General features: G+C 39.8%; 8 protein-coding genes and 2 long non-coding RNA genes across 40 annotated transcripts in view; 4 read left to right on the forward strand and 6 right to left on the reverse strand.

Annotated features, from left to right (window-relative positions):
* The first annotated feature begins 18625 nt into the window (after positions 1-18625).
* On the forward strand, positions 18626-53138 carry sytl2a (synaptotagmin-like 2a). 6 transcript variants are annotated; one of them, XM_037118610.1, is made up of 22 exons: positions 18626-19357; positions 20236-20304; positions 20515-20623; positions 24061-24127; positions 27005-27177; positions 30243-30525; positions 30803-30963; positions 31113-31236; positions 37094-37160; positions 37265-37373; positions 39460-40035; positions 41159-43213; positions 43697-43798; positions 44032-44117; positions 44349-44453; positions 45103-45293; positions 46308-46410; positions 46502-46663; positions 46750-46846; positions 46947-47052; positions 47788-47993; positions 52630-53138. In XM_037118610.1, exons 6-22 carry the CDS (start codon positions 30425-30427, stop codon positions 52752-52754), a joined length of 4476 nt encoding a protein of 1491 aa, XP_036974505.1. In that variant the 5' UTR covers positions 18626-19357; positions 20236-20304; positions 20515-20623; positions 24061-24127; positions 27005-27177; positions 30243-30424; the 3' UTR covers positions 52755-53138. The 6 variants fall into 6 exon arrangements, with proteins under 6 accessions (XP_036974505.1, XP_036974506.1, XP_036974508.1 ...); XM_037118613.1 differs by having other exon boundaries at positions 18627-19357; positions 45103-45272; XM_037118612.1 differs by lacking the exon at positions 18626-19357 and adding an exon at positions 19486-19615.
* Positions 53139-56464: 3326 nt separating this feature from the next.
* dlg2 (discs, large homolog 2 (Drosophila)) lies at positions 56465-325141 on the forward strand. Of its 12 annotated transcripts, XM_037118616.1 has the most exons (30): positions 56465-57867; positions 58736-58867; positions 118278-118429; positions 128192-128260; positions 191330-191413; positions 193746-193910; positions 196020-196079; positions 258245-258298; positions 258898-258948; positions 260103-260227; positions 270227-270396; positions 274921-275057; positions 276644-276788; positions 277987-278128; positions 289713-289772; positions 290806-290961; positions 297116-297272; positions 304880-304982; positions 306337-306450; positions 306974-307018; positions 313109-313223; positions 313573-313749; positions 315039-315114; positions 316625-316721; positions 319239-319289; positions 320154-320255; positions 322353-322525; positions 322845-322954; positions 324116-324207; positions 324859-325141. In XM_037118616.1, exons 1-30 carry the CDS (start codon positions 57849-57851, stop codon positions 324963-324965), a joined length of 3240 nt encoding a protein of 1079 aa, XP_036974511.1. In that variant the 5' UTR covers positions 56465-57848; the 3' UTR covers positions 324966-325141. The 12 variants fall into 12 exon arrangements, with proteins under 12 accessions (XP_036974511.1, XP_036974512.1, XP_036974515.1 ...); XM_037118617.1 differs by lacking the exon at positions 306974-307018 and having other exon boundaries at positions 277987-278152; XM_037118620.1 differs by lacking the exon at positions 306337-306450 and having other exon boundaries at positions 277987-278152.
* Positions 147834-153102, reverse strand: LOC119030776. Its single transcript, XR_005078410.1, has 3 exons — positions 152858-153102; positions 148734-148812; positions 147834-148013 (listed from the first exon to the last, which is right to left on the reverse strand). It is a non-coding gene; the product is annotated as an uncharacterized LOC119030776 (long non-coding RNA).
* On the reverse strand, positions 210413-211708 carry LOC119030777. The gene is made up of 2 exons (XR_005078411.1): positions 210823-211708; positions 210413-210665 (listed from the first exon to the last, which is right to left on the reverse strand). It is a non-coding gene; the product is annotated as an uncharacterized LOC119030777 (long non-coding RNA).
* A 7778-nt stretch (positions 325142-332919) lies between the features above and the next one.
* amot (angiomotin) lies at positions 332920-384114 on the reverse strand. Of its 10 annotated transcripts, XM_037119696.1 has the most exons (16): positions 383771-384114; positions 375505-375577; positions 375306-375396; positions 368829-368889; positions 367274-367315; positions 365127-366141; positions 356735-357377; positions 355820-355964; positions 352534-352626; positions 352307-352452; positions 345577-345726; positions 343900-344096; positions 342038-342166; positions 341543-341781; positions 341204-341455; positions 332920-338839 (listed from the first exon to the last, which is right to left on the reverse strand). In XM_037119696.1, the coding sequence occupies exons 4-16, from the start codon at positions 368887-368889 to the stop codon at positions 338703-338705; spliced, it is 3249 nt and encodes a 1082-aa protein (XP_036975591.1). In that variant the 5' UTR covers positions 375306-375396; positions 375505-375577; positions 383771-384114; the 3' UTR covers positions 332920-338702. The 10 variants fall into 10 exon arrangements, with proteins under 10 accessions (XP_036975591.1, XP_036975592.1, XP_036975589.1 ...); XM_037119697.1 differs by having other exon boundaries at positions 367274-367312; positions 375306-375577; XM_037119694.1 differs by lacking the exon at positions 383771-384114 and adding an exon at positions 383571-383719 and having other exon boundaries at positions 375306-375577.
* Positions 384115-397872: 13758 nt separating this feature from the next.
* On the forward strand, positions 397873-422832 carry tiprl (TIP41, TOR signaling pathway regulator-like (S. cerevisiae)). 2 transcript variants are annotated; one of them, XM_037119961.1, is made up of 11 exons: positions 397877-398245; positions 400049-400176; positions 401958-402137; positions 403059-403158; positions 404601-404732; positions 407405-407500; positions 407631-407693; positions 416828-416920; positions 417566-417742; positions 420479-420553; positions 422074-422832. In XM_037119961.1, exons 2-11 carry the CDS (start codon positions 400052-400054, stop codon positions 422152-422154), a joined length of 1122 nt encoding a protein of 373 aa, XP_036975856.1. In that variant the 5' UTR covers positions 397877-398245; positions 400049-400051; the 3' UTR covers positions 422155-422832. The 2 variants fall into 2 exon arrangements, with proteins under 2 accessions (XP_036975855.1, XP_036975856.1); XM_037119960.1 differs by lacking the exons at positions 416828-416920; positions 417566-417742; positions 420479-420553; positions 422074-422832 and adding an exon at positions 409790-410505 and having other exon boundaries at positions 397873-398245.
* Positions 422833-424803: 1971 nt separating this feature from the next.
* Positions 424804-441980, reverse strand: riox2 (ribosomal oxygenase 2). Its single transcript, XM_037120437.1, has 10 exons — positions 441679-441980; positions 438953-439408; positions 438047-438166; positions 436326-436454; positions 434787-434890; positions 433071-433173; positions 429328-429490; positions 429146-429234; positions 428899-429009; positions 424804-425120 (listed from the first exon to the last, which is right to left on the reverse strand). Exons 2-10 carry the CDS (start codon positions 439400-439402, stop codon positions 424968-424970), a joined length of 1422 nt encoding a protein of 473 aa, XP_036976332.1. The 5' UTR covers positions 439403-439408; positions 441679-441980; the 3' UTR covers positions 424804-424967.
* Positions 441981-449366: 7386 nt separating this feature from the next.
* On the forward strand, positions 449367-469931 carry sim2 (SIM bHLH transcription factor 2). Of its 4 annotated transcripts, none has more exons than XM_037118499.1 (11): positions 449367-449675; positions 453476-453558; positions 455661-455750; positions 455899-456007; positions 457889-457974; positions 459427-459626; positions 459975-460081; positions 464435-464582; positions 464673-464850; positions 467400-467721; positions 468206-469931. In XM_037118499.1, the coding sequence occupies exons 1-11, from the start codon at positions 449501-449503 to the stop codon at positions 468919-468921; spliced, it is 2214 nt and encodes a 737-aa protein (XP_036974394.1). In that variant the 5' UTR covers positions 449367-449500; the 3' UTR covers positions 468922-469931. The 4 variants fall into 4 exon arrangements, with proteins under 4 accessions (XP_036974394.1, XP_036974395.1, XP_036974396.1 ...); XM_037118500.1 differs by having other exon boundaries at positions 464673-464826; positions 467397-467721; XM_037118501.1 differs by having other exon boundaries at positions 464673-464826.
* Positions 469932-474905: 4974 nt separating this feature from the next.
* hlcs (holocarboxylase synthetase (biotin-(proprionyl-CoA-carboxylase (ATP-hydrolysing)) ligase)) lies at positions 474906-508627 on the reverse strand. Of its 2 annotated transcripts, XM_037119655.1 has the most exons (11): positions 508160-508627; positions 505113-505253; positions 502141-502303; positions 500386-501425; positions 499618-499797; positions 493442-493722; positions 478624-478691; positions 478289-478449; positions 477939-478053; positions 476444-476657; positions 474906-475544 (listed from the first exon to the last, which is right to left on the reverse strand). In XM_037119655.1, the coding sequence occupies exons 1-11, from the start codon at positions 508421-508423 to the stop codon at positions 475373-475375; spliced, it is 2799 nt and encodes a 932-aa protein (XP_036975550.1). In that variant the 5' UTR covers positions 508424-508627; the 3' UTR covers positions 474906-475372. The 2 variants fall into 2 exon arrangements, with proteins under 2 accessions (XP_036975550.1, XP_036975552.1); XM_037119657.1 differs by lacking the exon at positions 505113-505253.
* A 10148-nt stretch (positions 508628-518775) lies between these two features.
* The window catches only part of LOC119031964 (CXADR-like membrane protein), a 76137-nt gene continuing 18196 nt past the window's right edge, over positions 518776-576716 (reverse strand). The window contains exons 2-7 of the mRNA XM_037120820.1: positions 536650-536807; positions 533536-533734; positions 525842-526009; positions 525435-525557; positions 520903-521044; positions 518776-520481 (exon numbers count right to left, since the gene is read on the reverse strand). Coding sequence (XP_036976715.1) covers positions 520106-520481; positions 520903-521044; positions 525435-525557; positions 525842-526009; positions 533536-533734; positions 536650-536807 — 1166 coding nt within the window. The 3' untranslated portion in view covers positions 518776-520105. The remainder of the gene's footprint in view (positions 520482-520902; positions 521045-525434; positions 525558-525841; positions 526010-533535; positions 533735-536649; positions 536808-576716) is intronic.

The following is a 576716-nucleotide window of genomic DNA, read 5'->3' on the forward strand; positions in this document are numbered from 1 at the left end:
CATGAAGGCAGTTGAAAGACCTTGTGAACACAGCATTGACACATCATCAGCTATTAGGTTGACATTGTGAACATTGTGGCTATAAAAAATATTCACATCCTTAAAGCTGTGGTCTGGAGTTTTGAGGAAAAAGCTCCCAGGTCCCTCGTTCTTTCTCTCTGTTGTGCTGCAGCCCTGCCTTCAAAGCCCCTCCCCACAGAGGAGCCTGCCATGCACGTACAGGCTTGTAGCCACAGTAACAGAGGATGCCAGATAACCAAGATGGCGCATTCAAAATAAGAACATAACATAAGCCCCGAATGTTCTCTTTCTGACCAATACAACTACATTACAATGACGAGTGCCTCATGCAGATCACTGTAGATATCCCGAGTAACAAACAATATTCCTCACATCGTGGTAGACAGAGTTACCAGTTAATTATTACCCGGTGCAACATTTTTGCCATGCTGCCTTTCTGAGGCATGAGTACTGTTATGTCTCTAAACCAATTCAACCACTTCAGAGCTACGAGCACAAACTGTCTTTGTAACTGCCCGGTCATTTGAAAAACTCTTTTGCCATCCAGTACCCATAAACACAAAGCCAAACACCAGAGTTAGCATGCAAGCTAACAAGCTAGATTTAGCAACAAGCTATGTAGCTCAACTGCAACATCATACGGCCACATGCGCTATTGCGAGTATTACTGTAACCGCCGCCACCATAGCCTTGTGGTTAATACATGGAATGAAACATATATCAAGAAGGGTCCTTAGTCCAGCAGGAAAGCAGCAAATTCTGAAATGATGCTCCGGCATTTATCCTTGTTTTCTCTCTGGCTCGGTCCAATTTTTTCTTTTTACACTGCTCTTCTTCGTCAGTCTTCTTATTTCTTCTCTTTGACATGGGCAATGGAGGGGCATTCTTAGGCTCTGTTGTTGTTCTCTGTTCTCAGCCATAGTTTACAGTGGGCATGGAAGTATATGATCAGTTAAGAGCAGACACTGCGCCTGCATGGGGGAGGGGCACTACTCAGTCCACCCTGCATGAGGAAGGGGGGCTGTCAGCAGCATGTGTGCGAGAGTGATTGACACCTCTCAGACACGCTCCTTGGCCCTGAGTGGTTGTATTGACCCAGGAGCGGTGGATTCTTGCAAATCAAATTAGGGCCACTGGGTGGACCCACAGACAGTGGACTTTTACACAGCTGATGTGCATCTTATTGTACTGTCAGATCATGACAGTTTTAGCAAATATAACAAAAATGCCTTTTAATGCCTTTAAAAATGTATTCATGACCAATATGATTTGACTGTTTTGACAAAAAAAAATACTACAATGTCAAACTGAAAACATAATTCTGTAATTTGCACATTCTGTAATGCCAATTAATAAAAAAATATATAATGTAAAATAGGTGATTGAGGTATTCACCCTCTTTAGTAGAGTTTAAAGCAACTGTTGCTAGTCGTCTTACAATTAGTGAAGTGGAGATCACCTGAGTGATGTAAATGTATTGTATAATTATTGTAGTATAATGACACCTGTGTCTGAAGGTCCACTCACTGTTAATCATTCGGACTGGTTACAATAAAACCATGAAGACAAAAGAACACTCTCAACTCTAAAAAGTGGAGTTAGATGCTTCAGCAGCTGAGCTGGAAGAGACTCTGAATACTACTCTTGCCTGGGTTCTTTACAATTCAAAGCTTTATGGGACAGTGGCAAAGCATTCATCCAAAGGCATGTGAGAGACTCCAAGGACAATGGGAAGAAGGTTTTTTGGTCTGATGATACTAAAGCTTCTTGGGCATCAGACCATGTTTGGCAGACACCAAACACTGCACATCACCACAAACACATCCGTAAAGCTTGGTGGTGGAAGCTTCATGCTGGGATGCTTCTCTGCAGCAGGCCCTAGAAGGCTTGTAAAGGTAGAAGGTAAAATACATGCAGCAAAATATAGGGACATCCTGGAAGCCAAACCTGATTGAGTCTGCAAGAAAACTACAACTTGGGGGACGATTTATTTTATAGCAAGACAATGACCCAAAGCATACAGTGAAAGCTACTCAGAAATGGTTTAAAGACAACAAAGTGGATGTTCTGGAGTGGCCAAGTAAAATCCCAGAGAATTTGAGGCTGGATCTTAAAAGGGCTGTTCATCAATGAAGACAACTGATGGAGTTGAAGGCCTGAAAACGGACGCCATGAAAATGCCTCAGCTTCCACACCTTTGAAGCATCGGTTCACAACAGAACCATGACCTGATTTTCCACTATTGCTGCAGAGTCTCTTTCTGACAGTTAGAGTGTAACTTGATGCTGATAGCAACATAGATCACACTGTTGTTTTTTTATTATTATTTTTGAATTGTGTCTTTGATTAATAAATTTCACACATACATGTGTCCTTTCATATCAAGTTGGTTTGCTTTATGTACATGAATGTGCTCCTTAGCACATTTACAAAAAAAGAAGAAGAAAAGATGACAGTAGAAGCTCTTCAAGCTCAAAGGCAGGGCCATTTCAGTCTTTTTGGGGGCCCTATGCAAGATGCTGTTTCAGGGTCCCTATTTTGTCTAACTACAATGAATAGATTCCTAACCCTTTTACATGATCCACAAAGATGATACAATCTATTACATTTTAAGAGGAAAACAGGCTAGAGTCCTGAAAACCTCTCTCATATTAAAATCAAACATCCTGAGTTGGCCCACCCGAGCAAGTTGAACTGATAGAAAGTGATATTAAATGGTAAACAATGGGGATTCTCTAAAGGTTAATAATTGAAACTGATGTGTTCCTCACAAATGTTTATTTTAAACATATTTTGAAAAACATTTTTAAACTTAAACACCCTGGTCAGGTGGTGGTGAAGGCAGCCGTGCTGCTTCCTGGTCCGCAGCTGCAAAATATTTCAGAATTGCTCCTGCAAAGACAAAACTCCTTCGCTTACCAAGCAAAAGAAAATATAAGAAAATATTCATCTCTCTATAAAAGCAAGGAATCTCTGTCTGTCTGCGTGTGTGTGTGTGTGTGCCTCAAATATCTCTGCAGATCAGGATCAGACTGACCTGAGATTTTCAACATGGCTGCTGCGTGATTCAGGGGTGTGCATCATTGCATTTGTTTGGACTACAATGATACCGTTAATGAATTATTTCAGAATACCTTAAGAAACAAGCGGATTTATACCTGCAGCAGCATGAGCTGGATTTGCTGGTGGTTCGGTCCTGTTCTGTGCATCTAAACTGTTTTAGATCAATGAGACTAAACGAGTCTGGACTGAGTCCATTTGGGTCTAAGGAGATCCGGATACCTGAGGACAACGAAGTGGAATCGGAATCCCACCTCCTGAGTTGACAGACGCGAGGGCGCATCCAAAACTGGAGTTACGGTAAAGATGTCCACCGCACTTTTTCGCAAACATTGCCGTCACATTTGCTTTGTGTCTGGTGCAGGAGGAAACGGGAAAAACGGGCAGTTGTCACGAAAGTGTCTGCAAGGGGCAAGTGTTGACAAGCAATGTTCTTATTGGTGGAAAAAGGCACCACACCAACCAATCACAAAATCATGGCAAACCAAGTGATTTGGTTGCTGAGGAACAGGGGAAGTTGTGGGAGTGACGGGGCAGAAGAGTGACAGCAGAGAGTTGAGAGTTGAGAGATTTGTGACATACAGTGTGTTTGGAGTGTATAGTTAATGCGTTATGTAGTGTTGGGTGTAGTGTGTTTAGTGTGTAGTGGAATCGTTTTTTTGTTTTGTAAGTAGGGCTGTCAGGTGATTAAAAAAATGTATCTAATTAATTATAGGATTTGTAATGCGCTTTCTTTTTATGTAGTGATTGATACCTTTAACAGGGCAGCTGTAGCTCAGCGGGTAGAGCAGGTCGACTAGTGATCGGAAGGGCACTGGTTCAAGTCCCGGCTCTGGGCAGGGCTGAGCTGCATGTCGAAGTGTCCTTGAGCGGGATACTGAACCCCACATTGCTCTTCAGGAATGAGGAGGCTGTCTCCGTTGAACGACTTGGTGCCTGCTGAATGCATGTCGACTCCGAGTATGGCTGGGTAGAGCATCCCGTACTTCGCTCCTGCTTGCTGGTGCTGTTTTTTCAGGGAGTCGAGGCCATTCTCTTTTGATGTAGCATGGGAGAGAGGTTTTTGGCGGGCGGCGTCTAGTATCCGGGTCACATCCCTGTACCGAAGGAGTTTGAAGACGAAGCCCTGGGTGCATCCTGCTTGCTCGGGTGTCTCTGCAGTGTGCGGTGGGCTCTCTCTATCTCTATTGGGCTGGAGAGTCCCAGAGCCTCTGGTAGCCATTTCTCCAGAAAGTCCACGTTAGCTCATTCTACTCCCAACAGGAATCCCACAACTCTCAGATTTTTGTTGTCTGTTTTCATAATCGTCAAGTTTATCTCTGAGCGCTGTAGTTTCTTTTTGTTGTTGCCGCTCCAGCTCTGTCAGCCCATAGCGCAGGTCCACAGTGGTGGTCTCGCATTCAGATCACTTGGCCTCCAATGCGGTGATTTTCGTTTTTGTTGTGGGAATGGCTTCACTTATCTTTTCCAGTGCGGCGTCCACTTGGTGTAGTCAAGTCGTAATGGAGGTTTGGATTGTTGCCGCAAATTTTTTCATTTCGGTGGAGAACCAAGAGGGTTGATCTCATGTTTGTAACGTGTTGTTAGCAGCCATTACTAACTTTAGCTCTAGCTCATTGCTGTCCGAGGTCGACACTTCAGAGTCTTTTGAGTTGTTGGTCAGTTTCTTTTCATGGTTTCCTGGCCCACGGGTTCTCGACATTGACACTGTATCCCCTGGCGAACGTCTGTTTCACAAAAACTTATAAAAGGGCCTTACTCATAATTAATTCTCAAAATACACTGGAGGACCTAATTGACCCGACAGTTCACTGAGCCACCATAACCGGGAGTCATCTTATGATCCAATTTAGACCGAAACTCATTTGTTGCCAGGGTCCCATGTAACACCTTCCACAGCTGATCCCCTGACCTCAGACGGAGCTCATACAGCACCCCCCACCTTAACCTTGCCATCATCTGTCCGTCAAGGTAGCACTGCCACTGATGCTCCCTGATGTCCTTAAATACAGCAAAGTTCCAAACCTTCACTAACTCTGCACACAAAACTTCCCCCTTTACACTCTCAAAAAAACCACAGACTGTGAGAGGCAAGCAGCTTTCCATCTTCCTGCAAACCTTCTGGATCTGTCCTCTCAGCCTTGCAAGTAGTCTCAGAGATTTCACATTTGACTGCTGTGTTGTCTTCCAGTCCAGCTCATCCGTCCATCACAGGTGGCCCATTGTCACAGTTCCAGCTCTCACGAAGCAGCCATGCAGGGTCCCAGAGTAGGTGTCGTCTAGTTGGATGAAAGGGCTGTTGAAGATTGGCTTCTCCCATACCCGCAGTCCTAGCCACACTCCCTCCTCTTGAACATGTCTTTGCACATACCTGCTCTTTAGGATCACACTGTAGAAATGGCAGCAGCCCCACGATTCAAAAGGATGAGCTGTCTGTCCTTTGCAACAGTGCTCGGGCTGGGTCACCCCAGCAGATATCTACATGATACAGCGACCTTTGGGTTGCTTGCAGCCCCTTAAGCCGTCATCTCAACTGCCCACCTTACTAACCATTGGTTGGATTTTGCAATTAGTGCAAAAAGGGGATTGTGATCAGTGCACACTACCAGAGAGGTACCAGAGCCTATTTAAACACCAAAATGTTGTAACCCCCAAATTAAAGCCAGGGCTTCTTTCTCAATAACTAAGCAATTCAACTGATAAGAACTTAAAATGTCCCATATTATGAAAAACACATTTTCTCTGGTCTCTACATATATAAACTGGTCCTCCCTGAGCCTGCCAACTCCCACAATGAAGAAAGCAAATGATTCCTGCATGGTCTCTGCAGCCCATTCACTGGTAAAACGCGGCTCCAACAGGCTGTTCAGATTCAGCTCCTTTCGTTACATAACGAAAGAGTCATTTTCATTGACAGGCCTCCTCTGAGTGTGTGTGTGCTAACCACTTCACATCAGGCTGCTTCAGTAATGAGAGTCAGTACAAAGCTGGCTTTGCCTAGACACTGACCATCGTAAAAGGATCAGTCCCACCTATACCAGACCCAGCAACTGCACCAGAACCACAGGTAAGTGTTGCCGTGGTTTGATAGTATTTACAGTTGACTATGAGTATGGTGAAGTCAACTGGAAATTGGCTAACTAGTTAGCTCCGCTTCGGTCCGCTATGCAATGGCATTTGAAGCGAGTTTAATGTTAATAATATTGTGAGGGAGCTTGGTTGTCACAGTAAAAAGTCTGGGAACATATGCAGACTGGAGACAGAGATGATGCAAACAGTGTCCAAGAGTTTTGAGACTGTTGGCGACAAACACAGCTTTCACTAGCCATTAGCTACATGGTAATAACTGTAACAACACATACGAACAAACTAACATTATTCAGACACACTAACCATACTGAAAGGTCCCACTGCAGCCACAGAGTCTCTGTTTCTTCAGGAGCCTCTCCTTCTGGGTCCAATTCTGGGTCAAACTGGCATGGTTGAACGAAAGCATCTCCATGAGCAATAGCGATACATTTACATCCACCATAAGCACACCATTAGCACATGCTACCCTTAGCGTAAGAGGAACCCCCTCCCTGAGAGGGACTTGTAGCAGGCAAGTAGGCATTGACAGATGGAGCTAAATAGCATTTAAAGGTGCAGGCACAGAAACAGCCCGCTCTCAGCAGAGCTCACTTGAGTGACTTTTAGACAGCTGAAATTCAGGATCATGGATGGGTTTGGGGCAATGCATATCGAATAGAGTATTGTTGGATGTCTGACAGCTGTGTGAAATTGATGACAAACAGTATAATATGGGACCTTTAAGAAGAAATGACCCTCCCTCCACCCCCTCTGTGTCAGCTTGAAGCTATACTGCTCCTGCTCCACTCCACATGACTGGCATCAACCTGGACAGTAAACAGCCTATCAAACTGAGGTGCTGCCAAGACGGAGAACAACAGGAGAGATTTAAAATTCTCAAATGTACACTTGGCTTTGTCTGATCAAATTAACTTCACTTTAGCTTTTAAAAGGTCTGTGAGGGGTGCCACCACTGAAGAGAAGTTTCTTCTATAATAACCCACCATGCCAAGAAAGCGTATTGTCCTTTTTTGGTGACAGGAACTGAAATTTTCTGAACTGCTACCACTTTTGCATCAGCTGGGCGGTCTTCACCTTGTCCCACCACTTTACCTAAGAAGATAACGGTTGTCCTGGCCAACTCCTATTTTGACAAATTCACAGTTAACTTTGCCTACACCAACCTGTCGAACAGCACATCTACACACTCAGAAGTAGGGGTACTGAAGGGGGACATTTCTGTACTTAAAGGTACAGTTCTGTCCTACTGTAGCCTATAGGGCCAATTATTATGCTTTAAAGTACCTATGTGTACCATTTGGGGGTAAAAAAGGCACATAAATGTTCCAGAATAGCGAAAGGTACACATATGTACTCCTAAGGTACACATATTTACCCTCTAAACGTACAATATTAGAGACAGTGTGTTGTGTTTGATAAAGTGAAAATATGTAGGACTGTTAGGTAACCTATTAAGCCTATTATTATTATTGTCAGACGATTAATATGAATTAACATAGGGATAATGTTTAAAAATTAAACAAATAGTATTTTTGAATTAAAGCTAGGGTCTGTAATGTTGTTCAGAAACACATTTTGTTATACTGGGTGAAATGGTCTTGCTATCCTGAGAGTAGTCAATACATCATGTATTCAGAAAAAGGAACGAAAACAATCAGACCTCTGTGGCAGCTGCAGGACTGAGAAAAAGCTGACCAATCTGTGCTATTTAGCCCGAAAGAAGCAGATAAAATTCCAACAGCTTGTGTCCAAGTTGAAAGCCCTGCACCTGAAGAGGAATGCCCTCAACTTCAGCAACATGTACATGTACAAGGCAAGTGTTTGGTGAATGTTTTAATGCCATCTTCCTGGGCTATCGCTCATATTGTTTTATTACAGCCTAAATTTTCACACATGACCTGTTAAAAGTGTGGTTTCTGGGCTTTCTTCCTCAAAGGTGTCGGCGTGTATTATGTTGATAAAAGAATTCTGCGGAGGCAAGGCTGGGTGGAATGATAGAGCAATCTTTATTGAAATAGATGCCAGCGTCCGAATCAGAATTGGCTGCATTCTGATGTTCTCAAATCTGTGGCGCAGGTTATGCCAAACGGCTTCGCCCTCTGCTCTATCAGAAGTCCTATCGAACCCTCGATCTTAGGAGATCTACAAAAATGCCACTCCTAACTTCCTCTTCCTATGCAAGGGTTTTTACACACCCACTTCTCCTAATTGGTCACTTTGGTAAATTATCCAATAGACTAAAAGAGGAGTTGACCTGTCTCCCCCGTAACACATCTAACTTGGCTGTGGTCAACTCTATGTCTTGTCCCTAAAATGACCCAAATGGGTTCCCTGCGACCCTACGGGAACATAAGCATTTAAGCATCTCCCACCATTTGGCATGCGGGCCAATCTCAGGCTTAGTACTTTATAATGGCTTGCTGCCTGCTAACCTTTAGCACTCACACAGTTGAAAAAATACTCAGACCCCTGGAGCTGTGAGCCTCACTCTGTCTGCATTTCTTAACTCACATGAGGAGAAACAATTAGTCATCATTCAATCTAGACTAAGTAAACTCAAAAATCAGAATGTGTTGCCATCCAGATACCTCACAAGGAATTCGACAACAAAGAACTCTAGCAGGGGAAAAAGTTACCAAAATACCAAAATATTTTGTCTTTTATCAGCAACTACGTTGAAACCATAACACTGTTGAGCATAAGCCAAGTAAATCAAAGTCTGTCTGCTCTCTGTCACTTTCTTCTTGACAAGCCATTTCAACTAGACATACCTGGCGGTCATCTCTAGAAGGGGAACATTAGTTTAGTGTTGAATACATCAAGCACTCCAGATAGTTTATCCTCTGAGTTGGTTAGCAGCCCAGTCTTTGCCACCTTTGTGTTTGGTGCCACTTACAGTTTAATGCTGATGCATGAACCAGGAATTAACAAACATGTAGCCTACTGCCAACAAAAAAAAAAAAATCATTTATCCCATGTTGACAGACTTAGCCTGGACCTTTAACAATGTGGTTTCTTTTATCTCTGCTTGAGACAGGTATGCAATGCACCCAGAATTTGTCCAGGTCATGAAAGCATTGATTGTATAGTACCCTTTCCTCAGAGATGCAGATGGGAATGGTTATGTAAGTATCTCTCCTTTGGTCTCTTCTTGTAAAACAGATTCCAGCGTAACATAAGCATGCAGAATGAATTAATAATCTTAGCTGTCATGATATCTGTTTGGAACAACCAGCACACCTAGCACAGTCAACTGAAGAGAAAATTCAAAGCTGAACGGGTTCAAGGAGAAGTTTCAGCAATTGAGAACATAGAAGTCCACAGATGAATCTACTTCCTCTTGTGCAAAATGACTAAAGCCATCTTTAGTTAGTCATCACAACCTCACCCTTGCAGATTTCCTTAATCAACCACCAGCCACAGCAACCAATTAATGCAGTCTTTATGGAAAAAAAATTGCTTTTGACATAGATAATGAATGTTGTTTGTTTTTTTACATCTGTCATTGTGCTGCACTTAATGATCTGTGACAATCTTCAACTGTGGTTGGCCATTGTATGCACATGATCTGAAATCTGTGGTCTCTCCTTTTGATAAATTATTCATGCCTTGTAGGAGAGGACGTCACCTCTGTTGAGGCTCATGTCAAAGTCCTGCAAGAGCATTACAAAAAGTTGCACTGTGACACAAACCTGGTGAAAGACCGCATGATGAAAACCCATGCATGGAGATGTCGAGAGATAGCAGAAGGAATGTCTACAGAGGATTTTTTGAAGCGATATCCATTCCTGAGAACATTCACTGGGTTAAGAAGAGCAGTTAATCTGATGTTAGTTTGAAAAAATGATAGAACTATAACTGTGACAGACTCATGTTGGCCAATATATTGTTCTCTTAACACTATCCAGCCAGGGGGCCATAGCTGTGTGCTTCAAATAAAATACCCCTTATTTCTTTTATCTCAGTTGTGCGATGAGGTCAATGCCTTGCATCCCTCTCCAGTAGGCATTTGCCGCCGCTTCACGCCTGTTCTTTGAAATGTACTTAAACTCATCAGAGACTGCAATCTGAAAAGACTCTACTTGGAGGCTTGCGGGGATGCCTTGACCGAAGACATTACAGGTATGTACTGTATTATAGTGCATACTAATCGGGGGTTGACACTAAGGCCTTGGAAGCATAGGGCATGTCATTGTCATGGTAATATCAACCAAACTTTGCTCAAATGCTTTTGCACTCAAAAATATCTATTTGTCCAAGGAATTGAGTTCAGGGGTGGACTTCTCCTCTTGCCGTCCATCTTTAAGGAGAAGATGGAGGATTTGTCATACTTATATGACATATATCTTGTACTTTGCCACTGGCTATAGTAGTAGAACAATTAAACCAAAACTGAACGTTCTACCATCTACTCAACTTTATGCCAGTTTAAACACAGGTTTGTTCATATAACACATGGAGGTTGTCAGCAATATGTGAGAGAAAAATTGTTCAGTGACTTCGGTAAAGAACAGCCAAAGGTAATGGGGACTAAATTCCTCTTGGATAGTGCTGACCTCCATATGTATATAGTAAACTGCACCAGTGTTTTAACTGCCACAAGGGGGAGTACATGACAGAATTTTCATTTTTAGGTGAACTATCCCTTGAAATTAGTCTAAAGTCAATTCTATTCTATTGACCCAATTGTCATGGGCAAAAACTCACTTAAATTTAAATTTTAAAAACTTTAAAAATACCTACAAAATCAACAGCACATGCTACACTTTTGAAACATTCGCCAAACTGTAGCCCCAATACTGCTGAAACTTTAGTCACTTAAACTCATTACAAATTATGAAGTCCATTACTCAGTTTTTTTCAAAACTTGTAAAACTTATAACTTATTCTCCTCCCACAATTTTTGCCCAGTTGTCACCAAACCGTCCTCCACAAAACTGTTTGACTGTAAACAGTACTGCAAACATATACTATCAAATTCTTTCTAAATACATTTTCAATCTTCCTGAAAAAAATTGAGTCATGGTTGATGAAGTTTGGTAAATATCAGAATTTTATCTTAAAAAAACTGAATTTTTGAGAACATTTTGAATTCTGCTGTCATGGAAACAACTGGAGTCAATGTAAGAGTGGCATTTTTAAACATCAAATTTTCTCTTATTAAACAAAACACTTAGAGTTAAAAACAAATCACCAACATTTCCATGCTGTCAAGATGCAATTTATGTATCATCACATTTTTGTTCAGGTAACAGAATTTCTGACATTTTGACCATTTTTGAAATCTGCCTTGACAACAGCTGCCCGGACAGTGACTCCCTGAGTCAACAAATGAAGCTACACAGCAGGTCTCACTTCCAGCCAATTAGCTCAGTGAGTTAGGAGCTGGCTCTTGGTGTCAGAGGTTGTGGGTTTGAGAGTAAGGATGATGATGACAACAGATCAAAATGTCAGATGTCCTCAACATGAAACACAAGACAATTGTCCTGATGGTAGCATCACAGCAAGCCACTACATTAAATAAAAACAAATAGCTTGGACCGGCCCATGGGTGAAAGCTAACCAAATTTTGCATAAAGGTCCAGTCTCATGCCAGATTACCTCAGCTGTAAACCCAAGCAATAGTCCTGATGGTGGCGATAGAGCAAGCATCTAAATAACAAATCATCCTGCTAGAACTTCACACTTTCATAAAACTGTTGCCGCAATACTAAAGAAGCTTTTGTATATTTAAACCTATTAAAAATTATGAAGTCCATCACTCTGTTTTTTTGTTTAAACTGTAAAACTTATAAAAACTCATGTCCTCCCACAATTTTTGCCTACAGTGCATGGAAATGTTTGAGTGTGAACACTACTGTAAACATATACCTGCAAATTGATAAATAAATCTTTAATGTTCATGAAAAAAATTGAACATTTTTTAGAGTCATGGTAGATGATGTTTTACATGTTTTTTTTTTTATTTAAAATGTTTACCTTTTTGAGAACACTTTGAATTCTGCTCTCATGTGAATAATTGCAGTCAATGCAAGCAGTATTTTTAAACATCAGTTATTCACTTATGGAGCAAATCAATCATTGTAAAAAACAAATTACCAACATCTCATGCTACAATATGTGTATTTTCAGATTTTTGTCTTGATAACTTGATTTACAGTAGTTTCAAAGCTGCCTGCACAACAGTGAATGGCTTACTCAATTTGTGAAGCCACTGATGTATTACCACTTGCCAATTAGCTCAGAGCAATAAATGACATTCTTTGGTTCCAGAAGTTGTGACTTCAAGCCTCAAGTGGTCCCAAATGAACATTTTTGTCAACTGTCTTGTCTTCCTATTCTCCTGTTTGCTGCTCAGAATTGCCTAAATTTGCCAAAAATAGCCTGGACCCGACCAATCACTGCACAGCAGCTATAATTATTATTATTATTATCATTATTATTATTATTATTATTATTGTTGTTGTTGTTGTTAAGTTGGCTTACTGTGCGTCCCTTATCAGATCCATTAAAAAAAGTATGCTATAATAAAAATGTTTCTCTGTTACAGAATAATCCTTCAACTCCATACCCAACCATTCAACTGAGAGACCAAGATTGGAAAATTGCCCTCTCCAAACCATGTCAGTGTGTCATCAGTGTTGGTGGACTTGAGGTATGTTCTTGCTCTTCAGTGGATGAGGTCATCAGCTTTCTGCATGTACTTCGTGTTCAACATGGCGTATCCTGCATCCCTGAAAAAGACACTTGCCTTTCTCCAAAGGCACATTGCAAACATTGTTGAAAATGGAGACACACCACTGCCAGTAACTGTCACTCGAGTAGTTAACCTACTCTACTGAAAATGCCTGGATTTTATAGGCGTTCAAAATTCACCAAGAGAACCTTTACACTTAAGAAACTGATTAACCGGATTAGACTTGTACATGCCCACAAACCTAATTTCAGGATTACATGTGAAGTAAGTAACTGCCAGTCTACTTATTCCAAGTACCATTCTTTTAGGTGGCATGTTTACCGAAAACACAAGGACATTCCTAACTTCTCTGAGTCTGAAGTAAATTAAGTTTTCGAAGAACTGGTTGAACATCCACATGCAGATCTTCATTCCACCCTACCTAGTATGAACAGTTTGCTCAAGAATTTAAGAGACCACATGTTCAGCTTCATTGTAATCGCACTTCATTTTACAGTACGTTAATAAGATGTAACGGGTCGTACTTTGTATCAAATTAGACAAAACAAGACGCTAATGAGACGTAACAAGCCGTACTTTGTGTCAATTTAGACAACTAGAAATAATGTTATCTTAATTAGACAGTGAACAAGAAAATTATACCGTAATTAGACACCTTATAGCCTACCCAAATTACGTTGTAATCAGAATCTGCATATACAGTCTTATTACTTAAAATATAGGCTACTATACTTAGACACTATTATACCAAATTATACTGTAATTACAAACCAAACTGGAGATCCTAATACACTATTAGACACCATTTTACAAGATCTTTATCTAATTAGAAATCACAGACAAATTCATATCAGATACAAAATAGGCTAGTTAGACGCGATTCTACCCTCATTACCAAATTATACATAATAATATAATCTAATGCGACCAACATCGGCCTATAGCCTAATAGCCCAGAGTTCAGAGGAGAATACATTTATTTGAGTTTTATCCAACATAGTTTCACTTTCTTACAGAGTCATTTATTGATCATTAGAAGGAAACAGTACCTTAACTGAAGTCAAACCACATCGGTTCACATCTGGTCGCTACTACACACGTCCCTGGTAACCTGGATGTTCTCTGGAGTCTTGTGGAGCGTGTAGGTGGCTTCTTCGGCGCTCCACTCCCATAGTTAAGACATCATACCATTTAAAGCCACGTCACTATCCAACCCCAGTAATATTAGACCAGCTACTGAAGCTGCCAGGACATTGCGTCTTTATTTCCCACTGTTAGACCCTGCTTATAGTCTTATGATACTTACTTACAGGGTAATTTGTGGCACATTACAACAGAACTGTACTGTAAAAAAGTGAAGACCTTCTCCCTGTTAGACCGGTATTACAGTGTTAATAGGCCTACTTAGGAGGTAATTAATGGCACATAACAGAACTGTACTGTAAAATAAAGTGGTGCCACTCACTGTTAGACCATTATTAAACTCTTATTAGGCCTACTTAGGAGTAATTAGTGGCACATAACAACAGAACTGTACTGTAAAATAAAGTGGCCCCTCTCACTGTTAGACCCTTTTAGACTTTCTTAGAGGGTCGCTTTTCTGACCCTTGCGGACGGCCTCCAGTGCTCCAGAGCCCTGCCAGCACAGGGCTAAAGGGCGCTGTGTGGCTCACAATGCGTCACTGTGGCCCACTCTTCACACAGGGCCCTGGGACCTCCACAGCTGTTTGTGGCCAATCTCCAGCTCAAACACCCGCTGCTCGTGAGGAGCTGATGGTCACTCTCTGGAAGTCCTTCTCTGCAGGTCAGCTGAGCTATTGAAGCTTTCAGAAAAACAACATTATCTCCTAAATTTATGAACATGTTACACACTTGCACAATGATGACAGTGTCCGTCCAGGTGCCAGTGACTTCATTTCACAGGAAAATACTGCGAATACTGCAAATACAACAAAAAACAATCTTGTGTAATACATGCTGCTATTTTGACTGTCTACGCTTCGCAACTGAGCTTAACTTCCTTGTGAACCAGATTATAGCCAAAATAATATAAAAACAGCTATTACTGTCTTCATATTAAATTAATCAAATTAATGCTTAATACTCAAAATGACATACATACATATAGCCTACTTAAACTCCAAACAAACACGTTCAGTGTTTTGGCTGCTTATATCATCCGCTCACTGTTACCTCTGCTGCAAACACCAACTTTATTATTTATTCATTTATTATTTTGTTATCATAATGGCAACTGAACTCCATGTTTATGTATGCCAAATGAACTGCTCATATAAGCTGTTTAGCATTATGTGTTACACTGGACAAATTATTGTATGTGGAACACGTCTTATAACTGCTTAAATCTGTGGCTTCAATCTGCGACTCAATGTTGACAAATTCCAAAACTCAACATTTAGATGCAGGAGAACAATAAAACAGGACGGTGAGGTCAGTAACACTATAGCGAGACGCCATTGAGCCTCGTTTATGCTCACAGGAGGCTCTCAGTCTTAAGCTTCTCATGCTGATGTTAGCGGCTAAGGCTAGCAACTGTTAGCGGCCTCATTTCTTGATATTCATAACTCAAACATATAAACATAGCACTGCAACTTGCAGACAAACTTAACATACGTGAACAGGGTGCATGTGCAGTTATCTCACCTGCAACTACAACAAAAGACAGTCGTTTGTGAGTACAGGTTCTCCATGCTGCTGTCTTGACTGTCCTACGCATAGACATAATATACGCAGACGCCTCATAGTGTGCTAGAACGTAATCCCACATCACCGCCATCTTGGTTGGGTCTCCTTACTGTAGGCTAGCACCAGAGTCAATCGGAATCAATGGAGAGCGGGCAACTATGACCGCGGGGGTTACCCTTCACAAGTAAGATTTTTTTTAATTTTTATTTTTTTTATAATTTTTGTGACAGCATCCTGTATCATAACTAAATCTCTGCTGTTTGTAACCGTGTGAACATCCGGTAAAAATTTGGGAGGTTATGATTTTTGTAGTTGGGAATACACCTTCCTCAGTAGAAATAAATGCAGCGTCAGTCTATGAGACGTCTACGTATATTATGTCTATGGTCCTACGCAACTGAGCTGATTTCTTCCTCGTTTACAAGGATTGCAGCGCCAGTCACTAGCCTTGAGAAGCCTATACTGACACCTGTTGGTGAAAGTGGATATTGCCCAACAAGTACATGAAGTGGAGCGGGTGAGCTTCTCCTGTGTTTTGTAGTGACACAAGGCATTTTAAATTAAACAATAGTGGTGGGGGGAAGAAGTTACTCACCAGAACTAATAAAATACTACATCTGGACATAATCTGAACTAATAAACCGATGCTACAGAGGCGACTGTAGGTAGTGATACCGCAGTCGCAGTCTTTGGTGGTTTGCGGCAACCTGTGGCATGTCCGTGGCATCTCCTGGCACCCACTCGGCAGTTTGGAAACGCAAAAATAATATAAACACTGGGAAAATATTATACATACATACATACATACATACATACATACATGCATACGGTACATACACACACAGTAACTTCTTCCCCCCACCGCTATTATCTAATTTAAAACACCTTGTGTCACTACCAAACACAAGAGAAGCTCACCTGCTCCACTTTCTGTACTTGTTGGGCAATATCCACTTTCGCCAACAGGTATCAGTGTAGGCTTTTCATGGCCAGTGCTGCAATCCTTATAAAGGAGGAAGAAGTCAGCTCAGTTGCGTAGGACAGTCAAGACCATTGACATAACATGCGTAGACGCCTTATGGTGTGCTGGAACGTAATCCCGTAATGTCGCCATCTTGGTTGGGTCTCCTCACTGTAGGTTAGCACCAGAGTCAATTGGAATCAACGGAGAGCGAGCAACTATGACCGTATTTTTGTGCAGTTTATGGTTGCAATAACCGGCGCAGTGTTGTTACCAGATCGCGGGGGATTACCTTTCACAAGTAAGTTTTTTTTTGTTTTTTTTTTAAATAACTTTTGTGACAGCGCCCTGTGTCATAACTAAATTTCTGCCATTTGTAACAATGTGAAAATCCGGTAAAAATTTGGGAGGTTATTATTAATGTAGTTGTGGATACACCTTCCTCAGTAGAAATAAATGCAGGGGGTCGCATTGGAGTAAGGCGTCTACCGATGTCATAATATACGTAGACGCCTCATAGAGTGACGCTGCCTATTGGAGCTGACGTATCAGTGTGGCCGCCATCTTGGATGGGTCTCAAATGCGACCTCCCCTGCATTTATTTCTACTGAGGAAGGTGGATCCATCATAACCTCCCGATTTTTAAATTTTTTTTTACCGGATTTTCACATGGTTACAAACGGCAGAGATTTACTTATGATACAGAGCGCTGTCACAAAAATTATATATATATATATATATATATATATATACATATATATATATATATATATATATATATATATATATATATATATATATATAAGAAAATCTTACTTGTGAAAGGTAATCTCCCGTGATCTGGTGACAATACTGCGCATATGGTCATAGTTGCTCGCTTTCCGTTGATTCTGTTTGACTCTGGTGCTAGCCTACAGTGAGGAGACCCAACCAAGATGGCGGCGACGCAGGATTACGTTCCAGCACGCCATGAGGCGTTACGTCAAGACCATAGACGCCGCATCGACCGCTACTGCCTGTTGGCGCTCCGCTACTGCCTGTTGGCGCTGACGAGCCGTGGGGCCGCCATCTTGGACTGGTCACCCGCTCCACCCGCTGTGTCTGTTTGGCAGGTGCAATGCACACCTAATCAATCGGAGCTCTGAATGCAAAACTGATTTTCTCACAGGGTTTTTTGTTTTGTTTTTTTGCTGCAAACGTCATACGTGTATCTATGATACAGAACACATGGTTCAGCGTATTTTAATTGTCATAGTGGAATTAGCAGTAATAGAATATTCAGATATATGATATGTAATGTATGATATACAGGTATTTTGCAAACACCATGAATATAAAATATAACACAATAATAGAAGTCAGAATAATCTATATCCATCTATATCTGTCAGAGTACCAATGTAATTTATATCAGGACAGAGAGAGAGATGCCCCCAGTGCCATAGAGAGGAAGAGTTGTGACACTCTGTGATGTCACCGCCGCGGCAGTCACGTGGTTCCAACACACAGGCTGGCTGTCATGTTCTTCTATGGGACAGACAGCAGCGATTTAGTTATTGAACGGTAAATAATGAATTAACAGTAAACCTTTTCTTTTTATTATCATTCGTCTAATAATAGATGTCTCATGATTTTCATTTTAGCGCAACTGGCCTGTATTATTGATTCCCGTGATTTGGCTTATAAATTCCGATTCAGCCATTAGCTTATTCGTTGTAGCAGAGGTCTGCCGTGGTCCGTTCAGCATTCATGTAGCAGCTGGCTCACTTCTTCTGATGAAAGTGGCCACCCCAGGACCACAACATGAAACATGGTCATGTTAAGACTAAGAATATTACTAGAATATTTAAGTTTAAGCCATACACATATTATCAAAACTATTACAGAATAAAAAAATAATTTACGTCTGCATGCTTGGGTCTATATGTAAGTGCAGAGCTATCAAGATTTTTCTCTGTGGTTCTGGGTTCATAAAGGTAGCTGTAACTCAACTCAAGTAACTTAAGCAAATAACACTTGTAACTCCTGTTACAGTTATTGAGACATCAGTGTAAGGATGGCTGATACAAATCAGTGTTTTCAAAGAAAGTATTTTTTTATTAAACAATGACTGACAACAAGAATGTGTGTTTGTGTGCGTGAACAAGAAAAACAAAAACCAGGGGCAGGTGATCTATGACATCACAACCATGAAGAACCAAATGAAAAAAAAACAAAAACAAAAAAAAACTCAGGAGAGGGACCAGATTAGCTGCCAGTTCGCAGTCCATTAGCAGCAGCCACCGCCACCATCGTCAGCCGCCATGACCACCACCCTCAGCCGCCGTCGTGACCTCAAGCAGCAGCCGCTTAAAATAAAGCGCAGTAGCCTACATGAAGTAATGAGAGTAACCATGTTAAATTGAACACGGAACCAGGCCGGCGTCTGGCATAGGTGCTTGCCTGGGGCAACAAATGTGTCTGGGGCGCCATCTAGTGGTCACCATCACCATACTTTCTTACCTACCTAAATTGGAATTTAAATTGCTAAAGCGCATAAATCATAAACACTGTTATAGTGCCCCCTCTGCATGCATGCACGTTTATTTGACAACGAATAATTGTTTAACAAACAGGATGTTTGGGTTGTAGGGGGCGGCACACGCAGCAGCCACGCAGCAACCACGTTGAGCAGTCGCTGGCGCTGCACAGTCAGGTCAAAGCTACTGTAGCCTACTTAACGTCAAGCTTAGGTTTACTGAATATGAAGAAATCCAAACCCTCTGGTGCTCAGGGACGAAAACGGAGGAAGGAGGAAGAGAAGAAGAAATCCTGTTATAAAGGTATATATTTATATCTCTTAGGAAATTAAAGTATTGATCAAATCGTGTTTTGTGTGTCACTTATGTCAGACTTCACCTGTCTGATATGTAATGTTACATTTGCTTTGCTAAGTGTGACTAGTAAGCTACCTTGTTAAGTAGAGCAAGCAATAATAGTACAAGTACGGTGTGCTTTTGTGTTGACATTGATTTCTCCATGGATTATTACTAATGACAAGAAAACAGCATAATTGCTCCTGGACACTGAGGGGTTTTGAGGTAGCAACTAGATGCTAGCGATAGCTAGCTTATCTGGCCGTCTCTAGCGGTGGAAATATAGCTAACACAGGCTAACTAAACTGTAGGCTTCTAGCAATTTGAAAAGAAAGGCTACATAACATCGTTTTTTAAACATGTCATAAGTAGCATTCTTCGGGTACATGATTTTTTTTTTTTTTTTTTTGCCAGCTATGTCCTGTAGGCTAGCTAGCTAAACTTTGATTATTAACTGTGTTTTTTTTTTTTGTTTTGTTTTTTACCTGTGTTTTTGGTTTTTGACACAGCTCTTCAATTTTTCTGCCTAATATGTAAGGCGTCGTTTCCCTCGTCATAAAGCATTTCCAGCCTAGAAAACAAGTGGCTATGTGGTGTTGGTTTTATGGAAAGATTTGCCATTAATAGCCTATATCGAAACATTTTATCCATTTAATGCAGTCTGCTGTTTTCCATTACTGTAAGTTGCTACAGTTGTTATTTAAAAACGTTTTGCCTACAACAGTAATTTCCTATTATGCTATGTAATGTCAGAGAGTTACATAGTTGATTTATAATGATGTAAATAAATGTAGTGGTGTGTTATATTGTGTGTTAAATGTTTTTGCAATATTTTAAACTGGCAGATGCACTCAGGAAATATTTGCTGACTCAGACACCTTCACCTGCTGGACAGAGCACTCCTGATGCCCCAGGTTTGACTTTCTCTCTTCCTTTGAATTTATTGTTATTATTATTAGTATTATTATTAGTATTATTATTAGTAGTAGTAGTAGTTGTAGTAGTAGTAGTAGTGTAAATACACATGGTTAAACTTTCATAAAATTAAACTTTCATAAAATATAAGTATGTAGTGGGATGATAGAAATGATAACCAGCTACATGGATGGATACTATGCTTTCAGATGCAGATGATGGGTCATCCGGGACAACATCTAGCACTCCAGGCACCAGTGCCACACAGACGAGAGAACCAGAGCCCGCAGCAAGTGAGACATATAAGTATAAGTACAGGTAAAAAGCATTTTTGTTTGCACTTTGTATGGGGTTCAACCATTCATTGAGTCATATTTGTTTATTTAAGAATGTTGTGTAATTAAGACATATTTGCACAGTTTGTGTAATCCAACATTATGTAAACATCATTTATTATTAGTAAAATTTTAAACCATTCTGGTGCATGTGTTCTTTAGAAATAGACTGTACAGATAAAATGTTCTCTGTTATACAGAGTAATATGGGGGGGGGGGGGCACCAACTCGCCTAGGGCAGCCAATGGGCTAGAACCGGCCCTGCACGGAACAGCACAAAAAATTAAATGCAGCCAACAACACGTCACATAATAAAAAAGGTAGTATGTCCCAAAATTCAATGAAATATTAAATGAAATATTTATCACAAACGCCCCCTTATTTCTACCATTGCTAGCAGCTAGAATAAGCCCTATATCACATACATAACCGACTAACGATGGCTGACATGATCAGGTTCAGCAGATAAGAGCCAAAATAAATAATACCCCTTAGTAATACATTTAAATCCTGCTTATTAGTTACCAAACATCTTTAATATAAAAGTTGCTAGCGATTCATTACCGGACTCTTACGTTACAGGGCAGTCTTTAATTGTTGCACTAGCTAACAAGCTAGCAAGCAATGCTTGAAAATGGGCTTTAACAACCAAGATAAAATATAGATAATTATGCTGTGCACGTACAAATGAAGACCAGTATAAGCATCACAAAGGGCCTCTGATACAATATAGACAGCTGACAATTCAAAAGAGGTCGATATTTCAGCAACTTATCTCCGGAACTATTCGATGCGCCGCAATGAAAGTGAATGAAGTCCAGCGCCCAAATGACAGTGTTTGGAACTAATCCAAGCTCCATAACCTGGAAGTAGGCAGTACAGAGCACCACCATTTTTTACAACGGAGGTCTATGGGAGTGTCGCCACTCTGTTAACTCTATCACTCTGGATGCCCCAAATCATTTTTCTGGAAGGACTGTGTTGGCCTGGCTCTTGAGCCATAAACAAAACAAGAGAGACAAGGTGTAAACTGCAAAAATGAAACAATTTATTAACCAAATAACCAAACAATACTTTTTTTTTTGTTTAGAAAATGTAATATTATTTAGAAAATAAAACAAAAAGCCCCCACAATGCTAGACAGGCAATCAGTGCAGACAGTTAAAACACGACAACATAGACCATGATACAAAAGACAGGAGGCAATATGGCACCATCATGCAAAATAGGACATATACAAAGCAGATGAGTAATACAACACAATGATAGGCCAATAGTCAACACGGACAGTTAAACATGACAACATGAATCACGTTACAGAAGACAGTGGATAAAACCAGAAGGAACACAATCTGACAGACAGACAGAAGGCAAGCAGATGAAGGCAGACAAGGTGAGCATGCGGTGGCTAGGCATGATTGCAGGTCTGATTGCATTTTAACCAAGTTTTATGATTATATGCTAAGGAATGGTAATTGTCACTTTGGCGAATATGTAATGGAAGGGTGATGTGGAAGGTGCTAATTCATTAAGAATTTTGAATATTAGACAAGCATTATAAAATTTAATATGATTTTCCCAGCAAAGGAGACCATATCTAGGGAGTATATTACACTGATGGTAGCTTTTAGGTTTATTGTCCAGGAGCTTGAGAGCTTGTTTGTATACAGACTGTGCAGACTTTATTGTTGTATCAGTGGTAAGAGACCAAGTGGTTAAGCATTATGTTATATATGAGAAAATCATAGCATGAAAATCAATTTTAGCAGCTTCTGGTGTGAGATATTTGCAAATAAATATAAAATTATTTAGGTAGCTAACCTTAGCTGGCTACGATATCTCTGGTGGACGTAAATACAGTACAGTAATATTCGATTCATGAAATACAACCAATAGTAATGTTCAATCCTACTTGTGAAAAGTAATCCCTCGAGCCCTGTTTTTGATCGTCCGCCGATTATAACAGGAATATGCTGCACAGTGCTCTGGTATCTTGTTGCTTCTGCTGCTCAACTATGAGTAGAATAAGATAGATAAGTGCACAAGCGCCATGTTCAGGCATGTTCATGTGGCCAAACAATGGTCAAGTCGAGTTGACACCTGGGGAACTGCACCCCAGGGTATACGACCACCACTCTTACTAGAAGGTTACACACAGATTGATTTAAAGAGGACATGAGAGATGGACTTCCAAATACACCAAAATGTATTAATTTAGAAAAATATACTAAGTTTAAAGGAACACCAAGAGGTCCAATAAACAACGCGAGTGTCAAAATAGTAAAGCACTATAAATTGCGGTAAAAAGGATAAACAAATGGCAAGACCAGGGCAGGACCAGCTTGGCGGACAGACTAAAAAAAAAAAAAAAAAAGGAGGGGACACAACTGTAACCAAAGAAAATCACTACAAACCACCACATGCCACACCAAATTCAAGGGAGTGAAAGGGGAACCACCACTGGGGGAGTCTGCCGCACACTACACCCGCTCCTGTCCTGAAAAAGAAAGAAAGAAGATTAAAGTACCACTTTTAGTGGGACACTCAGGCAAATGGTTTACACAGTTAAAACAAGAGTCATACAAAACCACACACACTCACTGCACTCACACCAACAGACAAAGAAGTGAACCTAATAACTAATTAAATAACAGGAACCAAATACAAAAAAACATCAGAAAACAAAATCATCATAATAATAAACTAATGACACCAAAACTTAGCTGTGGGCAGGGACCAGGTGTAATACTCCGTTTAACAAATTACAAAGCCAACAGCTGAGTAAACTAAACAAAACAACAAAATATTCACCCCAAAAGAACAAACCAAATAAGCCAACAAAGAGGAAAAGTTTGTCCAGTAATACGAGTTGTGGTGGTATTGAGAATCCGAAGCTGCGTGGGCACACAGCGGGACTATCGTGCCCCCTTTAATCGAGACATTGACCACGCAGCAGCAGAAGAAACGGCGGCGGAGACGAAGCGACAGCGCCAGGGCTGGAGGCCGTGAACAGCTGCCCTTTACGATGCCCAGCTGGTAGCCCACGTCAGAGCCGTGCAGCACAGCTCCACACAGAGCGCAGGAACATAAATGAGGCTCATTATGATAACAAAATGATAAATAAATAAATGTATGAAACAAATAAAGTCGGTGTTAGTAGCAGAGGTAACAGTGAGCGGATGATATAAGCAGCCAAAACACAGTTTGTTTGGAGTTTGAGTAGGCTGTACATGTCATTTTGTGTATTAAGCATTAATTTGATTCATTTGATATGAAGACAGTAACAGCTGTTTTCATATTATTTTGGCTATAATCTGGTTCACAAGGAAGTTAAGCTCAGTTGCGAAGCGTAGACAGTCAAGATAGCAGCATGGAGAGCCTGTATTCACACAAGACAGTTTTTTTTTGTTGTATTTGCAGTATTCGCAGTATTTTCCTGTGAAATGAAGTCACTGGCACCTGGACGGACACTGTCATCATTGTGCAAGTGAGTAACATGTTCATAAATTTAGGAGATAATGTTGTTTTTCTGAAAGCTTCAATAGCTCAGCAAACCTGTAGAGAAAGACTTGCATAGAGCGACCATTAGCTCCTCACGAGCAGCGGGTGTTTGAGCTGGAGCTTGGCTACAAACAGCTGTGGCGGTCCCAACGCCCTGTGTGAAGGGCGGGCCACGGTGACGCATTGTGAGCCACACAGCGCCTTTTAGCCCTGTGCTGGCAGGGCTCTGGAGCACTGGAGGCCGTCTGCAAGGGTCAGAAAAGCGACCCTCTAAGAAAGTCCAGACGAGTCTCACAGTGAGAGGGGCCACTTCATTTTACAGTACAGTTCTGTTGTTATGGACCACTAATTACTGCCTAAGTAGGCCTAATAACACTGTAATAACGATCTAACAGAGGGAGAAGGTCTTCACTTTATTTTACAGTACAGTTCTGTTGTTATGTGCCACTAATTATGCCTAAGTAGGCCTATTAACACTGTAATAATGGTCTAACAGGGAGAAGGGCTTCACTTTATTTTACAGTACAGTTCTGTTGTTATGTGCCACTAATTACTCCTAAGTAGGCCTAATAACACTGTAATAATGAGCTAACAGGGAGAAGGTCTTCACTTTATTTTACAGTACATTTCTGTTGTAATGTGCCACAAATTACTCCTAAGTAGGCCTAATAACACTGTAATAATGAGCTAACAGGGAGAAGGTCTTCACTTTATTTTACAGTACATTTCTGTTGTAATGTGCCACAAATTACCCTGTAAGTAAGTATAATACGACTAACAATGGGAAATAAATAAGCAATGTCCTGGCAGCTTCAGTAGCTGGTCTAATGTTACTGGGGTTGGATAGTGACGTGGCTTTAAATGGTGTGATGTCTTAACTATGGGAGTAGAGCGTCAAAGATGCCACCTGCAAACTCCACAAGACTCCAGAGAACATCCAGGTTACCAGGGATGTGTGTAGTAGCAACCAGATGTGAACCGATGTGGTTTGACTTCGGTTAAGGTACTGTTTTTTTTTAATGATCAATAAATGACTGTAAGAAAGTGAAGCCATGTTAAATAAAACTCAAATAAATGTATTCTCCTCTGAACTCTGTGTTTTGTCTGACTATTATAAAAGCCATGCCCAATATAGTATGTACATTTGTATAATTAGGCTATAGGCCGATGTTGGTCACATTAAATGTATAATGTTAATGAGGGTAGAATAGCGTCTGACTAGCTATTTTGTATCTGATATGACATGTGACGTGTGTGATTTCTAATTAGATAAAGATCTTGTAAAATGGTGTCTAATAGTGTATTAGGATATCCGGTTTGTGAATACAGTATAATTTGGTACAATAGTGTCTAAGTTTAATAGCTTATATTTCAAGTAATAAGACTATTATATATGCAGTTTCTGGTTACAGCATAATTTGGGTAGGCTATAAGGTGTCTAATTACGGTAGAACTTTTCTTGTTCACTGTCTAATTAAGATGACATTATTTCTAGTTGTCTAATTTGACACAAAGTACGGCTTGTTACGTCTTATTAGCGTCTTGTTTTGTCTAATTTGATACAAAGTATGACTTGTTACATCTTATTGGTGTCTTGTTTTGTCTAAATTGTTGCAAAGTATGGCCGGTTACGTCTTATTACCATACGGTAAAATAAAGTGCGACCCTTTTCACAATATCAAATGAGAGCATTTTATAAGTGTGTGTGAGGACTTTCCAACTCTTTATGCACGCAAATCATTTTTCAGCTGTGTTAGTGTTTCAGTTGTATGTGTAAATGCATTCACTTTTCAGTGTAGTATGTAAATTAGTTTGGCCCCTCATCTGCTGCCACCAGGCTGCCCTGCTGTTCTGCTCTGCCAACTAGCCTGTTTATTTGACATAACAATTTCAGAAATAGTGCCGGCCAAAGTAGTAAATGTGTTTATCAGGGCAAATACAGTTCACAATCTTCTGTATCAGCTCTGGCTATGGCTGTTTGTTTTTACAGACCAACTGTAAGAAAACCTTAAGCACAACCCATGACCACCACACAACCACCACATACAGCTAGGAAATAGAATGATAGGTAGACTACCAGGACCACAAAAATCTCCTATAACTGATGGATTATTATTTCCTTACTGTATGTTCAGTCGTTATCTGGTGGCAATAGGTTGTGCTTTTGTAGAAAAGTAAAAAAAAAAACATTTAATTTATATTGTAATTAATTATATAAAGTCAAATTATTCTAGTCAAACAAAAAACAAATAACTTTCTAAAACCTTATTTATTTCTTAGTCTCTTCACAATCAAACTATATTACCTCCCCATCACTTTGAACAGTGAAATACTGACAGCCAGGCTACAAACATTTACATATGTTTGGGAACAGATTCAGGTGTGCAGATTTCTTCTTCCCACCCACTATTTGAATCAACACCCGTCAAAATCAATCAAATACTCAAAATAAAATGAACACATAAAAATAATTTGAGTCATAATTTCTCAAGTCAAGTCTTAAACTTTTAAGTCCAAGTCTAGTCTCAAGTCATTTATCTTCTGTTAAGTCAAGCTGCAAGACATTAAAACAGTGACTTGAGTCAACCAAGCCCCGATCTCTGCCAGGAACATTTTATTACATTTTGTCATAGGTATCCACCTAATAGAGTATCCAGTGATAAGGATAACACTTAGTCACACAGCTTACATTTACACAGAGTAGCCATTCTCAAGGTACTTAAAAGCAGAAAACAAGATAATTAAAATAGAAATAATAAAAATGATTTCAAATCATACAAGTTTTGAACAAGTTCAAATCAAAGCAGTGTATATCAATGTATTAAAAATGTTTCAATGTATTGATGAATATGTTTCCATTCAGATATGTTGATATGAGATGATCAGCAGGCCGGTTATGACAGGCTGTGCCCGAAAGCAGACTTTCTAGCTGCTTTCTGCTGCCTCCTGCTGCTATGTGTGATGCTCCTCCCACCTGCTGCAACTCCGAATCCAGTTGAAGTTTAGCTGTCACTCGGCAAGGAAGGACTGTGAGAGGTGAGCTGACTGCTTTCTAACTTTTCACTTTTCACAGTTACTCACTTCTGTAAATGATATACTTCAAATTCCTCTCTATGGTGTTAATCTTACACTGATAAGATGAAGAACTGGGATGACAATGCAGTTTCAGAGGGATGTTGAGTGAAAGTCACGGCAAAGGAAGGAAGTATTATTTTCCGATCCAAATGAGCAGTGCTGTTGGTCAGCTGTTTACATTAATGCTAAGTTACGTATTCTGTAATGAGTGGTGACATAGCAGATTGCACATGTTACAACAAACTCATTATATATGTCATTGTATAAACTTGATAAAACCTCCAACAGGAATATGGTGTAGATCTTTAACTTTAGCAACTACTGTTTTGATCCTCATACTATCTGAAGATGGAGGCAGTTATATGAACTGAACATGACCTGAAATGCAGCACTCTGTCTATATAAGAGGATAAAAACATTGTTGTTCTGCTGTTAACGTCTAAACATCTGCGGTCAATAATGATTAATTACTGATAAATCAATTATTGTTGAGTCTATAAAATGTCAAAAACATTTGATAAATATTCATCAGAATTACCCAGAGGCCAACGTGATGTCTTCAACTTGCCTATTTTGTCCAACCAACAGCCGAAAAAAGACTTGTGTTTTTGCGTTTTAATGTTTCATTTTGACTTAGTATTCAGTAAGTGCAAACCAAGCAAGGATTCATATCTACACTTAAGCTTTGAATCTTTGAAACCTGGTGCTACGGAGACAGAGGAAACAAAGTGAGGTACCAGGCAGGAGTTAGTGTAATAGCATGTGGTAGTTAATCACTGGTCAGGTAATCACTTTGACAGTAAGTTTTCTCATGGAAGCCAGACAGTGATGAGGGGACTCACAGATACTATGTCAAGGAAACAGATGTCTATCTTTCAAAGCTTGGAAAACAAGACAAGCAACATTCTTCCATGGAAAGAAAGAACATACTCGTTTTTTTCCACATGAACCTGAGTCACCTTAAGGAGGACTTACTGTTTCTTGCGGCTCAGTTTTAATGCAGCCTTGTACTGGAGAGTAAGACGTGATTACAACCTTCCTAACTTCAGTAATGAATAAACAATGGCAGCCTGTGTAACCACACCTACTTATACAACAAAGTCACAATCATCATCACAATTCCCTAGTTGTAGCTGACTGACATCTTTTGTTTTTGGCGAGAACATTTAATAAATAGAAGTGTGCTTCTTTTAACGCATTAGAGTATTTTCTTTTTATGTTTGGTTTTTTTTGTTTAAATTGAACCTATGTAGCACTGCAGAGACAACCAAACTGAAGTTGTGTCCCTGTTTTTCTATAAATCAACATCCTTGTTAATCAAGCAGACATCATATCCTTGCTGTCTTTGTCAAACACTGATCTATTTTCTAAGAGATACTGTATTTTTGGTGTCCTGTGGCAGACAGAAGAATAACACAGAGTAATAGACAGTGGGAGGGAGGAGTGTGAAAGGAAGAATGTTTTTAAAGAGAATATTCTGCAGTTTGTGAGCATTACATGTCCAGGCAAAGGAGCTTGTTTTGTCAAGCTGCTGTAGTGACTTCAGACTTCAATATCTGAAGACTAATCAGTGCTCTGTACTCTAACAAGATGTGTCCATACATGTATTTATTGTGGACTGCTTTTCTGTGTCAAGTTTCATGAGGTGATTTTTTTGTTTTTATTTGAGAACTAATCTGCTGTATGTTTAATTAATATCTTCTGATTCCATTTCACATTCAGATTTAATCTCCCCATTCTTCCTAAAATGAGCTTAAACAAGGAATTGTTTATAGCCCCAGCCCCAGGAAAGAAATACTCAGGAAACTCAGGAAAGGAATACTAAGATGAGCTTAATTGCCTTGTCATCTCATTGTAATACAAACTTCATTTAAACTTCATTTAAATCCTCAGTTCATATATATATATATATATATATATATATATATATATATATATATATATATATATATATATATATATATATATATATATATATATTCAAAACAAAGTGATTAATTGACAAATTAAGTAGTTGAATAAAACAAAAAAATAAAGTATCTAAGTCTCTAAGTGAGCACTCTGATGCCTTTTGTTGTTGTATCATAGACATGAAAAGAATCCTGCTTGCAGCTTGATATGATGATTTCAGTGCATTTATTTTTGTTGTTCTTACCTCTGAATTACCTCTTCAGAATTCCTATGCTTCGTCTCATAATGCTGTTTCAAATTGGAAATCTTCATCACTGCTATAGTCTCCTGGCAAATTAAGCATATGGGTTTTGTGCTGGTTGAAGGGAAAAAGAATGCAAATTTTTCAGTCCATTCTTCTCCAAATTGACAATTTTCACTTCACACTTTTCTTTTAGCATTGCATTTTTTTGAGCAGTTTAGGCTCCTACAGCTGGCAAAATCTCAATATTCGAACTGCTCCAAAAACGAAAGTGAAAATTAAAAATTGCGCTTGCAGCAGTGACCCAGCTGTCTGTGTATCGTTGGCATGGAGATAAGTCCCGGTATAGACGTACCGACCTAACCAAAACACATGGGGAAGGAATAATAGTTCGGGGGCCACAAATTTGAGGACCATGGCTCTACGGCCATTGGCTCTATGGCTAACTGAGCCATGAGCTAATTAGCTAACATAGATGCCAACACTCCTGATTTTACAGGACTCCCCCTATTATAAACCCTTTTTTTCCCACTGAGCTCCTGATTGGAAATATCCCCCCCTTTTTTTCACAGGTTGATATTGGCAGATATGAGCAGTAGCTAGCTTAAGTCAAGGATAGGCCATATTCTACAAAGTATTACTTTAATTGGATGTTTAACTGTTTTATCCTAAGTTTTTTTTAATCCTAATTTTTTTTCTCAAGTAAATCTGACCATGACATAAATTATATCCCAGCTACCACAATAAAGGAAATTGATCTTTTGCTTTTCTATTAACAATCTGTTGGAGAATACTAACAGAAAAACAGTCTCTCTCACATTCTTCTGTGAGTCTTGGATAGAAATTCCCCTTGATACTTGCTGTATTCTTTTAGATTCACACTGGTCTACAGAGGGTCAAAAATGGCTGCAGAAAACAACTCCAGCTAAACATTTCCTGATGGACAGCACCGATCACCCAGTCGATGTAAACCACTGACACTGACTAGACTTGGGAGAACAGAACAAGGCATTTAGCAGCTTGAAAAGGAAAACTGTAAGACAAAAACTCAATACTATGATCGACCTGAGTTTCCTGTCGGAGGAGGAGCAGGAGACCATCCTGGCTGTGTTAAGAAGAGATGCTCAGCTGAAGAAGGCTGAGGAGCACCGTGTCCGGTGAGTTGCTTGTGTCAGCTGCTACATGTTTCAACAGATCTGGGTGGGGTACTTGATTTGTCTCCAAGTTTGATGTGTTACAGTCAAGTCTTTGTAGAAAGTACATGTATTGGCTCCCTATAAGTTCCAATGTAAGTGAACATTTTGCTCACAGCACAGCAGAAGTTTTCTTGTTGTAGATTTTTGCAAAGACACTAAATTATATTCTTAATTTGTTTATACTAATATTTTGAAATTAATGTTCATATCCATTTCCCTCTTATGTTGCTGTATTCAGGAACCTCCAGAAGACTGTCAGTGACAGGTGCCAACTCAGATACATGACTGGAGAATGGTTCTACGAGACCAAGCAGCTTCGCCATCAGGATCGCATCCATGGCTCTGATATCATCAGGGCCTCCATGAAACAGAAACACACACAGAAACCGCTGACTATATGTGAGTCTGTTATGTGCAGCATTGGTTCTCTCTGTCTCTCTCTCTCTCTCTCTCTCTCTCTTAATTTTTTCTAGGCAGGATGCAGATGTTTCACACAAATTTGTCAAATAATTATTGGGTAACTGTGTTGGAGTTGTTGTCTGCTGCAGTGGAACTCTCCCAGATGTTGCCTGAGAAATCCGGTTTTGTCAGCTGTGAGAATAAAGAAGTGTTCGTCCCATCCGTTCTCTGTGGAATCCTTCAGGAGCCTCAAACACAGCTAAGCAATAAAACGTGAGTACACAGAACCAAAGCAGGTAGTAGTCTGAAAGAGGAGATAACACATTCATCACATCACATCACTACATTTACAACTGTACTGTACTATCCTGAAGTTTAATTTCATTTTCTGTTACCTTATACTCCCACTCCTCTACGTCTCAGAGGGAAAATGTTGTACTTCTTAGTCCACTGCAACGCACCACAACGCTTTTGTGATAACCTTACTTATTAGAACTGTGTAGGTTGAGATCAATAATGCATCAGTTATTATAATCTACTGTAGTAATATAACCCTTTCACACAAGCCTTTCACACAAGAAACCCACCAACACCCACTACCATCTGGTTTTGTCTTTAAGTGGAAAGGGTACAATCAGCATTAATCTAGCATCAAATGACTGTGCTGTAGTCCCTGTGTTTATTGGCTCCAGCTTCCAATGATGACAACCCCCGGGGGACATACTCTGTTACTCCCTTGCAATGCTTTTATGTGTGTGAAGTGAAGGCCGCTGGCTAGTTAGTACTTGTCCACCTGTCTCATTGTCTAGTTTGTGCTGAATTTAAAAGAGGGACTGAAGTCCTGTGTTACGACCAGGGCCTAGGGGAAACCCTAGTGCAGCATGAAAATGAGACTCCCCTCTTCCCATCCTCCAAGCACCACCAGTTTTTTTGTTCAAAAACATAGCTTGTACACAGTCACACATGCTGGCAGTCTGGGACAACAGAGGAGAGCCTCCAGGAACTGTGAGGAGCCGGCCCTTAAACTCCTGGCTTCAAGGCAGCAACCGATCAACTCCCTGGGACAACCTGCAATCACTCAAAAACACCTGCAACCAATCACACACACACACTCACTCATTCAGGTGAAAGAGGGTTATTCAAGGAGAGCAAAGCACAGAGAAATGTGAGGAGAGAACACAAAAACAAATACCATACCAACTGTGGTAACACACACCACAAAAACAGCAACGGGTGACCAACCCCACCGTGGAGTGCAACAGCCACCACACAAAAGGCATCACTGTGTAGTCAGTACGATACACAAATGTTGCCAGTTTACACCTTAGCTGCAACCAAAAGTGACCCAACAAAAGTGAACTGCCACTCCCACAACCAAAATGGACCCCTTGTGGTCTCCAACCACTGTAAACTGCCTTGTACTGTAGAGTGTAACAAAAGAGACAAAGTGACCTGACAAACTGTCAAGCAATACCCACCACTCAAGATCAAAACAAACTGCAAAGACACCCAAAATTTACCTCCCTACCAACATGGCTATCTCACCTTGCTAGTTTTCAGTGGCTTGCCGACTTCAAGGAATCTTTAAATGCCCAACTGAGTGCATCACTGAAGACCTGAAGGGTATTGCACAAAACCAAGATAATGGATTAAGCCGGGATATTTTGGTTATCCTGGCTGAATTTAGCCTCAAGTCGGTTGCATGAAAGCAGGTCAAACTTAACCTGGCCAAATTACTATGGTGATTTATTCTCTGCAGCTAGCCTGCTCCAGATCAGGCTAACAGCCAGGCTAAGATTAATCCTAGAGATTCACCTGTATTTCCACAGTCAGTCCTGTGAGGAATAAATGTGTTTTACAGCATGTTCATGGTCTTTCCAAGTATGTTGCATCATTTTAATTATCCTGCATTAAAATGCTCCCATCCTCCCAGACAACATTAATGGCAGACTCGTCAGGGAGCAATATATTGCAAGTTTTTTTCACTCACTTTTTAGATTTAGCCTATCTTTAGTTAGAAAAAGATCTTAATCTTAAGCATCGGTGGTTATCTTTTAAATTCTCCTTCTCTTTCAAGTTTCTGGATTTCCAAGTCCAGTTTCCTTTACTTTAACCAATACTCAGTGTTACCAGGCTACTTAGGAGACTGTGCAGCATCTGGGTCCTGTTACACATATATTTTCTATTGGCACCACATCACTGACTTCATATACTTTATGGACTAAATAAACAGGATATTTCCTAAAATTGACATACCTCAAGCCCCCTGGAGTCCAGTGACACAGTCTGCTCATCTGCAGAAGTGCATTCTGCAGCTGCAGATATGCCTTCCCCCTGCCATATACATACGTGTATTGAGAGAACTTGAATTAAGATTTCACAGGACATACCAAACCTGTGATTTCAATACAATGTACTAACCGGATCATCTTCTGGTGGCTCCAAAAGTGTGAGCGTGTTCCCAGACTCTGCAAGGAAATCCAAAGTCAGACAGTATAATGTATTTATTTGATTATGTTTCATGTGCAGTAGTACTACAATATGTACCTTGTATGAAGCGGACAGTTTCTGTGGCTGGGACAGACTCTGTTACTGTCACTATGTGTCCCTCTCTGGATCCCCTCCATCACTGGCCTCCCTTTATTTAAATGAAGTGCCAGCTCCTCCGCTGGGGTCATATCCTGGCTCAGTGGGCCGTCCCCTGTGCCAGTTCTATGGGCTTTTTTAAAAACTGCTACAATAATACAGACATTCAACATGTCAGCAGACATCTATTCACCTCATTTGTACACTGTTATCTACTTTAAAGTCACTTACCAGCCTGCAAAATGTTCTTGTATTTAATTTTAACTTGCTGCCAGGTCCTTTTATGGCCAGACAAGTTTATTCTTTATGAAGGATAGAAAGATAAAATAGATAAAAAACACAACACAAAAATAGATTGAATGACACACATTGTGGATAATTGTTTGCACTTAATCATACTCTACATTTCCTGAGTAACATGCACCTCTACTTGCCACATTTAAAGCAAAGTGTACAACAGTTGATTAGTGGACTTGAAAAGTAACTCCTTTAATCCTTTAATTGTAACGTAATTATGACAACTCCAGTGGAGCACTGTTTATTAATTGTACAGTTTTGGACCACTTACGCAGTAAGCCGATCCACTGTTGTCTGCCAGGCTTTCTCTCTTTCTTTAATAATGGCACTGGTATTGCCTTTTTTTCATGTGATATCTTCCACCTTTCATAGAACTCCATCAGGAGCTGTTGTTTGGCGGCCGCGAAATATGAAGCACAACTCTTATCCATGTTCCCATCGGTGATTCTGTGAGCGATCGCGAGGTCTATTTAAGTATGCCGTGAACACACACTTATCCCGACTATTTACCTTTCGTTATTATACTTTAGTGCAATACCCCTCTGGTCAACTGCAAAACACGGAAGTGCACCCCCACTGTGGATTACCACCAAAAATGAGAAAGGCAAAATAATAAAGTGGCAAATTCTTGAAAATGCCCAGCAGCTATCTGGTCAGGGTACTCAGAAACACAACATGAAGCTACAACAAACAAAAGAGATTACCACTACACTTAACTAAAGGACACGTAGACAAACAAACTAAACCACATCTACCTCACCTCATGGACATTCAGATCCTGGATGAGCTGATTGGTTGCTGCCTTGGAGCCAGGAGTTTAAGGACCGGCTCCTCCCAGTTCTCCTGGCTCTGTTGTCCCAGACTGCCAGCATGTGTGATTGTGTACAAACCATGTTTTTGAATAAAACCATTAAAAATGCTTTGCTGCTGGTGGTGCCTGGAAGGTAGGAAGAGGGGAGTCTCATTTTCATGTTGTGCTAGAGTTTCCCCTAGGCACTGGTCATAACAACTGGGGGCTCGTTCGGGATCTGAATGTCCATGAGGTGAGGTAGATGTGGTTTAGTTTGTCACCACACAAGGTTTGCCAACTGCCTGATCAGTACTGTGCATACGCAGCTCTCAAAAGAGATGAAAATAAAAGCAAGATCCCTGACTTGTAGTTAGATGTAGTTACTTTCATCATATGTCCTGGAAAAAACGTGCCATTTGATTTGGAATACTTTACTTTCACTTGCACTTTAACGGTACTTTTGCTACTTTCAGTGCATTTTGATATTACCTTTTTGGAAGGTTTTGGAATCCAGAATATTTAGTTTTAGGAACTACTTTTCAAGAAACTAAGGTTCCTTCAGCCCATAGTTAATAAGGCCTAGAAAGTAGCTCCATCCATTGTATCTTTTCTGTAACAGAGGAATGCAAACCAGCTACAAACTTAACTATGCTTCTCAGCTGAACTGTAAAAATTAATAAACAAAAGGACACTCCAACAGAGACAAACAAACAGCTATACACTTAAACTGGCTTCAATAGTGAGCAAAAACAACAATGTTATGCAGTACTGGGCATGCAGCAATGACATCACAGGTCCTATATTACCCATACTACCACTTGAATCAATATAAAAAGACTGTTGCAATTACAGTCAACAAAAAAAAAATCACTCGTCTAAGAGGATCAACATACAGAAATACAATCTTGGTAAACGTGGCTTGAAACAAGGCTTTGAAGACAGGCTGGGGTGCACAACTGGAATGAAACATTCAAGACAAAGGGAAACGCAGACTATAAGACACATGAGGGTAATGGGGAACAGGTGGACACAATCAGGAATCAGGGGAGACGATAAATGAGGAAAGGCAAGTGACCTGAAACAAGAGGAGAGTTACTTTTCAAAACAAAACAGGAAGACACGACACAAAACCCAGAACAAGACAACCCTCACTGCTGTGTGACAACAGGAGTTACTGATCCAGGAATATTTATCACTTTCTTTAACATTGCTAGATATTTGCTGGATTGTTTTTACAAGTTTATTCATTTCATAAGGAATAATGCATGGATCTTGATCTGTGAGTGAGTAAAATTTTCCGTGGATCCTAGATCAGGTGATCTTAGGTTTTAGTGCAGCAGTTATGGATGGTTTAAAATGATGAGTGATACAGGACTACTGAGTTTGATATTGGATTAGGCTTTATTGAATTAACAGGGACTGTTGGACCTTGCGGAAGGTATGTGCTCAACTGTGTGCCACTTTAATTTGCTAATGACATAGACATACATATGATGTTTCAATGAATCAAGAAGAGGTAGCATATTTTTTCAATCACTCATCGTGTTGTTTTAAAGTGTAAGGCTAGTGTTACTCAATTGTTTGTTTGTTTTTTTGTCAACAAATCCAACAACGAGACTGAGATCATGGGATTGATGATGTGAGTTTGTGATGAAGCTATAAGGCGCAGATATTTTGGGCTCTGGATAGATAGTTGTAAGTAGTTTACATTCATTGTTGAGCTGGCTCTGCTCATGACATTTGTTGACAAAAAGAGACATAGAATATCACCAAACTTATCCTTATTCATACAGTTCCTTTTGTTGTGGCACTTCAGTCATTGTTCTTCAGCAAGTTCAAAACTCTGTTTTGGTTCACATAAAGCCTACTGCCCACTAAAGCACTCAGTAATCTCAAAAGTATACAGTTTAATGTCTGTAAACATTCAGAGAACAGTAACCTTGCATAATATATATGAGGCATGTTTAGCTTGTTTTGAATGCCATCACATGCTGCCAGAGTAGAACAGATTATTTTGGTGTGATCGATAGTGAGTGGAGTTGTGCACAGTAAATGGATACTTACTAATTGGCTCCACAGTCCCCAGTAATCGTCTTATAAGGTCACAGCTCACATGCTCATGTTTTTCCACTGAGTCTGAGGAATGAATACACTTTTAAATATACACATTATGCCTGACTCATTTGAGAGGTCTTACAAACAGCCTTATATAACGGTCAATATATATATATATTATAATATATATAATATATATAATATATATATATATATATATATATATATATATATATATATATATATATATATATATATATATATATATATATATATATATATATACTCTATGATATGTTTTGTTGCAGCTTGGACAGCAAGTTGGACTGGGACAGCACTTCTTGAATTAATATTTTTAGATATTGTAAACACAGTAATCGTGTAATCTGTTTATTCCAATAGATATCAAAACCAGAACCTTGAAACACCACAAGATACACCCAAACCAGTTTTACTTTCACCAACTAAGGTAGGATCGTGTCTTGAGAAACAAAATACTTTGAAAGTTCAGTGTATTTCTCCATGTTTTCATGTTCTGCAGATGTTATATGTATCAATCTCATTTTGTTGAAGCAAAGAAAAAATCCATTCAACACTGAGATCACTGCAAGTCACTCTATTGAAGGACAGGACAATCAGCTATTGGACAGACCTGCGGCTCAAACCCAGACACCATATGAGGGTGAGTCTTCAGATATTGCTTGTGCTAATCTAAAGATGTATTGTATGTGTATGTTCATTACTTTATCCGTGATCTAATGGTATGTCATGTTTTATGTTTTGAATTGAGTGGACTGCTTGATGGACAAATTGTGAAACCCGGTACATTACAAAACAATGTAAGTCTAGTTGGTATGACATGTAGGTGTGTGGGTCCTTAATGCTTCTGCTGATACAACCTTTCCTGGAAACAGCATGCTGGCATGAGCAATGGTTGCATGGCAATGGAAAGCTTGTACTGGCTTGTCATTACATGTTTTTTTGTTATAATTTCAGACAGGCACTTTTACACATAGGGAAGGTTAACAAACCACAATTCCATGCAGCTCCTTGCTAGTTAATAGTTCTGGTTTGGAAAATTCTAAAATAACTTATAATTTCATCAAAGTTCTGCAGTAGAAATGTAGGCAGTATTTCTAAGTGTGCTTTCTTTCAGACATTGTGAAATAAGGCAGTGAACTGGGACCACAGATTTTCCCAGGGGCTGTCAAAGTAAGGGGAGGACCAAATACACAAGGCTGCCACACTGAGCAGAGGATTACACAGAAATACATTCCAAAGCCTTAATCTTTACTGCATGACTTGTGCTGGCTGGAAATATTTCACAGCAGTGATGAAAACAATGTTTGATTGGCAGAAATGAAAAGATAAGAAGAAATAACCAACAAATACTAAGCATTTAGACAAGGCAGAGTAGGTCAAGTGATAACCTTTAATTTAATGCCACTGAAAACTGTACCAGGGTTATGTATGTATGTGTGGATGCTGGACACAACACGCTCTTGAAATCCTTATTTCTTAATGATAAATTTTAATATTATGAATTGAGGCAAATTGTGAGCCCTCATCACTGGTCTAAGACATAAAAACAGCCCGACTTTACTTGTACAAGTCAAAATATTTCTACAGTAGAAATATTATTTATTTTGAAAGAAATAGTAATGGGTTTTATATGTAAAGCTCTATAAGACACTCAGACTTTGTATCAACTCAGACAGAGAACAAGATGTACTCCAGAAAAAAGGAGTACTGTTGTCCCTGATGTTCAGTTGAGTTGACCTCCCCACTAATGTCTAAAGATGGCTTTGAGAGATGGCTTTAAGAGAAAGTGGTGGAAAAGGGTTTTTAGAGCCTTTACTTAAGTAACATTTTCACTTTAATTTGTTATATTGTCACAGAGTATTTTTGCATTGTGATATTGGTACTTTTACTTAAGTAGAATCGAAAAAGTATGATCAGCCAATTATACTTAAAGTATCAAGGTAACACCACTTGATCTCCAGTGAAGGACTGATATTTTATATATTGTGTAAGATGCATCATGCTGCTATAGCTTGCCAGGGTGGAGCTTGTTTGAATTACTTTATACACGGTTAATGCTGTTGTAGTTTTGGGAAATATATTAAAACTTGGAATGTGTTATTTACAATGCTAATAAGAATTAATACAAACAAAGAAACATTTATTTCATGAATATCATTCTATACCTGAATAGATGCTTATTCGGCTTTAAAATGCTTGAAAGGTGGAAACTTAGAAGGGTCTTAGAAATATAAAAACTGTAAATAAGTATGCAATTGGGCTGTCCTTTGAGGGTAGTTTGTTTTTTCAGCTTGTAATGTCTTGAAAATCAATCAATGAAGGTTTTTATTTTTTGAGTAAAATTCCATCCCCAGAATTACATAGTGTGCCTGTAAGTGCTCTTATTGCAGTGGTTCTCAACCTAGGGTGTGGGCTCCTCTTTAAGGTCACCAGATAAGTCTTCAGGGTCATTTGTTAATTAATTGTTAAGGAAAGAGGACAAAAGCAATTGACATGGCAACATGTGAGATATTTAGAGGGGAAATGTCTCTTTGATGGAATTGCTAACAACTCATAGATACCTGATACATGACAAGGAGCTAGACCAGACTTTTCACTGCTAGTAGAAGAAAGGAGTCTTATAATACAGGCAGTGAAAATCACCCCAAGAGTTACATCTCTGACAGAGACAGACAGCTGATGGGTTGTTGGTTAAAATGGCGATCATGTGTTTATGTTTCTTTCAGGGCATTTACCAACATCTGACAGCTGCATTTCTTTTGCTACTGAAGTTAAACAAGACCCTAGTGATAGCCTGGTCACCCAGAATGCATCTGTTCCCATGGCAATGCCTGAAAACAGAGCAGCCAGTCCCAGTGCTCAGGAGTGTTTTGCTGAGACAGATGAGCTAGAAGGTCGGCAAACTAACTCTGCTGCTCCACGTGGCATCCTCAAGCGCTTGTCCACTTCTAGCTCAACAGACTCCCTTATCTCCCACATGGACCCACAGAGTGCAGTTAGCCTGGATTATTTTACTGAGACCTTGATAGACAGGAAGCAGGTGAGGTTCAGCTCCACTGTTGGTCAGACCAGAGTTGAGTGGCAGGATGGGAAGGAGCTGGGAGAGCACAGTTTGCTGGACATCGACTCCATTGCTCCTTTTTGGCTGGAAAATAATAGTGACCTTGAGAATACCGTCAGTACCACTGTTGGCACATGTAGGCCTTTATTCAGACAGAGTCGAGTGGATTCTCTGGAAGGTGAACTCAAGTGCAAAAATGAGGCATACTCTCGAGAGCAAGAAGCACCCCATGTCCTCGGTGGTAAGATTTTTTTTTTTGCTTTTTAACAATAAATCAACTAAACAACCATTCAATAGGTCACAATAACTAACAATGACATATATATATTTACAAGCACAAAAATCACATTTTCATTTATTCTGCTTGTGCGTGTTCTTGCATGCAATACATGTGTGCATTCATGTGTGAATGCTTGTAACCCTATATTAAAATAGCAACAATAGTATTGGGCTCTTCTGCATCCTGCTTTGGTTTGTCACAGAATTCTGAGATCTCATGCCATGTGTGGGTTTTTCCTTGGTTTATTATTTGTCTGTGCAATGAAGTGTGGCATTGCTCCCAAAGTAGAAGAATGAGGCTTAAGTGCCGCCTTAATAATTTTCAAATTAGCTAATCCACTCAGCCTTAAAGCAGCATTTTGTAGAAATGTGTATTTTGAGCAATTTTAATGCTTCAGCTGATAAAACCTTTCCTGGAAACAGCATGTTGGCATGGGCAGCGGTTGTATGGCAGTGGGAAGCTTGTATTGACTTGTCATTTACAATTTTTTTATGATCTTCATTCACACCATTTCGTTTTTGTTACAATTTCAGACAAGGCATCAGCATAGTGAGCTGATAACTTTGCAAACAGCCAAACATCAAGCAAGTGCAAGTGCAGAATACAGGATAATTTAGCAATCCACCTTATATTACTTGCTATTCATTAGCTACAAGTTCAGCTCTGTGTCTGTCTGCAGCATTTTATTTAGAAAAGCTGTTGTCAGTCTTAGAATTTCTCTTGTCTCTTCCCTCTCGCTCAGTGCCTTTTTGTGGTTTTATCGCATATTTAAAATTATCATGCTGCCATAGGTATTTGTAGAAAAATAAGACAAGTGGTGCACTCCAAGTTTTGCAGCCATTTAATGTCATTGTCAATTGGTCAGATTTGCTAAGATGTGCGTCACTGAGTGTCTCTATTATACTAACACTTAGGGGGACCAAAATTGCATGCTCTATTCATGGTCACTTTTTAAAGGAAATGCCATTCTTCATTGAACAGTGCAGTGAGTACAGTGAGTAGATGACTAATTATACTGTCCACTGTTTAGCGGATATAATGTGCTGTACATGAGTAATCAAATAGGTGGTTGCTGTCTTTGCAGATGTCTTTGAGCCCTGTCAGTTGGAGTTCTTAAGGCTCATTTCTGCTGAGCAGGAATCAGGACCACCTGTTCACTACACTCAGGCTAACGCAATAGACGGGCCAACCGGACACATCCATCACCAAAAACTACCTGAACAAAGCATTGACACTTCTGTTAAGGCCACCTCAGATACTAAACTATCAACTAATGGCAGCTCAGAGAGTTCATCTTGTGCTTTTGCAGCAAAGCCTAGACGAGGAAAACTTGGATTTTCAAGAAATGAGAATAATGAACCTGTTGAGGTACAGAGTACACAGAAAGAAGATGTGAGGTTATCTAAACCAAAAGAACCAGGCAACACCCAGAATTTTTGCCAAGGTCCTGCAAATACAACTGTGTATAAACCTACAAGTGTCAAACAAGAAGTTAAAACATATGAGGTCAGAACACTGCCACTAACAGCATTGCAGAACACTCCCTTTAAAGAAACAATGACCTCAGTGGAAGCTCAACATGAGGCAACAGAAGGCAGAGTTGTTCAGCCTCCAGAGTCAAATCTGAATGATTTCTGCAAGAGAGAAAAAACTGGTTCCAAAATAATATTTACCAGAGAAGAGGAAGGGCACACTGACATTGCCAAGAGTGAACTATTACATGGTCCTCAGACTATCTCTGATATGGTGAGCATAGGCAACAATATCTCACATCAAGTGGAAATGGCAGTTGAGGATACTGCTTTTATGTCCCAAGAAAGGAGTTTGTCACCACAGACTGACTGTAGCCTCAATTTATCTAAAGAAGATGGCACATACAGAGCAAATCCAGTCATTCTCTTTGACGAGATGGATGACTCTCCAACAGGTTTAGTTACAGAGTCACAGATTTCTGAGCCACTACACTGTGTCATCACTCCTGTTCTTTCCTCTGTAGCCATCAGCACACAGAAGCAAAGGGGGGATATTCCAGTTTCCTTTCCCTGGCAGTCCACTTCCTGTCCTCAAGAGGACAAGCCAGCCAAAATCACTGAGTTGAAACATTTGTGGGAGAAGGAAAATACAGAAATATACAGGACACAGGATAATTGCAACAAGCATAAAGCCCCTATCAATTCAATATTCAGTACCAATTTGTTTTCCCCTAAGTCTGATATGAGAACATCCTCAGTAGGCAGAGATAAGTTTGAGGGAGAAGCACAGACATCGCCATACAAAACTAAGTCTAATGTTTTGAAATCATCTAAAATAACAGACAAGGGTTTTGTTGGTCAGAGTTCAGACAGATCACAGCTGAGGAGTTCTGGTAGTACTATAGATATGCAGTCAACATGGCATCAATACCAGATCAAAGCTGACACAGAAGCTCAAGAAAGGCCCCTCAGTCCAAGTAAATCCCAAACTTCAAGATCAAAGGACCAGGATGACGAGGTCAGGAGGAGTCCATCAAAGACCTGCCACCCAAGGGTCCTACCCAGAGAATCCTCCACTCCCAACAGATCCAGACTGGAACGCTCTCCCTTGAAAACTTTTCCAATAAACATCGACCCTCATACTAAGGATGCTGAAGCGCATCCTTTGAAGCCAACACCAGCACCAAGACAGAGGAAGAGTCCCACTCGTGAAGCAATGCAGACAGTGATGACTGACGGTAAACCTAGTAAAGACATCATCTCATCTCCTCCCCCTTTACTTCAAGAAGACGGAGCAACTTATTCTGGTTATGATAATAGTTCAAAGCCCTTTACTCCTACACCATCCAAACAACCCTCAGAGAAGAAGTTGCAGTCATTCAAACACCTTGTCAGATCATTCATCCCTCATGATTATCAACACTACCTCGGGCCACAGGAGACATGCTATGTTCCCACTTTTGAACAAGAGAAAGCTGCTGCTGCTGATAATGATTCCCTCCACAGACCACTAAAAGCCCTTGAAGACTTTGTGCAAAACCAGAATGACAGTCCCACTGAGGGGAATTCTCCAAGGGGCAGTTCTTGGATTGTGCAAAATAAAGATGGAAACTTCAGCCACAAAGCAACAACTACAGCCTGGTCTTTGACTTGGGCAAGTTCAAGCAGTGAGCTTTTGAATTCTGTCTCCATGTCTGTTTATTCAATATAATGATAGAGCAATGGAAATCAGAATGATGTTTTCATGAAGCATTACAAGCATTATATTAGCTGTGGACATGGACATTCATTATTCAGTCTGATTTAAATCATTCTGCCTAGAAATTAGAGTAATAGAGTAATACAGTGATCAGATAAAATGTCTGTTTACATGGCCCAAAAACATTTAGATCATCATATAACTTTTTGACACTCATTTTTATTCTGCTTGGGCTATAATTCGGATTATTAGTGGAATATTAGGGTCCATGTAAACACGTAGTACATATTCAATTGTGTTATTTTTTAGAATTTGTTTCATATTCACACATAACTGGAGAAAAAAATGTTTATAAATGTTGGACAGTTTAAAGTTAAATTTAGTAATTCTGAAATGTGTAAATCTGCCTTGACCCTATTTTCCAGAGCTGACTTTGTTTCATTTGTGGCAGGTTATGATGAGACCTCTAGTCCTGTTATGTCAGCTCTGAAGCGATTATCTGCAAGGAGCATGTCCTCTTCCAAAAGTCTGGAAAACCTCACCTTACAAACAAGTAGCCCAACTCTTTCTTATTCACATTCTGTACAGCTTTATTATAGCTGGTGTACACAAAGCTTTATTGTATTGCCAGTTCATTAGTGTGGTATGTAAATAATGCTGTCTCATAAACTAATCCAATTGTGAATAATGGTTAGCATGTAGTCCTCTCTTTAAATCAGCTTACAACACTTTTCCAGCTAATTATTTAGTAACTGTAAAAGACTGAGATTCATATCTTTCTTCCAGTTTCTTCTCCAACATCAGCCTGTACTCTCTCCAACTCAGAGCAGATGAAAACCAGCATGTCAGTGCCTGTTCTTCAGCAGGAGGAGGTAAAATTTCTCTTGACTGACTCTCAAAACTCACAGCAAAATATGACCACTTTTAAACATCTGCACTGCAGTTAGTGAACTAATACATCTGCCAACTTTACTTTTCACATAATAGATACATTATTGAAATCCTGTCTGACAAATGACAGATATTTTATTCTTCTGTGACACATATTTTACATTTGTGTTTAACTAACATTCTGGCTCTTTTTTTCCCTCTGATATTTTCAGACAGACAGTGACAGTAATTTTGAGACCAGCCTGGGCTGGAGAAGAAACACGGGCAGCTCCATGTCTAATATAAGTCTCTCCTCGGGAATGGTCTCCATGTCATCTGTATGTCTGCACGATTGATAGTATATATTTTGGGTGAAAAATACACTGTTTAATCCTATTAAGTCCGAATCTTTTAATCATCGATTATTGTTGGTTGTGTGACAATATGTTTTTGATTACATTACTTGATCAATTGATTAGTCTACTACTTAAAGTCTAGTAGGCAAATATTTTGGAGGATAAGGCAGATGATATTCAGTATTTTTGTCAACAATTCAGAAAACCAAACCAACAATGTGAAGTCTATAAATAGATTACTCCCTTCCCCCGTCGTGTCTCTCAGCTCCAAGCCCAACTATATATTTGGACAAGCTTGCCACTTTACGGAAAATTAATAAAAGACAGGCCTGGGTTTAATCATTGTTGGTTTTGGCCTTTACTGAGATTTGATGACCATAAAAACTTTCACGGACTACGATCACACTCATCCTTTAATTAAAAAAGAAGCTTCATTTGGGATTTTTTGCTTGTACCACTTGTGTTATTTGGGCCCATCAGAATGAACAAAAAATGATATAGCATCAAAAGTATTCAATGATAATTTATTTTTTCCTACAAATTAGTGTAATCATTCTCCCATTACACAAACAATAAGTTAAAACCAGAGAGGTTGATGTTGTCTCTGTTATGTGTTATTGTGAATGAACAGGTCAATGGCAGCATCAGCAGCATTTATCCTGCAGATATTGGTGACATTGAAGTCCAAGGAAGCATCCAGTTTGCTGGGAACTACATCCAGAAACTTGGAGAGTTTCACATCTTTGTGGTACACTGCAGGGATCTGGCCGTGGCTGAAACCAAGAAGAACCGCTCTGACCCGTGTGTGCTTGTTATAAGACTGTATGATCCAAATGGTGGTAGAACCTTAGTTAGTTTGTTTATTATCCTTTTTGGAATTTCTTTTGTGTCTATGGCAATTGTTTAACAAAAACAACTACAACATTACAACAATTAAGAGTGCGTTACATTATCACCAACAATTAGTATCAGGTCTGACAAAGCAGATACCAACTCTGTTGTTGTTTACCTGCAATGTTGCTTGACATATTAACAATCTTACTAAGTGTGTTCTTCTTAACTACAGACAGTGAAATTAATGAATGAATCAGAAAGTCCAAATACCCTACAAATTAACATTAAAACATAGCCAGAATTTGTCTGTCTGCTCCAAACTGTTGAAGTTTCCACATGAACTACAGTCATTGCAGTCATTTCCTTCATGACACCTGTGTTTCTATCCCATGACAGTTTTACATTAATTACTGTTCCTAAATATTAATGTTCATTTACTGTATTTACATACAGTCTTGATAGATACATACACACACTGTACCCTGTATGTCCCTCTTCTCGCTCTCAAAGATCATTCCCTTAGTTTTGATAATACTTTACTGAAGAAAACTTGCATGACACAAATTTTCAAACCCATCTATACATATAGTAAACTATATCATCCAGTGATATTTGTGGTATAAAGGCTGGAGGAAGACCACAGGCAGACCAGGGGCGGCCGTAGCTCAGTAGGTAGAGCAGGTTGTCTAGTAATTGGAAGGTTGAATTGAATCCCGGCTCCCGGCAGCCGCATGTGGAAGTGTCCTTGAGCAAGATACTGAACCCCAAATTGCTGTTTGCACCTTGCAGGCAGCCTCTGCCATCAGTGTATGAATGTGTGTGTGAATGGGTGAATGTGGCATGTACTGTAACGCATTTTGAGAGGTCAGTAGACTGGAAAAGCACTAGAAAAATGCAAGACCATTTAAGAAAGTCCTTATCAAATAGCAGCTACCTGCTGCCATTTCAAGTCTTTCTAATATTTCACTGTTCAGAAATGTAACTCCCAATTTCTTTTTACAGGTATGTGAAATGTTACCTTCTTCCAGACAAAACAAAGTTAGGTAAGAGAAAAACCACCGTGAAAAAGAAGACGCTAAACCCCACCTACAATGAAATCCTAAGGGTAAGCATTCCAGATTTAGTCTTTTACAGGGTTATCATCACCTGTATTCCATATTTTACAAGCATATTGCTGCCTTCCTCTATTTTCACAGTTTAAAGTCATAATGGAGGTGCTGAAAACTCAGAATTTGAACATCTCAGTATGGCACAATGACACCTTTGGGCGGAACAGTTTCCTTGGCGAGGTGGACTTGGATTTGTCAGAGTGGGACTTCAGTAACACAGAGATAAATGAATACGCCTTAAAAGCCAGGGTAAAGGCTTAATTTCTGTATGCCACCATTTTGTATTTCAGAAGTCTTTTAATTAGACATGTATTCACCTCAGCTCAATCCTTAAGGTCACAGCACAAACTTCAACATTGTCTCCCTCACATCTGATGGACAGCAGAGGACAGATGAGAGTTGCCCTGAGATTCCTGCCACAGGCGTCCCATAGTGAGTTGATGACAGCTCATTCTTTATCACTTCTTTCCTTTCAGTTTTGTCCTTTGTCACATATTGTGGTCTTTATCTGTAACTGTAACTACATCCACAGGTAAGAGACCATCTAGGATGGAGACTGGTGAGGTGCAGATTTGGGTGAAAGACTGCAAGAATCTTCCTTCAGTCAGAGGAGTCATTATTGACCCTTTTGTGAAATGGTAGGATGTCCTGAAACTGTCAGGTTGCTGACTATGGAGACCCAAAGTATTCAATAAAAGTGAAAATATTCAAATGAAGTCAATAGATAATTAAAACATTATGAACTAATGATTAATACTATAAATAAAAACTACTTGATTTGTGTTCACCAAGATAGGTGCCTGCCGTTGAGCTCAGTTGGTAGAGCGGGCGTCTCATGTACAGAAACTTTGTCCTTGCTACAGCAGCCCCGGGTTTGAGTCCTGGCCTGGGGCATTTAAATAAATACTCAAAAAAAAAAAAAAAGAGAGTGTAGAGTAATTCCTGGATTCATCTCTTTATCCAAAGTCAGTGGGGTCTATTCTCTGCTGACACCCATCCTCCATCCAAGTTTTGTGGAAATGTCTTCAGTAGGTCTTATGTAATCCTGCCGACAAACTAACCAACCAAACCAAACCAGCAAACAAATGATTACCTGTGAAAGCATAACCTCCTTGGCACATGTAATAAGATTTCATAATGAATGGTGACAGTAATGAGTTGAGTTTCAAAGATTTTTTTGAATAAATTGATTGATTATTTCACTATTTAATGGTTATTAAAGAATTTGTCTATATTTAGTCATGTGAATATTTATTTATTTATGTCTTAATTGATTATTTAGTTTTAAACACACATCCAACACATCCATACAAGGCTTTTGTAAGCTCTGCTGAAAGAATAAATGCAGTTTATCACCTTTATTTCTACTGCAGCACCGTACTTCCCGACACAAGTCGGAAAAGTCGACAGAAGACAAGGGTGGTGAAGAGGACAGCCAACCCAATGTTTAACCACACAATGGTGTATGATGGCTTCCGACCAGAAGACCTCAAAGAGGCCTGTGTGGAGATCACAGTCTGGGATCATGACCGATTGAACAACCACTATATTGGGGGTCTGCGGCTTGGGCTAGGGACAGGTGAGATCCAACTTTCCTGTGTGAAGATTAGTTTTTCCCCTTTTTTTCTTTCACACTTTCCTCCCCTACTTCACCTCCTTTGTCTCACTTCCTTTCTTCTCCTTTCCTCACCACTCATTGGTTCTTGGTCACACATTGTTGCTTAATTTAGTTCCCATGAGAATTCCCTATTTAATGACTGGCCACCCACTCAGCAGTATTGGTAAATGGAGTTTTTACTCTTATTTCTTTTCTTACATCAATTCTTGTTTAACTGAGAACTTAATTTTAGCCAAGACTATTTCAGATGCAACAGTCCATGTATATATATATATATATATATATATATATATATATATATATATATATATATATATATATATATATATATATATATATAGCGGGTATATATATATATATATATACACACATACACATACATATATATACATATATATTACATACATTGGACTGGTCTCAGTTTCTTTAACACGTTTCACCTCTCATCCAAGAGGCTTCTTCAGTTCGAAATAACTGGAGGGGAGTTGCAGGCTTTTAAACTCTGTGTGGGAATGTTCTTACAGAGTTGTTAAGGACACATGTAGGCTCTGAGTTTCAGAGTTGTTAGGTTATTATTGTTAGCATACTTACCCAACCAGCCTTCATCTGGGTTTCTAGGGCTAGATGAGCCCAGGTGTGAATGGTTGTTAAGCTGTCTGGGGATTGTACTCAGTGCTGCATTGTAGGTGGGTGATAAGTCATTTTGTGGGCCACCTCCCTGTTCAAAGACAGCCATTCCAGTTTGATATAGCTGTTTACATTCTTGTCTGCAAAGGAATGATTTTCCTCCTTCAGATGTAAGTGAAAAACAGAGTATTGACTTGAGGAGTTGGCTCTCCTGTGCTGTACCATTCATTTATGGAGGGGTTGTTTTGTCATCCCAGTGTACAAAGCTCTGCACCATTAACTACATTACTGTACTCTGTTTATGCCTGGGTGTTTTGTCCTTCCACTGGACACATTTCTGCCTCAGTGTGTTGGTAAGTGAACCGGCATATGATGTTTATTGAAGATGTCCCTGAGTTTCTTTAGATGCTCCCACAGCGTAGGGAATGACAATGTTGCTACGTTTTCTCATCTCCTCCTCTTAGTCTACTCTGAATCTTTTAGTGGTTTTGACAAAGGTGCAGTTTGGGTAGCCACAGGTTTTAAGTACTCCCCTGATGTGTTTCCGTTCCTTGTCCTTCCCCTCTGTCTTTGTGGGCATGGCCCAGTTCTGATTACTACCAGCTTGTGTATGGGCTGAAATATATTCCACTAGAAACTGAATTTGAATCATCAATATTTGAATTTGAATTGCTAAACTTGAGTAATTGCATTAAAAAACTTACTGAATCACATAACTTGTATTTGTATTGTTTAATTTGAATCATTGCATTGAAAAACTGAATCTGAATATTGTATTTTGAAATTGAATTTATTAGTTTGGAAAATTCAACTCTATATATTTTCACATTCAGCTCTCAAAATTCAAATTCAGTTCTTGCAATTCAATTTCAATTTACTGTGACTGACATCCAGGTAGTTGAGTTAGAGCAATTGAACGCAGATAACTTGGACTCCTCTTTGGCCAATCAGCACCCACGTTTTCACCTATAATCTACTTTGATGCTGACTGGTTGCTGGCTGTTTGTCACCCGCCATGAAGTGGAGGAAGAAGTGTCGATGGGGTGACCATTAGGCTGTTGGTTAAGTGGATGGCTCTTGTGTGCATCTCGTGTCCAAGACTATCCAAACTATTTCCAAAACTATCCAAGTGTCATCTACTAGGTCATGAAATAACACCAAAATGTGCATAAATCACACATTGTAAACCGTAATTATTGCATATATTTATACAAGATTTTAATAAAAAAAATTCAGGACAAGAAAGTTATCAAAAGCAGCTCATAAGATTATGAAACATTTTATTTTAAGACATAATTTATAATGTCATGTCATGTCATTGTCCGTAACCGCTTATCCCTTTCCATGGGGTCACGGGGTGTTGCTGCTGGAGCCAATGCCAGCCTTGTCTCAGGGCGAGGGCAGGGTAAGGATAAGTTGCCAGCTCATCGCAGGGCCCTCACTAGTGAGCAATGTGGGGTTCAGTATCTTGCTCAAGGACACTTCGACATGCAGCTCAGCCTTGCCCGGTGCCGGGATTTGAACTAGTGACCTTTCGATCACTAGTTGACCTGCTCTACCCGCTGAGCTACAGCCGCCCTTAATTTATAATAATAATAATAATAATAATAATAATAATAATAATAATAATAATAATAATAATAATAATAATAATAATAATAATAATAATAATGGACAACAAGGACATGGAAACAAGCTGATCTAAAATAAAACAATCAGTGGTCACACATAATCACCAGGGAACATTACACAAGTTGTTTTTGGTTCCTCTCTGTTTCCTGAATATATCCGTATGTGTGTGAATGTGTAAATGAGAGACATTAACTTGTAGCACTTTGTAGAAGGAGCTTTATAAAGTTGTATTTGTTCACAGGGCTAAGCTGCCACATCCAATATGGGGGCAATGTCGATGTATGGTCCAGCACTGATACGTTAGAGCATTTGCGCACTGGAAAAAAATGTGTGGCTGATTTGACCAAGCAAACGTGAACCATGGCTGGCTTGACCGCAGTACAGAACTGGACATGGTGGTGATTTCCCCGCTGTTTCTGAGAACATGTACCACAGTCTATGCTAACAACACAACACAGCCTTCACACTCTCCTCTTGTCTCTCCTCTTGCTCCAGCATTTGGTGGACATTTTGGTACCTATTTGCTGGGACATCTTTTGAAAATTAAATGTCAAGTGCAATTTTCTTTATCATTTTAATTAAGCTACAAAATGAGCAGTCTTGAAGAAGAAAATGAAAATGCAATTTGGATGATTTAATACTCATTTCATTTATGAGTCAAAAAATGCAGCTATATTCTGAAAATGAAAATTAATTCGCTTCCATAGGAATGCGTGTAAAAAGTGCCATCATAAAAAAAAAACATTGTCCAGTCGTCTGGGTCCAGTGTTATTTCTCTCATGCTGTTGGCAAAATCCTGTTAGTTTTTGAGCCGAATGTTACTGACCAAAGGAGCCAGGATACGGGCTAAGTGCTTGGATATGTTACGGATATCTAAGTCGATGCTGATTGTGATTGGTCTGAGTAGTGCTCCTTCTGTGTGTATCATGGGGAGTTCATTGATACATGGGATGGCTTCCCCCGGGGTACAGTCGTTAATATAATGGCCTGTCAATGGCTTTGTCCTTTTCCCATTTTTGCAGATATTCCGTAATCTTCTTTTTGTAACCACTGGTAGGATCTCACTCAGACTCTCATAGGTGTTAGGGTTAGTATCACTAGGCAGTTCATTGACTTTGATGATGGTGATGTTCTGGTCTCTTTTTAGTGAGGTTGGAGAGGGGTGCTTTTGCATTAGCAAGAGCTTTTGATTCCTTTAGTTGTAGCTGTTCTGCTGACGCTTTTACTGTGATGAGGTCTACTACCTAAAAGTCTGTTGTTGGCTCTTGTCTCTGGTTGGGTCACCTCTCTGTTGGACAAGTTTTTTACCCACTTCTTTCAAATGTGCGGATGTGCTGTGTTGTTTATGTCCTTATTTCTCCTGGTAAGAGCTTCTGTTCTATGCGAGTTGCTTTGATGTAATGTTAGGAGTTTTAGTGTCTTCTGTTTCTTACCCTGAGAGCGTTGTGATGCTTGTGCCTTCTCCTGTGATCAGTCAGCTACCATGGCCTGGATGACTGAGAACCGTCATCAGCATGTTCTTTTGGCCCTGATAATTTCACTAGGCCTCTATTGTAAATACATTTGTGGTGTTAAGCATGTCCTTCCTTGGGAGATGGCAACCTCTCCAGTCTGGATGGCATCACCATGATAGTTTTGTGGTTGTTAAGTGGAGAGGAATCAGTTTGTTTGAAAACAGGTATGTCCGCTACATGGAGAAAGATGATTGTTTGAGCCTCATATACAGGTTGTCAATGAGCAAAGACCTGTGTTTGGGCAAAGTCTACCATCATGACTAAGACCACTTGGAAAATTTTGGAAGGTTATTATGACGTTTTTCTACAATAACGCCATAAGTAAACTGGTTCATAGTTGAGAAGGAACAGCTCATGAAGAAAGTGGTCAGTATGTCAATTCACAGATATTTATTAACTAGTTATTACCAAGTGATTCAGTAATACTATATCTCCCACTGTTCTTTTTAGTAACTCATCATTATCTACCATATAGTCCTCATATCACAGTTATTCAGGAATTACTCATTAACAATTCATAGGCCATTGAGTTGCTCCTGATTCCTTCTTTACATGTTCCATTATAACTACTCTGTCCATAGCTCTTCTTACATCCTGTGAATGTGGAAGTGATGTTTTTCTGAAGTCAACAACTCAGAGCTTTTGTTTTAGAAATGTTCAGACTCATGGAGTGATCATCACACCACTGTACAAGACGATGGAATTTTTTTGATTTCCACACACTCCCATCACAGTGTGGATCATTCCAACATGACTTTCAATCAATACCTTCAATTAAATTCAAATAGTTTAATTTTCAATAATCTCTGTACTTTTCTGTGCAGGAAAGAGCTACGGGGCAGAGGTGGTTTGGATGGATTCAACGACAGATGAAGCACAACTATGGCAGAGAATGTTACAGTGTGATGCTGAATGGGTTGAGGATGTTTTACCTCTGAGAATGTGGTAATGAAAAAGAGCATGTCAAAGTGAGATTGTACAAAATGTGTGATAAGTGTTGAAACTTTATGTGAGCACACTGCATCTACATTAGGATGGATTTACAAACGGTATGCTTTTAGTGGAATGAACTGATGATTATTGTATGACAAATGAATACACAGTGTACTTTATTCTATATAGTCCAAGATGGATTTGCTTTTTCAAAAAGTTAATCATTCATAAAATGATACAAAATAGGGCAAGGGTATAATCGCACTGATAAAATGTACACATTGTTTTGATCTGAAGATATATTTAATCTGAACACTGATGATTTGTACAAACCTATTATTCTCTAATGTGATTACTGCATCAATAAATTCTATCTTCAATAAACAGGATACTAATGTGACCTGCAATTTGATATTAATATAATAGTGTCATTTCGGTGTAGAGTTATTTGGAGCAGAAAATAGCTGTCATAGTATTCGTAACTATTCACCATGCTAGCAGAAATTCATGATGAGATTTCTTGTATTTTCCCAACATTCAGCTAGGCTAGCACTTTAACAACCAGCACAAATAACTGGTAAATTTATTGTTTATCAAACCATTTAAAATTGACTTGACTTGACTATGAGTTGTGGTAGGGATTGGAATTATGCCTCTCAAAACTTGTTGTCATATGTAGCCAAACAGCAGACTCTGGTGGTCATTAAAGAAAATGAACATATAGTTAGTGCAGCTAGAGCATGAGTGAAGCTCTTTCTGGAGAGAACTGACTAACAGCAACTTGATAAAGTTTAGAATAATTAATAACATCAAAGCAAAAAAACACAATAACATGCTGAGCTGGCCTTGGATTCTGCAATAGTTGTGATTTCTGGTCCCTTGTTCCCACTTCTTTCCCACTTCGTCTTGAGAGGCTTGAAAAGGCCTTCTAGTGCGAATAGGACGGCTGTAAAAGCCTGGCTGTAACCCTAACCCTTTCAAGAAGGTACTGTAGGCTTGTTTCAATAACACTTTATGATAACCACCCTAAAATAAATGATACATTTGTAGTTTAACTTTAGTTGTCAGTTATTTCACAATTAAATGATTTATAGACCACTATTAAGCAATGGTTGCAGTTGCAACTGATGTTAATTACACTATTATAACAAAACAGAACTATTCTGTTCTGCATTCTTGTTTTAACTCACCTTAAAGAAGGCTTCCTTGTGTTTGGCTTGACTGTCGTGTTTATTCCATAATATCGTCTTCCTGAGTTTCCTACTTCTGCTTGATTGCCAAAGCACTTTGTAAACACTGTTTTTAAAGGTCCTATATACATAAGCTTAATTATTAACATAATTCATAAATGGTAAATAGATACTGTGTAGTTCATAAATAAACATTATTTGGATGGCCTTTACAAAGTTGCGATGTTAATATACCTTCACAATTGTCCAATATCAAAAATTTGCCACAAGGGGCTTTTACAGTCTGAGCAGCAAATGAAACCCTCTATCCTTAGAGCCTCAATTCAGATAAAACTCCCTGTGACAGGCAAAGAATTTAAAAAAATCTCAGCGACAGCAACAGAGGAATGATTCAGGAAAGCCAGAAAAACCAGAGACGTAATTACAGACTTGACCAGCACAGTACAATTACAGTGTGTATGATAAGGATAACCCAATTATAGACAATAAAATATATGAAGAAAGCATGTATGGAGAATAGAAACTTTACAACCTACAACCACACCAGATTTATAACCTACAACCATACAAAGATTAAAACTATTTTGAAAGAAAACACTGTTATGTATTTTAAAAATAACAATCATTATTATGATATTGTTGTTGTTACTGTTGTATACTACAAGTTATGGAGTCAGAATAAACCCTGAATTTCCTACAGAACATTTAATGCAGCAACATTTTAACTCTCCACTTCGCACAAGTCTAAAGTTTTGTCATTGGACGATGCTCACTGATGCCGCAAAAAAATCCCAAAATAGGATTGGCTGTCGCGTCCTGTCAATTGAGAAGGGAATCCTCTAACCAGCGACCAGCCTCTGCGTTGCTAAGGTAAGATGAAGAGACACGTCAAGTTCGTCGCAATTGGCTGTGAAATGGAGCGCGTTTGCCTTCAAAATAAAAAAATATAGCTCGTCATTTTGGAAAAAAAATACAAATATTTATGTGGGTTATCTGGTTGTCGAGGTAAGCTAAAATTCTGTGTAACCACGGGTATGACTGAATGAACAAAAGCTACAACTCCTATTTCTGATGTTTTTCAAAAAGAGGGGAAAATGAGCTTTTACATGCAAGCACTGATGATTTTTATATCAGTTAAGTGTCTGGCCTTAAAATCAATAGCTATCTCTCGGGTTTTCAGATAGAATTCAAACATACAAATCTGTGTTTCCTTGAAGTTACACTGCAGAGTGATTTATTGGTTTACAGGCACAGTGGTGTTGGCATCCCATAACACTTCTCCAGCATTACAATGATCAGTGTTGAAGCTAATTTGAAAAGCATAAAAGATACTGAACTATAGCAAAGCTACCCTAGGCAGTGTCTAGTTTGGTTTACTCAAGCTACTTAGAAATAGTAGTTCAAACGTCTTTCTACATTATGATCAGATTTATCAGTTAGGCTACATTCACTATGAAAAGGCGGCTGTAGTTCAGGAGGTAGAGTTGATCGTCTAGTAATCAGATAGTTGCTGGTTTCAAATCCCAGCTGCCTTGAAGTGTCCTTGAGCAAGATACTGAATCTCAAATGATGAATCTCCTGATGAGCAGCTGGCACCTTGCATGGCAGCCTCTACCATCAGTGTAAGAATGTTAAAGAATTTGTAAGTCGCTTTGGACAAAAGTGTGTGCTAAATGCCCTAAAATGTAAACTGTAAATGTAAATGAGAATGAAACACAATACTACTATATTTAAATGTCATGTCTATGAGATGAAAGCAATAAGTTTTTTTTTAGCATTATTTTGTCTAATACTAAAGCTAGTCCTGTACCAATGTGTAACCGTAACCATACCATAGTATAAAGTGAAAGACAAAATAGACAAAGAAAAGTGGAACAAAAGTTTGGATTTTGCAGGGATTCAGTGCAGCCTGGGGGGTCATATGTTTTTTTTTTTTTTTTTCCCTTTTTTGTTATTTATAATTTTAGGGGACCCATCTATCACCCTGGTTACTCCCACACCAGTTGGGTTCAGTAGACCCCTCAGGACAACACATTATATTAGACAGGCTAATAAAAAGACTTAAAGGAAAACGTTGTGATGCATAACACAGTGTTAACAAAGGTGAATTGGAGAACACCCTCTGCCTAACAGTGTGCATGCACATGGGGTGGCATTCACAAACAAACTCTGCTATTGGCACTGGCGTTTCTAATGATATGATACTGTGTGAAACTATATTTAACTGCCTGACATGAGTGATGACCTCATTGGCTTTCCAAGCCAAAAACATCATATCATGTGATTTTTTTTTTTTATGTAATTAAAAAATCTTTTTTGACTGGCCATTCTTTCATTTCAATAATCTAACTCACAGAAGGTCTATTCATTACTTTTAACTAAACAAATAAATATAAACATATGTTCGCTATTGCTTTCAATGTGTTTCAAAGCCACAGACGTATTGTTAACGATTGTATTATTTTGAAAGCTGTAACCGGAAACCCAGTGCTTCATTGTGGCTATCTTGTTCCTGGCACTTGAAAGTGTGGTGATGCTGTCAGTTCATATGGCTAACACTACTGTACAGCACCTGCTTAAACAATAAAGAGATGTGGCAGCCTGAGGACATTGCGCTTTTTCAAAAGGATACATTTCCGGCGATTACACAGCCATCATTTTATGGAAAATGAGAATACATGGAGTCATTTGAAAGCCACGCGTTTTCTCCCACAGTTGGAAGGCAGGTATCTTCCTATAGCCAGGCGTCGCACTGGGAAAGCATCACTCATTGGCGCCACCGCCGGCTGGTGATTTAGCATGAATGCTACCTAACTAATGTACAGCACGCATGTTTGTATATCCGTAGAAGCAACGCAAGGAGACGGAAACAGGTTGTTCCTTTAATTCATGAGTTGTGGGTCCCCACCTCATGGGTCGTACACACACGTCCGTTCATAGGGCAGAGCCTCCAGACGTGAACTCTGAAGTGACTGTTCTGTGTCAGCTCATAATTCCCCCTGTCGTTGTGAAAAGAACGCTGGGACAACGGACACTGCTTTTTAAAATCGACATTCATTTGGCGTCTGTGGAGTGTGGCGCGCCCTGTATTCCGTAATTTGGCTTATAGGCTGGCAATAGAAGCTTCAGGCATGGACTGTCCGGCAGGATAAATGATGTGGACCAGCTCTTCAGACAGAGGACCGACCCAAGCTTGTCACACCACAGGGTTGTGTGTCACAGTGGACGGAGTATGTTAACACTGATCAACCCTCTGACCTGACGCTCCTCCTAACCGGCTCCACACGCTCATCATCCGACTGTGAGGACTTCGTGGCTTTGTCCATGCGCCTGTCCCCATTTGTGTAGTGTATGTGGTAAGCCGTCAGTGTGTGAGAGGACCAGCATTGGACAAGCCATGACGGGACACGTCTGTGTACTACCGGCTCATCAATTAAAGGATGTCTGTATGAAATGAAGTTATATAACTTCATGTGCAGCATTGGTTAAAACCAAGAGCCCCCCAGCGTTCCCCCATAAAGGATCATTTATTTACTGCACATATGCAATATGTACAAGTTGATGACTGAACATTACTGTATGGAACCTTATCTGAGCTTCATTTGGATTACTGTTGGCCCTATAGAGGCACCTGTGATCACATGATTTAACTGTGTTTAAAAATCTCATCAGTGGGATTCATTTTTTGCTCATTTTGCTGAGCACAGACTCCCTGGATACTTCCTCAGGGATCTGCTGGTGCTTACTGGACTCCACTTTAAGAGCCACCGGTTCCAGATCTGCTCTCTGTGCTCTTGGAGCTAACATTTATCAAAACTCTTTCGATTTTCTTTCATCACATTAACACAAAAAGTTTTTGACGATGCACTGAAGACTGAACTGGAAGCCTTAGCAAGAGTCAAGTTTACACATTGTCAGCCATGCCTATCAGAAAAAAAGGTGAGTTACTGTATGTGCCATTTGTCCATTGAGGGTGTTTGCTCCACCCTTTTTTAAAATGTGATGGACTTTGGGTGCTGTCACTTTGCTAACATTACAAAATTAATGGGAAGTCTAAACTCAAGCCTTATTTGTTCAACCTTTAAGTTTTTTGGTTTTAGTCTAAGTCTACAGTCTAATATCAAATACAGCTTAAACTTTCAGATCCAGATTTTATTAGGAGCATTTTAAAACTGTACTGAGACATCAGCCATGTTATTAAGCTTGATTTATTTCTCCATCAAGATTCATGCATTATTCCCCTGATATATGAAATGAAATGTTGAAACACGCCCTATCTTGGAATGTTTAAGAAAGTGAGAAAACACTTGTGGATCTTTCCCTGTATATGGATCCGACCCAGAAGTTAATGGGGTCTATTCTGCACAGAGACCAGTCCTCCATCCAAGTTAATTTGAAATCTGCTCACTAGTTTTTGTGTAATCTTACTGACAAACAAGCTATTAAAAAACAGACATGGGTAAAAAACAAAATAGGGCAGAGGTAAGTATATAAACGTGTTTTGAAAACGCTTTCACTAGCTGCCGATGCCCAACTCTCTCTCTCCCCTCCCACTTCATGCGTCTCCTGTCCCACCTGCCTTGTCTTCTCATCCCTGGAGTGCTAGTCCAGGTCCACATCTAACTAAGCTACTTTTAAATGATAGCCAGTTCCAACAGCCACAGATAACACCAGCAAAGGGTTAAGTGAGAACCAGGTAGCGGTTATGCTACCTCCTGTAGTTTTAAATACATACTGTATAATATATCTGTCATAGAAAGTAATCAAGAAAACACCAAAGACTGTCTCATCTGCCCCTCCTCTGTAGACACAGCTCGCGCCTTGGGACTTTTGGAGGAGTACTGCACTAAACTAAGGAAGCCAGAAGAGCAGCAGCTCAAAACTGCCATTCAGAGAGTATTGGGGATTTTCCAAAGTAACCTGTTTGAAGCGCTTCTTGGTAAGTCAGAGAAACACGACCTAAACATCAAGCAACTGGAATTTTTGGGAAGGTTTCAAAAAAACTAGAGATTGTCTATCTCAAGCTTGTAGGGCTGTAATTTCCTAGTCGACTGGACGATTTATTGATCGATATGTTCTGGCTCGACCAAAAATTCTGATTGGTTGATTATGGCGTGTTAATTGCATGCTGCTATTGGTCGATTATTGCGTGTTAATTACATGCTGCGATGGCAGTGCGTAAACACATGGTGGGTCCTCTCCATCCCAATGCTGTGTGTCCTGCATATGGCATATTTGGCTTCTTCAGGAGGAAAGTACCTAAGTGCTAATGGGGGTGTTTTCAGAACACCCCTGTTTCACAGATAACAGTGTGTCTTCAGAACACCCCCCTTGTTGTCACTATTTTGGATTAGCCCAACCCACTACAGACAAACAGATTCAAGAATGTACTAGAAGGCCTCGGTCCTGTGGTTTGTTAAATATTTATTTATTTTTAAGCGTTTCATTTACAGTCATTCCTGTTCTACCATGTCAAAGACATCAGCAGTGTGGCAGCATTTTATAAAAATAGAAAATGGAAAAAAAGTTGAATGCAAAGTTTGCAAACAACAGTTTTTATATCACAGCTCGACTACAAACAGTTAGGTTGCTCTGTTAGCTGTAACCTTTAGCCTAACACATGGCAGGACTGCTAACAGCTAAAACGCTCTCCTGCACCCAATTTAAACAGGAGTTGGTTGTTTACAACGTACAGTGTTTCCCCTACATACAAACGGCAGCTGTGGTGGTTCACAGAGGGCTGTGTTTTATCTCTGACGTTACATCATTTTGCGCTTTCGATGCTTCGTATGTCAGTCAGTTTACACACCTGCAAGCGAAATACAGGAACTGTTTACAGTATATCACTGTAAACACAACTAGCACTGTTTGCAGTATTAATGTAGTTTTTCTTGTCTGGCAGGGTGTTTTTTTCAGGGATTTTGTGCCAGCTTTACTCAAAATGTGGTTTACAATGGTTATTCAGTATGCCTGCTTACAAAGACTTGTGCTTGTTACACCAATAGAATGAGCTGTTCTCAGAATATAGTATCAATGTATACTTCCTAAAGTTTCATTTGGCAGATACTGTGTAACAAAAGAATGCTACAACTTATCAATGGTAATTATATGGGTACATAGATAGATAAATAGTAGTCATTATTTCAATCTTTACACTTCTCCCAATGTGCAAAAATGAATTTGCATAGAAATGAATAAGATAAATGGCAAAAAGTGTTTGAACTAAAAATTAGTTTAGCAGTAGTTAAAATGACTGACAATGTTGTTGTTGATGTTTTTGCAAATGTTTCAGTTTTTAGTATTAAAGTTGTAATAACTGACCACATTTTTTCTATATCTCAGCAGTCCTAATTTACCTCACTGTGTATGATGATTGTCACTGAAAAAAACAATAGTATATTAAAAATGCAAGAAATGAAACTAAAGTCAAATGTTAAGCGTCAGCAGGAACAAGCTAAATTCTGGACTCAAGTTACTGCATATTTCTTTGTCACGTGTTAAAATAAGTGTATAATATAATATGCAGCTATTTAATCCCATCTCCAATTTATATTAACAGTAGTCACTTTTAAAAAGTGGTTGGTCAGTCACCCATGTCTTTCCTCCCTCTGCTCATGCAGTAAATGAAAAAATACATTTTCTGGTATCCCTACCCATTTTATCCAATCAGGACAGAGAACTCCATAAAGATGTGGTCCTATCTTCTTGTGAATATGCAGAGAGCAGGATCCTCCTGTTTGCTGCTATGTCTGGCTATTACTGCTGCATGTTTCTGTGGTGGTGTTAGAGTGGAGGAATTGGATTGCTAACTGCAAAGTGCACAGGATGTTAGCTAAAACAGTGATGCTTAGGGCAGCAACTTTCTCTCTTGTACAGTCAGAACTGCTGTCAGTCTAATAGCAGTTGCATGGATCTATATCATCTAAGGCCAATTTTGCCTCCTGTCATTTTTATCAGTGATGAGTTGGAGGCTGAGTAACCACTCAGGCTAACAGCCACTTGAGGGTTGACACACTGCAGCAGATTGTGCAGATGAGACTGAAGCAGCAGCTGAGATACTTAGCAGGAGTGAGACAGATACAGTAGGACAGCAGTCTGCCTATGTAAGCCAAGATGCAGACTTTGTCAATGTTTCAATGAATGTATCTCTCAGCAATGAGTGTACCAGGAGCTGTTGAGGGTGTAATATGCGCTAAATAATCAGTTTTCCCCACAGAATGACGCTCAGTGTGGTAGTGGTGATGGAGGCAGCAGTCGGGGCAATAATAGTATTTTCTTTCCCCAATTTTGGCTTTGTTGACTGAGTTGAGTATATGTTTTTTTTGTTTGATATTGTTGTTGTAGCTCTTTAAGTTTAGTTTATCCATCCATCCATCCATCCATCCATCCATCCATTTTCGTCCGCTTATCCCGGGCCAGGTCGCAGGGGCAGCTGCCTGAGCAGGGACACCCAGACTTCCCTCTCCCCAGACACTTCCTCCAGCTCTTCCGGGAGGATCCCAAGGCATTCCCAGGCCAGCTGGGCGACATAGTCACTCCAGCGTGTCCTGGGTCTTCATCAGGGTCTCCTCCCGGCGGGACATGCCAGGAACACCTCTCGAGGGGAGGCGTCCCCGGGGCATCCAAAACAGATGCCCAAGCCACCTTAGCTGGCTCCTCTTGATGTGGAGGAGCACCGGCTTTACTCTGAGCTCCTCCCGGGTGACAGAACTCTAAGGGAGCGCCCCGCCACCCTGCGGAGGAAACTCATTTCAGCCGCTTATATCCGGGATCTTAGTCTTTCCCAAAGTTCAAGACCATAGGTGAGGGCAGGAACGTAGAATGACCAGTAAATCGAGGGCTTCGCCTTTCGACTCAGCTCTCTCTTCACCACGACAGACCGATACAACGACTGCATTACTGCGGCCGCTGCACCGATCCGCCTGTCAGTCTCACGCTCCATCCTTCCCTCACTCGTGAACAAGATACTTAAACTCCTCCACTTGAGGCAGTAACTCTCCCCCAACCTGGAGCGATCAATCCACCTTTTTCCGGTCGAGAACCATGGCCTCGGACTTGGAGGTGCTGATTCTCATCCCAGCCGCTCCACACTCGGCTGCAAACCGCCCCAGGACATGCTGGAGGTCCTGGCTCGAAGGAGCCAACAAGACCACATCATCCGCAAAAAGCAGAGATGAAATCCTGTGGCTCCTGAACCAGAGCCCCTCCAGCCCATGGCTGCGCCTAGAAATTCTGTCCATAAAAATAATGAACAGAACCGGTGACAAAGGGCAGCCCTGCCAGAGTCCAACATGCACCGGGAACAGGTCTGACTTACTGCCGGCAATGCGAGCCAAGCTCCTGCTCCGGTCGTACAGGGACCTTACAGCCCTTAGCAGAGGGCCTCCGACCCCGTACTCCCGGAGCACCTCCCACAGAATGCCATGAGGGACACGGTCAAATGCTTTCTCCAGGTCTACAAAACACATGTGGACTGGTTGGGCAAACTCTCATGAACCCTCGAGCACCCTGCGGAGGGTATAGAGCTGGTCCAGTGTTCTGCGGCCCGGACGAAAACCGCATTGTTCCTCCTGATTCCGAGGTTCAACTATCGGCCGAATTCTCATCTCCAGTACCCTGGAATAGACTTTCCCAGGAAGGCTGAGGAGTGTGATCCCCTGATAGTTGGAACACACAAGTTTAGTTTAGTTGTTTGTATTTTGTTGTTTGTTACCTATTGTGTAATGTTCATTGAATTGTTTTTACATGTCTCAGTGTTTTTGATGTTTTTGATGGGAAACCTGGCATTCACAGTACTTCCATTTTATTCTCCTTTATTTTGACAGCAATATTTATTGAAAATCATTTGTTGATAATGTGCCCTCTGCTGTTTGTCCTTGTCATTTTTCTTGTATTGTCAATTATGTTGTATTGTTTTCAATATTATTTGTTAAAGGCGCACTATGTAGTATTCGAAAATAAATTAAAACTCAGAAAGGTAAATTGTACATTTTTCATAAAGTCATAAGAAACAGAATTCAGAAATATATTTATAAGAAATATGAATTTGATATATTTACATAACTGAATACACAGGCTGTCTTCCGAGTGTAATAAGGTCCATAGAAACACTGCTTGAAGTAGAAAAGTCACTACTTGGAAAGGTCCTGCAAACTCAAACTACTTCCCTAAAACTACATAATGCACCTTTAAGGCACAAACAATTTTATTTGCAATGGGTAACATCACATGACTAACTCACTGACACATGCTTCACTCCATGCAAAATCCAAAAGAAACAAGGCCCTGAATATATCATTCAATTAATTGTGTTCCTTGACAAATATTCTTTCATTCAGTTATCATTATTTTCCTTTGTTGTTCTTATGTTTGAAATCAGGATAAGAATCCAGTCCAGAATAAAAATTTTGAAGATGATAAATATTAACCATCTGGACAAACTCCATTAGGAGTCTTTTTTCATTTAATATGTGGATTACATGTTATAATCCTCCCCCTGTTTGAATGCTTACATAATATCCTGCAACAGATGTTCTCCAGGAAAACCCTCATATCTTGGATGCATAATACTGTGCATAAAAAAAATCACTTTGGCCCACCATTGGACCGCAAGGTCTCCATAAAAAGTCATATCTGATTATTGTTCATTGTTGACCAATATAGTGAGCCACCTAGTTAACTGCCATTTATTCATCAAATCAGGATATCAGGATATATTAAGCTGTAGTGATAGAAAGCAGTGATACATGTTTGCTTAAAGTTTGAGATATAGTTTTGTAAATGTATAGAACTTCAGCCAATTCCATTTTCATGGTTTCTTGTTTGTATTTTAGTGATTATTGCAAGGCTGTATTAGCATGATGCAGAGTGGTTATTCATTATTCTTTTCTTCTCAATAAAGATAGACGCTTAATGTCTTACCATTTCCCCTGTCAGTGATGAGGAACAATAAGTCTATGCAATGCAGTCTAACCCACTAACAACTTTGCAATGGAATAAATGCCTCCTGAAATAGATGTAATCATCTTACAAAGCATTAGGTGCTGTCTAATCTGGCCAGTGGCGTGGGTGCCCCAGCTAAACCCCACACTGCAGAGTGAATCTGTGTGTGGATTAACCCATTCATCATCCCTACTACTCTTCAGTCACTCATTTGCTCAGTAGAAGACTTAGTGATCTGTTTACAACAGAAGCTTTATACTTACTTTGATTCACAAGGAAACAACTGTTACTAATACATCTGAGCCCTCCATTCTTTCAGTGTGCTTTTAAAGTGCTAACGATTTCTCAGGAGTCAATCCTGAAAATCAGGATGTCATTATTTTTTAACCCACTATCAATTGCAGTATATTCATAACAGTGAATATAACATAACATGTCATTCATAACAATATATTTGTTTGAAATGCACGTTGGTTTAGGGACACATCCTCACTCACACTTACACACTTACATTCATGACCTCTGACAGATGTAGCACATTTCATGAGAGAGACGAATCCTGGGATGAACCCTACAATGGTGTTGATCTGGGTTTTCAACTAAAGCCATCATCTGGCAAAATTTGAGTGTGTCCAATACTTTGCATTATGACCAAATTCGAGCAAAACCAGTGGTGTGGTCTAGGGCTGTAATCTCCTAGTCATCTGGTTGATTTATTGGTCAATATGTACTGGCTCGACCAAAATTCTAATTGGTCGATTTTTGGCATGTTAATTACGTGCTGCTATGGCAGCATCCATGGCTCCATCCCAGTGCTGTGTATCCTGCGTATGGCATATTTGACTTCTTCAGGAGGAAAGTACCAACTGCTAATGGGGGTGTTTTCAGAGCACCCCTGTTTCACAGGTAACAGTGCGTCCTCAGAACATTGCACTTGTTTTCACTATTTTGGATTAGCCCAACCCACTACAGACAAACAGATTGAAGAACGTACTAGAAGGCGTTGGTCAGGTGATTTATTAAATATTTATTTATTTTTAAGCGTTTCGTTTACAGTAATTCCTGTTCTACCATGTCAAAGACATCAGCAGTGTGGCAGCATTTTATAAAGATAGAAAATGGAAAAAAAAGTTGAATGCAAAGTTTGCAAACAGTTTGTATATCACAGCTCGACTACAAACATGGCATACCTACAAACGGTAAGCTACAAACTTGTCTGCGTTAGGTTGCTCCGTCCGTTTTAAGTATATAAACATATCATAATTGGTATATTTCAATGTTTTAGTCTAAAAATCGTTTTATAACTGCAGGTGCACCCGCCCGCAATGGCAGCATCCCCTAGATACACCCAGATTGTGTATCCAGACGTGCAGATGCACGTGATGCCCCCCCCACCAATTATTTGATTTTTAGTCAAAATTTCACAGCTTCGGTCGACCAAGGATTTCTTTGGTTGGTTACATCCCTGGTGAAGTCCAGTTTATTGTAGTGTACTATGGATTGATCAGCCAATGAACTGAGTGGTTACTTTTACCATTAACTGGCATTTGTATTGTATTGTCAACTCTGAAATGAAACATGATATGATATGATATGATATGATATGATATGATATGATATGATATTATATTATATTATATTATATTATATTATATTATATTATGTTATATTATATTATATTAATGTAATTTCCGGACTGTTGAAGCGCGCCTGAATATAAGCCGCACCAACTAATTTTAAAAAGAAAAAAAAAAATGTACATGTATAGGTCACAGTTGTCTATAGGTTGCAGGTGTCCACGTTGTAACATGAGATATTTACACAAAAAGATGGTACACAGAAAGATTTTTAAAATTTTTAACTAAATAAATGCTTTTTTCTGAACAGTGCCTGTAACACGGCAGTAACACAGCGGTAACACGGCAGTAAGATGACAGTCACGGCCGCTGTCACTCTTCCGCGACATCCCTCCCACAACTTCCCCTGTTCCTTGCCTTTTTCCACCAATAGGAAGATGTTTTCTTGCTTGCGAACACTTCCTGCTTGCGGACACTTTTGTGACAAAAGCCTGTTTTTACTGTCTGTTCTTGCGGTCCAGTTTTGGACGCGCTGGCACGTCCATCGACTCAGGAGGTGGGCCCTGGGGGTGGGCTAGCAGCTAGCTACACACAAACATCCACAGATTCTGATTCCCGTTTGTTGTCCTTGTGTATCCAGATCTCCTCAGACCCGAACAGACTTGGCCCAAACTCATTTAGTCTAATTAATCCACAGCAGTCAGTTTAGATGCACAGAATGGGACCAAGCCGCCAGCAAACTCCTGGTACAGCTTGTGCCGCTACAGGTATAAATCTGCTTGTTTCTTAAGGTGTGTCATGGGAATGGGCTCTGCAGTGATTGGTTCTGGTGTGCATGTGGCTATCGTGTGCAGTGATTGGCTCTGGTACGCTCGTGACTCTGGTGGCTATGGTTGACAATGCTAGCTGAATTGGTAAATCATTTATGAAATAATTTATTAACGGTATCATTGTAGTCCAAACAAATCTGACGTTGCACACCCTTAAACTATGCAGCAGCCATGTTGAAAATCTAAGGTCAGTCTGATCCTGGTGTGCAGAGATATGTGAGGCACACACACACACAGACAGACACATAGACAGACAGAGATTTCTTGCTTTTATAGAGAGATTATATTTTCAAAATCTTAGAGGGAACACAGCTGAGGTGCAAGTTCTGTCAGAATACTATGTTGTTATGTATCCATAGGCATCTTTAAGTGGTAATATCAAAATTCTGGAGCTTTCTTATTGGGTATAGTCCATATACCTGAGTGTCAGACTACTAGAGTATTATATTACAGCACTGAGCATTACTAATGGCATTGCCACTAGCCTCGTTTGTTTTACTCTGTGGTTGGTTAGCAACAGTTAATAACTAAGAGCAAATTATGAACTTTATTTTGTGGCCAATCATATGTGGAAGTGCACATTCCTAGATTGGTTTGTAACTGAACATTTTCAATCACAGAAGATTTGTCAGTGTTAATATAAAAGTCATTGTTTTCATTATCAATTGTTTTTTGTCAGTCAGTGGGTTATTGACTAAGTCTTCGGCATCACAGCAATCACTAGCCTTACTTCCCTTACATGAAATGATCCTAATGAGTTCCACAAAGTGAGGTTCTTCTTTGTCCTCAGAGTTTCAATTTGGGATCAAAAGAGAGCACTGTTTCCCTGAGTTGAGTTGATACAGAACCATCAAGGAACTTAGGAACTGGAAAAGGGCAGGTCCTTTCAAAAATACTTGGCAGGAGATTGGACGACCCATCTATCACATCACAGGCCAACTTCAATCAATCAGATAAACAAACCATATGATGTTGTAGGAGTGCACTACCAGTGGAGCATGTTGGTAAATCAAACACTTGATGAAAGATTTTCCATTGAGAACAATTTTTATTTTTTAATTCTTCTTTCAGTAAAGAAAAAAATCCAGTTCTGATGTAAATTAAGTTGGAACAACATCAATGCAGATCATCAAAATACCACACAGTCATTGATAGAATAGAGGGATAAGACAATGTGATTAATACTTAATAAAATTATAAATAAGAAATAATTTACATTACAGTGATGTCAAAATGTCTGAGAACACCAGCCAGAATATATGTCATGGGATGATGGTCAAATATGTCAACTGATACAATGTATGAGACAGAGATCCACTGAGACCAGCTGCAGTTTAGAACAAAGGAAAGGGTGGTAATTCATCACTTGGGGGTGGCTGGACTGGACTTCTGCTCCTGAAAAGACAAAGGTGTGGCATGGCAGTTTAGTTCAGACATACTGTTTTATTAAAGCATGTTAAGACTGTTTATTATACACCTTGAACAGTGATGTGATCGGGGTCAGATATATACAGTGTGAACAGTGATCTGATCAGGTTCAGATATATAAAGTGTTAACTGTGTAGTGTTTTTGAACATTTTTTGTAAAGCCCTCTGTAGGTTATGATAAATCAGATGTTTAATTTTAATATTATAAACAGGATTTATACATCATTTTGTGGAAACATGGACTGCAAAGGGAGAAAAAAAAACAGCCACGTGGTTTTCACAGGGACACAGGTAAAGTTTACAAACTTACCATAAGTGAGCTCTTCAGCCACTTTAGAATTACTTGTCACTGTCACTCTGTCCACTACTTGATACATCAGGATGTTCCAGCTCTGCAGGCCTGGATTAGGGTAGAAGACAGAGCTGCTCCTTGTTATTACCTTGAGCAAGAATTTCACGATTTACTGATTGTACACAATAGCTGAAAGTGTCACTGCTACAGTGAGACACATAACAAACCTTATAATATACTCCATTGTGTATAGCAATGTTTCATAACAGTCTCAGTAAAACCAATTAGTTACAGTATGATGAAATGAACAAATTATTTTCAGTGTAGCACTTGGTCCATACGATTGCAATTTACAGTCAGCTGTTATAAATAAAGGTAACTAACAACTGGCAGCAGAACATGAATACACACAACTCAGGAGCTGTTTGAGATGATGTTAAAAGTTGTTTTTCTGGAGCTTCTGCATCTTGTAGCTTCTGTGTTAAACTAATAAACTAGTGCATTGCCAGTAGGAAGTATGTATTCCTATAGAAAAGTGGGACGTTATGTAGCTTTTTCATGGATGGCCAAATGAGACTGTGTTCGAAGGTGGGACGTCAGGGATATTTAGGTTTGTTCTGAAATTCGATATCCCAGGGTATAATTGGCCGTTTATGCCTATTTTTGATATTTACCTCACCTTGCTTGGTGTCATTATTTTCAGCACAACCTCACATGTGTGACTGTACAGTTATTTTTTTCATTTTGACATACTGTATTAACACAATGGACCTAAAATCACAAAAAAAAGAAATATATATAAACTCGGAGTTGGAAAAAGTTAGATTTTTTACAGTGAAAACCACAACTATGATTAATGAACCAATTGTATTAGTTACAATGCAAATATAAATTGTTGTTTGCTAAATTTGTGTATACGTGTTTGAAATCTACAAAGTTATATGTAACTATTTACATTTAAATGCAGGAAATGCCTCAGGCCTCCCTCAGCGCCTTCCTGCCTGCTCCACATTCAGCAGTCTCCTCATTGTTTTGACTCATTGAACAAAAAAACGACTCCGCAACACACTAAACACACTACACCAAACACTACATAACACACTAACTATACACTCCAAACACGCTAAATGCCACAAGTCTCTCAACTCTCAAAACTCCCTATCTCTGTGATAAGTCTGGTCACGGAGGCTGCTTCTTGCTGCTACGTCATCTTAAATTGGTCACGTGTTTTGGACGCACCGGCGCGTCCATCGACTCAGGAGGTGGGGTGTGGGGTTGGGCTCTGCAGTGATTGGCTCTGGTATGCACGTGGCTATGGTGGCTATGGTTGACAATGCTAGCGGAATTGGTAAATCATTTATGAAATAATTTATTAATGATATCTTTGCAGTCAGTGGGTAGAGCTGGTGGACTGGTCAGAAGGTCAAAAGTTCGAATCCCGGCTCCCCTGGGCGGAACTGAGTTACATGTCGAAGTATCCTTGAGCAAGATACTGAACCCCAAAGTTGCTCCTGATGTGCAGTTGCCATCAGTAAGGGTCCTGCGATGAGCTGGCAACTCATCCAGGGTGTACCCTGGCCTATGCCCATTGTGTGAAACTGGATTTGGCCCCAGTAAGCCCCGCAACCCCCTAGGGGGAAACGGCAACATCCTGCGACCCTCACAGATAAGCGGAAAGAAAACGAAACGAAACGAAATAACTTTGTAGTCCAAATCTGATGTTGCACACCCTTAAACCATGCAGCAGCCATGTTGAAAATCTCAGGTCAGTCTGGTTCTGATCTGCTGAGATATTTGCCTGTCTGTGTGTGATATTTGTTCACAGTATATCAGCTGCAGTAGAAAAAAAATGTTTCTTGTCTTTCTATGAGCAGCAAATTGCATATTTTCAGTGCATATTTTAGTACTAAATATTTAGCAGGAGGCTGACCTTGTAATGAAGTATATTTTCAAAAAAGCTGTTCTGTAAAGCGGTGTTACGTAGACGTAAAAATTTCCCTCAAGATCAATCAAACACCTGTCTGCCTGTCTGTCTGTCTGTCTGTCTCAATATCTCAATATTTTGTGGCGTATTTGTGTAGCCGGGTTTTGTAGTGGTGATGTTTGGTGGTTGAACCTTGCTGTGTTCACAAATTCTAATCTCAATCCCATCACATAGTGCTTCTGAACATGTTTGTAAAATTCCCATTATAGCCAGTAGCTGTGGACTTGCACGAGTATAGTTTGTCCAAACTGCACTAACTACACTACGCCCCTAAAGCAGAGTTGAATATCCAGTCTTCATCACAGTCTACTTGTGGCAAGCTCCAATGGCATGTGCTTGTCTGAATGAACTGAAAGCTCAGGTGGGATTCTAGGGTCTGATCTCATATCTGCTGTCTGCCAGTGTGCCCAACAAAGATTTTTAATTAGCACTATAAGTCACTGTCTGATGAACAAAGGTTAGTCAGTCCTTTTTATAGGCTGTGTGTCTCTCTACTCTGCTGTCTGAGTCTCTCCTGGGAGACTAATTTTTTTTTCTCAAATGCTCTCAACATTAATTGAATCTTTCCAGGCAGACTGATAATACCAGTGGGAGTTAACATTGGACCATAGTGATGAGTTGATGAGACAAAAAATGACATATGCTGAGTACTTCACTCAGATGAACTTTACATCACATTTTGTGAATCTTCCTGCCTATTTTTGATCTTTCATCTGTTAAAGGGCATCATCATACTAACCCAAATGGTGTTAAACTGAAAATAAAGCAGACCATCCATAGGAATGTGTGATATCAGATGCACGATTTTAGAATGGATTCTAAAGATAGCTGTCATCCAGCTATCACTGATCATAAATGATTAAGAATGTGATCTTTTATAAGTGATATTTCTATACAAGATGATTTGGTAACTTGATAACATGTATGTATGCCAACACGAGTGCAAGGATTATTCCTGATCAGTCATAAGGTTAAGGGTTCCACCAGATACGTGTCTGCAGAGTTAATTTCCACAAGGTCCGGTGCGCTGCGTATCTGCTCCGTCCCAGCTCTGGCAGTATCAAGCCCTCTGGCACAAATACGCAGGACTTCTTCTTCTGGTGGATGCTGGAGCATGACGCAGCAATTCAGCTGAATTTAGCACAGAGCAGACAGGAAGTCATGCACCGAAACAACACTATGACATCTGGTTACTTTTCAAAATAAAACAACGTGTTGATCCCAGCACACAAATCTCAAAAAAGAGACAAATACAAGCCTTTCTACTAATCCTTCAGTCAAAATGCAACCGATGAGAGTTGCCGGACGGTGGAGTAAAACATTTGATTTTAGTTTTTCATTGAAATTTTTCAATTGTACTGCTTCTCCTGTCTGTTCAGATTATTGACATAAATCCCAGAAAGGTTTTTCCAGGTGAGCCTTATTAAAGGGAAACTACTTAAGGAGGTTGCTCCACATTATTAAGCAAGTCACAAGTTTCATGCAATATGGGGAAATAGAAATATCTTTTTGCAGATGAAAAGTGTGCAATAGTGCAGTACATCGCAAAAGGTTCAAAAACACTGAATATTTCAAGAAAAATTAAGAGAGTTCATCATACTGTGAAAAGATTTGTCTGTGATTCAGACAAGTTCACTGATGAGTAGCAAACATTTATTATTTGAAGCTGCTGGTGCATCTGGAGTCCCAAGAACCTCTTGATGCAGGATCCTCTAGAGGCTTGCTGATGTGCGTAAAGCTGTATTTCAGCAACCCTTAACCAATGCCCACAAGGAGAAATGATTGCAGTGGGCTCAGAAATACATGAAGACTCATTTTCAAACATTTTTATTCACCGATGAATGCCGTGCTACATTGGATTGTCTAGATGGATGAAGTTCTGGATGGTTAGGGGATGGCCACCCTGTCCCAACAAGGCTGTGACATCAGCAAGGAGGTAGCGGAGTGATGTTATGGGCTGGAATCATAGGAAGTGAGTTGGTAGGCCCCTCAAGGGTGCCCGAAGGTGTCAAAATGACCTCTGCAAAATATATGGGGTTCCTAACTGCCCATTTCCTGCCATGGTAAATCCTGTCCATGCCTTGCAGAGTAAAATCATTTTCATGCAAGACAACGCACCACCGCATGCTCCAAAAAATACCATTGAGGCCTTGACTGCTATGGGCATAACGGGAGAAAAAAAATCATGGTGTGGCCACCATCATCCCCTGACCTCAACCCTATTGAAAACCTGTGGAGCATCCCTAAAAGGAAGCTCTATGATGATGGGTGGCAGCTTACCTTAAAGCTCTGAGAGGCAATTCTGGCATCCTCACAGGAAATACAGGCAGAAACTGTACATTGACTTACAAGTTTAATGGATGAGAGTTATTAAGGTACTATCAAAGAAGGGCTCCTATGTTTATATGTAACTTGATCTGTAAAGATATTTTTGATTGAAATAGCTTTCATTTTAGAAGAATTAGCTCCTAATGCAATTCTTTTTTCAATCCTTTTCTTTTTGCTAATAATTTTGAACACTGCATTTTGAGTTATTTTGCAAAAAATGCCAATGTCATCATTAGTAATTTTGTTTAATATAATCCAGGTTACAATAAATGTGTTGAGAAATCAATCCTATTGTATATACTATTTAGGAAAAAAAAAGAATAAAAACAACATATGCATAATAATTTGTAACAAAGCGTATAATCAGCAACTTCATGTTTTTCAAAATGTTGTATTGGTTGTACTTACAAATACTACCATAACAATATCATTGTTGCTATCATCTTAGAAATAACATTTTGACTAGATAGTAACTGTAATACCATGTTCAGAGCTGCCATAAGGCTTTTCTGAGGGTTTGAAGCTATAAAATCACATTAGCAGTATTAGCACGGGTATCATGTGTGCTTGCCAATACCAAGTACCAATACCACAAACATAACTATAGGGTTACAGATGCACTGAATTGGAAGATAGGATTTACTTTTTGTTGTGTGTCACAACAAATGACAATTAATTAAATAGAAATAAATATAGACAATCATAATGTCCTGTATCAAAAAAATGCCTCCACATTGGCACTGTCTTTACATTTGACAAAATGAAACTTGACAAAATTTCAGTGAAATTTGACAAATTAAACACTGAATGTATAACACAGTTAACACACTCAATATATACTGAAGTAGACTAGTAGTTGTATCAACGTCTGCTTGTAATCAAGAACTGACTGTCAAATCAAATGAAGAAAGAACATTTCAAAAACATTCCGACAATATTTATTGTCTCTTAACATTTAATTATACAGATATATATTACTGTAGATATGTCTCCTCTCTTTAAAGAAAAGAAGAGCTGCATTTAAATGTAATACAGTGAAAATAAATAAAATAGCTTTTTAGAAACTGTGCATCTTTGAATAAAGTAGTATATTTTGAAAAATATAATTTCAGTTTGTGTTTCCTGTTTCCTTGATAACCCCTCCATTGGTAAATGGCTTTTTGTATTGACCAAAAGTGCCCAGTGCTGTGATAGTGACCTGCAGGGGTGGGACTCCTTCACTAGCAGCAATGACAGCTTATCCATCATCCTGCTCTCGCCCACCACCTGCACTAGGTCAAGAGGGCATCCCAGGATGGAGCTGGCCTTCTTGATACGTTTATCAAGTCTCCTCCTACCTGCTGCAGAGTTGCTGCTGCTCCAGCAGACTACTCCATAGAAAATGGCTGATGCCCCCACAGACTTGTAGAAAGGTGTCAGGAGCGCCCACTGCACTCCAAAGGACCTGAGCTTTCTCAACAGATGCAATCTGCTCTGACCTTTTGTTCTATGTTGTGTGATCAGTCCAGTCCAGTTTATGGTTCAGGTGAACTCCCAGGTAATTATAAGATATCACCATCACAATGTCCATTCCCTGGATGTTCACCTGTGGCTCTGCCTGTGGAAATCTACCACCGGCTCTTTGGTCTTCTCGGCGTTGAGCTGGAGGTCGTTCTGCTGGCACCAGTCTGCAAAGTCCTTAATAAGTTCTCTGTAGGCTTTGTCGCCCCCATCCCCGATGAGGTCAACAATGACAGAGTCATCAGAGAACTTTTGTAGATGGCTGTGTGGTAGTTGGTAGGAGAAATCTGCGGTGTACAGGGTGAACGGGAAAGGGGCAAGGACTGTTTGCTGTGGTGCCCCGTACTGCAGACAGCTGTATCCAACACACAGTCCCAATTCCTCACATACTGTGGCCGAATGATGAGGTAGTCAAGGATCCAGGATGTGAGGTGTTGGTTCACCCCCGCAAGCTCCAGCTTGTTCCCCAAACGTGCAGGCTGTATGATGTTGAGAGCACTGGAGAAATCAAAGAACATGATCCTCACAGTGCTTCCAAGCTTCTACAGATGAGAAAGTGATCTGTCCAGGAGGAAGATGATGGCATCATCCACTCCAATGCCAGGTTGATATGTAAACTGGAGTGGGTCCATAAAAGGAACCGCCAGAGGGCAAAGATGGACAAAGACCAGCTGCTCCAGGGTCTTCATCAGGTGTGAAGTGAGAGCAACTAGTCTGTAGCTGTTGAAACGTTTTTAGTGAGGGATTTTTGGTATCTTTTGTAAAGATCACAGGTCAATAGATTGCCAGAGTAAGGCATGACCAAAACATAGTTAAATATCAAGACATTGGCATGTCCAGATGAGCGGCCCAGCGCTCCTCCAGTTTAGACAAATACTTTGTTTCAAGCTATGCTAAAGGCTAACCCCCATAAACTGGCCATCCCAAGCCTCTTTCTTGTCAACGCCTGGTCGCTAAATAACAAAATGGATGAGCTGCAACTGCAGATTACTTCAGTCAGGCTAAACCACTGTGTGATAGTAATAACAAGAGACTTGGCTGGACCAGAACACCCCAGATGCTGTGATCGCGCTAGCCAGCCACTTCATCTTCCGAGCGGACAGGACCAACTGCTGGTGTGCAAATGCCATAGTCAAAGACACTCACTGCTCTCCGGACATAGAGTACATCATGTTTCAGTGCAGACCTTTCTACTTGCCCTGGGAGTTTACATCGGTCACTATCACAACTGTGTATGTACCACTGCAAGCTAATGCTAACTACTTTTCTCGCTTTGACCGCCGGATCGCTGCTGACACACATCTGGCACTACCAGGGAAGGTCAGCACCATTCAACTGAACCAACATGAGGTCAGATCCACCCTGAATAGAGTCAATGACCCTCATTTATCAATCTTGCGTGAAAATGGGTGCAGATCTGAGCGCAGAATTGGTCTTACGACTGGACACATGTATGATTTATGATCTTGATAAATGCGGCGGCTGAATTCGATCATCATTAACATGTTACACCCCTAAATATTCCTGGTTCGGAGGCCTCGCCCACTGAGGTCAAACATGGAGAGAAGAAACACTGGCAAGAAGATAAACTTTTCCGAGATGGAGATCGGCATCCCGGCAGCACCAGCACTTCACAGGCACTCCATTCACTAATGCAATATTCTGCAAAACTGAACAGGTCAAAATAATATCACACACTTTCTCTGGGGTATACAGCAGCGTTCCCCCTGCTGGTCCGAGACGGAGTTGAGCGGCGAGAATTTCCGCTCCCCGCTTAAGTGGGTGTTCGCTGCTTCGCTCCTTCGCTCCATCGCTCCAACGCTCCAACGCTCCATCGCTCAAAGTTATACCAGACATCTCCGCTCAAAGACCACTCTCTGCTCACTTAAAATTTCATTCAGCTCCGGTGAAATTGCTCCACACTCGCTCAAATTTAAAAGAGGGAGCAATTCCTGACGTTGCACCTACATAACCTGTCTGCTTGCTTTTCGAAATATTTTACAAACTCCATCTCTCAACGAATGACCTCTGATGTAGGCTAACCCTTGAAGGCACATGTGAGTCTGTGTGGACTTGTGCATTCCCAAGACTCGTGGAGAGCAGCATGGGAATGGAACTGGAGCGAAACGGAACTCTAGCCTTTGGATTAAAACCCACTCTGCGCTCCGATTTCACAAGCTTCGCTCCTTGCTCGCTCTGCACTCAGCTCCGCTCACATGCCCTGCACTGTAGCAGGGTTTGCCAGTGGGGTTATGAGGTATTACTTTAATTAGTTGTCATGTTAGGCTGTTTAGCCTATCATATTTTATTTTACAAAGAAAGTGGCATCAGTAAAAATGTGGGCTTTTATTATTATCATTATTATTATTATTATTATAATAATTTTAAATCTTTATTCATTTTAAGAATCCGTTTTTGTTTGATAATTATTTTCAGACTCAGCAAGATTTTGCTGCATTGCACCACAAATCCACAGACTCAGTTTTGCGTACACAAGCTCAGACCTGATGTGAGATCTGATCGTAGCTTCCGCCCACGTCCAAATTGATAAATGCTGAAGCTTGCGTGGACATGGTTGTACACGCGGTTTTCTGCCGTACGTTCGCTTGATAAGTGAGGGCCAATATGAGTAAAGCAGCTGATCCAGCTAGCAGAGGATTTCACTACCATCTTCAACCTCTCGCTACTACAATCTGCCTGCAGTCAGCTACTATCATCCCAGTCCCAAAGAAAGGTGCATTTAACTGCCCTAATGACTATCGCCGAGTTGCTCTCACCCCCACAATGACCAAAAGGTTTTGAGAGACTCATCCTCTCTCATATCACTCTGCTGACCTGGATCAACACCAGTTTGCTTGCCGAGCTAACAGGTTGACAGAGGATACTGTCAACACAACACCCCACACAGCTCTTACACACCTGGATCAGTCCATGCACATGTATGTAAGAGTGCTGTTTGTGGACTTCAGCTCGGCATTTAACACCGTCATCCTCCAAAAACTAATCCACAAATTGAACAACCTGGGCTTGGACAGTTCACTGTGCACATGGATACTGGACTTTATCAGTAACAGACCACAACAAGTCAGGATGGGAGGCTGCACATCATTCACTCTCATCCTGAACACTGGCACACCACAGTGATGTGTCCTCAGCCCCCTCCTCTACTCCCTCTTCACTCATGACTGCTCCTCCATCCACCCCACCACTGCCATTGTCATTTTTGCTAATGACATGGCCATATAACAAGTCAGTCTACAGGGAGGAGATTCAGCACCTGACAGAATGGTGTTCAGACAATAACCTGTATTTAAACACCTTGAAAACCAAGGAACTGATTGCGGATATCCGGGATTCCAAACGTAAAGAGCTCTCTGCACACGGCATGCACAGGGAGGAGGCAGGGAGGGTAGAGAACTTTAAGTTCCTTGGTGTTCACATTTCTGCTGACCTCACTTGGACCATGCACATCCCTCATCAGGTGGGTAAGGCCCAACAGAGACTTTACTACCTCAGGAAGCTAAAGCACGCTCACCTCCCTCACCACCTGCTGATCAACTTCGATCAGTCAACGATACACAGCCTCCTGACCTACTGCTGCACGGTGTGGCTCTCTAGCTGAACAAAATGGGACAGGAAGGACCTGCGGCGGGTGGTGAAGGCAGCGGAGTGTGTCATCGGGGCGTCACTACCCCATCTGAGAGACAAATACACTGGGTACACTAGGAACCCACTCATCCTAGACCTTACCTGTTTTCCACCCTGTCCTCTGGGAAGAGAGACAGATCTATCAAATCTAAGACAAACAGACTGAAGAACAGTTTCTTCCCACAGGCAATAGCCTCTTTCACACTGCCGTTTGGATGCAGGGATCCTGCACCAATTCTCCGCTTCTGCCTCTGTGTTAATGTCTTGGAGGTGGTATCAGAGGCGCAGCATTGGCAAACCAAACCAGTATGAATGGATAAGCTGGCTGCACGTATCGAGGGCATGTTGATCGGAAAGTCTGATAACAACACAGGTCCTTTACTCAACTAAATAGAGAGAAATGTGCGTTATATGGGTTTAGTTGGCAGGGGTACTATGACACTTGTCATGCCTTGTATCTATATTAGGATATATTTTAGCCAGCTTTACCCTGGAAGAATTAGTGCAATGTAAGACTTTGAATTGTATCATGCTCAGTTTTGCACAGGAGGAGCTGTCATTCACTCTTTGTAGACCAGTATTCCAAGCGTCCTCTTTCAAGTCCTCCCCCAACTCATCCACCCAGTCTGCCCTGATCTTTGCAAGGGTTATGTTTTTAAGGGGAGCTATACAGTCACTTATTTTTGAAATTATTCCTTTTGAGTAACAGGGGATTTCTAGCATTTCACCTGAAACTGAAAATATGTATGGAAAGTTAGGGTCATGGTGCTGAAGAAAGGGATGTACTTGGAAATACCAAAATAAGCTGGACCGCGGAAGTCTGCATTTGTGTGATAAGTCACCAAGGCTTTCAAAATACAGGTTATGTACATATCTTTAAATTTAAAAATTACTTGCCCAAGAGAAAATTCAGGCTGAATCCCAATTCAGGATCTGTACCCATCGAAGGACCCGGCCTGTGCAGCCTTCGAAGGTGAGTCCTTCAGAGAGACCTTCGAAGGCTACATCAACCATTGCTAAGTGGAACGGTCTAGCCTTCGGAGCATTTCCTGGTTGCGTCACCAGGTTTTCCTGCCCTTACACTTATATCACAATTTCTGCTGCCCAGGCCCGCTGAAGTAGCAATCTACACCACACTATGTTGCCATTTTCTTTCTTTCTCTTTTTGGGCGCGCAAAGAATCTTGGGATATTGGAGGCCACGAAGGCCTCCAAAAAGAGGGAAAAGAAGGCTGCATTAGTGGGGTGCATTTGGAGGAGCCTTCTAATTGGGACAACCTTCCTGCGGCGTTGTGATATAACTGGCCTTCAAATGCTTCCCTCGAAGGATGCAGCACCTGAATTGGGATACAACCTCAGAGTCTAATCTATCTTGGGGAAAAAGATAATTGTTACCTACAGTACTTATGTGGAGAAACTTTTTGAACCCAAAGTTCTGTCAAAGTTGAAACCAACTCTTGAGGGAAGTGACCAGGGCTCTGAGGGATGCTGAGGATGAGGATGAGGCTTCAAAGCAGCACCGGTCTGAAGTTTGGAGCCAGTGATTTACTTTTTAACATTTCCAGCCCAATCATAGTAGCAGAGACTTGGAAGAGCTAAGCCACCCTGTATTTTAGGCCTCTGCAGCAGTTCTGACCGTATTCTTAAGCTCTTGCCGTTCCATATCAATGAAATGAAAGTTTTATCAATTGATTTGAAGGAAGATTTAGGAAGATAACTGTTTTCTATTTTTGTCAGATGTAACTTGTAATATTAATGCCCAAATATTTTAAGCCATTTAAGGAAATTTGTTATGGTCCTGTATTTGAAGCACCATGTCATTAATGGGGTAACATTCACTTTTACTAAGTTCAGTTTATACCCAGAAACCCAGATGTGCCAATATGGACAATATGAGGTAAACTTAAGACAGGGTCTGATATATACATTAATAAATCATCTGCATGAAGAGATAATCTGTGCTTCTCTCTAGGGATGTCCCGGTCCTTTAAAATTTAGTATCTGCCGATACCAAGTCCCGATCTGATACTGAGCCTTAACTCATATTTTCCTGGATAATACAGCTGCATTAAGAAAAAAAAGTACCTGCATTCCTTAATAGTTTTTTCTCTTTTGTTGAAACAAAGTATATACTTTCATATGGTTCTTCCTTATTCTGCATATGCTATTCCAACATTGGCCGACCACCTTCTTTGTGTTAGCAGGTGAGTCTGTGATGCTGCATTGTGACAGCAGACCCTTGTGTACAGCCAGCTGAAGTGTGTGAGATGCAGGACACACTTGGTACCTCCATATCATCCACTGCTTTTTTCATATTCCTTATGTTGTCATGTAAAATGACATGGAGGCGTTGCTTGTCTATATCACACGCATTCAGCATCTCCTTTGTTGCCTGTTTTACATGCTCTGCTGTATGAGACCCACGAAACTGGTGCGCATACCGGCACGTTGTAACCTGAGTGGAGTCAATGTAATGTAATGCCAAGATGGGAGGGCATACCAGGGATTCAAAAACTCCAGGTGACAAAGAAAACCCTGATCCTCTATTGCGGAGATGAGCTGGTTATCCAGAGCGACTAATGTAATTATTCATCCATCCATTGTCAACCGCATATCCAAAATCAGGTCGTGGGGGCAGCAGCTTCAGCAGTGAGCCCCAGACTTCCCTTTCCCCAGCCACATCGGCTAACTCTGCCTGGGGAATCCCCAGGCGCTCCCAGGCCAGAGAAGAGATAATCCCTCCACCTGGTTCTGGGTCTACCCCTAGGTCTCCTCCCAGTTGGACGTGCCAGGAACACCTCCCTCGGAAGGCGCCCTGGTGGCATCCTCATTAGATGCCCGAACCACCTCAGCTGGCTCCCTTCCATGCAGAGGAGCAGCGGCTCTATTCCTAAGTCCCTCCCGGATGACTGAGATTCTCACCCTAACCCTAACCCATTCCCAAATGCAATGTGCAAATGTTACCTAAGCCTCATTACATTTAAAACAAGTGTCAGGTATATTTCTGTTGTATTTATTCAGTTTGACAGGGGTTAATAAGTCTGCATCAAGCAATTAGCAGTAGTTATATAGCACCTAGTATTAGAGACAACTCAATTCCTTTACAGCTGCATTCACCCATTCACACACACATTCATACACAGAGGCTACAATGCAAGGTGCCACCTGCTCACCAGGAGTGATGAACATTAATATGCACCCATACACCAATGGAAGAGCCAATGCGAGCAATCTAGAATTTAGTAACTTTAAACTAGTGTAGTGTAAAAACAACACACTAAAAATATAAAGAAAGAGAGTTGTAAAAAAAGTTGTAGGTCTCTACAGTCTCTGATGTGTTTGGGGAGGGAGTTCCAGAGGGAGGGGGCAGTTATTGAGAAGGCTCTGTCACCTGAGGTTCAGTGCATGGTTCCTTGTGGTGGAGTGAGGAAGTTTGTGTTGGAGCAACGGCAGGTACGCGATGGGTTGTGGCCGTGGAGCAGTTTGGCAAGGTAGGTAGGTGCCTGGTTGTGGAGGGATTTTTGAGTGAGGAGGAGTAGTTTGAATTGTTAGCTCTAATTGCTATTCCTAATGGCTCCATATCTAGAATAAACAGAAGCAGTGACAAAAGTGAGCCTTGAGGACAGCTTCTTGTGATTTTAAAGGGCTTTGAGACCACCTCATTTGTTAGGACGTCTGCTGTAAGGCTGAGAATCAAGAATCAAACTGAGTGATAACTTAGAAAAGATAGGGCTACTCAACCTATCAAAGCCTGTCTCTACATCAAGCCAGAGAGGGGCCATACCCCCTTTCTCCCTTTTGATTATACAAGATACTTAGAACTCGTCTACATTATGGAACCCTTGTCTTCACTTTATAAACACATTTTGATCATCCCCCACAATACCTGAAAGTACCTGCTCTAGCCTTTTTGCCAAGATTTTACTGAGGATCTGTATTTATTAGATTAATACGGGTGGACAACAAATACTCGGCAGACCACCATAACTGGTAGTCCTCCAACAGATATTTGTGATTGACATCCCAAAGTGAAACCAGTTTGATCCACAGAGACCACATCATGCATTGTGGTTTTTAGGTGCAAGGAAAGAGCTTTTGCTAAAATCTTTACGTCACTATAATGCATAAAGCATTTTCCATAAAGCATTTTCAGTAACAAATTATTCTAAATTTTATGGAAAAAGCACAATTCACTTTAACACACACTTTTGTGTACACACAATTTTGTACACTAGCTTATGGTGTTTTTTGTCTTTTGCAAATCAAAGTTCGCACAAAAATGTTTTGATGGAAACAGATTTGCTGAATGAGCTCTGATGTAGCAACACATGACTGATGAGCCTGCGACAGCTAAACTCCACCAGATCCGTGTCCTATCCTGCTCCGCTCCAAATGGTTCTGCCACGGCAGCCTATTGGCAGTCCAGCCCGTCCGGAGCAGATACCCAGGGATTCCATATCTGCTGGATGCCGGCGCACGGTGCAGCAATCCAGCTGAATTCAGCACAGAGCAGACAAGAAGTCACACAAACTGAGACAACTTCATAACATCCGGTAAATTTTTCACATCTTACTTTTAGTGATCACAAACTGTTTCTGGCACTATATATTGTGTAGTCTGCTGTTTGGTTGTTCCTCATCTTCTCACTTATAAGGAGATAGACGGAGAAATTGAGAAAAGAATTGCTGAAGCAAATTTCGTACGTTCCTTGTGGAAAGTTTAGGGGGAGAGGGGCATACATTTTGTAAATCTGCATTGTAATTTTTTCTGTTTGTCTTGGGGTTGCACGAAATGCTGAACAATTCACGCTAAAGTCTAATTTTTCTAACCAATATTGCGATTGCGATTTACGATTATTTCAGTAAAGCTCAATATTCACTGTGTAATATATTAAAAATATGATGGAGCATTACCACATTGATATAACATTAAAATATACAATTATCTATATTCTAATGAAAAGACGAGAAAAATATGAACTGCTGCCAACAGGTGTTGACATGGAACATATAGCACAATTATCACGAAAGTTGTGATTTAAGTTATATAAAGTAATAATAATACAAATAGCAAAGAAATTCCAGTAAGAGAATAATAAGTCATTTCTGTAAACAATTTCTGACACTGCAATAAGTCAGGCTCAGGAGCAGCATCTAAATACTGCACATTCTTCAATCAAGTAGTAATAGTCTCAAATAAATGCGTCTGTCTCTTCGAAGCCGAATTACTTCCATATCACTGAGGTGCTGCCTTTCTTTTTACTAAATCATTCAAGGTTGCGGCTGGATCAGAGAACACTATTTTCCCTCACCCCAAAATCTAAAGTTTTACCTGGGTTTCATGTGCATGCACGATTTGCACATGAAGAGCGCAGCACTTCTGATTGATGAGCATGACTGTCACACTAGGGAGATGGCATGAATTTGTAACACTATATTCACACGTGTTTAAACGTGGGTCAGCATCCCATAGCAAAATTTAACACATCATTGCGGTGGTACAGTCTGTGCAGAATGAATTTTTATAGGAAATATTGTGCTTTGTGAAGTACATAGCAACTACGCTGAAAATGTCCTCTCCTCTTGTGGTGGCTGAGTGATTAACAGATATCATAATGTCTTAATTCAGCTCGGTTTCCTCAATGTACTGTGCATATATGACGATAATTGCCTCCTCTGCCACAGTGATGGTTTCATCCAGCTGACTTGAAATGGTCGTATTTTTTTTTCAACACGTGTCTTCTCAACGTTTCCTGCCATTCTGTCGATTCTGTCTTTCACTGTGTTATTGGACAGTGGTACAGTATTAAATGTGTTCACCACCTGCATTCCACAAAGTATTTCAGCCATTTTAATGCAAATAGGTTTAATGTTGTGTGGCTTTTTGGCTTGTGCATTATGGAGAGAGCACTCCAAAGATGCAACCATTGCCTACTTCTGGTCACTTCCTGCTTTGGCAAAACTGTCCTTAATGTTTTGGGGCCTGTTTGCGATGAGTTCCCTTTTTCTGAGAAAAAAAAACTCTTTTGTTTTACCCACCGTCTCGGGGTGTTTCTTTGTCTGGTGTCACTTCAGCTTGCAGGGTTTCAAACTTTTATTTGCCAGTTTCTCACTGCAAAAGATGCATTTGGCTCTAATTTTGTTGATTGCTTCTATGAAGCCAAAATCAATGTAAATTTCTTGGAGGATCTGGGAGGGTTGGAGGGAGGTGAAAGATAAGAGCATGAGTAGATATTACATGCCTGAGACCCTTGAAATTATGATTTACTAATATAACAGTCAAGTAAGCAGTGATACACGCTGTTGGTTGTTTAGGACGAATAAACAAGAAAGGTGAGCACATTAAATGATTCCCTGTGCAGTACTTTTTGAATGATTTGGCGAGTTTCTACGAAGTTGTGATTTACAGTGGCATGGTATGAGTTGCATATGGGCAAAAAAAAAAATAAAGTCATGTTTGTGTCCCCCCCCAGTCCTGACATCAGATCTGCACTCCTGTCTGTGTATACTGCAGGAGGAATGGTCACATTACACACAACCTTATCTTTGTGATATCTATTTTTAAACGTTTCTGTAGCAATTTATTTATTTAATAAATGATTGAATTTTCAATGTAGCCCTCATTCATCAACATTCAACATATCACTTCATATTAAAATTATTACATCCCTTAAAATCAAGAGGGCTTTGTGACCCCCTGCGGATCTTTGGTGCTCCCTGATTGGGAATCATTGCTCTTAGGGACAGAGGGAAAAAATTAATGAATGAAAAGTGATGAATATAATACTCTGCCCGAGTCAGACAGGCTGATGCAAGAGGAATGAATTATTGTGTATTCTTTCCTGAGACTTCAAAGTAAAATTCTGACTTCAGAATTTAACATTAAAAATTGTGTTGTGCAGTATATGAATTTACCAGTATGATTTACTTATGAAATTACTTTAGATGTGCCTCACTGTTACATAATTGAAGATACAGATCAGAACATTTTATTCAATATTTTACTTGTGACTCTGTGTTATTTCATTTATTCATCTTACAAACTGAGTGCCTCCATTGGTTCTTATGATATGTTACATACACTGATACAACAGAATGAGCAAGTTTACATTTGCCAGCGCGAATAATTTAAATGTTATTTAAAGATTAAATTGCTACCCTTTAAATATAGGCCAGTTCTTGTTCTACACAAAGGTATTTATTAACTAGAACTGCAAGTAGTTATGAACGAGAGCCAAGTCCACCTGCGCGATTCGATCCCCGCGCACCGCGGAGCCCATGGAAGTTTGCCCCTAAGGATTGCGGGCTGGGGGCAAAAATGAGGACACAGGCCAACATCTGAGCCGTGATATTCGCTGTAATGGGAAGTGCACTGGAAGTACAAAAGATAGCCGATATAGATTTGTTGTACTAAATCATGCCCACTTTGACCAAGTGTTACTTAACTATGTGGCTGGCCTCAGGAGTGACCCCACATCAGTATTGTTTCATTACATTTTTATTATTGCGACAAAAAAATGAGAGTGACAAATAAAAATGCATATATGTTGATTAGTGTGTGGTGACTTGACAATGGAAAAGTGCAGCAGAAGTGGGCGGGGCCTATGTCAGAAAACCTAGCTCTATTGGGGAAATACATGAATATGATGTTGATGAATGTGTTCTTTCAAATGTCGAAGTTAAAAGCAAAAACCAATTTGCACCAAATTTGGCACAGAGCCTCTGGATGACTTCATGAACAATTGACTTAAGTTTGATGCTGAAAGCATTTAGTTTGACCGAAATATGAAACAATATGTGTTTTAGCGAAAAAGATTGTTTGGTTATAACTAGCAGATTTTTTGGAGTGCCAAAATTCTTTTCACAACTTTTCATCAGACACATCTGGAGATTGTATAAGTTTCAGGCAGATGGCGCTTAAAATGTAGGAGGAGTTGGAAAAAGTAGGTTTTGCATATATGGCGATTTAGCGAAAGAAATGTGCAGCAGAAGTGGGCGTGTCCTATGACAGATAACCCTGCTCTATTGAGGTAACATTTGGTTATAAAGTTTGCGAATGTCTTATTTAAATTGTGGAAGTTACAGGCAAAAACTCAATTGCATCCATTATAGCACCACCTAGTGGAGTACATGTGCAATTTTTGGTATGGAAGAACTATCTCCTATTCTATCTGTACCATATAAATGTCAAAGCTCTCAGCATAATAGTTTGGTTGAAATTAATGTTTGTTGTTTATCTTGTAATAAGCCAAACAATAAACAAAACATTTCTGTAGTTAAGTTTATGTCTTTTGAAGACTTGTCCTTGTCCTCTGAGACCTCAGATAGGCTTTGTCTAAGCCTGGATTCCTGGACATCCTGAAGAAGTGAGACCAGCTGCTTCACTGAACCTACAGTTCAGTGGTCATCATCTGGCCAGACCCTAGCTCCTGAGGATCACCAAGTCTGCTCACCATGCTTGCCACTTTCCAAAAAGTCTGCATCATCATCAACCCAACCCATCACCGTCTTCATGCGAGTCTCCATGCTTGCTGACTCAGAGCTAATTAGGGCCTGAGCAGGTCTCAACCTGCGAGGTTCCTATTGTTTTTCAAATTACCAATTTTTCGTCCCAAATGATCGCATAAAACTCACCAAACTTGGAATATACATCACATCTACCGAAAAATTTCACAATCAATTGTCGTCCTCAATTTCCAACACTAGGTGGCGCTTTCATCAAGGAAAGTGCATTTTGTCTTATATCTCCCATATACTTTATCGCATATTCAAAAATATATCCACGCATTCCCTGAATTGTGCTGAATCTCATCATATAGGCCACAGCCCATTCTCGCCTCCTTTTTGCCGCAAAGTCGTGAAATGTTGCAAACCTACTTTTTCGAACTCCTCCCAGGCGATTTCACCCATGTGCACCAAACTTTGCACACAGCATCTGTGGACTCTCCTGACAAAAAGTTATCAAAAGAATTTTGATATTTCAGACAATACTCAAGTTATTAAATAACAACTTCCTGTACATTTTGCTCAAAACACAAAGTGTTGCATATCTCCACACTGGTCCGTCCCAATGACATGAATCTCAGTTGACTACTTCCCCATGAGCCCCTAAGCCCCTGTGCAAAATTTGGCCAGATGACCACCATGTGGCACAGTTTAAATTTAAGTATTTTATATCTCTGCATGGCTTAGTTGGATTGACACAAAACTCGGTAGAATCGTTGAGAATGCCCTCCTGACGATCCCTGACAAAAGGCATTACCAGGGGTTGTCAGGGGACTCTATAGTGCCCGCTGGAATATTAACAATCCAAGCCTCCTACATGCACATACATGAACGAAATTTGGCATGTATCATCATATGTATCATCACCAGCCACACAAAAAACATCCACCTCACCAAACTGTCACTCCAACAGAAAATCTGCCATTTTCATTATTAGGGCCTGAGCAGGTCTCGACTTGCAAGGTCCCTATTGTTTTTCGAATTACCACTTTTTCGTCCCAAATGATCACATTTTTCACTGCCTGAACATGCCCCAAAACTCACCAAACTTGGAATATACATCACACCTGCCGAAAATTTCACAATCGGTTGTCACACTCAATTTTCACCACTAGGTGGTGCTATAATCAAGAAAAGTGAGTTTTGCCTTACAACTCCCATACACTTTGTGGCACATTCAAAAATCCCATTTCCATGCGTTCAGTGAATGTTGTTGAACATCATGATATAGGCCACACCCATTTCTTTTTGCAAATTTGAGAAAGGCAATTTCACCGATTGCCATGAAACTTTGCAGAAAACATCCGTGGACCCTCCTGGCAAAAAAAAAAAAAAAAATAGAAATAAAAAATTAAAGAATTTTGATTTTCCAAAGAATACCCAAGTTGTTAAATTTGCTGCAGATTTGGTTCAAAACAGGAAGTGTTGCATATCTCCACATTGGTGTGTCCAATAGACATGAAACTCAGAATGGTATTTTCCCATGAGCCCTTGAGGGTCTGTGCAAAATTTTGGGTGAAGACCACTAGGTGGCGCTCTTTAAATTGAAGTATTTTATATCTCAACATGTTGTTCATTGGTTTATGGCGAAACTTGGTAGAGTTGTTTCCAATGCCCTCCTGGCGATATCTGACTAAGGACTTACTGATCCACCACTAGGTGGCGCTCTGGTGATAGTCTAATTTAATATTTGACACTGTGCCCACACCATAACACTTATGTCAATGAAAATCATTGGGGTGGTAAAGACTTGCCCCGTAACTCACACACACAAAAATTACCAGCAGGTGGTTTAAAAGCATTGTTGGCCTAAAACTCCATCATAATATTTTGGACATTTTTAAACCTTATATCTACGTGTTCCCTGAATTAACCTGAATTGTGTTATGTAGGCCACGCCCACTTTGCAGTAAATTTCCATTTACAAAGTCATGAACAATGAAAAACCTACTTTTTCAAACTTTTAGGCGATTGGACCGATTTGCACCAAACTTTGCGTGTAGCATCTCTGGACCCTCCAGACAAAAAAAAAAAAGGAATTTTGATAGTCCAAAACACGCCCAAAATATAAAACCAAATACTGTCCGATTACCACAACACTGTCGCTAATTGTGTTCCATGTTCCGGTGAGGATTTGTGCAAAATTCTGTGCAAATCGGCTAATAGGTGACACATTTATGGCTGGATGATGAAAGAACAGCTGAAATTCCTTCACTTTTGAGTGGACAGGCTTTCTCCACGAGAGGGCAGTGCTGCCTTGTTAATGGATAAAAACCTCTGTTTAAGAGTCTGTAGGGTAACGGAGTGTAGTTCTCTCATTATTTGTTCTTTATGTAGATTGCAGGGAGTTCTTCTGACTTCAGCATACATTATTTAATATCGGCAGTAGCAGGCCACCAAATGATAAAGGAACGACTTCCTCCGCAGAAAGAGCATTAACAAGCCCCGAGGGCAGCATGCCTCGAAGGTAGCATGCCCCGAAGCGCGTGGACAGCGAGGGCCTGCTCATCACTGCTTGCAGCTTAAATTCTTAAATGTTTTTTGTTTTTATTGATTTTATTGAAGTTTTCCACTTTTTGAATTGTTTTAAGTGAACTTTAACCCCTTTTTGAATCGTATCATCTTATCATTTTTTCCCCTTTTTGACTCATATCATCTTATTCACAAACACATTCATGAACCATAATTACACCAACACCAACAGATTACCCAAGAGTCACTACCCCACAGTCCACAAGGGGCATTACAATATGCCAGGAGAGGCTGTGATGAAGATTTAAAATTTGAAACGGCATTATGAGACAAAGCATAGGAATTTTGAAGAGACTTTTACTCAAAATTCAGAGGTAAGCACAACACAAATAAATGCACTGACATCATCATATCAAGCTGCAAGCAGGATTCTTGTCACATCCATGACACAAGGAAATAAAAGAATGCATGACTGAAGTGATGGACACAATGTTTGAAGGCAAACAAAAAGAGGAAATATTCAACTGTGTATTTTAATTTATGTTAAAATGCAAATGACATTTAATTTTAGTTCATATTTTGTTGTTTTGAATGAAAAGGACATTTTGTTTTGAATATTACAGTATTATTGCATGTGGCCTGACTGACCTCAATACATGGACCTTTGAGTCATTGAAAAAAAATGTTTTGGCCCTTTAAGATTTGTTTTTGAGTACCCCTGGCCTAGACTATTATCTGTAGATCCAAAGTCATCATTTATTCATATAGTTCAATAGTGTAATTTATTGAGCTGAACAGAGGTGCTCTGTTTACTTTTCCAGTTACCCACTAGCTTTGAAAGAAACAGATGCCATCTTGTGGAGTGAGATTTGAAATTAATCATGATCAACCAAATCCTGTTCCACCAACACATTGCAATGTACATTTAAAATGTCATCCTGTTTACAGACACTGACAGTTACAATTGTTTTGCTTGTGCATCAAGGATGAAAATAGACGGGAGAAACTTTTTCACTTACACTGTCATGTATTTTCAGCTGTAGTCACATATTCATCATTTATTTGTATTACATGCTTCATTGAATGTCAGAACATTAATGGGGGTTAAGATATGGATATCTTGAATATTCCTAATTTGTCAATATGAATTTATGATGAAGTTCTACAAATGATTGAACCTTATTATTTACTTATTATTGTACTCCAAGTGTCCCAGATGAGCTCCATATTTATACATATATTATAATTTTAATGTACTGCTTATTGAAAAAAGGATGTAAATTTACCTTTTTAATTGGTTAAAGTCTTATCAATGATTGATCAATGGGTGATTAATCGTAAACAACCCAATTACAGAGTTAGATTTTTTTTTATGATGCAATTTTAATTTTATTTTCCAAACATTGAAAAAGGCAGTACATTTTATTAACACGTACAAAACAAGATGGCAGACATAAGAATGAGAAGATGAGAATTTAGAGAATTTAGAATAAATCATTTAGATAAATCATTCAGGAGTAAAGTAGTTATTGACACCGGAATTGTCAAAGGGGAGACCAGCTATTGCTAACACACGCCAGGAGATGACATCCTTTGAGTTAAACCAGTTAACCAAATAAAGGTCTCAAAGAAAAAGACTGAAAGTATAATTTAAAATTCGGGACCGCATCCCCCCCATCCAGTTTCACCGAGTTTCTTTCACTATCCATCAGGGGGAGGTAAAGAGAGCATTGAAGGAACAAAATTAACTCTCGGTAATATAATCATTTTAATGATCAAAACATGAGTTTGTAGAGAGCTGGGCAGGCGTGTCCATCCATTAAGGTCCTGCAGAACCTTGTTCTATGTGTCTGTGTCATTATGCTTCACAGTCCGGTTTAAAGTGGGTAATATTTCTACCCCGAGATGTGAAATGTTCGACCATGGATATGTCTGCTGGAAGATGAGCCAATTTGGTGCTCATTAAGAGCAAAAATGCAGATTTAAGCCAATTAATCCTAAATCCTGAAAGGTCACCAAATTCTTCAAACACTCTAAGTAAATGAGGTACAGACGAGGAAGGTTTACACATAAATATCTGTACCTCATCTGAGTTAGATATTTTTGATTTGTGTTGTGTTAGATGAAAGCAGGTTGTGAGGCTATAATTATCAGTTTTCATTATTTATCAAGAGTTCTAAAGCTGCATTGGTGATTATATGGGCAAAATAAAACATCTGAGACAATAATACAGTTTTAAATTTGGAAATGTAAGACTTTGTTCTGTTCTCTTACAGTTTGACTCAACTGATGTGCAACGTGATAGTGATTTTAGACTAGATGCAAGAGGTTAGTAAAGCCTTATGTGTTAAAAAAAAAAAAGGTATAGTTTAAAAAGTAAAGAGAAATGTCATTTATGTCATTTTAAACAGACATATCCGTCCAATTAAATTTATGAGCATTGTCTTCAGTACTTATATTGCTACCATGGTAGTTTGCCTTTTTGGTCCTTGAAAATTATTCACGTCTCCCAGAATGTTACATTATACTTTATGAATTAATATCCATTCAGTTTTTTTTCAGTGTTCATCTTCTAACCTCATATTTTGGAGAAATCCTCTATGATCTTTATTGCCCTCGGAAGAGATATATTTTTGCATTGGTAAAAATAATATTAACTCATTGGCAAAGAAAATCAATTGATATTCTTTTTTATCTACATTATGCCTCTCATTTCCTCTGTCTAATTTTAGAGGCCAAAGGTTTAACATGGTAATGATTTCTTGATCAATCAATCAAAAGTTTCCTATCAAATACTTCCAACTACCATCAGCCACAAGTCTAGTTTTTGCTCATTGGCATACAGTAACAATATACAGATCATAATACTGGTTTGATGCTTTTTGTATAAATGAATTTTGATTTTAGTAAATTTGTATCTGGACTATTCAGTTGTTTAGGACTTTGGTAATAAGTTTATGGTCATTTCTAATTAAACTTAAAGTTTGATACTGGAGTTTAACTGTCCTTTTGTGGTTTTGTTCACATTTATAATTGCCTGGTCCATTGTTGTAAGGAGAACCTGGTGCATGCATTATTTATTTATTTTTGAATATATAAATTAAAATTGACTGTAGATTTTCCCAATAATGATTGTTTTATTATTATATTATTATTTAATTTCCTTGAAGCTTTTGCATGTAAAGGTTTTGCTAGTCATTGCATAGATTTATATATATATAAAAAAAATCAAAGACATTATAGTATTCAATCGTTCATCATTTTCACCACTTTTCACATTATTGCCTATTTATTATTTTTGAAATTAGCAAATCTTTCATACTTTTCACTAGCTGTAAAGAATTTTGGTTCAGGTAAATCTGAAATTGTGATATAAAATACCATGTGTGTATTGAGAAAAGGAAGTAAGATTAATATTTTGGCCAGAAACACAGAACAGGATGACATAATCGAGAATGCAACAAACCATGATACACTGTATCTTATAACTTTACAAAAGCCAATGAACACAGTTAAAAAAAAAGAAAGTGCATACCGATTAAATGAAACCACTGAATGTAGCATTACAGCCAAAAGTACAATAATAATAATAATAATAATAATAATAATAATAATAATAATGATAATGATAATGATAATACATTTTATTTGGAGGCACCTTTCAGGAAACCCAAGGACACCTTACAGTGCAGGAGATCAAAGTCGCATTAATTAAAACAGCAAATAATGGCAAGTCATGACCAGCACAAACAAAACAAAACGAGACATAAAGTGGATAGTCACATGGGGGAGAGGGGAATAAAACAGTAATACTGTGAGGTGGGTAGTATTTGAAAGATTACAGTCATAATATTACTTTTGTATAAATATGGAATGAATATTAACATTTTCACATATAAATGTTTCAAGGAGATTAAACTAATCCTTTTTAGGAAAATCTTCAGTGGATCTAACACTGAATACAATAAGAAATACAATATTCAGATGAAAGTTACATAAAAGCATATATGATCCTCTCGAGATCAGGCTAAGGGAGAAAATACCTTATTTTTCAAACGCTCTTCAAATAATCAAAACATGAATGAACAACGTTCATAGGTTGTTTTGGGTCACTGTCAAGTCATGAGTCACTGAGTCACTGAGTCATGACAAATGAACATGGAGGTGGCAAACAACATGTGAACAATTCAAACAATTCAAGCACCACTGAAGCTGTAAACAAAATTTTCTTTTCATGGTATGGCAGGTGAACAGCAGGACTAGAACTGGTTGAGTATGTAAACAGCATCACAATACCAAAGCATATGCATACATGTTGACAGCAGAAGACAAGGTAATATATATTAGAATGTGAAACAGTCGAAAATGAGAATGGGACAGGCATTTTCAGGAATTTTGTTTTGGATTCTATCTGAAGAATTTCATGTATTGTCTACATATGCATGAATGGTATATTGGTATCAGTCCTGAGAGCTTTGAGCTTTGTGTTCAACATAAATGTCACACTACCAACAAAGAATTTTTTTTAATCTGCTCTTGATTAAGCATAACAGCTGCAAAATTGCCATAGTGACTATGTGTATTCCACTAACCTGCTGTGCAACATCTTCATTTGATTTTGATATTATGCCCTAAGTTGAGATAGAGTAGGCTGATGTTTATGTGTGTAAAAAATTACAGATGTACAATATTTTAGGTGGAGTTGGAGTTCCAGTAGAGGGAGCCAGAAGACTGAGTTTACTGTTGTCTATCTCCAGCTTCAATGATTTACATCCTGCCTTGGCCAGTGTAATTGAATGAAGGCTTTCATTTGAAATTTCTTTGCTAAATCATCCAGAGTTTTCCAGATCTGAGCTCTAAACAGTTTTTTTTGTAGCAAGTCTTTGTCTTTTTTGTGTCCACATGGCTGAAACTACAGTGAATTGTGCAGCAATTAAAATGATTGTGCAAGACAGATATGGAATTTACCTGTGTAGAGCTCACAGTTGTGAGACTTGTGGACACTCACGTCATAGGAAGAACTATGCAGATCTTAGTTCCTTAATTTAGCACACTGTCAGCTTAGTTATTCCTCCCACACATGTGAGGTCATTAAGACACACACACACACACACACACACACACACACACACACACACACACACACACACACACACACACACACACACACACTAAACAGACCCTGCTGCACAGTACTAAGCTCTACCTCAGCCTTGTGGGTGACCTCACTGGAAATTGCAACCATACACATAAAAGGGCTATTTGTTGCTGTTTTTATATTCAAATCATGATCATGGACAGACAGGCAGTTAACATTAAACCTTGCATTATGATGTATCAGTTACTGTATCTACTAAATCTCATTTGGTCCCGATATTTGCCTCAGTGTTCAGGGTTATTTCACCATCAGTGATATCTGTTATTATCTGCAGTGCATTGTTAATGAGAAGATGTACCTTTACAAGTGCCAGTGAATTTGGTCTGTGATAAAAAAAAATGACTGAATAAATGAATAAGCATGTACTAGAGCTGGATGAATGAATACATGGGCAGATATAGTATATATAGTATCATTTCAAACTAGAGACATATACTTTGTTGGTCATTAGATAAAGAGAAAATGCCGTGCAGAAATGCCAAAGCTGGTGTTTCATCAAGTTTGCAAGTAGACCACCGAGCAATCAATTCCTATCAATTCTGTCAGTGATAATGACACTGTTCTCGTTAATAGCAAGGCACATAGCAACATCATCTCAAAGTCTGATAGGACAAACACACAGGCAGTCAGATAATAAGTTGGAGACCAACCTTAAGTTGAATCAAAAATAAAACCCTGATTTCAAACATTTGGAATGATGTGTAAAACATTGTAGTTGAGGGTTATAAATGCAAAATAACAGCAATGGAGGCTCTGTTGTCTAAACTAGGGCGGCCAAATCCAGTACCAAACTTAAATAGTTTTGATGTCTTCGTACAATGTCCCTCAATAAAATATCCAACATGTTAGATAAAGTAGGAAATGCTGCATTTCATTTTAAATTGGATGAAATTACTAGTTTCAGCTTACCATTCAATAGATTTTCATCCATAAAGCTGATTGGAAAACCCAACATTCTGGACAACACTGGAGTGTCTGGAGTACAACACTGAAACTGGCTTCCTCACAAACCTACCCCTTCATTCCCCAGGCTGTGAGACTCCTCAGTTCATCCTCCGTACCATACTTTATAAAATAGATTGTTTTATCTTTCTTTTGTTTTTTTTTTCTGTGAATGTAGCATAACAGGACTCACACGTTTTGTTTTTTAAACCCCAGTGATTCAAAAAAATGATGAATAAAATATGCCTTACCTTATTTGTACCAAAGAACTCAGTAAAGTTACATAGATTTATTTTAAGACTTGTGAGTAAGTGAAGGTCCTGTACCCTGGTGTAGTTTTGGAGAAAATGTTGCGCGGAATCTCAATACTTTTGCACTTTTTTCATGGGTACAAACTCCAAAGAGGAACTTCAAAATCAAATCTTGAGTTATCAGTCAAATATCTAAAAGAATGATATCTTGATTAAATTGCTCTCACTTCTTCACTTCAAAGGAATACACAGAACCACAACTGGGTCTAAAAGAAAATGTTTAATGGAGTCAATATTAACACAAATTACTGAAATGAAATGATTAAATCAAAATCATAGTTTCCTTTTGTAAAGTCAACAATTTACGCTATACTAAGCTGTTATATGAGAAAAGAATGGCTTCAGTTTTTCTCAGGTGTCATGATAATCTGTTATCAGATAGTCACCTACTTGTGTTTTATAGTGCCTTACTGAAAGAGTTCTCAACCCGTTTTATCTTTTTATGTGCTGCCAGTAGAACAGTATAATTTGCATTCAGAAAATGATTACATGAAGTGGCTGTTTTTAAGTCATTTATATCTGAAAAAAGAAGAGGGGACCCAGTATAAGACCCTGTGGCACCTTGCATTCCGTGACTTCTGATTCTGAAAATATCCCTAGCATCAAGCCTCCTTCTGCTTCTTCTTCTTCTACTTCTTCGGAGGGAGAGTGTGTGGAGGAGCTGAACGAAATTGAGTTTTTTTTCTCTATTTCTACATTTTTTTTCTGGGGTTTTTTTCCGTGTCGTGTGTTTACGAATATAGTTGTGTTAGTTCAGTGTGGTTTTTTGGTGTTTTAGGTTAGGTTAGTGTTTGTTTGACTTTTGTTTGTCAGCCACACTCTGAGGAGCTGGTATGGCGTCCAGCAGCATCTTCTCTGGGATGACACGGAGGCATGGCATCAAAACCGGAGCCAGCTCCCCGTCCAGTGTGGAGGAGATTGCTCTGTGCCACTGCCTGTATGAACAGTGCGGTGGTTTTGTTTCTTGAAAAGGTGAAACAGGTGAACAGGTGAACAGGTTAGTGGAGACGGGCATCACGGTGAATGGGATGTTTGAGTTGGTGACACTGCTGACACTACCAGCCACAAAAATCACTTTACCTTATGTGTGGAAAGGTGTTGTCAGGCAAGTGATGTGTGGGGGGGATGCGGTCACCCCCCACTGTGGCCCAGTTATTGAAAAACGTGCGTTAAAGTGCCCTCCTGGGAGCCAAAATGCGTGCTAAAATGCCCTCTTAGGGGCCAAAAAAGCATGCCAAAGTGCCCTCTCGGTTGGCAAAACACACTAAACTGTCCCCTTGGCTGGTTAAAACGTGATAAACTGCCCTCTTGGGAGCCAAAACGTGTGCTAATGTGTTCGCCCCTGCCCTTGAAAAAGTCTGCGCACGCCACTGTGTCAGGCTGTAAGTCACCTCTGCTGAGACACGCTGTGTCTCACCGCAGACAGCTCTTCATGATACTCAACAACAAAGGCAAAGACCTTGATTATCGCTTCAGAGTCCGTATGGATGATTTGATTATATTTTATTTGCAACTTCATCCACTATGAAGTGTTTTAGATGTGGCAAAGAGGGACATTTAATCAGGGCTCGTCCTGGTTGCGGCGCACCGGCTGCTTCAGGCGCGGTTGCGGCTGCCGCTGTCGCCACTGAGCGACCCGCTCCTGTGTAGGGGCGGGTGGGTGGGTGGCTGCTGCTGCTGCTGCCACTGCTGCTGCTGCGGCGTGCAGCTGCGTTGGCCGGTGGGGGGGCCGGTGCCGCGGGGCGGGAAAAAGATGCAGGACCTGTGTGAAGTAGGTGAGGTGACAGGTGAGCTGTGTGGAGGACCTCTCTGGAGGTCAAGTATGTTGTGGAGGGGAGGTGCCTTTTAGTCAAAGCTCGTTTTGAACATTTTGATATGGTTTTTATCAACATCTATGCTCCAAACAACTGTACAGAGGAAACACTTCTTTGAAAAGGTGAATGAAGTTTTAAGCAGCTGTGACTCAGAGGATTATTTATTCATGGGTGGGGATTTTAACTGCACTGAAAACGAGATTTTAGACCCCAACTATGCAGAGCCTCATCCAGTATCCCAGCATGCCTTGAGGCAGCTGGTCTCCTCCTGTGACCTGGTGGACGTGTGGAGAAGGGTGCACACAGGCTGCAGACAGTACACATGGTCCCATGTTTGAGAAAACAGAATCTCTTTGGCCAGACTGGGTCGTTTTTATGTTTTTAAGCATAGAATCGGTGTCATTAAAATGTGTAAGATTTTACCAGTTGGTTTTACGGACCATTCTTTGGTTTTATGTAACGTTTTTATCCCCCCATGATCAAAACTGGTCATGGGGGGACAACTGCCAAGCAAGGCCTACGACAATTCACAGCAGTTTTCGGTGTTGCCTGCAAATTGCCGCGTGCAGTCGCAAACCTGAAATTCCACCTCAATCTACAGTGCTGCATACTGACGAAAATCCCACTTTTCATGCAGTGATGGATGCTCCATTGAGTTTCTTCTTTGGACTTGAGAAGAAACAAGGACAGAGGAGACAGTTCCACTCTCTGCTCTCTGAGACAGGACAAGAGCTGACGGAGCCGGGCCTGATCAGGAAAAGAGACGTCGAGTTTCATGTCTCATTGTTCAAAAGCGAATATAAGAACAATGACGAACTGATGGAGGAGGTCTGTGGTGGACTCAAATGTCCAGAGAGGCTAACTCAGAGCTCGACAGTCCACTGACGCTACAAGAACTGTATGCTGCACTGCAGAGCAAGCAGGGGAAAAAGGCTCCCGGCATCTACGGCCCCACTGTAGAGTTCTACAAGGCTTTCTGGAACATCTTGGCCCAGGACATCTTAATGAGAGCCTTGTGTCTGGGTCACTGCCTCTGTCCTGTCAGAGAGCCGTCATCACCCTCTTGCCCAAGAAAGGAAACCTACAACACATCAATATCCTATCTCTCTCCTCTGCACAGACTACAGAATTCTGTCCAAAGTCTTGGCCAGGAGACTGAGAGGAACCATGGAGCAGATTCTCCACCAAGACCAGACGTACTGTGTGAGCGGCAGGTTTATGGTAGATAATACCTACCTCATTCGGGATGTTTTTGAGGTCTCCAGTTCATTAGGCATAAACACTGGATTGATCTCATTAGATCAAGAGACGGCTTTTGACCGCGTTTAACACGGCTTCCTTTGAAAGGTCATGGAGAGTTTTGGGTCCAGCGCTGGTCTCATAGCCAAGATTAAGGTGCTGTACAGTGACATTGAGAGTGTGCTGAAGTTTAATGGTGGCTTGTGTGCTCCTCTTAAAGTGCACAGAGGAGTCCGGCAGGGCTGTGCCCTGTCTGGGATACTCTATGCGCTCTCCTTGAAATCCCTCCTACAAAAGATAAGATCATCTGTTCGAGGCCTAGTTTTACCTGGTTTTAAGAGTAGCGTGGTTTTATCTGCTTACGCTGACGATGTCGTTTTTATCAAAGATCAACAGGATGTGTATGTTTTAAACTCTGTAATCAAGAAGTTTTCTGTTGTGTCGGCTGTGAGGGTGAACTGGAGGAAGAGCGAGGCCCTTGCTGTTGGTGAGTGGCGTGAGGGCCTCCCTGTTCTCCCTCAAAGCCTGACATGGAAGAGAGGGCTTAAAATATCTTGGTATTCACATAGAGAACAGTGACTTGGAAAAAAAGGGTGAAAACATCACAGAGAGAATAGACAGCAAACTAAGTGGAGGTGGCTCCACGCACAGATGTCTTTTAGAGGGAGGGTCCTAATTGTAAACAACCTGGTGGCCTCTCTCTTATGGCACCGGTTAGCCTGTCTGGACCCTCCATCAGGTCTCATTGCTCAAATTCAAGCAAAGATGGTCATTTTTTTCTGGAATAAATTGCAGTGGGTTCCGCAGTCGGTGTTGTTTTTATCCAGAGATGAGGTGGGCCAGGGCCTGGACCGCCTGGCCAGTAGAACAGCCACCTTCAGGCTCCAGTTTATTCAGAGATATCTGACTGGACCTGAGGATCTGGTGTGGAGAGACGTGGCCAGCTGCATACTCAGGTGTGTCAATAACCTGGGGCTGGATGCTACTCTGTTTTTAACTGATTTTAAATTCTTAAAGTTAGGAGGGTTACCTCCTTTTTATCAAGTTGCTTTTAAATCCTGGGCACTGTTTAAAAGTAAAAGAAGTGAGAAATGTGACTCTCTGTACTGGTTGTTGAAGGAGCCTCTAGTCTGTGGTGCCAGGCTGGACGTGTGCTGCAGCACCGTGCCTGGGCTAATGGGAGACTGTGCAGCTCAAAAATTATCTGCATGAGTCAGTTGGTAGACACAGCAGGACCGGCGGGACAGCTGGGCTCTGAGCTCGGTGCTGGGGGTGCGCTCTGTCAACCTGATGCAGAGGAGCCTGGAGCTCTGGAAGAAGAGGCTGACCGAAAGGGAGAAAGTCCTTCTCCTCAAACACAGCAGAGGAGAAGCTGAGCCCGACCCTACAGACCTGTACCCATAGATCCACCTGTGTCCTGGGTTCACGGAGCTCAGCGACCCCCTACTGAAGCACAAGGATGAGAAAAATCTAAGCCTGCACAAGGCCAACAAAAAGACTCTGTACACAAGTGATGTAAAAACTATTCACAAAACGCACCTGTATGACAGAGCAGAGTGTGTATGGACTGAGAGGCTGGCCGGGCTGAGCCCACAGTGGAGACCATTATATAAACCTCCTCTAAAAAAGAGAATCGGAGATCTCCAGTGGAGGATTTTTCATGGTGCCATTGCAACTAATGCCTTTTTATTTATTCTTAATCGCAGTGTTGTAAATTAGTGCCCATTCCCAGGCCTGGGCTGACTGAAAACATTTTTCATGTTTTTACTGAGTGCAGGAGATTGGCAGAGATTCGTAATGTTTTAACCCATTTTAACATGTTTGGTGTCCTGTTTACTGCCCCTGTTTTTATTTGTGGAGTTGTTTTTTAAAAAATGGAAAAAGCAAAAAGTGCCAACACCTAAACTTTTTAATTGGCGAAGCCAAAATCCATTGATTTCGTCAATCCATTGGACTCATAGGGACAAACTGCAGGGTGGGCCGACTCTTGACCCTGTGACCCTGTGGAGGTATGACGTGAAGGCCAGACTGAGGCTGGAGTTTTGCTTCCACAGGATCACAGAGAACACAGATGTGTTTGAACAGCAGTGGGCTCATGAGGAGCTGTTATGCCGGGTGACCAGCGGAGAAGTAAAATTTGCACCATTCCTCAACTGACTTATTGATTGTACAACTGTTTGTTTGTTTTTAAACCAACTGTGAATAAAGTTCTGTTTAAAAATAATAATAAAAATCTTCCATAATAAGTTGTAGATAGTATGGTAACTATTATTATTATATTTAACAAATAATTTCCTGTCTGTTTTTGTTCTCGTGGAAATCCTTGAATTGAGTATTACAAATCTGCATTCCCACATGAGTTCTTCTCATTTTAACACCACCAGTCTGACTGTATCATGTTATTTCCTTGAGGGAGATGAGAGCCAGAGGAGTGAGCAGTGATGTTTTACCAATAATTGGTAGTCTGTGTGTTGGGAGATAAAAGGATTAGCTGGCACCTTAGTCACTGTGGAGGAGGGCTAGCTGTAGGGAGGGGATGCAGCTGGAATAATTGCTCCCCAAAGAGGCCCAGCTACACAGGAGCCATCACTGTGAGCCCCAGCCCACTCCACCCACCTGTTATGTAAGCATGAAGAAAGCAGATCAGCATTGTTACAGTATATGTGTATTCACTGTAAAAATGTTGTGTTCATTAAAGGAAGCTACCAGTAAAGTTGCATGTGAAATATATATGTCAAAGAGTATGCAAATCTCTGCAGATCCACTGCAGGGTTGCCTAGGAAACCAAAAGGGGTGATAGCAGCATGCTAACAGTTACTGTAAAGTACTTGAAGCTGAAAAGAAGTGATGTGACTAGAGAAAATAAAAGTTTAAATATATAAAAAATACATATGTAGAAAAAAAGATCTAACAGCATACAGAATAAAAACAGTAAATCAAACTAACAAATATATTTGATTTCAAAGAAAATGTATTAAAAGCAACAGGTAGGTCTTTAGCCTGGGCATAAAACTAGTTAAAGATGTCTCAAGTGTTAGCACTCTTCTAGTAAACTGTCCTGCATTTGAGAGGCATAGAAGCTAAAGGCAGCTTCAGCCTTCCTTACCAGTGAGGTCGGCATGGTTCGTACTGTGTCAGAAGATCTGATGAGTATCTAGGACCTAATTTGTTCAGTGACTTATGGACGAGAGTAAAAAAGAAAAAAAAAAATGAAGCCAGTTCTCTTAGAGACTAGAATTCAATGCAGCGATCTGAGATGTAGCCTTATAGGCTCAGCTGTTTTGTTCTTCTTACAACCATGGTAGGGTCATTTTGGATAAGATGTAGGGCTGATAATCCTTAGATTGTTTTCTGACTATAAAGGATTCAAGTACTTGTGGGTTGGTGAGTTTCTCCACAGTGTGCGTGTATGCGTGTATTATTATCCTCATAATTGACAATAATGATAAATAATGTTTGTTGATGCTGTCTTTGCAGAGGTCATAGTGAATTTGAAGTTTGGTTTTGACATTTCTTTTGCAACACAATCTTATATGAAGCCTGACCTGTGGGGCATTCCTTTAGAGTGCTTTTTTTCCCCCAGAAGTTACTGTAAATCTGACCAAAAGCCATACTATTGTGTTTGATTGTATGATGACTGTATGAAAGTCAGTTACTATAATGAAAGCAAATTCAGCAAAAATGTGGTTGGTTATTTCAGGGCCATATAGATAACTAAAGAACAGAGAGATATTCCTCATGTACCAAATGATAGTTGTTTGCACAAGAATGCATAATTGAATATAACAGTTACTTTCTCTTCTTATAATTGTTTTTGCAACCCTGGTGTTGTAAAATGATAAGTTCAATGTAAATAATATAACATTATTATACCTGTCCCCTGACAACTGTCAATCTACTTGCTAATGACAGCGAGAGTTTGCCACTAGTCAGTAACACAGCAGCTTGTACAATGACAACAGTGTGGCGGTTTAAGCCTCAGACAAGAGTTGTGTTTACTTCATGCTATATTGTTACCTAAGAGCTAGGTGGTGAGATGCAATGCTGGAAAGAATATAAACAACGTGCCAATATTTCACTCCCAATGTTTATCAAATGTCAGCCATATTAGCGATGTAGTGCGCCAGCTAGAATTCATCAGTCCTGTAGTAACATAGCAGATTGATAGCTAAGCAGTAAGCGTCAGAGCATCTTTCTGCAAGTCAGCAGAAGACAGTGCAGTTGAGTTTTTGATCCACTGAGTGTAATTTTGACGCCATGTTTGTTTTGTGAGAGGCGATATTAGAAAGTAAATAAAAAACTTATTCATCTTTTACTCTCCACGACAATGAGCCTATCACACTCGTCACTGCTAAACATTAACAGTGAAAATTTTTCTAACGATGACCTGTATAAAGGGCGTTCATCCCTGAGATGAAGTTCGGTGTGTGCAGTAAAAATCAACATAAGTGCCTATATTCTGTCCCAGCTACAGAACAACAGAAGAGACAGTGGTTGCATTTCATATTTTAAGACAACATGCCGGCTGCGGTTCGTGTTAGCTTGTGTGTGTGTGCTAATTGCTTCACATTGGACTGCTTCAGTAACTAGGGTCAGTACAAAGCTGGCTTTGCCTCGACACTGAGCCTCATAGAAGGATCAGTCCCAACCACACCGGACCCAGCAACTGCACCCGAGCCACTGAAAAGTGTGGTGAAGTCAGTGTGGTGAAGCGTGGTGAAGTCAGTTGGAAATCGGCTAACTAGTAGGCTCCACTTCAGTGCTCTATGCAATGGAGTTTGAAGCGAGTTTAATGTTAATGATATTCCGATGGAGCTTGGTTGTCACAGTAAAAAGTCTGGAAACATGCAGACTGGAGACAGAGACGATACGAACAGTGTCCAAGAGTTTGGAGACTGTGTTGGAGACAAACACAGTTTTCGCTAGCTGTTAGCAATTAGCTTCATGGTGGTAAAAGTAACAACACGTACGAACAAACTAACATTATACAGACACACTAACCATTCTGAAACAACCTGCTGCAGAGTCTGTACTTCTTCAGGAGCCTCTCCTTCTGGGTCCGATTCTGAGTCAAACTGGTATGGTTGAACGAAAAAATCTCCGCTAGCCATAGCGATACATATATACATCCCCCATAAACATTAGCGCATGCTACTGCTAACGCAAGGGTAATCCTCTCCCTGAGAGTGAGGTAGCAGGCAGGGCTCTCCAACTAGGCGTTGACAGATGGAGCTCATTAGCATTTAAAGGTGCAGGCTCCGAAAACAGACTGCTCCAAATAGAGCTCTATAGAGCGACTTTTAGACAGCTGAAATTCAGGACCATGGATGGGTTTGTAGCAATGCATATCGAATACAGAGCTGTTGGACCTCTGACAGCTGTGTGAAATTGATGAAAAACAGTATAATGTGGGACCTTTAAAAAGGTGTACAGTTTCTCTGGCTGCACATATGCTGGAGCAGTAAAAGAGCCAAAGCTCAAAATGTCCCAATAAGAATAAATGGGAAAACGCCTTCCAAACTCCTGACATTTTTGAAAAAACTGTGGTTGTAGCCAAAATGTGTATATACTGAGAAACAGGAGACATTGCTGAACTCTGTGATGTATATTTTTTACTTCTGGAGAGTGACAAATGAGGGCACCAACAAGTACTCTCTGCTCTCCTCCAGAAACTTAGGCTCAAAATTAACATTGCGGCTTATGGGGGAGTTGCTTGAGTGCTTGTCACTCCAGGGCTCCCACAGCCAAAACTGTAAGTCTTACATCTGAACTAAGACCATCAGCTGAAAGCCAACAATATTTCCTACATTTCTATGCATATATTGTCCATGTGAGGTAAAAGATGTGGGATCTAAATCAAGCTGAAGAGAATTTTTTCTCCAGTTCTTCCAGCTGCTCTCCACTCTAGCAATGATGTCATGCACTCTAGCTCACGCAATACACACCCATTATAAAATCAGAGGACTAAGCCTAAAAATCCTTAAAACTAAAACTGCGATGATTTCAAAACTGTAAAAGATTTTAAAAAGCTGAATACATGTTGAATAGTTCAACGTCTTCTGACTCTTTAAAAGGTGGAATGGTGTCTTCAGCTCAAAGTATGAAGCACAAGGAGAGGTTGAAAGTCGATGAGTTTTGAAGAGGATTTGAAGATTTTCCCATTTACTTTCCATTCACACGAATTAGACTGCGGAGTAGACTAGGAGTGCCACCTATTGGCCGATTTGCACCAAATTTTACACAGACCACCATTAAGCCATACTGCACAATTATGAACATGTATGTGATAATCAGACAGTACTTTGTAAGGATAAGCAAGATTACCTGTTTTCAATGCGATATGCTGGAATTTGTTGTTTTATATTTTGCTCATTTTATGGACTATCAAAATGCTTTTGATAACTTTTTGTCAGGAGGGTCCACAGATGGTACATGCGCAGTTTGGTGCAAATTGGTCAAATCGTCTAGGAGGAGTTCGAAAAAGTAGGTTTTTCATTTGTCGTGATTTTGCGAATGGAAAGTTATCGCAAAAGTGGGCATGGCCTATACCACACAATTCAGCCGAAAACGCTTTTGCATTGAAAATAGCGCCACCTGCTGGTCATTTTTGGTATGTAAGTCACAGAGGCCATTCTATAGCATCTCTATGAATTTCATTTCCATACGTGTTATGGTGTGGGCACAGCGTCAAATTTTAAATTAGACAGCCACCAGAGTGCCACCTCATGGTGGATCAGTAAACCCTTTGTCAGCTGTCCTCAGGAGGGCACTGACAATAAATGTACCAAGTTTCCCGTTAATCCGATGAACCGATGTGGAGATAAAAATTACTTCAATTTAAAGAGCACCACCTTGTGGTCATCACCTAAAATTCTGCACAGGAACTTGAGTTTCATATCATTCGACCACACCAATGTGGAGATAAGCAACACTTCCTGTTCGGAATAAATTCTGCAGTAAGTTGTTATTTAATAAGTTAAGTATTCTTTGGACTATCAAAATTCTTTTAATAGCTTTTTGTCAGGAGGGTCCACAGATGGTGTGTACCAAGTTTCGTGCAAATCGGTGAAATCGCCTGGGAGGAGTTTGAAGAAGTAGGTTTACAACATTTTGTGAACAAGCGAAAAAAACAAACGGTAGGCAGAAATGGGCGTGGCCTATACCACACAATTCAGCCGAAAACGCTTTTGCATTGAAAATAGCGCCACCTGCTGGTCATTTTTGGTATGAAAGTCACAGAGGCCATTCTATAGCACCTCTATGAATTTCATTTCCATACGTGTTATGGTGTGGGCACAGCGTCAAATTTTAAATTAGACAGCCACCAGAGTGCCACCTCATGGTGGATCGGTAAACCCTTTGTCAGCTGTCCTCAGGAGGGCACTGACAATAAATGTACCAAGTTTCCCGCTAATCCGATGAACCGATGTGGAGATAAAAATTACTTCAATTTAAAGAGCGCCACCTTGTGGTCATCACCTAAAATTTTGCACAAGAACTTGAGTTTCATATCATTCGACCACACCAATGTGGAGATAAGCAACACTTCCTGTTCGGAATAAATTCTGCAGTAAGTTGTTATTTAATAAGTTAAGTATTCTTTGGACTATCAAAATTCTTTTAATAACTTTTTTGTCAGGAAGGTCCACAGATGGTGTGTGCCAAGTTTCGTGCAAATCGGTGAAATCGCCTGGGAGGAGTTTGAAGAAGTAGGTTTACAACATTTTGCGAACTAGCAAAAAGAAACGGTAGGCAGAAATGGGCGTGGCCTATACCACTAGACTCAGCACAAATTACTGAACGAATGAATATAAGGTTTTTGAATGTGCGACAAAGTATATGGGAGTTATTAGCCAAAACACCGGAGTATTCTGTCAGACTTCGGCAGAAAAAGAGGACTCAGATGTAGATAGGCAGCAGTCATGACAGGTTTTATTTTCTGAGCAGCAACTCTTCAGACAGAATGACAAAATATCAGGCTGTGAAAATCTTCAAGTCCGGAGGACAAGACGAGGAAAGATAAACAACACAAAATAATGAAAAGTGCTCCTGAAGGAGGAAAAGGCTGCACTGTTCTAAAAAGTCTAAATCTATCAACAGAAAACGCTCCAAGCGGAGGGAAAACAAACACTATGAAAATCTCTAACTGAAAAAAAAATTCTAACCACAAAATTATGAACTCAATATCACTCTTCTCAAGAGGAACCTAAGCAGAAAATAAAACTTGACAATACTTAACTATGGCAATGAACAAGACTGTGAACAGGGCTGGATGTACTCGATGAGACGAACGAAATACTCTGGCAACGCGGACAGGGGAAGACAAAGACTATATACACATGAGGGGAGGGAGCAGAGGTGGAAACAATCATGAATCAGGGGAGATGCCAGACCGGTGACACAAGGGGAAGGGCAAGTGACCTGAAATGAGAGGAGAGTTACTTTTCAAGATAAAACATTAATTTCACAAGACACAAATCCCTAGACAGGACATCTCTCACTGTGGTGTGACAACCTGGAAGTTAGCATCACTATGGTTCCCTAAAAAAAAAAAAAAAAGAAAAAAACCCTTGTGATTTTTACATAGGATTTTGGAATATCCCCAAAACAAGTTCTCTGGCAAACACAGGTTTATGATACTTACCAGTTTTGTTCGTCAAGATGATCTTCACAGATGAACACCACTTTGTGATTTTCAAAGTGTAAATTAAATTGCTGAAAGTAAGATGTTAATGCTAGGCTATAAACAGACGACATTGTGGTAGCATGACTTAATACACAATTTCAATACAGGTTTTCTATAAACTGATAGATGTACAAGTAAAATTAGCGTGTTACTAAAGTGGGCCTGTAAAGATGGACTAGTGAGTAGATAAGTCTCCATGTTCACTGTTAGCAAATGCTGTTTTTAACACATGGAAGAGCTTTAGTATTAAAGTGAAACTCTCGCCAAAAAGCAACCTAGGCTTTATTTGTTAATGTATATGAGTCAAACCTTTGTATAAATACATAATTACGATGAAAGAGGCACTTTTAAGATTTACCATAGTTTCATTTTTGGGCAAGCTAATTTTCAAAATTGCTATTTTTAGTCAGTCAGTGCGTTTACATGACACTCAAGAAAACCGAATTACTGGATTAGTCCGACTATGATTGGATTTTCAAGATGCATGTGTAGTCTGACTAAAATCGGACCAGATCGGATCGGATTATTCGATTGATAGTCGCATTACTCCTGCATGTATACACTCCATCAGATCGGATCAGATTTTTGCGTTCTGTGCAGGCTCTAGATTTTTTCCCTGGGGCCGTTAGCTGGAAGTAGAAGGACGGCGGTGGCGGCAGCGGCGGCGGCTTTCCTCTGAACTAACTGCAAGCAAGAGCGCCATTGTGCATCTAGTTTGTGTAATTATCATGTACACCGTATACGGAATGTACAAAGATGTAGCTTCTCCTCACTATTTGTTCAGCATCTTTCTTGAAAGCCGAGGGAGCTCGTGACGTTTAGAGGTCACCTGGAGGTGGCTCTATTACCACTAGTTAAAATGGGTACAGCGCCACCTAGCATACCGTGGTGTGACATGCTTCGGCCAGTAATTCGATTTGCTCACCAGCATGTATACTCTGACAATTGCAGTTGTCTGATTGAGTAGCATAGTCGAACTATAGCTGTAATCCAACTAAGCTGTGCATGTAAATGCACTGACTAAGAAGGCTCGACAGAACATGAAACTTTGCCCGTAGTATCACCAGGGTCTCTACACATGAACACGAGTATTGAGAACATTGTTTCTGTACACAGAGTTTACTAAAAAGAGAGTTTTTGGACAACTCGTATTAGCTGCTGCATCTCCGGCACGCTGCTGTCATGGCAGACAAAAAGCGTCGATCCCCGAGTGTGACCTAACAGGTCGGAGGTCCACCTTTACTCTCCTACCTGTAATATATTAGCTTGCCCTAAAATGAAACTACAGTAAGTCTTAAAAGTGCCTCTTTTATCGTAATTATGCATTTACACAAAGGTTTGACTCATACACATTCACAAAAAAATGCCTAGGTTGCTTTTTGGCGGGAGTTTCACTTTAAAATATGGGACATTTAATGATGTATTTTATGTGGTATAACAACAGGTGTAAATAACTTCAGCCTGTGGTAACCACACACCTTATTTCACACATTGAACTGAAAACACATTCGACAAACTCACAGACTTTGAGACAAGGGAATTGGATGGGAAAATGCTAACCGATTTCCAGGTTTTAGGACTACCAACTACACCACTCAACTGAGGAGTCTCACAGCCTGAGGCCAGAAGCTGGTCTGATAATACAACATTTAAACAGTTTATTTAGCTTCACCATTGTCATATTTCAGCCACAAATAGATACACTGATCTATTGCCATACATACTGTGAACAACTTTCTGTTCTAGAAATAAGAATAGAAAATACAGGACTCATCTACCTTTCATTCTGATTTTAGTGGACAAACTACTTTGTCCACAGGGGCCAGCAGAATCAATACAAAAAGGAAAGTTCCTTGTAACTATTTTGATTCCTTGGTAAACTTGATGTCACCCCAATTTTCCACCTAATATTTGATACACAAATTTTGGTAACACAGTCTACAGCTGAACAGTATTATGTGTCTGTGCCAAGGAACAGAATGCATGCAGCCACAATACATGTGGCCCCGCTGACAAAAAACACCAGATTGGGATTTTGTCATTGTGTTTTCTGATAAAGCCTATGGCTTAACAGTTAATGCCCAGGGCTTAACAGATAGTTTCTCTGTTAAAGCATAATTTCATGATTTAACCTTTTAGCAGGCACAATTTGTCCTGTTACATAATTTGCAAAATTTCTATGCATTCACCCATCTTATTTCATCAAACTTAAAATTTTATCTTAAGCACAAAAACGGTGTATTAATTTGATGATATATAGCATCACTGGAGGCAAAATAGCTCACAGCACCTGTTTAAATTGGAGAAATTGTGATGTGAATATTATAACAGTTGACTTCACTTGATGCCTGGTGGTGAAAGTGGATGTTCATCTCTTGTTGAAATTTATCTCTGATGCTGCCTTTGTGATGACAAATGATCTGAGTAGGATCAGGTATAACAATATACCTGCAGATGGGCCTTCTCCACTAAAGTTGACATTCTTTAATTGTAACCCCCCCAAATGAACCCCAAAAATATATGCATGTTTAAATATGTATCCATGAATCTGTTATCTAAAGAATAAGATAATCAATTCCTCCTTTCCCTTAAAGGGATATTCCGGTGTAAGTTTAATCCATGGTCTAACACACCGTGACACCAAGTAGGACCGCCTCTCGAGTGATAAAGCTTGCGGACTGCTAGCTTACGTAGTGTTAGCATCCTCAGAAATGACCGCACAACAACAATACACTGCTGTAAACGAGTCCAAGTATAAATCGCCATCAAAAAGCCACAAATAATGCTCAGAACAGCACCAAACTTCAGCAACATTAGAAACAGGGTCCCAGCACATATTTCAAGGCATCAAACATTCAATATCGTTGCCAGCTTTGTCGTAAAAAATAAAAACTCACCTCTCCAGCTGCAGGCTTGTTGTGGGGAAGCCCTGTGAGTCAATTACCAAATGCAGTAGAGTTCCGCAGCTCAGTGAATATCATTACTGCGGGACTCTACTGCATGGGGTAATCCACTCACAGGGCTTCCCCACAACAAGGAGGCTTCTCAGGTGGTGAGTTTTGTTTTTCTTTTCCGAAAAATCCAGCAACAATAAAATATGTTGTGCAGGGACCATGTTTGGTGCTGTTCTGAGTATTATTTGTGGCTTTTTGATAGCGTCAAGGTGTGTTAGAATATGGCTTAAACTTACACCGGAATATCCCTTTAATGGCAGTTTTTCATGGGATACAGATTATTTCTGCTACTTGCTTTGCTGGGTTATTTCAACTCCCACGTTGATTGAGTTTTAAATAATTTTAGTATAAGACTGTTGGATGGACAAAACAAGCAAATTGACAAAATCTCATTATATAATTATAAACCAAATAACCCCCAAAACAATAGAGCAACTGATAATGATAAGCTTTTTGGTCTCAGCCAATGTGAATTCAGTAAAACAGATACTAGTTGTACATTGTTAATGAGCTCTGCTGATGGAAGTTATAGTTATACATACAGCAAGTACTTTGAGGTCAGTTCTAAATATTTAATGTGCAGTTGCAAAACACAGAGAGAATGTCATAACAATACTTCGACATGAATTTTGAATTTTTTGGATTCACTTTCTTGTCCTGTTAGTGACTTGCAAAGCCGTCATCCTAATCAGTGGTGTCTCCCAGCCAGGAGACGTTGTGTTAGCCATGTTCACACACTGCACTAGACATGTAGCTTAGGGTTGCTATATTTGTATCAGGTCCTTAATGCCTTTAAAATGTGAACATAACGTAATGAAAACACCACACTAATGTGAAAAGCAGATTATGTGAGCTAGAATAGAACTGCATGCGTTGTTGTTGACAAGTTATTGAACCACTTCAACTGTTGATGGGAGAAGTGGAGTTTTGTTCATTGCTTGGGCAGAGTTGCTGGCTGTGTTGAGCACATTACCCAGAGGAGAGCTGAATTAGAAATCAGCTATGCTGGGTGTAAGGTCATTGTCTGTATTGAAGGGAACAGGCGGCCTCTATGTCTGAGGATTAGGCTCGCTGTTAGCTTGCCACCAGGCATCTGGTTCTCTCATAGCACACTGTTTCGCAGGACAGCAGTGCTGCAACATGACTGGAGAGAGCAGGGAGGTTTTACTGCACTGTGAGTTACACATGACACTTTTTACCACTCAATTTTAATCTGAAATGATTGTTCTCCCTTTAGGAATACTTATTGCTTATGACAATTGATATTTTTGATGGTTTCTGTAATGTTCTATGGAGAGGGGAGAATTTCAGAGGAAATGTGCATGTTAAATTGACAGGGAGCTGACTTATGCTGATAGATTTCTGGTTAGATCTTCTCTTTAGTGAAGTCGTTTTTATTCTGAGTCCTTACAAAGAAACAAAAGTCTTTTGTAAAGACAAGCTCCATTTGAAAACATTAGTCTCGCGCTGTATTGTACAGTGTATGTATAATTTTACTGCATATCTGTATTTTGTTGTAATAACCAAATGAGTGACAACTAACAACTGGTTTGTACCACTCAGAGTCTTACACACATTCTAAACCTGCTGTTCACAAACCATTCAAGAGCTTTTGGGGATTTGCATAAATTTGGCTGTATTAATTTGCATCCATTATAACCTGTTTTAATCCAAACCACAAAAAATAACTGTTTTACCAAAGACTAAAACTAATATTTCTCACTGATGTAGTTTAAATTATCTCCTGCTCCTGAAAATACAACACATGGAACCATATCTGTATGATTGGGACATACACATTATCCTGTGTCTGGTGGTGAATGCTAAGAGTTTGTTTTTTATTAAGACCTATTTAAATGTAAATGTGTCTGTTATTTAGAGAGACACAGAATTTGACTGGCATGGCATATCACTTGTTATTGGGTTTAGTTCTTTGCTAAACCATGCGTGAGTCAGACTGTCCGACATCACTTTGCTGCAGTGACACTATTGGCTGAATTTTGAACGTAGATCCAAGCCTGATATTTTCTTTTTTTACATCAGAGCACACATTTTGGCAGAACACAGACGTCTGCGTAACATTACAAACCTGTGGATAAAATGTCTGTAGTGTGGAAATAACTCAAATTACAAAGTGAAAGTAGTCCAGTGACAGCGTGTAACAACTGTATTACGACTGTTTCGCCCGAGTGCGGGAGGGGGGAGTAACAAAAGAGCTGCATTTAATACTACACATTTCATACAGCAAATAAAAAAAACAAACACTCAAAGAATACAACGAGTTCACTCAAGCAATACAGGTGGTTAAATTCCTCAGCTTCCCTGGCTACATGTCAAAGTATGCTCGAGAAAGATACTGAACCAAAGTGCTCCTGATAAGCTGGTCAGCAACTTGCATAACAGCTTCTGACATCAGTAGAAATGTTTGTGTGTGTGAATGGGTGAGTGTGATGTGTTTTGAGCTGTCATTGGACTGGAGAAATGCTGTAGAAATGCAAGTCCATTTACCTTTTCATATAGTTACTGATCATCAAATGTAGATATTTGTGTGAATAATTACTTACTTGGCCGTTGTTGTCACTAAATGCACATTGCTGGCTTCAACCTTTGAATAATTGGGGATGCATGATATATAAACCGGACTGATACATTTTTAATGAAAAATGTACGTTATCGGTTTTGGTGAATTAAATTACAACCAGTAAATAGAACCGATAATATAAAGCGGATTTGCTTTAGTTGACTTAACAAGTGCAGCATTTACACACAGTATGATGGGGGTATGCACCTTTAAAGTTGGTTTGCCAGCTGCCAGTAAACACAGAAAAAAAGAAATACAACAGTGCTGTAGTTAAGTTGACTACTGGCACTGTGCCCACACCATAACACTTTTGGAAATGAAATTCATAGGGGTGATATAGAATGGCTCCTGTAAGACACATACCAAAAATGACCAACAGGTGGCGCTATTTTCCATGTAAAAGTGTTTTTGGCACATAACTCCCACATAATCTCGCACATTGTTGAACCTTGTAGTCTACATCTACATGTTCCCTAAATTCAGCTGCATTGTTTTGTAGGCCACGCCCACTTTCACGGTCACTCCATTCACAAAATCGCCACAAATGAAAAACTTACTTTTTCGAACTCCTCCTAGGTGGCCAATTTGCACCAAACTTTGCATGAAGCATCTGTGGACCCTCCTCACAAAAAGTGATCAAGAGAATTATGATGGCCCAAAAAAAACCCCAAAATATAAAACAACAAATTTCTGCACTTTGTCTTCAAAACAGACAGTCTTGTATATCTTCACCAAATACAGTCCAATTACCACAACACTTTTGTGGTATGGCCCGATGAGGCTTTGTGCCAAATTCGGTGAAAATTGGCCAATAGGTGGCACTCTGGTGGCAGTCTAATTAGTGTGAATGGAAGTGAATGGGAAAATCTTCAAAACTCATCGACTTTCAACCTCTTCTTGCCCCTCAAACTTTGAGTTAGAGACACCATTCAACATTTTTTGAAATCACCAGTTTTAGTTTTAAGGATTTTCAGCTTGTCTTCTTATTTTATAATGGGTGTGTAGCTGGAAAAACTAGAGAAACATTCTCTTAGGCTTGATTTGTATCCCACATCTTTTACTTCACATAGACAGTATATACTTAAAAATGTAGGAAATCTTATGGTCTTATTTCAGATGTAGGACTTTTGGCTGTTGAAGCCCCAGAGCAACAAGCACTCAAAAAACTCCCCCGTAAGCCACAATGTTAGTTTTCAGCCTAAATTTCTGGAGGAGAGCAGACAGTTCCTATTTTGTCTCTCACTCTGCCACCCTCATTTTTCACTCTACAAAAATAAAAAAGACATCACGGAGTTCAGCAATGTCTCCTGTTAATCAATATATAAATATTTTGGTGATAACCATTACATTTTTTCCCCAAATCGTATGAGTTTTGGAGGTGTTTTCCCATTCATTCTTATGGGGACAATTTCAACTGTGGCTGTGCTACTGCTCCAGCATATGTGCAACCAGAGGAACGTTTCACCTTTGTAAGCTCTTTCAGCCAATTACTTTTCAGCCTTTCTGCTTTTTCAGCTTTTGAAAAAAATTAGTTTTTTCTGCAAATTCTTGACCATTCAGCCTTGCTAATGATACAAACATCTGTTTAACAGTCTGTAGGGCCAAACAGTGTACTCCTCTCATCAATTGCTCTTTATGTAGATTGCAGGAAGTTCTTCTGATTTCGGCATACATTGTTTAATACCAGCAGGAGGAGCAGCCCAGCAAATTATAAAGGGAAAACCTCCTCAATGGAAGGTGTTGCATGAGGAAGCCCCAAGACACATGAAATGCAGTGTGCATCTCAATAATCATGTACTTCATTATGAAAGAAGAGCTTGGCTGTCTTCTCTTTGGAGTGGACAAGCTTTCCCACCAGAGAGCAGTGCTGCCTTGCTTATGGATGCAAACCTCTGTTTAAGAGTCTGTAAGTTCACAGAGTGTTCTCCTCTCATTATTTGTTCTTTATGTAGATTGCAGGGAGTTATTCTGACTTCAGTGTGCATTATTTAATACCGGGCAGGAGCAGCCAACTAAATTATAAAGGAAAAACGTCCTAAACGGAAGGTGTTGCGTGGACAAGCCCAACGGCAGCATGCCCCGACTTGTTGTCACTGTAGCATCTCTTCATACTCCATCAGCTGGTTCGCCCCACAAATTCAAGTCAGCAGTGCAGTTTGGTTCACAACTTATACAGATATTATTAGGGCCCGAGCAGGTCTCGACCTACGAGGACCCTATTATTTTTGTAGTGATGACTTTTTTGTCCCAAATGATGGCATTTTCACTGCCTGAACATACCCCAAAACTTGCTAAACTTGGAAGATAGGTCACGCCCACCAAAAAATTGTATAATCTATTGTCATTGTGAATTTCCACCATTAGGTGGTGCTATAACCCAGGAAAGTGTGTTTTGTCTTATAACTCCCATATCCTTTATTGCATTCAAAAACCTTATATCCACGTGTTCCCTGAATTGTGCTGAATCTCATGATAAAGGCCACGGCCCATTTTCGCCTCCATTTTTTTCTGCAAATTCGTGAAATGTTGCAAACCTACTTTTTCGAACTCCTCCCAGGCAATTTCACCGATTTGCATGAAGCTTTGCACACAGCATCTGTGGACCCTCCTGACAAAAAAGTTATCAAAAGAATTTTGATAGTCCATGAAATGCCCGGAATATAAAAGAACAATTTCTTGCTTATTACGTTGAAAACAGAGAGAATTTGATATTTCAAACAATACCCAAATTATTAAATAACAGATTTCATTCCAAACAGGAAGTGTTGCATATCTCCAAATGTGTGTGTCGGAATGACATGAAATTAAGGTTAGAGCTTTCCCAAGAGCTCCTAAGGCCCTCTGCAAAATTTTAGGCAATGACCACAAGGTGGTGCTCTTTAAATTGAAGTATTATATATCTCCACATTGGTAAGTCAGATTAACACAAAACTTGGTACAATTATTGCCAATACCCTCCTGAAGATAGCTGATGAAAGGTGTTACCAGGAAACTCTATAGTGCCCCCCTGGATTAAAAAAAAATCAATCCCTGCCTCCTACATGCACATAAACGAACAACATTCGGTTTGCATATTTATCATGACCAGACCTACAAAAAACCTCCGCCGCACCAAACTCTCACTCCAACAGGAAGTTGGCCATTTTCATTCAAACCTCACATTTGACCCCCATTTTCATCCATTTCCATTCCTCTTACTTTAATGAACTCCTCCTAGAGATTGAACACCACAGACTTCCAATTCACTCAGTATTATCCTCAGATGGTGAACATGAAATGTTGTCAGCTTTGTAATTTTCCATGTACACCAAATTCAACACACATGTATACGATGTCGTCCTGAATACTTCCATGCATCAATACTGTGTCATATCCATAGCACCACCTGCTGGACACAGGAATTTAGACAAACACTCTATTTACACGACATGTATAGCTTTTTTCCTCCATATCATACACTACAAGATGACATGCAACTAAAAGGTGAGCACACCCTCCGACAGCGTCACCGCCAGTCAGTAATCAAAACGCAACTGACCACAAATTTGTTTGAGGGATTTTTTTTTTTTATGTAGATTGCAGACAGTTCTCCTGACTTCAGCATACATTATTTAATACCAGCAGGAGCATGCCACCAAATCATAAAGGAACTACTTCCTCATTCCTATCTGGACCAAATTTCACATGTTTGATAAGAGTCCAGCCCTGAACACATAGGCCAATATACGCCAGTGCCACATGTTGGACACAGGAAATGACATTTAACCCTTTCCTGCACCGACAGCAGCATGCTCCAACGTGCGTGGACTGCGAGGGTGCTGCTTGCAGCTTTAATATTATAAGTTGTTATTGTTATTTCCTTCAATCTCACCCCACCATTATGACTCCTCATCCTCATCAGATGCAACTACAAAAGTGTGAAAGCCAAAAAAAAATCCGTTTGGATTTAGCTTTTCAACAAACCTTCAAATATTTCACACGTTTAAAATGTTTCAGGTATTATGCAATGTTTAACAGCCAGCAATGTATATTTGGTATAAACTTTTCAACAGCAAGCATTTCCAACCACAAGTTCTTCAGAACTTGCCTTCTGTAGTTGCTAATGTAGCTCCAATCATAGCGGCTCCGCAGAACAGGTGTGGGGGCTGGTTCTTGCCTGGGAAACCATGGGGTCTTGCATCTGTGTAGGGGTGGTGTCAGTGGGCGCCCCCTCTGTGGGGGCTGGGCCAGCCCCACAGGTCAGTCCAAGTCCAGGTGAGCTGGTTTGAAGCGGTCTATTTACATGTACTTCAGCTTGCTGCCGATGTCCACCACGAAGTGTTTGTCCCCGGTCCCACAGTACACGAAATGGTCCATCGTCGTGGGTGTCATTGCTGATGAAAACATACTCAGCTGCCTGCAGGCTCATGGGGACATGAGACTGAGGGAGAATGTATTTTGAACTGGCTGTTGGTGTGATGGCTCTGGCATTGTCCAGGAGCCAGGATACGCTGATGCGTTACCAACCAAGGAGCCACTGTGTTGAGGACGGAATCTCCCAGGACAAACAGAGGTTGTTTGTTGACCAGTTCAGCAGATGAGGACTGAAGGTTATCTGTGCAGTTCACAGGCCCAACATTACCCACAGGAGCCTATCCACCTTCATGGAATGACAAAACCGCTCACACAGCCCATAAGCCTGTGTGTGAAACAGTGGGATGGTGGCAGGGGTCTATGTTAAAGATGTTGTCCCTCTCGGGCATGGAGAACTGTGCCGTGGGGCCTTGGTGTGGCGGTGCACCTTAGCATGTTGGCAGTCAATGCGGGAGTCAGTCCAGGGCCTAATGGACTTCTTGAGACCGTACCAGACAAACTAAGCTGCCACAAGGCTTTGGCATGGTTTCCTGCCTGGGGGAGGCCATGCACAGCATTGAAAATTGCCGTTTCCTCCCAGCAGGGAAGAATCGAAGGCCGTGGCTGACAAAATCCCACTGGAGTGGAGTGTTGGCCCTGTCAAAGGCTACGTCTTCCAGTCCCAGCCCAGTGACTGCTGTCCTGAAGGACAGGCTTGGTCTACTGCCATGTGGCGTAGTCAGTCCCTAAGTGGACAGCCACTGCTACCCACTGCTTGTGTACCGCGTCAACTGAATAGTCTGATCATTATCATCTTGATGATGTTGTCCAACTTCGATGGGAGGGGGATGGCCCCGTCTTTGGTGACGCGGTGTCAGTAAGTTGATGGTGGACAGCCCGAACTGACACTTGGCCAGGTTGATGATCAGTACATGCTGGTTGAGTGTGTGTGGGACTGAATAGTGGTCAGGTGTTTTTGCATTGTTAAGGCCCAACTCTGGTCTTCATACTATGCTATTTGTGATTTGTGCTCATAGTCGAGAGCATTCTGCATAGATGTGAGCAATGGTTTGCATCAGCTATTTGTAAATATAATATTCAAAAGTCATCATTTCTTCTTAGTAGCTATGATCATCTTCACAATGTGTAGCCGTAGGGAGGATGTAGTTAATTGTTGATTCTCATCCCCAGGTCATCAGATATTGATGCTTTGGGTTGGCAGCTCGGGTCAGATGCAGACCCAAAGCGTCGATCCATCCTAGATTTACCAGCAGCTGATTACAAATCACATTGTAGGCTTTGGAGGGAGCTGTCAGTGACTGTTACACTGTTTTCAGCCACAAGGTGACTGCACTGATGCAACTTTTTAACATTATTATTACAAATTATTATTTTCATACAACAAAAGCAAGGGGCTAGGATGGATGCGTATATTTGAAGGCATTTATTATAGACATGTGAACACTGGGCAGCAGACTTTTCTTAAAGAAAGTAATTAAAAGGACACTGTTGCTATTTTGAAATACCACAGGATACTGATTAACACCCAACCCTAATTAGTCTCAACAATCAGCAAATCTTAGTTAGTTACACTTAGACTGCTTCAAAGACTCCTTTGTCACTGGAACAGCAGTTTATTTGGAATTGAAAAAACAATTACTCCTCACCATAAGGTGGAGATATTGATACTGAATCATGAGACTCAGTTCCATCATTTGATGGAATCTCTGCTTTGTACATAAAATCTGTTTATTTTATTTGTGAGTTCATTACTGTGTTCTGTGAACAGAACCAGCAGCTGAGTCATGGAACACTTATATTTCCACAGATATCCAGGAGTTCTATGAAGTAACACTGTTAAACACGCAAAAGAGCTGCAAGCAAAAGCTGGAGGAGGTCAACCACATGGCGGACAAGTGGGAGAAGAGTGCTTCTATACAAAACTCTGAGCTTGCTCAATCTGCTTGTCAAGTGGAGGAGGTGAGTCTCTCATACACTGTTTCAGACAATCAAAACCTCATACATACCTGAACTAAATAATTACCTCTGTATTACTAGGCTGTCTACTGAATCCATTCAAAAAGTCTAGAAATAAAGCAGATGGAGGCTGAGCTGGAGTAATTTCTCGCAGACAGCAGCAGCAGCAGCAACAGCAACAGCAACAGCAGCAAAGTAATAATCAGCAGACACACTGCATGAGGGTCAAAGCCTTTAAATAGACCACCAAGTCATGTTAGAGAGATGTGCTGTTTTTTTTCAGCTGTCAACAACATAATGTGATGTTTGACATACAGTGTCCTGCCAGATGCAGTTCACCTAAATTAACAGGCTCATGCGTCGTGAAGATGTACATAAAAATAACCATTTTTATAATAAAGTAAAACTGAATAGTTCGAAAATACGGTAGCGTCTTATCACTTTAATGGGGCTCTCTAATAATTTTACAAATTAAATTGACAGCAGTTGTATAATGTGTTTTGGGCTTTCTGTATGGAGCTTTGACCGAGCCTAAATTAGAAGTGGACATTTTAGGAGACAGGGAGGGTCTAATGAAAGATGTTGCTGCTGCTGTGGTTTTGACCACTTCTGTTCTCCCTGAACTATTTGACTGGCATTTGAAAAGGTCTTGAATTGGCAGGTGTTATGTTTGGTATTTGCATATATTTATGCGTCAAATATTACTACAATACATGACTATAGTGCAGTACAGTCATTTTATCATTTCATTTGGAAGCCTCAGACAACTGACTTGTGTCTATATCAGCTTTGTATGCTTAAGTGCCTCAACCTCTGCTAATTGTTTTTGGAAACATTTATTTCAAATGGTTCAGCTAAACCTCACAAACAACAGTCATCTCTTCTTGTTTGATGAGGAACCCGCATCATTTTGTTGAATTGTGACATAAAAGTTCTCAGAAATACACTAAACTCACTAAAAAAAACTCATTAACAAAGATTTGATATAAATACATTGTCATCGAGAGCACTAGTGGAACAAATCAGAGCCGTGCCGGGGGCGGGGCAAATGACCGGGCCCAAATAATAAAGCTCATGATAACATCGTTTTACAACATACACATGCCCGCAACACTGGGGCTTACAAGCTTTGGCACCATGGAGAGCGACTATGTCATTTGGAAGTCCATCAAGCGGACATGAAGTGTAACAAACCAAGAAAACAACAAAATCATTACGCTACATGAACACTAATAATAAAACAACACAAATTCAAAGCAGTTCAGCACCATGGATCTCAGAGCCTGTATCAGTAGCTATAAAGTTTGAGCCAGTCGTGTTGTTTTATCTTTTACTTTGCGTGAACTTCTCTTTATATCAGGAGTTTTAGAAGTGCTTGTTTTGTAATTTGTTTAGGTTGGGTCCTGTTTTTCAATTCATGGATGTATTAATGTCCGTATCAAGAATTTATTTTTCTGGAGCTCCTCTCCTCTGCTACCTGCTCCATCAGCAATCATTTATTTATTTATTTAAATATTTTGAACTGCATTTCTTGTACGGAAGGCGCTATACCACTAAAGATGAATCTTATTACAGTTGCATCATTATTTTCACACAATAACACAAATATGATACATCCTCTGGGCTTTGAGTTCAACTACTAGTTGTGAGATGGGCATGTGGAGTTTAATAGTTACCATCTCTAGCTGTCAAATTCTTCATGTAAACCCTGCACACAGTATTGATTTGCTCTCGTCTTCTGATGGCCACTTGCAAGTAGTGAGCATTTATAATGTGTACTGGTATGTCTGTGTTGCTGGCAGTAGTGTGGAGACTGCCAGCTGTAATCACTCAGACCCTTCGGCTTTGGGTTTTGCAGATTGTCTGCACACTGAGCTACAATCATTATGACACATATGGTCATTATGACACGACTTAGCCTTGATAATGCTTGATTTGCCACCAGGCTGCTTGTGGAGAGGGCAGTGTGCCCATCTAGCCTGCCACTCTCTCTAGCCCAGAGACACTCCAGTAACCGAGAGCAGCACTGGAGAAGAAAAAGCCTATAAATCAAGAAGAGTAGCAGTTATATGGTCAATAAGGACAGCAACAGTTGAAGAGAGCAGTATATTCAGTGCACACTCTGCAACTCTACACTCCCAGACTTCGAAAGTAATAATAATAATAATAATAATAATAATAATAATAATAATGACAACAACAACAATAATGATAATAATAATAATGATAATAATGATAATAATGATAATAATAGTACATTTTATTTAAAAGTGCTTTTCTAAATACTCAAAGACACTATACAGAAAAAAATAACATCAAATTAGCAAAACAATATTAAAGAGTACACTAAAAACACATCAGACTGAGCTAAACTTTAAAAGCCATTTTAAAGAGGTGTGGTTTTGTCAGTGATTTGAATGTTGGAGGGTTGGTACAGTCGCGGATGTGTTTGGGGAGAGAGTTCCAGAGGGTGGGGGCAACTACAGAGAAGGCTGGAGGGCTTTGTATGTGAGGAGGAGGATTTTAAACTGAATACGCTGTGGAACTGGGAGCCAGTGGAGGTTCTGGAGGTCAGGAGTGACATGATCACGGGTGCCGGTGTGGGTAATCAGACATGCAGCGGAGTTTTGGATGTACTGTAGTTTATTTAGAGTTTTGGATGGCGTGCCATAGAGGATGTTGTTGCAGTAGTTGATTCTGGAGGTGATGAAGGTGTGGATGAGGGTTTCAGCAGCAGAGGAGGAGAGTGATGGGCGAAATTGGGCAGTATTCTTGAGGTGGAAGAAAGCAGTTCTGGTGATTTGGTTTAAGTGATGTTCAAAGGAGAGGTTATTGTCAAAGATGACTCAGAGATTGCGACTGTGGGGGGATGGAGACAGGGTGGAGTTGTCAATGGTGAGGCAGAAACTGTGGTTTTGGTGAGGGATTTGGGGCTGATAATGATAAGGTCTGACTTGTAACAGTTGAATTTGAGGAAGTTGGTCTGCAACCAGGATTTGATGTTGGTGAGGCAGTTGGAGAGAGTGAAGTGAGTGGCTGGGGTGATGGATTTGGTGGCGATATAAAGCTGAACATCATCAGCATAGCAGTGGAAGTGGAGACCATGGTGGCGAATGATGTTGCCAAGGGGGAGCAGGTAGAGTATGAAGAGGAAAGGACCAAGCACTGAACCCTAGGACCTTGCCCATGCCTTGGGACAGAGGAACAGTGAAGGAGGTGTTGTTGATGTGGATGAATTGTTGTCGGTCTGTGAGGTATGATTTGAGCCAGGAAAGTGCAGTGCCAGTGATGCTGAGGGACGATTCAAGGCGGGAGAGGAGAATGGTGTGGTTGATAGTGTTGAAAATACTATTGTGAAGCACACTGATGACACTACCATCATCAGCCACATTACAAACAAAGATGAGTTGAACTCAGAGCCACAATATTTACACCCACTGATTGTTCAGATCTGGTCTTTACTGAAATTAGATGAAGGAAAACACCCACAGGATAAAGGTCAGGTTTGTTTTTCATGATGTGGGGTGGAGGGGGAGCTTTAATGCTGAATTTTTAGCTAGCTTAAGTGTTTGCTTTAGGAAAGGGTTCAAATAAACTACATATGTCATATGTGAATGCCATAAGACTGATAAGACTGACTGAAGTGACACCCGTTTTAGAGAATTATAGCAGGTCCAGAGCATTGGCATCACAGAGGGTGTGTTGTTTGGCAGATGTCTGTCATCCTGGTCCAGTGGGAGCTGCTGTTCCATTATAGACCTCCTATGCTGTTAAATATTTCCCACGTAACATTGCTTTAGGATTATTTTAGTGTGTCCTCAGTTTATAGGTCTTTAATGTGAAGTGTGCTAAACAACACTAATACATATTAGGCCTATTGTGGATTATTATAGACTATTGTGGCAGTGGATTATTGCTCTGAGTGGATTATTGTTAACTCTACTGAGTTAGTCGCGTCTTTTTTTTACCACATTTATTAGAAAATTTACTGTGACAATATAATTTGAACAAATTTGCCTACATTCCTACAATTTAGTTATGGTTTTGATGTATTACTTTGTTTTATTCAAAATAACCATAATAACACAAATTAAAGTACATTTAAAGTAAACTACATTATATATTCTGCCCACAGAATATAGGTTGAGACCATATCATCAGTTAGGCACTCATAGTCCACTTTGTAATACCCTGTGAAATATACACAAACATATTCCGTCAATATCACATAGTGCTCATTAGTCATTTAGCTTCATTTTATAACGTATAAAGTAAAATGTGATGAAAACTGCTTAAAAGTTACCACTTTGAAATTGGGTGCATGTTTTAAAGGGACACCGCACTGTATATTGCAATGTTTAATATAAAGAACAGATTATATATTAGTGTAACATAACTCAGTTATATAGAATGAATATTTGCTTAGGATCTATTTTGCTTGATCACCTGAGGAAATTTGTCTTTGCAGGAGCAATTCTGAAATATTTTGGCGCTGTGGACCAGGAAGCAGCACTGCCGCCTTCAGCACCACCAGGCCAGAATGTTCAAGTTTAAAAATGTTTTACAATTTAAAATAAACATTTTGGAGGAACACTGCATCAGTTAATTTATTGACCCATAGAGAATTCCCATCAGTTCAACTTCCTAGGGTAGGTCAACGTAAGATGTTTCATTTTAATTTGAGAGAGGTTTTCATGACTCTAGCGTGTTTTCCTCTTAAAATGTAATAGATTGTTGCATCTTTGTGGATCATGTAAAAAGGTTAGGAATCCATTGTAGTTTAACAAAATAGGGGCCCCAAACAGCATCTTGCTAAAGGCAGGAACACACCAGCCCAACCGTTGGACATCTGAAGCGTTTGGGGAGATTCGGACGAGGTCGGGAACAAATATGTTTGGTGTGTTCAGCTGCGCTGGAAGCTTTCGGAGCCACGCGGACGTTGTCTGCTCCAATTCAACATATGAAGTCTGAGGAGGTGGGCCATCGGACGTCTGAGCCATTGGATTGTCTGATTGGTTTTGTGCCAGCTGAATGGCCGTTATGATTGGCGACGTGCTAGCAAATCAGCACAGTGTGCAGGAGGAGCGAATACTGTGTGCGCTTTGTTTTTCTATGCACTCTGTTACGTCATTCCCCGTTTTCATGTTTTGCAGTACTGGCACGAGAATAGTTATGTCCATTCAGGACAAATTAATCTGTGTTCGTTTGGTAATGCATCACTGCATGATTAGTATGCAGCTGTGTTTGTCTGAAATAGTTAAGTTTAGTTTTCGATCGAAAGTAAAGGGAGTTGCATGCATAAACCTCTCGTTTACAAAAAATTACAGGACATGTCTGTTCTGTCCTGAAATGTGTGTTTCTCTTCTATAAAACACATTCTACATCTCGGAGGTGACGTCTTTACACAGACAGGCCACTTCTCCTTTCAAACAGGGCAGAGGTCCGTGAGAAACAGCAGGAGACACAGACACAACACCTGAGGGAGAAGCAGGTCAGTCGCAGACGTGCATGAAAAAACAAGTGCATCGCATCCAATGTGTGCCAGTACGGTGTCGTGTTGGGTTGTGAGCGCCTACATTTAAAATAATGTCTTTGTGCACACTGAAGATGCTTTATCTGAAACACACACGCTTTAACCAAGACGGTGGCCAAAATCACCCAGGCTTGCATGCCACGCGTCATACAGCGGCAGAGGGCAAAGTATCAAAAACGAAATTAAGGTCTCAATATGCGAAAAAAAAGAAAAGCCAAAACTTTAGAGTCATTTGTGTCAAGTCTAAGTCAAGTCTCAAGTTATGAATGCCAAGTCAAAGTCAAGTCGAGTCTTTCATCAGTGTTAGTCAAGTAAGTCTCAAGTCCTCAAATTTGTGACTGGAGTCCAACTTGAGTCATGTCATGTGACTCGAGTCCCCCACCTCTGGTGGCAGTCTCTTGATAGGTGTGTAAAATCAATAAATAGTCACTTAATATGTCCTGCCACATCAATAAAATACCAAAACAAAGTGATTTTGCTGTGATCTGACTGCAATAAATGGAGCAAACGAAGACCAAAAAGACATAATTATCCCATCTTATAATGAGCTTGAATTCAGGCTTCATAAGTTCTGCCAGCCAGACGACGAGCAAAAAACTTCAACAATGCTTGTTTCCTGAATGGATTTTGGATCCATCAGGGCTATGATGTGCTGACATACAGTATTTGCTTAACTTACCAGGTAGACGCCTTCCTCGCTCTCTGGCAATGTCCGGACATCAGCGACGTTAACACCATGACATCAGTGGGAATGTCAATGACAAAGCATAACACAAAATCCTCACTTGAGTACAATATTTTTGAATTTATGCAAATGCGCCTCAGTCTTGTCACCTGCAGTGAATAAATGCAAATTCGCCTTTAATTGCATCTTTTCATTTACTTTGTATATAATCTAGACTTGCTAGTAATTCGCCTTGCATTCTGTCTGCTGAATGCACCACTACAAAGAAACCACTACCCTCCGGAGCCAGATTCTGGTAAACGTTTACTAAGGAGAAATAAAAGCATCCTGACTGGAAACATCACAGCTTGACAAGGTTATATAGTGCGTGAAGATCATTGACATCCATCAACTCCTTATCATTCAGCATTAGTGAAGTAAGATGGCTGAACAGAGCCTAAATGATACTAAAAGACAACACCACTGATGCCATCTGGCATAAGAAAGAGAAGTACCTGCAGCCATACCATGAGACAACATAGTAGCTGCATTTCCCAGGCTGTTCAATTTATCCTCACACTGCACTCTTTTTCTGTGAATGCAGCATTAAAGGTTTCATTTTGAAACCATTGTGTTTTAAAAATGATAAATAAATGCGTCTTGTATGTTTTTTTAATTGATATTACTGAACTGAAGGTAACATTTGTTACAGATCCTAGTTAGACTGATGAGTGTGCTAGAATGTGGCAACACACCAATAAAGTGGAACAACAGTAGCATCAGAAACATCATTACATAAAAGTATGTCAGTACAAATGTTTGTCAGTGGTAATATTTTTTTTGGTTGTTGGTTAGAGGAAACCATTGGCCAGAGTGAAAACATAGACGTGCAGGTCTGTGCATCAGGGCATGTTACTTAACTAGTTTGGTAATCCACTAGTAATCCCATTTGTCTGTAGCGTCAAACCTTGTGCATCATGCCTGTAATTTTTCTGCAGTAAGCCTAAAGAATTGTTTATAAGGGACGTAAATGAACATTACCAAAGGTATTCCATGTTTGTTATTGTTAAAGTTCTCTATGGCTTTAAGAATATCCCCATCATAACAGAGGTAGCTACTCCCCCACTTTGCTGAGGTCATCCAGTAGTACCAGGATGAGGATAAGTGAAGGGGATTAAAAAGAGTCCACTGAGACTGATGACCCCTCCATGAGGTCATCAGCACACTGCTGTTATATCCCCTTTTCTGTAACCACAATCAGCCCTCTGAAGATTAGGCAAAAGTCTTGTCAAATAATGACATGGCAGATGGTCCCATCCAAATGAATTAACTGTGTCCACAGGGACTATTCAGATAAATGAACAACTAATGAATATGTTTAGGATGCAGTTTTTAGGGTGTTAGATTTGTATGGACCAAAGGTAAAAAAAAACAAGAATTTTGTTTGGTAAGCAAACTGAAATTAATATTTTCAGTAGAGTTGGGCGGTATCCAAATTTTGATACTGTCAAACCTCCTCCCTATTTTACCACTGTATAGGGTATTACCCTGACTGATGAAAAATTATGACGTAAGGCTCAGATGGCGTCACCAAACTGTTGGCTTGTGCCTACACTGTTCAGAAACTGAATACCAAACACTAATACTGAAACAATAACAATATAACATGCACAATATTAGCAACAAATAGCAGCTTATACAATTGTGCAAATACAGCAGTCAAACAGTATTAAATTAAAAAGAACACACCGTGCGAATAGGAACTGTGTAGCAAGTGGCAACAAATCTAGATTTTTCGCCAGAAAAACCAGCATGTTTACTTTTTCCGGCTTTAACAGGGCACGTTGTGGACTGACATCTTTACCTGTGGTGCTGAAAACCTGCGCTGATGGTGAGCGTGTGGCACAGACCTACAGGTACTTTAAGGCTTCTCGCGACATTGTGGGAAAACACCCAGCAGCACATTTCCACTAGAGAAGTGGGTCCTTGTCTCCTTGAATATTGGGCTCCAAACAGTAGGCTGTTATTTCAGCTCCGGCTCCGTCCTCTACGGTGCCGACACAACCTGCCACTGCAGCGGCTTTTTTTTGCAAGTATTTTGTCACTGGATCAGTGCAGGTTTTCCGACGGAAACTGTCCCTTTTGTATTGTTTTCCCGAAGGCCTCCAGTATCGTCGGCTGCGTATAACTGGCGATGGACCGAACTGTTGTTGGTCCTGCATCGGTATCAGCAGGAGTTGAAACTGTTGAGTGAACTCAGGGCCAAATGCATCCTCTCAGCAGTGAGTGGGTGGTTGTTTCAGAGATGTGTCCTTAGGTTAGAGGTGTTTTCATCTCTCGTGATCACCTTTCATTGCACACTTTACAAATTGCCTCATCAGTATTTACCGCCTCTCCCTTCTCCTTAGCTCAGAACCCGAAATACTGCATAAGTCATGTTCTTCTTTGAGCCCAGGTCACTTGGGGCCGACTTGCCATCTTTTTCCCTCTCTCTCTCTCTCTCTAGCCCCATTCACACAGGAGAAGACACATAAAAGCTGCAGCCATGGTTCGCCAATTCTCTGCCGATGGTGATTCACACAGAGCGAAGCATCTCCACCTTAAAGACAAACCGCCGTGAAATCACACAAGTTGTTCTTAGACAGGACAGCAGGCCGCCAATTTGCCTGTCCTTTTGGCAGCTCAGTCCACGGTTTTAGACAGAGGGTGGCAAATTGGGGGGCTGTTTTGGTCCGTGGATTTGCCGCCTCGGAGGGTATACTTATTTCCCCCTCGCCTGCTATCTAAATCCGAGGCGTCAATGTGCCGGCCCCTCCATGAGATGGGTGGAGGTGCTGATGACCTGTGCTGTTGTGCTACCCACAGCCGGGGAGTTTTAAAACCGGAAAACAGCTGATCACAGCAGTCAGTCCATCACTTCATCCGTAGACATTAAGATTAGCAACTGGACAGCGGCTGAGATCCAGGAGATGCTCGTGTCTCCTCGGTCTCTGTAGCTGTTGGTTGTGTCCGCTTGTTGTTTTAGCAGCAAGCTAGGAACGGTCACTACTTTCATCTTAAAAGCCCCCCCCCGCTAAGAACCCAGTTCTAAACTCCAATGGGGTGCAATGTAAAGCTATATATATATATATATATATATATATATATATATATATATATATATATATATATATATATATTTGATGAACAGTATTTCCAGATAGATAGGAATAAGGTCCCCAGAATGCTGTGTAAAGCTATAGAGGTGGTTACTTAAATGGGTCCTGTGAAGTAAAGTAGTATGAAATTGTGTTGCCCTGTGAGGACAGTTTACTTATACTAAGTCTTGAAAAGCAATGACTAAAGATTTTTCCATTTTGAGTAATATGCCTTTCCAAAAATGACATGCCACACCTTAAAACTCTAATGTTGTGCATCAATACGTGTGTCTATTACTCCTATCCACAATGCATCCACAAGGCTGTAGAATATGCATTACCTGACATACTGAATCTATTGGCTGTAACTTCAGGTCAATGTATTTGTGTTGTTTTGAAGAGTTACTTATGCACCTGTTTGTTGTTCCCAGCAGAGGGAGCAGAGTAGCTCAGAACCCAGTGGGATGGAGCAGGAAGAGAGCATTACTAAGACCTATGTGGTGAGTTATCTCTGGAAGCCATTATGTTTTTTTCTGTGTGTGTATGTTATGTGCAAGTTTTGTCTTAGATTTGTGGGATCACACCAAGCACCCCATTGCGTTGTTATTACCAGAATCCATTCTGGTGCATTGTATTCTGTGATGTAATGTTTTGATTTGGTGTCATTACCAGTCATACCATGGTAGAACACTGCAATGAAACATAGCCCAATACATCTTTTCTTATAAATGTAACACTCAGTTCTGCAGGAAGCAATTTGTTGTTCCACAATACTAACAACAATGAGCTCACAAAATTAAATGAGAGGTGGTTCAACCAAGGAAGGGAAATGTGATTCAAGGGAAATGTGATCAGTCCTGGTACACATTACAGTTTGAGAATCTAACTACACATTTTTTTTATTCAATGTGTAAATTAAACATTTTGTATGCAACTAATTTATCTGATACTCGAAATATTGTAGGATGTGTGTGATCTGACGCGCCATATCCAGATCCAGAACCATCCAGGAAGTTATCCCTAGAAACTAGAGTTTGACTGATTAATCAATTTGGGAAGTTAATTGGTGGCATAGAGATGTTTTACAAACTATTGTCATCCGTAGAAATTGACTCTGATAGCGATCTTTGGCTGCACAGCCTCCACCAGCCGCACAATGTTGTTGCATATAGGCTCCATACGTGTAACTATACAGTTAGTGGGATCCGTTCTGTTTCTATACAGAATGACTTGAACGACTTAACCATTTGACTCTCCTATGCAGACAAGTTCGCAAGCACCACTCCAACATCAACCACCATGCCATTCTGTGAAAGTGGAAGAAAAAGTTTTGTCCATTGTGCTAGTCTCTCTTATTCACATGCCATTCTAATGATAAAAATGTCCTACAGAATCTGTTTTATTCCACTCGTGATTCCAGTCAGTAACACCGGTAATGGGCTTGTTAATCATGGCAAAACTCAAAACTGCAAAATTTTGCATTCCACAAAGACGATTCCACCAGCATAACGCTGGTTATTCTTAGCTATAACTATTAACTTGATTTTAAATGAATTAAATCTAATTTCCGGCTATGTGTAAGCTTTGTCTGTGTTACTTGGCACACTTTGTACAATGTCCTCTCCAACTTTAGGAGGATTTTTATCTGAAGCGTTGCATTGCACGTCACTGACATTTCACATCAATCTATGAAATTTTGCCTTTTCAACCAGCCTTATGTTTAGATCAAAGCCGAGCCAAGGTGATAAAAATCTGTGTCTACTGAAGAGTCAATTGACCCTGGTGTAAATGCCAAGTTTATACATCAGTTTAAACAGAATTTTGGACCAGATACATACATTTTAACAATGGCCGTATGAAACGGTGAAAAATTATCTTTCAATTATTTTGACAGATCTTGCGGTATGATAGTAGTATTTTCATTTTCACTGAAAAAAAAAAACAATCAATTTGTAGACTAGAACATCTGTACAGCACTATTAATTCATTTTAATGCTGTTTTGTCACACATATTACCTTTATCAAATGATGATGCTATGATTTGAATATTGCACATCATAACTGAAATGTGCAGCCTAATTTTAACTTTTTAACACCTGACATAGATTATTTTTTAAAGGAATGAAGGTGCAAATACACCTTTTTCTCATTTAAATCAAAGCACACTCAACAAGAAATAACATGACCTCAATTGTTTCATGTAATGTAAATAAAGTGCTAATGTTAAACGTGCTTGACAAACTCAAACAAATAAATCAACCTCAAATAATCCTGATGTATTAAGAAATACATTAACTGATCTAAAAAGTTTAAACACACTGTTAAAACTTTAAACTATAGCATTGGCTCTGCATACAGAAGTTTGGATGAGTAGTAATTAAATGATGTCTTAACATATTGTAATACATATTGACAGATAGAGAGAAAGCAAGCTTGTGTGGATGGGTGAGAAAGAGGGAGTGCGCTTAGTACAGACAGAAGTTTATAAGTGTTACAAAAACGTTCTAAGCTCAGTGTTACTCTCATATCCTCTGGTTCCTGTTGGTTAAGTGTCCAATGTTGAACTAGAGTGCAGACTGGACTCTCTACAAGGACACAGATTTTGACAGCTGATTAATATGAAAGAGGGTTGGTCCACGTTATATAGCCCATATCTCCTTTATGATGACAGTATCCTAAATATCCGCTATGAACTATTTTAATCTGGTCATGGGTCGCTTCTTAAGCTCTTATCTTTGTCCCATCTTCCTCATCTCCCCCCCTGCCCCACCATGGTAAACATTACCAGAGAAAACTGCGTAATAGGTCCCTCATGACGGGGGAAGGGTGGAACCAGCACTGCAGCATTTTTCTGTGGAAACAAATCTGTACAACAATTCAAATTAAAATGGATTAACAGAAATGCTTTTTCATTTTCAGAATATAGCTGTGTAATTTGACTCATAAATAAAATGAGTAATAAATCATCCAAATTGCATTTTCATTTTATTTTTCAAAACTGCTCATTTTGTAACTTAATTAAAATGATAAAAATTTAAGATTTAATTTTCAAAAGATGCCCCAACAAATAATTACCAAAATTCAATTTGAAATGTCAAATTTGAAAATTAAAATGCATTAGCAGAAATGCTTTTTCATTTTAAGGTCATAGCTGCATTATTTGACTCATAAATAGTCACTACCAGCAGTTCTTCAAGCGGTTTCATTACGATCACTGTAAATGTTAGAGCATTTGCGCACTGCAAAAAAAGGTGCGGATGATTTGACCAAGCAAATGCGAACCATGGCTGGCTTGACTGCAGTACAGAACTGGACATGGTGGTGATTTCCCCACTGTTTCTGAAAACATGTACCACAGTCTATACTAATGCAGCCTTCACACTCTCCTCTTGTCTTTCCTCTTGCTCCAGAGTTGAAAATGCGCACCGCTTGGGATTGCAAATTCAAATTGAATTTTGGACTCTTTTTTTGCGGGGGGTGGGCAAGAAAATGAAAAAGCAATGTCCTCTTGTTTCCTTTTCAGTTGTGTGACAAAATGAGCAGTCTTGAAGAAGAAAATGAAAATGCAATTTGGATGATTTATTACTCATTTTTGGTAATGCATTTTAATTTTCAAAGCCTCCTTGTTGTGGGGAAGCCCTGTGAGTCGATTACCGAGTGCAGTCGAGTCCTGACTAGTGATCATCATTGAGCTGCGGAACTCTACTGCACTCGGTAATCGACTCACAGGGCTCATAACAAGCCTGCAGCTGGAGAGGTGAGTTTTGTTTATCTTTTCTGACAAATCCAGCAATGATATCAGTTGTTTGATGCCTCGAAATATGTGCTGGGACCCTGTTGCTAATGTTGCTGAAGTTTGGTGCTGCTCTGAGCATTATTTGTGGCTTTTTGATGGCGGTTTATACTTGGACCCATTTACTACAGTGTATTGTTGATGTGCGGTCATTTCTGAGGATGCTAAAACTACATAAGCTAGCGGTCCGCAAGCTTTATCTCTCGAGGGGGGGTCCTACTCAGTGTCACTGTGTGTTAGAACATGGAATAAACTTACACTGGAATATCCCTTTAAACCAATCGCGGTTTAGTCAGTTCATTTGTTTGTTTAGATGAGACAATCATGATAATTCACTCTGGAGGTTGAGGGGGTTGTTCCTGTCTTCAAATCACCTTCCTTTTTCCCGGGCATCCGCCTTATCCGTCCACTAGACTCCCTGTTTGCTTTTTCCCACACTTCCCCGCTCCTTCTGCTCATGTCAGACTATATATATGTATATATATATATATATATATATATATATATATATATATATATATATATATATATATATATATATATATATGAGAGAGAGAGAGAAAGAGCAGTTTCTACTTCAAGATGTTTCCAGTGTGCAGTTCTCCAGAGGCAATAGTGCCTTCTGTATTCAGGGTTTGATAATGCACAAGCTAAAGAGGTGCATACCTGGCTTGCAAGATTCCTTAAATGGGTACAGTCTCATCAGTAATTGATATTGATGAAGACCTCATCTTATGTTCATTTTCAAGTTCAGTGGAGTGTTAAACTAAATCCGAGAGCAGATCTCGTGATTCTTAGTGGCTATGTCTGAAAATGTCTTTGAAAGATGTGTTGGGGTTAGGTAAAGGCCAGCTTCAAGGTCAGAGTAAAGCAGGCTTTTAAGTAAATCCATCTCCTAGTCTGTCAGCTCTGTTGTTATTTACACAGACGAATCCAAGTTTGTCATGCCTAGTCAGTATATACAGTACAGCCCGAACAAAGGGGGTTAAGACATTCCCTCTCTCTAATGCAATAAGTTGAAGCTGCCTGAGCCGCATCACCTGAAAAGATTAGCCCTGTTGCTCTGGCAGAGAGAGTCGGAGCCGGTGAATGTGTTCAGCAAGGACAACTAGAGTCGGAGTGCATGGGTGCTCCTTTGTCCACAAATGAAAGCAGTAATCAAGATCAGATTCTGCAACGCACCTCTTCGGCAGGATGGCTCCAGTAAACAGGTACAAGGACAGTTTAGGTTGGGGAAATGTGCTGTAGTTCAAAGGCTTATAGTCTAAAGAGGTGAAAGCTCTGAACACGGAAGTGGATATGTTCCTCTCGGAGCTGTGATATTACTGAATGGCACAGCAGGTTATTGATTATTGAGATACAGCACTGAGATTTGGAGCTAGAGCTTCTCAGCACACTAGAGCTGTATGATCTCCTTTATGTACTTAAGTACTGTAATGAAGTTAGATATAGTAATATTGTCCTTTCAGGATGAGCATGTATATTTGGCATATGAAGAATATGGTTGAAAAGTCTGTTGACTACATTTAATGCATTTTTGAAGAAAGCTTAGGCTCTCACTTACTGAGGGACAAACATTAGTACCTTTAAACTGTGAAGGAACATGACCAGAACATTTAATCAATGATGAATCAAAGCTAAACACATTTGGTATGGATTGGCCTTAAAGGTGAGATTTTACTGATTAACTACTACCACTACGTGAATTATTAAACTTTTCATTAATCCTTGGTTATATCAGGTGCTTTTATCAAGTGAAATCAACACATGTTGTTCTGAAGTTGTAGCCCCTGTTCAGATATATTAGTAAATATAAAAGTTTTGATGTTTGATGGATTACTATTCATGAGCTGCAGCTGTTGAAACTGTGGTTGTGGGTGGCAGTGAAAAAGTTGACCACCGACTAAACTTGCCTCCAGCGTTTCTCTGCAGCGCTGTGAAATGAGTGCTGCACTTCTGGAGAATACTAACTGTTGTCAGATTAAAGGCTTTTCCTCAGTTTTTAAATTGTAGCATGCTTGAATGGCCAGCAATTATTAATGCGTGCACCTAAACATGTATCCATCCAACTATTTGAATTGTTCTAATTGGCATTTAAAAGTTTTGCTGTCAGTTTATTGACAAAAAGTAGAATACAAGTCCTGTTGCTGTTATATAAGTAGGCAGTCAGTAGGCAGGTAGGTGGTTTTGTTTCATTCTATCATTACTGTTATCAGGACTGCATTGCATTCTTTTTGTATCTTTGGTACAGTACATCAAAATGATGATAACACAGATTTAATGATGCAACAGTATTAAAATTAGCCACACGCACACAGAGCGGACGACAGCGCTGCCACTGCTCTGCAGATGAATTGGAAGCCGCTGTGTTATTATTAAGTTCCAGCGGTCTGCAACAGCAGCTAACAGCCAGTGAGAGACAGCGGATGGGAATCGAATTCTTTCCGCCAAGCTGACGCTTGCGCCCTTCGCTCTCTTCTCTCCCTCTCTCTCTCATCCCATAACGCTGCCGAGCTGTTCAGCCTGGAGACAGGCGAGAGAGGAGGACAGGATGAACTGAAATCAAGAGACAAAGGATGAATGGAAGGGAGAGAAGCTAAGGAATGATTAGGGTTGTTGGAAGAAGACAGGCCAGCTAAGCCATTTTTTAGTGTGTTTGTGTGTGTGTGTGTGTGTGTGTGTGTCTGTGTCTGTGTGTGCATCTTGGCTGATGACGCATGCTCGGCTCTGCGATGGCGTTAGGAGACCCGACTGCCTTCAGCGCTGTGGAGGAGGCATCCCAATCCTCACAAGGGGCCCACATGCAGTAACGTCTCTCCGCCGTGGCTTCTCTCCCCTGCCAGTGTGTGTGAGTGTGTTTGTGTGAGCATGTGTGTGTGTGTGTTTGTTCTCTTCTTCTTCTTCTTCTTCTTCTTCTTCTTCTTCTTCTTCTTCTTCTTCTTCTTCTTCTTCTTCTTCTTCTTCCTTAGCAACCCCTGCCTGTTTTTTTATCATACTCCTTGCTTCTTCACACGGGTATCTTTTTTCTCCAACTTTCCTGCTTTTTTCCTCCAGTGGTGATATAAGTGATGATGAATTTGAGCATAGGTTGAGACCTCCTTTTTTGTCTGACCAGCATGGATTGTCTTTGCATTGTCACCACTAAGGTAAGAGACACAGCAGGAGTGAATGTTTCACTTGAGAAGATGAGGAGACATAGACTGAACGATTAGGGAGAGTGAGGCATGCAGTGAAACAGGAGGAAAGAAGCTCTGCTTATGTGTTGTTTCTGAATGTTTTCTTGTGCACACGTTTTTGTCTTACCTCACCGTCCTGATAGTTTTCATTACTTTGTTTGAAGTGAAAAGTCATATGAATTTTTTTTTATTGTTGCTGAAGGATGCTTTCAGCATATATTAACTGTAGGTTATTATGGCTTGACAGAGTGAGTTGTCATATATAGTTTGAGTGTGTACATGTTTGGGAAAATGATTCACATCTTCCAACACAGCATGTGTGCTAGTCAGCAAGCTAGAGAACGGGAGGCTGTCTGTCTGTTGAGATATGGCAACAGAAGTTGGGTTGAACTTCTGTCAGTTGGCTTTTGGCTTGTAGCTTTACTGTGGATCTCTGCTCACACAGAACACGAGTACTTCTGAAAGCTGTTAAATCCACTTGGCTAAGGCTGCAATCAAAAACATATTTGCATTATTTTGATACATGTAAGCTGCATAATTGCAGTATTTCATTTGAATGTCACAAAATTGTACTTTTTTCACTAAACCTTAATCACTGAGCATGTACTGTTGACCATTCACTGTGTAAATGACCACTGCATCACTAGAATGGGCTATCCTTTCATCATAGCAATGTTTTACTCATGCGCTTTGATGCTGTATCCCTCTCGTGTTCACTAATATGAAGAACACTTTTGTTTGTGAAACTCTTATGTGTAAATATTTCTCTTATGTAATTATGGTTCCTTTTATGTAGAAAATACAGAAGTAGGCCACTATGCTGTAAATGCTGTATAACTTTTGTGTAAGTTATTCAGTAACTCATGCATATTTTTATATGATATGTATGTCAGCTGAAAGTATTGCTGTACTGGAAGTACAATAGTGTTTTCCATACCATAGCTCACAGTTACTAGTGCAAATTGTTCAAACAAGTGTTTGAAAAACTGAACAAATCTATAATCCACTGAACTGCCATTTCAAATTGTTCCCAGGACATGATGTTTGTCCATCTGGAAATGTAACTAAGGAATGAAGCTGATATTCTCAATAAAGTTTATCCTCTTTCGTCTTCTGTATTTCCAGAAGATAAGTGGGCACGGTGGACAAAACCACTGCGTATGTCAGAAAAAGTTATATTCTAATTGAATACTTTGGGCATGTAAACACACATCTTATCTGATCACTTTAGTTAGCATTCATGTAAACAATTCAGTTACAATCTCTAATCATAATGACTTATTCAGATTGTGGAAATATTGTGCATGTACTGCAACTGCACAATGGTGAAAAGGTTATTCCTTGCCTACTTTATACATAACACTAAGGTCACATAGACTTCTTGCATAGACCATTCCAAGTGAAACTGACTTTATTCATTTAAGTGGAACATCTCCACGGAGTGGTTTGCTGTTTAAGTATAGACAGAGTCTCCATCCAGCAAGAGAATAAGCGTACTGTCCTGGCTGACAATGTTGAAGATGGACATAAACATATCTCTTCCTTTTATGTTGTAGAACATGTAGCAGAAGCAGAGACCCCTTTGGTCATTTAGCATGGTGATATCCTGAAAGCCATGATCAAATATTTATGCTTTCTTTTTGCATGAAAGCCATCACCAAGCCACCTTTACTGTGTTGCCCCTCATTCAGCATGCTCGGTCAAAGTGGTTGCCTTCTGAGAGAAGAAAGTCTTATGACATTGGATTCAGTTTGTTGATGGAGGTCATAATTGCCTTTTTGAAAAATAGATTCCGAAGGTACTAAAAAACATCAGTTTTGTCATCATCAATCTTTATTTGTATGGTGCCAAGTCACAACAAAAGCCATTTCATGACACTTTACAAAATGAGCAGGTTGGGGCGATACTGCTTGATTCATTATTTGGATCATTTGGATGATCACTTCTTTTACACACAACAAAGTCATGTCTGTGTTTGTGCCATAATGGACAAGAATAAAAAATACCTCTAATGCAAAATTAAAGAGGTGTTACGTGCACTAACTAGTGCTGAACCTTAATGTAGTGGATATCTATCGGAATATGAGATTTTAAATTATGTTGCATATGTTACATAATTAAATACTAGAGATGGCTTTAACCTATCCAAACCTGGATCTGTTTTTTTGATTTATGAGAATGGGTAATATTGCTCTTCCTGTTAAGAAAAATGTGCTTTCTCAGAAAGATGACATTGGGCTTGAATACACAAAACAAACAGACTAGATGGCACTGCATTACTTTTTATTCTGCCACAGTTGTCCATAAACATTCACACTGTGAGTGATTTGCTTAAGTAGCTCTGTGGTAACCCTGGTGACCTGACTGTAGGTAGTTAAAATTAAAAACAGAAGAAAAATACAGCATTTGACCCAGGGGCGATTCTAGGGTCACAGCTTTAGGGGTGCTGAGCACCCAATGAGTCCAACTGCCACCATCCACCATTTTTTCTCACAAAAACAAAAAATATGTCTATTGAAAAATAATTTTAACATTGGTTCAGCTAACTTCAAAACCCATTTTTTTTCTTTTTTACATTAGCTTACCACTAGCTTAACACTTTTCCATAGGTATGATTGGCAAAATAGAATGAAAACATTTTTGAGAAAGATTGTTTTGTAGCAGGGGTTCTCTGAGTTGTTAATCTAGCAACACTAGCGGGGTCCGGGGTGAACATTTGGAAAAATAACCCTTTAAATGGTGACTACTGGTGAGATTTTTAAGGAAAAACAATCATTTTCAGAATTTAAGAATCAGAATCTAAGACATGAGACAAAATAGTGTAGAAGATGACATTGCTGCTTAAAAATATGTTAACCCCTTGAGCATTAAAGAACTTTTTTACCATTATTTTCTTATCATAATTTCTGCATATTAATATTCATATAAAATAGAGGAAGCACTAAAGTACAGTAGAGAGAGCTGTGTCTCATTTGTCAAGTTAGCTAATACAATCTGCTGCTGGTTTGGAGTCACTGGGTTACATGACATGGAAGATATTGCAATTATTTTATATTAATATATTTATGCAAAGTAATTTAATGACGGTACCTAAATCGGTCTCCAGTGATTCAGCAAGTAATGATGATACTAATCGATTTCAAGATAACTTGGGTGTAGTGCTTTCACTGTGTGCAACTTAAATTCGCCATTTGCCCGCGATATTGAACCTACAATAATCATGTTGTCGCGCTGGATGACGGTCGGACTGCGGAGCAGTGCAGGTACAGAGGAGAAGTAGCGCGTGAGAAAAGGATGATACCATTTGCTAAGCGGGGGTGTTTTCATTTTCGTCCTTCACATATACATTTTAAACCACCAACTACGGAGTATGCTGTGGACATAATTTAACCTTGTCAAAGACGAACACAAATTTTAGAATAACATAATTTCTTACTCCAAGTTTTAGGGGTGCTGAGCCCTTTTTTAGGGGTGGAGCACCCCTAAAAATTGGCTAGCCTCACCCATGATTTGACCCTTAGTGTGCATTCATGGGAAACTTAAGTTTTAAATGACAGTATAAGACATGTTGCTTATTTTGACAATCAGGAAGAACTAGTGAGGCGGGCAGCTGTAGCTCGGCGGATAGAGCAGGTGGGCTAATGATTGGAAGGTTGCTGGTTCAAATCCCAGCTCCGGGCTGAGCTGCATGTCGAAATATGAAAGAGCCTTGAGCAAGACACTGAACCCCAAATTGCTCCTGATGTGCCGTTGGTACCTTGCATGGCAGCCTCTTCCATCAGTGAGGGCGATGAGCTGCGACTTGTCCAGGGTGTACCCTGCCCTCGCTCAGAGGGACTGGCTCTAGCAAAAACCCCCACTATCCCATAAAAAAGGGATAAAGTAGTTACAGACAATGGATGGATGGAATAACTAGTGTCCTTGAAAAAAAAAATCGCTGTACCAGCTAAATAAGAGAGCAACCCATAACAGTCAAATCATCAAGCCAAATATTCAAGTTCTCTAACATTTCAGACAATTTTCTAAGACATGCACATTTGATTGATTATTTTTCCTGTCCTTGTGCATCTTGGGCTGTTGTAACAATTGTCCACTAACAAATTTCCCTGTTGTGGGATAATTAAAGCCAACTTTATCTAATCTGATCTGATCTAATCTAATCTAATCGAATTGAATCTAATCTACTCTAATCTAATCTAATCATCCTGTTTCCTGTCACCTCTTAATGGTGTCTTATCAATTAAGCCAAGAAAAGGCCAAAAAATATGAGAGAACTGAAAGAAGAGATCTAGAAGTCTAAATGATAACTGCATGTATGGCTAAAATCAGCCATCATTATTTTGATTTTGAATAGAAAAATGATTGAAATTAGCCAGAATTTAATTCACCTATAATCCCACATCTGGACTGAACTGCAAGTCATTTCCACTGATCAATGAATTGTTAGTAATGTAGAATACACAGTAAAGTTCAAGATGATTTAATGTGGCTTACTTCCCTATCGTTGACATCGTGGTGATGTAAACTGCTCAAGAGAGTAGAGAGAATGCCATGTGTTGTTACTTCATGCACAGGGTATCAGCTTCTAAGTTGCAGATACATAATGTGTCTCATTTTCTCCCATACATGGTTTCTACAACTCCTGCAAATGTAGTTGTATAATATGTATGAGTCAGAAATTGAGTCCACCAATTGGTAAATGTGGGCTAGGATTTTTTTTTCACTTTTTATTTATTTCATATGTGAAATAGCATGACAAAAAAAGAGAGTGGTATTGGGAGATAACAAAAATGGACATAATAGATAGAGACACAGTCAGTTACTTAAAGCAGGTATAATGGTGTATGTTATGACATGATAAGACTTCAGGAGAGAAGGTTAGATTATGATAGGTAGGGTCCGTGTGTGTGTGTGTGTGTGTGTGTGTGTGTGTGTGTGTGTGTGTGTGTTTGTGTGTGTATCCGTGCATGTGTGTTTGTGTGTGTTTATGGCTGGGTAACGAACTTCTGTTCTTTTATGGCTACGAACGAAATGCTTTGGTAGTACTAAGTATTAAAATATGCCTTGTCTTTCGGTGCAAAGTTTTGGTCCCCAGAGGTTAATCACGTGATCATGATCTGATAATGCTGCTGGTGAATGGCTGTAATGTTACACGTTATTGCGGCATGCAGGAAAAAATACATACGTGGTTACCAGAGACGTTTTGTGTTTACGCCCACAGACGGGGTTCAGGTGTATCTGTGTTGTCAACTGTAGTTGTGTGTGTTGTTGAACTGGTTAAAAAATGCCACGGAGGTCAAAAGGGTGGCTCCATTTTAGCAAGATTGATGCAACAAAGTCATCGTTGCTATGGCTGGCAACATGACAAATTTGATGAAGCACCTGACCGTGCACAGAATCAATTTAAGAGCAGAAAGTTGCTCTGTGTTTGACTGCAAGAAGAGTGGACCGCAGCCATCTTCCTTTCAGCATTTAAGTCCACCTGTGGAAGTTACAGAGTCCGAGTGGCCTGATTCAAAATCTCCAGCACCGGATTCCGGTGTGTAACACTAACTTAAGATATTACTGTGTAGCTTTATTTTATGACTTGGTAGCTAGCTAAATCAAAAGCTAACTAGAGATTGACAGTAACAGTTAAAGCTTAGCTTGTGCTCATCAATTGGGTCGGCTGGTTAAACACCTTTGTACTGTAATGTCTTTGGTAATTTTCTTTTTGTTAGAATTGATATTATAAAATAGGTATCGAAAAAAAAGTATCGCTCAGGAACTGGTATCGAAGTGAAGGTATTGGTATTGGTACCGGTATTGAAAATTTTTGATTGATACCCAGCCATACTTGTGTTTGAATCAGTGATATGTATCTGTGTTATGTATGTCCCGGGATGAATGAGCCCCCATTAGACTCTCTGCCACACTGACGGATTGTACTGAAAGTCATTTAGTAAAAAAATATGCTGGTAGCTATGTATCAATGCTTCTGTCCTCTGCTGTCTGTCTGCGCCAGAGTCACACTCAAAGGGGCTTCAAGGTGCATTCAGGTACATGTCTTAAAATCTAAAACCTACATCAATTCATATGGCAAAGGATATGTGTGCAGGGGACCTCATGGTTTGTTCAAGTACACCTCAACCAAAATGTAAATGACAGTTTGCAGGGCATAACAGTCTATATCTAACAATAGCATAACCATCAGTGCTGAAAAATCGTGGACTGGAGGAATTGTGAAACTCTCACATAATCTTACTCAAATTCATAAAAATAAAATGTTGGCTAAATTGAGTTTTTCTTTTCATCTCTTTCATTTGCATCTTTTTCTTGTCTTCTTTTTCTTGTTGACCTTTTTATTTCGATGTATTGTCTTACTCTCATTTGTTCTCAAATACTTATTTTAGCCTTTTTACTTTGTGTGCAAGTTTGTATTCTTAATTTGGCATCAAAGTTTTAGTGCCAACTGAGCCTTATACAGTGGCTTGCAAAAAGTATTCATACCCCTTAAACCTTTTGTCATGTTCCGTCCACAAACATAAATGTATTGAATTGGGATTTCAAATGAAAGACCAACACAAAGTGGTGCAGAATTGTGAAGTGGAAGGGTGCTGCAGTGACAGCTGCAAATCTTTTAGGATATGTCTCTACCAGCTTTGCACATGAAGAGACTGACATTTTTGCTCACTCTTCCATGCAAAATAGCTCAAACTTAGTCAAATTGGATGGAGAGCATCTGTGAACAGCAATTTTCAAGTCTTGCCAGGGATTCTCAATTGGATTTAGGTCTGGACTTTGACTGGGCCATTCTAACCCATGAATATGCTTTGATCTAAACCATTCCATTGTAGCTCTGGCTGTATGTTTAGGGTTATTGTCCTGCTGGACTGTGAACCTCCGCCCCAGTCTGAAGTCTTTTGCAGACTCTTAACACGTTTTCCTCCAAGATTGCCCTGTATTTAGCTCCATCCATCTGCCCATCAACTCTAACCAGCTCTCCTGTCCATGCTAAAGAAAAGGTGTGTTCAGGGTGATATTTACTGTTCCATGACCCCTAGATTCCACCAGATGCATGTCCGCTGCGCTATGTCTCTGCCCCAACAGCGGAGCCAATAGGTTTCACTTTAGTATATGTGTTAACTTCCGGCAGGTACGGTGTGCTTTGTATCTGCTCTGTCCCAGCTCCGGCAGTCCAAAGCCCTCTGGAACAGATATGCAGGACTTCTATATCTGGCGGATGCCGGAGCACAATGCAGCAATTCAGCTGAATTTTGCACCAAGCAGACAGGAAGTCACACATCAAAACAACAATAATATAACATCTGGTTACTTTTCAAAATAAAACACTCTGTGTTGACACCAGCACACAAATCTCAAAAAAGAGCCAAACACAAGCTCTTCTACTAATCCGGTCGGGAACACTTTGTGTTGTTTGTTTTTATAACACATACCTAACTGTGGTCGCGAATGATTATGTGATAGTCGTTGGAACTCCTCGGTCTCATGACGGCAACTGTCTGTACTGCCCCATGGCGGACTCAAAGCGCAATCGATGGGGGTTGCTGGACAGTGGACAGCGGAGCAAAACCAGATCAGAGCCATAACGCAGTGGACACGTATCTGATGGAATCTCGGGGTGAGATGTTCAAAGTTTGGGATATTTTTTTCACAGCCTAACCTTGCTTTAAACTTTTCAACAACTTTATCCCTGACCTATCTGGTGTGTTCTTTGGAATCCATGATGCTGTTCACTAATATTCTCTAACAAACATCTGAGGCCTTCACAGAACAGCTGTAATGATACTGAGACTGGATTACACACAGGTGGACTCCATTCAGCTGCTCTTTGTCTACTGGTATTTTCCCCTCCTATTTTAAACATGCCACTGTTTATCCTCTTTTAAAGAAACCCTCTCTAGATCGCTCTCTTTTAAGTAATTTTAGACCAATCTCAAAGCTGCCTTTTTTATCCAAGATTTGAAAAGAAATCTCCACTCAACTGATACCTTTTATGAACGACAATCATACTCCTTTGAAAAATTTCAATCTGGTTTCCGCCAGAGTTGGGCAGTATCCAAATGTTAATACAGTCAAACCTCCTCTGTTTTTTACTGCAGTATATGATATTACCCTGACTAATTAAAAAATATGACGTAAGGCTCAGACGGCATCACCAAACTGTTGGCTTGTGCCTACACCGCTCAGAAACTGAATACCAAACACTAATACTGAAAAACAACATAACAACATAACATGCACAATATTAACAACTTTTATTAGCAACAAATAACAGCTTATAAAATAGTGCAAATACAACAGTCAAACAGAATTAAATTAACACACACACACACACATTGTGCGAATAGGAACTGTGTGGTAAGTGGCAACAAATCTAGTCAAGATTTTTCGCCAGAAAAAACAGCATGTTTAATTTTTCCATCTTTAACAGGGCCTAGATGGACTGGCACCTTTACCTGTGGTGCTGAAAACCTGCTTTGGAATCTGTGGATGTTCGTGTGTAACTAGCTGCTAGCCCACCCCAAAGCCCTACCTCATGAGTCGACGGACGTGCCGGCATATCCAAAACCGGCCTTATGATAAATAATATCCGCCACGCTTTTTCGCGAACATTGCTGTCACGTTTGCTGCACGTTTGGTGCAGGAAGAAACAGGCTTTTGTCACGGAAGTGTCCAGAAGCAGGAAGTGCTTTCAAGCAAGAAAACACATTACTATTGGTGGAAAAAGGCCCCAAACCAAAACTCATGCACAAATTTAGGAAACATGAAGCACAATCTCTCAGCGCTCAGGTCATGAGATTTTGCACCACACTGAATATTCATCTCCATGTGTGAATGAATGTGCACAGCTTAATGGTATGCAATTTTCATTCCATAGCCATAGCCGTTATGTAATGCTTTGGGGCATGATGAGTGCCACGCTACAGGCCAGCATTAGAGGAAAATAGAGGGGACACAGGAAGACACCACTCCTACATGAGCGTGTTGATACTCTACCATTGTTGCTGTTCATAGAGTTCACTGACTATAATAACAACTGTTTCTGACATATTTATACTGTATAGCTGTGGTTATTTACATACTACATGTTAATCAGCCGAACAAAACAGAAAACATAAGAAAACTCAGCTATTACCTGAATATAATGCTTCCAGTTTCTGTAATGTTCATGCTCGCCAAAGACAGGAGACAGGAAAACACCACTCTGTGGGCAGTGTTGGCCATGATGGTCAGTTTAAGAGGTAATCTGTCATGTAGGTGACATACAGACAGACAGATGAATGAAGAACTGTCACTATATAAGACTGGTGAACAGGAGCAAAGCAACCCTTATGTATATTGCATGTCACATTCTAGGGATTGTAGATTTTTTCACATAAATACATGGACATGTGAATAGGTATACATTGGGAGAAAGTATTAAATAGATAAAGTATTTAACACTAGTTGCCTCTGTGACTCTCAGTTCCGACTTTATGTGTTGGTGCGGCCTTCAAACTATATACACATTTTTAAATTGTGTTGATGGGCCAAGTAAAACTGGAGTTATGATAAATATTTTCTGCCACATTGTTTTGCTAACATTGCCATCACATTATAAAAACAGGCTGCTCTTGCGAAAGTGTCCACAAGCAGGAAGTATTTGCAAGCAAAAAAAACACGTTCCTGTTGGTGGAAAAAGGCATCACACCAACCAATCACAAAATTATATAATAAATCACATGATTTGGTTGCTGAGGAACGGGGGAAGCTGTGGGAGGGACGGTGACAGAGACACAGACAGTTTTTTTATTTTAATTTAGTTCCAATGTGTTAATACAGTATGTCAAAATGAAACACAATAACTGTAGATTCACAAATGTGAGGTTGTGCTGAAAATAGTGACACCAAACAAAGCAAGGTAAATAGTTATTAAGGTGAAGTATAATGGTAAAATCAAAAGTAGTCAAAAACAGCCAATTATACCCTGGACTCCTAAGGGTTAACACTTACGTTATTGTTTGTATTTACTCTGTTAGTTAAAGTAGATCTGCATTCTGTGTGCTGTGCACTTTTTTAACTCATTTTATTAAGACTCAAGGTAAAACATTCATCACATACAATCTGAAAACTTCCTTGACAGCAAAGCTCCTTCAACATTTTCAATTAGCCAAACAATCAGTTCTCAAGAAGGGGACATTTATAAATAAATGTATAAAAAGCACAAGGGGCACAAGTATATCTCTTTTCAAGTATAATTGTGCAGTTATTTCTTTCACAATATGCATCTGCCTCAGTTTCTTTGTCCATTGTTGTGTTGGGACGCACATATGAAGTTGTTCATTGTAGATTAAAAATGGACCCTGTACTGAACTCCCCAGGATTCCCCATTTTTCACACCAAAGACTGTCAAGAGACCCAGCTTGGACCTACTATTGGTCAGGGTGGTAGACCCCCACTGACTAGGTAGTGGACAGGAACACGAAGCAAGTTAGCACTGAGCAATAACAGTTACTGAGTTACTTCTTATGTAACACACTGCAAACATGACATGAGTCTGTGCCTAAATAGTTTACTCATCTGCATCATTAGTGCTTTTCCAACTACGCTTATCCTCAGACTAAGGGAGCTGTTTAGATCTTTTAACTCCTTTGAAAACATGGAGTCTTGGTTTCCTCGTTGTAGTGAGAAGATGTAGCTTTACTATTCTGAGCAGTTAGTGTTGAATCTTAATTTTTTTTTTTTTCCCCAGAGTTGGCTTTCAACGTTTTTTTTTGCTAGATCTTCCAGGCGAGCTAATCTTTAGGAGTCTTTCCATCACACTCTTGTTTCATGCTGCTGAATAATTCTGTATTTTTTGGACAGTATCTCAGGGGTTTATGTTGGCTTGTGCATCACACAACCAGAAGTCTCTGTGCACTATTTCTTTAATTAAAAAAAAACAAAAAAAACAACAAAAAAAAAAACAACTAAATAAATGTCTACAGGTAATCGAATGAAACAAAAACTAAAGGCATGAATGAAAAATGTGTTTGTACACTGAACCACAGCATTTATATGCAGATAGCAGGATCTGTAGTATTTCTGAAAGGGAATGAAAAAGTATAAACTTGGGGAAAAAAGAACACTGTTAATTGTAGCACCCAGCCGCATCTTTTTGTTTATGGCTCCAATTAACATTTATCTAACTATCTAATGTGTTTTTGAACATAGAGAAATATTCAACAACAAAATTAAGTGGATTCTCTCTGATGTGGATGTGTGCATGCATTATCTGATGAAGATTCACTCAAAATGCAAACATCCACATTAATAGGCCTCATAATTATGTTTTGCGTATTGACACTCGGCTAATGCTTCTTCTCAAATAAGACTGTCATACAGCTTGATATTAGTCATAGTTCTTTTTTTTTTTTTTTTTATAAATTACAGGCCCAGTCTAATATCAAACACATCATCAGCAAAAAAGGGTTACATTATGAATTGTGGGAGTCATCTGAAATGGAAGAAATACTAGAAGACCAGAGACCAGATTTATATTCTGGTTTCTCCTAACTCATGAAATATGGAAAGATGAATTAGATTTAAGTTAATGTATCTGTCTATCTATGTCTGTGTCAGTCTATGAATTGCATATTTTAACAGCTAAGAATTCTTTTTAGAGCCTGGCCAGCATAAAAATCCAGTCTCCTGCAACAATGATACAACTTTCCTCCCACTACAGGGCAGCCTGCTGGGTAAACTTGACATCACTTGTGTTGCCTGGAAACAGCTCTGCTTCTCTAGAGGGGTGAAAAAGATGGACCTCTGTAAAGGGAAAATAGTCAGATGTCTTCTGATTTTCTTTGCCCTCCTTTCATTCTCATTTATGAATTCAATAAAGTGGTTAGGTTGCCAGATGGTTAATTGTTTGTATACTGATCAGAAATCAGCTTAACATCAAGGTTTGGTGTTGAGGTATTTGGACGGCGACAAATTCTGATCTATGATTTAACTATGACCAGTTGCTTCTCCTTTTGTGAGTTAAGGAATGTGGCCGGTGTTGGGTTTACAGGTCCAGGGGACCCCGGAGTCATTATTCAGCTGTGTGTGTGTTAAAGGAGAAGACCAGGCCACTAAAACTGAGTTTGATCCTCATGCCAGATGGTAGGAGATATCTAAATGTTTACGTTTCCATAGAAGGTCAGAGAGGCAATTTGGTCACTTTTAGGGTACAAGACCTAAGGAGTGACAGCAGCAGTTTGGTGATTTACAGATGATAAGCAGGGAGGCAGACCAACTCCTCTCTCAGTCTATTCGATAGATGGACCCTCAATTCACCAAAGTGACCAATTACAAGAAGTAAGTTGGTACGGGTGAGGGAACTCTAAAAAGGCCCTCACAGCCAGAGAAGGTTAGGTGGTTACTTATAGATATCCTAAGATTGAAGGCTCGAGAGGATTTCTGGTAGAGCAGAGGACAAAGCTTTTGGCAGAACTTTGCCATAGATTTGAAAAAAACAGGTGTGGCCAAACTGGTTTGGACGCAGGCTTGAGATCTGTTTCAATTAAGACTGCTCTATCATTCCACCCAGCTTTGCCTCCGCAGAATTTTTTCATCCCCATACTACACGCTGACACCTTTGATGAAGACAGCCCAGAAACAACAGTGTTTCAAAGATAAGCGGTGGCTGCTGTATATGGCTGCTGTGTTTTGCAGTCTGAAAAGTGAAGCCAATACAGAAGTGCCTCAAAACATGCATACTCACTAATGCCCAACAGGAGGCGGCTCAACATGATTCACAAATAAATCAGACAGTATAGAAGCTTTATTTTTTCACCTCGGTGAACAGTTCTCTAATGAGTTGATGGTCTCAATCGCTACTTGCAAGTTTTATTCAATTTAGTATAATGTTCATTTTGTAAATTATGGTTTCACTTGTGAATTTTTTATTACCACAGTGTCTTCCTTTTCATTCTTGTTGTGTGTCCTCTCCTGCTTTTGTTGATTAATGATAGTTGGCAAACAATTTTGCATTACTACTTCTAGATTGAACTGTTGATCAGAATGTTTATACTCTGTGAGCTTTGAGGTTTTTAGTTAGACCCAAGATGCAGAGACTCGAGATATTAAGAATGATTTCAAAGGTTTATTAACGTAAATAAATTGATGCTGGGTTGAGGAGGGCAGGCAGGCAGGATCGAGGAAACTGGTGGCAATGTGGAGAGAGTCCAGGCAGACAGGATGGACTGGTATGTAGGCAATGAGGAGGGAGTCCAGGGAGATGGGTGAAGCTGCAACCTGAGCAGGGAGATGCTGCTACTAGAGAGGAAAAGACATAGAGATGAGATGGCGTCTAGCCATAGAAAAAACTCTGGAGCACAAAACACGCTGTAAACAAAACCCTAGATGACACTGAAATAATAAACTGGGCTTTAGCAAGAGCACAGGGATAATCCCCGAACATGACGGAACAATCTTGCACTAGAGTGGTGAAGAGACCAGGATGTTACAGCTGTGAAACTCTCATCATAGTGTGACTGACCAAGTTAAACATAATCTTAGTGCAACTGCATGCACCAAACTGTGACGTCCATATTTAGATGGTTTGGGATCAATATATCTAATGCTACTACATGACCTCATGGTGGGTTTACGTTTTATTTGACTAGCATACTCCAGAATGAACGTCAGCCTATGTTTGGCCAGTTAAATGCTTTAATGTGAAATTTCAAAGGGGGAAGTGTTTGGTTTGAATCAGCAGTGATGGGACAATTATCCTTGTGTTAGATTATTTCATTGTGTAGATCTGTGTAGTAGCATTCCTGCAGTAGTGAGGGATTCAGTGTCAGTAGTCCACCCTGATGCTAATGAGCTCAGACAGATGTACCCTCTTGTCCTGTATGAGTAGTCCCTTCATACAGGCGAGGTTCTAACAGATACACTACGTTTTAGCCATCCTGTAGATTCATCCGTGACTGTATTTAGGATGCCAACTTCAGTCATTGATGAACAGTTTCCTCCTCATCCCAACTCATCTACCTCCAAATTTTTTATTCCATCTTCCACTCATCCAAACCCCGTCTTTCCTTCTCTTCCTTCTTCAGGTCAACTTCACACTCTGCGGAAGAAATAAATAAGTAAGAAATGTAGGGGGCGGGGATCTGTTTGGTCTCTGTTCACTAATGCTGCTGAATCGATGGATAGTTACCATGGTAACAGGGAGGCTGGAACCAAAAATATATTCTATACAACATCTTTAATACCTCCCCCTACATTCAGTTTGCCAACTGGTTCATCCTCCCACATACACCATTGTGAAGTCACTTCCTTAAAACAGGATGCATGTTGATTGATGTAAACATTGTAACTCCAAAAGAGAAATGAAACACTACAGTACATATAGAAGAGTAAAACCTGTAACTCTCTTTTAATGGGAATGTTTCTTCTCCTGTGTTTAGGGCTCAGTACTGTTAACGATTCCAGAAATAGTAATATTATAGGATTGTAATATGCAAAGTGAAATTTCAGAGTTTATATAAGCAATTGCCGCCAGCTGGAGGGTAACACACTGAAACAATTCCAGCTAACCAGTTTCTTTGCATCACCTCTCTGTATGTTTTAACCTGATAAAGGATTTTAGTCATTGGATATCTGAATCTCAAACTGGCAATGGATAGCTTTTTGCTTTAACTTACCATTCTGAACTAAACACTGATTGCACAGTGTAATGACTGTAGAAAATGACACTGTATGTGTACAGTACAGATACGTTCCCTATAATTTTCACTCTCACTATGCTATTTGATCTGCCATCGGCCACGATTCTTTTACAAAAAATCAAAGGCTGATTATGACACAAAAAGGCAAGTTTTGCAGTGTGCAACCAAAACAGGAGGAGGTATTGTTTTCAGTGGAACAACTTGCATAATTATGGAAACTCTACACTTCAGAAGTAAAAGTACACCACTGATGGAGGAGGCACACAAGGCAAAGAGGGAGAGTGATAGAAACTGAGGTAAAACAAGAGTGAACAGACGGGCATTCACTTGATGGAGAGAGGCGGTGTTGTGACAACTGATGTGTTGTTTTTTGGCAACCATGTTGACTATAGTGAGTGTGGCATCCTCTGTCCCTCTCTTTGTTTTGTAAGCAAACTGTAATGGGCCCAGATGTTGTGCTATGCATGAAGTGAAATGTGACAACCATCTCAATGGACATGGCCAGTACAGGGGTTAAGGCCACAGAGAATAAGTCATTAAACTCTGTGGAATTTGGCTATTTGGGGACAGGTCTGATGATAGATGCCTCCTAGATACATCAGGCGTGGTGCAGGTGTTCAGTAAAGACTGGAAAAATCTTGTCAAAACTGATGGAACACACTTTCAAAACACGCTCATGTGTACTGTCAAGGCCGGGTGCATAATTGGCCTCATGTTCCTCATGTTGCTGTATTGTGGGGTTTCTGGGTATGCTGGCACAGATGGTGTCTCAACAGACTGTAGTGTTGAATCTTCCATAAAAAATCTATTAAGTTAATGAACAAAGTAGGAGCTTTCAAGTAAACTGTCCATCATTGTGTCCAGTCCCTCCACAGCTTGTTTTGGCTTCCCAGTGGAAAACTGTTTTTCTACTTTATTTTATAAATGAATTCCAGCTCCTGTATCTTGGCCCTGATCTTCTTTCTTTTGACTTTAACATTGTCTGTATCACTCCTGAAAAATACCACCAGCTAAATGTTGGCTGAGCCTGCAGAAGGTTACAGTCAGTCTGTAGCCCATATTAATACTTTGTTTTCTTTTTAGGTTTTCTAGTTTTCAGAAACAGCACCCTCTGTTAAAATGCATTTTTGTCATAGTGAGGTGTTACTCTTCGCTTGTGTTTCTCTACAGAGAGCTGTGGTAGTGGTGAGTGCAGAGTGCTGTTTGTTATGTAATTGTGTGTGTGTGTGTGTGTGTGTGTGTGTGTGTGTGTGTGTGAGACAGAGAGAGAGAGAGAGAGAGAGAGAGAGAGAGAGAGAGAGAGAGAGAGAGAGAGAGAGAGAGAGAGAGAGAGAGTGATGGAGGGAGAGAGAAAAAAAAATTAGATCCAATATGGAGTGCAACATGCTTGAAATTTAAAAAAATATTTCAGTGTTGATCACACAGCCGGCAAAGTTTTGTTGGCAAGGTGTGACCCGTTACTTCCTTGTACATTTCTCTCATGTGTATTTGAGCACACGCACGCACGCGCGCGCACACACACACACACACACACACACACACAGTGATTGTTTTCTTGGTTTGCTTTCTTCAGCTTCAACTAAGACACACATCCCCCCGACAGTTCAGTCCCGTCTGCTTGCCTATGAGCTGTGATGGAGCCTTGAATCGAATGACAAATCTTTTTATTAATGTTTTGGTTTTCAATCTGATTCATCTGTTTTGTTTCTTAATCCTTGAAGATTTAGTGGTTTCCCCAGTCTTTCTTTATGTTACTACATTACCGCCACTGTTTCTGGCTGCTACTGTTCTCTAAGATCAGACATGCATTTAAGGTACTGGTAAGAGACCAAGAGTGTGTGCATGTGTGCGTGAAGGGGGAAGTGGTATGGGAGGGATGTGCATGTGATTTCACATGAAGCCCAATGAGCAAGTGCACCTCTCTTGTAATATGGCTTTTCTAAAAGTGGGATGATGTGTGGGTACAACTATCTAAAATCAGGGCTTTTACAATAAAAACTCATTTTTAAACTTCTTTCCAAACTGATCATATTAATTTTAGTTACAACAGTTGTTCTTTAAGCCTGTCAGCACAAAGCCATGCCCTGTCATCACCTCCACCTTCAACCTTGGCTGATATAGAGTTAATGCAGCCTGCTAAGCAGGCTCAGTGTAAGCTTTGATCACTCACTACTGCAAAAGCTCAATGGAATTAGCCTCCAGCCTAACAATAGCTTGTGCATTTCATTATACCAATGGCAGGGGTGCATAGTTTCAGTCATAAAATGAAGATTCCTGCAAGGGTAACGAATGGATGAAGCACATTAAATATTGTATTCTGGTGCACAGCACATCGTGTGTATTATAAGTCGCAATGTGCTTTTTATCAGCACTGGCATGACTCATATCACTGCTCATCTAGCCTACAAGACACTATCACAAATAATCATATTTTTTCCTCTGGCCCTATGCACTCATTAACTTGGAATTGGTTTCTAAAAATAAAAAACTGAATAAAATGACTCTGTGTTCGAAAATATGTGGCAATCTGAGATTCAGGAGTGAGGCCACTTCTCTTCTGGCTTTCCCAGAGCTTAATGGAGAACTTCGGTCGATTCAAACATGCAGCTTCATTGCTCAAGCTACCCTTGACTTGCCAGTACCGAAGACGTGAACACATTTGGTCCAACCATTACAGGGCTCCGTGAACGGAGAGTTACCATTGACAGCTAACAGCATGGGGTCAGAAATTTACACTGTGTTTTAAGCGTCTTAACATGCTCCACATCTCACCCCAAAAGTTATGCAACATCAGCAGACACCTTACAACACAGCACTGTAGCATGTATGACTCAAAATGAATAAAAAAAAGTAGTTAAAATAGTGTCTTTGTGCAAGGTTTGTTGACATCCGTGTCTTCCGGTAGCTTGACCAAACTGGTACATCCATCGAGCATGTGCTTAACAGGCTTAACAGGCTACTGTAAGGCTCATGGCTCATGACAGGCTGTAACATGGACATGTTCATTATGAACAGAAAAATGAAAATGCTGGAATACGTTTCCGTCTCTGCCAGTGAGGGAGTAAGCGCATGCTTCACGGATTGACTAGTTTGGTCTAGCTACATTTTATTAACGATTAAGCCCCTGATGAGAGGATGTGAATGTTACATTCCTGGCAGCCCAGCAAGACCTGACAAATACAAGTATTGGTGTAGCCCTTGAATAAGTTTGTTATGATTTGTATACTCTTTGGACCCAAATACATGATCTGGACAACAGATTCACAGTAAATAACAAGCTTTTTTAATGTTCATGTGTAAACAAGTGCAAGGGAGGGATCCAGACGTGGTTTGTGAAGTCACCAGTGAGAGCGAGGGTGAGGGTGTCGTGATGCGGCGTCCGCTGTAGGGCGATAGCGGTACTGTGGCACGGTGCAGAGAGGTCTGTCTCTCTGGCATACTCACACAGAGCGGAAACACAGGAGAGCTGGCAACAGGCAGACAGGTCCACAGGCAGGCAGGGAGAAAGCAAAACATGAGACTGCACAGCAGTCTGAGGCGAGGTGGAAAAAACACAGTAATATTAGCTACACAAGCTAAAACACATGGCACAAAGGCAAAATACATAGGAGCCAGCATGCAAACAACCACATAGACTGATGAAACAATCTGGCGATGAGCAGCAGGGAATCCAGTGGCTATACAGGAGGTTGATCAGTGGAGTGGATTCACCTGGCACTGCCTGTGGAAGGAAAACCACGCCCACATGAAAACATACATAGAACAGACATGGGGAGAGACACAGGAGGAATAATACAGACAGGGAAATACAAAACACGCACACTCACAAAGAAGAAGGCAGGGCTGCCATGATGAGATCATGTAAAAGTTCTTATTCTTTTGCTTGTGTTGCCTGCCTTCCTCCTCAGCAGATGGGCCAGAGCCAGCACTGTTCCCATTCCTATTCCCTACCTCCCTCTTCATTTTCCAAACTGGCCCTTCATGAGCCTTCTCTGTCATCAATAATTAATGGATCCATTGGCACTCTTTTCTGGTGACTTCTGCTCAAATCCAGTTAAAAATCATTAACACTACGGCAGACGTAAGTATTACATTAATATTTTCAAAACTAGAACTTAGTGGAGTGCATACATCCACCAAGGCCAAGCAAACCCCTTTAAATCACTCAAGTCTAATCTAATATCAAACCCTGTATCACTCTAAATTCTAAACCACCACTAACTGCTTCATCATGATCACAGGATCTAAAGTCCACATTAAATTGAATTCACTTATAGATACAAACCATGTATATATGCCTGCAAGAAACAAACATAGATGGGTGAAACAATAAGCTCTTAGTGGAGGTAACCATGTATTTAAAGGAAATTGTTCCCTCTGAACTGTCCACTACAATTAGACAATACTGGCGCGGGAGCCACATGATCTTTGGAGATGACAGGAGCACTCACTCTGCATGAAAGTAAACACACGCTAACACGAAATGATGGCTGGAGCTGTAACACTGGATTCCACTGCTAATCCACTACTCTCAGCCTGGATATACCCACACAGCCAGAAATGTGGCTGAAACAGTAATATGGCCATCTTTGTGTTGCTACTTGCACAGTTTCACTGAATAATGTAGCCCTAAAGTGTGAAAATGCTATTTTAAACTGTTCTGTATATATGTGCAAACAGGGGCACCCTGCATCACATGTGCTTTCACCAAACCTTTTTCCTCACTCTTATCCTGGTAGTCAAAAGATTCGTTTAGAGTTTAGTCGGGTTACTTTAGCAGAACAGTCGCTCAAATCGTAAACCCTTTAATGGTCCTATACTTCTAAATTAGACTTTAGTGTTACATATTTCCAGTTTCTCTAGTTGTTGAACAGTATTACAAGTACGGCATTAGACATTACAAATCACAATTCCTCAGTGACCCTGGTAGAAAGTTAATCTGCATTGGACAAAAAAAAAAAAAAAGAAAAATATCTCTGTTGTTTTCACATATCACTGTTTGTTTGGGGTCAACCAATATGACGTTTTCAGGGCTCAAACCAGCAACAATTATTAGAAATCAAGGAGACTGAAAGCCAGTACAGTATGTGGGATGGCTATTAATTTGCAGTAAAAAGTAAACTGTTTGTTTCAAAATCTTAGTGATGGAGTAAACCTAAGACAATATATTAATGTATTGTTCTTAAGTACAAAAAAGTGATCTTTCATCTGTCAGTGAGCTGTCAAATTTTTGTGTTCTCTCAGCTTTGTATATGTTTGTGAAACACAACATGACTTGTGGCAAATTTTCCACTGCTCAGAGGATTGTGGGTCAAAAAAGCCAGAAAAGCATGCCGGTCTGCATACTGCAAAATGCAACCTGGAGTAGTAGTTGTAGGGTATCCTGGTATATTTGGCATACTGCATTTTAGGGGTGTGAACCCATTGTACAAGATGCTGAGTAGAGGCAGAGTGGTCTTGTTTGTCACTGTGAATCGCTGCTCAGTTTCTTCTTCTTTTTTTTTTTTCTCATTACTGTTCCACTCTTTTAACATTAGTCCCCGAGTGATGGCTTTTTCCTTGGCTTACTTCACATTCAACACAAAAAAGTAATTAATCATTAATTAACTAAGAGTACTGCTCAGAACTGCTGCCTTTTTTGAAGATGAACTTGAAGCTAAGCATGTGTGCACTGGAAATTGTCCAGGCGCTACACTTCCCTCACAGTTCAGTTTCACTTGTTTTGTTTCATGCATATCACATTAATTAACATTAACATTAACAACAATTTTTCACATCTGTGAGTCAGTTCTGGAGCTTAGGAGATACGAGTCTTGATTCTTATGGGAATTTATTTTTTTGCCCACCCCTACTGCATTTCACATACTTCATATTGGGAGTTACTTAATCCTTTTCTGGCATGGTAAATAGCATGGTGGTATGGTTATTGGAACACAGGGTTATTTGTGCTTTCGGGTGTGTGTCACCACAGGAATTGTCCGTGTTGTAGCAATGTCTGTCCAGCCTGTGGTTCCCTCTTGGCTGAACTCCCTGCAGCCGGTCGGGATGTGGGAGGGAACTTGTTTGCTGCAGTTACTGATGCAGCGATGGGGAAGCAATTCATTGCTGTTCCAAAAGACTTGCACACACACACACACCAGCACAATGAGAAGCCAGTTTGAGTGCTGACAGAGAGCAGGCAGTAGTTTAATGAGAGTCCTTCCCAGCTAGGGAGATAGCAGGTTGAATCTACACACACACACACACACACACACACACAGAGTTTAGACACAGCAGGCATGCTGTAGGAGAAGGAAAGTCTCATGGAGGTAAGCAAAGATTGCAAGGCTGTTAACAGTTTAGTATTTACAAATGATATGTTAGAGGGAGAAACACTAGCTGTATGTGGTCATGTGCATGTAGTGTTGGCATGTGTGTGTACATTTGCTGCCAGCTCACCCTGCAGTCCGGGGCGGTAAGGAGTAGGAAGTCTGTTGCAGAAAACTGCAGCAAAGTCTTTCTTTCTTCCAGTTCTGTCTTCACCTCAGCAGCCTCCCTCTCTGCTGTACTTCTTGCTCTCACTCTCACTGACATCTCAACACAGGGACTATACAGGCTTATAGCCCTCAGCCCCTGAATCATTTATACATGCTAATTGCCATAATGGGGTTCTGTAGGTCCTTTTGTGTGCTAGAATGTGCTTTAAGTGTGATACAGTTCAGTAATAGCTGAACATTTGCAAAACAGACAATGTTATGAGAGATGTCGTGCTGGAAACAATTTAATGTTTAATCTTTATAATTTACCATTTTAATTGCTTAAAGCATTGCTCTAAGAATATTATTAGATATTTCAGGACACCATATCAGGAGAGGTATATAGGTGCACATATGCCATGCTGGAGACAATGTGGCTCGACTGTTGCTAATCATTATCATATCTTCTGGAACTGTCCCAAATTAAATGCTTCAAATGTTTTCTGGAAGGGTATCCAGGCTTCCTTAAGCAAGGTCTTTAACACTCAAATACCTCTGAGTTTTGATGTTTTGTAACTGGGCCTGGTCCCTTCTTTGAAACGTAGGAGTGAGATAAAGCTGTTGCAACTACTAATGGTGGCAAGTAAGAAAATAATTACAAGGAGATGGTTAAGCCCGACTCAGCCTACCCTGTATGATTGGAATGGAATGGAGGTATTTAGGATGGAAAAACTGACCTATCAATTAAGAATCCAAAAGGACACATTTTATCAATTCTTGAACAGCTGGATTCTGTTCATAGCCCCCAAGAGAGCAGACTTTATTTGACCTCACTGGTAATATATTACATGACAGAAGAAAAAACAACACCAGACCCATTGCGAAAGAAGGGCCTGTAAAATGGTGGATAAATTGATTTCAGTGTCACAACCCTTGCAAAATTCCTCATTTCACCATCAGAGTTTGACTAAATTATTGCATCCCCGTTCAAGTTAGCCAGGCGCTAAACTGAAAGTAAGATGGCTCATATTTTTGAAGCCAGAAAGTCAAGCTTTTTTGTCTTCAAAACACCACTGAGCAGCTTTCATAGGAATGAACAGGGCTCCACCTCCAACGCTGAGTAATAAAATATCATCAATAGACCGCATCCCAAATTCTTTATTTATTTATGTGCCACCTGTGGAATTTAGCATGTTCACCCAGGTCTTATGTTTAGATCAAAGCCAAGCCGAGGTGATAAAAACTTGTGTCTACAGCAGAGTAAATTGAGTTCAGTGATATGCCGAGTTTACACTTTCCCATTGCTCACAGAAGCCTGATCATCGTGGATTTAAGTGGGACTTTTGAAAAAGGAGTATTAGATGAAAATGAGGATGCACTGTCAAAGACATGGCATGTCAATTCTGGTGTATAAAAAACATTTTGATAATGTAAAAAATAAATATTCATTTTAAAACACTAATAAAACTCAACTCTCCTCTCTTTACTCACTTATATGAGTATTTATTGTGAGACATGAAAATTTGAAGAGCTATTAAGCTCAAAAGTACCAAACTGTCCATCATGGGTAACATCCAGGCTTAAAATCTAAGTATAAAAATGCTACAAAAATATAATAAAAAAAGAAGAACAAACAAATAAAATCATTAATTATCTATTATGTTTGCAATGATACCTGTAATATAGTAACACTACTTAGCTTATTTGAAATTTTATGCAAGAAATACTTTTAGATCTTCCTAATGTCCTTCCTGGGTAACACACATTCAAATGCCTACATTACTCATAAAGCATATGCATTGTCATATAACAGGATATTGCATCATAAAGAAGTTTCTGGAGGACTGGAGAACACATCTGGAAAGGTCAGTAATTCTCTCTTATACATTTCGATATCTTGCCTTTTCGGTCACTAGTGCATTGTGCCCTTAAATCATGTGTCTTTCTGGATAATGCTAATAAAGCATATATAATGATTTTGTTTTTTTTTAATTTAAAAACTGTCTAATTCATGTGGAATGTGGCATTAATGTGTTGAGGGCTAAGCTATGTTTTAGCCAAATAGACCATGTTTGACAGAGTTTTGGCAGGAAAATGGTGTTTTTGTCCTTCCTGGATAACGAAGATCTTCTGTTACCCAGGACATGTCCTCTGTTATCCGGATTGGACATTTTAATGAAAATACCTTATTTATTAGTATTTATCACTTTTTAAGCATCGAGTTAATATGTGCATTTTTGCTGTTATTTCATTTTAATAGTTTTAGTGTGGTGGGTGTTGAAGTCCAAGTGAGCTGCATGAGGCAGGTAATCGGGAAAACCTTGTGTGGCCGACAACCGCAGACGTGCTCTTCTACTATGCATCAGGTATGCAAGCCCTCCTGTCAGAGCCAGAGCCGTCAACAAACCGCTCATCAAAGTTACGTGTCCAGGACTGGGAAACATTCCAAAGCATGTGGTAGCAGCACAAAAAAGAAATGAGGAGAAACCACCTCTTTTCAAATCAGTTTTTAGTTTTTAAGTGTTTTACTAAAAATGAAATGTCAATGAACTTATTAAATACCTATATAGTTTTATCCTGTAATTCTGTGTGTTACATATGGGACTTGAAAAGTTACATTGTTGGTGTTGCATGAAATTAAAAATAAAAAAAGAACAAAAAAACAAACATTTGTCAAGTCATTAACAACTGTCAGCTTATCTTTTTTTCTCTTTTTATTTTTTCATTATTCATTTTATTTTTCATTTTATTTATTTTTTATTTATTTATTTATTTTTTCCAGAGAGCCTTAGAGAAATATTTGCAGCATGTCATTCCTGGCAAACAGCATGCCAGTCCGAGTAACAATTACAGTCAATAAATTTAACTCAGATTTTCATGTTATATTACACAAACATGTTTTCCTGAGTCAAGGATACAAAATTCTGCTGGTAGTATCCTTGTTCAGTGGCTTTAATCATATTGTAGTTGAACAGCAGTAGCATTTTTTGGTGTTAATGGTTTGGCTCTTCAGACTGGATCATCTGCTGGCCATTATGACTGGTGTCCTGCCTTCAGCTGAATGAGCACTTTTTTCATTAAAACAAATTGTCCTGTTAATTATTTAACAAAACATTGTCATCTTGATAATTCTGAATGATTTTGTTCTTTTAATTTAAGTTAAGTTAAGGAACTGCTTGCGATAACGAAACGAATTGCATGTTGACTCCACTTGTTTTTGTCCCAGGGCCTTTGTAAGGGCCAATCAAGTGGCCTCCAGCCCATTCATGCTTTGTCTCCGTATTGCTCTCTGGCTGCCTCGCTGTCTTCCCTCTTTGGCTCGTTCTTTCTTGCGTCAGAATGCAGGTATTGTTCACATGGGAAAGCCCCTTTGCCTTTTTGGACTGGATATAGAGGAACTCAAGGGGTAAAATCGAGAGAGAGAAAGAGAAAAGTTAGGATCCCTACTGAAGGGAAGGAGAAAGAAACCATTCCCTCTGCTTTTGAGTTGTCTTTGTTTTTCACCCACTTAGCATAATGAGGAATCAAATCGTGGCTTTCTGGTATAACTAACTAATCATCAGTTGGGATTGCAAGAGATGCAAGCCCTTGTTTTTCTTCTAACCCAATACAATAACTTTTTTGATTACTACAGAAGATGTAAGAGAATTAGAAATGCATTGAATCTTAATTGTATCTTAAATTAAAGCAGTTCAAGGAACTTCTATTTGTTGATTCATGCCCCTGTGTATAAAAGCAGAAATGAATTACCACCTCCTGTGGTTAAAGGGATATTCCCGTGTAAATTTAATCCATGGTCTAACACACCGTGACACCGAGTAAGACCTCCCCTTGAGAGATCAAGTTTTCTGACTGCTAACTTATATAATTTTAGCAACCTCAGAAAAGACCACACGATAACAGTACACCACAGTCTATGCCTCCAACCAAGAAACTGCCATAAAAAAACAAAAAAACAAAAAAAAACTCATTGCCACAAATAATGCTCAGAACAGCACCAAACTTCAGCAACAGTACAAATAGGGTACCAGCACATAGCTTGAGGCATCAAACATCTGCTAGCTTAGCCAGATTTCTACTGAAAAAGAGAACACAGCTCACCACTCTCCTGCAGCGTGCTCGTTGTGGGGAAGCCCTGCGAGTCGATTACCAAGTGCTGATAATAACTGTTATAAACTAGTAGGCAAGACACATATGAACTTTAATTGCATTTCCATAGAGTGATAATCATACATTTTCATCTTTGAGCTACGGCACTCTTCTGCACTCGGTAATTGACTCACAGGGCTTCCCCACAATGACCAAGCTGAGTTGCGTTTTCTTTTCATTTGTACTCTAGCGGTCGGAAAACTTGATCTCTCGAGGGGGGGTCTTACTTGGTGTCATGGTGTGTTAGACCATGGATTAAATTTACACCGGAACATCCCTTTAAGATCATGATTTGGCTAGTGTGTGTGTGTTTGTTTGAAAGCAACTTTTTTTAAGCACAACTGTTAGCAGGATGCATAGCAATGATGCTGTTAGTGGCTATGCAAGATTAATATCTGTAATATGACAACTGTAAAACAGTACAGTACACTTTTTTTAATTTATTTTTTTTATTTTTTTTATTGTTGCACTACCACCAGACTACAGATCAGCTTCTTTCCTCAGATTGTGAGACTCCTCAGTTAATCCTGAGCTCTGACAGGAATCCAATCCAAATTAGTCAGAATCCAACCTTAAAGTGAAGCTCTCACCAAAATGCAACCTAGGCTTTTTTTGTGAATGTACCTGAGTCAAACCTTCGTATAAAAGCATAATTACGACAAAAGAGGCTCTTTTAAGATGTATTGTATTTTCGTTTTTGGGTCAAACTCATTTTCAGTGGGAGTGCTACGGGCATCAAAAACGCTATTTTTAAAACATTAAGAAGGCTCAGCACAACATGAAGCTCTGCTCGTAGTACCACCAGGGTCTCTACACATGAACATGAGCATTGAGAACATTGTTTGTGTATACAGATTTTACTAAAAAGAAAGTTTTTGAAGTCATGTCAGCAGTTGCTTGTTCCACAGATGTGTCAATCTCCGAATGCGATGTAACATGGAGGAGAGTTAAGGTGGACCACTCCTAAAGCTTAGTCCCATATAAATGCATGGATAATTCATTGTTTTGTTCTTAGCGAAAAACAATATTGACCTTGAAGTTGAAAAAGGAGCCTCATATAAGCAGAGGTGGGAGTAAGTCACATGCGTGCAAGTCATAAGCAAGTCTCAAGTCTTAACCTTCAAGTCTCAAGCAAGTCCCAAGTTACTGTGATCAAAATAAGCAAGCCAAGTCAAGTCATAGCTATTACTCAAGCAAGTCAAGTCGAGTCATGGCTAAGGTCAAACAAGTTGAACAAGTCACAAGAAGTTTGTATCAATGTATTCTTCATATCTGTAGACGCAGTAAACAGAGGAGGGTGGTTAGTCAATAATATGATGTAAATGCATAGTTGATCAATTTTATAATTTATTTTCAAATACTGTTCATCCAGACAGCTGAGAATATTACTCTCAGCTATCGTTCCCCCTCCCCCTCTATAAAAGGAGGCTGAAAATCACAGGACATGTCTGTTCTGTCCTGAAATGTGTGTTTCTCTTCTATAAAACACATTCTACATCTCGGAGGCAACGTCTTTACACATACGGCCCCTTCTCCTTTCAAACGGGGCAGAGTTCCATGAGAAACAGCAAGAGAGACACAGACATAACGCCTAAGGGAGAAGCAGGTCTGCCACGGACGTGCACAAAAAAACAAGTGCGTTGCACCAAATGTGTGCCAGTACGGTGTCGTGTTGGGTTGTGAACACGCATAATGCATGCCTACATTTAAAATAATGTCTTTGTGCGCGCTGAAGACGCTTTATCTGAAGCACACACACACACGCTTTAACCAAGAAACTCAAAATTCAACATGCGCAAATCAAGTCCTCAAATTTGCGACTCGAGTCCGACTCGAGTCAAGTCATATGACTCGAGTCCACCACCTCTGCATATAAGAAACAATACTAAAATCAAAAGCTTGAAAAGTCACACGATATTGTGTGGATAGTTGTTACTTGAAGACAGTAGCATTTAACCTTAACTGTTCCTTGTCTGACACACAACATTCTGATGTGCTTATGCTTTACTTGAATTCCTTGCAATAACTGCATCAAGCCTGTGACCCAGACACATCTCCAGACCTTTGGATTCTTCGTTTGTGATTCTTTTCCAAGCTTTCACCACAGCCTCTTTCAGTTGTTGTTTGTTATGGGGGTTTCTTCCTTCTCTTAAGCAGTTAAAATGCATGCTCAATGGGGTTTAATTCTAGAGATTGACTTGGCCAGTCTAAAACCATCCACTTCTTTATTGGACAAACTCCTTGGTTGTCTTGCTGCATGACACAATGTTTCAGTAGACATCTGAGTTTATTTTGATTTATGAAGATCAATGAGTCCATCCCAGAAGAAGCCATGAATGCCCAAGCCATGAAAATACATCCACCTTGTTTCACAGATGAGCTTGTGTGTTTGGGATCATGAGCAGATCTTTCTTTCTCTATATGTAAACCTTTCCATGAGCTTGGTCAAGGTTTACTTGCTAAAACTACGTAAGCTAGAGGTCCGCAAACTTTATCTCTCAAGGGGGGGTCGTACTCGGTGTCAAGGTGTGTTAGACCATGGATTAAACTTACACCAGAATATCCCTTTAATTTTGTTGGTTTTAAAAGCATATTGGTGAGGGTCCAGACTGGCAGGGATGTTGTCTTTGATGTGCTGGAGAACCAGTTTCTCAAAGCATTTCATCAGGATCGGGTGAGAGCCACAGGGTGGCAGTCATTAGCCATCAGAAGCCCTTTTCAAACATAAACTTTTGTTCACACAAAACCAAGCAGCTCTGGTGCAAAGCTGCGCCAGTGTGTCATCCAAAAGAGGCATTACAGTACAAATGATGACATTTGCATCTGTGTGTTTTTCCCCAGGTGTCCACCAGTTAATCTAAACATGTTCCTGCCAACTGTTTGACATCACATAGATGCAGTTATGATGTGTTGTGATTGAGATCCTGACACAGCATGCACCCTGGAAAGTGACAGTTATGTTTTTTGCAACAATGCTGCAATAGTGGTAGGAGCCAAACACATGGTTAGTTAAAGCTTTTTTGTCAGTGACAGGCGCTGTTTTTTGGGCCGAAATGTGACATAGTCAGTAGGACAGACAGGATGATAGAGGCTTCTCTATGTATAACTGCTGTATTCTGTTCCTCGTGTAAGTTTCCAAAGACTTTACCAATTATCGCAATTCTGTTGTTTGTTCCTGAAACATTGCTTTGCGGGTCATTTTTCTTTTATTTGATGTGTGAAGGATCTGTTTAGCTTTCAGACTAATATTATAGACAAATATTACTATTCCAAACTTTTTACAATGATGTCATTATAGGGTTGGCCGATATATTCAAATTTTCCAAGTGCCCACCATCAGCCCATCAACTGGCGATTGCCAATATGTTCATGCAGGTGTGTGCCAGTACTGTGCACATTTTCAGCAAATGCAATTATGGAGGAGCTAGTTGCAAAAAAGAAGACAAAATCACCAGTTTGGGAATTTTTGTTTTTAAACCAGAAGGTATCGGCAAGCCAAAGGACCTAATTGACAATATCAAGATAATCACAGTTAAGTCTTCTTTTCTCTGTGCAGTTCAATAAACAATAAAATAAAATACACAAATCTTTTCACATAAAATAGAATCAGAAATTGCATCCTGGTGTGACCATATAGTGTATATTATTATTCCACAAACATAAGTAAAAAAAAACAAAACAAAACAAAACAAAAAAAAAAAACAACACATAATCCATTGTGTGACATAAAATTGATTTTAAGAACAATTTCAACATTTACCATGAGGTAAGTATAAAAATACTCTAAACTCAGAGGTAGATAAATGAATGTAACCTTTTTGGCCGAACAAGTGGCAGCTCAGAAAAAAATATACAATAAAACATCATGAAAAGTAACTTAACAAAATGCACAACATATTACCTGCAACACAGCATACAGCACAGCAATGGCGTGTGAAAATTTGCGTGAGTCTCAGGATAATCTGAACAACACATGAAACCAGGGGAAGCATTGAAGCTAGTTTAGCATCATTGCAAGTCTCCAAAAAGTAGCTTCATGGCTTAACAAATTACAGTAAGTGCTCAAAACAATTACCACAAATCTCAACAAGTACATTACACAGCAAAATATAAAGAATGAACATCTGAAACCTTTGACAAAATCGTTAATTATCCCGGATTATGCAAGAGGACATCTTACCACATTGAAGTCGACTTTTCTCTGTGCAATTCCTACGCCAGCCACTGCGCCAATACATGGCAGTGTTGCACCTTTATTGCCATAATTCACCAAGCACAAATCTACTCCATTATATATCACCTCACAGGTGTTCAGAAAAAAACAGCTTGCATCATTCATTGTTCATCGTTGCAGTGTATCACCTCCCCAGCCTGTAGCTTCCAGTTTGTTGGTCAAAACTTAGCGTAAGACAACAAGATACTCAGTGGCCATCATTCCTCTTGGCCCTACTTGTCTTGTTTTTTCCTAGTTCATCTTTGGGATCCTGAACAAGGTCTCTGGCACACCTCTACACAAGCCAGGTGTAAAATTGGGTGGTTTTTAGTACAGTTGTAACAAAAACGTATTACCACAGACTGTTATTTATAAACTTTTTTTTTTTTTTTTGGCATTGGAAGGCGATAGGAGCAAAGGCTTCAACATTTGCTGTTTGCTGTCGGCAGCTCAGGATAGAGCTATTGATTGGCAGCGTGATTAACATCACCACTGCCTGTTTGGAGGAGGGGCAGGCACACTTTGGTCCTACTTCAAAGAAAGTCTTTTGTGCCATGGTGTGGCTCAACTCAGCACAGTAAAACTGGTAATGGAAATGCAAATTGGAGCAGTTCGGTCTCACACGGCACAACCAAAAGTAACATTTTTATTCAGTTGTTTCGTACAGAATGCCTGATTTATCAATCTTCATGAACCTCAGTCACTGTTGACTGTAGCGGTCTGTTATTGGATTTTTTTATTACATCCCCTCTGTGCCATACTTGGAACAATGTTCCAGTTCCATCTAATGGTTAAGTGTAAAAAACACTGTACTTTGCCATATACTGTAGATTTATAGTATTGAATCAGGATGAAAAGTGCATACAGTGCCAGCAAATGTAATTGAAAATAGATAGATACTACCCACCCCTCATAGAGACAAAAAGAAATAAAAGTTTAAAATGTTTTTATTTTTAAAAGATTGTTCTTTTTCTTTTTCTTCTCATGTTAAACAACCTTATGCAACACTGCTCCTGTCAATATATTTTGCCATTCATTAACCTCAATATGAGAAAGGTTGGCTGGTCATATTTATTTGGAACAAGAAAAATCACAGAAGCAAGACTCATTGTCGAAGGAATAAAAACTCCAAGATGCTAAATGACATAGAGTTAAGTGGCGGAATAAAACAAATAAACACTGGAGTTGCCTTTCCAAGATCTCTGATGATAAACAAATGGTTGCAGACAGGCGCTGAAGTGTCTTTCTGCTGGACAGATAAAGATTACTACCAGTAGTAAATAGCAGTACCTTAGTTTTACTGAAAAGGAATACCGCCACATTTAATGTTAAATATTAGCACACCGTAGCCTCAGTTTGTGCCTCTCTGCTATGGTAACATGGCAATTTCTTTAGATTTATTCACTGTCTCTTGCCGTAAGACAATAAAAGACAAAAGTGATAATTTACTAAGACATTTAGTCCTGCAAGTGTGTTGAAGAAAGTCAGAGTTTTGTGTGACAGATAAACTGAGGAGAAGTCCTCTCACCACCAAGTTAATAAATTCTGTGAATATTTTTCTTTGTATAACCCATGTTTTTCTTTTTCTTTTAGTTATAACCTATAGTTTTATAAACTGAATAACTAAATACGTCTTCATCTCGTCACTTCAATTAGCAGAGACTAATTAAATACTTGATGCTGTTGTGGACGAGCCTGTATTTTTTGAAAATTAGTTTCTCAGGCCACTGGAGCCTCTGGAGCTTCTCCAACATCTTCAGAAAAGGAGGGGTGAGTGAGGGAGTATTTCAATGTTGAACCTCACCACTAGATGCCGCTAAATACTTGATATATTACACACTGTACCTTTTTTTTTTTTTTTTTGGCCTTTTTTTCTGGCTTTATTGACAGTACAGCTGAAGAGTGTGACAGGAAACAGGGTAAGAGAGGGGGGAGTGACACGCTGCAAAGGGACCTGGGCCAGGAGTCGAACCCTCATGTGAAAATCTATAGAGGCAGCACCACAGTCTCCCACACAAACTTAAATGAAGCTTAAAAGCCCCTGCAGATGTATAATTGAGATGTGCCTGTTAATTTTAATAGACTAATGGCCAATGGGGAAACTCTAACATTTGTCTTACCAATTGTCTAACATCACTAACTCAGTAAGGGCAGAGTGACCCACATGTGAATCCAGACAAAAGACTATTTTTGACTTGTTTGAGGGGTCAGCCACAAGCATATCTTCCCTATTGGTTGGGAGTGTGATTTTGCAGGTAAAGTTCACCAGAGCTGAACTTCATGTGAAGCCAGATAAAAATGTAATGTTTCATTTTGCTTGCATAGAATGGAAGTGAATTTGCCACTGTTGATTGTGTGTATGCCTGCATCAGTGTGCCGTAAGAGCCAGTCTTTCATGTTTATACGGCTGGCCCCACTTGCGACGTTCCAGCCAATAACAACTTGTAGTTGCTCAGAATACCATATCCTTATGTTGTATGGTGGAAGTAACAGCTGTCCAAGCAGACATTCAGGAAGCATTCCATGCTAACAGAGAGATAGGGACTGGCTGCTGCATCTACATGCCAGCAGGATGTAACATAATATTAACCTCCCAGGGTTTTGTCATTTTCACCTGGTATCCACTCATTCGCACTTCAGCTGGGACTGTAATCTTTTACCTGGGCCCAGTGCCAAATAAGATGATCAAACACTGCACACTGCAGTGGGTCAGCCAGTAGGGTGCATGGCTAATTTTGGATGTGATTTTGTGCTGGTGAGGGATAGATCTCATCATGATTGGTATTACAACAATGTTTAATTATAACTATATAAAAGAATGTACAGTAAGTTATTTTAACTTTTTTGTAGTTACAAATTCAAGCTGTAATAAAGTTGTCCTGAATGAAGAGACTATGCAATAACGTTTACTTCAAAAGAACATTATTATTTAAATCACATTCTCAATTCTATTCTTAGGCTACATTTGAACATTGTTTGACCTGTTGGAGGATAATGTGTGATTAAGATATAGGCAGAACATCTCTGATGATAAATTCCATCCAAATTGGCACTGTCAGTAATTTTTAGTGTTAGTGTCCTAATTAAGAGTCCTGCATCTTGTACCCCTGAGTAAATATCTAATGAAATAAGCTTTAGTTATAGCAGCCCTTTGACAGTTGCCATGTTTTTTGTTAGCATGGTAGCTGTCAGTGAAACTGTTGCTTCTACAACTGGGAGTGAATATTGTAAATGTACTATTAGTTTGGGCTGTGATGATACCATTTGCCAGAGGTTTGACACGTACCTCAGTTTTTGGATCACGGTTTTGGTTTAATACATATTTTCTGTGAGGAGAACAAACAAAGTTCCAATATTACTACCCAAAATGTTCTCTTTATTTTACATTTCTGATGTCTTGTATAATATCAAGTACATAAACATATATTAAAGCTGCAAGCAGCGTTGAATGGGTCCTCGCAGTCTATGCACCTTGGGGCATGCTGCCGTCAGAGCTTCCACACGCAACGCCTTGCGATGAAGAAGCTGTTCCTTTATAATTTGGTGGCCTGCTCCCGCTAATATTAAATAATGTATGCTGAAGTCAGAAAAAGTTCATGTACTGCTGCATGATTCCGCGGACAAAGACTGAGTTTATGGTCCGCTTCTCAAGCTGGCTGAAGAAAATGTCCACACGAGGCATAATGCAATGAAGTAGTTTAAGGAAGAAGCTCAAAGCATCATCCTCCAGTAGCTGCACAAACCCTCAAGCTTCCTGCAGAGTGGAAGGCTAAAACTCCCCTGATGATCTCAAGAAACTGGAAGATGTCACGTTCGTGCTCAGACACAGTGTTCACAGCACAGAGATGGAAGTTCCATCTTACTGTGCTTGCTCTTGGGAGTCTGTGTGCCACCACTCTATCAAGCACACTGGTTCTCTTTGGAGATCTTGAAAAAAATCCGGAGAATCCAGCCAGATCAGAGTAGAACTGATTAACTAATGGGGTGTGTTGCATGATGAAAGCTAAAAAGTAAGAGGGTTGAAAGAGCTTTAAAAGGTGAACAGTTTCGGAAAAAATGTCATGGTTATCACCAAAATATTTATCTATTGAGTAACAGGAGAAATTGGTGAAATCTGTGATGTCATTATTTATTTCTGGAGAGTGAAAAATGACAGCGGCAGAGTGAGAGACAAAACAAGTACTGTCTGTTCTCCTCCAGAAACCTAGGCTCAAAATTAACATTGTGGTTTATGGGGGAGCTGCTGGAGTGCTTGTCGCTTTAGGACTTCTACAGCCAAAAGTGTAAGTCCTACATCTGAAATAGGACCATCAGCTGAAAGCCAACAAGCTGTCCTACATTTCTTTGTATATAGTTTCTATGTGAAGTAAAAGATGTGGCATCCAAATCAACCTGAAGAGAATTTTTCCTCCAGTTCTTCCAGCTGCTCTACACTCTAGCAATGATGTCACACCCTCTAGCTCACGCAATACACACCCATTACAAAATCAGAAGAAGGCCTAAAAATCCTTAAAACTAAAACTGTGATGATTTGAAAACCGTAAAAGATTTTTAAAAACTGAATACATGCCCAACAGTTCAAGGTCTTCTGACTCTTTAAAAGATGGAATGGTATCTGTAGCTCAAAGCATGAAGCACAACAAGAGGTTGAAAGGCAATGAGTTTGGAAGAGGATTTTAAGATTTTCCCATTTACTTTCCATTCAATCTAATTAGACTGCAACCAGATTGCTGTTGGCCAATTTGCACCAAATTTTACACAAAGCCTCATCAGTGCATGGAACACAATTATGAACATTTATGTGGTAATCAGACAGTATTTTGTAAAGATGTGCAAGATTGTCTGCTTTCAACACAATATGCAGGATTTTTTCCATAGATACTTCACACAAAGTTTCAAATTGCCTAGGAGGAGTTCGAAAAAGTCGGTTTTGCATTTGTTGTGATTTTGCGAATGGAAAGTTAGCTTGAAAGCGGGCGTGGCCTACACCAAATAATTCAGCTGACAATGTGTGACACATTATGTGTGACTTATGGGCCAAAAACGCTTTCACGTAGAAAATAGCGCCACCTGCCGGTCATTTTTGGTGTGCAAGTTGCAGGGGCTAGTCTATACCACCCCTATGAATTTAATTTAATTTTAAGCGTTATGGTGTGGGCACAGGGCCAAATATAATTTTAAACTGGCATCAGAGCGCCTCCTAGTGGCGGATTGGTAAGTCCTTTGACTGATATCCTCAAGAGGGCAGTGGCAATGAGTATACCAAGTTTCGTGTCAATCCGCCCAACCGATGTGGAGATATAAAATATTTAAATGTAAAGGGTGCCACCCTGTGGGCATCGCCTAAAATTTTGCAGAGACCCTCAGGGGCTCATGTTAAAGTAGTATCCTAAGTTTCATGTCAGCCAATCACACCATTGTCGAGATATGCAACACTTCCTGTTTTGAACCAAATCTGCAGGAAGTTATTATTTAGTAACTTAAAAACTAAATTTTCTATTAGTCTTTTGATAACTTTTTGTCAGGAGGGTCCATAGATGCTGTGTGCCAAGTTTCGTGCAAATCGATGAAATCACCTGGGAGGAGTTGGACATTTTGCGACATAGCGAAGAAAAAAAAAAAACGGTAAGCGGAAATGGGCGTGGCCTATATCACAAGGCAAATTTTTTTTTTGCCGGGTGTGACTTATGGGATATGTCCAGGCTGTGAAAATACAATCATTTTGTCCGAAAAAAAAAATAAATAAATAAATAAAGATGAATAAAGAATCATTTTAAAAACAATAGGGTCCTTGCAGGTTCCTTGCCCGGGCCCCAAAAATAAAGAATCCTTTGAAAAACAATAGGGTCCTTGCAGGTTCCCTGCTCGGGCCCTAATAACAATAAGAGCATTGTTCAGTGTGGCAAAAGTGCATCTTGGCCTTGACTCCTGGTATAAAAAATAAAGAAAAATAATCATCAGCTATCTATGGTGAATCCAAGGCTCCAATGATTTAGTCAATGTTTCTTCTATGGCTTTGTGTGTCTTTTCATAGAAGTCAGGAATAACTTGACTGCTGAAAAAGGTATGAGAGAGCAGAATATATGGATCATTTGTTTTCATTAGGTGACAAAAAAATACACCTCTCATCACCAGGAAAGGCAACATATGGGCCCAACTAAGCATACAACATACAACCCTGATTCTAAATAACTTGGAATGTTGTGTAAAATGCAAATAAAAAAGATGCAAAAAAAAAAAAAAAACAGCACAAAGACAACACATCATCATCAATCAGTAGGTGATTTGTTAATTTTTAACAGGGGGATGGCCCAATGGCAGCACCAACCTGCCCCGACACACCTATGTACACCTCCAAAAGGACATTGTTGCAGGATGCCTTAACCATAACATGACATTTCTAATTCTACAATTCCATTTTATCCCATTATCTTCCTTCTCTCCCTACAACACTTGTCTTTTTATAAATGTATTAAAGTAATGAGTAAATACACCTAAATTGTATGCAGTGGACTGAGTTTATTCAGGCAGGGTTTTCTCATGTTTCTCACAATACACTACAAGCAGGGTTATTTTAAGTTACATGACCCACATGAGCCCTTGGAATTTTTTACAGTCTAAAATCCTAGAAGGACACACATTGAACATTGTGCAAAATAGCAGAGCCCAACCGACTTATTGGCATTTACCTTTATTGATTTACCAGCTGATTCATCAGGTTTTAAAACCTTATATTTAAAAAGTATAATGCAGAAAAACTGATTGGGGTAATTCATTGGGTGTAATACCATAGTTTGTCCAGCACAATGCGTTTCAATGGGGGATAAAACAGCTGGTGTCAAGAAATGTAACACCTACCTCACTAATGGTTAAACTATAAACCAGCACAAAAATGACAATTGGCAACATAACATAAGCCACCATGTTCTGAACAGACACACTTAAAATGCTAACACAAAGTAACATTTTGGTTTTAGAACATAATAGCAAACTTTTGTTTATCTGGTAATTTTTTTGTTTTTATACAATCAGGAGTCTGTACAGACTCAATCAGCGCTGTGCAGCTTGTTGTGGCTTTCATCAAAAATAAATGTGGAGGAGGGCAAGACCAAAAGGCTGAACTAAAGTAAATTGTATGGTTTTAATAAGTTGGGTAGAGTAGATGTTACGATTAGGCAATGAAAATGTGAATTAGGCATGGTGAAAATGACAACATTACATCACTATATCAGTAATTATACACTCATAAAAACAAATGTGAACAAAACGTGCATGTGCACGTATATTTTTGCAGTATTTCAAAAAACAGAACTAATTGTACTTGTTGTCTAATCACCCAATTTGTTGTTTTCCAGTTCTTTTATCTTGTTCAGTCAAAGAAATCTAGTCTGTGTTGGGCTTGAACAGGTGCACCGAAGTCAGGTTGAATGTCTGCGGTAGAAATACAAAGGACAACTGTCAGGTGATCATCACTCAGAGGTCTTCTAAAAATGTGACCAAACCTGCTAGGTTTAAAATATATAAACAATGATTTTAATATTTGATTAAATGTCTCTTGGCCATCCACATGCTTCTGGTCATCCTCTGGCTGAATTTTAAACCACTCCTCTTGACAGAATCTGTGAAGTTCAACTTCATTGGTTAGCTTCCTGGCACAGACTTGTTTCTTGAGCACAGTCCACATGTTCTCGATGGGCTTCAAGTCAGGACTTTGGAAAGGCTGTTCCAAAACCTCAGTTCCAGCCTCATTTAACCATGCCACACTTCTGATGTGTGTTTGGCATCATTGTCCTGTTGGAAGACCCACCTGCACCCGAGACCCAATCTTCTTGCTGATGTTTTGAGGTTTCCTGAAGAATTTGGATTTTCTTTAGAGCACCTGATCCACTGGCAGTAAAACAGCCCCACATCATAAAACTACCAACACCATGCATGACAGTAGGTACAGTGTTCTTGTGGTTAGAGGCCTCACATTGTCTCCTCCAAACATATTGTTGCTCATTGTGGCCAAACAACTCCTTTTTGTTTCCTCTGACCACAGTGCGTTCCTCCAGAAGGTCTTTTCTCTGTCCATGCAATCAGCAGCAAATTTCAGTTGAGCTGCAAAGGTGCCACGACTGGAGCAAGAGCTTCTTTCTTGCACGGCAGCCTCTCAGACCATGTTCATGTAAAACACACTGGACTAAGAACACTGAAACCTGTCTTTCAGCAGCTTACATATCATTGCAGACTTACCTTTTGGTGGTTTTTGGTTTCCTCTTGACCATCCTGACCAGTTTTCTCTCAGCAGCATGTGATTCCAGTTTCTGTTTTCTTCCTGATCATGGCAGTGACACAACTGTGCCATGCACTTTGTACTTACAAACTGTTGTTTGTACAGTCTATCTTGGGGCCTGTAACTACTTTGAAATGGCTCAAAGTGACTTTCCTGACTTGTTCAAATCAGTAATGCGCTCTTTCAGATCAATGTTGAGCTCCTTAGTCTTTCCCATTGTAGTGTTTGTGGCTAGGTGTAATGGTGTATCAAACAGGTCTCATTAAAATGGCTCAGAAAAGTCAGCAGCTGTTGTAAATCAGAGTCAGTCAGAAGGAGTTAAGAGGCCATGTTTGTTGATTCACACAACTTTCTATTATGACCAACTTTCTAATATCACCAAAATTGATTGTTGCTTGGTTGGAATGAAAATCTGCAGCCACAGTGGCCCTTTACTGGATCAGTTTGAGACCACTGCTTTAATTACTTAATACAATCACAGAAATAAGACTAACAGGAGGATGGTTAGGATGACTGAGGTAGGTAGAAAACAAGAGAGATGGAGAGGGTGGGCATTGTAGACAGAGAGAGAGAGAGAGGGCTGATGTATGGTGGGGACAGTGTGCGTGTGTGTGCGCCTGAGAGAGAGAGAGAGAGAGAGAGAGAGAGAGAGAGAGAGAGAGAGAGAGAGAGAGAGAAAAAGCCTGTATGTAGAACCTTGCTCTCATGAAGCACAAACTCTCTCTAGCTTTCTTGTTTAGTGCAACCATAGCTTCTCACTTCTCTGCCTTGAAGCGCTGTGTTACAGCAGAGTCCGTCCGGTAGAAATGTCTCCTATAGTCAAAAGCCCAGAGTGTGCCCCAATGCTGTGCCACTGCAAAGTTGCCTGCACCAGCAACACTTTGTCGTTGATGTTTGGATGCAAGGTAGGTTTCAGACCACTCTGTTTGCTTCAACGTGATTTTGACAGTTGCTCAACTTGAGTAGTAGCAGATTTTTAAATGAATGCAGTGTCATTTGTATTATTGTGTATTATACCTGAGTGAAGCGAGAATCCTATGAGAATTCTACTGACTGTAGTTCTCTATAAGATGAAAACATTTTTTTGATTTTTTTCTAAAAGGCTGTGTGTTTTTTTCCATCTGGAACCCTTGAAGCTGTATTATGCTTACTGGTGCTTAATGAGGGCATACTTCGAACTGCCGTAATATTTCTGCATTCCTGTATTGTCACCCTTCATTTATCATAGTTACAGGTCAGAATTACTCCTCTGCCTCTAATATGCTGTAAAGCAAGTCGAATACTCGTTTGTCTACTGTATTTCTCCAGGTTTTACCTTTAACAGTACTTAAAGCTCAGCTGGTCTGACCTCACAGTTTGAGTGGACGGTCACTATAATTTAATGATTTAGATTAATGAAAGAGTGAGTGTTGATTTTTTTCCTAACACTTTCAGGGAAGCCAGATTAAAACTAAATTATAGTAGTATGAGGCAAAGATATAGAATTTTTCTTAATGTTATTCTTTATTTATTTGCTGTGGTGAGCTAACATTGACACATGAAACTACGGCTGAAACTATGCCATTGCCTGCATGTGCTTTACAATAATTTAAAAGGAGTGGTAGGAATTTATTATGAAAGGCTGGGTCTCAGCCCAGAGTAGAAAGCATTTACTGTTGGTGCAGATCCAGATAAAGGCATGGATCTAGGATTGTTTTCTCACTTTCCACAACATCGTGATAGAGCAATTTTCAATATTTTTGTTTTAATTTCACACGTGATTCAATCAACTGTGATGAGAACACAACACCCAAGTAAACATGCTCATATTTGTGTGTTGAAGTTGAGGCCATTAGCTCGTTTATACTATTCCATCCATTTTTGCTAAAGCCACACCTGAACAGTCAGTGCTAACTTCAAAAGAGAGACTGAGGTAAAAGATATTTGAAAAATAACCATTGTTACTGGCTTCTGTGCTTGTCAGCTACCTGATCAGAACTGCACATGTGAAACTCTCAAGAAGTAATATGTGTCACTGTTTAGCAACTACCATTATCAGCTCTGGAAAAATGTGTTTACAGAATTCTATTGATAATTCCTTTTTAAAAGTGGAGTGTGGAGTGGGACATAATATGGTTACAGCAATATGTAGTCCTTCCTTGTGCGATAACTGTATTGATACATTGGCACCAAATAAAGATATTTTGATTCATAAAATAAAGCACTCTAAACAGATTTCCCTGCTAATGCAATGTTTATAGTGGAAGTTAAGGGCTGCCAGTACTGCGGAGTCCATCACTGGGTTTATTGGTAGGACCCCCAAGTGTACAGCATGGTCCAAGATAAGGGTTTTTGCAAGTATGAAATGCCAAGCAGAAAATGATTCACCGAAAAAGCTATCCCAGCTCTTTATGATGAGATGAGAGGAAAGGCTGAAGATGCACTCCAGTCTGCAAAGAGAAATGTGCTCACCTGAGGTGGATGAACTTAAAGGGATAGTTCATGTTTTTTTGAGGTGGGGTCATATAAAGTACAAATCTATAGTCGATCTGTTCCCTACCATAATCACCGATCAGTGCAGCCTCAGTTTGGAGAAGCAGAGAGCCGCTCCAGCCCAGACGCTCAGCTTTGTACTGCAGTGAATGGGGTCCAGAGAAAAAGCGAAATTTAACCAACTAAAACAAGGCTCACCTGAAAAAATCAATTCAAGTGTACGTTGTATAGAGAAAATTCACACATGTTTTACATTGCCGTCAGACCTGCCTTTCATTTGGCACTACATCTTCTCAACCTTAGAATCTCCGTATCCCTACACAGTTACACTTATGCGTAGAGATACGGAGGTTCTATGGTCTGTGTCTGAAATTGTTAAGTTTCGTTTGCATCAAAAGTATACCCCCCGTCCAGAAACTGGGCCTCGCACTGTATTTCACTGCTCGTGGATCACCTGTTGCCCAGTTGCGCTAATGTGCAGGGATACGGAGGTTCTACATGAGAATTGTATTGATAACAAGTGAGATAAGCACTTGTAAGTCCTACAAAACGAGGGATACACAAGACTCATTCTGATGCTATTCACCACTCAGGGAAGCACACTCACCTCTGATCATGCTGATCAGCTGCTGTTCATGAAGAAGAACATGCATTTTTGAGGATGAACTGAAATGTGCTCTGGTTTGCAATATACAAGTTACTTCAAAGCACTGAAATGTTGCAAGTTTAATTATGTAAAGCAAGCTGGTAAATGCTGGTACAATGTGATTCCCACCCCTATTTAATATGTTTTTCCATCACATTCTTGATAGCAAACGTGAGGTGGATACACACACACACAAAGATAATGCAACAGAAAGACAAACTGATGGTGATGTGAAAAAGTAAAACATCTATTTTTAGCTGGTTTTACCTGCATTTAAAACCCTGCATAATTACGCCAATTTTGGTGTAGTAGCCTAGTTTAATGTGATAGCATGTCTGCTGTAACGCAAGTAAAATTTGAAAGACATAATATTTATCAACTGAATGAGCAATGTTGATAATATGTGCACATGGTAGTCATTTATTAGTACTAAGTGAGCCCTGTACAGCCGCAACGTCGTGATTCAAAAGGCCCCCACCAGAGAGCACAACAAAGTAGTGTGTCCACTTGGAGTTGCTTTAATCCAGGAGTAACTCTCATATGGGACAGTGTGTTGCAGTGAACTAATGTTTTGTCCTAACTAGTGTTTTATTTAAAAGAAATTAGACAAAGGACTATGAAGTTTCTGTGGCTTCATATACTTGATAATCATTACTTGTTCCTTCCAATTGCTTCAAATGTGTGTGCGCATTTCGTTTGACTGTAATTCAGCTTAAAGAGTCAAATTGTTCATTGCGGTCACTCAGACCTCTACTTTAATTCTCTTTTGCTATTTTTTGCTGTCATTGGAGAATTACTTTGCAGTGTCAGAAAAAGAAAAAAAAACAGGCTAAGCGGATTCATGCATCTTTCACAAAAGTGCCTCTCCCCTTCTATGTCTGCAGTGTAATTTTAAAATGACGTTATTAGAAAATGTTATCACTGTTTCTGTTTTTGAAGATCTGTAGTTAGACCACTTGAGTTGAATATTGCTTGAATGGCTCTGTAATTACATTTACTGTTGTTACACAAACAGACACTTATATACAGCACCTGAAAATTAGATTTTCATTCTAGCCCACCAACTATTATCTCAACAGAAGTACTTATGTGCAATACATAATTGTATGAAAATGATAAAAAAAATGAACATACATCAACTAAAGTAGAACTTGATCTGTTTTGACCTATAGGAATAATCTAATCCCATGAATAACAGTGAGGCACATTAACCATGGACTGTAAAAACAAAAATCCAAACAAAAAGAGCCCAACACATTGAACCTAAAAAACACTAGATGACAACAGAAATGTGTATGTTTGACTGTAAAAGCAAGAAAAGCAGGAGGCAGGTGCTCCCTTTTTCCCATAGCTCAGCTCTCCCTCCTTCTGTCTGTAGGAATTAGGACTGTAGCAGAGAATGGGGGAAGAGAGTCTAATAGTAGGTATATAAAGCCACAGAAAGAGGTCAGTGCACACAACCGCTAGGAGATTCCAAACTGAATCTATGCAGAGGTTCTGAATGGGCCCTCGGTCATGCCACCTCACATTTCCATCTAATCTTAATTCTGCTGGTTAGGGCAGTAGTGAACATCAGAGGAGAGGGATTCTCTCAGTGGAGCATGACAGCACCACAAATGAGTGGTTACTCTTTGTACACAGCTCAGACCGTGCAGCCTCCACAGCTAAAACATACTACAAACCCTCACAATCAGAGGCATCACACAACAGGAGGAGAAAATGAATGAATTGTTTCTGTTGATCACCAAGAAGTACCATGGCTAAATGACATAATGCTTATTCCATGGTCCAAGATCAGTGTTTTGTAGGTGATAACATAAAGTCATGGCAGGTCTGAAGAGAAGAGCCAAACATAATTCACACTGAAGTACATCTGTTTGTTTTGTCCTAATTGGCCATCACTGAGGCACCCTGACAACAACAGACAGCTGTTATGACCCCATTAAAGAGGTACACCAAAAGAGGTCTAACATAAACAACCACGTAAAGTTGCAGTTTAAAGAAGAAGAAGTTCTTAAATGAACAGCAACCCAAACAAAGGGGAAACCCTCCAAAACAAACAAACTGATGGGCTGGGCAGCCTCCCGGACCAGCCCACCAGGACTGTTTGAGCTGGGGACTGCATCTCTGGTCAGCAGCTGGAATGGAGGGAGAAAGAGACAGAGCCTAGTGCCCTACCCCTCTGATTGGTTATCCATAATCACCCAGGCCATTTTCACCTGGAAAGGCAGGAGACCAATCATCAGCCACGGTTGCACGTCCTGGCACGCAGAGGGGAAGCATGTTACACTAACTAACTACCTTGCAGGGTCTCTCTCTCTGTAATGACAGAATCTGAATGTCAGTTGTTAAATATAAGATGCCAAATGAGGTATAACACTAGCATTTCTTCAAAAGCGAAGCAGTTTGAAGACCTGAAAGCGGCTGGACAAACACGCTGTGCCCTTAAGACTTCACAGGATAACTGTTATAGCCCACTTAATATACTCAAATTGGATAACTGGACGGAGATGTAGAAAGTGATGGTCTATCAGCACAATATAGCACTATCTATAAAAAATTACATAACTGTCCAAAGGAACAGTAGTATAACAATAGAGAAATACGCTATTGCGGCATCTCATCATCCTTTTCTAAAATAGAAGAACTAGCTCCGACGTGTGTTTTATTGTTATTGTTCATATAGTCATTTGTGCATACTATAGTATTTGCCAATAATTATTATGCAATTTACATAGTTCTGGTTTCATTCCAAGGTTTCAGGCATATTTAAAGCATCAATTTGCGTTTTGATAGCATTGGAATGGAACCTTTCAGAGTTGTAAATGGCCCTCAGTGTTATTATTGTCAGCAACTTCAACGTATCGAAAAAATTTGTGACATTTTAGAAGGTAACAAATGAGAAATAGATAGAAAATAGAAATAGAAAAAAATAGAGTTTTGAAACGCTTTATCAGTAGTCTTAATGACCCCTTTTTATCAAAAAACAACTGATCTCAGTAAACCAAGTAAGTTAAGCAATACAGTGGTTCAGTGAGCTCAGAAAAAAAAGATAAGAACAGAATGTATTTTAACTTCATGCATAATGCAAACCCAACAAATCCCCAGTCATGCTTCACAGTCATCTAATATAGTTGTGTAAGCAGAGCAGGGACTAATTTACCCAGTGCTGTAGTGATTCTCTCACACAGTATATTGTTGTTCACTGGGCTTGAAGGCCTGGATGGATGGACAGGCTTGAGGTCAAATGGCCTTGGATTGGTACAATAGACATGGTCCAAAGCACAATTTACCTCATAATAGCAATTCCACTGTTGGCTGTTGGTGTATTAAGGGTTTAACATCAGCTGTTGACACTGAAACCAGATAAGCCTATATGTACTGCAAAACTTTGCTGCACGTTTCTTGTCCTCACTATCTACATGTTGCCTCTTGGTCCACTATTGAATAGATACAAACTAGGTTCCCAGTTTCGTGTTAATAACACTTTGGTTTTATCAAAACCAGGTCATAGATAATTACTTTGACCTCAAACTGAATGTAGCTGGTTCCATAATTTCACAAACCCCTGTGTCAGGAATACTCTCTTTTGAAGAATACATAAACAGGACTACATAGATTACATATTTCCACCTTCGAAACGTTGCCAAGATTTGTCATATTTTTACATGACTGATTTGGAGAACTACCTTGAGATTTTGTCAAGTTTCTCCAGCAAATCCAGAGCAATCTTTTCAGTATGCTAGGATGTATTGTCTTGCTGGGGGTGCCACTGTCATCAGGGAGTGTTGTTGCCTTTAGGGGGTGTGCTTAGTCTGCAACAGTATTTAGGTGGTTGGTGCATGTCAACTGGCATCAATATGAATGCTAGTACCAAATGTTTCCCAGTCAAACATGCATTGTAACAAGATTATTCATTTTATCACTCCACCTGTTAGACCTTTTGATGTTGTGGCTGATTGGTGTATATGTGTTCTCATATATATGCGCTGTTTTGACATCTGTACATTTTAATGTCTTGCTGATTTTTTTTTTTTTTTTTTTTTTTTAAATTACGTTGTTGTAGCAAATATTTTGCTAAATCTATGCTTATTAGTTGTTCATAGTGACATGACCAGCCATTTGAGGCCTGCTTTGTGACATTAGGCTTAATTACATGTTGACTTGACTTGAAAAATCTCATAGGAATGTTAAATATTGGAATAACAAAAAAGTGCACGGTTTAGAAATCATTTATCATCAATTTCATGTGTTTGTTTGACACAATTTATCACATGGCAGCTGCTACATACAAGGCTGATTGTTCAACAGGTTCAGAAGAAAGAAACACTGGAGTTGTGGGCAATCACATAAGCAGGTAAAAGGGGGCAGCAGAACGGCACTCTCTCTGTCTCATTACAGGTGGGATGCCGGAGGAGGGAGGCCGCGCAGTCTTTTGCAGTTTTCCCCTTTGTTCCTGATTTGAGTTTGGGTTCAGTTCCCTGGCCTGTTGGAGCGTCAAGGCTTTGTTGTTTTAATTTGGGTTTGAGTTCCTGGTAGTCCTGTTTTTATACCTTTTGTTTTTCTCTTAAAAGCTTAGGCAGCCTTAGTTGGGAGGTTCCCCCACATGCGACAGTCGTGGGGGAAGTTGTTTACTTATTTTTCTTATCTTGGGTCTGGTTATGACAGTTTGCGTTTATTAAATAAAAGTATTGCAATTGACTGTGCTGCATCCTTCATATGTTATATGGCCTCTTTTTGTTCGAGTCTTTGTTTTTGTCTACTTCTGGGCCGTAACAGACATTTAAACTTGTATAAAGCAGCAGATCAGCCTTACAGGCTAGGCACACGGGTTGTGTGTACAGTGCTGCTGTGTGGTGTTACCTCTCGCTTTCCATGTTGGCGTCCATATTGACAGGTTCGACCGTTCACACTGGATACCTTAGACGTCAAGCACTGCGTCATGTAATCTAGAGATTTTAAGTCATGCCTATTTCTACCACAGCATGCATGCAATTCTCAACAAAATCAACCTGTAATGTGACAGTCATATTGACATCATGCCAGCGGGTGAGGGGCAATTTCATTCCTTTTCTTTGTTTCTTTAACTTTCACTTTCTCTCCCTCTCGTATCGCCTCCAGCTTTCTCGCTCTTTCAGTGAGGCAACAGAAAATCACGTCAACATATTTATAGATGATTATCAAAGTCAGACTCCATATAAATGGTATAGAAAGGGCAGGCAGGAGCCACACAAACAGCAGCTCAGTAACACAGCCACCACGCAGTACACAGGCATGCAGTGTGCCCAGCCTGTAAATACTGTTCCATGTCTTCCTGCTAGGGTAGTTGAGACCTGCCAACCTATATGCATTTTCACACCAAAGTACCCTGGTAGGTTTACTCACTCCTAAATGCATTAAGCGCTTGTGACACCATATGAATTCAACTTATTGTGCAGGAGTACTCATGTCTAATAGAAAGAGGCAGCAGCAATAAACATGGCCTTTTGAAAATGAGGAAGTAGAAGAATATTTCTGTCTAGTTCTCCCTCCCCACTCCTCGCTGGCTGTTTCCTCCAACACAAAACCATAAAACCCTCAAACAGCAAAAATACCAAAATGCAAAGACCAAACACAAAAGCTAAACAAAGTACAAACAAAAAGCAAAGTATAAACCAAGAATGACATCAGCAAATAGAAACAAAAACTGAGGAACAAAAGCCAGAAATATACCACAGGGACAGACAGACAAAGAATGCAATGAGCTCACTGACTAAATACACAAGGGCTGATTAACTAAAATGACACAGGTGAACACAGAAAAGGGCAGGAGACTGCAGGCCGTGTAGGTGAGACCTCCGTCGATGAAACGATGAGGTGGAGGAGGTGGGATGGGGAGTTTGAGTCTCACCGCTGCCAGTTTGATGATCTTGACAACCTCAAAGGGACCAATGAAGCAAGGGGCCAGCTTCTATGACTCCATCCTCAGAAGAAGGTCACGGGTGGAGAGCCAAACCTTTTGACCTAGCTGATATTCTGGAGCCTGGGAGCAGTGGCGGTTGGAGGCAGAGGCATAGCGACCAGTAGCTTTGAGGAGGGCAGCTCGAGCTCGGATCCAGGTCCTGTGGCAGCGGCGGATGAAGTCTCTCTCTCTCTAGGGTCGGGAACACAGGTGGCTGGTAGCCATAGATACACTGGAAGGGAGAGAGGCCTGTGGCAGAACTGGTCAGGGTGTTGTGGGAGTATTCCACCCACAGGAGCTGTTTGGACCAAGACAATGGGAATTGTGATGTCATGCAGAGGAGTGCCGTCTCCATCTCCTGATTCTTGTGCTCTGACTGACCATTGGACTGGGGATGTTATCCTGACGAGAGACTGATGGTGGCCCCCTGGGGTGAGCAGAATTCTCTCCAGAAAACAGAGGCAAACTGGGGGCCCTGATCAGAAACCAAATCCACTGGGATGCCATGGAGACGGACCACATGTTTCAGCAACAGTTTAGCAGTCCCCTTGGTTGAAGGGAGGTTAGGCGGGGGCACGAAGTGGGTCATCTTGCTAAACTGGTCCAACACGGTCAGAATGGTGGTGTTGCTGCTGGACAGTGGTAGACTGGTGACAAAGTCCATGGAGATGTGAGACCATGGGCGATGAGGTAGCCGTAGTGGGTGCAGAAGACCAGCAGGCACTTGGAGCGTTTATGTTGGTTGCAGAGGGGGCAGGCATTGATGAAGCTCTGAATATCCTCAGCCAGAGTGGACCTCATTGATGTTGGACCGGAGGTCAGGTGGAATGTACAGGTGTTCTGGTGGACAGGAACTGGGTCTGGGCTGGTCCTGGATGGCGGCTCTGACCCTCTCCTCCACCTCCCAGGTAAGTGTGGTGATGAGACGTGAGGCTGGAAGAATGGTATCAGGATCACCAGCCTCCCTCTCCTCTTCCTGGAACTGCTGAGACAACCCAGATAGCAAAATTTGATTGAATCAACATTGAGATTGTCAGGCTGAAGATTGTAATCAGCATTGATGTCAGATATTGAAATATACATTGAAAGTGCTTACTATGATCAACATTTAAAATAACAAATCATTGAATAATTACACAAATAATTGTGACAGTTACATTTTGTATGTTTTTAATATGCCTCATTAAAAACCCCATTAGATTATATTACAATTCTTTTTAAGAAAAAAAGGTTGAGAACAGCTGCTTTACTGCATGCTCCAAGAACAAAAAAAAAAACCCTAATAAAATAGACCATCATTTAATTAGTTATTGATTAAATATTCAAAAGCAATTACACTTTTGTACTTTTATTTATTATTATTTATTTGTTTTCTTTTACCACACACCTTTTCATCTTTCATCAGGTTTCCTGCCTGGCTTAGGTGGAGAATTATCTATTTGCCCCGAAACTCCAGGGGACACAAACATGGCAATTGTCCTTCAGAAAAGAGACCACAGTTCAACATGAACAAACATCTCAATGAATTATCTGGCTACCTTTGCCCTGAAAATCCAGGGGACACAAACATTACAAATAGGACCCCAGTTCAATATGAACTGAACATAAGAGCACAGTAGCTTTAAAGCAGGCATGTCCAAACTATTCCATAAAGGGCTGGTGTGGCTGCAGGTTTTCTTTTCAACAAAGCAGCAGCACACCAGACTTGAATCATTTAATCAAATTATCTCAGTCTTCAGAAACTTGATTGTTCAAACTGTGTGCTCTTGACTGGTTGGAACAAAAACCTGCAGCCACACCATTCACACTTGTTCGGTTCTCCAATAATACAGTCCTGATACTACCTCCATAGGCGGATCAGGGCCAGAGAGAAATTTCACACCTCGCTGCCTCTGATAGATTCACACTGAGATGGAGGCAGAATCGGTGTACTAAAGCCACACCCAAAAGCCAGTGTGAATGTGGCTATTGAAACGATGTTGATTAATTGTAGGGCATTTCAGCATTGAAAAATCATCATCTATACTACACTGATTCAACAACAGTTTTTCAAATGTTGAAATGTTATCTGTGATTAAACATTGCATCAACATAGACAAAAATAATCAGTCTGACCAAAATCCAACATTGAATTAATGTCTTTTGCAATCTGGGAAGGCATCAGGTTTGATGTTGTGGGACCCTGGCCGATATGAGAGGGAGAAGTTGAATCTGGTCAGGAAGAGTGACCACCGTGCCTGGCAGGAGTTCAGTCTCTTGGCTGACTGGAAATCTTGAGGCTGCTTACAGGAGTCCAGAGTGGGCCAGGAGGTGACAGAAGAGACCTTGGCAGAGTCCATCTGGACGGTCCTCCTCCTTATGACGTGCCCCAGAAAGGAGACAGGCCAGGCTGTAGTCGTAGGGTCTATGCAGGGCAAGAGAGGTTGCTTTGGCTTTGCTGAAGACCTCTTGGAAATCTAGGCATTCGGTGGGGACCCTCGACATATCTGAAGCAGGACTGGAACAGGTAGATGACTGGGAAGAGGTGGCTTGCTTAAGACAGACCTGATGACAAGTAGGATTCCATCCCAGGATCGCCCCCATGGTCCCCATGGAGCAGACAGGCAGAACCCAGAAAGGGACAGACGAGGATCGTGGTCGGGGACGTAAGGCTGAGGTGATTTCCAGGATCGGTGAGGCAGGATAGTCGAAGGCAAGCAGTGTCAAAACCGAGAGATCAGGCAGAGGAACGCTGGAGAGTCTAGTGCAAGCATCGAGAACAATGAGTGAGTGTGGAGCTGGGGCTTAAATGCAGCCAGAGCAGATCTGAGAGCATAGGTGAGTGGGGTTAGCTTTATGAGAGGGGTGTGTCTGATTAGCAAATTGAAGCAGGCAGGTACAGAGTGGTGAGGCAGAGATGAATTATGACATTTTTTGTTGCGATATCGTGAAATTTGATTTATCGTTACATCTCTATTGAATGTAGATGAATTGATTTATATCATCAGCATTCAAAGACAAAAAAACAGATACTGATGATCAGAAGAATTGTGAATATTGGCCCTAATAATAAGTCAAGCTGTCAATTTGTCCATTATTGCCAGAGATGGCAGTGGTATGATATCATATGATCACATATCCAATCCTTTATTCTTAAAAGCCAATTGTCTGTTTTATCCCAGTCTGACAGGGAATATGTCAGCCAGTGTTGTTGCACCAATGTGAGTGCACAGTTAAGAATTAATTTTGATAGGGCCTGGACATTATTAATGTTCATCCAGTGGTAGCTGTTTGTTTATTGTGCATTGTCATTGGCAGCTATAACAAATAAACAGGTAGAATGGTTCTTCAGGGGAAGAATCCCACAGCTTTTCATAATACATGCACTGGGCTTACCCAGCAGTCATGTTCCTTGAACTGTTGACTACAAGAATAGTACTATGGTGTGCTTGGAGTTTTTATATTACAGTTTTTTTCAGTCGCTAACAAGCACTCACCCATACTTCTGATACTTTTTCTAAACTCTTAACACAGACTCACACCTACAAAGCACAATTGGCCAAATGGATAATTTTCTTCTCAAAAACACATATTGTTAAATATATACTAACTCTTCATTTCAAAATAGAACACACCTTTCTCTGTACAAACTAACTTTACCAAAACACTGGAAATCTGACCCACAATGACATTATGTTGTCAAAGAATAACACTTGTTTTCACTTCAGAAGGTACATGCAGTCAGTCAAAGTACACCAGGCTTCAAAACACTGGCTATTGTTGATATTACTGCATAGACTTGTGTTTGTTTCAGTTTTACAGATATTTGCATGTAAAACATGCAATACAACATTTCTACACTAAATTTCCTGGTTGGGAACTGTATGTAAAAGCATTCCACTAAAAACCAAATCATGTTTTTATTCATTTACTGTTTACTACAAGAGGTACAGTAGATATAGGTACTGTTTACAGTGGGATAGAACAGAACACTTTTACAGTACTGCTTACAGTAAAGTGAACAAAATATCCATGAAACACAAAAGAACATTCTGAAAAAGAAAAAAAATGCAAAAAGCTCAAAATAATAAAAGCACAACATTTCTAAAGTAATTATCTAATCTCTGCGGTCTTCAGGGTTAGGCCACATGTTTTCATCAACATCGCATCTGATATTATCCAAGGCAATGCACCTGGGATAAAAGCGTTTAGTATGACGGATCCACCCTTGGCAGTTATCAGCTGTGATTTCCCTGCAGCCAGCATCCATGGCTTCAAGGAGGGACATCTGGTCATGTGGCTGATGGTCATAAACCTTCCACCTCCAAGCAGAAAAGAACTCCTCTATGGGGTTGAGGAAAGGTGAATAGGGTGGAAGGAACAGACGCACTAGTCTTGGGTGGGCTTCAAACCATGCTGTAATTGCTTGGGAATGATGGAATGCCACATTGTCCCAGATGATCACAAAGGTCCTCATGTTTTCACCTTCTTGATTCTGCTGTGGGATGAGGTGATGGTGGAGATCATCAAGAAAGGCAAGGAGGCGCTCTGTATTGTAGGGTCCAACCTGACATCTGTGAAGCAGCAATCCTGCGTTTGAAATCGCCGCACACATTGTTATGTTTGCCCCTCTCTGTCCTGGCACATCAGCTGTGGCCCTTTGTCCAATACAGTTTTTTTCAGTCGCTAACAAGCACTCACCCATACTTCTGATACTTTTTCTAAACTCTTAACACAGACTCACACCTACAAAGCACAATTGGCCAAATGGATAATTTTCTTCTCAAAAACACATATTGTTAAATATATACTAACTCTTCATTTCAAAATAGAACACACCTTTCTCTGTACAAACTAACTTTACCAAAACACTGGAAATCTGACCCACAATGACATTATGTTGTCAAAGAATAACACTTGTTTTCACTTCAGAAGGTACATGCAGTCAGTCAAAGTACACCAGGCTTCAAAACACTGGCTATTGTTGATATTACTGCATAGACTTGTGTTTGTTTCAGTTTTACAGATATTTGCATGTAAAACATGCAATACAACATTTCTACACTAAATTTCCTGGTTGGGAACTGTATGTAAAAGCATTCCACTAAAAACCAAATCATTTTTTTATTCATTTACTGTTTACTACAAGAGGTACAGTAGATATAGGTACTGTTTACAGTGGGATAGAACAGAACACTTTTACAGTACTGCTTACAGTAAAGTGAACAAAATATCCATGAAACACAAAAGAACATTCTGAAAAAGAAAAAAATGCAAAAAGCTCAAAATAATAAAAGCACAACATTTCTAAAGTAATTATCTAATCTCTGCGGTCTTCAGGGTTAGGCCACATGTTTTCATCAACATCGCATCTGATATTATCCAAGGCAATGCACCTGGGATAAAAGCGTTTAGTATGACGGATCCACCCTTGGCAGTTATCAGCTGTGATTTCCCTGCAGCCAGCATCCATGGCTTCAAGGAGGGACATCTGGTCATGTGGCTGATGGTCATAAACCTTCCACCTCCAAGCAGAAAAGAACTCCTCTATGGGGTTGAGGAAAGGTGAATAGGGTGGAAGGAACAGACGCACTAGTCTTGGGTGGGCTTCAAACCATGCTGTAATTGCTTGGGAATGATGGAATGCCACATTGTCCCAGATGATCACAAAGGTCCTCATGTTTTCACCTTCTTGATTCTGCTGTGGGATGAGGTGATGGTGGAGATCATCAAGAAAGGCAAGGAGGCGCTCTGTATTGTAGGGTCCAACCTGACATCTGTGAAGCAGCAATCCTGCGTTTGAAATCGCCGCACACATTGTTATGTTTGCCCCTCTCTGTCCTGGCACATCAGCTGTGGCCCTTTGTCCAATAACATTTCGTCCACGACGACACCTTTTGGCCAGATTGAATCCCACCTCATCAAGGTAGATGAACTCATGAGGTGCCTGGTTGGCCTCCAATTCCATAACTCTCTGAAACAAAGTTTCAAATGCAAATCATGTCATTACTGTACACCATACTATGCTGTAACCAATTACAGTGCTGTACTGTCTAGGTTACCTGCTTGCAAAGTGCAAAGCTTTTAGAATTGAAGATTGAATTGAATATTCACTATACCTGGATGTATTGTTGCCGTAGCTCTTTGACTCTTTCACTATTCCTCTCAAAGGGAACAGTGTAGAGCTGCTTCATCCGCACTCTGTGTTTGGATAATGTCCGTGCAATTGTTGTGAGGCTGATACTGTCAACATTTTCAAACATGTCATTGTCTTCTACAATCCGAGTTTGCAGTTCATGGAGTTTTATTGCATTATTTGCAACTACCATTTCCACAATGGCAAGCTCTTGATCATTATTGAGGAGCTTTCCTCTTCCCCCAGAGGGAGGAAGACGTTGCATCCTTTAGAGGGACAAAAAATTCTATGTTAGCGTTTCTGTATGGCCTTACTGTATTGACATGTCAAGTGAGAATACAAATAATCCATGTAAAATGCAATACATACCTGTTGGTTTGTCGAAAAATGCGTACAATGGAGGCAACTGTTGACCGCCTCACATTGGGCTGCACTCTTTCACCAGCCTCTCTTAGTGAAAGACCATGGTTGATGACATGGTCAATGATAGTGGCACGAATTTCATCACTGACTACCGTTCTTGTAGCCCTTGGAATGCCACCACCACGCATTCTTATACCCCTACCTTGCCCTCTCCTTGGGCCTGCTCCTACACCTGCCCCCCTCACTACACCTCTCACTACACCTGCACCTCTCCTTCGTACTCTTCCTCGTCCAGACATTACAATGTTTTTCTTTTTACTGCTTCCAAGAGAAATCACTCCTCAAAGTCCTCCTTTTATAGTTATCAATGCAGCTGAAATCATTGGAATCAGCTGTAGTTGGCCCAATTTACCCCACATAAATCAGCTGTGTGTCAATTATTCAATTGCTAGTTCATTATCAGCTGAGATATATTGTTTTTGAACTTATATCAGTGCAGAAGTAGAGGATTTTATACTGTATCTAAGGTTTGGAGTATTGTTTTTGCTATTGTGGCATGTTGTGTGTTAACATTTGTAAATAATACAAAAACAATCCATAATTTTGTTGGGAGGTATCGCGTGTCTCTTAAGAAAATGTAAGCATTGTGGAAATGTGTTCACTGACTGCATATTGTGTGAAAACGACATGAAATGTGTGAATGGTATGGCCACAGAAGTCCGATGCTGTGCTAATTGTGTTTAGAGCTTCGAAAATGTGTTAACTGATTGGACAAACGCTTGTTAGTCACTGAAAAAAACTGTAAGACCCTCTCCTCTTGCTCATTAATTTTGCTGTGGAAAGCTTGCTGCAGACACATGACTCCTTGCCCATGTAGAAACACCCCAATGCAAACATCTGCGTTTGGGAAGTGCCTATACAGCCTGAAAGCAGACACTGCTTTAGGCCTCCTTGTGTTCATGTCTCTTGAGAGAACGGAAGGTGTGTGTGTGTGTGTGTGTGTGTGTGTGTGTGTGTGTGTGTGTGTGTGTGTGTGTGTGTGTGTGTGTGTGTGTGTGTGTGTGTGTGTGTGTGAGCGTGCGTGCGTGCGTGTGTGCACTTCTGCACGTGTACTATATGTCCAGAGGAATCAGTCTGACTTGTTGGTGATCAGATTTCAGAACTTTCATTGACTGCAATAGTCATCAGCTGAGAATTAATAGCAATGCAGAGACACATGGGTTGCAGGCTGAGCAGAGACTGAAGTGAGGGCACCATCACAATAAAACTGCATTTACATCTAGGTAAACTTATGTATGAGTTTGGTTACTGCTTCTACTAGAAACTGAAACAGGTCCAGTTGACTACAATATAGATCTTAGAATTACTGCTAGAAACCACATTGACTGATTCAAGACAAGGCAAATATTTTTGACAATGAGATTCAAGTGTATAGTGCCAACAGAGGAGCACACAATATGTAGTATTTCCTAAGCTCCAACTGGTACAGTAGCACCTTATCTGCAGAAGAAACACAAGATTGCAAAAGAAAACCAATGGAAACACTGTGTTCTTCTTGGTATCAGGTGTTTTTACTCAAACTATATTAGAGATGTGTTAAGTGATAAATGGACAGTTTGTCCATGCTTTGTCCTGCATCCAATCCACCCTTGCATTGTCAGTGCAGTACTGTATCTCTTGCTGCCATCTTTTGATTGGTCGTGTTAGAAGGCAGTAATCACAGCGTGCTTACAGAGATTCAGTAACTTGAATGAAGTTCTTATCTGTGCCCTGATAATCCCCTCCAAACAAGCAGCAGCGCAATGATGTCTAGTGTGCCCTGCATACAGAAAACTTCATATTTTCTTCCTTCATCTTGACAATGGCTGAATGGAGCTGTCAACACCAGAGTGTTTAAGATTTTGTTAGCTGAACACCTGAGCAATTATTTTTTTCCTCTTGCTGACTTTTCATATTTTTTTTCACATTTCCAATATGTATTAATAGCATTAACAATGGCATTCCAGCGTTTTTGTTTTTGTTTGTTTTTTACATTTGAAAAGTTTGTCTTTATATAAGGTAGGCTGTGATATCTTAGACTCCACTGTTGGCTGGGTCACTGTTGAAACTGCTATTAGCTGTCATTTCTCAGTGGAATTCCATATGTCCTGTTAGCTAGCTAGAGCCGACAGATTTGTATGATAATGAACCTATAAGACATGAAGTCAAAAACAGTGTTACATACAAATTCACCCCTCGAGAGTAATTTTTTAGATATGTAGGAGTTACTCCTTTTTGATATTAAGAAAACGTCTGTATATAAATTATCACAACACTGTGGCAATGTGTTTCCAATGCCCGGCTGTAGCATAATGGATTCTTTGTAAAACAAAACTTATTTATTGTTTCAGCCACCTTTACAGACAAGCACTGTTGCCTCATAGGAAGAGGGTCCTGGGTTTGAAACTCAGTAGGGCCTTTCTGTGTGCTGCTTGCATTTTCTCAGTTAAGGCTAAGTGGTCAATCTAAATTGCATGTAGGTGTGAATTTGAGTGTGAATGTTTTTTTTGTCCCTATGTCTAGTCTGTGATGAGCTAGCGACTTGTCTAGGGTGAAACCTGCCACTCTACCAGTGTCAGCTAAGAGGCAGCTCCAGTACCCCCGACCCTGTAAAGGATATGCTGTTACTGTTAATGAATGAATGTATTGACTTCTCCTGTGCAGGGTCACATTTAATTTTGTTTATTATGTGTTTAAAATGACTACTGTAATTATGAGTAGAAAATGAGAATGTTGGTTCCAGTTGGTTTACAACTCAGCTGAAGTGAGCCTCTGACTTAAAAATAATATAACTAGTGCTGCTGTACTAATCCTCTTTTTGGTTAAAATGTGGAATGCCATGATGACTGTTACTCCATTGTATTCTCTAATGGAGAAATTGTAGAGATGTTTGTGTTGATACAAATTGTGTCATTCTGTAGTTACAAAAAAACTAAAAACAACTGTTTTAACTGTGTCATTGGATGACTGACTGTGTCTCTGTCTGTCTCTGTGTTTGCATGTGTTTCAGTTTGTGCTCACCCTGACCACATCCATCCTGCATGTACTTACATCTTTTTTGATGGTACACAATAATACAACCACCTACACTGATGTATCTGCTATTACCTCTGAATGGGCTTCTAAGCCTCCTGCTGGTTGTATGCTTGGGATCTCTGACATGATTGGTTTTCTTATAGACTTAATTTTCAGTGACTCCTGTTGGTTTTGCCTGTAGTGGTTACATATGGTCCTGTTGCTCTCTCCAGAACAGGCCACCAGCAGTACAGGGGTCACCCCACAACGGCCAGCCCCCACCCTGCATGAACCCTGCCTTGATGAACGCCCCCTGGGTGAGAGAGGGGAGGAGAGGGAACGTCATGATAAGTGACACATTCATATTAATTAGTGATTTCACAACTCATGGTTAGATGTTAAAAGGAGACTTCACCATGTTAAAACATCTTAAGCTCAGTCACTCCATCATGTGTTCACTGGGTCACAACACACTCAAAAACCATTGTCATGACCATCTTTTTTATTGCTATATTGTCCATTAATTATGTTAACTTTTTACTCCTTTACCAGGGATCCATTTTGTGCCATGTGAATCTGTTTAGTATCAGTGCCCGGTTGTAGCATACTGGATGATTTGTAAAACATAAAACTTCTTTATTGTTTCAGCCACCTGTACAGACATGCACTGTTGTTCCAAAAGTTTAGTGTTTGCAGGGAATTTAATCCACAATGCTTATCCATAGCGTTACAAAACAAGGATGGGATCACTTAGTTGGGGTAAACAAATCTCCCTTCAACATATTTCACAAAACCCCAAAGCAGTGAAAAATGTATTAAGTGAAATTTCTTCTTGTGATCCTTTTAAATAAAAAATGATATCAAAGAATCCCAAAAAAACAAACTAGAAACATTATTTTCATATGTACTGCTTGTGTACGTAATACACAATGGAAAATTAACATAATTAATTGTAGTGATTATGGGATGGACACAGCACTAGGATAACCATACTAATTTTGAAGCCCTCTCATATGCTTTCATTGGCTGTGTCAGTTGCAGTCCATGGTCATTTCTCAGTGTTGTGTTGTGTTGTGTTGTGAAACTTTGGGGGCACCACCTCCAAATACGAACATTTGAGAGTCAAATTGATTAACAAACCAAATTACCAACTGAACAAATTAACATTAAAATATACAAAGATTAACAATGAGTCTACAAACGCATTGGTCCATGCAAATTTAACTTTTTCTTGATATAAGTCCATGGGGAATTCGAGATCCCACTTAGAAAGTTGACTGCATATTTATATGTATACGATTAGTCAACGAAGGGTGCCCCAGTAGCAAGTAATAAATAGATAAGCCAACAACTTGCTGTGACACCCACCCACAGAAAAGGAATCAGCTTTGATAGATTGTGGTTTATATTGATTCTTTTGTCACAGACAACAGTGACTTATAATCGCCTCACAAGGCAACCAAATCTGTAGTGGAACTCCACTAAAAAATTATTAGTCAAATTAGTCAAATCAAACCATTTATGAACCAAATCATGAATTTATCAAATTATCAGTCAAGTATCCAAATGTGTGACATCTTATTTAGATACATCTCTGTTCTCCACTCCAAAGGTAATACAGGACAACAACAGGGTCTAATTAAAGATATGTATTATTGATTAAATACTAACCCACTAACTGAAATACTGAATGAGGCTCTGAAATTTAGACCTTGAATTGTTATCAACATATTATTAGTATTATTATCATCATTATTATCATTATTAGTATTATTAGTATTATTATTAGTATTATTACTGTTTTTGTTGTTGGTTGATGTTATTATTATTGACATCAGCCCAGTCATGAGCAGTTATTAGACAGTTAATGCCTACTTTGAGCTACAAAGGCCATTACAGAAGAGGAGGTTGGTCAGAATCCACAGTCCTCGGACTCCGGATGGTATTTCCCCTGGTGACTCCATAACACACTGTCTGTGCCTGGTGTCAGTGCCATACAGAGCGTTGTGTGCCTAATGCCAGTTCTCTTTGGCTTGCATTTGGTGTCTTGTCTCTAATAACTTCAAACAAAGATGATTTTTATTTTTGTAGATCAAGCTGCTCCTGTCCCACGTGATATTGAGAATGAAACCTGATTTATTAATTTAATCCAGATGACCATCATATTTACAGAACCTCTTCCTGTAGTTTTATTTCCTAAATCTAAAATGCCATGGATTGCAATGGATCGAAAAGATGTCACGTAAAATTCCTCTAGCGTGCAACAAACCAAGCCATGTCAAGCCATCTAAGTCAACACAGTGTGTGTTTTCAATCATTATTTACATTTTCACATTTAAAAATTTTCAAGGAAAATAAGATAGTCCTTTTAATCCTTTCTCAGCTCAAAGGCATTAATTAGCAAGATCTGTGACACTACCATCTGTGACACTCATTACATTAAAAACAAAGAAACAAATATGAATTTAATATAATAGAGGTTAGTAGTTCATGAAAATGAATTGTTATTTGCCTTTTCTCTGTTATTTCTGGAGACAGTAACATAATCCCCATACTTACATTTCTTTGGATCAGATCACTTTTCTTTGACTATGTATTTCTCACTTTCAATGTCCTTACTTTTTTCTTTGACTCTCTTTCCTCACTCAGCAGTACCACTACCAAGAGGATGACTCGCCACCTCTTGATCAGGGATTCCCGCAGCTTACCAATGAGGTGCGCGCCCCTGAGCTTGTGCACGTGTCCGAGAAGAACCTGTCTGAGATTGAGAATGTCCACGGCTATGTCTCCCATTCCCACATCTCTCCTCTCAAGGTTAGCACACCTACTGATCCCTGATTATGCCAAGTATGCTTTTACACCTGGTGTAGAAAACACGACTCTCTAACCTTCATCCCAAATCAACTGCATGAACAGCTGCCAACATGACCTCTGTCTCCTTCTTTATCCATGGCCGCAGACTTTTTTTGTAGCTCATTTATATTCACTCATAGTACTTTGGGTTTTTTTTTAGACCGATAAAAGTGAATTACGAAAACACTCGGATTAATTATAGCACACTTATAGTCAGCTTTGTCCATTTTGCATAAATGGGTGTGTAGGAATACAATATTGTTGAATTTAGGCCAGATTCTATTTTTTAATGATTCTAGTAGATCTGAATTATGCTAGTGTTTTCTCCTCCATTTTATTTTATTTTTTGTACATTTAACTGTTTCTCTCTTTTGATGTGCTTTCCTGAGCCATAGAAGCAATAATTGGTGGTATTAATCTGGTTGTCAGTTTGTAGGTTTTGTGTAAATGGTGAAATAGTGTCTTCACATCCCCTTTTCACTGTGCCTTTACCATTGCTTGTACACATTTTCCCTCTGTATCATCTTGATTCATAAAGTGCCAGTTTGAGTCCTGTGTCCAAGCCTCTGACATATCAGTGCCTTTGTCTCCCCTGAATGCCCCCATTTGAAAAAAGACATTCAAACTGTGTTAAAGGGTCTAAGGTACATTATACAATCTATATTATTGATCTGGGTCAAGAATGCAGTAAAAGCAGAGATATAGTCCAGCTGGCTGATGGAGTTTGTTGAAGAGTGGTTTTGGTTCTGCTGAGGTTTGAGCCAGCAGAGGGCAGTGTTGGACATGAAGGGAAGTGTCAGCAGTTTATTCCAGGCAGTGTTTGAACCGCTTGACAAACTGTACGTAGTTCTAGTAAATGGAGAATGACTTTCCTTCACATATAATATGTTTTGGTTTACGGAAGCACAGGCAGAACATTAAGCAGCACTTGGACAATGTTTTCTAACTGAGATTGATAGTTCCTATATTTACAATTGTTGAAATGTAATGACATGATTTTAAATTGATAAACTTAAGGATGTGTTGTTGTTTTTTTTCCCAAGTTCTACATATTCTTTTTATGTGAAATTTCAACTTCACATCTCTTGACCAAGGAGGGTTTTTAAAAAGTCAAGCAAGAATATTTTATATACACAACTATCTATCTATCTATCTATCTATCTATCTATCTATCTATCTATCTATCTATCTATCTATCTATCTATCTATCTATCTATCTATCTATCTATGTGAATTGGTTATAAAATAAAACAAATGTACATGTACAATAGTATTGTTGTTAGATGATGATGTTAATGCTTTGTCCTTTCATATATAAGCAAATCTCATAGTCAGTTTTGACATGTGGGAAATGATTCAGTGTTTTAGATCTGTTTGTGTCTTCTTCCTGTGTTTTGTCATACTTGTACGAGCTGTGATGTAATCCAGCAGACTGCAGACTGTATGACAATCGGTCAGATGCCATTGACAGTAATGACTCAAAGTTGATGAGGTTATTGTTAATATAAATGTAACAGAAAGGTTACACAAACAACCTTACAACAACCTTTGGGTTTGGCAACTATTAAGTTGCACTTAGTTCTAAAAGAAATTTACCAGTTGGCAACTGATATTCAGCACCTTAATGGCAGTGGATTATCACAAGAGTGATATTTCCCAGTATGGGTGTGAATTTTGACAGTTGAAATTCAGCCATTGTTGGTCTGTTTATTTACAAGCTGCGAGCACTGTGTTTTCCTGTACTTATTTCTGCTTTCAAAACAATTTGTTTCTTATTAGTGCAGTAGTGATCTTTAGTGAATTTCACTTTGCACATGACAGTCAGTCTGTGATGGGAAAATGTCCCACTGGGTAAGAGACTGTTCCTCATTGACAGAAATAATGCAGGTAGCCAAAGTCATCCTCATTCAATCTTTACCCCTTTGTACATTTCTCCCCTCTCCCACCTCCAACATGTGGCAGGGTAACCATTACTAATGCTTTTTGTCCTGATGCATCAGGCTCCCCTCTTTCTCTTTCCCTACCCAAGTATACTGGTTAGTGACCTTGTCTTTCGTTTCTTACCTGCAGCCCGCACTGGTTACCCGTTTTGATCTTGCATACCCGGGTGTGACCACAGCAAACTACATGGCAAGTTTTATTTTTATTTATTTTTATTGGACCTCTGGAGAAACTCAATCTCCTGTATTTTATTGTATTTCTTTTTAGTATTACCTTAAATTCCTCACTTATTTCTGGGTCCTTCTGTTCAGAAGACTGATGTCCCATTGGTGCTGCATGGACTTTGTTCTGTTGTTGCACTTCTATACATTGCCTTAAGAAGCTGCCCTTATCTTGTCATATCCATAAATTCTTAAAACAATTCCACACATCTTTGTAATCCATTTGCCTGCCAGCAAATCCCCTGTGCTTGCTGTGGTGTTACTGTGATCTGGTGTGAAGCCTGTCTCTGTTATCAATCATGTGTTATTTGTTGAAGAGCTTACTGTACCCAGGTGATGTGTTTAGGATCCCCATACCCGATTCAACCTGCACATAACAGAATAATGAAGCTATACAATAATATTCAAAGGCCAAGTTACTATTAAGACACAATTACAGCATGCTCAACAGTGTACTGTGTTTATCACTTCTACTTTTAATTGATTAAGCATTACTATTAACAGTTTGGGTGCAAATCCCTGAGGCGGATGGGGGAGGGGCGATTTCCCCCTCTCTGCTTGTAGCCATGAATTTTTTTTTATATCACAGTACATCTTCTTCTGGTCAGACTGAACGGATTAGATTCATCATATATTCCTCCTAGTAGTTGGTGCAAGTTGATAAACGAGACAATGCAAACCAACTTAAAAGCACATAGCGCCTCAGTCATTTAGTGGTTTTGCACATCCGGTTCCCTTGTCTCAAAGGGTTTTTCAAATTGATGTTAACTCATATGTGGGAAATAAGGTGTGTTGTTACCACAGGCTTGGAGATATTAACAGGTTTTGTTCGAACACATGAAACACATCATTAAATATCCCACAGTTTCATTATGATGCTCCTCCATGTGTTAAAGATGGTGGTTGCTAACAAGTGCCTAAATGAGATTGCAGAGGTTGTCCGGGACATTAAACGCCATCCCAGCAAACACGACTAGTCTGTCTTTATGGGCAGATGCTTAGTGGTTAAGTGGTGTTCATCTGGGAAGATTGTCTTGATGAACAAAACCTGGAAGTGTCATAAACTTGTTTTTGCCATAGGGGTTATTTCTGGCAATATTCCAATTTTCAATTGAAAAACACTATTAGAAACTAAGGTGAAGCAAACCTCAGGTTGTCCTACAAAACATTTTCATTGCTATAGCTCTCTATGGACCACAGTTCTCTCAAAACTAGCCATGCGCCATGTGTAAAACTATTTACTCACACAGAAGTAATGTCTGCTCTTCTTGCAGTCTGATACAGCAGCCGACCCTAGCAGCCCATCCTCTAGAACCACTCTTGGCTGCTAGGGTGTGTCCAGGCTCCTTAGATTGAGCGGACTGGAAAGTGCAGGTCAGATTCACTGTATGACAGTTATTTAAAAAAAATGTTTCATTATTTTTCATAAGTAAAACCTGAGCACCTTTGTAGATTTACATTTAAGGGCATTTAACAGACAATTTTGTCCAAAGCGACTTATAGTAATTCATACATACACTGATGGCAGTGGCTGCAAGGTGCCGACCAAGGTATTGAAACAGTTTGGAGTTCAGTATCTTGCCCAAGGACACTTCGACATGCAGACCAGGGGAATAGAACCATAGACCTTCCGCTAACAAGATGCCGGCTCCTACCCCTGATCCACAGCCACCACTCAGTCAGTAGAGTGTGTGACACATGTGCAGAGGCTCTGTCCTTGCTGCAACAGCTCATGGTTTGAATCCGACCCTTGGCCCTTTGCTGCATGTCAACGCCCTTCTCTCTGATCCCATTTATTGTTATTTCTAAGCCTATCAAAATAAAGCCATCAAACAGGGTGCCTTGATAAAGTGGTTCAAAATAAAGAAGTTGAACATTACCTTTTTTTGCCAGCTCTTTAAAATGATAAAAATAGGACAGGTCATTAAAAATTACTGGTATTTATCACTATCATGAAAGAGTTTTTAGCGTCATCACCTAGGCCTACCCTCTCCAATGGCAGGGTGCATATGACATCTGACTTTATATGTTATTTTAGCCCCCCTTCTGATTTTTCTTTTTTACATATATGTAAGGGATAATGCCCGACGAGGTTTCCATAATCAGGAATTATTACACGTCTCTTCTTAATACTGTAGAATGCTCCATTCACTTGAATGGGCCTTCCCAACAATCAGCGGTCAATTATTTTCGTATAACAGACCGCTGCTAAGCATATTTGACCGTTGTCAAGGAAAGTGGCCTTTCTGCCTCTGATTCACGTGTTTCGTATCACTCTGCGCTCTAAAATCTTTGCTCTGCAAGTGGTCCGGTCACTTAACACCCCAGCGTTTTCGGTTGCTAAGCGATGTCAGCTGATCTGTAGTCTACTTCATATCGGAATTAAATGTACTCCTAGGCCACTAGTATGGATGAGTTTCACATTAACTTCAATATTTTGGGAAAATATGGTGATTTTGAGTCTTGGCAAATGGCGTCAGTTTAGCGAACTATATTTCTCTGCTGAAAACACCATAAACGGTAACAAATAAATTGTAAAAAGACACACTGTGTGAAGTTTTTTTTTTTTTTTTTGTTCCGTGTTGACAAGTAGCCGTGTAATAAGCGGGATAATGTATAGAATGGCGGTCATTCTCGGGAAAATAAGTCCCGACAGGACGATCTTATTGCTATACATTATCCCTTACTTAATGGACAACGCGGAGGCCTAAGAACTGTCCAATGCACAGCGGAGGACGGTTGCTTCCGTGAAGTCCATTAATTCCTGATTATGGACACCTCGAAGGGCATTATCCCGCTTATACCATGGTCATTTGCCAAAGAAAAGAAATTTAGACCATTAATTTATATTTTCATGCGTTTTACAATCAAAATAGACAGTTTTTCACGAGCCATAACTAAGTTTCCCTGGTAATGCCAGGGTAATGAGGGTTTGACTAATACCTGGAACAATCATTACCCTCCCGTAAGGTCCTTATGCAACAGAAACATTGACTCCTCCAGTAATAAGGACGGACCATAGATACGACTTGGCAACGGGAGATATTCTAGTCCGCTCAGCAATGAGCTATACTAGCAAGATTCAAAGTCAATAATATTGTGTACGATTGACAAACAGTAAATATAACTGACAGTATGTTTAACAACAAGACTAGCTAGCTAACCAGTCATGTCATTGTCCCCAAATCAATATCAAGATTTTCACGAACAAATGATCGGCTGTGTGCCACAGTGACGTCCAAGCGCTAGATGTTGTTGCCACTCACTCTGCATTTGCAAGTTATTTTTCAACTTGGCTCTTAACTTGGGCATACAACGCTGGCATGCACGTGTTGGTGATAGGATTTCAGGACAGTATCTTATACCTGGGCTCTAACATATGAATCAAATCCTGAAACCCTTCCCACTCATCTATATTTTAAGGACATAATCCCTTAGCGATAAAACACATTATTTTATTATTGTTATTTTATTATTTATTGATGCCATGATCTCAGCCCTTAGCACGTCCTGAATTGTGACTAAGTTGCCTGAAAAAGTTAGAAATATGGTTCCCGTTCTCAGCTGTGTGTTACTGCTTGCAGTGTGCTCCTGCTGGTTGGTACGAGTCTTGAACTCACCGTACTCTTGACCGTGCTTCCTCCTTGCATGCTGGATGAGATTTGTAGTGCTGCCAGTGTACATCAAAGATGCTCTACACAACTTACAAATAGCATGGCTTCTGTCGAGCTTCCCTTCCTTCTTATAAATCCCAAAAATGGTCCACACTTTGGATTTTTGTTTCCCTGATGCCATGAATATCTTTCCTGGTGCATTATCACCGCCATCGGTCAGGCTGGCTGTCGTTCTTAACCTCCTCCATTTTCCTTGTTCTCAATTATCACTCATGGTAACGGTGGCTGGGCAGCTACAGAGTTTGCACGAGAATCAATTCGCAGGCAGCTTCAGCTCTCACGTTATTTTAGAGATGCTGCCACAAACTGTGAAGCCACCAACCGATTCAAAGCCTCGCGATACCCGATTGTTGACTCTACAACCGATTCATTTAGGAATTCATGGCTAATTCGTATTGAATGAAGAGGCTGCTCCCAATGCAGCCGTATCTCTCACTTGTTAAACCAAATATCTGGTCGCATCGGTTTATCAAACCCTAATAAACAACATGACTCTGTTTATGCCTGGGTGGTTTGACCTAAGGATGGACAAGTTTCTGCCGCAGCGTGTTGGTAGGTTTAAAGTGAACTGAAATATGATGCTTTTTGAAGATCCTCCTGAGATTCTCAGATGTTCCTGCGACATGGTGGTGTTATATTTTTCTGTCTCCTCTAAATCTTGTAGAGGTTTTCACAAAAAGGTCCAGTTTGGGTAACCACAGGTTTCAAATGCTCCCCTGATGTGCTTCTGTTCCCTCACCTTCCCCTCTGTCTTTGTGGGTATGGCCTCAGCCCAATGGTTTAGGATTGCCTGCAAACTCTTCTCCAGTTAGTTAGAAGTCACACATTAGCCTACCGCCTGAGACTATTACCCATATGACATAAAAGATATCTAGATATATTTATATTATTTTATTGCTTTTATGTAAAATAAAATAATAATCATAATCATAATCATCATCATCATCATCGGCTTCCTGATCTGTGTTAATATTCAGTCAAGAAACCTCTGGATCTCCTTCCTGTATACAAGTTGTTTATGCCATTTGTACTGTATACAATCTGTATCATCTAAATGATAAAAGGTATATCATTTTTTTAAAAAAAGAAATCAATAACCAGGAGTCTTACCTAATTCAGTTGTTATATCTGCATCCTGTAGTGTACATGCACGTGTAAGAACTGTAATAGGCTGGTTAAGCTGGAAGTGTAAAGAAAAGGCATCTATCATTTTAAAGACTTAATTCAAACAAGAGATAATGCAAAACAAGGAATAAATACAGAACAAGAAATGGATACATGTCAGGCAGGAGTTCCAGCACTTGATGCGATTGCTCCCAATGTAGTCCTCATATTCTGGCCTATAAAGCAATAGATGAGCAACATGATTTTTTTTATTTTTAAAAATCAACCACAGCGCAACTGTCCTCAGCATACTGTGAACATACACTTTCAATGATGAATACTTTACACATTCCTGGATAAGACTGTGCAGATGTCACAGTAAATACGACATTTCATTTAGTCTATTCATGATTGACTGGAAGTACTTGCCCTTTATTATTTTTAAAAATGTTTTTACTTCCCATGTTTATTGTGATGTACCAAAACAAATTTAAATGGTGGTAAAGAATTTGGGGAAAAAAAAAAGAAAAAAAAAAGCACAATGTCCTGTGAGGACTAGGTATCCATCAGTGGAAATTGGCAGACAATGGACATTACAGGAGGGATTTTCTGGCTGTTGTTTTCAAATCCAACCTTTATCCATTTTACCAACCCTAACTTTACCCCTAAAGTAAAACAAAGTGATCTGTTTAACTGAGTAGCAATTTCCTCTCACTCAAGACAGTTTCTGGCTTGTCCCAGTTTCATATCATTGTCACAAAGGGGTTTAAAAAGGGGAAAACTAAGAGGAGATGGACCCAAACGCAATTACTCACAGGAGGAAGGATCAGGGGAAACAAGAGGCGAGCTTTTATTTAAACAAAATCTGAATGCCACAATAAACCAAAGAGCTTGAAACAAGATAAGAGGAGAAGACACTGACAGACAGAGGGAGACAAACTGCAACAAATGGAATACACAGGAGAAATTAAAGGACACAAGAGGGCATGGAAAATCAAAACATAAGACACAAGACACAACACAAAGGCATGGAAATCAAATACAAGAAACCACAAGAGACAGAATCAAGAACCATGACAATTATAAACTGAATACTTTTGGTTTTTAGCTCTTGTAACTTTTCTAGCAATTCTAACATGTGACTTTGTCTTGTAGACGCTTGTCATTATTCTTAACATTCTGTCAATTAAATAAAAATCAATGGTAGTGTTAGTATGATAATGAGTTTGTTTACTTTGTTTACTTTAACTTTCCTATTTTGTCCTCAGCACCGTCACACATAAACATCTGCTTAGATTACTATTGACTTTCTGCAGGTGTAATTTCCTTGTGGGCTGGTTCCTTCGTGACATAGAGGTGGACCTGACCTGATCATTAATGTGAGAATGGGAAAGGCAGATGGACAGAGAGTGTGCAATGTAGTTGTGAACAGGGCCAAGACCACAAGTTCTGTGCTCAGGCATATTTTTTCCCCTCCGCCTTGGGACTTTTGAATGAAAAATTGCTTTAATTCAGCTGGCGTAATTGTAAAGGCAGCAGGGAAGCTAGAATCATGGTTTGTTTGTTAGCAGAGGAAGTGTAACCCCTTCCTTGCTAGTCAAATGAAGCACCACTGATTGGAGAGCATGACTTAGGAAGACATGATCCTATGTACTTTGACGATAAAAATACATGATTTATTTTTAATCAGTTACTTCTTAGTCAATCTGGCAGGGTGAAGTTTGTGAAACAAATAGCAGTTTAATGGTTTATACTTGGCGAGAGGTATCAGAGGTCAGAACAGTGCATCAAAATTTCATCCCATTTAAAAAAAGGTTGCTTTCTTTCATACACATCCCTGTTTTTACACTCCACTGCCTTCTTATCCACACATCCATATTTGAAGCCACTGTGGGTTAGTGTGGGCTGGGAAAACCTTGGTGCCACCAACAGTGCAACCATAAAGATGGGATAAATATTTATTTAGTCACCACATATGCACACATACTTCATGATGACATTTGTGGGTAGTCAGTAAAGCCAAAGACTTTTTTCAGAGTCGGATCTTTGTAGGGCAGTTTTATATGTACTCATGGCAAGTCACCTCACAATAATGGAGGCAAGTCAATGTGCTGAGGGAAAATATGATACACTTACTATGACTTTGACTGACTTACTTTTACAAACAAACCAAGAGAAGTAAACACAAAGTTTTTTTTCAGACGGAACAGGTAACTCTTGATTTGACAGTTTTAACAATTGTCATCCTGCATCACTCGCGCTTCATCATCACCCACATGGGAAATGAAACTCCACAGCAATGTATGCAGGTCTTTAATGCTTCTGATGTGTCTATTAATGTTCTTTGCCGCCACAAAGAGCTCCCATAGGAATAACTTTCAGGACTTCTAGTGATCTAAGACAGCAAAATAGACAACATGCTATCAAAAAACTGGAGCAGGTGGAAAAGGTGGAGCAGACCAAAAGAAGGCATCTTGTAAAGCAATGATTTGTTTTTGTTTTGTAGTGTGGGATTGCTGTAAAACAACATTTTATGTACTTAATGAACTGCCAAAGTACATGGGGTAGGACAGAGAAAAGCAGATTTAAGAGCTTTTGGCCTATGAGGAATCATGGAAGATCTCTGCACTTGCATGCATAGATGTTTCCATGGAATTATTTTAGATATTGTCATGGCCTTAAGGCTAAGACTGCTTCCTGAATAGTTCATGATTAGCAGATGTATTTGTTGGTAATGTGGCTTTTGGAACTGTGGTAAAATCACATATGTATTGTTATGAATTTTGGCAAGACAACACACTCAACTCATGTATATAACTATACATATATATATATATATATATATATATATATATATATATATATATATATATATATATATATATATATATATATATATATATATATATATATATATATATATATATATATACATGAGTTGAGTTGAGTATAGGGTGTATAGGGTGCTGAATCCTCCTTGTAGTGAATAAACTAAAGAAAAATTAAGGACAGCACTCTCATCAGATTGTTCATTTTTGCCACATGGACGTTTCAGGCAAGATGCCCTTTCACAGCGTGTATTCTGGCAAATCAGTGTGAAACTACACAGTTGTGCCAGTTATGGGTTATCCAAAACTACACAACAGATTTACCCCAACAGGGAGAGCTGTTCCCTTTTGAAGGAGAGCAAAGGCCACACAGGGTCTCTTACAAATCTCACAACAGAATCCCACCTACCTTTATTATTGTATGACATGAAACAAGTAAATTAAATCTCCTCATTCAGTCCCTTTGGAATCAAGAGTATCTCTCTCTGGAGCAGGTTTATGTCCCTGTTACCACCTCTTTGTGGCATTCTCACTCTCCCAATGCCCATATATGTAGTTCACTCAAACCGTGGGTGTGACTGTTTAAGTGCCTGGCTACTGATGATTTTACATCAAAGTTGTGTATAGATCACATATTCTGGTCTTTAGCTCCCGTTTTGCACATTTTCCGAGGGTGGTGTGTGTGTGTGTGTGTGTGTGTGTGTGTGTGTGTGTGTGTGTGTGTCTGTCTGTCTGTCTGTCTGTCTGTCTGTCAATGTCAGTACCTGTTTGTGTTCAGTGCAGCGTGTCTTTTGAACTAGATTTGAGTAAATCAGCCTGTTGAACTTGTCGTACTCTGTACAGATGTTTCTTCAACAACTTTTTTCCCATAACCTCTAACTCAAAATTTTGAATATCTTTAGCATGCTGCTCAAAAGATTAATCAGAACTGCAAATGCATATTAATCTTAGTAGCTGATTATATGGAAGACTTCTCTTCAAAGCTAGTGGATGACAACTATTAAACTGAAGGAAAGTATTGCTGTCAGTTTCCTTTTTATACACTTAAGTCTGAAGACAATTCCCTTCTTTTTCCAGAAATGAAATACGCTCAAGATCATAAAACAATGTGAATTGTATAGACTTCATTCATGAATTAATGAGATCATGGAACTCATTTAAATCTTTCATGTTTCCCCTCCAAATTAAAAATAAGTCATGTACCTCCACTAGCTTTTAATACAATTAGAATGGGAATTGTTGTTACAGATAAGGTCCAACTCAAATTTCCCCATAAACAAATTAGCATAATTTGGATCTGCTGGTGTCAACACGTCATTAGTTAACAATAACAAAAACTCAGTTGAGGGACGTGATTCCACTCTTTGATTCAAGACATAGTACTTAGTGTTAAGCCAATTTTGAGAGGTATACTAGGGTACACGTCCATAGTACCTAAAAGGTCATAGTTCACATGACAGTCTCTGAACTTATTCAAAAAGTCTGTAGGGTCTATGAGGTAAGGGGTTATGTATATACCAAATCTTTAATGTAAGAGTTGCACATACTGGGAGAGTGGATCAGTAAGAAATCTATTGCCAAACACAATCAGCCATCTTGGAAGACATGGCAAGTCCTTCCTTTCATACCACAGACAAACCACACCAGAATCTGCTTGGAAGCAGACCAATAACCCACCTTTTTTTTTTTATATATAATGTGTCATATTTATCGTTTGCACAAAATTGAACATTCCCTGACATAAGACTTTTTATAAAATAATACAGAAAAAAAGAATAAATAAAAAAATAAAGAAAAATATTTAAGTAAGTAATTATACATATACACATACATAATAATTAAATAATAAATATAAAACGACAGACATTCCTCTGCATGACAGGATCAGTTATAGAGGCATTTTCTATAACAACAACCTATATCATTTAATTAAACACCCAAAATATCATAACACAGTTCCACCTTTGGGTAAAAATATGCATCTTCATCTGAAGGCTCGCAGTCTTTAGTTTGATACCCACATTTTAAGCAGTAGCAGTCCGGATATTTGGTCCACACCAGGGTTTATTTAATCTATATACAGCAAATTTAACCCAGGCTGCAGCAAAGTAAATGTTTGTTGTCAATATTTGAATTTAATGTGACTTTATATATGGAAGAATTGAAACATCAAAGAGAAGACCTATAACATAGTGTATGGCAACATGTTGCATCTGTTTAGTTATACTTCTTTGCTGTACAGTTTAACCATTAGATGCGTGAGTGATCAGATGTTCAAAAATCACCGCAGTAGATGTGTTAGTAGCATGTGTTTTTATGCTATTTTTCTGTGATGTCTTTTTGGTTATATTTGCAAAAATTGTGATTATGATCTGACAGTAGAATAAGATACAGGTCAGCTGTGTAAAATCCCCTGTTGTGGGTCCTTCCAGTGGCCCTAATTTGATTTGCAAGAATCCACCGCTCCCAGCTCAATACAACCAATCAGAGCCACAGGGAGTGTCTGAGAAGTGTCAATCATTCTCGTGCATTTGCTGCTGGCAGCCCCCCTCCCTCATGCAGTACGTACTGGGAAGTGCCCCTCCACCGCGCGGGTGCAGTGCCTGCTCTTACCTGGTCAGATACTTTAAAGGCCAAACTGTAAACAATGGCAGGGAACAGACAACAACAACAACAGAGCCAAAAAGTGCCCATCATTGCCCATGTCAAAGAGAAGAAATAAGAACACTGATGAAGAAAAGCAGTGTCAAAACAAAGAATTGGACCAAGCCAGAAAGAAAAGAAGGATAAATATCAAAGTGTCATTTCAGAGGAGTTAAGTTCTCTTTAATCAAATCAGAGGAACTGTCTACTCTCCTTAAACGTCTCCTGTGGATAGACTGTTAATAAAGTGCTTCAGTCTAATTTGGACGGTTCTTGAAATTCTTCCCACGCCTGTTGTCTTTAAAACTTTTCTAGGAAATGGAGAAAAAAAAGTATTCGTTGAATATAATGTTGCCATCAAACACTGTCAAAAGCCCCTAGAACCTTTCTGAAGTCCAGTCTCTATCATCAGAATTATCTCTCTTTGATAATCTGAGATGAGCACTTTATTGCAACAACAGTGGTAGACGTCATTCTATCTTCCACTAACACATCTGTTAAAGTGGGTTCTGTTCTGTTATCAGAATGCCAGCCAATTTCAAATTGAGCATGGTCAGTCCCAAAGGACAAGCATTCATGTAGCAGCAATCCTCTGTTAGCATTGTGAACATAAGAAATGTTTTGCCAAAAACTCTGTACAGATTAATCCTGCTGGAACACACTTAGTAGCAGTCAACTCCAGAAACTCCAAACGTCTTTAAATGGTTATTCTTATATTATTAGTAGTATTGTAGTGGGATACTTAAGTCGTAGGCAGTAGTTGTAATGCTTTATTTCTGTTGGATTTGGTTGCTGTAACTGAAGATGGTAAACATTCGACTTGGTATCATGGCTCTTTGAGCACATATTTGCAGATGCCCTTTGTAATTAGGTATAAGTGTTCCATATCCTGCTGTGAATGTTCAGAATCCATCTATCTTTGTGCTGGCAGTGAAGGAAATAAAGAGACCAAGGAACCACAAGAAGTCAAAATGTCATGGAAAGTGTGAATGACCTCTCCTGCTGATAGTCTGTTCACACGGAGTGCTCATCAAACCTAGATTGAACATAATGATGCACTGCAAATAACTACACGGGCCCACCTCACCATCTATGTGAAAGATTCTCTGCTCACTGTCTACACTCAGACACACCATGGGATCCTCCAAAATTGATTTGCTCTTAGTGGGTGTCTGTAAAAGGTCAATTTTATGCACTTTAGCCACTTTCCCTTAACATAGTTTTTTCGTCTTTGATGATGGAACAGCCACCTGGGAACATGAATTAAAGGTGGTGACAACACTCAAAGAATAAAAGGCATATTTTGAACATTCATTTCAAAATTGTTGTGAGACAGCATCTTAGGAAAAAAATAGGGTCTCATTTAAAAGAGGTGAGCTCTTAAATAGAGGAAAGGGAAATGGAAAGCCATTAAACAGAAACAGCCATTAGCCATTAGTGCTGTCGTAGCTTCTCCAACAAGAGATGGAGCCTGACTGTGGCCGAAGGCTGGGACTAAGCATCATACGGGACATGCTGGATGTGTGCTGACCCTTTTTATTCATTCACACATTCAACAAAGACTTTTTCTGGTTTGCTGTTTGAGCAGCTGCACTTGTTCTCATTTTACAGTGAGGTATGGCCTCAAAAATGATCACCAGTGACCTCAATGAATATTTCATGCCCCAAAAAATGCATTATTGTGTATTCATTTTCATTAAAAAAAAAAAAACAAAAAACAAAAAAAAACCTCAGCTTTGATATGTGGTCTTTCTAATTTACTATCAAATTCAGCCTGTGTTTTTTATTTGTTCGCATGTCTCATGCAAATTGCAGGAATACATTTTGTTACATTGCCATGAAGCTGTTCATTAGGTTTAAGAAGTGCTTGCATCTTCTTGAATTCTAAAGTGCCCATCTTGTACCAAAAATAAGCCCTTAATGGTATTAGTCTGTGCATCAGTATATTTTAGTTTTGTATTTATTTATTTATTTTGATTAATCGGGCAGAAGCCAGTGTGATATTTTTAATTGTGACAATTGGGGTTAGGCTCTAACAATTAGAGGAGAAATGTTACAAACCCTAAACCTAAGTGTACATTTAATATGATAAGTTAAGATACGATAAGTAAAATCTTTATGAGTTCCAATAGGGAACTTGGCATAGCTACAGCAGCAAAGGGAATGTAAAACTAGAGATAATCATCAATAAAAAACAAATATTAAAGTTAAAAAAGTAAGATATTAACAAGATAAAAAACAAACAGTGAGAACAATGTAAACACAAAACAAACTCAATATACAACATAATAATAACATAATACTGTACTATAATACTATACTGTCCTAATATTGCCCCTTGCTATTCTTTGTCTAAGCTGATTCTCTCACACTAAATGTCTTTGATAGTACTTTCTCAGCAATACTAGCTAATATTACAGTGAAATTGTTTAACATAGGGCTAAGATATATTTTTCTACTTCAGTAATAATATCATTTGAATTACAATATAAGCATAGTAGCAGTACTACTAAATTCCGTCAGATTCAAACTCAACATAATAATTTCACAGCTTGAAATAAACAAGAACTAGTGGGCTCATTGTGTTATCACTAGCGTGCCTGAGACAACTGATCAGATTTCCTGTTTTTTTTAATTCTGCTGGTTAGTGTTTAATCAAATGCAAATAGCTTTACTGACTGGCAAGGCAACATTCATTCAGAGGCGGTCTTCAGAGTATTGATCTAACTAGTGCATTGCCCATAGGAAGCATGTATTCATATTGAAAAGTGGAAGGTTAAGTAGCTTTTTCATGGATGGCCAAATCAGGGATATAATTGGCTGTTTTTGACTACTTTTGATTATACCATTATATTTCACCTTAAAAACTATTTACCTTGTTTGGTGTCATTATTTTCAGCACAACCTCACATGTGTGACTGTACAGTTATTTTTTTTCATTTTGACATACTGTATTAACACTAGGGACCTAAAATCACAAAATAACATAAAATCAGAGTAGGAAAAAAATAGATTTTTTACTGTGAAAACCACAAATATGTTTAATGAACCAATTGCATTAGTTATAATGCTAATAAATTGTTATTTGCTAAATTTGTGCATAAGTTTTTGAAATTTACAAAGTTATATGTAACTATTTACATTTAAATGCAGGCAATGCCTCAGGCTCAGGGCTCCTCAGCTCATTCCTGCCTGTTCCACATTCAGTAGTCTCCACTTTGTTTTGACTCACAACACAAAAAAACAACTACACTACACACTAAACATACTACACTAAACTAGGGCTGCACGATATGAGGCAAATCTGTGATATGCGATAACATTGTTAAATACTGCAATGACGATAGAAGTTTCGATAAATAAACAAATGTTGAAGTGTGCATATCGGCTTGATATCAAGCTTTTAGCCAAATTTACCAAATTTCTTCTGAAATGGAAAATGTAGGCCTATTCATTAACTCTATAAGCCTCTGTAGGCCCCTAGGCCTATTGAACATTATTAAGAATAAAAATATATATTTTCACTGAACTTAATGACTAGTGCAGTAATTAAATATTGAAGGGTTGTCGGTATAAATATGTTATAATTCTGGCAATCAATTTGAAAACCTTAACGTTAAAAGAAAAATTTAGATTAATGCAATTCAATCATATTACCCTTTTTGACCCTCATCACTTCCCATGATATGCTTGTTGTTTACCTTCCTGAGTCCTTTTACACACAAACTGGGAGAAATCATGAGTAAGCAGACATCCCCTGCTCTACTGAACGGATCATTTCATTATAAAAGTTTATAAACGGACCTTTTGATTAAACCAGTTGTTGCACCATCGCAGTGATTAACGTTAACGCTATTTACAATGAAGCATGTGAGCATGTTGCTAACGTTAATGATGCTAGCGGTGTTTTCCCCGTCAGGGCCGGTTCTAGCCCATTGCCTTCCCTAGGCGAGTTTGATGTTGGTGCCCCCCCCTAATATTACTCTGCATAACACTCCTGAAGAGAGAACACTTTAACTGTACAGTCTATTTATAAAGAACACATGCACCAGAATGGTTTAAAATTTTATTGATGACAAATTATGTTTACATAATGTTGGATAACACAAACTGTGAAAATATGTCTTAATTACACAACATTCTTAAATAAACAAATATGAATCAATGAATGGTTGAACCCCATACAAAGTGCAAACAAAAGTGCTTTTTACCTGTACTTATACTTACATGTCTCACTTGCTGCGGGCTCTGGTTCTCTCGTCTGTGTGGCACTGGTGCCTGGAGTGCTAGATCTGAATGCTGCATCTGAAAGCATAGTATCCATCCATGTGGCTGGTTATCATTTCTATCATCCCACTACATACTTATATTTTATGAAAGTTTGACCATTGTATTTACACTACTACTACTACTACTAATAATAATAATAATAATAAATTCAAAGGAAGAGAGAAAGTCAAACCTGGGGCATCAGGAGTGCTCTGTCCAGCAGGTGAAAGTGTCTGAGTCAACAAATATTTCCTGAGTGCATCTGCCAGTTTAAAATATTGCAAAAACATTTAACACACAATATAACACACCACTACATTTATTTACATCATTATAAATCAACTATGTAACTCTCTGACATTACATAGCATAATAGGAAATTACTGTTGTAGGCAAAACGTTTTAAAATAACAACTGTAGCAACTTACAGTTATGGAAAACAGCAGACTGCATTAAATGGATAAAATGTTTCGATATAGGCTATTAATGGCAAATCTTTCCATAAAACCAACACCACATAGCCACTTGTTTTTTGACGCTTTATGACGAGGGAAATTACGCCTTACATATTAGGCAGAAAAATTGTGGAACTGTGTCAAACAACCAAAAACACAGGTTAAAAAAAAACACAGCTAATAACCAAAGTTTAGCTAGCTAGCCTACACTACACAGCTGGCAAAAAAAAAAAAAAAAAAAAAAAAAAAAATCATGTACCCGAAGAATGCTACTTGTGACGTGTTTAAAAAACGATGTTATGTAGCCTTTCTTTTCAAATTGCTAGAAGCCTACAGTTCAGTTAGCCTGTGTTAGCTAGATATCCACCGCTAGAGACGGCCAGATAAGCTAGCTATCGCTAGCATCTAGTTGCTGCCTCAAAACCCTTCAGTGTCCAGGAGCAATTATGCTGTTTTTTGTCATTAGTAATAATTGATGGAGAAATCAATGTCAACACAAAAGCACACCTTGTACACTTTTGTACCACTATTGCTTGCTCAATGTGTTTATCGCACATGTTAATATCATGATGATGATGAAAATTGTATTTATTGTGCAGCCCTAAACTAAACACTATATAACATACTAACTATACACTCCAAAAATGCTATATGTCACAAATCTCTCAACTCTCAAAATTCACCATCTCTGTCGCTGTCTGTATCACCGCCGAAGTCCCTCACACAACTTCCCTGATCCTCAGCAACCAAATTTGCTGCTTGCGGACACTTTTGTGACAAAAGCCCATTTTTACCATTTCATCCTGCACCAGACACAAAGCAAACGTGATGGCAATGTTCGCGAAAAAGCGTGGCGGACATTATTTACCCTAAGTCCGGTTTTGGACGTGCCGGTGCGTCCAGTCTGTCGACTCGGGAGGTGGGCAGTATGGGGGGGCTAGCAGCTAGCTTCACATGAACATCCACAGATTCATCATCCACCGAACCGCCGGCAAAATCCCGGTCCAGCTTGCATCACTGCAGGTATAAATCCACTTGTTTCTTAAGGTATGTCTCGGGCTTGAGCTCTGCAGTGATTGGCTCTGGTGTGTACGTGGCTATGGTGTGCATTGATTGACTCTGGTGCGCACATGTTCATGGTGGTTATGGTTAACATTGCTAGCGGAATTCGTGAAGCATTTATGAAATGATTTAAACAGTATCATTGTAGTCCAAACAAATGCGACATTGCACACACTTGAACCACACAGCAGCCATATTGAAACTCTCAGATCAGTCTGATCCTGATCTGCAGAGATATTTGAGGCACACATACACAGACAGACACACACACAGACAGACAGAGATTCCTTTTATAGAGAGATGAAATAGTCTCCTGTAGTGTCTGTGTGTTTCTTACACATCCTGGGCTCTAAGACAATAGTGAATAGGAGAAAACAGGATGAGACAGGACCAGATCATCCCCTGTAGACAAGTGTTGGAATAGGAAAGGGCAGAGGTCCCCATGACAAGGAGCCTTGATCAGCCCTGAGGTGGGCATTAGAGATAAGCTACAGGAAGGGGCCCACACCAGTGGTTCACAGCTGACTCAAGGAGCTGACTCAACTATACATTGTCATCTAAGTATAGAGAGACCATCCTGTCCATTTGAGCTGACATCAGCAATGTTAGGTAACACACACAAGGGTTATTTCCTAGGGGGTCTGAAGCAGACCCATCCCTCTTTTCTCCGATTGGATAGATGTACCTTTAATCTATCAAAGTGACCAATTACGAGATGTAGCTGGGTATGGAAAATAGACTTTAAAAAAGGCCCCTACACCAGAGAAGGAAGGGTGGCACTTGGTAGATGTCCTAAGAACGAAGGCTGATAGGAGTTCTGATAGTGCAGAGGGCAAAGCATTTTGGCCTTGCTTTTGCCATAGATTCGAGAATACCAGAAAAGCGGCCGCTTCTGGATTGATGAGGTATGAGGTCTGTTTCAATAAAGACTGCTCTATCATTCCACCCAGCCTTGCCTTTGCAGAATTCTTTTATCAACATACTACTCGCCGACACCTTTGATGAAGAGAGCCCAGAAACTACACTCCAACTATGGCATTCCCAGTAAAAAGGATCTCTTACAGGTGATATCAGTCAGATGCTGGCATGCTGGTTACTCGAGTGCTCACTGTCTCAACTCTTTTTCCCCAGTGAAATTAAAGTTATTACATCAACTCTAAAAGCAGCTGTTTTTATCAGCTTACAATTTACACTGCGGCAGATATGATTTGTTCGCCACACACTGTGTGTGACGAATTTCATTGTTAACATCACTACTAAATAATATGAGCTGAAATACCTGATACCTGGGGATAATGCCTTTATCTCTATTTGCATACATTATGTAGGCCTAGACCAACAGCAGCTTAATAATTTTGAAGGATATCTGATGACGTGGCTAATCCTTTGTTTATCTCCTTTTAGCCAGAGTTTAAGGTGCAGAGGTATCGACACATGTCGTAATAAGCACGCTCGGAGACGATGCTCATCGAAGTCTGTCATTTATTGAACATAAATCTCCGGTTGACTTTTCAACTTCCAAATGCAAATTAAACAGGTAACTCAGTAGCGTGTGATTGGAAAACGTTTAACGTTCCGCCTCCTTTTATAAATAAGGATACCATAATTAACTGAAAACAAGTTTACATATTTTCTAATTATATCTTAGAATTCGATATGGCTCCAACACACACAAAGATATATTTCATTTGTTCAGTCCAAGCTCTCAATAAGTTATTTAAGAGTAAGGAAAAAAAGATTTGTACAAACTGTTAAAAACAAATCATATAAATATATCTAAAATTTTTGCGTTTTTGTTTTAATTATTTACAATAATTAAAATAAAAACACAATTTTGACACCAAACAATAAACAAACAAAAATGACACCAAACAAGGCAAGGTAAATAATTTTACAGTGAAATATAATGGTAAAATCAAAAAGTAGTCAAAAACGGCCAATTATATCCCTGATGTCCCACCTTCAAACACAGCCTCATTCGGCCATCCATGAAAACACAACTTAACCTCCCACTTTTCTATAGGAATACATACTTCCTACGGGCAATGCACTAGTGAAGGTAATTTGGGGAAAATTGATAGCTGAAACTGGACATGCAAAAAGGGTTGAATTACAATCTTAGAATAGTTGCGAGAGATTGAGGGAATTAGAGCAGGATCATCAAAATACAAAGTTTCCAAAGATAAATCAACAAGTCATGTTCATGGAAACAAAGATAAATTACATACATTTCTGAAACAAAATGATTGTGAAGCAGGCTCAAGGACCACTACATTGTTAGCAAAGCAATGTTACAGAACCCAACAGCAGTAATGTGGTAACTGGTTGTGTCTTTGGCACCTTATATAAGGAACCACAGTTATATGCGAAAAAGTGTCTGTCAACCTGTCTGTCCTACCGACTGACATTTCTGCATGAAAAACGTTCGAGCCAGGTGGCTCCCACAGTTGAATGGTGGTGATTATGTGATGTGATTCTGGGCAGCATACCAAGTGATTTAAATCACAGTTATTCTGCCCTTTGTTGAGGCTGCAGGATCTGTAATTATTTTATTATTTACCCATCCATTAACTGACGGAAAGCTGGAGAAAGTGTTTTAGGTTGTTTTTAACATTTATTTAAAGTGCAAGTTCCCATCTATTTAAGTTGTTCAGGAGAATGCTGCAACGCTGTTTTACTGTGGAGCTTAACAATGTTTTGTGGACTACGACATTTCATCTGAACCTCCATCGGCATGGGGGTGAGTAGTGACAACATTTTCATTTTGGGTTGAACTGTTCCCAACAGGTAACTATTTCAATAAGGTAGGCACTAGGTACAGTACTGCTCTGTTTAGTGATTAGTTTCTTCTGACAGAACAAAGGACAGGTAGACACGGGTAAGGTAAATTAATAACTAAAAGATAAATACATTTTTACAAATACATTATAGGAAAACAAAATCAAAATGAGATGTGTTTTGAGTTGCATAAATGCATTAAATGTGTGTGGGAGAGAATATCGCCTCTTGGCTCCACTTGGGCTTAAAGCAGGGGTCTCAAGCTCAAATTAACTAGTGACCACTGCTGGTATCTTGCAGGGGTGCCACTACATTGTTCAAGTACTACAACAAAGTACAGTATTTCAGAAAATTGTGTTTTTATTTTAATTATTGTAAATAATACAAAAATGCAAAAGTTTGTAGACATTTTGATATTACTTACTCTTACTCTTACTCTTAAATTACTTATTGAGAGCTTGCACTGAGCAAATGAAATGTATCTTTGTGTGTGTGTGTGTGTGTGTGTGTGTGTGTGTGTGTGTGTGTGTGTGTGTGTGTGTGTGTGCAGTTGTTGCAGCATGTTTGCTTGTGTGGCCTTAGTGGCTTTGTAGTATTGTATTTTGTGGTGATATGTCTAACCCTAACCCCCCCCCAAAAAAATGCCCAAAAGTTCCAAACAACAGAACATTACCAGAACATTAACAACACCATGTTACTGTCAAAATTGGCAGAAAAAGCTTCCAGTGATTCGGATTAACATGGGACTATGTTAACTGGCGACCATCAGCCGAATGCATCTGTGGTCGCCGTAGCTACAACAGATGTTGAAAACGGGAAGAGAAGACATAGCTGTCCTCTGATATGCCTCTTTGTTCATGTTTTCTCTGTGCAAATCGTACCTGACACGTGTTTGGGCTCCTGTTTGAGTAAACGTGTCTAACCTTCAGTCGCTGTATCAAAGTTGCTGGTTGTTACGGAAGGCGTTAATTATAAACAGGAGAAGGGAAAGTTGCTCTTCCTGTGAATGTATATCTCTAATAAACCAACATCTCCATGCTGCAATATGTGTATTTTCAGATTTTTGTCTTGATAATTGAATTTTTTACAGAGGTTTCAAATCTGCCTGCACAACAGTGAATAGCTTACTCAATTTGTGAAGCCACTGTTGTATTGCAGCTTGCAAATTAGCTCAGAGCGGTAGATGACCATCTTTGGTTCCAGAAGTTGTGAGTTCAAGCCTTAAGTGGTCCAAAATGAACATCGTTGTCAACTGGCTTGTCTTCCTATTCTCCTGTTTGTTGCTCAGAATTGTCTAAATTTGCCAAAAGTAGCCCGGACCCGACCCATCGCTGCGCAGCAGTTATAATTATTTTAGCTTTTGAGGATATTATGAATGACACTGCCACTATGGAAAAGTAATAATCTGCCACTATTAGGGGTATGCATGCACTACATAAATCCTGTTTTGAAGATAATTATCTCTCACTTTGAATGTTCTAGTTTGAATATTTCCAGAGTTGTAGATATGTAGTATTAGAACAAAATACTAATGTTTTTTAATGATTTTATCTATGAAGTACATATTAGAGCATGTCCTTTTCTAAACATTGCACCTAAATACACCCTTCAGATACTGTTTAGATTTGGGACTTTACTTTTAATAACCATTTGCTGTATGGATGTTTTAGTCATGCTTTACATGCAAATGCCCAACCAAGGACATAGGTTTAGCTATAAGCTCTCTGTGCAGCACATGGGTTGCATTCACTGTATTCAGTCAATTAATCAATCAAGCAATCAGTCTTTTGTATAGTGCCACATCACAACAGCAGATCTAGACCATATTCTTGAATTAATTTATGTTCAGACACTCAACTTTTCCCAGTGAGTAAGATGCACAGAAGCAACAGCAGTAATGATTATGAATCTGATCATTAATGTTAATAGTAACAATACTACCACTACTACCGCTAATAATAATAACAATAATGATAATCATAATAACAACAATGGCAATAATAATAATAATAATAATAATAATAATAATAATAATAATAATAATAATAATAATAATAATAATAATGGTTATGATAGTAGTAGTTGAGAAGGACCACAACAGCAGGGCCAACCATGATACCTGGGAGCCTGGGAGATGAGTTCCGCAGTGTTCAAGTGGGGTTATAGGGTTAGGGGTAATGGAGCTATGCGTGCTTGAAGATATGTAGGTGCCCGGCCATTAAGGGTTTTGGATGTGAGGAGGAGGATTTAAAGTTCTGTTACAGATTTTACAGGAAGCAAGTGCAGAGTCAGTGGGAGATATGATCTTTATTATTGTACTAATAGTATTGAAACCAGATCAAACTAACCAACCTTGACATGTCAAGCTCTGAATAGTAGACACATAAATATACAGCTCTGTACAGACTGTAAAGAAATAACAAAATATTCTGTGATCCCAGCATTTTATGTGATCCCTTTACTGCTATACACATTGATGTGATCATCGGTTTCACAATAACAATGTATTTATAGACTTACATGTATCAAAATATTGTTATTTAAGTTTGAATTCAGATGGAAGGAAATTCTTCAAAAATGTAAATTCCATACTGCTTTATAAAACAGGTGGGGTTCATTCTTAAATTCTTTCTCATAATATTTCACTTAAATATGCAATGTAATATTTCTGCATTCAAATGTCTAAAAGGACTATAATAGTGTTATATATTTTGTTGAGTTGTGTACTGACATCATCTCAAATGTTTCCAATAATTTCTACTAAGAAAACAGAGAAATCTGTAAGTTAATTATAAGTAGAGTCAGAGAATGAGGAGGAAAATGGACTTGCATTTATATAGTGCCTCGCTAGTCTAATGACAACTCAAAGCGCTTTACAGCACTTGCCACATTCACGCATTCACACACACATCCATACACTGATGTTGGAGGCCGCCATGCAAGGTTCCAACAGCACATCAGGAGCAAGTTGGGGTTTAGTATCTTGCTCAAGGACACTTTGACATGCAGCTCTGCTCAGCTTAGCCCGGGCGAGGTGCGATTCGAACCGGCAACCTTACGATCACTAGACAACCCACTCTACCCCGAGTCACAGCCGTATCACCTAATCTAATATCAAAAATATATTTTCCCATGTAAAACCTCCTCCTGAATCTCACGAAGAGCCCAAAAAGGAATGAAGAGATAGGAAAAGAACCGGACGGGGCAGGAGTATGAACCAGTTTAATAGTCTAGGCGGTGTTTTTTACATAAGGGGATCCTTTGTGCTCTTTTACTGATTACTCATAAATGCCTTTGTGTGGAAAGAGAACTGGCCTCTACTTAAAAGGGGAGCACTTTGATTTCTAAATAATATTTGAGTTATACATGCTGGAAAACTGGAAACTTGCTCATTCTGTTGTCAGTATATGTAACATATCATAAGAACCAATGGAGGCACTCAGAGCTTGTAAGATGAATAAAGTAAAATCACATCACATCAAATGTTCTTATCTGTGTCTTCGATTATGCAACAGTGAAGCACATCTAACATGAATAACAGAAGTGATTTCATTAGTAAATCATACTAGTAAATATCAGATACACTCATGAGATACTGGAATTTCCTTCCTATCATTGTGTTAAAAGTTACTACCAAACTCATTAGACAGCAAAGTGGAAACCTGTAAATTAGCAGATTTTGAAGCATAGTTAGAATTTCATAATATAAAGATGATTACATATTCTGAGGCTCAGGAGAAATATATTTACATATTTCATTTTAGACACTAAGAAGAAAGGAGAAGGAGCCAACTTAGTGAGGAATGTGGTCTAATTATGACTCTTGATAGGTTTAAGACACAAGGATGAGGATGCAAAGTCTGCATTGGTAGGATGAGGTATGTCTTCTCAGTTCTGTTCCTTGTCTTTCTTGATCAGTTATGTTCCTTGTCTTTTTTGATATCCTTTCTCCCTGAAGTCTGAGGTCATTTGGTCTGTGTGACTTAACTGAAATGTACTGTATATCTGAGTGTATGTACTGTGTAACAATAAAAACATTTGCATGTGGTTTAGGATGCCCAATAAAAAGCATCTAGCAAGTACAAAATCAGTGCTCAAAACTTTTAGATGCATCATAAATAATCAATGAAACAGAGGAAATGTAATCAGCAATGCTTCCTAAAATGCTCAGTTTTGCCTGGGTAAATGTCAAATCTAACAACCTCCTCACATCAGGTTCTAACATTATCAGGCGCATTTTACATTTTAATAATCAGCACAATCTCTTGATTGAGAGCTGACCTTAGATCTGCCATAATACATACTGAAGTCTGAAATCACCATTCATCAAAAGATGATCAGCATTATTTATTTTCCTAATCAGCAGGTCTTGCCTGAATGACATGTTTTTAGATAAAATATTAGGTCTCATAGCCTGAAAGATGGTGAAGTCAGCTACAACTGAAAGAAAATCATCTCCTACTGCCTCCACTGTTATATCGTCAGTGATATCTACAGGACTGACAAGCACTAATTTCTTCTGTGATATTCAAAGAGCACAGTATTACCACTGAAGTTATTTTTACAGATCTGATCCCGTTTGTTCTTTCAGTAGCAAAATGTTTGAATTTTCTCACTGCTATCACCAATTTCATGTATTACAAGCATGTGAGAAGTTCTTTATAATTTAAAGTAGGCTTGGTTTTGTAGGGTTATTGTCCTGGAAGCTCCTGCCATTATTTGTGTGGAGAAACAATAAATGAGGTTTTGTGTATGTATCCTTTTGCAGGTAGAAAGAAGCTGAGATATGCTGAGCTGCCAATAGCAGCCATTTGACTGTTCCCTTGTTTTTCAAAACAGTTCATTCTGTTTTTCAGTTAGTGAAAGATATGCAATATATCTGTATACTGCATGTGTATACTGTGTAAAACATTATTGATCACAACCATCTGCAGTGAATGCAAACAGAAAACTCTTTTTATAGGTCAAACCTGGGCAGGATGAGCCAGGCTGAGGCTCTTGAAGGGGAGAATTACACAGCCATTTCATCCTCCCTATCCTGTAGTTTATCATTGTTCGGCTGTGCGGTGTCATCTTTCCTGGTAATTAGCCTGCAGTGCCCCATCTCTTTAGTGATGGAGGGGAAGTCGTGTTATTATAGGAGGTTGTTCCGGAATACATAGTCAACACACTTGCTCTTGTCCAGTGAACGCTTTATTTTTATGACGTTGCCATGGATGTTTGAAAAGAACAAATGATGTGTTGCAATGGTCCATATCTCATGGAGAACACAAATCTATAACTTAAAAGAATAATCACAATGTGAGATCGAGGCTTAAATTGGGACATGTCTCAGGGAGAAAATGCTGTCTAGCTTTCACTTTACTGCCCCCTGGCTGCTCTGCCAAGAGAAAAATAGACAGAGAAAAAAACAAATAGCTTTACTTGTTGCCAAAATTAGTGCTAACAAATGTACTGATAGCTCGCAGCTTATTAATAAACACCTCCAGACTGGGGCTGTGCGCAGCCTCTGAAATCGACAACAGAGGTCAGTTAAAGTAATTTATGGAGTTTTCTGGCAGACAGATTTCGTTAGCTTTGTTGCTGAAGTAAGTGCTGATTCCTAGTAAATGTAGTTAGTCGCAATTTGCTAAGTGGGCAGTCCTTACTAACTCCACCTAAAGGCAGGGGTGGGGCGTAATGCACATTTCACGCTATTGGCTGCTGTCTATTTTTACATGTAACTATGGCGAAACCAATAGCATTCTATTAGCTGTTACATGAGGATTTTAATGGAGATAGCAGTGTCACGTTGGTTTATAAGCCACACACTGTGTGTCAGTAAGAGAGAGGGCTATCAAACTGACCATTTTGGCTAGCAAAGTCCAAACTCTGGTGACAAATTTAAACTTTGAATGACTTTTCTATGTTAAAGGGATATTCCGGTGTAAGGTTATTCCATAGTCTAACACACCGTGACATCAAGTAGGACCCCCCCCCCCCCGAGAGATAAAGTTTGCAATCAGCTAGCTTATGTAGTTTTAGCATCCTCAGAAACAACCGCACAACAACAATACACTGCAGTAAATGGGTCCAAGTATAAATCGCCATCAAAAAGCCACAAATAATGCTCAGAACAGCACAAAACTTCAGCAACATTAGAAACAGGGTTCCAGCACATATTTCAAGGCATCAGACATTTGATATCGTTGCTGGCTTTGTCAGGAAAGATAAACAAAACTCACCTCTCCAGCTGCAGGCTCGTTATGGGGAAGCCCTGTGAGTCGATTAGTCAGTGCAGTAGAGTTCTGCAGCTCAGTGAATATTATTACTGCAGGACTCTACTGCACGCAGTAATTGACTCACAGGGCTTCCCCACAACAAGGAGGCTTCTCAGGTGGTGAGTTTTGTTCATCTTTTCCGACAAATCCGGCAACGCTGTCCATGTAGCTTATTACGCTTGTTGAACCTAAAGCCTCTCTTCCTGTCTTTAACAAAAAACACACTTTTCATACATAATTGACCACTGAAGAGTGTAACAGTAGTTTAGAATAAACATCTGAATTTAATATGGAAAATGTATTTCATGACACAAGAAGCTTATGTTAGCTTGTCTGCTTGTGTTTGTTATATTTTAACTATGAAAAAATAATAATACCTGAAGGTCTTTCGAAGACATATAGGCCAATCATTTTTTTTTTTTTTACTACGCTTAAATAATGATTTATTATAACTCATGAAAATAATAATAATAATAATAATAATGCTAAAATATAACAATGTCAGCATACGTGTAAGGGCAAGAATAGTTGTTCAAAAACTGTTCAATACATCCAAATGCATTAACTTACCTGAACAGAAATTTGAATGGCTCCAAGATGCCTTCTCTTTCCTGGTCATCCATGTACGCACTCTCCTCTGGTCTGGCTTGCTGAGGCTGTGCAACAGGCTATAGTTGCTCCTCTTCCTAAAAAGACAGAAAAAGAAAAAAATTCAACATCAATTTTTAATATTCACATACAAGCAATGATGCCACCTAGGAACTAATACACCTTGATAGATCTAGATACTGATAATACTGATGAAGAATGTTCAGTAAACATTGCCAAAGTAAACTTAAATTAAAATGATGATAATAATAATAATAATAATAATAATAATAATAATAATAATAATAATAATAATAATAATAATTTTAAGGACCGAGTGGTGGATCAAATAAGAAAAATGACACATTGTGGCAACAGTATTCTCAAAGAACAAGCACACCCAACTAAGGTCATTCCTATGTCCCAGTCCAAGTTTCTCTAGCTACAACACTCCCCCAGGCTGTGTATTCACTTAATACAACATGTGCCACATGGGATGGTGGAAGCAGGGGAGAGGGTGTAGCAGGTGTGTCTGATGGACTAGGGTCTTGCTTATTGAGCAGCAGCTGAGGATGTTGTGGCACCTTGGCAAGCCTTCAGGTATCCCTACATTTCTGTCCTTCTAATAATGCTTCTTTCACACATAGCGCAATGAAAGTGTCCTCCACACCAGCAGTTCAAATTGTATTTGCAGATTTTTTGTCTAAGAGCAAGTCAAGAAAAAACTATAATTAGCCAATGACTAACAAGACACAAGAACACACACAGACACACAAAGATACATACCTTTGAATGTGATGGCATAGTTGATATGTACATCAAGGTGCCACTGGAGCTTGGCAGGCAGGCTGGGATTATATTTAGGGCAAAGGGGGCAGTGGAACAACTTACAACAAGCTGTGCAGCGTTCCACTGCATTACATTTCATTTTAAATAAGATTAACATTATCTTATACAACCTTTACACGCTGGGTGAAAACTTCTTATTTCCGTAAACCAAGCGGCCTGAACAATAGCAAACATTAAAATTTTATCTTCATTTGGACGACATCAAAAACATCTTGAGACCTATGCCTGTGTTAAACTCTTAGCTAAAAAAGTTGAACAAAGCTGAGCACACAGTTATAAATAAACAGTTAGCTTACAATATCCACAGAAAAAAACCCAATGCTACCATAAAACTTGAGAAGCTAACGCTAGCCACCGCTGACGTAACTAACTTTAACATAACAAACAGCCCATCCACATTTGTAATTTTCAGTGGCTACTTTTGCTGAATTTTTCTATTCACATACATGTTAATTAGATTTACAGTTTGAACAAATATCAATTTATAGTTGCAAACGCAAGTGAAATGCTCACACTGTCAGGACCTCAAATGTATGTTCAAAGTTGATAGATGGGAGAAAGAAAGAGAAAGGTGATGCATGGGATAGTAGTGTTAACATGGCTCATTACTAGGTGTGATGTAAGCACCCAGCATATTAATTAATTACAACTTTAAGTCCTGATAATACCAACTGTCAGTGCACAGTGCACTGATCCCCGACCTCAAAGCCTATTGAATTGTTTGTTTCATGGGTGACATCACCCATATGTTTCTGAAGAGCCAGTATTAAGCTCAAAGTAGGCTGTCGCCATCTTGGCTGTGCCTGATTTCTCCTAACTCTGGGCTAATCAAAAATGGGCAAAGAGGTGGAGTGTGGGTGGAGCTGAAACAGATCTAGTTAGTTAAACAAGCCCACCAAGCTAAATGCTACCAAGCTAGCGAACACACTGTCTGTGTTCACACATAAAGATTAGTGAATTTCATCTAACGTAAATCTAGTTTTTAATTCCCAAAGTTTAAAAAGAAAAAATATGTTTGCTCCTGGTGTTTTCCTCCAGAAGCCCCAGACTGCAGTTTTTGGTACATCCACATGGGATTCATTTGTACAAGCAGGAGAGAGGGGCTTGGTTTCTTCGTATTAACCAATAGGGAATAAAAGAGTTGTATCAACCACTAGGGGCAGCAAACACATCTTGAACAGCAGATCTGTCAGAATGGTGATATAACCCCGAGATTCCATCAGATATGTGTCCTCTGTGTTACGGCCCAGATCTGGTTTTGCTCTGTCGTCTGGCAACCGCCACGGTGTAGTCCTGTCGACAACTGGCACTGCCAGACCGAGGAGTTCCCGCAATAATCACATAATCACTGGCGACCGCAGTTATAGGTATGTATTATAAAAACAACAACACAAAGTGTGTCAGATGTTATATTGTTGTTTCGGTGCTTGACTTCCTACCTGCTCTGTGCTAAATTCAGCTGAATTGCTGTGTCGTACTCCAGCATCCACCAGAAACAGAAGTCCTGCGTATAGTCTAACACATAGACTAGAGTGAAACCTATCACTATCACTATCATTTTGTGAAATGCGTGTGTGCAGCAGGTTTTGTAATAGATATCAGGTCCAAAATGGCCATGCCTTATGCCAGTTGATCTTATTCAAGACAGTAAAAGTACGACAGTATATAGAAACAGGTAGAAGATGCAAATACGTTGAATGGCAAATCCTGCAGAAATGTTGTACCTGAAAATTAAAATTGTAAGAGTAAAATCTTAAGAATTATAACTTTAAAAAATAAAGACTTCCATCTGTGAAACACATCATTTTTAATGGTAGAAATGTGACGTTTTTCCTCTTTGTTGTTTATGGGTGGTTTTTGGATGATGAGTGGCTGTTGCTGTAGGTAGTGAAAAGCAGAGCATCACCCACTTCCTTCTACCCCCACCTATGGAAACTGGAAACTGCCGACAACCTCTTAGCAGGTTTCAATTGGTGCTTAAGATGCTGTTTCCACGTGGAAAGCAGTGGTCCCTCCTCCCTTTCTCTCCCTCAACCTCTCTTTCCCTCTGTCTCTGTCTTCCTCCCTCCCTCCCCTTGCTTTTGTGGCTGACGAAGACCTGACTTTGCTGTGCAGACGCTTTCATCCCTCAGCATCATCCCGGCTTTCCTCCCTCCCTCTCTTTTTTTTTGCTCTCGCCTGTGCGCTACAGTCCGTTGATAAGGAGCACTCAGTCCAGATGGGCAGCAGCTAGAGCCATTTGGGCTCTTAATGCAGACCTGAGAACATTATTTCACCTGTCATTATGTTTGCGTCTATTTGGTATGCCAAGAAGCTAGGGAGGCGACTTGTACAGAATAGCCGGAAAGCTAAAATGCTGAAAGACAAGGTAGGTTCAAGACTGTGTGCGTTACTGATGTAGTTGGATTGACAGCAAAGGTAGAGAATGCAATTTCATGGCAGATCTGTATGTAAGACACTTGTGCTGAGGTCAGGCTTGCCATGGCAATTTTCATGAATGATGTTGCTTTTTAGGGTCAAGATGTCCAATCTGATTGTGCTGCAGCAGGTAGTGCTACTTCATTTCACCTGTTGATTAATTTTTGTTTACGTCGGTGTTAGTGCTTGACTTTGGGGGTAAATTATTTGACTTTGCTCAATTGCTTATTTTCTGCCTCATTTGTGTGGGAGAGTGAGCAATGAGGGACAGACCCTGCTGCCTGTAAATCGAAATTAGATTAGACTAGATTTAACTTTATTGTCAGTGTGCACAGCACAAGTACAGAGACAACAAAATGCAGTTACCATCTAACCAGAAGTGCAAAAAGAAGCAGTAAAGTGCTAGTTTGTTCAGAATAAACAGTGCAGCAGAATATAGACAGATTTACAGTATTTACAGTACATAAATAGAGTGTAAATAGGTAGAGATACAGTATGTACAGTATATGCTAAAATTACTAGCAGTAGTAAGGGTGGGGTAAATCTGAAGATTAAAATTGTCCACAGTAGTGCAGTATCCGGGTGGGTGGGGGTCACCAGGGTGTGGAGTTCAAAAAGGTGACAGACCAGCTGGTGCAGAGTGACCTGTAGTGCCTCCCGGAGGGGAGGGGGATGAACAGTCTGTGGTTGGGGTGAGAACAGTCCTTGGTGATGCTACACGCCTTTCACAGACATTGCTTTCTCTGGAGAGCCTCGATGGAGGGGAGTGAGGTACCGGTGATGCGTTGGGCAGTTTTCACTATGCTCTGCAGTGCCATCCAGACACGAAGCAGTTGCCATACCAAACTGTGACACAGTTGGTAAGAATGCTCTCGATGGTGCAGCGGTAGAAGTTCACCAGAATCTGAGAAGACAGATGGACCCTCTTTAGTGTCCTCAGGAAGAAGACATGCTGGTGAGCCCTCTTGATCAGGGTGGAGGTGTTGAGTTTCCAAGAGAGGTCCTCAGATATGCGGACACCCAGAGACTTCTGTTCCATTGATACAGATGGTGTGTGTGTGTGTGTGTGTGTGTGTGCCATCATTTGACTTTCTGTAGTCCACAATCAGCTCTTTGGTCTTCTTGGTGTTGAGAGCCAAGTTGTTGGTGCACCAAGCTGTAAGGTGCTGGACCTCCTTCATGTAGGCCAACTCGTTGTTGCTGATGAGACGAATCACTGTCATGTCGTCTGCAAACTTGACAATGGTGTTGGAACCATGTGCAGGTCAGGTGTGCAGTCATAGGTGAAGAGGGAGAAAAGAAGGGGGCTCATCAGGCACCCTCGTGGAATGCCAGTGTTCAGAATGAGGGTTTAGGAGGTGTGGTGGTCTAACCTAACAGACTGTGGTCTGTTGGTTAGGAAGTCCAGAATCTAGTTGCAGAGGGAGGTATTGATGCCAAGGTCACAGAGTTCGGTGATTAGTTTGGAGAGGATGATAATGTTGAATGATGGATTGAAGTTGATGAGCAGCATTCTCACGTAGGTGTTACCGCTGTTGAGGTGTGAGAGGGTAGAGTGAGTGTCGTAGAGGTGGCATCTTTCTGTACACCTGTTCTGGCAGTAGGCGAATTGGTAGGGGTCCAGTGTTGGTGGTAGACTGGTTTTGATGTGTGCCAAGAACAGCCTCTTGAAGCACTTGGTGATGATGAGGGTGAGTGCAACTGGGCGGAAGTCATTAAAGCCTGCTGCAGTGGAGTATTTTAGCACCGGCATGATGGAGGTGGTTAGTGGTAGTCGAGGGTGGCCTGAGTGGCAAACATATTCCAGTCATCTCTAAATAAAAGCAAGGAATCTCTGTCTGTCTGTGTCTGTGTGTCTGCGTGTCTGTCTGTGTATGTGTGCCTGTAGATCAGGATCAGACTGATCTGAGAGTTTCAACCTGGCTGCTGCGTGGTTCAAGTGTGTGTAACGTCGCATTTGTTTGGACTACAATGATACCGTTAAAAAATTATTTCATAAATGCTTTACCAATTCCGCTAGCATTGTCAACCATAGTCACCATAGTCACGTGCGCACCAGAGCCAATCACTGCACATCATAGCCATGTGTGCACCAGAGCCAATCACTGCAGAGCTCAAGCCCACAAATTACCTTAAGAAACAAGCGGATTTATACCTAAAGCAGCGTGAGCTGGACAGGGATTTTGCTGGCGGTTCAGTCCTATTCTGTGCACTTAAACTGATTGTTGTGGATTATTGAGACTAAACAAGTCCAGACTGGGTCTGTTCCAGTCTGAGGAGATCCGGATAAGCGAGGACAACAAAGTGGAATCGGAATCTGTGGATGTTCGTGTGTAGCTAGCTGCTAGCCCACCCCAATACAGCCCACCTCCCAAGTCGATGGACCGGGTGCACCGGCACATCCAAAACCGGACTTAGGTTAAATAATGTCTGCCATGCTTTTTCATGAACATTGCCGTAATGTTTGCTTTGTGTCTGGTGCAGGACGAAATGATAAAAACTGGCTTTGACACGAAAGTGTCTGCAAGCAGCAAGTTTGGTTGCTGAGGAACAGGGGAAGTTGTGTGAGGGACGCCGGCGGTGATACAGACAGCGACAGAGATGGCGAGTTTTGAGAGTTGAGAGATTTGTGACATATAGTGTGTTTTGAGTGTATAGTTAGTATGTTATATAGTGTTTAGTGTAGTGTGTTTAGTGTGTAGTGTAGTCGTTTTTTTGTGTTGTGAGTCAAAACAAGGAGGAGACTGCTGAATGTGGATGAGGCATGAATGAGCTGAGGAGCACTGAGCCTGAAGCATTGCCTGCATTTAAATGTAAATAGTTACATATGACTTTGTAAATTTAAAAAACTTATGCACAAATTTAGCCACCAACAAATTGTATTTGCATTATAACTAATGCAATTGGTTTATTAAACATATTTGTGGTTTTCACAGTAAAAGATCAAACTTTTTCCTACTCTGATTTTATGGTATTTTGTGGTTTTATGTCCATAGTTTTAATATAGTAAGTCAAAATAGAAAAATAACTATACAGTCACACATGTGAGGTTGTGCTGAAAATAATGACACCAAACAAGGCAAGGTAAATAGTTTTTAAGGTGAAATATAATGGTATAATCAAAAGTAGTCAAAAACAGCCAATTATATCCCTGACGTCCCACCTTCAAACACAATCTCATTTGGCCATCCATGAAAAAGCTACATAACCTCCCATTTTTCTATAGGAATACATGCTTCCTACGGGCAATGCACTAGTTGTTTTTAAAAGTACTGCTGAAGTCCAGAGTCTGATCCCACTGGCCAAACATTGACTGTCCTCACTGCAGGTTTCACATGTCTAATGAGTGGTAAGTACTTAGGCAGTAGGAACAGAGAGAGGTGATCAGATTGTCCGAGGTGGAAGGGGCAGACACTGGCCATGTTTGCGTAGACATGGTCCAGTGTCTTCTCTCCTCTGGTGGGGCAGGAGACATGTTGATGAAATTTGGGAAGTACAGTCTTTAAGTTTTAGTGATTGAAGTCACCAGCAACGATACAGGATGTAGAGTCTGTGTGTTTGCTAATTGCAGTATGCAGTTCTTTCAATGCAATCTTAGCATTAGCATCTGGTGGTATATAAGCTGCAGTCACAATAGTAGATGTAAATACTCTGGGCAGATAGAAAGGTCTACACTTAACCATGAGATACTCGAGGTGAGCTGAGCAGTGACTCCTGGTGGTGGTTGGGTCTATGCGCCAAGTTTTGTTGACATAAATGCACAGACCTCCACATTTGGTCTCACTGGAGTCAGCTGTTCTGTCTGTTCGGAGGACGTAGTGCCCCATTAGGTTGATAGCGCTGTCGGGTACATCGCTGTTGAGCTGTGAAAATCATGATGTTGCAGTCCATAGTCCATTTGTGGGTGGCACTCTGCAGCTGCAGATCATCCATTTTGTTTGCCAGAGATTGAACATTGGTGAGGAAAAGGCTAGGTAGAGACCCGCTGAGGAGTTAGCTTTAGCCTAGCTTTAGCCCTCCTCGCTTCCCCCGACTTTGCTTATGTTCTCGACCAGTGGTTATTTTCCGTTGGTAGAGCGGAGCTAGCTCGTCCCACTGTTTTAGCAATCTCTGGGAGTTTGGCGGTGAAGTTGTCAGAATTGTAGGAACCGAATTTCAAAAGCTCCTGTCAGCTATACGGTACAACTGTGTTTATCAAAAAGTCTTGAAACAAACAAGCAGATAGCCACTAATTTGCAAAATCTGGAGAGACGCAGGGCTTCCCTATCTGAGCACGCAGCCATCTTGGACCTAATATACTGTATTTTTACCCTGTTAAATATAGGGGAACTCAGCTGTCTAAATCAGTTCATTCAGCAAAAACATGATGATGTGGCTGAAAGTAAAATGTGCACACTTGATCAGACTCTTGCCCTGTAAGGGGCATGGCCTATAGCTGATGATGCAGTTCTCAACAACTGTCTGACAGATTTTCTTGCAATTTACTGTAGATCCCTAATCCTCTATTTAGCGCCACCATCAAGTCAAAATGTCCCACATTCCAAAACTCAAGCACTGCAATAAGTACAACTTTGAGTTACTTGTACTTAATTTCTGTAATTTTTTCAGTATCTTTTATACTTCCACTTCCACAAAATATTTTTTTCCTCAGCTGCATTTATTACTAACTTAAGTTACCAGTTATTCTGCAAATTACAGTACGCTGCATCTGAGCCAACTTTTGTCATCACAAGTGTGCCACTGGTTTCAAAGTGGTCTGACTCACCGGTAATTGTAACATCAGTCCTACTGATTATACTATAGCTACACATGTAATCTGTGACCCCCTGAAGTGTGTGCTTCAAGGCCACATTCACATGAACAAAATGCAGTGCGCTGCTTAGCAACAAATGTTGCAACAAGTGTGCATGCATGCGTGCGTGCGTGGAAAGGATGTGGTGTAGGCTAAGTGCTGAAGTAGTCTCTTTTTTTTGTTTGTGTTTTTACATAAGGCTTCAGGGTGAGGGGGTGGAGGGGACCGGTAATGGACATAATGCATTGAGATAATGAATTTGCAACAGACCACATAACTTGTTGTCCAACAGGAGACTATTGAGATCATTAGTGTCCTTGATGTTATTGATAAAGCAATATTCAGTTTTTAAGCAATAAAACAGACAATATCAGTTGATATATGAGAAATCCTTATTTCCAATATAGATTATAACTGCTGTACTTGATTTTCAATACACAAGAGCATCCACAGAGAGTTAATCATTTAATCTCTCATTAATCTCTCTTTTTACCCATTAAAATGTGTTTGCAGAGCTTGGTGAGTACTACTACATACTACTGTAAAATAGTAGTATAAAGCATTTTGTGGCCCTCTGGGAAGCTGAACATAATCTGATATTCCCTCCAGTGATGTCACACAATGGCTAAGTTGCATCTTGGGTATGGTAGGCTGCAGGCTTTATACTACCTTTTTCACATATGCGGTAGTGCTGCCTAAGACTTTAATGTCAAAAATGTGTGGCATTACCCTACCCTAGAAGAGAAGCTTAGAAGAGTGGGCCATAAGTAAAGTTACTGCTGAGCAGAATGTCCATGCTGTCCTAGTCTTTGATTTTCTATATTTTATCCTAATAATAATAAGAAGGACAATAATAATAATAATTATACACTTTTTTTCATAGAGCACCTTTAAAAAAATGTAAGTGTTAACAAAGTGCTTTGACCATCAAAGCAAAATGCAAGACCCCCAGGAAGATAATACTGTATGAAGAAAATGAAGGGCTGTATCTAAGACTGGACCACAAATCAGGTTATGTTATGGTCAGTGAGATGAGCAAAGCACTACCAATGAGCTGGGAATGAGTCACCAGCTGACATGAAAGAAACAATGCGTTTTTCCGACATGATCAGGTTCTACATTATGACGTTTGCCCTTGTTGTATACACATCCTTAAAAGCTGTTTCGGGTTCACAGCTGGAGCGGAGGTCAGGAGTAATCCCTTCCAAAACTGTTTGAACAGCGAGGTCAATTCCTTTCATTTGGCTATACACTGAAAACATTTGGGTTTGACATCAAAAGATGAATATGAGACAAGAGATCAGCATCCCAGCTTTCATTTCCAGGTATTTACATGTAGATCTGTTACGCAACTAAGAGGATAGTATCGTTTGTAAGGGAACGCCTCATTTTTTGATGAGAATAGTCCAAAGAATACTCAAGTTATTAAATAACAACTTCCTGCAGATTTGGTTCAAAACAGGAAGTACTGGATATCTCCACATTGGTGTGGTTGAATGACATGAAACTCAGGTTTCTACTTCCCCATGAGCCCCTGAGTCTCTGTGCAAAAATGTGGCTGATGACCACAAGGTGGCACTCTTTAAATTAAGTATTTAAAATCTCCACATCAGTTGGGTGCACTGACATGAAACTTGGCACAGTCATTGCCAGTGCCCTCCTGAGGATATCTGACAAAGAACTTACCAATCCACCACTAGATGGCGCTCTGGTGGCATAATAATTAAATATTTGGCACTGTGCCCACACCATAATGCTTATGCCAATGAAATTCATAGGTGTGCTATAGAATGGCCCCTGTGACTCACACATGAAAAATGACGAGCAGGTGGTGCTATTTTCAATGCAAAAGCATTTTTGGCCCATGAATCCCACATTACATGTCACGCCTTTTTAAACCTCATAGCTATGCGTTCCCTAAAGTCAGCTGAATTATGTGATGTAGGCCATGGCCACTTTCATGGCAACTTTCCATTCACAAAATTGCGAACAATTGAAAACCTACTTTTTCAAACTTGATTTGACCATTTTGCACCAAACTTTGCATAAAGCATCTGTGGACCCTCCTGACAAAAACTTATCAAATGAATTTTGATAGTCCAAAAAACACCTAAAATATAAAAGACCAAATTCCTGCACATTGTGTCCAAAAAAGACAGTCTTTCATATCTTGACCAAATACAATCCCATTACCACAACACTTTTGCTAATTGTGTACCACTGCCCGATGAGGGTTTGTGCAAAATTTTGTGCAAATCAGCCAATAGGTCTGGTGGCAGTCTAATTACTGTGAATGGAATTGAATGGGGAAATCTTCAAATCCTCTTCAAAACTTGACTTTAAACCTCTTCTTGTCCCTCATACTTTGAGACACCATTCCAACTTCCAAAAGTCAGAAGACATTGAACTATTTGGCATGTATTCAGTCTTTTAAAATATTTTACGGTTTTGACACAGTTTTTGTTTTAAGGATTTTTAGCTTGTCTTCTGATTTTATAATAGGTGTGTATTGCGTCAGCTAAAGTGCGTGACATCATCTCTAGAGTGGAGAGCAGCCGGAAAAACTGGAGAAAATATTCTCTTCAGCTTGATTTGGATCCCACATCTCATCAAATAGACGTTGTATACATAGAAATATAGGAAATCTTGTTGGCTTTCAGTTGATGGTCTTATAACAGATGTAGGATGTATATTTTTGGCTGTAGAAGCCCCAGAGCGACAAGCACTCCAGCAACTCCCCCATAAGCCGCAATGTTAATTTTGGGCCTACATTTCTGGAGGAGAGCAGACAGTACCTGTTTTGTCTCTCATTCTGCCGCCCTCATTTTTCACTCTACAGAAATAAAAAAGACATCACAGAGTTCAGCACTGTCTCCTGTTACTCAATATATAAATATTTTGGCGATAACCATTATATTTTTTTCCCCAAGAATTGCAGAAGTTTGGCAGGTGTTTCCCCATTCATTCTTATGGGGACATTTTCAACTTTGGCCCTGTTACTGTTCCAGCATATGTGCAGCCAGAGGAACTGTTCACATTTTTAAGCTCCTTCAGCTCTCTTACTTTTCAGCTTTTCAGCCTTTTCAGCTTTTTCAGATATTCATCTTTCTGCCTTCTTCATACATTCAGCTTTATGTTCAGCTGGAGAAAGTGTTCAGCTATCAATCTGTTTACCTTTTTAAGCTCTTTCAGCCCTCTTAGTTTTCAGCTTCACTTCCTGAACATGCATACATTTTTTCATACCAGTGGGAGCAAGCCACCAAATTATAAATGGAACGACTCCCTCATTGGAAGGTGTTGCATGAACAAGCCCCAATGGCAGCATGCCCTGACACGTGAGGGCCCTTTCATCGCTGCTTGCAGCTTTGAATAATATTTAGTTTTGCAATAACTGTAAACCTGCAACCTACTGGCATCCCCAGACCTTTGCATTCTTCTTTTGTGATGCTTTTCCAGGCTTTCACCACAGCCTCCTCCGGTTGCTGTTTGTTTTAGAGGGTTTCTTTTTTCTGTCTTCTCTTTAGCAGTTAAAATGCATGCTCAATAGGGTTTCAGTCCGGAGATTGACTTGGCCAGTCTAAAACCTTCCACTTCTTTCCCTAATGAACTTTGGTTGTCTTGCTGCACGATAAAATGTTTCTGTAGACTTCTGAGTTTATTTTGCTGGTGCCATCATGTGTTTCATCATCAATGAAGATCAATGAGGACATCCCAGAAGAGGCCATGCAAGCCCAAGCCATGATATTACTTCCACCTTGTTTCACAGATGAGCTTGTGTGTTTGGGGTCATGAGCAGGTCTTTCTTCCTCCACACATTAACCTTTCCATCGGTTTAATAAAGGTTAATCTTTGTCTCGTCAGTCCATAAAACTTGAACCCTGAACTTGTTAGCCTTGTTGCTGTACGTTTTGGCAAATTCCAATCTGGCCTTCCTATTCTTATTGCTAATGAGTGGTTTGTATCTTCTGGTGTGGCCTCTGTGCTTTTGTTACCGAAGTCTTCTGCAAACAGTGGATTATGATTCCTTCACTCCTGCCCTCTGGAGGTTGTTGGTAATGTCACTGAAAGTTGTTTCAGGGTTTTTCTTTACAACTCTTGTGATGTTTTGTCTTCAACTGTTGATATTTTCATCTGTTGCTGTGTAAACCGGCAGTTTTTTCTTCTTCAGGACATTCCAAATGGCTGTCCTGGATTTGGCCAATGGTTGTGCAATGACAATACTGATTTTCCTTTTTTACTATAAATCAGTCTGCAAAGGCAAATCCCAAAGTTGAAACTGAGACATTCAGTGCTATTTGTTTGAACAGTGGCACTTCTACACGGGGGCCTACCATCCCCGAGCTGACTGAATAATAAAATGAAAATTAAATAAATTGATCAAGTTATCACAATTTTACGCGCTAGCCAAAAGTGGAACTAATGTGACTCAGTGTTCTACATGGATTAATTAGAGCAATGCATCCAAACACTGCCTTGCCGCATGTGAGAAGAGAATGAGAACATCAACAACAGCAACATGTTTTTGAAGAGAGGAGCTACTATGGTCTGGTTGCAAGAGGCAAAGGTAAGCAAAATGATTTCAGCTTGTAAAGTGATTTGTTGCACATAACCATGTTAATGTTGTTTGTTTGTAAGTTTGTAAATGTCTGGTCTCACTATGTTTAAAAGCAAACTCATTGAAGCAGAAGCAAATATCCAAATGTAGTATCTTAGCTAGTTCTACACAATGTTGACATTAACCACGTAACTTATCAGTCTTGGCTCTTGCATTTTGATAAATAATACATTTATTGAGTAAAGTAATCAATAGTATTTACCCGTGTTAAGTAGGGAGAGATGGTTACTTGTGAAATGAGACGTATCCCTCTACATTGTTTTTCTTCTTCTTGCAGTCATCATGAAACGAGGAACGGACATTGCAGCCCAATAAATTAAAAAAATAAGAGGAACATATCAAGGTATTGAGAGAGCTGAAGAGCTGGGAGAGCCAGAGGAATTGGTGGAGGTTGGAGAGAAGGCAGGTGATGAAAGTGAGGGCACTGACACAGAGAGGGACATTTCAGAGGGTGACAGGGAAGAAGAGGGTGAGGAGGAAGAAAACACACAGGAACAGAGAGAGGAACAGCCAGAGGGACAGCAAGTGGAATATAAATATTGGCCTACATTTTAAAATACATGCATACATAAGTAAATACATGTTTATAGTTGTGCCCTATGTTTACTGTGCATCTTTCCACAGATATCAGCAAGTCCAAGAACAATGTAGAAGTACAGCCCAAGTTGAACATATTCCCAACCACTCTGAGGGGGGACAGGAGACTCAACTGATATGAGGGGGTCATGGATCTATGCCATACATGCCAATATCTCAAGCTTTAAACATCTCACAGAGCACTGTTAAATCATTCACCTGAAAATGGAAAGTTTATGGCAAAACACTATGTGTGGCAGAAAACTAACTAACACTGCACATCACCCTGACCACACCATCCCCACCGTGAAACATGGTGGTGGCAGCATCATGCTGTGGGGATGCTTTTCTTCAGCAGGGCAAGCTGGTCTGAGTTGATGGGAAGATGGATGGAGCCAAATACAGGACAATCTTGGGAGAAAACTTGTTAAAGTCTGCAAAAGACTTGTGACTGGGGCAGAGCTTTACCTTCGAGCAGGACAACAAGCCTAAACATACAGCCAGAGCTACAATAGAATGGTTTAGACCAAAGCATATTCATGTGTTAGAATGGCCCAGTCAAAGTCCACACCTAAATCAATGTGAGAATCTCTGGCAAGACTTGAAAATTGCTGTTCACAGACACTCTCCATCCAATCACACTAAGGTTGAGCTATTTTGCAGGGAAGAATGGGCAAATATTTCAGTATCTATATGTGCATTGCTGGTGGAGACTTACCCCAAAAGACTTGCAGCTGTCATTGCAGCGAAAGGTGGTTCTACAAAGTATTGACACAGGGGGGTGAATACTTTTGCACACCACACTTTTATGTTTTTTTATTTAAAAAAAAAAAAAATTAAACCATGTATCACTTTCCTTCCACTTCACAATTATGCACCACTTTGTGTTGGTATATCACATAAAATCCTAATAAAATACATTTACATTTGTGGTTAAAATGTGACAAAATGTGTTCAAGGGGGGTGAATACTTTTGCAAGGCCTCATTGTTTCAATCGATGCATTCTTTATGTACAAAATAAACTTTTGTATGATTTCCATGTAAAGTGAAATTAAAGTTTATAATGTTTAAACATAATTTGATTCCATTTTTTTATGTGCCCCTCTGATTAAATACTGGCCCCACCTTGCCCCCCCAGCAAAATGTGTCTATAACCGCATCTGCCTGTCAGTCACATGTTCCAATACTTTTGCCCATTTGAAAAATGGGTGGGTTTAAACAGATGATGCTATCCTCTAAGTTTTTTACCAGATCTAGATGTAAATACCTGCAAATTAAAGCTGAAATGCTAATCTCCTGTCGAGTGGGAGTGGGAGTGCGAGTGCGAGTGCAAGAGATTGAGGGCTACGTGTCTGTCCACTTCAAATGGTTGGCTGCTCTGCAAACACCCCAAATTAATCTGTCTCTACAGCTGTCCACAGCAAACTCTGCCTTATTTCAAAGGACTCAGCCTGGATCACAGCAGCCCCCACAGCCAATGGATGGCTGTCTGCTGTCAGAGATAGCGTAATTGCAAATTAAGCCAACATAAATACACCAACAAAGTAGTACATAAATATGACAGGTAAGGGTTGTGGATAACACTTAGTAGTTGCAGAGACCTAACACTTGCATTAGTTTACAAATTAATTACCTAAAAATCTTATATTTTCCAAAGGTCCCACAGGCCAAAAGTTACAAGACTAAATGCATGATTGGCACCTAAAGATGCCATTTTACTGTATCATTTGCTGAGCATGGACATAGGAGAGCTACTGTATCTTAACACTCCTACAGTCTGCTTTTCTTTTTTTTTTTTTTTTGCAGCCATAGCCGCTGAATGGGACAAGTCATGTTTAGATCACATTCACTGTCAGCATCACCTGAATAACCTTTGTCCTTGAGCTTCTTCAAACACACTCACCCACTCATCACCAAGAACCATCCTGTTCCCTCTTAGTCTTTGTTAGCATTGTGTCTGAACTGAACAGTAATTGTTGTCCTGGCCATTTCAAACTGGATTTATATTTGGGCTGTGCATTACTTCGAGGTTTTAACAAAATCACAGTATGGAAAAGTGTCATGATTCAAATTGCAGAAGCTGACATTTTTACATAAAGTTAACATATGTGACAAGACAGCACTATAATGAAGTTCCATAGTGCTGCAGAGATGTCCTAGCCTACAGAGACATTTCTACAGATGAAAGTAAACATGTTTACAGTACAGACACCAACAAATGTCATGTCATCAGGACTTTTTTGAAAACGTAAATTATGAGGCGAATTCATTCCCACCAATGGTGGGTCATATCACAAGATCACAATATATGTAAAAAAGATAAAAATAATAATAATTTGTTATTGAGTATAACTATCAGATTATTAAGGGTTACAGACAGCTGATTACATAGAAACATGGCAGTGTGTGGTCAGGTTTTCTATTAGAATCTTTCTTATATTTTTAAGCAGTTCAACATGTCTGCTGTGAGCAGAGTGCAGTTAACACATTCAGCTTACCCTCTACCTTGTTTAATGTATATCTGCAAGTTGTTATCAGTGTCACACCAGGCACATCTAATCTTGCAGTCATCCAGCACTGAAGCAGGCAGTGTTGCTGCTTCCAGGCAGCTTGGGCCCGAGGCCTGAGTTGTTCCAACATCCACACATCCTCCTGCAGCCTGATCCACTGGAAGACAGGCAGAGAGAAAATGAGAAAGAAACACGAGAGTGTGGGAGGGATATGGTCACTGGCTGCAAGCAAGGGAAGAGGTCATCGACAAATAAACAAATGAATGAGACCAATAACACAAAGGGAGACATAGAACAATACAAGGAGACAGACTGGTAGATAAATCCACTGATCACCTTCTTTTCTGGCTGAACTTCTTGTTTCTGAATGCTCCAATTACCAAAGAATGAGACAAAAGGTTAAAGCTACTCTCTTCTGAGAATTTCAATTAGCCTCAAACTAGTATCCAGCATTTTATTTGATTTACCTCACTGCAGCTACTGTGTTGTTGTTTGCATTCAGGTTTTCTTTGTTTGTTTTTTGTTTTGTTTTTTTTGGCTCATTTTGTGGGTTTGGATTGGTGTTGGATGTTTGTTTGGCATGGGCCACTGTGGCTCCACCTCTTTTCCTGACGTGCTCCATCGATCTGTCTCTAATCTCGTTTTGGCTTCCTGACAGAGCTCACTTCCCTCAGGCATTAATTATGCCTCCATGTGATTTATATCAGTGGGCTCCAGTACCCAGCACTCTTCCCTGTCTAATCCAATCGGATCCACGTCTGTGGCCCAGCCACCGCAGCTCTCACCCAATCAGATATATTGAGTATGTGTCGCAAGTGTTTCCCCTTGCTTACACCACCCTAGAGCAATATCACCCATCAGTCCTCAACAGCTCCACTACATCCATTGTTCTAAAGTCCTCCTGTGTAAAGAATGCATTGTGTTGTACCAGAACACAGCTGTGAAGAGGGCAGATGTGTCCAATGCAGAGCATTTTATACACCCAAACTCCAGCTCATGGATGAAAAGTGGGTTTTAAAAACAGAATAAGATGGTATCTACAGGTCCAGCTGATCCATGGATTATTTTACTTCTGAAGATGCTGATGTGGTAAATTACTGAACTATTTTCTTCACTGGAATATAAAACTGCAACAGGATGACTGGTTGGATGTAGAGGCTGTCTCACCTGCTTGGTGACCTTTGTCAGACGGGATATATTTGGATGTACAAAAGTAGGATCAAGATGAGCTTTATAGGCAAGCAACGCTGGGACAGCATGATTAACAACTCGTCTCTGGGCTACACTCTACATGGAGGAAGTGTCCCTAACCTACTGTCCCCTCCGCGTTCCGAGGGCCTGGGGACCCTCAAGAAGAGACTGTCCATGGACATCTTGCGGAGCTGGGCACCGGACCTGGGGAGCCTCAGTATGGGGCTCAATCTCAATTTGGCCCCAGTGAAATGGCCCTCACTGGTTACTGTGTGCAAGTGGAAACAGACCGTAGCAGAGAAGCTAAAGAAGAGACACTGTGGCAATGTTGACAAATCACAGGTTAGAAAGCTCACACTTGCTAGAGGCTTGGACCTTGTTATGGAATGTTTTAATCATGTTCGTTTAGAATGTTTCAGCCTTTTTTGCACCTTCCTTTCAGGGCCTATAGCAAAATAATTTGACTGATTGACCATGCCATAAATATATCTATAAAATCACACAGATTTTACCTCTTGAATTCTTATTTAACTGTATTTCAATCCCACTCAGATTTAGACTCCTCTTCAAAGGCAACTTGGCCAAGAAAGCAGCATCAAGGCAACATGCAGACAAACAGAAAATACAAATTAATGTCAGTTTGAAAGAGCAAAAGGCAGCAGGCTCATAGTACAATGCTATTTTAATCCTGACTTAACAAAGAGACCACCTTAATGACTATGCCAAAGACTCCCTCATTGTTTCTGTAGGTTTTAACACAATGAGAGAGCAGATACATATAATGAAACCATCCAATACGCCTCTGATTTTTCAGCCCACTCTTTTTGTTATATGTAGTGTACTTGTAGTGTTTGTAATTCGTTAGATATTTTCTATTAGACTTGACATGTTTTAGTTGATAGAATAGCTGACTGGTAAACTGTCACATCAACAACCATTGGTTTTCTGCAGGTTTCACAAAGATGATTTCCACTGCTGTCTGGGTTGTGTCATTAATGACAGAATACTCATAGTGTCCCACTATACTTTGGAGGTTGTGACTCTTTTAGTTGCATAGAGTACAAAGGGAGAACAAGCAATTATGATTTAGACTACATTTTCTTCCACAGTCTAATTGACTATGTAGAGTCCCTCATTGTGAAGTACATGCTTAAGAACAGTTCATTTTAGAAGGAGATGTTTTAGCTGGTTAAGCTGTTTGGTTGTTAGGATGGATGTGAGCTGGGAGCACAGCCTCTAGCTGTTTTTTTTCTCCACGCAAAACTTTTAATGGCAATGATTTCACTCATGATAAAGCTCCTAAAAGCTGATATTCATTAGAGTAATATGATATTGTTGTTAATGTAACTTATTATGTAATAGTATTACTATAATGTATTATGTTCTTTGTACATTATTTGTTGTAGTAGTTGTTATACTTCACTTAATTTGTGGAAGGGTAATCTCAATACATTTATAATAATTATGGCAATGAACAGATGTAATACTAAGAATATGATAATATGACAATTTAATAATAAGAATATGAAAGACTTTTAACATGACACTGGTCTTCAAAAAACTGTCAGAAAAGATTTGAGGTTTATAATAATAATGATTCATTTTAAAATAATCAAATGTGCTTTAATTGATGTATGAAAGAAACCTAGAAAACAAAATAAACCTAGAAAACACAATACAGGCAACAGATATTAAATAAAACAACGTTTAAAAAGGTGAGTTTTATGATAGATTGATGCAATCACAGATGATGGTGTGCAATGTCTCCCACAGGTTGGGAATTGTGGTGGTGGGTGGCTTGGCTTTGTGTGTCATGGCTTTGCACGGTGTGGCATAGCAATCACTTCTGGGTAGAAAATCCCTGCATCATGCATTAGTTTACATAAAATTTAATGGTCTCCTTTTAATGTTGCTTTTCCCATGTTCAATTCTGTCATAGATTATAAATTATATAACTTTCAAACCAAAAGCCAAACTAGCAGTTAGAATGAGAAGCACTACTTTGTAGATATCAAAGATGCTAGCAAAATTGCACCGTACATGAAATAGCAACAGCAGAAATGTTAGATATGTGGATCCACTGTGTTTTACTATGTATCTTTAAATGTGACCTACAGCTACAACTGATAAAAACAACAGAACAGCTGGTTGCTCTGTTCATCACTCAGTGCTAATTATTTTAGCTGCTTGGGCCTATTCAGTTGCTATAGTTAGCTTAGCATCTTGGTACAGTATTCATTTTTGTATTTTTGCCGCAACTCACCATACCAAAAGTTCCTCTCTCACTTGGTAGGTTTTAGTGAACAGGGCTGCTCTCAAACACGTGTTCTCTCTCTCTCACACACACACACACCTCTACCAGCTTACAACAAAATACAGACTGTCACCGTTCTGGGTTGGTAACATTTATATTCCTCTGCCAACAGTGTTATCCAGCATGTGATAAATGCTGTGACATAGCACCCATCAACACACCCCTCATTTGACCAACTAAATAAATTTTTTTTAAAAAAAGAAGAAGAAGAAAAAAAAAGAAACATTTTGAGATTTAAAACTAGACAGATTATAATCTAACTGGCCAGACAGCCCAATCACAGCCTGTGGACAGATAGGTTGGTGTCAAGATTGGAGGCTGCAGAAAAGAGTGTGGTCTTGCGAAAGTGAGTGAGGTAGGAGGGGGCCTGCTCATGGAGGGCTTTGTATGTGAAGTGAGGAAGTTTGAATGTAATCCATTATGGGACTGGGAGTCAGTGGAGGTGTATTAGGAGAAGGGTGATGGGGCAAGTGCAAGCTGGAATGAGTGGACAGGCAAGCAGCAGAGCTCTGGATGTACTGGATGAGATATTAGTTTTTATTGTGTGACAGGAAACAGACTAAATATGCCTTTGTAGCAGAATTTCATGAGCTAAAAGGCTGCCAGATGAAATATATAGATTTTACTTTTGGGATTCCCTATTCCAAATTTTGATTTCTGACACAATATGGTGTCAGCCCTGTGTATTTTTATGTGTGTGCATACATGCTTTTATGGATATGTGTATCAGATCAGAATTTAATTTCAAACCTTTATTTAAACTTGGAGAACTATTGAGGCTGCCCCTAATTTACAATAATGCCGCTTACAAACAAATTAGATAAAGACAAAAACAGGGCAAAACACGAATAAAAGTCAGTTAAAACACCTACAACGTAAAGCAGAGAGGTTAGTGATCACCATGCTAAATTGTCAGTAGGTTGGTAGGCTATTGATCTTTATTGTGTGTTGAAGATTTTTCTGGGCGCTAACGGAAAAGGCTGACTGAATTCAGACTGTGCTGTGTGAATGATAGACAGAGTCGAGGGGTTAAAGAGTGGTAGATTACAAGATCATTAGGAAATTGGTCCTTAATCATCTAGGTCATCTCTGACTCCCCCTTTATGTACAGGGATTAAATTAGCTAACTTCCAAACAAAAGGGAAGATGCTGTTGTGATAAAAAGATTCAACATATGTGCTAATGTCTCAGTGATAAGTGATGCACCAGTCTACAAAAACGTGTAGAATCTAAATTGTCCTCTTCAATTGGAGGCAATAGGCAAGTTCAAGATTATGCCTCGCTGTGCAGGGCCGCCTAAATCGTGATGCATGCTGGTTAAAATGTGTCCATGATGACCTGGATGGGAATGGTTGCTGCTCCGCATTCGATGACCATAAATTATCAAGGGAGCAAGGCGGCCACAAAGCAGATAAGCAGTTGCTCTCCAGGTACTGCACGAGTTTAGACCCCACCTTCATGACATCAGGACATTGCCCTAATTGGCTTTTATCTACGCTGACATATATGATGTGTGTTTCGATGAATTTTCATATCCATAAGTGCCTGTGCATCTTTTCTACTCAAATATCACATACTTTCAGATAAGTAGCAGCCGTATGACTGCACCTATGGGATAGTCAACATGAATAAACCTATAAAATCCTTCATGTAACGCAACAACCCTGACAGATGTCATCAATATATTGCTTAGTTCTGTCAACTTGTGGTGATGATGGAGAAGTGGGTAACTGCTGTGTCCAGTGTTATCTGTACTATCCACTCCTATTAACCCTTTCTGTTCCCATCTCTCTATAAAAGCAAGGAATCTCTGTCTGTCTGTGTGTGTGTCTGTGTATGTGTGCCTCAAATATCTCTGCAGATCAGGATCAGACTGATCTGAGAGTTTCAACATGGCTGCTGCGTAGTTAAAGGGTGTGCAACGTCGCAAAACCGGACTTAGGGTAAATAATGTCCGCCACGCTTTTTCGCGAACATTGCCGTCTCGTTTGCTTGTGTCTGGTGCAGGAAGAAATGGTAAAAATGGGCTTTTGTCACAAAAGTGTCCGCAAGCAGCAAGTTTGGTTGTTGAGGAACAGGGGAAGTTGTGTGAGGGATGCCGGTAGTGATGCAGATGGCGAGTTTTGAGAGTTGAGAGATTTGTGACATAGCGTGTTTGGAGTGTATAGTTAGTGTGTTATAGTGTAGTGTGTTTAGAGTGTAATGTAGTCGTTTTTTTTGTGTTGTGAGTCAAAACAAGGAGGACACTGCTGAATGTGGAACAGGCAGGAATGAGCTGAGAAGCCCTGAGCCTGAGGCATTGCCTGCATTTAAATGTAAATAGTCACATATAACTTTCTTTTCTAAATCTGTAAAATGTATAAAAACTTTTTATAAATTTCAAAAACTTATGCACAAATTTAGCAACCAACAATTTATATTTGCATTTTAACTAATGCAATTGGTTCATTAAACATATTTGTGGTTTTCACAGTAAAAAATCTAACTTTGTCCTTCTCTGATTTTATGTTATTTTGTGATTTTATGTCCATAGTGTTAAAATAGTGTGTCAAAATGAAAAAATAGCTATACAGTCACACAGGTGAAGTTGTGCTGAAAATAATGACCCCAAACAAGGCAAGGTAAATAGTTTTTAAGGTAAAATATAATGGTATAATCAAAAGATCAAAAAAACACCAATTATATCCCTGATGTCCCACCTTCAAACACAACCTCATTTGGCCATCCATGAAAAAGCTACTTAACCTCCCACTTTTCTATAGGAATACATGCTTCCTACAGGCAATGCACTAGTCACATTAACAATACAAAGAATTATCCTGAGCTATTTTGCGTGTGATGAGATTGCTCAGCGGGCATCTGATTCAGTCATTTGTTCTGATTATTGTATTTCATTCATTCAGTGAAATGTATTTCATTCATTGTGAATAATGTTGCTATAAGAAAATGCATCATCTCATGTGTCTATAGTTATGCATATTTGTTAAATGTAGTCAGCAAATTCCCCTTAGCTGTGATATAGTCATACACTTAAGCACAGTTGTCATCATAATAATTATTAACTGTTGTAATTGCATTGTATTGTTATTGGGCAAGACTTACTATTTTGTACTAGATAGCCACAACAATTCACTGATTGTTGATATTTTGGTAAGGACTATAGGCTAGCTTACAAAAACATTTGGTGTAAAGAGATCAAATCAACCAATAGCTTACAAAAGTAAGATGAGAATGAAACAATATTTCCTGAGGGAATCCTGAAATTCACGTACATTAAACATATTATATTAGCCTAGCTATCTATCTATACAGATAAGTACACTTCAAACAAATAGGCAACTAATCAGGTAACTAATCAGATAAATACACCCTCTGCAAAAGACACACTTGACACGAGTCTTGATCCCCGGTCATCTGCATGCAACACGTAGCAATTCCACTGCTCTATTCCCTCAGCCTACAAGTTTTGGTTGACTACTATTTTGAAGATCTCATATTGAATAATTTGCGAAGGAGATTAATATGAGAAAAAAGGCCAGCAAAGTTCCCATAGCATCAGGTAAGAAAACTGATCGTTGATCGTTGTTGATTTTCCTCAAACATTAATGAATTTCAGTTTCCTCCATTTCTTTGCATACAAAGAAGGCAAACGCCTCAAGCTCAGCCATGTCTTGTCACATCTACAGGAAGTAGAGAGTGTCCGTAGCAGCATTTGTATCCCCGCCCCTGCAGTCACCAGCAGATCTCACTGTTGCAGGAGGTCAGCTGGAGTTCAACTTGAATGCGCCTAGTGACTTGCAATGATTAGGAGAAACCGGCTGAAAGGTAAACTGAATATCCTGGGTCATGGTACATACACAATCATTTTTAATATGGACAGGCCCTGTTTAAACTTGTTTTTAAATTAATGCCTAGCATCAGCAAAGTGTTAACTGAGAGCAATGCAAACCTCTCTCTGCTCAGAAATCACATGGTCACCACGTTTAATTTTGAAAGGTAGAGATTTAGTGGTCATGTTTTGTTTGAGTAAACTGCATTCCAATAGTTTGCCATAGTTTGTTCTAAATACATTTGGAAGCTCTCACAGATGATCTGCATTTATTTCTAAGCTTCCTGGATGATAGCCAGAGTGTTGGATCTCTGGAGGGTCTGGCAAGTGACCACACACTGTTTGAATAAAGCTGGTAACATGTGAAATCCAACCAAAACTGGAACTGCATCTAACTTTGCATGCAAACTATTTATAAATGCCTGTGTGTAATGCATATGGTATGTACATATAGCATGACCAATACACGTGGGTGCATGAATGGCCACCCATATAATTATCACAAGTGAGTTATAATGAACAAGCTGTAAAAGGAAAACAATCAATTTTGCTGCCTGTAATGTATTTTATGTTTGCAATCGGGTCATTAATAAAAGCCTGCTGCATTTCTAAAATACTGGAAATACTGTGCGACTGAAGAGAGCAGCAGATTTTCCTCCAGCATACTCGTAAGTGCTTCTCGTTAATCAGGCCTACCACTTGAGGATGATCTGTAAGTGCCCCCTTGTGGCAAGATTGATGAATTGCATAAAATGCAGTTCATATTGCTTTACTGAAATGACTGTTTGATACAAGGTTTCAGTCCACCTTCAGTTGCCAAGGCAGTTAAAAGGTTCTTGTCTTTGTTTGTATGACAGGTTCAAGGTGTACTTCCTCTTACATTTGCTGCATATAACGGAATTTACATTTTGATAAGAATATGGCCTTTTATACCTGATAGTTTGATCAGAGAGATTGTTTGCATAAGCATATTACTGTGTGTTTCAGTTTATTTCATTTATTTGTCTTCAATGTACATATCTTTTTCTTTGTATATATTTTGATATCAGGTAGAAATGTCATCATACCTCCATAAAACCAATGTTTCTGGCATCACTTGAGCTCATTTTGCTGCGCATGTGGATTGAAATGCCCTATAAAAAAAAAAAAAAAGCTAGGAGTGGGGACCTTAACTGGTAAATCATACTGTTGTGTCCTGTAATCCTACACCATGAATGAAAAGCAGGTAGAGGAAGAAAAAAATGTCTAATTACAGCAATTCAGCATTCCCACCAACAGTTCTTGTACACTGTGCAAGGCTGTGTTCTTAAGCGCCAGTGGCCAAAGTGGCTGAGTGCTGTTCAGTCAAGTGGCACTGATATGTCAGATTTTGATTGGCTCATCCTGGGTCTGTGTCAAGGGTCAAATGGTGTCTGAATGGATGGCAATGGGTACATTCCATTTCAGCTAAATATCATCCACGTTTCCCAAACTTGTGTCTTTTCCTTGGTTATCACTCCCTCCTACCAATGAACTGAGACGTCCTTTCCTCTGAGGTGTTACATAAAGCAACCCAGCGATCACAGCTGGATCAGCTGTCAGATGGCTTTAACAGACAGACAGGCTTTTTACAGACATCAGATGAATTCATCCCATCCATCCATCCATCCATCCATCCAATAAAGTTAAACTGTGCATAATTACGCAGAGCTCTGTTAACAGAGAGACGCACTTATATCATCTGTTATAATGCAGGTAATGTGATGTTTTATGACTGGTACTGTCCAACACAGTCTTCCCTCACCGTCCATGGTGTGATGAAATCAAACATGTCTTGGCAGTTTAGGTGTAATCAGTTCAGATATATAGTGAATATAGTTTGGACCTACACTTGGGAATTAATTTGTGATGAATTTGATCAACAGATGGCTTGAAATAATGTCATTTATTTTTCAGTTTGTACTCTGCATTACTTCAGCTGCAGTCTGTGCCCTACATTATTACCAATCCTGCCCATATAAATACCGTTTAAATATCTTTGAAGCGGACAGCAGTCCAGTTTAGTTTTTCAAAGGCTCATCTCTGGGGAAACTCTAACAGCTGGACTTGCTTCCGCATTGCTGTCTAGTTTTGTGGTTTGTTTAAGTTCAGTTCCTGTTTCATTCTCACAGTTCTATCACTCATGAGACATGTTGGGGTGTGATGCTCCTGCTGCTATCCTGATTATTCATTTTCAGACAAACAAAGCTTCTGTTAACGTTTCTGGATTTTCTTTGTGAACCCACAACCAAGCTGCAGTCTGTATACCTTTGACTGTGTCAGCTCAAAAGCACAGGAACCATTTCAACTCGCACAATTTGTTAGGTTAGGTTAGGCAGTGCCCTAGCACCCCCTATTGACGAATCACCACTGATGCTGATGTTCTTTACATACACCCTACTCCTGTTGTCTCATAGTAGACAGAGTACAATTTCTTTCATTTGTGTCTGATTAAGGACTTATATTTTTGAACTATCCAACTTACCACCACATGCGTATTACTGTACAGTATATAACCTGCTCTTCTAAATCAATCAAATTGCAATCATCTTTATTTACTAAAAGACCCTGAGTAAAATGGAAGAAAAGAAGAAAACTGTGTCTTTCATATCATGCAGTATATATTACGGTGCAAAATATGGTAGGAGAAAGTGGTATCGATTTTAACAACCACTGCATCTAAAAACTCCTGACGACTGCCACAGAAGAAACTGTGTCTGAAATGTTATATCTAGAAACCTAAGTGAAAAAGATTCAACACTTTTTAAAATCAGAAACAGAGGGAGAAAAGAATGCAGTGATGCAATATTCTTATGGTTGAGAAGATGAAAACCTTTAGTTTCAGCTGTAAAGAATATTGAAGCTAATGAAAAGATGCACAAAATCCTGGTGTGGTATTATAAAGGATCTACAACTATTTAACATATTAACTGTTTCTGTTTTTAAAAACTAGATAAATGGTAATAGTGAGAGTGAGCAAAGTATTTTTGAGGGGATGTGATAACATCTTCGAGGGCTATAACTTTTGGAGGGGTAGGGATTAAAATGAGGCATTGTCATAAGTCTCACTTTGTGTGAGTGTAGTTTTCTAACACAATACAACACTTATATGATCACCCCACCTGATTAATATGTCTACAGGGAGTCAATTTTAATGTTACAGAGGGTCAACTTCAAATTTTATATTTATTAATTTTTTAAAGTGGCCTTGACTCTCCTTCATCACCAAAGAAACATAGGTGTGTTGATGATGGTGGCTTATTACTGAGACTCAGACTTTTACCCTTTAATGTATGAATTATTAAATCACAAAAAAAAAAAAAAAGTTTTTAGTACAGTATAAAAAGTGATTCTGCAAAACTTTTAAATCATTTTATTCTCAGAAAACCAGACGGTTAAATTTTCAATTAAGTAAGATGTGGGAATTTAACCAGATTCTAATAATAAATGTATTGTTTATCTTTTTTCTGTGCTGAATCTATATCTGTCTACCCCACTGGACATTATTCACCAAAGGGTATTTTCTTCCTATTGGGTTTACATTTAGATGCAATGGGCCTATATACTGAAGACAATATTGCTGTTAAATTAAACTAGTGTAAATTATAGCATCATTTAAAATAAAACTAGCAAAATAAGGCAGATATGTAAATGTACTTTTGGCACATAATGTCCACTGGAGTGGACATATGTAAAAGAAAAATATTTGTATATTAATGATTATTATTAAAATGTGGACAGACTTTTTTATTACACCTTATTTAGTACATTCATATATTTTTTATTTTTTATTTTTTCCAAGAATAAGAGGATTTCTCCCAGTGGTACCACTGTTAAAATGACAAATAGATGCAAGGACAATAATTAAATGGAATTGTGGACAAGGCTTTGGGGCCTTCTGCCACCTGGGGGTTGGGACATGGTTCTCCAACTTAGATGGTTTCCAAAATATCTGTCCACTGTAGTGGGCACCATGCATGAAAGTTGGACAAATTATATTTCTGGCTTGTTTTGACAAGGCTTCCTTGATGTGTGATAATGCTGTAAATATAAAAACTTAAGGTCATGCTGTATCTTGACAGTTGTTTATGATTCAGCTTCTAATGCTGACCATCCCCATCTTCAAATAGGGTTGTGTTTAAGAACACAGAAATGCAGGAAAACAGCAACGTCCCATATTGATAGGCATATGAGCAAACCTGTAAACAAATGGAAGAGTGAAGGAGGGACGTCAGAAATGGCAGCTGAACTGAGAGGTCTGCACTTGTTCATTTGTCCATCTTTTTCTAAATGACCAACCATCCATTCAACCATGACCCCTGCTACCCACACACCCTCTAAATCTCCCACTGCGATAACACACATGCGCGCACGCACACACACACACACACACAATCAGCATACCCTCGTAGGTGAGAGAGCATCAGTAGCCTGTTTGCTGCCTCAGTCAGCTCTGATGAGATATTATTCTCCATCACTGACAGGTTTTTTTTGGCTGTCACATCTGGTAGACGGAATGGGTAATGATAACGCCCCATACATACTAAAGCATCACATAACAGGATAAGAAAAAGGTATCTCTCCATTGCTAAACCCTTTTTTTTATATCAGTGTTGAAAGCTGTCATGTTGACATCCTCACCACATGAGAATTCAAAATAAACACAGTGTGTGCGTGTGTGTGTGTGTGTGCGTGTGTGTGTGTGTGTGTGTGTGTGTGTGTGTGTGTGTGTGCGTGTGTGTGTGTGTTTGAAACATCATGAGGCACACAGCTTGTTTCCTGTTCTCACATACAGAAGACATTGATGCTAAAGCAGGCAGTTGTTTAGGCATAATTTGCTCTCAAGTAAAAGCCCTGTGACCCTGGTTCCGTCTGACAGACGGAAGAAGTGGGGGAGGTCAGGGTCAATTAATCCACTTTCTGATGACACTGAATTAGCATGCATCCAGTTTGTTACGACAAAATATAAGTCCAGTTCACTCATTCTTTTGGCTCTTTATTCTGTCTCCACCAATCCTGAATCTGTCCTCTGTTTGGTGCTGGGATAGAAGGCATGTTATAGTGGGTTCAACGGAGGAAAAAGCTGCCTGCTGCTTGTGGAAGGCTGATGATAATTGTATTTGCTTTAAAACAAAAACCAAGCAAAATGAGGCCCAGTATAGCTGAGGGAAATTGATCATTTATGGGTTTGTTACTATGGGTAGGACAAAATATTGATTCACCAATATATCGTGTCGTTTTCTCTTGCAGTATGACTATGTATACACTGGTGCCAAATACTGATATTTGTGTGAAACTTGCAGGTGCTGTAAACAGATTCCCCTGACAATTTTCCTTACGAGAGTCATCACTCCATGACTCTTTGTGGTTCATTTAGAGGGATCGAAGAGAATTTAAGGAGCCAAACGTTTTTATTTTCATTTAACTCCAGATCTGTTCTCCTTTCTGGTAGTTCAGCCTTTTGCTAGTTTATGGTAGTTTTAATGTGGAATGATGGCACACATGGCCAAATGAAATTTTGTGAAACTGACATTATAATACAGAAAACAAATACATAATTCCTGCATTTTGTATTCTACAGTTTGACAGATATTGTGATGTATCATTTGATGATTGTTTTGCAATATATTGATTACAGCAGGTTTGCTGTATTGTGATGCTATTGTAATTATGAATGCTGGTGTATTGTTATTTACTCTGGGATTCCCTTCACTATTGCCTTGTTCTGACAAATGTCTTAGCAACAATAATGGTTACTTACATTATTTACAGCAGACACAGAGGAGCATTAGCATTGATTAGTGCTAATGTTGTTTTTTGTATTGTTTATGCTATTATTTGTCTTGTGCCATGGCTCAGATTGCTGTAAGTTAGATCCTTGAAACTTGGCTTTGTAACTGGAAATGCTTTGAAAATGCTTTCCAAGAAATATGATCCTAATTGGCTATACGGCAGTACTATAACAAATGTAGTTTTGGAAAGGTCACAGCTGAACGACAGGAAGTCCAACTGATTTGGACACCCATGTCAAGCTCAAAGTGTTCAACAAAAAAGCATCCAGGTCCATACAGGTCTGCCCTTATGGATTTCGTGCTGTGCTTTGACTAAACCACACACTATTAAAAATGAGCAAAATTGGTCAATAAAAAAAAAAATGGCCACCATCAATGAAAATACCTTTGCAAAGGGCAGGGCTTGGAATAAATTGGCCATAACTCACTAACCATCGGTCTAATACCAGTAACACTGAGCAAAGTTTGGTCCAAGTAGCTGGAGAGCTGAGGGGAACGAAAAGTTTGTGGACACAGATAACACCTGAATAATATGCAGCTTTGGATACAGAACTGGTGTCACCAATTACCAAAAAAAAAAAAAAAATCACAATGTTCAACTCTTCTTAAGCTTTTTGTTCATGATCTTTCATATGTAGCTATTCCCACAGAAGCAGTCTCGGGATTTGTATTCCAATGCTGTGGTTGCCCCCAAGTCCCAGCAGCGAGAACATCAGTTGTTACTGCCTGGAGGTGCAGATGCTGTCAAGCAGCACTGCCAGTTGAGTCATTTATTGACAGAGGGCTGGCAGCTACAGACTACTCTCTCTCTCTCTATCTCATGCTGTTCTTATCTGCCTTTCTCCTTCCCACTATTTCCTCTTATTCATCTCCCTCTTTCTTTCCCTTGCTCACCACATTGCTCTTTCACTCAGCTGTCCTCCCTCCATCTCACTCTGTTTTCCTCTTGAGTATTTTGCTCCATCCTTCTCTATTTCTCTCTACCCTCTTCCTCCCTCCCCTTTCTCTCTCTCTCTCTCTCTCTCTCTCTCTCTCTCTCTAATTTATCATTCTCACACTCCAGAAGCTCTGACACACACCCTATGTAGCCTGTACAGCTACAGCAGCCAGCCACTCGATTCATTCATCATTCATTTTGCCAAAGCGAGCGACTCATACATCAGGCAGGATCGTGTCTTGTATTTGATGACTATAACAGTAACCTACAGAGAAGGAGCAAAAAGTGTTGAAGTGAGCAGAGATTAGTCTTTGCTTGACAGCAGCATGACTGCTTACCTGAGCAAACAGCAGAGTTGCTTTGCGGACCTGGATGGAAGGAGGGGCTGCTGGGAGGCGCCATGTTCATTCAGCTGGCATCATCAGCACACCAACAATCACCCACATCATCAACACCGTCAACTGTGCCAGCGGTACCATTATGGATCTGTCTCTGGTGGGGCCATCCTTTCCCAAAGGGGGGGCCAAATGCCAGCCTGGCACTTGGACAGCACGTCCAGGAGCCCCAGCCGACTGGCAGTAGTAAGACCTAAGGGGGGGAGCTGTGACCTGTGGCGCTCTGATGGTGACTGCATCCAGAGCTGGCAGGAGCCCTATCAGGTACAACTTTGCTAATATCAGGGAACATCAGCAGTTTCCATGTGGACGAGCAAGCTTTTGGGCAGTTTTGGACTCTGTTTGATAGTTCTGTAGTGTTAGCGAAGAATATGGCAGGTAATGATGTAGTATTTTGTTGCTGCACTATTTGATGAAGGGAGCAAATGTTGGACTAATGTATCACTTTGTGAATGTGTTGACTTCTATCATTGAAATATGATGGAGAGTCTTCCTTTCCCTGTAAGTGCCTCGACAGGGGTCTGTCTGCAAAATTCCCATTTAATTTTTAATTCAGTTTGACTAATCCTAATCTAAATTTCATTTGATTCAGTTTCAGTGGACACTTAAAGAAGTGCAGTTTTTCAAGGGTTTCTATCCTGAAACAGAACTGAATGTTTATCTTTTTTTCTGGCAATAAATAAACACATATCTATCACTCATATTGTCCAGCCACAGAGGAATAACATCCAGTATAGTTTAGTTTCCTCATGAGGCGTGATCTGAATGATGCCAGACCCTCCTGTTGAGGCTTTTTAAGAGGCTGTAGGCCTGTTTGATTAACTTGATAGTAGGTTTCATCCAAGCTAGGTTTCTAGATACTGTAATTGCTTGCTCTTTATGTGTTGTGTTATCCTTTACCGACATTTAATTTCACATCATTTAGTCAAGAGAAATCAAGGGGCAAAAGAATAAACAACATCACATGAAAAAGGACTGAAGTCCACGTCACTCCGCTTGCACCTCATCCCCTTGTTGTGTAGATAGTCTTGCTCCCTCTTTGTCATTTCTATCCATTGTTACCACACTGTGCTCTGCTATGTTCCCTCCACGTCATCCACGTGTTACTCCATGAGCCTGTTCTAGTGTCTTTGAGTGTCTTCCTGTTTCACTCCCGGTATGATGTCTGTTTTTTGTTCCTGGCATTACATTTCTGTTTTATTCCTTGTGTGTTTCCTGAGTTGCACTTGGCTCTTTTGTGTTGCTACTTTGTATTTTTGGAATGGACTCCTCTTGGGTTCTTTTGGTTTCTATGGATTTTTGTTTGTTTTTTTTTTTTTTGTTAAATAAAGCTTGGTTTTGTTCCTTATCCTCCCTGCCTCCCTTGTGTTTCTGTGTTTGGGTTCTAATCCTTTCTCATACTGTCCAACATTCACAAAACCTAGCCACGTGAACAACCTTGGCATCCCTGTGTGCCAGACATGAGAAATGACACTACAAATGAAAGCATTAGGATGAATGGAAGACCTCTACCAATATTTAGTACTCATATTTTAGTTGTCTTTATTATGATGCACGTGCCTATTAATTTTCCAAATACAGAAGTAGAAGGGAAAAAAAGGAAAATATGATAGCTTTGATGAAATTGGGTGACTGGGTCGACCACACTGGCTATGAGTTAATTTCATCAGAAATTTGCTGCTAATCCACATTTGATTGCCAGAATAGTGGCCTATCATGGGCCAGGTTCTCATCTCAAAATGTATTTTTAAAGGAACAAGGTTACTAAATCAAAAAGTGATTACTACATTTGTGCTTGGCTATGCTCTTTTGTGGATTGACAGTTGTGATATAACTTGTTAGGAAAGCCTGACAGAATGTTTTCTAATTGCAGTTCAGTGCATCTGCAGCATTTTGTTTTGTTTTGTTTTGTTATTTTTGCTTTTTTTTAATGTTTGACAGTTATAGATGAAATACTATTGGATTATTGGGCCAACACTGACATTTAAGAGACACAACAAATTTGATGAAAGTAGTGGTAGATGGAAAACCTTGATTCCATTATCTCTTTGTTATAAATCCCATCAAATATGTTTGATAGTGAGCTCATGTTTTTGTTTTTGTTTTTTTCTTTGTTTTCTATATCATTTTACTTGAAAAATAGTGTGTGAGGCAGCTGTGGCTTAGAAAGTAGAGCGGGTCATCAACTAACTGCACAGTTGGTTTGATCCCAAGCTGAGTGCCAAAGTGCTGTTGGCCAATGTACTGAATCCCAAATGGCTCCTGGTGGCTTTCCATCGGTGTCTGAGTGAGTGGAATGAGTCAAAATATGTCTTGTCATTTCTATTATCTCATCACTTATCAACTGACATATGCTAAAACAGATATAGTTGTGATAATCTTATCGGTCTACAGTAGTTCAAAAGTCTAATTAACTGCAGTTATCTCTTGGACTTGCAGCAGAAAAGCATTCATCACCATTGGCTGAGGGATGCATAAAGCCTAAGCATGATTTTTGGCCTCTCCCATATGTTTATAATTTCTAAAGATACTATTGCTTATGGGTTGCAGCTCTAATGGCAGCCATGATGCTACAGTGTTCCCCTCTACAGTAACTGTGAAACCTGGCCATGAACCTGTTTAGCCATCTGTTGGTGGTATGAAATGAAGAGGTGCCATGCAATGGCTGATGTATGTTTTCCACATGTGCTTCACATGTTATAGCTTGTGACAACATTTTTTCCACATGTGCTTTCAATTGTGCCTCATGTTATGAAATGTGGAACCATAATTACCACATGTGATTCACATGGGGGAACATGCAACATACATGTTTGGGAGAGAGACATTGGCTGTAAATGTAAAAAGCAGTAAGCAGGGCAAAATTAAGCTTTGTTTCTAGATGAGATGAAATTAGTGAGTTAACAGGGGCATACTGATCAATAAATGTGATCCTGTAAGAATTACACATAATTTGTATGTGTGTAACCGATGGACTGTGAAAGGAAATCATGATTGTGGATTTAATTATAGTAATATGTGGTGTTTGTGCAACCATAGCACAAGAGAACCTACCTCATGGAAGGCCAGTGGGTAATGGGAGTCCATCCATCATTTGGCTAAGGGAAAAGCAAATCAGAGAGATCACCAAGGGGTGGGGTCCCAGCTAGTATTGGCTGTTCTCTATCCCTTTGAAATAGGTTGACCTGGATAATGAGTATAGGTTGAAGTCCAGGAATCCATGAGGATAGGAGGAGATGGAACTGCACTCATACTGAAAGCAGACATGTAGTGGTTGTAGTAGCGATGAACTGTAAACTGTCAGATTTGACTGAACATGACCTGTGTTCACTTGTGTTGTTAAGATTAATTGCGATTATTTCCAGTTAGACTCAAAATTGTCTTTGCCGGCCATAAATTAGGACGGATGACCTCTTAGTTTGAACGTAGGTCCATACATCTCTTATGTTTCCGCACATGTCAAGCATCCACATTTCATATTGCGTTGCTGACTATTTTTTACACAAGATGTCGGTGAATAATTTATACACTCCCCTGTTTTCATCAGTCACTATACATAGAGGTGCCACTGAATTATTGAGCAAAACTAAATAAGGGCAGGAGAGTCTAATAGGATATACAAGCAACTTGCACTGTAACATCACTCTCTGAAGCTTGATGACAGTTTTTTTTTCTCACTTTAGTTTTTATTGATTTTTCACATTTTGTACACGTACACCTCACATCTGACAATACAGAAAACAAAGCCACACTAGAAAAAAACCAAAAACAAGATACAGTCTTGAGAGAGTTGCATTCCTTCTTGTTCATTCATTAATTCTCAAGAAGGAATGTAACTCCCAACAGGACTTGATGACAGTTTTGACTATAGGAGCAAGGGTTTTACACCTTTCTCATCATCCAGTTATGTTTTAGCTGATCAATGTGTTGTTTCTGTTTTTTAGAACAATATCCAAGTGGAAGCTTGTGAGAGAAGAGAAAATGCACACTCAGAGGGTTCAGTTCACAGGTTTTAGTTGAGTGTTGCTGAATAATATACACAAGGATTTAGTCATGTAGCACAGCATCTGGACTGACATCACCAAGCGCTGACCTGATTAATACAACACTCTACATTCAGCCTTTAGTTAGACTATACAGCATCCAATGGTGAATGTATTTTTTTTCTGTGCTTGTAATTCATGATTCTATATTATTAGAGCATGATATCATCACTACAGTTTATAGCTCCATTAAAGCCTCTTAACATATTAGGCACAGGCTTAATAAGTTGTTGGCGGCAGTTGATCACATGCCAATGTTAGGATGCATGAACAAGAAGAGAAATGAGCCTAAGTGCAGTTAAGCATGCCATTTGAGTGCACAGTTGAATAGCCATTACCTCTTGGGGCTCTGTGTGAGTGTATACTCATGAGTGCATGGAGATTCATAGTGGCAGTGGTAGCCACGTGATGTTGGATTGGGTACAGAGTTGTAGAACAGTGCAAATAAATTAAAATGTATGATTTTAGATTTTACAGAATACAACTATTTCTAGCATTTCAGCATCTACATTTTCTTTGATGAATAACTGGAACATCGATCATAGATCTTCTGAAAATGTGACCAAATCTGCTGGATCAAAAATATACAGTAATTCTAATATTTGGTTGAATTTCTCCTGGCCATATTCACCTCAGTCAGGTGGCCATGCTACACAGAAATTATGATTCACACAACTTTCTATAATCACTAAATTGATCGTTTAAGTTGTTGTTTGTGTGTTTTTGAGCCAGTCGATTGGGTCACTTTCTCAGAAGACCTATAATAAACTAATTACTGAACCAACACACAGTGCATCACTAATTATATCACAGAAACATGAGAGCTGTAGTAATCATTGCAACTCAAGACTGCCATGATATACAGGTTCTTAACAAGTGTAATGTAACCTTGTTACCATGACTGTGTGTGTGTATATATATATATATATATATATATATATATATATATATATATATATATATATATATATATATATATATATATATATATATATATTATATTATATTATATTTATATTTATTTATTTATTTTTAATATATAAAATGTGTGTGTGTGTGTGTGTGTGTGTGTGTGTGTGTGTGTGTGTGTGTGTGTGCGTGCGTTCATGTGTGCGTTCATGTGTGGTTGTGTGTTTATCACATAAAAGAGCTTCCTCCATGGAGCCACAGGTGTTCAATGATGAGTGATATGGAGAAATATTATTATAAATAGAGCCATTACAGCCTACCTATTTTTTTCAAATAAAAATGTAAATACTCACCCACCAGTACTATAAACAGCAAGCTGGTGTAGGGTATTTTGAGGTCACGTTAGCGGTAGATTTAGCTGTATGATGATGTGATGGAGACATGAGTGGACAGGAGGAGTTTCTTGACATGATGACTCGTGCTGTCACTGGACTGATGACCGAGCAAACTGTTCCATCTATCACAGTATTGTGTCAGTCAAACAGTGGGTACACAGTCTGTAAGGTGCCCTTAAACTAAACAATAACAGTGACATATATCTATGTGTGAGTGCAGAAACTGCATACACTGTGATTTGCCAACAAACTCAAACAATGCCACACATGAAATATATTTAAAGGCTAGGATTTGTGACAGAATTAGTTAATTCAAAGATGTTTAATCATAGTGGTGCTCTCATATTTTACACAAAAGTATATACTATCTGATATGCATAGCATTCCTTTTTATTCTAATCATTCACAGGAGAATGATTAGACCTTTCTTTGCATATTGCCCTTGAGTTTTATTCATCTTGTGGGGCATAATCAAAGGACGAATGTCAAACAAATCTCCAAACACCTCAGATGTGTTGTGTTACCAAAGTGTTCACATGTAGTGTTACCAAATGTGAATATTTACATTTACCAGGCATTCTTGGCTCATTTTAATACAAGCTTCGCAGCTGTATGAATCATGGATCTGGTAAACACATTGCTCTGTTGTCTTTGTTATCAGTAAGGTGCCAACATTGCATAACTGCAACTTGAAACTTACTCCATCCACTCATTTCCTGACTGTGTTTCTGCTGCCATCTAGCAAATGGAAGCCTGTTAAATTGTTGATGATGCAGAGATCCACAAGCTTGTCCCCTTCGACACATTTATGGAAAGTAGGACAGGCATCTCTCTATCACTAAAACCTTAGTCTCATCCTTTTCTCCCCTTTCCCTGTCTTTCTTACAGGCCAGCCCTGCTCCGATAATCGTCAACACAGACACTTTGGATTCAGTTCCTTATGTGAGTTTGACATTTTGTGTCTTTTTCAATGCACCCTTTAGTGTTTTAGAGTGGACAGTCCATTCCACTTGCCCAGATCAGCTCTAGCATCACAACCACTTGAAACCTGAGATAACCCACGCCTCTCATTACTGGTGCATGCTCAGTCTTCAGGTCTTTGCTGCTTCTACAATTATATGAAGTTCCAATAATATCTGATGCTAGTCAGACATGATGCCCATCTGGGAATATAATATGCAGCATCTCATATGCTTGTGTGCTATTTCTGTATGAATGCATAATGACGGAATCACTCACTGCTAATTAATCATCTCAGTGAGTTACAAGATGAGACCGACTGCTCTGTAGCCAATCTCTGTGTTGGAGAAATAGCAATTGTGTATTAACCATCACTATACATGGTTTTCCTTGAGATGGGGCTACTATTTAGTAATAGTGGCAATCAACTTAAATTTGAATATGTGGAGAGCTCGGTTTGGGTGGAGCCAATACATAACATCATCCTCTATGAATATATTCACAATAATTGTCGAGCAGTTGTGGCATGTATTTTCATTTCAAGTGAAGGTCATGGCTTAATCTGTTGTCTGTTTCCTCAGGTCAACGGCACAGAAATTGAGTATGAGTTTGAGGAAATCACTCTAGAGCGGGTGAGTATCTCATATATCCCACAGCTATATTTAACCTCAGAAAATCTATGAGAACATGCCTCAGCACTGTGGTACAGTGAGATGGTCTCCTGAAGGCTTTATATAACATGCAAGATGGTGATAAACATCCCTGCTGCCTCATGAGGGGGTCTGCACTCACACCCTGTGTGTGGCTCTGTGTACATGAAATGAGCTGTTTGGATTAAAGTAGTGAGAACAGACTAGTGTTAAGCTTTAGTTTTTTTCTTTACCACAGCATCAAAGCATAACAATGTATGATCTAACCCACCTTTAGATTTGTCTACTGGCATCCTACACCAGTAGCCTTTGTAACATTAAATCAGCTCAATATATGAATTTTGAGATGATGTTTGTAAGACTAAAATTATTGGGTTTGCTAATCGAGAGAAGCTGCTATTCCCATGGACAATTTAAGGAAAGCTTGACTTTAATATTGTGAGTAGGCATCCAGAGCATTTTATTTTGCAGTGCCAACAAATGCAGCTCCTGCCCTGAGAGATGGTGTGATCCTGCTGCCTTATAAATACAATATTTCATTGAAAGTCTGTGGCTTAGTTGTTAGCGGCTCACCAGAAGAAGTTCCTGGGTTCAGTTTCCACCTGGGGGAAAGCCTTTCAGCAAGGAGTGTGCATGTTCTCCCTGTGTGTTGGCTCCCCTCCAGGTGTGGTTTCCCCCACAATCAAAATATGTATATTAGGTTAATTCTCATGTCAGCACCACGACCAAGGGGCTGGCATAGAACTAGAGAGACGGTCCCTGGACACCATACAGTGGCTGCCAACTGCTCCTCAGGGGTGGGTTTAATGCAGAGATGATTGCCAATGTTATATGACAATCATCATGTGGTTTTACAATCAAGTGACCTGTAAAGAGTCAGCTGTAACACCTGAACTCCATCTAACAAAAAATTAAACATTAAAATTCTAACAGCAGCAGGTCATGTTTCCTCTGTTACATCTGCAGATGGACTGTTTCTAAAAATAGGATGTTCAATACAACCTGCTTTAAAGGCAGTTGTCATCAAACTGTGTTGGACATATTCAACTGATGTGTTAGCATTTTGGAATCCTACACAGAGATTAAGTTCTGCCTCTGAAAGTTTTGTTGTCACTGACTGCTTCCCATGGCTGCAGGGTAACTCAGGGTTGGGTTTTAGCATTGCCGGAGGCACAGATAACCCACACATTGGTGATGACCCTGGCATCTTCATCACCAAGATCATCCCTGGAGGAGCTGCAGCAGAGGATGGACGCCTGAGGTCAGTCACTTCCTCATATTTTTTATTTTTTTTATTTTTTATTTTTTTGAGAAATAACAGAAAGTTATCAGACCTGACAGGAAAAAAAAGTTTTGAACATGTAAAAAAAAGAAAAAAACTCAGTCAAGCAATCTCCTTTTAAAATGGATGACTTAAAGATAATACTTCTCACCGCTCACTGGAGACAGTGCTTACTCCCACTACTTCACTGGATTACCTACACTCAAATACATTTTAAAAAAAACTATTTGATGTATTGTACCACAGTGTAATTTTTTGTGTGCCTCATGCATTTTGAAGTGTTTTAAGGAAGTTAATCCTGTAAATTCACCTCATCTATATCTCTCTCTATTAGGGGTGTCACGATTCTCCAAATCTTCGATTCGAGTAAATTTTCGATTCTAAGATCATGGTTCATTTCAAGTCTCGATTGTTACATTGACATGTACATTTTTAAAGCACAGGTTGCTATGCCATTTTTAGACTACACTTTTATGCAATATAATATCTGACCTTTGTTTGCAATGTACCACACTACATTGTCAGAATTAAAACATTTATTAACAACATAATGTAATGATAACTTATATCTTCAGTCAATTGGAAACTTAAACAAAATAACCTGCCATCTAGTCTCTGCAGCGCTTGCAAACTGTAGCTTTTTTGTTGACAACGCGACATTCGGGTAGTTGAGGAAGAGCAATCCAGTGCAGATAACTAGGATTCCTCTTGAGCCAGTTAGCGCCTACGTTTTTACCTTGACGCTGACTGGTTGCTGGCTGGTTGTTGATCAAAACGGCTCTTTTTTTGTTTCCATCTTTTTCGATTATTATTATTGTTTTATTATACATAATTAAGTGTTAAAAAAAGTTTCATAATCAAATAAGTTACTTTTAATAGTTCATTTTCTTGTTCTGAGTTTTCTCTATTAAAATCTTGTATTAATATATGCAATAATTATGGTTTACTATGTGTGATGATATGAACATTGATAAATGTATAATTAAACTTGTTAAAATTTACATTTTGATGTTATTTCATTTCTTTTTTTAACATATGACGCAATGAATGCATTCATAATTGCAGGGAGATATTGATACATATTTCTAACCACCTAACCTTCATTTTGAACCACTTTGTCTATTCAGACTTTATTTCCTGTTATTTCACAACCTAGTAGATGACCCTTGGACAGTTTTGGAAATAGTTTGGATAGTCTTGGACTGTTGGAAATCCACATGAGATGCACACGAGAGCCATCCACATAAATAACAGCCTAATGGTCAGTCCATCTCCAATTTTTCCTCCGTTTCGTGGCGGGTGGCAACCAGCCAGCAACCAGTCAGCATGAAGGTAAATTACGTGGGTGAAAACTTAGGTGCTGATTGGCTGAAGAGGAGTCGTAGTTATCTGCGCTCGATTGCTCTTCCTCAACTACCCGGATGTCATTCACAGTAAATTGGCATTGAATTTTGAGAACTGAAATTGAATTGTGTGAACTGAATGAAAATATATAGATAGAGTTGAATTTTCTAAAGTAATACATTCAATTTCAAAATATAATATTCAGATTCAGGTTTTCAATGCAATGATTCAAATTTAACAATACAAATTCAAATTATGTGATTCAAATTCAGTTTTTTTAATGCAATTGTTCATGTTTAGCAATTAAAATTCAAATATTGATGAGTCAAATTCAATTTCTAGTGGCACATATTTCAGCCCATAGTCTAGGGCACAATAAATCACACTTAATTGATAGTCACCCACTCCATGTTGGGCAGCAAGATTAATGCATTATGGACGGAAGGGAAGTCTAATCTCTGTGAGGAAGGATCTCTGATAGGACTGTGGTTCTCTATGGCATTATGAAAGCCAGAAATACTTCCTGTCACTGTTCTGGGACACTGTGGCAGAGAACTAAGCATACATAATGCACAGCTCTGCTTAACAGACTGCTTGGAATATTCCAGCTGTTTGTCATGAAATCTGTTTAAAACCATAAATGTAGTCAGGGCTGATCCTGCAGTAACATCAACATTATGTCTCTGAAAGAGTCTACAAAATCTGATAGAAATTGTCAGTTTTATATTTCCATTTATCTCAGTTCAGAGTTTTTCATTATTATCAACAGGAGTTCTTTGTTTACCTACTTAAAAGAAAAGGTCACCCATCAAAATTCAGTATTTATGTACTCGCAACATGAAGGTGGAAGGTGTAGAGAACATTTTTGGAGCTTCAGAATAAAACAGTGTTCAGTGGCCAGTGTTGTGCATGCTTGTTCATAAACTTAAACTGAACTGAACGTACTGTATTCTGCCTGATGAACATTAATGTGAACGTGTTCATTCTGGCATTTGTGAACAGTTTACCTCATTCAAGACAGTGCCAGATTTCCATAGATCCCTCCAGGCGAAAACCCTGCTAAACACCCTGTAAACAGGCCTTAATATGTAGCAGAAAATCACCCAATCTGGCAACACCAGCCACCAGAGTCGCACCACCGCATGCATCATCAAAATGCGAAGCATGGGGAGAGCGGAAGTGACCTGCAGATGCAATGGTCAGCAGGCACTAGAGCTCCTACTAACTATCCCTCAATTTTGATAGTTTAGTTTTTTTAGTCAGGTCACACATTTGATAAACTTATTTACTGAATCGGTAAAGTTGTATAAAATGTCGGGGTGCACGAAACCAGGCAGTTCACCAGCCAAAACCCCTTCAGCGAAACGCACACAGTTGGAGGGCTTCAGCGTGGATGCTAACATTGCTAGTAGCATTAGTGCGGCTATCGCACCCATAGGATCCGCAGTAACAAAAACAATGGCCACACTACCATAATATTCAAAGTGCTCAGCTACCAGGGCCGCAACACCATCCTGCAAGGGGCCCGCAAGGCGAGAAAGAAGGCTCCAATACAGGACGCCGGGAGGACAGTACGGTTCTATGTAGATTACAGTGCATTCACGAGCCAGAGGAGGAAGGTGTATGGAGAGGTCATGAAGGAGTTGTATGAGAGAGGCATCCCGGCTTTTCTACTCTACCCAGCCACCGTGAGGATGACGACCAAAGGGGAACAACGCACCTTCACCTCAGCGCGTGAGGCCGCACAGTTCCTGAGAAAGGAGGCCGGTGAGGGACTGCCATTGCGCCGCCGGCTGTTCACCATCGGCTCAGGGGATGCGCTGTGACCGGAGGAGGACGACATGGAGCAGTCCAACATCTCGGATCGGCACGGATGGTATCGGATACGGATATCAGCTGGTGCATTTGAGCACGGATATCCACAATGATTCCCTGAGGAGGAAGAACTTGATTCATTATGTTATTTTAGGCCGGTGAGGATCACATGGAGAGCACTTTTTGGGGACTGATGATAATCAGAGGATCTCACAGCCACAGTAAGAGGCCGCTGCATAAGGTGTAATAGGTTCACAACAACCCTGGACCCTTTTACAAAGCTGAGGTGGGAGAACTATATTTGCCAAAATGTTTGTAATACTGCCGTACTTTTGAATACTTATAAGTCCTGCTCCCATCTGACCATACTGCTATTTTGTTATTCTAGGATGCCTTAGTTATGAAAATGTTTAATTGTGGTTGTCAGATATATAATCTTAAGAGGGGATATTTATGTTTACCTAATATCATTTTGATTTATGGTCAGAATTGATGATGGGGGTCACAATATGTACATTTATGTGCCTATTTTTGTTTTCACCTGCACTTAACTTTGTCTATCTTATTGTTTTAGACAAATAAGGGATTTCCGGCCAGGTGTATGTTCACTGTGGTGCGTCAACCTGATGGGAGGGAGTTAACTGTTACAAGGGAAGGATATATAGGAGTTTAGGAAGTCTTGCAGAGCTGCGTTTTGCAGAAGTCACATGGGTCAGAACCACTGTTTGGGGGGGGGGGGGGGTCTGGAGGGGCAGTGGGGGGAGGGTGAGTATCTCAGTTATGACTCTTACATCAGGGTTACACCTTTTATTGTCACACCTGGAGCAATAGGTACCAATCTTGATTGTGGTTAAGTTATCTATGTTGAGCTATAATGTCCGGGGTTTGAATGCAAAAGCTAAAAGAGTGAAATGCTTAGACTTACTCCATCGCAAGAATGTGGATGTAGCATTCATTCAAGAAACACACCTGAGGGCGGAGGATGTATCATGCTTTCAAAATAAGCAATACAAAGCCGTAGCTTCAGATTGTGGGAGTTCTAACTCTAGGGGGACGGTCATCTTGACTAAAAGGAGCCTGGCCTTAGAGGTGGAAAAGATTAATAAAGGGACATCAGGTCGCATAGTTTATGTACATCCATATATGGAAAGAAAGTAGCCTTTGTATCCGTATACGCACCAGCAGTTTTTGACCCTCTCTTTTTTCCAGAACTCACCAAGGAGCTGCTGTTTTTACTGACTGTGGGAGGGGTTATGAATGAAGTGTGCAACCTCAATTTAGATGGATCCACCCCGTCCCACACCCACACCCAGCGGTCAGCGACACGATCTGACCATAACCCGTTGTTGATGACAATAGATCTCAGCCACAGATTCAATAAAACACCTATATGGCGCTTTGATATGGTACTTCTGCAGCATGAGGTATTTGTAGCACAATTTAGGAAAAGGATTAAGGAATTCGTAGCCAATAATATATGCACAGTAGAGGATGCCATTTATATGGATGGCCACCAAGGGTTGTATTAGGGACTTTACATCCTCTTATGTATCTCACCTCAAAAAAGAAAAGAGCCGCAGAATCTGCGAGTTAGAAAGAAAGTGTCATATACTTGAGAAGCAGTTAAAGGGAAAATATGCTAAATCGGTAGAAAAAGAACTGAGGGGAGTCAGGGTAGAGCTTAATAATCTGTTGAGGAGGCGAGCAGAATTCATCATGCACAGAGTCAGGCAGAGCTATTATTTTAACGGAAGCAAACCAAGCAGGTTATTGGCGCTGAAGCTTAAACAAAGTGAATCCAGAGCATCAATCAATACCATCAATATGGCTAATAATAAATTTACATTTAACCCAAAAGAGATAAATGTCGCATTCCACTCTTTTTACAGGGAGTTGTAAAAATCAACACTTAATTTTGACTCAGAGAAATGTAAGCAATTTCTGAGCAGTCTAGATTTGCCCACATTAGGCGAGCAGGAAGCAACAGCTGTGGTTGGTCCCATATCCTTAAAAGGAGTTTAATCTTTTCGGATTAAAAGCTCATTGCATGCCATATCGGCCATCGCTGATGACATACATATCTACTTATCGGATATGGAAAAGTCAATACCCTCCCTGTTAGCCACTTTTGAAGAATTCAGGATGTTGTCTGGCTATAAGATCAGCTGGATGAAGTCAGCTCTGATGCCCTTGAATGAACCTGCAAAAGCGGTTGGCCTTCCCAAATTTTATGAGGTTCCATCAGGCCTTTCAGCTACGCCAGGTTCAGACACGGCTTGACCACTCCTCAGGTAGCCTGGAGAGATATAGAAGATGCACTAGTGCTTCCATACAAACTTGAAGGATATTATTTTCAGGACTATTTATCAACCAATGCATGTTACACTTAGGGCCTGTTATCACAAATTCGATACGAAGTTTCAAGGTGGTTGAGAAGAATCTGGGGGGAATAGAATTGGAAATGGCATCTGAATACTCCACTGTGGGGGAACAAAAATGTTGTCTCAGGGATTAGTGAACAAACAACAAACAAACAATGGCACTTTCTCAGCTAAACTATGGTTGCACTATTTTATAACTAAACACGTTTGCCTTTGTTTACATTTCAAACTAAAACTTCCTAGAGGAAAGATTCATAATTTAAGATTACTTTTTTGAATTTAAAAATGGTCAACAGGTACTCTAATTAGATATTACTGAATCAATATTGAAGAATTTAAATCAATATTTAATCAAATTGATATTGAATTGAACTGAGACCTAAAGAGTTGAAATTGAATCGAATTGTGAAGTTCTTAACAATACCCAGCCCTACTCTGCCTCCACCATTAATACGGCAATTTCGTCTGATTACTTAAAACTATTTTTATGAAAAGGTCAGTGATGTACAGATGGGAAAAACTTTGCCCGCCGGGTTTCAAGAAGCTACTCTGTACATCAACACCAGCAAACCTGAAACCGCACATTGAACTAAAGCAACCGGCTAGCCTTTCAAGGTATGCGTGAGTGAATAAAAAATCAAAAGACACGGCAACAGTGAGCCAAAACAGATCCTCTACCACCCAAATTTCATTAACAGCATACAGTAGCAGCTCCACTGTCTTCATCCCCCAGCTGCTTCTGGACAACCTGGTTTTGCAGGATATTGTCTGAGACCTGATGTTTCAGTGTTAAAAACTGATAAAATAATTGTTGTCTGTGGTGGCCACATGCTAATGCTAGCCCTGCGCTAGGGCTCCCCAATCGGACTATACCGCTGCTTTACTCTGCATCAACTCTGCATCAACTCAATAACCACCTTCTCCCGCAATGCATGAACACATGATGTACTACTCTGCAGTCACTGTCCTAAACACAGAGGGACTGGTCGCATGTTCACACACCTCTTCTCATTCCCAAAATCCATTCCCTCACTGTGGTCCCATTCTACCTCCTAATTACATCATTGCAACAAACAACATGTGAATCTGTTTTCGTCCTCAGTCCTAACAACCAATCCCTAAATGTTAACTGAAACTGGCTTTGCTCATCACACATTCGTTCAACCATAACTGCTTCATCCTGACTTAATTCATAACTGAAAATAAATAGATTACCACTGACTCACTGAAACCAGGCACAAACCCCTTGACTGTTTCCCTTTTAAACAGACTGCACCTACAGGATTCACATACACTGACAAACCTTACCCTAAGGTGCAGGAAGGTGGTGTTCCTGCTGTAAACAGAAAGGACAGCTGAGGTCACATTCTGGATCTGGTCTGCTCAACTGGTCTTACATCACGTCAACTCTCCAGCCTCAACCTCAGTATCTTGGGGTGACTCACTATAACATCCCCAGCCCAAAAGACAAACACTAAATCTCATTCAAAAATCCATACCATCCTCCTCTCCCATCTGGAAACCTCAACATCAGCAGCATTGCCCTCTCCTGACAAAGGTCATATCTCAAAACAGAAACAGCTCATCAATATCAACAGCTGCACCTCTTATACAGCGGGTCTGTCCCGAGGCTCCCTCCAGGATTAGGCACTTGGTCCTCCCCTGTTCATCTGCTACATGTTTCCCCTTGAAAACATCATCCATCGACATGGTCTTCATTTCCACAGCTATAGCAATGATCATCTCCATCACATACATTATCACTGCAACTTACTCCACACTGACCTCACTGAAATCAAATCTTGGATGGAAACAAATTTCCTTCAACTTAACTAAAATCTGACATTATAATAATCTGCCCCAAATCCCTCACCAAAAACACTTGCAGTGGCCACGATTCATACAGATGACTTTTCGAGGTTAGATGCTCTCTCTCTGTCTCAGCAGACATCCAGACACCGTGAAAACTACAACAAAAATACTGTATGGAGCTATTTGATGGGTTTGGGTTTTTTTCGCATGTTTTAAAGTCCCCAGCTACTTCAGTTGTTTAGGAGAATGCTGCAATGCTGGTTTGCTTGGTCTTCATTTCCACAGCTATAGCAATGATCATCTCCATCACATACATTATCACTGCAACTTACTCCACACTGACCTCACTGAAATCAAATCTTGGATGGAAACAAATTTCCTTCAACTTAACTAAAATCTGACATTATAATAATCTGCCCCAAATCCCTCACCAAAAACACTTGCAGCTTCTGAGTCTTTATTGCCAACTCCATCCCTATATATCCACAACCTCAAGTCATTTTGAACAGCAGACCGCGGGTCCATTTAAATAATGGCCACGATTCATACAGATGACTTTTCGAGGTTAGATGCTCTCTCTCTGTCTCAGCAGACATCCAGACACCGTGAAAACTACAATAAAAATAAAAGGACATAAAAGTTTCACAAATCATATACAAACTCCACTCACTGCCAAAGTCTCATAAGTCAGTGTCCATTAAACTGTCAGAAACACATTAGCATAACTGAAATGTGCTAAGGTAAAATAAAATAACTTAAAATGCTCCATTAATGTCCATACAAAGGTGAATTAACAATATTACACATAAGCATTAAACATATAAAGACAATTACCATGTGCACCTCTTGGACCACATGCAGAATAACATTACTCTGGTGTTGCAATTTCTTCATCTACAGCCACGCTGTTCTTACCCATAATGTCACTGAAGTGATTACTTAAACATAAACGTTACATTCTGCAATAAATTCTTGTATAGGTATGTTTCATATCACATTCACATCACATTTTAGACACATTTATAATACATTTTTAATTACTTTATGACTTTAAATGATAATGCACTTATAGCAGAAACATACACAATAAATACATCAATGAAACTGAGACAGTTACACCATCTTTTGCACATCCCATAAATCAGATCACCAAAAGTCCCTTCAAGTCAATCACTCTCCTCCTTTGGTATGTGGTTTCTGGGCTGTCTTCCTCAAAGGTGTCGGCGTGTAGTATGTTGATAAAAGAATTCTGCGGAGGCAAGCCTGGGCGGAATGATAGAGCCATCTTTATTGAAACAGACTTCAGGTAGCCCAGTGTCCAAACAGTGTGGCCACACATCTGGTGTTTTCAAATCTATGGCAAAGTAATGCCAGACACTTTGCCCTCTGCCCTATCAGAACTCCTACTGCCTTCGATCTTAGGAATTCAACCAAATGCCACCTACCTTTCTCTGGTGTGGGGGCCTTCTTTAAAGTCTATTTTCCATAACCGCCTACTTCTCCCACTTGGTCGCTTTGGTGGATTAAAGTCACATCTATCCAATGGGAAAGAAGAGAAGGATGGGTCTGCCTCACATCCTCTAAGAAATAACTCTTGTGTGTGTTACTTAACTTTGCTGATGTCAGCTAAAGTGAACAGAATGGTCTCTCTATACCTAGATGACAATGTATATGGTGAGTCAGCTCTAAACCTCTGATGTGGTCTCCTTCCTGTAGCTTATCTCTGATGCCCACCTCAGGGCTGATCAGGGCTCCTGGTCATGGGGACACTCATACTGTCACGTTCCCACAGTTGTCTAGCGGGGAGCATCTGGTCCTGTCTCATCCTGTCTTCCCCCTATTCACTATTGTCTTAGAACCCAGGATGTGTAAGAAACACACAGATACTACAGGTGCCATGCCTTCATAACATCCAGAAATGACAATTCAATACCATTCTTTATGGTATACCTTCAAAGTCCTGAATAAACTCCAATACATCCACAACAAAGCGCCAAACCTGGGACAACAAAGCCTTCTCCATTGATGTCTCGTCCCTCTGGAATTTTCTCCCCAAACGCATCCTGCACCGACTTATCAACGTTTCAAATCGTTGATCAAAACCCATCTTTTCAGAATGGCTTTTAATGTTTTATGATGTTTTTTCTATATTTTTGATATATGTTTGTAATAATATGTTTGTTTTATCTCTAATGATGTGGTTTCTGTTTTCCATTGGTCCTTTTTATAATGTATCTTTGAGTATCATGAAAAGTGCTAAATAAATAAAGGAAATGGATTATCATTATTAACAACATTCACACCCTTTTCAAATCCAACATCTTAACTGTGGCTGGACGAACTGTATGGAGCTATTTGATGGGTTTGGGTTTTTTTTTCGCATGTTTTAAAGTCCCCAGCTACTTCAGTTGTTTAGGAGAATGCTGCAATGCTGGTTTGCTGTGAAGCTCTAGAAATGTTTCTTTCTTTTAAACTTCACCCAACTTTCTGGTGACTGGTGGAAGTGGGTGTTTACGTATGCAGGGATGTAATGTGTGTTTCGGTGGGTTGGATCCCAGCTGGAGCAGTCTTGCTCCTAATTATTAGCAGTAATTATCATCAATAATCCACACTGTACCTCTTCCAGAGTAAACGACTGCATCCTGCGGGTGAATGATTCAGACGTGTCTGAAGTTTCTCACAGTAAAGCAGTTGAAGCCCTGAAGGTTGCAGGCTCTATTGTCCGGCTATATGTGCGGCGCCGCAGGCCAATGCTGGAAACCATCATTGAGATCAAACTCATCAAAGGACCAAAAGGTGGGCTCAGTCACACACACTTACAGTCATGCTAAGTCAGTAATATAAGTTAAGTTAATAATAATCGTGTCTTTTTTGAGGTTGAGGTTGAGGTTATTTGTTTTAATTCAGGGGTATGTGATTATTATGAGATGATGTCATCTACCCATTTAGCACAATTCTTTACAGAAGAAATCTGTCACAACGTTCTTTTCTGCTTTTGGTCTCTAAAGAGAAAAACATATACATACATATATAAATACATATAAATAACTGCAAATAATTTACTTCAAATCAACTCCAATAGCAGACATTTGACTCACATAAAGTGTCAAGGATACAAAACAATTGTTTCGATTGTAGGAGATACGCTACTTAAATAAATGTAATTAAAGGTCCCATATAATAAAAAACACGTTTTCTCTGGCCTCTACATATGGTCCTCTGGTTGGCTGGTCCTCCCTGAACCTGCCAACTCCCAGAATGAGGAAAACAAGCGAATCCTGGTCTCTGCAGCCCACCCACTGTTCAGAATCTGCTCCTTTCATTACTTTACATTACTTAACATTTACATTACCTTTCATTTCATTACGCCGTGGTTTAATAGTATTTATAGTTGCCTGCGAGTATGGTGAAGTCAGCTGGAAATCGGCTAACTAGTTAGCTCCGCTTTGGTCCGCTATGCAATGGTGTTTGAAGCGAGTTTACTGTTAATGATATTGCGATGAAGCTTGGTTGTCCAGTAAAATGTCTGGAAACAGACTGGAGACAGAGACAATGCTAACAGTGTCCAAGAGTTTGGAGACTGAGTTGGAGACAAACACAGCTTTCGCTAGCTGTTAGCCATTAGCTTCATGGTAGTAAATGTAACGACACATACGAACAAACATCATACAGACACACTAACCATTCTGAAACGTCCTGCTGCAGCCGCAGAGTCTGTACCTCTTCACAAACCTCTCTGATGTGATGTAGCAGGCAGGGCTCTCCAAGTAGTTGTTGACAGACAGAGCTCATTAGTATTTAAAGGTGCAGGCACAGAAACAGACTGAGCTGAATAGATCTCACTTGAGGGACTTTTAGACAGCTGCAATTCAGAACCAGGGATGGGTTTAGGGCAATGCATATCGAATACAGAGCTGTTGGACCTCTGACAGCTGTGTGAAATTGATGAAAAACAGTATAATATGGGACCTTTAATCACAAAAGGGGCACCACCTCAGTTGCTTTATCTGTTTGAATAATCTAGAGATAATTAATCAAATCTGACTGGACAAGTTTAGCTTGGAACAGTTCTAATCAATTTCAAATCAGTATATTCAATCTGATAATCTGAAGCAGTGATTTCTACACAGTACCCATCGGTTCTCCACATCAAACACAAACCTGCACAGACAATGACATACAGTTAAATAAATTTATTTACTAAATAGATATGGGTAAATAAATGAAATGGCAATTTAGACAAATAACAAAGATAACAGAAAACGTTGAGATTGTAATGAGTAAAGTAGTTAGTTATCTAATCATGGGAAGATGGTGAAATTACGAGTCAGGTTTTTAGACTTTAAATATTACAGGAGTAATTTTAATACTAACGAGACCCTAACCGAATTTCTCTAAAGCTCAAAAGACAGGAATCAGAAGACACCAATTCATGTTTCATGGGTGTGAATCCAGCTGTATGCAAGATGTTCAGCCTACATTGTCCAGAGTGTTGGGTCCGCGGCATTGGTTCCCTCGGGTGTTCCTGGCTTGACTGCAGGTTTGCAGTGTCAGTCCAATAGCCAAAGGGTTGATGAAACTTTTGACCCAAGGCCCAATGGGGAAGTCACCGCTTGCGATCGCTGGGGGCAGAGTCGCTCTTGGCTTGGCACAAAAGTCTTTCTTTCATTGGAAAGCGCTTGCACAGCTTCTGAAGCAGCCAATTACTGCAATGTCTTTACCAATGATGATGGTCTTAATAAAGATTTCTTCTTTGTTGCTTCGAGTGGTGGTTCTTAAGCTCTGACTTGTAAACTAATTCAACGTCTTGACTAAAATAACTGGAACATCAAATGCTGGCCTGGAGGATCTTTTGTCGTTACTCAGTACAAGATTAATTCAATTAAATTCACTTCCTCTGAATCACGCACTGATACTAAACGATATATTTTTAAAAAAAAATCAAAAACAGAACTTTGTTACGTTAGAGCTTAAATAAAAGTGAAAGCATTTAAAATAAGTGATTCATTACCGCAAATTATAAAATGGAGAAAATTCAACACGTGGTTGATTTCTGCAGAGATCGCTGTTTCAGAGCGTGTCGCAAAGTAAAAGTAAAGTGAAGGAAGGAAGGATGAAAATTTAAGAAGAAGGGAGTGGAAAATTTAAAGGAGAGAGAGCATGTCTCTCAGTTTTATGGTGGCAGGCGGACCCAAAGGGGTGGGCTGACAGTGTTCACGCCTTAGACAACCTTATAAGTCTAAACTCATGAAACTTAATTAAACTAAACTATTGTTCTAATGTTTCGAGATCGTGTTTCACCTTTCCCAGAATTTCACCATGGATTAATAGGTAGACTTTGTCTAACATGAAAATAATATGATGTGATTAAAATCACTTAAGATTCTGAAAGAAATAAAACTTGATCAAACATAAGAACACACTTGACTATTAAAGGGTTAATGGTTATTTAAAACTTGTTGGAAATCTGGATGAGTGCAGAAACCGTTATTGATTGGAATGTTACAGCTTTACAATGAAATTGTCTTAAAAAATGGGGAGTAGGAACACCTATGATAAAGCAGATAATGGTGTTATCAAGTTGTAAATAACAAAGAGGGCATCTCCTCTGAAGCATCCATCTGGAGGTTTTATTGCAAGGACAGCATTGTCCTCCTTGCCAGGTGAAGAGGTGAGAGACTGCAAGGCCCCCTTCCCAGAAAACAATCAGCTTGGGGATGAAAGGAGTAATTAATTTCATAAACAGGCTTTCTTTTAAATCCAGAGATGATTAAGGATGGCAACGACACATAAAGGAGCGGAAGGCGGCCAGATGGAGAAACAGGAGCTCGAGTCAGTCAGGCTGCGGCCTGACCATTGAATTGTGACAGTTAAAAGAGATTAACAAAAAATTAAATAGGATACAAAATTTGGGAAAAATCTCAGAATCTCAGTCTCAGTTGCATCAGTCTTTACACAGAGGTTTTTATGCCCTGAAGCCACTACTCCCCCCACCTGGTCACTGCTTGTACCAGGTTACTTTCATCTCTGACACAGGTGTCACAAGTGTCACAAGTGTCTGTGACTCCAAACTTAAAGTACTTTCAACTACAAACTACTCAGTTAAAGTACTTCAGTACATTTACTTAATGTAAACCAAACCCTAACCCTAACCACTGACGGAGACGCATGTGACAGCCCCTTGTTGTGTCACATGAAACTGCAGTTCACTTACCACTGCTGGAAGCTGATTTAGCTTTAAACTGTTACTTGTTAGCTCTCATGCTGCAGGGCTCAAAACAAAAATAGTTTGGGCACATCTTCTTGTGTTATCATAGTTACCTCTCTCTCAGAAGCACTATTCAGTGAAAGACGTAATATTACACTGGCTGCAAGAGTGGCTAGCATTCGTAGGGGAATATCTTGCTTTTAACTGTTCTTTGACATTCATGTTAAAAGGTTAGGGCAGCCACACTGGACTAACACTGTGACAGCTGCTGCAGTGCATCAACTAGAGATTTGAAATCTGGCCCATTTATACAGCGACACACAAAATTAGGCCTGGAAATTACCAATAGACAGTCATGCCGACATCATAGCAGCATTTTACCAGTTTTAGTGCCTGTATGTATTGGATATACAGACATGAAGAGAATACACAAAATAGATGAATGACAGTTTGTTCCCCCTCTTACTTTCTCGCTCTTTCAGAGGGGTAAAGGAAAATCACGTCATCATATTTATTGATAGTTATCAAACACAAACTTTGTGTAAACAAATAGAGCAAACAGGAACCACATGGCAGCAGCTCTGCCTATGTGAACATAAACATGCAAGTCAGCAGCAGCTGTTCAGCAACGCAGCAGTCATGTTTTTGGCCGTCAGGTATCCAGTTTGGTGAAAGGATTGTTTTGCAGTACTGGTCAATCTACAAACGGCTGGCCCCCAGGACCTCCCAAAAATGTTGTACTGGTCAAACCAAGGGGGCACTTAAAGTCTGTATTGATATTGACAGGAGGTGAGCTAGTGAGCAGCAGAGTCCTGTGATTTACATGGTTTTGGAATTTTAGCAACACATCGATAAACTGTCTCATGTGTTAATCTGATTGGCTCTTCTGATTGGGTTTTATAAGACCACCGGTCAAACTTTTTACAACATATATTGGCCGATAACAGTCGGTGTCTGATCAGTTGGAGCACCCCTGTCAAATACTTCAAAACATGTACTGCATATTATGATACACATCTTCATATGGTTGGGGTATTGTCTGTTGCCATGCATAAATCTGTCATACGCTCACAAACTTGAAACTAATCTTCTTATTTTACATACACACACAGGGCTTGGCTTCAGTATTGCAGGTGGAGTCGGAAACCAGCACATCCCTGGTGACAATAGCATATACGTCACCAAGATCATTGACGGCGGGGCAGCACAGAAGGACAGTCGGCTAAATGTTGGAGACAGGTTGCTAATGGTGAGATGGTGCTAAGATGAGATGGATTTTAAAAACTTGCAGTAGTACATTTCATTATGCAGTGTTTATGTCTGGCTAATAGTTCAAGTATTTTTTTTTAATAATATAGATTATTGCAGATGAAAATACAGCAAAAACCTCAATGACCCATTGTCAAGTAATGAACATGACCTCTACGACGCTTCCAATTGTTGTTGGCACTTTGTCTTGGTGAAGTGTATTCAATTCTCTGGTCATTTTGAGGCTGTAGTGCTCTTTTGGAATTGGATTAAACATATTTTACAGTCACTCAGTTGTTGTAGGACACTTCCGAGGTGCTGATAAATAGTCACAGTGCGTTGGTGATTATGCCCAGTGATATCACACTGATCCTGCTGGTGAGTTTTATGACAAATTTCAAATAAACTACTAATGAAACTGATAATGATAATGATAATGATAATGAAGAAGATTACATTACATTAACCAGCAGTGAATGCAGAATTGTGCTTGGAGCAGATAGCATTCATCTTCCATCTTAAGTCTAAAGTAGAAGTTTTTAAAGGTCCCATATTATGAAAAACACGTTTTCTCTGGTCTCTGCATATATAATCCGGTCCTCCCTGAGCCTGCCAGCTCCCAGAATGAGGAAAACAAGCGATCCCAGTGGTTGCATATCATATTTTACTGTCAACATGCCGGCTGCAGTTTGTATGTGTGTGCTAACCACTTCACATCAGACTGCTTCCGTAATAAGGGTCAGTACAGAGCTGGCTTTGCCTCGACACTGACCCTCATAAAAGGATCAGTCCCAACCATACCAGACCTGGCAACTGCACCCGAGCCACCAATACGTGTCGCGGCGGTTTGACAGTATTTAAAGTTGCCTAAAAGTATGGTGAAGTCAGCTTGATATCGGCTAACTAGTTAGCTCCACTTCAGTCCACTATGCAATGGCGTTAGAAGCGGTGTGTGTGTGTGTGTGTGTGTGTGTGTGTGTGTGTGTGTGTGTGTTTGTGTGTGTGTGTGTCTATATATATCCACTGTAAACATTAGCATATGCTACCACTAAGGCAAGGGCATCCTCTCGCTGAGAGTGAGGTAGCAGGCAAGGCTCTCTAAGTAGGCGTTGACAGAAGGAGCTCATTAGCATTTAAAGGTGCAGGCAGAGAAACAGTCTGCTGTCAGGAGGCCTCAGTAGAGTGACTTTCAGACAGCTGAAATTCAGGACCACGGATGGGTTTGGGGCAATGCATATCGGATACAGAGTTGTTAGACCTCTGACAGCTGTGTGAAATTGATGAAAAACAGTATAATGTGGGACCTTTAAATTAGCCTTTGGCAACCATTTTGAAAGTAAGACAGCTTATTGCCTCGGTAGTGTTACAGTAGGCTTTCTCTTTAGGAGGGAATCCCTCATGCTTATTCAGAGCTTAATTTAATTACCTTGCTACTGTTGGGTTCTCACCCGAGCACCATCTGTCATAATCCAGTCTCCAGGAGGCAGGGAGCATGCTGAACTAATCTTAACTGAGCAGTACGAAAACACAAAGCAAGCTGTCAGACTCATGATTAAATTAACAGGGACTGTATCTGTGCCTGGACAGGTGAACAACTACAGTCTGGAGGAAGTGTCTCATGAAGAAGCTGTTGCCATTTTGAAGAACACGTCAGATGTGGTGTACCTAAAGGTGGGAAAACCCACCAATGTCTACCTATCAGATCCCTATGGGCCGCCTGACATCACACACTGTAAGTCCTCACCTTTTGGATTTTAACTTTTGAGTCATCAGTTGACAGTCATGTGTTTGTTAGAAAGGTTTACATATATATATATATATATATATATATATATATATATATATATATATATATATATATATATATATATATATATATATATATATATATATATATAGATAGATAGATAGATAGATATAGATAGCTATTGCTTACTTGGGTGACCAGCTGAAACAGAAAAGTTAACATTAATTTGAGGTCATCAGCTCCTCAGCTGCTAAATGCGCCTCAAATTTTGTCAGTTCGGTACTGGGCAGTTAGCGCACTGTGGATTGATCAGGGCTTCCTTTGCTGAAAGGAACAGCTTGCTGTTGCTAAAATGTGGTTGGTGAAACAATGAGACTGAACAATACAGTTAATGTTATGTTAAATCAATACAAAAAGCTACAGGAGAAAAGCTCCAATGAATTGCACAATTGGGTGATAATTTCAACTCTACCCTCTGGGCTATGAACATTCATATCAGAATTTCATAACATTCACTTAATCTTTACAGGAATGTGATTTTTTTGAAGCAGTGCATTTGACCTGTTGCTTGCATGCTGTATTTTGCATAGTAATAGAGAGAGTCTTTGTATGCCGAGATGAAACTTAATTTCAAATTTGTTTGGGATGTTTTTTTCTTTTTAAGTAGATGAGCAGAAGAACATGCTCCATGTTCACAGCTGGCTTATCAAAGTTCACAAGATTAATGTTTCAGTGCACCGCTGTAATTTTAGAGACAATAGAATTTATTGTTAAATTTGAAAATATCCAGCCACTATTATATATGAATCTCATCACAAGTGTTTAATTATGGTAAAATGTGTATTTAAATGTATATTGGCTTATGTATCGATATCAGCATTTTTTACTCCCTAAATTTGGTATCTGCATCTGCCCAAAAATTCTACTTTTAAACAGTATAATTTTGTGTTACAAGAAACTGCTTTTATGGTTGAGTCCATCTCCCCAGATAAAACATAAAGCACTTTTGAACAGATTTTTACCACTAAATCACTGTATTTTGAAATTTAATTGGAATACAAAAAATTGAAAATCAGAAAGTGTGCAAGAACATTTCTTGGCATCATGGAATTGTGTCAGCTATTTTGCCTGTTGCCTAAATGCAGCCGCCAATGTACTCTGATCTTCTTCTCTTCATCCACAGCTTTCTCTCCAGCAATGGAAAATCATATCTCTTCCCCCATCAACAGTGGCACTCTGGAGTATAAATCTGGTCTCCCCCCTATCTCCCCCACAAGTTATTCCCCCCTCCATAAGCACTTACTGGGAGAAGAGGATATAAACAGGTTGGATGGTTTTTCCTTCTTACGGTAATTACCTCCCTTCTGACACAACTACTAGAACCACAGGTATAAACTCTGTCCACCCCACTCTGCCTGTGTCCCCCTCCCTGATGTGTGTCTGCCCTGGTGTTTGGAAAATAACTAAACCCACATTCTGTGTGCAGTCTGTTTCCCTGCTGTGTTTTTCAAAGATAGCGTCAAGACAAGAGATCCTGGAAGATAAAGTGGATCTACAGCACTATTCTGATCACATTTACTAAAACAAAAGAATTACATAATAATAATAATAAAATAGAGGATCTCCAGAAACAGCATTTTGAAAAACCACTGGTCAGTAGTCTGCATTTCTGTTGCATTGTGTTGTGTTTGTGGCTGAATGTCCATTGTGCTGTAAATCAAGAAACCACTGGCACATCAAGTTTCTGCTTTATTACGAAACACAACAGTGCCAGAGCAGTTGTTTGGAAAGGTTTTTGTTAATGTTGGTCATCAGAGGAAATGTTGCCTCAGGTAAAGCAGCAGTACAATGATAGCAGTTACACAATGACACTTTGAGAGAGTTCTGATAGAAAATTGTAACAGCCTGTCCTGCCTGTTTACGTGGTATTGATGTGGCAGCAGTGGTAGACAGAGACAGATGTTGTCCTTCTGTTTCATCGGTGCCTTTTCCCTGGGATGGGTTGAGTGTTATTAAAAAAAGATAGATACATAAATATGATATATATTAAATGGATATATCATTTTAGCCGAATCATGACACACCCCTGCTGTTGGAAATCATTGAGTTTGCTCACCAATAAACTGTAAGGAATTCCAAACTAGTCCAAAAAATTGTACAGCATATTACAGAGCTGTAAAACTTTACAGCCCAACACAGTACTGCAAATACTTAAAGGGATATTCTGGTGTAAGCTTAATCCATGGTCTAACACACCATGACACCATGTAAGACCCCCCCACGAGAGATCAAGTTTGCAGATTGCTACCTTACGTAGTTTTAGCAACCTCTGAAATGACCGCACGATAACAATACACTGCAGTATATGCCTCTACCAACAAACCGCCATCAAAAAGTGACAAATAATGCTCAGAACAGCACCACACTGCAGCAACAGTATTCAGAGGTATGATGCCTCAGACTATGTGCTGTGACCCTATTTGTACTGTTGCTGAAGTTTGGTGCTGTTCTGAGCATTATTTGTGGCTTTTTGATGGCAGTTTCTTGTTGGAGGCATATACTGCAATGTATTGTTATCGTGCGGTCATTTCTGAGGTTGCTAAAACTACATAAAACTTGATCTCTACTCAGTGTCACTGTGTGTTAGACCATGGATTAAATTTACACCGGAATATCCCTTCAAGAAAAGTATAAATATAAGTTATTATATGGAGGTAATTTAAAGTGAAAGGCTTTCTAATTACTTTTTTCTTAAATTTGTCAGTACCTATGGAAATGTGCTACTGGAAACAAGCCCAAGACTTACATTAGCTTAGTTTCAGTTTCAGTTAATTGTGTGGCAGCCTAAATCTTCTGCTGTGTTTGCACTCTCTGTCTTTTTCTCTTGTTCATGTGGTTTTCTACCTTTAGTTTTTCAGTCACTCCTATCTAACATCTTCTCCCATTTCAAACAGAACTAAGCTTAAGATTTCACACACAGTCACAGCCAAATGTTCGCAGCTCCCCCCCTCAGCTGCCCCAACACATAATCCCAGAGCAAGCTGCCATACGGCTCTGGACCAAATGGGTCAAATTGTATATCAAGTCCTGTCTAAGTCTTTTTGTTTTGCAAATCTTTCCCAAGGTGGATTTTCCCCTTGCTGCTTGTCAAACATGAGGCTCGCTCTGAGTGCTAACCTCAATGTATTGCTTACTTATGTCAGACATTTGAAGGCACATTTGTAGGTAGCACAAACAAGGACAAGTAGTTGATATCACAATGATCAAATGAATGCATACACTCCATATTGTTGCATGCTGTTGTATTGTCCATTTGCAAAAGTAAAGACTGGTGGATCATAGCAGAGTGATAACAAATACTTATTAGAAAAGACAACTGAGGGACCCCTGTTTTCAGCTGTCTTGAGTAAAGGATTTGTCCTCCGTTATCTTTGGAGTTAAGAGGTTTACTGTTTGCTCTTGGTCCAGGTGCATCCCTAATAGCCTTTGAGATTACCTTGCTGACCTAAAGTGTAGCACTCTGACAATAGCTTGTGTCCCTGTTGGTCACTGTGTTCTACACACACAGTTAGAACAAACTGTGTGGATTCTACAGGTCTAAGTGGATCCTCAGTTTCTGTAATAGCTGATTGTTTATCCAGTATAACTTTATTTATCAAAAATGTTCCTAATTTAATAAGCAAAATTCTAAATGTCAGAATTTTGAGCATTGATGTTTCATTGAGTTCACCAAAAAAAAGAAAAGAAAAGAAAAAAAACAGTCATTAATTACTACTCAGTGACTACTGACCCCCATACCGAAAGAAATTTCATAGTTCACAAAACGTTTTGCTTTGCGACAAAAATAACATAACATAATATGACTCATTTAAGCTCATCTGGTGTAATCAAAGTCTCTGGAAGCCAAGAGATCCTAAATTAATTTGAAAAGACATCTTTTGCACCTTATTTGAAGCCAAATCATCACTGTAGCCATTACGTTAAAAGTGTTAGAATGCACCCTGTTTTCCCCTGGATCCTGGAGAAATGGATTAGGCCGGACTAGTTGTATGCAGCCATATTGTGTTTTTTCGGTCATTCTTTTTACATTTTAAAACAACTGCAATTGCACATGTCAATTAATTTAACAAGTGTGTGACAAGAGTGTCTACTCGTAGAGGTAAAGAATAGATAAAAAATAATTTCCCAAAAAGTCCCAGGTGTAGATGTAAAACAAGACCAGTAAAATGTGCCAAAGCCACATTGGAAAAAGATAAGAGGAAAAATAAATAAATGAATAAATACAGCACAATCAATTCCCAGCTCGTGGCCTTTCCCTCTTGATATGTTCAATGCAAGCACCCAGATCTTCTTTAAACTTGGTGTGGGAGCTAAACAGAGTATATTGTAATTCCTCTAGGTGTAGACAAGACACTTTAGTGTCTAGCATTAATAGAGCATGCTTTTATCCTCTTTAGCCCTTTCTCCCATAACTCATCTGAGATAATGTCACCAGTGTCCTTGATCCATGCCTCTTTAATCTAGAGAGAGGGTTGCCATTTATGTTTGTGAAAGCGCAGAGGTTATTATTGCACGTTAAAATGGATGAAAGCAAAAATAAAAATACATTTATTGAGCATAGAATGTATTTTTGTTTGCTCAAATTGAATTAAGCTTGTCTCTCGAATAATTTATTTTCAAAATGTACTTTATGTGCTTTCAAAATATACTTTTCTGTACTAAAAATCTTTCATTGCTCCTGCACAAATGTTGCACAAATATCACGCCATACAAATAAGCATGCATTTATCTCAAAAGCCACTAACCCTCACTGACAGGTGGATCATTGTAAAGTTAAGTGAAGAGATATTTGTGGCCTCTCCTGCTGGCGTACAGTAGACTGAATGTCAATGTCAGTGTTTGTGCATCCAGTCTGCTTGTGCTGGAACAGAGTTTCATCTGTCAGCCTGTTTCTTTCTTTGGATTTTATGTGCTTCATTGTTGAGAAATGCGTGGCTGCATGGCATAGAAATCCTGAAAGCAGTCCTGGTACTGCTGCTGCAGTTTTTTCTGTCGGCTCTGTACTTGAGAAATGTTTTCTTGCATTTAGGGACTTTGCTTTAAACAGGGCTACTTTGTACTGAAATGCATTCATGCTCGCATAGAGATCTGACACCATTTGGTTTCTTCCCTGCAACTGCACATTCAGGTGATTAAGATGGGAAGTAATGTCTGCAAGGAATGCCATGTCACAGAGAAAATCTGTATCCCTGAGTTTACTGCAGTAAGCACTTGCATCACATCGATGCTTTCCTCCAAGAACACTGGGATTTCAGTGTGCAGTGCAAAAAACCTCTCCAAGCACTTCCCGTGGCTCATCCATCTGATCTCAGTGTGCATCTGTAAGTCTCCATAGGCGGTGCTCACTTCATCCAAAGAGGCTACAAACTTTCTGTGATTCAGAGACCTGTTCCCCCCTGGTAACCTTGGGAAAAATCCATGGCATGGCTGAAGTTTGTTGCTTTGGCACAGAGGGCTTCCAGTAAAAACAAAAAGAAATAGGACAGCCTATGATCAAAATTCTTGGGCTGCAGCGATCGAATATTTTTAGAATCAAGTATTCTGCTAATTATCCCATCGATTAATCGAGTAATCTAATAAAAAAAGTAATTTTGCATTATTAAACAACATATACCAAATACCAATACCAAATAATGCATAACGAAAATGACAGGCCTGTTTAATAGACAATACACGTATTTATTCCAACTATTCCTAACCCCGGGAGTAGGGGTGTGTGTTTGTTTGTGTGTGTGCACGCGTGTGTGCACGCGTGTGTGACGGAGACTGAGAGAGACGGCATGAGTGTGTGTGGGTGTGTGGAAAGGAGTTATTTGGTGTAGGATATTACTCTATTGCAATTTAACACAAATTAATTTCCACATCTTAACATGATAGTCACAGTCATACCGACATCAGGCTAACCCTCTACAAATGCTATACGTTCTAACTAGTGATGGCAGGCTACGTTAAATTAGCTAACATCAACGTTTACGTTAGCTTGTGTCGGCGACTCTTGGCGAGCTGGTGTTAACAACTGGATGCTTTCGGTTCAGATGTTGAATCATTGTTGACATGCTGTTGTGGTATGCCACACAGTAGACACTGTTGAGACCCATAGATGAAGTCCTTCATTGTGGCTTTCAAAATGGACTCTGAACTGAACTCAGTGAGTGCGTTTACATGCACAGCTTAGTCAGATTACAGCTATAGTTCAACTATGCTACTCAATCGGACAACTGCAATTATCCAAGTATACATGCTGGTGAGAAAATCGAATTATTGGACCGAAGCATGTCACACCCCGGTACGCTAGGTGGCGCTGTACCCATTTCAACTAGTGGTAACAGAAACACCTCTGGCTGACCTCTTTATTTCACCAGCTGCTGCGGCATTCAAGAAAAATAGCGTATGAAGAGCGAGACAAAGCTACATCTTTGTACATTTCATATATGGTGTACATGACAATTACACAAACTAGGCGCACAATGGCGCTCTTTCTTGCGGTGATTTTGGAGGAAAGATTCCGTCGCCGCCGTCCATCTACTCCCGGCTCACGGCCCCAAGGAAAAAATCTTGTGCCTGCGCAGAGCGCAAAATGCAATCCGATCTGCTGGAACGTATACATGCAGGAGTAATGCGACTATCAATCGAATAATCTGGGTGCTTTAATTCGACTATGAGAAATCCGATCTGGTCCGATTTTAGTCAGACTAAGGTGTATACATGCATCTTAAAGATCCAATCATAGTCGGACTAACACATGGTTTTCTTAAGCATCATGTAAACGCACTGAGTGTCCCAGAATTCCCCATTCTTCACACTTCACAGGTACAAAATTCAGTTTTGAGTTGCTATTGGTCGGGGTGACAGACCCCCCCGCTGCAATCCCTGGTCTAGAGTCTAGAAAAACGGCATGTTCTGAGAGAGATAAGTAAATGTAGGGAGCACTACCATTTTAATTATGTTAACTTGGCCTTAACGAAAGTGGAAGAAGTTTCCAGTTATCTATTGTGCTATTAAGTCTATCAACCAAATCTAAATAGTTGAGTTTAAAAAGATGTTGCACAGTTTATTCCAGAAATTTGGTGGCTGGCTCTGCTGGCTATGGCCAGAGGTTTGAGAACAAGAGCAAAAAGCATTGGAGAGAGGCAACAGCCATGCCTGGTACCACGGTGTAACAATACTGGTGGGACCTTTAATGGTTGGTTATAACAGAGGATTGGGGACAAGCATAAAGCATCTTTAATATTTTCATAAATTTTAACCCAAAACTGATTTTTTTAAGAGCAGCAAACATGTACTTCCACTGAACTTGGTCAAAAGCCTGCTGGGTGTCTAATGAGACAGCAGCTGTGTGAGGCAGCTTAGTTAAATACATCATGTTTAGTAAACATCTGGTGTTGGAGAAGGAGTATCTGTCAGGGATGATGCCTGATTGATCGGGGTGAATTAGTGTGCCAATATATTTGTTTAACTGGTTCGTCAGGGCTTTTGCAATTATTTTTTGGTCAGAGTTGAGCAGGCTCACAGGTCAATAGGATTCAATATTTGTTTCATCTCTGTCTTTTTTCAGGAGGACACAAATGTGAACATCATACTGAGTATGAGAAAAAGTACCATTTTTCACCAAGCAATTAACCATCTGGAGGCTTTGCCACAAGGAAAAGAACAGATGGCAAGTTTGATCTCCTGTAGTGTAAAGTTAGAGTCGAGTTCTTGTTTCGCAGCATCCATGAGGACAGGAATATCTAGTGTATTGAGAAAATTTGTAATATCTAAATCGGTGGCAGTAGACTGTAAAAAATAGCTTATCTATGGTTAATCTGTTTGTGGTCCGTAAATAGCTGTCCGGTGGGTGAAGAGATTTTATGTATTGCCCTGTCAGCTTGGACTCCCTTCAGCTGCCTGGCAAGCAATTTATCGGCCTTATCCCTAACTCGAAATGCTTCTAATTTGTGAATGTAGTTCCCGACCTGCTCGCCAAGGATATGACTGTACTCATATTTTACTTTCTAAATGGAGCTAAGCGTGTCTTCAGAGCCTGTGATTCGGCAAGTCTCCTCCAATTCTAATAGCTTGGTCTCAGTGTCCATTAAACACTTCAGCCTGGCCCTTTTACAAGACGACTGGTACGAGATGATGTGGTCTTTTGTAAGGACTTTAAAGGACTCCTAGAGAGTAGAGTCTGATATGCCACCATTGTCATTTATGTACAGAATATCTGCGATATTGGCTGAGATGTAGCTACTGAAAGGAACCTCTGAGTTTTGAGAAGGGCTGAGTTTCCAGTTTTAATGAGGAGCATGGAAATAGTCAATCTCCATTGAAAGGGGGGCGTAATCGGAAAATTAAAATACTGTGTTGCGTGGTATTTATTACTTTAGCAATAGTCTAGAGTCAACCAACAGATAATCAATTCTGGTAAAACCACCATGCACAGTGAAAAAAAAATATTGCCCCTGTAAAGGGTGCTGACGGGGACAAATTTTAACAATGGGACTCCTTTCAAGGAGGATCTGTCCAGCAGAGCATCAAAGTTAAAATCCCCGCCAACAAAAATATTATGGCTATTATATTCAGTAACAAGGTTAAAAGGGTATTCCAGTATAAGTTTAATCCATAGTCTAACACACCTTGACACCGAGTATGACCCCCCTTGAGAGATAAAGTTTGCGGTCCACTAGCTTACGTAGTTTTAGCATCCTCAGAAACGAGCGCACAACAACAGTGCACTGCAGCAAATGGATCCAAGCATAAATCGCCATCAAAAAGCAACAAATAATGCTCAGAACAGCACCAAACTTCAGCAACATTAGAAACAGGGTCCTCAGGGTCAAAGTTATATGTAACTATTTACATTTAAATGCAGGCAGTGCCTCAGGCTCAGGCATGAAGATCTGCACTGCCTACTCCACATTGACCATCTCCTCATTGTTCTGACTCACAACACAAAAAAATGACTACACTACACACTAAACCAAACACTACATAACACACTACCTATACTCTCCAAATATATATACTATATACAGCAGTGGCAGTGACTGCTTTCATTGTCTCTCTTGTCTCTAACTGTGTTAGCGGTCTCCAGCTGCACCTCTTTGTGAATTTACTTGTATACTAAATGTCACAAATCTCTCTCAAAACTCGTGATCTCTATCATCTCTGTTTGTATTTCCACCACTGTTGCAGTCACTCTTTCACCGCCGTCCTTCCCACAACTTCCCCTACTCCTCAGCAACCAAATCATGTGGTTTGCCATATAATTTTGTGATTGGTTGGTGTGGTGCCTTTTTCCACCAATAGGAATGTGTTTTCTTGCTTGCAAACACTTGCAAACACTTTTGTGACAAAAGCTCGTTTTTACCATTTCTTCCTGCACGAGACACAAAGCAAACATGATGGCAATGTTAGCGAAAAAGCGTGACGGACATTATTTACCTTAAGTCTGGTTTTGGATGTGCTGGTGTGTCCATCGAGTCAGGAGGTGGTGTGTGGATGTGGGCTAGCAGCTAGCTACACACGAACATCCACAGATCCCGATTCCACTTTGTTGTCCTTGCGCATCGAGATCTCTTCAGACCCGAAAAGACTCGATCCAGACTCGTTTAGTCTCATTAATCCAAAACAGTCAGTTTAGATGCACAGAACGGGACCAAACCGCCAGCAAAATCCCAGTCCAGCTCGCTGCAGGTATAAACCTGCTTGTGTCTTAAGGTATGTCGGGGAATTTGATTTGGCTCTGGTGCACACGTGACTATGGTGGCTACTATGGTTGACAATGCTAGCAGAATTGGTAAAGCATTTATGAGGGTTAGGGTTAGGGTTAGACGTGACGTTGCACACCATTGAACCATGCAGCAGCCATGTTGAAAATCTCAGGTCAGTCTGATCCTGATCTGCAGAGATATTCGAGGCACACAGACAGACAGACAGACAGACAGAGATTCCTTGCTTTTATAGAGAGATGTTCAAAAATATACAAAGTTGCTGTACTATCAAGTGTCCAAATTTTACAGCCTTACATAGTCAGCGTTAAAAGCTAAGTAATTAGAGATCAGATTAATTAAAAGACATGGGTTTTCACACGGGCACTGCATTTTGGTCTTATCTGGACTGACTGGCTGCCGCTGCTCAGTTCATTGCAGTATGAATGATTCAGCGAAAGAAACGAAGCAAACTGTCCAGACCTCTCTGGCTCCTGCATCTCACCAGTGGGTCATAATTGAGACTCAGTACACGCACAGAATCCAGGAATCGAAGTAGAATAACAGCTTGTAGGACAGATTTTTGAACATTTTCTCCAGTGTCATCATTTACATTTCTTTTCTTGGACTTTTGCAATGCCCTTAAGCTTCAATCCCACAGTGGTCACCCACCACTGTGCAAGCAGATGAAGTGACCTCATTTTGCTTTCGTGTCAAGACATTGATACTAATGCTTTCATTGATAGCACTACCATGGTGGTTGGTCACGTTAAAGAGGCAGCTTGTATCATTAGGTGCAGTGGAGGTTAACACACCCAGTTTGTTTAGCTCTTGTTTTTGCCTTCTATTTCTTGAGATGCGATCTGCGAGGAAGGACTGTAAGTGTGTGATTTTAAGTGTAGCTGGTCCGATGATGACAGAAGATGGCTTTAGGTCTGCGTTTTCTTCTTCAGCCATAGTGGCTTGGTGATGTTTTCATAGTGCAGTATAAACACACAACAGTTGGTCAGAGAGAGAGAGGATGAGGTAGAGAGGAGTGTGTAGGTGGCAGTATGCTCAAGTAATAATATATCCCTCTACTCTAAACTTGACTGGCCTCATATCAACACCTTACACACCTTAAACACACACTTTACGCACGAATTACTGCTTTCCAACTGCACATACTGCACGACACGCTCCTGTTAACATACACTGTCTGGCCAAAAAAAAGTCGCCATCAACAAAAAAAAAAAGGGCATACACTAATATTTTGTTGGACCGCCTTTAGCTTTGATTACGGCATGCATTCGCTGTGGCATTGTTTTGATAAGCTTCTGCAATGTCACAAGATTTATTTCCATCCAGTGTTGCATTAATTTTCTACCAAGATCTTGCACTGATGACGGGAGAGTCGGACCGCTGCACAAAGCCTTCTCCAGCACATCCCAAAGATTCTCAATGAGGTTAAGGTCTGGACTCTGTGGTGGCCAATCCATGTGTGAAAATGATGCTCCCTGAATCATCCATCATCTGTACACATTATATGTACGCTGCTTAATCCTCTGCAGGGTCGCGGGGGGGCTGGAGCCTATCCCAGCTGACTTAGGGCGAAGGCAGGGGACACCCTGGACAGGTCGCCAGTCTATCATAGGGCTACACATAGAGACGAACAACCAGGCACACTCTCATTCACATGGACAATTAACTATGGACAATTTTAGAATAATCAATTAAACTCAGTATGTTTTTGGACTGTGGGAGGAGTACCGGAGTACCCGGTGAAAACCCACGCTTGCACAGGGAGAACATACAAACTGAAAGATCCCAGGCGTCCCAACCGGGATGCGAACCGGGGATCTTCTAGCTGTGAGGCAGCAGTGCTAACCACTGGGCCACCCCTCCCTGAATTACTCTTTCACAATTTGAGCCCGATGAATCCTGGCATTGTCATCTTGGAATATGCCCGTCCCATCAGGGCAGAAAAAATCCATGGATGCAATAACCTGGTCATTCAGTATATTCAGGTAGTCAGCTGACCTCATTCTTTGGGCACATATTGTTGCTGAACCTAGACCTGACCAACTGCAGCAATCCCAGATCATAGCACTGCCCACTGCTACAGTAGGCACTAGGCATGATGGGTGCATCACTTCATCTGCCTCTCTTCTTACCCTGATGCCCATCATTCTGGAACAGCGTAAATCTGAACTCATCAGACCACATGACCTTCTTCCATTGCTCCAGAGTCCAATCTTTATGCTCCCTAGCAAATTGAAGCCTTTTTTTCCTGATTAGCCTCACTGATTAGTGGTTTTCTTAAGGCTACACAGCTGCTCAGTCCCAATCCCTTGAGTTCCCTTTACATTGTGTGTGTGGAAATGGTCTTACTTTCACTATTAAGCATAGCCCTGAGTTCTACTGTTGTTTTTCTATGATTTGATTTCACCAAACATTTAAGTGGTCGCCCATCACGATCAATCAGAATTTTTTTCAGACCACGTTTCTTCCTCGAAGACGATGGTTCCCCACTATTCCTCCAGTTTTTAACAATGTGTAGGACAGTTCTTAACCCAATTTTAATAGTTTCTGCAATCTCTTTAGATGCTTTCTCTGCTTGATGCGTGCCAATGACTTGACTCTTCTCAAACAGACTAACATCTTTTCCACAACCCTGGGATGTGTCTTTCAACATAGTTGTTTAAGAAATGAAAAACTACTCATTGCATCAGTTGGGATGAAATAAGCCAGCTGGAAGATAATCGCTCATGCAGTAATTATCCAATAGGAGGCTCTTACCTATTTGCCTAGTTAAATCCTGTTTTTTTGGCCAGGCAGTGCACTTGAATCTGCATCAAACAAACAGTGGGTTGTGCAGAATGTGTTCACTGAATTATTAGCTAAGAATATGAATTTGAGGTGTGTCTGCAACAGAGTAGCACTTTCCCTATGCAAGCACACTGTGTTTGTGATGATGTTGTTGATGATGCTATGAATCCCTGACATGGACATGGCGTTTTCTGGTTCCAGACATCCCATTTTCTTCTGTGTATCATGTCTCAGTTCGTTTCTTTGACCAGTATCTTAATGTACAAAACATTTTTAGAATGGCAGAACTTTTAGGACAAAACACAGTTATCAGTGGTCGGTATTCAAAAAAACACTCTTTCCATCCTATTAGAAATCCCTCACTGGATGACGGGGAGGGTCACAGGTTTGATTCGCAGCACTTCCAGCTGAGGTGAGCTATTCAGTGTGCTCGGTCACCTACTGCATGCTCTTGCATGTTTTGTCATTAAGTGTTTCCTTCTTTTGTTTTGTTGCAAGGAATTGTTGGACATAGAATATTACATCATGACTGTTTTTTTTAAGCACGAGCACCTCTTCATTTAGTTTTTGGGGCCTGACTTTATTCTGAGGTACTGTTGATTGTTTCTACTTAAAATCTTCCCCCTCGGAGAAAACCTGAAACCTGTCTATCATCTAAAAACCATAAAATGAAGATAAACTTTCTTGTTTAAACAAAACACTATATCTATGATCATACTATTACTATGGCTCTGATGTACATCTATATATGTCACAAATGTGTGCTGTAGTTATGATATCTCGAGTCAGTGTTAAAAGATTCCCTTTACCTGACATGGATATATTTTGTTCAATCTGATATTAATTTAAGCTTTTTGATTTCAGTCAATGTAATGTTAATAATATGTTAACAATTTAAATTATTGATTCATCATTGAAGTCATATATCAAGCAGTGAATGCTCATCATTATTTGGTTCCAGCTTCACAATTGTGAGGATTAACTGCTTTCCTCTGTTTTTTTTTTATCTTTCAGCCAAAAAAAATCTTTTTGGCATCATCACATTGCGGTGTGAAATTTGCTGATTTTATAGACTGAACAGTTAATCAAAAGAATCTTTACACAGATCAGTCAATATGAACATGTTAGTAGTAGCTGTAGATTTACTGTAACTGGTTATTGAATTCATTTTGTTATTACTGGAAATGAGGAGGTTCAACTGCCTTTTACTTTTTAATTTAAAGCATGCCAACTCTTTTACTTTTTTGCTCTGAAACATTAAACTATTTACACCATAGAACAGTACTTCCCCTGCTCTCTCTGCCACATCTCATTCTGATTTATTTCTTTTTTGCTTCCTGTCATTCATCTGTGTGACTACGTCAGCTTTGTTTTTCCCAGACCTTCATCCCCACCTCTGTCTGTGGGCACTAACCACTCTGCTCTTGTCTCTCACTCTACTGTAGGCCTCCTGAGCCAGTTTACAGCACTGTGAACAAACTTTGTGACAAAGCACCCTCCCCCCGACACTATTCCCCAGTGGAGTGCGAAAAAAGCCTCCTCCACTCAGTCCCCCTCCCAAACTTTCACTTAAGCCTGTTCCCTGAGTCGGACTTCACCAGGTACTTTCCACCACCACCATCACATCACTTTGTGCTGTGGCACTTTAGATATCATGCCATGTTGTCATGTACTACTTTTTGACCGACTTGATTTTCTCAGATACATTCAGTTGCTCCCTCCTTTGAGCCTTAGACAACATCTTTGTGATGTTTTGTCAGGCTAGCATGTCTTTCTTCCCTTCATGTCCTTCTTTGTTATCAGGGCTCTGATTTAGCAGGAGCATTACGTACCACCAATACAGTGCCTGGTTTATCCAGCGGTGGGAGTAGCCCTCACATCTTTTACTTACTGGACATTAGGGAACAGTAGCAGTACCACAGTAGTACCACAGAAATGCTCTTGTTTCAAGTTAGAATCATGCATTAGGAGTATTAGAATTAACATACACATAACGCAAGTACCAAAAGTACTCATTTAACAATACAGCACAGGAACTTTATTGATCACACTTGCTGCGATTAAGAGCCAATCACTAATAGTAGCCCATCACACCGAGAACTAAAATCTGTATGAACATGCCCATTCTGAACCTTGGAGAAGGAACAGCAACATTGTGTTTTCATAAATCTGAGCAAATAGCTGTCCCTCTAAGTACTCCTGCCTCTGTCAGTGTATACAGTAATACAGTAAGGGCAGCAGGAAGCACCCTTTTGGCCAGATTGTGGTTGTACGTATTGAGCCTGAAAAACAGTCAATTTCAGAGTAATGTTTATTTATATTGGATAATTAATTGTGTTGAATTTTCCTTACTTTAATGTATAATTTATATTGTACAATTTCAATACTCTAGATAAGGTGAGCTAGCTTTAGAAACAGCAACTCAGTCCTGTTTATTAGTGCCAGAGTACCGATCAATTTTAGGACCCTCTTAAAATCCAAGGAATGATAGCTTGAAAACATATGGAACTTTGCCCACACGTCCTATATGGTGAAAAATTACGTGTTTATGGGTTTTGCCCATGGGTGGGGCAAAATAGCCCACTAGCACTGAAAACCAGCCCAGACCAGACCAGCAAGTTTCACGATCATGTTTAGAATTTGGTTTGTTGAAGTTTAATCACACCAAAACCTGTAAAAGAAAATGCCATTTTTCTCAGTCTGCACATTGTATTATATCAAACTCATCCTTCAGCTTTAACCACATCCATTTTGTCAGGACAAACTTAACTCAAAAGGTATTCAAAGCTTGAGTTTGTATTGGAGAGCATGGCGGGGTGGTGAATATCAATGTTTCACCTTGACACAGGAAGTTGCTGTAAATCTCCTGTGCATTATCAAATCCTCACACATTTGATAAGAGTCTTGGCTTGAACATATTTACAGTATATGCCTATATTCTGTTACAGTCATAGAACCCACTACAGGCAACAGGAAATGTCATTTTACATCTTACAGCAGCCCCTGCTAGTTGTATGTGCATGCATGAAATTCAGTGCATAGATATATCCAACCTACATCATCCAACTCTTACCTCAACCCAAGAGGAAGTCAGCCAATTTTAATTATTCTGTTCATTTGTGGCAATTTGACCGTGTCGTATTTTGATGAACATCTTCTACAGCTATACCTGATCAACTTAAAATTTTGTTTGTAATGAAAACATTTTAAAAGCTTGAGGTTTTTGTTCAATGGTATGGCCTCTGCGGAACTGAATATCAGCGATTCGATTCGATTCGATTCAATTCGATTTTTTTTTACTTCTATGTACTTTTGATAGCAGGTTCATTGCATTGAAAATCCTTACGGCCTTGATGATGGTATATGGTGATTCTGGGTTCTCACTGGATGCATTGAATGCTGATGTAGTTGCATGGAATTATTCACCATGAAACAATAAGTTGTTTGAATTTCTGTGGTCCAATCTTTCCAAAATTTCATGTTTGTTGTGAGTCCAACCTGAAACACTTTTACAAGCCAACTAGGATGTATCATCATGGCACCACCTACTGGCAAAGAAAAATAAGCCTTGTGTGATTATAACACCATATTTTATATATATATATATATATATATATATATATATATATATATATATATATATATATATATATATATATATATATATATAAACCCCACCAAAAAGTAATTACTAAGCTTTCTTTAGTGATACATAGTGGGCACAGGAAGTTACAGTGACCTCTTTCCTGGAGGCATGTCAAACAGCGTCTGTCAACAATCTTAATAAAAATGGAAAACAGTGATAAATGGGCCCTCACACCCCTGTAATTTTTTTTGACTGAAAAATGCAATTAAGTCGTGCAATACGTACATAAAATATAATGAATTAAATAAGATAAAAATCTGCAAGCACCAATAGTTAATAGATACAGTTAATTACATTTATAAACGAAAGAATTCTCAACATATTTTTGCTACTCTGCTTTTTCAGTCATATTTATTGTCGAATCTTCTCTTATTGTATTTTTTCTTATTGTGTCCCACACAGTTTACTTTATTGTTTCCTCACAGCATGTCTAACCCCTTGATTCCACAGGGCACGTCTGTTACCTGGTGTGTGCGCTGCAGTTTTGTTCTGTCATCCGCACAACTTCATATCCCACTGGCAGTGTTTCAGAAGCAGACTGTCATGCCTGCCTGATGTTGTTGACTTTCTCAGATATGTGTTAATTTTTCTTTAATTTTGTGTTTCTACTGTGGTTAAGTAGGCTACGTACTTTAATCATTTGAATAAATAAATGATGATATTTATGATGAAAACAAACCAAGAAATAGGTTTAAAACAAAATGTAAAGTTATCTGTAACTGTACAAAGAGCAAAATTCTGTGTCTCAAACTCATTTGTCTCAGTCTTTGTATAGAGGTCTTTGCGCCCTGAATGTACTCCACCACTTGGTCACTGCCTGTATCTGGTTACTGTCATCTCCGACAGAAGATTGATAAAATGTACACCAATGATAAGTGTCTGTAACTCCAAACTCAAAGTACTTTTACTGACTCCAGACTGTACTACAGTATATTATTTACTGTAAACGTGTTGTTTTGTGACATAAAACTGTAGTTTTACTATTTATGTTTCTCCCAACAGAAACATCCCGCTGTGTGTTTAGCCCATATGTAAGCTGTTAGTCTGCTGTTGGCTCAGTCAGCTGTAAGCTGTTAGCTCCGTATGCGATTAGCTCCGTTAGCTGTTAGTTTTCATGTTGTAGGGATGGAAACATCATCCCTCCAGCCAAGGATGACAGAAAATGTACTACTGGAATCAGACAGTTCCAAATGGTTCATTGAACAGACCACTGCTGACTAAACTGACTACAACAGAAAGCACCCAAATGAAAATGGGAAATCATGGATTGGTTTACAGAGGCCATTGCATGCTGCCAAGTGATCTCACTTCTTAATCTGCCTACCTGTGCACATACCTCATCATATACCAACTCTTTTTGTTTGAACATATAATCACAAAGCTGTGTTCGATTTAGAACAACAACAATGATGTTATGCTTTTTATATCATCTAGCTTTTATACATCAGTTAGTGAATGTGTGTTTGTGCATGTTGCTGCTTGCATGTGTGAATGAAACAAGACATACATTATATTGTTTAACGTTACCCTTTAAACCAACTTCCTTCAGATGACACATTTCCTGTTTTTTGCTGTTACCACGGTAGCTAGACAGATTAATCTTAGTCTCAAGTGAACGGAGTAAAATGGGTTATAAGTGCATTTGTCCTAAGTGATTCACCTCTCTGGGACTGTGGGCTGTCAACATTGCACTCAAGGATCATGAAAAACAAACCTGTACTGTAAGCTTTAAGACTGAGCTGAAAAATTAACTGCAGTGTTAAATTAGACGGGCAACCATTTTAAAATGTCTCCTTGTGATTCTTCTAATGAAGGATATCCATCACTTTAGAAACTGAGTTTGTTTTCCAATTATTCATTGGATACCATTTTATTTTGTCAAGATGTGATCAGATTTTGATGAATGCCTTGCGAATGTAACATGATATGCGGAGATGAAACTTTGTTATGGCATGATTTCATTCTACAGTATAGAAAAAAATATGTTATGTAATATTTTTTATACAGATGTGATTTTCCCATGTTCACATGTCTGAAGATGTATTCAGAGATTTACAAATTAAATGGAACTGTATCTGTAGTGTGTTTGGAGGGGCACATATGGACAACACAGTAACTATTTAGTATCAGCAATGTAGTAGTATAGTAGTATCGCCATCATAGTTGTGGACATTTTATGTTGATTCATTTAATTTTAATTATAGATATATGATAGATCTTCTTTCCCATCTGGCTTTAACATGAATCCTCTGCTGACTAACAGTTGCATGCAAGTCCGAATTATTGAAAGATCTGTTTAATAGTGAAGTAGAAGGAGTTTCAGTACTGCATATAAAATGTTGTTAAGACTGTCAGTATGACTGAAAACTTTTTCCCCACTTTTCAATCAAAAATTATTTAATAAAAAAAATGACAGTAGTGGTAACATAAGGTCCCCTTAAATGTTCTCAGGCTTGGTTGACCTTAGGTTTTTCCTTATCTAAATGGAAAGTCTAAGAATAGAGGATGTCATATGATGAACAGATTATAAATCCGTAGGAAGCAAATTCAGGATTTGGGCTAAGACATTTCAGTTTTTGCAGGTTGTGATTTGATGTAGTTAGTAGACTGCTAGTATGAACTATAGAGTTAGCCTCATCACATATGATGTCTCTACTGATATATCTGAAATTATAAATCTTTAAATGTAATTAGAAATGTTTCTTATAAACATGAGAGCACAGTCTTACTTTCCCTTTGCAAAACATTTAGTTTAGGACAATACCTTTTGTTCAGTTGTACAAATCCATACAAAGAATCATTATCTAGTTTCAATCTGGTGCTAACTAAATGAATGCGTGTTTTCTGATAAATTGTCATAAACTATGATAGGGTTTATTCACAGACATTGTGCGAGGTAGGATATATATCTGAAAAAGAAACAATTCTCTCTTGTCTCTTGTCTCTTGTCCATTTGTAACTTCACCAAAATGTCATTTCAGGCTGTAGCACATCAGAACTGCTGGCTGCATGATCAGAAAATGTTCTTGTCATAGAACTTACAGGGTGGCAAATATGGTTGAAAATCATTCAGAATCAGGGTGTCTCTGCTCTTTGAGAAATGCTTGAATGTATGCAAATCATCCTGTTGTCAGGGATGTCAGGAACGATATGTTGCATTTTATCATAAAACAGCATGTGGTTGTACTTGACACTGGCTTGTTTAATCAAGTTAAATCACTGGAGTACTGATGTGTCTTTAAATAGATGGTAGGCTTTGGTCATAGTGAAACACTGTATGGTGTTCTGTCTGGGTAACTGGGGGACCACAAATGACATGACTAGCTTTGAAGAAAAACAAAGAGAAATGCCTGAAGGAAAATCATGCTCACCAGCAGATGTCAGTGTGCTGCTTACATTTATGATTTTATTTCTATACCTGGCTGTCTCCTGCAAGAATTATATGTTGTTGCTTTTAGATGTCAGATGGCACTTGATATGAAATATGGCAGGCAAATGCCACAATTCAAAATAGTTTGATTTCATTGTTGTTTAAATTTGCTAGATGTTACTTCTGTTTGACAATAAAGAGAAATTACTTTTGTTACCATTCCATAGGTTTCACTCCTACCGTTATCTCTTACACTATAGTGCTAATTCAGTGATATGCGACAAAAATATTTTCATATGGGATGTCTTGAACCAAATCTTTTTAATGTGAGAGTCTGTAACCTAAAGAATACCTCTATTTGATTCTGTATACTGAAACTATAATGAAGGAGCTAGCATCCTTAAGTTTATGTTGTACTCATTCCATGCATCCTGGTGCGTCTGCATGTGTAAGAAAGAGAAAGAGAGAGAGAAGAAGCAAGCCAATGTGTGTGTTAGCATGTGATGAGCTTCCTTCTCCGTCAGAACTGAATTGGGGACAAGTGATCCAAAGTAGAGCACCATCCCCCTGTGGTCCTCAGTAGTCTTTGAGCTCTGTAGACTGAGCAAAGCATCACTGAGGCTTTTGTCGAAGTACCGAGCAGTTGCTGCCCACCTCTGTGTCATCCATCGCCCGAGCTGAAGATGCTGAAACCCACCGACTCCCCCGAGCTGATGTATTATCTCAACTGTCTGTACAGGGAACCCAGGAAGGTCGTGCTCCACAAAGGCTCCACAGGCCTGGGCTTCAACATAGTGGGCGGTGAAGATGGCGAGGGCATCTTTGTGTCCTTCATCCTGGCAGGAGGGCCTGCTGACCTGAGCGGAGAGCTGAGGCGAGGCGACCAAATCTTATCGGTGAGTGAACCTCCTCGGGATGATTTTATAGACACACACCTGTGTTGGAAAACATTATGTGTCATGAGTTGAAAGTTAATGTAATAGCCTTTAATATTGCAAAATTTAAGCTCTCTACATCAGATGCAAACATTCTGCTTACCTGTTACAATCTCTATACCAAAAGTGATCACAAAAAGCCCAAGCTGATCAAAACAAAGGCTGAGCAGCTTGGTTTGAACAAAATTCCCTCTACTTATAAAATGGTCGTCTCTTGCTAAACCTGTGTCCCTGCATATTAATAGAAAGTGTCATAGTCCCACTGGCCTGGATTCATTTTCAGGGCCAAGAAGCCGGCATTTCTTTATTCCTGCTGTATTTCCCCATTACTACAGGGAGGTGTAGTGTGTCTGTTGTAGTTAGTAGTAAGTCTGTTCAGGGTTTTAAAGGTGAGTAAACAGTTCCCCCAAAATGAAAATTCCATCATTATCTACTTAGCCCCATGCCGATGGCACGTCTGATGAAGTTTTGTAGTCAACAACATTTCTAAAACTTTGCGGCAAAACAATGCAGTGTGGTGTCTGGGAACTTGTTTTAAAATGTAAAAAAAAAACCCACCTAAACAAAAATGTAAAATGGGTCCATAATTGATTTGAAAATGGAATACTTAAACCCTATATGCACAGTTGCTTACACTTTTAGCTGTGCTAGCTATGTCCACTACATTGACACAGAAAAATAAACTATTTCATTAAATGCTGAGTCTCACTGGAATGGAGCTGCTCTGTAGTCTGGTGGTACAGTGGCATATACTTCTGTATCTGCTGTCAGACAGCAGCAGGGTGAACAGACTGTGGCTGGATGATTGTTGTGTTTTAGTACGGTTTGAGCTCTGTGCAGACATCTCTCATGTCACTGATGCTCTATGGATGGTAACTACCTAAAGCCCTCCTGTCTTGGGATGTGATAAACCATGCCAGTTGGTGATGTTTTCAATAAGGATGCTCTCTAATGTCCCTCTGTAAAAGTTGACCAGTATCTGGCTCTCAAATTATGCCTTCTTACGGTTCTGTAGTTAGAAGAGACTTTTCTGTGCTTTTTTTTAACTGGGGTGGTGATGTGTGATGTCAGTGATGAGAATTCCAGGGAGCTGTTCTACTGCTCCACCTCAGCTCCACTCATGTAGACAGGGGTGTGTGTCTTTACCTCCTGTTTTTTAAAATCAACAATCAGCTTATGACTGTGCTGACATTGAGCAGTAGATTGTTCCCTGTTCACCACTCCTCCTAATATGAACTCTCATTGTTGTTAATAATGCAGTAGATGGTGGTGGTGTTGTCCTCACACGTCATCATGGAGTTCTCTATAGAGATGAGTGCAGTGATGGGTGTACAGTGTGGACAGGAGGGGGCTGAGCACACAGCCCTGGGGCATTCAGGTGTTGCACACTTCATCATCATTATCTCCAATTAAATCAATGTCTTTACAATCATAGGTTTTAAGAACACGTCCTGTATTGTTTACAACATTCTTTGTACAACTAATAACAAAATGAATGTACTAGTGCATTGCCCGTAGGAAGTATGTATTCCTACAGGAAAGTGGGAGGTTAAGTAGCTTTTTCATGGATGGCAAAATGAGACTGTGTTTGAGGGTAGGACGGCAGGGATATAATTGGCCATTTTTGACTACTTTTGATTTTACCATTATATTTCACCATAAAAACTTTTACCTTGCCTTGTTTGGTATTTTCAGCACAACCTCACACATGTGACTGTACAGTTATTTTTTTTCATTTTGACATACTGTATTAACATAACAGACCTAAAATAATTAAAAAAAAAAAAAAAAAAAAAAAACATAAAATCCAAGTAGGAAAAAGTTAGTTTTTTTAGAGTGATGTGCAAAAGAATTCACCCCCCTGAGTCAGTACTTTGTAGAACCACATTTCGCTGCAATGAAAGCCTTTTTGGGTAGGTCTCTTCCGGCGATGCACAATATAGAGACTGAAATATTTGCCCATTTATCCTTGTAAAATAGCTCAAGCTTAGTTTGATTGGATGGAGAGTGTCTGTGAATAGCAATTTTCAAGTCTTGTCAGAGATTCTCAATTGGATTTAGGTCTTGACTTTGACTGGGCCATTCAAACACTTGCTTTGATCTAAACCATTCCATTGTAGCTCTGGCTGTATGTTTAGGCTTGTTGTCCTGCTGGAAGGTGAAGCTCCGCCCCAGTCTCAGGTCTTTTGCAGACTCCAACAGGTTTTCTTCCATGATTTGGCTCCATCCATCTTCCCATCAACTCAAACCAGCTTCCCTGTCCCTGCTGAAGAAAAGCATCCCCACAGCATGATGCTGCCACCACCATGTTTCACGGTGGGGATGGTGTGGTCAGGGTGATGTGCAGTGTTTTCTGCCACACATAGTGTTTTGCATTTAGGCCAAAAACTTCTGGTTTCATCTGACCAGAGCAACTTCCTCCACATGTTTGCTACATGGCTTGTGTCAAACTGCATGGCTTTGTTTCAACAATGGATCTCTTCTTGCCACTCTTCCATAAAGGCCCGATTTGTGAAGTGCATGACTAATTGTTGTCCTGTGGACACATTCTCCCACCTGAGCTGTGGATCTCTGCAGCTCCTCCAGAGTTACCATGAGCCTCTTGGCTGCTTCTCTGATCAAAGCTCTCCTTGCCCAGCCTGTCAGTTTAGGTGGACGGCCATGTCTTGTTAGGGTTGCAGTTGAGCCATACTCTCCAATATCGGGTGATGGATTGAACAGTGCTCCATGAGATGTTCAAAGTCTGGGATATTTTTTCACATCCTAACCATGCATTAAACTTCTCCACAACTTTATCCCTGATCTGGTTGGATTCTTCCTTGGGCTTCATGATGTTGTTTGTTCACTAATGTTCTCTAGCAAACCTCTGAGGCTTTAACAGAACAGCTGTATTTACACTGAGATTATATTACACACAGGTGGACTTCAGAATCAGAATCAGAATCAGAATATTGTATTAATCCCCGGGGGGAATTTGTTTTTGTTCCAATGCTCTGTGCAAAGTAGAAATAGAAATACAGCATGAATGGAAATAAGAGATATGTCAGGCTCAGACAAGGAGAGAGGACTCAGATGCAGAATTGCAGATGTAATGTCAGGTTTTATTTGCTGAATTGCAACTCTTCAGTTAGAATGACAAATCAATAGCTATAAAACACTATGGCAAGACAGACACGACGAACAAGACATGAAACAGAAGAACAGAAAACGCTCCCGAGGGAGGAATCTACACTAATCTTAAATTCTTCGCTGTAAAATTTAAATTGAAAACAAAATCTCTCCGAAGAGGTCTGCACACAGGCTATGAAAAGTATCTATTCTGAATAAGTCAAAAGGTACAACAAAAGGCGCTCTACATGGAGGAAACAAAAGGTTATAAAACTCCTAAACTGAAAATCAAAACTCTAACCAGAAATTTACAAACTCAAAAAATCAAACAACCAAAGAGAACAATTACATGAAATAAAACTTGGCAATACTTAACTGTGATACAAGGCAAGACTGTGAGCAAGGCTTCCATATACGACACAAGACGAAATACTTTGGCGACGCAATCGAAACAATCAAGGATCAGGGATGACGTCAGACCAGGGACACAAGAGGAAGGGCAAGTGACCTGAAACGAGAGGAGAGTTACTTTTCAAAATAAAACATGAAATTCACAAGACAAAAAACCCATCTTACTTTCCTTGACCGGTTTGACTTGGCTGACATGAAACGTCGGGTGAACTCTTAGGGACCGGGGCAGACGTAGTCTTACAGCAGCGGGCCCGACGATCTTAGTAATGGGGAAGGGACCCACAAACCGAGGAGCCAACTTCTTGGAGGGAACCTTAAGGTTGAGGTCTTTCGCCGAAAGCCACACTCTCTGGCCTTGTTGGGTTGGGGTTAATCTGGGGCTGGGCGCCTTTTTCGATCCGCCGTTCTCTTGACCCGATCTCCCTGTCGAATCAGTATTTGTCGAGCAGCGGCCAAAATGCGTCAGCAGCGTCGAACCATGGCATAGGCTGAGGGGACCGACACTTCCCCTTCATTGTCTGGAAACAGTGGGGGTTGGTATCCTAAAGCACAATGAAAAGGGGAGAGACCAGTAGCGGAGGTGGGTAATGAATTGTGGGCATACTCAACCCAGACCAGGGTTTGCTCCATGTCGAGGGATTCTGGTGCACCACACATCGGAGGCCAGTTTCCAGTTGTTGATTGAGGCGTTCGGTCTGGCCGTTAGCTTCAGGGTGGTACCCGGACGTCAGGCTTGCTTTGGCTCCGATGAGTCTGCAGAATTCTCTCCAAAATCTGGACACGAACTGGGGCCCCTGGTCTGAAACATTGTCTTTAGGAAACCCGTGGACACGAAAAACAGTGTTCATCATTACCTCTGCAGTCTCTTTGGCAGACGGTAGCTTGGGGAGGGAGATGAATTTCGCCATCTTGGAGAATCGGTCCACCACTGTGAGGACTGTGGTGTTTCCTTGTGAGACCGGGAGCCCAGTGACAAAGTCCATGGAAATGTCTGACCATGGTCGAGACAGGATGGGAAGCGGTTGGAGTAACCCAGTGCGTGCCTGTGATGACGTCTTGTTGCGCGCACAGACCGAACAAGCCTCGATGTACTCCCGGACCTCCGACTCCATGGCGGGCCACCAGAACATCCAGGAGATGACATACATGGTTCTCTTGACTCCCAGGTGACAAGAAAGCAGCGAGGTGTGCGCCCAATGAATCACCTGTGGCCATAACTCAGTGGGAACGAACAGACGGTTGTCGGGACAGCCACGAGGTGAGGGAGCGCCACCATTGGCGTGCTTAACCTCGTTTTCTATAGGCCAAGTCACCGCTCCAACCACACAGTTCAGTGGAAGGATAGGCTCGGTTTGCTTGGTCTTTGGCTCGGGATCAAATAGTCGAGACAAAACATCCGGCTTGACGTTCCGGGATCCCGGCCTGTAAGACAGAGTGAAAGAAAAGCGGTTAAAGAACAGAGCCCACCTGGCCTGGCAAGAGTTAAGCCTTTTAGCTTTTCTAATAAACTCAAGATTTTTGTGGTCTGTCCAGACAATGAATGGTTGTTCGGCCCCCTCTAACCAATGCCTCCATTCTTCCAACGCTAATTTACCGCTAGTAATTCCCGGTTGCCCACATCATAGTTACGCTCTGCCCGGGACAGTCGTCTTGACAGGAAGGCGCAGGAGAGGAGAATTACTTTTCAAAATAAAACATGAAATTCACTAGACAAAAAACCCAAGACAGGACGTCCTTCACCGCGATGTGACAAGATAAAGCTAAAGATATAAGTAAAATACTAAATAGACAACAAAATAACAAAAATATCAAAGTAGACATTAAAATGAAATAAAATAAAATATTAGACAATAAAATAAATAAGAACATAGACAATCTGGGATGTATACAATATACAGTGAAATGGTTGTAGTGTTATAAATTAAATGAGAATGAGTAATTATAGTGTGTTTTGTTTTATTTTATAATGTTTTATAAATAGCCATTTGAGTCCAATCAACAGAGGGAGGAGTTGTAAAGTTTAATGGCCACAGGTAAGAATGACTTCCTGCGGCGCTCAGTGGTGCATTTAAGAGCAATGAGTCTCTCACTGAAGGTGTTTGACCAGAGCATTGTAGAGAGGGTGAGAGCCATACTGCAGTATCGCCCGCACCTTCGACAGCATCGACAGTGTCCAGCTCCACCCTGACAACGTCCTTTCTGATCAGCTTGTTGAGTCTGTTAGCATCTGCTACTCTCAGTCTGCTGCCCCAGCACACCACAGCAAACAGAATAGCACTGGCCACCACAGACTCATAAAACATCCTCAGCATAGTCCGGCAGGTGTTAAAGGAGCGGAGCCTCCTCAGAAAATAGAGGCGGCTCTGTCCCTTTTTGTAAAGGACTTCATTGTTCTTAGTCCAGTCCAGTTTGTTGTCGATGAACACCCCCAGATATTTGTAGTGATCAAAGATGTCCATGTTATGCCCCACAATGGAAACAGGGGTCACTGGTGTCATGGTTCTCCTCAGATCCAGCACCAGCTCCTTGGTCTTTGCTGTGTTGAGCTGCAGGTGGTTCAGCTCACACCTCCTCATCCTTGTTGATACATCCAACAACAGCAGAGTCATCAAACTTCTGAAGACGGCAAGATTCTGTCTGGTAGCGGAAGTCCGTGGTGTAAAGGGTGAAGAGGAGAGGAGAGAGGACAGTCCCTTGTGGGGCCCCGGTGTTGCTGATCACTGCATCAGACACACAATGCCGCAAGCGCACGAATTGTGGTCTGCCAGTGAGGTAATCCACAATCCAAGACACAAGGGGGGATCCACCAGCATGGCCGTCAGCTTGTCACCCAGTAGAGCAGGCCTGATGGTATTAAAGGCACTTGAGAAGTCAAAGAACGTGACCCTCACAGTGCTCCTCAGCTTGTCCAGGTGGGCTTCATTTATTAATTAGGTGACTTCTGAAGGCAACTGGTTGCACTGTATTTTATTTAAGGGTATCAGAGTAAAGGAGGATGAATACTTTTGCACACCACACATTTCTGTTTTTTTATTTGTAAAAATAAATAAATAAATAAAACCATGAATCATTTTCCTTCCATTTCAGTTATGCACCACTTTGTGTTGGTCTATCACATAAAATCCCAATAAAATACATTTACGATTGTGGTTAAAACGTGACAAGATGTGAAAAAGTTCAAGGGGGGGTGAATACTTTTGCAAGCCACTGTATACAACCATACATTGTTAAATCAACACTGAACTGCTTGCCTGTCAATTTGCAACTAGTCAGATCCTGTGTCTTCCTTGATGAAAGCAGGCAGTTAAGGTTCAGGGTCTTAGTTATGAAATCTAATAACTTCCCCTATTTCTCCCCACATGTTGTCTTTACATTGCTCTGTCTATAAACAAACTATATGTCCAATATATACACCTGAGTCTCTTTGGTCTGTAGCCACTGCCACAGCTGAAGGGACAGCACATTAACTGGTTAAGAGCATCAGACATAAAAGTGTAAAACTGTGTAAATCCTCTTGAGTAAAGCAACAGAAACTGAGTCATCCTTGGATTTCTCTCTTTGAGATGCCCATTTTAAAATGGCTTAAATGGAGCCCACACTGACAAGTTAGTGTTAATGAGCTGCAGTGTATCCTTGGTTGTCTGTCAGTCTTTGGGGCAGTGTCCGGTCCCAATTTGGTGTCCATCTGTGTCCACTGTCATACCGCTAAATACCTGACGCCTGTGGTGATTCCCCCTGTGGCCCCAGTTCTTGGTCCAGGCAAACTCTAGGACCAGTGGCTACACAGCTAATTGAGCCATGAACTTATTACCATAAGCTAGCTACAGCCAAGTTAGCAAGAGGGCAGCAGTTGTTGTTTATTCTGGTTACCTGCAAACCCTTGTGTTTTTGGAGCTATCTTCGAATTCTGGCCATATTCTACAAATTAACAACCTTAACGGATGCCATGCAATTGTACTGGTTCAGAATAAAGTATGGCTCATTTATGTTGCAGTTGTCCAATAAAATAGAAATTTCACAAACTATTCCTGTGATTGTTCCCTGTTCAGGTAAATGGCATTGATCTCCGAGGAGCAACACATGAACAAGCTGCAGCAGCACTGAAAGGAGCTGGACAGGTGGTCACCATCATTGCCCAGTACAGACCTGAAGGTGACTCCACACACACATTCGCAGGACAATGCTCAGGCATGTCTCCTCTACCCATTGAATGATATGGTTATAATCAGGCCAAGGCATGACTCACCATGTGCTTCCCTGCTAACTTTATTCACACATCACTGTCACAACACTGGCAGTATTCAATTCTGTTGAATGTTACATCCCACAGAATTCTCTTTTCAGATATGGTGAAATAAAGAGCTAAATAAAGAAGACCACACTATATTTTTTGGAAACAGCCCACTTACTGTATCAAGGACAAAAGACAAACAATACAGGAGCCTAGAAGAATATTTTGATGCCTACTTCTAATACTTTTACAATTCCTGTCCCCATAAACCTTGTAGGAAAACTGTATTTTGAATGGATTTTACATTAAAAATGTTCATTAATTAAAGTGTCAAACATGTGAATTAGAGGCAGTGTTTTAAATACTTTATTGATCTCTGAGGCTGCTCTGTCCCTATGTTGTGACATCTTCATCAATCTATACCATAGCAGTGATACTGGGATCTATGTGGCTAAGAAAGATTCTTCCAGCGGGCTTCAACTCGGAGACAGAAAGTTCTTTCTTAAACTGGGAAACAATGCAAGGTCACTTCTCATTTCATGTTTGGTTTGACATTTTCAAGGATTGTCATGTTGTTTCATCACACTGCACATGACTGAAAGCACTGAGGAACTCTAACATGGTTCTCTTACAGATAAGATTTAAATTAAGTTGTCACTTTTTCTGTCAGGTTTCATCTTCAGAATAAGAGCTCAATGAGCCTCAGTGAAAGTGTCCTTTAACGGTTTCAGTTTTTCAGGAAGGTATGCACTGTGTTTACCTCAGTATTAGTACTAGATATCTGGAAAAAGAAAAAATATGTGCTTAAGTCTGTAACTGTGGGGGTGGTAATGGGAAGTAATGTTCATTGAGTTTGTGGATCTGATTAGTGATTGAGAGATGTTACAGTATATAAACAGTTCTACATATTTTCTCTTTCTGTGCTTTCTTTAAATAGACACAGTTGTGTGCCATACATTAAACATATTCTTTGTTTTGTTTTTTTAAGGCCAAGGACAAATAGTGATTTGAAGTTTTCTTACTGACAGAAAGTTGTGAGTCTGAAAATAGTTCTGAGAAGGAAGTAACATGTTATTCAACAAACAAAATTATATTTGTTTTTAAATTGGCTTGTGTGTCGCTTTGTCTTGTAGCTTTAGCATGTATATTGTAATAACCCATGCAGGGCATGTTCATGCTAATTCACACCTATCAAAGACTGCCTGCCAACCCTATCTCAGTTAACATGTAGTGGATCAGACAGCTTTGACTGGTGACATGTCTCCTCTGATTAAGGTCAGCAGCAGCACTATCTACTCGAGGGCTGCAGAGACAGTGACTCATGGTTGGAGACCTCTCAATGTCTCAAAGGTGCCAAATTCTTAAAGCATCCAAGCCCTCGGCGCTCTGGTGGGTGTTTGCATCAAAAGTTTCTATTACAAGGAATCTTTCTCCTTTACCTAATCCTAACAATAAGCTTTATCTGTTGAATCAAGGTTCCTTCATACATTTCTTGATTTGAGGTGAGAGTATCAGTCATACCTGAGCCACAATCACTGGCAACAGCTGCCCCAAGAGAGTAGCATTGGTGTCAGATTGCCTTTGCTTCCAAAACATGACCTATTTTTTTAGGATCTCAAAAGCTTTTTCACATTTTATAGTTCAGAAACTCTGGCTGACTTTGCTCAGTCTCACAGTAGACTCTTTTGTAGAGTGGGAAAGATCAGAAGGGGAGTGATATGACTTGGCATCTACTTTTATCTGAAGCCCTCTGTAATCAAGAAGATGACAAAGAAATCTGTTTCATCGAATGCTCACCCCTCACTCATCAAAATCATTGCCTTGTTCCTGTCTGAGGTGACATCTTAGTGCTGACTAACTGGATTCTCGAGCCCTCTAGGACTAACCATTACTTTCTCTTCTTACCCATCAGAACTTGCTCTATGCTCACCACGACGGGCCCACTCTCCTGCACCAGGTTTGTGCCATTGGCACCTGTGGCTGCTGTGAGCTTTAGCATGATTCACTAGGGCTCCTCTAAGTGAGGGTCATTGAGTGAATGTGACCACAGACAGTCCATTCACACCTCTTCACCGAGCATTAAAGCACACCTCATCCTTTCCTCTCCTAATCTGTTTGACTCTTACTCCTCCACTGTACATGCACTTTTGAAACCCTCCTGACCTTACCTTTTGTTTCTGTGTTCCCAGGTCATGACCCTTCCAAAAGTGTCTCCTCTTTTTCCTCTTTGGAAATGTATTTAAAATGATGTGCTTTCCTTAAGATTGGTGTGATATTATTGTCAGTACATGCCAACACTTACACATGGTTACTCATCTAGCTCAATATAATTGCTTTAAAGTATTTATTTTGTATCTTTACATACATGAGATTTGAGGAACAGTTCACCCAGAAATGAGAATTCCATCATTATCCTGAATATAGCCATATACCCATCATCATGGCTAGTATATTAGCTAATACAACCTACACCTTGACACTCATTGTGGATCAAAATACACTTATACTTACCTAATACAGTTACACAATAATAATAACACTTAAATTCTGTTGAACACTTCAATGCCGTGATTATTTATTGATTAATACAAATTATCAGATGGTCTTGATCAGTGATAACAGGCCTGAATTTAACCGAGTGCGACTGCTTTGGTTTTTCCATAATCACAAATGTATGGTGTTGGTTGCATGACTTGGTTGCATAACTATCTTGCGTACGCAAATTACTATGTTGTGCATGCGACATGCGTATGCGTATTTTGCGTTTTACAAAAAAATGTATCCATGTCACCTCCTGGGCTCTGTAAAAACTCAACTTTGGTAGGTCTGGTTTGTTTGTTTTTTCAGTATATTGTAATTGCCCCTAACTCCCACAGTTTCAACACCATGCAAATCCTAACTACAACCAAAAATTTGTTGAAAATTTGAAGAAGTGAAGAAACAAGTGGTAGGGGGGCAGAGTGGCTGATTATCTGATCTGATATTCAGCCTTTTTATCTAACTGCCAATAAAATCATTTTATTTAAAAAAAAACCTAGGCTCCGATACTGCAAGCAATCTGCAAAATAACTAGTCACATTATCAAACAAATGTAAGTGTATTCATTTGCCTAGAAGATGAAGTAGAGTGTAATTATGGAGCAGGAGATGGAAATGCCCCAAATCATACTTAAGTACAGTACTTGGGTAAATGTACTTAGTTTCATCACATCCTTATGCAAAAGAATCCCAACAGGCTGAAGGTAAACAAACAAGTTCCTGTATGTTCATACTGTATGTCATGAAAGAAAACACAGAAAGAATGTCTTAATTCAAGATATTTATTGAACTAATAAGGGACAGGGATGATGAATAAAGATACATGAATACAGCTAAAATGGATGATTGATAAGGAATGACTGAGTAACAAATGTCTTTATTGTTGAGAGAATGAATTCATGAGTGCTGTCAAAGCCCACACTGAGGGGGACAGGTAACTAAGATAAACACAAAAACCTTTTTAGAATTAGCTTGGCATCGACTCTCAAACAGAACGCATGAGATATCAATCAATCAATCAGACTTTATTTGCATAGCCCTTTTCATTGATGAAGGAAACATAGAGGGTTCATACAGTGAAAACAATGAAAACAATACCTTCCAACATCCCCCCACCCACTCACACACATATATACATAACAAGCCATAACCTGCAGAGTCCAAACCAAACTCAGCACATGCCACCATCAAAGGGAAAGGGAACACGCCAGACACAAGACACCACAAGACCCAGAGACTCAGCTGCCTATCCAAACCGCCAAAGCCATATCATCATTCACAGTGAAAAAGACAGTGTCACACATTCATACAAATGCAAAACAGACAGTCCCAACAAGCAGTCCCAGACTCCCCGATAATCAATAAAAAAAACAAGAATAAAATACCTAACTAAAATGCCATACATAAAAGACATGAATACATAGATGGCTACAATTCAGTCAAAAGCGAGATTAAAGAGGTAGGTTTTGAGTTTGCTTTTAAACCTATAAACATTCTCTGCTGCCCTCAGGTCTTCAGGCACGCTGTTCCAGAGATGTGGGCCGTGGTAGTAAAAGAATGCCTCACTATGGGTTTTTGTTCTGACTTAAGTAATGATTAAAAACCACCATCAGAAGGCCTGAGGGTACTGTTCATAGAAGTAGAGTAAATGTAATAAATATATAGGACCAAGACCATTAAGAGCTTTATAGATGAGTAAAAGGATCTTAAATTTGATTCTGAAGCTCACAGTGGGGGCCAGTGGATTTTTTTTTTTAAATTTGTGTAGCGTGTGTTCTCTTTTTGGTCCTACATCCACAGCCAACACTGAATGTGACTTCTGCTTCACAGCAATTACTAATCAAGTTAGCCATTTTCACCTAAAGTTGTCTTCAGCCATAAATGATAAATGTTACGGCAAGCCCAGCTAATCAGCCGAGATCTGAGGAGGCGCTGTCAGCTTTATATCCAACTCTGAGAGAGGTGTGTGCTGCAGAGTCAATAAATGCCTTATGAAAACAATATTTTTGTAGATTCCTCGCAGTTCAACAGCTGCGGAATTTGTTTTCTCCATCAAAAGAACTGTATTTCTCTAATTACTTTATTTTGCAACTGTCAATTTTGATTTCTATATAATTTTAAAAACCTTAAATTTAACTTGTTTATACATGATCCTGAAGCTTTTTTTTTCTTCTCGGTTCAGAGTTCATTCTGGAGCTTAGCTTTCAGGTAAAAATGAAAAACAGCAAATACTCTACAATGTCTGTTGGCTGCATGGCCTTCAGCAGGTGTTTTATAGTCAAAGAGGTGTGTTTTGGAGGAAAGACAATACTGTGCTCTTTTACTGATCACTGAACAATTTCTTTGTGTGGACAAAATGTCTTATTTAAATAAGAAGAATTACATTTCTTCTGGTTTTCCTGCATGCAGTCCATGTTTTTTAAAATTATTTGCAAAAATTTCAGAGAGGCTGATTCAAGTTAGCTTGTCATCTTGCTTTATGAAGTTTGACAGCAACCAGTCTGTTTTTCTTATTTTCAGGGGTGCAAGCTATGATTTTTTAAAATCTATTTATACACTTATTGGGATAGTGCAGGCCTGTAAACATGGGAAACATCATGGAGTATATGTTTCCTTATATTACACTCAGTCACACTATACATTATTGGAGTGTGTGAAGCCAATAATCATCTTTTCCTCCCTTATGTGTCTCTTAGTTGTAAATTTGATACATCTCATTTTTTATGATCAGATGTATATAAAGTAAAATGAAAGAAGTTGACTTGTTAGGGTTGTCACATAGACTCATAAATCATGCACCGGTTTAAAAACAGTTACCCTGTGTGGTGCTTGTCTCCGCCCCTGCGCTGTTTAAGAGCATCCACAGGAGAGAGAGAGGTGGTTCCCTTTCTCTACTCTGTGCATTTAGCACAGAGTTGGACTGTGTCTAGAGGTCAGAGAGAAGGAGCACAAGGGGGACATATAAAAAGAAAGAGATAACAGCAGTAGAAGAAAGAATATCAGTGTGATGTGCAGAGAGGTATGTGAGATTTTTTAGATTGTCATGAAAAACTAAAGAGGAATAAGGTTAAATCCAAACATGTAGAAATATATTTCTTCGGAAAAAATGTGGTAGATGTCTAATAATTGAGGGAATTTCCCCATTTTTAGTTACCTTGGTTCACATGCATCAACTCAGCTTTTATTTCTTTAGTAGTCTAATTCATAGATGACAAAGAAGCACATCAGTATCAGAGGAATAAGAAAGAGTTTAATGGAAGTGCAGCAGTTGCCGCTGGGGAACATGTCTTTTTGGATACACTAGAAAATTACTGCAATATATTTAGTATCTTTAGCTTTATTTATAGTACATCTGGTCTTTTCTTGCTTTAATTTGTAGAATACAGATTGTGCTGTCAGTGGTTGATTGTGTCATGAACTTTATTTGTTGATCTTATCAAAGTGATCTCAAGTCAGCTCAAAGATTAGCCAGTCATGCCTTAAGCAAGCTTTTTTCCCATCCTTTCTGTAACTGCACCGTCAGGAAAAGCAGCCTTGTCAACAGAGTGATGGGTTTTCAAATCCTGACATCTTCTTTTTTTTTACCAGAAGCAATTCAGTTCATGGCTTCAGAAAACACAGACTGGATGGGTCATATGAAATGTACCAAACAAACAAACTAAATAATGCAAATCAAAATAATTGATGTGTAGGTTTGAGTTATTTGTTACATATAGTCTGGGATTTATTGCTAAATGACTGTGGAAATGTTGACATGTTGTCACTGGTGGTCACACTTAGACTACATGAAGCAGTGGCTTGAATTGGCTTAAAGCTGCAGTCTGGAGTTTTGAGAAAAAAGTGGACTTAGCCAGAATATTTAAATGATACAGCCCCCAGGTCCCTCCTTCTTCCTCTGTGCTGCACTACAGCTCTGCCTTCAAAGCCTGTCAACATAGCAGAGCCTAGCAGCCTTGTAACCATGGTAACAATGGACACCAGATAACCAGGACGGCGCATTCAAAATAACAACAACAACATAAGCCCTGATTATTCTATTTCTGATCAATACACTAAATTTCAATGACGAGTGCCTCATGCCGATCATTGTATATATCCCAAGTAACAACCACTATCACATCGCTGTAGACGAAGTTACCAGCTAATCATTACCTGGTGCAACATTTCTTCTCTATTTTTCTAAACCGATTCAACCACTTCAGAGCTACTGAACACTAACAAATGTTATTATAACTGCCCAGCCACTGGAAATCAACTTTTGCTAACCAGTAGCCATAAACACAAATCTAAACACCGGAGTTACCATACAAGCTAACAAGCTAGATTTAGCAACAAGCTACATAACTCAAATGCAAAATCGTATGGCCATATGCATTACTATGAGTATTAGTGTAACCGCCGCCACCATAGCCTTGTGGTTAAAACATAGAATTAAACATATATCAAGCAGGGGTCCTTACATAGTCCAGCAAAAAAGCAGCTAACTCTGTGTCCCTCTTGAGTCCTTACAAATCCCGCAGCTCCCTCCACTTCTGAAATGACGCTTCGATACTTATCCTGGTTTTCAATCTGGCTCGGTTTTTATACTGCCTTTTTTCATCAGTCTTCATATTTCTTCTCTTTGATGTGGGCAGTGATGGTGCATTCTTTGGCTGTTGTTGTTGTTGTTGTCTGTTCTCCGCCATTGTTCACAGTGGGCATGAAATATCTGATCAGGTAAGAGCAGGCACTGCACCTGTGTGGGGGAGGGGCACTGCTGAGTACGCACATGAGGAAGGGGGGCTGCCAGCAGCTTGTGCACAAGAGTGACTGAAACTTCTCAGACACTCTCCTTGGCTCTGGTTGTATTTAGCCGGGAGCTGTCAATTCTTCAAATTACAGCCACTGGGTGGAGCCACAGACAGTGGCCTTTTACACAGCTGACCTGTATCATATTGTACTCTTATGATCATAATGACAGTTTTAGCAAATATAACCATAAAATAGTTACAGGCTATAGCTTTAAATTGTATAAGTATAGCATCTGCGGAGTGCTTTTGTGTCACCAGTACAGAAGCACATGTGGGGCATTATTAAAGTGACAATGTAAATTTAAAAAGTAATTCTGCAGTAGCATTTTCTACATATGTATGCATCGTTTGAGTACAAATTTTAATGAAAATTATATTATAATTATCATTTTATAAAGTCCCCTATGGGCTTCAATACACCATCTTAAGTCAAAAGAAATATTAGTACATGTGCATCCAGTGGACTGTTTAGAGTTCACAATGAAAATCATCTACAATGCCACATTCATTTTGAGTATAAATCTTCCATTAACACATTTCATCCTCTTTTTGTATTTTACTGAACTGAGAATAATCAAGAAAATCATGATGTTTTTCTTAACAGGGGACACTTTCAGTCTTAGTTCTGTCATCAGGTTGATCTCCTCTTTCCCATGAAGCACTGGAGTCTGGATGCAGACCTGGCTGTCACTCTTGATTAATTTTATTCTTGTCTTGCAGAGTACGGGCGTTTTGAGGCCAAAATCCATGACCTGCGGGAACAGATGATGAACCACAGCATGAGCTCTGGGTCAGGATCCCTGCGAACCAATCAAAAGAGATCGCTTTACGTGAGGTTGGTCTTTTTTTAGATTTTACACTAATTTTTATACTCAAGCTAAATTTAGATAAAAAAAGAAAGAAAGAAAAAGCCATCCATTATTAGCCGTTGTGTATTTAAGTAAAGATGAACCCACATGTATGTAAAACCAGGTTTGATATCTGTGACTGAGAGAAAAATTTCTTATTATAGCAATCCCCACAGACCATCAGTCACTCTTCTCTCTGACCTGGTAAAGCTGTACTTCTAGTTTCAGTCTCCTAAATGAGACAAGAGCTCGCATGGAGCTATGACAACGAAACAGTCAGAATTAAGTGCATTTGCAATACTAATCCTGATGATCCTGTCACCCTCTACTGAATAGGGCACTGTTTGATTATGAGAAGTCAAAGGACAGTGGCCTCCCCAGCCAAGGGCTCAGCTTCAGGTACGGGGACATCCTCCACGTCATCAATGCCTCAGATGATGAGTGGTGGCAGGCCCGCCGTGTTACCCCGCATGGGGACAGTGAGGAAATGGGTGTCATCCCAAGCAAGAGACGGTGAGCAGTGCAGAGAAATGTGTGTCAGTCTGTGGATATTCTTGATGGTTGTGAATGGTTTGTAAGAATAAGATAGGCACTGCAGCGCCACATTTGGAAAAAAGATTGATTTTACAAGTAGCAACATTTTAAAGTGTGTCCTTATCAGTTACCAGGGTGTGGCCTAAGCACTCACCTACATCAGGATGACTTGACTCACAATGAAACCAAATCTGTTACCAGTCGAAATCTTTACACTTGTAAAAAGGTGACCTTAGCTCATGCATTCAGTGATGTCGCTAGGTTTTCAACAGTGAGTTCCTGGGAGCCACTCAAATGTGGTTCCAAAATATAATTTGTGAATTCTGACTAATTGTAGTGTTAAACTTGTGTTCATTGTCATATGGTTACAATCATGGTTATATATTTGATGAAAATGTTTCTTAAAATAAACAAATAACAATGAATACATTGAAATGAAAACAAAGCACTGACACATCTTGCACTGTCCCCTGTCAGTCAGAGACTGATTTTGTCATTCAGAGTGCAGTACAAAAACACAATAAAACATAGAAGCTTACAACAATGCAAAGGGATAACATCTCAATGAGGAACTATGTGTAAAGGGAACCATAAATACACGTTTAAATTAGCTGCTGCACTAGTTTAAAAAAAATCCAACTGACAATGTGTAATTGTGCTGATGAAGCTGCAATTTGGGTGCACCGAATCCTAATCTGGCCAGGAGCAGATCCAGACTTTGACTTTGACTTTCTCTGACTGTGTGGAAATCTGATGTTTTCACATCACAGATGATGCAGAAAGTGGTTAAAACACAAGTCTTAGGCTGCAGGTGATACATACTAATGTGAGTCCAGTATGCCTACAGCCCTATCACAGCATCCTGATACACTTATACAAAATTCAAGAAGACTGAAAGGTGGTTTATTTCTATTATTTCAACACAGCACGTCTCCTGAACAGCAAAGCATCATCCTTCATCATTGTGACAAGAGAATGCAGAATTGGTCAAGAGCTGATTATGCCTTGCAGTGACCCAGTTAGTTTATTAACCAATACCCTAGCAACATCACTGCATATTTGATGCAAGCACATATAACACAGCTCAGTGAAAACATCTTAATATTTACCTGCACATAGATAGTTTGTAGCAATGACTGAGGAGAAATGAAATTTTAAGATAAAAGTTCAAATAGACTAACTTTGTATAGTGGAACATAGTGTCAGTGCGAGTAATATCTTTTAAGCTCTTGGGTTGATACTGACTGACATGGCTCTTTGCTTGGCAGGGTGGAAAGGAAAGAGCGAGCGCGTCTAAAGACTGTGAAATTCAATGCCAAGCCTGGGTCATTTGATTCCAAAGGGGTAAGTGACTTTATGAGAGCTGCAAAGTTTACTGCATTGAATCGATGATTCATAGTGTAGCTCAAAAGTAACTGTGAATTTACTGTGTGAAAGTTTAAGTCTCTTCGGTCACTGTGTGTAACTACATTTACCTGTGCCATGTAAATGTTCTAGTGTTCTCACTGTTGGTTGATGTCCATTCAAAGCTTACTTTTGATACTTTCTGGTTTTGTGCAATTTGTTCCACTTCATGCAGATACTTTCTTGATACAAATGTATTAAAAATACAACCATTGCATATGAGATTATTGTTAAGAAATATGAACTCTGGTCAAGTTCATGTCAATAATGTCTGAGCTTTGCATGCCAAAATGGACCCCTCAAAATTGTTGCTGTACAAAATTAATCGTAAGCAGCAGATTTTGTCTTCAAATTATTATATTCAGCACACTCATCATAATTTGAAGACTCATTCTCTAAAGTTCCTCTTCTCTTTCCATCACTGCATGTGTTTTTGTGTGCATATGACAGTTTTATCCATGACTATACCCCACTTGTTACTTTTCTCATAGCATGGTTTTTATAATTCTTTTCTCACCTTGCTCTTACTTTAAATACCTCTTGTGCAACTGTGGCACATCAAGAAGTTCTGGTAGCTACTGTATTATTACAAAGAGGGTAAGGGTTATAGTTTTACACTTTTTTGGCTCATGCTAAAGTTTGACAGATTCCGACATTAAAAATGATTCGAAAAATGATTTGTCATTATTCAAATCAGTCAGAACTGCTGTTCAATCAAAACATTTAGTACATATATCAATATAGAATCTATTCATATATTTAATGTCAAGTTATTAAGAGATACAGTTAACTTTTTAAATTTTAGATTAATGTTGCATCATATTTTCATTTTATTGTTTAGTCTATAACATGTCAGAAAACAGTTAAAAGGTTGTTAAAAACTGCCCAACACTCTTCAAATTGTCTCCCCTAACAGTCCAAAACCCAAAGTTATTACATTTACAACTTGAATGGCACTAGAGGACATACCTCCACCAAGGCCCAACAGTCCCCTCTAATTTACTCAGGTTTAAATCAATATCAAACTTGATTGCCCTGTGTCACTCAATATGCAACTGCAAATAACTGCTTAGCCATAATTTAAAATCAGCAGATAGCAGCCGCCTAAATACACCAGATTTATTGTACCAAGATCCATGCATTATTCCTTAAAAAAAACAAAAATGTTGGAGAACACCCTATTGGATCCTAGATCTGTCCCTTTATCCACACCAAAGTTAATTGGATTTTTTCTGAGATGACACCCATACGTAAACTGCTTGGCAAAGCTAATAATATAAAAAAAAAAAACAAAAGCAAAACATTTTCACGTCGGAGTTACTAGAAACAGATTCAGTGTTCACCAGAGAACCTGAACTTCTTGACGTCCCACTTTCTGCAAAGCAGTTGTTTTGTCTGCATGACCGTGACAGATATACCTGTTTGCCCCATGCTTTCTCTCCCTTCACAGTCATTCAATGACAAACGTAAAAAGAATTTCATCTTTACACGAAAGTTCCCATTCTACAAGAACAAAGAGGGTGAACAGGATGGCAGTGATTCAGACCGTAAGTAAGCTCACAACACACATTTAACTCAGTTCAGAGGGTCAGTGTAGGTCACATGCAGAGCTGACAGGGGGTCAACAGGTGTATTTCAGGGGCAGAGGCTCCTCGGAGGCCTTCCCTGCCTCTTCTCATGATAATTTAATGTCTTTGATTCCTTTCTCTTTCTGTTGGATCACAATCAGAGATATTCTGGCTCAGATGTTGATCAGTCAGCAGGAGAGAAGCCAAGTCAATGCTTTCATTCTCTCTGTTATATTTCCCCATTTGGTGATACTATATGACCCAGTTTCCCTTCAGAGATCATTAAGGTTCAGCCAGCCTGTGTGCTATTTGCTCCTCCTGCTGGCTGCTCAGTGTCTGGACAGAGACAGAACTGTGGGCCCACAGCTCCCTCTTTTCATTGCCTCCAACCTTTTGCTTATATTGCGGCTGTCCTCCTTCCTCTCTGTCTTCTGTTCTGGCACTCTTGGGACGGCTAATAGGACATCCTGGGAATGGGTGATGATGGGTATGGGACAAAGACATTCAGTAAGTTGGTGTCAATGATTCCTCATTTTGTCCCCACGCTCTGAGCTGTTGCATGCCACGTTTGCTTGGTTTGTCCTGCATCCCAGTTTGCAGCATGCAATTAGAATATTGTTTTTTATATATTTAATTGTATATTTGATACAGTAATAGAAGTAATTTTGTAGAGATTGACCTTTCTGTAAAATAGCATTGATCGTTTGACTTTTTAAAAGTGTTGTACTTAGTACATCTCAAAGAGGCTGATTCATCTTATATGATTCAACAGCTTATCTTCCTGCTTCATAAAGTTTGATGTCAACCGGTCTGTTTTTGGTATTGACCTTGTTGATTGGTTTTAATTTAATTAATTTAATTTTTAAAATGTATCGTTGCACCCCTCACTGATGCATTTCTTCAGATGTTAATTACGTTAAATGCATGTTTGCATGATGTATACAGCCGTTATATTTTTTCTTTGCTAATGAGCATGTCATCTGAAGTAGACTTGTGTGGCATGGCACTAGTACTTCTGTTTACATTCTGAATAACAGTATGTTGTAATTTGTTGTGTATGGTTGGAGTGAACATTTCAGTCATTGGGGATATGGGCATACATTGCCATTTCTCCACTAGTGCTTTTGGCCACACCCAGTCAAACTGAGCCGCTGATTTGCCTTTACATCAGCAATTTTACTGCGCTGTGTTGAGTCAAGCCGCAACAGCAATGGACCTGCTCCAGAGTAGGGCCAAGCATCCGCCCTGCCTCCAAGTGGGCTGCGGTGACAAGCATCCATCTCTACCCAAAATCCATACTGAACTCACATTTGTGCAGAAAACCTGAGAGAAAGCCACTTTTAAAAGCCAACATACTCAACTCTACTTTTATGACTTCTAACTCTCTTTTTTCTTGTTTCTGTCAATCCTGTTGTACTTTCAAACATCTGCTGCATTTTCTGTTTCATCTATAATCCTGTTAAGGAATTTTTTTCCACTCACATTACACACACATGCAATATATAGATGAGATGAGTGAAGGGGCTGCCATACATGCTACAGAGCCCAGCGAGCCTTATGGGTTGGTGCCTTGCTAAAGGACATATCGGCAATGGACAGTCACCAGCATGTGAATTAGCATTCTCCAACTACTAGTCTACATCATGATTTTTTTGGTTGGAGTTGGACTCCAACCGGCGACCTGCAAGTCCCCAAGCCAAGTCCCTACGGACTGAGCTATTGCTGCCCCTCTCAGCAGGAGTCTTGTTCAGTTTCTGCTGCTTTTAACTAAATAGATAACAGGGGGCTTTTATTGTAATAAAGTTACAGGAAATGGAACATGTTTGCAACTTAATTAGCAGAGCCACTTTGTTAGCAGTGATTCTCCAGTGGAACTGCTTGGGAAAAGTGCATCACTGATATTGACACCTTCAGGCAGGTAGGCCAGCAAAACTCCAGCCGCAACATCTCAAACCAAGGAGAGCCAGGCTGGCAGATGTAATGGAGAAAATGGCATATGTCCATATTAATTTCAGTGAAAAATTTTTTAAAAAACAAACAAAAAAAAGGTGTTTTTCCTGCATCCATCATTTGATGAAGAGTGAGAATATATTTAAGTGTTTTTCAAATCATCTCATGTCAGCATTTTTATATTGAAATCATTTTGAATACCCTTAACCACACCATGAGCTGAAAAAGAGAATAACTGTTGAATAACAAAAATTCTAATAATTTGTTAAATTAAGGTTATAATGAATATAATTAATTATATACATGTATATGTATGTACGTATACATATATGTATACATATATATTATTAAGTTTTATGACATTTTGTATGAAGTTTGTATGAAGAGGTCCTGAATTCATTTTGAATTCTGAATTCTATTTAGCATAAGATTTCATCTTGTTGAAAATCACTAAGACAGATCAAAAATAATAATGTTATTTGCTTCCATGTATGATATGTTGTCTATGTCAGTAATGAGAAAAAATGTCACTGTCTACCCCCACAGGAAGTCAAGAGGACGTGATTCTCTCATATGAACCTGTGCTGCGGCAAGAAAGTAAGTAGTCTACACGAGGACTGTCACAATATCAGATTTTCACTGGACGATTATTATGACCAATATAATTCACGATAAATTGTTACTGCACTCGCACAGACCACACACAACTGTAGCTAACATAACTGCAACTTTTTCTTCTTCTTCTTCCGCTGTTTGATGGTTGGCGACTAGTTGACAACTTAAGGCACATTACTGCCACCTGTTATAACAAAGTGAGAATTGAGAAAAAACAGTAACAAATAAAAAATGTACATGATTTTATCATATAGTTTTGTGTTGTTTATTGATCACAAGGGGAGTGTCAGTATTTGTCAGAGACTGAGATTGAGAATATATAATCAACTATCTTTCTTTAGAATTAAAGACTTTGCCTACATATCACAGTACTGCTTTAATTGTCCAACTTAATGCACACGGTTGCTTTTCCTTTCTGTTTGTCTCTCCTGTCAGTTTTCTTTTTTACCAGCAACGTTACTTGCTTTCTTTGTCAGCAACTGTTTTATAAAGTTGCTCAAAACAGCACAACTCATGTTTAGGAGTGTTTCACCCACAGGCCTGATTGGTGGGATTCAGTCAATACAAAATACAGTTTGTCTGTTGCTTCTACCAGTTCTGATGCTGTGTGCCAAAGAGACGATTTTCCATATCTATATATATTTTCCATTATCCGTACTTGTTATTCAAATGTCTGTTGTATACTTCTGCATATTTCTTTACACAACAAGAACCTAAAGCCCCCTTGCCCACACAACATATGACAAAGCCTTCATCGGATTTACCCCCATGCATAATAAACATTGAACTGTTGTCTTTTAAAGACATTTTTTAGAAATTCCGTTTTTCCTTGTTTTTTCCTTCCAGTTCACTATGCCAGACCTGTCATAATCCTTGGCCCAATGAAGGACAGAATCAATGATGATCTGATATCAGAGTTCCCAGACAAGTTTGGCTCTTGTGTGCCACGTAAGTGTTGTTCACAGACAACAGTGAAACAAAAAACATGTGAAAATACAGGTTGTTTTTGTGCATTACATAATAGCTGTAGCATGACATGACACTGACAATGAGAAGAAATGGTGAAATCATTATCTGAATTTATCAGTGTGTCTATCTGCTACTGAGTCATTAGTCATAAGCTTCATTGCATGCCAACATCACCAACTCATCCCACTAGTGTTCTGCATTTATCACTAAAATCACTGATGGCTGTTGGTCTTTAAAATACTTAAAATGTCTAAATAAATACAAATCAAACATAAAAATGTGGAATACACACAGTTAAATGTATTTCCTTTTTAAGGAAACTTTGCGAGAGCGCCGTCCACATAATTCAAAATTGTGTTCACAGTTCACAGTTCCAAAAATGAACTAGTTTGTAGTTCCTTTTTTTCAGTATGTTGCTGCAACTATTTTTTTTTTCAAAAATGATTGCCACAGCCCATATAGAATCACAGACAGCAATTATTTTATCAGTTTTAACACAATATCCTGCAAAACCAGGTTGTCCAGCTGCAGCTGGGAGATGAAGACAGTGGAGCTGCTACTGTACGCTGTTAATAATGCGATTTGGGTGGTAGAGGATCTGACCTTTTCATAAAATAGTTTTAAGTAATCAGATGAAATTGCCGTGTTAATGGTGGAGGCAGAGTAGGGCTGGGTATTGTTAAGGACCTCGCGATTCGATTCAGTTTTGATTCTTTAGGTCGCAGTGCGATTCAGCATCTTCAATGTTGATTTAAATGCTTCGATATTGATTCAGTGATAATTCATTAGAGTACTTGTTGATCATTTTAAATTCAAAAAAGTAATCTTAAATTATGAATCTTTCCTCTTGGAAGTTCTAGTTTGAAATGTAAACAAAGGCACGCGATGTGTTTAGTTATAAAATAGTGCAACCATAGTTAAGCTGAGAAAGTGTCATTGTTTCTGGGACGGCATGGTACATTTTTGTCTGACATAAACATAGATATAACCACGGTCCCTCCGCCCTCCGGCTAGACACGAGGGGGTACAACGTTGACACTGACACTCGGTGGTCAACTGAAATGTGACAGATAAACTTTTGTTACGCTGTGATAAGGTTCGTGATTTCACTGGAGGGACTACTCTGCTTTTACTCTAAATTCGATCAGCCTTTCTCAGTATTATATACCCACAGCTTTCCACATACCATTATCCCATTCTGACTCAGCTTTTAATAATCACCCCATTCCTCTATGCCTTATGTGATGTGATCCTTCATCAGCCAAAGATTTTATTTTGCATGTTTTAATTTACCCATCTCTTTTATTTCAATGTACCTTTTTAAACCATATAAAGCTGCCAACAGTTCAGGGCCCCAAGGTAAGTGAGCAGATAATCTGAGTTGATTTTTCCATCCCTTTATGTAGAAAGTGAGTCTTGAAGTAATCTATCCCTTTTACTTAGTTTAAGCTTTTGGATGTCCTGTTTGTGTGATATATAATAGAATTTGTTAGTGTTGGACACTAGTGTTCAAACAAAAGTCCACTTCCTGCCTTTGTCAAAGCATCCATTATCAGTCATCCTCTTTTCTTTAGAGATATCCAGTGAAATTTGCTCAAAAACTGTCTAGCACATTTGTTAAAAAAGGTAACAAATTGACTCTTCCATGAATGTGGGAAGAAAACATGTGACAACATTTACTGTCCTGTTTCGCTCTTTTGTGCAAATTTCATGACAAGTACTAAATATGTGAGTGGATATCTTAAAGGTAAATGTGTAGCACAGTTAGCTTCAGTATGTTTTGCCATAAACAAATGAACAAACTCTGGTTGCTACTCGGTCAGACTGGCAGGATTGTTTTTGTGACACTATTATTTTTTTTGATGAAAGAAGCATTGGGACTGACAATATCAGCTTCAAAATGGATTTTGTGCTAATTGCAACAAGGTATCTCAACTAATTTGTGAATTATGTACAGTGTTAATGATTATGTAGAGCATTGCTATGTATATTATAGACTTAAGAGAGATTGAAAAGAAATGTCAGTGTTGTACAAATAACAATTGTATAAGGTGTATTGTCCTCCTTGCACCAAAGATACCACTCGGCTGAAGAGGGACTACGAGGTGGATGGGCGAGACTACCACTTTGTGATGTCCCGAGAGCAGATGGAGAAGGACATTCAGGAGCACAAGTTCATTGAGGCGGGACAGTACAATGATAATTTGTATGGAACCAGTGTCCAGTCTGTAAAATATGTGGCTGAAAGGGTAAGGCTTTTCCCTTGTTTATAAAAGCTGCTCCTTACAGAAAGAAACATAATGTATAGAAGTTCTTGTAATGTAATACAGCTCATGTATGTCGACCTGGATGGTGTATGATTTCTATACCAAAGGGAAGTGTAACATCCTCCTGTGGATGGAGCTTTTACTTGATACACCTTAGGTCATTAGATTTATACCATATGAGTTTTGTTTTAAGATTAAAACAATCTTGCAGTATGCAGCTTTGGTATTATAGCCTGAGAGAATAGAGTTTGTGAGTGTGATCTTAAGTGGTACATCTCTTGTAAATTCATGTATGTCTTAGGGGAAACACTGCATTCTGGATGTGTCTGGAAATGCCATCAAACGACTACAAGTTGCACAACTCTATCCCATCGCCATCTTCATAAAACCTAAATCTATTGATTCATTAATGTGAGTATTCATTTTGTCTTGTATTACAAACCACATGAAGCACTAATTAGCTTTTAATAACACTTTTCTGTAATACCACATTCTTCCACTAGCTTACATGTTCACTTACATTTTTTTTTGCGGGGGGGGGGGGGTATATTACTGAAAGGGTTTAGGAGCAATTTGTGAGAAATGGCCAGAATTTTTGTTTAAAACATTCAAAGAAAAAACTTACATTACCAACAAGGTTTGAAGAAACAACAGTGTTGACTTTATGTCAAAGGTCTTTCTACTGAGTTTACTGAGTAGCATGCTAACCAGCTACCCACAGCGAGTCTTGTTCTTGTATTACTAGACTATACGTCAAAAGGTAATATTCACATAGTCCCTATAATTTCAACTGCAAGATGTAAGCAGCAACGAGTTTGCCACTTAGTAATAAGTCAACAAAATAAACTCACAAGATGTCAAGAAAGGAAACATTATAACACCTACAAAAACAGAGAAATACGACCATGCACTGTCTTTATACACATTTCATTCAAACTCAACATAAACAAACAAAAACTCAACAGAACAGTGTTGGTTTGTTACCACAATCACCTCTGGTTTTGTCCAAATAAATCTTCAGTTCACAAAGTAAGATGTGAAAATATTTTAAACACTGTTTTCATCAGCTGCTGATGCCTGACTCTCTCGCTCTCGTCTGCCGCTTCATGCCTCTTCTGTCCTTGCTTGCGGTGTTTTTTGTCATCATCATCTTGATTGGAGCCGCTATAAATCACCTAAGCACTGTACCCCCTTCTTCAAATTGACATTTGTTGGTCTAAGAGGCTGTGTTCAGTCCTAGTCAGGTGTCTTGTTCATGCAGAGCTGGATGTGTAAGCTGAACGTGGTTGACTGTGCAGACTTCTGTCAGCTAGTAGGGCGACTGGCTCAACAGTTAACTTAGCTACTTGGTAACGGCTGCTAATCACCACAGCCAAAATTGCTACAGCAAAGAATATAGTGAGCAGCAGTTAGCGGTTATGCTGTCTCCTAAAGTTTTCGAGCTTCCTCCAAATTCTGGCTATCTCTTACAAATGAGACCTTTCAAAAGGTGTTACTCCAAATTTTGGTCAGAGTTGAAGCTGAAATTAAAAATCATGTGTGTGATGATTTGTGTCCTTTGATTCTGTGCAGGGACATGAATAAGAGACTGACAGAGGAACAAGCCAAGAAAACATTTGACAGGGCAATGAGGCTGGAGCAGGAGTTTGGTGAATTCTTTACAGGTAGGCTATTGATAATAGCAGAAAACACAGAAGAATTCTCCTATATTCAGCTTGTCTGTGACTGTCACTCACTGCTCAAACACAGTATTTGAGCACACAAAACTTTCTGGGTCCTAGATTAAACACAGCTGCTGCCTTCATCAAACTTAACATAGTACAGTGGTGAGAATGGTGTGCTCAAATGGCAGCGTGGAGATGCTAAAATTAACTAAGTACTGTAAAGAGGTTTTCCTACTTTCACTTACTGTGAAGTTCTATACATGTTTTGTGGACTACAAAACTTTTCCATCAGCTGGGGGGGTGAGAAGATAATGACTGAATTCAAATTTTTTGGGTCGACAGTTCCTTTCACATTGCCTTTCAGCATCTTAAATTGCAATCAGTCAAACTGAAATGTGTAATCATGTCATGTATTTTTTTTATATGATAATAGCACATTTATTGTTTCTGATGATTTTTATAGAGAGTGCAGACAATGTGATTAAAAGGATCCTTTTTTACTCTAAATCTCTAAATCCTGTACATGGGGACTTTATATCAAAGAGGCTTCAGGAGTGAATATGTGCATGTGCAAATGTAATGATTTAAACTTAAATGTACCTGCTTCATACAAAGTTGTGTAGTACATTAAGAATTCCCTTTGCTTTGCAGCCCTGGTTCAAGGAGACACCTTAGAGGACATTTATAACCACTGCAAACAGGTCATAGAGGAACATTCAGGACCCTATATCTGGATCCCCTCAAAGGAGAAACTATAATATCTCATCACCCTGGAAGGGAGCCGGGACTGCTAGAAACTAGTAATAACTTGTAACATATGATAACTGTATGGCAATGAATAGTCTTAATAATTATTGTGAATATGTTTGGGGTTTTTTTTCTTTGTTTTTTTTTTTTTTCTCTCGTCTATTGTTTGTTTTTTTGCTTAATTTTTCACTCAACATGAATGTTCCTGAATGTAAACCACAAAGTATTAGGAAATTTAGGTCTTGAGACATGAACCGTTTGTATATTTGTTGATTTTAGTTTGAACAAAAAGGAGGAGAAATGTAATCCAAACTGAATAAAAATGGTGTACGTGTCCACATCGGCAAACTGAAGGGGGCATACACAGTGCAGCTTTCATTGCTTCGCTAACATCTAAAGGAAAGTAGGTAGTCCAACTGTGACACCCTTCCTTACACTGCAACAACTAGTAAAAAATCAAATGAAATGTTATGTTTTGTCTGATTTTGCATCAGTGCATCTCCTAAACACAGCTTGCTTTGTGTTTGTTTACATGGTCTGTTCTTCCTTGAGTTACTGTTTTTATATTGCTGACATTTTATTTAAACATGATTTTTTTTTTCCCCCATTGAGATTCTTTTACATGGGAGTCCTGGCATTACATTGAGGATATGTAAGGAACATGGATTAATTACTGCAAGATTTTTTCAATGCTTTTTTCATTATTTAAAAGCAGACATTTCTCATCCAGCTGTTGCAATGACAATGACAAGTAAAGGGAGAAAGCTGCTATCGGCAACAAAGATGTAACACTATATTTTGGTACTTTAGGGCTAGAGGGCACAAAAGCACAGAATTATTTATTACTAAAAAAAATTAACTTTGATTAAAAGGTCATTTACAGAACTTATTGTGTTTGAGTGATGCAGTATGGTGTGACTGTGTTAGGGTGGATGGTAAATTTATGGTGAAAGAAACATTTGAAGTTCACTTTGTTGTTTAGACTTGGAGAGGAAAGGTTGGTCAAAGTAGTAATTAAGTTTAACATTGAAAGACATTTTGTATTTTGAAACTAATAGCAGGAGTGAATAATAGAAATAAAAACAAAGGACCAATACTTTTTGAAAGCATAAAATGATCTGGCAGAAAAGCCAAAACTACAGCAGGCAGAAAATGAAAGGAAAGTTAATGTAGAGATTGCATGAAATGCAGTTCAGGATCAGTTATGAATATTGCAGCAACATTAAAGAACTATTAGAGTAATCCAATATTTTGAAACCTAAGTCGTATATTTACCTGTGTTAGAGTGTAAATAAGTCATGTTAACGGAACGTTTTGGAATCAATCCAGTAGGCCCCCGGTTTAAAGATACCAGAATTTCCCTTTTGGAGGATTTTTCATTTTGAAGATGATACTGATTCAGATGGGTTGTTCTCCTCAGGCAGGCTATTCCACAGTCATAATGAGAAAGGTCAGATAGTGATGATTGGATTTCTTGCCAAACACAGTGTGACCCAGTGATCCAAGTCTGCACTTCTGATCAGAAATCCTTTAATGTCCCGCAAACGGGGAAATTTGTTTGTCACAGCACCGACAGAATATTACAAAAACAGAAACATATTACAAGAACAGGAACAATAGTAAAAATAAGCAATACAATTAAAAAGGGAAGAAATAGACATATATATATATATATATATATATATTTACATGATATAGACTAGATATAGACTAGAGAGACATTCTCGAAAAAATGTTAACATGTCCTTGTTAGATATTAAAATCCTTTAAACATACTGATCATGGACATATACAGTATTAGTTATTGGTCACCTCAGCCTAAAACAGTAATCTTTACCCTCAGGTGGCATATCAGTGATGCCTAATAATTAATATTCTCCTGACTGTGGTTCTAAAAGAAAGCTGTTTGATAAGACTTGTGATAACCATAATTTATAAATGGTAAATGAATAGATAATTCAGCTGTAGCTAATAGTTATTTCACTGTTTACAAACAGTGAAATGCTTTATAAACAATGGATTAAGCAGTTGTTAATTATAAAGTTACCACTGATGTTAACAATTTCTAAATAGTTAATAAGTACTGTGTAGTTAATTATTCGGATGGCCTTACAGCGGACGTTTAGAAACCTCTACAATGTCTTAAATGGTGTATGAAGCATTATATTGTTTAACAGGAAAGTGTTACTAGCTATTTTAATAGCCACAGTCATGGCTGACCTTCTCTAAGATGCCATGAGACAATTACAATCGAATTATGAGATGTTTCTGAGGTGGAAAGATTGCTTAGGGTCTGTTTGAAAGAACTTGAAAAAAACACTTTAAAATTACACAAAACACCAGATAAAATAACAAGGACTATCATGGAGAGAGAGAGTCAGGGGGGCCTTAATGAATCAGATTTATTACTGTTTGCTCAGGACATCACAGCTCATCCACTTCTAAAACAGACACTTAACTGATCCAGAGTGATACAATATATCCACCAATAGTTTACTTACCAGTGGGTTGCCTTGTTTGAAAGGGCATACAATTTATTACCTCGCTTTGTTAAGGATAATATCTAACAATCCCTATATATATATATATATATATATATATATATATATATATATATATATATATATATATATATATATATATATATATATATATATATATATATATATATATATATATACTTAAAGAACTTGGAATGACTAATGCATCTACCAGTGTGATAACCTTCCTGATCATTTTAACTGCAACGCCATTGGTCGTTAGATTCCCATGACACTAATTTGTGAGTGATATATATATCGTAGTACTCCTGCTGTTTAATTTAGATTGCATGTTTCACCCAACCTGTTCTTAAGTAGGTATAAGAGTTACATTTAATGCAGGTATGTTTCTAATCAATGGGACATTTCAAAAGTGCACTTATTTCCCTTTTTTGGTAAGGAAAATAGGCACTGTATGATACCAGTAATTAATACAGTTTATAAAAGCAATTATAAAGCAAGTCCACTGATTATTGTGTAGGATGGCATAGTGAAAGCCAAGAAGACTGACCCCTGACCTGTTTGAATGGACCGCATACTGTACCTGCAGTAGTTGATAAGCACTTAAAACACACATTTCTAAAACAAGTGTGTGCTTTAAAGTTGAATATGTTTTTATGTAAGGAAAGGATCATATTTCTATTGTCCCTTCTCATAGATTGGTTTAGATGATTTGCTGATGGAAATACACATATTTTCAGCGCTGATGTGTGTGAATCAACACTAGTGTTTTATTTTATTTTATGTTTCAAGACATCTGCCATCATTCTTTTGCAAGTTTTCCATTACGTATTGGTCACCACTTGCCTTAACAGAGAAGGTTTACTGTATAGCAGAAATTCAAGCTTATAAATGTTCCTTTGAGAGTAGAACATTTCATTTAATCCTCCTTCACATGTGAACGTCAGTGAAAGAAGGCATAATCAAATCTCAGTTAAATGTCATTATACTGAGGGTATGGTTGCCTTGTACTGATAAAGTTAAAGGCTGAAGAGGTTTTATATTGTCATTTAATCTTAAACAAGCAATTATGTGTTAGCAAAAAAAGAAAAAAAAATCATCTGGTTATAATGAGACATCTAAGTATTTTGACCCTTCTTTTTTCAAAAGTGTTAATGGCCAGCAACACGATGAGATGTAAAGAAAAAACAAAAAAAAACACAAAAAAAAACAGAAACATTCACATCAGCTTGATATTAATGCTAAATTTAATACAGTACATCCAAAGTCATTGTGAACATTGTAACACATGATATTACATCATAAGGGCCAGTGGGGATTTTCTGTTTGGAAATGTAAAGGATGTTTGACCTATGCATGTTACAACAATCTTCTGTTTCCTGTGGATGTGCAGTATCAACCCAAATGAAGCATTGGGATACTTGCTGTCTTTAAGGACATGATCAAACTGCAGATTTGAATCCTTCAATCAGACTTCTGTCTATTTTAAACTTAAATAAAAATACTGTTGTAAGGGCTGGTGTCCAAGCAAAACTTTGTTAAGTCTTAAATACACAGTTCACCAGAGGGAACTGGTCCACAAAAACTGGAAAACTGTGGTGAAATGGAGCAATGTCAATTTTTTTCAGAATGGTTTGTGTTCAACACAGTACAGTTGATGTGTATCTCTGTTTGCACCTTACATTGGCTTTTCAATTGGTCCAGTTTAATGATGCATTTCCCAGTGATGACTACAGTATGATTTCCTGATCCTGAGTTGGTGAGTTTGCTTAAACATTCCACTGAACAACTGACCTGAATGGAGAGATGAAATTGAGGTGGGATGCTAAAAGTTGTTTTATATGTAAATTACATCTTAAATTCTCAGCCACATTTGGCGGTTTGGTCGTGACATTTTAGAAAATGCAGACTTTGAAAAAGGCAACACCTCAAAGCTGAAGTCTGTAACTATTTATTATATTTGCTAAAATTATCATTATGATCTGACAGTAGAATAAGATACGGTCAGCTGTGTAAAAATGGCTCTATGGCTCTACCCAGTGGCTGTAATTTGATGTGCAAGAATTTGTTGCTCCCGGCTCAATACAAACAATCAGAGCCAAGGTGAGTGTCTGAAAAGTGTCAATCATTCACATGCATACACTGCCAGCGTGATGTGAAATTTACTTCCGCACAAAAATTCTTAAATTATTCCACAGTGTTACAAGTATTACAAGGGTTATTCTCATGAAAACGCTACTTGCAGTTGAGAACTGTTCCCATCACAAGTCCTCAAGTAACCTTAACTTGTAATTTTCTTCCTCTACCTTAATTTTTACTTGGATTTCAAAAAAACACACAAGTTTTCATGTGATTTTTACTTGCTTTTCTTGAATTTTACATTTTTGCAATTTTTTAAGTAATATTCACCACACTACAAAACACGAAACATAACAAGCTTTTTAATATTAGCAGTTTTATTATTATTTCCAACAGTACAGTCTTCTGCATTAACAGACAAAACTCTGACCTAAATCATGCTGCGAAATATTCTTGTAACAATCTCTTAAAAGGCCCCTCTGCCTGTTCTCTCAATGTTTAAAAACATTGCAGAGGAGATCCAGGAGATTGCAGCGATCAGCTTTAGTAAACCTCAGATTCAATGTGTAATGGAATCTCCTAAAATATCATTTTAAAGTTTGACAGATTTGAACTAAGTGCGGTAATTCAATTCCTTTGAGGTTTTACAGACTGGTTTCACATGGTCACCCACAAGAGCTCAATGCACTCAAGAAAACACTGAAATGTGAAGTACAAGCAAATGAAGATAGCATCTTCATCAACTTGACACATAGCTGCAGTGTTTAAAAAAAAAACACTGCAAATAGTTACAGAAACACTATTAGTTTCCCATGTTGTCAAATTAGTTGAGATGTCATGTCATGTCATTATCCGTAACCACTTATCCCTTTCCACGGGGTCACGGGGTGTTGCTGCTGGAGCCAATCCCAGCCTTGTCTCAGGGCGAGGGCAGGGTATTCCCTGGACAAGTCGCCAGCTCATCGCAGGGCCCTCACTAGTGAGCTCAGTATCTTGCTCAAAGACACTTCGACATGCAGCTCAGCCTTGCCCTGAGCCGGGATTTGAACTAGCGACCTTTCGATCACTAGTCGACCTGCTCTACCCACTGAGCTACAGCCGCCCCTATTAGTTGAGATACTTCCTTCATTTCCTTCTGTTTGGTTTGTGTGTTTTCATACGTTGCAGGCTCCTGAGATGTCAGGGCAACTTCAAACTTAGTTTGTTATCATCACCTAATCTGCAACGCTTCTACACCCCAATTTTGGGAGGTAGCCCTTAACTAAGAAACAGTTTGTACAGTTGTCAATTGGGAGGGTATTTTTAAAATGTTTTATCTTATCTAACTTGAACCATGAATCACACATTTGATGTTTGTTAATTTCAAGTCAAATAAGTCAGTTTGTTGTAAAGATAGTAAAATAACATTTATTTTTGTGTAAAACCACTCATGGTACTGTTTAAACAGAATCAAAAAATGACTTGTCTCTTGCCATCACTACCACACATATTTTTTTTTTCTGAAGTCCCTTGATGTTCCACCAGAAGGGGAGGGACTTCGCCTCTCTATTCACATATATCATGTAGATATTTATTACTCACATGCAAATCCACAATATGGTATTAGGTGACCTAGATAAACCCTTATAACAAGTCAGTGACGCAATATTTCCATGGTGTAAGGGAAGGCACTGGAAGCAGAAGGCAACCCTTTGTCACATCTGCAATCATCAAGAACCTCAGTTCCTTCAATGATTGACACATCTGGTTGTGAGATGGATGTCCTAAATGAAAAGAGTTTTGAAATTCAAGACTTCTTCCATTCCTGGTTAATTTCTTAGACCAAAGCAGGCTTGCGGCAAGTGATTGTGGTGCTTCTGGGGAGACTCTTGTCTTCCTTGTTTGACTGCCAGAGCAGTTTGTAGTTCAAGGTCATCAAAGTCCTGTATTATGGCTTGTCACAGCAGTTGATTGTCAGCTCTGGCCTGCAGTCAGGCTGACGTTCAATGAATGTCCTGTGCTCCTGTTAGGCTCGTTTCAAATCGTACAGTATTGCGAGCAATTTTGCCAAGGTCTTGAGGACCCACACAAATGGGCAATGTTTGGGGAGGAGGTTCAATATTGTGATGAGAGGCTGAGGTTCTGCTGGCACAGAACTGACGCAGGTTGTCTTGAGCAGAGTGAGAGGGTGAGCCACTGTGAACGTTTACTGGGTTTCTTATTCGCATGTATTCAAATAGGTTTCTCTACAGCGACTTAGCTGAGCAGTCAAGTTTTTGTTCTCATCCACTGCTTGATTTAGCAGGTGGCTGGCAATGACAGTTAGCTATATGCAGTTGTTCTCTTGTTTGCCTCTCATTCTTACATGCATTTGTGTAAGCTAAAGCATCATCATCTCTTTCATTAAGTTAAATTTCTAACTGGTTATTATTTTTTTTTTATTATTTCAGATTGAGTTAAAGATTGTTGCAGGTTTCTGCCTTCTTTTTGTAATTGCATATGTTTGTGGGTTTGGATTATTGCAGTCACGGTAACAGCAATGTAACATAGCGCTTCAACAAGCATGTCATCTTTCAGTGTGTGCCCTAACACTTTTGTAGCTAAGGCTGCCATGTTACACATGTAACACAAATATGATTAAAAAAAAAAAAAAAAAAAGTGAACATGAAGCTGGTTGTGCCCTGCCGTCTTCTGAGAACGGAAGGTGATGTTGACTTTGAAGTGGTAGCGCCAACACTGTGGAATGCCCTTCTCAAAGGCTTGCATTACGTAGCTTCTGCTGGTACCATAAAAAGGCAACTGAAAATGCATTAATTCTAACTGGACTTTAACTGACCTACTGCTCCATAGTGTTGCAATGTGTCTGTTTTCCTTTGTGACATGTTGGTGCCTAAGGTTTACTCCTTCAGTTGTTTTCATGGTTTGATGTTTTAATTGATCTGAATTTCATAAGACCATTGCTCTACACAGTTTCATGCTCAAAGCCACCATGCCACATACCGATATGTCCAATAATAATACATATGGCAAATGGCAGGCTTTTTCTTGTAGATTTTAGGAATCTTTGCAGTATTTCTTCCCAGTCGAGAGTTCAATCTGGAGCTTTTTTCCACTCTAAATAAGAAGTGAAAACAAAAGCTGACACCCATTCAGGCCTGTTGGCCAGATGGCCAAGCACTGGGCTTCAACACAGCCCAAAACGGGTGATAAGCAAGAAGAGTCAGGCCAAGAGGAGCCGGACAAGAGGCCTTTAGACAATGCAGTGCTGCAGTGGAATTAAGTCTGTTTAGGTATGCTCTGTAGCCAATATCTATCATAGCATAAATCACTATAGTTTCAACTATACCTTTTCCACTCTAAATTATTTCTGAAAAAATATATAAAAACTTTTTCACATTTTCTTAAACATCTTCTCATGTCATGTCTTTATTTGTTTGCACCAAATTATGGAGATTATCAAACAGTTTCAATTGATAAGCAGTATAAGTATTGATATCAATAAAATCCTAACAATAACCATCTTCATTAATACTAACGTAACCATTTAGTGAAACAATTTGGAGATTGTTTTGGAGTGTCAGAAAAAGCATGCGTAGAGAAAATTAAATGAATGCCGTAATATAAGAAACTGTCTGAGATGATTGTAGTAAAGAATCAATGGAAAATCACTTGAAAATTGTTTGAACAATGATTGTGATTGTACAGCAAAATTAACATACGATACAATACAAATACAATGCAGGCACACATTTTTACAGATGGTAAACATTGCAAACTGCTCTATGTTTTCAACATGGGCTTAAGTTGGAGTGACTGTCTAAGAAACTTAAAGACACTTTGAATTAACCCCTTTGCATGTTTGTACATTCGGGATGTGCAGTGAATGACAGCTGATGTTTAGATCCAAATGCTAACAGACAACAATGCTTGCTGACTGAAGTGACAGCACACAAACATCTTATAACAAGTGCCAGGTAAAGACACATAAGACTCAACCTCAAACTGCTATTGGTATCTAGAGGCACTTATAACGTGATTGGACTTTTTTTTATAAAAGAGAAAGGAAAAAGACACTGCATAAGTTGTTGGTGAAGGAAAATGTGTATTTCCTTACACAAAAAGCAGGACCAAGGCCTGTAGTGAGCTCTCAGGTGGGTTAATGAAGGAACCTATGTCTCAGTTACTGAACAGTTCTGTCCGAAATTTTCAGACGTTTTTCAGCACTTCACAATTAATAAGGACTCCTGAAATAAGTGCCTCATGGACATACACAGTCAGTCGAGCTGAAACTATGAATTTACCACCAAAAATATAATTGGCATCCATTTTGATAATGGGTTATTTATTTTAGGTGCTTTCAGTGTAACTGCAAAGAATCCACTGGTTCAAACTTCTCAAATGTGGGTAAACATTTATTTTCTTATTATTATCATTATTATTTATTTTTCTTATGAATTCCAAAAGTTATATTACACTGTGTTTTGATAATATGACAGAACTGGACTGATCCTAAGTGTATGTCCTTTCTATATTTCTTGCTGTCATTTCATCTTCAGTAAGAAAGTAAAATAAGCAATGTTCTGGTCTGATTAGTAAAGGTTCCATAAAATATATGTCACATTAAACCATGTTGTGAGATCTGTGTTTCAAGGCTTGGAATGCCCGAAACGGACAGGTAAACTACTTTTTGCTGTTTGTTTTACTTAAGGGAATGGAAAACCATTCCAAACTTAACCAGAATTCAGCATTGTCAATGTTAACACAAAGCAGGTTTTCAATGAATAACTTTGTGAAGGTTGCAGTCTACCATCAGTAACATGCTGGGGTCCCACCTGAGGCCTTACAGTTGCCACAGGGTCCATTGTCTCTGAGATTTCACCTGATCATGCCAAGACACATGGCAGCGCAAGATGTTTCACAGTACCAACGTAAGGACTCTCAATCTGCTGGTGAAGTAAATTATTGGTAAACATATGTATTAACACTGATATTGTGCTTTTTAGCAAAGCACCTTGACTTTCAAATTACTTCACACATACACCGATTGTAGATTTCCGTAGTGTAGTAAAGTAATACCATTCATTTTGGCAGATGGGATTAAGTCATCAGATTGTTTTATCACCTCATTCCTTGTTAACACGGTGGTTACGGCATATCAGTGCAAGTCAACTCAGTCCTTCATTGACATAATCCCACTGACTCTGCAATCACAACATCAGTGAGCTGACCATTCTTAGTTTCTTTGGTCCAATATTTTTGGTTTTCAGTGGACAATCTAACTACAACATCCTTGCTTAAAATGTAATTTTTAACACAGAGTTAAACAAAAACAACAAGGCTTGACTGAGCAAAGGGTAGGCTATTCTTGATTTGTGCCATGATTTAATAGCAGTCTTATGTTTTATTGAGTTTACGCAATCATCTATAGGGATAATTACCAATTAATTTTGTTACCTTTGGTCAAAAGACAACCTCAAAAGTGGACCTCTCTCACATGCAATATCTAACTATGCATGTTACTTAACTGCTTATCCTTTACAGGGTCACATGGGGCTGTATCTGATCCAAGCTGACTAAAGTGATTGTAAACTGTCCAAGAATGATTCTTAATTACAAAAAAGATGGAGTCCTGTGTAAAAAAAAAGAAGGAAAAAAAAGAAGGTAAAGAGAATTTGTTATTTCTTTTTTTTTTAAACATATCCTCAATTGAAAAGAGTGCAATATATTCAATTAACCACATATTTAATATTTTTACCTCATGAACTTAATTGATTTTTGTAAATATATGTGCATCTCAATTTGATGGCAGCAACTTCTTTCAAACAAGCTGGGACAGGGGCAATGAAGACAGGGAAGATTGTGGAATGCTCCAAGTTAACTGGTAACAGGTGATAGTATCATGACTGTGTATAAAAAGGGCATTCTGGAAAGGCTCAGTTGTTCACGGGCAGGGATGAGGCAAGGTTCACCACTTTGTGAAATACATGATTGTATAAAGAACATAACATAGGCTGAGGAACACTTTTTTTTACACAGCCTCCCACTTTTTTCCAAGTCTGGGTTGTACTTCTCAAAGTTTTTTTTTGACAACAAGTCACATTGATACAAATACCTGGACATTTCAATATTGCCAATATGTAGATTTTGTGATTAAAATACAAAAGATGAATCTCTTCATCTTGTTCTTCAAGCATGGTAAGTAAAATATGGAATGAATGATATGATAATGATGATATCTGCTATTTAAGAGTCAGTGTGGTCATGCAGGCAGCTAACCTAATTGTCAGACACTACTCTCTCCCGTACCTCCCCCCAAAGCCCACCACTGATACCTACTAGTCCTACAGTGGGCACAGAATAATGACTTTCATGACATGAACAAAGTCTAGCCAGCCTGTTGGATCTAGCACAGACAACACAAATATACTTGTCCAGGGATGTTTCATATAGAGTTTTGTGAGGACTGTTCATGCTCACTGAACCATGGTAGAACTTTGATATCTGGTGGCCGAGGTTTCAAGAAAAAAAGTCTTCTTGTTTGGTAATCTCTTCTGAAATTGTTGAACATTTTCTACAATCCAAATGAAAAATATTTTTCAGAGTAGCACACAAGCTCACTTTTGTGTAGTTCATCCAAGCTAATTTTAAAATGCATCTCAGACAGGAAAATGTACATTTGAAAAGGAGTCCATAATTGTAAAACTATTTGTAGTTAGGGCAACTGTATAGTAACGAAGGGGGTGCTCATGAAGCTGACCAATTGTAATTGGGGAGATTTACCTGCCTGAAGGTCACCAACACTGAATGTACCGTAACCATGCGATGACTGTGACAGTACCAAACAGGGCAACTGAGATTCCAGTTACTTTATGATACTTTCATGGCACACAGTTACACAGGCCATTACAATACATATACAATGTGAACACCTTATCATGTCTGAATACCTAAGTGCCATGTGTAACTATGGTAAAAAAAAACAAAAAACAACAACAACAACAAAACATTACACATAAATATAATGTCAAAAATTAAATTATAACACCTAATGTCAGAAATAGTGCAATAAATGCAACAAAAAGTTAGCCATTACATTTGGTCCAATGGAGCTAGCCAGCCTCAAACAACACTGTACAGGAGGGTTTAAAAAGGTCCCCTGCCCAGGTAACAAGATGCTTCTTACACCTAAATACTTGTAGCAAGACTTTTCATCGTTAAGCTTTGCTTGCATGTTGGAGAGGAAGCATATGCAACATGTGAAGCTTTGCAAATGATATCAAATGTGCTGAAATGCCATTGGTGCTGCAGTTAGTAATGTGGTCTCTATTAGTTGGTATACATAACGAAGACATTGAATCCCCCAGGACTTAAAGTAGTGCATTTAACAAAGCTTTAGTCACTGATCCCAGCGAGTCTTAAAGTACAACAGTGACAAAAAGAATAATCCTTCACCTTAAATGGAAAACTTAACATGTATTTGTGTATCCAAATGTGTCCTAAGTGTCATTGTTGAATTTCAAAGCTGCTATAGGTGTTATTTTCTGATTAAAATAATAAATATCTCTATATCCCACCAGTAATTGCTGTTATGAAGTGTTTGGTCAGTAACCCATGTTTCCCCTCCCCCAGCCCCAGTTCAAGTTGAACTCCAGCTGACCTCCTGCAACAGCGAGATCTGCTGGCGACTGCAGCGGTGGGGATACAAATGCTGCTATGAAGTTGGACACTCTCTACGTGACGGGAACAGAAAGGGCTAATAAGAGTGAATAATACAGATAACACTGGAGTTAACCACTTCTCTATCATCACCACAAGTGAGGTGACAGAACTGAGCAATTTATTGACAACATCTTTCAGGGCTGTTGCATTACATAAAGGATTTTATTGGTTTATTCATGTTGACTATCCCATAGTTGTGGCCATACGGCTGCTACTTATCTGAAAGTATGTGATATTTGAGTAGAAAAGAGGCACAGGCGCTAATGGATATGGAAATTCATCGAAACACGCGTCATATGTGTCAGCATAGATAAAAGTCAATTAGGGCAAAATCCTGACGTCATGAAGGTGGGCAGTACCTGGAGAGAAACTGCTCTGCAGCAACCTTGCTCCCGTGATAACTTAACGTCATGTGACATCGAATGTGGAGCAGAAACCACTCCCATCAAGGTCATCATGGACACATTTTAACCAGCATGCATCACGATTTAGGCAGCCCTGTGCAGCGCTGCACAATGCTCATCATGAACATGATGATCATGAACTCGCCTATTGTCTGATGTCCCTGCCCACCTTATCCAATCGTGACTGAGAACTCTGTTACGAGGTGGTCTTATCTACTTGTGACACGGTCAGTTACCAATTCCAGGTCTCCCAGTGACGGACAATACTTCCACACACACCAAGTGAAGAAAATCGCTTGAAAAATAGGAGGAGGTAAAGAGAGCTGCCTTGGTAAAATAATGGAGTCATGCAAGAGTGGGGATAAAGAGATGAAGGGATTGCTAACTGCGAAATGCAGGAAGTTAGCTAAAATGAAGATTACAGCAGCTTTAACAGAACAAATTTGGCTTTCAGCTTTGCCCACTCCTTTTTATTCCTACTCAATAATATGTGACTATGTCACTTTCATAAAGCATACATCTTGACTACATTCTTTTTAATGTGTTTTTTCTAACATCTCCAGCTCATTAACTTCAACTCCTCATGTCAGTCACCCAAGTTAAACCCATCTTAAGTCCATCATCATCACTGTGAACAGGAAGGTGATAATGGCAACTCACAAAGTTGCATTAGAAAAATAAATATGAGGCTGAACTTCAACATTTTTAAGTTCCAGTCACCACTTCATATTAACAAACACATTAAGGAAAACTTCAAAAGCCCAGACAAGAAAGGGCATCCCACTTCTGCTTGTTGCTTCTTAATTCTAGGGTTTCCTAAGATGATAAACAGTAATTGAGTGAAAGAATGAATGAAATATCTAAAAACTCCAGTCAGACTGAAGTGTTGCAATGAATGCATATGTAAACATCAGAGTTTGAAAAGGCTCTTGGTGTGAGTCAGTCAGACAGAGTTGAGGGTTTGTAGGATGACCCAGGAGGATTTACATTTCTGTCACTGCATTTGTCTGATGGAGAGACCATGCAGTCATTCAATAGGATGATATTATTGGCGTGGGTAAAGAGGTCAGATGAGAATCTCCACCATGTCATTGTCCACTTCCTGTTGAGTGAGTGGGGCTGGACGAGGAGCCTCTGGTTGCTGTGGGTAGGACTGTGCAGGGAGCCTCCGGTCAAGTGTACTGCTGTGGAACATTGGCACATCTACACAGAGAAGACAAGCAATATTGAAAAATGATCAGTAAGTATTTGTATTGATCCTGTCTGTCTTGTCAACCTCCAATCTTACAAGTTAAACTGTATCCATTATACAGTACAGTAATAAATCATACAATGTCTGAGATGGTTTGGGTATAAATGGTTAATCTGTAATTCAGTTGTATTTCAAAAAAGAAACATTCTCATTTAATTCAGGCCTGGGGTAAAATATATCACAATTAATTTGTTATTCAATTGAGAATCCAAAATCAGAAAATGAAAACTTTTTATCTACTTCATGTTATGCTCAGATCAAAAACAAGGAAGTAATTAAAGCTGCAAGCAGTGTTGGACGGGCCCTCGCAGTCCACACACCTCGAAGCATGCTGCCATCAGGGCTTCTGCATGCAACGCCTTGCGATGAAGAAGCTGTTTCTTTATAATTTGGTGGCCTGCTCCCACTGGTATTAAGTAATGTACACTGAAGTCAGAAAAGGTGCATGTACTGCTGCATGATTACCCAGACAAAGACTGAGTTGATGGTCCGCTTCTCGAGCTGACTGACGAAAATGTCCACGAGGCATAATGTAATGAAATAGTTTCAGGAAGAAGCTGAAAGTATCATCGTCCAGTAGCCGCACAAACCCTCAAGCTTGCCGCAGAGTGGCAGGCTCAAACTCCCCTGATGGTTTCAAAACACTGGATGATGTCACATTCGTGCTCAAACACAGTGTTCACAGCACAGATGTGGAAGTTCCATCTTACTGTGCTTGTTCTCGGGGGTCTGTGTGGGAGATCTTGAAAAAAATTCAGAGAATCCAGCCAGATCAGAGAAAAACTGATTAACTAATGGGGTGTGCTGAATGATGAAAGCTAAAAAGTAAGAGGGCGGAAATAGCTTAAAGAGGTGAACAGTTTCGAAAGAAATGTAATTGTTATCACCAAAACATTTATATATTGAGTAACAGGAGACACTGCTGAAATCTGTGATGTCATGTTTTATTTCTGGAGAGTGAAAAATGACGGCAGCAGAGCGAGAGATAAAACAAGTACTATCTCCTCTCCTCCAGAAACTTATGCTCAAAATTAACATTGTGCCTTATGGGGGAGCTGCTGGAGTGCTTATCGCTCTAGGACTTCTTACAGCAAGAAGTGTAAGTCCTACATCTGAAATAGGACCATCAGCTGAAAGCCAACAAGATGTCCTACATTTCTATGTATATACTGTCTATGTGAAGTAAAAGATGTGGGATCCAAATCAAGCTGAAGACAATTTTTTCTCCAGTTCTTCCAGCTGCTCTACACTCTAGCGATGATGTCACACCCTCTAGCTCACGCAATACACACCCATTACAAAATCAGAAGAAGGCCTAAAAATCCTTAAAACTAAAACTGTGATGATTTGGAAACCGTAAAAGATTTTTAAAAACTGAATACATGTCCAACAGTTCAAGGTCTTCTGAATCTTTAAAAGGTGGAATGGTATCTGTAGCTCAAAGCATGAAGCACAAGAAGCGAAAGCACCAAACAGCGACATGTAACAGCTGCAATACGACTGTTTCAGGAGGGGTGTGACAGAAGAGCTGCATTTAATACAGCTCATTTGGTTCGATAAAATATTACAGAGATGGTAATTAAATTAATAATTCCGGAAAACCAGCTCATCTCCATGGTAGAGGATCAGGGTTTTCTTTGTCATCTGGAGTTTTTGAATCCCCGGCATGCCCTACGATCTTGGCATTACATTACATTGATTCCACTTTCGAGTTCGTGCTGGTATGTGCATAAGTTTTGTGGGGCTCATACAGCAGAGCATGTAAAACAGACAATCGAGGAGATGCTGAACGCATGTAAAATAGACAAGCAACATCCACATCATTTTATGCGACAACGTAAGGAATATGAAAAAAGCAATGGATGATATGGAGGTACCAAGCTGGAGGCAAGGACACACACCCCTGTCTACATCAGTGAAGCTGAGGTGGAGTAGGTGAACAGTTATAGGTAGTGGAATGGAATTACCATTACTGAGACCAGATTAGACGTTTACACATCACCACCCTGGTTAAAAAAGCACAGAAAAGACTTCACTCCCCTCAAACTTTACTGTTATTTTTCAGTTGAAAAGAGTCCTGACTAAAAACATCAAGAACATCCCAGGACAGGAAGGCTCAACAGCGGGTGATTAAAATCATTGAGGATGCATTGGGATCATTTGCTAAACCTACATTTGGACATGTTAAAAAATCAGGGTAGTTACTGCCCGACCAAGATAGGTACCTGTCAAGTAAGGCATACTGTGGGTGTGTAAGAAGCCTGACATGCCTTCAGTGCTCACATTGACTTGTCTGACAGAGAGTGTGAGCTGACCTGCTAAGCGGTCAGGGATGTAGACAGGGCTGGGGCTGGACAGGCGGGCAGGCAGCGTCATGCTCTGCAGGGCTGGAGTGCTGGGCTTGCTGCTGTCCTGATTTTGGCCCTTTTCAGTCTGCGTACAGCTGTCTCTGCTGCCTGTCTTCGAGTGGCCTGCAGTCATTGAGGTGGAAAGCACCGGAGAGGGGGATGAAGAGATTGATTCTGTCCTGAGAGACTCTGTACGAAACTCAGGGCCAAGCAGAACCCCTGGATAAACATGAGAAGAGAGCAATTGTCACTCATAAACATTAAGTGCGTAACAGCAGGTAGATACGCTGGACTGCTGGCTCTTACCCAGGCTGCCCTTCCAGCTAGTGTCCTTGCGTTCTTCAGTGATGGGTGAGCTACTAAGTCCCAGGCTGTGAGAAAGCAGTCCTGAACCAGCAGAGCCAGTGTTGGAGATAGACATCAGGGACTTAGAGGGCCTCATGGCAGATGGTGCATCCGACTTGATGGGCTCCTTCCTGGAGCGCTGATGGAGCACCTTGATCATAGCATCTTTTTCTATGATCTGGGCATGTAGGTTCTTTATCCTGGATTAGGTAGAGCAAGAGGGAGGACCAAAATGGACCCACAGTTACTGCAGAACAGTTAAGACCCTGAGAGCTACACACGTGCTTTTTCACCCCGTGTTTAGTTCATTGGGTCTGAACTTTATGTTCACATTGTTTAATATTAGATCATGGTCCACTTGGTGTTCATGTGAGATGTCATTGAACTCCATCCATTTATACATACAGTAAACATTCAGGTCACAGGGAGGCTGAATGTATGTGGTAAGTATATTACCTGCTCTCCATGTCCAGACAACGCCGATTGGCCATGAGAATCTCCTCTTCTTCCTTCTGGATTCGAGCCTCCACCGATGTGTCATAGCTGCTACTCGGAGAGTGGCTTATCACTGCTGCAGAAGTATCCCTGCAATACAGAAGTGATCATCCAATAAATAACAACAGCGTTAAAGAGTAGGTCATCAGCAGCACTTCAGTCTTAACTTCTGACTTTTTTTGAATGTTGTCTCATCTTGGGATTTGTGGGATTTGTGTTTCCATTCGGCCAAGAGCAGGCAAAATGTTAAAACACACATTTAAAATATGAAAAGGCTAGTGATACTCTGAAATACAATAAATTCCTACTGAATGCCTAAAATGAAAAGAACATTTGAAACTAGTAGCACCCAACCGAGCACAGTAGTTAGAAGCCTTTTTCACAATGAGTGAATGGGGCTTCTGTTTAAAAAAAAAGAAAAATAAATTAAAAAATCCAGAAGCTGCAGTTCTTCAAATGACCACTAGGTGTAAGGTACTTAACTGTATGTAAATCACCAGGGTGTACCAAAGTTAAATTCAACTTTTCTAATCAGGAAACAAAGTCTTGACTAAAAGGTCAAGTTGGTTACAATTTGCTGGACTTGAGCTCTATTCAGGCTCCATTATATTACTCTTACAAAGATGGTGGCAAACATGAAAGCCAATCACCAGACTGCTAAGGTTCCTTCAGAAACTGTCTTTGATTGTAAGAAATCTTAAACAATGAGAAAAACAAGAACCAGAGAATAATGCTGCATTTCCAAATGAGCTAATATACATTTGAGCGGCTTTTGAGAGGTGTCAACAGTGGCGTAAGAGTCGGCGGTGGAACCAGTGCAGCTGCACCAGGGCCCAGACGCTGTCAGGGGCCCATGAAGTGAAAAAAAAAAACCTCAGTAAATCCGTAATACTGTAAATTACCAAAGCGTAGCGGGGGCGTTTATTTGTTTCAATCACTTAACAGAACAGGTGTTTATTTGGGACAGGCGTATAATTCAATAGATGTTTGTCTTCTGCAAGTTGCTGCTGTGGAGGAAATGATTTAGCCAACCAGCACTTGCAGCAAACTCCTCATCTCTGCTGTCACTCACAGTTTGTTTCGCCATCGCCCTGATCATTTTGCAGGACACTCTCTCGTGGTGTGCCCGTTTGCTGATAACCCAACCCTGCATGTTTATCTCAAGGTCTTCGCTAGCCTTCTTCCTCCACCAGGCAGCCTGGCGTTTTTGCTGTCTCTCACTCTCTTGGGGTCGACAGAGAAACGTCTAGCGGCTGCTTCTCCCGAGTTTTCCTCAGCATATTTTACGACGGAAAGTTTGATTTTCAAGTCGTACTTTTTTTTTTTTTTGCTGCACGGGAACCATGGCGCTCATCAATGTGTTATTGACTGACAGAAAGCAAGTACAATACGTGAAAAAGGCGAATAAGAAAAATGTGCACTGTCAGTAGTCACGTCTTCTTCCTTGATTTTTAAAAAAATAAATAAGACTCAGCATTTATTTGGAACCAAAGGTCATTTATCAAAATATATAAACCTTTAAATAAATTAAATTAAATTAAATTAAATTAAATTAAATTAAATTAAAAACAGCCGTCCATCGGCCCATTATTGATACACCCAAAAGCCAGTCCAAGCCTGCAATAGCAGTTCTCTCCAGTGGCTGTGCGTGTGTGTCCAAGTGTGTGTGTGCGTATGTGCAGTGCGCATGGGCGTGCGCTTATGTTTGTGGGGGGCACAAAAAAAATACTTGCACCGGGGCCTATCACCATGATGTTACGCTACTGGGTGTCAATGTCTGAAAAAATTGCTTTGAGAAGTAAATAACTCTTATTCACATGCACCTCTGAGTGGCAACAGATGCAGCAGCATCCAGAGCAAACTGCCTCATCACGCTCTCCTCCAAGTACTTCTGTTCCCACTTTGTCATGTCTGCCTCCAGAGCTAGGATCCGCTCCTCCTTCTCCCTTAGATGTTCCATGAGTGCTGTGGCATTGTACTCAGATGGGACCACACCACTGTTTTGATTGCCTCCTTGACGCTGGAGGGGACAAAGGAAGCAAAAAATGAGGAGGCAGAAAAAAAATGAGGAACTGTCATTTCTGGATTCTAAACAACATATGTATGCTGTTGGCTCATCACCTATGTATTCTATCTTCCAAATGTGGTTTACCTTATACAGTTATCAGTGGAATTCTGAACTTTCCAAGCATGAACTTACAAATCAACTGTACAATACAAACAAGACAAGGGAAATTGTATTAACATGACGACGACGACTGATGACTTTTCTTTCCGCTTAATCCGTGAGGGTCGCGGGATGTTGCCGTTTCCCCTTAAGGGGCTGCGGGGCTTACTGATCCAACTTCTGTGAATTTTATCATGGCAACTCATAAAATAACACAGTAGTGTGTATGGCTCCTCAGTGCCTGCTCCTGACAATATCTGGACATGCTCCTGATGAGTCGATGAATGGTTTCCAGGGGAATCTCCCCCAAGACCTGGATCAGGGCATCACTGAGCTCCTGGAAAATCGCACTGAGGATTTCATTCCAGCACCTGACAGCAGTCAAGGTACTCTTGACTATGACATCTGACTGCAATAGATGGATCAGAAGGATGCTGAAATAACAACATCATAATGTCGTTGTGCAAAATGCCTGAATTCATGCTTCGTCAGTCTGTAAGCCAGACGACAAGTAAACTAATTTTACAATGCTTGTTCCATTAATGGAATTCAGGTCGATCAGGGCTATGCTGTGCTGACATATTTTCCACAACTTATCAGGTAGTCTGACTTGACTTGCTGTGACTGACTCTCAGTCACAGCAGTTCCTTATTTGTCCTGTCTCTGTAGATGTGTTGCCATACAGCTCTGGGTGTCCCAAAAGGGCCATGGCTAGTGACAATTATCCTCTCCTTCATTGTTGTTTAAGTTCAATGTCCGGACAACAGCAGCGCAAGCCTCTCAATGTCAGTGTGAATATCAACACCAACACACTTTCAGAGTTCAACATTTTCAACTCACCTTAATAAATCACATCTAATGTATGTAATCTAGTCATGCAACTAATTCACATTGCATTTGGTCTGAGCATAGCATTTTCCCTGAAAAAAAACAAAACAAACCAAAACAAAAAAAAACGCAAATATGTAATTGGGAGGAACATAGAGGAGGTTTCTGGGGTTTAATTACTGCTAAGAGTAAGATGTATTGTGATGACAACCTTGTAAACAAAACAGGTATATAATGTGCTTCTGCCTTTACATATCTGCCAAATTATTACATAGTTGGATAAGCATGCTTGTACATTATTTTTAATGAAGAATGAATGTAAAGAATGTAAAACATACTGTGAAAAAAACATATTTTTACTTGGTTTCTAATATCAAATCTATATTTAATTAGTTCAAAAGAACAAATATACATGTATATATATACATGCTTTCTGTCAACATGACAGAACAAAATGTTATTCTCAAAGGAAAACATTTTTTTACTGGGAGGCCTGGTGTTTTACCTGCTGCATGCGTAGTGACTCCAGCTCTCTCTCCAGTCTTGTACGGAGACGATGTTCAAGTTGTTCTCTCTTCTCACAGGCTGCCTGGAGCTGAGCTAGAGCCTGCTGCATCCTCTCCACCTTCTCCACATAAACCTGCTTCTTTTTCAGCTGTCACAAACACACACACACACACACACACATACATACACACAAACACACACACACAATAATAATAGCAATTAAAAATATTTCCCATGTTAGGAAACAGGTACATTTCAACATGCGATATTATTTATTTCTATTATTACTCAATCTGTTTCAACAATTGAAAGTCAGAGTTAACACATCTCTTATATTTTTGTACATATCTTTCTTTGTCTTTGTCTGAAAAAAAAATCAAAAAATGTGCAGCTCTAAATGAAGCTTCAGTTGCTTTTTATGAACTTTTCACCGGTTTTGTGCCCGCAACTCACAGACTTTTTCTGCCCGTGGTCCAGGTGGATAGTGAGCTTGGAAGCTTTGGTGACACATACTGAAGTGTCCCTCCACATTGTGCCGCTTTGCTGTCGCCACAGTCGCCTCACAAATGAGACACACATACACACACACTTGCTATTTTCAGAACTTGCTCTACGGGTCACTCACATGGTCTCTGCAGGTGACCAGGTGCTCATGGGCCCCGTGTTGGCTACCTCTGGCTTATTGTGTACCTCAAAGTTACAAAGTGCTTTACATCACAACAATGAATTGAAAAAATATACAAGAGAGGGATGAGGCACAGAGCACCAGGCACACATGCATTACAAAACTCAAGTACATACAATCATGAATAGGTTAATTATCATGAGAACAGAAGGGCCAATAAAAGATAAAACCTCTTCAAAATATCTAGAGTGTAAAATGTCAAGATGGCAGGGGGGCTAATGCAGCTTAGAAATTGATATAATGAGGTTGTGCACAGCAATCAGGGCAAATTAAGTTAAAATAGGCTACTTAACAAATGTGTACAAAATTTTGGTTAGATTACAGATGACACTGTGCTTATTGCACTTGCCCCTTATAGGGTAATTCCACCAATGTTACACTATAGTGTATTTTAAACAAAATGTGTTCAGCATTTTATGCCTTTATTCATGGGATAGCTTGGAGAGATGACAGGAAATGGGATGAGAGAGAGGGGGGACGACATGCAGCAAAGTGCCGCAGGTCAGGCTTGAACGCCGGGCTGCTGCAGCAAGGACAAGGCCTGTGTGCATGGGCTGTGCACTCTACCACCTGAGCTACCATTGCACCCCCAACAAAGTGTATTTACAGGTCTTGGGGAGATGTAGGTGCCATGTTTTGAAATGCAGTCCACTAGCCTAGCATTACAGGCCTAAAACATGGCTGGACTCATTTCATACATTCTAACAACAAACAATAAAAACGAGGTAAGCCTTTCTTTTACAGTTCCCTAATTACCAGGTATTTACCTGGTAAATTCATGGTAACACAAAAGTGTTTCTAGGTAATTACCAATGGTAATAAGAAAGTAACTACAATGAAACTATGGCCAAAATACTGGGCATTTACCTGGTAACTATATGGTAAGTTATAGTATGTTATTTGGTATTTAATAAGAAGTTAAGTACAATGAAACTATGGCCAAAATGATGGGTATTTACCTGGTAACTATATGGTAAATTATAGTGTGTTATTGGGTAATTACTGCTAGTAATAAGCAGGTAGCTACCGTCCCCTAATACAGTAAATAACTAGTCCCCTAGCTATTTACCCTAGCTTTTGTTCTGACAGACGCTGGTTCTGGCGTCTCTGATGGGTTTCATCACTGATGCCAATATGGCACTTAACTGGCACTTAACCAGGCCTATCGCCAACATCTACATCGGCGTGGGCTTAGATGGTTTCCGATAAGTGGCAAAATGAAAACTTTTTTTACAGACCATATAATGCAGAAAATGATGCTAGGGGTGATTCTGAAATGGTGTCATCACATATTTTGTCCAGCAGAGTGAGCTCAGACTCCATTATCAACAACAATGCTCGACTCAGCAGGGTCAGCAGAACATGTAGCAGAGTGCAACACAGCTGAGTAGATGTTGTTATGGACAGAGTGAGGCAATGTCTTAATGGTAAGCTGCTAACTGGTTTGAGAATGAAATACATCCTGGAAAGTTTATAAATAATGACCCATTTCATTTTCAATATAACTAATTGGTCTTACAACTTTCATGTCACTCATGCTTAATATCTATGACATCTGCTTGCTAATGCTTGCAAGCAGATGTCAACAGTGGTTTGAGCCTGAGAGTGTGTTAACTCAATGCTGTAGTATTATCCAAGAGATAGATGGTGAGATGCAGTGCTGGGAAGATGACAGAAAACATGCCAATATTTTACACTTCTAAGACAACCACCATCATCTCTCTCTTGTTTATCACATCTGCTTGCCACCATAGAAGTAATAGTAGTATAAAGCAGAGCATCTTTGCAGTGCAGTGGAGTTTTAAGTCTGGTGAGTTTTAATTTTTGTGTTTTGAGTGAGATCACATAATCCTGTAACTGCTACAATTGTGAGCATATTTTTCTGCTATTGTACAGGATAAGAAGTAACTGCCTCTCTTCGGTCATCATCTATGCACTGCTAATGTGCAACTCTTGCTTGGAAGGAAAAAAGAACTTCTGGAAACGAAATATTGTGTCAAACTAGTTGTTCTGATCAACTCTCAACTCTCTCTTTAAGCTGCCGCAACAGAGACAATACTGGAAAGTAAATAAACATCTTGTTATTATCGTACTTGTTAATGCTAAATGTTAACAATAATTTTTTTTTTTTACAGATGATGAGAAAGCAAGAAAAACGCTTTTCTGACACAAGTTTGTAGCGGTTTGATGGTGCCCGGGGTAATTTTTGTTTAGTTGTCAACCTTTCACAAGGACCCATAAATTTCAGTGGATGGCCCCTTATTTTTAACAATAAGGAATCAGCAGGCAACAACCAAGCCCACACACCGTTCAAATACTCCAAAAAAAGTGTCTCTTTTTCTCAACAGATAAATCACTCCTCTTCAAGAGCTCCCAAACAATACTCAGTTTGAGCCTCAGTATAAGTTCAGTCAATTCGAAAGTATGAGATAAAAGTCATTATTATGAGATGATAAATCATAAATATGACAAAAAAAGCTGAAAATATTTGATAAAAAGTCAGAGATCTGGGGCAGTAGCGAGCAGAGCATGGAGTGGGACGCCATTCTCAGGACTCCTGTTATAATCCTCAATTAAAACATCCACTTCCAAAAGAAAACCAGGGCATGTATTCACAAAGAATCTAAAGGCTAAAAGTAGCTCCTAACAGGCGAATTTAGGAGCAACTCCTAAAAATAATGGGCGCGTCAGTCGTAACTTTAGGACTCCTTATTTTCAGAAATAAGAATTATTCACGAAACATTTTAGGCCTAAAAGTAGCACCCTGGTCTGGGAGACCTTAGAAGTGGTCCAGAAGACTCCTAACTCGCTAAGACCTAATCACAGCCGAATGTTTTGGAGACGCTAAATGACTAAAATTATTAAAACGATGTCGGACGGACCACAAAGGGATTGAAGTTGTGGTTTAGTTGGTGAGGGATACAATAACGTCCCCAACCAACTGAAACAATCCAATAATGCCAGAGTTAAAATGTTTGGCAACACTCTGGTATTTGGCTACGGGGAAAATGCAGCACTTCGCACGGGACAAATATTACCTGGGGACCTCAAGTGATTTAGAAATTATCCCACCACGTCTGTGTTTTGTGCGGCGCATTCACACAGGATAAGCAAAGTCTGTGTTTTAACTTGAATTTACTGACATTATCCCCCAGGTCGATCGCACTGGAGCCCTAGCCAGTCTCACTGGCTTTGTGAATTACTTTTAAGGAACGACTCCCACATAAAAACTTTTGGTCTGATTTAGGAGTACTCCTAACATTAAGATAAAAGTCTTTGTGAATATGGGCCCTGTTCAGAAATTCAGGAGGTCACTGGTGGGGTACCAAAGATCAGCTTCTATAGATGACACCAGCCTGAATCGGAGATAAACTGCAGAAATATAAGTACAGAACAAAAAATTGAAGCAGACATGTCATCCATAAGGTGAGATATCTCTCCAATTATCAGAGAGGAACTTAAGAGTGCAGAGGATATTAACGCCCTCAAGTCAGAGCTAAAATTGATGCAGGTAGACACTACAAACAACGTGGCCACTACCGCGCAGAAATCGACCATATGAAGGTGGACGTCAGGGACATGAAGGATGGACTATCTCCATGGTCGGATGAAGTGGTTTCATTACATTTTACAGAAACCAGCCTACAAACTCAGGTGGTAACCCTAAACGACAGGTGTCTGGACATGGAGGGGAGGATGACACGAATCAACATCAACATCAGCATCATTTACAAGGAAGTAAAGAGAGATCACTCACATCGTGCCTCAGCACCTAGGAAACTGGAAGACCACGGTAAGCCGCGGGTGATCAGAAGACCGAAAAGACGAAGAGTCTAATGAGCAGACTGTGATATTTCTGCGTTTACTGTCAAAAATGTGACACATTGTTGCAACCAGACCAGACAAATTGTGGTATATTTCACAGTTTAAATTGAATGGAGTTTCTAGTTAAACACATGACTGAGTAGGAAAGAGTTGAGAGAGCCTGAAAATGTGTCTTATTTTTTTTTTACATTCATCCATTCATTTCAGTGGGCCAAAAACTGCAGAAAATATTGAACATTTCTGAAAGCATGAATGATATAAATGAAAAATGTCGCATCAACTAGAGGTTGTAGAACTTGTGCTTGTGAATGCTGGCTGTTAAAAAGCTGACGCCAAATACGTATTGCTGGCTGTAAAAACTTTGAATAATGCCTGGAATATATGAATATATTGTTGCGTTTGAAGAGTAAGAAATTAAGTAAGTAAGTAAGTAAGTAAGAGTCATAAAAGTGGGGAGAGCATAAAGGATTCAAAATATACTATACATGGTGAGCCAAACTGCAATGCTGGCTTGAATTTGTCAATGAAAAGCAACTGATGGAGTATGAAGAGATGTTACACTAAGAATGGGTCAAATATTCTGAATGGGCCTGAAACGTGAAATAAATCTCAAAGATTGGGAACATTTAAATATATAATTGGGGGTTGCATTTCAAAGTTTGAATGGAGTTTCCATGTTAACTAAAATATGGCTAGGTTTCAAAGAAAGTTGAATTCTTGAAAATCTTTAAATGGAATGTGAAAGATAAATAATATCATAAATGTAGACAAATTGTAGAATATTTCAAAGTTTGAATGGAGTTTCTAGGTGAAATGAATGATTAGTTAAAATATATCGTATATTGCTTTTTGGGTTATGAAGCATTTTTGTGCATGTAAAAGGTCTACAAGGTGAAAAAGCCCACGCAAAAGGGAGTTACTCTCTCCCAGAGAAAACACTTCTCCTGCACTGCCTACAATGCCTCATTTTTAGTCCAGCTGTCACTTCCGTAACTTGGCAACATCAGTATTTGTCACAGCACCACTTCCAGCTTCCATTTACCTAGGTGATGATCTAGCCCAACTCATTGTCTACACATGTTATAAGAAGATGTGGAAAGTACCAGCAAGAAAAATCCCAGCTTTGATGGATATTTTATTGCTGCATTTGAACGTTTGTTGAAAGTTAAGAACAGAAAGCTGCTCTGGTGTTGGCTGCAAGAATCAACCCAAAAGTCTTTATCTACTTCCATCTGAGGATGACAGACCCAGTGGATTAACCTTAGTTTTGGTGTAAATATGACTGAAATTTCCACACAACGACTGAAAAACTCTTTTTTTCACTTTATATATGTGACCTTTACCATGGGCTGCATTATCAATGGTAAACACACATGCATTTCTATAGCTATAGCTTTTCTAGTCTACTGACCACTCAAAGTGCTCTACCAGAGTTACCATTCACCCATTCACACATATTGACTGATGGCAGATGAGCCACAGCCACCCCAGTGAAAGCTGGTCAATTACAGATTTATGTTGCTGGCCATCACTTGTTATTTAGACAGTTGAAAGCTAGGTTTTGTTATGTTTTGCCATGTGATATTAAATTAATGTTATTCTGAGAGACAGTCAAGAGAAAATTATGGGAACATTAAACCTCATTCAAAGTCAACTACATAATGAGTTGTATATAATGAGTTTTGATGCCAGTGACTATTTCTTCCTTTTGCTTTTTCTGTGTTTATCCTGCAGCCCTAGTTGAGCTAGTTTGACTCTCTGGTTTTGATGCAGTTCTTGTGGTGGTATTCAGTGTATAACTGCAGCTTACTGGAAGCTGAAAGCAATGCTGTGGGTGAGTGGTGCTAGCTCAGACTGAGTTGACCAATCGGAGCAGACTTGGCTTTTTGGGAGGGGAGCCTTGAAAGACAGGAACTGTGTCTCAGATAGAGGGAGAATAAATGCAGTGTAACACTGTTTTTGAACATCAAAGCACACAGCTATTCAAGTAGATACCCAAAATAGAAATATTAAAGCATAATCACTTTCAAAAACACATCTGCTTCTCAAGGGTTGAGAGCAGACTCCCAGTTATTGGAAAAGTAAAAGAGGTTAACCTTAAAGCCAACCTTGTCGACATTAAAGAGCACTGTCTATGGTGGAAACACAAAACAGATCTTGCATTTAGGTACAGCTATGGGATACGGACGGGTTCAAAGATGACAGATGATGCTCTTACCTCCTCTTCCAGCTTTACAACTTTGGCCTGGGCATTGTTGAGCGCCTGGTCTCTGATTTCAATGTGTCTCCTCTGGTCTTCTGTGGTAGAGCGCAGTGCAGTCAACTCCATCTCCAGCTTCTCCTTCTCACGCAGTGTATCTTTATCTGAACACACACAAGCACATGGCTGCAAGCACAAACACAATGTATTTCTTTATAAAGGTTGTTATTAATAGTAGTACTCACTCTGTGCAAGCAGCTGGGAGATGGTTTTGCGATTGTCCTCTGAGCCTTCACAGTCTTTAGTAGCGAGCTGTTTATTTGCAGTCTCCATGCGTTCTTTAAAATAATACACAACACAATTGTAAGGACAAACACACAAAAACAAAGACTTAGTGCAGTGGTCCTCAATAGGCGCCCCCCGGGCCGCATCCGGCCCGCCGGCCGCCTATTTGTGGCCCCCAAACTGTTATTCCTTCACCATGTGTTTTAGTTGGGTCGGCAGTGTATACCGGGACTTGTCTCCATGCCAACAATACACAGACAGCTGGGTCACTCGCTGCTGTGAGTGCAATTTTTAACTTTCACTTTCATTTTTGGAGCAGTTCGCTTATTGACATTTTGCGGCTGTAGGAGCCTAAATTGCACGAAAATGGCATGTTTCAAGTTCACTGCTAAAAGAAAAGCAAACAGTGAAAATCGGCAATTCAAGTGGACTGAAAAATTTGCATAAATTCTCCCTCCAACCAGCACAAGACCCATGTGCTTAATATGCCAGGAAAGAGACTATAGCAATGATGAAGATTTCCAATTTGAAACAGCATTATGAGTCGAAGCATAGGAATTTTGAAGAGACATTTCCTCACAGTTCAGAGGTAACAGGGGTGTCACGATTCTCCAAAGCCTCGACTCGATTAAATTTTTGATTCTAAGGTCACGGTTCGATTTGATTCTCAATTTTATTTTATTTTTTTAAAACACAGGTTGCTATGCCATTTTTAGACTAGACTTTTCAGCAAAATAATATCTGACCTTTGTTTGCAATATACCACACTACATTGTCAAACTTAAAACATTCATTAACAACATAATGTAACAATAACTTATATCTTCAGTCAATTGGAAACTTAAACAAAATAACCTGCCATCTAGTTTCTGCAGAGCTTGCAGAACTGTGGCTTTTTTGTTGACAACGCGAACGTTGTCAACATAACTCACTGGAAATCCAAAATACTTCCACACCTGCCTCAGTTGAAGAGGAGGGTGCTCAAGTTCTGTCTATGGGTCTCCTGCATCTATAATTGCCATTGTTGTAAGAGTGGTGTAGCCCCTTTTAGGATTAGGGCGGTGCGTGAGGTGTGTGTGCCTAAGGTGCGTAAGGTGTGAGCGGGCGAGCGTGAGTGAGGGAGCATTAGGGAGCAGTAGTAGTGACAGCAGTAAAGTGTACAATATAGGCTGCAGTTTGACTGAGAATAAAGGCAACGGCTTCTCGCGATACAGCAAAGCTCCCCAGCTTAACACATGGTTCAGAGGTTCAGAAAGTGGTTCACCCTGAAGGTAAACACAAACTTCAGCCCTGGAGGAAATCATCTCCCCTGTGCTTACGGACCACGGTCCGGGAGCCTAACAGGAATGGTGTAGCACCATGCTGTCATTTGACTGGCTGTAGCTAATAGCTAGTAGCTAAGTTACACTAGGTTGACTCGCAGCACTTCAACGCATGTTTTTTTTCCAATTGGCAAGCCGACCGGACATGACATGGGGGTCTGGCAGAAGTGACGATTCCATTTTTTAATTTGAAGTTCGAGATTGTGACATAATTTTGGTCGATTTAGATTTAAAATCAAAATCGTGACACCCTTAAGAGGTAAGAACAACAAAAATTAATGGACTGAAATCGTCATATCAAGCTGCAAGCAGGATTCTTGTCACATCTATGACACAACAACAAAATGCAACAAAAAGCAACACAACGCTCACTTAGAGACTTAGAAACTCTGTTTTATTAAACTATTTTAATTTGTCAAAATGGAAATTACATTTTATTTTAGTTCGTATGTTTGTTGTTGTTTTGAATGAAAGGGACATTTCGTTTTGAATATACATATATACACAAATGTATATATATGTGTGTATATAGATGTATATATGTATATATATGTATATGTATATGTATATGTATGTATGTATCATTGAAAAAAATCTTTGTGGCCCTTTAAGATTTGCATTTGAGTACCTTTGACTTAGTGTGATGGCACTGAACTCTACAGCTGTTCACTGAGTTTCACTAAGAAATTGCTTTTGTAAACTAAGTCTGCTATTGGCGGACCTTAAACAAATCTAGAGCTGTCCCAAACAATTATTTTTCAAACGATTAATCTAGCAATTATTTTTTCAATTAGTCGACTAATAATTAATTTAATGTTACACATTATAAATGGTCCGCGGGTTTAGATTTACAAGGGGGACACCTGGGAAACACATCGATGTCATCATCATGACGCGTGCCGTCACGTCTTTTTAGGAGCCGCAGCACCGCTTTCTGTGTGAATTACACGGCGGTTCGTCTTTACTCCAGCAGTGCTTCGCTCAGTGTGAATGACCAATGGCGGAGAATTGATGAACTGCTGCTGCTGTATCAATGCAGCGTCTCTGTGTAAAAGGGGGTATTCTAAGCCTCCGCAGGTACTACCACTTCCTGTTTGGGACGACGCGTCTACGCAAATTATTCATGTCGACGAATTTATGTCGTCGATTACGTCGTCCCAGCCCTAAACAAATTTCACTTATACTTGCTACTCCTACAACATAATATTCTGTATATTCTGTGTGTATATATAATACTGTATATTCTGTATCTTTAGTAAATTCTCCTCACTACTTGCCCTAATTATATAACTTTAATTAACAGTCAGCTCAAACATAAAAAGACTGACTGGTTTCCCCTACATGTAATTGACTGTGGCTCACCGCCATGGGAAAATACAAGCCGCCACACCTTAAAAATTCAGTGTTTCCCATACATTGACGAAACTGTGGTGGCCGCCAGAGTCTAAATATATGTTGCAAATATTCGTTTCAGTCAGTCTTTTTATTGCATTACTTTTAATGACTTCAGAACTACTAATTCAGGCCTATATTAGTGTATATGTATATATGTATATATTGAACTTATATATTCAACATTTTGGAAATTGAATCTTTAAAAAATAAAAATTACAATGGAAGTAAATGGAGAAATGTTTGATTTGATTCTGATATCTATTACAGTTCTGAAATATTATGATTTGATTTTTATGTTGTTGTAGCTCCTTATCCTATTTTATAATGGCTGTGTATTGCACTTTTTAAGGTGAACGAAAGCACCTGTGATGCTTCACACTGAAGCTCTTCGGCCTTTCTGTGTGTGAATCTTTTTACAATCTCTGTACATTTTTGAGATGATTGCTGCTCACAGCTTTAATGTTGAATTCATTATTACCTGTAATACGAGTGTGATACCTGTACTAGTGTGACATGTCTGCTTTCTTACCTCGTAGGTCCCTGTTGAAGTCGTGCAGACGGCGCACCTCTAGTTCCAGCTTGTTCCTCATGGTTTTTTCCAGGGCCTCCCTCTTCGAGGAGGACTTGGCAAGGTTTTCATAGGCCTCTGACACTAGCTGAATCTCTGTTTCCAACTGCCAACAGACAAAGGAGGATATATATATATATATATATATATATATATATATATATATATATATATATATATATATATATATACATATATATATATAAATCTCCACACACCACTTAAGTTTTAACATTTTAACAACAGACACTCTTATTGCACTGTGCACTGGTAACTCATCTGTAAATATTAGCAGTCAGCGTGATTTGAAAACTATCCTCCTGCATCAGCTTCGAACAGTCATGTGGAGAAGTGAATAACAGCAGACCTGGGACCAGCTGACCAACTCTTAATGTAAATTATTAAATAGTGGGTAAATAGAAGTACAGCTGCCATACAGACACTTACAAGACTTGCCATACATTTCAACTCCTGATTATACAGTTATATATATATATATATTATTAATTTTATAGCCTTTAATAAAAAATGTACAGAATTCTTGTATTGTGTTTATATCCCTCTGCCAGTGCTGAGCAAAGAGACCAAGTCCGTTGAAGTGCTACATTGGAATTTTATACTGAAAAGCTTGGAAAATACCCATTTCAGTTTTTTCTAACTCAGAATGCCTAAGTTTCATATTAGCTTCAAATGAACAGTGCCTTTTTTAACTTAACAAGAACTGTGGGTTTTGTGATCTCTTTGTGATCGCTATGGACAGGAAGAACAACCATAGCATTCAATAACCCTTGCAGTGTTCATCTGGGCATTTCAATACTGTATTAATAGACTAGAAATTGAACCAATACTTTGAAGCTCTCCTGCAGAGGATGTTACCTTGTGCAATTTGTTGACTTTCTCGCGGCTGGCTTCAATCTCCTGCCTCAGCATCCTGTTCTCTTCCGTTAGCACATCCACCATCTGGTGGGCACGAGTCATCATAGCAAAGTGTTCACCCTGCAGGTGGGAGTAGGCATGTGGGTTTGGAAAATGTCCGGCTTGGACTGGCGGCTGAGACTGGGGGGGTGGAGGTCCTTGGAACTGCTGTTGTTGCAGTTGTAGCTGATACTGATGCTGCTGCTGCTGCTGCTGTTGCTGCTGCTGCTGCTGCTGCTGCTGCTGCTGATGATGATGATGATGGTGAATCCTTGGGGTGGAGCCATAGGGGTCATGAGGGAAGCCATGACCTCTTGGTGGGTGAATGGACCCTGGATTGAAGGACTCACCTGCTGGGTGGGAACCAGAACTCTGTGGGCTGCGGGGCCCCATGCTTGGAATGGAATCTCCCTGGGTCATAGGGTACTGCTGAGGGAAGGATGGATGGGAGGGATGGGAGGAATGGGAAGAATGGGAGGCACTGAGCATGCTGCTTAGAATGGAGGACTGGGTCCTGGACAAGGAGCCCATGGAGGTGACGGAGGAAGTGGGACTGTGCTGGTGAAGGGGCCTCTGTGAGTGAACCGAACCCTCCTTACTGGACCTATGGAGAGATCAACTCTATGATCACATGGTCTCAACCTCAGCTTGTGTCTTGTGTTGATGTACAGAATACCATACCATGAAAACAAATGGCAAAAGAAGGGGCAAACATAACATTTTTGAGTGTGAATAGTCTTTTGTAGTTTTGGCATGGACAATTAATAGCCCCCAGTAATGTGTTAGTGTTGAAAATGTCAAAGTAGGAGTGGGCCAGAGAGCTGACCAAGCCTACTTAGGAGACAGGAAGTATATACCATGTCATATCACTGGCACAACTTGTAATAGGTCTTCTTTGTTGTAGAGACTCTTCAGTGCAAGTTATTTGGACATCTTACACGCTTGATAAACTTTACATTAACAAGCGAACATTCAGCGCATTTACATGACACTCAAGAAAACAAAATTACTAGGTTAGTCCGACTATGATCAGATTTTTAAAATACATGTATACACCTTAGTCTGACTAAAATCGGACCGGATCGGATTTCTCAGAGTCGGAACAAAACACCTAGATTATTTGATTGATAGTCACATTACTCCTTCATGTATATGTCAGACAATTGCAGTTGTCTGACTGAGTAGCATAGACGAACTATGGCTGTAATCCGATGAAACAGTGCATGTGAATGCACTGATTAAGATGCTCAGTTCGCAGTGCTGGGGTTGTTTGATATGAACACCATCATTGCCGTCAGTGCGATTGTGTCAAACTGCCTGATAGGGAAGAACAAGGAGTGGCAAAATATAAGTAGAGGCACTTAAAATTAGCCAATAGGAGCGCAACACAAAGTTACGCTCATATGCAAATCGAACGCTTTTCTGGCCCCACCCCTGTTCAACAGCAGCTGGAATGTACCTGCATTTTCTGAAAGTACGTGCTCAGAATGCAAAACACAGATACATCTGCACAGCAGGTTTCTTATAAATACAGCTCATTTCCCAGCAACGTTATGTCAATGAGATGGAATGCCACACCATGGACAGTTGCCCGCAGTGGTTCCTCAGGTTTGTGACTTATGTAGCCCTGGTTATCTGAATCTATTTTTTATGACTATCCTTGGTACACTGCAGTTCAAAGCGGAAATACTCAGCCATGGCATTGATGGCTATTTTGCTCATGATTTGTGTTTAACAATATAAAAAAAAACCATTTGGATAGGTAAACAAAGTTAAAAACTTGATTTGAATTGAAGGGGGTATTAAATTTATGTAACAACATCGTCATTCCCTATGTCGCAGGAACATCTGAGAAACTCAGGAAGATTTTCAAAAAACATCATATGCCGGTTCATTTTAAACCTACCTACACACTGAGGCAGAAACGTGTCCATCGTAGGACAAAACACCCAGGCATATACAGAGTCCTGTAGTTTATTCTGTTCAGTGCAGCCAGGACTGCACAGATTTATACATTGGGAGACAAAACAACCTCTGAATAAATGAGTGCCACAATACAGGAGGGCCAACTCCTCAGGTTAAGACTCTGCTGACCACTACCATTTTAAGGAGAAAAATCATTCATTTGAGGACAACAATGTGTTTACATGACACTTAAGAAAACCAAATTCCTGGGTTAGTCCGACTATAACTGGATCTTTAAGATGCATGTATACACCTTAGTCTGACTAAAATTGGACCAGATCAGATTTCTCATAGTCAAATTAAAGCACCCAGATTATTCAATTGATAGTTGCATTACTCCTGCATGTATATGCTTTATCAGATCGGATCAGATTTGTGTTCTGCGCAGGCGCGAGATCTTTCCCCGGGGCCATGAGCCGGAAGTACACAGACGGCTGCGGCGGCGTCTTTCCTCCGAAATCACCACAAGAAAGAGCACTATTGTGCATCTAGTTTGTGTAATTATCATGTACACCATATACAAAGTGTAAAATGATGTAGCTTCATCTTGCACTGACTGTAAACGTCTTGGCCAGAGAAGACCCACCTTCAATGCAGTCCTGAGTTCCCTCCCAAGACAGCTTAACGACCACTCACACCTTGGCTCACCTAGCTCTAGAAACCTACATGAAGGCCGGTTGGGTCAAATACCAACAAGGGGCCCTAACAACTCTGTACGCATACTCCCACATAGAGTTTAAAAACATCAAGTTAGTTAGAACTGAGGAATCCTCTTGGAAGAGAGGTGAAGCCTCTTCAAGAAATTGAAACAAGTCCAGTTGCCTACGATACAACACTTGGGTGGGTCTGTTGTGGTTTGATAATATTTACACACATTATATCATGCTTCAAAACTACTGCCACTGTTCCTGCCCAAATGTAGATAGTCTAACTAAAGGTGTGTGAGTGCCCAATGCACACAAATGTGGACATGACTGATATAATGTTTAAACCACAGGTGGTCTTCAGGTCTAGGTAGAGAAGTGAACACAGCTGTATTTAATATATAAAGATGACATGACACAGACACAGCATTATCATCCTATTCACTGAAAAAAAGTTTTTTAACCACATCCGTAGCCTAATTGGTTCATTCCATGCCAACTTATCCAAAATCCATACGTTTTCCCAGTTTGTGTCAAGGATGTTATTCGGAAAAAAAAAAGAAAAAAAATCATGTTGAATTCCTTAAGTTTGACCCTCTAAATTTCATGATTTTTGTGACTATGTGTATGCATACCCGTAGGCTCACCAATCACTTATTTTTCACCAGATTGTGTTTAAATTTGTTTTGCATATACTTTTTCCAAAGAAGGATTATTCTGAAGTAAAGTATTCTAAAAGTATGCTGGAATTTTCATTTCTTTTTTTAAAAACTTTTTTAGTTAGTACTTTTGTTTGTACTGACTCAAATAGTTATTCTGAAGTGTTCTTTTACTTCTGCTAACTATTTTATGACAAGTAACAGTACTTTTACTCGAATAGTTTTTGACCACTCGACTCACTTCATCGATTTATATCCAAGCAGGTATTTGATTAAGATCTTCTAAGATTAAACTTTGTTTCCATTCAACACGTTTGTTATGTTCATTGTCAACTTTGTGGCACCATTCACAGTGGTAGGAGTCAAAAGTTAACTCCATCCACATTGAGCAAATGTCTTGCTCAATGTTGGTCACAGTTGTAACAATAACCCCATTCAAGGCATCCATAGCAAAACGTGTTAAAATATAGTTATGGGATTGTTTGCCAATTAAAAATATCAGTAATGTATTGTTCCATGTAATGCGGTTTCCTACATCTCTCAATAAAGGCTGTCCCACAATCGTCATTGAATCAACAGTGAATGAAAACATTTAACTGGTATGTCCTTTAGCCCAGTCTGATTCATCAGCTATCTGGTTGCTCACTGAGCAGGTTTGGTTTTTAAGGTGGGAAAACATCAGCCGTCAACCGACTTTGTGTGGAGCAAACATTCCTGCCTTCAGCCCACAAAGAAATTTCATCAAAGCCAGGCTGATCATGTCCCAACTTGTCTTGCCCTGATGATTCTCATTCTGTGGTATTCATGGCAGTTTACCTCAGAGGAACCAGATTCATACAGACTTGTGCGAAACAAGCCCAACAGGATCTTTCCTCACCTTTCAAAAAACATCATTGGGAAACCGTGAAAAGCTCCCACATGTAATCTTTTACAAGGTTTGCTTTAATTATCTTTAATTTGCTTGTCAAGTAAATTACAATCATTCCCTGTTTATTATAGTTCATAGTTTTTTTTATGCCTTTGTACGTGTGGAAACCAATCTTGAAGCAGGTTTTACGTCATCATTGAAGAATGACACTCCTCATTGATCTCTGTGTGTCAATTTCTGTCACAGTGACCATGTTTGGGAATATGGAAGGCCAAGGGAAGAGCAGCTAGCATTGATAAGCTTACTGGCGCCTGGTGACCAGGGTAAACAAGTGATAATTGATTTACAGTTCATATGTTGGAGAAGTTAAAATAGAACTATGTGACAATCACAGGGTGGAATACTGAATGTGTGTCTTTGTGAATGATCTCAAGTTAAACAGTTTCTCATTTTTCCATGTAATTTGAAAGACTTGTTTTGTGGTCTTGTGCTGGCTGGAGTTGCTAGGGAAGCCAATCAGATGACTTCTGATGGAGATAAAAACTAAATAACAAACAATAATAAGACTGAACATTAATGGTAATAAAAACATCATTGAGCACTTTATTAACTGTTATTAAGAAATGTTTGATCACAGGTTGAAAGATCCCTATGTATGAAGGACAGAGGTCAGGTCAGAACATCTCTCCTGGAGTTTGCAAGGATTCTAGGTCTTGCTTAAGCACAGTTCATGCTCTCTTGTATTGCTAATTATTTCAGGGCTCATTTTAGTTGCTTCATGCCTACGTATGTTAAAACTAGTTGACATTTGCACTGACTGTAAGTAACCTCAAAACAAACTTTTAAGCATAATGTAAAGTAATGGTCACTCTTGTGATCATACTACTACTAGTACTACTACTACTACTACTACTACTAATAATAATAATAATAATAATAATAATAATAATAATAATAACTGTACTTAGGGATGTCAAGATCAGGTTGTTTTTACCACAGATCCCAACCTGAGTCCTTTAATATTCAGTATCTGCCAATACCGAGTCCCGATCCAATACTTAGCCTTAACTACAATTTTCCTGGATAATACAGCTGCAAAAGAAATAATTACCTGCATCCAAGCTGTACCTTAGTAGTTTTTTTTTATTATTTCATATGGCTCTTTCTTATTCTGCATACACTATTAAAACACTGGCACAGCAATAGATGATATGGAGGTACCAAGCGTGGGCTGCGTCTCACACAGTGTGTGTGTACCACACTTGGTACCTCCACATCATCTATTGCTTTTTTCATATCCCTTACATTGTCGTATAAAATGGCACGTTGCATCTCCTCGATTGTCTGTTTTACATGCTCTGCTGTGTGAGACCCATGAAACCTGTGCACATAGCACCGCACATTGTTACTCTAAAGTGGAATCAATGTAATGTAATCCTGAGATGATAGGGCATACCAGGGATTAAAAAACTCCAGGTGACAAAGAAAATCCCGATCCTCTACCATGAAGATGGGCTCATTATCCAGAGTGATTAATTTAATAACCATCTCTGTAATATTTTATCGTACCAAATGAGTAGTATTAAATGCAGCTCTTTTGTTACCCCCTCATGAAACTGTCATATTGCAGAAGTTACATGTCGCGTTGGACTGCGTTACGTGTGACGTAAAAAAAAAAATCGGCCTTGGGTTCAGAATTGCTGATAGTGATCAATGAAAAAATGCCCATATCGGCCCCCATAGCAATCCTGCAGATTGGCTAGGGACATCCCTAACTGTGAGTGCTGAGCAGGGACATGTGAACACAGAGCCAGACTCTAAAAAGCAGTTCTATTCAATTCAAAATGTATCTGAGCCAAATTTCAAAACCAAGAAATGTAGCTGGGCCAAACATAATCAGCAGCCTATGTAAAGGCTTTGTTTTAGTCATTTGGTAATGACAAATTTTCAACAACCACAAATGAAATCTCAAGATGCAATCAATATCTGCCCTCGGTAAAGTGTTTCTAAGGGTTTGGTATTTGTCAATGAGGTCCCCTAAAGCATTCATTGCAAATCACACACATTGGTTTGATATTCTGACATGTCAGTAAAATTAACAAGTGCTTACCATTCAAGGCAGGGGTGAGATTCAATTTTCAGTTTGACGTTTCCGCATTTACAGAAACATCCACCAGTCAGTCATATAATTAAAACCACTGACATTTGAAGTAAATAATAATGATCACCTCATTACAGCACCCACCCCTGCACAATTGCAGACCAACAAATTTCCCTGTCTGCAGGACATTTAAGGATTTCTGATTGAGATTCTGATTCAAATACCCCGCCCAAATGGCATCAGTGCACTCTAATGACAGTGGCCTTATCATATAGGACAATGCTCCCTGCCACACCACAAAAACTGCTCAGGAATTGCCGTATGATCATAACAAAGACCTCATAGCATCTACCTGGTCTCCCAACTCCCACATCCCTATCCAATCGAGCATTCATGAGATGTCCCAATGTCCAAACGAAGGAGGCGCCACCATGGATCTGACTTGGCTTTGACCCGTCAAGGCATGGAAACAGAACCTCCACGGGTTGTCCTGTTGTGTTTGGCGCCAGGGTGGCAGATCCTTTGATTTCTGTAACTAGCAAGGGTAGGCCTCCATGGATCGGATTTCTTGAGAGACGTCCAATGGATGCTCGACTGCACTGGGAGCTGGGCAATTTGTAGGCCAAGTCAGTGCCTTCAGCCCTTTGTCATATTCCTTTGGCCATTCCTGAGCAGTTTTTGCAGGGTGGCAGGGTACACTGTCCCCTCATCAGGGAGTGTTCTTGCCATGGCGGTGTACTTGGTACGTCACAGTGTTTTGGTGGGTGGTTTGTGTCAAGTGTGCACACAGTGCTGTATGATTCTTTAGGCTTATGTTGTCATTTGTAATTCATATGCAGTGAAAAAATAGCATTAATTCTGAACAAACGCAAAACAGAGCGCTAGACCAGTGGTTTCAGCATAAGGACCATACTGCAAGTAAATTCTATTGATCAACAAATTGTTAGTGAGCTTCAATACCCAGAATAGTATGAAAACATTTACAGCCATCCTGTCAACAAATGAATGTGGTTTTAATGAAGCTTATTTCCCGGTCGTTAAAATTGTGATGCCATTAACTGCTGGAGAGTGTTACTTCTGAGTTCATGCATGTTAATCTTGAGTGTTTTTCTGTCAGCTCCTCGCTCCTTGTAATGTGTGTCATTTTCTGCAGTTTCTACTAATACTGTAAATGCAGTTGCATATCATGTCAGAGTCAGAAACATAATTCTTCAGGCAAACCTAAAATCAGCCAGAAGATTGGGTGATGAGTGCAGGTGGGTGTTCCAACAATGATTCCAAACACACCTGGATTTTCTCCAACTTCTTCAGGAAAACTTTAAGTAATCAGCAGAAGATTGGGTCTTGGGTACAGGTGGGTGTTCCAACAGGACAGTGATCCCAAACACACATCAGAAGTGGTAATAGAATGGCTAAATCAGGCTAGAATTGAGGTTTTGGAATAGCCTTTCTTGACTTGAACCCCAAAGAGAACATGCCAACTGCGCTGATGAAACAAGACTGTTTCAGGAAGCTAACAAATTTAGTTGAACTTCACTGATTGATCGTCAAGAGGAGTGGTCAAAAATTCAGCCAGAGGTTTACCAGAAGCACAGAAGCTTGTGGATGACTATCAGAAACACCCAACTGACTATCAAAAACACCTAACTGAGCTGAAAATGGCCAAGAGACACATTTACTGACAAACTTACACTGCCACAACATGAGCCTTTCCCAACACAATCAAGGATTGCACAATATATCATTTTTTTTACTCTTCTTACCTAAAAACAGGAAGTGACACAAAAATAAATGTGTAAATAAATTGCAAATCAGAATCATTTGAATGACTGCAAGGGGTAAATAGGTGATATGCTGGATATAAAGAGGGGATGTGAATAGATGTCAACCATGGAGCATCACTGTATACGTCATTGTCTCATTCAAAACTCCCTCTCTGTTGGTGCTGACCAGGTAACCAAAACAAGTGTTATAAAGTGCAAAAGCAAATTTTTCACCTTAGACGTTTCATTTTGTGTTTACCATTTCGCACAGTTTATTTTATGTTAAAGTCTCATTTGTGTGTGTGTGTGTGTGTGTGTGTGTGTGTGTGTGTGTGTGTGTGTGTATTCCTTACCTGAACGAGCCATACTCAGGTGGAGGCTGGTATCGGACATGAGGTACCTCCCTTGAGTGTTCTCTTCCTCTCTGCTCCTGGTAAAAATGGCCTCCAGGTTCCTGCTGTTTTGTGGGCGAGCCCATTCCTTTGAAGGGATAATCCGGAGGCGGCCCACGATGCTGGGGCTTGTAGTAGTCACCCGGTGGCCCTGGCGGGGGCAGCAGAGGGGACAGTGGAGAGCTAGTAACAGGAGCATGGGCTTTCACACCACTGGTGGCCAGGGAGAGCTGCATAAGTCGTTCGCTTAGAGACCGAACATGTCCTTGCTTTAGATCCTTCAGTCCATCATCCTGGTGCACCTTCCCCGCTCCACTTGCTCGTTGTACCGTGGGGCGGCCCTCAGTGCGCACCTTGGCACTGGTCACCCCAGTGACATAAAAGGCAGTGCCCATAGAGGCGGGGAGAGATGGCTGCTGAGGCTGATTGTTCTGCTGCTGTGGCTGAGGAGGAGGACCATGGCCACGATAGTATTGTGACTGCACTTTGGCCTCTTCATATGTAGGGAGGTCCTCTTGGTTCGGGCACTGACCTTGGCCGCTCCCACCTCCACTGCTACTTCCTGCTCCTCCTCCTGTTAATAAAACTCCTCCCCCTCCGCTGCTCCCGCCCCCTCCAACTCTGGTGGAGCCCAGCTTCTCCAGGCCATTGTCAGCCTGAAGCTCCTGACCTTGGGGCTCCTGACGGGCAATGTGGGGGCTCATGGAGTGATCGTCAGAGGGGCCCACCTGTCCCTGTCCTTGTCCAGAGTAACCTCCTCCACCTCCCCCTCCTGCTCCTCCTTGCTGTTGTTGCTGCTGTTGCAGCACATAATTACGGTTTATCTGCTCCTGCAGGAGGCGCTGCAGTACGGTGCTGCTGCCACCTCCTACGCTGTTGCTGCTGTTGGACGACTCCTCAGCTGCTGGCCTCATTTCTGCCTCACGCTGGCAACGCACCTCATGGAAGGACAAGCTCCGCCCTCGGTCAATAGTCCCTGGGAGGATGAGGAAAAGAAAGTGGAGTGGGAGAAAGAAGAAAAGGAAGCAGTGTTGAGAAGGGATGAGTTTCATAAAAGAGGAGAAGAATGTTAAGGAATGGAAGGAGAAACAATCGAAGAGAAGTGCCTTTCACACATGCACTGCGACCTTGAAATTGTCCAGACATTACAACGAATGAGTGAATGCAAATATCTACATCCGTTGGCCTGAGCATTTAAAAAACTTTTTTCTGCCAGCTCCGAAGTGCCAAGTCTGTATAATATCCAAGTGAGCTTATGTTTGAATACAGCACATATTCAAGGCAAATGAGTGAAAACTATAATGTTAACGTACTATAACTGCTTCTTACTATTTTCTGCATTCATGTATATATAGCTTTCCACTCTTTGGTTGATATGCATACAGATACATGTAGTACTGACATCAAGATAAAATCGTTATAATCATCACTGTTACAAATTAGTTCTTCTCCTGCTGCACATGAAACTAGGGGCCAGCCCTTGTCTAAGCCAAACAGACAAGTAGTTGAGAACACATCTGACAGAGGCTACATTTACACATATCCGGGCATTTACAGAAATGAATATTTCCCCCCCTCCGTTTTCAATAATAACATCGTGCACACAACATCGTTTTCAAAAAAGTTGTCATTTACATCAACCTGCATAAATACGCCATCAAGAGCCATTATAACTATGCCAAACCTATGGGCGGCAGTGTAGGGAGAAGGATAAAGCCATGCAAGCCTATCAGAATCCTCATAACACAAGCAAATTCCTGTTCCTTTCAAAACAACAAATGTGGCGCAAGGCTCGTTTGTGTGGACAGACAGATAGGGCGCACACATGTTGTTGAGCATTTTCTGGAGATCAATGTGACGTTTGAGAACCTAAAACCCTGTTTCTCACAGTTGACACGGCAACACATAACCGGCGTTTTTAGAAATCTCCACTTTGGCCGGGGGTTTTAGAATGAATCGTTTTTGGTAATAAAAATGGGGTTTTCGTGTAAATGAGAGGCCAACCCGCAGGGAAATATCTGCGTATTCCTGTGCTGTAAACGGGGCAATAGACAATTTCTTTTTTGAGCTACATGTGTGAAAGGGACACTGAAGAACAAAGTCTGGACCTGGTTCTCCGGACATTCTCTGTTGCTCATGTGGGAATACTGCTACAGTGATAGACAAAAACAGAAAGAGTAATGTAATTCCAGAAATTAAAAAAAGAGAAAAGAGAGAAAAAAGACAGAGGGACAGAAAGCATTAAGGTCAGAGATGCAAATGGACCATTCCCCACCATCTACCAACTACTTGTGAAAAAAATGAGGAGCCAAACCACCAGAAAAAAATCTTGAACCCTCCAACCCAAATCACAAACAAATACAAACATCAAGGTTAACCATTTAAGAATCAAAGAATGACTGTGGCAGCTGTGTGGTGACTTCAAACAAATTTCAGAAACAGGTATTGTTTACTTGGCTATGGTCTTGTACCCACACAAATAGCAGAAAAAAGACAGACAGTCAATGTTCTACTAAAATACCATGGTTTTCTGACTAAACAATGGCTATAGTGGGTGTGGACTGGACTAATGTGAAATGCTAACTGTGCACAATGGTTTCGGTTGATGGACAGAAGTTTAACCTTTACCCATTAAATGATGTGACAGAATATGTGACTTTAACCATTCAAGCATAGCTTTTTGTTTCTCAAAAAAACAAAATATGTAATCAATGATCATTATTGCTGATTAATTACCAATTCAGTATTCATGATTATGGCTGATGTAAAAATCCATCTGGCAACTCTTTATCTGAGTTTTTACAGGCTTAGGCCTCATTTCAACTGCATGGTAGGGTTTAGTCCGACTTGACTCATTTGCAATCATCCTTTTTTTCTTTTTTGCTGGCAAAATGGTGGATAGTATGATGTAACTGGTACTCTTGCATTTGTATCACCTCAGAAGAGGTTTTAAATGAGCTGAGCTACATACCAAGAATCAAGAACATGCTCTGTTGACACGTGCCGTGCTGCAGATGATGTCACACAGCATCATAATGATGATCAGCTAAGACTGCTGCCTACATTGAGGAGGTACTATCTGCAGTGGAAAACAAAATTCAGAAAAAATAGGGCCATACGATGCAGTGGAAACAAGGCTAAAGCCATTATTTTATTATCATAAGCAAAACTTGATTAGTTTTTGCTGCTACACCACATTAGTCTCAAAAATGTTTTCAGTCAGGGTACATAGACTACCTTCAGCTAAGTGATTACATTTGTAACCCACCTGCCGGGGCTCTATAAAGGACTATACAAATTAGCAAGGAAATAAAATCCAGTAATATGGAAATATTCACAGCTGACTCAAAGAAATGTGATTGTAAACGGACATAGAGAATAAAAGACAGAAGCAGTGTCTTCAGTTGAACATCCAGTGTTGTCAAAGTTGAAACCAGCTGGTATGTATTTGTTGTGTGAGTGGTCCAAATCAAAGAGAAAAATGTCCTCCTGAATCACACCCCTCTTCTCCTAAAATCAATTAAAATACCAAGTTATCCATTAAGCAAATACATTTGTTTGTTTGGGGGGGGGTTCCTTCTGACAACACAGAAAGTTTTTCTTATGACAACACTGAAAAGTTACACACTTTTTTTCTAAAGAGTAAAGAAAAGAAATCATTACATCTAGTGCTTTCAGTTATTCTCCGCATTCTCAAGGAGGAAGATGCTTTTTTTCGAAACATCTGTAGGTAAATAAAATCATATGAGACAAAAGGAAAAATGTTAGCTTCAGCAGTAAGACAGTTAATGCTTAATTCTCTTCAGGAAAGACAAAAATATGGAGATTAATGGGGCAGGTAGTGGAAAATTGGATGCACAATAACTGATCTGTGATCTGTTGTAAACCATATTGCAGAAAACAAAACAAAACTAATAACCCAAGATTACGAATCTGTCTATTAAACATGACATAGACATTGATAAATATTGCAGTTTGTTGATACAAAATGTGAGGCAGATACAATAAGATACAATATAAATTTTACCTTACCATATTTCTACTGGTAGTTCTTAGTTTTTATGCATGCACTTTATCATGGAAAGTATCAAATATGAGTAGTTGTCTTATACATATCTTTCAATAACAGAAATAGATAGTAACAGATTAAATAGCTTAAATGTTATGTTACCCAATGGTTCAACATCAATACCAACGTTTTCAATATGAGAGGTTGTCAGAAAGCAACTTTAGGACATTGTGAAGGAAAACAATTTGCTTTATACAATACAGTCTTTTTTCATCAGAGGTGCAGGACAGAGACAGCTCTCCTTAAATTCATAGAATGTGTACCAAAAGCAACATGACAACAGGTCTTTTGTCTGTGCTTTTTAACATTTCAGTGGAACTGTTGGAACGCAGAATTTTTTTTTTTCTTCTCCTGGTTTTTATCTCTTTCTCAATAACGTAGCTGTTTGAGGGACTCCGATTTATCCTCCAATCAGACTGTTCTGCTGTTCTGAATAGTGGACTGATGTTCAGTTCTTTCTGGGGAGTTTTTACATTTTAAAAAGTCAAACCTTGATCTGTTTCAGGTTTAACTGACACTTCAATCCTTTCCTTTCTGTATGTCTCCTTCTCTTTCTCTTTTTATCTGTCTCTCTCACCTCACACACACACATTGTTTGCATTCAATCAACTCCATGTCGTCTCTCTCAACCTTTTCGCTTCTCTTCATCAAGTTTGTCCAATCCCTCAGTCAAAACCTACTACTGCTTCAAATTTGTTTGAGCTACAGATGTCATATCAACTTTTAACAGGTCACAAGACGCATTAAATTTGTATTTAATCTTTAGAAATCTTTTAGTTAGTTTAGTTTTATGCTGTTTTAGCTCCTTTTTTCAGATTCTATAATGATTGTGTATTAAACTCATTAAGTGACAGCACCTGTAATGGACACAATCATATTAGGTAGTGCTTGAGCTGTAGCAACACTCAGACCACTTCACACCAACTTCTTCGGCACTATTCCTGGTCTTCTGCCGCTCCTGTTGGGCTCACTCATACTCCAGAGCCACTTTTCGCTGCATAAGTGTCTCTGGGCTCATTAGGAAAAGCAAACAGGCCAGCTGTCAACAGGGTGGACTGCCACAGGCCTGCCCTGTCCCTGCTTGGCCACCCGGCCTTATCTGCTTCACCTAACAAGCCCAGTGACACTGCAGCCGCAACAGCCAAAGTGTCAGTATGTTTACCGGCAGGCAAATTATGGCTTGAAATCAGTGCATCAATGCATCTTCGGATGTTCACACCTATATCTAAAGCTGTCCACTTGTGATCATACCAGTTAGGACACATGTTAATATCAAATGTAAACAGCCTGTTATATTAGACACTGCAGACTGTCTAGGAACAGGGACAATTGTAGCTGTCTTTACCTAGTAGGGTACACTCTCCTGTGTGAATAGCCATTTTTATACTGGGCAATAAGCCACAAATTGGCTGTCCTTTTTGTGGCTAGGTCAGCGGATTTAGACAGAAGATGATAAATTGGGGATATGCTTTGGTCTGCCAATTTGACGCCTCGGAGGGTGCACTTATTTCCTCTTCCATTGCTATCTAAATCCGAGCCGTCGATGTGCCGGCAATTGCGTGAAAAGGGCAGAGGTGTTGATGACCTGCACTGTTGTGCAACCCACAGCCAGGGAGTTGTAGAACCAGGAAACAGCTGATCACAGCAGTCAGTTCATCACTTCATCCATGGACGTCAAGATGAGCAACTGGCAAGCTGCTGAGATCCAGGAGATGCTAGCGTCTCCTCGATCTCTGTAGTTGTTTGGTTGTGTCCGCTTGTTGTTGTAGCAGCAAGCTACTAATGGTCGCTACATTCAAATTAAAAGCCCCCCCTAAGAACCCAGCTCAAAACTCCAATGGGGTGCAATGTAAAACTCTTATTTTTAAGACAAATTCTTGGTCACTGTTCACCAACTTTGTACTTCACGTCACATCACATGTTTACGCCTACCCCAGTGGTGGCCAAGTGGTGTCTTTTGGAAAAGGAGGAATATTACACCTCCCTTTTAGACAGACAAGGTGACACATTGCTGCCTTTACCTTGCAGCAAATGTGCCGCCTTTTCTATCTAAAAGGGGCAAGTGATACATCACTCATCAAAAGTTGGTAATAACATTGACTAGCTGATGATTAGCTGTCACTTTTTAAGTAACCCTAACCCTTCCTCCTAGCAGCATTCTTCTCACATCTTGTGCAGATACTGGCAGTGGGAGGTCATCTGGAGGCAGTCTTTGTTGAGGACATCAGAGTGAACAGAAAAATGTGTTCAGCTCACCCGACAATGTGTAGCCTCACATATGAAGTGGGCGCTCCAGCATTTGTAGCCGTGACATTTCTAATCACCTGCCACATATCGCTAATGCTGTTGATGTTGAGATGAAAGTCTTTCCAGTGTCTGCTGATGTCCCCTCTATGCCTCCTTGAGGCCAGTCTTCAGTCTTGCTTTGGCAGGTGGTATGCTTCATTGTCACCTGACCAAAAAGGCAGCTTTTCTTTATTCTTTATTCCTCAAGATTGATGTTACCCTGAGTGACTGCATCTGTGAAGATTTGCCAGTCTGTGCAGACATATATGAAGTAAAATCTTTAAGGAATTATACAACATGCTATGACCCATTTATTTTCATCAGGTATGGCAGAACACATTGTATGCTAACTATTATATTGACTGGTGCATTCATTCAGATGGTCTGACAGTTTAAGACTACATTGCATAGCATACTTTTCTGCTTTTTCTCCATGACTATATTTCCTTTTTATTATTCTGAGATGGATGTTCTGAAAGTTTTAAGCCCTGTTCAGACCATAGATCTGCAGCAACATGGGTTGAAACTTGCAACTCTTCGCAATGTGCCAGTCAGCAACATTCTGAAAAACTTCAAAGTTCATATCAAGGCAACTAAACAAGAGGGTGTATCGTCCTAAGCTTATGGATGTAATTTGTAGTGTCTTAATATCTAAACAAGCATTGTGATAGTCAGTAGCTTGCTAAAGTTGCATTTCTAGTATTGATGAAACACCCAAAGCAAGTGTGGTGGATGCAATCTGAGAAGACGAAAAGTAGATAAGTTGTCAGTTTATCTGTACATTTGCATCTTAAGGCTTGCGTCATACAGACATGGCTTTTAGTTAACAAATGAAAAAGATGATTCTTTCTCATCAAAAAGTCTGCCATTTCAACAAGCAGTTTGTAACTCACTTGACTGGCTGATTTTGCTTTAAGGCGCTAATTGACTGTTGAAACAGAGCAGAGTTCACCCCACTGTAACTTTCCCCTACTATGTTCTAAAATAGTTTAGTCTCAATGTGATCCTGGGTCTGAACTGGGCTTTTGTCTGAACAGGTTTTTAACTTAAACTGTGCACACAGGTTAATAATCTGTCTGCCCTGTTTACCAACTGGCATGCAGGCTGCTAATCCAATTGGAAAGTCTGTCATTCCATTCCCTTGATAGTAATCCCTTTTAAAAGATTAACAATTGTTTTCTACCATGTCACACATGCACTCCTGATCCAAATTTTAAGACCAGTTGCAAAATTGCAAGAATTTACATTTTGCACTGTTGGATTTTAAAAAGGTTCTAAGTAGAGTTTCAAAATGCAAAAAGAGGAAATGGGAGTTACACAAAAAAAGCCTTTAAAAGCCAAAATCTGCGCAAAAATGTGGATTCAATGTCATTTTCTGTCAGGCATTCATACTGTCATGACCTCCTGATGGCAAAAGCCAAAAAGCTTTCTCTTGTTGAAAGTGGTTGGATTGTTGAGCTGCATAAGCAAGGCCTCTCGCAACACGCCATCGCTGCTAAGGTTGGACGCAGTAAGACAGTCATTTTGAATTTCTTAAAAGATCCTGAGGGTTATGGAACAAAAAAGTCAAGTGGTAGACCCAAAAAATTTCCCCAGCGCTGAGCTGGAGGATCCGATTGGCTGTTCTTTAAGACACAGGATGATCCTCGTACCAAATGAAGGTCATTACTGGTGCTGACTGCAGCCCAATTACCATCAGGCAGCATTTGCGAGAAAAGGGCTTTAAGAACAAAAAACGTCTTCAAAGGCGTTGTCACAAAATTGCCCATTTGAACTGTGCAAGAAAGCACCAGACATGGGACATTGAAAGGTGGAAGAAAGTTTTATTCTCTGATAAGAAAAAATTTCACCTTGATGGTTCTGATGGCTTCCAACATTACTGGCATGACAAGGAGATCCCACTTGAGATGTTTTCTTTGCAGCACAGTGACAATGCCCACCTGACAAAGGACTTCTTCCAGAGGAATAACGTCACTCTTTTGGACCATCCTGCATGTTCCCCTAATCTGAATCCAAGTGAGAACATTTGGGGATGGATGACAAGGGAAGTTTACAAAAATGGACATCAGTTCCAGACAGTGGATGCCCTCCATGAAGCCATCTTCACCACTTGGAGCAACGTTCCCACTAGCCTCCTGGAAACACTTGCATCAGGCATGCCGAAATGTGTTTTTGAAGTGATCTATAACAACAGTGGAGCTACTCATTACTGAGTCCTTTTTTGAAACTTTTGTTTCTATTTTAGGGGGGTTTCGGGGTTTTTTTTTAAACTTTTGATCAGCTGATGAACAGCCTATTTCAGTTTAATTGTTGTTTTCAGTAAATTGCTTGCTCATTTCTTTTTTTTTGTGTCACTCCCATTTTGTTCTTTTTGCATTTTGAAACTCTACTTAGAACTTTTTTAAGATCCAACAGTGCAAAATGTAAATTCTTGCAATTTTTCAACTGGTATTAAAATTTTGATCAGGAGTGTATATACTCATATACAGTAGGTGATTTGTTTATTTTTAACAGGGGGAATTGCTCAATGGGAGCACCACCCTGCGCCAACACACCTATGTACACCCCCAAAGGACATTGTTGCAGGACGCCTTAACCATAACTGTGACATTTCTAATTCTACAATTCCATTTTATCAGGTTATCTTCCTTCTCTACTAACTACAATTGTCTCTTTATAACTGTATCAAAGTAATGAGAAAATACACCTTTAAATTGTATGCAGTGGGCTGAGTTTATTCAGGAAGGGTTTTCTCATGTTTCTCACAATACACTACAAGTGGGGTAATTTTACGTTACATTACCCATATGACCCCTTGGAATTTTTTACCATCTAAATTCCTTGAACGACACACATGAATATTGTGATTTCTCGGTAGATAGATTCTCTTGGTAGGCCAATTTTATCAGTGGAGAATAGCCTATCACAAATATAATGGTATCGGCGTATATATTGTCCAATATGCAGCGATAGGAAAACCTAATATTTAAAAACTATAACGCAGAAAAACATGCTTGGGGTAATTTAATATTGGTGTAATGACATAACTTGTCTAGCAGAGTGCGCTTCAACGAGGGTAAAAACAGCTGGTGTCAGGAAATGTAACAGCTGCCTCACTAACGGTTAAAATATAAACCAGCACAAAAATGACAGTTACCAACATAATATTAGCCGCCATGTTCTGAACAGACACACTAAAAACACTGACAAAAAATAACAACTTTAGTTTTAGAACATGAATAGCAAACTTGTTGATTTGGTCATGTTTCATTTTTATACAATCAGGAGTCTGCACAGGGTGTTTTATTTTGAAAACTGACCGGATGCTCCATGCTGTTCCTGTGTCTCTAACTTCCTGACAGTGCGACCTGTTCTGTGCAACTTCTTGTGGCTTCTGTCAAAAATAGACCAGGAAGCTGGAAGGCAATACAGTCATGCACGGCTTGAATCCACTGTGCGCCAGAGCTGATTGTGGCCGCTTGTGATTTGTAACACAAATAGATGTGTAACACAAATCACAAGCTGCTACTAGGAGATGGAGTGATGAGAGTGATGGCAGGTTAAAAAGCGGGATGCTTTTTGGTAATTTTGCCAACAAGGGTGACGGCATCCCCCCTCAAATCGCCTACTGCTCATATATCCTAATATGAGCTCTCCCCTTCCTCCCTATCTGTTCTAAAAACATTTCCCTCCAAATCCCCTCTTTCCTTCCTATCTGTCTCCCTCCATCTTTCTTTCCATTAAACCACTTACTTTCCCATAGGTTTTCTCCCTCTCACACCTACCTGTATGGCTGTTTTCTCTATGCTCTCCTGGGGATGTTAGTGGGAACAGCTGCTCATGTTGCAATGCTGTGACAGGCCTACTGGGACATCCCTGCAAGGTTTGGTGAAGGTAGGCAGGATGATGGGGCTGATGATTCTGTTGGGGTTGAAGGTGGTGCAGTGCAAGATGATAATATGCTGGTGTCAACAGATGGTTCACCTCTGGGTTCTGACCTTCCTGCAGGCTTAGAAGGTCCTCTAGGCACGCCAAGAGTTGATAAGATCCAAACACTCTGCAGAAGAAATAACTTAAGTTAAATTTTAAAACCACATACAAATAAAACAATGGGATTTGAGGAACTCAGTATGTGCTCTGCAAGTAGGCCCACAAAAGACAGACGAGAATGAAAATAAAAGAAAGCCATCCACTGTCCATAAATGGAAGTCGTACAAAGTAGCATGTAGCACGCAGAAGCCTAAACCTGTTTGATTCCACTGTGAAACATTAGACCTTAGATACAGGAGCGGGAGCCATTCCAAGAGCACTACTCAACAATATAAATTCCACCCTTTACATTTTCTTTGAAAGAAGTACTTCTATATTGGATATATGGTCTTATCATAAAACTGGTCCGTCTATTCAGCAGTAAGATGCAGCAAATGTTTTTGAAATTGGTGTTGTGGTATTCCCTTTTGCTCTAGTAGAAAAACCTATAATAACCAGAATGCCAGGTCTTCGCTACTCTCTTTCAGTAGCTCTGAGCGCATTGTTCTGGGCCCAGTTCTATAAAACAGACCTAGTCATTTACTTATATACTGTATAACTTGAAGCCAAGCTTGAAGTGATGCACGGAGCAGGGTTTTTTTCTTTTTTATACCCATACCCACCTCACCTGTTAAGAGGCTAATTTTTAGGGAATGAGCAAACTCTTATGAGCTAACTTTCTTTCTTAGGGCACCTAAGAAAGCTGCACATCCACCAATTTAGAAATTTGCTGCTCTTCTGGGGTCGGTTACACCAATTGGTCTTTACCAAGTCTGGTCCTAATGGCTAGTCCATGTTAGTTAAAGCTGTAGCCTTTAACTATTTTTTTTGTTTTATTTGCTAAAATTGATCTGATCTGACAGAAAATAAGATACAGGTCAGCTGTGTGAGTGTCTGAGAAGTGTCAGTCAAACTGGCAGCCCACCTCCCTTGCGCAGTGCGTACCAAGCAATGCCCCTCACCTGAGCAGGCGGAGCGTCTGCTCTTACCTGATCAGATACTTTCATGTCCACTGTAAACAATGGCTGAGAACAGACAGCAACAACAGAGCCTAAAAATGCCTCACCTATGCCCATGTCAAAGAGAAGAAATATGAAGACTGACAAAGAAAAGCAGTGTCAAAATAAACAATTGGACTGAGCCAGAGAGAAAACAAGGATGAATATTGGAGAGTCATTTCAGAGGTGGAGGGAGCAGAGTTTGTGGCTTTTCTGCTGGACAAGTATGTTTTAACGACTATGGTGGCAGCAGTTACAGTAACACTCACAATAGCGCATATGGCCAAACAATGTTGCAGTCGAGCTACGTAGCTACGTGTCTTTCAAGTGACCGGGCAGATGTAATAACGTTAGTTTGTGTTCAGTTGCTCTGAAGTGGTTGACTTGGTTTGGAGAAATAACGTTACTCATGCTTCAGAAAGGCAGCATGGTGATGATGATTACCTGAATGATTAGCTGGTAACTTCACCTACAGTGATATGAGGAATAGTGGTTGTTACTCATAATATATACAGTGATCAGCATGAGGCACTCGTCATTGTAATTTAGTTGTACTGGTCAGAAATAGAACAATCAGGGCTTGCTGTTATATTGAATCTGCCATCTTGGTTATCTGGCTTCCTCTGTTACCGTGTTTACAAGCCTGCTCGTGCACAGCAGGCTCCTCTGTGGGGAGGGGCTTTGAAGGCAGGGCTGCAGCGCAGCGGGGGGAAGAAAGAGGGACCTGGGAGCTGCATCATTCATATTTTCTGGCTAAGTCCACTTTTTTATCAAAACTCCAGACTGCAGCTTTAAGTACATTATCTTATGATTTAAGTGCTTTTTCTTTTTTTTTTCCTTTGAGTGGGGTGGGGGGGTTGGGAGGAAGTCTGGTTATGCAGGGTCATGGTGAAGTCTGAACAAGTGAGTCTTGAGTCTTTTGCAGAAGATGCAAGTGAGTGACTCTGCAGCTTTACATAGGCTACTTTAGAGAGACAAAACATGGTAGACGATGACTATTGTGTTTAGCAAAAAAAATATCAGTTGGTTGCTTTGCTTGTACCTTCCACATGTTTGTATACAAATGGGTCAGCTCTGTCACCTAGGTGGACCTTCACAGAGTTGGCGGTGGTTCTGTATTATATAGTAGCATTTTCTATAGGAGCGTTTTCTATAGGAGTTGCTTGTCCGTGGGGTTGTGCTTGTAAGTTTGCAGACATTTTAAAAGTACCACATGCCCCCCTGGAAGAAAAATATGAAAAATAACCCCTTAAATGGTGACTACTTGTGATATTGTTTTAAAAAACACATGAATATAAGAATATAAGACATGAGACAAAATAGTGTAGAAGCTGACATTGCTGCTTGAAAATATGCTAACCTCTTAAGCATTAGCGAACTTTTTACGATGATTTTCTTTATTATTATATATTTTCAGCATCTGTTTCAGAAGTCAGAGGGCCACATGACATGGAAGTTATTGAGAAAAAAAATCATAACTTCTGCATATTAATATTCATATAAAAAGAAGAAGCGTTAAATACAATACAAAGCTGTGTCTCATTCATCTAGTTTACTAATACAATCTGTTGCTAGTTTGAAGTCACTGGGTCACATGACATGGAAGACATTGAAAACACTGCAATTATTTTGCATATTTGCGCTACGTAATTTAATGACGGTCCCTAAATCACGTTCCAGCGATTCAGCTCGAGGCTCTGGGAGTTGAGCTAACCGTCCTCCTGCTGCTAACACTGGGCGAACCTCAGTAAAGTCGCAGCTGGACCTGAGTGAATAGCCGCCTAATATCCAACCTAAAACTAACTTCACCCTGGTTCGATGAGGCACCTGTTGCAGCCTTTGAATAGGATGATGAGGATTTCAGTCACTCAACTCTAACAGTGACTTGTAGAAATTATACAAATAGCATTAATGACAATAATAATCGATTTCAAGATAACTTAGGGTGTAGTGCTTTCACTGTGTGCAACTTCAATTCGCCATTTGCCTGTGATATCAAACCTACAAAAATCATGTCTTTTTTTTTCTTTGGCGGCAGCACTGAAAATCCAGCAGCAGAATGCAAGTAGGTGAAACACTGACACAGTGCCAACTACTACTAAATCTTAAAAGTGCCTCTTTCATCATAATTATGCTTTTACACGAAGATTTGACTCACATACATTCACATACATTTTGGCAAGGGTTTCACTTGAATGGAGCAGTTGGTCAGCGCTCCTGTCATTTAAATGCCAGCTGAGCCACAAGTGTTGGTACAATTGCATCCAGGGCCACATGGTTGCAGACACATTTCTCTATATTGGTAGAGTTAACAATGAGAAAGAGTGGACTTCTGAATTTTGTAGACTGCTTCTTCACTCTGTCATTTGAGTCCTGCACTCTGGCTGTCAACAGGCTGCATGCATGTCAATGTAAAAATATGAAATGACTGAAAAAAATTATCATGACATGAACCACCTTTTTCTGGATCGGCATCATCGGCTTGGTTGCTTGGTTCTGTGTAAACAAACAGCGGTGGAGAATTGGCAAACCGCCGCTGCAGCGATAATGCAGAGTAACCCCTTTTGTGTGAAAAGGGCTGCAGTCTTATTCTTTGGTTTCCAGTCACTCAATTACTGTCTTATTATTTGTTATTCTGTTCGAAACCTTTGAGATTTTCATGTTAGTCTTTAACCTGAGAATCTTGGTAAATGGAGCCTTTAGCAAGATTCAGCAGTCTTGCTGAAAACATTGCCTACTTCTCCTGAAAAAGATTCAATTTGTGACAGAAAATAGAGAAATAGGAATGTAACGACAAATATTTAGAGAATATTCAGAGAATGGATACAATAAGGTACATACGATAATGTGAGACACAGGGCATTATAACAGCAGTGAAAACATGAGCATATTATTTTCAAAGTTGTCTTTGATTTTGACCATAGCTAAAGTTGTCACACAAGTTAATCCCCTCTCTCCATACTAAACCACTGGAAGAGGGGCTTTTCTAACTGTATTCTCATGAACACCTTAGATAAACAAAAACTAAATGACACCTTCAATCCTGTTTTTCCTCTTTAGGACATTCAAGTTTAATTCAGCCACTAACCTGAGGTTCAAGAATCACTAGTTATGAGTAGTTTATACATTATGTTTTTAAAATGCTCCTACCTGTAGGGCTTCTTCTGAGAATAATGTCAAATCAACCCAGGGCTACGAGGTAATCCAACGGTTCCTCTTTTACAAAATGTTTTAGAAATATGTACCTGCTTTGTGCAAGTTTAAGGTGGCACACCTCTTTCCATTTCCACCCCATCCAATCCTCTACCCTCACTCCAACAGGTGGGGCTGGGAAGTAGAGACAGGTGAATCTGGCAACCATTCAGCACTGAGCCGCTCCTTCATACCTGTGAGCTAGTGTAATTGCTTTACCAGCATTTACTCTGCCAACTGTCCGTGAGATAAATACTCAAGACTGTAACTTCCCCTTTAACTGCTTGTGACTTTTACAACAGCACAGGGGGCCGCTGCCGAAGGTTTCTGTTCTTGTTTTCTGTGATTAAAAAAAGATTAAATTGTGGCACAAAATGTACAAGCCTCTCACCTATTTTACAGTGCAGGGGACTGCCTTAAGCAAAAACTCTCACTGCTATTGTTTTCTTTAAGTAGGACGACATCTTGTGGCTAAAACGCAGAAGAGCAGTCCAGTTCAACAAAAGGTAGTCAGCACTCTGCAGCAGATTAACATGCAAGATACAAGAGACCTAAAAGATTTGTGTCAGCTGTAGCTCCAGACACCAGTTACTGAATCTTTATATGATAGCACAAACAGCTGACGGGAAACCTTGAGATACATGACTCATGACCTGCAGCTCCAGCCATCTTGACATACAGTAGTCAAAGGTGCAGAGAACGCACTGCAGTTGTTTCATATATAGAGTAAAACTCCTATAATATTATATAGTATATACATATACACGTATACACCTATAGATGAGTTGTTGGTGATGTCACTGACAGTTGTTTCAGGGTTTTTCTCTCACAATAGTTTGTCATCAACTGCTGATGTTTTCCTCCATCTACCAGTTCAACATCTGTTGCTGAGTACACCAGTGGTTTCTTTCTTCTTCAGGACATTCCAAATGGTTGTCCTGGCTATGGCTAATGGTTGTGCAATGGCTCTGATTGATTTTCCATCTTCTCTCAGCTTCGAGATTGCTTGCTTTTCTCCCATCGACAGTTCTCTGGTCTTCGCGTTGGTTACACTTTTTTAATGATAAATCAGTCTGCAAAGGTAAAACTCAAAGCTGAAACTGAGACATTCAGCACTATTTTGTGTAACAGGACACACCTGGGCAGCAAAAAACACCTGTCAGTCACATGTTCCAATAATTTTTCTCACTTGAAAAATTAGTAGGTTCAAATTAAAGGTGCTATTTTCCAAGTTTTTTGACAGATCTAGATGTAAATACCTGGAAATGGAAGCGGAAACACTGATCTCCTGTCTCATGTTCATTTTTTGGAGTCAAACCAAAATGTTTTCAGTGTACATCTAAAATAAAGGAACTGGGCCATGTGTGCATTAGGGAGAACAAGGTCAAGTCAAGCCAGTGCATAAAATTTGCCACCCCCTGTATCAATAAATGGTGACAATAAACAAAAGCAATCATGTGACCACAAATTACGGAAGTATACTTCACATTACTCAATATATGTTGGGCTGAAGCACATGGAGAGAGTTGTAAACAAACCAAAAGTTTGCAAAAATGCTGTTAAATAAACTTACAATGTTGATGTAATAAATATCTAATTGTGGATTTATGTTAAGTTTAAGCCACACATGTACAATATATGTTATACACAAAAGCACATTAAGAGGTACATTCTCTCTGAGCTAACAGACAAGGATTACAGTTTAAATATTGAAAATATTGAGTTTGCATGCATGAAATTTAACCTAAAAGTACACGTTTTTCCTTTTGATGGCATTAATTCAGTTAACAATTATATCAAAACTGTTTGATTTTGTGTCATTTATTATACATCAGTATTTGAGAGTGGCTGTTGACCCTGGAGGGCTCAACTTAGCTTGACCCTATGCTCATTTTACCCCCAACTTGGGACAATTTGTGCCACAAGACATCTTTTTTTTTTTTGACTGGTCGTTATTCTGAGACCACCATAATCAAATGCTTCCATAATTAATGTCTGAACTAATTTCTATGGGTAAACCACTACCTAAGCTATATATACTATCATATACCTCACAAATACACTTGTCCTTTGCAGCAAGATGTAAAACATGGCTCATCCTAACCTGTTCTCCCCTCCATACTATATGAAATGTATTCAGGGAGAATTGTCAAACAATCAGGATACTTTTATCACTTTTTATGCCTCTTCTAGAAAAATCACAACTCCAACAAACCAGATCCAACTCCAGCTTCTGCTTGCATGCTCCATCTGCAGAAGCAGTATTACATCTTGCGGTTTATACTGAGGTCACGATATTCTGCTCTCAAACTCCAACTTGCCTCAAGCCTGTAGACCTGCATTTTTATTGTCGTGGGCCTGCCGTGGTGAAAAAACACTATTCAAACATGAAGAAAATATCAAGCCATAACCTCTGGGCCTGGGAAATATAGTGCCTCCAATGGCCACTTGAGCCAAAAACAAGTCAATCCCTACAAGAGTCAAGACAACTTTGCAGCAGAAGTAAACGTTTACATGTTTGTATAAATGGTTTCAGTTCTCTACTCTATGCAGTGAGCTGCCTGCTGGGTTTCACTTCAGTCACTGACCTTCACCTCTCAGCCATAGGAGTGGTGTTGCTGCCCTCTGGAGAATTTTCAATGCAGATATCGGCGATTTAATATATAGATTTCTATGCAGTCAATTAGACTAAAAGACTGGAGCAGAGGGACAGACGCTGGTGTTTTGGATTGACAGTGCGTGCTGGATTTGCTGACTGAACACAAACACAACACAAGTGGCTGTTGCTGTTAAGTATTGTGTCTTTTCACGGCAAATAAAGGTCATGAGGTCAACTTCCATGAGGTGACATTTGCTTCTCTTTATATGTGAACACTAATAGCTTACCAGCCTTAGCTTGCTTGGTAGCTTCCAGTTGGATTGTTTAACTAAGTAGGCTTGCTTCACCCACATTTCACCTCTTTGCCAATTTTGATTAGCTGGGAGTGAGGCAGATTCCGGCAGCAGACATGTGTTCATATCTTTTGCATGTCTCAGCCATGTTGAATTACAAACACCTGGATAAATACGTCTTGTATTGCTTCATCTTTCTGATTATGATTTGATTGTTAGTTTATGTTCATAATATCCAAAGAAACCACCTTGCAAATAAACGCAGTAAAAATCTGGACTTGACTGTGCTTTTAAGTTGTTTGGGGTAATACAGGCTGCATTTGTAATGTGACAAGTTGATCATTTGTTTTTGTAAATCACAGAGTGGTGCTCTGATCTTATTATTGCATAAAGAGAATTTGAACAGCTCTGGTAATGGCTGCCTCATCCAGTTGTTGTTACTCCATTACAAGCTGTCTTAAGGAAAAATGTCTATTCATCCATAGTCACTGAATAAAGGTTAGGTCAGCCATGGCATACAGGTCAGGTCAAAGGTCACCTGATGAAGTGACCTGGATGTTGCATGAACACCACCATGTTGCAGTGCTAACATACAAAACCCCTGTCGTGTTATAATTGTGTTATAGTGACACGTTAACCATTTTAACACAGTGACTGACACCTTAGGTTGACCACATTAAGTGAGCACATGAACATTTGAACTGAAACCTTGTGTGGTCAGCACCAGTAACAGAACAATGTCAAAGTTTTTTCCATTTCCATTGGACCCATTTCAAGGACCCCTGGTACAGTCTTTGCCTGACAGGGTCCAAGCTTCAGCTACCACTGTTAGGAGAAAATACTACCTTAGTCACTCTGAGTCATTATTTCCCAGCATCAATCACTGAAATCTGTGTGACTGACATAAGGCTTTGATAAAACACATCAGCATTTTCTTACCTTCAGTTTTCTGGTTGCCTTCATGATACAAAAGGAAAATGGGTAGGCCTATAACATTCCTAGTGGAACATGGAGTTTTTGTTGGTCACATCCGTTTTATTATCCTTCGCAGTTTTCTCTAGGTCTACGCGACAGTGTGGAGACGAGCAGACGGTATAATCCAACTTTTCATTTCATAATGCCAACAAATCAGTTTTTACCTTGTTCCGTTCACTGTCCTCGTCCTTCAACTGAGCGAGACGTCACTTTTTGTTATTTTCTCCTGTCCTGTGGGACTGTAACGGCTCCTCTTGCTAAAAACTCCACAAACTTATGCTCGCCGCCGCCGATCAATGGCGAGTCTTCACCGCGGGTTTGAACGCTTTCAGTCCTTTCTCTAGGTATAAAAGCTTGTTCGCAGCCAAAAAGGCTTCGTCCTCCCCCGTGCATTTCATGTTTCACCGTAAAAAAAAAAGAAAAATTAAAGAAAAAAAAAAGCGGTTGAGGGGAAGTGGCAGGAAGTTTCCCCCTGCCTGGTCTGCAGTATGAGAGGAATGTCCAGCCTCCCCCTCCTCCTGCTCCTGCTCGCCTTTCTCAGCTCATGGAAACTGGAAGAAAAAGTCCCCCCCCTCACCACCACTATTTTTTTTCATGGAGCGTGGAAATCCCTCCCCTTCCTTCTGCTCTAGTCTTAAAAAAAAAAAAAAAAATCTAATTATGATAAAATGGATGCAAAACAGACCAGCTTACACCAAAGGCTATAGGTTGACGCACTAAGGGAAGAACAAACCCTGTAAATACAAAATACAGCAGTGCTCTGTGGTAAAATTGCTCTGTATTCACAGCACAAATTGACTTATTCTGGACGATGGTTTTAAACGTCTTCAAAGCTCTTTCTGAAACCGAAAGAGATCCGACAAAAGTGATTCCGTTAATCACTTTCATCTGTCACGAAGTCAGAAGGATGGAAAAGGAATAAGGAGGAGGAGTAAAAAGATGACAAAGGGCCTTTTGTGAATATGAGCAGCTTGTCAGCCCCTTATGCTGCCTTGAAGTGCTGTCGGAAATGTCACTATTTCATACGTGATTGAAGATTGTACTAGAACTGTGCATAATATGATTGAAAAGTATGTAGACAGTTAACTTGAATTAAGTGTAATCTTGATGCTACAGCTAGTCCCACTTCTGCACTTCTTGGTGCCTAAATTTCATTAATCTAAAGGCCAATAGGCTACATACACAGGAAGTTGCTGTGACTTTATTGGGGATAGGTTTGGTTTTAGCTAGATTAGTTTTGGTTAAAGCTGCCATGTTGCTAAAGATTTAGGCCACTTAAAGAGTAACTACATCCCCAAAACCAGCTGAAAAATAAGTAATGTAAATAACTAAATAACTAAACCCCAAGTCCATGTTTAGCAGATGCACCTTTGGCTGTATTCACAGCACTGAGCCGTGTGGATAGGGCTCAATCAGGCCTGCACATCTGGACTCTGCAATTTCACTCCATTCTTGCAAAACTGCTCAGGCTCTGTCAGGTTGCACAGGGATCGGGAATGAACAGCACTTTTCAAGTCCAGCAACAAATGCTTTGTTGGACTGAGGTCAGGGCTTTGACTCGGCCACTGAAGACCATTTACCTTGCTGTCTTCACTCCATTACTGTATAGCTTTTGCTGTATATTTTGGCTCATTCTTGCTGGAAAATAAATCTTACAAGTCGTAGTTCTCTTGCAAACTGAATCCAGGATTGTCCCTATATTTTGCTGCATACATTTTACCCTCTACCTTTACAAGCCTTCAGGTACCTGCTGCAGAGAAGCATCCCCACAGCATGAAGCTGCCACCACCATGCTTCATGGTAGAGATGGTGTGTTTGTGGAGATGTGTAGTATTTGGTGTCCACCAAACATTGCATCAAGTCTGATCGCCAAGAAGCTCCATTTGGTCTCATCAGACCAAAGAACCTTCTTCCAGTTGACCGTGGCATTTCCTACATGCCTTTGGATGAACTCTAATGGAGATTTAATGAGCTTTCTTCAACAGTGGTTTATGCTTTGCCACTCTCCCATAAAGCTTTCACTGTTGAAGAACCCGGGCAACAGTTGTATGCAGAGTCTCTTCCAGCTCAGCTGCTGAAGCTTCTAACTCCGTCAGAGTAGTCATAAGGTGTCTTGGTGGCATCCCTCACTAGTGTCCTTCTTGCATAGTCACTCAGTTTATGAGGATGGCCTGCTCTAGGCAGATTTACACATGTCATATTCCTTCCATTTCTTAATGATGGCTGAACTCCAGGGGATGTTCAGTGTTATGAAGTGACTAGTGCTTGCTATTGCAGCTCAGTGCCAGGATTGGGCACTAGTGTCTTGGACATACAGATATCACCCGGAGTTTACCTGATTAGAGTTAGCCTAAGCAGAGTAAAGTGGTTAGCCACTGTGTTCGTAGTATTGTAACTATGCCGAGTTCTTGACTGCATTAAAGCCAGCTGTCCTGGAGATGAAGTCTGTGCCTCTGTTTATTGATATTCCAAGATATCAAACATTGCAATGAGCCTTGCCTATGTTAGGGCAAGAAGACAACGGCCATGCTGGGTTAGTAGTTGACGCTAGCCTTATTGCTAACAAACAACATTGGTGACAATGTGGCACTAGCAAGAACAATGGCTGCTGAGTTGGGCTCAATAGTTCCTTTTGAAAGCAGGTCGCAAGCATGGGAAGACTACTGTTCGTGGCAAATAGCATCAGCAATGAAGAAAGGAAGCAAGCTGTAATGGTGACTGGCGTTGAGACATTGTGGACTTTTTGCATGGCATAAAAGAGCATGGTAAATGGAGCCATGCGGGAGGGTCTGTGAACAAGGTGAGCATGTCTGCCCAAAACCCCAGCCGGACGTGAGGAGATGCTACCGATTTGGAGGCTACAGCCATCTGGCTAAAGAGCAAAGACCTTCTTACCTTGTTTTGTATGTGATGTAATGGGACAACTAGATAAAGATCAAGTAGCAACTTGATGAAACGGTACATTATGGCCGAGTCGGACATACTTCGGTCAATAAATGGATTCTCAGGACATATGGTGGCAATAAGGTGCCAATAATAGGAACAGCTAAAGTTAAAGCGGAACACAAAGGCATCACTACTATGTAGGTAGTAGTAGTGGTGATGGTGATCTAGTGGGAGGATGGTTGAGTATAGTCTCCAAGTTAGACTGGCAATCAGTACCTAAGATTGAAGACAGAGAGGACCCTCTCCAGGAAGTGTTGTCACAACACAACTCAGTGTTTAATGAGAAGCTATGGATGCTGAAGGGCATCACAGCAAAGATACATGTAGCCAGTAACACCAGACCCTGCGCCTAGAAGCCAAGTTCCTTTCCTTTTGCTATGAAGGAGCAAAATTAGTTAGAGAGGCTCTTACATGAGAAAATAATAGAGCAAGTGAAGTTCTCAGAGTGGGCAGCACCAATTGTCCCAGTCCTGAAATCAGACTCCAGAGCCAGAACTTAATTTAACTTAAGCCTAAACTTAAGACCTAGGTGAACCTGCTAAATTCCGCCGCTCGAAGTGAAGACGAGTTATCATCATCCGCTGGAGGCGTGTAAATAAATTAGGAATTTGGGATCAGGTCTATCAAGGACGTTTTATTACTGGACACAGTGTTGGTTGTGGAGCCCCATTCATTCCTATGAAAGCTGCTCAGTGGTGTTTTGAAGCCAAAAAAGCTTGACAACCAGGCTATGAAAATAACTAGGTCGCCGACCAAACCAGATAACTTCTGGTTTGCGCCCAATTACCTTGAAGGGGGATAAAAATCATTATTTTGTGCGGCTCTTCCAGACTTTCCAAATGTTACTGGACTGAATGGCTCATGTTATGATAGTGAAACAAGTCCTTTCGAGGGGTCACGATGCTCAAAATAATTTATCCATTGTTTGACAGGCGCTTCATTCACAGTGCGTCTATTATTGTTTTCTCTTCTCTTACAACTGTTTTCAGAGCATTCGTGACACGAAACATGACGTCTGTGTTGTACAACTAACACTCCAGATAAAAAATCACAGAAAGGCTGCCTTGGAAATGGGGTCAATAGGCGATTTTAAGCTGACTGACCCATGTTTAAAAAAACTTTGCAGACCCGCTAAGTTTGGTGGAAAAACCATAAAGTGTCACCTATTAAACAGTACCCAATTCCCAGAATGGAGGACATGATTGCCTATTAGACATGAACCATGTTCATCAACTGATCGTGCTGGATGAAGAATCAGGAGAGTATGTCAGTGAAAGTCAGTCACATGGGGCTGTTTATATACACTAGGTTACCCTTTGGTGTCAGTTGTAGTGCAGCCATATTTCGGCACATAATGGAAGGTGTACTACGAGGAATTGCAAATGAGGCAGCATACAATGATACAACTGACCACCTCAGTGATGGAACTCAAAGTGTGTCTGGGACTGTTGAACTTCTACAATAAATTCCTTCCAAACTTGTCAACATTTATGGCACCTCTGCACCAACTACTGAGAGAGGATGAACTGTGGTCTTGGGGGCCAGAGCAAGAAAAGGCTTTTAAGAAATCAAAGGGTCTTTTGCAATCCAGCAGCGTGTCAGTGAACTATGATGAAAACAAAGAACTGATACTGATACTTTCCTGTGGTGTACTGTCCAGCAGTGACATTAACTTGTCTGAGAAACTGTTTCAGCACACATGGTATCCTGAGGATGATCATGTCTGACACTGCCCAGTATTTTGTCTGTGAACAAATCAAAGACTTTCATGACATGAAGTGGAATCAGACATGTCCACTGTACCACCCCTCATCTAACGGCCTGGCAGAGATAGCTGTACAAATCTTCAATGAACTCAGGACCCTAGGAGACACATTGGAGACAAAGTTATACAGAGCTTTATTCAGCTACCGCATCACTACACAGGAAACAACTAGACTGTCACCTGCTGAGATGATGATGGGTGAAAATGGGTGTACACTTGATCTAATACGCCCTGACTTAAAGAAAAAGATGGACGCAAACAAACAAGTCTAAAGGTTTGTCATGACAGACATGTCAAATAAGGCAGAGATTGAGGCAGCAGACACTGTGTACACTAAAACAATGGATATGGACCATAGTGGATACCAGGACTGACACAGAAGATTACAGGACCAGTTTCCTACACAGTACCACTTGGAAACTGGTCAGGTGACACATGGATCAGCTGTTCAGTAGGAAAAATTCACTCCTAATACCAGACTTAACACACAAGGAGGAGTTGTGGTACCCCCACCAGTGACCAGCGCTGAGTCACACTGGTACTACACAAGTGGATGCTGAAGTTGTGACCTTGTGGCAACAGGACAAAGGGTACAGTACACCTGGTGGTCCACCGACAGAGTTTTTGTGGCGATCTCAAAGAAACAGGAGACCACCAGCCTACATGAAAGACTAAGTGAAGTTAAAAAAAAATTTAAAAAAATAAAAAAATAAAAAGGTGTGACATTTTTTGGTCTAAGCGGTATGGGAGTTGGAATCATCTGTTAATGGTGTTCAGATTTGCATATGTATATTGTCATGTAGTTAATAAACTATGGAGTAGCTAAGATGGGAGAAGGGATGGTGTTAACTGCATTAACGCCAGCTGTCAGACACAGGGTTTCTTTATAACGCAATTACTCAAGACACACCATTAGAGTTTACAAAAAAGCTATCCTAGCACCATACCAAGTACTCACATCGTTAAGAGGAGAGCTGCCGTTAACAGGCGTGGCTGGTGACTGTATCTGACTCGAGGGCTATTCAAGTCAGGTACAATGCCAGAGGATGTAGGGTAGACTTTCTAAAGCAGTCGCTTGTTAAATCCTTAAAACATGTAGGTTTAGGGATCTAATCCTTTAGATGGAGCTCTGATCCAATACTCCCTGAGCAGGGGTAAACTAGGGATCAAACATTTTATTTTTTATTTGGTAAAGTAATTTTTCTATAAGCAGACTGCAGGGGACCGGTCATGTTGCCAAAACATACCAGCCCAGCCCATTGTGAAGTTGGATTCCCAGGGTAAAGAGACCAGAAACTTAAGGGTCATTTTGCCTCTGAATCTTGCTTTGGGGCCAGACTGTGATGACAGCTGTATGAAATGGATGGAAGATGCATGGGGAAACATACTAAAACCCCATATATCATTGTTGTACGATGTAAGATGAAGAATTTGCCCCAGACAATTGAGAAACACAAGTATGCACTTACAATGTGAACAACAGCGCAAACAGGAGCCTTTCCTAGACAAATTCAAGGAACAAACAACATGTTTGTCATGGGGATGGTACTGCTACTAAGTTAGTAGTGGTAACATAGTAGTAGAAAACAGATAAAACAGTATTTTAATTTTTAAGGCCTTTTAATGGCTGTATTGACAGCACAGCTTGAGATCATGGGGAATGGGATGAGAGAACATGAGGATGACATACAGCACAGGGCCACAGGTCAAACTCAAACCCTGGTCTGCTAAAGCCTCTGGACATGGATCGCATACCCTACCTACTGAACTACTGGGGCACCCCTAAAATAATATTTTCTTTTTTAAAAGTATTTTTGTGGCCTTTCTTGATAGTACAGCTGAAGAGGATGACAGGAAGCAGGGCAAGAGGGGGGGGGAGTGACACACTCAAGGGGACCCAGACCGGGAATCAAGGTCTGCTGCAGAGCCTCAGAACATGGGACACCTGCTCTACCAACTGAGCAAAACAACCTCCTTAAATAATATTTCCAGCTGAGAGAGACCTCATATTATCATTAAGAAAAGAAGACACATTTGCTTGCCACCAGATATTTTCCTCTCAGTTTAATGGGACTTAATGCAGCAGTTGGTCAGCGCTCCTCTCAGTCAAAATTCCAAGAGCCAAAAGTATTGGTCTGATTGCATCAAGAGCCACATGTGTGCTCAGTTCTACAAGCTGATGTGGACTATGTGTGAAAGTGTTGGAATGGGAGTGAGTTAAAGACTTTAACCAAAAAATACAAGATTTTTTATGGTTCTATTAAGCACCGCTCACTCCACTGTCAGCATTCTGTCCCACACCAACACAAAAGTCTGAAAAAGGGCTCAGAAATTATTAATCTTTATAACTGACTGCACAAAAAGTATGAATGTTGTAAAAAATTTGATTGAAATGAGAAAAAGTCATAATCTTTGTGACTATTTCTAAGTCTGAACGGAGATCTATGTGAATGCATCTAGGACTGGGCAGAGTTTGAAAGGAAAGGGCTTGAACTGTTTTCATGGAATTTGAAAGATACAAATAGCTGAATATTTTAAAGCTGGAATGGTGTGTCTAGCTGAAAGTGTGAATGAGTGGTTGTTTTGAAAATGCTTGAAAAATGTTTTGAATGTGGGATTTTTCAACTTTCCACCATTAATTTTAGTAGGCAAAGTTTTTCAGAAAATGTTGAGTCGTAAGTATTAAATATATCAATATTCTAAATGATCGCAGCATTGTCCTACTTGAGGTAAACATTTTGATGTTTGACTGGACTGATACATTGAAAACTATTTGAAGGAGTTGGTGCTAAAAAACATGGTGGGATGATACAAATGACAGACTTCTGTGCCTAGAAGAGCATATTTACTGCTGATAATGTATTGCATGACAACAGGCTTGGAGGAAGTGTGTACATCCCTGGGGATTTTCTTTGTGTATATCTTTATGATTCTTGCTTATATGATTTTATGTCATCATGACATCATCCATTCAATGAAAATCTCACACACACACACACACACACACACACACACACACACACACACAGCTGCATGCCTGTGCTTTATGTGTCTTATCTCAGGAACCCTGCACACTGCACATTTGCACAGATTTTTATCATATCTTTTATTGAAATTCTTATTTTATTCTTTCCTATATCTATCATTGTCTCTATTTTTTTTAGACTTACTCTTGTGCTGTTCCTTATTTCCTGCTGCTGTTTTACCTGTGAATTTCTCCCAAAGGGGAACCTTTAGCTGTTCCTGCTGCATGTGCAATAGAGTGAATGAAATATGTACTTTACAAAGTGAACTGCTACATTGATCTGTGCCTGCTAATCAACCCTGTACTATAAGAATAATGGGATCCCAGTCACAATAGAAAATCAAAATCCTCCCCAATCTTAAATTTTCGACCCGCCGAATGTCCTTTGCTCAGAGATTCTGGGAAGATTGTCCCACACTGTGCCCTCTGCCCCATCTTCCACAGTCCTGTCTTCCACGGCCTCTGCCTAATACTCCTCGACCATGGCTTCTACCTGCCCGTCTGTTTGTAGAAGGAGGCATCGGCGTTTATTCTTCATCTGAGCCCGCTGAATCCATTTCAAACTAACAATAAAACATAATGAAAAATGTCAGATTTTCAAAACTTATGTGAGCATACTAGCTTTTACATTACTGACACAGTAACCTTACTTTAAAGTGAAACTTTCCCCAAAAAACAACCAAGGCTTTATTTGCGATTGAATATGAGTCAAACCGTGTAAAAGCATAATTACAACGAAAGAGGCACTTTTGAGATTTAGTTTCATTTTTGGGCAAGCTAAATTTCAATGGGGTGGTTAAAACACTAAGAAGGCTCAAGTGAGTTGTCCAAAAACCTTCTTTTTTAAGTAAACTCTGTGTACAGAAACAATATTCTCAGTGCTCGTGTGTAGACACCCTGGTGACACTACGAGCAAAGTTTCATGTTGTGTCGAGCCTTCTACGATGCTACGTTCCATCTCCTGATGGACAGATGCGCCGGCGCGTCCAAAACTGGACTTACGATAAATAGTGTTCGCCACGCTTTTTCGCGAGCATTGCCGTCACATTTGCTTTGTGTCTGGTGCAGGAAGAAACAGTAAAAACGGGTTTTTGTCACGAAAGTGTCCGCAAGCAGGAAGTGTTTGCAAGCAAAAAAACATGTTCCTATTGGTGGAAAAAAGCACCACACTAACCAATAACAAAATTGTATGGCAAACTGTAGTGGGAGACTACCTTCCTTATCCGTCCAATTATTCCACTATCAGACCCTGTGACTCTGCTCAAAAGTTAAAGTCCAAATCTGAGGAGAAACGGCTCTGAGACTAAGTCCAAAACCAGAGGCAAGACAGCTCAGAGACTAAATCCAAATTAGAGACAAGACAGCTCAGAGACTAAGTCCAAATCAGAGGCGAGGCAGCAAGTCTTCAGTCCAAAAAGGTGTTTATTCCAAGAGAAGAAGTTATAAATCCATGAGGTACCCCGGGGCAACTGAGAAATCTCCCCGGATCTCCCCGGATCACCCACTTTTATGCCCACTTGGACCACCCCCCTTCGTCATGATCACGCGAGACTGTCATCTTACTATTCTCATTTTTGTCTGTCTTCCTTAAAGCCTACAAAGTGTCTCACCCAGGCCCCTATCTGTGGCCTTGGGTGAGCTGTGGTTGCACCTGCTGCTCCCCCACTCCAGCCTTTTTATTATAAAGAGAGCATCAAACCTTGGTCTTACATCAGGCTCAAATTCCCTGTTAACACAGAACTGCAAGGTGTATTCTCAAATCAATGTATATGCATGATCATGACCCTGTTTATATTTGCCACTACAAAACCACATGATTTGGTTGCTGAGGAACAGGGGAAGTTGTGGGAGGGACAGTGGCGGAAGAGTGACAGCAGCAGTGAGGATGAGAGAGAGTGATAGAGATAGCGAGTTTTGAGAGTTGAGAGATTTGTGACACATAGCATGTTTGGAGTGTATAGTTAGTGTGTTATGCAGGTTTTGGTGTAGTGTGTTTAGTGTGTAGTGTAGTCGTTTTGTGAGTCAAAACAATGAGGAGACTGCTAAATGTTGAGCAGGCAGGGAGGAGCTGAGGGAGACCTGAGCCTGACACATTGCCTGTATTTAAATGTAAATAGTTACATATAACTTTGTAAATTTCAAAACCTCATGCACAAATTTAGCAAACAACAATTTATATTTGCAAGTTAAGTAATTAAATGGGTTGTTAAACCTATTTGTGGTTTTCACAGTAAAAAAACTAACTTTTTCCTACTCGGATTTTATGTTTTTTTGTGATTTTAGGTCCATTGTGTTAATACAGTCTGTGGCTGAGTTTTGGAGAAGGGAATTTCTCTCTGTCTTTCTTCTTTATAAAGTAACAGCAAAGAAGCTTTCTCAGCAGGGCCACCTTAACCTAATGTTAGGCCCTGGGGGTGAGAGGTTTTGTAGGCCCTCCATCCCCTCGATTTATAGAGTCTCATTTAAAAAAAAAAATATCTAGGTAATCTACGTCACAAAATGCATTAGTTTCTTTCGAGACATACAACAATGAGTTTTCCCTCTTTGAGCCAGAAAACACCATAATGTTGTTATTAACATATCACAACATAACAAAATAAGTAGTACATGAGTACAGAAAAGAATACAACCTGGTTTATTAAAAGAAATTTAAGGTTCATTAATATAAATCTTAATTATTCACTGCTGAGAATAAACAATACTCAAATGAGTCCTCAATAAACAAATAAATAATACGCAAATGAGTAAAATGACCTTGGCCAGTTGTTTAATTTTACCAGCTGTGCTAGTGCTAGCACTGGCGCTGCTAAGTGCGTCAAACACACGGCGTTGCCAGAGTATAATGCCGTGTTGTGTGGCCAAATGCGTGGACATATTAGTTGTATTACCGCCTTTGGCGCACAGATCCCTCTTACAGGTATTACAGGTGACGATCCCGAGGTGTCTTCCTTGTTTATGAAATGCAACCAGACTTTTAATTTTGCCGGGACGACATTTCTTCACAGTGTATCGCATGTAGCAGCTCAGCTCACAGTTTGTGTGTGTGACGGCATCGCAAATTTGTGAGTGGGGTACATTTGTTTACGGTGGCGGTGCAGCCAGGGAAGAATCGATTAACCTGAACATGTAAAGCTCCTGAACTCGGGAGGGCCCTGGGCTTCAGCCCAGGTAAGCCCGTGCATTAAAATTTTACACCAAATGATTAATGTGAACTGGTACTCGGTAGTACCGAAATAATTGGGTCCGTACTCTTAAAAGTACCGAGTTCAGTACCCAACCTAAGCAAAGGTGATCTGAAGGGATAAGATTATAGCTGTGACTTCACCAAAAGAAGTTACACCAAAGAAAATTACTTGAATTAAAAATGTTATTAAATGGAGGGTTGCCATGCACAGAACCAAGATTCATGCCATTACTGTTTTTTCTATTTTACTGTAAATTTTTGTGGCAGTCTCTGGCACAACCATTTCCTTCTGGATTAATAAAGTTCGATCTTATCTCATCTTACATCGGGGATTGTCTTGTGTGACAGATGTGTGTGACCTCTTTGTGATCTGCATTGTGTTCTGTGGCTGTGTTGATGGAAGAAAGGGCCCGAACCACAAACTGCGACTGGTTGCTCTTTTCATGAGAATTGTATGGTAGTTGAGTCCCTGTAAAAGTCAAAAGAAAATAGAAATGCTATGTAACATGCAGTCTCTTCCACACAACACTGCTCATCAACCCTCTGGTATCAGAAACACACAGGAAGCCCTGTATCACTAGGAAATGTGTCCACTATAAAAAGTAAATTCACAAAGTTTATCTTTGAACAAAGCTACATGTTCACATTCTTAAGACTAACATATTTAATTGCATACTGCTACATTTGCATTGTCTACTACACAAAATTAATGTTTAACTATGACCAGAGAAATAATCCATACCTCCCCTCAAGTAGCATAGCATGGACTGAACATGGCACAGCATTGACTTAAAAAAACAGGGACAGTACAGGTGTTAACACCTCAACTGGAACAGGCAACAAAACAAACCTTGAACTTGAATGAAACAAAGATTCTTCAATATTTATTAGGATTTGGTGAAGTTTCAAACATCAAAAGAGAGATATGATTTCAGCCCGGTTACATTCCCTCCTCCTGAAATTCACCAAGATCCTGATTAAGAATGTCTTCTGAAGACTGTAGGGAGGATATGTCCTCACACAAGTGACAAGAAAGAGCTAGTCCACATAGTCAACTTAGAAGTTACTTCATGTACAAGACTAAGGAAGAAAGAGGTCGATCAGGTCTCTGTATTCCCCTATGTTAATGTCATTTTGAACACACCTGAAGCTCATTGTGCTGGTTGTGCTCATACTGCTTTTGTCCACAGGGGCCACCAGAACAGACAAAATGATCCTTGTTGCTGCTCTCAACAGCAGGTTGAACGCAGTCAGGGAGCAGACTTTACTGCATCTGACATGAAACCATCCTGCAGGTGTCCATATGAGACAGGAGCTCACCTCTCTGCAGTGCTGCATTATGTTCAGCTGTGAGACAACGAAGACCTACACAGAGTCTGTCCACTCACCATGGTCACTGTCCACAGACCACTATCACTGTTACTAGAGCTGCTGAAGCTGGTGGTCCTGACAAGTAAGTAAGTAGTCAGGATCACAAAGTGAGAGGTGCCTGGAATCAAGGATGAAATTTTGATTTCAGAGGTGGGTGGGAGGGGGGGAGTGTTTTTAATAAACCTCTAACTCTTTCAGTTCACTGTGTTTTCTAGTAGTTCATGGAAACTACTAGAAAACCACTACTGGAAAACTACTAGTGCTGTGAGTTCCTGACCCAGCTCATGAACCCACTGCTTAGTCACTACCATTTCTTACCAATAAAATAATACATTTACACATACGCCTTAATATAAAACTGTACATGGCCAGTTTGCTTCTTTCATTTGACAAAATATATAGATGCATGGTGTTTGAACTTTGAAAGAACTTTTATCATCACCCTAACATTTGTGACAATGCTTAATCTCATGACTAACACAGGCTTATTCTTTCAACCTCACCCGTGAGCCTCCAGACTCTCCTCCTACATCTCCTCCAGCTTCTCCTCCTCTTCCTCCTCCAGCCTCTCCTGCTCTCCCTCCTCCAACCTCTCCTCCTGTATCTCCTTCTGCATCTCTGCTATCCATCACCTGACAAAAATATATTGGTAAATGACATGAACAGTGGGACAATTTGCGGTGCAACAATTATCAATTTTGATGATACGGTTATAGAGGAAAAAACTTTCACAATTATCATGAGTTTAGATGTATAAAATCATATTTGTAAGGTTTTATTGTATTTTTCCCTAAATCTTTCATTGTTGGTGTTTTTTTTTAACCAGCTGCTGAATTTCAACATAAAAATAATACATGAAAATATGTGTATCTCTTTGGCATTAAATATAAGCTTTTTTAAAATATTTGCATTGTTGAGCCTCTACAGTTATAATAATAATAATAATAATAATAATAATAATAATAATAATAATAATAATAATAATAATAATAATACACATTTTATTTATCAGCAAGAGGGCACTTTGGCATGCTTTTTTGGCTCCCAAGAGAGCACTTTAGCATTTTGTTTATGGACACCTCGAAGGGCGCATTATCCCGCTTATACAATGGTCACTTGCCAAAGAAAAGAAATTCACAGCATTCATGTAGATATTTTCATGCGTCTTACAATCATAATATAGTGTTAAGTGTTAAGTTTTTCACAAGCCGTAACTTAGTTTCCTTGGTAACGCCTGAAGGTTTGTTTGACTAATACCTGGAACAATCATTACTCTCCCTTAAGATTCTTATGCAATGGAGACGATGTTCACTCCTCCAGTAAATAGGACGGACCATAGATACAACTTGGCAACGGGAGATATTCCAGTCTGCTCAGCGGTGAGCATGAAAGCTAATGCTATGCTAGCAAGATTCAAAGTCAATAACTTTGCGTATGGTTGACAAACACTAAATATAATTTGACAGTATGCTAGCTAACAAGACTTAGACAAGATTATTCGCTTTAGAGGGGAAGTGTGCTTTCTGCAGCTTGAGTGTTACAGTCGCCATCCGTGTTCAGAGGATAAGGCACTGAAGGACTGACAGACTGCACTGAGTGTTGGAAATAAAATATTCAGATATGATACGCCAGCTAGTGCACTGATTTACAACTGTGAACAGACAATTTGACTGGAACTACTTAGTAGGTGTCCATATATCAGGGGTTAATGGAACCCTCCAGCCAATCAGAATCGAGTATTCCCCCAGACCACGGTATAATGCGAATTAAACCTCTGATAATAATCCTTCTAGTTGATGTGACCCAGGAAAAGCAAACGCCCAATTTACAGTGCACGATTAATAATAACTCCTGGGCAACTAGCAGACTGGTGTGCAAGCAAGATGGAGTGACAGCGGGATGGCCAATCAGACAAGAAATGGCAGAGCCAATCGAGGAGCTTGTGGGCGGTCTAAACTAAGGGAAACAGGCTTCAGTTTGAGCGGCCGTTTTCGCTTGGTCCTGGTGCTTGACGTTTCTCTGTTTACTATAGAATGTTAGGAATCATAATCCTTAATTGTGTAAAATTTTGTAGATGAGTCAGATCGTAATAGACCTGATTAATGCTTTTGTCACATGGATCCCTTTTTCTGACTATCCTCAATTAGAGTGGGCCGTGGTGTTGTTAGTGTGGTGAGGACCTGCTCTTCTTTGGGGTATAGACCATCTGTGGCGGACCATGTATAGTTTTGGTGATGTGTGACCAAATAGCGGAACTACAGAGGGAGTGCTGCGAACTCACACGGACCGTCTTTACCAGCGCACTCCCGTAGCCTCCATGACAAGGAGCAGTTGACAACAATATCAAGGTAAAGTAATGCTGTTTTTCTGTTTAGGTATGTTATAACGCACAGCCGCTCCGTGTGCGAGGTGACGGCTGGCTGTGTTTTCTCTTTTACCATGACCCAGACCTATAGAAGAGACGGACTGCAGCGAAGCCGAGGTCGCTTTTGTAGGCTACTCTGATGATATTATACACAAGAGAACAGCCCGGAGCTGCTGATGAAGGCTCTCAAGTCATCCAGCTCATTGTAACTCTAAGTTCTGTGTCCAGTCACCCGCAATACAGAACTCGGAATTACTACATCGTCCATGCTTTGAGAAACTAGAACAACGACATCTGTAACTCCTTTTATTTTGGGAGGTTGTGGAGTAACGTTAGTAGTGTATGAGCACAACAAAGCCAGTGTCCTAACCCACTGCTCTATAAATGGCACTGGGTAAATAACTGATACGTTGGAGACCTGGAGAATAAGGTTAACATGAGTGTTAGCTGGGTTTAGCAGCTAATGCAAACATTTCCAATAAACTGATTGGACTCGGTGAAGTAAACGCAATTAGAACCAACGCAATAGTAAATAATTAAAATGACTGTCCATTTTGTTTTAGCTCAAATGAAGATATAACCAGTAACATAAACATGACGTGTGTGTCCATCCCTTGAAGATACAAGTCTAGCAATGGAGAGCAAGACATAACACACCCATTAGTCACCATCCGTAACACACCCATCAGTCTCCATAAGCAACACACCCGTCAGTCTCCATAAGCAACACACCCGTCAGTCACCACCAGCAACACACCCATCAGTCACTATTGGTAACACACCCATCAGTCACCATAAGCAGCACACCTATCAGTCACCAACAGGGACACACCCATCAGTCACCGTCAGTAACGCACCCATTACTCACCATCAGCATTACACCCATCAGTCAGCATCAGTAACACAACCATCACTCACCATAAGCAACAAACCCATCAGTCACCACCAGTAACACACCCATCAGTCACCATCAGTAACACACCCATTCAGTAATAGTGTAGATACATTTACATTAAGGCCATTTAGCAGACACTTTTTTCCAAAGCGACTTACAATAAGTACATGTGTCATAAGAAAGAGACCACAACACATCACAATCGGTAAAGTAAAAAGGAATTTCAGTTCAAATGGGACTTCAAATGACAGAACAGTGGTTTGAGGTGGGCAGAAATAGATAACACATCTATCTTTACTGCCATTTGCAAGAAACTGTCAGGTGGCTGGATCATTTTGATGGTGATTTTTGATGTCAGTTATTTTCATCCTTTGCTTAGCTTTTCTGTTTGTTATGTAGTATGTGTTTTCTCCTTATATCCCATTTCCTTATGAACAACAATATTTGGACCCTGGACCCTTGATAGGGTGCTGGTGCTTGGCAGGCCCAGGGCTACAAAACCTATTCTTATAGGCCCTGTACAGTTGGACAACACAAAACTTGCTGATGTAAATAAGTAGTATAATTGTGTAGTAGTAAGTCAAGTATATCTTTGCATAATGAAATAGAGTAATAATGAGAACAACAATATAACATACGCTAGCAAAAATACAGCATACTATTGTAAACTATGACAAATCAAAGTTATACTTGTATCAAGCTTGAGTGTAATTGTTAAATCTGGCTGTACCTTCGGGAATTAATAATTAAATGAAAAGGCGCATACAAGTACCACCAGTGAAAGAAATCTTGCACACCATGCAAATGCTCTTATTTTAGGGTCAGTCAATCCAATCCAATGTTTTTTTTTCAATCTTTGTGTGATAAGTCTGTTGATTATCTCCTTTGCAGTTGATGTTCGGCTCACTGTCCACGATGATGTCCCATGGTTTCAAGAGCAGTAAGCAGGACTTCACCTTTGGACCATGGAAAGTAACTGCTGCCAAAAACCACATCATGAAATCCAAAGACATTGAACGGTGAGGTGTTCATCTGACAGTGGAAAGCAGATATGCATTTCACATCTTACTCTTTACTTATCGGGCCCTCTGGTTGGATAAGCTTTTAGCTACAGTACCAGTCAATAGTTGGGGCACACCTTCTCAATCATGGTTTTTCTTTATTTTTTTAAAAGTATTTTCTACATTGTAGATCAATACTGAAGACATCCAAACTAAGAACAGAAATGGAATTATGTAGTACACAAGAAAGTGTTAAACAAACCGGAATGTGATTTATATTTTATATCCCTCAAAGTAGCCACCTTGTGCTTTGATGACAGCTTTTCACACTTCTGGCATTCTGTCAGCCAGATTAAGGAGGTAGTCATCTGGAATGGTTTTCAGTTAACAGGTGCGCCTTGTCTAGAGTTAATTTCTTTCCCTCTTAATGTGTTTGAGACCATCACTTATGTTGTGCAGAGCTAGGGTTGATACACAGTCCTATACAGTGAATAACCCTAAGTGATTACTCTTCTAATCCATATTTTGGCAAGAACCACTTGGCCAAGTAAAGAGAAATGACAATCCATCATTACCTTATACATCATACATGAAGGTCAGTCAAACCGGAAAATCTCAAGAACTTTGAATCTTGAATTTTGTATCCTCAAGTGCAGTTGCGAAAACCATCAAACACTATGGTGGGACGTATACTCATCAGGACCCACCCCAGGAAAGGAAGTCCAAGAGTTACCTCCACTGCAGAGGATAAGTTCATTCGAGTTACTAGCCTCAGAGACTGCAAATTAACGGCACCTCAGATTAGAGCCCGCAAAAATGCTTCACAAAGTTCAAGTAGCAGACACTCAACATCAACTGTTCAGAGGAGACTGTGTTAATCAGACCTTCATGGTTGAATTGCTGCAAAATTGCTGAGGAAGAACAAGAAGAATAGAAGTGCTTGGGCCAAGAAACACAATGAATATATATTAGACCAGTGGAAATCTGTACTTTATATAGACATTTCTGGTTCCACCCACTGTGTCTTTCTGAGATGAAGAAAAGGTGAGCGGATGGTTTGTACACTTGTGGTTCCCATCTTGAAGCATGGAGGATAAGCTGTGGTACTTTGCTGATGACACTGTTAGTGATTTATTCAACATTATATGGACAATTAACCCAGCTTGATGAATTTCAGCACCTGGATGACTGCAAGTTAAGAAAGCCAAGCATTCTTTGAGATTACAACACGTTTTGTGGAATACTTTCAATTCATGAAGGAACTATAACCACAACACTTTTCTAAAATAAGTTACAAAGTGCTATACAGGCATAAAAACATTTAGCAGATAAAATATAAACAACAGTACAGTGTATACATTAATAGTAAATAGTAAAAGGTAAGAATTATTTAAGAAATAAAACTTTTTTTTTTTTTTAAAGGACAAGTGAGCAATTCAGGAGAATGCCATTCTGAGTGTTTTTAAAAAGGGATTTAAAAGAAAGTGTTAGCCTACTTCATCACCCATAACACCTTGTTCCGAAGTCATTGTGGTGCCCTGACTCCAAAAACTCGGCCTCCCCTGGGGCAAGCCTAAACATGCACAAATCATCCGGTTTTACACCAACATGTGTCAATGCTAGCTGACTGCTTGCTGTTATTAAAGCAAAAGAATGACACACTAAATATGAAGGTATTCTGACGTTCATGTACAGTTTTTGAAGATTTTTTTATTATTTTTTTTTTTTTTTTAAGAAAGACAAGTGTTATCATGTTGGAGTGTTACAAGTAACCAGATGTTTCCTGTTTGCCTGTCCAGTTTAGCTGAGGAGATGAACATGCCATCCCTTCCAGAGATGCTGTTTGGAGACAATGTCCTGCGCATCCAACACACAGATGGCTACGGCATCGAATTCAACGCCATTGATGCCCTTAAAAGAGTCAACAACATGGAGGATGCTGTCAAAGTGGCATGTGCTCAGGAATGGCAGGAGAGCAGGCAAGATTGGCATCACAATACAATATATAGGGCTTTCCATTAAAAACTATAATGGAGTAACCAGCTGGTGGGGTAACGTAGCCAACTAGGGGGGTCCCAGGGAAACTGTCTGGCATTAGAAGCTTAGGTCTTCTGACACTAGCACTGCACTAGAGTTGGGAATTAATTTAACCTACACACGAGTTCAAAAATTGATAGAAAAAGTCAACGTGCAGTATTTACTATCCATATTTTTCAGGCACAAGTCCACTTCATCCCTGTGCACTGAGGAGCATGTATGAACAACGGCGACAAAACCAAACTGTTGCATAACCTGCAAGCTGTCTTGGCAAAATAGCTTACAGCTCCAAAAGACCTCAAGGAGATTTATTTTGATTTATTAGTGTAGCCTTAAATTGTGGGCTGTAAAGTTTGAGTGGAATTATCTTTCCACATTTAAGACTGTGGATGTCAGAGGGTAAGGTAAAGGCAAACATATTCAGACAGAATAAATATTTCTTCCACAAAAGTCACAGAGAAATCACATGGGCTAATGATAAAAATATAAAAAGCAACAACAACCAAGCGTCTCTTGGTGTAAGCACATTGTAGAAAAGGCCCTCCAGTGCTCTCCGACAGCACTACACCTGTGGTCGGCTTAGGGAAAGTTCTGAGCATACTGTGCAAACAAGATTTTTGTTTATTTTCAATCCAGTATGTAATTGGTCCTCTGTGGGGTTTGTCATTTTGTTCCACGAATGAAGCAGCTTTGCTCTCAAATGAGGGAAGTGATTTAAAAAATAAAATATTGGTACTACTGGTACTACTCCGAGACGATCAAACATCACCGATATAACACAAAAATATATATTCACAACATATACGAAGCAGTTCGTTTTCAGCAACATAAAGAATCTCACTATCTCTGTGATGTCCTTCCAGAGCGGATTCTGAACACTCCAAAGAGGTAGTGAGACCCTACGACTGGACATACACTACAGACTACAGAGGCACTATGATAGGAGATGGTATGCAGATAAAGGTGGGTCATTATCAGTCCCGGTAGTTAACACAATAACATCAGCACCTTTGTTACAGTTTTAGTTAAAGTTTACAACCACTTGTCAAGAACATGTACTGTATGTCATGGCAATCTTCAGTTTCAATGATTTCTACACCTCTCATTTTTCTGGGATGAAATGAGTGGAACACATACTACTATGTCACAAAGTTTGGTTCAATAATGAATGCATTATATGTATGTATTATTATATAGGTCTTCTGAAAATTTGACCAAATCTGCTGGTTCAAAATATACACAGTAATTCTAATATTTGGTTAAATGTCTCTTGGCCATTTTCAAGTCATTCAGGTGCCTTTTGGTTTTTGATGTGTGTTTGGGATCATTGTCTTGCTGACACACACAACTGGCCCAGACCCAATCTTCTGGCCGATGATTTTAGGCTTTCCTGAAGAATTTGGCAATAATGCTTCTTCTTCATTATTCCACTTACTTTCTTTGGAGCACTAGAGCCACTGGCAGCAAAACAGCCCCATAGCATAATACCATTATGGTAACATCATCCTTGACACTAGGTATGGTGTTCTTGGGGTTAAAGGCCTCACCTTCTCTTCACCAAATATATTGCTACTCAGTGTGGTCAAACAACTTAGTTTGTGTTTCTTTGTCCATGTGATCAAGAGCAAACTGCAGTCCAGCTTTAAGGCGCCACGTCAGAAGTAAGGGCTTCTTTCTTGCGCAGCAGCCTCTCAGCTCATATTGATGTAAAACACACTTGACATTGGACACTGACACCTGTCTTCCAGCAGTTTCTAATTCATTGCAGACTTGCTTTTTGGTGTTTTTGGTTGACCCTTGAGCATCCTGACCACTTTTCTCTCAACAGCATGTGCCATGCACTTAACTTACAAACTAACCAATCAAAAATGTGCTCTTTCGGATCAATGCTGACCTCCTTAGACTTTCCCAATATAGTGTTTGTAACTGAGTTTAATGGGTATACCAAACCAGCCCTGGTAAAATGGGCCCAGAAAAATCACCAGCTGTTATCAATCAGAAGCAGTCAGAAGAAGTTAAGAGGCTATGCTACAAAGAACATTCGATTCACACAACTTTCTATAATCACTTAATTGATCGCTCAAGTTTCTGTATGTATACATTTGAGCCAGCAGGTGTGGTCACTTTAATAAATTCATTATTGAACCAATAACCAATTATTGTTTTGTTACAAAATAATATGTGTTCCACTCATTCCATCACAGAAAAGTTAGAGTTTTAGAAATCATTGAAACTCAAGATTGTCAGGATATACATGTTCTTTGGAACGTGTGGATGTGGATGTAAGCATGACTGTATCTGTTTCGTTAAGAAGTCTCAGAATAAATATGTAAATAAGAGTAATTTTCAATTGCTGAACCGCTTTACATCCACAATGTGTTACATTTTAACCTGTTCATCTGAAGGTGCTTAAGACAGAAGAACGTATTGACATGGAGAGGCTGAAGGCTCGGGAACAGATCATGTTCTTCGATGAGATTCTCTTGTTCGAGGATGAGCTGCATGACCATGGAGTCTCAATGATCAGTGTCAAAATTGTGAGTGCTGTGTTGATGTTAAAAAAGCTGATGCTATTGATCCAATTGAGTATCAGAATTACTATCATTTAAACATTCTGTGGGCCTACTGAACTTTTTAGTTAATTTTCCAGCCACAGTCTGGTTCTAATCAGGACTTATTTACTGAGCCCATTTTTTAAATTACAGCGCCATTTTTTCAAAATGTGTAATTTGTTCAATATGACCCAAATTTATAGGTAGTGTTCAAAACATAGGGGATATCATATCACCAATGTAACAGACTACGGTTGCTCTTTGATGCTATCGTTGTCAGGAGTACCATTCGCTCCTTAGTTCATCACTCAGCAGTAAATGGTACGCCCAAAAAACCCAAACCAGTTATTCCAGCAGGCGAACATTGCATATGGGTGTTTAGTAGTGATGCTGATTAATTCAGGTCCTGACATTCTGTGCAAAGTATTTGAATTGAACTGTCCTCTACAGGTTGAAACTTGGTTTTTGCAGTTGATTTTTGCTATCAGCAGATCCCTGTGGAAGAGACAGCTTCTGTCACCAACTTCACCTCCTTCCCCTCTCCTAGAAAATTAACATCTGTACAACATATAAATAACATATATATTAAACATATAAATAACATATATGTTAAACATATATGTTATGCCAATCTGTCAATTAATAAATGCGTGAGCTTCTCAGGAGTTGAGACCTGTTGTTGCGAAAAATGTAGCCCTTGCTAACAACCATTTCAACATTTAAGAGAAATGCACACAGTGGAAATGTTACATTATGTAGGGCATCTAAGGGTACCACACTGAAAACATTTGGAGAAAACGTCTCTTTCCAAACATGGCCTTAAGATTTATAAGGATTCGACAAATAATTTATGAGTTATGGTTCTTTTTCTGCTGTTTTGGTGGCCGTGTTTTTTTTTTTTTCCAATATTCATGATTTAGTATAGAAATGTTAAATCTCAGTCTTGCAATGCTGTACATTATACCAGTGTGGGTGTTAATGCAGTCAAAATCCAACTTCTGTTTTTCAAGATAGTAAGCCAAAAATCCACTGTGGCACACTTTTATGACCACATTTTAAGATAGCTTTCAAAAACTTTTGTTTACATTGAGCTGGACTTGTCTGTCCAATCTCAATTCTACTAGACTTGCAAAATCAGGGGCAATACCGAACTAATTGGGTTCATATTTGCTGGAAAGCATTTGCATACCATTTTCATTTATTGGGCCAGGTTTCATGCCTCTTGCTCTCTCTAGCTCACAAGTCACGAGACAAATAAGTATAACTACAGTAGTACTCAGTAGTATACATACCTCTGCCAAGGCCCATCAGGCTGCTTTAATTCAATCAATCCTAATCCAATAGGTAACTTGATACCCCTGTATCACTCAAACTTTAAAACTACCCATAACTGCTTAAACATAATTTAAGTTTAGCAGATATGTGACAGCCAACCTCTAGCACAACAATGCAGATTTAATCATAATTTCATTGTTTGTTTATTCATCTTCAAATTTTAGTGAGCAAGTGGCACTCACTGATTAGTGTAAAAACACAAAAGTATAACTTAATTCAATGATAATGGTGAAACTAGCTAATATTTGTTGAGGAAGCAACATAATGAATGAGGAGAGCAAGCAGCACATTGTGAAAAAAAGCATTTAATTAGAGAAAAAGTTAATTTTTGAATGTGGCACAACAGTTAAATTTTAAAGTCAAAAAAAGCTGCCAAGCTGCCCCCTCGAGTGAGACTGTGTCATTATGTAGCTATAAATATGGGGCATTAATACATTGACTCAAATGATTGTTTAGAAATTCACCATTCCAGTTCAGAGTACTCAGAGGATCCTTTGTATGGAGAATATTTTGTTCATTATCACAATTATCACAAAACACGTCCATATAGAAATTACAGTTAAAATAAATACAATCAAAAAGATTATTTTCCTACAAAACAAAGAATAATCAGGACATAAATAAAGGAAAAAAAATCTAAATAAAAAATGTATAGATAAAGTACAATTTCAAATGCAAAAAGAGATGCTCAAAGTTAAAATATTTGTAATGGAAATAATACAAAGGAAACATGAAATGTGTGCCCGGCTTGGGGATTGAGCTTCAGTCAAGATCAGTAGATCATATAGGGACTAAAATCAGTGATAGTAGAGGGACAGCTGTGGAGGAGGACACACATTCCAACGGGTTGTTGTGTTAGTGGAAAACAAATGGTACTAAGTTGTAAGTTACAGAATTAGCTGTTGTAAGAGTTTAATGTTTCTACAATATCAGGAAGTGTCACGATAGAATCACGCAAGCTTAAAGTCCCAATTTTTCAGGCTTGTCACTTCAAAGGCAGCCATGTTTTTCACCTGATCTTGATCATTTAAGTAAGAAATCGCTTTCTCAGTCCCCTCAATCTTTACCCTTTTTAGTGTCGATACAGTCAAAATGTAAAAAGTTCTTTTCATATTACCTGTTTTAAAAACAGTTCAGAATTATGTAAAATCCATAATAGTGGACTTTTATGTCCCTGTGAGATTTGAACCCTTATAAACTGGCAAAAAGTCAGAAGGGTAGTGCAGCCAAATGATTCCAAAATTTTCTCTTTGCATTTCTGTAATATACTGTCATTGCATGCAACAAAAACACATTTTCTGTATGTTTTGTTGATGATTCAGAGGGTGATGCCCACCAGTTTCTTCTTGTTGCTGCGTTTCTTCCTACGAGTGGATGGAGTGCTGATTAGAATAAATGACACACGACTGTATCATGAGGCAAGTTGACTTTCTTCAGCCAGGACTAAGTGAAGTGCAGGTTTTTATAATGAGCGAATTACGGAATTTGATTATTTATCCACAGTGACCATGATAAATTAATTAATTGTTATGCTGTTCTTGATTCCAGGCTGGTAAGAATTACATGCAACGAGAGTTCAGCACAAGGGAAAGCAAAATAGCAGAACTGAAGGTAAGCACTGTCATCAATTTTATGCATCTGTTACAAATAAAGTTTTAAGGGAGTAATTTGGAGCAGTTGGCTGTAATGTAGAAATGAGTAGGGGGCTGTACTTCCTCAGTGTTTCCTTCAAACCCTTTTGTTGTTCATTAATTTTTTTTGCAAAACCATCATTGCAAGTTGTTAAATTTGTAAAGACCAAACCAATTACTACCATATATGTATTAAGGTACACATATATTTACCATTGCTCAGTTGCATTCTTTTGATATGCCTTATCTGCTGAATAACAATTGGAGGTATTTGGGTTTCCCATGACTATTTATTCACAAGTGCATTTAACCCACTGAGCTAGACACCTGTTAGTTACGCTGGCAGCAAAGCAGTAATGATTGTGAATGTGTCGTTCAGCACGGAGAGACTGAGCACTTCAACACTTCTGAACACAGTATAACATTTAATTAACTTGTGAGTCCAATATAATAACTTAAAACGAGCATTTAAACTATCAATTTTACCACTTGCATGAAGCATGCCACCTTTTAACAACACCAGCAAAGCAACAAAAGCATTAACAATACTATTCTGAGTCGGATTTTGTTTGGAAAATCACAAGGAGACTATCGGAACATTTCGTCAGCATAAGATCATCAACTTGCCCCATAAACGTTTAAAACCAACACACTAACATATGAATGATAAACAAATTAAATGCAAGTGTTAAAAATATGTTAACCTTTCTTTAAGAATATAAATAATAAAACAAGTGAATCATTTAAGAAAAGATATTTAAGACATAATTTCACATTTTTCTGATCCGAGTACAAACAAAATGAAATAACATAAAGCTAAATAAAAAGCTAAATATTACAAATTGAATTGTTTACAGCAAATTGAAAAATGTAAGGCAAATATCTTAAAGCAAAATAAATGAAAAATACCATAAACAAATGAATAAATAGGTACAAAGCAAATTGAAATGGCGGACTAGCCCCAGAATTTAAAGAAAACAAGGTCAGAACAGAAGCAAATGACAATAACGCACACGTTGTTCAACAACTACAATAGCCCACCTGACATAATCAGTTTTGGCCCCTCCACTTTGAGTCTGCTCATATTATAAGAAAGCAACACAAGTGTGTCCATGTTAACATGCAGCTTCATGTCATGCACACAATGAAGCCTGCCTCTGAGAAGATGCGCTACCGTGGCGTGGACGTGGAAGGGATACAATGTACACACTTGCTGCTCTGGCAAATATCGTTTGGATATGTCTTTATCTCACCATTCTCTCCTGCCTGCTGCTCTTGATCAATAGCCATCAACATGGATATTTCCACCCACTTTTCTTGTTTCTTTGCTGAGGGGCCAAGCTTACTGTACTCTCCACCACGGTCCTGAACAGCACCAGCTTATGCTGGTGATAAGCTCTCAGCCAGATCCTACACCATTTTGCATGCCTCGTCCCGACATCGAGGAATGACAAGCTCCTAAAACCTGGGTCTAGGACAGCAGCTTGGGTGTATATGCAGGTCTCCAGGTTACCTGTGAGCTCCTATCTCTTAGCAACTTATTCTGTGAGCCATGTCTTGAGTGCCATTAAACTCTCCGGCATACGTTTTAATTTCTTCCAGAACTGTTGCTTTCATGTTGTTGTATTTGCTTGTAATGACATGTTATGGTGTCACCTTTGGGTAGGCTGTAACCTGGCTTAAAAAAATTCCACTAGTTGTCTTAAACTTTCAACGCTGACAATGTTGACAGGTCTCATGTCAATAAAATCATCAGTTTTGTCTGGGATATCTCTCTTTTAATCACAAGTGGTGGCCTTGTCGATGAAGTTGATTTTGCTGACTCCGCAGTCGTCTCTGGAGTATAGTAACTAATACAGCTTTTACTTAAATGTTTCAGATGATACACCGTGTTTGTAGTCAAGGAATGATAGGCAAATGTTGAGTTTACATGTCACCTTCTTGGGGTCATCTTTCCCTGAAAATGGTCCCACACTTTGGATTTCCTGTCCTATTATAGTTTGTATTATGCTGATTATGATTATTAAAATGTTAGGTCTGCTATGATGTAATGCATTTATTTACTCTGTCTTTTAGAACGTGCCTGCTGCTCTGTACACTGATCCTAATGAGATCGCCCAGCATTTAACCCTGAAGCTGACAGAGTGTGAGAAGCTGGAGCTTCCAGTGATGCAGCCTCAGACAGCTGATAATGAAGTCCTTCAATGAGGGGCACATTGATTAGATGCATGATGAAAACTTTGAATAACAGTCTTAAACTACATCCCCAATCTTACAGTAACGTAACCAGTGATTTCCCCTTCAAAAATCTGTACAGGAATAGTTTTTATATGCCATTATGATGATATGTTCTTAAAACTGAAACCTGACTTTAGACAGTTCCAGTATGATCACAGTGCAGCTTGAGACATTGTAAAATCATAGAAATGTTAACCCCAGTTTAGGACTTTGATCTAGCTCCTGGCTTTGTCCATATTCGAACTGATTTTGTTTTATGATATATTTTTCACCGTCACGTTTCATCAGCATTTTGACATAAGGCTTGGTAGGGTAGCTGTTTCAATGCTTGTAATTTTAGTGTGTTGAAAGATGTTTGCAAAAATAAATGCAAAACAGCACTGCATTTTCAGAAGACAAAAAGTCTATGAGAATTTCTGTAAATATGTCTACTGTATTTTCTATGGTGACTAATGGAAGGTGAAAAAACAACTTACTTTTGTGAGGCAAACACTTCCAGAATCTATGTGAATATGTCAACCATATGGCCAAATAAATCTGTTTGTGCAAATATGTATAATTTCCTTTGGTTTTGCTGAATTCTTGTTTTCCTTTGATAGAATGGTTTACTTCAGCTGTGCAAAACACTGTCAGAAAGGGTTTCTGATCCAATTTCATTAAACATTCACTCCAGATAAAACTCAGTCACAGCTAAATGTTTATATGCAAATCAACCTGTGACCTGTGCTTTCTTTGACAATGTCAGCATGGAGCAAATTTGATGATTTGGTGTTTCATGTTGAATTGGGTCTCGTATAATATAACACAGAGTGTGATCATTTTAACAGTCCCTTTTTACATATACAGAGGAGCAATAGAAAGCATCCTGACTGGAGACAGACAGGAGGGCTCTACTGTAGGTGATTAAAACCACCAGAACATCATTGGTACCATCTACAAATCATCAATGACATCAGTGAAGTGGGATGTCTACAAAGAGCCCAAAGGATACTGAAAGACAATACCCACCCAGTCATAGTCTGCCCACCATGCTGCCATCTGACAAAAGATACAGAATTATCTGCTGTTGCACTATAGGGCACCGAGCAGCTTTATTCCTCAGAGTGTGGGGCTATACAACCCATAAAGGGAAATCAAAAAGTATTCAAGATTGAATGGCCTACTCTTCATGTTTCACCAATATGAACTTAGTTTTCATTTAGTTTGTGTGGGAAATCACTGAAGTGGACATGACTTTGCTGTCAAGCTCACGCTGCGCACTGAAGACTGTGCAGTCTCTGCAGTCAGCTCACCTGGATCACCCTCACCACCTGTGAATATTGATTGTATGATTTATGAAAGCCTGCAAATAAAGTCACTGATGGCTTTCACAGAATCATGACAATCCATATCCTCACTGTGAGTCCTAATCATGATGGAGGCCCAGTTCACCGTCACTACAATCAATAAATACTGTTCACCTATCAAACTTCCATTTTCAAACGATATCTCAGGCTGAGGGATACCACAGATTGTCCCAGACAGTCCCAGTGTCTTAAACCCAGATCCCAGTAAAACTTGATCAAAATAAACAAGCCGGTCATGTTTGTTTCCATCAAATCAAGCTCTCAATAAAGGAATGAATATGTCTCTTGTTTCAAATGCTCTCTAAACTCAGAAAAAAAAAATCTAAAAAACAACCATAAAATTAAATTACTCCGAAAAACAAACCAAAAAATAAATTACTCAGAAAAACAGACATAATTACTCAGAAAAAAACAGACCAAAAAATGAATTACTCAGAAAAACAAACCGTTTTTTTTTTTTTTTTTTCCCCCCCCAAGTGAATGCAATACACTTCTGTATCTGCCCGGCCTCAAACTGCCTCATTTCAATCAGCCGGCGCTCTCAATATGTAACATTGCGATTGAAACACAAGTTAAATACTTGGGCATAGTTATCAACAGGAATAAAGAATTAAGGGAGAGAGAAAATGTTCGTAAAAATGTGGGTAAATGCAAAACCATTCTGAACTCTTGGTTACAGAGAGACATCACTGTATTTGGGAGGGTTTTGCTTTCTAAAATGGAAAGTTTGTCAAGAGCTATTTATCCTGCTTTCTCACAAGAAATTTCAGACACAATGATTAAACTTATCAACAACATAAACTTTAAATTTATTTGGAAAAACAAATGCCAGTATGTTAGAAGAGATGAGGTGGTCAAGAGTATTGAAGAGGATGGAGTAAATGCTATAGATTTCTCAGTTATGAATGGTGTTCTAAAATTAAAATTGCTCTATTCATTTATTTTGAAATTTTTCAAAAAATGGGAGGCATTGAATTTGTGTTGTGACTATGATATATATGAACTGCCTGTGAAACTTTCACACTATCACCAACAAGTTCTCCTCTACTGGAATATATATAAGCACAATTTCACTCCTCACAACTCACAACTTTGTGGAATAATAGATATATACTGACCAATCGTAAGTCATTGTTTTTGGGGACCTAGTTTGATAAAGGAATTTGGGCTGTTTCACATCTATTGGATAATCATGGCAATTTCCTAACTCATAAGAACCTTTGTGTTAAATATAACTTTCAGTGCTCAACTAAGGAGTACAATAAAATAACTAAAGCCATTCCAATTCCCTTTAAAACAGTGACTTAACAACTGGTGATGCATTCAAATATTCCAGAAATGAGATCACTTCATGTGGAAGGAGTCAGTTTAGGTAGCAAGTTGTTCACTAATAAGTTTATTAGAAATATTTTGACCGCACAATACTACCCTTTTCAGCTAAAAAGAAAATATGTAGATTACAGTGTTGAGGAGGCAAGAAAGATAAGGAAACAATATTTATCTTATCCAATCCCTCATGAAGCAAGAGGTCACATTTAAAATACTAAATATTTACTATATTTGCTTATATCTATACTAGATATTTATCCATCGAACCACTTCTTACATGTAAGATTTAATTGGGATAATAATTTGTGTGGATTTTGCGAGAGTGACATTGAAATGGTGGAACATATTTTCTTTGAATGTGAATATGTTATACAATTTTGGGTATTATTTCAAAGCTGGCTGTTAACCAAACAGATTATTCTGCAGCCGTTAAACTGGATGTCGATTACAGTTGGAGTGCAATTAGAGGAGAAGGACTTGGACTTCATGGTGAAAAATTTGATCACGCTTGGAAAACATTTCATTCATAGATGCAAATTGCTTAAGGTGAAGCCCCACATCAGCGGATGGAAGGAATGAACTCAAAATATACAAAAAATCCTTGGATTACATGACAAACAAAAATGCCCAGAGACCCTTGTCTTTATTTGACTTATTTACCCTCCTAGAATAAGACCCTCACATTGTTATTTTCTTTTCTTTTTCGTTTCTTTTTATTTGTCAGACTAGCTGGTTCAACATTTTCAATCTTTGAATCACAAATGTGCCTTAATTGTTTGTAATTTGATGATAAATAAATAAATAAATAAAACCTGCCTCATTTCAGATTTCTAATGTGCACACCATCAATCTTTTAAAACATATATTTTTTTTTAAGCTCAGTTTTATATTCATAAATACATTCTATAAGTATTGTCAGCTTTTCAGAGGGGTTAGGGTTTCAGTTTAGTTCCAGAAACAGAAACACGTTCGTGCGCAGTTCGGACAGCCGTCTGATTCGTGCCCTGTTTCATCACTTCGCTCATTTTAGTGTGTTTGTCGCATTTGGACTCTGTTTCCGTGTTTGTACCTTGCCCCGATGCTGAATAAAGTTGGGACAAAAAACAAAACAAAACAAAAACAGACGGGCAGCAACATGGCGCACACAGACGCTCGCTTCACACACAAAATTGCCCAATCAGCTATCGCCATTCCTGACAACTGGCCAATCACGGAGCCCCCTCGGCCTGATAACTATTCAACATGGAGACAACAGTTGAAAAGCTTGAAGCAATGGTAAGCTCCGTGTAAAACTACTTTATTATCTGCATATTACCAAAAAATATCCGTTTTGAACGATTCCAGAGACAACGTCAGAGCTCATCGATTATCGACTGGTTATTTATACGGGGTGCCTAGAACAGTAGGAGCAGTCGGGTCATGGATTTCTGTACTGGAACACAATTCAAATTCCTTTGCGCCATTCAGATGGCCTTTTTGCGGAAGTTACCGTCCGAGCGCAGATGTGACAGCCCCGTCTGAAGGCTCCAGGTAGTCGAAGCCTTCAGATGTCGACTGCTGCAGCCTCACACACACACACACACACACACACACACACACACACACACACACACACACACACACACACACACACACACACACACACACACACACGTCAGCTGCTGGTCGCTGTTCTGAAGTCAGGCCAGCAGTCAGTCCTCACTGCTGGTCACAGTTCAGCAGTCTTATCGAAGGCACTTACTAGTTGGCGCACAGTAATCGCCTTCTCCAAAGAAAACCAACTTTTCTCATTGCTGTAATACTACCACTCCTCCTCCTCCCCTCTCCTCTCCTCTTTTTCAACAAAATACTAACACAGTGAGATTTATGATGAGTAAGAATCTGTCAAGTGACTAAAATGACTAAAATGTCATCACTGTGCTGTAATGCCACCCATATCACCAGGAAAAGAAAGACAAATCCCAAAATCTACAATGATATACACATATAGTGATAACCATATAGTAGTGATGTATTTCCCTGCCCAGTGGCAAGATATCCAGTTGTTTAACAATGGTGAACGTCATGGTGGCACTTTTGGGACTCGATAACCTAAATAAAAACCTTGACTTGCTGGTGGCACAAAAGAAAAATGCAAGGAACTACCAAATGTCATTAGGATTCATGGTCTGGACCACAAGTGTGTTGCCTGTACAAAAATCCCTAGCAACAGTGGTAGACCGCGTGACAGACAGACCAACTGACACCATTGCCATAAGGCCAATTTGCTAGCAGGAAAATGAATGAATACTCAAAGCAGATGTTAAGCTGCATATTTAGTATGTATTTCATGACAAGAGACCCATTCACAACTCACTTAGCTTCAAGAAAGCTTGACCTTTAGCCAAGCTAGTCCACTGTATCTCTAGGGAACCTGTTACACTGCACTGCTGGTGACCCTGCTAGGAAATCAGTGCCATGCAGTAGACATGCTTAGTTACCACAAAAGGAAATGCTGAAGCTGTTGGCAGGTGCTCTGACTTTATTGCACTACTGTATCAGACAGCTAGCAGTGCAATAGTATTGTCAAAGCATCTGAAAACTGCCGAGACCAGCTGCACTGTATACTTTTACATTTGTAGACTGTATCAAGTCATGTGGACCGGATAGATGGACCATGTCGTGGTCTGATAGGTGTGTGAGAGTGCAGTAGGCCCAGGCTCTGCTGGTGAATCCAATAATTGAAAATGGATACAGTATACAGATTGAGTAATTGTAAACACATCTGTACATCACTTTGTTGGCTGCTAACCTACTCTGTCTGAGCTTGTCCTGCACTCCACATGGTCACATGATCAGGCATCTTCCAAAATGCTTTAATCAATTATTGATAACTGCTACACTGCCAGAATGATTTATGCCGCAGAATTTCTTGAAAATAAGCCCATTTTAGTAAAGTAGCTCATGTTTTTTGAAGTGGGGGGTCATATAAAGTACATATCTATAGTCGATCTGTTACCTACTGTAATCACCGATCAGTGCAGCCTCAGTTTGGAGAAGTAGAGAGCCGCTCCAGCCCAGACGCTCAGCTTTGTACTACTGAACGGGGTCCAGAGAAAACGCGAAATTTAACCACCTTAAACAAGGCTCTCCTAAAAAAATCCATAACAGTTCAAGTGTACGTTGTATAGAGAAAATTCACACCGCTTTACATCGCTGTCAGACCACCCTTTCTTTTGGCACTACATTTTCTCAACCATAGAACCTCCATATCCCTACGCAGTTGCGCTAATGCATAGGGGTTCTACGGTCTGTGCCTGTGTCTGAAATTGTTAGGTTTAGTTTTTATAGAAAGTGAACCTCTCGTCCAGCAACTGGGTCTCGCACTGTATTTCACTGCTCGCGAAAGCCCAGTTGCGCTAATGAGTAGGGATACGTAGGTTCTACCGTTTTGATTTTTTTTTTTTCTATTGTGTTTGTCACGTGTTTGGACTCTGTTTGCGTGTTTGTAACTTGCTCTGTGTAATATATACAACGTACACTTGAACTGTTCACTGCAGTACAAAGCTGAGCGTCTGGGCTGGAGCGGCTCTCTACTTCTCCAAACTGAGGCTGCACTGATCGGCAATCATGGTAGGGAACAGAGCGACTGTAGATATGTGCTTTATATGACCCCACTTCAAAAAACACGAACTTTCCCTTTAAGCTATTGTATAGCCATTTGCAACGCGTCATTTTGTGCAATTCGGAGCTCCCTGACACTCCCAGAGGGCTTTGGTGAAAAGGGACCATGGGATAGTCAATATAAATCCCAGGTCTGTAACAGATTGCCAGACCTAATGTAGATGGTAACTCCAACCAAGAAGGTGTTGAAAACATGTATGTAACAGTGTGATCCTACCCTTTACCTGAAGTTCTATGGAGCAGAAACAAGTGACAGAGACACCATAAACTCTGCTATGAGACAATGTACCATCAGTATGACTCCAAAGCTGACTAATTAAGGTAAAAAGTTACATAATGTTGCTTTAACATTATACTTTTGTTTAATAAAAAAAAACAACAAAAAAAACAACAACACAGGACTTGGTATCATTACTAAAACCCTGGTAACGTATCAACATGGTATTGAAAAAAGTTTGAAAAAAAGATGTACTGAGCAGCATAAAGCAGGGGAATTGTCCAATACACTATCAAAGAGTAAAGCTGAGTTTCTTTGCAGTTCCAGAAGTCAGAAGCAGACCTGGAATACATTGAAAAGCGGCTGAAGCTGGAGTTCATCCACCACACTGCAGAGAATGGATGTCCTGCTGAGGTGGGCACTGAACTACAACATCTCTCCCAATATTTTGATTTTTAATTGAATTTAAGTATTACTTCTGACATTGCCATTTTAGCTAATGGGATTTTAGATATGATCTTGCCATTGCCAACATCAATCAGGTGACCTTGGGTTACTTGAAAGGCGCCATCAAATATAATGTATTATTATTATCATTATTATTATTACTATTATTATTAACGTCAATCAGTCAATTTTTATTTGTGTGGGATTTTTCATATGTCAAAGTAATACGAAGTCTTAACCCAGTGAGAGCAAGAAATAAAATAACACAGTCCTCCCACCCATACATACATACATACATACATACATACATACATACATACATACATACATACATACATACATAACAAGCAATATAGAACAGGAACCAAGGAAGTGCTGTCTTATGTAAAACATTGACAAAAAATACAGTGATTACGTGTATCCAAATAGGTACAAACAATGGAGCATATTGTGAAGTTTAACTGGTGTAAAATAATACCCGTGGAAAATCTGGTAGTGTAAATTGTAATTTGAGACCGCAGCTTTCAATACACGATGTGAACTGTGCCACAAAGCAACTGAGGCCAGATGCTTTAACATAAGCAAGGCTAATGATTAACACTGTGCCCACAGGAGAACCCAGTGTTGATGCTGGAGAACCTGAAGGCCATCAAAGCCAAACACGCAGCATTGTGCTCTCAGGTGAGGGATATTTCAGCTGCCCAGAAAGAGTCCATGGACTCCATCAGAAATAACCTCAGCGGCGTCATGAAGGTGATCCAACACTTCCAGCAGACTACTGATGTAGAGGTACCCTCACAAACACAGCACTCACTCTTTAATCACAACCTTATCTGGTCATAGTGTATACAGAGGAGGGTGTTAATGGCAAGTGTTTCATATTATCAGGCTTTTGTCAAAGTCACACAGTTGTTCATTGAGTTGAAAGGTGGAAAAAAGGAACAAATTTTCAATCAGTGTCGCAGATATTAAGTAGAGTTTGGCAAAATAATATGTGGTACATAAGCCTTTTCCAGGCATGCACTTTGACATGTAGAATGTTTGTATTTTTGGCAGTTATAAAGTCTCCGTTGCTATGAAAAACACGAACTCCAACCTCAGAGCAACTTCAAAATCACAAGTTTTTGCAAAGATTTGGATAATGCAATTAGGCTTTCAAGCTTGATTCTTTTGCAGGAGTTTAGCCATTTTAATTCAGTTAATTTTATGTAACATATTAAATAGGAATGAAAAAAAGAGTCACAGCCTTCTTTTGTAATTCTTCACACTGCTTGGTTCTGTCAGATGGTTCTTTGACAGACTGCAGAATTCTATATTCTACAGGGCTCCAGACTAACTCTTAGCCTTAAAATCAAGGATTTAGCCATGCCCCTCAGAATCACGTCTGGTAGGTATGCCAAGACGTTGTAGTGAAGCAAGTTATGTCACTCCCTCTAAACTGAAGTTGCAACCAGTTTAAAAACACCATGGCATCTGTTGATATAGGAAACATATCAACTGAACTCTAACCTCTTCCTGCTTCTCTGAAGCTATGCTATATGCTAAACCATACATGTCCATAGACAACAGACAAATACGGTGGACATCTCTGCTGATGCCATAAAGAAGTAGCCTGAACTGAGAAAACTTCACTGTTAACACAGGCAACTCTTCGGTCCTCATTTAGAGCTAACTTTCCATGAATTCTAAAGCAGTAACTAGTGTTTCAGGGGCATTTGTAGCCTCAGACATGCAACCTCATTCAGTCGTGGAAAACCCTGCATTTTTATTAGCTTATTTGAACCACACTTCGACATGCCATGCACAATGGTGTTGCGCTCCATGTATAATCATGTGAAGGTAAGTTATTGGAGGTCTGAACAGTACAGATTTAGTGGCCTCAGCAACAGATCAATGGACCTCCAGAGCAACATGGAGCTACATGACCATCATAGCACATTATGTTAATGATGATTGGGAAATTTGAAAATCCAGTCCTTCTCACTCGCTCCATCTACGAAGCTCACAGAATGAAAATTTGGCAGAAGTAGTAGAGTGCACAGTGTTAAAGAGAGTCACTAGATGGCAGGTACCTTACTTCCCTTCTTTCGTTGACCTTTAGTTTTGAATTGACTGGGGAACTAAGTTATTGTTGCATTTATGTTGTGAATTAATTATTTGATTTTAACAATAAGGCATTAGTGTCGTACATTGCAAATTAATAATGGAGATTATAAAACTCATGACACCTTGTAGGCCATATTTTGAAATAAGAATTAAAAGAGTTATCATGGCATAAAACCAATTATCCTGGATTAGACCAGTCTTAAAATAGCATAGCCATCTGTGCTAAAAGAAAAATATTTTTCTTTTTTTGGGTCGAACTGAATCCAGGATTTGGATAATCGTGACACCCCTTCTAACTTGTTCCACCAGTAGCACTCCGCTACTTACTGAAAATTCAAAGTAGCTCTTGCACAAAATGTGGGAGTACCACTAAAATTGGCATGCAAAATTATACTCTTTCATATTTTTTTTATATCTACTGTATCACTAATAAATGTTTTCACAAACAAATAGACAGAAACATGTTTCAAAGGAAAAGGTCACTAAGTGAAGTAGAACTTAAACAGAAAGTCATTAGAAAGTTGGCATGAGTTTCTTAAAGAATGCTGCAGCACCTCCTAAAACCAGGTACCATAGCTAAACCTAAACGAGCTGTAGGGGTGAACACAAAGGTCTGCATTATTTCCCCCAAACTTTACCCTGCCCGCTCCCTTGTAGACAATGGACAGTCTCCTTTTGTTTGCTGCATGCGACTTTCCTGACTTGTTCAAATCAATAATGTGCTCTTTCAGATCAATGCTGAGCTCCTTAGACTTTCCCATTGTAATGTTTGTGGCTAAGTCTAATGGGTGTATCAAACAGGTCCAATCAAAACGGGCCCAGAAAAGTCAGCAGCTGTTATCAGTTGGAATCAGTCAGATGAAGTTTAGAAGTCATACTACAAAGAAAACTATCAAGTCAAGTTTCTGTAACCTCCTAAATTCAACTTCAAGTTGTTGTTTGTATGTTTTAGAGCCAACAGATTTGGTCATGTTTTCAGAAGACCTATAGTAAATTAATTTCTTAACCAAACTTCATTAATGTTTATGTTCTACTCATTACATTGCAGAAAAATGAGAGCTGTAGAAATCATGGGAACTCAAGACTGCCATGATATTAATGTTCTTTAGGAGTGGATGGACTTTTGACCACAACTATACATATTTGTTTCGCTTCAGCTGTCTTAATAATAAGAACATTTTATTTAAAAAAAAAAAAAAAAAGAATTGACACATTGACAGGAAACTGTCAAGCAGTATGTTGTTTGATCCTGTTTTTATGCACTGAATGAGAAAATTAGTCTCCGGCTGACTAACTAATCAACTCTCAGGGTGCAGCCCTAGATGTGACATTGTTTTTCATGCATAGATAATATGATATGGAATTAACATGCTATGTATAAGTCAAATTGTTGACCGTGCCTTTGTTAACATGCTACAGGTTCAGCCACTGACAGAGTCAGAAAAAGAGTCTGCGGAGCTCGTGGGTTCATCTTTTACTCGGACAGCAACAGAGGTAAACACCTTTTTTTGATAACTTTTGTGACAGTGTCAGCATTTCCTTTGCTGCCTCGTAACAGGAAAACAACATCACACCTCTGATAGCATGGCAAAACGTAAGAGATCAGAGACCAGTGAAGCTGTTGTTTGTTAGACTGAGACCACGAGCTATGAAGGGGTTGAATTAAACCATAAGACCTGGGAAACTACTCAGAACTTCACAGAGCAGGAAAACTCGGCATGTTTTTGACCACAAGCCAGTTTATGGTGATTAAGCAGCTTAGTTAAGTGCGGAGATTTCTGCTGAGATACTACATTACAGAACCAGCTTGAGTTAAATGTAATGCTTCTGACTGTGCATCAGAAAATATGCCTCTACTCAATAAAACACCTACAGCTGCTTCATAACGTCCAACATCCTTTGAGCTTGGTTTGTTCATATCCACAAAATGCATCAAAACTATTTTCTAAAGTTATCTTTTTTAATTTTTTAGTTGTAATCTCTATCTGCATAAAAAAGAAAGAGCGTAGACTTGTCACTTCATGGTCCCTGTGTGTGACGTGTTGGGAACCCCAGCTGATCAGTTTGCCATATTGTTGTGCTACTAGCATGCTGGACTAACTAGTGATTGTTGTCCTCCCTGTTGGATGAACAACTAGAACATCTGAGGCAGATCAAAACTGTGTTTTAAACTGGGGCACAAAACCAAACCAACTCACATATGAAACATCACACTGCGCAAGGGAATATCTGTCATGTTCCCTCTATAGCATTTAGCCATGCTAAATAACATGCCCAGCTACTGACCCGGCATGCCTCATACAGCGTAAATTAAGCCTGCCAGTCCTACAGAGATCACTGGCATCCACAGAATAAATAAAGTGTCTTCAAACTGTGCACACTGCAAAACTGAGTGAACACACATGACACATGGCGTTGCACTCCACTGTGGTTTCAGTCATTTATATTACAACTATATTCATTATGACTTTGGCAACTTAGCCTAAAAATAGTGTTTTGCCTTATTAAAAATGATTTCAGAAATGTGACCATGACAGCGTGGTGTGACATCTGTTGTAGTGGGAACTACCACAGAAGCAGCTCTGAGTAGAGACAATTTAGTCATGATTTACTGTATCAAAGGTTTAGGGTCACCACCTCTGAGAGGAAAAATCAAATTAATTATCAGTCAAATATAAAAGTGTGACGTTACAATTAAATTGATCCCTGTTCGAAGAAATACACAGCAAAACAACTGGATCTGAATCAAAGTATTTATCAATACTAAGACAGTGACTTAAATTAAATGATGATCAGATGTGAATATTTATCATTTACAAGCAGTCAAAATGATGATGGTGAATTGGAACCATTTCACAGCGAAAATCTGGGTGGGGCTGTACAAGAATGAATATTGGCTACATTAACATTTACACATTCAGATTGCATTTTCTGCAGGAAATGCATTTTGAAGTTTCTGCCATTGTTGTAGCTAAACGTATTAAATGTTTTTGTTTGTTTGTTTGTTTTTTTAGGTGCTTCCTGCTGCAGTAGCTTCTGGCCAACAGCAGCTTTTGAGTGGATCTGCTACCTTCAAGTCCTCTACTCAGCTGTGAATACTGCACAGACGGCGGCGTCAGTCAGGCAGCTGATCAGTTTGTTGGTTGGACTGCCAGTTTAGTCTGGACTGAAAATATTTTGAAACAACTGTTGGATAGATTGCCATGCAATTTTGTACTGCTGTTCATGTTGCCATAATGAGGAATCGTGATGACTGTTGTAATCCTCTGACTTTTCATTTGGGATGAGTTAATGACAGAATACCTGCAAAACTGATGACATTCCCATCAGCTTCAACTGTACTTTGTGTTTAGTGCTTTTTAACATTATATGGTATATATTACACCTGTTTTATATGAACATATTTGTATTAACAATCATCTACAACCATTTCCATGTATGCTGTTTAGTCCCAGTGTCCTGTTTCCATAGAAGAATGAATGTACTTTTGGCAGATATTGCCCCATTTGTAGGGCTCATTCTTCTCAGTTTGTGTTAAAATGATTCAATCTGTATTTAACAGTTCATGGGTAAAGCTTTTACAGGTCCATTGTATCTATAATATACCCAAGTTCCCTGGAAAGAACTATGTACAATGGATATAAAAAGTCTTCACACCCCTGTTTAAATGGCAGGTTTTTGTGATGTGACCTTTAATGTGACCTGTAACCTGTACAACTCAGTTGAAAAGCAAACACATATTTTACTGGGAATAATAAAAGCTTAAAAAAATGTGGTTGCGTAAGTGTGCACACCCTTAAACTCATACTTTGTTGAAGCACCTTTGGATTTTATTGCAGCACTCAGTCTTTTTGGGTAGGAGTTTATCAGCATGCCACATCTTGACTTGCCAATATTTGCCCACTCTTCTTTGCTAAAATGATCCAAGTCTGCCAGATTGCAAGGCCATCTCCTGTGCACAGCCCTCTTCATATCACCCCACAGATTTTCAATCAGATTCAGGTCTTGGCCATTCCAAAACTTTAGTTTTTCTGGTGAAGCTATTCTTATGTTGCATTGGGTCATTGTAGTGCTGAAAGATAAAGGTCCTCTTCATCTTCAGCTTTCTGGCAGAAGCTTGGTTTTGTGCAAACATTGCCTGGTATTTTGAACTCGTCATAATTCCCTCCACCTTGACTAAGGCCCCAAAGAAAGCATGGTGCTGCCACCACCATGCTTAACTATGGGTATGATGTTCTTTTGGTGATGTGCAGTGTTGTTTTTGCGCCAAAAAATACCTTTTGGAATTATGGCCAAAAAGTTCAACCTGGGTCTCATCAGACCATTGCACATTTTCCCACTTAAAACGTGTTTTTGCAAAATTTAGCTGGGCTTGGATGTTTTTCTTTGTAAGAAAAGGCTTCTGTCTTGCCACCCTACCCCAAAGCCTAGACATACGAAGAATACCGGAGATTGCTCTCACTACACAGCCTGTACTTGCCAGAAATTCCTGCAGCTCTTTGCCAAATTGTGATTGAGATCTCCAAAACTATGGCTCTTGCGGGGTGTTCCCGGTCTGCAGTGGTCAGTATCTATCAAAAATGTCCAAGAAAGGAGACAGGAATGGTGAGCAGGAGACAGGGTCATGGGTGGCCAAGACTCACTGATGCACAGAGCAAAGGCTGGCCCGTGTGGTCCAATCCAACAGACGAGGTACTGTTGCTCAAATTGCTGAAGAAGTTAATGCTGGTTCTGATTGACAGGTGTCAGATTACACAGTGTATTGCAGTTTGTGTGGTCTGCGGCTATGCAGCCTCATACACGTCAGGGTGCCAACTCTGACCCGTGCCCCACCCAAAGCGCCAACAATGGTCACATAAGCATCAGAACTGGACCATGGAGCAATGGAAGAAGGTCTGATGAAGCACGTTTTCTTTTACATCATGTGGATGGGTCCTGCCATCCATGTGGATGTTACTCTGACACATACTACCTACCTAAGCACTGTTGCAGACCATGTACACCCTTTCATGGAACCGGTATTCCCTGAAGGCTGTGGCCTCTTTCAGCAGGATAATGCGCAGTGCCACAAAGCAAAAATGGTTCAGGAATGGTTTGAGGAGGTTGTGACTTGGCCTCCAAATTCTTCAGATATCAATCCAATCAAGCATCTGTGGGATGTGCTGGACAAACAAGTCCGATCCACGGAGGTCTCACCTTGCAACTTGCAGGACTTAAGGGATCTGCTGCTAACATCTTGGTACCAGATACCACAGCACAAATTCAGGGGTCTAGTAGAGTCCATGCCTCAATGGGTCAGGGCTGTTTTGGCAGCAAAAGGGGGACCAAGACAGTATCTGGCAGGTGGTCATGATGTTATGCCTGATCGGTGTATAGTCTACGTAGCATTATAACAATGAAAACTGTTACAGGCTTGTCACTCTCTGTGCTATGCTCGGAGGTGGTAGCAATACGAAGCCCTGAACCCGCCTTTTTGTTCACAGAGCTGTATGAAACACCCACCTTCACATGCTGGGCAGGTTTAGAGGATGAAGTGTCAGGAAGATGCATGCAATATAATGTACATGCAGGCAGCCTGTGCAAGCAGGAAAACTCTTTCGTTCAAGACACCACACACTGGGGATTTTACTGCCTCAATTAATTACATGTACCATCAACACAGATTGGATTAGCCACATAAAACATGGAGAATTTCTCCTTTAATATCTGTTTGGCATCTGACCCACAAGTCACACCAACGCATATACAGTATATTATTTAATCAACATAGTTTTGCCACAAGCACAAATCTACATCTGCACTGCTGGAACTGTGAGAGCTTTGTTCAGGAAAAAAAAGAGAAATAATCAGAGATTTTTATTCCACTCAACAGGTTTTTAATCAATTGTATGTTGAATTCTATTTGATGCTATACCACAACCAGCAGGCTCTCACTCCAGAGAGCCAGGGTCAGGTTGAGTTTGTCCTCCGGTGTAGGCAGCTGGAGCTGGGCCACAGCCAGCTGTTCTGCCTGTTGGAGCTGCCGCAGGGCCTGGAGGTGGGACAGAGGGAACTGCAGGCCCTATAGAGACAAAGACATATGGAAATGGGTTTGAACGACAGATACAAATACATTAAAGACTGTACATTTCCGCTGCTTGAACTAGGTGGAAGACACAAGTGTTGTGACATAGACATTTATGTTCACTGCTGTCAAACTGTTGATCGCAGCTATGACAAGGGACTGAGCCAGATGTGACCTCCCCACCCCCTTTCAGCTGTGCTAGGGTTCATAATATTTCCCATATACCAGGCCCAGCAGCAATTATTGCATCAATTTATGACAATACATGCTCACATCAGTCTCATCAGCCTTTCCCTAATGCTCTCGGACTCATCCTGTCGTGGATTTCTTGGAGTTCTTATTTATGAGTCCATGTCTAATTGTTGTGTGTTTTTCTTTTACTCTTTGTCAGTTTGTCTGTTTTTGTTTCGTGTCTTCTGCCTTCCTTCTACTTGTTGCCTTTTATACTGGACTTGGTTTTCAGCTTATCATTACAGCTTGCTTTTTTGTTCTCAACCTTCCTGGCTCTGCGTGTGTCTTGTGTTTGGGAAATGTCTCCAGAGTTTAAACAGGATTGCTCAGAGGAATCTTGGTTTAAGCGCACATATGTGACAGGTCTGTCACTCTTTGTGCTATGCTCGGAGGTGGTAGCAATGCAAAGCCCTTAAACTAGACATGGACAATAGATTTTTTTCTTTTAAAAAACAAGCTTACAGACTACCTGAGCTGTGGGAAAACAACTAAATCCATGTGTGTCACTGAAATTGAAAATGCTTCCAAGTAAAAAAAAAAAAATGATGGCAAACACCAGTAAGCCCAAGCAGGGAGGATTTTTAATTTACCCACTGCCAAAGAGACAGTTGCAATGACGATTGGTGACAAAGCAGCTAAGTACTTAATATATTTTTATGATAAAACAAGCAAACCATCTTTATACTCTCCGGTTATTGAGCTCTAAAGATCAAAATCCATCCATCCATCCATTTTTGTCCGCTTATCAGGGACACCCCGACTTCCCTCTCCCCGGACACTTCCTCTAGCTCCTCCGGGAGGATGCCAAGGCGCTCCCAGGCCAGCCAAGTGACATAGTCACTCCAGTATGTCCTGGGTCTTCCTTGGGGTCTCCTCGGGGTCTCCTCCCGGTGGGGCATGCCAGGAACACCTCCCGAGGAAGGCGTCCAGGGGGCATCCGATACAGATGCCCATACATTGTAAAGGAAAGCCCAATCCTGTCAATAGTGTTTGGGACTAACCACTACAGAGCTTGGGCCATGGAGAGCAAACCCACTGAATTTCTATAAAAAAGTGTCAAAAACATGCTTCAGCTGTCCACTGATGTATCCACAAAGTAAAAAAAAAACAAAAATGACCGCCACTATTATTCACTCTTTTAAAAAGGGAAGCTGGAAAAACAAGACAGCGCTTGATCAAATATTAACCATCATGGTTAATATTTGATCAAGCACCGACTTGTCCTGTCCTGTTCATTGTGTAAATGATTTCAGAAACATATTTCTGTGTACTTTAGCTGTTTGCAACCAGTTGTTATAGCTATAAAACTGAAACAGAGCCAAATCTAAGCACCACCCAATTCCCAGTGTGTCACCCATCAGTGGGAATGTTAACTGTAGGGTGCAGCCAAGTGCATTCTTATGTAGGTTTCTACCTTTTGAGCAAAAGGGAATACCGCAAACCCCTTTTCTCTGTTTTCTCTGGTCAGGTCGGACCAACCTCAAAACTATTTGTTTCTTTACTGCAAAGACAGCATTGTTTTATGCAAAGGCCATCTTTTCAGCAGTGAAAGACTTCTTTAATTTTATTGCATTTTTCACTTTACCAATGGTTACGTGTATGTGGATGAATTATTATGGATAATGAAGGATATGTGAAAGTGAGTGCTTAGGTGTTCCATTAATGTACAGTGGAATTTTATAATTTCCTTTTAAAACGCTTCATGTACTAGCTAAGCAAAGCACAAATCCATTTTTCAAATCAAGTTACAGCAGAGCCATTTTTACTCATTGGTAAAAAGGGGTTGCTGGATTTTAGATTTTCTACTTGTAAAACAATAGGTAAGGAATTTCACATCATCATTTTTGATACACACAGTCTGGACTCTAACAACAGATTAAAGAAAAATTAAACCTACAAGCGGCAGGCCCTCGCAGTCCACGCACGTCGGGGCATGCTGCACACCTGGCTCCATTGCCAGATTATTGCATACGCATCTCTTAACTGTTTGTTAGAGCTGCACAATATATTGTTTGAGCATCGTCATCATGATGTAAATATGAGCAAGTGTCACATCGCAGAGCCTGCCATGTAGGAGGCATGAACTCATCTATTTTCAGGGGTACCTGACACACACTGTGCATGCAGACTCTACATGCGCAGCGATCCATCAATCTCATTAGTTCTTATTCAGTGTGCCAAAGCAGACCATGCCCCTGCACATGGAGTAAGTCCCTGGTAACAATACTGAAAAATGAGCAACAGAGAAAATCACCGCAAATGAAGACTTGGTGCCAAAAAGAAAAGCAACATCAGTTATCTGGAATTTTTTCGGGTACAAGAATGATAATATTGATGAAACACATATTCTGTGTTGACATTGCCTTGCATCTGTTGCCACAACGAGAGGTAACATAAGTAATTTGTTTGACCATTTATGTTGGTACCACACAGCTCAGTACGACAAAAAGAGGTAAGATCAGCGCAGGTTAATTGTCCACAAGATAGTAGCAGTGGAGCATAACAAAGCTGCTATTCAGGTCATCTGATGAAAATTCCTATATTTTTTCATATCGCAATGTATATCGCAGGGTTAAGAAAAATTGCAATGTTAGTTTTTTTCCAATATCGCACAGCCCTACTGTCCATGTTAGGGACAATGCAGGAAGGGGTTAAATGTCATTTCTTGTGTCCAACATGTAGCGCTGTGACTATAACTGCATATGCATGTGTTATGGGCTGGACTCTTATCAAACATGCAAAGTTTGGTCCAGATAGGAAATGAGGAAGTTACTCCATTATACTTTGGTGGCCTGCTCCTGCCGATATTAAATAATGTTCGCTGAAGTGAGAAGAACTCTCTGCAATAAATACAAAATGGACTACAGGTGAAAAATCCCTCATACGAAATTGTGGTCTGTTATGTTTTGATTATTGATTCGCAGTCCACACGTGTTGGGTGGCGGCGCTGTTGGACGGTGTGCTCACCTTTTAGTTGCATGTCAACTTGTAGTGTATGATACGGAGAAAAAAACCTATACATGTCATGTATCAGTCTTGACTGTAGGTACAGGGGTGGGGTTGCCTTAAGTGAGACGAAGCAAACTGTTAAAAAAAAGATTCATGGTTGAGGAAGTGATTGAATTGGTAAAATCAACTGTCATTTGGAGGGAAGCCATTTTAATTGAGCCTGCAGATTGTGAGAATGGCAGTGGTGCAGAGAACAGTGGAGAATAGGAGATGGGAGCAAGTCTGGACAACAGTCATGGATAATTGATTAAAATACCATCAAGTCTGTAACCAATAGTTTTGAGGTTAAATTTATAAATGTATATCAGTGAATTATTTTTAAAATGTTTTTGATTTTTCAACAAATATATACTCTGTCTAGTAATTAAGGCATGATAAATATATACATTTTGTCATGTTTAGCCCCCTATCTCGACAGTTTCCACAGCAAATGTCGTGTTTCTACCGGTACAGGAAAAAATTCTGTGGGGCTTTTCTAAAAAATACTTGTCGATCATTAATCACAGACATCAGACAACTGCAGTCAACAGCGTACCCTGGAGATGTCCTGTTCCACCTCTGCATCACAACTTTCACCCATCATGTGGCTCTCCCTTTGGTTCTTCAAAGAATGTAGGACAAAGATGACCAATTCTGTAGCCTCATCCTGAAACACACAAAGCACACATTCACCGAATTTAATCTTTTCGGTTTCTGTTGGGGTATCTGGTGAATAGTGTCAGCACCGAAACAGACGCTGGGCTAACATTTATGACTTAAAATGAAAGTCTGAATGGACTTACTGTTCTGTCATGACTGGGCTCCACTGTTATAACCATATGTTCTTTAAACCTCAAATGCACCACATCCTCCAAGGCAGGAATCTTCCCAGCTGTGACAGACAGACAGATGCATAAATGCTCAAAATGGAAAGTGAACTCGTGTCCATGTTTTAACACATACAAATGACCACTACAGAGCTCACATGGTGTTAGCTCCTCCCGGCTATATGGAGGCAGTCTGTTACTGATGAAGTCTCTTTTCATGTGAGTAGAGCGGACTTCCTGCTGCCCTGTTTCCATTTTATCAGCCAGGGATGTTAGTTCAGTGGCCAGCCGCCTGATGTTGTCCAGGCCTTCACTGCTACCCTACACACACGAAAACACAGCCGACAAACCAGAACAGAGTCAGTGGTGAACGCTTGTATCTGAAGCCTGCAGGGCATGTAGGTGTTGAGTGATTCTTGATGTCTGTTTATGCCTTAACTAACTAAAACTATTTGGTGGTAAACATTTCATAAGCTACTATATATTTTTAAACCATCCACAAGAACGAAGCCTTCCCAAATCCCCTCCCGTCTGCTGTCACTCACACATGCTCTGCTGTCAATGCATGCACACTAGCTTGCTTCACCTTTTTGTTTTAAAGTGGGCAATTACAGCAACACTATGTAGGACTAGTGTAGATGAGCTCATACGAAGTTAGTTGATTTATGATGTCGGACAGGAGTCTGTCAATGGAGGAGGAACCCATCTGCAGGCCTGGGCTTCTTATTTTACTCAGATGCCTGCCAGATGTTTAACATTATTCAAAATCTTGCACCCGCTCCTCTTAGAGGATGCCCAGCCCAATCAAGTCGTTGTACAGTTGGTAGTGCTAAAGAGCAGGCTTTAGTTTGGCTAAAATCAGCACAAAACTTGCATCACCAATCATTGCCTTGCATACACTCTCCATCATACTGATTCTAGTTTTGTACTTATGGACCTTTATGTATTGTGTTGTTTTATGTAGTGCAATATTCACATTTATAAACTTCATATATATTTGGGATTTTACGCAGTGCACTTGCTGTTGTGTGTTTTTTAGTTAACCTGCTCTGGGACCACAAAGGCAAATTTGTTGCCATCTAAATTGTGCGCTGTCCCTGTAAAACTACAAAAGCAAAAGCCTCATGAAGAGGCAGTCCTGTCTGCTTGTGAACACCCAGAGAGCAGGATGGGATCGCTGACTGCAAAACAGTTCTGGAATTTGATGCTAGGATGAAACTTTCACTTTACTGGGTCATTATTGAAGACTTAAGGGCTGGGTCCTCTCCAAAAAGTGTAGGATAGAGCAAACTTGTTTACCAAATTTATCTGGTGCTCATGCTCTATACATTTTCTATACAAATGACAGAGACTGTGTTTCTCAACACATCCTCATGACATTTTCAGTTGAGTATGGTTATGTCTGCCCTTCCTAAGCTGAGCAGTGTTCTGAGCATATGCAAAGTCACAAATTGAGCCCTATTCCACAGGGCATGTCTATTTATTTCTTCTCAGTTAAGGTAGGATGAGGAAAGCCCAGGTGACGGCATACTTTCGTTATTGAGGTGATAACATGTCACACGAGGCCAACCACTGACTCGCCGACTACAGCCTCCACAAAGCAAGATGGGCAGGGACAGAGAACAGAGAAGAGCGCAGGTGACCTTGGATACAGACTCTTCATTGGGCTTTACCCACTGCACAGAGGCAGTCCCTATCCTGCTGGTAATAAGGGGACAATAGGCCAAAGCAACAGTGAGTGTGCGCTTTGTCTGAATCCCTTATCCTCCTTATTAAGTTGCCACAGTGTCTACCGCACAAAGGCGACCACTGATTCTCTTGAAACAGCCTCCATAGATGATGGAATACACTGAACGGGAAGTGGCAAGAAGCCCAGGCAATGATGGACACACGGACACAGTGACCTGACAAGAGGCTCAAAGGAAAATAGGCCTGCTACATGTTGGAAGCCTTTTTCTCCTTATTCCAGCACCCTGGCGAGTCTTTTGAACACTCCCTGGATCAACCGCAAAAAACATGGATATCCCTAACTTAGGAGCTTTGAGAATCATTTTATATAAGGGCTCCTAGCACAGAATCTTCTGATAATCCTGTCATTTCTCTTTAGCCATTTTCCACCCAATAGTGTAGCCACTGACTACCACTTCTGTTATGCCAAAGCTGAGGTTTTCCACAACTTCTGAGAATGACGCCTTCTTTTCAGCCTTTTCGTCTGCAAGTCTTTCGGTCTGGATGGTACAGATCTTGTGAAAACTTTGAAAATCAGTACCTTGGCATCTCTCAGCATGATCACATTACTTTGAGGTCTTTTCACCGACCAGCCTCCCCCCGCCCCCCTTGTCAGGAGATCCTTGACCTTTCATATGATTCTTCTTCTATTCTTTTATGAGTCTTGCATGTTCAACAATATGCCCGGTGGTCTCCTTGCTTAACCACACAGCTGACATTTTTGGGTTTCTTTCTTTTTCTTTTTTTCCACCATCAAAATGGTGCGGGCTGTAAAATCATGCAATTAAGGGCACTGATCATCTCACACTTCATCATCTGCTGCTCCATTGGGCCTCAGAGGCAGTCATTGCTTTTGCATTGTTATCAGACCCATCAATGGTTCAAGGCTCATGGTGACTTTGTCATTCGTAGCACAATGCACTGTGTGCCATATTGTGGCCCGCAACATAAATGACCTAGGTAAGAGAGTATTTCAAGTTTTTGGGATGATTCAAGTTCTGCTTTTGAGAACTTAAGGGCAATATGATGCACCATTCCCCTTTTTGGGGGTTTCATTAGTTTCTTTCATTCCTTCCAGGAATCTATCTGAAGCCCCAGTTAGTGCTCTGAACCACTGGCACCAAGCAGGTGTATGGTGGTTCCAGCCAGTTTTCATCTTTTTGCAGCCATTTACCTTGTATTTTCATGAATAGTCCATCCAAATCATAAACCCATGGCAATTTACGGGATAAACCCTGAGGCCAGTCATCACGCAAAATTCAGGTTTCAAATCCTATCCCTATCTCCTCAAGTAAGGCAGGATTTCCTTACTGATGCAAGGCTAAATAGCATAGGGGACAGTTTTTTTTTTTGGTTCATGAGAAACCATATTAAAAGTCTGGGAAAACTATAACCAGACACTTCCAGTCCCATTAACTTAGTTACATAAGGCCCTGCAATGCCATCAGGTTCAAAGGGCGGAAACAGAGATTTAATAAAAACCTCTCTGGCCTTTGGTGAACAGAACGTGCTTTGGTCAATCTCTTGGCAAAGACGCTCGAGTAGAGATTTAGGATTACAGAGCCTGACGACAGTCATGTAATTGCCCCTCCTGGCAAAATGGGTGGAGTAAGCGAAATTTTGTTACAGGGCCATGACCAGTTCTGTAAAAGGTAGCCAAAAAGTTGTACTTGACTAAAAGGTATTAATCTGGTAAAAGTGAAAGTCATCCATATGAACAGTGCTTGAGTAAAGTCTTTCAGTATCTGTTTTAAATGTACTTGTATGCATGCAAATATCAAAAGTAATTTTCTGGCAATAAATGGAATTAAGTTTCAAAATGAAAAGTAAAATATAGATTCATTGCCATGTATCTATACTGTATACTATGGGATTGGCTGATTACTGGCTTACAGAACAAAAATGCAATATTTGGCAAAGACATACATGGTTATAATGCAGAGGGATGGAGCAAATACTGGAAAAATTAAATAATGAGGTTAATGACCTCACAAGGCCAGCAGAGGTCACATACAAACTACCTCCACTCCTGATATTAAACCTTGGGGAATTAAGATATGCTGAAACTGTCATGCTTTAGTCATTAAATGCAAAATTGGTCTACCCCACTATCCCAGCTAAAAAGAATGTCTTATTTTTGTTGCACTACTGAAACTCAAACAAACAGTTTTACCAGCAAAAGTTGCCTGGGTATGCCCTCTCTCAGGCTAACTTCAGTCCTGCTGCTGTCACACAACAAGCTGGGAAATATGTCCAACAGCAAATCTCCCCATGACCTGAGGTGAGGACAGACAGAGAACACAGGTCAGAGAGTCAAAGAATGTTACTTTTCATCAACCACATCACAGAGGTACAAATACCCAACAACTGAAGAGATTTTTTTCACCCGTCACCTGTCTGTAGAGACTTATCTGCTTTGCAGACAGAAGTAGAAACGATATTGTTAATGTTGCACCTCTCTCAAAATACCTGTGTGTTACACTGAAATCTGCAGTATGCATTTCATCAAGAAATACAATGTAGCAGGTATTTCCTTTCCTTAAATACAGGGCCCCACAGGTCTGTGCATTGTCTGAGTGAGTGAGACTGAGTTCCTGAAGCCTGACAACTCAGGAAGAGATACAGAGACACAGTAGAGACACAGTACAGACGTGTCACCCACAAAGATCAACAATGAAGCCATTCAAAGTTTAAATACTCACAGATAATTAGGGACTGAGATTGATTACTAGCTTATGTTCAATCAATATGCTACTGCAAAGGTTAAAAAAAACTGCACTAGTAAAAGTTCTTAATGAAATTGTACAGTTTTAATGTTGATCATTTTGTCCTTCAACCATTTTACATGGGTAAATTTGGGAAAATAAAGTTCACCTTAACTTTGAAAGTTTACCTTACATGAATGGTTTGTGCATGTATTGCTCTACAGTGCAGGACAAGGAAGACTCATCTGTCCATCTGATCACAGTTGTCTGAAACTAATTCAACTGCACTGGGGCAAAACCTACAGGTTATCTAACCTAAAGACATGCAAAAGGCAAGTCTGACAGAACAGATGATCTTGTATTATGATTAGGGCTGTCAAATTATTAAAAAAATTAATCTCATTAATTCCAAGCTGTAATTATTAATTGCAATTAATAATGTCAATGTCAATATTTGCTGTAAAATGTAAAAATATTTCAATGCAAATGTATTGTACTAAATGAGTGAATCAATGAATAAACCTTTAAAAAAACATTTCTAACCTGTAGAACCTGTGCTATTTTAAGCCTGTAGTTGATAGTCATAAGATTCCTTGCTGTATAAGTTGCACAACCTCCTGCCAACACGTCCATCTGGGTGTGTTTTGAAGCCCCGCTCCATGTATTTTGGTATTTTTATAAATCTTCCCTAACAATGTTTTATCATTTTTGACATATATAATTTTCTGCTTGAATTTAAAATTAAGCAGTCGCTCAGATGGAATGGACTACAGTAGATTCTGGGACTTTAATGTCATCAGACAAGCTTTGCTTCTGGTGTTATAATAAAAGTTGATTAATGGTTGCATGTAGGCTCTTTGAAAAGCCGATGCCATTACCTACACAAGTGGCCTTAGTGAGCATTTATACATGTGTGCTAGTGTGTCTACGTTGGTGGTGATGTGAGTGGACTGCCAGCTTTACTTTCCCCTTCAAACACACCGACTCACAGCTGTGTCTCTGGGCTACAGAGTGCGGAAAGGCAGAATGTCTGCAGGCAGGGCAGCAGCTCCATCGAAATCCAGCTTGAATGACTTGGATAGTGGAAAACCTACACTTTTAACTGTGCCTGAAAGCATCTAGTGTAGACACAGCCAGAGGTTGAAGCAGCTGCCGCTCTGTTAACATGATACTTTCTCTCATACATTTTCTGGTAGGTGCTGAGGGTCAGATGGGTAGAGTGGTCCACTCCTGCTGGAGTTTTGGCTTGATGGATGGTACCTCTGGGAAAGTACAGAAGATCCCCTGCCTGTAGAGAGATAGGATTAACTTTTTCTGTCTTAAAGCAAAAACTCAAAATACACACAGACGCTAAAATTTTAAATCCATAGTATGTTCATCATAAAAAACAGATTCGTAAATACCTGATAAAACTACACTACACTAATAAGTTGTAAGCTTTTTTAATGGCCTGTTATTGAAATGTATAATGAGCTCAACACACAGCCTTTGTGGCAAAACGTTATGCCATTTATTTCTGCACCCATATGCGCATCTAGAGATTCAGAGTCGCCTATTTTAACCACAACACATATGCAGTTCTCAGCAAAAATGGACCTGAAAACAATCTGTGCTTCACTAGTGTTAATGTCTGTATCGAAACAATATGTAGCTGACATGTAGAGAATACACACAACAGGTGAAAAGCAGGTATTTTTTTTCCAGCAACCTCTTTTTTTTTTCCACATCACGTCAGATCATCGTCTATGTGAACAGATGAAGCTGTCGGTAGCCACGCTGCAGCAACAACAACTTGAATAACATCCTTGTCTTTGCTCCACTACGTGTCTGCATGGACAATGGTTGCGCACAGTCATCATAGAGGGGAGGAGAAGCCGTTACAATGCGCCACTGTAAATGACGTCTAGTCTCATAATGACACAAAAATATTTTTGTCTTTCTTGCTAACTGAGCTGGTCATTCCTGGTATTCTTCAGTCTAATTTTTATTTGGCTACCAGCCACTTCCAGCGCCTTTCTGAGACTTTGTGCCTGTCTGAAACTGAAATACAACTCATGTTATTTATAACGAATGATAAATGTAAATGTAAACAAATTCCTTTTCCAGGAGCAACCTCAACCAGACAGACAATCTGACAGTTTATACTGTAGTTAAGATGGCACTCACAGGCATAGATCATTTAGAAAGTCAAGCTTTAGTAACAATTCCATAATTGCAATACAAAATTGAGAGCAACTGATTAAACTTGACTATAGTTTATGGGCTTGTGTTAACATTGTAGAGCCAAGGCTGCATAGTATAGTGAATTGTGAGGCCTGACCTAATCATCTAATTTCATGCGGAGTGAGCGTTTTCTTACCACGGCTGTACAAACAGCTTCTTCGAACACACACTGTGTGTTCTGGTAGAGTCCTTGTCACTACTGGTAGCATAAGGCGGTGCCCAGGCTCATCAAGTGGCTCGGGCTGCTGAATTTCATGGTTTGGGCTGATTTGAACTTTTTACTTTTTAAAAAAAAACTTTTTGGGTTTTTGAATCCAGTTGATGATTTTAGTTTTCATTGACCATTCAGTGTTTCTCACACATTGACTAATTCATAGCGGTATGCCACAGAATTAAGACCGACCGCCACATATTGCATTTAGTTTTTTGGGTTGTTTTTTTTTTAGCGCAGAGGCGTTTTAAGCCCTACCCCCCCTGTGTGTACGATTAGGGTGTTTTACCTTCAATAGAATTTCATGGCTTGGACTGCCGATTCTCTCCTCTGACTCTATGCTGTATTCTGTTGCCAGCTGAACAGTAGGATTGTAGAGAAGCCAATGTTTCTCCCCTTCCAGCTGCAGAATGAAAACCTGAGGAAGGACCAACATATTTGAGAGCATAAGGAAAGTCTTAAAGTTAAGTTTTTTGTCAGACACATTTAACACTTAAAGGTAACAGTAAAAATAAAAAATAAGCAATGTCAACAGTAACAGCCTATACTTTGTTGAGAGCTTGTAGATGTGTGTGAGTGAGTAGCCCCATTCACAATACCCTTTGCCTGCATCCTGCTCTGTGTGAAAGTCTCGCATGCAGCAAGCCGTGAAATTTAGCTCTTGAACTGATACCAGAGGCGCAGCATTGGCGAACCGAACCTGTGGGAATGAATAAACCAGTAGTGCAGAGTGGGGGCCTGTTGGTCTGACAGTGTTCACAGTAAACGGATAATTCACCCAACAAAATAAAGAGAAATGTCCCACAAAGCAATGTTACATGACTCAACAACAGTAACGTGGTAACTGGTCCTGTCCTTGGCAAGTTACGAGGATAAAAGTACCGCAGTTATACCTGGAGAATTGTCACCTGTCCCATCGACTCTTCGTCACATTTCTGCCTGGAAAACAGCGTTTGTCCCTGGCAAAACACTCCTTTCACTGCTGTGTTGTTGTAGTTACTGTCTTGATAAAAATCACTGCAACAGTCAACCCTTCTGACCGAGACTTCAGTGAACTTTCCCCAAGAAAACAGCCTCCCTCCCCGCAAGTGACAGTGTCAGACAGTATCCAGATTACTGATGGCGATTATATGATTATGTAACTAGAGTGAAAAACTGAATTTTGTCACTTTCAAGGGTTGTTTGGTCAGTTAGTATCTCAACCACAACACATAACAGCAACCGTATGATTATAAACAGTATGCTGGTAGATGTTTAGATCGACAGGTGGACAGCGGGGGAAACACCTTGAACAAAACACATATGATGACGTGTCTGTCGCGCCTCTTTAGGCTGGCAGGACCTTGTTAATACATTGCACTGGTTAAACCAAGAGGGCACTGAAAAACTGTGTGGATATTGGCAGGAGGAGAGCTAGTTAGAACTGTTAGCAATAGGCTGTGCAGTATCAATGTAGTTCTATCACATTCAGTGGTTTTATTTCATCAGTGGTTGAAATAAAGTGGTTTTCAGTGGTTTTATTTCATCAGTAATATCTTCAAGGTAAAGCTTGTAATGGCTTGGTTTGTTGCATACTTGATGATGTCATCCTGTTCTGTATGTCAAGACAACATTTAATCCTAATTCCTTATCTGAATGCACATACATCATATATTTCACAATGCAAAATTTCTCTACACTCATTTCTCACATAATCAAATTGCACTGAAATCAATACAGGGATATTCACACCTGAAAACGTTTAGGTTGGATAATGCAAAATGGATTGCAGATCTTCCAAATAATATAAAAAGAGCACAATCAATTAATGAATAACTAAATAACTTCTAGACTACACAACTTCTTGATATGACAAACTACAACTGAGTGTTGAGGCTTTTATTCTTCAAAGTGTCTCCTTGATCTACTGCTGATATATGGCATCTGCCTAACGTTCAACTCTAAAGGTACCAACTTCCACAAAATTAGAGAATACAAATTAGACATTGATACGTTGATTCATTTTTGTACCTCAACATCATCATAGTGAACTGGAAGGCCCTGGGACTCCTGTGGTGTAATGTAGATGTTTGAGCCCACCAAGGCCCCAAAGAAACATTCCAGTTTCTCCTGGATCCTCCAGAGCTCATCCTGAAAAAACGGAAAAATCTTATGAGAGTCGCTTCTGACAAATGCCTACTCAAATGAATGATCTGAGATTTGTGAAAGAAAGAAAGAACACTCAAATATTTTCATTGTACTGTGCCAGTTATTTCTGATCACACCTACCCTTTCATTCTTGAATGCACTTGCTATGTATTTGTTTTATGAATGTAACATAATGGCATCATAGAAAATTTCTATGATGCCATTATATAAAATATCTGCTCATGCTGATATATTTCTATTAGAAATATATCAGCATGAGCAGATATTTTGGTTTGTTAGAGAAAGGATTGTTGAAGTATAGTATTCAAGAACGGGCAACTCAAATTATGACCAAACATGAAATCTAAATGATCACATACTTTTTGCTACCATATTCACTCTGAATACCTTTAGCTTGTTTCCACTAAATACACAATAGACAATTGTGACCTTCTGAGGACGTCATTCATGTGCTGGAGGTTGGTACAGGTATAATTCAAAGTTCACTTGTATCTTGTATCATGTTTTCCTATTCTCTGATCAGATAATTCTGATGATGCATCAGAAAAGTTTGCTGTTTCTGTGAAATAAAACTAGAATTACCGCATTGTGGTTGTATGCCTCTGCTGACTGGTGGAATATACACCAATCAGTCTAATTATTGAACAACACTGAAACAAAAACACATATTGAGTGCAAATGACCAACTGATGGACAGACATTATCAGCTGCATCATTTTCCCAAAGTCAACAAAGCCATGATTTTCTTTTTGTTGGCAGCACTCTCACCTTGAACCTCTGTGGCTGGTGGAATTGGATTGTGGCCTTATTCTCGACCAAGTTCTTACTGAGGACACTGTTCTTAACTTGTCCCTCCTTGTTAAGCACTTTTTTCTTGCCATTGATGCAGCGAACAACGTTGATGTCCGTGTAGTATTCTAGACCCTGAGAACATAGGCTCCGCAGGTCGGATAGCTGGAACAAAGACTGGTAGTAGGAGGCTGTTATGGGATCAGATCTCTGCAGATGGAGGGGCTTCTTCTCCCAGTACTCTCCGAAGAACTGCTCCATCTTCATGGGCTGGATGAGGCTCTCAAACAGGCTGGCTGGGCTATGGAAGCACAGAGGGGATGGAGTGTTGCTGTCTTCTGATCTGCTCTGTTTAGGAGGAAGTTGCTCATTATCACTGCTACATCTCTGTGCATCCTTTCCATTCTTTACTTTGCTTCTCTTCGGCATTTTAATCTGAGGGAAAATGCAAAGATCATCATCAGTAAGATGCACAACTGAAATCAGGCTGACTCTCATAGGTACTGGAAAAATGATTTGTTGTGACATCTAGAGAAAGTAATTATCAGTAATTAAGTTTTATTGCTGCACCAAATATTAACACACCAAACATTGTGCCACGTCAGGTCTTGTTGATGACGTTTCCACCACAAAATGTATATACATGTTTTGTTTGTTTTTTTCAGATTTTGAAAATGCTTACATTGATATTTTCCATACATTTCACCTTTGGATTTAAAACTATGAAGTTACTTTACATGGAGTCTGCAGCCGACCTAAATCTGTCTGTGGAAAATATTATTCCTCAACTGGTATTATTACATATAACAACCTCGAGATAGCTAAACATTACTGTGTTTATATGTGCAGTATTTATTCAGTTTGGGAAATCCGACAACCTCTAGAGCATTCAAGGTAAAATCAACAGGGACTAGATATCATAAATCACAAGAAAAATTAGCAAATGTTTTTGTCTTTGTTTTGTTTTACATATTGCAATTGCTTCTGACTAGTGGTATCTGAACATACTGACAATTTCAGAGCACTTGAAAAGCCTAAAAGTCAAAACTCATTAAAAAAAGATAATTTCCAAAATCCACAACATTTTTTTTACCTAACATATTATTCTACTTCAATCCATTTTTGATGACATTCAGCCTATCGAAAATAACATTTTCACTGTGGCAAAAAAACAGTTTGCTTTCAGATCTTTCCACATGCACCTGACAGCCTGGTCTAGTAGTAATCTAACAGCATGAGAAATTACTTTTATACAACTGCCGTAAGAACAGCTGATTTCAGTAATGCTTCAAGATTCCGTCATCACTGCTCCTCCTGGTAGATAGATAAACCATTGCAACTGGTTTCCACACATGGCACTTGATGATACTTGGTGATACAATGTGGCCCCGCGATCACTAAGCCATTACATCATGGGACGATTAGGGCCCCGTCACAGAGAAAGGGGAAGTTTTACGAGACTTCATCTGTATAGGTCGTTTTCAAAACCGTATGCATGTCACTGAATATGTAGGTGAGACTCTGCATCAATTGACCGATTAATATAACACTTAATTAACCCTGCCTTTACCCAAATTAAATAATTCCTTAACAATTCCTGTTTCATTCTCACAGTTTTATCACTCATTGGACATGTTGGGATGTGATACTCCTGCTGATATCCTGGTTGTTCATTTTCAAACAAAGGAAGCTTCTGTAAACACATTCAACTTCTTCTGGATTTTCTTTGTGAACCAACAACCTTAAAGTTCAAAGTGTGGCTGTGATTTTCTGTCTATTACCTGTTAAACAAACAGCTGTGCATGAAGAACAAGCTGCAGTCTGTATTTATACTGTGTACTGTGTATTCATACTTTGTACTGTGTCCTCAGCACAGGAACACAGAGTGTGTTTAGATAATACCGTAATTCGTTATTTTCCTGTATTTGGTGACATTCTGATTGTGAAATCATTATTTAACAACCCAGAAAGTGATTATGGTGTCTTTTGAACACTGGAAGCTATTTCTAGGCTTAATGTTTCAGTGAAAACTGAAATGATGTGACATTAAGCCGACGCTCAGGAATGATCGTGCTTAAATCGTGTTTAAATCAGACCATGAAAAGAAAAATGTTTATAATAAGTGAAAGTGGTTTGTGGTCCTTTTGTTCTCCTACAGTCAGTCCGACACATTTTAACTCGCTGCTGAATCAGAAAACAACCTAAATATAAAACTTGATGGTGACACATGAACTTGAAACGTTATCCGTCTTCACAACTACTCCAGTCTGTTGTGACCTATCAGAGCAGTCTGATCTAATGCAGCGTCCAATCAAGGATAAAGGGGGCGTGGTGGCTGGTAAAAGCATATGGGTACAACACTAACGTTAACGGAGCTCTTATGTGTCCTCGCGCATCGTTTCTCATTCAAACTCAGAGCGTGGAAACGACTAATAAAAGAAATGAGATGCACCCATTACTTTTGACGGTAATGTATAGCGCCAAAAATGTTAAGAACACAGCAGACACTTCACCACAGTTGACGGTCACAGTGAATTTTCTTTGCGGCATCACTTTTCATCATTTCCATTCAGTCACAAGAGACGCTGAACTTTATTTCACAGTACAGGGGTAAGGATGCCACAGGCAGCAGACACTGCCGCTCCGCACTGATAACACCTTCATTAATGTCAATGATAGTATGAAACACGTGAATGCTCACTCACCTCTCCACCAGCGTGGGCCGCACTGCCTCACGTCACTTGTGTTTCCGTCAACACGTCCGACTGCTTCTTCTAAGGACGTTCCGCTCGGCCGTACACTGCAGAGCCCAATGCTGCCCCCCACAGTCTGGAGTAGGTATTAATCGTGTGTCTTTGAGGACAGCCTGGCGAATGCGAATGACATTGTATAATGGCTCTAACGACAAGGACGAGGAAAGTATCTATTGAGAAAGCTAGACCCCGAATAACTGTAGCCTTTCACCACTGTATTTATCAGTCACAAAAACAACATATTTCCAACGGACACAGACAATCTCGATGTGTGCCGGTGACTTTCAGTAGGTCCACACCGTCCTTTTTGCCAGCAGCCTCCTCCTTCTTCTTCTTCTTCTTCTTTCACTTAACTTTGCCACTGAAGCTCTAACTTTTCTTTGCATATGAAGCACATACTAACCGAACCAGCCACCAGTTGGAACCGTTTGCGGGATGCGTCTTCTGTCTGATGAGCAACGTGCCCGTGTTTTCTTTTGCTGTCCTTCAGTTTCCTGTTTATGAGATAAATTACAACTGTCTTAATCAGAAAATATGCAGTCACATTATGTAATTAAATTATACATTATGTCTGGTTTTAATGTGTATCTTCTAGAGCCTTATTCAGTTCATTTAATGAACATTTACATTGGGAACTGTTTCCCCATTTGTGCCATAAGGGGGCATCACCTCCCTAGCAACATGGGCTTGGTGTGGCTGGTATCCATCTCCCGTCTTAATTACTCTATGACTGAAACAAGACAAGGAAACACATGAGGTGGTGCCTGCCTCATCATCCATTAGGACAACATTCCAGTGTAACTACAGACCTCACGTCCTGGTGCTGTTACATGTACAACAATTCCTAGCTATTGACTGTCTTATGTTATGGAGAGAGATGCGGACAATGTGTCTGTGAGGTAGACTGACACACTAGAGACACCTTTAAAACAATGCCATACAAATAAACAGAAACAGCCACCAAAAATGTCCTTTAAGTTGAATCACCACCCTAAAAGATTTAAACTGTTGTTGGACTGTGATGCAATTGCACCCCCCCTTTGTTATCACTGTAAAAAACAGACATTTAGCTTAAATAAATACAGCTTATCTCTGTTTTCTACTTTTTCAATTAATCTGCTTTACATGATAAGAACAGATCCTTCTATAGCACATTTTTAGTGTCAATTTAATAGCAATCAGTAAGAAGACAAACTTGAAGTTAATTTACATTTATAGTGCCATGTTGTGATTAAATGTAATATTCCTGCTACACTCTTGTATTTAAATCCCATTCATCTGCCAAACGACAGAATGAAAGTGGCTATGTGGTTAGCCAGCTAGCTAACACAGGAAACAAGTATGATAAACTTGTATATACTTACAGGAAAGTAATATATTATATAGAAATTATATGGGGATGCTGCTCATTTCCTTTTCTGTATCTCACAGACTAGGAAACAACGTGATGTAAGTGAACTCACACACACAACAGACTCAAACCAGCACTGCACCGTCATCTGCTGAGTAGATAATATATAGAGTCTATATACTTTGGGGGTCCGTTTCCCCTCTACTACACGCAGCCCCACTACATCTTGGTCATCTGTCCAGAGCTTGCAGATCTTTATACTGTCCTTTGTTGGGTTTTGGATACACACACACACACACACACACACACACACACACACACACACACACACACACACACACTACCAATCAATTTCTTTATTTTTATTATTTTCGACATTGTAGATCGACACCGAAGACAATCAAACTATGCATGAACACATATGGAATTATGCAGAAAACAAAAAAGTGTTAATCAAACCAAAATATGTTTTATATTTTTCTATGGTTCTTGCCAGGCACACCTGTTAACTGAAAACAATTCCAGATCTATCTATCTATCTATGCTGTATATATAAACAGTAAAACTGCATCAGCCACTTTATGGATGGGAAGTTGTGTCAGAAATCCCTGTTGTTATTTTATATTTTTGAATTATATAAATATGTGTGTTATATATCATTTGAAAATATATATGGTTGGGATTGGTTGGAGATGTGAGCCCATCTCTTTAGAGATGGACCAAAAAATGATCCCTGCACCATCCAAACTGTAATATTTAATTAACTCACTATTTCACCTTCCTCTTTGTCTTTCCACTGTCCTCTGATTAAGAAACTCCTCAGGTGCTTAAAAGCCCTCCTCCCTACTCCTAACAGATTTTCATCTTTCGATCACTCTTAAGAGCTGCTTTGTCAATAAATTTTGTCTTTAGAAGGAGCTAGTCTGAATTTGAAGGAAATATTCTTAGAGAAAGTAGAAAATCGAAGAAAGTTCTTAGAATTTCATCACCAGGACCAGCTGTTACTTCTGAGATGTTTTGAGAATATGGCCCCTGAGCTACATTCACATAATTATACAAAGCATGTACTGTATGCCTACAGTAGTCTAGTGCCTTTAAAGTAGATATAATCTATGAATCTATAATAACAATGTCTCAAATGACATGGTGAATTTGGTCAATGGTAATTAACACCTAACCCTAAGCCATAGCCTGTAGCCTTTTCAGGAAAGAAATTGGCAAGCAAACACACAGAAATGGAGAGAGGGAGATAAAATATATCCGACACCAATTCAGTACTTAATTTTACAGGAAGGTTCCAAGATGTTTCTGCTCAACCCATTTTAATTTCCAACTCATTGGAAAAACTTCTAACTTCCCCTCAGCAGGCCTCTTAACCGAAGAAGTGTGTTGTTGCGGCTTAATTTCCAACCAGATTCTGTCCAACCTCTGCAGGTCAGCAAGTTGAAGTACATTTTTAAACGTTTACATTTCAGGTCAGTCGAACTTTGGAACAATTTTGAACTGTCAGTTTTTTACACCACCATGCCACCATGAATTGTTAATTACCAAAAGACAAAAATAAAAAACTTCACATTAAAACTTTGTCCTGTACTGTTTATATTTCAAAACAATACATACTCCTTTTACTCCAATACTCCTTTTAGAAAATAGACTTAATAAAATTAAGTCTCAACCACAATGTTCCCTAACTTAACCAAGTAGTTTTCTTGCCCAAACCCAACTAAAGGTGTAGTACACTGGTTGCTTGTGTGCTCCAACAGCAATGTTGTTTCCAGTTTGTGTGAGGGTTTGTTCACACACTAGCTGACATTTAGCAAAACTCACAATCTAGAGGGGCAATGCTTCACAAATGGTGAAGATGTGTCTGTAGCAATGAAATACATAAGTGTCTCTTTGACAAAGAAAATCCCCAAATGATAAACATTTTTTATAATTTCAAATAGTTTTATTTTTACACACACTCACTTTAGCAGCTAAAATACCACTGATGTCCTCTACACACACAGATTAGACCACACAAAGACAACGACCACCATGCACCTTCTCATTTTTGAGAGTCACATGATGTAAAGTTGTCTCATAATTATAATCTCATAATAAAGTTTTTTTTTTTTTTATCTCATCTATCTTTGATAAATCAAGCATGTCTTGTCTTGCTTGACTTATATATATTTGGAAACTATCAAAATTGGCACTCCAGAAAATTTGAGTGGGCAGAAAAATATTGCTTTTTAGCCTGCTGTTAATTTACTCATAAAAGAGGCTGGTCAGTCTAAATAAAAAATAAATAAATAAATAAAAAATAAAAAAAGATTTAAGTGAATGCAATAATATGGACTGGCTGTGGCTCAGGTTGTAGAGCCAGCGTCTTGTTATTGGAAGGTTGATTCCCCTGGTCTGCATTTTGAAGTGTCCTTGGGCGAGATACCGAACACCAAATTGCTCCTGATGTGCTGCTTGACACCTTGCATGGCAACCACCGCCATCAGTGGATGACTGTATGAATTACTGTAAGTCGCTTTGGACAAAAAAGTGTCTGCTATCTATCTGACCTGTAGTATAAAATGTGTGTTGTTATAAGAATTATGTATAATATGTTGTATTGATGTATTCATTTTCAGCCAAATTGGTCAGCTTTTCTACACACACTGTATTGAGCTGTAAATGATATGATGGTTGTCTGTGTCGGTGTCCTGAATTCACTTTTTACTTTTACCAAGATTTACAATCGACACCAAGGAAGTCTCACTTCCCTGTACATATAACACAGGCTACTAACACAGGTTAAAAATGATCACTCACCTCAAACGTGTCCACTTTTTAAATGTTCTCCTTCACACACAGTTGCCAGTTTATTGGGTATTTGTGCATTCCATATAATTGACCTTATAAAGAAAGTAAACTTGGTTGGTTGATTACCAGTGTTGGTTTAACTCTTTGCTTATTTTGGAGACTGCAGCATGCGGTCCAGATGAATGTATTTACATTCTATGAGAGGTGCTTAAATAGATGCAAACACCTATGTTACACCAACTTATGTTACCTGAATGTACAGTACTGATATCGCAAAAAAGCAGTTGTTGAAAGCATTTATAGAATCTGCCAGGGCAGATTAAAAAGTCCACAGTGATTCCTGTGGTGAGATTTTCCTTCTACAGCCAGAGCAATGTTCATCCATCAACGCTGACAGCCTTGCAGAAAGTGATAGCCAGACTATTACAGCCAATGCAAATAAAATGCCTGATTTCACACTTATGAAAGCTGCCTTCAGGACTGTGAGGAACATTTTTCCTCCAGTAACTATCCAGGTCATGCACTCCAAACCATAGGCATGATGAACAAAACTTTAACATGACATCACTTCAGTGTGGTATCGAGACGGACCTGTAACATATTTCAGAAAATAGAGACAAAATGTTTTAAATTGTTACTCACATTCAGACAACATGTCAATCCATTTTACTTTTCATCTATTTTGTAAAATTGTATAGTAGTTCTGTGTTGAGTGTTTTTTTTATTTTCTGAGAAATTTGATAATTCATAGATGTACTGTTCTGTGCTCATGTTAGCATTTTCAGCTGTAATAGCTGAAAAAAAAAGCTGTAACATTGATATAGTTGTGTGATGCTAAAGATAACTGTCTAATCTTTCTTTTGCTCATGAGTAATTTTGTATTATTGTTTTTGGTTAAACATTTTTTCAAACATATATGACATGTAACACATACAGGTTTTAAAATAACTGAGTCAACAATATATAGCTACGAATATTTCCATAGCCACGGACTTGAATATGCTGACACATGTCTTGAACACCTTAACCTTGGCTACAAATCACCTCAGCGCATGATAAATGTTATAAATATGGACACAGCTCTTACATTGGTCCTATAAGGACCAAACGGCTTGTAGCAGAGCACTGTAGCACAACAGCACCAACCACAAGACACCCCTTGTGGTATGTTCATATATCATCTCAAAGACCACCAACACATGTCGCCAGGATTAACAAACTCCAGTGACCCCTCCAGAAACCTTAAGATCTTCACCTTGAAATGGTGAAGAGCTGGTCAGTTGTTCGATGATCATGACGTAACGTGCACTGCTTCTCCTGAACGTGATGTCCAACTTTTGCTCAGAGCCTTGTTTCAAGTACCCAGGGAGAATGATAAGTGTGATATCCTAATGATTAAATAACACCAATCCCCCTTTTTAAAAATGCAGACCACCCAATAATTCCCCTACTCTGAGAGAAAATTTGACACAATTTCCTGGCCTCCTGAATTCCTCCCACAGCTGGTTTTTGCTTTGGCACCTAGAAAGCTTCTTGAAATCTTCTCAAAAGCACTTCAGTAACACTAGGACTGAGCGACAATTTGGACAACACAGTATTTTGACTAAATAGGCCCTATGCTTTGATATCAATGTTGCAACTGTATTGTAGGGATGACAATTGGTTCTTGAACACAATGGAATTTCCGATCAATACTTATCACTAATATGGATATGATGACTAAGTGTGTAAAGACAGGTATTGGAACACGTAGAAATGTCTGCTGAGTTCAGAAAATGAAATCTCATTACTGTAATGTAATATTTCCATATAATCAAGATGATCTATGTATTATGATGATGTAGACCAAAGACCACGACCGAACCACACGGCGTGATATTGTCACAATAAACAGTCCACAATACACAATTTATCATGATATCAAAAAAATAGAAAAAGATGACTTGACTTCCTCCAGAGAAGAGTGGCTCAGGAGGATGAGTGAGCCCGACAGGAGCTGTAAAAGCGTTGCTGATGTGAAAAGGTCAGTGTTGCTACAGCTCAAACACCATTGGAAACAGACATTACCAGAGTTACTGCGCGAGTCAACACTTTGGGTCAAGCACTGAGAACACAACCAACGAAGCCAACCAGTCAGATGAGGAGTTGGGTGGGTCTGATGAGAATTCAGGTAGGATCCATAATCACAGGAGGCTGTCTTGAGCAGTGTGATTGTGCCTTATGCTGTTCAAATAGAACAATACAATGAAAAAGAGAGATAGTAGAATTCAACCTGGTTTCTCTTGTTAGAACCATGAACTTTACAAGCAAAATAACCACATGATAGGTTGGTAGGTACCACCACTTTTCCTCAGCAGTATCTAAAACATTTTCATGAGCATATAGCAGAATTCCATATGTTACGACATCAATTATATACTGTATAGTCTTATATCATAACAAATCTCCAACATTTTAATGAATATTTTCTTGCCTAAAAACATTTTCTCATTTATGGCAGGTTTCTATCCAGAACATTATCTGGTCAGAAACCTGTCAATCACGCTGTCATGCAATTCCCAGGGATGTTTCGAGATTGACAAGTGCCCTGACATCACCCCCATACTGTTCTGTGATTTCAGGCAGGTGACATCCATGCTTAACTTGTAGTAAAGTCTTGTTGACTACAGAAAACAATAACACTTAAGTTTAGGTGTCCCACATTGCCCGAATTCACCTTAATACACTGCCCAGCCTTGCCTTCACTACATGTGGTTGAGCAGCTGAGCACCACCACCTGATCTCACCTACCAGCAGGCCCCGATCAGCTGACCTTGAATCCTCATGATGTGACCATAAAGTCCTTGGTCAACCTCTGGTGCTCTGCTCAGGACCTCCCCCATTATTTACTAATGATAAATGAATAATAAAAGTAATGTCCTAATCCCCCCCACCAGTTTTAGAAATCAGGTTGCAGCATAAAGAGATGAAATGTAAATGATAAAGGGATAAGGGGAATGTTTCTTAATTCCTCTTTTACTGGGCCTACAGCTGAATACAGCCTGTGTGTATGTGTGTGTGTGTGTGTGTGTGTGTGTGTGTGTGTGTGTGTGTGTGTGTGTGTGAGAGAGAGAGAGAGAGAGAGAGAGAGAGAGAGAGAGAGAGAGAGAGAGAGAGTCTGATCGAAAGGGTTTTCGCACCAGTTCTGTCCGCAGCCTCAGTACTGCTGCCCTGTCTTGTCTGGAGGTGTGGACATTTGATGGGGGGGGGGGAACTGACAGCGGCGTGAAAACGCCGTAAAGTGGACGTGGCGTTCAGCACTGGGCTTTCTGCAACTCTCTGTCCGTCCGTCCGTCCGTCCGTCTGTATGCTGTTGTCAGTGAACAGGTTAGGCATGACACTTCGCGGGGGATGTGTCAGTGCCCTGGGTGGCTGATTGGATCAGTGTGTGTCCACATCATAGAGTCCTGCACTCTCTTACTCATTTGAAGGTTTTAGAGTAATCCGGACGTTGGGGATACTTGGGGCTGACTTTTCATCTCTACATGACATAGACCGGGTGCATGTTGCACGCCTCTCCGGGAGAAGGTTCTAAGGGCAGACTCGGGCTACTTTTCTGCAGGAGTCATTTTGCTGAAACTTCCAGAAATGAAGGAAAGATGCAAGAACGCAGCGAAGACGCGGAGAGAGAAAGAGAACGGGGAGTTTTATGAGCTGGCCAAGCTGCTGCCTCTGCCGGCGGCCATCACATCCCAGCTGGACAAGGCCTCCATCATCCGACTGACCAGCAGCTACCTCAAGATGAGAGCAGTCTTCCCCGAAGGTAGGAGCAGCCAGGACGCGGCACAGATACACGCTTCCTTCGTTTAAACAGGCCTAAAGACCATTCACACTGCGTCTTTCTCATAGGCGAGGTGGACAGGACACCATGGACAAACATACAGTCTCAGTATTGAAATGTTTAAGGCCTCCGCTGAAAAACAAAGACTGCATATTGTAACGTAACAATATGTTTTATGATAGATTTCACATAATCAGTATAACCCTGGGTGATTTACTTTAACAACAGAATCAAATCGCTGAACACTGACAATATTCTTTATTCGATTAGTTGTCCAAAAAGAAAAAGGGAAAAAAAGAAAAGAAAAAAAACAAATTCAGTTTATTAATTTTTTTTAATTAGAATTTTCCACCATACTTTGCAAACAGTCATGTGTAACCAATTTGTTTTAATATGTATAAAAACGAACCTGACTAAGAAGCGGAATATGGCCCTCCTGAAGAGGAGCAGCCCTGCGGGAGCTGCGCGCACTGTCAATGCCAGTGTAGCATCTTAAATTGTGGCAGAAATAGGCCAATACACTGTTCAAGGCGACGTAATAAATCACGGGATTTCCTAAAGTAATAACTTATTTGTTACTAGCAAATAAATAATCTACTAATGCGCTTCATTGATATTAAAATAAAAACAAGACGGTCATGAGTTAATAACATACTACCGTATATTGGGCATTAGTAAGCATTAGTCATCATTAATCATAATAAATAGAAAGAATAAACGGTAGTCAGAGGGGTCCCCTCACACGCTGCCAACCCTCATGTTATTCTTGTTAATAGCTTCGAAAGTAAATGACTTTTTAACTGGGCCTTAGTTAGGAAGCCATAACTTACATATTGTAATCTCTTTATGACTGATACCAAAATTACATCAGTTCGGACTTACACACAAAAAAAGAATAACATAAAGATGTCACAAGTGTTAAGATACTTTCCTAAAAGAGCTGGCGACAAAATCCGCGAGTAACCTATGAATCTCATCTTTTGTCTAAAATATATAAAACTACTATTACTACTTCTACTACTGATGATAATAACAATAATAACCATAACGATAATAATAACAAATAATAACAACAACAATAATAATAACAATAATAATAATAATAATAATAATAATAATAATAATAATAATAATAACAATAACAATAATAATAATAATAACAATAATAATAATAATAATAATAATAATAATAATAATAATAACAACAATAATAATAATAATAATAATAATAATAATAATAATAATAATAATAATAATAATAATAATAATGAACTAATCATCGCCTGAGTCATCATACTGACGGAGGCTATAATCACTTGCAGAGTGGTCTCAGGAGCAGGAATGAACGTAGATGTGCGTCCGCGCACTTAGCGCCTAATCTCCGGGCTCTAAAGATAATTGAGTTAAGTAGGGTGTCAGAGAAGTTAAAAATGTTCTTGGTTCTGATCGAAGGCCGCTGTCCACTCGAAGCGCCTCAGTCATTCATCAGGTTTAATGGTGTGATTAGCAGCACGATGCCAGGAAAACACAGCCTTTCCTCTCTGTCAGCACTCATAAAGTCACGGCCACACGCGGCTCCTCGGGCCGGGACACCCCCGCGACAGCAGGCCCGACCGCCCAGGCTCACACCTCTACATCTGCCCGTCATTAATGGATGTTACACTGATTTAGTATTGAACAACAGGCCGATCAGAAGACTTCTCGGCCCGGAGTTGTCGACGCGCTTGATGCTCGGAGCAAGCGGCGCGGAGCAGAGCCGTGTTACCTTCCTCCCTGAACGGAGGCCCCCGGACAGCTGTCACACAGCAGATACGTCCCTGCTGATCTCCAGCCGGTGCAAACACTCCTCTCACTGGGTGTTAGAGGAGAACGCCTGATATCCAGCTGGCCTCAACACTGTTTGCTCTGTTAATCCAGGACGCTTCCCTCCGGACGGCCGCTGGAATATCAGCCTGTCCAAGAGAAAACGAGTGAAGGATATTCAGCAGCCTCGGCTGGCTGCCTGTCAAAGACTTCATAATTGCATGCTTTCACCTGCAAAACAGTAAATCAAACTTCACTAACTAAGGCATGGGACGCGGCATGCACTGGCGTAGCTACGTTCTGCACATTTTTACATTTTATTTCCTATCATTCTATTTCAGTGCTGAATGACAAAGGTGTTAGTTGGATTTATTCTGAGAAGAGGGAAATGCAGCCAGATCACAAAAGATTAAGGTTCATTTTTAGCTTTTGTTACAGCCACACAATCTGAAGCCACAGAACAATCTGTGATTTGGATAAAAGTTACTGGATTAAGACTGCATTTGTCTTTATAGTTAAACACTTGTCAATTACACTGTTACTGATAGTAAATGTAAAATGAATTTAATGCTTAAAAGTAATTCATCAACCAGCCTGGAAAGCTTTGACCTGTCCCGTCTCATAACGCTCTGTTAGAGCTGTACACTACAGTCCACTCTCCCAGCAGGCTGAAGAAATGAACACGGGACAAGTCGGGTATCATTTCTTAATAAAACAACATGTGTATATTATTATTTATACAGTTTTCATAGGATGGATGGAAAGTAAAGTATTGACTTGAGCACTGGGCAGTTCAGAGGCGCTGGTGCTTTGTGCACTTATCCCAGTTTAACAGCTACCTGCTTTTAATTATGAGTTACATTTGTATTGAAATATTTGAAATATAAAATATATTGTGCACTCAGAAAATATGTCTGGCTGTAGTTTGAATTATCCCCCAGTCTAATGAAGTAGCCAGACTGAATCCGCCACGACATCACAAGACTTCTAAAATTAGGACTGACGTGAGAAGCAGACTTGATTCAACTGAGCTGCCGTTCAGTCACAACACATTTCTCACTGAGTTGTCATGAAGGTTTCTCAGAGTTTTGATTCTGCCGCTCTGAAAACCCAGTCCTAATTTATTTGTCTAGTATAATCTGACAATATTCCATTGATATCCATTGATCCATTGATTCCATATGATGTTGTGAACTCTGCATACATTTATTTTGGATCACTATGAGTGTTATCAATGTATTTCATAGTCACAATCTTGGAAAATCAGTGTATGGGAGGGACACTGTGACACTGCAACCAGGCTTCACCACTGAACACAGAACGTAAGGTTTTATGATACCAGGACATCAAGGGTAACACCTTGTACAAATCTTAGAAACCTTGTTTTCAAACACATACGGCTGTGGCCCAGGAGCTAGAGCTGGTTGTCCACTAATCCCAGGCTGTCCCCAGCTCCGACTGCATGTCAGAATGTCCTTGAGCAAGAACCCCACAATTTGCTCCCGGCGGCTGTCCCATCAGTGTGTATATGTGAATGGTTGAGCTTATCATGGAACCAGACGCTGACTGAAGTTGAATAAAGTTGAACTAAATTTAAATATCATGAATAATTTGGTCAGCACAGGGCCATTAATGGATGCCTTGATTGACTGATATTTGTTTGCTTATTCATATTGGGAATCTGATCACAATAATTACATATATAATGCAATAATAATTTTCCAATCTGGGATCGGGTCCTCCCTAATATACGCTGATGCATATTTATTTAAGTCCTGGTGTCAGTGAGTGGAGGAACTTAACACTTGGATGCCTTCAGTTCCACAATGTGCAGAGGGTACAACTGCTCTCTCTGCTGGAAATAGTGAAGCACAGAGTGTTGAACCTGAATGTTTGATGAGAAGGCACAGTGACTGTGCCTATTGTATGACAGTCAGGTTTGTCTCTAACTGTCTTACCATGTCTGTTTCTCTGTATAGGTCTGGGTGATGGATGGGGTCAGTCAACAAGGTTCAGTCCTCTGGACAGCATGGCCAAAGACCTGGGTTCCCACCTTTTACAAGTCAGTACAGGAAACAACAGTGTTCTAGCACTGTAGTACTTACACTGTTCTGTGGTATGACTACACTATGATGCGTTGCGTTAAGGTGCAAATAATTTTGGGCTTCTTCATTAATCAACTGTGATTATAACAACTTAAGGCTGTATTACGATTAAATACCTTAAATTTTGTATGGATTGCAAGTTGGGCTCGGTTCAAAGTTTTTCACTGTTTGTGATTGATCAGGAAGTGCTGGATTTGATTGGCCTCACCTAACAGGAAGATCGTGATCGATCACACGGCCCTTTTACACAACACTAACAGAACAATCTGAAATACATATATGTTTGACTGACCACATGGCAGACCTTGATAACTGCGGTACTACAAGACAATACACATGCACAAACACGATACATCCGTGGTTTACATTTGAAGTACCATCATCAGTCTATAGTGACAGTGCCCAATGAGCATGTTTACACTGACAAGATGTTTAGAAAATCATGGTATCACATGTATCAATTTCTTCTCTTCTTCAACCTACAAATGAACATTTAGTTATATTATAGTGCACAATACAAAAAGATGGCATAAAGATGTCGTCTACCACATACAGAGCAGATATCATCCTGGTTTCAACTAGAAATCATTCTTGCAATCTTGTTGGTTTGTGCTCACTGGGTCCAGATGAGTTCAGCACTGTCCTTGGTGCTTAATGTTCCCCCACAGTCATTTGAATCAAAAATTCAGACAAAAACAGTGTCTGTTTCAGCGCTGTTAACATTGTTCTTTTAGCCCACTATTGGAGGAGCAGGTGATTGCTATGGACAAATCAAATGAGATATCTGAAATAAAGAAAGAAAGACAACATAGCTACTACATCTACGGCAACAGTAATTATCTCCAGTTAATGAGCAAAAAAAGGAAAAACAAATCCAATAAACATTTCCCACTAGTTTGAAGTTATAATGACAATCTATTTTATAGCCTGAAGCACATTATTCAAGTGAGTGCACAGGACTTTCAAGAGCCTGAGGAGTTTCTTAACTCATGCTGGAAAGACAATGAGGAATGAGAAATAATGTCCAAACACTGAGTGGTGCTGAGTTAATGAAACACCATAGTTTAGATGGTAATTACAGCTATAAGTAGTCTCTCTCTTATTATATATATATATTATATATACCCTTGTCACTGGTGCGCCCCCTTTAAAATGGTTTACATTTGCTATCAAATGGACTAAGTTGGCCTCCTGAAATGACCTGCGTGCCACATACACATCATCAACAACTATCAGCATGTCAGAGACATGTATTACGCTCATCAAATAAAGTTCATTATTACACCATGTCTTGATAGAGACTACTTTTTATGGTAAGGCCTATCCATTTCACTGTACAGTCTCTGCCCATTTTCACCAAGAGTGCATTTTTAATTCTCATTTTTAAGGACAACCAATCATAGCTTTTAAAAGAACACACCAAATAGCGCAACAGTAACAAATGTGACGTGAACCATGCCAACATTGGCCAAATTCATAAACCCCTAATGCAATACAATCCAAAATCCTCCCACTGATGGAAGTCTCCATGCATAATCAAAGGGGTAAATAATGGATTTGCTGATATTGGTAATGTGAAGGATAGAGCTCTAAGCTTCAGTTGTTTTGCCACTACCATCCAAATCTGAATGGTACCGTGAACAATCAGATTGTTACTGTAATATGATTTTTTGAAATGAATAGGACGCATTATCATAGCTCCAACTCAGTAGAGCAGGCAATCCTCCCTTTTCAATGTGCACGTAATTGCCCAGTGTAAATGAATGGCCGTGGATTATGTGTTTTCAGTTGCGTTTTACGGACAGAGATAATTCCTGAAATGGTGCTAAAATGTCAGGACAGAGATATTAAAAAGAATAAGTGTGGACTAGGCCTATTAAAGTGTGTTTACACTGGCAAGAACATTTTTTTAATAAAATGTACTGGAAACTCTCAAAATAATGGCACCGCCCAGTCTTACATCATACAGACAAATGTATTGGCACATAACAATGTAAAAATGAAAATCTACAGCAGTGTCTGGTGTTTAACAGTAACTACTTTGTTACCGCTCCCTCAGACTCTGGATGGCTTTGTGTTTGTTGTTGCCTCTGATGGCAAAATCATGTACATCTCTGAAACAGCATCAGTCCACCTTGGCCTGTCCCAGGTAAGACTCTCTTCACCTCAGCATTTCAGTTTAACATTACATTTTCAGATTAGTTAAAGGGGCTCCTTACATATTTTGCACGAGGTATGGTGCAGCTGATCTCTACATAACTCACATTTATGAGCACATGCGGATGTGTTTGCTGCAGGTGGAGCTAACGGGAAACAGTATATTTGAGTACATTCACCCATCAGACCATGATGAGATGACAGCAGTGCTGAGTCTTTGCCAGCCCCCGAACCATCACTTCTCTCCAGGTAAGCACACTCAGCCTCTGGGCTCTTGTGAGACATGATGTTATATCAAACGCTAGCGCACATTTTAGAGGTGCACTGTGCAAGAATTGTAATTTTTAAAAAAGGCAGTAACGGTTGTGATGTTAAAAATGCTAGCTTCAATAGATATCTCTGCAAAACATGTATTGTTTTGCAGAGAACATGTGTTGTTTTGCAGAGATATCTATTGAAGTTAGCATGCTAGCCCCTTGCTTCTTTGTACCTCATGGCACAATAATCTGAGTATACAGGACCAACACTCCCCTGGATCTCTGAGCTCGCAGTCCAGGCTAATACATCTACTAGCTGCACGGTTAACTAAGCTAACCAGCTAATTGCATTTACAGTTAACAGCAGTTACCAGTTACTCTGGTGATTAAATTCTAAGATAATTATTTACCTCAACAGCATAGAGAAACTCTATCTGGACCAGGCTTACCATAGAAACTAGCTAGTTTTTTCATGTCCCCAGGTTACTGTTAAGTATTGCATGTGCACTTCATATCTTGGTTTAATTGTGGACTTCATACAAGCTATTCTGCTGCTCCGTGAGATGAACTAAAAAAAACTCAAAAAGCTTGCAAATTTAACTTGATTTATGTTTTCTGGCTAGAAAAGTATTACTGTCAAAAAGAGAAGCACAGAATGGACGTGATATACCTCTGTTGTTCTGATGGAGATGATGCTGTTTTTTTTTAAAAGCCTTTTAGCTTTTATTTGAAACATAATTGACACAATCTGTGTTTTTGTTTGTTTGTTTGTTTGTTTATTTGCTTGCTTTGTTGCAGCCTCTGGGTTATTGTTACAGTTTTATCACAATAGAAATTTCTTATGAAAATGTGTTTGCTGAAAGCTTCAAGGGAGAGGAAGGTCTTGTTAAGCTTTGTAGTCAGTGAGCTGCTGCTGCTGATGAAGGCTCTGTTGGCCACTGCTCATATGTCTATGCCCAACATTGCAGGGCCAGTATATAACATTTGAATATTGTGAGTAAATATTGTTCTTTTAGATGATAGGTCTCTGTGACTAGACAAGTCAAGTTTGACATGAGGGTGTCATAATGATGAAACCCAGCTCAGCCTTGAAAACAGCACATTGTTAACAGAAAGCCCAGGTAGGATCATTAGAAATTATGTTGTAATGGAATCTTGTTTTTGACTTTTTGAAATCTGATTAGTCTTGAAAATCCCTGGCACACCCCTTACTGAACCTTAAAAACAATGTCCTTCTATTAGACATGGTTGGTGGCCTTCAAAGGTGGGCTGTAGAGTTAGGGTTTCACATAGAATTTTCCTGGTCAGATTTTGCCATGGAAGAGGCAAAATATAAGTAGTATCTGGCCAACTGTCCAACATCAGGAGGTACAGACTCCATCCTTGGCAGCAAACAGTTAAACTTAACAGGTAACTTTTTACAGCCCTACCATGTAGGCTTGGATTGTACTTATGTGATACATGCCTTTGGGCAAAAAGCTGCCAATTGAATACATGCAAATGTACTTTTGTTGGGGTCATGATTTTTTTAGTCATGTCTGCCGAAGTGATCAGCTTTGGAAGGGATTACAGCTATGTTCCAGACAACAAACTATGCTTAGGGTATTAGCAGTAGACTGTTTCTAGACACTCTTTTGGGTTAGAGTCGCGGTGGCAACAGAGCGAACAGATTAATCCAGGTGTCTCTGTTGGTCCCGCTTACTACACTGTCACTGGCTGTCATAGGTAAAGTGCACATTTCATTAAACTGGTCGGTAAAAACAAATACATCTGACATAATATTAGGAGTAAGAAGACTGGTGGGATATTGTGCACACACAATATCCTGTAACATGCAAGTAATACCTCTCTGTAATGTGTGTTTCTGCAACAGAGTATGAAATTGAGCGCTCCTTCTTCTTGAGGATGAAGTGTGTTCTTGCTAAACGAAATGCAGGACTTACATGTGGGGGATATAAGGTAGGTGCAACCACTGGAATATCCCTGACACACACTTGATTATGTTCATGATAACTTTGGTGTCTGCGAGTGATTTCATTCCATTAAGTGATTTCTTAATCATGGTACTGAACATCACAGCTAACTTAATTTACCTCAGGATATGTCCTTATGAAGCAGCAGCAGCAGCTGGAAGTGTCTATAAACTGGTGGTTAGCTTTGGTTTCTGGCTGACAGCTACTCAGCGCTGTCAGATCAGCGCTCAGGTGCTTTTTTGAAGAATGGCCTTCATTTATTGAAGGAATATCCATTGTATTTTGATCATAAAAAAAATTACCAAATGACCAAAAAATACTATTGCATCATCTGATGAAAATAGTCTGCACTTTTCCCATCATGCACCATGCGTTTGTTAAAGTGAAACTCTCGCCAAAATGCAACCTAGGGTCTTTTTGTGAATGTACCCAAGTCAAATGACCGTTTAAAAGCATAATTACAATGAAAGCACCGCTTGTAAGATTTACCGTATTTTCATTTTTGGGTTAAAATCATCTTCGGTGGAGTGCTAGGGGCAAATACTGTTTGCTTCAAAATCGCTATTTCACTAAGAAGGCTCTACACAACATGAAACTTTGCTCGTAGTATCACCAGGGTCTCTACGCATGAACTTGAGCATTGAGAACATTGTTTGTGTACAAAGTGCTTACTAAAAAAGTTTTTGAACAACTCGCATTGTTTTTTCGCTCAACTCTGTTTTTCCGATGACCTGCCTGTCATGAATCTCTACAAACAAAGTGTCGTGTTGTGTCGAGCCTTCTTAGTGTTTTGAAAATAATGATTATGAAGCAAACATAGTATTTGCCCTGAACTCGCCATTGAAAATGATTTAGACCTGAAAACGAGAATACCGTCAATCTTAAAAGTGGCGCCTTCATCATAATTATGCTTTTAAACGATCCTTTGACTCAGGTACATTCACAAAAAGAACCAAGGTTGCATTTTGGCGAAAGTTTCACTTTAAGTTTGCTGTTTTTTGCTCCAAAATGTAAACTTTTTGTTAGTGTTGGTAATGTATACTGTATGTTCATTCATTCTTTAAATGTAAAGGATGTCAAATTATCCTTATTATTTGTTTTTAGGAGAACAATTTCATTGTTTTTACATGAAACATTAAAAGCCCCCCCAAAAAGAAACACCCAAACAAATCTTGTGTAGAATTAAAGCGAACTGCTGTTTTTGAATACGGGATGGTAAAAGGTAGTTATTTCACAGCACTTATTTCACATTTTAGTGCCCCAGCTGCCATACTGTTACTGTGTTTTTATTTGTTTGTTTTCAGTGTAGTTCTAATCCGCTGTTTGGTGCTGTCTGGTTTGGAAAATACCAAAATATTTTGTTTGTCACAAGCTCTTAACTTTCCTTTTCAGCATGTAAATCTTATAATAACATTGGTCTGATGCTGTTGTTTCCCAGGTCATCCACTGCAGCGGCTACCTCAAAGTGCGTCAGTACATGATGGACATGGCGCTGTATGAATCCTGCTATCAGACTGTGGGTCTAGTGGCAGTTGGTCACTCCCTGCCCCCCAGTGGTATCACAGAGATCAAACTTAGCAGTAACATGTTCATGTTCCGGGCCAGCTTGGACTTTAAACTCATTTTCTTGGACACAAGGTAGGAGAGTTGCTTGACGGAGCAGAGAGATAGAAGTCACTATGTATATCTTGATGATCTCTGTATGGAACAAAAAGTCAGAAACTGATCATAAAACCAACCAACCAAAACCAACAGAATATTAATTTGTAAATACAAATAGTTGCTTGAGTGTGATGGACAACACATTATTTGAATATATAAATATAGATATAAATATACAGTAAATGCATATACACAATGTGAAATAGTTGTCTTTTAACAACTGCTGGATTGTTAATTGAACCTTGTATTGCTGTTGAGCACACTGATCAACAAATCAACCCTTGACTTTAAGCTTGTGCCCTCTCTCCTTTGTGCTGGAGCCAGGGTGGCAGAGCTGACAGGCTATGAGCCTCAGGACCTGATAGAGAAGACACTGTACCACCACGTCCATGCCTGTGATGTTTTCCCTCTACGCTATGCTCACCATTTATGTGAGTCCTTTAAACCTTAAGTCAGACCAAGTGGGTGGGAGGGTAGAAATCATCAACAGATCCCTGTTCAATTGAGTGAAACCCAGATCTGCAGTACAGAGCCGCTGATAGTCTTGCTCATGCCTGGCCCTGATACTACCTCTGGAGGCGGATCAGATCTGCAGTGAAACTTTCACCCCTCTCCCTATCTGAAACTTTCACACAGACCACTATGCGGAGAATCGGCGCATGATTCCTGCACTCAAAGGTCAGATAAATGGGGCTATTGTCTCATTGATGACATAACCTCTTTGGGGGGCTGAACAGTTGAACCAGTGCCCCTGGTACTATCCACACTGTCCTCCACTCAGTGATGTTGTGAATATGATGATAGTAAAACAAATGAACATTTTTTTTAACTTTGCATTAATATTTGTTACACTTAAACCTACAGCTACAGTAACAGATTGGGTTGCTCAGTCCTCCCGATCGAGACTTCAGTGAACGTTCCCCCGGAAAACAGCCTTCGTCCCAGACAAAGTCAGTCAGCGTCCAGTTTACTGATGGCGTTTAATTATGTAACTTAGAGCAAAAAACGTAACTTTGTCACTTTCCAGGATGTTTGATGGGTCAGGATCTCAATCACAACACATTATAACAACATCCATATGATTATAAACTATCCGTGGGTCCAGCTTGACAGGAGGACACCTGGGGAAACACCTTGAAAACACACCGACATCATCATCATTATGAGTACCGTCACGTCTCTTTACAAGTCGCAGCGCTGGCTTTCTGTATGAATTACACAGTGCGTCGCCTTTAAGGCTGAGATGCTTCGCTCTGTATATTTTGACATTTTATATTTTGGATATTTAAGGCATGCCCACTGGATCCATTTGTTGTTGGAATGCACAGCAGCGCTCAGACCAGCATGGAGAGGAGAGGGTCTGGACAATGGTGATCCTTCCAAAAGGCAAGGATGTCCTCCTAGCACTTATCCACAGTAAACAAAAGTATGGATACCACTTCCTATGGGGCAAAAAACTCACAGTGAGCCTCATGATGATAAACCTGCTTGTTTTTCCACATGTGTATGATAGAGACAGAGAGAGTGAAAGAAAGAGGGAAAGTTTTTGCTGTACATTATTAATCACTTAAGCCCACTCTGAACACTGCTTTGTCAGTCATTGACCGCCTGCCCGCACCTGTGATATTTTCTGGCAGATCTGACCCAAACCTGCCTGACCCACAGGTTCCCAGGTGCTGTGGGTTGCCAGTTGACCTGCGCGTCCCTAGTCTGGGGCTCTAATGTGGCGCCTCCTGCACAGTTGGCACTGGACCGTCTTTTTTGGTTAATTCAGGGAGTGGAGAGTGTATGTGTTTACACTGCTGTCGCAGCAGCTTTGGACCACCCTTTGGGGGAGGAGGTTTTCAGGTCTGCACAAGAACCAGAGCCAGACAAGTAGTGAAGATATCTTCAACTTTATAGCTTTAGCTGCACTTTCCTTCAAGGCCTTTTTTTTTTCCTTTCGATTTGCTCGTTGTCAGCACTTTCAGGTTTCTTTTTCTTGTTCCCTTTCCCTCCGGTGCTGTGGATCTTCTCGTCGAGGGTCCACGTGCACTCCACACACTGTTTTGTTGATGTGACAGCACTCGGTGGGGCTGACAGTCTACAGTTTTGAGGGCAGTAACTTGTGCTATTTTCTCTCTGCTGAACCCTTGTTAAACACAGTGACTTCTCTTCACCCTCTGGTATCCCCACAATCTTGATGGTATTACATCTCGAACACCACTCCATCATCAATCATTGTAAGAAGCATTTCGTTTGACTGATTTCTCATGTCTGTAAGACACAGCTCCAGTGTCTGAATATGACACTCATGGTCAAAGCCTTGTTCCGCAGTAGCAACGACTCTGTGAGTCAGCGCCAGCTAAGAATCAGATGTGTCAATTGGAGTTGAATGGCTTGCTGAGAGATCCCAGAATCCTTTCAGATATAATTTTGCACCGATGGTGCAACACTTTCATCACATCAGGGCTATTAAAGCTAGGGTCTACAATCCTGGAGAGCTAGCAAGCGAGCTAGCAAGATTTGAAAGTGGCACCTCCTCTAAGTTCCACCCCCCCTCCCCATCCCATCAGTGCTCCGTCCAAAGCCACGCCCCCACAAGCTTGAATGCGCATCTGGCAGTGGGACTCACCAGGGAGAAGGAGATGCCGGAGCACGATGCAGCAATTCAGGTGAATTTAGACACCAGCACAACGTACTGCGCCATGGTGGACTCAAACCGCAACAGGTGGGGACTGCCGGAAGGTGGAGCAAAACTGGATCAAAGCCGCAACGCAATGGACCCGTATCTGTGGAAACTGGGCCGACTCATGAGCCATTCTCATGGCTAAAAACAACACACAAAGAAGCTAACGTTAGCATTGAGCTAATACGAGCTACAAACATAGCCAAGTTGGCAAACCTTATATATTTCATGAAAATAACAAATCCCCTCGAAACAAAACAAAGCATTGTCTGTCCAACAGAAAGAGAGCAACCTCTGCATCACTTTTCAGGTCCATCACATGCCCCAGTTGTCCTCACCGCTCAAACGGCACACCAGTGTTGATTCAGGTCTGACTTCTTTCTTTATCCAGAGCCTCTTTCGTCGCAGCCATTTCTGCCTCAGGCTTTCTTTTCCTTGCCTTTTTAAGGACACAACACCTTTGTTGCATTTCTCTTCACTTTGGCTACTGACCACTGGCCATCCTGTTAAGAGCTTATGCAGATGACTTGCTGACTTGATCCTGACTTGCAAATCATTACTTCAAAGATGCAAGTTGAGTGGCTTTCCAAAGGAAATTTCAAACACATTGTTGAGTTTCCAAGTTAGACTATGACAAATCAGGATCAGTTAGTCTGACCATTATTTATCCTGTATGTCTGCTCTAATATATTCCGACCAAGATTTCCAAGTATGTCAAAAACCCTGTTGTGCTTAATACCTTGAAGATTTGGTATCAATTTAGGAAACACTTCAGATGTGATGCTGCTGCCCACATTTGCTGCTCACATTTGTTTCGTAACAAAGGTATACATTGCCTTCTTGATTTGTACCCTGTTATCATCAATGTATGGATTGCCTGCAAACCATTTCTAGGCACCTCCTAGATTTTGTTTCTAAATGTTTATCTAATTTTCCCTCTTTACCTCTCAAATAGTCATGGGATGGTGTGCTTACTTTTATGGCCTAGCAAAGGAGGATCGATTAAGAGATTTACGGCCATATAGCTGGGAATTCAATTTAGAGTGGTGGCAGACGTTTGTTGGTGGGCTATACATTGTTTCGTCTTGTGCCCGTCCTGCACTCATCTAGTGTAAGGTCATAGACAGGGCCAATTTACTATGTCATGACTGTCTGAAGTGTATCTGGGTGTAGAGGATAAATGTGATAGATGTTTGAATCCACATTGTCTTTTGAGTCAAATGTTTTTCTTGTGCCCAAGGTAATTCTTGGTCCAGTCATTTTAAAACAATGTCTACAGTAGTTACAGCAAGTAACCTACATGCTGAAAATGGCCATGAACCTAACTGTAACCTGGCTGCTAACGGTATGAATCTAAAACAAGCCAGTGGCTCTTACTTTTTCTTTAACAGTGATACAGTGTTTTTAATGTCAGGGCGCACCTCCCCCACTCAAAACAAGTTCACCTTGACACTATTTTGCAGGGGCACCGTTGCTGCATCCTGGGAGAAGTGCTGCTCAAACTTTTGTGATTGGTTAAGAAACCCAGATAACCCAGTGTTTTTTCCCCTTTACCAGAATGAGAATTGGTGCTGGCAGACCATTTTCCATTCCTGGGGAAATAGGTCTGGCTATGCGCTGATGGTGCAGCAGCTGCAGCAGGCAGCTGTTTTCAGAGAGCAAGCTCGAAAAAACCCATTGTACAACCTGCTCAGCACCAAACAGCAGACAGACAGTCGGAGACCAGCTGCCTAACACAGTGGCGCTTTTAGAGGCTAAGGAGCTGGATATTTTCCTCAGGAGTTAGTAGAGACAAAAGACAGAGCTAAGAGAGTGAATAATGGGCTTACATTAGCCAGGTGGCCAGAGAGACACAATTAGAACAGGTCTTGACCATACTCTTTAGACAAGTTTGGCATTCCAACTCACAGTGAAAGGCATGATGACATGTTCCTGCTGCCCTCACAATGGCACAAAAAATGAATGCTGCAGCATTTCTGCCTCTTTGAATAACTAATGCACAATGCTGGTTATAACGGAGACCCTTCATTTGTGTGGAGTCCTGTGTGGTTTTGAAGGGCTGATGTGAAATCTTCTCATTTTCCCTCTCTGATCCTGGTCTTTGTTTCCCTTGCAGTATTGGTGAAGGGGCAGGTAACTACTAAGTACTACCGTATGTTATCAAAGCATGGAGGCTGGGTGTGGGTGCAGAGCTATGCCACCATCGTCCACAACAGCCGTTCCTCCAGACCTCACTGTATTGTTAGTGTTAACTACGTCCTCACGTGAGTCATCACCCCCCCATCATTCTTCGTGTAATACCTCCAGTTAAACCAGTACAAAGATACAGTGTGTGCCTGTCTGTTTTTACACAGCAATATCGAGCACAAGGAGCTGCGGTTATCCGAGGACCAGAGCCGAGCCATCAAACCTGGCGTCAGTCTTACTTCTTCTCAGGACCACCAAAAACAACTCAGAACCAAAGCAGTCAAGATGAAGACCAAACTCAGAGCAGCTCCCTATTCTGAGGTGGGACTTCCACTTAGCTTAATGGTAAACACTTTACAATAAGGATATATCAATTAACATTAGTTAATGAAGTAATAACCCTTAATTAAGAGTCAATTAATGGTTAACTAATGTGTCAAGTAATCATTTCCCGATGGTGTTATTTTTGTGGAGGTGTTAATTCATATATATTTTTTAAAATGATTTTTTACAGTGACAACAACAATAAGGTCAAGAAAAATTACCTTAGGTAAGGGAGCAATAATTAACTAAAAGTAGTTTTTGAAGAAATCTATAACTAATGGTGTTCATGTTAATTAAAATGTTAATACACACTTTGTATAATACAAAAACACAAGGCCTGCAATAACAGTTAATAGACAAGAAATGTTAATTAACTAACTGCATTGATAAATGTAGTAATAACATTGGCCAGCACTTCAATGACAATTAACTCATGCATCTGGTAATCATTAACTTATGATGTTGGTGTTAACTATATTAGTTTATGAAAATATTAATAAGCAATAAGCAATAATAAGCATTAACCAATGCCTTATTAATACAAAAATAACCCCCAAGTTGCTGTCAACATTTAGTAAGGGTTCACATATTAATTAAGGTACCTAATATTGGTTTATTGTTGATAAAGATGTATGTCATCAGATCTTAAGCTACTGTCCAGCATTACTTTATCATAATTAAACATTAATGGCCTTTATTTTTAAGTTTTAAACATTCATCCCTTAAGTAAGACTAACCTGCATAGAATGATAAATAAGCATCCCTTAACCGCATTTAACCATTCATGAACCTCCCTATTGTAAAGCTGAAAACATGTATTCTTTAAGAAACAGATCGTAAGTGCACAAAGATGCTAAATAAGTATTACCCAGCCATAAATAACCATTTGTTAATGCTCTTCATGAACCCTCGTGAAAACTTGTTTCCCTAATTTTGAAATGGTGTCAATAAAATGATTACTTTGAACATGTAGCATAAAGTCTTTATCTTCTTAAATTCAGAACAAATCCTGAATCATTGAAAATATGTGTGATTGCTTCAAATTTACAAGCTTCACAAAATTGTTAAATAGTTTATTCTGGTGAAGGAAAGCTGTTAAAGCACTGTAATGGACTGATGAGGACTTATTAAAGGATACCAGTTTTATAGTTTATGGTAACTATGAAGCATTATGTTGCACACTTGAACACACAAGACCTCTGGGGTGCACAAGTTTAAAACAAGTCCTTTATATTTTTTTTTCTTTCTACAAATACAAAAACACGTGCACATTGGCATAACGTGGCTATATAGCTTAGTGCAGGCTAGGTCCACTAAATGACTAGCACTAAGAACAGGAACATTTTGTTTTACAGAGGGAAGGTACATCTCGTATATTAATATGGCAGGCAGAGCATCCCTTCAGATATTAGTCTGGTTACAGAGTATGGTGTAGACCCAAAGCACTTATTTTGAATGGAAATAACTCAGGTTGAGACATCTCATGCAGTTATCATCCAGTTAAATGGTGGGATGGGTAGTGTTATCAGTGGGCCTCATTAAATATTATATTATTAGATTATAAATCATATTCATTGCATTACTGTAATAATCGTTACTGTAAATTGTTACTGCTTAATGAGAATATATCAGATTAAAGGAAAGATGAATGTATCACACAGTTCTGATGGGAAATGTTTTCCTTCCCTGTTATTTTGCTGCATGTATTTAAGATCTTGAGGACTCAAATTCAGGGATAGGATTTTCCTTTAGTTGAATTCTCGGGATCCTAAATACATGTTTAAGTTCAAATAATTTTTTTCAGCAAAATACCAAGGGCACAAAATAAAATACAAAAAAATCTGTTTTCATGTTTGTTTAGGATTTAAATGATCAGCATTCAACACACACTAGACTGAGGCAGCACCAAAACATGTTGTTGGTATCTGGGTGAGAAATACATGTAGGTCGCCCTGACAAAAGACATTTGCTTGTAGCATAGTGTCAGAGGAGAAGCAAATATGTCATTTTCAAGCAGGAGACATGTTTAAACTGGTGGTTAATATGCACTGATGAAACACAAATAAAAACTTCTGTTAATATAAATGCAACACTAAACAGAATTCCTTAATTTCAAAGCTTTTACTGTGAAACATCTGCCTGAGTGTGCTGTACACTGTGTATTACATTGCACAGTTTCCATACAGTACTTCAACACCTACTGCCATCTCCTGGCGCAACATTCAGTTGAGGACATTAACACACAACCATCCACAGTGACTGAAATCAGAAAATGTCAGGTAAAATGAGTAATCCAGAACAACAAAATGGTGTTTGCTAAAATAGCATGATATTAATGTTTAATTATCAAATGAAAGTGATGTAAATGTACTCCCTACATGTTGGCATGCATGTTTTATAACAGGAGTCTATCCACTGAGATAAATTATGGACTAAGAAAACGCCATTTAATAGAAAATAACTGCTGCACACAAAGAAATATATACATTTAAAAAATGAGTTTGCACCAGTAAACACGTGTATTTCAGTATGCTTCTCTATGCTGTTGGTTGTTTGTTTATGGATAGCAGCAGGCCGCTAGCTACTTTCAGCCAGACTATTTGAGCTGCTCACCACAGAGGGGGCTGTGGAAGGAGAGATCCCTGCATCCAGTGATTCCCTGCAGAGAGAAGAGCTCCAGTTTGAGCCCTGAGGCACATCAGGGGTCCGTCAGCACCACTTGCAATCTCACTCACCACTTCCCCCTCAAACACCGATGTCTGGATGCTCAGAGTCAGCTGCCCAGCTCAGGCCCCCCCTCTCAACTGGCTCAGCAGATCATTGGCTCCCTGCACAGTAGAGCACCAACTGGATGGAACATCAGCAGCCCTCCAATACCCAACAAATACACAGGTACACTCTTTATTGAACACATTTTAAGCATCCATGTTAAACAGGTGATTAAACATGCTGTAGATTTGTTTTTTGTGTACTAATAACTTTACCCATGGAAAAAAACACCCTCAGTAATCAGCTTTTTAAATCTGTTTTCCATTTGGCCATATTTAAAAAAAGTGCTGAGTACAATTCTGAATATCTATTAAAAAAAAGAAAAAAAAAGAAAAGTAAGACAAAAAATTTGCTGTTCTCACCCATGGTTTACCTTTGTTAAAAAAATGCAGCTTCTGCAATTTGGATACTATGCTCAGCCCTATTGTTTTTTGATAAAGCTCTAGTCACAAGTCTCACCACCTTTGTGTAATGGAAATATCGAGCTATTTTATATCCAAATTCTTACATTTTATTTAAAATACTTCTTTGATTGCTATATACCCCTGACTCCTTCGGCACAAGTTCTGGCTTAATTGCAACTTCTGAATATTGCTTTCCCCATCAGGCCCCATGCTTGCAGCTGGCCGTGGGTGCCCTGATGAGCTTGCCCATCGTTGTTCCAGCAGCACAAACCAGCATTTTACCAGCAGGCTAAAGGAAGAATCCGACGACCATTACACATTTGTCCACAGAGATGTGTCGGAGGTTCTTCTACGCCCGAGTCCTCATGACACCAAGGACAATAAGCCTTTAAGCCAGGATGTCCGGCAAATTTCACGAGGTGCTGAGGGACCTCAGGGTGACCGGGTGCTGGCTTGCCCTTTGATTAGTGGCCTGATTCTGGGTAAAGGTGAGCGGAGTAGCTTGCTGTACAGCATGGGCCAGCCTCTTCCTGTGCAGATGGCGCGAGAGCAGAGGAGAAGGCTGTGTATGAAGGACGCCTCCTACAGCCACACAGCTGTGGGATATCCACAACCTGCTGACAGCCACCAGACCTGTGGGGCTGCCACAGGTCTGCAGCCTGGGTCTGCTGAGGAGGACAGGAGAATGTTGACAGGTATGGGGAATGGGCTGGAACTTCCAACCAAATCTCCATATATGTCTTTCAACATTGATAAAGTTGTGAGCAAACACAGTTCTATTAAAGATGGCCACAGTTACCACTGTAAGGACACAGTCTCTCACAGCTGCAACAGCCCCAGTGCCAGTTTGCCCCCCGAGAGCCACAGAGAGATCCCACATTATATTGGCACATCTGTCATTATCACAAATGAGAGGTGACCCAGGGCAGATGCTCAGGAGACTCGCTGCAATTACTTTGACTCATTCAATGACTAATTTTTCATTTTGCATTTTACTCTTGCAGGATAGTTTGATATACTACAGGGCAGTATGGTGATAAGCTTTTTGCTCTTATGTTGGCCACCATATAAAACATCAACCTCAGCAAGGCCCACTGAACCAATTACAATGTTTGTTTGCAATAACTTTGGATAGGAAACCCCTTGTTAGTTCATACAGAATTTAAAGAGGCTTTGTGGAACTGGTGTGTTGCCCTGGAAGCCGGTCCTTAGATTCTGTTAGTGGACTACTGAGGCACAGAGGCACTGAGATGAGGCACTGAGACGAGGCACACAGAAAATCCAACCCAAGTCCTTCACAAAGAAATCTACAGTCCAGCAGCATTAGGCCATGGCCAGGCAAGGGCAGAGTTTTCAGATTTTTCCACCCTGAGACCAGGTTTTAAAAAAGTGCATTTACAGGCACAGCGTTTACAAGATCCATGTGGACGGCCCTTTAAACAACTTCACCGAACAAACAAATCACCCACTGGCTTTACAGACAACAGAGCGAGACGGGGAGGGTCCCCTTTTACCACATCATGTTGCAATCTGCTCATATATGGCCAATAAAAGAAACTGTTAATTACTAGGAATTGTTGCATAGAGCCCCTTTACTGTTTTCACCATAATGTGATTTCTTAGTGTATACAACTCATTCATTGGAAATGCATGTCGATGTTTAGATATCTTGTTCATAACAACGCTGTCACTAATATGTGGTTGACCTAATATACCATGAGCGTTTGACCGTGCTTTACTGTATGTCTTTAAATGGTACACTTACAACAGAAATAAACATATTTGCCAATTTCACATATCTCCACAACACAAGTTAATGACCAATTGTCTACCCAGAAGCGACTGCTGTTGCTGTTAGTGTCATGTCATGGTGATTTGGTTTATAGTGTTCATATGCAATAAAGCTTTAGAAAGAATACTATTAACTTTCTGGTGTATTGTTATTATATCAACTATCAACAGCTATATCAACGACTTTGGGCATAAACTTTATCTTAGAAAAAGTTGTTGATGGTATGAGAGCATTAGTATCGCTGTAAGGTGAAATAAGGAAAACAATGTTACGTAGAAATGGAAAGCATATGTCAGTAAACTTGTAGAAATGTGACCTATTTTGATCAGTTTTTGAAAACTAAAGAGCCATGACATTTTCAGTAAACAAATAGGAACAGATTTACAACTCCCATCTTAAACCCTGTGTAGTATTACTGTGTATACAATAAGGTGCAGCAACAGCGTAATTTATAAGCAACATATTACCCTCGATAAAGTACAAAGAAAACTAGAAGCAATTCCTCATCAGAGCATCGTAGCTGCTATTTATCAAGGATACCCTAATGCTATGCGTGGTGGAGGGGAAGTCCGAACAAATGAGTCTAGAGTCAGACACAACAGACACAACAGGTGCAGCAGAGGGCAGAGTCTCATTTTATAGCCAAAACTTAATTCAGGAAGGATGGTTTCTCAAAATGCACTACTTATTCAATACAATATATACTGAGTGCATTACTTGCAGTGTCTTACAATTGCTAACAATTTTTTACCAATACTGGAGTTACATGACTTATACCTCAGAGAAAAAAAAAACTCTTAACACACCAACAAACATGGCTAACCAAACTCATTATCAAATCATTATTTCGTAACATGAGAGAGTTTTCCATCCAAGAGGATGTTGGATATGTTTCAGTTTCACTTTTGTACAATATCCATTGTTTTGATATACTAGTTTACTTTCTATGCAAACCACTCTACACTTTTGAGTGTCTTTTGTGTACATTTTTGGCAACATGGTATATAAAAGTGAATGTGGGAGGGAGACTATGCTATGCAGGGTCGAGGTGAAGTCTGAACAAGTGAGTCTTTTGCAGAAGATGGAAAGTGATTCTGCTGTCCTGACACTGGTCTGGAGTTGAGCAGGCTTTATGTGCTCTCAGCGATGGCGCTACCAGCCGGCCAGCTAATGTAGTAGAATAAAGTTTGTGAATATTTCTGTGACAATGTAGTTTGTGTTCCACTCATTATATCACAGAAACATGATAGCTGTAGAAATCAGTGGAACTGAAGACTGCTATGAATATGACTGAAAAGTTCATATTTCTGTAAACTGATTAAAAAAAGTGAAACTTTCATATATTCTACATTCATTACACATTGAGTAAACTACTTCAAGCCTTTTTTGTTTTAATTTTGATGACTATGGCTTACAGCTCATGAAAATCAAAACTCCAATATATAAAAATATTGGAATATTACATAAGACCAATCAAAAAAGGATTTATAATACAGAAATGTCAACCTTCTGAAAGTATGTTAATTTATGCTCTCAATTCTTGGTTGAGGCTCCATTTGAATGAATTACTGCCGCGTTGTGGTGTAGCATGGAGGTGATTGGCCTGTGGCACTGCTGAGGTGTTATGGAAGCCCAGGTTGCTTTGATAGCAGCCTTCAGCTCGGTCTGGTGTCTCTCATCTTCCTCTTGACAATACTCCATAGATTGGGGTTCAGGTCAGGCCAGTTGGCTGACCAATCGAACACAGTACTACCATGGACAACAAACCTGTCACTAGTAGAATTGGCAGGTGCTAACACCTGCTTGTAAAGGAAGTCAGCTTCTCAATACAGCATTGTCAAATTACCTCTTCCAAATTTCACCTTCAGGTCCAACGTGACAGATTCATCCAGTCAAGTATTAGAAAAGAAATTATAATGTACAAGTTATGAATTTTTCATCTAGGCTTCAGAGTATAAATTTCCCTTTTCAGATGTACAGTATGTTTCCCTGTTCTCATCCTGCAGCAGATACTTGATCAACACAAGGGATATCTTGTTGTAGCAGCCTTGAAATACATATGTTAGCAAGACTGGATTTAGGACCACAGAAGCAGCGGGTTGCCATTGATGGCTGAGAAAGAGTTTTGCTCAGCTGTCTGGAGTGGACCCACAGCAGGATTACTGCAGTGTGGTGTGACCAATCTAATTCTAACCAAACCAGCAGCTCAGCTGTAGATTGTACCAAAGATGACATGGTTTTTACTTGAGCTATATTCTTTTTATTGAGATTGTAGTTGGCAGTGGTGGTGAACAGGACTGCATTATATTATGCTAGTGACAACACTCAGGTTTCTTAATTAAGCAATGACACTTTTGTCATTTGGACCGTTTTTTGTACAGTGAACCTTTGTCAAAATTAACCTTATTATGAAGAACTATTAACTACTACTTTTACATTTATATTATACACATTGATTTTATTGTAATAATGGGAGAGACACAAGCATTAACCCCAGACAACCACTGAACGTACAGTACAGGAATTGCATACAAGACAGATAAGTCAAGATAGCCTCTTTTGAGGTCAGATTACATATACATACTCTGTTCTTACTCTATCAGATAAAACAGATGGCTGGTCAACAGGGTCTATTGGTGCAACCTTATTGTAGGTGCCTGATGCTGCATCACTGGGATGTGCTGACACTGAGGGGACAGCGGAAGCTGATGCTGCATCGCTGGGCTCATCTGAGGTGAGGGTATAAGAAACCCTTGATGCTGCGTGGCTGAAATGTGCTAGGGTGGAGGTGTTAACAGGTGGCTGAGGATATGCAGGTGTGGTAACAAAATGTTTCAAAGTGCATCTGAAGAGAGAAGAGGAGTATATGTGACCACTGGGTGTTACATTTTATTAATAAATAATAGGGCTCAACCAGTATGGCTTTTCAGCGCTGATACCAATTATCTTCATTTGCAGGAAAATGAAAGTCTGTGTTACAAATTTCAAACAACCGCCGATGGAATGAAGCACAATACACTTTACTCAAGTATCGTTCTAAAGTACAATTTCCAGGAACTTTACTTCTTACTTTATGCTTCCTCTACACTACATTCATTTGATACATTTAGCTACTAGATTTTTTCAGCTATTACCTGTGTAATCAATTAGATAGTCATGTGAGTGGGACAATGTGTGAAGGCATGCTGCATCAGAGCCAAAGTTGCACATTTTTAAATTGGTTTATTTCATCAGCAGTCTAACAAAACAAAAAATCACAGATACTGCTAATTGGAAAAATGCTGAATATCTGCCCCAGTGACTGACATATTATTATGAATGAAATAATTAGATTATCAATATTGAAGCATCAATGTATAAGCAGCATGTTGGAGGTGGAGCTAGTTTGAACTACTTCCATCCACTGTTAAAACCAGGGGCATCAGATGAATCTCAGGTGTTGTGAACATTTATTGAAATGAAACAATGTGATAATTTTTGAAGGAAGTAACACTATTTGACAATATTTTTCTCTGAGATGTTGTTGAGTGGAAATATAAAGTAGCATAAAAAAAAAATACTCTGTTCTGAGTATAAACTTTAACAATCACACCTGCATACAAGTACAAAACACATATTCAAGGAGCACAAGGTAAGGTAAAAGTAAAGGGACAGCATATTAATTCACTAACTTAGCGGGGCTGATGTTGGCTAACTTGACTCAAATGTCAACAGAACTGTCTTCCTGGTTTCTTGATGCAGGCAGTCTATGGTTGGTGCATCACACTTAAAAGGAAACTTGTATTTCTCAAAATTACTTTGTGGGTTATTCTCCAACATGCCCTCATGAACATCAGGTGGGAGTCACTGATGTAAACTCTGTTAGCGAACTTTAATATTTTCCCATGTAAGTAAGTCATTTAGTAGTGGAAGTATATCACTATATCTATCTCTTTCCCGTTTCTCCGCCCCCTGGGTGCCAGAAGGCTTTAGTCTTTTAGACAGCATTGCTGATGAGCTGCTGTTCATGTCATATTTCAGTCATGGGTAACTCCAGTGTGTTGACAGCACTGAGTAAGTCTAATTATGATGTACTGCTTGATTCAAAACAAAACTGGGCCTAGTTAATAGGTCACGTAGTTATGTTGTTGTGGGCTTTTTTGGAAGTTTGAAAAAAATAAATAAATAGAAGGGTTAGGGTTTTGTTCTAACATTTGTAACCCCTGTATTAATGGATGGTACCTGTAGCATTTGGCTTAGTTGGTTAAGCAGAAAAATCTCTGTTGTTATTATTATTGTCATCATTTCTTAACTGTATGTTCAATGGCTGTAAGGTGTTAATATGTTGTGCATTTGCTGTTCTCATAGTTAGTTTGTTAAAATAACCTGCCAGCAGCAGAGCTGATACAGCAGATTATGAGTTGGCTGGTGGGTCCACACTACCCAACAATCCCAGAGACACTGCACTTGCAGCACAGAGCGGCTTGGGAGGACCAGTGACAGCAGCAGAGGACTGGGAGAAGGGCCTTAAAGGTCCGTGTATCTGTCCACAAAGCTACATGAGCCAAACCTGCGTGGTGAGTCAACAGAGCCATAATAAATAACTTCTGGAACACACAAATTGGAGAAATTAAATATTAAGATCAAATTTGGAACTTGGCTCAATTTTTGGTTCCCTACTTTTGATCCAAGGATAAAATAAAGTAGGAGAATAAAGCGTTATTTGTTTTTTTCTATCAGTCTAATAAACCCAATACGTGGACCCAAGCGGTGACCACACGTTGCAGCTGCAGTGTAGCTTCCTATGGAGAGGACTCCAGAGGATGAGCAACCCTGCCAGGACCAGAAAAAGACCAGGAGAAGGGTGTAAAAGCTCAGTGTGTTCACCAGCATAGCTACAGCTCATAAACTACCATAGACAGAGCAATTTGTGAGCCAGATTACTGTATGGGTCAATAAAGCCATAATAAATAACTTTTATACCACGTCACACAACTAGGATAATTTAACTATCAAGATCTGCTGGGGTCAGATTTTTTAATTCCCTATTTTTGATCCCAGAACAAAATCAAAGCATTATTTGTGTTTTCGTATCACATTCATAAACAAATAATGAAATACGAAGTCATCAGTATATTTCTGTGGAACTCTTTATTTTGCAGAAATTAGCAACAATAAAAGCCGCAATGATCACTGTTCTCATGTAACAGTGAAATCAGCTGAGATGTTCTGATGGTGGGTACAAGACTTACTGTTCTTAGAAAATAGTAGAAGTTGTTAGGGAATGGTTTGAATTGGTGGTCCCAAACCCATGACATGATCAAACTGAAGTATGCTATAGTGACTAATGAAGATATTTCTTTATGTAGCTGCCTTTACCTAGTTGTCATCACTGTAGGTCTTCCAACAAGATACCCCAACTAGTTGAAAATTACGTCAGCTAATAATACTCCCTCTGTAAACAAGTAATGTAAGTTTAGTCATCTATTAATGTTTCAATCAATTCATGTATGAAGTGATGTATTAATCATTAGAAATTGGTTCACATAGATCCACCCTGTGGAAAGAGACAATGATTGTCCGTCTTGTTTGTTTGGTCCTAATGCTGCTTGATGACCACCAGGTTCTTCAGCATGTCAAAGGAGTTTCCGTCAGGCTCCAGTGAGACCACGCCTTGCTCCTTGCTGTACACTTTGAGGAAGCCGTTTTGGTCCAGACCCACCACCTCAGCCTCTAGCCCGTCCTCACTCCAGAGGCGCACCTGAGTCCCACTGAGGTCAGAGCACAGAAAGCCAGTGTCACAGTTCTGCTTTAAGATATTACAATGTGTTAAGGAAACTCTAAAAGGTTTGCATCTGAAAGGGGTTTTTGCTTCTAAGCTTATAGCAAAACTAAGACCCTTAAGGACTGAGAAGACCCACCACCTCTTGCACCAATCTCTTAACAGACCAGATGGATGTGGAAGATTTTACAAAGCCTAAGTACGAACAAATTAAACAGAAAATAAAAAGTGAAATACGACAAACTAGAACCTGACAGATTCAATAGTGAATGAAACTTCCAAATGAGCTGTTTTCTATTAATTATATTTTGTGTCAAAATATTAAAAAAAAATTAAAAAGAATTCAAATTTCAAAATACAAAAATTTAAGGAGATACACTTAAAAAAATAGGGCCATATGTAACATTTAAAAAAAAGAAATTGTAAAAAGCGAATTTAAAATGTTAAATGATATTTGAAAAATGGCAATGATAAAAGGGAAATTTCGAATGCAAAAGCTTCAATCAAATGCATCAACTTGCCACTTCACATGTAGCTAATTTGTTAGTTTTAGGGCATGTTCATCAAATACCTTTAAAATACCCACTATATTGGCAAGGACCTAACAGCCTGGGAATGTTTTGTCTGTTTGTTTGTAACGATGTTAAAAACACTTATTATTTAAATACTAAACCTCTACAGGACTGGAATAATTCTCTGCTCACTTTGTTTTTGTTCATATTTATTTGCTGTATCATAAATAATTTTGTGTTCATTGGAAAATAATTCTGTGGACAGTAATTTTCACATAAAACAAGAAATGCATTTGTGCTTCCTTCTGTGGGCACTAATGAGTATCGAGACTTATGTGATGTCATTCAGTGAAATCAGATCAGATGCAGTGCTCACCTGTGAAGCCATCTCTTGTAGTAGGTGGGCAGGACAGCATCTGGGCCTCCCTGCTGGAAGCTGCTGATGAGTTCCTCCAGACAGTTAACAGTGCGAGCGATGAGCTGGGAGCAGCTGAGTGGCTGCAGGCTGCAGTTATGCTGTCTGTTGTGCTGCTGGATCAGGTCATTGATGCACACCGTTGGGTTGCTGTTTGTCACATTGAATCCACAGCCTGTAGGGCACATCATGTTCAGTAAATAATACTTTTTTATTCTGAGGCACACCAAATATATTGATATATAGCCATTTTATCCCCTTTATTATGACACACTACAATCATCAGTGATAATAAAGCCAATTGCTACAATGAGTTGTAAAATATGAATAGTGATCATCTGTGTGTAATGGAGGTGTTACATGTGCTTTAGGCTTCCAAATTCAATTAATTAATTATTAATTCACATACGAGTGTCTGACTTATTTGGTACACTTCTGTATGCTAAAATGCAACTTTTGACATGACAAAATGAAATAAAACTGTAGTTTTGATCAGGTCAATCACATACTGGATTCCTATTGGGCACAGACATGAGGATAGGTAAACAGCAGTTAATGTCCCTTAATAAACTCCTGGAAGCTACTGAGGAAACTAAACAAGAACATATTGAGCAGAAGAATAGGATCTGGTTTGATTGACAGTAACTCAAACTGAAGAGGTACGCTAAGTGCAACACTAAAAACCAACTTAACGAGTGTCTCCGCCAGAGGGGAAACGAGCAAAAATAAACAAAAAACAAGAAGCAAGAAGAGTCCATTGTCTTTCACACAAGTTCTCACAAGTAGAGGGGATGGCAACTTTTAAGTGTTTTGGTATGTTTGACCTAAAAAATAACCACAATTCACACATTATTCTGCTGGTTTTGTGGCAAATAGTTTAGATTATTTTGCAAAATATTTTGGTAAAGTCTGATTGAACATTTAGTGACATAATTGAAATAATTGTGCATACAGTACTAATTACAGTAAAACCGTTTGTTCAAAGCTGCTTGCAGCTTTACTCCACCAACAAAACCCTTTTCTGCTTGTGCTGGTCAGGGTTTCAAGTTCCTGAGGGTAAAAACCCTATTATGTTTGTCCATCCATTCATTATCTGTTACTGTTTATCCTATGCATGATTATAGAGGGCTAGAGCCGTTTGGAGTCAATGTTGAACAAGCAGTGGGCAAAGCACCATCCACATTCACAACTACGGACAACTTTACCAATCAGCCTAAAGGTATTATGTTTGTGCTTGTTTACAATGATCACTTTATTGTTATTATTATTATTATTATTATTATTATTATTATTATTATTATTATTATTATTATTATTATTATTATTATTATTATTATTATTAGCAAAAAACATAATGAGCCCAGAAGTGGTGCATTAGCCCAAACGGAAGGTTCATGTCAACATGAGTGGAACAAAGAACTGTCAGTAAAACCTGTAAAAGAAGGGGAGTTGTTACCTATGAGAAGGTGAAAGGTTGATCCTATCACGGTGGAAGTCACCAGTACTCCCCCGAGCTTCATTAGGTTACTGTAGTAGATGTCGTTGGGCCACTTCACCCTCAGGTCTATGTCCTGACAAAGATCGAAATGTTTTCAAACATAATGTATAATTAACATAATTTAATACTGGATGCACTAACCTTCAATATACAATCATTTTGTAATATAATATACCATTGATACTAAATAACTAAATTGTTCTACTTTGGACAACAAGTATGGGTGGAAGCCCAGAATGTGTACGTAGGCAGTATGATTGTATCCCTGTGTTGAGGAGGCTGGTACAGGGAAGTGTGTAGGCCCATACCTGGTATCCCGGAAGAGTACGAACAGCCTCCACCACTGCCAGAGCAGCCAGATGCTGCAGGAAGGGAATCCTCTGCCCGAGCCTGGAGCTCAGCTCAACCTGGACCCTCAGAGTGAACATGGCACAACCCAGAGGGCTGAGCCAGACATTCTTGCCTCGACCTGTTGCAGCAGCAAAACACAGGAAATGTACAAGAGGACACCAGGTGGTATCAAAGACTTATAGCATACATCTGACAAATAATCTGAATAAGAACTAAAATTAACGTATGTGGATCCCTGTGATGTATGTGAGAACATTGTGTATGCAGGCTCATAGTATGCTGGAGCACTGACCTTTGCCCTGGCTTTGTTGAGCAGCTACCGCCAATACCCCCACATCTTTCGGCAAGTGCAGAGTCAGCCTGAAGAGAGACAATAATGATTAAAGGAGAAAATGAAGATGGCACTGAACATGGCTGCCATGTCTCTGATTCCAACTCCACTTTGTGTGCTCTTTTTTATGTTGCTATTTGCACATGAGATCAGTGAACACTTAAGGAATATCTATGCATTGGATTTCCTGTTGATACACCTGGAAATTGGAGGCAACAAAGAAAATGAAGTTCACGGGCTAAGGTCCTGCTCAGGTTGAGGAAACGACCATTCAGTTGTGGTCTGACAAATCAGACTTTGCCCTTTATAACGGATTTACAACTATGGAGTGCCATGTGTTTTAGTACAACAACACTGACACATGTAAACCATCACTGGCTTTACATGGAGACCCCACTCCATAACACACATGACCCAGAGGATTGACTATAAAACGCCCTGGTGCCAGATTCCACAGGACACCCTCAGAGATCTTAAATCCATGTCTTGACAGGTCAGAGCTGTTTTGGCTGCGCAAGGGGAACCTGCACAAGGGCAACTTTAATAAAGTAGCAGTGAACGATTCGTAACTTGTCAAATATTGATGCCGGCTCAGAGCAGGCTACCTACAGGTTACCTCCCCAAAGAATTTGACGACCTGGGAGTAAGAATTTTTCTCCAGAATCACTTAGGCCTACTCCACTTTTCAAAGGGCAGTTTAACAGTAATCGAATAGTACCGTAAAACCAATTTATAGTACCACGATAATCAAAAAATGTATTTCGACTGTAACACTCTTATGGTCATTATTTGTATTTATCTATTGTGACGACATCATGAAATGTGATGCCAGGCATTAGAAGCTAAATTTTAAACCGACAATATAGACATCACATGTATAAAACTGACAGTTCAGCTAAACTATTTTGATAAAGGATTGTTAAAAAAGAATTGCTGCTTCTCTCTGTTTTTCCATTGTTAACACCATATTTGGGTATTTAACTGGCAAATATTGAATACTGAGAACATATATTGAGCTTCTGAAAACATTTTCACTTTAGAGATAAGACAATTCAAAAAAATCAACAGACTGATACGTAACATAAATGATCATCAGTTGCACCTTTAAATGATTTAGCACTGTTTCTTTAAATGCAATCTAAGCCATCAAAAGTATTCAGAGTGGTAGTTCTTTGATGAGGAACCCATCATTGGCCATGTATAAAAGGTACAGGTGAATAAACATTACTACAACTGTCATCACAGTCATTAAACTGAGCCCCTTAAAACAAATCATCATATACGTCAATGTAAGTCAGTTTAAATGGCAATTGTATTGCCATGACCATCCTGCAAGGTTGCACAGTGAAATTCAGATTTTCATCAATGCTGAGAGGTGGGGGGTGTGTTACTACCAGAGACCAAACAGAAAATGTTTGCACATTCTCTCATCTCCAAATGCAATTAGAGCAGATCAAGTGACCCAAGGCAACTGCCCTGTATTGGCTAGTGGACAAAGATTGTGAAGCTGCCAAAGCAAGAGATCAGGGCATTTCTGCTATTGTCATGCAAAGTTAGTCAGTGGTAAATAAGCTTAAACACAATGAGGGTGTTCCAACTCGGGCCTGAAAGAGATTTGCCAAAAACTTCACTAAAGAACTGTTTATTAGAGGGGTAGATAGGTAGCTCAGACAGCTTCATACTAATACATATCCCTGCTAATGCAGTGCTAGCAATTAAAGAAATAGGAGCCAAAATCCCCAGCCATCCTTCCATGCAAAAATCTATTCAAAGGTTGATCTGAAGCCAATAGGATTCTGCCATCTAAGTAAGATATATCAACTACCATCACTTTGGTTGATATGTTGTAGAACAACAGACTTTAAAAAAAATACTTCAAAATGTGAACCTTTTAGGTTCACATGGGAGCTGTGGATCTCATGACAGCCTAATTAATGAATTCACTTAACTGAAGCCAATTACAGTGGACAATCTGTATAACACTTCAGCAGCTGGGTAACATGTGCCTACTCATGGAAAGAAAAAAAAAAACACTAGGTTTCTGCTGTCACATGGAAGGAAGTCTTAGAAATCAAATATGAATAACCTATTATATATGCAGAAAACTGAATTAACAAGAAAAATGGGAAAATGAGTTGTCAATGAGAAGAAGTGTAACTTCCTGTGGTAGATATAAAAGATAAATCCAGACACACAACTGGGATGGGGGTTGGAACTCTGTACAGCACTCACGGTGAGAGCTCAACATAACCTATATTAGCTGGAGCATGACCCTGCTGAGGGTGGAGCTGGTTAGAAGGTGGTTAGTTGTAACTAGGGGATGCTTCAGTTTGACAGGACCACCAGAGAATCAGCCTGATCCGTGACAAAGGGGTCTCTGCCAGCAATCAAGCCCATAGAGAGCAAGACCAGGAGCCTTGCTGGCTCTCTTGAGTCATCAAGCTTAAGATATGACTTTGAATGAGACTAGCTGAACCCAAAACAGCAACTAAATCCACTGTTGACCGCTGCTTCTTATATCGCAGTAGTATCTGTACTGAGGCCAAAATTGGCTTGCCACATGTTTCTTGAGGAAAAAGAACACAAACACAAACTGAGAAATCAAAGATTGTAATATGAATTGCCATTTATCCTGCATTACTTTTTGTGAAGTAAAAATGGTCTTTAAATTTATTGAACTGTGCAAAAACCCATCAAATCCAATTATTAAAAAGAACAAAAGAACCAGGGGCCTGAACATGCTATATATATATATATATATATATATATATATATATATATATATATATATATATATATATATATATATATATATATATATATATATATATATATATATATATATATATATATATATATATATATATATATATATATATATATATATATATATATATATATATATATATATATATATATATATATATATATATATATATATATATATATATATATATATATATATATATTTATATATTAAATTATATTAAATAAATATAATTCTATATATATAGGTAACACTATAATAACCATCATTAATCAATGTAAATTGCATATTGTGTAGTTCATTTAAAAAACAATATCTGGATGACCATCACTAAGTTGCAACTAATGTTTTTAAACCTTTACAATTGCATAGTGAATGATTTATTTAACATTTTATTGCTAACTCTGAAATAACTATTCACTTGATGTTTATGGTTACTGGCTACATGTGCAGCAAAATATATTGCATAATATTGCAAAATGTGCAGGTGTACGGGACGCTGCGGGGAAGCAGCAGGGTCTCAATTCTAACAAATACATGATGTGGGATCTGATAGGTGCACAGGCTTCTAGGCACAGTTATACAGATACTGCTACACATTCCAACATTTTAGGCAGTACTGTAGGCAAACTTAATATGAACCATGCCCTTGTAATTAGGGCAGCAACTCATGATTTCATCAACGAGTAATTTACGCTACTTCAGCTCTAGCTGTCTATGGTGTTGCTCTCACTACTGAGATCCAGTATCCATTATCATCTAATCATTCCAACAAGACCATAACAAAGACGTACAAAGTAGCATATCGGACAGATAGAGAGAGGACGAATTGTCCTCCTGAGGAAGAACATTGGTCTCTAAAGCTCTGCTAGACCCTCTTTGTTTTAGGGGGCAGCCAAACCACAGGGGTCACCTTCTCAGACACAGCAGATTAGGAGGATGAACGCCCACTAGCTAAGTTATCTGGAGAACCTGAGACAATAAGCTACAGTCTTAACACTGGCTTTCTCACACACAAAACAAGACCAAAAGAGGTGGATATAAAGCCATCTTTGAAGAAAGCAGAGCTGCCATTCTCCTAAGGCATAAATCTTAGTTCTTCTCAATTTATATCCATGGGCTGACATAAAACTTCTTATCCAGCACAGATTAAATCAAACTAATTCTACTATTATATTTCCTAACATATACATAATCTAACTACTTAAATGGGTGGCTTTCCTGTGATCAGTTAAGTTATAATTTTTTTGAAAGCCATTTATCTCCCAAACCAACTCCCTCAAAAAACCCCTCTCACTTCCCAGATTAAAATATGTCAGATTAAAAGATTATTTCTGCCATCGATGCTGATTTTTGAAACAGGATTTTCTGTGCATAAGCGTGTTTGCATTGATCATTCAGCTGCATCAAAGGGATGATCAATACGAGAGGACGAACTAATCTGTAAATGTGATTAATTGAGCTAATCCTGTTTACTGATGGACAGCAGAAATTATCATTTCCAAATGGCACTACTGAAAGTGATCAATGAGAGAGGGCTGCTCCATCACCCCAGGAAAGCTGAGGCACCAATAACTGACCTTGCTTTGCCGACTGCTTGTCTGGACTAGGCTCGTCTGGTTTGGTAGAGGTTCCATACAGAAATACACAATCTCAACTGTTTACACACCTTGATATGTTCAGTTTGTGTGTTTCAGACAAAGCAAGTGTTCTTGGTGGTAAAGGTTTGAAAGTTGGGAGCTATGAACAGTATGCACAATGCAGGCACATTATAAACTCAAAAAAATCTGATCTAGGTTTTGACTTACTATTGCTATAAAAACACAGAGTTTTTATGATCAAATATTTAATGATGTAAGAACAGATAGAAGAAGGAAGTTATATCAGGTATTACTCTTAATTTATTTTGAGGGATATTCTTTATCTGAGTGTCAAGTGTTGATCAGAGTTGTGATTAAAAGCTTGGGTGGGCCCCCAAAGGTTGCATTCAGGTCACACTGCATTCATGTGTTGACTTGTTTGCTTCACAACAATACCCATTTCTATATTGGTCACACTTAGACCAGTGAAGCAAAACGCGCTTTCTGTTCAACAGTCACACATACAACTCCATCACCTGTGTTGCTCTTCCTCATTCACAGCACTCTGATGTCAGTCCCCTTTACTATAGTGACCTAAACCAGTGTCTGTGGTGGCACGTGCAGGAAAAGCAGGGAGGAGGCAGTCAGAAACAAATCAGCCAGCCTGCTCGGGAGTTGGAGGTGGCAGGCTTCACGCAAAAAAAGAAAATATGAGGGACACTGAGGAAGATTTCAGTAGAACGGAAACTTACTTGCAGGCAATGCTGTGGTATAGTCAAGCACCGCCAGCTAACACTTTAAATCTTTATTACCGCCTCAACGGTCTCCATACTATCCATTATGAGTTGAAGGACAAGTTCAAGCTCCCAGTCCAGCACATCGATATATATAATGGTGTTTGTTGGAAGCCCACTCGAGAGCATGTTTTCTTTTCCTTGCAGGAGATAACAGGCATTTAAAGCAGATGTTGATGAGAGTAAACATTTTTTTAAAGTTTCTATTAGCTAGTAAAACTGGGCTTTGGTCAAAATTAAAATACAACTAATCAATGGGAAGATTATATTGTAGTTTTCCTCCTCATTCTATATGTAGCCTTTGGATTCGAACTGATTAAACTGCTTGCTGACAGCTTGTTGTAGTCTGCAGGCTTTGGACCATGTAATAGGGCTACATGGCCCCTCTCTGCATCGGAGACATCATCAAAGGGAAAGGCTCAGTGCTCTGCAGTATAACATACCTTTCACTGGATATAAAAAGTTCAAGTCAAACACTACACCATATGTTCCCCGGAATATGAAATGAAGACGTTTAGGCATCTGCTTACAATCTTTAATAATTGCAGGTGGAGCATGCAAGGTCAATTGGGCCAATTTGATTTTTATGGTTGGACCTATTGCAACGGTTATGAAGAATCGAAATTTTTGTGCAGAACTCCCCTGTGTATGTCCTTTGGTTTGTTTTTTTCTCAGGAAACAGGACTCTAATTCCATACAGTGTCAGCTGGGATAGTGGATAGCTTGTCAAAATAGTCAGTTATTGCATTGCATATAGTATTTGACAAATAACAAGAAAAGGCTGAAGTAGTAGTAGAGTCACTAGATGATTTTATTCCTCTATTCAACTATTTAGAGAATAAAGGTATTATGCTGCAGTTACTGTACTCTTATAAGTTGCGAAAATTAAAATAAGAGGAATGCTAGAATGCCAAGAATACTTTTAACTTATGCAGAAAGCACAGAAAACAGAATTTGTAGTAGCACAAATAGAAGGGAGAATAACCTGAATTAGATTTAAATCAGCTGCTACTTCACTTCCTTTATGCAATTCCTTTATGCTTCTCTGACGGAAAATTGGGCAAAAAGAACACAAATGTAAAAGTGGGCTCTTGGGTTTTCATGTCTGAGCCCGAAGCGCTTATAAGAAAAAGTCAACAAGTAGGAAGTGTATTGCTCCAGGCACAGGGATCAAGTTCAGCAGAGCAGGAAAAGAATCATTATGTTCACTGGACCAGCCAAGTAGTGTTAGAAAACCTGATCCCAAACTTTTCACAAATACTAATACTTACACACTATCCCTAACAAAACACCAAGTGATTGAAACTCCAGCCTGACAGTGAAACTGCATCAATTTAAAGGAAAACACCATTTATTTCATATAGAGCTTTCAGGAGATATAAAATATTAAATTCACTTAATTACATGTATAGAATTTGTGTAATATTAAATAATTTGACGTGCAAATCCACACAAACAAATTTCTTTGCTTATGATATTAGAAAAACAAAACAGCAATACAAGTGATGCCACACACACACACACACACGCTAATAATATTTTTTTTCAAATAATAATACAAGCCTCAAATTATTAGTGAACTTTTTTTTTTTTTAGAAAATTGTTCGTAAATTTTAGAATATGCTTTTTGCAGATGAATGCTGAGTTCCTTGAGGTGTTTATGTAATGGGTTTATCATACAGGTCCTATTAAAATAGGCCCAGAAAAGTCAGCAGCTGTTATCAATCAGAATCAGTCAGAAAAATTTAAGAAGCCATGGTACAAAGAAAAACTGATTCACCAATTACTTATTGGTCAAGTTGCTGTATGTATATTTTATAGCCAGCAGATTTGGTCACATTTTCAGGAAAACAACAATAAATTCACATAAACATGAGAGCAGTAGAAATCATCATTCAAGACTGCCATGATATACATGGTCTTTACAAGAGCATGTAAACTTCTGACCACAACATATACATATATACAGATACAGCTAAAAAAATTAGAATATCATGGAAAAGTTGGAAAACTCTTAGAATATGACATAATACCATGGTCAGCCAAGTAGTTACTTGTAGTTACTTGGAAAAAGGAAATCAGCATCCCCATACAGTATGGAATATGAGCTGAATACCACTATAAAAGCAGTTTGGGCTTCCTTAACAGCAGTGTCACAGGCCTCCATGCCACACCACATTGATGCAGCAATTCATGCAAAAGGAGCCTGAAATATTTCACTTGATGTGTAATGAATATAGAATTTATTAAAGTTTCACTTTTTGAATTAAACTGGGTGAGAAAATGAACTTTTAAAACATACTCTTACTTTTTTGAGATGTACCTGTACATGTAAACATCACACACACACACACACAAAATCCAGGCTAGCTATTTTTTCCATTTCACATCCCATTACAATCCACTCACATACGACCCATAGAGAAATGATTGATTTTTACATAGAGCCCCTTCAATGTTAAACCTTTAGACTGCAGTGAAATGCTCTCATTACAACAGCCACCCTGTACTCGCAATTTATAACTGGTACTAGTACTGTTTTTACAGGGCTGCGGAGTTATGAAACTGCTGACTAAAAAGCAATGAGATTTCAGTTTGGTGTGAGATCGCTAACCTGTGTCTCAGTCCTCCCAGCTAAACAAAGCATTAATACCCTGAGCAAACACACAGCCTACTGGCCGTTCATGCTTAGCGTCAAGCCCCTGCACTCAAGAGGCTAAAGCTGGGTTTTCATCAGCGCCTCGATTTCAGGCAGAGCTGATCTGCTGGTACTTTGTCTTGAAACCAATTCCCTCTCTGCCCATTAGCCCCTATCCCAATGCTTGCTTTGTTCTCCAGATATAAGAAAAGCCCAGTTATTTTCATTTCAAAGGAAACGAATAACTGACTCGTCTTATATTCATCATCTGTTTGACTATGTTCTTATTTGATTAACAATATAAGCATATCTTTCAAATGAGATACTATTCAAGAAAGACCCTCAGGAATTTTTAACAATAGAGTTCTATTCCCCATCATGTGCAGAGACTAACAACTAAGAAAACATGCAAGATACATATATCTATATCTCTATCTATATGTCTATATATAGATAGGTATATAGACAGAGATATAGATATATAGTTTATATTTTTTGCCTAAGATAATTTTGTGCCTTCAAGATGTATGTGTATTGATTTTTTATTCCTTGCATCTCTGGCACAAACATCTACTCTAGTTAGTTTTCTAGCACTGGCTGGTCAATAGAGGGCGCTGGGGCTATATCTGTACTTTCTACCGTTTTGGTGTAAGTTGTTATCACATTGTTGTGGCCTCTCCTCTGCTAAGCGCCTCCTTTTTATCAATCAGTGAAGAGCAGAGCAGAGATGAGAGGCGGTAGCGACAGGCAAGTGATCCAGCTGAAGAATACTCACATTCACTTCACTGATCGCAACAGTAAGAGCAAGAGACCTTGTTTGTGCTTAATAAATACACATGTTCAACAGGCACATAATTATCTTAACCCACTCTGTCTGCAGTCTGTCATCCTCCACCGCTGTTTCACACAAGCACAGTGCGCTAGCTCAGCTATTAGCAAAATCATACACACAGCACAGCAGTACATTTAAATGACATCAGTCAGTGTGTACTATAGTAACTGTTTAGCTTAAGTTTGTCCAGTACCAGTATCTTAGCCAGCAGCAAAGTTTACAAGAGTTTGACAAAAGTTGTACTGGCTGTACCTGTAGGTAGTAAATGAGCAGGAGGAGGACTGACATAATACTGACTGATCAGACTTAAATGTCTGTAGTCGTAATTCTGTCATGTTTCAAGAGACGTTGATGAGATTATAGTGAATTTGGTGTGCTACAAACAACAGAGATGCATGCTACCTCAGATTCATCGTTCGATTTGTTGTTTTAGTGCACACTGCAGGAACAGATATAAATGCAATTAAGCAAAACAACTGTTGAATTAATCAGCTGTCGTTTGCTACAGGAATATCATTGCTTTAAGGTTACTATACATTTTATCTGCCTTTTCTCAACCTTAATCCAATGAGTGAACAGAATTTTAGTGATTACTTAAGTGACTCCAGCTTATGCTTGGCAGTGGAAAGAAAACACAGGAAGCGGCAATTATGCCAAGTGAAAGTGATTGCCAAGTCTATTGTATAAATATATAAACATAGTCTGATAACTAAAACCACACCCAAACCAACATTTGTACTAAAATGTGACTGAAACTGATATACATTGTAGACTATGTATAAAGTGCAATATAAATCATCTGTCAAAGTTTACACTGGCTGAAAGAACTATTCCAGCCATCAAGAATTGCATATCCATAAAGTAAGACCACTTGCAAGAGAACGGTGAAAACTGCAGCAGCAGAGACTGAGATATGCTGACTTTTGGCCCCTAGCATGAGTCAAAGTCAAAACACTGCCTGCAATGCAGAGTTTCTGTTAAAATAGGTATTATCTGAGGTCAAGATTGAAATGATTAAGTGACTTAGCCATGACAAAGCTCCTTCAGAGCCATGGAGGACATTATACAACACATGCTGAGTAGCACTAGTCAGGACTAGAATTGAGTGCCATCAAACAAAAACAATTAGTTAATATTCTGATAAGAATAAAATAATGTTTCAGTGCTCTACACTAATTCCATCAGTGTGCACCAAGCAAAAAACTCGACGGAATTCACTCCATTACAAGCTTTTTACCAAAAAGGTTAGTTTTCTCTGAAAGTATTCAGTATCACACTGAATACTTAACTCAAATGCTTGAAGAAATAAAGCACGCATTCCTTAATAATAACATTAATCAAGAGTACTCCAGAGGGACATCTGGAAACTCAAACATTAGCAGTGAAATCAAACTGAAGCAACAGGTTTGGGGTTATATGGCCAGCTCATTCACCCTGCTTTAGTTTTTGTATAACCTTAATGACAACACTGTCTGTTCCAATCAGCTCAGTCCTGCTCCACAATCCATTTTTCAAACTTTATGACAGTTTTAATTGTTACCATCTGCTGCCTGATCGACCTGCTCATGAGCCACTTTACTCACATGTGTGGATGCAGACAAAGAAGTCTATTAGGTGCAAGTTGCCTTTGCTGCAGTAAGGTCACTTAGGCATTAAATTAGTTCCAGCCCAGCGATCCTCCCTTTCAGCATGTGAGCTGGAACACACACAGACACACACACACACACAATACTGAATTTATTATATTGCTGAATTTTTATGCTGTATCGCCATCTTCACTTCCTTTCTCTTGGCTCATATCAACTTCTTTTTCTTTCTTTTTTTAAAATAGGCCTGCTACATCATTCTTAGTTTATTATTGTGGTTTTTGCTCTACTCCTTTGACAGTGGTGTTGTTTTGTTCACTCTTTAGTTTTGCATGGTATGCAAGTTCCCATATGAAAACTTAAAATGCAAAACTACTGCTACATTTATGCTGCTACATCCACACTACCCCAGCAGTTCAGGACCCCTACAATGGAGACTTTTGGAGACTCTGTTGGCCCCACCATCGTTTAAAAGCTCTGGGATTGGGTCCTTATCTGAAGGGGAAGAATTTGAGCCATTTGGAAACAATGATACAGACAGCGAAACTTGCTTCCTGATTGGCTCTTATCAGTGATGACGTGTCCCTCCTGGATTCATAAGGCCCCTAACATGTTACCCTTCTCTAGAAAGACATCAGCCTTGACTACGAGTGGTTAATTCAACATAGATAACCAATTAGAGAGCTGTTGTCCATGCTAGCGGTTTTTGTGCAGTTGTGAAGTTAAATCTTGCATTTTAATTATGCAACTACTGTTAACATGCACAGCCTATAATGAGTCCAGGAAGAACCAGTGCCTGGTGGGATCATTTTAGAATAGGATTTTAGGACAAATGAGGATGGATCAGGGGTGTAGTGCCATTTGTTTAAGTACTGGAGTGTACCTAAGATGCATGCACCAATATGTGACACACGGTGACATGCACGCAAATGGTTATGTTATTTTTAACAACAACATCGTGAACTTTTACCATTTAATCTTTTTCGAAAAAATGAAAGGATGGTGATGATGATGATGAAGAAAAGATGTTTTGTTGACTTTATCCTTACTAGCTAATGTTTAGAGCAGCAATAAAAAAATAACTCTGAAGAGAAAGACTTCCTTCCAACCCATTGCTGCCTGTTGAAAACAGAAAACTGATGAAAACTCAGTTTTGATAAAAATCACCAATGCTCAAAAAAATGAAGGGAAACGCTTTCATCAAACATCAGCTCTTAACAAATTAAATATTCAAGTTACTGATTTGTTGAGAACAAAATTACGTACGTAACAGCTGACACTAGAAACCAAAACAATAAACCCACTGAGGGCTGGATTCAAATTCACACAGTGAAAATCAATGTGAAACATTGACATCACAGGCAAGTAACAGCAACTGAAGCATTTGAGGCCATCAGAAGGAATGGGGTCTCGGTGGGGACCTGGTGGTCACCTGGCAAAAACATACCTGACACCTGCTGGGAACAGATATTTGCCCAGGGTGTACACTAGAGCAGAAAGAAAGGAGACCGAGAGAGGCTCAGAGATACGAGCAGTATGAACATGTTACTAACAGAAATAAAGAGGTACCTAATTTTTCACATTGTTAAAGTTCAACTCTAAAGCCCCATCAGTAAACAGAGCACACACATTCCTGTCATCTGCTGAGCTGCTTCAACACACAGACATCTAATTCATTTATCCCCTTACTATTTTGCCCCTCCTTCTCCAGAACGATAATTACATTTAAATATACCACATATTCCACTCTTTTAGTTACTTATGTGTTTAATTATTCAGGTTATTGTATTTTACTTATTTTCTTGTTACCTGATTTTATTTTTCCCTTTTGCTCAACAAGTAAAGGAACTTGAATAGGTTTAAGGAGGGCAGGGCTGTGCCTAAAGTTGGAAGTTAATGTTATACTGGTTCCTAATGTTCTTGTTAATATTATATGTGATTGTTCCTTATGTTTATGTTGCCAGCACATGTATAGTGAAATATTGTCATGATGTCCAGGAACTTTAAGCTATCTTCCTGGAGGGTGAACATGAACTGCTATACATTTGCATACAAGAACTTATTTTGCAGCAGCTTTAAACTAAAATTGCAGGTATGTCCTAGTGCTGCTGCAGATTTAGATTATTCACAGTTTTAAGTGTTGAATACTTCTGACAGGTTACCCAACAGATAGTGTTGTGGGTGGGACATTTTTCAATTAGTTAATTTTGTCATCTGTCAATCACAGCGAAGAAGAAGTGACAGGAGATGAAAAATGGAGAGGCGCGGTGATTGTACAGAGCAAAGTGGATCAAAAGTGGGGCAAGTTAACAGACATCTGAGGCGGAGCTATGATGCTGATTTTAAGATAATGGTCAGTGCAGCAGAGGCGTCAAACAACTGTCAGCCAGCCAAGAATTATGCAGCTACAGAGTGTAGCATCCAAAGATAGCGGGTCCAAAAAGACCGTCTGACGCTAACAGCAAGAGAAAAGCTTATCATGGTTCTCAAAGCAGCCACTTCCAAGAGATTGACAGGAGGGTATGTGAGTTTGTTATTGAGAAACGAAACGAAGGCATGCCCATTACCATTAATTATTAGAATGTCTTTAAACAAACTCAATGTTGGTTATCAGAGTCTTTTTCTGAGGATTAGTCTTGAAAAGAGGTGTCGTCTTATAATCAGGGTCATTCTATATTCGGGTCAGTTCGGTACTAGTCAGACTTCAAAACTGACAGTTAAGTACCTTGCTGTGAGACTGAATTATTGAATTGGGAATGGAGGGGTGCTTCTCCTTGGTCAGGGTGAAGTCAATTCTGTGCAAGTGTCAGAAAACAGTCCCAGTCTTCAGTCTTTCAGTACCATGTTTCACTGTGGCTTTGAAACATTGTGGTATCACTCTCTCTCCTGCTTCTGTCCTTCTGTCCTCAATAACTGGGATTCATCAGTAAGTAGACTTTTTTCATCATCCACTCTAAAATTCAAGATTATAGCTCTGTCTCCCCTCCTGAGAAGTGGTTTAGAAACTGCTCCTCGTCCAGTTTCTAAACCACCTCTGAACCACAACTGCTGATTGGAGTCTTGTGCTGTTTATTTAGAAAATTCTGTATATGTCTTTTAGTGTCTTCATCTAACTCCTAAAACCCTGAAAAAGTTTTTTTTTTTTTTAAAGTATACAACTTTTATGTACATGTTGTTGTTATATACTTTCAAAGAGAGACAAAATCCCTCTTTCCATTTTATTTTCATCAGTCTGTTTTGATTAAAGTGCTTGATCTTAAATGTGGATCTGAGTTGAACATTCAGCCCACTTTGTAGAAAATAACAAGATATATATTGTGTTCTGCCGTTCAGCCTGACAACATAGACAGATGATTTTGTTGCCAGCCGTGAAAGAAAATAAAAGAGAATGGATCTTATTTGTTATTATATATATTTTAATAATCTATTAATGTTCTATTAATGTTCTATTAATGTTTCATCTCTTTCATTTCTATCTGTGAATTTCTCTTGTTTCTTTAAAAGCTGCCGATTGTTATTTGGGGTGCTTTAAATGTGAGCTCTCCCTCATGCCTCTTAGCACATGGAGATCTGTTTTCTCTCCTACTCTATGCTGGACTGTTTAAGTGTGTAACCAGATGTTTGATTTGAAAGAGGTCTAGATTGTTAGTTTTTCCAACATTCCCCCATGAGCAAGCACTTGTGAACAGCAGCAAGGAAAATCTTGCCTTTAAGGGAAGGAAACCTCGAGCTGAACTCTGTCCACAAAAGCATTGTTTCCTGAAGCCAGTGTGTTTTTGCACACTGCTACAAAATGCTAGCAACAGGACCATGCTCTGAATGTCTATTCTGCACTGAGCACTACTCAACCGTTACATCCTAAATGTGCTGAACAACGTCAGTAATGGAGGAGAAATGGGGCGCTGTTTAGCTCAGTTAGTAGACCAGGCGGCCCATGTGCAGAGGCTTTGTCCTCACTGCGGCGGCACCAGGTTCGAGTCCCGGCCTGGGGCCCTTTGCCACGTGTCACTCCCCCTCTTCTGATTCCTGTTTACTGTTGTACCTTCAGCTGTTGGAGCAGTAATAATGGAGGAGAAATGAAAACTGCTGATTTCTGAGTATCCACAGCTCACTCGGAATAATCTCATGAACCCACATGGAATGATGGGTCCGTCCTCTCTCCATACTAGCATCAGCCCTTCATCCATAGCAAGGGCTACAGCCAGAACTCTAATTTACAACAGTTTTATATAAAGCACTTGTCGATAACACAAGAAATATTTGGTACTTGCAATAATAAATGAATTATTACTTTCACAGATTGTCCTTATCACAGTAACCACAATGTCTGAGCCATACAAACTGAAATTAAATTAAAATTGTGTTAATAATATACAAATAAAGCTTTTTTTGGCCTAGTTGCTTTTTTCGCAAGTAATTGAGAAGTTGATTAGTAACTGTAACTGTGCACACTGCACCAATCAGAACCACCTCCTGCATCTCTGAACCACTGTTCTGCCTGTATGAGTCCACTGCTGCCAGCTTCAGCATACAGCATCAGTATATTTCAAACATTAAACAGGCACAGAGAAACATGTGTTACCCTTCTAACAGATCCATGGTAGACGTGACGACCTCAGCGTAGAGCAGGGTGTGCCCCAGTAGGCTGGTCTTCAGGTTCTTGGTATAGGTCTCCATACTGAATTGTGCCCAGTTCTCGGAATCTGTAGAGTCGGTGACTAGTGCTAGAGGGCCCTCAGGTGGCATCGGACCATCATGGACCTCAGAACACGACGTCATCTTGAGGGAGACCTTGGGCAATGTGAGGAGGCCATTTTGATCTGCATGTGTCTGCAGAAACTTCAGGAAGCTGGCCTTGGCCTCCTATTTGGAAGAGAGAGGAGCACAGGTGGACAATAATACCATCAGTTGCTTCTTTGATATTAAATATTGAAGCGATTCTCTACAGACACCCCATCTACTGCCTAATCCACACTTGAACCGTCTGTCAACTGTGTTCACAGACATATCATTTCACACAAAGACCAGCTGACTGAGCCTCTTCAAAAAGTTTTGAATAGCTTTTGCATTACAATAAACAATGCCTTTGACACTGACTATTGGGGCAGTAAAACATAGTTAAACATTGGATAAATAAAATGTTATTCAAGACTTGTCTTATTTTTGTTAAAGTCAATAATGTGTTGATCCATCTCTTCATGCTCAGACTTCAGCACTCTGTCCATGGCTCTCAGCTACAATCCCATAGGATCCTCCAACATGGAGTGCTATGGCTCAGAGGAATAGAATAAGCTGTATCAAACTGGGCACACACGCATTACTCACAATGGCGAAAATGTAGTTTTTGATTGAACTGATCTTCTTCAAATGCAATAAGTAGAACCACATAAAGACTGTCCAGCTGTGTTACAATTTCAGGTTTAAAGAGAGATTTGAGATTTTATTCCAAGTTATTATATTCAGATTCAACTGTCCAGAATAAGACTTGTAATGTATGTAATGGATTTTACAGTGAGAACTAATGAGTTAGATGAGTTAATGAGTGTGTGTAGCTAATCAATAAAATTGTGTAATCAAGCAACAGTCTCAGTCTTCTCTGTTCCCCTCATTTCCCATTAATTAGCTTTCTTTCCTGTGTCCTCCCACACACACAACATGTAGCCTTAATGTGTTTTATCTCTCCATGGTCAATATATTATTTTGTTACAGACTTCCTTCACCTCTGTTATTAGATTTAACTTTATTCTCTTGTTGTCTGCATATGAATGATGTCGTAATGTGATTAGCTTCTTTGTACGTATGATTTACACAGACTGATACTGACATTTGACAGATGGGTGAACTCAGTTCAGTTCAATCCAGTGACAGGGTTTGATGAGAAATATGGCTCATTGAACCCTGTTACTGGACATCATCAATTAATTGGATTATTATCAAAGCAATTTGATTAAATCAGTTGAGACATGCTGAAAACATCATCTCTACAGCTTGTCTTTCTGTGCTCTCATTTTACCTGGCAAATTTTGAACATTAGTGGGTTTTAAGGGATTTCTAAATGACATCCATTAGAGCATGAATGGATAGCAAAGAATAGAAAATGCTTGAAAAATTGAGAGAATGCAGGATTTTTTTTTTAATACTCATCCATTCATTTTAATGGGGAAAATTTAGCAGATGTTGAATATTTCTGTATCTATGAAAGACTTAGCTGAATTTTTTGACATTGGAATGAAGTTTCTGAGTTGAGAAATGTGACAGACCTTAAAGGCCAAAAAACATGGCATATAAATAATGATAAAGGATTCTGGTGTAGAAGACCATGTGTACTGAATGCCTCTAACATTCAGAACTAGTCTACTTATTCAGCTAAACAGCTTCCAAACTGCATAGCCCAAGTAACAATGCCAGACAACAAACACTCACGGAAACCTACACCCTGGCTCAATCCCAGTGTCCACAGTCACGGCCTCACAGAGTCGGGCTCATGCTGCATTCACACGCTCCACAGACATTCCAATTACCCCAAGTTAAGCAGTTGTTCTTCCGACTTTGGTGTGTTCATGTTAGAATGTGGGAGCAACATGTGTTTGTTCTGCATTTTAGCACTCAGATCATTTGAATAACATGTTGACAGCTGTCCTGGTATTTGAGTGACAAACAAGCACAAAGGAAAACATATGACTATACAATAAATTACTTTGGTAAAAGTTTTGAAGTTGAATTGTACTAGCTGGAAATATGTTTTGCCAATTATCCTGACAGGGGAAGCCCTGAAACAAAAAAACAAACAAACAGAAAAAACAGTTATAATCAAGAAAATTGTGCTCTTGAATATCTTAGCAATTTACAATTTTCTCTATCTGTTATGTCTTTTTTTCTAATTTTTAATCTAAAATTTTATAATTTACTACCTAAGACCTAACTGAACTCTGTAAATGAATGTGTTTTGTATACATGTATATGAAACCCTGTTTGAATTTTCATTTCTACTATTCTGTTGCAGAATATTTAAGAAATATTAAATAGCAAATTTAACAAACCACAAAATCACATGATAAGTGGAAAAGTGCTGACCAATACAGGTCCTTGCCACCTCTTGTAGTCAAGCACCTCCCAGGTAATGTCAAATAAGTCTTTGAGGTTTCAGGGCATGTGGCCTGTGAGAGAGACACTGGGATTGGGATCCAGATATTTAACCTGATCTCCTCCAGACCAAAACATCCTGACAACTTTAGGACTGAATAAGAGCTAACGTTAGCGATCCAAGGTAGTATATTGAAAGCACAAAGACCATTGTGCAGACATGCTGAGGCACACAGCTACTAGCTCTTCTCCTGGTAAGACTCTACTGCAATCTGGAAACAATTCTGCAGCCCCCAATTTTCATCAGCAAGATCCTTGTTGGCACAAAGTGGCTGGGGCAGCAGGGTCAAAGGTCATACAATAATCCAAACATACAACAATGTATAAATCAATCAATCCATTGATTTGTATTTGTATAGCACCAATTCACAATAGAAGTTTTCTCATAATACTTTCCAATTAGTGCAGGTCTTAACCATACTCTTGAATTAATTTATTTACAGAGACCCAACCTTTCCCCCATGAGCAAGCACTTGATGATGGTAGCGAGAAAAAAAACTACCTTTTAACAGGCAGAAAACTCTGAGCAGTACCAGACTCAATCGTGGGCGTCGACATAGACAGAAACAACAACACTACTTCAGCTATTTCAACAAATATTACCATAACACATTTTTTGGGAAGCCCTTGCTCTGTGCCTCAAAAGGACACCTCACTAACTACTGCCTAAGTGGCGGGGTCAAAGTTGTAAATGTGACCATCGCTGCTTTGAAGAATTACTCTGGTCCTTACTTCCTGTTTCTCAACCTGGAGCCCTGACTCCCCCTAGTGGTTGTTCTTGAGTACATGCATAATCAAGACCCAATCTTCCACTGAGACCACTCCAATCCTGTTAAACTCCCTAAATCCTAAATTGCAGAAGACAGTGACAGTGCAAAAGTAATGCTGCTGTTGACTGATATTTTCTTCTGCATCAAAAATATTTCACAAAAGAAAAATTCTGTAAAAGACTACCTTGTTGACTGTAAGACATGTAGTGTAAAAAAGGCCTCTATGCTCACTTTAAAGTTGGAAAAATCTGCTGAAATGATGCTACAACTGTGTGGCTGTTTTGCTGCCAGTGGATCTGCTGCTCTAAAGAAAGTAAATGGAATAATGAAGGAGGAGGATCATCTCCAAATTCTTCAGGAAGCCCTAAAGTTGTCATCAGAATATTGGGTTTTGGGTGCAGGTGTTCCAACAGGACAACTATCCAAAACACACATCAGTGTTAAACTGCTAAATCAGGCTGGAACTGAGGTTTTGGAATGGTCTTCCCAAAGTCCTGACTTGAACCCCATAGGGAACATGTGGACTGTTTCGGTGAAGAAACAAGTCTGTGCCAGCACGACAACAGATTTAGTTGAACTTCACAGATTCTGTCAAGAGGAGTGGTTATCAATTCTAGAAGCTTGTGGGTGGTTTCAAAAACACCTAACTGAGGTAAAAAAATGGCCAAGAGACGTTGAACCAAATATTAGATTTACTGTATTGAGAATTCCTTGTAGGAGCTTTAAAGAAAATGTATTTCACTTCATTCCATGTTGGATGCAGATCTGAATTCTTAGATGTAAATAACATCAGACCATTAGCTGAATACCAAAAATGTAATTGGCATCGCTCAATATAAACTGGATATGATGAGCCCCTCTGCTTAACACTCCTCATATGCCTGTTCATGCCCTTACTTACTTACTTGCTGGCAGCAAAGGAGGGTTGACTACTTTTGGCTTCTACATGAAAATATGAATTCAAATCAATTTTGAATCTCAACCATTCCAAAAATTCTATTTAAGCTTTTCATTAGTTAGACTGCTTGAACTTAATTTTCGTCTTAAAATAAAACCACATGATAAACAAACTGAACAGCACTCACTGCGGACAGTTACTGTGATGGCTGAGCAAAGACTTGATTTACTGCCCTCACATGTTAGTTATTGGCCCTCTGTACACTGCTGTAAGCCCCCTGCATTAATTTGCATACATTTAGGAGGCCAAATTGTTTCCACATGTGTAGTATGCGGAATAGCTGTGTTGCCACTCATATGATTAACTTTAATAGAAACAATCTGCTGCTCAAGGCATATGAGTATGAGTAAATGAGTAAAGAATGGATGGATGAATGATAGATGATGGTTAAATGATAATGGTGATGGGTGAACTGACACAATCGTTCTTAGGGGGCAGAATGTCAGCAAATTTAAACACTAAACATTTGAATTCTCATCCTCCAACTTAACCTCATTTTTATATTCCATGACTCCTGGTGTAACACATTGAAAAAGTATTCTCTAGGCACTCCGACTAGTACCTTGCAATTGCAGGCAAATGGCAAGCAGCTTTTAAAAAAAGACAACAAGGATATGTACTCCACTCTCTGTAATTAATCAGCAGTATGGAAATATTTTGGATTGAAAAAATGAGTCAACAGACAACTTTTGCCCCATAGGGTTTCAAAGGGGTAGTATTGTTGGAGGGAACGTTGCAAGACAACTGGATTGTTTCCATTTTCCTGAAATGCAAATAACAACAACCCTGAACAAAGTGTGACTTCATTCAATTATTAAAGGGATATTCCCGAAGTTTAATCCATGGTCTAAGACAGTGGTTCCCAACCAGGGGGCAATAGTACAAATAGGGTAATAGAGCTAGCTGTCTGCAGACTTGATCTCTCGAGGGGGGTCTTACTCGGTGTCACAGTGTGTTAGACCATGGATTAAACTTACACCAGAATATCCCTTTAAGTCTATAAGAGAAACTGATAGTTAACCTTCCTTTTCTTGGTGGTAACCAGTGGCTGACAACATTGTATCACTATACAATGTTGACGGTAGCAAGTTTATAGGGAACCAGTGTACATTTTGTGATGGTTTCATTATTCTATATTCATCTTATTGTTCAGTGAATATTTACTTCGTAATGATACACTGACGCAGAAAACTTGTCTATTGCCAGAGGCCCCAGAATTCAACTGAATTTTGTTGTCCCAAGACTTGATATAATATCACACTCCCACTACTGCATCCTCCCTGAATCTTTCACTCGAAAATAAGTATTATTTTTTGTATTTACAGTAAGCATGCACTAAGACAGAGGGCAGGTTTTCCAAATCAAAGATTTAATAAAACTAGTCGATTCAGGTTACTTTGGGTTGTGACAATGCCAAACTGTACTAATAAGAGTCTGCCAAAACAGCAATCCATTTCATTGGAGTGCTCAAAAGTAATAAGCAACAAAAGACACAAGGTTACAGTTACAGATATAATGATACATCTCAGGTGATTTATTTGTGTTACAGGGTCAGATCAACTCCAGACCTGAGCAGGTACCTTAAAAAGGGGCATCAACCTAGTGTACATGTTTTGAACCTAAATACTCAGTGGAAACATGCAAAATGTTTGAGAACGTGCAAACTCAGCACAGAAAGGCCTTGTTACTGTTATGTAGCGTCTAATGTGGACAAACTCTTTTGGTATGACTATGGCGTTGATGAATGAATGATGTGACAAACAGAATCCAGGAGAGACAAACACATTTAAGACGTGACTGATGCAAAGATCACACTAGCTGACAAGACTTGACTAGCATCTTGCTTGTTTGACTTAAGTGCTGACAAATGAGTGCTGTGGATCTTACCTGAGTGGTGGCCAGCAGGTGGACTGAACTCAGAGCTGGAGACTGGTTTAGCTCACAGTTTAGGCCAAGAGAGGTGAGGATCTCTGTCAAGACTTCATAACGCAGTGCGTTACAAATCTTCAGTTCATCAAAATCTTCTGATGTCAAATTCTGGGAGTCAGGAGCAATTTCCAGATGGACCTGCAGATGAGGAACATAGAGGTGTCTAACAAGTTTTTAAAACATTGACTTAGTAAAGGAACAGTACCAGCAGGAGTAAATGCCCGCAATGTCTCCATACCCTCACAACATACTCGAAAGGAGGCAAAGTACTCACAGCACTGACTCCCAACCTGTGTATGGCATCCAACTTAATCCATTTATTGGGCTACGCAGAAATACTATGGGAATACCTGTGATGCTACTCCAAGCAGGTCACAACATTAACAAAACTCAAACCAGATCAACTGTTACAGTCTTCACTCGTATGTGCAACCCCACTGACATTTATCAAACTAAAATAAGACTTTGTCCGCCTGTCTGGACTCGTCATTTCTGTGTCCCTTTGTGCAAGTGTTTGCAGTGTATGACCTCCCCTCATTACATTATGTATCTAAGAGAGGGCTGCAAAAATAAGCGGAGAGGTCGATTTAGTAAAGTCACGCGATTCAAGTGAGGATGACACAGTGGTGGCCGAAAGGTGAGAAAAGTAGGTTTGTGACAATAAAACAATAAGCAACCTTGTGAACAACTACAATTATCAGTTTGAATAATGTCACATGACTTTACCTGACAAAGGACAGCTTCTCCACCATCCCGTCCGTGGGTTACTCGGACTATAACCATATCCCTCTGATGAGGGACATCCCCTTTCAGCTCCCCCCAGAGTTCCACTTCCCCTCCTCCCTGACTATCCCTGATGTAGACCTTGCCACTTGCCAACAAGTTCAGTTCCAGCTCTGTGCTGTCCTCCCTGGTAAAGCTCAGCCTGCTGACTTGACCACGTCGCCTCTCCCTGACTTCCAAACAAAGGCCTGCAGGGCACAGGGTGGAGGCTAATCCCAGTACTCTGCCACCCTGGCTTAGGTAGGTGAGAAAGCGGGTCTGAAGCTGGGGGCTCATGGTTTCCTCCTCTGCCAGAACTAGGAGCTTGGTATTGTCCAGCCAAGGATCGGTCAAGGCCTGCTGTGGTAAAAGGGGATAAATAATGTTGTCCTCCATGTTTATGCACTCTGATAAAAGCTGACGAACTGCCTGAAAACGCTCCTGGCATCCACCTGTGTACACCAGAACATTTGGCGGTTTGCTATTATACCCGAATGTGCCACTTTGACCAAAAAACCCTTTGGCATCGTGTTCAACTTCATCCAGAGTCTCATCCCCACTATCCAGCCCTACGGAGTTATCATCAGGAAGATCTGGAATGTTTTCAGCTGAGGCATATCTCACAGAGAGGATGGTGCTGTTTTCCAGCTCCAAACATTCATGGCAGCTGGACAGGTGGAGGTGGTGTCCATGACCCTCCATGTGGTGATGATTCCCCAAAGAATGGCCCTCAGCACCACAGACAACTCCGAGATCCTGTGTGCTGCGGAGCGGCTCCGACCCTCGTCGCTCCTCTAATCTCCTCTTTGCTTCCGGTGTGAGGAAAAGGCTGCCTTTACGATGCTGCTGGTGCTGGTGGTCAGCAGACAGGTTACAAAGCAATGGTTCGGCGACACCCTCCTCAGTCTCGGTGCCAGAGAGACATACAGACGTCTCAGTCTTTGGTGTCTGTGGACACTGCTTCTTCAACAGCTCACTGAGAGTGGATTCTTTGAGAAGCACAGCTATGGGCATACACAAAAAAGCATTGTGCCAAATGTCAGTGCAGTCTGGTTTCTTAAACTTTGTACAAAATAGAAGTAAACACGTTTATCAACATTACCTTAATAAACCACAGATAATAATAAATAAGGCATGACAATACAGTGATAGAAAATACAGAAACAACATTTTTGTTTTTGCTCCTATTTTTAGAGTTGGAGTAGACGATCTTAGACTAAAAAACTGTGTTTGCAAGCACTTCTTTGACAACCATTTGCCTCACGCAGTGTGATACATCTCTGTTGCATAGAGCTGATCACTCTAGTCTACACTACTCCTCAATGGATGTGCGAAGTTCCTGGAATATTTTTACATTCTACTCTGTGAAATGATTTATCCCAACAAAACCAAAGATTGATGAAAGACAAACCAATACTGTTTTGGTGAGTTTGAATGAGGTGTGTATTATGATGAGTTAACAAGGTAATTAAGCTCATCTTAGTCTGGTAAAAGAGTTTAAGAAAAGTGGGTGTAAAAATATCACTTTTCTTGACATTTACTGAGTTTATTTTGTTTACTTTATGTAGTGAACTGGTTGCTTTTACTTCTCCCAGATGAAACTACAGGGGGTTATCAGACTGTTGCTTCTTGTGATACACAGTGGTATTCGGAGACAGGACAGGCCATGAATATGAACATACAATTAAAAGGTAAACAGGAAATGTTTAGGCAACCTACGGACTATCTTTGAAGGGAGAAGTCCATTGTCCAGGTGAAGCCGATCTTCAATAAAAGCCACCCCAAGCTGACTGAAGTTATCTACACTGGCCTGAGCCACTGCCCTGAATGGCTGACCGGGGCTATAGGCCAGAGGAAGACAGTAGTCAGACCACTTCAGCACCTTCAGAGAGAGAGAGCGAGACAGAGCAAGAGAGTGAGAGAGAGAGAGAAAGAGAGAGAGAGATAACTTAACTCTGCTCATTGTATATACTAATCAGGCCTGTCAGGCCATTAACAAACATAATCTAATTAATTCCAAGCATTAAAATATTTCATTACAAATGTATTTTAGTAGATGACCTTTTAAAAGAGGGCTATTTTAAGCCTGTAGCTCACTGATGGTTACAAGATTTCTTATTCACAAACCAGTGCACAAATCGACATTAGCATAGCTTTTTTTTAATCAGCTAACATTAATGTAACGTGTAAAAACACCTACTCAAACGGGTGTTTTTGGAACTTCAGTGCTTTGTGATGTTTTTTAACTTTGGAAATACCTGCTGCTTTTACCTCCTAATGTAGCTCTGTCAGCTCACCAGAGCTTCTCCCCTGTCTCTGCCTTGTGTCTGTGCTTGTTAGCGACACCGTGCCTTCAGTGTTGACTGGCTATAACTCATTTGATGTGCAACCAATCAGAACATAAAGAGCATACAGAAGCTGTGGCAGAGCAAAAGTTGCACACTTTTAACTCAATTAATTCTTCTAGGCAATGGAATAAAAAAAGAAGAAGAAAAATTTGCTTATTCTCTCCAGATGTAAGAAAACTGACGTACTCCACATAATGATTTGAATGGGCTATTTTTCTAATGAAAATTGTGGTGCAAAAATATAAAAACATAAAAAGAAAATCAAACATTACCAAAATGATTGCAGTTGGACTGAAATTTAATAGGGAAGTACTATAAAGGGAAGTTTGTATAAAGTGCATTTAGACAGTATTCAGACCTTATTTTTTTTTCACATTTTGTTATGTTGCAGCCTTAGGTTCATTTTTTTCCCTCATCAGTCTATACTCAACAGACCAAAGCAGAAATCAGAAATTTTAGCAAATGTCTTAAAAAGGAAAAACTGAAATATCACACTAAGTATTCAGAACCCTTTCTATCTTGATCATCTTCAAGATGTCCACCTGTGGTAAACTCAATTGATTAGACAGGATTTAGAAAGGTGCACACACATCTGTATAGGGTCTCACAGCTGACAATCTGTATCAGAGGAAAAGTCAAGCCATGAGGTCTAAGGAGCTGCCTGCCACAGAGGCATAGAGATGGGGAAGGCTACAAAAGAAGTTCTGCAGCATTGAAGGACGCTAAGAGCCCAGTGACCTCAATAATTCTGAATGAAAGTTTAGAAGAACCAGGATACTTCCTAGACCTGGCCACCTCTCCAAACTGAGCAATCGGGGGAGAAAGGCCTTGGGTAACAGAGGTGACCAAGTCACACTGGCTGAGCTCCAGAGATCCTGTGTGGAGATTGGAGAAACTTCTAGAAGGACAACCATTAGCCACTCTGGCAGAGTGAAAGATGCAAAAAAGCACCTTAAGAACACTCAGACTTTGAGAAACAAGATTCTCTTGTCTGATGAAACAGGATTCAACTGTCTGGCCTCAATTCTAATGATATTTAGAGGAAACCACGTACCACTCATCACCAGCCCAATACCACCCCCCAATGATGAAGCATGGTGGTATCAGCATCATGCTTTTGGAGGGTTTTTCAGAGGCAGGGACTGGGACATCGGTCAGGGTTGAGGGAAGGCTGAACGGAGCAAAGTACAGAGATATCATTAATGAAAACCTGATCGAGAGCGTAAGGACCCCAAACTAGTATTACGCGTAGATTGAAAAAAATATCTTCAATGATTTTAGCATTAGGCTGCAACAGAACCAAGTGTCAAAAAAAGCAAAAGGGGTCTGAATACTTTCTGAATGCAGTGTAGCACCATTAAAACAAAAAGCAGTTCAAACTGCTTAAAAAGTATGAGTAAGACAGACAGGAAATAAGTAGTAACAGATGTAAATAAATTGCATATAAAAAGGCAATTAAAACAAAAGCAAGCAAATAAATAGTTAGATAACTTATTGACCAAAATGAACAGTTATGTTTTGAGCCCTGATTTAAATGAGCTGAGAGTTTTGGCAGACCTCAGGTATTCAGGGAGGTTATTCCACAGGCATAGAAACCAAATGTGCATTGAGCAGTAAGTTCACAGTAAGCATGCACTCTTACACAGGCCACATGCAGGGCTGATGAAAAAAGTGACAAATAAACATATAAAACTCATTTGATGTACATGCCAAAGGTCCAGTCTGCTATCACATCTATAAACTGCTTAAAACCAGTAGGAAAAAGCTGCCGGAGTGTATTCTTTTGTTGTGGTCCAGCGAGACTCATCTTGGCAGGGCCGTAACAGGTGCTTAGAAATTAGTGCAGCCCAGAAATTTTCCAAGTTTGATGCGGTATCTGATAATACCCAACTTTGCCGTGTTATTCTTTAATGTATAAAATCACACACAGTCAAGTTCCCGTCTTCTTTTTTCTGTTACACATGTAGACTCAGTTCACAATCTTATGATTTTAGAGAGTTAAAGGTCTTATTTGGAAGTAAAGGTAGTTATCAAAATAACTCTTTCTAAAAATGTATTTCGGCTAATCAGAAAGATTACTGTCTACTAAGTACAGGTGTGTTCACTTCACACCTGCACTTCACACAAGACAGTCTGTGGTTGAAACACCACATCAGTCATGTCCATGCCAAAAGAAACTAGTTTATCTTTTTATGTGTCCTTTTCTCTTCATTAGGTTACATCAATGAGTGTGACCAATTAAATGCATATTAATTAAGTTCAGTGTTGTCAGTGGGCCAAAATATATCTGGTAAAAGACAGTTTTGCTAAAATTAGAATGACTGACCAATGTGTGGTGCCTACTTTTTTATTCGCTGTGTGAGGATTATGGCAGCCCAATCTTTGTCCTGTAGCTTCAATGATGAATGAAATATTCTCTAGTCGTGGACCACACACCAGAGAGGACCCCAACAGCACAGTCCACTTGCTGAGGTCATCACATGCCTGGGGACAGCACAGATAGAGCAGAAAGTAACTCCAAACACTGCAAGCCTGTTAAACATTGATTAGCAGTAAGGGACAACCTTTATAGCTTTGTGTTTTGGGGCTTGGTATGCAAACCTGGTTCTTTCATAGTGCCAACAACATAGGACTTATCCCTTTTCTTTTTTATTTCAATTTTGTTTCATTTGTAATCAACTTGATTATTTTTCATCAGATCTATAATATTTCAAAACAAATGGGAAAAAGGTGTGTGCGCAAGGCACGGGTCGGGTATTGGTAAAGATAATGACCGGCCACCGCTTTCAACGTTTTTTGTGCCTTTGATTCATGTCTTCATGTCAGTCTGCAAGTAGTCCATTCATTTGTCAGAGCTCCACCAAAGAGCCTGCACTCGTTGCAGAAGTTTATCTTATGTGTCTGTGTTTCCCCTATATGCATTCTGCGGCTGGTTTTCAGCACCACCACCCACAAAAAAATAAATAAATTTAAAATTAAAAAATGTAGGTTTAATATCAGGGAGAATGGCGAATTTAAAGGGATAGTTCAGGTTTTTTGAAGTGGGGTCATATAAAGTACCTATCTATAGTTGGTCTGTTCCCTACCATAATCACCAATCAGCGCAGCCTCAGTTTGGAGAAGTAGGGCGCCGCTCCAGCCCAGACACTCAGCTTTGTACTGCAGTGAACGGGGTCCAGAGAAAAAGTGAAATAAACCACCTAAAACAAGGCTCTGCTAAAAAAATCTATAACAGTTCAAGTGTACGTTGTATAGGGAAAATTCACACCACTTTACATCGCCATCAGACCGCCCTTTCTTTTGGCACTACATTTTCTCAACCGTAGAACCTCCGTATCCCTACGCATTAGCGCAACTAAGCAAAAGCTGATCTGTGAGCAGCGAAATACAGTGCGAGGCCCAGCTGCTGGGCGAGAGGTTTACTTTCGATAAAAACGAAACTTAACTCTCCATATCCCTACGCAGTTGCGCTTATGCGGAGGGATACGTTTTCAGTTCTACGGAACATGGGAGTTAACATGTTAATATGGTTGTGTTATTGTATGAGTGGTTCAGATCCAACCAAACCCAATAGACATTTGTTAACAAAAAGGTGGGTTAAGAAGTTAAACTGACAGTTGCATTGGAACTGTACAGTTTCCATCCCGTGACCTGATGCCAGAAATATAACGTAATCTGGCTAGAAAATTATGCTTTTCATTTAATAATCACTTTTTGTTGATTCAGACCAATTCAAACTACACTACACATATGCAGTTGGAATAAAACAATCTATACAAAACTAATAAATAAATAAATAAAGAAAGGAAGAAATCGACTCTTATTCTGGGTTAGACTGATGTCAGCTGACTGCCTGATATACTGAATGACCAGGTTTTTTCATCAATGGATTTTTTCTTCACCAATGGCACTGCGATTCCAAGATAACAATGCCACCATTTATCAGGCTCAAACTGTGAAAGAGTGGTTCAGAGATCATGAGACATAATTTTCCAACATGGATTGGCCACCAGAATCGAGACTGGAACCCCACTGACACATCTTTGGGATGTGCTGGAGAAGACTTTGAACAGTGGCTGGACTCTCCCATCATCAACACAAGAATAAATCTTATGACATTGCATAAGCTTATCAAACCCATGCCCAGCGTTCCATGAAAATGTTACAGTTTGTGACTGTTTTTTGGGCCAGGCAGTGTATGAGTGAGGGGGAAATAAATACTGCCCAAGCTCAAAGTCACAGCCAGAGCATAGAGGTCATTCAGTCAAGCCAGGGAACCACACAAGCCACAATGTCATCTGACATTCACACAATTTAGGGGAAGCTACTGTGAAAGCACAGGTTTGCGAGCTGCCAGTTACTTCACATTGGAACAAGTTGAACTACAGCAAAGCTTCTTCAAAGAGACAGATCAAACTACTGTGTAAAAAAGAAAGATCAAACTAACAACGTATATGGAAAGTGTTCAAGGGATCAAAGTGGGTTTGTAAAACTTAGGAAATGATGGTAATAAATCGTTCCCTTCCTTGTTCCTTGTAAAATTGCTTACAGTATCAGTAGTTAAAAAGGTGCAGTTCCTGATTCTGTGGAAAGATAGTTGATTGTGTCATTGAAGTGTTATCCCCAGGTTGTTGGTATATGACGATCTGGGTATGAGATTCAACAATCTACTTTTTTTCTCTAGAATAATTTGGCCAAGTTCTAACTACACAAGAAATAACCAAAGTAGAAATGTAATCACTATGCAACTGATGTTGTTGAACCACCAGCAAGCTACTGAAAAATGTAGTTAAAACTTCTAGTTCAATGGTGTGTAGTTCAGAACTCCAACACTGCATTCAGGTGGTTCTGTTCCGGTCATTTGGAACTTTGGAACGTATTCTGTTAGTTTTGTATTCCTTATGAGCAGGGGCTATGAAATCATCTTCACCAGTTATTTACTGATATTTTGTGCTGTATTTGACATTTTTTCTCAAGCTATACATTAAACACTTCCACCACTTTATGCCTCATGTGTTAACATCTACGTCAGTTATGATAACGTACTAATGTGATAATGTAGACTAAGCTCTTGCCTCATGTGTGAGCTGCACACTTCACTGTTGGTGAATGGAGTCAGAATGAATGTGTGCGTGTGTGTGTGTGTGTGTGTGTGTGTGTGTGTATGTGTGTGTGTCCAGAGCTATCCACCCTGTCTCTGAGCTGTTTTCATATGAAACCACACTCAGGCTCTGAGACTGTACCTGTTAGCATTTCAAAGGTTTGGCTACCTCTGCAGCTAAACGACACATGTAAACCGTGCTGTGACAGGCTCGGTATCCACTCAGCACTGACTGTATGAACGTGATATCACTACGTTAACATGTTAAACGTTAGCTCCAGTATCCAACCTGTGGCTCTGTCACATAGACGGCCTTGTCTCCCAGCTGGAGGAAGACGGTGTCTTCGGGCGAGACAGGGCAGGGCTGCCTGCGAGCGGCTGTCAGGCGTCCGGTTGGCGGCGATGTGGCTCCTGCTGAGGCCGAGCTGGAGCAAACCCTGAAGCTGAAGCTGAACCGGCTGCTATTCAGTCTGGACAGGCTGTGGCGGATCAGCACCGAGTAGCACTTATGAAAGCGCACCCACAAGTAGACGTAGCACAGCGTTATTAACATCTTAACCAGCAGACGAGAAGGGGGGCATCTCTGCTGCTCCTGCCATGTAGACCGACAGTGTCACAGCGGACACAGCGCTCCTGTCACATTTAGCTGTAAAGCTAACTGTTGTGGCTTTCCATCTTTCTATTTAATTGCGGGTAGTAACCAGGGCTAATGCGCATTACCGCCGCCTATGCCGCGGAGGGCACTTGCAGATAGTCAAGTGGAGCGAGCGTCCTCTTCTTCGTCTGCCGTTATGTTTCCGGCACACTAGACGCAGCCAAGACGTGTTGCTGCCCTCCAAAGGTCATTAACAGAACTTCTTTTCTGATTTCTACGTACAGCCCAGTGCCATGGAAACATTTTATAACAGCTCACAGTGCTCCCTGCTGACAGCTGATTGCAGTGACTGGACTCTGTCTCCAGTTTCTGGCAGTTCTGCTTGCATGAGGTTTCTCTCTGTGTGATAGTTGGTGCATGCAGTCAAACAAACCAAGATTGCCAGCCCATGATTAAGCACACAGTGATTACCACACTGTCCCTCCTGCCAGTCTTGAAAATTAAGACCTGCCGTGGTTTCTCTTTTTGCCACATCTTTGTCTTTTCTTGCAGTGTAAAATTCTGCTGCATTGTCAGCGTCTTCATTCCCCTGTACTCCGACGTGCGCTGGTTTTCAGACACACCCACAGTGTTACCCAGTTTAGTTATTCCGTTCAGCACAATCAGGGTTTCTACTAATAAATCTGGTCTGGCCCCACTCTTCTGTGCCATGAGTGCTGTCACAGAATTTAACTATATCTTTAGGTCACACTTCCTCCACCCACCCACATGCCCATAATACTGCCACAAGCTCTAAAGTAAAAACTGACATCTGATCTGATATCCGTTATCTATAGATGTGGTATGGTCACCCCACTGCAGCCTTTCCATTATTCAGATCCTAGGAGCATCAGTGTAAATCTGGATTAAACCTGCCCATTTGTCTATCAGATGTGTACCAACTAAAGTAACTAAGTCACCTGCATCCATATTCCTTATTCCATCTGATATGGAAAAATCTCTGCATAGTTCTGGTAGGAGCTGTGGTGGAACAGGTGGCCAACACAACACAGGGCCCACTGACAAATCTGTTATTTCCACCTCCCTTGCTTTGTCCCCCATGGAGTGTACTCGAATCCCCTTCCTCACCTTTCCACCCTTACCCTGTAATTCCTAGTGCTGTAGTCTGGTCTCCTCCTTTCTAATCAAAGGGCCCTTATGGGTGTAGTTCTAAAAGGCCCGCTGCATTTTCTGAGTGCTTTGGCCTGCATCACATCTAGTTCTTTGAGCTCAGAGGCAGCTGCTAGCCTGTATGCCATACATCTGTAATCTATTACAGATCTTATGATTGCTCTGTAGATAATCATCACTGTTCCTCTATCTGCTACCCAGTCCTTCCTAAGTCTGTCCATGAAGTATAATTAATTTGCACTTAAAGGGTAGTTTTTCGTGCTAATGCAAATGTATGTTGCTGCACATGAGCTTGTTCTTCGATAGCCGACACTGCCTTAGCACTGTTTGTTCTTGTTCCATTATCCGACTTTTGCAATGACTATTGAACAAACAAGTCAAGGGCCATAAATAAAGTCAGCTCCTTGAAGTAGCCTTTTAGCAGTTTTTGCACGAGCTTTGGCTACAAATGCAAATATTAAAAAAAAAAAAATGTGTAACACAATATACAAAACATATGTATACCTTGACACTATTACTAATATTATTTAGTGCTGTTTTTATACTGTGCTATATCACATAAGTGTATATCTGAATTTCCCCACTAAGGCTCAATAACAGTGTCTTCATTTGTCATGTTCAGTCAGCTCTATAAAAATAAAGAAAGCAGACTGAGGGCCAGTGTCCAGCTATTTGTACCATATTTGCATTTAATCATTTGATTAGGGTGGAGCGTGGGTCAATCAGAGGACTTTAGAGTCTCAAAAAAGTAACAGAAAACCCCTTTGTGACTCTTTGCACGTCTGTTATATTGTTCAGAAAGTAGCCAACTGTACACGTACCTTTGAATGTATTAACTCTACCATCATTTTGTAGTCTTCTTTACAACCCATAGGCCATCAGTCTACAGCCCAATAATAGGAATGACGACTGCAATATAACATTTACAGCTCTTTATTTTGCTAACAATCTGATAATGAACTGGGTAGAGGCAGGTAGTATTAGGCACAGCTGTTTACATGAAAACAATACAACACGGCTCTTACAACTGAGTAGATGATGTTCAAACATGTCACTAATCAACCCGTTAACTATGAGTGCTGACAGCAGAGCCCAATGCTAATTTGAACCCAAACATTTCTTCTCCTCTTGAAGTCACGGCTCCTTTTTCCTGCCTCCAAACCTTCATTTGCCTTTCTCTGCACCTCCCCCCTTTTCCCTGTTCTCTGGCTGTATCAGCACCTATGCACCCCCTAACTCTCCATCTACCCATGTTGGTATGCTTTGCCTTTTCCAAATGACCCATTTCTCCTATGCAGTGTTACTCCACTCTGTACCTGCTCACATTCTGCACACTTGCAGGTCCACTGTTCTGGTCCACAGTGGAAATGTGGTTAGCCAGAATGTGGGTTTGTATGATTACATGCACATCACCATATGACTCCAAAATCCCATTCCTCCTTTTACACACACACACGCACACGCACACGCACGCACACACACACCCACACACACACACACACACACTAATATAAAAGCAAAGTAATTTGGCTACAGTGGCTGCGTAACAGAATTCAAGAGGCACACAACATCAGTCATAAACACATTTGCATAGTAATAAATCATTAACCTGCCTTAATTTCCACCAGGGTAGATCTTGAGGGCTGCCTTCCTATGAATAAATGCATTTGGGGCTCTTGGTGACTGCAGATCACACCAGAGCCTTTTAAGTGCCTTTCTTGTGTGTATCCTGACAATAAATATGCTAATGTTAAATATACATTGATTTTAATGAGTATTAGTGAAGGTTTATGTTGTGACAATTCCATTCATAATGTGACATTCTAATATAACATAGACTACTAGGCTACATTTCCCACATGGGCAAGCACCTTGCAACAATGGTGAGAAGAAACTGCCTTTTAACACGCAGAAACCTTGGAGCAGAACTGGAATCAAGGGTGGGCAGTCATCTACCTTGACCAGCTGGGTTAAGAGAGAAAGGGAATGAATACAGCTGGGTTGAGAGAGAAAGGGATTGAATACAGGGCCAACCACCATACATGGGAAACTGCTAGATGAGAAAGCACAGAGACTCAGGGTAAGAAGCCATGTTAGTAATGAGACATGAATGTGTACACATAGAGAGGAAGAGAAAGGAGCTCAGTGCATCATGGGAAATCCCCTGGCTGTCTAAACCCATGGCATCATATTAAAGAGCCTGTGCAGGCCTACTATAGGTTTTGTCAAAAAGGACAATTTTAATACTACTTTTAAATGTAGAGAGGGTGTCTGCCTCTGAGCCCACACTGGAAGATGGTTGCACACAGTGCTTCATTTGTAAATATAAAAGGTCCCACAACAGAGACAGGGCGATGTTCTTTTAGGTCAGGAGGAGAGAAAAAGTCACGGAACACATCCAAAAATGCCTGGCAGCTAGCAGATTAAATCTAAAAAAAATAAAAAATAAAACTGTCATTACAAACTGAGCATTATGTATTCACATTTGTTTATCAGAACATGTACAATAATCACTCAGCAAGGAGAAATGCGTAGGATCAGCTGATTCACATCCCTGTTTGCACACTCTCTCTTTTCTTTCTCTCTCCTTGACTGTCCCTTCACCTTCCTGTCGACTTGTCTACCCTCTGTGTGTGGACGCCTACAACAGAGGAAGGTGGAATTAGGGCGGAAAGATCTAACAGAAAGCAGCAGGCTATGAAACCAAACTTAGGTGACATGTTCTGTCTGCCAGTCCGTCTGATCGATTGCCTCTGACTCATTTCAGTTCTGTGGACAGTATTGCACACGCACGCATACACTCATACATCTTAACAAATCAAAAGCACAAACCACATGCCAGCTCAGCTCAGGTTTTGCATACATTTTACTGTATTTATGATTATCCTTAGCCAGCAGTTTCTAATTTGAGCCACCAGTGTCTGGCACCAGTGATACATTTGACTATAGTTGCTGGTGTGGCTAACTTTTCTGACTATAGAGCACCAATAACCAGAGTGGGTTTCTCACAGAGAAGTTCACAGGTCTTTCTCTCTCTCAAGTCCAAGTCAAGTCTCAAATCCCTTACGGCTATAATGAGCCTTCTTTCATTTGCTTTACTCCATCCAGTCTGCTTAGAACACTGCATAATTATATCTTAGGAATTCAAAGCATGTACTGTGTTATTGCTATTGATAAAAGATCACTTTCACGTGAGGCTTATTGCATTTCAGCATATAAAAAAAAATCACACAATGGAAGCTTTTCCTTTAGAGTTTATAGCTGTATTTTGCCTAGTAACATTAACATAAAGCTACAATATAGAGCAGGTATTGAGGTCCTACTTACCTACTTAGCCAGCAGATGGTGGCAGCAGGACATGGAATGGTAAATTACTATTCTTACAGTCATGGCAAAGCCAGCACTATGTGAACAAGTGTGGCAAGTAAACGCTCATCTTTTCGACATATACAGCCAATGGCAATCTAACCAAGAAAGTTAAAATTAGATAGCTTATTGTGCTGTGAGCCTGAGCCTGCCCCTGTGTCTCTTCTGTACAATAAAATAACCATGGTAAATAGATGGTGGTCTGTATAAAATATAGTAAGTAGTAAGTAGATAATTACTAATGATAACTGATAATAACTGTTATAATGATAAAAATAAGGAATAAAGGGTAATCAAGTGTGAAAGAGTTGTTGAAACACACTTCTTGGCCTCAGCTGATTGAAATGTGCATGTACTGATTTTATTGTTCTTTAAAAATGCAGTGCCAAGAGTGATCAGGTATAATGGGATGTATCAAGTAGGGGAGTTATCAAAGTTCAAAAAGCTTGAAGGCCAGAGGTTCTAAGAGCCAGTGATATAGAAAGGCACCTGTTTAAAAAAACCAAAGCGAGGCGAAGAGCAACTGGACAATGTGCAGTTCTGCACGTAGGCAGAAGGTAGAACGGGGATTTTACATAGAAAAATGACAGTGTCAGCAGAAATAGGGAAGAATGGGGATTGGTTGAGGTCATGAGGCCTGAGAAGACACTCCCAGTTCATTGTGTTTAAAAGACGATGGTCAATGCTTTGAACCTTGCGTCAGTTGTTTTTTTTCATGGATTTTGTCTGTGTCTGATCTCTTTCTTTTTTTCCCGGCAAATAAAGTCCTACTGCACTCAGCCTTGAAGACCCCTGGTGACTTTTTAATATTTGAAATCTTTTGGACCAATGGAGAAAAGTGAGGTCGATTTACGACACCTCCACCTGCATCACCACTTGAGTGAATGTTGCCAACCTCTACTCTGACAAGGACTCCAAAATACTTTGACCAGTACTCGCTGTTAAAGTCATTTTGGTTGGAGATTGGCTCTTTTCCTTTATTACAAGGGTGGTGCTCTGAGGCAATCTAATGTAAATTGGATCTTATTATTCATCATAATTAATAATCATTCCTAATAGTCATTAATTTTCATTGATAGCCAAATGTAACCCAACATGCCCTGTCAATGCTTCTAAAAAGCAATACACTGTTGTGAAAACAGACAATGGGAAAACATACAGGTACAGTTCCCTCTCAAGTCATGAGAGCAGTAGATAGCATGGCCAGACAATATACTGATATTACACTGTTATTGGAATAGGAGGCCATATATGGTCTTATATGTTGGATAGGTGATATTACATAAATGTTTTCTTTTCCTGCATTTTAAAAGCTGCAATAAAGTAAATGAATTCCCTTTTCTTAAACTTGCCACTGTTCCCTGGTTCTGATACTTAATCAGTATATCCACATTACTGGCAATCATTTATCAAGAACCTCTCAGTAACAAGGTTTTTGGTCAGGAACAGAAATGTTATTGTGTGCTATTTGATTTTGTCACCCAGCCCTTATATTTATGAGGTGCTTTTGAGGAGATTTAAAAAAATGTCAAGGTAGATTGTGTTTGTATCATGGTATAGTCAAAATGTATGACAGTGTTATCTAAAGGTCATATTATTCAACACTAGTCACAAGTTGGGCAGTTTGTGTGTCACTGCACTGTAAATAATGCATTGAAACGAAAACACAATTTAATATTTGATCTTTTATTTACACCACAGTGCACTGAAAGCTTTTGTCTGCACTTTCTTGGTCAACATACTCATGACAGACAGTTGACTGTACATCTTTGTACATGTTGCGTAACAATAGAGTACTCAACAACTTCTTCAGTGCTACAGCATTCCTTAATTCTGTGTCTCTGTAGAGCAATGTGGTTTCTAGGTTTAATGCTGGGTTGAGTGGAAAAAGTGGAAAACATGTGAATTCAACCAACATACACACACACACACACACACACACACACACACACACACACACACACACACACACACACAAACGCACACACATACGCACGCACATCGTCCACACCCGACAGCCACATTGAAAAACAAGGATGAAAGACAGTAGCTCTGTGTTTATCTCCAGTCAGTTTTTTTTTTTTTTTATTAAAACAGACGAAAAAAAAAAATATGACTGAGTTCCTGTACAAATATACATTTTCCACTCAAGCACAGGACTTTGTACACAACTTTTTTGGTGAAACCCACAAAAAAGTTTAAATAATCCTTTTTGGCACAGTAGTGTGTCCATACTGTACAGTGAGGGACTTTAGAGGGACTTTCATATGTACATAACAAGGTTTAAAGAGAGTACATTGTACTTTGTATTAAATGCATACAATAATCCAGAATCAAATTGTGATCAAAGTTAATATAGAATATTTATACATTTACAGTTTGATTTATATGACTGTTATATTGTATCTACATGAGTATAATTTCAGCTCTCAAGCGAAAAAAAATAACATGATTCTTCGTATAGTTTAGTATCTGTAACATGCATGTAACCGTTTAATCATTCTTCAGCTATTCTTTTTTATCACTGAATGTATAATAGGAACTTGGGGTGCTCCATTCAATAGATAATATTGTTTATGTTCAAGTGGACATGAAAGGAGTTAGGAGCTTTCTTTTTTGCTACAGAAGGAAAGACAGTCACAATAAATATGACCCAGTCTGCTTCAGTGATAATTCTTGTTTGCTTTGATACAAAACACATTCACGTGAAATGAAAGAGACAACATTTTCCTGACCGCTCTCTGTTGGCTTTAGGGGCCTTGTAGGAAATTCAGAGGTTAGTTTGGGTAAGAAAGAACTGTATCGAGAATAAAAACTGAGCTGAGAGCTGAGGGAGCTCTCACCTTCATACAGCTCTGGAAATTCATTTGAAATTGTTGAATTTTGTAAAGTGAGAGAAATGGTCAGACAAAGCATGATGTTGGGGGAAGGAGACTTGAGATACTAACTGACCATCTGGAAAGCAGTTCTGATGGAGTATACTGGTATATAACAGAGTTGATAGGACAAGACATCCAGGGACAAACATTTGCTGGCCTGAAAATGGCCCATGATTCATGCAGTGATGATAGCATTTTGCTTACAATTATAATTATCATTGTCAATAATATCAGTCTGCTCATGCACATTACCCTGATGTAATGAAAAAAACATGTCTTATAACTGCCCCGTAGTTGTATCTATGTATGTAAATACTTTTGATTTTATTTGTCCAGGTTCCGAGATGTCTGTCTTTGATATTTACCAATACGCTACAGGTGAATGTAGTTCTGTTTGTGGTGCTCAAAGCTTTCTAAGTCAGTTTACAGGGATATACCTGCATAGTGTTTATATGTAAGTGTTTGGGAGATTGTCACCTCTGCTATTTAGTGATGAAAGCACAGATAGCATTATCATCCAGTTTCCTAGGACACCAAGGCTTATGTTCTTAAAATAGATGAGAGTAAGTCTGGTTGCTTATAACAAAACTCACAAGTTAAAACTTGACACATTTTTAACAGCCAATGGAATAACGACTGCTTGGAACAAAAGAAAAATGAAGAGGCGATTAATCGGCCAATATACCCAATTACAAAATCCATTGAGAGTTTCTAACTAAGACTAGGGGTAACCAGTGCTACACTCGTTGCAGAAGGTTTGTGGACCGCTCATTTTTGCAGTTGAGAGTTTCGCCAATGATTTGAGAGCTAACTGCCTGCTCGCCATGAACTGCCCCTGAAAGCTAATGCTAAGCTAGTGACTAGGTGTACAGGTGGAGTAAAATGGTATCTGTTGGACTTTAAATCAGCAGGATAACAGGTTGGGATATGTGAGCAAGAGAGTCTTGGCACATGGTGCCCATCTAGCTTGAGACTGTCCGAGTAAAACATCCTTTGGGATGGCTACATGTGCATCTTTGGACATTGTTCTAATTCCCATGCTAGTATAGTTGATTGCCTGTTTAGCTGTGCTAGTCTTCTTTTTAAAAAATAAATCAAACAATGTGGAACAATGTGTTCCAGAGAGCATGACAAAGTGATTTACAAAATACAGTAATCACCTTCAACTGGCAAAAGCCCTTGAGGAAAGATAGTGGATTCCAGCACAATTTAACAATGCTTTATTTTTATGTCAAAATTTTCCTTGTGAGCAGTTTTTGACACTAAGCTGCCATGTTCATTAAGTTATTTATTGTGACCATTTCATACTAGTAGATAATAATAAAGTGAGTTGTGGTTTTCACAAGTTCCTGAAATATTTCCAATTTAGAAAACTGTCTACACAAAAAATACACAGCTACACACACCTATATTTTGACATAATTCTTACAGTCAAATATATGGAGGAAAACAATTGTGATGGAAATAGTAATGAAGTTTGACTAATTGTAGTGGTAATCGTAGTCAAAAAAATGTATACACCATTTTACAGCCCCGTCTTTTTGGGCCACAGTGAATCACATGACGATTTAATTACACGGTTTGGCCACTATGAAAAGCCGCTAAATGCAGACAAAAGGAAATTGCCCTTTTACATGCCTGATTAAAATCCTTATACTTAATTCAACTTGTTAATTCAGTTATTTATTTGTCTTTTTAAACTGTATTTTCAAACAGACTTTCAATAATATTATTCATTTATGAATTCATTAATGTGTTTTTGAATGATGTATACTTATTGACTGCTAAATGTTGTTTTTGTAAATCCCTCTCTAATATTAAGTATTGATTGACTGATATATATGTAATTTGTAAATTATGTTTATAATTTATTTTCTTATTGCCCTAAAAATATCAAATAATAAATTACTTTATAATCTAGCGCATTCATTAATAGATGGATAAATTAATTTGTAATCTTATGTATTAATGCCTATTTTTGTTGTACAATTAGTCAAATGCTTTACTACTCTTTCCCTGACACTTGTGGTCCTCCATAGAAATACCCCTAGTCCATTATACTGTATATAATGGCTTGTATTACAGATATGCATATCATAGAATAGTGGACTATTGGCTTTGGTATCTAGGTCTGGGCCCTGTGGAGGCCCTGAGTGCTTTGTGTGGATTGTGTGGACTGTCCTAAAACACAATAATCATATATGTTATGCCTAAACCTCACAGTATGTTGTGGAATTAGTGATCACACGCACTGTAGTCTGTAGAAGAAAGATATGTAAGTAACTTTGGCTTTGAACACAACAATTAGAAGCTCCATTCCAATATCAAGGCTATGTTGAACTCCCCCACCATGCAGAGAACTGGAATCAAGAAGTGTCATGGGAGCAGAGTGACGCAGTGGTGAGACTCACAAAATTAGCTGAAAGAAGAAAAGAGGAAATGTATGTATTGACTGGAGTGAATCTGATTTACCAACGAGGAATGGAGAAGAATGGGAGATGAGGCACAAGGACAGGATTCATTTTGCTCAGTGACTCTACCTGTTGGTTAGCTGTGGCTGGCAGGCAGCAGGTCAGATATAAATGGAGCTCTGCCCCAAACCCCCATGAACTGTGACTAATGTCATGCTCGTTGTGGAAGAGAACATAAATGAAATTTGTTGTATTCTCAACAGTAAAGGGCATTTTTGATCATTATACTGGGCATGTAAGTCTATTACCAAAGGCACTCTTCATGGATTATTATGGATCTAATTGGGTTAGAGTTTTAATGTCTTATGGGTGAGAGAGGTGATTTTCTCACTTTATTGTATTATGATTGAATGAGTCACATAAAACTCATTTAAACTCAAAACAACAGTTTTAGCATAAGAGATAGATTGCTGAGAAAAACAACATAAATAACCTGTTCCCACTCCCAATTTATCAAATATGGCAACTTGGTCAGTGGCCTTAAGCTTCAAACTATTATATAAACCATTGTATACTTTTTATATCACTTTTAGAGGTCAAGTGAGAAATAATATATTAACATGCAATATGCTGTAGGAAGTGATGCTGGAGGGGTGACTACAGCATCAAACTGAGAAACATAGGGTCACTGACCAAGCTGCAGTATTTGCTGTGTTTAGAGTGAGAACAGTCTGATATAACACGTTTTATTTAGTATCACATTCATACAGTTTTTCATTCTGTGATTAAAAAGAAGATACACGTGAAACAGGATAAAATAAACAAATAAAATGTAAACCATCACAATGCGGTACTTTCTTGATAGGGCCTCTAGTCAGCCCTGTAACAATCTTTAAAAATGTCAGTCCTCCATGATCCTGTGAATTCAATTTCATGAAAAAAAAGTATTGTAAATGACACATCTCTCTGCATTCTCTTCTAACTTTGATATGTTAGATATAAATAAGATGAACATGAGATGTGACGTGAGGTGAATTCACTCTAAAACTACTGACACGCTGTTTTTAAGTCGGCACAGAGAAAAAGGAATTCAGTATCATATACTGTGTGGCCATGTTACAGCGTGTGACACAGGTACTGTATTGATGGAAATATTCAGCATATGTTTAAACAATCTGAGCCATTCATCCAAATTTTATACTCTAACAACCTACAGTTGAACCACTTTAATAGGTTTAGTCTTTTGGGTGTCAGGTTTTTTTGATTTGCAGGTGTCAAGTGCTGTACTGTAGTGCTGTATGTTGGAAGGTGTTCCAGCTCATTAAATGTATAAATGATCCTGTGAAAGCCAGTAGTGTTATTTTTATACTATTCCCTAGTCTAACCTCTTCAGCTGCATCAGTGAGCAGTTAATTATCTTTTGCTAAGAGTATGAAGTTGCACTGTTATGCTTTCAGTGTTAGTTAGTGTGGCACACACCTTCAATTTCTTCTGATCTTGTTCAGTCCTTGGCTTGTGCAATCATATCCCTCCATAAACAATATACTGCTGCTTCAGTCCCAACACCTCTTTGTCTTTCACAATCACGGTCCTTCAAACACCTCCATCAACACACAGAAGTTTGTTCCTATTTTGATGTAAAGTACAAAGCAAGGATTCTCCAGGAGTTAAATAAAGATTCCATCAGATTTTGTATGGTGAGAATATATCTAGATAATATAACTGGATCTTGATCAAAGTTTAACTCTTGGCTTCAGCAGGATGCCATGTCCTGAGGCTGTCTTGGTCCTGTCCTCTGTGTGATTCTACGTATTCTACACAGTCTGGAAAGCTTTGGTTTGCGCAGGGATCATAACTGGAGTTGCCCCCATGCGGGTCAGGTTCCCAGAACTCAGTTTAGGGGGAGGGCTGGGTTTGGAGTTGGAGGTAGACGTGGAGGTTGGTGTTGAACGGGGTTCAGGAGTCTTGGGAGCTGTCTGAATGTAGCCAGGTGAAGACCGAGGCAAGGTGGAGGCTTGGCAGTTTACTTTGTGGGCAGCCACAGCTGGAACACAGGCTCTTTGGCCCCTAAACCCCATGTTATGCATCATGGACTGGGTGGAGGAGGTGCCTGAGCGAGAGCTGCCGGAGCGGGATGAGGAGAGGGAGTTGGGCTTCATCAGCTTGGCTTTGGGAGCCTCTGCATCCTCCCTGAAACGAGTATATGGTTATGTGATTCCAAAGAGTGCTCTCAACAGATCCAATGAACATTACCAGTTAAGTGAAAGTGAATCGGACTTAAACACTGAAGAGAAAAAGTCAAATTAAATTTAGTTCACGCAAAGTAGATGTTTGCTTAAGCAATATCCAGTGATTCTGAGACTGTCAAGAGAAAATAAAAGGTATAGTCACGTTTGAGTGGATTATCCCTTTTCATTTTTGTTATCGCTTAACATAATATTGTCACAACAAAAAAACCCATCAGTGATTCAAATGTTAGTTCATACTGCCAACCCATAGTGGGTGGCAATATCCATTACTACTTCCCTTTCCCTATCATAACTGTAAGACTTCAGGTTTCGGGTATGATCACGTCATTATGACTGGCTGAGAAAGTCTTTCACCACTGTACCTGATTTCATTTGGGGTCTCTTCTTCTTCATATTTCTTCATCTCCTTTTTGCGGAACACCAACCAGATGATGAGTATGATGAGGAGGACTCCAAATGACACACCAACCACTGCCCCTGCTAACACACCCATTCCTCTGACATCTACACACGTGTAAACACAAAAATGACAACAACAAAAAACACACATACAAACACACACACACACACACACACACACACACACACAAGTTGGGGAAGAAAGAGCATACTGATGTTGAACTCCAAAGTAAAATGCAAAATTAACACATGTACTGTTGTGTTCTTTTATTTGGTTAAAAAGAGTAATTACGGAGAATTGTACTGTTTCACATTTTGTTCACAAGTTGCACCCCTAGACCTTAGTCCTACATCAGTTACTTTGATTCTCAGTGCTCTATTTTCTTACATCTAGCCATTATAGGACTTTGAGGGTTAGTTTTGCATTATTTCTGGTAGACTGGTGATTGATGGACCTGATCAATATTAAGGGCAGTAAATCATGCAGGTTGCAGCTGCAGTTTGCAATACAGCTGTTGTTTGTGGTGAGTGGTAGTCAGTGTTATCCAGAGCAGACTGCATACGAGGGGTTATTATTGCATGTTTATATGGATAAAAGCAAACATACAAATACATTATTGAACACAGAAAAGGTTTTATTTGCTCAAAGGAGAAAGCAAAATCTAATTTCTAATTTCTCTAAAATCTAATTTCTCTTCAAAATATTACTTAACAAAATATATCAAATTATATTTCTTGTGTGTACCAAATCTACCTTTGTTCACTCGGGAATGAGGCACAAAAATACACCATAGACTACCACAGAACACTGCACATTGGTGTTAGTTGCAGTTTTCTATTCTGACTTGTCAAAGTGCTACAGTGGCAGTCAGGTTTTTTTTGTTCTTTTTTGTCTTTTCCCCCTCCCTTCTTCCCCACCTGGTCCTTTGTGTGTCTGTGGGTGTGGCAGCAGTGTGATGCCTGTTTCTCATCAGCTCATCTTCCTCTGGCTATATTACTCTGGTCTTTCAACTACTCTGGTGTCAGAGTGTTCCGTGCCGTATAGTGACTATAGCCAATATCTGCATTTGGGTCTAGACAAAAACCACACCGTAACAGAACAACCTGGCCAAATGGACCCACTGGAGACTGAACACATGCATCATGCCATCCCCTCACAAGGAGTCATTGTTGGACACCATTAGTAGACCCTCCAGGAAATGATGGATGCACTTTGTGGCTTTAACCTCCAGCGTAACACAACTGGGATGCTGCATGGACCAGATATACACACAACTGTTCTACCTTGCTGCTGATGCCAACCACTTACAAGCCCCTCCTGCACCCTCACTTGCACCTGTGGCTATTTCCACTTGTTAGCCATTAATCCCCATTCCAGCTAGGTTTTCCAGTGTTAGCTTGTTGTAAGCGATTTTTACACTAGTGCTTGTTAGTCTTTGACCAGAAGCCTTTGACTTACTCCACTGACAAAGCAAAAATTGCTTTTGTTAAAGCTTATTGTGTGATTAGGGCCTCTCAGTGGTCTCAGCTGAAATGCTAAAAATATTCGATCTACAGAGGTATCCAAATGGCTGCTTTCTCTGAGGCAAGGGGGAAGGAAGGATGAGGGCCACTAGAGTTACACCAGCTACACTATATTGCCAGATGTATTCACTCACCTGCCTTGACTCACATATTAAGTTAATCCATAGGGTTTGATATGGCAGAGGTCCACCCTTTGCAGCTACAACAGCTCCAACTCTTCTGGAAAGGCTTACCAGAAGGTTTAGGAGTGTTTTTATGGGAATTTTTGACCATTCTTCCAGAAGCGCATTTGTGAGGTCACACACTGATGTTGGACAGGAAGGCCTGGCTCTCAGTCTCTGCTCTAATTCATCCCAAAGGTGTTCTGTCGGGTTGAAGTCAGGACTCTGTGCAGGCCAGTCCAGTTCATCCACACCAAACTCTCTCTCCATGTCTTTATGGACCTTGCTTTATGCACTGGTGCACAGTTATGTCCTACCACCTTTTGGCTGAGTTGCTGTCGTTCCCAATCGTTTCCACTTTGTTTATAATACCACTGACAGTTGACTGTGGAATATTTATGAGTGAGGAAATTTCACAACTGGACTTGTTGCACAGGTGGCATCCTATCACAGTACCATGCTGGAATTCACTGAGCTCCTGAGAGCGACCCATTCTTTCACAAATGATTGTAGAAACAGTCTGCATGCCTATAGGTGCTTGCTTTTATACACCTGTGGCCATTGGAACACCTGATTTCAATTATTTGGATGGGTGAGTGAATACCTTTGGCAATATAGTGTATCTCTCAGCCCAGACATCCAGCAAAAGTGCCTCTTACCCATTCTGCCACAGCCCCTCCTACACTAACAACCCAGATGCGCTTCACCCCAGCTGAACACCAGCCCAGGTTCAAAGGCTTTGCCTCTACTGTGGTAAAACCGGTCACGTCATCTCCCTCTGTGCTCATCTGCCAAAAAGTGCAAGTCAAAAAACTGTAATTATCACCTTGTGTCAACTAGCAAGAGGGAGAGTATGTTGAGGCCACAAAAGAGATTTGGTGGCCTTCAGTATACGCTGACATCAAGGATTTTGTCTCTGCCTGCTCCATCTGTGCCTGTGGCAAAGCGTCCCATTGTGCCCCCGCCGCCTGTCTTGACCACTGACGGGGCCCCACTGACCCTGATCCCACATTGAAGGCAACACAACTATACTCACTATTGTGGACAGATACTCCAAAACTGTACATTTTGTTCCCCTGCCTAAACTCCCATCTGCTATAGAGACCGCTAACCTGCTAGTCAGGGGACCACAGTTTATTTCCCAGGTCAAGAGGGGTCTTTTTGTAGTCCAAAAGGCGTGGGTAAACCGGGACTTGGAGTCTGCACTGCGTTTCTGCCAGTCATCCCAACTCCTGGTCCACTCATCTACCATGGGTTGAATCACACACATCTCCCTGGTCAGTTCCGCCACAGGTATGTCACCATTCATAGCACCTAATGGCTTCCAGCCTCCGATGATTCCCCAGCAGGAAGGTGATGTGGAGGTTCTGTCAGTCCAGGTGGAGATGTCACCAGGTTTGGCAGGCTAAATGCTAAATGCCCTCCTCAGTCCAGCTGCATGGAACCAACGCCTGGCTGACAGACACAGCACACAAGCCCAAGTGTGGCTTTCTTACAAAGATCTTTCCCTCCAAAAGGACTTGCGTAAGTGGGCACCCAGGTATATTGGACCTTTTGAGGTAGTCAAAACAATTAACCTGCGGTGGCCCTACCCAAACTCACTCCAGCACTCAAGGTGCACCCCTTTTTCATGCTTAAGCCTGTTTCTTACAGGCCGTGTTACTCCAGCCAACTATGCCTGCCAGCCTGCCTGCATGCATACCTGCCTGCCTTCCAGCCTGGCCTTCTTATCAACAATTTCCAAAGAGAATCCTGTTGAACAAGCAAATGTCTTTACACCCTGACTTCCTGCCTCCAATCTCCGCATTTGGGTTAAGAGAAAAATCCCACTGCAACACCATAGAACCGCTGAAAAGTGTACCGACTGTGAAAACAGATTAACATTGACTGGATCTGGATTTTCATCAGGACCTGCATCCAACTGTTCTCTTTCCTAGATGCCTGACTCCTACATATACCAGATTGTTTTCATCAGGATCATAGCATTATTGTCTGACAAATTAACACAATGTTAAAAAAAAGTGAGAAAACAATTCTGGATCTTTCCCTTTATCTGGATAACACCAAGTTAACGGGGTTTATTCAGGGCTGAGACTCATCCATCCAAGTTTGGTGGAAATATTCAGTAGTTTTTATGTAATCCTGCTGACAAACCAACCAACAAACAGACAGGGGTAAAAACATGGGCTGCTTGGCGGAGGTTATAAACCCAAAACAGTTTTGGTTTCTGTCACAAATTCCCCTCGTCTCGAGCTCTCTGCTTGGCTTCACTGAAATTGACCTCTTTGCAGTATTTGTGGTGTTGAGAATTTTACATGCAAATATCACACAAACAATATGGCTTGCTTATGGTAAATTGAACTTACAGACTGCATGTCCCAGATAAGGACACACATGACCCTGTCAGCATTAACCGGTATACAACTGCTGGAGCTGGAGAGAGTAATGCAACACAAATATTTTGCTCATGTTTGGTCTAAATGCACCAAAAGAAAGTAGCCATGTCTCACATCCTCTGCCTGGTACATGTGGTGTTCTACTCAGTGTGCACATGGCTGCACAGTTCTCAGTATTTGTCAATAAGCTATCTCTGGGGATTCCTCTGTCTGCATAGCACCTGTCACACTAGTTGTATGAGGCTGGCTGCACTCAACCATAGGGATTTTATCCTCCACAGTTGAGAAATCTCAGTTGGAGATTTGCAATGCCTCTTAGTCTTCCCCCATTTTTTTTAATTCTCTTTGGTTTTAACACAAGCCTGTGCCTTTACTCATAGAATCTGGAGTACATAAATAATATTTTCCACTCACAATGCATCTTGACCTCCACTGTGCAGCTCTCCTCGCCCACATCATTGCTGGCTGTACATTTGTAGACCCCAGTGCTGTCCTTGGTCAAGTTCTTCAAAGTCACAATCTCTGGGTTTTTCAAATCTGATAGAACCAACAAAGAGAAAACAGGAATTTAGTGTATTCTTGTCTCTCTCTCTCTCTCTCTCTCTCTCTCTCTATATATATATATATATATATATATATATATATATATATATATATATATATATATATATATATGTATATATATATATATACAGTATATATACTGTAGCATTTTGTTGGTATTGCAGTTGTACATTTTAAACTTACATGGATCAGACTTTAACTCGGTATAACTGACAAGCAGACACATACAGTATTTCCCAGAATGTGAGATGACTTACCTATCAGAGCAAGTGCAGGCAGCTTGCCAACATACTTGCCCTTGTCCGTTACCCTCTCCCACTTGTAGTAGATGGGATCAGAGCCATCAGCAGACTTGCAGCTCATCTTAACATCACCGCCCTCCAATAGCTTGCCCTCCATCCAGCACCGCGGCTTTGACGGCTTCACTGCAGATGGACAATTGGATACAAACACAAATACAAATATCCTGACATATTGTTTCTACCCTTTCTCCAGTGAATATTGTAAAAAGTAAAACGTATCAGGTATCAAAAACTTTAATTCATCAATGCAGAGGGATGCTGCGTTTGTAAGGCTATGCATTGAATGGCAAGAAAGAAATCAGTTATGGATAGTGTTGGGGTTGGGTCGCAAAAAATCTGTTACACATTACAAAAAATCATGAAAAAGAACTGCATTACTTATTTACTATCTGTAGAAGGAAATTTGTTACACTACAGGGTTAGCTTAGTCAAACTACACTGCTCACAAAAATTAAAGGGACACTTTTTTTATTGGGCCTGGTGTGAAATCAGTTAAACCTGTCTGATAATTTTCTGGTTGGTTAAGCAGCTGAGGGCATCGTTAATCACTTTCAGCTGTATTGGTGTTCATGGAATTAACAACAGGTGCACCACAGTGGCAACAATTAGAAAACCCTCAAAACAGGACTGGTTTTACATGTAGAGGTCATTTCAAGTTTCTCCCTCTTGATCTTTTTTGGCGGATTTTTCACTCATGCTGGTTTTGGCTTGAGTAATTATCTCTACTGGCAGTATGAGTATGCACAGGTTGTCCAACTTCTCCAGGATGGCACATCCACACGTGCTGCAGCAAGAAGGTTTAATGTGTCTCCCAGCACAATCTCCAGAACATGGAGGAGATTTCAGGAGACTGGTGGTTATTCTCGGAGAGCTGGACAGGGCCGTAGAAGGTCCTCAAGCCATCAGCAAGACTGATACCTGCTCCTTTGTGCAAGGCGGAACAGGCTGAGCACTGCTCGTGCCCTACAGAATGACCTCCAGAGGGCCACTGGTGTGAATGTCTCTACCCAAACAATCAGGAACAGACTTCATGAAGGTGGCCTGAGGGCCCGACGTCCTGTAGTGGGCCCTGTGCTCACTGCCCAGCACCGTAGAGCTCGACTGGCATTTGCTGAAGAACACCGGAATTGGCAAGTCCGCCACTGGTGCCCTGTACTTTTCACAGACGAGAGCAGGTTCACCCTGAGCACCTGTGATAGATGTGAAAGAGTCTAGAGAAGACAAGGAGAACGTTATGCTGCCTGCAACGTTGTTCAACATGACAGGTTTGGTGGTGGGTCAGTGATAGTCTGGGGAGGCATATCCATGGAGGGACGCACAGACCTCTACTGCCTAGGAAATGGTTCTCTGACTGCCATAAGGTATCGAGATGAAATCCTTCAACCCATTGTCAGACCCTACGCTGGTGCAGTAGGTCCTGGTTTCCTCCTAATGCACAACAATGCCCGGCCTCGTGTGGCAAGAGTATGCAGGCAGTACCTGGAGGATGAAGGAATTGAAACAATTGAATGGCCTTCACAATCCCCTGACTTAAACCCAATAGAACATCTGTGGGACATTATGTTTCGGTCCATTAGGCGCCGCCAGGTTGCTCCTCAGACTGTACAACAGCTCAGGGATGCCCTCACACAGATCTGGGAGGAAATGCCACAAGACACCATCCGTCGTCTCATTAGGAGCATGCCGCGACGTTGTCAAGCATGCATACAAGCTCGTGGGGGCCACACAAGATACTGAAAAGCATTTTGAGTTGCAGAAATTAAGTCTTTGAAAAAATGGACTAGCCTGCCACATCTTCATTTCACTCTGATTTTAGGGTGTCTACACAATTGAGCCCTCTGTAGGCTGAAAACTTTTATTTCCATTAAAAGACTTGGCATCCTTTTGTTCCTAAGACATTGCCCTGTCGTCATTTGTATAGATATCCAACTTCATATTGAGATCTGATGTATCTAATGTGTTTCTTTAAAGTGCTCCTTTAATTTTTGTGAGCAGTGTATATGACCCTAGCCCTTGGGCCTCATTTATGAAACTATGCAAAGGATTTGTGTCAAAAAGTTGGCCAACAAAGCACATACAGAGAAAAATATACAGACGATACAAATGCAGAACAAAAATCAGCCTTCACCCTTTCACACACATTCATACACTGGACACAGAGGCTAACATGCAAGGTGCCACCTGCTCATCAGGTACCATACACCCTCATCTGGCCCACATACTGCTTTGAATGATGGGAACTGGGCGGTCCCCCCCTCCCCTTTATTGAAGTGTCAAACACCATGGTTGGTGCCCAGCCCTTATGGGCTTATTAGACAAATTAATCAAATAATAATTTCACAATTACATCCACGATAGCCACGCGACATAATACAGAACACATTATAACATAACTAAACCATTCAATATATGGATAAAAATACAAATGGATTGTCATATAGGATACAAAATACCATTTCTATAAATTTTGCCAAAGCAAAAACATCATTTTCAAACAACCAGCACAGAATCTCCCCTTCATATTTCCAAAATATATCAGTATTTTTAAACTGGATTGATTCAAAAAGAGACTTCCTTAAATCACAATATAAACGACAATAAAATGAAATTCATCTTCCACAACCTGGAGATCACAAAATTCACACAAACGTAAATGTTCAGGTGTACCTTTAAACTGACCCACTTCTACTGCCAGAGGTAAGGTACTGGTTCTTAATTGAGCACAGAGGGACCTCTGCCTTCTCTTTAAATTAAAAAAAATATAAGTTTCTGTAACATAGTCATTCGTAAACTGAACATAATTTCTAAGCTTTGGCTTCTTCCATATATCCTGTTTCCATTGATCTTCATATTACCTAAATAGCCTTTGTCTGATGATTTACATTACATTGCAAATTATTTTGAAACATTCTATGCAAGTCAGAGGCAGACATATTATTGAAACCTCTCTAGACCAGGGGTGATGCTTTGCTCTGTCCCAATTAAAAATGTTCCTAGTTAGACTTTCCTCTTTCTTCAGACTGACAAGACGGTTCCACAATCGCACCATTTCACATCTTTGTTTTTACAACGTTTACAACGTGATACTTTCACATTTCAACATTTTTCTTTTACAGGTCTAGTTTGTCTCTTGGTTTCACTATGTGACCTGACTTAGTGGGGTTCAGGGGTTCTTTGAGGCCTGATTAACCCTCGATGCCCTGCTGTATAGTCATTGGCTCAGCATTCTCAGGATCAGGGTCACAAGTTGGTGCTTCTCAATCTGCACTGTTCTCAGTCCTTAGGAGGTGATGTTTGTAGCGTCTGAGCACAGGACCTTCATCTGTGAGGATGCTGTATGACCTTGGTGTGCCTGCTGAATCTATAACTGATGCAGGCTCCCACTTTCCACTTGGCAGATGGAAATGGATTGTGGCTCCTGCTGGCAGGGCAGGCCATGTCTTCGCAGTCTTACTGTAGTACAGTTTCTGTCGTTTCTGGCAGGTTTCCCTTCTGCTGTGAAATGTGCTGCACTGGCGATTTCAGTCCATCAACCGGGATGTTTCAATATTCCAGCAGACTCAGGTAGGGGTCTGTCCACTGTGCTTGCCCTTTGTCCATGAGGACTTTGGCTGTTTGGACAGTCATTTCAGCTAACGCATTGCTCTGTGGGTACAGTGGACTACTTGTGATGTGCTCAAAGTCCCATGCACGAGCAAAGTCTCTGAACTCCTATAACAGCTATAACAGGGTCCATTGTCGCTGATTAGTGTCTGTGGTGCTCCAAACTTAGTAAACATGGCTTTGAGTTTTTTGACGACTGTGTTGGATGTGAGGCCGGTGATTTTTTCCACCTCAAAGCATCTGCTGTAGTAGTCGACAGCAATGATGTGGTCAGTGTTGTTCCACGTCAACAGATCTATGGCGATCACTTGCCAAGGTCGCTCTGGAATAGGGTGCGATATCATCGGCTCCTTTTGGAAGGAGTTGTGTCGCTCCAGGCAGATGTTGCAGGATTCTACCAATGCCTCTATTTGTTTGCCCATTCCAGGCCAGAAGAGTATGTCTCTTGCTTGACGTTTACATTTTTCGATCCCTAAGTGTCCTGTGTGAATGCGTGAAAGCATTTCTGCTCTGAGTGAGTCGGACACAATGATTTTTTTCTCCTTTTAGCAGGATGCCATTTGATTCTGTTATCTTGTCCCTGTGATTCCAGTACGCTGAAATTTCAGGTGGACATTTCTTGTGCGACTCGGGCCACCCTGAGGAGATGACTCGCCTCAACATTTAGAGCTACTCATCTTCTCACTGTGGCGGCTCTCATCTCTGCCATTTTGTTGTCACTTACAGGTGCATTTCTGAGTTCACAGTATGTATTTGCCTGTCCATACCTTCACTCAGTGAGCTCTCACTGCATTCAGTGGGCTTTCTGGAAAGTGTATCTGCATCTGAAATTTGTTTTCCAGGCTTATGTGTGATGGTGATGTCCTTTTCTATCTGAGCATAGTTTTCTTCAGTCTCAGTCAGTGCTATGGATGTGTACACAACTGTTTTTTCTCCTTGGAGTAGCACGGCTCCTAATCCACATTTGGATGCATCGACCTGCAGCTTAACATCCTTTGTGTGGTCAAAGTATGTGAGTACAGGGCCAGTTTCCTGTCTCAGCAGGTCTTTCACTTGTTGAAGAGCAATGTCATGATTTGAGTCCCACACAAACTCATTGTTTTCTTTTAATAGTTGTCTGAGGGAAGCCGTGTGCCACAGAGAGTCTGGGGACAAACCTGGAGAGGTAGGTGACCATGCCCAGTATGGTCTCCAGCTCTGCCTTGTTGTGTGGGGGAGCCATTTCTCTGATCCCCTTGACCGTGTTAGGGTCAGGCTGGATGCCTTCTCGTGTCAGTCTGTGCCCAAAATAGCTCATGTCAGTCATGCATATGATGCTCTTTTCCTCGTTGAGCTTCATCCCTCTCTCTCTACTCCTCTCCAACATGGCACACAGGTTTGCATCGTGCTCCTCCTTGGTGCGGCCATATACCAGGATGGTATGGTTACGACGCCCTGAAGCCCTTCGTAAGCCTCATCCACTCTTCTTTGAAACTCATCCTGTGCAGAAATGATTCCGAAAGGGAGTCGCATGAACCTGTATCTACCGTAGATGGTGTTGAAGGTGGTTAGCATGGATGATTCATGACTTAGTTTGATTGCCCAGTAGTCGGACCTGGCATCTAGCACACTGAAGTGTTGTGCACCAGCTAGTCTCAGTGTGATGTCATCTAGAGTGGGAAGCGGATAGTGTGGTCTCTGTATGACTTTGTTTGGGGGGGGCGAGGGTCAAGACACACCCTAAGCCTTCCAGTTTTAGGCTTTTCCACTGCCACTAAAGCGTTTACCCACTCAGTCGGCTCTGTCACTTTTTGGGTAATGTCCATTTTCTCCATTTCATCCAGTTCATCCTTGAGCCTGCCGCGGAGAGCGTATGGGGTGCGACAAGGCGGACACACTACTGGTGTAGCTCAAGGCTTGAGGTGAAGGACACATTCTCCAGGAAATGGTCCAATGCCCTTGAACACATCGGCAAACTCTGTTGCAATGCTTGTGTGTGTTCCTGGCTGTACTTCGACTGTGTGTACCAGTTTAACTAGGTCTAGACATGCTCTCAGACACAAGAGAGGGCGAGCATATTTAACAAATACTATGTCAAATACTAACATGGCTGTTTCATTTATGTTTCTGCATGTTATCTTGCAAGCTCCTGTAACTTTGAGCCTCTGTCCTCCATATCCTGAGATGTCTCTATCAGGTGGGCCTAGCATTACACATCAAAACATTTCGTAGAATGTGTCTAGTGGTATCACATTACCTTGGGCACCTGTGTCAGCTTTGGACATTAATTTGTGCCTCACTTTGCCCATCTCTACTTCTGCAAATACCTATTCTCTAGCTCTGTTTCCATGTAGTTTTGTTATAGTGTCAATATACAGCTTAGGGATCATCACCTGTAATACCTGTAAGAGGGATCTGTGCGCCAAAGGCGGTAATACAACCTGAAACTTATTGTAATAAACCAGGTTGTATTCTTTTCTGTACTCATGTGCTACTTGTTTTGTTATGTTATGATATGTTAATAACAATATTATGGTGTTTTATGGCTCAAAGAGGGAAAAACTCACTGTTGTATGTCTCAAAAGAAACTAATGTATTTTGTGATGTAGATTACCTAGATATTACATTCTTTTTAAAATGAGACTCTATAAATCGAGGGGATGGAAGGCCTACAAAACCTCTCAGCCCCGGGCCCTAACATTAGGTCAAGGCGGCCCTGCACATGCACCACACTCTCTGCTCCTAACGGCACTGTCACCATCTGTCCCCATGGTCATTTTGCGTCCATGGTGTGGTTGTTCCCATTTTAGTTGTCCTCCTGCTAACTGCATGTACAGACTGACTGACTGGCTAGCCCTGTTGCTAACATGGCTAACCATTGTTTTTACTTGTTGCTGCAATAGCTGTGAACGAGCAATGTCAATAGCTTTCTCTAGCGTGAGGTCTGAACCATGGCAAAGTAGCTTTTCAAGCACTCTTTCTGAGTTTATGGCAAAGACAATACAGTCTATAATCATCTCATTGCTATTGGGGTAATTGCAGTCTTTCACTAGCAGCCTTAGCTCAGTTACAAACTGGTCAAAACCCTCATTTTCCCCATATGTCTTCTCGCGAAACTTGTAACGTGCAAAACTTTTTAGACTTTCACACAGGAGACTGGGGTCTGAGTTCATCAGTAACTTCCAGCTAAATTCTCTCTCCCCATTAGAAACAACTGAAAAAAAGATGCTGGCATTCAGAAAAAAAAGCTCTGTGGACACCGGTCCTTAGTCAACAACGTTGGTATCCCGAGAAACAGAGGACAGTAAAACCTAGTGAGCCACAAATACACTTGACATCTAATGTGATGCTGGAAATCTTGAGAAAACTGGTGAGCAATTGTTATATAAGACCAGAGAATCATTGTAGTGCAGCAGGGGGTGGAATTGCATTGCTGTCAGAACTGACTAGATGTTAAATGTGTGAAGGTCCAGCTGCCTGTGGGAAAAGGAGTGGCTTCAATAGACTGGAAGAGGAAGCAATAAATAATTTAAAAAGTTGTACTACAATCTGCAGAGGTTTGTTTATGCCTGTGATGTATTGGATAGAAAAGCAGTGTTTTTACGGAAATGTATGCATTATAGATGTGCTTGCATAATTTACAGATTTAATACCAACAGATTGTGCGAGCCATGAGAGTAAGCTGATCGAGAAGGGGCTTCTTACTGAATTTAATACATTTTTATCTAATACTGCACAAGCTCTGCACTCTGACCTTTCTAGAAAACTGCAGCATATCATATTATCAATGAGCCTTTACTATTGATATGTAGAGATACAAAAAAGATGTGTTCTTTATCCATATACATGCATACCTACCTTCACATTTACATAGTTATCTTATTTTATCTATTTTAATACAAACAAAAATAACCTGAACCCTGAATTAGAGCTTTGGGGTTTCATGACACCTACAGTTGTACAGTGTTCTCATGAGTCCTCTTTCTGTGTGTGTGTGTGTGTGTGTGTGTGTGTGTGTGTGTGTGTGTGTGGTTTTTTTTTTTACTTAAGTGCTGTCTGGCACTTACCCAGCACTATGAGGCTGATGGTGCTCCAATGGTACTGTGCACCAGTCTTGACTTTGCAGCTGTACTCTCCTGAGTCTGTCAGAGACAAGTCACTGATCAGCAGGGAGGCATCACCTTTTAAGTACTCTCCAGCAAAGGTGACACGGCCATGCTCTGCTTCATTTGGGTCAAACACCCGTCCAGCAAAGTAGGTGATCACCTGGTGATGATAGTAAAGTCAAGGTGTAAGTTTGTGATGCAAAACAATGTTCGATACATACAGTAAGTGTAACAAGATGGAAATTCTATATGAAAACCAACAATTATACTACTGTATATGTACAGAAGGCCAGACAAAACATGTAAGGTAATGTAAACATTACCATATTGTTCCCGATTATGAACGTACACAGCATTGATCGGGATGATGACAAACATGGCCCTATTCAGTGACAATTACCTTTATGCTTATGAGTCTTATAATTAATTGCTGCATCTCAGAACTACAGAAGTGCTTAAATTGAGAGAGAGTTTAAAGTTTCCTGAATCACCAGTAAACTAATCAACAGATGCCTTCAGTTCATGCCTTTTTAAGCTTTAAACATCTGGAGCTATGATGCTTCAATTGAACTTTAACCTATGAACAAAAATGGTATTTGCAGCTTACTTGACCATTTAAACTGCATGCAAAACTTTTATTCAGGGCTCTGTCCTACACTTGGCACAAAGCAGCGCTCAGCGATGTACAGCAGTGCACAGCGCAAGTGTGGTTGCTAGTTTCGACTGACTAAGTTGTCACCTGTGCACCCCTGGGTGTGTTGGCGTGAGTGAAGTGTGATCAGGCACACTGATGGCAGATTGCTGTTTTGAGGCAGCAGAAAGCAACAGAAACATAAACAAACAAAAGCCTTAAGTCAAAGGTGCAGTCTGTTTTACAGCTATTTGAAGGATACATTATATGCTCCTACACAGGCGGGTTCACACTTTACACCCCCTTTCAAAAGTTCGGCTGAACAGAGTTTAAATCTTTTTTTCAAACTATGAAATACTGCCATACAACTGACATCTTTGCTGCTGGTCATTGGGGCCATTGGGCCCTTTTTGTGGTGAATATGAGAAATTCAACTCATGTCTATTTTCTAAAGCCCACAGTTTGATTTGCTGCTCTCTTTGTAATGAGTAGGCGTGTCATGGATGCCATTGGCACATTAGGGTGTCATACACATTCAGTCAAAAACTTCTGCCTTGTCACTTATTTGAATACCAAATGCATTGGGTTTTTTTTGCTATTTTCGGACAAAAATATTTGTTGGCTGATAATTTAGTGCAGCCCTAGTTGTAACCTTACCCTATCTTCATTGTATTTGACACAGTGCATTATGTTGTGTTTGACATTTTCCATTATACTACAATAAGTGCATACTAGTGTGTTTACTATTCCCAATATGATATAAATCTTATTTAAACAAGTGTGATCTCTCAAATCTCAGTTTGAACAGAACTACCCCCTTTCTTCTATACTTCTATCTCTAATACTCTAACTGTAACAGTTTTTTGTACTTCATCCCACTTTTTCTGATATTTTTGTTTTTATTACTTCTTTAACTTTCCCTTTTCCAAATGAAATGTCCATTATTATCTCTATATTTAGTCATCTTTTAACCATCCTGTCTGAAACTTCAACCACCACAGCATCAGGGCATTGCGTGGAGTTGAACTAAAAAACAAAACAAAGTCTCAGGGCTCTGTTTTGTGTTCTGCCTATTTCATTTGTGAAATAGGTGAAATTCGGCTGCTGCCACATAAACAAAACATCCATTCTTCTGTATATCTGTTAATATATGCTTATCTGTCTCCCCAGTTGAATTCACATTAACCTCTCAATAGACATTTTTACATTTTTGTTTCTGGTTTTTCAGCATACATATCCTATGTGCATCTTTCAAGCCACTTTCCCAGGTACCTACATTATTTTATTGGTTGTCCACACCTGACTCTATTCATCTATCTTTCTCTTCCTGGCGAAGTACATACAGTAAAAAATATATCGCTATAAAAATGTTTGACCCCCAGCTGTATGGTCAGTGTTTTATCTTTAGAATGGCCCACATCATTTTTTCAGAACACATACATCATCTTTTTTCCATGATCCATATAGCTCCATTATCTGCACATTGTGCTGAAAATGTCCTTCCATTTAGATTCATAAAAATATCATTTATCATTATGATAAGTAATACTAGACTAGTGGCACTTATTACAGTTAACAGTTAACTATTTCAAATTCATCAGATAAATCTGGCCCCACTGTAACGCTTAATTCAGTTTAATTCAGAAAGGACAAGAGAAAACAGAGACAATGGGGCAGGCCATACACCTGCTTAATTTTGTGGTTAAACATTGGCGAAATCAACATTTGCCACCCGTTCACTTCCATTACATATACAAGAAGGGACAGAAAAAAAAAACAAAGCTTGAGTTCAGCGTTCATAAATATTTACCAAAACTGGCAGAGTGGGGTCTTTGTTTGTGTGGTTGTATGATGTTAGTTTTACATACAAATGTATGATTATATATGGTTGAGGTAATGCCTCTTAACAAGAAAACTTAAAGCCATCTAACAGTCTATCTTAATGGAGAGAGGCACTTCTTGTTTCTGCTACTGGATGTCAGATGTTTGCATCCTATCTATTGACTACAATGATAATTTTTCTGAGCCAGATTTTGATAACGCATCAGTGCTACACACACAGAGACCTGCAACGGCTCTCTACCTCCTCAGTTAAATATTGGTGCACATGCTTCTGTACAGTTAAACAAAATTGTTGGTGGACCAATGACTGGGAGACAGCAAAGGATCACATCTCTGTCCTTTCAACAAAGACACTGAACAGCCGCAGGCACACCAAGCTTTTAAAGGTAATGGAAGATGATACAGACTTCTTTTATTCATTTTGTGCCCAAAACACACCTATGACTAAGAGACTTAATAAAAACCCCTTGCGCCTTACTTTGCACCCATATTATGTGACATTTCACTTGAAAAAGGGTGTTAGATGTGCCTTAAATGCACTTGTGCCATGGACTTCAGCCTGCATACAGGGCCCTTAACCTCTTGCACGGAGAGACACTCACCACTCTTTGCCTGTTGGTTGGCTTGAGTAGCAGCCACTCAATGTCCAGTGTAGGGTCATCACCCACCCAAAATTGATGGTGGCAGGGCAGTGTGGCATTGTCTCCAACAACTTTCTTCATCTCTGTCTGGGCACATGTTGTCAGCACACCCAGCAGAACTGTAAAGTGACAGACCAGTTAAAGATTATAATTTTAATTGTATCAGATATCAGGTGTAACAGGTATGTTTCAAAATACAAATGAGGCAGCCGATAGCACCAAACCTTGAATACTGAATATTTCAGACTAAAAACACCAGATGGCGGTAAAGTCAGCTGTAAGACTGTGGGAATAGAATTTCATAGTTCATGAGGAGCACTTGACAGCAATATTTCAGCTTTTGCCATTTCATTTTACAGCAAAGCTCAATCTTTCTCACACACACACACACACACACACACACACACACACACACACACACACACACACACACACACACACACACACACATTTCACATACATATACACATACATGATACATCTGATGAAGCAAATTACTAATCAATTATGTTATAGTACTCACATATAATGCATTAAATAGAATATGATATATGAGCCACATCATACCAGACGGAAGGCACAGTAAAGACTGTCTATTGTAATTGACAAGCTGATGATAATCAAAGGGGGACAGAATAAATACACAATTCAGGAGATTAAACCAAAGTGAATGGGATTGGAGGACAATTCACTCATAGTAAATATTGAATCGCAATACTTCCTTCAAGGACAAAGGACAACCACAGATCGAGTTAAACCCCTGCAGTGTGACACACGAGAAAGCCCAAAACAATGGGGATATACTGCATGTTACAATAGGTACGATCCAGAGGGGCTATCAGCTCACCAGCTGCAGCAGCCCACAGAGTGATCCTGGCACTGCTGACTCGGGTAGAATTACCAAGAGGCTGAGGATGAAAGCCTGAATAAAAGCCTTGTTCCCCCTTTATTTATCCTTCCTTGGACACTGATCAACAGTATAGACTGTGATGTCCTGCAGGCTGGACACACTTGGGCCTGGCATCTATGCAGCCATGCAAGACTGGACAGAATGAGATGGGTAATTTCAGCATTACAGTATGTAAACCTATTCTATTAGTAACCCAAAATAAGACTTTGAATCTGCAAATGAGCATAATATGTCACCTTTAATGAGAGTTTGGTTAACTTAAAATTTTAACTAAATTAATATTTAATAGTAACTAAATCTCACAAATGACGGACCGAGGAGATATATGCTTGGGTGCTAAAATGATAGAAGTACAAGGTACATTTATTCCTTGCTTTTTTCTTCTTTTTTTTTTTTTCAACATTAGGGTTTCAGAAAATGAAACTAAGTTTGAATCCTTTATTGAGAAAAGCACAACTATCTATTTAATTGAATCTATAAAATCCACAGTCTGAGGAAAGAAGCTGCTCTGGTGGTGCGGCAGCAAATACTTCTGTATCCTCTGTCAGACAGCAGCAGAGTGAACAGACTGTGGCTGGGTTGGTGTTTTTGGTGGTTTTAATCACCCACTGTAGAGCCCTCCCGTCCTGGGCTGTGATAAACCATGCCAGCTGGTGATGTTTCCAGTCAGCATGCTCTCTAATCAGAATCGAACCAGAATCTAGCTCTGGAATTTAGCCTCCTTAAGTTTATATAGGAAGAAGAGACTTTTCTGTGCTTTTTTAACCATTGTGGTGATGTATGATGATAAAGATATGTTCGCAGTGATGGTAATTCCAGGGAACTTATATCTGTTCACCTGCTCCACCCCAGCTCCACACTGATGTAGAAGGGTGTGTGTGTGTGTGTGTGTGTGTGTGTGTGTGTGTGTGTGTGTGTGGTGTGTAAAGTTTAGACATTTAACTGAAACACATTTGTCTTTTGATTCAAGGTAACTAATCTGGACTGGTATCAGGTGTAGAATCATGGTTGTTTTATACTTAATTGATAAGTTCTTCAATTCTCATGTGCCAAACAGTTGTAGTGATGCAGTTGCCATGAAATTTGTGTTTTAAGACAGCCTTGGACAGCACCCTTACAATATGTACAAAAGAAAATCACACAATTAGAAATGAAAAAAAAAAAAAAAATCTATTTTCTGCCCAAAAATGACTTGCCTAAACACACTGCCTTATTTAATTTTATCCTACACTTGTTGCACCAAATGTTTAATCATGTAGTTTGGCAATTCTTTTTCACATGTTTATTGCTACCTTCAGAGTATGTCTGTGAAGTAAATTAACACACAGCAGCAACAAACACACATACTGGCGGGGGGTACAAGACAGGCTTTGAATAACAAGAAAGCAGTACAGTAGCTGAACTAACACTGAAGTATAACCAGTTCTTATGCCTGGAAATGTATGTATGATTATCCTAAAATGTCTGTTGCAGTCTAGCTCAGAGTAAATTCAAAGCTGTTGTTGAACCATGTGGAGTACAGTCCTAGTTTTTGGCTCTTTTGAAGGTTTATAATATTTATTGATCTTTCTCACCTAAATTCTTGAATTCGGAAATAAGCCAGCAGACGACATCTAACTGCTTTTATTTGCTGGAAAAAAGAACGGGTCCTTATCTTACGTGGTCAAAGTTCTGATAAGACAAAAATATGCCTTAAAATGAACACTTAATCCGTTTTTTTTTTTCTGAGAACTGATCGAAATAAGCCAGCAGACGACATCTAACTGCTTTTATTTGCTGGAAAAAAGAACGGGTCCTTATCTTACGTGGTCAAAGTTCTGATAAGACAAAAATATGCCTTAAAATGAACACTTAATCCGTTTTTTTTTTTTCTGAGGAAATATCCAGACGCCTAGCAAAATAAATGCCACATAGTTTTTTATTTCCTAATTTACACTAACTTTGTGTATATAAAATAGTCAAAAACAAGCAGTGAGGGGGAGCGAACGTCTACTCAAAGATCAAAATACTACACTACATACACTTGCATAATGACCAAGTTTAGAGTTTTACAAACTGAATTTGGATTTGATATTTCAGTGGCAACGTGATGTATCACGAATAGCTGAGCTTTATTTGTGCATTTTCTTCAATAATACTGCAGCAAGGAATAGTAGAGGTGCAGAGGCAGAGAGGTGGAGACAACAGGCTCTTACTGCACCTTTGCAAACAGCTCGCCCCCACAGGTCCACAACTTCTGTTCAGAATTTGAAATGTAATTTTTTTCCCGTGTTAACAATGTTTTCCAATGATTAAATTCAAATCAACAATGCTTTGCAAAAAAAAGTGCTTTGCATTATTCTGCAGTTTTTGATTTAATCAATGTTTTCCACCATCGCACACAATCAGAATTGGATCTAAGCCTGATCGTAGTTTTAAGTGGGATTTTTGACCAGTGGAAAAGGGATACAAGTCATCATCACCATGTTGCACTTTTTCTTCTTTCTGCTGTGCTAATGAACAAAATGCAAGTGAACTTTAGAGGAGTATGTTGCTAGCTACTGTATCAGAATGGGTCAGTGGAAGAAATTTTCTTTCTTCAAATTTGGTTTTATCAGATATAATCTCACCAATGCCAGTACATAACTGATAATCTATTTCCCCAATATCTTTATTAAAATGTATTGTAACTAGTATCTATAACAGAAGCAGTTTTGAGTATTTTACCAGGTGTTTAATTTTATGGCTATCTGTATGTAAGATGCATTCAGGAAACTTCACAGGTGTGCTCTTACTAATATATTAATGCAGTAATGAGTATTGAGTGGTCATGGGTTGGAACATGAACATTTTGACCATTTCATGACAGTAATTTGCTCAAAGACTGATTAATCTAAGTAAAAGTCTTGATGTAAATTTTATGAAAGCTCACGGAAAGTGAGTCTGACACCCTGTGAATAATGTATGTATACGTCTCTCTGTCGCTGCTGCCGTACCTGTTTTTCTGCACATTAGCTGCTCACTGAAGCAAGCAGCCATTTTACTGCAGTCCTGAACAGTTGAGGAGGAGCGGGTAAACTGGCATTCAGAATGAATCATCTTTTGTGTCTTTTACTATGATTGCTATTGCTCTTACTGCTGAGAACTCGTCCCAGCCTAATGCATTATCTGTGCAACAGAAAACTTCCCACTGATTATTCCTAGTAATTTAGGGATTGTGATGGCATTTAGGAAAACAAAATGTAAAAATGTCCTGTCTGGTGTTATATTAACATGAAAAAGACATTTATAAACAAATCAGCATTGTGTCTGGATACATGTTTATGATCAGACCTCACCCCTATCAGAAATCCTTAATGAATTACGGTTTAATAACTAACATTACAATGTAAAATCAAAATGTAAGAGGTTCTCAACATCAACACATTAAACACACACACACACACACACACACACACACACACACACACACACACACACACACACACACACACACACACACATGCGCACACACACAGACACACAGACATAGTAAACTGTATAGAGTAGTGTAGACTTTGGTCCAAAACCCCCAAACTCTGTTAGCATTTTTGCACATCTGATTCGCTTGTCTCAAAGTCTGTGAGTTTGTTGAATGTGTTTTCTGTTGAATGCCTGAAATAAGGTGTGTGGTTACCACAGGCTAAAGTTATTTACAACTAAATGTCCCACAGTTTAATTATAAAGCTCTTGTTTTAAAAAAAGGTAACTTTACAACTCGTACATTTATCAGTTTATAGAAAACCTGTATAGTAATTGTGTAGTAGGATGCTTAGTGGTAGTGACGTCATGTGACTGCGATGTTGTCTCTTTATAGCCTAATGTAACAACCAGCACCACCAGTTATGATACTGAGCACAAATATGTAATAACACTCTAGCATTAGATATCGTGTTATGTTTAGTAAGAGAAGAGTAGACAATTTCACTGTGGGCCAGAATATCTGAAGCTCCAGGTCGCTCGGGAGGAATGGGTTACAAACAGCAATGGTGAAACAAGACACACGGACTCAGCAGTTATGTTTGAAAGATAAGTACACAATATGTATTATCTCCTTTCTCTCTTTCTGTCAAGTGTGTACTTTAAGTGCAACAAGAAAGTAAAAAAAAAAAAAAAATTACTACAGATACCCAGAACAAAACAATAATCACTCTTGTGACACACTTGTTTTTCTTTCTTTCAGATCTAACCAGGAATCCATCTGTTGGGTAGGTACATCTATTTGTTCCCTGATATTTGAATGTTAGTTTGGTTTATTATGTTTTTGTTTTTTTTGTTTTTTTATTCAGGCACCACTCATTAATTTAGCACTATCTTTTGTTACAACTATTTTATAGCTTCTATATTAGAGTGCCACTAGAAAACCAACAGGTGATTCTTTTGGTCCCTATTTAACACATAACTCAATCAAAATTTAGTATCAACCAGTTCACTAAATGGAACTCAAAACCCAACTTCAAAACACATGGGATGTTCAGAATGCATACAGTATTGCTGTATGCTGTCACTGCACCAACCCAAATTCTTTTGGAGAATGAACCTGAATATGAAGATCTCCAAAAGGTACAATAACTTTTATGGCCTGAAATAGACCAGAACAAATCACTTAGTAACTTTTAGGAAAACCAAATATCCAAATCAATGCAGAGAGAGAATACCTAACAATAAGGTGCAAATATTTAATTAAAAAAAAATAAATAAATAACATCATGTGACAGATCACTCGTGTTTCAATAAGTTCATCTTAGATTGTAGTATCCAGTGACTTGGAGAATCCAATGACTGTAACGTGGGGCAATTGAACACGATTGTCCTACCAATGCATTGAGAATCCTTACGGTTGGACATGGGGCAATTGAATGGGATTGTCCTACCACTGTTAGTTCCACGTTTCAAACATCCTCTTTAGATCCAGTTCTTGGGTTAGCTCGCCACTCCAGGACCAACTGTACTCCGCTCCAACAGAAGCAGCTGGGCTGAAGAATCCAGGGATCAAGAATTTCCCTTTGGCTAATGGCAGCAGAACTGTAACCATCACAGGTCTTTTGGATGAGAGCAATGGATCGGTTATTTGGCTTTTACTAGTACGTAACTGAGTAGTCCGTCTCTTTGGCTGCTCAGGTAGGAAAAAGGACGCGACGACAGAATGGCGATTTATCACTACACGTAGGGCAAGTTGAAGTGGCTAACGTCAATAAAGTCAAAGTCAAATCTCACATGACCAATGTTATGATGTTTTATCATAGTGTTATCAATAGCCACAGGTTATATTGTTTATCCATCAGTAAACTTAATTTTCTCATATTGGTCACCTATTTGGCTTTAATGGGGTTTGCCAGACAGATTATTCTCTAGAAATCCATAGGCTTTTTGTTGAGGGAACCAAGGTGATGCTAACTTCAGGGTTAGCCAACAGAAATATGTAATTACTACAACACTCTATAGTCCTTGTCTGTTGAACAAAGTAACCTTTGGTATCCATGCTGCTAATTTGTGGGTTGATTCATTAGTGGAAATAGGAGTTGGATCCCAAGAAAAAATACAGAACATTACTTTTTGTTTGTGAGTTAAAGTGAAATATGTAATGAATAGCCTAAATTACTTTTTGTTTTAATAGGCTAAAGGTACTTAGTTCATTTGCCATTAACTATTCCCCATATGTAACTAATCTAGTCTTTGGGGAAATTATATGGAAATAGTACATGTATTAATTATGTTTGTATCATGTATGTATTAGACAGCGATTCACAGCAGGTCTGGACTGGCTCCCGAAAGTGTATGTAAAAACCTTCATTCAGCCCTTAAAGAGCCAGAAGTACTGGACAAGCTTCCATCCAAAGAAGTTAAAAAGGGGTAGATGGTTGTTCCATTATAAAAATCCCCTCCTCTCCTTCTTCATGTTCTGCTTTTTTGGATTTTAGCTCTCCTTTATTGTGTTATCAAGCGTTTATGTGCATGTAAAAGGTGTGCAAAGTGAAAAGCCTAAAGTCCACCCAAAGGGATTGACTCTGTCCCACAGAAAACACTGCTCCTGCACTGCCAGAAACTCCTGGTCTACAATCGAGCCTCTACTTCCATAGCTTATGTGCGTCACTATGTAACAGGCATTATATAAATATATATTTTTATATATTCTTTATAAAAGATTCTCAGTCAACAGATATACTGTTGCTTCTGCTGTAGCAATGTTATTTTAGATCACACTACCTTGCCCAGCATGACCCGCGCTACTCTTGCCCATTAAGTAATGCACATGATCACAGTGGCTAGATGTGTCACTACTTAGCTAAAACAGATATTCAAGACACAGCGGTCTAACGGCGATGTAAAGCGGCATGAATTTTCTCTACACAATGTACATTCGAACTCGATTTTTTTTTGGGTGAGCCTTGTTTTAGGTGCTTAAAAGTCGCTTTGCATCTGGGCATCGTTCACTGCAGTACAAAGTTGAGCGTCTGGGCTGGAGCGGCTCTCTGCTTCTCCAAATAGAGGCTATAGATATGTACTTTATGTGACCCCACTTCAAAAAACACAAGCTATCCACTTAAAACAGACTGAGGTCTATGGAAGTTAAAGCCACTTGGGAAAAAACTGGAGGAACTCACTGATAAGTATAAAAGGAAGACCAATTAAAACATATTTAGTTTTCAGTGAATTCAAGAAAACAGTTTTCAACAGTTCATCAAGACACACACACACACACACACACACACACACACACACACACACACACACACACACACACACACACACACACACACACAAACCAACATGTTCCTTCTGGCTGCTTCATCTTAGCAGATGGATTCAAGCCCCAGTAATCTGGACCTTTCCTCCTCACACACAGAGAGACAGCGGGACAGGAACCAGACTCAGCAGGGTTCTTAGAGGTCTTCCCCAAGGCCCAACACACACAGGGATATACCAGCCGTGTGTCAGTGTTTTTGTAAGAAACATAACAACCACACACACTAAAACTGTAACTGTACAGACAGCATGTAGTTAAAGATATTTGAAGCAGCTGAAGACATGTTTTCAGGAGCCTGCCCTATTGGTCAACTTATTGATAAATTAAACAGAGACACTGAAACAATCGTGGGTCCCTGGTAGAACATTTGGTCCAGTACTACATAAGACAGCTTTGTGCTGGGTGATATTGTAGTACTTTATAGTAGAGGTCTGCTTGAAAATTAAGCCCATGTCCATGAACTGCTCCTGATATAGAGCCGTGACCCAACAATAAGCCCCACTGTAATGCAACATTTGAATTCGCCTGAGTCTAAACCCGAATATCACAAATAGACCTGCGCGCCCCGTGGCATGTTGGTCTTCAAGTCTTGAGGCAGCAGAAAGCGACAGTGTCACAGACCAACAAAAAGCTGGTCTGAAGTCAAAGGTACAGTCTGTTTCTAAAGAGCACATTATTAAGACATTAAAATGCACCTACACAGGTAGGTTCACACCATTCATACACCATTTGCACTATAACAATTGTGACACATTTAATAAGCAAAGCTGTAGTTATAAACTCTACAAAGGATATGAGTCAGGAGTCTTAAATGATCAATTACATTGATCAGCTGTTCCTTTTCATACACATACACGTATGGTTTCTACTGCTGGAAGATCAGTGCAGGTAATGTCATTAATATTTTCCTCATTATGGATGTATTTCTTCTCTCTTATCCCACTAGTTTGATCAGAATTATTTTATGACCCATCATGCCTGATCCACGGACTGAGATCTGCGCAGACACAGAGAGAAGCAGCAGTGCTCCTCCTCCTTTATTTTTTAATATGCAGTCAAACAGGGTTGTTGATGGGATAGGGAGGTGTGTTTGTGTGTTCTGTGTGTGTCACTGTGCCCAACCTCATTAACAGCTCAGAGACTTGGTCAGTGCTTCAGCAAGGAGCATAGCCCTTAGAGCAGACAAAAAGAACAGTTGGGGGGGGGCCTGACTCGACCCCCAATTTTGATTTTAAATTGAAACCGAAACTAAGTCACAATCTCGAACTTCAAATTAAAAATGGAATCGTCAATGCTGACACGCCCCCATGTCACGTCCGGTTGGCTTGCCAAGCGGAAAAAACACACGTGTTGAAGTGCTGCGAGTCAACCTCCTCTAACTTAACTACTAGCTACTAGCCAGTAGCTATTAGCTACAGCCAGCCAAACGATAGCATGGTGTTACACCATTTCTGTTCGGCTCCTGGACCGTGATCGGGAAGCACAGGGGAGATGATTTCCTCCAGGGCCACAGTTTGTGTTTACCTTTGGGGTGAACCCCCTTTCACATGATAAGCTGGTCGGGAAACAATGCCAGGGAGCTTTGCTGTATCTGGAGGAGCCGTCGCCTTTATTGACAGACAAACTGCAACTATATTGCACACTTTATTACTGTCGCTACTACTGCTACTCCTTTGTCTTCTCCTTCCTCTCCCATTCATTCACTGTCTGTAAGTACAGACGCTCCCTCACTCTGGCTTGCCCACTCACACTCACTTACGCACCTTACTCACACACCTCGTGCAGCGCTCCATTCCTGAAAGGGGCTACGCCACTCTTACAATGGCAACTGCAGATGCAGGAGACCCATAGACAAAACTTGAACGCCCTCCTCTTTCACTGTAGTCACAGGTGTGGATGTATTTTGGATTTTCAGTGAGTTATGTAGACGTTTGTGTTGTCAAAAAAAATGCCACAGTTTGCAAAGTCTGCAGAAACCAGATGGCAGGTTATTTTGTTTAAGTTTCCAACTGACTGAAGATATAAGTTATTGTCACATTATGTTGTTAATAAATGTTTTAAATTTGACAATGTAGTGTGGTACATTGTGAACAGAGGTCAGATATTATATTGCTTAAAGGTCTAGTCTAAAAATGGCATGGCAACCTGTGCTTTAAAAAAATAAATATAAAAATTGAGAATCGAATCGAACCGTGACCTTAGAATCGAAAATGTAATCGAGGATTTGGAGAATCGTGACACCCCTATTATTTAACCCCGTTTGACCACAATGTTCTCAGCAATGGCAGAGTGGCACTGTCTGTATTTCGGCTGATTGACTCCACAAGAGGTGAATCTGGGAAGTCTAACGCTATGTTAATATGGCATAGGTATAAGCCTATTAGTGAAACAGTCTGAGGAATATGTTTAGGTAAACTATGGCCGTACATCAAGAGTACCTTGTGATATAACTCTAAGCTGTGGTGTGGGTATATGGCATTTAACACATAGATTCCTATTTTTCAGTCAGCATTGTGTATACCTGGGCTGGGAGACCTGTTAGACAATGGCCCATTAAATGAACACAAAGGTCCAATGTAATGCTAATTAGGTATGTAGTCACAGTAGGCCTCCTGGCCCGGCCCTGCTGCTGCTGCCTGCTACACACACAGAATGTGAAGAAATAACACATGTGATTTTATTTGACTGTGTCCTTGTCCTAGGACATGGATCGTGGGGAAAACCCCATCCCCTACTTACTACATTTCACAAGCTCAAATAATTCTTAGCTTTAGTCATTCTTGTGTATATTTCTTATGTCTTTGATTCTTATTCTATTTTTGCATGTTGTTGAGCAGTAAAGGACATTGAAATGGGGCGACTTTAGCTCAGGACATAGAGCAAGTCATGAGTCAGTGATCAGAGGGTCGCTGGCTGGCTTTTTCTCGCCGATGTTACCAAGTGCTTGTTCATGGGGGAAATGTTGGGTCTCTGTAAATTGGGTCTCCTGCTCCTATTGGAAAAAGTTATGACAAAACTTCTGTTGTGAATTGGCGCTGTAAAATTAATGGTGGATTTATTGATTGATTTATCATATTTTTAGACAAAATCTTAATCCAACTTAAAAATGCCATCTGCTTTTTGCCTCGGGAATCAGGGCAATGCTTACTTCTGGGTAAGCCTACAAAAATACCCAATACACAGTTACTCTATTACTGACCTGAATCAACAAATCAACAAATCATCCACTGGCTTGTACAGACAGCAGAGAGGGATGGGAAGGTCTCATTTTCCATGTCATGTTACAATCTTCTCATGATTATGATGCATGTAAATTACTATTAATTACTGTATTTTCAATGTGTGTGTGTCTATATATATATATATATATATATATATATATATATATATATATATATATATATATATATATATATATATATATATATATATATATATCCCTCCATGTATAAGCTCCTTGTTATTATTTTTATTATTTATTATTGTCATTGTCTGTCTCCCTCAGTATTTACCCTGTGTTTCCACTAGCTTCTTCCATAGTGTTTCCTTCAGTGTCTCTTCTGTCTCCCGTTGGTATGTGTTGGAGTTTGATTTCTTATTTTGCATTTTTGTTTTGTACTTTGCCTTTGTTGTTACTTTGTTTAGTCCTGGTGACTCCCTTTTGGTTTCTTTTGTTTTGATGTTCAGCTGTGTAAAATTAAAGCTCAACTTTTGTTTCCTTTTATCCTGCCTCCCGTGTGTGTGTGTCTGAGTTCGGGTTCACCCTTAGTTTTCCCCCTTGTTGTGATACTGATCACAGTTGCTTTCCTACATTCATGCAGGTCTAACAGCAGGAGGCAGGAGAGGTGATTGGAATGGTCCGACTAAAACCTTGTCACCAAATAGGTCTCCAGTGTTAGATACGGAAAGATGGAAGATGGGCTGACAGGTTGTATGCATGTTCATGAGCACCAGTGTGTTAAATGCAAAAAAAACAGCACAAACAAAAACCCTCATTACTCAGCACAGATACCTGTCATTTCCCTAATGAAACATATCGATCAACAAAAACAACAAGAAAAACATACACTCAAGACGATGCAATTAAAATGGAACCATGGTGCATTTGTCAACAATGAGAGTGGAGAAAAATGTTGACAAAATATTGAAGGGTTCTAGAAAAAGAATTCCTGACTTATTTGATAAAAGTCCATGTTTATGGTAAAATGTATAATATCCAAATAATTTCCACCTATTTCTTTTCTCGTAAATCTATCCCTTCTTCTCTCCCCCATACTATCCCCGCGCTATCCAAGCACCTAGTGCATTATAGCACTTGGAATGTGATCAGTGCCTCAGCCCTTTTCACCAGAAACAATACTTTGGAGTAAATGGATTTTCCTTCAGCACCAGGAAACAAAATGTCATCACTTAGCTTTATGGCAACTATCTTTCTGTAGCACTTAAGAGGAGAGAAACTAGCACAGTGCCAAAAAGAGGGACAAAAATGAAGTGGCCATTTGAGGTGAGATCAGCACATGGAATGGGATGAAGTCAAACACAATAGAATTTACAAATTTTAAATTTGAATGTGTGTGATGACAGGTCACATAGCAAAACATCAGTTTAAGTTTATAAAAACATGTTATATTTTAAGCGTGCGTTGTCAGTGTAGAAATATCAGGTCTCAAATTAAACGAAACAAACTACAGAATGTTAGCATATGCAAAAGAGAGCGATGAGAAAAGACTAGATTAAAGCATCAGTGTTATATGAATTGATGGGGAGGGGGCAAGTAAGGACTTTGAGTAAGGAGATCAGTTGGCAGTACGACTGGGGGAGAATACAAACAAACAAGGGGAGCCCCTGAGACAGAATCCAATCAGTGATCCATCAGACTGGTGGGGAGAGAGAAGAGAAAGCATTGTGCTTCTTTCTGTTCTATCACTAATTATGTATTCAGCTGCATAACAGTAATTATACATAACATAAAATAACAGTAATCTATTACCAAGAGTTCACCTGGGATGTAGGAAGTTCATGTCTTGTGAACTATACCATTATTTAGCCATGTGTTTTTGCAAGTCTCAACAATGCCATCTTGAAAATACAAACTCCCCCCATTTTTGTGCATGGGGAAATGTTAGTGTGAGGATTATAGACAATAATATAGTTTCTTCTATCCCTCTTCCGTCTCTATATGTGCATAACATTTGAAACATTTCCATTTGTCTGCCAGCAACTTCCTCTGACCTCCCAGCTTCCCTCTGCAGGATGTCAGCAAATGTGCAGTGACGAGCAGCAGACACTGGTCTGTTTACAACATGCTCTCAGGGTCAGGCCAAGGGCCAAATAGCCTGAAAGCCTCAAAAATCCACCAGAGACACTGAATGAGCTATGCCCATTCTGTGTTTCTCTGATAGCTGAAACAGCCTCAGAGTGTGACCAAATGACAGTGATGCTGATAGAAAAGTTTTTTAGAGGCTTCTTATATTCCAAGGCCCCTAACTTTGAGCTACTTTCACTCATAGTGTTGAGTAACTTAGCTTACTCCAGCTCACTTATAGTAGCTGTAGTATGCAAAGGTGTAAGTTTAACCAGAAATTAGTCCTCAATGCAAAGAAAATCAAATCCATGAAATTCTCAAGAGCCAGAGATATCACAGACATTGGTCTGCATGTTACCAGGACATAGTCTTGAAAGGGTTTCTGATTACAAATATTTGGATATACTTATCTGCATGGATCAGACACTCACATTTAAATTTCATATTAACACACTTGTTAGCATGCCAAGACAAAAAATGTGTTATTTATATACAAACAGAACTACTTTCCCCATGTTGTAAAGGAAATGGATCACTAAGGCTGCCTTTTTAACGGTTATGGTGTAGTTATCTATAGTCATGCCTCTGTCTCCACTATTACTCCAACAGACTGGGTTTATCACTCTGCCCTCAGATTCATTAATAGTGACTGTTATTCCACTCATCAATATATTCTATATGATAAAGCTGGATGGCCACCTTTAATAGTAAGACGTGACAGCCACTGGTTTCTGTCTCTTATTAAAGCCTTGAAGGGCATCATGTCACCATATATCAGCTCTTTATTCAACTGGTCACAGAGTTACTATCAAACACACTCTAGTGATTGTATAATGCTGCAAGTTCCCTGGGTAAACACTCAATTTGGGAAAACTGCTTTTAGTTTCAGTGCTCCATTGCACTTGGAACATTTTTCACTGTAAATATAAATTTGATACAGTTATACGTATAGGTCAGTTTAAGACATGTCAAACTACTCTGCATTTGAATGTAACTACTATTTAACTACAAGCTGTCTGTATGGTTGTCTGCCATTTATCTTTTGTGCACCTGTTTTATTTATATTTTGTCATGTTCGTTTGCTTGCAGTTCCTCATCGTTTTCAATCACTTCTTTCCATTTTATTGGTATTCTGTCATATTGCTTTTTGTCTGTTATCATTTATATGTGCCCATTCTGTTTTTTCGCTCTGCGATTATGTTCATTGTTTCTGTTCATTATCACATTTGTTTCTGTTTTTTATTTGTACTCTCAACATCATTGAAAATGAGGGCTTGCCCTCTGACTTTTTTGAGATTTTGAGATTTAAACAAAGGTTGATTTAATAAATGAAAGTAAGGTAATGAGGACTAAAAAGTTACAGAGTCTGCATGAGGAAGAAGGTGGACTCTCATCCAGGAGACTGCTGTTTGTGTCTCATGTGGAACCAACAGTTAATGGCGGCCTATACTGCTCAAAGTACTTCTCACCACTTGTCACATTCACCCATTCACACACACACATTCATACTTTGATGGCGGACATTGCCATGCAAGTTGCCAAACTACTCATCAGGAGCAATTTGGGGTTCAGTGTCTGTCAAGGTCAAAGGTTTTTGAGAGGAAGGAATTAAACGCCTGTACCAAATAAACGCCTGGTCTTTTAAGTGACTGAAACAAATAAACGGCCTGGCTGTTATTTATTTTCCCTTCGGTGTGAGAGACACTATTGTGACCGTGGTGAAAGCGTTTTATAAAAAATGTAAAAAACAAAAAAACAACAACTTCGTTATAACTTTGGCGATAAAAAATAAGTATTTTCTGTTGATCTGTGCAGTATTGATTTAGTTCGGGACATTCCGAGACCGCGATAAAACATTAAAGTCAGCTCAGAGTTCACTCATCTGGGACTAAAAAATTCTTTCTGTTGCTAGGTCGTTACTAAGGGTTGGATAATTTGCTGTAGTGGTAAACTACGGTCCATTACATATATGAGTCTACTGACGTGACTGATTTTGTTTCAGTTGTTAGTCAGATCCCATGTGTTTCCATGGAAACACGAAGCACACTCGCAAAAAACTTTAAAATTTGAGAGCAAATTGTCCATATTTTGATTATACATTTTATTTTTGTTGGTATTAGTTGTATAATCGCAATATTACCCTCGAGGGTGTGCTTTAACATCATTTGAGCACTTCAGTGCTGCTTGCAGACCACATCACTGCATTTGTGGTGCTAAAATGACGTTAAAGCACACCCTCTTGGGTAATATTGCTTAATTATGTAACAGTACAGTGTCATGTAACAGGGTGAGTGGGTCTCAGCTAAATCACTATTAAATCAGCTCTCTTTGTCTGTTACCATGACCAACTTAGTTACTATCACCAGGGCAACCGGTGACAATCTGTCAAATATGCACATTTAACGTGAACACATGACCATACACATACACACAGACAAACAGCCAAAACTGTGCATTTAAGCACCCAGCTACAGTGACTTCAAATATGTGAAAACCAACAATATAGTTTGGCTTCAGCTTTAAATATTACATTTCTAAAAAAAAAAAAAAAAATCTCTGCATTATTCAAAGATTTAACAGCTAGCAATATGCATTTGGGGTCAGCTTTTCAACAGACAGTATTCACAACCTCAAGATCTTCAGAACTTGCCTTTTCTAGTGTTACTATTATTACTAATAATATTACTAATACAATGAGAAGAATATTGGCATTGGTAAGGACACATTATCAAAATTAGGCTACTCTGTCACTTTTTGTAATTCTCACCTGTTGTTAATATGTGTTTTTTCTAGAGTTTGGGTTTTTTGTGGACTTGCCAGCATCAGGTGGACTGGCACAGCTGGATGTGTTTGACATGCTTATCAGCTATGTACCCATGGCATTATCTGACAATTGCGCCTAGGCACACACCTCTCTTTGTACAATAACAAATCTACTAGTACCGAAACAGGGCAAATAAGGAGATGCCTTGGAGGGAAATGAATGCGGAAGTCAGACTACCTGGTAAGTTTTGGAAATATGTTTCAGGACAGTAAAGCGTTGCTCTGATCGATCCAAACTCCATTTAGGGAACAAGCATTTTAAAAGTTGTTTGCTTGTGGCTAGCTGACAGACCTGACGAAGCATGAATTCAGCCTTTTTACAAGATGGCATTATGATGTTGTTATTTCAGTGTCCTTTTGACCCGTGTATTGAAGTCAGATCACAGAGAAATCTCGTTGTTTTGGGTTCATACCGATGTTTCAAAACAGACAACATATCTATTGATTTTAACACACTGTAGTGTGACACGTTATTTAAGTGACTGACTGTTTACATCACCTGTTAGGCCTTGAATGCTATTTAGAACACAGAACCTTGGATCCAATATGAACGTGGGTAAGGAGTTATTTCTGACCAAGTGGGTTAAGGTTGTTTTTTGTGTTTCTTATATCTTGGCTTATTCTTGTTCTTATTCTTGGCTAAGAGTCACAGAAGGTATTTCTGTCGAGAGTGGTAATGAATGAACTACAGGTGTGTGTGCGTGTGTGTGTGTGTGTGTGTGTGTGTGTGTGTGTGTGTGTGTGTGTGTGTGTGTGTGTGTGTGTGTGTGTGTGTGTTTAGGCTGTGTGCATGTATAAAAGAAAAACACAATTTCTTGCCCTCTGCCAGGGCATTGTGACGGGTGAAGCATCCAGTTGCAAGAGTTGAATAAAGACTACTCCCTCATGTGTTTAGTCCTCTGCTTCTCAGAAACTATGACACACACCAATCGAGAAACTGCCAGTCACTGGAGAGAGATGGACAGGCACTCCACAGCTGAGAACTGGGCACCAATCAGCCTCAGGTAGAGCTGCAGGTAACCCAATGCAAATGTTTTCTTCTCATTTGGTCTGAACTCTGATCTCTTACCATACTTGGAAAACAGTACAGCAAGACCATTATGTTGTAGTGTACTCCGTTCCTGGTCCCTTTTCATTTCAAATTTAAATATTGAACATTTAACATTGAGTTTTCCCATTCCTTTCATTAATTAATCAAGGAGTATGATTTAGACCTGCCAAATTTGAAATGTGTCATGAGATGACTTTTTTGTGAATTGGTGCTATACAAATAAAGACTGAGTGATTGAATTCTCTTTTATCAAGCAGTTACCTTATACATTTTAAATTCCTATACTGGACTATGCCACAAGGCAAAAATGTATGTCATAGATTATTCTGTCTCACAGAGCTGTAGCTTTGTATAAGGACATTTTTGTACTAATGTAAACATCTTGGCAAGAGAAGACAGATGGTTTGAAAGAGGAGTAAAATAATCACTCCATGTCAAACTGGAACGATTATCTTAGAACAGGAGAGGTGGCCTACAACATTACTTATCAACTACCTACAATGCAGGACTGAGTTCCCTCTCCAGACCGCTCAACAATCATTCAAACCTGGGCTTCCCACATGAAGGCTGGTTGGGTCCAGGACCCACAATGTCTCTGAAAGTTAGAGCACACACGTGTCCTTAACGACTCTGTCAGGACACTCCCACACATAGTTTAAAAGCCTGCAACTCCCCTACAGTTAGTTAGAACTGAAGAAGCCTCTTGGATGAGAGGTGAAACCGATTCAAGAAAATGAAACAAGTCCAGCTGCCTACGATACAGCTCTTATAATTACCATGAAGTTGATGACTGAGAACCTTCATCAACATGTTTAAGGAAATTATCTCATGGGCTTTTAATTCAGTGTAATGTCCCAGTACAACAGAAGACTCTTATGATAATCCTAACCCTCCCAGATTGATCAACTTGTTGACAGTATTGCAGGCTTTCTGCGAATGATACATGACTCTTTTGCCCCTCTAAAAAAAAGAAAAAAACAATAAAGCATATGAGATAAGCTCCATGGTACAACCTCCAAACTCACATGTGAAAGCAGACTTTGCAAAAATTAAAGTAAATGGCATTCAGTCAAACTGGAGGAATCTCATTTGGTCTGCAAAAAAGCTTTAAAAACCCCAGATGTCTTTTAATGACTGGCTGACAGTCATAGCACTACTGAGCCTTTTATTCCTACAACAATTACTTTATGGACTTCTTTAATGATAAAATTCTATTTATTAGAAACAAAATTCATCACCTTCCGATCTCAGTCTGTACCAATTTTCTCTACCAGCTGTTAGACCCAGTCCCATCTCAATTGCTTAAAGAAGTTTTAAAGAAGCAGCACTTCTGTACTCGATATGATCAGTCTGTCCCTGTTAAGAGGCTATGAACCACGGTCCATTAAATGAGTTGTAATCAAACCACTTCTTAAAAAGCTGACACTTGATCAAGAAGTTTAAGCCAACTTAAGGCCCATATCTTTATCATATTATGCCCTTTTTTCATAAGATCCTTGAGAAAATAGTTGCCAATCAGTGGCATGTGTTGAAAACTTGTATGGTGATGTGTGTAACTCTGTGATACTACCCTCTACCTATAGCGACATAGAGCAGACACAATTGACAGAGACACCATTCACTCTGGACACTGTACCATTAACCTGACTTTGAAGCTACAAGTTTAAGGTAAAAAAGTTACATAATGTCGCTTTAGCAAAACCAAACCCCGCCTTAGGACTTCACTGTGATTCTGTGGCTGACAACATTGAATCGATCCATCTCCTCAGTGACTATGTGATCTGGCAGGAGAGCCAGCTGTAAGGTCTGCTTAGAATTCAGAGGCTTTTAATGAGGACAGTCATGACATGTCAGCAACACACTGACATCACCATCATCACTGCAATCATCAACACTGCTGTTTCCCCATCGGTGCAGCAGCCTTAGTCACAGCCTTGTCACTGTCTTGTCACGCAACCCAACAAGACTTTGCCCTTGGTAAGAGGTCAGAAAGAAAGTGGGCGGAGACGCCTTCAGTGACATGATAGGATGACATGATGTGTCTGCAGTCAGGCTTGATGATAATAATGGCAAATGAATGATCCTTTCAATGGATGGTTATTTCTAAACAGTTTGCAGTCACTGTGTAAGAATGTCTACAGCTCGTATGAGGGTGTCTTCATAATGATATGCTGTTAAAAGGCCTGGGCAAAACTAAGTGGTTACAAAAGAAGACCAAGTCAGACTTTAAAAGGTGTTTGCATGACTGTAGTTTTTTTTTTTGCAAAATGACCAATCATAGTAGTGATGAGTTTCTTTGAGAAAGCAGTGACTGGCTTCTCTGTCTCTGGAGGCACAAGCCCCTAGACCAGGGGTACTCAAATATAAATCTTAAAGGGCCATAAAGCTTTTTTTCATTGACTCGAGGGTCCATGTGTTGAGGTCGGTCAGGCCACATGCAATAATAGTGTAATATTCAAAACAAAAGTCCTTTTCATTCAAATCAACAACACAAATACAAACTAAAATAAAATGTCATTTCCATTTTGACATAAATTAAAATACATAGTTGAATATTTATTTTTGTTTAACTTCAAACATTGTGTCCATCACTTCAGTCATGCATTATTTCTGCATCTGAGAATGGCTTCTTGTGCTTACCCAAAATTCACACCATTCTAAGTGAGCACAAAAGTGTTGCTTTTTGTTGTTGTGTCATAGATGTGACAAGAATCCTGCTTGCAACTTGATATGACAATTTCAGTGGATAGTAAATGTCTCTTTAAAATTCCTAAGTTTCGTCACATAATGCCATTTCAAACTGGAAATCTTCATCACAACAATAGTCTCCTGGCATCTTAAGAACATGAGTCTTGCGCTTGTTGGAGGGAGAATGAATGCACATTTTTCAGTCCATTCTTCTTTGAATTGCCGATTTTCACTGTCCACTGTCCTGATTTTCCTTTTCTTTTAGCGGTGAACTTGGAATCCGCCATTCTTGTGCAATCTAGGCTCCTACAGTCGGCAAAATGTCAATATGCAAACTGCTCCAAAACCGAGAGTGAAAGTTAAAAGTTGTGCTCGCAGCAGTGAGTGACCCAGCTGTCTGTGTATTGCTGGCATGGAGACAAGTCCCGGTATACACGTGCTGACCCAACCAAAACACATAGTGAAGGAATAACAGTTAGGGGGCCACAAATAGGAGGTCGACAGGCCGATGCGGGGGGCCGCCTCTTGAGGACAACTGCCCTAGATATTCAACTCATTATAAAAAAGTGCATGCTGCATGCATATATGTATCTAGTGTGAAAGCTATTCACTTATGTCAGTACTCAATCGGTTTTATAAACTTAGTACACTGTATTGTGCATTGGACATGTTGTGCAAGATACAGTATGCAAAGTCTCTTCAGGACTGCCTATATGGAAGGACAATTACAGCCTCGGAAAGCCAGACTGTATCATGATGTCAGCTTTGACAACAAGAAAAAAAACGAGGAGAAAAAGCACAAGGAGAGGACTGTGAGGGATAGTTTGCTGCAGTAACATAACAATAAGAAGAAGATGATTGTTATTATTGGGGGCAATGATAGAGTGTGTTAAGTGTTTTTTTTTGTTATCCATCTCTTCCCCTTCTCTCCATTTGCTTTCTTCCTTTCATGCATTCACACTACATAGACTGCTTAGAATGCACACAGTATAAAATGTATACACCAACACAACACACAACCTAACTGACCCATATTCATTGTAGATTCACTATATTCACTTGTCCTGTGGGATCTTGTTCGGTCAGTGTCTTGGCTTGCAATAAAACTACAGGGAGAAACGAATCTGCAGTAGTCTTCCCTTCGATGTACATGAGCTCCCATCACGCTCCATCCATTAACTGCGTGCCATCTTCCAGATGAAAAAAAGGATTCAGAGGGATTTGCGCTGTTCTCTTTCACAAGAGAGAGGGAGAAATCCCATCTACATGACAAAGTGTGCTCTGTGGAACAACCATGAGACATCTGTGTTACAGAATAGGGTAAGTAAGCTTTGAATGTTCTTTTGGGAAAAGATCATTTTGTGTCTCACTGGTGACTACCCTGGGATAACATTTTGTTCTGGCTTTTGTTTAGAGTTTGAGTCGAAGAGGGTCAGAAAATGTGTGTGAGGGCATGTGTGGGTGTGAGTCTGTAAGTACTGTGGATTCCCTATCATGGGCAGGTGGGAACAGTGGAGCGATTTTAATCTGAGCTTTACCTTTTCAGAGTTAGTTGCAGTCCTATATGTCTCCAACAGCAAAGACAGAAACCAACCACGTGTAGCCCTACTGAAGACAAATGGCTCCAAAATTCAGTGGGAAATGTAGGGAATAAGAGTATGTGTGACCAAACCTGTCCTTAACATGTTAACCTCGTCCTCCTCACTTCAGCTTGACCCTGCCATCCTCCCACCCCCTCGCTTCCTCATCCCTGTCACAATCTTTCTTCCCCTTCCTCCTCCTTCTCTTTGGCACTTTGGTGAGTTATGGGCCAATGAATTCCGCCTTTCCCAAGTCTCAGCATTTCTTGCTTGGCCCCCTGACCCCTTCTTTATTACTGTGAAACTCCGTCAGTAAATTTGGTCAGCCACATCCCGAACGATGCATGATTCATTTGTCACTTGAAGCTAAGATCAATCTAAAGGCTTTCAATAATTCAATAAGAGGTGTTCTTCGGAGTAAAAGGTATGTCAGTGTTAATGAAAAAAAAAAGGAATATTATTCAGTAGTCCATTTGACCACAGCAGATGTTCTGCTCTGCCTGTCCGTCTCTTTTAGCTGAAACTGAGCCAGGGGTAAAACTGGCCTGCAGTCCAGTCTGTAAAGAAAGGACATGGAGAGGAGATGGAAAAGGATTAAGAGTGAAGTAGAAATTTAATTAAGCAGGCAGATGTGTCTGTGTGTATGCACGGGTTTGTGCAAGTGTGTGTGTGTGTGTGTGTGTGTGCGCGCGCGTGTGTGCGTGGGCGTGTGTGTATGTGTGTGTGTCCCAAAGGTGGAAGCCCCTGCAGAGCCACGCAGTGACAGACGATAACGTTTGACACTAAAAGCAATCTGACTCTTTGCCAGCTCAGCGATATGCTGCTGTCTGCATGCTGGACAAGATAAAAGGCAAATTGTTTTCATTGTATGGCTGCATATATGATATTCAGCATGTATCTGTGACAACAAACAGGCCTGAGGCTAAAAGCCAGGATTCTCTGAAATAATGTTTTGTTTCTGTAAAGGTAATGTCACGAATTGAATCTGATGAATGGAAAAAGTCCCCAGTATCAGTTTTTCAGTATGTGACTGCAGGGTTGTAGTGGTGGCCTCAACAGCTTCAGTGTCATTGCAAAATCTTTAGGCTTTAAATGTAACACTGTTATTTACCAGGCATATATGACATCTGAGAAAACACAACCTCACCTGCCCCTCCATCAAAGTGTTGCCCGGTACATGCCCCCTCCCATTGTCCTCCTCTACCTACTTAGCAGACAGCGTATTTGCAAGCTGAATGAAATCAGCTGGGCATGTGCACATATCCACCTGCATGGACATCCGTCGTTTTTTCAGACATCCTCCAAAAAGAAAAAAAACACAGTTATAAAAAAACAAAATGGTTTGATGTTGTGAATGGTTACTTGTGGTTACTTTTTTTATCAGTGAGTCAGATCAGATCAGATCAGATCAGATCAACATATACTGATTATCAGCTGCAACATCATCAGCGGAAATCTTCCATGACTGTGTAAACCACACAAACAAAGGATTTTCACCCATGTAGAGACTGCACTTGCAGGAACATTTAACTTCTACCAATGTATGAAAGCTTTCTCTTCTCCTTCTCTTCTCCTCTTAGATGTACCCCTCAATACCCTTTTCCCCCTTTCTCAGTGGAATACACAGTTTGTGAGCATGATGATAACTCATATATGGAGTGACTTCTGCGAGGTAGTTTAGGCAGGCAACTGTACCAGCACCGCTATACACATGATATGCCCCACTCTCCACACTCATCTACCTAACACACCCTGTCAATTTGGCAGTCCATTGAAATTGCAAAAATCTCCCAACTCTCCCTCTGCCTGTCAGTGCCGCCACTGCTCTGCGTCACATTTTTACCTCTGCTGGGGATGTTATGTTATCACCCGACTCCATGGTTCGTTGTTGTAATCTATGTAATAAAAAGGGGGACAATCTGGTTTCACATAGGCCTGCTTTGACCACTGTAATAAACTATAATGCAGGCTGACTGACAAAACCGGGTGCTAACAAAATAACTTTGTAAACGGTGTCAGAAAATCATAGTTTACAGAACCACAGTTAGTGAAGCTAATGGCACACTACAGAAGACGCTACCAAGAAAATGAGCAGTCTATAATGTTCCCATGCAGTGTATTTAAATATGTAGAATACAGAGAGGATGGACAGGTCTGACACACTTACTGTAACTTTGAGAGAAGATAAAAACTGATGTACAGACAGCAATGCTGTAAAAGATATTCTTATATTTACTTAAGTATGTAATGGCAAACTGTGAGCTCATAACACTACATTAGTTACCCAAGTAAAAATAAGTTTCAAAATAAAAGTCATTTTTGCTCAATGAAATGCTCCCTGTCATGTGTTCCTAATACATCTGATGCTTGTGGATTAATATTGCTGCCGCATTAATGTGTATGTGTCATTTTTACTGCTGCAGATGTTTAAAGTTGAGCTAATCTGAACTACATAATGTACTCCAACAGTGTGCTGACCCATAATATACAGCACACAAATACATACAGTAAGTACAATATTTAATAGCTGATACTTTTACTCAAATACTATTCATACGCATGACTTTCACTTTTTTAATCAGGATGTTAACTTTTACTCAAGTATGACTTTTTGGGCACTTTTGACCAGCACACTACCAGATTTATTAGGTGTGTATTTTCCAGAAGTTGATTTTTCTATTTCATTTTCATTTGTTGTTTCCTGAGAGCTACTTGTTTGAGTTTAATTTTTACTGTTTCAAAATGCAAAGTTTCTGATGAGTTTTAGTTTCACTTTACAGGATGAATAAAAGTAATTTTAACGCTAAATATCCCTTGTCCTTCTGCAGCTGGGTTTTTCATTGTAAGTACCTGCACTTGCCTCATCACTTCCTTCTGTCCCCAGGACAGCGATTTTCAGTGATTTAAGTCTTGGACACAGAAATGTGGTGGCCTTGTGAGTGGAATGATGCACAAGGACAGTGGAGGACTACAAGCGATCGATCTCCAAACTTGGGGGTTGTTGATAGCATTCATGCTGCAGCATACTTCACATTCTTAAATGACACTGTGTGCAATCATCAACACTTTGCCCATGGATATTTTTCATCAGTGTCAACAACACAGAACATGGTTCCAGTGTTAATCGGTGTCTGGGCCTCCTTGCTGGATCCTTTGCCAGTGACAGTAACGAATGGGTGCATATCCAGGCAACACGTGTCCACACATCAACCATGAGCTTGCATTTTACTTCCAGTGGAACTGCAGGGGCCAAAGGAGGTCCTGGACCTCAATCCATAGGACATATCTATGTTTGATATGTAAATGTTTGCAACAGACCACCAGTTTGGTGAAATAAATGAAATTTCTATGAGAACAGGTACTGCTCTGTCTTCAGAGAGACTGAGAAAATCCATGGGTCTGAAGATGTTTTAATTAAACGTATTCAAGTTAATCTGGTTGCATATCAATTGATGTATGAAGTAACTGTAAACTGTAAACAGTCCTTAAATAACAAAAAGTAATAGTAACTTGTTTGTTAAAGGTTAGCAACAGGATACAAGATATATCCTGCATTTTTACCTGCATCAAATCATTGTGAGTCACGCATTGGTAAATCTTAACTGAAGCCTTATAATACCGATAACAATAATAATAAAAAAAAAATTCTACCACTGCAGTGCTGCATATTACTAACTATTGATCAGACAGTCGTAATGTACATATTGTTCAAGGCCTCTGGCATGAGCAGGCTGTGATTATGGAGGGCAGTGCACTACAAAGAGAAACTTGTTAGATTGCTCAGCTCATTTCTGTCAGTTGCAGAAATATCTTGACGGAAGGATTCTGTCCTGGGCACCATCACTCCTCATATTCTCTCTAGTTACAAATCATTTTAAATGTAACTTTAAAGTTAAGCTCAGCATTTGAAGCTTTACTGCAGTTTGAGCCTTTTTCGATTAAGATGACATTAGCATACGTGCCCCAAACACTACAGTTGCCAGCAAGCACTGCTTTAAAGAAAATGACTCCTGTGGACTATCAAAGAACACATTCTGAGATAAGTCTTTCACAGGCTTTTGGTATTTCTGGCTTTTGCTATAATGCTAGTGAAAATACTGGGTGCTCTATCCCCTGGATGCAGGAATGTTGCACATCACTGTATGTTTTAATCAGGCTGCTGAAGAGTGATGTCTGCAGCCCGTCATGTTAATGGTAGGCATCCATCAAAAGGCCATGGCATTTTGCTCCTGTCAGCACCAGGTGTCTCAAACATGTATGCACTGTTGGGGAGTGGACATACAGAAGCATGCACGCCCCAACACACACACACACACTGTTTTGATAGATGTGGCCATCCTGGCTATCCCAGGAGAGAGAAAGCGATAAAATGAAATGGAGACTGATCAGTGGTTATCGGCATCGCAATGTGCACATGCACAACAGTCACATCACAGTCTATCAAATGTCAACTAAGGTAAATTAACTCAGCTTTGTCACGGTTTAATTGCATTCTGCCACACAGAAACTACTTACTTATGCATCATAACATGCACTTGTTCGATTCAAGTTCTCATAGCCTTATCTCTTTTAGCAACTTTTATTGCTAGCTCCACATTTGTTAAGCTACATGCTCTCCAGCTCTGCTAATTAGCCTAGCAGTTACTGATGGCTTATCTCCACTATCTTGCTCGGTGTTAGATGTTCAGTTACACCTCTGCCTCCTAACCCACTGGTACATGGAATAGATCTTGATTTTTGCAATCCCCAGGATGGCTAGGTGGAGCTACTATAGGTTGGTCCAGGGAGGCTGGGTAACTGTCAGAAGCAGACACAGTACAAATACGGTTCACCGTCCAGCTCAGTGACTCACCCACTCAGAAACCAACTTTGGTTATTGGAAGCTCTACAGTCAGTAACGTACAGCCAGCAGCCATGTCATAACTGGTCAGATTGGTGGTTTGGTGATTTTCGAGCAAACTATGTGGGCTTTGTGGATAACTGACAGACTTTCTGGGAAAACCTGGGCTGATTAGGAGAGATGGCATTCGTTCCACTTCGGACGGAGCAGCTCGCTCATCTAGAAATCAGACGATGAAACCAGGAGGCAGATCTGCAGTCCTACACACTCCTCAGCACTTCTTCTAGAGCAGTTAGCCACCCAAACCCAAGTGAGACTGTGTCTCTCCCCCAACCACTTAAATCAATTAAAAAAAGAGAAGTGTCACATAAAAACTTGATAAAGGTAATCACTACAACTGTTCAAAAAATAGGAACATTAAATGTTGACTCATAAACATTAGATATCTCTCATCCAAAGCTTTTTCAGTAAACGAGTGAATGATGAATGGACTGCTTTACACCTGCTTTATGCCCCTGGCCAACATTCCTGGCCCTTGAGACAACAACTGTACCAAAAATACAATACCAAAATATTGTCTGTCCGCCTGTGGACAGATTTGTTAATGCATCACAGCAATACAACTCTCAGGAAACTGTGATTGTGATGGATGGGAACATGGACATGTTGATCGCCATTGTGGCAGTTTTGATCCCATTGCAAGAATGTCTCTACTTAAACTGTCCTTGGATCATTGACTTTAAATATGCACACCAGTTAGAGGTACTGTGGTCAAATCATCTCTGTACTACATAATCCAGCAATGAAAATCTCATCTGCATCACAAGTTAAATCTGGTTGGTCCTGCTGCTGTGGCTCTGCATGTCTTCTATCACCATCACTATGACTATTATAATACTATACTTTTAGTATTAATTGTCTTATTATTATTATTTGTCTCGATTATTAAAGCTGTTATTAGTGCTGTGGCTGTGATTGATTGATTGATTGATTGATTGATTGATTGATTGATTGATTGATTGATTGATTGATTGATTGATAGTATTTTCTTAATCAATCAGTCTTTTCACATGGTCCTTCATGACAGATTTAACTTCTATATTGGATGTGCATCAAAGAGCCAACCAGAGAGTACAGGAGAATTATCAATTGGAAGTCTGCATTAGGGGAAGAGGCCACCTTGTTGTATCTCAGATCGCCATAAAAAACTCTACAACCAGACCTTCATGTTGGGATGGAGCACTATTTACCTATTATTTCCTGTCCTTATGTGTCCCTCCTCTATGTCTTGGTGTTATATTGTAGGTGCAGCTTACTGATGTCCACAGTCTGAGCAGACTGAGGGTACCTATATGAAGGCATGGGCTGAGCCAATGTAAGAGGCTTGTTACTGTGTCCTCATTCCCTCTCAACAAGACCCAGTTTTGTAAAGTGCCTTCCAGCCTTGCTATGCATATTCTAAACAACTGACAGCCAAGTAAATTTAGCCAAAGTGTCTTGTGACCGCAGTGCATTTTAATCAATGGCCCACAAATACCATAGCCAAATGTCATGAGCCAATTCTGGTCAGGTGCCTCTATATGCACATCAATGCCAAATGCCGTTGACCCATATGCATTCTAGTCATGTAATGATAGCTCACGCACAGCAGAGTCATTAAACTCCTTTTGAGCACCATTAGCTTCTTAGGAGTCAACTCATGGACTTTCATCCAACGCTTCCAAAAACCCATATCATGTTTATTTATCCCAGCCTGTGTAACTAGCCATTCCTTCATTTTCATCTGCCTGTTCTGCCTTTCCAACCTTATCAATTAAATCAGCACCAGTTACCCCATATATCAACCCACAGCTCCAGCATGGCAACATCACACACAAGTGACCCCGTGAGTTAGCGATGTCCCTCATGGCCCTTAATAACGTCATACCACAGAAAGAACTTTAATGTTCAAATACCATATTTTATTGGACTACCTCCCCTGAGCTCAGCCTGTCATATTGCTCTCTCTTATGGTCATGGCCCATGGCCCTGCACGATGGCTCTTGGAGCTTTACAGCAGCAGTATGGTTAGTCACATCACATTGCACTGGGAGAAATACTGGCTATTCTGATCCTTCTCAAGGTTCCCTTGTGTGATGCAGAGTCCGTTCTATTGTTGGTGTAACAGCGGAACATCAAGATTCAAGGTGTATCTATTCATCATCACTTTACAACACCAGGGTTGCAAAACAAAACTAAGTTTGGAAAATCAAAAAAAGGCAGATGAATTGAGACAGCCTTGGGAATGAAGCTGCTCCATAGACTGGTGGTAAGGCAGTGGGTACTTACTTACAAACCCCCAAATGGGTACCTCATACTTCCCAGGAGGAGTTTGCAGTCAAAGATTTTCCCATCATCAGCTACCATACTCCACGGGGCCAATTCATCTGTTCATTTCTAGTATCTGATAGAATGCAGCTATGCCTCGTCAACCACTGAACCTTCTAGTTTTGATTGATTGATTTTTTTGACACACTACATCGATTCCTATGCAGCTTGAAATAATCATCCACAAAGCCGTCAGTTTAAGGTGACTATATGGGCATATACTACACGCTGCTTTGTGCCACAGACATGTAAATATTATGAGCAGTTATCATACATGCAAATCCTAGAGTGTCTTGGAAACTACACAGAATGTTGTCTGTTGCCCCCCAAACTGATTCTAGAAATAACAGTCGTGTGATGATTAAGGTAGAAAATCAAGCCAACTTTATTTATAAAACCCAAATGGACAGACATGCTGTAGATGCGATGTCTGCAGAACAGAACAACAAAATCACAAACTTCCAAACGTAAATGTTAAAATATCTGATACAAGTAGGAGTATGACAACTGAGCAGGTGACCAATGTGCCGACAGAGAGAAAGAGATATAAGGCAGAGACGAGTGGCAACAATAGCTGCAGAAAGAATCTTAAAGCACTTAACAGATACCTATAAGGCTCCTTTTGTGGCTGAAGATTTGACATGTAACAACAGAGTCCACCGAAAGACAGTTTAGGTGTTTAATCATCTATCATATGAATTGGAGTTGGGATGGAAACAATGGGAGCAAACAGGCTATCCTGACATCAGTGGCAAGAGCAGAGACAAGGACTGCAGGATGCTATCTGCAGTGCCTGATGTGAGGATACACACCACCAACAACAACATGGGACATGTGTTTGTGTCTATTTTATGTATCTGTGCAATATACTCAGCAATGTCACAATTTCTTGCTTTTGATCAAACTTCATTCACAAAGCCTAAACGGATGAAAAAAAGCAAGTCACCAGAAGATTTGCCAAGTATGTCAAGTCATCAATTTCAAGTTTCTTTTATTGACCACACGGCTGGTAGGATTCATTTCAAGTACAGATGGACTTGGAATAAACTACACACAGAGGAAAAAAATTGTCTCTTTCTGTCTTGAGTTTTCAGGTTTCCCACTTGAATCTCAATTTTGTCATTTTTGGGTTAGGATGTATAGACATTCCGATGATGTGAACAAAAAACAGAAAGTTATTCCACTGCAACATCTTTGTACACTCAAATCATAGACACTACAATTTAGATTAAAGATGCCTTCAAGATTAGAACCTCGAGCAACAAATTGAAAATGACTTCTAAACAGTGTGACATTTCACTACCCCACAATAAATGAATGACTGGAAGGGTACAAGAGTTTTATGCCCACATTTATTTATTTTTTTTACCTTTTCTTTGACCTCAGTGCAATGAAAAACATTAGACCACAGATAAAACATCTGTTGTTTGTCTCTGAATTTAATACCTCCACACACCCACACATCACCGTACTAGAGGGCTAACATCAGTCAATGAGACGGAATTCTCCTCTTTTAGTAGAGGTAAGCTGCCTCTTCAAACTTCTAGCCCTGCTTCAAGCTGTGCTGGACCAGTGTGTCCACTGAACACTGAGCCCAAATGACATCAATCCTCCATCCAGACAGTAAACATGCCAGCTCCCAAAATATAATAACAAAAACACGAAGAGCATTGCTGAGATTAGTAACTGTAATGTAATCACTGAATTTCCAAATGTATTCACTTCACTACAATAGTTATTAATCATTCGGTTACCGACCAACAGTGGACAAGTAGGGATGTTGGGTGGGGGTGAGGGTGAGGGTAAGGGTGAGGGTTGGATGTATAAGAACTTAATGAGGTGAGAAGGAGAGGGGCCCTTCACTACACAGTGTCACTCTGCATGAAGTCACATTCACAGCTGTGGAAGAATCTGCGTGCGTATTAAGGCCAAGGGTATAAATAAAGAGGTAAACTGTGAGGAGCACTTGGCAGCCCGCTAAGTAAACAGAAGAAGCAGTTGTCACCATGGTAACTAACAGAAGCCTTACTTACCCAGTCATATGTGCTAATACCTGTAGATACTAGCACAGTTATATAGGTTGAGTGTGAAAGCAGTTTATTAAAACCTGAATTTGTAACAAGTGCATCAGCCATTAATTTGCCTTGCTCCTTAAAAAAAAATGTTAAATCTAATGGAGCTGATCTCAGCACGGGGGTCATCACCTACTCTCTCTGAACTATCATTCATACTTTCTTGTGACTCATAAACTGACATTAACTCATTCGGTGAAGATTTCACATAATTCACAATTAGTATAGCCTTCATGTAACGTGAATCACTGTGATGTTTCCCAAATAATGTTGTCCGACTTAAAAGCGCGCTTTTCACAAATGCTACTTGAGAATACTGATTCACAAAATTCACAGGGCTCTGTTGTGTTACAGGTTGAAATTGTAAGATGGCAAATTGTTGAGTCTCATTCCCAGCTTGTCAAATACTAACAACCAGCTTGGTTAGGACCCTGATTCACACTTTGTCAGTTGAAAAGGCCCGCGGTTTCATTGGATTCAACTCAAAACTGTCATTGTTTCTTTTCATCTCATTGTCCGTAATGACCACCGTCATTACAACTCAGTAGAAGCTACAGCAACTGCTTAAAACTGTAGACTATCTCTCTGCTGGACCCAGTTATCAACAGCAAAGACTCAAAAGGGAGAGACTCTGCCAGGACTGCAAGCGCAACAGTTGAGCATCTTGCAACTCACAGTCCAGCACAAACAGCACTCTCAGATGTAAGCAAGGTTGCACATGCTTGTGGTCTGTATGCAGCATAATGTGTTGTTCCCAAAGATTGAGTCTCCACCTGTCCACAGCCCAAATGCATGCAGGTGCTTCAAATTCAACAGTAGAATACTTTTTTTTTAACAGTGAAAAGTACTCCAGATGCAAAATCTTTGATCCGCTCTGTGTTGTCTGGGTGAAGTAGGGTAATTATAGCCCATGGTCCATAGTCAGAACAGAGGCATCTCAGTGGAAGTAGAAGAGCAGGGGTTTATTTAAGCTATCAGTTTCTGATCTAACGGTTGTCCATTTGAGTGTTGCATGTAACAGTTCGACAGCCGCAGCACTGTATTGGCAACTGTATTGATGTAATTTTAATCAGGATAAAGTCCGTCTTTTGATACTGTCTGGCGCATCTCCTGCTGCGCAGATAAAGTCTTTTCAACAGTCAGTGTCTGGCACAGACAATGATTACTGAAACCGTAGCTTTTGATTAAGATGGCAACTCTGAATAGGGGTACTGGATCATCAGGAGCATCAGAAAGCTTATCATGCATTATCTCAGTCTCAAGTAGCATGGAAGATGTACAACTCAGTGACTACTCCAAAGCTATAAGATATCTCATTTGATGATGTTCTTCGCACTACTGCTCTGCTTGAGGATAATGATTTTTATTCGTCTGATTAAGGTGAAAAATGTGTAAACGTTGATGATGTGGGCACTAAAATTCGACGTCTTCCTGATGATGAAGATAAGTCATCTGGATTCACTGCTGGTGTCATGCTTAGATCACACATTTACGTGATCTAGAAGGGTTAGGAAACATTCACTGAGTTTCTTTCATGCGGTAGCCTCATAACTCAGCATACAACACAATGAGTATGACAGAGCGTGTACCAGAACTAGCTGATGTCCCATCATCATCATCACCATCATCATCATCATCATCATCAACATCATATCATCCTGATATAAAAAGTGATAACACATGTTCTCAAAGGTCATGTAGATTAAAAAACATCAACAAGCAAATATTTATGAGTGACAACACAGAATATAAATATATAAATATAATGTGTTAATAAATCTGAATCTTCAATGAGGTTGGCTTACTTCAAATGCCAACAGAGCCACAGATTAAATTCATTCATAACATGACACTATTGGCAGACATTTTCCCCATTAAAAAAAATATTTGGTAATCACTTTGTGGATTTACTCTGTAATAAGTGTTCTGTGTGACCTGAACAATAAATGGAAAAAGAGCTAAATCCTTTAATAATGAGGAGGATTTAATCCTCTCCAAAACATACTTCTAAACACTGAATTTAAATGCGTCAAAAAAGCAACTTTAAGAATTTATGCAACAGTGCATCTTCATAAAACTTCATAGAGTCATCAGTAGCATCAGTGAATTTACATCACTACAGTCACAACAACAGCATCTTATGTGAAAACATATAACGAGGGGATTTTTAAAGGACTGCTAACAGAGAAAACTGGATTTCCACTGACTTCAGAAACCCTTGTGTGCATTTGTTAAGACTCAGAGACAGTGGACAACATTTCATTAAATCTAACTAAACCTCTGTACATGTAAATTATTTTAATGATAACACTAAAAATAGGAGATCAATTCCGTGGGAGAGGTTCAAAAATTATAATGTGTCTGATTCACCCTGTGTGAGGCATCGGCATGTCAAGGCTCCTTTGATCCTTGTTGGCATACTTGATGATAATGAGGGAGATGCGTCCTTCGCTGTGAATTGTGGCCTGGATAAACATTTAAAATTCAACGGTTGAGTTAATCAGATAAACATACAGAGGGAGCATGCAAGTGTGCCAGCACAGGGGGCATTCAGAGTGTATTTAATTTGCTAGGGTGATGTTCTACATCATTGTTAGAAAAGCTGCTGATATTTAGTGTTACAAACTGTTTTTGGCAGGCTCCCTGGGCCTGAAATGTACTCAATGTTCTTCTTTTCTGTACCTTTATTGTTTCATTCATATGGCAATGAGGAGCAGTTGCTTATTCACCCAGATCACATCATGAGTTGCTGTATTTCCTTTATGTGCAGTGTACCAAAAATGTGTTGTATGCCTTTTGAGATTATAGAACATTCCTGTTCAACTGGCAGCCTGTGGGCCAAACACATTCCTTTATTAACCTCATTCTGGCCCTTTGATCATTTAGTAAGCAGGCCAATTAGCCCACTCATTAGATCTATCTGCTCAGCAAAATGTACAAGAATCAAACTGATAACCTACCTCTAAGATTAAAAAGGTACATTGTTGTCTTTGTTTTGTCCTGCATTTACACAATGTTTCTTTTCCATCAAATACACAAAGCAAAATACCAAACTCAAAAAATTGTTTTGATACATTTAAATTAGCATTAAAGGTCAGATATACAGAATGTTAATATGAAATAGCCCCTTGATGTGTCACTTCCTTTTTAATTGGGTAGCATGTAAAATGTACATGTTGTGAGAGGGGAACTCTTTGGGGAATGATCTATTCAAAAATCATTTCCCCAACTTAAGGATTTTTTTAATGTATTGTTATAATGTTCACTCGTGCTAAATTACATTCTAAAAATGATCAAAGGAGATAGCTCTTCCAATCTGCAAGATAACACTGGTTTACAAATTATTTTTATTGTAACCAGGATGATGAAGCTATCTTAACCTTGACTACAGTGGTCAACAAAGGGAAACATGCTGCAACCTTGGAACACACAGAGAACACAATTGAATTATGAAACATCATCATCAATTTAACAACAAATGTGCAGCATTTAGTAAATACGTCTTCAGACTTCTTAAAGAAACTCTGAGCATCAAGAGACAGAAACGTTATCTTAATGAGGAGCTGGGGTTGAGATCATTCCTCTGTGAGTTCTTTTAAAAGCTGTGATTGGTTGTTCTAATAAATGAGAAATAAAAATGTACTCTTGGTGAAAATGGGTAGCAAATGTACAGCGAAATGGATAGGCCTCATCATAGAATTTAGTCTCTATCAAGACATAGTGTAATAATGAACATCATTTTATGTAATGAATGTCTCTGTTGAATAACTAGTAAGACATTCTGAAGAAAAGAAACCTAAAAAATACTACCTACTTACATAGCCTATTGACACGCTGATAGTTGTTGCTGATGTGTATTTAGCATGCAGGTCATTTCAGGAGGCCTATTTAGTCCATTTGATAACTAGTGTTAAACCATATTAAAGGGAGCGCACCAGTGATGTACTGTAAAAGGGCTTGAATTTTTTGTGTGATCAGTCTGTTGATGTTCTAGTGTCATTCTTCTGGGTCAGAGACGTGAGCGCATCTCTTATAAGATGGACCACACCATTTTCAACTGCACCATCTAAATTGTAAGGTTTCATTAACTCAATATTACTCAGTATTTGGAGAGTGAACCAACAGCTATATTTTCCTATTATTGGCTTGAATGGTCTTTTTGTGTAATAGTGGTTGTATAAAATCAACTCTATAATCCACAGTCATGTTATATACATTTTGGAGGATGCTTCAGAAATGATACATGAATGTGTTAATAGTTAGATGAGTGTAAGTCAAAAGAAAAAACAAAGCTTTTTTTAAAAGTTGTTCTCAAAGTCTTGGCAATCAGGGTAAAAAACATATTCATGGTTTCATTCTTTAACAATTAAAACATCAAGTCATACATCAGACTGTGGTGGCTCTACTGCAACATGCTGATCTGTGCTCTGGGTCTCAGTTCTCACTTATTTCACAGCACACTCTGCTCTGAGAATGTGCTGGCATACACAAACATGCACAATAGTTGAATCAGCCATTGATTCATTGGTGGACAAGTAGGTAACAAACCTTCAATTGGTATAATGACCCTCCCAAACATTGTGGGAAAAAATTTGGAGACCACCTCCCATGCAAAGGATTATTTTTTTGTCTTGTCATTGAAAAGTGGATAAAATATTCACGGATGGATGGATTTATTACACACATTTGCAAAAAATGGCCCAGGGAATGACTACAGTGAGTCTGCATTGCTGCTTAGCTTGATTTCAACAGGGAGCGCTGTCTAGAATTTGATTAGACAACAGGCCTCAATTTGACTCTTGGCTCGCTCAACCTCAAGTGACACAAGAGCTGTTGTCAAATTAAAAACATGACTCCATTTCCATTTCGACTTTGATGGTTTTGCCAAGAGTGGTGTCTGTCTCAAGTGGTCCTACTGGGCTAAATTACTTGGGTAAGCATTGCTTTTCATGTTGTCATTCATAAATATCTGACAGTTATAATTCATCTTCATAGGTTAGTTCCAGTAACATCTGTAAGACAGAAAATAACTTAAGGTGGTCTTACGCATGTAGTATAAGACCACATGTTTGTTCATGCATAGTTAATATATACAGGTCTGTCTGATCTTTTCTTTATTCAGAGCTCAAGTTCTGTTATGCATTTGGTACTGAGAATTAGTTTAACATAATTCAGCAATATGTGTTTAATGTTTTGATCTGTGGACACTAATTTATTGTGCAAAGTCCCCAAAAAGACTCCTGAGTTACAGGTTGGATTATAATGCTTCTGTAAGGGCTATGAATGCACCAGAGCCATCATTGGAACCACACCACTGCTTGGGAAAAAAGTAAGGGGCTACGATAAACGGGGCTACGATAAACGATATATTAAATAATTTCTAAATTATGCAAATCATAGTCATAAATTACTATGTCACTCTCATAGTGCTTAGAAACTTTCAATGCTCTTAAAAGTCCTCCTCCCAATTCCAAACAGTTTTTCATCTTTGGAGCTGAAAGGGAGATATGTACCTCTCTCAATATTTACATATTTCCTATAAAAACGGTCAGTATGGAGGAGCTTTGTATTATAGCCAATAGTGTTAGCGCTGAAAATCAGTTACTGTAGACCCGCCCCCCCCCAACATGACAGAGCGTTCCTGCAAAGAACTTCAAACTTCACCGAACAAATGAAAGAAGAAAAAAAAAGTCGAACATGAGGAAATACCTGGTCAAACGAAAATTAGTCTGTAGAGTGTAGTGTGTTCATAGCCTGAAAGCCATGTGGCCTGCAACAGCCACAGCTGACACTAGGAAGCACTGTGCTAATTTTGGATAGATGAATCCTCCTGCATAATCTACGAGGCAACAATAACTGCATCGACATCTTTATGTTATAAATGAGCTACAGCGCTTATAAAAAGTATTCAACCCCTTTATTTGAAATCATGACCATGAAATCATAATAAATTAAATCATTGTCAACATACAAAAAATATACAAAACAAAAACTCAACAAAAAATTTTAATATCAAAGTGAAAAGATTTCTACCAGGAAATGATGACTAATCAAAAATGTATAATAAGTGACTGTACAAGTATTACACCTGATTCAACAGAGGTCCATCCAAGTGGTGCTAATGGTCTCACAATTAGTGAAATGGAGGTCACCTGAGTGCAGTGAATGTGTCTCAAGTGATCATAAACACCTGTGTTTGACGGTCCAGTCACTGGTTAATCAATTCTACTGGACACAGTTACACCATGAAGATAAAGAACAATCCATGTAAAGTTTACTGAAAGGTAAATCAGGGGATGGAAACAAAAACAAATCCATCATTAAGAAATGGAAGGAATATAGGATATGTGTAAATCTGTCTAGAGCACAAGACACCTATGACTACTCTGAAGGAGTTAGAAGCTTCGGCAGCTGAAGTAGAAGAGACTCTGCATACAACCACTGTTCACCAGTCAAAGCTTTATGGGAGAGTGGCAAAGAGAAAGCAACTGTTGAACAAAGATCATTCAATCTCCATTAGAGTTCATCCAAAGGCATGTGAGAGAATCCAAGGTCAACTCAGTGAAGGACCAGAGGCTATGTTTTGCGGACACGAAACACTGCACATCACCACAAACACACCATCCCCACCGTGAAGCATGGTGGTGGCAGCTTCATGCTGTGGGTATGCTACTCTGTAGCAGGCCCTGGAAGGCTTTTAAAGGTAGAGGGTAAAATGTATCCAGCAAAATGAAGAGACCTCCTGGAGGACAAGTCTGCAAGAAAACTACGACTTGGGAGAGGATTTATTTTCCAGCAAGACAATGACCCAAAGCATACAGCAAAACCTATACTGTGGGTGTAAAGACAACAAAGTGAATGTTCCGAAGGGGCCGAATCAAAGCCCAGGCCTTAATCCAACAGAGAATTTGTGGCTGGACTTGTAAAGTGCTGGCCATGCCCGATCCCTGTGCAACCTGACAGAGCCTGAGCAGCTCTGCAAAGAAGAATGGAGAAAAATTCCAGATGTGAAAGCCTGATTGAGCCCTATCCACACCGGCTCAGTGCTGTGAGTATGGCAAAATGTGCATCTACTAAATACTGACTTGAAGGGGGTGAATAGTTATACAATCACTTATTTTTCATGATGTATTTTTACTTAATTGACATTACTTTGTGGAAATCTGTTTTCACTTTGACATTACATAGGGTTTTTTGGTAAATTTTTTTGTTTTGTATATTGACCATGATTCTGGCATGAAGAGGCATTTACATAATACCAGAAAAGAATCTTGTTCTACAGTGAAACCCTGGTGGGCACTGCTTACTTTTGTTATTCACAATGCATAAAACATTTAATAATGCATATTAAATTAAAAAAAAAAAAAAAAACATAGTCAACAAAACATGTTTGGGTTTAATCAACTAAAGTGTTTTCCACTGCAACTAAATCCTCAAGACAACACAGAATCTGTCCAGCCCACAGTTTTAATGCTCTATCTTATCCTTGGTGCAAAGGGGTGTGCAGTGCAAGTGTCATTGCTGGTTTCAGACTGGCACAGTTGCTGTTGGAGGATCAATGCAGGTAACGTCACTAATATTTGCCTCATTAAGGACATATTTCTCCCCCATCTCATCCAAAATCAATTCAAATTATCTTCATTTATATAGCCCCAAATCACTATCACATTGTCTCAATGGGCTATACAATCTGTACAGATAACAACATCCTCCGTCCTTAGACCCTCAATTCAAGTGAGGAAAAACTTGTCATGTTGATGGAAAAAAAGACCTTTTAAGGGTAAAAAAAATAAAAAAAATAAAAAATACGATGGACGAAATTCAGAAACTGCCACAGAGGAGGGATCCCTCTCCCAGAACGGACAGACATGCAATAGATGTCGTATCCCACCAATTATTGATCAGGATGATACTTTTTATGACCCGTTACGCTTGATCCACAGGTGAGATCGGTGCACACAAAGAGGGACGCTGCAGTTTTCCTCCTCCTCAGTGAAATTTTATTTTAAAATTTAAGTAAGTGTTATTTTTTCATTTGCAGTCTAACAGAGATAAGACGGATGGTTATGAAACAGCGGGGCAGAGGGTCCAGCAGCTGACAATCACATCCCTTTTCTTCAGTGAAGACGATTACCACTGTTTAATATATGTCAGGCCCTGGTGCACCTGGCTCTTAAAGGGAATGGGAAACAATGCTTAGATTGGTTGGATTTATGTTCCGCCCAAAACACAGCGCTGTCTAATTCAGAGTCGAAATACCACTTCTTTACACCGTGCACTGCACTTTGCACACAGATTTTCCACTGGTAATTAGCAAAATGGACTTGGACACACCCTAAATATACTAGCTATACTAGCACGCTTCGATCATCTAAATAGGGTCCTTAATGTTTTGCACAAAGGCTGCTGGTTGGTGTGCTGGCAGAAAGGTGCTTTCAATGTGCCACTGTGGACAGACTGTGCAGTGCAAGAACAAAAGTGTTGGTTGCCTACAGGGCACCAAACTGTTCTGCAGGTGTGTGTGTGTGTGTGTGTGTGTGTGTGTGTGTGTGTCCTGTGTGCTGTGGTTGTGGTTGTGGTTGTTTATGTGTGTGTGAGGAGAGGTCCTCCCTACTGGCAGTGCAGAATAAGTGGGAATCTTGCCAGCGCTGCAAAGATTACATAGATGAAACCAAGGATCCTAAAAAAGAAGGAAGGGTCATTACTAGGGATGTCCTGAGCCGATCTGCACAATCGGGATCGGCTGATATGGGCATTTTTCCACTGATTGAGATTGGCAATTTTGAACGTGGACCCAAGCCCTTTTTTGTTTTTTGTTTTTGCTTTTTAATGACAGTGCACAATTTGTGGCAGAACGCAGACGCGCATGTAACATTACTGTGGTATACCCGTGGATAAAATGCTTACAGTGTGGAAATATTTTTAATTAGAAAGAGAAAGCAGCCCAACGGCAACATGTAACATCGGCAATACAATACCCCTTTCACAAAAGGGTGAGAAAAGAGCTGCATTTATTACTGCAAATTTGGTACGATAAAATATTACAGATAAGGTAATTAAATTAATCGCTCTGGATAACCAGCTTGTGGTAGAGGATCAGTGTTTTCTTCGTCATCTGGAGTTTTTGAATCCCCAGTATGCCCTATCATCTCGGCATTACATTACATTGACTCCAATTTCGAGTTACGTGCCGGTATACACACATGGGTTACATGCGCATAACGTTATGTGGGTCTCATACAGCAAGTAACGGGTCGATGTCATTTTACGTGACAACTTAAGGAATATGAAAAAAGCAATGGATGATATGGAGGTACCAAGGGTGGGCTGCATCGCGCACACACTTCAGCTGGCTGTACATGAGGGTCTGCTGTCACAGTGCATTGCACAGACTCACCAGCTAACCCAAGGAAAGTGGTAGGCCAATGTTGGAATAGCATATGCAGAATAAGAAAGGGCCATATGAAAGTATATACTTTGTTACAACAAAACAAAAAAACTTATCAAGGGGGAGCTTGGATGAAGGTGCTTTTTTTCTTAATGCAGCTGTTGTATCCAGGAAAATAGTAGCTAAGTATTGGATTGGGACTCGGTATTGGCATTTACTAAATATTATCAGGATTGGG

Source organism: Acanthopagrus latus, chromosome 13 (genome assembly GCF_904848185.1).
Source record: "Acanthopagrus latus isolate v.2019 chromosome 13, fAcaLat1.1, whole genome shotgun sequence".
NCBI classification, from domain to species: Eukaryota; Metazoa; Chordata; class Actinopteri; order Spariformes; family Sparidae; genus Acanthopagrus; species Acanthopagrus latus.

What these genes read in the sequence shown, in the direction of transcription:
- dlg2 (XM_037118616.1), top strand. An exon ending in AGGAAATCACTCTAGAGCGG is followed by an intron (nt 258,949 to 260,102) that starts GTGAGTATCTCA and finishes CCATGGCTGCAG; the next exon opens with GGTAACTCAGGGTTGGGTTT. An exon ending in AAATCTATTGATTCATTAAT is followed by an intron (nt 322,955 to 324,115) that starts GTGAGTATTCAT and finishes GATTCTGTGCAG; the next exon opens with GGACATGAATAAGAGACTGA.
- tiprl (XM_037119961.1), top strand. Translation starts at nt 400,052, where the DNA reads ATGTTCGGCTCACTGTCCACGATGATGTCCCATGGTTTCAAGAGCAGT. An exon ending in GCAAAATAGCAGAACTGAAG is followed by an intron (nt 407,694 to 416,827) that starts GTAAGCACTGTC and finishes GTTTCTTTGCAG; the next exon opens with TTCCAGAAGTCAGAAGCAGA. An exon ending in AGCAGACTACTGATGTAGAG is followed by an intron (nt 417,743 to 420,478) that starts GTACCCTCACAA and finishes AACATGCTACAG; the next exon opens with GTTCAGCCACTGACAGAGTC.
- hlcs (XM_037119655.1), bottom strand. Translation starts at nt 508,423, where the DNA reads ATGTTAATAACGCTGTGCTACGTCTACTTGTGGGTGCGCTTTCATAAG. An exon ending in TCTATGTGACAGAGCCACAG is followed by an intron (nt 505,254 to 508,159) that starts GTTGGATACTGG and finishes TGCTGTCCCCAG; the next exon opens with GCATGTGATGACCTCAGCAA. An exon ending in TCTCCCTTCAAAGATAGTCC is followed by an intron (nt 501,426 to 502,140) that starts GTAGGTTGCCTA and finishes GTATGCCCATAG; the next exon opens with CTGTGCTTCTCAAAGAATCC.
- sim2 (XM_037118499.1), top strand. Translation starts at nt 449,501, where the DNA reads ATGAAGGAAAGATGCAAGAACGCAGCGAAGACGCGGAGAGAGAAAGAG. An exon ending in GAGAGCAGTCTTCCCCGAAG is followed by an intron (nt 449,676 to 453,475) that starts GTAGGAGCAGCC and finishes TTCTCTGTATAG; the next exon opens with GTCTGGGTGATGGATGGGGT. An exon ending in TTACATGTGGGGGATATAAG is followed by an intron (nt 457,975 to 459,426) that starts GTAGGTGCAACC and finishes GTTGTTTCCCAG; the next exon opens with GTCATCCACTGCAGCGGCTA.
- amot (XM_037119696.1), bottom strand. Translation starts at nt 368,889, where the DNA reads ATGTTTCGAAAAAAAGCATCTTCCTCCTTGAGAATGCGGAGAATAACT. An exon ending in AATAACTGAAAGCACTAGAT is followed by an intron (nt 367,316 to 368,828) that starts GTAATGATTTCT and finishes CTATCACTGTAG; the next exon opens with CAGTATTCCCACATGAGCAA. An exon ending in AGTCACTACGCATGCAGCAG is followed by an intron (nt 344,097 to 345,576) that starts GTAAAACACCAG and finishes TGTCCCCTCCAG; the next exon opens with CGTCAAGGAGGCAATCAAAA.
- riox2 (XM_037120437.1), bottom strand. Translation starts at nt 439,402, where the DNA reads ATGCCGAAGAGAAGCAAAGTAAAGAATGGAAAGGATGCACAGAGATGT. An exon ending in TTCACTATGATGATGTTGAG is followed by an intron (nt 436,455 to 438,046) that starts GTACAAAAATGA and finishes GTCCTTCCTCAG; the next exon opens with GTTTTCATTCTGCAGCTGGA. An exon ending in CCGGGAGGAGCTAACACCAT is followed by an intron (nt 429,235 to 429,327) that starts GTGAGCTCTGTA and finishes TGTCTGTCACAG; the next exon opens with CTGGGAAGATTCCTGCCTTG.
- sytl2a (XM_037118610.1), top strand. Translation starts at nt 30,425, where the DNA reads ATGATCGACCTGAGTTTCCTGTCGGAGGAGGAGCAGGAGACCATCCTG. An exon ending in CTGTTCTTCAGCAGGAGGAG is followed by an intron (nt 44,118 to 44,348) that starts GTAAAATTTCTC and finishes TGATATTTTCAG; the next exon opens with ACAGACAGTGACAGTAATTT. An exon ending in GCGGCTTGGGCTAGGGACAG is followed by an intron (nt 47,994 to 52,629) that starts GTGAGATCCAAC and finishes TTTTCTGTGCAG; the next exon opens with GAAAGAGCTACGGGGCAGAG.